We start from the raw sequence: 576,716 nt of genomic DNA on the forward strand, positions 1-576,716 counted from the left end.
TATATATATATATATATATGTAGTGCAATGACCACTACAATAAGCATTCCAGACCTATTGAATCAGATTTTGGGGGCTGAGGCCAGGAATTTTCATTTACATAAATATCCCAGATAATTCTGAGGAAGTATGTGGTCCACATGATCACTAACTAACTGAAGTGGGAGGGAAAATGTGTCTCAAGTGGAGGGTGTAGGATGCTGTATGTGGAGGGAATCCTCCTCCCTCTGTGTGCCTTCCTCAGCACACGCAGGAAGGCAAGAGTGTTGGTCAATCTGGCCTGAGGACAGCACCTGAGCTTTCACCAACAACCACAAGGGTTCCTTCCTCTAAATGATGAACCCAAGAGGTATCTTTATGTTCGTTCTTCCCTTAGCAGATGTTTCAGGTGATATTTTTCTGATAGATTTGTTTCTTACAGTTTCATTCTGAGCCCTAAACATACCAAGTCAGCCTAACTGAGATGATTGGTTCTCATAGCATTAGTACCCCTCACTTCCTGCTGGGACCTTCTAGCATGGTGTCTTACAGCCAGCATTGGCTGAAGCCAGTCTGCTATACCTTCTTTGAAGGCAAAGAAAGCTATTTTGATAAATCCCAAGAAGATTAGTTGGGATACAAATTCATCTCCTATAATCAGAGGCCAACATAACAGTACCTTAGTTAGGTTGAAATGGCTCCCCCTACCTTGTTGCTCTGCTATACTCAACAAATGGCTTCCATATTGTTGTCTAAGATCCATATTCCTTCCTTTCCTAGTTTCCTCCCTCCCACTATCCCTCCTTCCTTCTTTCCTAGTGCAGTGTTGGGAGGTTGTAGGTATGAGCTCAGTGTCAGTGGAAGTGACAGTGGTCTCTTGACCCAGTCATTTTTGTGGTATTACTCTGATGGAGTTCCTAGATAGGTAACCATCAAACTGATTATCTGGACTTTCTAGAGGTTGTCCAAGCTAACTATTCACCTTTAAGTAAATTCCCCTTTTGCTTATGTCATCCAGAGTGTTTCTTTTGCTTGTGATGATGAACTCTTAACATATATCCTTTGTGTTCAGCACAGACTTACTGATCACTGAAAAGAAGTACTTGGGCTGGGGGTAGGAAAATCCCATGGACGGAGGAGCCTGGTAGGCTACAGTCCATGGGGTTGCGAAGAGTCGGACACGACTGAGTGACTTGACTTTCACTTTTCACTTTCATGCATTGGAGAAGGTAGTGGCAACCCACTCCAGTGTTCTTGCCTGGAGAATCCCAGGGACGGAGGAGCCTGGTGGGCTGCCATCCATGGGGTTGCACAGAGTCGGACACGACTGAAGCAACTTAGCAGCAGCAGCAGCACTGGCAGTGTCACAGGCCTAGGAAAATTGATATCCAAATTTCCAGAAAGATCCAGACCATATCTTAAGGAACCCTAGAGGATTCAGTCCCAAGATTCATTCCATCACTCTTCTTGGTAATAGCATCACTTCCTTGACTGAGGAGCCAGGGTTTTTCCTTAAAGTGAACAACTCCCTCCAACAGCAAGTGAAGCCCATTTTCCTTTGTTCTTTATACTTGGAACATGCTCACCATGGAGTTTCTGGCCATGAATGTCCAAGGTCTTATCAATAGCCTTTTCTTCTTTTTTCTGTAAGTAAGTATAAGAATCTTTTCAGGAAAGAAAAGAATTTCTCATGTTTCACACTTTTCTCTTGCAAAGAAAAATATAGCACCAACATCAGCTTTAACTGGAGTACAATTATGGTCCTTGCAGAAATAGAAGTCATTCTGAAAAACTATAGACATACAGAGACTTTCAGAAATCATCAGTGCTGTTCCCATATTGTGGATTTTTAAAAGTAGACTGTGCAAGTAATATGAGTCGGGGTAGCAGGCGTGGCTGGAGAAGGCAATGGCACCCCACTCCAGTACTCTTGCCTGGAAAATCCCATGGGCAGAGGAGCCTGGTAGGCTGCAGTCCATGGGGTCGCTAACGGTCAGATACAACTGAGCGACTTGACTTACACTTTTCACTTTCATGCATTGGAGAAGGAAATGGCAACCCACTCCAATGTTCTTGCCTGGAGAATCCCAGGGACGGGGGAGCCTGGCGGGCTGCCGTCTATGGGGTCGCACAGAGTCGGACACGACTGAGGAGACTTAGCAGCAGCAGCAGGGGATGTGGCACACAGAAGAACCCTATTATTGAAGTAGGGAATTGGAGACTGCCAGCGAGGGTCTATCTGTTGATTCTACAACCTCAAAGACATTCTAACTCTCCCCTCCATTCATTAAGTAACCCTTTAATTTTTCTTTTATTGCAAAGTTAGTAAATTTGTCAGTCCTGAAAAACAAAGCACATGTAAGCAGAAAAGGAAAAGAAACAATAACCCATAGTCTCACCACTGAAGAGAATTACTGTTAATGATTTGGTGTCTGTACTCATCTGAATTCTTACTAATGAGAGATACTCAACTCAAACTACTGAGAAGGACAGAAACCCAACTTGCTAAGGACAGAAATCTAACTCAAACTAGTGAGAATGGCAGAAATCCAACTCAAACTATTGAGTTAAATTAAAAAAGAAAAAAAGGGAAATATATCAGTTTTCAAAGCTGATAAATCCAGGGTTATATGTTTAGCTCACCATATTCAAGGGCTCATTATATACCATTAAAATCTGGTTCCTCTGTCCCTTTTTCTTTCCCTCCTGGTGTCTGTTTCCCTTGGTATTGGTGTCATTCTCAGATAGGGCTCCCTGAGGATGGTGGGCCTTACGTTCTATTGGCTCAGCAACCGCAGGGGAAAAGAGGGCAAGTGTTTACCATGAGTGGAACACAAATCCCCAAACTGATCCTAATTTGGCCCAGTTTGGGCAATGTATTCACCCTCAAATCATTTAACGTGTGAGAGGGATAGAAAATGGTGATTGGGTAGGATTAGGTCCTGTACCATTTACACATTCAGCTCATGCTGGGTCAACTCTCCTGCCCTCTATAAATCTTCCATCCCCCTTAGAAGAGAAACCAAACTCCTCACTGTAGTCAGCAAGGCCCCCCATGTCTGGCTCTTGTCCCACTTTCCTGCCTCATGATCTCCACTCCTGCCGTCTTACTCTGTCCAGTCAAGTTGGGTTCTTGCCGTTTGGCTGAACTTTCAGGCATGCTCCCAGTTCAGGAAACTCTGTTGGTTGTTCTCTCTGCCTTGGAAAATCTTAGAAATTGCTTAGATATCAGTGTGGTTTGTCTTCTTACCTCACTAGGGTTGTTTCCTCAGACAGGCTTCTCCTGATCCCCTGCCTAAAACAGTGCCCCTTGCCACCTGCTTTATTCTCTGTCATGGTGATTACGCTGGTTATTACTAGGTAGTGAAAATCCTGTGATCCCTTTCAGTTACAGTCTTGATTCAGTCATTTCTAGTGTTTAGTCCCTGATAAATAATATCAACTCCAAATTTATTCTGAATTAAACATTCTCTTCTCCAGCTCCAGCTGGGGTCAGCCGCAGAGGGGGGAGCTAGATCAAGTGGAGAAGTCAGGCAGGAGGAGAAAGGGAGCAGGAAGGTTCTTACTTGATGGGTACCATCTGCTTAAACTGGCTTTGTGCTTAAGGCACAGATTGAAATAAAATCTTTCCTTAGAAAAGTGTTTTGAGTTTTCAGAGACTCCAACCCCATCATCTCTGTAGGATCTCTCCCAGAAATCCCCTCAATATGTCTCTCTTCTAGCTGTTTGGCTACTACTTCCTTAGCACTCAGCAATCCAGCTCCATTTGGCTACATTCTATTCTTCTCTCCAGGCAGTCTTTAGACCAAGACATAAGGTACCACTAGTGCAGTTTTCTTCCGCATACAGTTTGGCCCGCCTCATGCACACCTGACACCCTCTGGCAGTGCAGGCACCCTGTGCTGCCGCCTCTCCTTCATCTCTTCCATCAGCATGTGTCCTTCAACTGCAGGAGATGTATACCACACTTTTTGGGGATTCCCAGTGATGCCCTTCTCTTGAGGGTCGAGGTGAAGACCATGGAGTCCCCCCACTCTTCTCCTATGAGGGGAGCTCACAGCACATTCATGCTTCTCTCTAAAACTCTTCGTAAATCATTGTCCAATGGCAACCCACTCCAGTACTCTTGCCTGGAAAATCCCATGGATGGAGAAGCCTGGTAGGCTTCAGTCCATGGGGCTGCAAAGAGTCAGACACGACTGAGCGACTTCACTTCACTTATTATCCATAGTCTCTGTATCACTAAATGAGAGTGAGGCATTTAAATCCTTTAAAAACTTGGATGCTGATTTGGTCTCATGCAATAGAATCTGAGGTACTTGTGGAACTTCCACTTTATATCCTGTTATATAGGAGTAGGGGCTTCCAGGTGGGTCAGTGGTAAAGAATCCACCTGCCAATCAGGAGACACAGGTCCAACCTCTGGGTCAGGAATACCCCCTGGAGGAGAAATGGCAGCCCACTCCAGTATTCTTGCCTGGGAAATCCCAGTGACAGAGGAGCCGAGAGGGCTGTAGTCCATGGGGGTTGCAAAAAAGTTGGACATGACTTAGTGGCTAAACAACAGCATAGTAGTGAATGCTGTGGAGAAAAGAAAGCAGGAATTCCAATATACATTATGTGCAGATAAATACTGTTTAATTGCACTTATAGGAGGTACCTAGAACAGTCAAATTCATAGTTAGAAAGTACATCAAGAGATGCCAGGTGTTGGGGATGGAGAGGGGGAGGGGCAGTTAGTGTTCAATGCGTCGGAGTTTCAGTTTAAGAAGGTGAAAAATCCAAGAGATGGATAGTGGTAAGAGTTGTACAACAATGTGAATTTGCTTAGGATCACTGAACTGTATGGTGAATATGGTTAACATTTTAAAAACAAAACAAAGCAGGATAATTTGTGACAACATGGATGGACCTTGAGGGCATTCTGCTAAATGAAATAAGTCAGAAAGGAAAGAAGATAAATACCATATAATTTCATTTATACACAGAATCTAAAAATAGAAACCCAAACCAGAAAACTGAGCAGATGTTTATAGAGAACAGATTGGTGGTCACCTGAGGTGGTGGTGGGGATTGTGGGCAAAATGGGGGAAGGGGTCAATAGGTACAAATTTCCAGTTATGAAATGAATAAGTCATGGAGACGTAATTTACAGCATGACAACTAGAGCTAATAATTACTATATTGCATGTTTGAAAGTAGCTAAGAGAGTAGATCTTGAAAATTCTCATCATAAGAAAAACCTTTTGTAGCTATGTAAGGGGTTGGATCTTAACTGTGCTTATTGTGGTGATCATTTTGCAATATACACATATCAAATCATCATATTCCATACCTGAAAGCAATATAATGTTATGTCAAATAAGTCCCAATTTAAAAAAAATTTAAATTTATTTTTGGCTACACTGGGTCTTCATTACTGCACTTGGGCTTTCCCTAGTTGTGGCAAACAAGGGCTACTCTCTAGTTGTGATGCACCAGCTTCTCACTGCAGAGGAACTGAGAAATAAAAAGGAAATAAAGAATAATAGAATACAGGGGATTGGGAACTAGTTTTATCGCAAAGTAAAAACCATTTAAACTTAATTTTGAAAGGTCACATGAATCAGACTACAGTCACATGAATCAGAGATAAAAATGTTCAGAAAGTCTTCTTCACTTCTCTGTCCACCATTCACCTATTTTTCCCCACTCATTCCACCTAGGTAACCTCTGTAAATATGCTTTGTGTGTTTTCTTATGGAATTTCTTTATATAAACAAGCAAATGTTGGGTTGGACAAAAAGTTTGTTGGGGGTTTTTCCAGAACATATTACAGAAAAACCCACATGAACTTTTTGGCCAACCCAATACAAGCATATAATGTTATTTTAGCTGCTCTTGACACAAGTGGTAGCATATACCACATACACTGTTCTGCATTTGCTGTTGTACAAAAATCATATGTCTTGGAGAGCTTCTCATATCAGTACTTGCAGATCTTCCTCTTTCTCCTTTGTAGCCAAAAAGTAAGTAGCCCATTGTGTGAATGTTCTCTAATTTATTTAACCTGTGCCTTATTGATGAACATTTAGGTTTTTTGCAATCTTCTGTTATTCCAGATGATGTTGCAGTGAATAACCTTATTCATATGTCATTTCCCATGTATAGGAATTTGTCTGTAGGATAAATTTCTAAAGCTGGAATTACAGGGGTAAAGGGGATATGTGTTTGTGATTTTGATCACTGTTGTCAAATTGCCCTGCAAAGGGACAGAACAAATGCACATCCATCTACCTGTATCTAGGCTGTTAATCTAGCAGGGTTGGCGTTGCTTCTCTGTAGAGCTGACATTTGTGCAGTACTCTGATTGTCAAAAAGGAGCCATCTGTATGAAAACCTAAGGGAGGATCATCCTAGGTAAAGGGGGCTAGAGTAAAGGTCTGAGGCAGGGACTTCCCTGGTGGTCCAGAGGTTAAGACTCCGTGCTTCCCCTGCAGGGGGCATGGGTTCAAAGATTGAGCGAATTAGAGAAACAGCAAAACTGCCAGTTTGGCAAATGTGTCATGAATAGGAGGGGGCACTGTGCACAATACAAGGTGAAAGGCCATGGCAAAAACAGAAGCTGGATCACGTGGACTCAGGTTGAGTGTTTTAATTTTATTCTAGGTGGCATGGAAAGTCATTGTAAGGGGTTTAAGTGGGAAATAAGATGATATGTTTTCTATTTTAGAAGACTATATTAACTGCTTAAAAAAAAAAAAAAAGTCTTGAACTGTTCATCTTGTTTGTCAGAGGAGACCAAGTTGTTAAGCGCAACATAAATGTTCATCCTAAAAGCCTCTTCTCAGCAAAGATCTAGAGGAGAAGGCAATGGCACCCCACTCCAATACTCTTGCCTGGGAAATGCCATGGATGGAGGAGCCTGGTAGGCTACAGTCCATGGGATTGTGAAGTCGGACACGACTGAGCGACTTGACTTTCACTTTTCACTTTCATGCATTGGAGAAGGAAATGGCAATCCACTCCAGTGGTCTTGCCTGGAGAATCCCAGGGACAGGAGCCTGGTGGGCTGTTGTCTGTAGGGTTGCACAGAGTTGAACACAACTGACGTGTCTTAGCAGCTGCAGCAAAGATCTAAGAAAACTGTAGATACAGAGAATTGAAGACAAACAGATCCAGATGAGGTACTGTTCTGGCCTGGAGAATTCCATGGACTGTATAGTCCATGGGGTCGCAAAGAGTCAGACACGACTGAGGGACTTTCACTCACACACACACCAAGAGCTATGTCACACTGTAGATCCCAACTACGTAAATTAAAAACAAAGGTGGGGGGAGGGCTTCCCTGGTGGCTCAGTGGTAAAGAATTAGCTTGCCAGTGCAGGAGACAGGGTTTTAATCCCTGGTCCACATGCTGCGGATCAAATAAGCCTGTGTGCCCCAATGACCAAGCTTGTGCTCCAAGAGCCCAGGAACCCCAGCTACTGAAGCTGAGTGCCCTAGAGTCTGTGCTCAGCAACAAGAGAAGCCACTGCAATGAGAAGCCTGTGCATCACAGCTAGAGAGCTGCCCCTGCTCACCGCAACTAGAGAAAGCCTGTGCAGCAGTAAAGACAAAGCACAGCCAAAAATAAATAAATGAAAAATTTTTAGAGAAAGGAAAAGGATGGCCCCATGAATAGTGAAGACCTATTATGAAGAACATTATGAACCCAGCCTGCTTCCAACTGCACATAGAAATGTAATATGAATGTTTTTTATCATTTATTCCCTGGGTACTTGATTCCTTAAATGAAGGCAGAGATTCTGTAGTTCAGGGGAGGGCTTGACTGGAGCATACCTGATTCTTCCTCTTGTTTGCTGTATCTATAATACAGTGACAAAAGGACAAACAGAAAACTTCCATATTAATAAGTTAACTTTCTATATCTTGCATCATTTAAAACAACATTAAATTTTAGTTTAGGACTTTCTCCTAGAATAGCTGGCAATAAGTATCTTGCATCATTTAAAACAGCATTAAATTTTAGTTTAGGACTTATCCCTAGATTAGCTGGAAATCAAATGATTTCTTCTGTGGTGGTGGTTGGACAAATTAGCAAATAATCACCAGCAAGTAACCGCTGAGGGAAAAAGAACTTTGTCCACCCAATAGGTCCAGTTAAGGGGTAGGTATTGACATATATTACCTTTGGCATCTCTTTTTACTGAAGGGCTTATTTACTCTTTCAGTGAAGTAGCTTGGACACCTCAACCATGTGCCAGCATGAGCCTCTGTCTGTGTCAGCACTGTCCATTTCAGACTTGCTCCTTTAGAGGATACAGCTACCTTAGCATGTGTGTCTGCTCTGAGATTAGGGACTTTGTCCAGTGCTATGCTTTGGGCATGACTCAAAGGCAGCAGCTGCTCAGCTGTCGGCCTCTCTGCTGCACACCTAGGGTATTGACACTGGATGGATCCAGGCAACTTCTGCATCCCTTGAGGCACTTGGAAACAAACAAGGACATCTAGGAGGAGGAATGGGAGTCTGGAAGGGAACAGAGGGATTTCGGGAAATTTTATTTTCTCTGGCAGTTGGGGGTTGGGGCTCAGGCAATTTACATCTAAAAACAAGTAAGAATGAATTGCACCATCAAATTGTTGTTTATCAATTACCTCCTTTCCTCACTGTGACCACTATTTTCAGGTGTATAACTTTGGTAAATAGTCTCCCCTCAAGCAGCATTGTCAAAACTCAATTATAATGTCTTCATTCCATATATATTTCTCCATTCCAGTAGACTTTTAAAACTCATGACCTGCATTTGACCTACATATGAATTCCTATTTTGAAATTTCCTCTAGTCAATGTAAACTATTTCCAGAGCCCATAGGTGATTTTTTTTCAGCACATAATCAAGTACAATTGAATTTTCCTTTTCCCCCACATAGATTACTGGAGACACTTGGTTCTCTGACCATGAAGCTTACTATCTTTTTCTCCCTGTCATTAACATACTCCCATTCTAATGTACTTTTTTCCAAGTGTAAATTTCTGAACTCTAATGGATGGTCAATTTACTCACTAATTTTGGTAAGATGTTTAATTTCTTTTTTTTTTTAATTTTTTTTTGATTTTTTTTTTTATTAAATTTTAAAATCTTTAATTCTTACATGTGTTCCCAAACATGAAACCCCCTCCCACCTCCCTCCCCATAACATCTCTGTGGGTGATCCCCATGCACCAGCCCCAAGCATGCTGTATCCTGCGTCAGACATAGACTGGCGATTCAATTCTTACATGATAGTATACATGATAGAATGCCATTCTCCCAAATCATCCCGCCCTCTCCCTCTCTCTCTGTCTAAGCAAGCATTTGTTATGTATTTTGCTTCATACCACATGAAAAAAGTATTCCTCATTGATTATTTTTCTTAATTTTTTAAAAAAAGAAAACCTAAAATATTCCAAGATAAAATGAAACACTTTCTCCTACTGTTTTGTTCCTAAACAATAAAGTTTTAAACCTAGTAAAGCAAAGGTAAGTTCTGGCTGTGTCTTTTTCCAAGTCATCTTCCCTTGAGGTAGCATATGGGAAGGTTACATCCCCCTGATGGAAACAGGTACCATTTGCAACTGTTGTGGTGTGCAGAATTTGAGATGTTAAACAGACCTTTATTAGGAAGGAAATTCTTTCTGAATGTGTTTATTAGGGCTTTCGATTGCAAGAAACAGAAACCAACTCTTGCTGAGTTAAGCAGAAAGAATTTTGAGAGGCTGAAGAAGAAGCCTGAATTCTAAATTCTTAATTTGAAGACAGGACATTTACTTCTGTTGCCTCCTAACACCTCTCTAAATGACAGTGTGAAAATGTTAGTCACTCAGTCATGTCTGACTCTTTGAGACCCCATGGACTGTAGCCCACCAGGCTCCTCTGTCCATGGAATTCTTCACGCGAGAATACCTGAGTGGATTGCCGTTTCCTTCTCTAGGGGATCTTTCTGACTCAGGGATTGAACCTGGAACCTGAGTCTCTGTATTGCAGGCAGATTCTTGTCTGAGCCACCAGGGAAGCCCCAAATGACAACGGAGGACATTTTAAAAATGACATAACCCCCCAACTACAGAGTCTAAGAGAGGCAACAGCAGTAACAGAGTTTTGGAAAACAGAAAGGAAACAGTAACATTTAGCATTTGGAAAAGCTGAATCCTAACCTGGAAAACTGACTGGCACTAAAGAAACTTCTTGATTGTACTTGTTATTTCTGAGGTGAGGCTGTATCAGGGAGATTTGTGGATACAAGAAGCAGTTAGGTCCTACTGTTTCCCCAGCCCCACATGCTCCTTCCTGCTTCAGCAGAAGATTTATTACTCTCATGAGGGAGGAAGGCAGAGTGCATTAGTCAGAACAAAGTGAGGCTGCTGTGACAGAGCTGAGAATGATTCAGTGGCTTAAAGGAGCTATTGGTTTACTTCTTATGAAACAGAGGTTTCAGCTGGCTTGTGGGGGGTAATAGATTAGTTGAGATATAATTCACATGTCATATAAGTCACCACTTTAATGAGTACTGTTCAGTGGTTTTTTAGTATACTCAGAGTTGTGCAACCATCACCAAAATTAATTTTAGAACATTTAATCACCTCTCCCAAACATCCCACATCCCTTAGTAGTCATTCTCCAACTCCTGTCCTCTAATCTCTAGGCAAGTGTGAATCTATTTTCAGGCTCTCTAGATTTGGCTATCTTGAATTTCATATAATTAGAATTGTATTTTAAAAGTTCATCCATGTGGTAACAAGTATCAGTACTTCACTTTTTTTATTGCTGAATACTATTCCATTGTATGGTTATACCACATTATGATTTTTAAAAATCTTATTGAAGTATAGTTAATTACAATGTGTTAATTTCTGTTGTACAGCAAAGTGACTCAGTTTTATATATATATACACACACACACATATATATTTCTTTTTTGTATTCTTTTCCATTATGGTTTATCACAGGATATTGAATATAGTTCCCTGTGCTATGTAGTAGGTCTTTATTGTTTATCCATCCTATGTGTCATAGTTGGGCTTTCCTGGTGGCTCAGATCGTAAAGAATCCGCCTGCAATGAAGGAGACCTGGGTCCAGTCCCTGGGTTGGGAAGATTCCCTGGAGGAGGTCATGGCAACCCACTCCAGTATTCTTGCCTGGAGAATCCCCATGGACAGAGGAGCCTGGTGGGCTGCAGTCCATGGGATCACAGAGTCGGACATGACTGAACGACTAAGCACATAGCACACACATGTATCATAGCTTGCATCTGCTAATCCCAAACTCCCAATACTTCCTTCCTTCACTCCCCTCTCCCTTGGCAGCCATGAGTCTGTTCTCTATGTCTGTGAGTCCGTTTCATAGATATGGTCATTTATGCTGTCCTTAAGTTTCCACATGTAAGTGATACATATGGTATTTGTCTTTCTCTTTTTGACTGACTTGGCTAAGTGTGATGACCTCTGGGCCCATCTATGTTTCTGCAGATGGCGTGCTTTCACTCTTTTTAATGGCTAGGAAACATTCCATTGCATACATGTACCACATCTTCTTTATTCATTCATCTGTCAGTGGACGTTTTGGTTGTTCCCATGTTGTGGCTACTGTAAATAGTGCTGCTCTAAACATATGGGTGCATGTATCTTTGCACATTGTAATTTTGTCTGGATATATGCCCAGGAGTAGAATTGCTGAATCATAGGGCAACTCTCTTTTTAGTTTTTTTAAAAGTAATTTTATTTATTTATTTTTTGGCTGTGCTAGGTCTTTGTTGCTGCATGAGGGCTTTCTCTAGTTGCAGTAAGTGGGGGCTGCTCTCTCCTTGTGGTGTGCAGGCTTCTCATTGCCGCAGCCTCTCTTGTTGCATAACACAGGCTCTAGAGCATTCAGGCTTCAGTAGCTGTGGCACATGGCCTCAGTAGTGGTGACTCCTGGGCTCGAGAGTATAGGGTCAGTAGTTGTGGCCCATAGGCTTAGTTGCCTTGCAGCCTGTGGGATCCTCCTGGATCAGGGATTGAACCTATGTCTCCTGCACTGGCAGACCAAGTCTTGACCACTGAGCCACTGGGGAAGCCCAGTTCTTAGTTTTTTGAGAAACCTCCATGGTGGCTGCACCAGTTCATGTTCCCACCAACAGTGTACAAGGGTTCCCTTCTCTCCACCCTCTCTAGCATTTATGCCATTCTGCCAGGTGTGAGGTGATACCTCATCATCATTTTAATTTGCATTTCTCTAATAATTAGCGATGATAGGTATCTTTTCGTGTGCATATTGGCCATTGGTATATTTTCTTTAGAGAAATGTCTATTAGATATTCTGCCCATTTTTTGACTGGACTGTTTGTTTTTTGTTATTGAATTGTATTAACTGTTGGTATATTTTAGAAATTAAGCCCTTATGGGTTGCATCATTTGCAAATAATTTCTCCCAGGCTATAGGTTGTCTTTTCATTTTGCTTATGGTTTCCTTTGCTGTACAAAATATTATAAACTTGATTAGGTCCCATTTGTTTATTTTTGCTTTTATTTCTATTGCCTTGGGAGACTGAACTAATAAAATATTGGTATGATTTATGTCAGAGAATGTCTTGCCTATGTTCTCTTCTAGGAATTTCATGATATCTTGCCTTATATTTAAGTCTTTAAGCAATTTTGACTTTATTTTTGTGTATGGTATAAAGGTGTATTCTAACTTCATTGATTTACATGTAACTGTCCAACTTTCCCAATACCACTTGCTGAACAGACTGTCTTTTCCCTATTATATAGTCTTGCCTCCTTTATTGAAGATTAATTGTCCATGCTGCTGCTGCTGCTAAGTCTCTTCAGTCGTGTCCGACTCTGTGTGACCCCATAGACGGCAGCCCTCCAGGCTCCCCTGTCCCTGGGATTCTCCAGGCAAGTTGTCCATAGGTGTATGGATTTACTTCTGGGATTTCTATTTCATTAATCCATATGTCTGTTTTTTGTGCCAATACCATGCTATTTTGATTACTATAGCTTTGTAGTATAGTCTGAAGTCTGGAAGGGCTATGCCTTCTACTTTGTTCTTTTTTCTCAGGATTGTTTTGGCAATTCTGGTCTTCTATGTTTTCATATAAATTTTGGGGTTATTTGTTGTAGTTCTGTAAAAAAAATGCCATGGGTAATTTTGATAGGGATTACATTAAATCCATAGTACTTTAAGTACTATGAGTACTATGGCCATTTTAATAATATCAATTCTTTCAGTCTAAGAGCATGGGATATCTTTCTATTTCTTTGAATCATCTTCAGTTTCCTTTATTCATGTTTTTAGAGTTGTCAGCCTGTGTCTTTCATCTTCTTGGTGAGACTTAATCTGAAGCTTTTAAAATTTAATTTATGTGTCAGAGTATAGTTGATTTACAGTGTAGTTAGTTTCAGTTGTGTGCAGCAAGGTGATTCAGTTAAATGAATACATATATCCATTCTTTTTTCAGATTATTTTTCCCATATAAATTGTTGTAAATTATTGAGTAGAACTACCTGTGCTATATAGTAGGTCATTGTTGATTTCCCATTTTATATGAAGTGGTATGTATACGTTAGTTCCAAAGCCCTAATTTATCTTTACCCCCATCTTTTGCCTTTGGTAAACACAAGTTTGTTTTTGAAGTCTATGAGTCTCTTTCTCTTTTGTAAACAAGTGCATTTGTACCATCTTTTCAGATTCCACATGTAAGTGATATCTATGATATCTGTCTTCTCTGTTTCTGTCCGACTTACTTCGTATGGTAATCTCGAGGTATATCCATGTTGCTACAAATGGCATTATTTCATTCTATTTTATGGCTAATTATCCCTTGTATACCACATCTTCTTTATTCATTCCTCTGGATGTCCATTCTGTGAATGGACATTTAGGTTATTTCCATGACTTGGCTAAATAGTGCTACAATGCAAATTGGGGTGCATGTATCTTTTCAAATTATGGTTTTATTCGGATATATGCCCAGGAGTGGGATTGCTAGATCATAGGTAGTTCTATGTTTAGTGTTTTAAGGAACCTCCATACTATTCTCCATGGTGACTGTACCAATTTACATTCCCACTAACAGTGTCAAAGGGCTCCTATTTCTCTCAACCCTCTCCAGCATTTATTATTTGTAGACTTTGATGATGGCCATTTTGACTGGTGTGAGGTGATACCTCATTGCAGTTTTGATTTGCATGTCTCTAATAATTAGCAATGTTGAGCATCTTTTCATGTGGTTTTTGGCCATCTATATGTCTTCTTTGGAGAAATATCTGTTTAGATCTTCTGCCTATTTTTTGATTAGGTTTTTTGTTTCTTGATATTGAGCTGCATGAGCTGTTTGTATATTTTGGAGATTACTCCTTTGTTGGTCACATTGTTTGCAAATATATTCTCCCATTCGGTAGGTTGTCCTTTCATTTTGTTTATGGTTTCTTTTGCTGTACAAAAAGGTTTCAGGTCTGTCCAATCCCTGGTTGTCCGTTGACTAAGACTTTGTGCTCCCAACACAGGGGCCTGGGTTCGATCCCTAGCTAGGGAACTAGATCCCACATGCTGCAAATCTCACACGCAGCAGTGAAGACTGTACAAGCAGCAAGTATGACCCGGTGTAGCCAAATAAATATTTTTAAATCTCTTAGGTTTATTGGGTCCTGTTTGCTTATTTTTGTTTCTATTTTCATTACTCTAGGAGTTGGAACCAAAAAGATATTGCTGTGATTTGTGTCAAAAGGTGTTCTACCTATGTTTTCCTCTAAGAGTTTTGTAATAGTATCTGGTCTTACATTTAGGTTTTTAAATCATTTGGGGTTTATTTTTGTGTATGGTGTTAGAAAATGTTTTAGTTTCGTTCTTTTACATATAGCCGGCCAATTTTCCCAGCACCACTTATTGTAGAGCCTGTCTTTTCCCTACTGTATATTCTTGCCTCCTATGTCATAGATTAATCGACCGTAAGAGCATGGGTTTATTTCTGGGCTCTCTGTTCTGTTAGTGATTGATGTGCATGTTTTTCTGCTAATGCTATACTATTTTGAACTGTAGCGTTACAGTATAGTCTAAAGTCAAGGAGCATGACACCTCCAACCCTGTTCTTTCTCAATCAAGATCGCTTTGGCTATTCAAGCTTTTGTGTTTTCATACAGATTTCAAAATTAATCTAGTTTTGTTAAAAAAGCTGCTGACATAATATTTTGACAGGGATTGCACTGAATCTGTAGATGGCCTTGGATAATATGGTCATTTTAAACACTATTAATTATTCCCATTTAAGAACATGGTCTGTCTTCCCAGCTGTTTGTGGTGTGTTCAGTTTCTGTTATCAGTGTCTCATAGTTTCCCAAGTATAGGTCTTTTACCTCTTTAGGTAGGTTTATGACTAGCTGTTTTATTCCTTTTGATGAGATGGTAAATGAGATTACTTTATTAATTTTTTCCTGATAGTTCATTGTTAGTATATAGAAATACAACAGATTTATGTAGATTAGTATGTATATTAGTTTTGTATCCTATAACTTTACAAAATTTGTTGATGAGCTCTAATAGTCTTTTGGTGTTGTGTTCAGGATTTTCTATGTATAGTATCATGTAATCTGCAAACAATGGCAGTTTTACTTGTTCCCTTCCAGTCTGGGTTATTTTATTTCTTTTTTTTTTCTGATTGCTGTGGCTAGGACTTCCAAAACTGTTGGATGAAAGTGATGAATAAAATGTGGGCATTGTTGCTGATCTTAGAGGAAATGCCTTCAACTTTTCACTTTTGAATATGATAGCTGTGGTTTTGAAATGTGTGGCCTTTATTAATATTGAGGTATATACCCTCTATGCCTACTTTCTGGAGTTTTTATCATAAATGGATGTTGAACCTTATGAAAAACTTTTCCTCATCTATTGAGATGATCATATAGTTTCCTTAATTTGTTGATGTGATATGTTACATTGATTTTGTAAATATTAAAAAAACCTTTGCATCACTGGAATAAATCCTACTTGATCATGGTATGCAATGCTTTTATTGTATTGTTGGATTTGCTTTGCTGGTATGTGTTGAGGATTTTTGCATCAGTGTTCATCAGTGATATTGCCGAATAATTCTCTTTTTGTGATATCTTTGGTTTTGGTATCAGGCTATGATGGCTTCATATAATGAGTTTGAAAGTGTTTCTTCCTCTGCAGTTTTTTGGGATAATTTCAGAAGGATAGGTGTTTACTCTTTGTTTGGTATAATTCACCTGTAAAACCATCTGTTCCTGGAGTTTTGTTTGTTGGGAATTTTAAAAATTACTGATTGAATTTCATTACTGGTAATTAGTCTTTTCATATTTTCTATTTCTTCCTGGTTCAGTCTTGGGAGATTGTACCTTTCTAAGAATCTGTCCATTTCTTCTTAGGTTGTCCTTTTTATTGGCATATAATTATTCATAGTAGTGTCTCTTGATCCTTTATATTTCTGTAATGTTGATTGTAACATTTTTAAATTTCTGATTTTACTGATCTGGATCATCTCCCTTTTTTTCTTGCTGAGTCTGCCTAAAGGTTTATTAATTTTGTGTATCTTTTCAAAGAATCAGATTTTAGTTTCACTGATCTTTTCTCTTATTTTCTTTTCAGCCTAATTTCACTTAATTCTGCTCTGGTCTCCATTATTTCTTTCCTTCTCCTAATTTTAAGTTTTGTCTGTTCTTTTTTACTTCCTTTAGGTATAAGTTTAGGTTGCTTATTTGAGGTTTTTCTTGATTCCTGGGGTAAGCTTCAGTTCAGTTCAGTTGCTAAGTCATGTCTGACTCTTTGTGACCCCATGCACTGCAGCACACCAGGCTTCCCTGTCCATCACCAATTCCTGGAGCTTACTCAAACTCATGTCTATAGAGTCAGTGATGCCATCCAACCATCTCATCCTCTGTTGTCCCCTTCTCCTCCTGCCTTCAATCTTTCCCAGTATCAGGGGCTTTTCCAATGGATCAGTTCTTAGCATCAGGTGGCCAAAGTATTGGAGTTTCAGCCTCAGCCTCAGCATCAGTTCTTCCAATGAATATTCAGGACTGATTTCCTTTAGGATTGACTAGTTTGATCCCCTTGCAGTCCAAGGGACTCTCAAGCATCTTCTCCAGCACCACAGTTCAAAAGCATCAGTTCTTCAGCGCTCAGCTTTCTTTATAGTTCAACTCTCACATCTATACATGACTACTGGAAAAACCATAGCTTTGACTAGATGGACATTTCTTGGCAAAGTAATGTCTCTGCTTTACTCTAAACTTGCCTCTTAGAACTGTTTTTGCTGCTGCCCCATAGGTTTTGTATCACTGTGTTTTTGTTTTCACTTACTTCAGGTCTATTTTAATGTCGTCTTTGATTTCTTCAGTTATCCTTTGAGTGTTTAGTAGCATATTGTTTAGTCTCCACTGTGTGTTTTTTTTTTTTTTGCAGTCTTTTTTTCTTTTAGTTGATTTCTAGTCTCATATTGTATGATAGGAAAAATGCTTATATCATTTCAACTTTTAAAAATTTACCAAGGATTATTTTGTCATCCAGCATATGAGCCATCCTGGGGAATATTCCATTTATACTTGAAAAGAATGAGTATTCTGCTGCTTTTGGATGGAATGCTTTCTATATGTTAAGTCCATTTGGTCTAATGTGTCATTTAAGGCTCATGTTTCTTTATCAATTTTATATCTGGATGATCTATCCATTGGTGTAGGTGAGGTGCTCAAGTTCTCGACTATAACTGTGTTCCTGTCAATTTCTCCTTTTGTGTCCATTAATATCTGCTTTATATACTTAGGTGCTTCTATATTGGTGCATATTTATTTATAATTGTTATATCATCCTCTTGGATTGATCCCTTGGTTATTATGTAGTGTCCTTATTTGTCTCTGTAATAGTGTTTATTTTAAAATCTATTTAGGCTGATATAAGTATTGTTACTTTTTCTTTTGACTTCCTTTTGTGTGGAATACATTTTTCCATCCCTTCACTTTCAGTCTATGTGGGTCTCTAGATCTGAAGTCAATCTGTTATTGTTGTTCAGTTGCTTGGTCATGTCCGACTCTTTGTGACCCCAAGGACTGCAGCATGCCAGACTTCCCTGTCCTTAACCATCTCCTTGAGTTTGCTCAAACTCATGTCCATTGAGTCGGTGATGCCATCCAACCATTTCATCCTCTGTCATCCCCCTCTCCTGCCTTCAATCTTTCCCAATGTCAGGGTCCTTTCCAATGAATCGGCTCTTCGCATCAGAAGGCCAAAGTATTCAAGTTTCAGCTTTAGCATCAGTCCTTCCAATGAATTTTCAGAATTGATTTCCTTTAGAATTGACTGGTTTGATCCCTTTGCAGTCCAAGGGACTCTCAAGAGTCTTCTCCAACACCATAGTTCAAAAGCACCAATTCTTTGGCATTCAGACTTTTTTATTATTCAACTCTCATATCCATACATGACTACTGGAAAAACCATAGCTTTGACTAGATGGACCTTTGTTGGGAAGGTAATGTCTATGCTTTTTATTACACTGTTTAGGTTTGTCATAGCTTTCCTTCCAAGGAGCAAGTGTCTTTCAATTTCATGGCTGCAGTCATCATCCACATTGATTTTGGAGTACAAGAAAATAAAGTGAAAGTCACTCAGTCCTGTTTGACTCTTTGCAAGTCCATGGACTGTATGGATTTCTCCAGGCCAGAATACTGGAGTGGGTAGCCTTTCCCTTCTCTAGGGGATCTTTCCAACCCAGGGATGGAACCCATATCTCCACATTGCAGGAGCATTCTTTACCAGCTGAGCCACAAGGGAAGCCCAAGAATACTGGAGTGGGTAGCTTATCCCTTCTGCAGGGTATCTTCCTGACCCAGGAATTGAACTGGGATCTCCTGCATTGCAAGTGAATTCTTTACCAACTGAGGGAAGCCCACAAGAAAATAAAGTATCTCACTGTTTCCATTTCCCCCTCCATCTATTTGCCATTAAATGATGGGACCAGATGCCTTGATTTTAGTTTTTTGAATGTTGAGTTTTAAGCCAGCTTTTCACTCTCCTCTTTCACTTTCCTAAAGAGGCCCTTTAATTCCTCTTCACTTTCTTCCATAAGGGTGGTGTCATCTGCATATCTGAGATTGTTGATATTTCTCCGAGGAATCTTGATTGCAGCTCGTGCTTCATCCAGCCCAGCATTTCACATGATGTACTCTGCATATAAGTTAAATAAGCAAGGGGACAATAAATAGCCTTGAAATACTCGTTTCCCAATTTGGAACCAGTCATTGTTCTATGTTAGTTCTAACTGTTGCTTCTTGACCTGCGTCCAGGTTTCTCAGAAGGTAGATAAGGTGGTCTAGTATTCCCATCTCTTTCAGAATTTTTCAGTTTGTTGTGATCCATCCACACAGTCAAAGGCTTTAGCATAGTCAGTGAAACAGAAGTAGATGTTTTTCTGAAATTCTTTAGCTCTTTCTATGATTCAGCTGATGTTGGCAATTTGATCTCTGGTTCCTCTGCCTTTTCTAAACCCAGCTTGTACATCTGGAATTTCTTGGTTCACATACTGTTGAATCCTAGCTTGAAGGATTTTGAGCTTTACCTTGGTAGAATGTGAAATGAGTGCAATAGTGTGGTAGTTTGAACATTCTTTGGCATTGCTCTTCTTTGCAATTGGAATGAAAACTGATCTTTTCCAGTTCTTGTGGCCACTGCTGAGTTTTCCAAATTTGCTGGCATATTGACTGCAGCATTTTAACAGTATCATCTTTTAGGGTTTGAAATAACTCGGCTGGAATTCCATCACCTCCACTAGTTTTGTTTGTAGTGATGCTTCCTAAGTCCCAATTGACTTCACACTCCAGGATGTCTGGCTCTAGGTGAATAATCACACCATCATGCTTATCTGGATCATTATGATTTTTTTTTTTTGTAAAGTTCTGTGTATTCTTGCCACCTGTTCTTAATACTTTTTGCTTCTGTTAGGTTCTTACCATTCCTGTCCTTAAGGACAGAAATTGTGCCCATCTTTTCATGAAATGTTCTCTTGTTATCTCTAATTTTCTTCAAGACATCTCTAGTCTTTCCCATTCTATTCTTTTCCTCTGTTTCTTTGCGTTGGTCATTTAGGAAGGCTTTCTTATCTTCCCTTGCTATTCTTTGGAACTCTGTATTCAGATGAGTATATCTTTCCTTTTCTCTTTTGCCTTTTACTTCTTTTCTCAACTATGTGTAAGCCCTCCTCAGACAACCATTTTGCCTTGTTGAATTTCTTTTTCTTGGGGATGGTTTTGATCACTGCCTCCTGTACAAGTAACAACCTCCATCCATAATTCTTCAGGCACTCTACCAGATCTAATCCCTTGAAATTATTTATCACTTCCACTGTATAATCATAAAGGATTTGATTTAGGTCATATCTGAATGGCCTAGTGGTTTTTCCTACTTTCTTCAATTTAAGTCTGAATTTTGTAAAAGGAGTTCATGATCTGAGCCACAGTTAGCTCCCAGTCTGTATAGAGCTTCTCCATCTTCAGCTACAAAGAATATAATCAATTTGATTTCAGTATTGGCCATCTGGTGACGTCCTTCTGTAGAGTTGTCTCTTATGTTGTTGGAAGAGAGTGTGTGTTTTGACCAGTGCATTCTTTTGATAAAACTCTGTTAGCCTTTGCCCTGCTTCATGTGTACTATAAGGCCAAACTTGCCTGTTACTCCAGGTATCTCTTGACTTCCTACTTTTTGCATTCCAGTCCCCTATGATAAAAGGACATGTTTTTTAATGTTATTTCTAGAAGGTCTTGTAGGTCTTCATAGAACTGTTCAGCTTCATCTTCAGCATTAGTGCTTGTAGCACAGACTTGGGTTACTGTCATACTGAATGGTTTGCCTTGGAAACAAACCAAGATCATTCTATTGTTTTTGAGATTGCACCCAAGCACTGCATTTCGGACTCTTTTTTTTGACTATGAGGGCTATGCCATTTCTTCTAAGGGATTCTTGCCCAAAGTAGTAGATATAATGGTCATCTGAATTAAATTTGCCCATACCTGTCCATTTTAGTTCACTGATTCCTAAAATGCTGATGCTCACTCTTGGTATCTTCTTGGTATCTTGTTTGACCACTTAGAATTTTCCTTAATTCTTGGATGTAACATTCTAGGTTCCCATGTAATATTATTCTTTACAGCATCAGACTTTACTTTCACCACCAGATACATTCACAACTGGGTGTTGTTTCTGCTTTGGCTCAGCCTCTTCTTTCTTTCTGGAGTTATTTCTCTGCTATTCTCCAGTAGCATATTGGGCACCTACCGACTTGGGGAGTTCATCTTTTAGTGTCATAGTTCATCTTTTTGCCTTTTCATACTGTTCATGGGGTTCTCAAGGCAAGACTGTTAAAGTGATTTGCCATTCCCTTCTCCAATGCACCACATTTTGTCAGAACTCTGCACTATGACTTGTCCATCTTGGGTGCCCTACATGGCATAACTCATAATTTCATTGAGTTAGGCAAGGTTGTGATCCATGTAATCAGTTTGTTTTCTGTGACTGTGGTTTTCATTTCATATATATAGATCTTGCTTTTGTATGCATTCAGCCACTCTGTATCTTTTGGTTGGAGCATTTAGTCTATTTACATTTAAGGTAATTATTTTTATGTATGGTCTTATTGCCATTTTGTTAATTGCTTTGGGTTTGTTTTTGGAGGTCTTTTATTTTTTTCCTTTCCTTTCTTGTTCTCTTATGATTTGACTATATATTTTTTGAAATTTTATTGATTGACAATGTTAATTTTTGCTGTACAACAAAGTGACTCAGTTATATCTATATTTTTTTCCATTATGGTTTATCATAGGATATTGAATATAGTTTTCTGTGCTATAGAGTAGGATGTTGTTATTTATCCATTCTATATATAATAGTTTGTATCTGCTAATCCCAAACTCCCAATCCTTCCCTCTCCAATCCCCTTACCCCTTGGGAGCCACACGTCTGCTATCTATGTCTGTGAATCTGTTGCTGTTTTGTAGATATGTTGACTTGTGTCATCTTTTAGTTTATATGTTTAACTCATATGTATGGTATTTTTCTTTCTCTTTCTGACAGACTTTACTTAGTGGGATAATCTCTAGGTCCATCCATGTTACTGCAAATGGCATTATTTCATGCTTTGTTTTTATGGCTGAGTACTATTCGGCTGTATATATGTAACATACCATCTTTATCCATCGATCCATGGAAACTTAGGTTGTTTGTATGTCCTAGCTATTGTAAATAGTGCTGTAATGAACATAGGTGCATGCATCTTTTCAAATTATAGTTTTATGTGAGTATATGCCTAGGAATGGGATTGCTGGACCATGTGGTAATTCTGTTTTTAGTGTTTTGAGAAACTTCCATATTGCTTTCCATAATGGCCACAACAGCTTACATTCCCTACCAACAATGTAAGAAGGTTCCCCTTTTCTCTTTACTTTCTCCAGCATCTATGATTTGTAGACATTTTAATAATGGTCATTCTGACTGGTGTGAGGTGGTACATCATTGTAGTTTCATTTGCATTTCTCTAACAATTAGCGATGTTAAATATCTTTACATATGCTCTTTGGCAATCTGTATGTCTTCTTTGGAGAAATACCTATTTAGATCTTTTACACATTTTTGACTGAAACTGGTTTTGGTTATTGAAATGTATATTTTGTATATTTGTATGTTTTGAAAATGAAGCCCTTGTTGGTTGCATCATTTGCAAATATTTCCTCCCAATGCATAGGTAGTCTTTTTGTTTTCTTATGGTTACTTTCCTTTGCTCTGCAAAAGTTATAAGCTTAATTAGGTTCCATTTGTTTATTTTTGCTTTTTTTTTTTTCCTCTATTGTCTTGGGAGACTGACCTAAGAAAACATTGGTACTATTTATGTCAGAGAATGTTTTACCTATGTTCTCTTCTAGGAGTTTTATTTTGTCTTGTCTTATATTTCACTATTTAAGCCACTTTGAGTTTACTTTTGTTAGTGGCACAAGGGTGTTTTCTAACTTCATTAATTTGCATGCCACTAGCCAGTTTTCCCAACAGCATTTGCTGAAGAGACTATCTTTTCCCCCATTCTTACCACCTTTGTCAAAGATTAATTGACCATAGGTACGTGGGTTTATTTCTGGGCTCTCTATTGTGTTCCATTGATCCATGTCGGCTTTTATCCGACCCTTTGTGACCCCATGGACTGCAGGATACCAGGCTTCCCCATCCTTCACTATCTCCCAGGGTTTGCTCAAACGCATGTCCATTGAGTCAATGATGCCATCCAACCGTCTCATTCTCTGTTGTCCCCTTCTCCTGCCTTCAATATTTCCCAGCATCAGAGCCTTTTCCAATGATTTTGCTGCTTTCATCAGGTAGCCAAAGTATGGGAGCTTCAGCATTAGTCCTTCTAATGAATATTCAGGGTTGATTTCCTTTAGGATTGACTGGTTTGATCTCCTTGCTGTCCAAAGGACTCTCAAGAGTCTTCTCCATTACCACAGTTCAAAAGCATAAATTCTTTGGCACTCAGCTTTCTTTACAACTACTGGAAAAACGATAGCTTTGACTAGACGGACCTTTGTTGGCAAGGTGATGTCTCTGCTTTTTAATACATTGTCTAGGTTTGCCATAGCTTTCCTTCCACGAGGCAAGTGTCTTTCAATTTCACGGCTGCAGTCACCATGCACAGTGATTTTGAAGCCCAAGAAAACAAAATCTGTCACTGTTTCCATGATTCCCCATCTATTTTCCATGAAGTAAAGAGACCAGATACCATGATCTTAGTTTTCTGAATGTTGAGTTTTAAGCCAGTTTTTCACTCTCCTCTTTCACCTTCATCAAGAGGCTCTTTAGTTCCTTTTCACATTCTGCATTATGGGTGGTATCATCTTCATATCTGAGGTTATTGATATTTCTCTGAGTAATCTTGATTCCAGCTTGAGGTTCATCTAGCCCGGCATTTCACATGATGGTACTCTGCATATAAGTTAAATAAGCAGGGTGACAGTATACATCCTTGACATACTCCTTTCCCAATTTGGAACCAGTTCATTGTTCCATGTCTGGTTCTAACTATTGCTTCTTGACCTGCATACAGGTTTCTCAGGAGGCAGGAAAGGTGTTCTAAGATCCCCATCTCTTTAAGAATTTTCCACAATTTGTTATGATCCACAGAGTCAAAGGGTCAAAGGCTTTAGCGTAGTCAATGAAGCAGAAGTAGATGTTTTTCTGGAATTCTCTTTCTTTTTCTAAGATCCAGTGGATGTTGGCAATTTGATCTCTGGTTCCTTTGCCTTTTCTAAACCTAGTTTGTACATCTGGAAGTTCTAAATTCATGTACTGTTGAAGACTAGCTTGAAGGATTTTGAGCATTACCTTGGTAGCATCTGAAATGAGTGGAATTGTGTGGTAGTTTGAACATTTTTTGGCATAGCCCTTCTTTGGGATTGGAATGAAAACTGAACTTTCCAGACCTGTGGCCACTGCTGAGTTTTCCAAATTTGCTGGCATATTGAGTGCAGCACTTTAACAGCATCCTATTTTAGGATTTGAAATAACTCAGCTGGAATTCTGTAACTTCCACTAGCTTTGTTTGTAGTGATGCTTCCTAAGTCCCAATTGACTTCACACTCCAGGATGTCTGGCTCTTGGTGAGTGACCACACCATTGTCGTTATCTGGGTCATTACAACCTTTTTTGTATAGTTCTTCTGTGTATTCTTGCTACTTCATGTTAATCTCTTCTGCTTCTGTTACATCCTTACCATTTCTGTCCTTTATTGTGCCCATATGTGCATGAAATAATCCCTTGGTATCTCTAATTTTCTTGAAGTCTCTAGTCTTTCCCATTCTATTGTTTTCCTCTATTTTTTGCATTGTTCACTTACGAAGCCTTTTTCATCTCTCCTTGCTGTTCTTTGGAACTTTGCATTCAGTTGGGTATATCTTACCCTTTCTCCTTTGACTTTCATTTCTCTTCTTAGCTATTTGTAAGGCCTCCTCAGACAAGCATTCTGCCTTGTTGCATTTCTTTTTCATGGTATGGTTTTGGTCACCACCTCCTGTACAGTGTTATGAACCTTCCTCCATAGTGCTTCAGGCACCCTATCAGATCTAATCCTCCAAGATGGTGGAGTAGAAGGATGTACGCTCATCTTTTCCTGTGAGAACACCAAAATCACAAGTAGCTGCTGAACAACCATTGACAGGAGAATGTTGGACACCCCCTCCAAAGGGTAACCTATGTCCAAGGACAAAGGAGAAGCCACAAGATTGTAGGAGGGGCACAATCACATTAAAATCAAACCTCATACCTGTAAGAGATTCTTGGAGGGCACAAACAAAGCCTTGTGTACACCGGGACCCATGGGAAAGGAGCAGTGATCCCACAAACACTGATCCAGACTTACCTGTGAGTGTTTGGGAGTCCCAGGCGGAGGTATGGGTCAACAGTGGCCTGCTGCGGGGTCAGGGGCACTGGCAGCAGCAGTCCTGGGAGGTGGGGTGTGTGGGTGTAAGTCCTCTTCGAGGAGGGCGCCGCTAGCCCTACCGCAGAGACTACAGACTCCAGGACTAGGCCGTCTCAGGCCAAGCTACAGGGAGGGAGTGCAGCCCCACCCACCAGCAGAAAATTGATTGAGGGCATGAGGAGAAGGGGGCAACAGAGGATGGGTGGCATCATCAACTCAAAGGACATGAGTTTGAGCAAACTCTGGGAGATAGTGAAGGACAGGGAAGCCTGGAGTGCTGCAGTCCATGGGGTTACAAAGTCTTGGACACGACTGAGCAACTGAATAACAACAAATTAGCTTTGTGTTGTTGTCTGAAGTCTGGGAGGGTTATGCCTTCTGCTTTATTCTTTTCTCTCAGGATTGCTTTGGCAGTTCTGAGGATGACTATCTTCAGTGTTATGTCTGGATTTATTTTTCTTTTTGTGTGTATAGTATAGATTTTTGGTTTGCAGTTACCGTGAGGTTTTTATCTAGCCCTCTCTATGTATGTGTGTGGACATGTGTGTATGTGATTAACCTGCTGATCTATTAATTTCAACTGTGGTTTTAAAAACCCTACATTTGTACTCTCTTCCCCTCAAGATTACTGGTTTGAAATCATATTTTCCAGGTAGTTGTTTTGTGTATCCCTTAACTGCTTGATGAAAGTGAAAGAGGAGAGTGAAAAAGTTGGCTTAAAGCTCAACATTCAGAAAACTAAGATCATGGCATCTGGTCCCATCACTTCATGGGAAATAGATGGGGAAACAGTGGAAACAGTGTCAGACTTTATTTTGGGGGCTCCAAAATCACTGCAGATGGTGACTGGAGCCATAAAATTAAAAGATGATTATCCTTGGAAGGAAAGTTATGACCAACCTAGACAGCATATTCAAAAGCAGAGACATTACTTTGCCAACAAATGTCCATCTAGTCAAGGCTATGGTTTTTCCAGTAGTCATGTATGGATGTGAGAGTTGGACTGTGAAGAAAGCTGAAGAATTGATGCTTTTGAACTGTGGTATTGGAGAAGACTCTTGAGAGTCCCTTGGACTGCAAGGAGATCCAGCCAGTCCATTGTAAAGGAGATCAGTCCTGGGTGTTCTTAGGAAGGACTGATGCTAAAGCTGAAACTCCAATACTTTGGCCACCTCACGTGAAGAGTTGACTCATTGGAAAAGACTCTGATGCTGGGAGGGATTGGGGGCAGGAGGAGAAGCGGATGACAGAGGATGAGATGGCTGGATGGCATCAACGACTCGATGGATGTGAGTTTGAGTGAAGCCCGGGAGTTGGTGATGGACAGGGAGGCCTGGCATGCTGCGATTCATGGGGTCACAAAGAGTCGGACATGACTGAACAACTGAACTGAACTGAACTAACTGCTTATTGTGGATATAGGTAATTTTACTACCTTTGTCTTTTAACCTTCCTACTAGCTTTGTGTTTGGATGATTTCCTGCCTTTTTTGGTATGTTTCCCTTTAGTGGTGAGTTTTTTCCATAATTGTCTTATTTCTAATTGTGGTCTTTTCTTTTCCACCTAGAGAAGTACGTGTGTGTGTGTGTGTGTGTGTGTAGCAGTTATCAGCACCTGGAATTGTTTCACCAAAATAGTTTGTTGGCATGTTCAGTGCTTGTTACCCAACTGAGCACTACACTTCACGAGACCAGGAAGCCTAGCTATCTTGTTCGTGGCCATATGTCCAGAAGTGAGCCTGATTAAATGAGTGAAGAAATGCAGTGGAAGCATGGAGAATGGAGTGGTAAACACAAGCCAAGAGATATAAGATATATTTTAGTCGTGTTTTCAAGGATAAATGGTTTCATCAGGTAGGTATAAGTGAGACAGGGGACATGCTGGGCTACCCTGGTAGCTCAGCTGGTAAAGACTCTGCCTGCAATGTGGGAGACCTGGGTTTGATCCCTGGGTTGGGAAGATCCTCTGGAGAAGAGAATGGCAACCCACTTCAGTATTCCAGCCTAGAGAATTCCATGGACAGAGGAGCCTGGCAGGCTATAGTACATAGGGTCACAAAGAGTCGGACAGGACTGAGTCACTTTAACAGAGGACGTGTTAGGCTTAGGAATGGCCTCAACTATGGAGAGGAAGCTTGTAGCCCAGCCTACTCAGGCAAAGTAGCCGGTTACAGCAGAACATAAAGGTTCTTGAGAGGAAGTGGTAGGCAGTAAGGCTGAAATGGCAGACTGCAAAGGTGGCAAATACTGCATTCATTTCAGTTTCATTACTTAGTTAATGACGTGTTAGGTTTGAAGATGCAAAGGTGAATGAGACATAGTTTTGGGTCTGTAATGGGGAGCAACATATGGTTTTGGAGCAGCGGAATGATGTGAGCATTGTACAGGAGTCAGAATGCAGCAGTGATCATAAGCAGAATCTCTGGGACCAGGTGGCTCAGAATCAAATTCTGGCTCTACCATTGGCTAGCTCTATGACCCAGGCAAGTTCTTAACCCCTTCTGGTTTAATTTTCTCATTTGTAAGGATGATAATAATTGTAGCTTCTGCTTGGCTTTCTTGTAAGGATCAAATGAATGAATGTATAATGAATGTATAAGTCTGACACTTAATACTAATTAGCTATTTTTATATGTGTGCTCAGTTGCTTAGTCATGTCCAACTCTTTGCAAACCTTTGGATTTGCAGCCCGCTAGGCTCCTCTGTCCATGGAATTTTTCAGGCAAGAATACTGGAGTGGGATGCTATTTCTTCTTCTGGGGGATCTTCCCCACCTAGGGATTGAACCCATGTCTCCTTCATTGCTCTTTACCGCTGAGGCATCACTGAAGTTTATTTTTATCAAACAATATCTAGTAGATAGTGAGTCTTCTGTGCTTGCTTGCGTGTTAGTTTTTTTCTCAGTAGTTCGTTAGATTGTTAGTTTGTTTTTTAAGAAAGATGATTAGCAGGAGTGTATAATCCTTGCAAAGAGGAGACAATGCACCCAGGAAAACTATGTGGAAAGATACTATAATAGTTATAGCAAAAAGGAATGAAGCCCAGAACTAGGTTAAAGCTGAGATAAAAATTAGTAAAACACTGAATACTGGGGAGGGGGGTGGAATATGTTTTGAAATACAAGAAATTGGATTTCGTTTTTGGGTCTCCTGAGTTTCACGTGTCTAAAGGAAAAATCTGTCTGCTGTTGTTCAGCTGAAATGATAGGGAGGGAGAAATCTGAGACTGAGGACAAAGAGGTGAGTAACACAGGGGTTTCCACTCTGGAAATGAGGATGTGCATTTTAATAAAGACTGAAAAATTTAGATCAAAATTTTCATTTACCTATTACATTGGTGGTGGCGCAGTTGGTAAAGAATCCTCCTGCCAATGCAGGAGACAGTGGTTTGATCCCTGGTCAGGAAGATCCCCTGGAAGAGGGAATGGCAACCCACTCTTGTATTCTTGCCTGGAAAATTCTACGGACAGGGGAGCCCTGCAGGTTACAGTCCATGGAGTCACAAAGAGTCAGATATGACTGGGCAAGTGCCTTTGGCAAAGAAACAAATGACGTGATTGTAAGCTTGTGTTCTGTACTCTTATACTTTGCTGGCAGTAGTATAAATTTGTGCAGTCTTTCTAGAAAATAGGTTGGCAACATTTATCATGAGCCTTAGAGATGCTTATACCCTTGACCCAGTTATTTCACATTTTGGAACCAGTGCCAAATTAACGATTCAAAATGCAGATGGTGATTATGTACAGAGCTGCTTACTTTGCAGAACATTCAATTGAAAAAAACCTGCAAACAAGTGATAGGAAATGATTAAATTATGGCACATTTGTATGCTAAAATACTATGCAGCCCTTAAAAACTCATGTTTACTGAGACTTGTAATATGAACTGATTTGAGGGAGATAAACCTTACGAGGATACACAATTACATGTAGAATACAAAGTCAGCTCTGCTAAAAATAAGCATAGTGTAAGGATTAGAGACCATTGTACTAAAATGCTGCTGGGGATTATTTCTGACTGGGAAATTGAGGCATGGGTTGATGATTTGCAGAAATCCAGTAACTGAGGGTGAATTAGGATCAGATAATAGATTTTTATCTTATTAAAAATTTTCCCTCTTCTTCCATCGTATATGCTAATACTGTTACTAATGCAATCATCTTTGGCTCACAGACCATACCTTCTCTTATAAAACCTGACCATGTTGCCTTAAAAAAAAAATGGATGCAGTCCATCCACCAAAGGGTTAGAACCTCAAATCTCATTTTCAAATTAGTTAATATTATATCATTGTATAATTTAGAATATTTCACCAACTATTGATGATGCTTCTCTCTCCCCTTGCAGACATGATTGTTCACTTTCATTTAGAGGGACATGGATTTTTATACCAGAGATTCCCTGGATAAATCAAAGACAAAAAGATTAGTACACTGCATCATCATTGGCAGGATAGTTCATTAGTAGTTCTTCCTTCAGCTGCATACTCAAACAGCTAAAAGAGAGCCCATCACCCCAGGAATACATTGGACAGAAAGCTGATTGGTAAGAAGCAAGCACCCACTAGTTGCCAGACTAGATCGCAAATACCTTGACCTTCTTCAAGATGTTGACATTGAATAAAGAATGTTGTCTCAGGGCTCCAGGAGGACTGGTTTCTCTCCTTTAAAGACACAGACACTCATTTAGATATTCAACCTGGTCCAAGCTCTCTAGCCACTCCTGCTAAGGTTCAGTTCAGTCGCTCAGTCAAGTCCGACTCTTTGCGACTCCATGAACCGCAGCACGCCAGGCCTACCTGTCCATCACCAACTCCTGGAGTCCACCCAAACCATGTCCACTGAGGTGATGTCATCCAACCATCTCATCCTCTGTCATCCCCTTCTCCTCCTACCCTCAATCTTTCCCAGCATCAGGGTCTTTTCAAATGAGTCAGCTCTTCGCATCAGGTGGGCAAAGTATTGGAGTTTCAGCTTCAGCATCAGTCCTTCCAACGAACACCCAGGACTGATCTCCTGTAGGATGGACTGGTTTGATCTCCTTGTAGTCCAAGGGACTCTCAAGAGTCTTCTCCAACACCACAGTTCAAAAGCATCAATTCTTCGGTGCTCAGCTTTCTTTATAGTCTAACTCTCACATCCATACATGACTACTGGAAAAACCATAGCCTTGACTAGATGGACCTTTGTTGGCAAAGTAATGTTTCTGCTTTTCAATATGCTGTCTAGGTTGGTCGTAACTTTCCTTCCAAGCAGTAAGTGTCTTTTAATTTCATGGCTGCAACCACCATCTGCAGTGATTTTGGAGCCCCCAAAAATAAAGTCTGACACTGTTTCCCCATTGATTTGCCATGAAGTGATGGGACCAGATGCCATGATCTTAGTTTTCTGAATGTTGAGCTTTAAGCCAACTTTTTCACTCTCCTCTTTCATTTTCATCAAGAGGCTCTTTAGTTATTCACTTTCTGACATAAGAGTGGTGTCATCTGCATATCTGAGGTTATTGATATTTCTCCTTGCAATCTTGATTTCAACTTGTGCTTCCTCCAGCCCAGAGTTTCTCATGATGTACTCTGTATATAAGTTAAATAAGCAGGGTGACCATATACAGCCTTGACGTACTCCTTTTCTTATTTGGAACCAGTCTATTGTTCCATGTCTACTTCTAACTGTTGTTTCCTGACCTGCATACAGGTTTCTCAAGAGGCAGGTCAGGTGGTCTGGTGTGCCAAACTCTTTCAGAATTTTCCACAGTTTATTGTGATCCACACAGTCAAAGGCTTTGGCATAGTCAATCAAGCAGAAATAGATGTTTTTCTGGAACTCTCTTGCTTTTTCCATGATCCAGCAGATGTTAGCAATTTAATCTCTGGTTCCTCTGCCTTTTCTAAAACTAGCTTGAACATCTGGAAGTTCATGTTTCACATATTTCTGAAGTCTGGCTTGGAGAATTTTGAGCATTACTTTACTAGTGTGTGAGATGAGTGCAATTATGCGGTAGTTTGACCATTCTTTGGCATTGCCTTTCTTTGGGACTGGAATGAAAACTGACATTTTCCAGTTCTGTGGCCACTGCTGAGGTTTCCAAATTTGCTGGCATATTAAGTGCAGCACTTACACAGCGTCATCTTTCAGGATTTGAAATAGCTCAACCGGTATTCATCACCTCCACTAGCTTTGTTCATAGTGATGCTTTCTAAGGCCCACTTGACTTCACATTCCAGGATGTCTGGCTCTAGGTGAGTGATCACACCATCGTGATTATCTGGGTCGTGAAGATCTTTTTTGTACAGTTCTTCTGTGTATTCTTGGCATCTCTTCTTAATATCTTCTGCTTCTGTTAGGTCCATACCATTTCTATCCTTTATCGAGCCCATCTTTGCATGAAACGTTCCCTTGGTATCTCTAATTTTCTTGAAGAGATCTCTAGTCTTTCCCATTCTATTGTTTTCCTTATTTCTTTGCATTGATCACTGAGGAAGGCTTTCTTATCTCTTCTTGCTATTCTTTGGAATTCTGCATTCAGATGCTTATATCTTTCCTTTTCTCCTTTGCTTTTCGCTTCTCTTCTTTTCACAGCTATTTGTAAGGCCTCCCCAGACAGCCATTTTGCTTTTTTGCATTTCTTTTTCTTGGGGATGATCTTGATCCCTGTCTCCTGTCCAATGTCACGAACCTCCATCCATAGTTCATCAGGCACTCTGTCTAGCAGATCTAGTCCATTAAACCTATTTCTTACTTCCACTGTATAGTCATAAGGGATTTGATTTAGGTCATAACTGAATGGTCTAGTGGTTTTCCCTACTTTCTTCAATTTAAGTCTGAATTTGGCAACAAGGAGTTCATGATCTGAGCCACAGTCTGCTCCCAGTCTTGTTTTTGCTGACTATAGGGCTTCTCCATCTTTGGCTGCAAAGAATATGATCAATCTGATTTCAGTGTCGACCACCTGGTGATGTCCATGTGTAGAGTCTTCTCTTGTGCTGTTGGAAGAGGGTGTTTGCTATGACCAGTGCGTTCTCTTGGCAGAACTCTATTAGCCTTTGCCCTGCTTCATTCCGCATTCCAAGGCCAAATTTGCCTGTTACTCCCGTGTTTCTTGGCTTCCTACTTTTGCATTCCAGTCCCCTATAATGAAAAGGACATCTTTTTTGGGTGGTTAGTTCTAGAAGGTCTTGTAGGTCTTCATAGAACTGTTCAACTTTAGCTTCTTCAGCATTACTGGTTGTGGCATAGACTTGGATTACCATGATATTGAATGGTTTGCCTTGGAAACGAACAGAGATCATTCTGTCGTTTTTGAGATTGCATCCAAGTACTGCATTTCGGACTCTTCTGTTGACCATGATGGCTACTCCATTTCTTCTAAGGGATTCCTGCCCACAGTAGTAGATATAATGGTCATCTGAGTTAAATTCACCCACTCCAGTCCATTTTAGTTCACTGATTCCTAGAATGTTGACATTCACTCCTGCCATCTCCTGTTTGACCACTTCCACTTTGCCTTGATTCATGGACCTAACATTCCGGGAATAACTAAGGAGTAATCTTAATAAAAAATCACCATTTTTCACTGTAGAAGGCATGTTTTCTATCCACTGTAGAGATAAAAGTCTACTGAAGAATGATGAACCTCACCGTGATTATTTCCCAAAGGGATCATAACCCTATTTTCCAAAATTGAAAAGGGGATATATGACCCATGGAATGGACTTTGCCATAATTTTTGGCTTCCAGACTTTTGGGCATTTCAGATCAAGCTTGGGAACTTTGTGCTTGAGTCCTAACTACTCAAGGTAGGAGCCAGAAAACTTCCTTTCCTTGCCTTCCTTATTCTCACAGGATCCTGGCATATGAGCAGTGGGAGGTAACAATCAGACATCCCCACGTGGAACTCTAATTCAGGAGTGAGGGATGCAGGCACAGATTGGGAGGGTTGTGGCTGGTCGAGGCTCATGGATTTGAGGATAATAGTGAAGGGTAAGCAGGACAGTGGGGCTTTTCTGGGACAATCCTATTGGATTTGGGCATTTGTTCCTGTGTGTGCTCAGTGATTTCAGCTGTGTCCAACTGTTTGCTATCCTATGGACTCTAGCTTGTCAGGCTCCTCTGTCCATGGGATTCTCCAGGCAAGGAATACTGGAGTGGGTTGCCATGCCCTCCTCCAGGGGATCTTCCTGACCTAGGGATCAAACTCAGGTCTCCTGCATTGGCAGGCGGGTCCTTTACTACCAGTGCCACCTGGAAAGTCCTTGTTCTGTGGACCAGCCTCTAAATCCACTTCTCAGGTCCAAAAGTGGTACTTACCTGCTTTCAGATAGGTGTTCCATTTAATGGCTAAGTTCAAAGTCATTCTATTATGTTTGGGGAAACATTTTCTTTAAACAGGTGATCTTCCTTTCTTTTTTCATAAATTTGTCCATGTTTAGAGATTCTGCATATTATTCCAAAAGTTTAATCAGGAAGTACTGAAGTATAACCTAAGCATATTCATATAGAATTCTATACAGCCCAGAAATGGAGAAAACTACAGTTATCATGTTATGTTTATATTTATTGTTGTTGTTCAGTCCCAAAGTAATGTCTGACTCTTTGAGAACCCATTAACTGCAGCAGGCCAGGCTTCCCTTGTCCTTCACTATCTCCTGGAGCTTGCTCAAACTCACGTCCATTGAGTCAGTGAAGCCATACAACCATCTCATCCTCTGTTGTCCCCTTCTCCTCCTGCCCTCATCTTTCCCAACATCAGGGTCTTTTCCAATGATTTGAATCTTTGCATCAGGTGGCCAAAGTGGCTTCAGTTTCTGCATCGGTCCTTCCAATGATATTCAGGGTTGATTTTTTTTATGATTGACTGTTTTGATCTCCTTGTTGTCCAAAGGACTCTCAAGAGTCTTCCCTAGCACCACAGTTCGAAAGCATCAATTTGTTGGTGCTCAGCCTTTTTTATGGTCCAATGCTGACATCCATAAATGACTACTGGAAAAGCCATAGTTTTCATTATATAGACTTTTGTTGGCAAAGTGACATCTCTCTTAATACACTGTTTAGGTTTGTCATAGTTTTCCTTCCAAGGAGCAAGCATCTTTTAATTTCATGGCTGCAGTCACTGTCCGCAGTGATTTTGGAGCCCAAGAAAATAAAATCTGTCACTGATTCCACTTCTTCCCCATATATTTGCCATGGAACGATGGAACTGAATGCCATGATCTTAGTTTTTTGAATGTTGAGTTTTAAGTCAGCTTTTACATTCTACTCTTTCTCTCCTCAAGAGGTTCTTTAGAATTGTATCATCTGCATATCGGAGGTTATTGCTATTTCTCCAAGGCAATCTTGATTCCAGTTTGTGAGTGGTCCAGGCCTAGCATTTCACATGATGTACTCTGCATATACATTAAATAAACAGGGTGACAATATATAGTCTTGATGTACTCCTTTTCCGATTTGGAACCAGTCTGTTGTTTCATGTTGGTTCTGTTGCTTTTTGACTTGCATACGCATTTCTCAGGATGCAGGTAAGGTGGTCTGGTATTCCCATGTCTTGAAAAATTTTCCACAGTTTGTTGTGATCCACAGAGTCAAAAGCTTTAGCATAGTCAATGAAGCAGATTTTTTTTGGAATTCCCTTGCTTTCTCCATGATCCAGCAAATGTTGGCAATTTGATCTCTGGTTCCTCTGCCTTTTCTAAACCCAGCTTGTACATCTGGAAGTCCTCAGTTCATGTACTGTTGAAGCCTACCTTGAAGGATTTTGAGTATTACCTTGCTAGCATGTGAAATGAGTGCAATTGTATGGTAGTTTGAACACTGAAATGAAAATTGAACTTTACCAGTCCTGTGGCCACTGCTGAGTTTTCCAGATTTGCTGGCATATTGAGTGCAGTCCTTTAACAGCATCATCTTTTAGGATTTTTAAAAAGCTCAGCTGGAATTCTGTCACCTCCACTAGCTTTGTTCATAGCAATGCTTCTTAAAGCCCACTTGACTTCACACTCCAGGATGTCTGGCTCCAGGTGAGTGACTACACCACTGTGGTTATCTGGATCATTAAGACCTTTTTTGTATAGCTCTTCTGTGTATTCTTGCCATTTTGTCTTAATCTCGTCTTCTTGTTAGGTCCTTGCTGTTTCTGTCCTTTACTGTGCCCATCTTTGCATGAAATGTTCCCTCGGTATCTCCAATTTTCTTGATGAGATCTCTAGTCTTCCCCCTTCTCTCGTTTTCCTCTATTTCTTTGCTTTGCTCACTTGACAAGGCTTTCTCATCTCTTCTTACTGTTCTTTGGAACTCTGCACTCAGTTTGGTATATCTTTTTCCTTTGTCTTTTGTATCTCTTTTCTCGGCTATTTATGAGGTCTCCTAAGACAACCACTTCGCCTTATTGCATTTATTTTTCTTGGGTTCGTTTTGGTCACCACCACCTCCTATACAATGTTACAAACCTCTGTCCACAGTTTTTCAGGCACTCTGTCTACCAGATCTAACCCCTTGAATCTATTTGTCACCTCTACTGTATAACCATAAGGGATTTGATTTAGGTCATACCTGAATGGCCTAGTGGTTTTCCCTATTTTCTTCGGTTTAACCCTGAACTTTGCAATAAGGCACTCATGATATGAGCCACAGTCAGCTCCAGGTCTTGTTTTTTGTTGACTGTATAGAGCTTCTCCATCTTTGGCTGCAAAGAACCTAATCAATCTGATTTCAGTACTGACCATTTGGTGCCATTATAGGGCTTCCCAGGTGGCACTAGTGGTGAAGAATCCACCTGCCAATGCAGGAGATGCAAGAGACGGCAGCTCAATCTCTGGGTTGGGAAGATCCCTTGGAGTAGTTAATGGTGCCTCACTCCAGTATTCTTGCCTAAGAAATCTCATGGTCAGAGGAGCCTGGCGGGCTACGGTCCATGGGGTCACACCAGATTTGGACATGACTGAGCACACACAGTTATATTTAGCAACATGGACTCTCCTGAACATAAAATGTCAAGAAAAGAAGCCAGAGAAAATCTAAATATTGCAAGTCCATTTGTAGAAAGTCAAAACAACAGACAAAACCAAACTATGGTGTTACTCGTCAGGATGTTGATTAACTTTGGAGAGGCACAAGCCTAGCTTCTAGGAGGCTGTTACAATGCTGTTTCTTGATCTGGGGGTGGATGGAATAGGGTATCACTTTGTGAAAACTCTTATATTAATGATTTCTATACTTTTCTTTATGTATTTTATGATTCAGTAAAAGTTTATTCCCCTCCATTTATGTCATTTTTTTTAAACATCTCATGAATGTTCCAATCTGACATTTTGCTGATACAATCTGCACATTGCTGATACAGTTTTACAAAGCTATATTATGTATTGCTAGTCCTCAAGAATTTGGGGCAAAAAAAGGTAAGATTGAAGATAAAATATCTATACATGGGGGAATTCTAAACATAGTCTAAACCTGAGGATTGCATTTCTGCATATTCAAATGAATCCCAAAGTCAGCTTGACAAAGTTTACTATGCCAAAAATTCCTTCTCAAAGGAAAAAAATTCAATCTGGAATGTTTAGGACTGTGCTTTCTTAGCTGCTTAGTTAAGATCCTCCTGACCTGTTCTCTCACTGCACAGGGGTCTCCAAACTATTCTAAAAAACCCTGGCTTCATGGACAAGGCGCTGTGAATGAGGCACCATTTTCAAATTCACAAACAAAAATGAAAGATTAAAAACATTAAAAAGGCAGTTTCACATGATTTAACAATTCAAGGCAACTCAGCTCTCTAAAGGGTTAATAGTGATGAGAAAAAAAGAAATGGAAAAGTGCAGAGAATCAGACCAAACTGGAAGCAGACAAAGGCAGCCAGCACTATCTTATTTATTATAAAGATACACCGTGAAGAACAGACCTGACTGGATACTGAAGCCTGGAATGGTACATGCGAAAATGTACAGTACTATACAGAAAAGTGCATTGTCACAACAGATCAACAAAACATTTCTTTCCCTTCCAGAACTAGAAAAGCATCCCCCTCTACTTTCACCTCAGAGACGAGGAAATGTCATGGGAAGAGGCAGTACAGAGCCCAGGAGGGCAGGATGGCCATCAGCAGCACGTGAGCGGGAGCGGGAGGAGGGTGAGGTGTCGGGGACCCAGAGAGTGACTGTAGGGAGGGAAAGGCACAGTCACGGCTAACAGGAAAACGATGTCTGATGACCATGACTGACCATGACGGATGAGGACGCAAGACTGGACAGTACTGAGCACCGAGGCATAGGAAGGCGGGCATGGCGAAGACACTGGGAGACAGGGGAGTTAAGCTTCAAAACACTCGAGTGGGCGAGGAACTGGGTGTGGGGCAACAGTAAAGAGCAAGGCTAAGACTCCTCTAAAATAGAAAGGCACTTTCACATGTACATACTACAGATGTACATTGACACGATTAGGTAACAGTCACAAGCAGGAAGCCACCAGTACTGCAACTGATCAAACCAACAGGGAAGGACAATACTGATTTAATTACGGGGGCAGGAGTTAACTCTTACGTCAATAGGTAAATAGTCTCTCCTGTCACACAGCCACTTACTATACTTTAAACGTCTATAATAACCATCACACTATACATCGAACTTGGATGAATGTTCTAAAGAGGGGCATTCACAAATGCACGGCTTATATATTTTCTTTTACTAAACAGTTTCTAAGATAAGCATTATGGAACCCAGTACAATTATTTAAACATACAAAATTCCCTACATAATTTTAAGATACAGGTACCATTTTGATTATAATACAGACTATTTTTTTTAAAGAAAGTATACTAGGGTGGGTAAGTGAAAGCTCAATTTCCAGTTTGTTTTGTTGATCTGAACAAAGCTGTGCCAGAGTCACCCTGCTCCACGCCTGACACCCCAGCCCAGCTGGAGGTTGGCTTTTAGTTCAGGTGCTAGCCTCCATTAGGGAGCTCTGTGGGAAGAGTCTTCACTTCTAAGTTGCCCCACAGTTCCAAGTCTCTATGGGAAGTAACTCAGAGCCAAGACTCAGCCCCCAGCACATTTCTTGCATTCATGGTCTCTCATTACTGTGGTCAGGAATGACATCCCAAATCTGAAGTCTTCCAAACCCAACAGAACCATAGGCTCTTAAACTTTGGATTTCAGAGACTGTAATTACCTAACTAAAGTTTCTTTAGTTCATAGTCCCTAGAGGCTATGTCTCATTCCCAAATACTAAGGAGACCTCCATGTCCCTGTTTTTTTTTTTTTTCCTTTTTCCTAAATTATGAACCCATTTTTGGGAATGGCAAAAGAACAAAGACAGAAAACTCATACAATTTGACCCTTGGTGCTCTATATCCATTGATCACTGCTTATATTCATTTCAGTAGATTAAGTGGGACCCTGCTGTACGTTATGCTATGGATTGCTCAAGGGGCATCAAAGTCAGATTACATTGTGTGAAAACGTGCAAAATTGTTAATGACATTTATGCCCAACTTGAACATGGAGCTCTACAACGGGCCATTCAACAAACTGAAATAATTTACAGAACACTCATCAGAAAATATGTTTTAAGAACCACTCACTCTATGCTAATGATTCACTGCAAGCATCCTCACCCAAACCCAAAGGCCAATTTGGTAAATCTACTCAAGTGAGTTCTATGGATGGGATGTGAACATTCAGTTATATCAGCTGTGAATACATATTCTTGTGTAAGTGGAGTCAGGCCATCTTTGTAGAACTTCATTTACCCATCACCAAAATGACTCACTTCCCAGACTGCACATGAGGATCTATGATAAGGTTCCTAAAGCCGGGGTATAACCTTTTAGGAACTTATTTTCTTTCTTCTCTTCCCATTCCTTGTGCCTTCCCACTTCCCCACTGTGGGCTACACTTGTGGCTGTCAAGAGGACCGCTTGCAGGTAAACCCCTGAAGGAACTCATTGGGTGTTTTTTTTTTTGATCCTTTGTGAAGGGGCCACCTTGTCTTATCCTTGGAATCTTAGACTTTTACTAGTAAGGATAAGTGAGTCCTGAGTGAGTCCTTACTCACTCTGAGGTCACATCCTTTCCTGGGAATTGAAGGGAAAGAAAGCCTCAGGTGACAACAGAGTAATAGAGAGAAGACAGAGACAGGTAAAAAAGGGAGTGATGGGAGAGTGTTAGGAGCTGTTTCCTGGAAGAAGGCACAGCCTCTGAGGCTCTGAGGTCTGGAGCAGCGTGTCCTCTGCCTTCCAAGGCAGCAGAGTCCTGACGTGGAGGGTGGAAAGGCAGTCCTCATTCCATCACAGGTGTCAACACCAAAGGGACGAGACACTGGGGAAGGTTACCAGGGAGAAGTCTGAAGAAATGGCATTGCATGAGCAAGATCTGGAACACTTAAGTTAAAGCTTGTACAAGAACCCTCCCCAAACGAGTAAGTTCAAAACACCTCTTCTCTTTTGATGTCTCGTCCATCAAATAAGGAAGTGGTTTTATAAGAATCTTTATTTTATTTGCTAAAAGATTTAAAGTTTCCTCCACAATTACTTCCACTCCTTTCTCTGTTTCTGTTTCCCTATTGGACAATAGAGAATCAAGAGACCAAAGTGGAATCGAGAAAGAACTGGGAGATTATTCTTAAAAGTTTCAATGTTCCAGACATTTGGGAAGATTGTCCAGAAGGGTTGGTGCTACTCAGAGCTCAGTCCTGGCTGGGTTTCCATGGTTTCCAAAGGTGCTGAAAGACTAATAAAGCTCAAGGAAAAGGTTGGGAGGCTTGCACAAGATGCTGAGCTGGGTCTCTTTATCAAAATGGGCAAAAAGGATGGTTGCAAAAATTCAGAGGTTTACAATACCTGGAAATACCTGAAGTAATTTTTTTCACTTTTTAGTCCATTTGTGAAATCAGGCTGCAGGCAAGCAACCAGCAGTGTGACTTTCAAAGGTAACAATACCTCATAAATAAAACCTCCCTTTGCATTAGAATGATCAGACTGGCAAACTGAGGTAGAGATCAAAGTAACGATCTTGATTTTAGTACAGATCCCCATTTTTTTCCACATTGATGGATTCCCCATTGAGCTGAGAAATCAAAGTCCATACTGTAACTCTTAGGTGGGCATGCGATTGGTTGCCAGTTTAAAATCAAAGTGGTCCAGAGGGATTAGTTCTGGCTATCCATTTTAAGGGGGGAAAAACCCCAAAAGCAAACAAACAAACCCTCTTCATCAATAAGTTCAGTGACAGAGTAGATAAAAGGCTTACAGATGGTCTAAGTGGCTGCTGATAGAACAGCGGTGATCTGTACCTTAGAAAAAAGCAAATTGAGTTCAAGGTATTCTTTTTAAGATAGAGGGGAAACAGAGCAAAAATATGGGCTAAAGAAAAACTGTCTATGGGTCAGAGATGTCAGAGAAAGAGGAGCCCGATGGATTGCAGCTGACTATGTGAGTGATGTACAGACGAGCTGGGAAAAAACAAAGCAAGCCCTGGTTCCAGGCTGAACAACTGGGAGGAGATCATCCTAGAACCATGGGGTTGTCTTCCCGCCTTGGTCTGGCTCTTACTAGACCACAGCTTGAAGAGACAGCTGGCGAGGGAAGCTGGGGATTCAATTTAGGATCAACAGGCCTCTGCAGCATGTTTAGGGGAACCCAGATCCTCTAGTCAGGGGAAGAGAAGGCCAGGTGAACCAAGCACTTTCTCCATTGCAGAAGAGGAAAACACAGGGCTTCATGGGAGCTGGAAGTTATTTTCTAGGCAACAACAGATCTCTGAAGGAGTGGATAGAATAGGGTAACCAGACAGTCTTGAAAATTAGACTGTTCTAGTCTGTGCTAAATGCAGCGGATGAACTTGGAAACCCTCCTGGGGCCTGATCAGGCTCAGGGAAAGAGTCCAGCAGGAGCTCTGGAGGACTGTCCCCCTCCTCTTTCCCAGATTTAGTTGGCGCAATAACTGCAGAGGTCTAGCGCCCCCCTGCTAAGATTTAACTGTTAGGAATAAGACAATCCTACTCATTTGGGCAGTGGGCTGCAAATCCCACTGGGAACAGCCCACTGTGACAACAGCAAGTATGCAGCAAGGGCTGGTCTCAGCCCCGCTGCATGAGATCAGAGGTACTCACTGTCAGCTACTAAACAATACCATTGTCACCTTTCAGCCTCACCCCAAGTGCCACCGACCAACACAGGCTACACTCCAGGGCCTGGCACTTACTTAGATTCTCCTGCCTTGAGAGGCCGGTGTTTCTGACTCACCGGGCTACACTAAGCCTGAAGCACTGTGCAGTGTGCAGGGCAGAGCGGTGCTGTGTTCATTACAAACGGTGCAGCATTGGATTTTCAAGTAAGTCTAAGTGTTTCTATTGTCTTTAAAATGGCATATGTCCAGTTATTAAAAAAAAAAAGAAATTACAAAATACAAATGCCCGTGTTAATTTAGCTAATCTTAGACATTACATTCAAAAACATAGAAAAGCCAAAAGATCTCCAGTTATAAGCACACGACTAATGCACGTTATGGATCGTTGACTTTTGTCACTAATCCGTCTTCTCTCTTTAATCGTCACCCCAGATGGCCACGTTCAGTTGGGTGTTACATTGTGCAGGACTTGTCTGCTGGACCTTGGGAAGGCGGGGCGGGTCCCATGGTCGGGTTTGTTTTTGGAAGAACAGCAGGTTTCGGCCGAAGGGCTGGGGGCTTCAGCTGCACGCCCATCCTGGGGGCCACCGCAGGCTTGAAAGTACTCAGCGTGTCACTGGAGGAACTAGTGCTCCGACGGATCTGAGGCTCTGAGCTCCTGAGGGCAACGTTGTGCAAAGGGCTGAGCGATTCCGTGGAGGTGGCGGGGGTGGGAGAGTTTTTCACTTGTTCTAAGGTATCCAGCACCACGTCGGGGGCATGCTTTGCTGTACTCTGTCTCTCCAGTTCTCGGAGTTCATTCAAAGCAGTGTTCATTGTCTCTTCGATATCCTGTTGAAAAACAAATGACAGATGGTAACCTAGACTTATCATGGCGATCATTTTGAAATGTATAGAAATGTGGAATCACTAGATCGTGTTATCCCTGGAGAAGGAAATGGCAACCCACTCCAGTATTCTTGCCTGGAAAATTCAATGGACAGAGGAACCTGGCGGGCTACAGTCCATGGGGTTTCAAAAAGTCGGCCTCAACTGAGCACATCAGCACAGACTGTGTTATAAGAATTAGCGCTGCAGGTCAAGTATACTTCAAAAACAAACTCATAGCGAAAGGAATCAGATTTGTGGTTTCCAGAGGCAGCGGGGTTGGGGCAACTGGATGAAGGCAGTTGAAAGAAATGAACTTCCAGTTATAAGATGAATAAGTACTATGGATGTAATTTACAACATGATAATTGATACTGTTGTAGGCTCTATATGACAGTGGTTAAGAGAGTAAATCCTAATGGTTCTCATCATAAGGAATCATTTTTTTTCTGTCTTTAATTTTACATCTCTATGAGATGATGGATGTTCACTAAACCCACTGTGCTAATCATTTTATAATGTGTAAAAGTCAAATCAGTATGTTGTACACTTTAAACTTATGTACAGTATTGTGTGTCAATAACTCAATAATTAACTGGAAAAAAGTAATCAGACACAGATGAAGTTGATAATTAATACTAATGTACAGAACCCATATTGTTGTTGTTGTTCAGTTGCTAAGTTGTGTCTGGCTCTATGAACCTCAGGGACTGTAGCATGACAGGCTCCTCTGTCCTCCACTATCCATACATGACCACTGGAAAAACCATAGCCTTGACTAGACGGACCTTTGTTGGCAAAGCAATGTCTCTGCTTTTTAATAACGCTATCTAGGTTTGTCATAGCTTTCCTTCCAAGGAGCAAGCATCTTTTAATTTCATGGCTGCAGTCACTATCTGCAGTCATTTTGGAGCCCAAGAAAATAAAGTCTGTCACTGTTTCCATTGTTTCCCCATCTATATGCATGAAGTGATGGGACTGGATGCCATGATCTTAGTTTTCTGAATGCTGAGTTTTAAGCCAGCATTTTCACTCTCCTCTTTCACCCTAATCAAGGGGCTCTTTAGTTCCTCTTCACTCTCTGCCATAGAGTGATATCATCTGCATATCTGAGGTTGTTGGTATTTCTCCTGGCAGTCTTGATTCGCGCCTGTGAGTCATCCAGCCCAGAGTTTCGCTTGATGTACTCTTCATGTAAGTTAAATAAGCAGGGTGACAAAATAAAGCTTTGTCGTACTCCTTTCCCAATTTTGAACTAGTCTGTTGTTCCATGTCCAGTTCTGTTGGTTCTTGATCTGCATACAGGTTTCTCAGGAGGCAGGTCAGGTGGTCTGGTATTTCCATCTCTTTAAGAATTTTCCACAGTTTGTTGTGATCCACACAAAGGATTTAGCGTAGTCAATGAAACAGAAGTAAATGTTTTTTTCTGGAATTTCCTTGCTTTCTCCATGATCCAAGAAATGTTGGCAATTTGATCTCTGGTTCCTCTGGCTTTTTCAAATCCAGCCTGTACATCTGGAATTTTTCAGTTCACATACTGCTGAAATCCACCTTGAAGGATTTTGAGCATTACCTTGCTAGAATGTGAAATGAGCATAACTGTATAGTAGTGTGGATATTCGTTGGCCTTGCCCTTCTTTGGAACTGGAATGAAAACTGACCTTTTCCAGTCTTGTGGCCACTGCTGAGTTTTCCAAATTTGCTGGCATATTGAGTGCAACACTTTAACAGCATCATCTTTCAGTATTTGAAATACCTTAGCCGGAATTCCATAACCTCCACTATCTTTATTTGTAGTAATGTTTCCTAAGTCCCACTTGAGTTCAGGATGTCAGGCTCTAGGTGAGTGACCACACCATCGTGATTATCTGGGTTGTGAAGATCTTTTTTGTACAGTTCTTCTATGTATTCTTGCCACCTCTTCTTAATCTTTTCTGTTTCTGTTAGGTCCTTACCATTTCTGTCCTTTATTGTGCCCATCCTTGCATGAATGTTCCCTTTATCTCCAATTTTCTTGATCTCTAGTCTTTCTTTCCCATTTTATTGTTTCCCTCTATTTCTTTGCATTGTTCATTTAAGAAGGCTTTCTCATCTCTCCTTCTCTGGAACTCTGGATCCAGTTGGGTATATCTTTCCCTCTCTCCTTTGCCTTACACTTCTCTTCTTTCCTCAGCTATTTGTAAAGTCTCCTCAGGCAACCACTTGGCCTTCTTGCATTTCTTTTTCTTGGGGATGGTTTTGGTCACTGCCTTCTGTACAACTTTACGAGCCTCCATCCATAGTCCTCAGGCACTCTGTCTACCAGGTCTGATCCCTTTAATCTGTCACATCCACTGTACGATCATAAGGGATTTGATTTAGGTCATATCTGAATGGTCTAGTGGTTTTCCCTACTGTCTTCTTTTTAAGCCTCACAGAAACTCACATACTTCAAAGCAAGCAGACTAGCAAAAAGCATGGCTGTTTTAACAGCAGTGTGTAATGTGTATAAACTCAATGCTATTTCACATAACTACTGTGACTCTGAAGGTGCAGGAGACAGATGAAATGGCTCCGACAGCTCATGGAGCCACAGAGCAAGCACTGGCCATTCTGAGGCACTTGGCAGTCTTCTGGTGGTTTTGACCTTACATGCTGACATCTTATATAGAATTCTATTTCAATCTATGGTAAAAGGTGGCTTAAATTTAGACCAGCGATTTCTTAAGAAAAGTGAATAGGCATGAAAAATCACATTTTTTTCATTCATTCAACAAATAATTTTTGAGCACATATTATATACTTGGCTAACTTCTATCAGTTCTTCAAAAGTCACTCCAAGCCTCCCCTGATGCTTCTGTTCAGTAGGTCTCAATGCTAGTGGTACTGCTCCATAGAAAGCATTTCTGTAATATGGTATGTTGTGTATTTTTAAATGTTAAAATAACTGGATGGCATTTCATGAGCAGAGGTATTGGATATCTTGCAAGTATCTTGGATAATTTACATGCAATGAATTGTCCCAGATCTTGTTCAACTTTTTAATATCCTCCAGACATTTATGTAGGTGAAATTTTTTTTTATAATAATCTGAGTCTAGAACTTAACTCTTTCTTAGATACCTATCTTATATATCTTAACTCTTTTCTTATATATATATATATTTTATAGTGTTGAGTTTTCTAAGAATGAAACCATCATGTAAATTATACTCTGCTTTGATTAGAACTATATGACCACTAGCAGTGAAGAACCTGCCTGCCAATACAGTAGACGAAAGAGTCACACGTTCAATCCCTGGGCAGGGAAGATCCCCTGGAGTAGCGCATGGTAACCCGCTTCAGTATTCTTGCTGGAGAAACCCATGGACAGAGGCGACTGGCAGGCTACATTCCATAGGGTCGCAAAGAGTTGGGATACGACTGAAGCGACTTAGCATGTTTGACAGAGGATGGTCCACCACTTTCAAAAATCATATCACTCATGGGAACACCATTGTGGAAACTGAGTTGAGACTAGTTAATACTCATTTCAATGTACATTAAGAACTTTTAAGATTCATTCACATATGGCTGTTCTGGGTCTTCACTGCTCCTTGAGGTTTTCTCCGTTTGTGGTGTGCCAGCTTCGCATTGCAGCGGCTTCTCGCGTCGTGGGGCACAGGCTCTAGAGCATGCAGGCTTCAACAGCTGTAGCACATGGGCTCACTAATTGCAGCCTGTGGGCTCTGGAGCAACGGTTCAACAGTAGTGGTGCACAGGCTTGTTTCGCAGCATGTGGGATCTTCTTGGATCAGGGATAAAACCCATGTCTTCTGCACTGGCAGGCAGATTCTTTACTACTGAGCCACCAAGGAAGCCCCTCAATGTTCAGTTTTAATTGTATTTATGGTAAGTGTACATGTAAGTGAAAGCATCTCACTATTTCATTTGTCTTCTAGTGTGCATGTGTGCTAAAGTCACTTCAGTTGTGTCTGACCCTATGGATTGCAGCCCTCCAGGCTCCTCGTCCATGGGATTCTCCAGGCAAGAACACTGGACTGGGTTGCCATGCCTTCCTCCAGGGGATCTTCATGACCCAGGGATTGAGCTTGCATCTCTCAAATCTTTTGCATTGGCAGGTGGGTTCTCTACCACTGGTACCACCTGGGAAGCCCAGCTTCTAGTTTAGTTAATCATTAACTGAAATACATTTGTTTTAATATTTCTATTTTTTCCTTTTTATTGTATTTAGGGCTTTATATATATATATTTTAAAAATTAGGTATATCATCTATCCATTTATTTCAGATAATAAAGGGGAAATTATAAAGTATCTGTTGTAAAAAGGTAAGTGTATACCAATGTGCGCCACTGCCAGAGGAATGGGTAAAGTGAAATGTGCTGTATATGTACAAGGGATTGTTACCGGGCCTTAAAAAGGTATGCCATGATATGGATAAATCTTGAAGGTATTAAATGGAATAAGCCAGTCACAAAAAGACAAACACTGCATGATTCCACTTATATGAGGTAGTCAAATTCACAGAAGGAAAAAGTAGAATGGTGGTGGCTAGGGCCTGAGCTGGGGGGAGGGGAAAATAGGCATTGTTCTCAAATGGGTACAGACTTTCAGTTTTGCGGGATGAAAAAGTTCTGGAGATCTGTTACGCAGCAATGTGAATACTTTACTGACCTGTACACTTAGGCTGGATGGCATCACCAACTAGATGGACGTGAGTTTGAGTGAATTCCGGGAGTTGGTGATGGACAGGGAGGCCTGGTGTGCTGCGATTCATGGGGTCACAAAGAGTCGGACATGACTGAGCGACTGAATTGGACTGAACTGAACACTTAGAAAAGGTTAAGGTGAGAACCTACTGTGTGGCACAGGGGGCTCTACTCAGTGCTCACTGGTGACAAAGGGGATTTATGTATATGTGAAGCTAATTCACTTTGCTTTATGGCAGAAACTAACACAACATTGTAAAACAACTAAATTAAAAAAAAAAGGTTAAGAGGATCTGTTTTACATTGTTTATTCACATACACACATGAGTATTGTGTGAGGTAGGTAGAGGGCCATTGAACTAGTGTGATTGAAATGCCCCTTCTCTACATTTTCAGGACTTCCACTGACCTTGAGCATTAGCTTGCAGCTCTGGAGAGCAGGAATTGATTTCCACACCCACCTCCTCCACTGATTTACAAGTACCTTCATGTAGCGACTGACCACTGATTTAACTCTGCCTATAACGTCTATCATAGGAGCTGCCATACAGTAAGTGCTCAATAAAGATTCGCTAAATGAATAAACAAAGATCCAGTGATCACATAAGGATAAGTTGCATTTTTAAAAAAGCCTATCAGGGGTTCCCCTTATTTACTGAAAGAATTTGTGTGTTTTTGGTATGAATACCATGATGGCAGGCTCACTTATCCTCATGGGAAAATCTGAAGATGAGAGATGGAAAGATAAATAAAGGATACAGCTGGAAGCCATTTTGTGAGGATGACATCACTTTACAAGTGATTATTTTCATATGTGATTTCCATTTGATGCTAAATATATGGATTTGTTTTTTACAAGTATAAGCCCCAGAGAAAACATGCAGAGCCTGGTTTATCTGTTGAGGTTTTGTTTTTACGATTTACAGTTAAAGGATTTCCTGGTTCTAGAAGCGAAAGGGTTAAAGTAGACCTTATTATGCCTTTCCACTATTAAGCTCCTAATTCCATGTCTCTCTAACCTAAATAGTGTTTCATATGCTTTTTATAAGCAATGATGTTATGGATTTTTCAAATCATTAAATTCAATTATAGTCAAATATCACTGGCTCTAAATACATCTCAAAGGACTCTGCATTGCCTTTAAAACAGACAAAAACCCAAAAAGGTTAAAATCCTTTTTGATTTTTGCTGAAAAATTATTGTGCACTTAACAATGGATTAATTTTGTAAAAAATACATTGAACTCTCCATGTAATCTAATTGCTTTCCAAAATTCTTTTTAGTCAGGACAATGAAAATAGCTTGGAAATTTGTCATATCAAAATGCAGGTTTCCTGGAGTGTTCTTTATTTAAAATGACCCATCTTTAATACTTCCCCATATTTGTTTCATTAATTTTTCACTCACTTTTTTAAGCTTCAGTGATAGCTATAAGACACTTTAAGATTACTCTAATGGCAAACCCTGAATCTCCTTCACCTCCTTTTTCACTGGCCATACACACATTTTCTTTTTTTTCATTGAAGTATACTTGATTTACAATATTGTGTTAGTTTCAGATGTACAGGATAGTGATTCAGTTTTTTTTTTCTGTCATACATATATTTTCTGATGGCTTGTGCTTTAAAAAGAGCCAGAGGAAAAAAATGGTAGAATGATGGAAAAATCCATTAATATTATTTTACTTACACTTTATCAATTCTAATCATTAGGAAAAAAAACTATAAAACCCTTCTCTGCAGTCACTGTTGGGAAGTGAAGATACACGTGCATTCAGGAGTGACGCAGTAGCTAGACTTGTTGTTCTTCAAACAGCCAACCATTATTTTTCACTTCCTTTATTGACTAATCCTTCATTCCCTAAGTTGAAAGGGTCACCATCATACACTAAAAATGTTCTGTTTCACAGTTCTTCATTCTGTTCCCTTGATCTGTCTGTTTTACTAGCTCAAGCATACATTCAAGATCTGGGAGGGCTACTCTTTCCTCATTCTTTTTTTCTGAATGTTTCTGGCCATTTAGGAGTGATGGGTTTGACTGTCCTGGGTCTTACATTTCTGCCATGTCTCTGTTTAAATCACTGTGAGCCCAGTACCTTGAGCTGGCCAAAAACTTCGTCCTGATATTACGGAAAAACTAGAATGAACTTTTTGGCCAACCCAATATTTGGGCCCTTCTTGTAACAAATGGCCTCAGTTCAGTTCAGTCACTTAGTCGTGTCTGACTCTTTGCAACCCCGTGAACCGCAGCACGCCAGGCTTCCCTGTCCATCACCAACTCCGGGAGTTCACCCAAACCCACGTCCATTGAGTCAGTGATGCTATCCAACCATCTCAACCTCTGTCGTCCCCTTCACCTCCTGCCCTCAATCTTTCCCAGCATCAGGGTCTTTTCAAATGAGTCAGCTCTTCGCACGAGGTGGCCAAAGTATTGGAGTTTCAGCTTCAGCATCAGTCCTTCCAATGAATATTCAGGACTCATTTCCTTTAGGATGAACAAATGGCCTCAAAGAATGAGCTAATTCCTGTTGTCTTTAGTTGGTTCTATACAAAAGATATGGCTCTAGAAAGTAACTCCTGTAATGCCTCCTTCATCATACCCTGGTACTTGGCATGCAATATTCCCTTCAAAGCAGCCTACCTGAGCGATTGTCTCTGGGTCCAGCGGCTTGTGGTCGTTGAAGCCTGAGTATTGCCCTGATGAAGTGGACCTTCTAATAGGAGGGCTGTCGATCTTCTTGAGGGAGTCATGGCGGCTGATGTTGGTCAGGCTGCCGTGGCCTGGCCGACGCCTCCTCTCAGGACTGTCGTTGTTGAGGCCACGGTTCTGCAGCAGGCCCCGGGGATGACTGCCCAGGCTTGGGGACCCCAGGTCAATTGAGGAGTTGGAAAGACCATGTGGGGGATGGAGGGGGCAATGGCCATCACTGGTCCTGCCAGGACGCCTTGCTGGAGGGGGTGGCTCTCCCCTTTTTCTTTGTCTAGACAGAGAGAATAGCAGAGGTTGTCACACTGGATAATTCTGCAAGGCTGTGGATGCCACAGCTCCTCAGAACCCCTGAAGAAGTGGAGGCTTGGGGGTCCACCTACCTGGCTAAATAGCCATCAGGGTGTCGGTCTGTTGGGGAGTTCATGTCCTTGGATGAAGACTTGTCTTCAGTTACCGGCCCACTGCTGGCCTCGCTGTCGGCTTTCTGGCTCAGAGTGTCTGAAAATGTATCATCCCTGAGACAGTAAGAATCAAGAGTGAGGGTCTTTTGCTTGATGAATGGGGACAAAAGAATAAGTGATGGCATTTCTGTATGTAAGTCTTTCTCTTACTAACCTAACTTGCTTCTTTTCACTATAAATATAGCATCATTTCATGGCAGGTAAACTGGAAAATTCAGATGACAAATCACCCATAATATAACATCCAGAGAAAACCACTTTTTGAATTCTAGAAGATATCTTTCTCTGCTTTTCTTCTCTGCCTGGCATATCTATCTATAAGAATGTCCACATGTATGTATGTATAGTATTTACTGTATATATTTATACATTTGTGTACTTTAGGACTGTATGTCTGCATAACACACACACACACACACACACATAGTATTTCTTGGATTCTGAGAGACATTTTAACAGTTTAAAATTAGGCTGAATCAATCACTGTATCCATTTATGTGATATTTTTTCTCTTTTCCTTGAAAAGCTGTTCGTAAATTGGTGCTGTATTGTGAAATACCATAGTCACAAAATTAAGATTATACTGTACATGTTATTTTGTAACTTGTTTCTTTCACTTAATATTAAGACCACATGGGAAGATACCACTTTAAGTATTTTTGAAAGTAGAGCTTTCTCATAAGCAAAATTAAAAAAGAAGCCTGGAGATGATTCTCTTTAGACCTGAAGTCAGTAGCCTCCCTTTGGAGAAACTGGAATTAAAATAGACACCAAAGGAAGAGGTACCACTGTTTTAGGAATTAGCCATGCCACTTCAGCTCCTAAAACTAGCCTCTGCACAGGGTATTTTTCTAAGAACCTGAAAGCTTCAGAAGGCATCTCTCACTAGTCCTTGCTCCAGACCTGCTGGGAGAGCATGGGTCCTTGCTAACAGTACTTCCCGGCCAACAGGTTTTCACTTTCCATCAGCAAGGTGAAGAACTGAGCCCAGATCAGAAAGTTTTCGCTCTGTAATCCCTTCTCTTTTCTCACAAGACCAAGGTAAGAACAATGTAAGAACAACAGCTGGAGTCTTCTCTTGGGAGCACTCAGGTGATGGAAGCTGGCGCTACTCACATATCCTGCACCACAATGTACTGGTGGGGCACAAGCCCGTCAATCCCGTTGTGCCTTCCTTCCCACCAGTCCTCCGATGCGCGGTGATACAGCAGTAGGGAAGCACCCTTCTTGAAGGACAATTCTCTGGCAGACCGCCCAACGTAGTCAAACTTGGCTATCGCTTCTATTGGCTCACATTCTACAAAGAACACACCAGAAAACAGTGTGGGCAGGGTTGTCAGGAAGGCATGATACACTCACTGAAAGGTCTATATGAGGCTTTAGAGAGAAACAAGGTCATTTTAATAACCAGACAGAACAAGGTCACAAATCAAGACGATGAGAAAACAATGCTGTTAAAAGGGATAAAGAAAAGCATTCTCTTTCTGTCATCGGTTTCTCAGGCAAAGAAAAAGTGAAAATTCGATCTTAATTTCTACAGCCTTGTACTACAGAGATCATGACAGTCTAATAAAAATATTTAAAACTTTGTGCTATATAAAATGGCTCCTTGGGTTGTACTGTTCTCTGCAATAGCTCCAATATTACTTTGACGATGACGTTCCCAGGCAACATGTTAATACTATTTATAACACATAAGAGTCACTATTCTAGAAGTTTATGCTTTATTTGCCAATTTTAAAAACAAGTTTACAGATATCATCACATTAAATATTGTTTGAATATATTTAAGTTCCTTCGGTATTTTTTTGGCACTATCAAATCTTATCAACAAGTGTAAAGACAACTTTATTTTTTTCTAGTATCGAAACCAAATTCTAGATATTATTTGTGAAACAAGCATACCTACTTAAGAGACCAGATTCAAAAATATCTTCTAGGATCAAAGGGTACTGAAAGGAATAATGGTGAGTGAGAAAAAGCCAACCTCAAAAAGTTACATGTTGCACAAGGCCATTCATATGACATACTTGAAATGACCTAATAACTGAGATGGAGGATAGATTAGTGAGTCCCAGAGGCTAGGGTGGGGGGAAGCGATGGAAGGAAATGGCTTTGGCTATGAAAGGGTAGCACAAAGGGCTCCCTATGATGCAACTGTTTGATTTTGACTGTGGTCACACAAATCTACTTTCGTGATAAAACTGTGTAGAACTAAGTAAACAACACAAGTGAGTGCATGTAAAGCTGGTGAAATGTGAATCTAGTGGATGGAGTGTATCAGTCTCAGTGTCCTTGTGATAGTAGCAACCGTGATGTAAGATGTTAGTTACTACTGGGGGGAAGTGGGGAGGCAGGAGGTGTATGGCAACTGTCTGTAGCGTTTCTTACGGCTGCATATGAATCTACAGTGATCTCAAAATCAAAAGTTGAAAAGAGATATCAAACTCTGGGCCTAGAATTGGAATTTCAGCTCTATTTTAATTCTGACCACAAATATTGAAGGCAAATAAGAGGACAAACCACTCAAAACAACAAGAGTTGCATTTTGTGATTCAGGTTACTGCCAAAAGCCCAGAACTGGTGGCTCCGGGGTCTTTTCTCTCCTCTCTCACCATCACCCCATCCTTATCCCTGCTCCCAACAACAGGTGAGTCAACTTCTAATCGATAAGAAACAGAACAAAAAAGGGTCAGCGCAAGTGGTATTATGCTTAGAGGACTCTATGCAGTGAGCAACCTCGTTTGTTAAAACCTGAACATGTGTGCTGGTGCTTTAGAAATGCTTTAGAATATATGTACACATAATAGATTAAAACCTGTCAAATATTTTGTCAGGAACTTCTTATCTTCTATTTCCCTTGGTGACAAACCTTTTCATTTAAAAGAGTGAATCTCTTCCCAAAGTTTAATATCTTCAATATCTGTTATATGAAATAACTACAAATGAAATCTCTGGATAGTCAGCTAAGCTTTTTTCTCACTTGAAAAATGCAAACATTCTCTGGGACAGCATGAACATAAAAATCAACAAACATATTGAAAAAGCCTAGGATTTATCTTCTATGAAGGACCAGGGTGAATTTCTGCTCTATATTTAAAATAAAGAGAAAAAAAGTCCCATCCTTTGCTAGTAGATAAGTAGATGCTTAAGTAAATAATAATTCATATGGAAGAATCAAACACTATAATCTGTACATGGTATACTTCTCAACAAGGTAGGTGTAAAAATAATTTTAAAACAATAGTTTAAGTTCTTAAACAACTGACAATAACTTATAGATCATATGTTAACACTCCATTATTCTATCCTGAAACTATTTTAATATAAATAGCAGTTTTATTAAATATCCACAAGTCTGCTCATAGAGGAGGAAATAGAACTCTGGGACTGACTGTATACTTTGTTCTAAACTTGCACATAAAAAGTAAATCCTGCTTGAACCGAGATGACAGATACTAAATTTTTCACCCCAGGTCTCCCTGAGGGTCAGAAATAAACATACCTGTGGTGTAAGGGACACAAATAAACATTCATGGAGGAATGAAAGCATGCCAATTGATTGAAAAGAGCGTCATGATATGCAGTCTGCAAATTCTTATGTGCTACACCCACACGGTTAAACAGTTTTACTGAAAAAATGGAAACATAATAGCATAACAAAGTACACAACCCATGTATCTGTCAAAGGGAAGAGAGAGCTATTCATGTTCTTTAATGCCATTCAATCATATACTGTCATCACTGGCCAAGGGCCATTTAAAACTGTTTAATATATATGTACATATTTTATCATAATTTCATCATCATGCCCTCTATGCTGATTACCTCTTTCTTTTTGGAAACAGCAGCAAGATGATCAGACTTTGCTTATTTCGTTCAAAGGTACAGACATTATGAACGAATGACCAGATGAATCAGAAGTATACTTCATTGGTGATCTTACTACATCAACTAGTAATTCTGAGCAATTTCATTATTTTGACTTCTTTCTACTCCCATGAGAGAAATTTCACAGTCAAGTGTCAATCAATAAGCTATTTATACACGTCTCAGTCTAGTCATTGCAGAGCAAATCAATCTCAGGGCATGGCGATGCACCACGCCCCTTTCATGTAGGGTCACACAGCCCTTTAAAGTCCTGCAGAGGCTTAGCAGAATGCTACTGCTACCAATAACAACAATGAGGGTGAACGTGATAAGTTCATTTTCCTACATGGCTATTACAATTTTGTGCAAGAGATTTCCATTTTTTGTAATTTTATACAAAGTGCTAGTATATCACACTATCCCTTTGGGACCTTGCTGTCCCTGACACTGTCTCTGCTACATCTGTTACCCCTGCCCTTGGAGATGATGATTTTGTTCTGTGACAGTCTCTCTTTTGGAAACAGAAGTTACTCTCTTTAGTGATACCGTGACAGAGGGAAGAAAATGCAATACCTGGGTGATCAAAGAGACAGATCAATACTCTGGTTAATTTAGTTACAGGAAGAGTCTGGCTGCAGGCAAGAACATCTGTTCTTTGTAAGCAATGCTTTTCTCTCCAGCACTATCAGGTGAACAAGATCAAAATGTTATCTCAAACACAGAGCTCTCTTTTGTAGCCAAGAGGTAAGAACAGGTAAGAACTGACAGATGGTACAGAGGTGAGACTGAGGTTTGGGAAGAGAGATGGCTAGGGCTCTGTCATGGGCTTTTCCTGCCACTGAGACAAGCAAGGAAACACGGAGAAAAGTCACCAGTGAAAAAGGAATGAATTACAGAGAAACGGAACTCAAGACAAAAGAAAGGAGAAAAGAATGGCAGAGGGTGGGCTCAGAGACTTTCAAAAGCAACCCCACAGAAATAGAAGCTGTCACTTCAAAGAGTTTCTTCCAACATAAGTTTCTGAAAAATGTCAATTTTTTTTTTTTAAAGCAGAGGGTGGACTCTAGACACCTTGATAACCTTCCTGCTGAAATCAACTAAAAATGCTGGATTAAAAAAAAACCCAACTTCGTAAGTGACTAAACTTGATGAATGAAGGAATCTACGGACTTAAACAGGACACCAGAATTATGAACACTAGAATATGTAAGTCAGAGTTTGCCTTGAGAGCAGTTTCCCCTGCCTGGTTAACTTAAGCTTTATTTTAAACAAAAGACTAGGTCCAGGGGCTGCCCAGTATGGAGACTCTAAGCCCCACCAAGTATCAAATTCTCAGTGTCACAGTGGATTTCTAGTTCTGAAATTCTCCTCCCTTCTCACTCTCCACACTTCTCCATAGATGTAACCACCCTGACCTTGAATTTAAGGGAAAAAATCTATCTGAAGGCTTGGGAGAAAAAAAAAAAATCACCTCAGAATCCCAATCACATTCTAGCCCTCAGGCAGGTTTGCATTTTAAGTTGATACTACCTGGGTGGCCTGAAAAAACCTCAAACTAAAAATCTACTGTGGTTCCAAGCTGGTTATGCCCCAGGCAGAAGTAAATGAAAACCCTCTCTGGAGGGACATACCTTTATCTCAAAGTAAATGAATTCCATAAAGTTCTAAGAAATATGTAAAAAATATATAAAACACATTGGAAATAAGACTCAGATGAACAAAAGCCAACAAAAACAAATCCAGGAAGACTTCAGCTTTTTAGAATAATTAGACACATAATCTAAAACAATAGAAAGGATTAGTATTATGAGTAAAGAGCAAATGACCAAGCGGGTATGAAAGTGAACTGAACTTGGGAGGAAAAATAATCAAAAATGAAACTGAATAAGTTTAAAGCACGTTAGTCATAGTTAAAGAGAGAATAAAAGGATTATGCTTACAGCTGAAGAGGTATTAAGAAAAAACTGACAGCTTTATATGTTCATATTAAAAATGTCAAAAAGTAACGTTAAACATCAAACTTAAGAAGTTAGAGAAAAAAATGATTCCTACAGAGAAACGTATAAAAGTTTATTGGGTGACATTAAGTAACTAGAAAGATGTTTGTGGACTGTATATTATAAAAATATCAATTCTTTCCATGTTAATATATGTAGAATCAGTGCCATTGCAATCTAAACCTCAATAGGTTTTTAGCTTTTTCTTGTTTGTTTCTAGGAACTTGAAAACCTGAATTTGGAATTTAAGTGAAATTGCAAAAGGCAAAGAATTGTTAAGAGGAACAAAGTGAGAGGTCTTGATTTGACAAACATTGAGATTTATTAAAAGGTATCAAGATGAAGACAGCAGTGTAGGGATAAACAAGTAGACCCACGGAAAAGAGAGACCAGAAATGGACTCACACAGACAGGACACTTGACTTATGATTAAGGTGTGGGGCAGTAGAGAAAGGACAATTAAGGCTGGGACAGTGGGGACAGCTACGCATCCATATGGAGAAAAGAGGCACAGATCCCTACCTCACACCATACCTCCAAATGAATTCCTGGTAGAATTAAGCCCTATGTGTGAAAAACAAAACCTGAAAGGATTTAAAAGAGGCTATAGAAGAACTTCTGCATTAACATCAAGGCACAGAAGGATAAGGATTTCTTTAAGGAGACACAAAGTGAAACAACCATGAAGGAAAAGATGGGTAAATTCAGCTCCTTTAAAATTAAGATCCTCTGTTTGGCAAAAGACATAATAGACACATGAAAGATGGGCTACAGAGCAGAAAATATTTGCAAAGCATATACTGAACTCTGGGAATTGGTGATGGACAGGGAGGCCTGGCGTGCTGTGTTTCATGGGGTCACAAAGAGTCGGACACGACTGAGCGACTGAACTGAACTGATACTCAATAAAGGACTTGATCCAGCTTCATAAACTTTTACAAGGAAAAACCAAAGCCAAACCAAAGTAAACTAAACCAAGCAAAAAAGCCCAGAGAAACTAACAGTGGGCAAATAGGCCCTAAGATGGAAAAACATTTGATAGGAATTTTGCAAAAATAAATCTAAACATACAAAAATTAGTGTATCTGTAATAACCATGTTTTTCATTTTCCATAGTATGACCTCTGGGGCTTTGCCCCCCCTGGAGGGACTGTCCCTTCCAGGGTTGGCAAATTCCTAGTAAACAACTCATCTGGAATGTGCTTCTCAAATGCAAACCAACCAATCCAGGGCTCATACTCCAGCCACTTCCTCTCTGGGGCTCCCATACTTTAGGCCACTATCTCCCTGCCCCAATCACTTCATGGCCAGGTACCAACCACAGACAGCCACAGAGCCCTCTGAAATTATTAAAACTAGGCAATCCCAACCCTGCTTACCCTGCCTTGCTTGTTCCTTCCTGTGGAAACCACCATAAAAACTCTTGGCCAATTGTTCTCCTGCCCGTCTGACCCTGGTGCCTTCCCTGGCCCCCTGAGGTGTGATGTGTCCCCTCCTCTTAGGAACTGTGGGCATCAGATTATCTTTTCAATGGCGACCATCTCCTGATCTGTTGGTCTTATCATACCCCCCTACCCTTACCATACCAGAAGTTTTCTATTAATATACTATGTTTTAAAACGTCTTCATCAGTAAGCAGAGAAATGCACATTAAAATCACAATGAGATACCATTAAACACTTGACAGTATTGGCAAAGACAATATTTGATAAACACAAGTGTTGACGACTACATACAACTGAAAGGCTGAGACACGGCTGGTGGGAGTGGGTAGCCCTACAACCATTTTCTTATTTTCTGGCTGCTTGTGGTGGGTGGGATCTTAGTTCCCTGACCAGGGATCGAACCCTTGCCTCCTGAAGTGTAAGCATGGGATCTTAACCACTGGACTGCCCTTACAACCATTTTCAAAAATAGTTTGGCAGTATGTAGCAAGGTTGAAGACATCCTTACTCCTAGGTGTGTATATCCGAGAGAAACTCCTGTACACCTGCAGCAAAGCACATGTTCAAAATATTCATACCCGAACTGTTTTTAATGGAAAAAAACAGAAAACACCTCATGTATTCACCAATAATAAAAAAAAATACAATGGAATACTATACAGTGGTAAATAAATTATTCTAATCGCATGCAATGATGGGGATGAATTTCAGGAATATAATACTGAATAGAAAACAGTGAAAGTATATATAGTATGGTCCCATTTATAAAAAGTTCAAGAAAACAGAAAATGAAACAACAATCCTTTTAAAAGCACAAACACAGAGCTTACCTTGAGGGGTATGGAAGACAATGGGTTCAGGAAAGTAAAACGGTAATGATACCTTTTTCTTAAATTTGGTGGTGGTTTTACAGGTGTTCCCTGTAGTAGTATTCTTTGTAGTTTACACATATTTAGTAAATATTATTTTGTATCTACTGAATTCTTAATACAAGCAATTCTTGGTATATGTGGTGCCAAAGTGAGTACAATATAAGTAATTCTTTAAAAATGGTTATAAAAATGGCTATAAAGACTAGTTTTATAATAGCATGAGCACAAGTGCATACCGTCTTCACTGGTGTGCGGCTCTGTACCAGCGTCCTGATCCACTTCCTCCAGCGTACCGTGCTCACTGTATGGGCTGTCGCTGAGGAGCAGAAGTAGAAATCATATGAAGCCAAAGTGAATTTCAAAACTGAACAACTGCTACTATAAGGAAAAACAGAAGACTTCGGAATGGCAAAGGAGTTCCTGGATAGCCTTTCAGTAGAATGCTGGAGCCTCCAGGATTGTGTAATCCTTTAGGACGCTATGTCCCTTCATCTTTGACATGTTACAACTCTGTAAGGACAAAACTGACGTGTAGGAAACTGACAGTATTCAAATGATTCTTATGTATAAAAATGAAAATTTGTTGAATTCTAGCAGAATATGATTATCACCCTCTGGATACACCAATTTTTGCAAATTCATTTCAATATCCCCTACTACATAAAAATGGATGGCTCTTTGGTTTCCGCTTTGAATTGGCTGTAGTATCTTTTTCAACTTTTCTTGACACATGTTCATTTTTATATCTGAGAGTTAGATTTTATCCTTTAACATTACCACTGTTACTTCTCAAATGTATGCTGATAAATGGAATGCACTGGTTACAAATACAAATCCTGACATTGTTGTAAAAGCCCATTTATATTGCTGGCATTGGGGGATGAGGATGATTGCTATAATACTGACTTTCTGTTTAAAACAAGCGGTATCTATAGAGAATATCATGTGTGGGAGAAGACATATCAAGCACATGTTCCTGACTTCAAGACTCTTTATTATGGGGATTTTACCCTGTTTGTAAAAAAGGAGCAACCACAAAAAGTCCTGGAATACAACACATTAAATAATATCGACCAGACATCCATATATTTGCTCTCTGATAAAGTGAATAAGACAGCACAACTTACTGACAGAGCCCTGAATATCTGTAAATACTAAACATGACTGACACTGGCCCTGAGACAAATACAACTAGGAAAATAAAATTCTGAACTCTGAAAATAAAATTCTGAAAAACTCACCAGGACTGAGAGCTTGTGTCAGTACATGCATGTAGTAAGTATTTTAAAAATATGTAGCCCTGGTGGGCTACAGTCCATGGGGTTGCAGAGAGTCAGACGCAACTGGGCAACTAACACACACATAGAATCTATCAAGCTTTGTTGTTAATTTAGAAAGCAGTACTTCTGGAAATGGTCAACTCTGAATTTTCTTAACAGCGTAAGATCATTTGTAGTTTAAATTATACTGTGGTTTCAGTTTTAAAAAAGTGTACTTTCAGTTACTTAGATTTTTCAGCTACTAGTTCTACTTCTGCTTAATCCCGAGCAAGGCAGTGGGAAACAAAGTATCCTGCAGAGTCCAGAACGAAGGGCTTAGGCAAATGTATTTCCAGCTGCTCCCGAATCTGAGCTGCACAGGGCAGTTTTAGAGGGAGGCTGGGAGGCAACTGCTGAGTGGGAAGACTTGTGTGGACTTAGGAATCAGACAGGCTTGGGCTGCCTCCAGAAACCACTAGTCATTGGCCTGGCTCCTTGGCCTCTCTTAACTTACTCGGTCGAGTGGGAATATAAGCTGGCACACAGGAGGGCCTCAACGAATTAAAACCAGTTTTACTGTATATGATTTTTTAGAAGCTGGAACTCATATATCAAATAGTGAACATAAACATTTTGGGGTTTCCTTATCTTTGGATTATACATTTTTACCCTTCATTGGGAGGTGACTATATTGTCTTATTAAACATTTTTCATCCCAACAATATAATAATGTAATAACTCTGTTCAAAGTGACCATGACTTGTGTAATGGATCAGCACAATATTAGTAAGAATGGAAATGAAAGTAAGAATGAAAACACATTTAGTTGACAGCTGCTCCTTTAAAATGAAACTTTTGAAATACTTTCCATAGAATTAAAACTGTTTAGGAATGAAAATGAAGTCTGTTAATTCAGTTATCTTTTCTTAACAGTAAAAATGTATACGGCTCTCTATTTAAAAACCATTCTCTACAGAAGTCATGATGGGGTAGGTGTATCTAAAAAGATGCCGTGCTTAGGGAAAAGAGAAATGAATATGAATTTCCATAAGAAGAAGCCAGTGCTGTCATGGGACTTAATATTCTAATTGATCTCAAGTGTTCCTGCTTCTTCTTTTATTTTAATTGGAAGCACTGGCATCTTACAGTCAATTCTTTTTTTTTTTTTTAAATTAAGTTGATATCTGTACTTCTATAATTTTTTCCAGGAGGAGAAGGAAGGACTAAAATTCTTGGACTTACCAATACTCGTCTCCAGCCATACATTTCTCATAAACAGGGCCATCCAGCTCTTTAGCATCTGGGAAAATAGTCTCATGGTGGATGATGATGGTTTTGACAATCTCATTCACATGAGCCTGGCAGGACACTTGATCCTGTATCTCTGGGACAGGCATCAATGTAGGGCCAAAACAGATGGCCAGGTTATAAGGGTCCATCATGTTTTCATCACTGTACTGTGAAAGACTACAAAAGCAAGCAAGGCAGGAGTTATAAAAGAACAAGGGGAAAAAAGCAAACGCTTAATAGGACACTTCCTATTCTGAAAATGAATTTTCTTATTAGAATAAAATATTTCATCCTGCTTTAAGGTGGCTCAGCAAATTCCAAAGAAAGTAAAACAACTTATAACCTTTCCACCAGGTAGACATGGAAAAGGGAATATAAATCCTGTTTGCTTAATTAAGTGGCATTTTTTTTTTGAAAGTCACAAGGGAGTTTAAGATAATCTCTAACACAATTCAGACCAAGATCAAGTAAAAGAGTTTCACTTGCAAACAATATGATCATCTTTAAAACTGTCCTCCAACTAACCAAATACATTTCCGATTTCAGTTTTTCCCATAAATCTTGAGGGGAGTCCCGAGAAAAACAAAAGCACCTTTTCTTTGTACCCACTGAAAGAAAGAAAGCAACTCCAGGCTTTGTAATTTGCTTTGGGGCAAGATGATCAATACAAGGTGACACCAAAGACAATTACAAGTGCAAGCGAAGGGGAAAACGAATCCTTAATTCTCACATTCCGTTTAAAGCTGCAAACTACAAACTTTGGGGGAGACTTCCAGTTGTCTAGTACTAATTTTAAAATTCAATTCAATGGCTGTTGGTGAGATATTTTCCACAGGGGACTGAAAATAAGAAGTTCTTTATGCTATGCCTCGAACACATGGGCAAGGTGCTGTTCCAGGGAGAATCTAGAGAATCTATCTTTCAGCGTATAGAATGTCAACCTTGAAAGGAAATGTAAAATCCAGGTGAACAGATGACAAATGGCAGGAGACTCAGCTACATTTGTGCGATGTTGACAGACACAAAGAAACTGAGATACCGTGTGACAAGATACTTTACCCTGTTTGGGAAATAAGATAGCTGAGAAAGTAGAAAATACAAAAGTATAATTCTCACAGGCAACATATGTCTTTCCTTTCTGCCATTTCTCAAACATAAAATCTTAAAACAGTTCACAAATAACCACCAATGGTCATGTTACAGATCCCCTTCAACACGAATGCAGGAAGGAAAAGTGAGATTCCGAATAAGAATGATCTCATGTTCAAAAGACACACTTAAGCTCAATGGGGAGAGTCAGTCTTTCTGGGTCTTTAGTTAGTGCTGGCTTGAAGAGCAAACAGCTGATACAGAATTTTTGGTTTTACAATGAAAAGAGAATAGCTTCTTTCTCTTTCCAAAATGCCTGTCCCACATATCCAGCTCCAGAGACTGGGCCTGGCCTCCACATGAAGGCAGGAGCAGGAACCAGGGGACATCTCTGGGCAGAAATGCTGGAAGCAATGCCGAGGTCTGGCTGGCTCATGGCACAGTTGCTAGTCTATTGAGATCCACCGTCAGTTAGATTCACACTTTGAGAGCTTTCTCGACTCATGGTCAGTTTGCTTCCCTAGTCCATTGTGGTTGATTGGTTCACTGTGGGTTTCACTTAGGCGTGTCAAGAATATTTGGTATGGACAACATGTAGAGGCCAGCAGGAATGCGAGGTGGTCCATGTTGGGGAAGGAGAGGCATGTGCAATTAAAGGTGAAGATGGAAAACCTTCAGATTTTTACAACTACTTGGGTGACTAGACTTATTTAAAGATAGAAGTTTACGGTATCATTTAACCTAAAATAGTTTACACCCATCTCTCTTGGTACTGCTTATTTCCAGGGGTGACTTCTATACTTATGTCATCTGTAGATGCTTTAGCTTCATTCTCTATGGGTTCCCTGCTGGCATTTCCCTATTGTAGGATACTTGGTTTGGGGGCTGGGGGTGTGTGGTCAGTCTGAATGGTATGATTTCAGGAAGAGTCAGCAGGGTGGTAATAAATCCCCATAGCTTTTAAGAACTTAACACTTTTGGTGAAACAGAAGAAAAAAATGTTCTAATTTTAAGAAGGGAGAGCTCATGGTTGAGTGAGAAAGCATTTCCTGAAGTTCACTCCACCTGAATTTTTTTAATTAAAAAAACTGCTTAATTGAAATGTTAAAGAGCAAGGGGACTCAGATAGAACAGCGGAAGATGTTCCTATCATGGAGCCCATGTACCTGCAAGTGACACAACTGAAATCAAGTTCCCTAAATTAAGAGTCAAGTTTCCTCGAAAATAATGTAGTGATTTTTAAGATTTCTGTGACATTGTTTTAAAGATTGCTTTAGAAATATCATCTTTTTGACAAGGTCTCATTATACTCAATTTGCAGGCAATTCTTTTTGGGATCTGTGTACAAGTCTCACTACAATTCCCTTCCTTCCCTGACTATAACATTAAAAATCACAGAAATTTTCTGCAGTGAGCAGGCGGTTTACATCATTTTGACAAAAACATTTATGACACTGGCTTTGGATGGAAGTTGGGAAAAAGCACATATTTCACTGAAAAGTGTTCTTTTTAGTAATACTTGTGCATTTTTGCATTTATGGCCACAGTTTCCACATCTGGTGATGAGGTTTATTTAGGTCATTGTGTGACCTTATAAGGTAGGTCACACATGATGACTTTGATCTGCTGAGGAAAAATGCACCTTCAGTCTCTATTCAATCATCTTCTCTTTGGCTCCACTAATAAAAGGAACCCAATGTACATTTTACAGAATCCAAGAACAAAGAATTCAGAGCGGTACACAGGGAACTGAAATGAGCATTTTGGCAAAAAATTGTGGTACTTACTGATTGAGGAAGGCAAAGAGGTACCTCATCACTATAAGGACCGACCTGGGCAAGGTCAGGAGCAGTTTGCGGATGTGAAGTGCCCTCTCATAGAGATTATCTATTCCTACAGACAGAAGAGGACATGGTTAGGATCCTTTTACCGGCCACATTTAAAGCAGAACATTGTAGCACCCAAATTCAGTACGTATCTGAACACAAGCAACACTTTGCCCTTAGGTGAGATGTAGTCATAATCAATAAAGCAAATCAGTGAGTGATCTGCTTGGGTGTACGTGAGGACCTCTCTTGTGACTCATCACTGTTTCTCTGACTTCCATGGGCTTGGCTTTGAGCAGCTTAGAGTCTTCTAAATTTAAAAACTGTTTTTCAGTTGCTGCTATTTCCACATTTTGCATCTGATATGGTTGAAACTCCTTTTCGCTGCACATTAACTAAGGTAACTTTTTGGGATAGGACACCTCTCCCTTTTCATGACTCATTAATTCTTCAGGTATGTATTTGTTAATTACTGTGACTCAAGAGTCTCAGCAGGATCAAAGGACTCAATAATGAAGTCATCAACATTTCTACCTAACTCAGTCTCAAGAGTCCCAGGGCAATTGGTTTGTCTTTCATGACAACTTCACGGGACACTTGGAAAACCCACATTATACAGAGAGGGAAGATGGGATGCCTAGAGATGATTTGCAAGGCACTGAGAGTTTGGTGTGGTGAATTTTGCATCTATACATGCAAAAGGAACCACGTTTAATATAGTATTGATCTTTAATGTTTGTCGAATTCCACAGGGGGCCTGTCATCTTTAGGCTAGAAGAATATACAGGTATTACTTCGAAGAGGCTTCATCTTAATTCAAGATCCTCTTGCTTCTAATTTCTGAGTTCTAAATTCAATTCCCTACTCTTTAAGGGCAGTTTCAAATTTTTATTTAAAAAGACTTGGAACAGGAATTTACATATTAATTTCACAGCAGCATTATGCGTAACAGCCAATAGGTAGAAACGTCCATTGATAGATGGGTAGATAAACAAAATGTGGTATATATTCACAATGAAATATTATTCAGCCTTATAAAGGAAGGGAATTCGAATACATGCTACAACAAGGATGAACCTTGAAGACCCTATGCTAAGTCAAATAAGTCAGACACAAAAAGCCATACACAAATATTGTATAATTCCACTTATATGAGGTATCTAGAGTAGTCCATTTCAGAGACAAGAAGGAAGTAGAGTGGTGACTGTCAGAGGTGGAGGGAGGAATGAGTAGTTACTGTTTAATGGGGAGAGTTTCAATACAGCATGAAAAAAAAAAGTTCTGGAGGCAAACAGCGGTAATAGCCGCAAAACAATGTGAGTGTACTTAACGCCATTGAATTGTACATTTAAAAAAGATGAAAATCGTCAATTCTATGTCTATTTTACTGCAATAAAAAAAATAACGGGGGAGGGGGTGCCCCATGAGATGCCAAATAAAGATTTTAGGGGAGAAAAGCAACAGGAATGTAAAAAAGTGACACCAAGACTGGATAAAATTATGTGAGGTTGGCACTCCCTGCAGCTACAGTGAACATACACCAAAGCAAAACAGAAAGGCTGGCACTCCTGGAATAGAGCAAATGGATGTGTCCCAAAGGCCAGACCACCACGACTGTGAGCAGGACTCAGATATTACCTGGTTGGCAGCATGCATCCTACAGGAGTCTTGCTCTGGTACAAATGACTCATTTACTCTCCAGAGCCCAGTTAGCGCATCAAAATGTATGTTTGCTATGGACACTCTAATTACTGTGCATTTCTAGCTGGCTCTGAGTGTGGCAATTCATAATCTTTCAGAATTTTATATGCGTGAAAAGATGAGCATGTGTGTGTGCTCCGTCATGTCCAACTCTTCGTGAACCCTATGGACTGTAGTCTGCCAGGCTCCTCCGTCCCTGGAATTTCCCAGGCAAGAATATTGGAGCGAGTTGCCATTTCCTACGTCAGGAGATCTTCCCGACCTAGGGAACAAACCTGGGTCTCTCATTTCCTGCACTGGCAGGCGGTTTCTTTATCAGTATACTGCCTGGAAGCCAGGAGGAGATTGTTAGATAGCATCGCTGACTCAATGGACATGAATTTGAGCTAACTCCAAGATAGTGAGGGCCAGAGGAGCCCGGCGTGCTGCAGTCCATGGGGTCACAAAGAATCGGACATGACTGAGCAAGTGAACAACCACAACATGAAAAGATAGATCTTTTCCTCAGACAAGTTGTCAGTGAGGAAGGTCATATTTCACCTGGATTTCTTCTATGCTGGGATTCTTTTTCACAATTCAGCATCTCATGTAATTAGGTAAAAGTGGGATTTGCCCAATCTCAGTCACATGCTCAGAGCTCCCTTGGCTAATTTATGTTCCTTCCCTAGCACTGCAAGGTTCCCATGTCAGCATACCAACTTCACAGCATGGAGGTTTGACAGCTCCATGTAAACATGTGTGAAAAATTCACCACCAAACAGAAGTGAATTCAGAAAATGGCCAAAAGTTCAAATGGCCATTCCTCTGAAAATATCAGCTCTTCTGTGGCACTGTTTGTAAAGGTGTTTTTCAGAAAACAAATAAGAAAACATAAGATGCAGATTTATCCTTAAGGAGGAAGAAAGGGAAGGAAATTCCTTGGTGGTCACATGTAGAAATGGCTTATGTAAGAGCAGGCAAATATTTCTGAACTCCATAGCCCAATATCCAATAATCAAGGGGAATTTAAAGGCGCTGGTGGTAAAGAACCTGCCTGCCAATGCAGGAGACTTAAGAGACGAGGGTTCGATCCCTCATCTGAGGGTTGGGAAGATCCCCTAGAGGAGGAAATGGCAACCCACTCCAGTATTCTTGCCTAGAGAATCCCATGTACAGAGGAGCCTGATGGGCTACAGTCCATGGGGTCACAAAGAGTTGGACACGACTGAAGCAACTTATAGCATGCAGGATATTTTTAGGTTCAGTGTTAGGTTTTAATAATGTCAAAGTATCAATCAGTTGTGTGTGTAATAGTATATGTGTGTGAATGAAAAGGAAAGAGAAAAAGAGACCTTTTAATATATTGCATAAATCTTAGCCCTGAGATGATTTACCAGCTGTTCTTCTAGGTAAGAAATGAACTGCTTATAAATCTTTATTAACCATTAATAGATCTACAATATATTTAGGTAAATACACAGAGATATGAAGTAGATTAGTGGTTGTCTAGGGCTGAGGGTGACAGTGGTTTGAGTGTTTGCTAACTGGGGTTTCTTTCTGGAGATCTATGAATTAAGCCATTGAGTTCTTTCCTAGTTAACAAGAAACATTATAGATATAAATATATAAATAATGTCTCTCCTTCTGCTGAATTATCAAATAGAAATTAGTAAAGAAACTAAATCTTAGCTTAAGGAGCCTTGACTGCTTCAATAATAAGGCTACTATCATTTTTGCAGAGAAAAGGAATCTTTGAGAAAATCATTGTAAGGCAGCAAACAGAAATTTTGAGCTCAGAGAGAAAACTACTGTGTATGGAAATAAAGCTGGAAGAATTTTTAGCAACAAAAACATACATTGGAACACCAGGAAAAGAGTTCAAAAGCTTTTGCCATAAAACCATCAGATACAGGAAACAGATTTATGTACCAAGAAGCTCATCATGGTATTTTTGTGTAACTGCAAAATCACTTTTGGAAACAATCTAAATTTCTAAAACTAGGGAATTTGTTAAATAGAATAAAAACCATTATATGGACACTAAAAACTATATTTTGAAAAATAACTTAGTGATGTGAGAAAGTGTAAATAACATTAAATTAAAAAATAGTTTATAAAGAGAAAATATGGTATGATAATTTTTAATAACAGATTTATTGAGATATAATTCACGTATTTTAAGTATACAATTTGATGGTTTTTAGTACATTTCAGTTCAGTTCAGTTGCTCAGTCGTGTCTGACTCTTTGCGACCCCATGAATCGCAGCAATTTGGAATTGAGCAACCATGACTTCAGTCCATTATAGAACATTTTCATCACATCTAAAAGAAATCTTATATCCACTAGCAGTCATTTGGCATGATGCAGCTTTTTTTTAAAAAAAATCAAAAGTATGTAGTTATGGTATATCTACATAATGGAATATTATTTGGAAATTTAAAACAAGTACTGACATACGCTACAACATGGGTGAACCTTCAAAACGTGCTAAATGAATTGAGCCCATCAAAAAAGATCATATATTGTATAATTTCATTTATATGAAATAGGCAGAATAGGTAAATACAAAGAGATACAAAGTAGATTAGTGGTTGTCTAGGGCTGCGGGTGATGGTGGTTATGAGTGTTTGCTACCTGGGATTTCTTTTTGGAGTCATGAAAATGTTCTAAAATTGATTTTGGTGATTTTCCTAATCCTGTGAATATACTAAAAACCACTGATTTGTACATGTTAATGGATAAATTGATGGTATGAGAATTGTCTCTCAATAAGCTGCTTTAAAAATACATAGGAAAATGTGCTATTTGCAGAGACATGAATGGACCTAAGGACTGTCATACAAAATGAAGAAAGAGAAAAACAAATATTGTATATTAATACATATGTGCAGAATCTATAAAAATGGTTCAGGTGAACCTATATGCAAAGCAGAAATAGAGACACAGATGTAGAGAACAAAAGTATGGACGCCAAGGGGGGAAGAGGGGATGAAACGGATTGGGAGGTTAGGATTGACATACATACACTGCTAGGTATAAAAGAGATAACTAATGAGAACCACTGTATAGCACAGGGAACTCTACCCAGTACCCTTTGGTGGCCTAAATGGGAAGAGAGTCCAAAAAAAGAGGGGATGCATGTATATGTATGGCTGATGTGCTTTGTTGTACAGCAGAAAACACCCCCAGGCTGTAAAGCAACTATGCGTGCATGTGCGCTTGGTCGTCTCTGACTCTGCAACTCTTCTGGATTGCAGCCTGCCAGGCTTCTCTGTCCATGGGACTCTCCAGGCAAGATTACTGGAGTGGGTTGCCATTTCTTCCTCCAGGGGATCTTCCCGACCCAGGGATCGAACTCATGTGGCCTGCTTCTCCTGAACTGCAGGCAGATTCTTTACCACTGAGCTTCTTTGGGAAAGCCTCAAAGCAACTATATTCCAATAAAAAAATTTTTAAGAAATACATAGGTGTATATATATTGATGTATCTGGGAAAATATTAAAAAGGTTAATATTATCTGTGTGCATAAGAATTCTAGATTTGTTTTACTCATTTTCTAATTTTTCTATAGTAATCACACATTAGTTGCATATTAAACAATTATTTTTAAAAAGCAGTGATTGGCTATTTGATGATTTTAAGGAATTATTTTTTTTTAAGGTACGAAAATGGTTTTGTGACAATCTCTTTAACAAGCAGTGCTGGGAAAACTGGTCAGCCACTTGTAAAAGAATGAAACTAGAACACTTTCTAATACCATATACAAAAATAAACTCAAAACGCATTAAAGATCTAAACATAAGACCAGAAACTATAAAACTCCTAGAGGAGAACATAGGCAAAACACTCTCTGACATACATCACAGCAGGATCCTCTATGACCCACCTCCCAGAATATTGGAAATAAAAGCAAAAGTAAACAAATGAGACCTAATTAAACTCAAAAGCGTCTGCACAACAAAGGAAACTATAAGCAAGGTGAAAAGACAGCCTTCAGAATGGGAGAAAATAATAGCAAATGAAGCAACTGACAAACAACAATCTCAAAAATATATAAGCAACTCCTGTAGCTCAATTCCAGAAAAATAAATGACCCAATCAAAAAATGGGCCAAAGAACTAAATAGACATTTCTCCAAAGAAGACATACAGATGGCTAACAAACAATGAAAAGATGCTCAACATCATTATCAGAGAAATGCAAATCAAAACCACAATGAGATACCATTTCACACCAGTCAGAACGGCTGTGATCCAAAAGTCTACAAGCAATAAATGCTGGAGAGGGTGTGGAGAAAAGGGAACCCTCATACTGTTGGTGGGAATGCAAACTAGTACAGCCACTATGGAGAACAGTGTGGAGATTCCTTAAAAAACTGGAAATAGAACTGCCTTATGACCCAGCAATCCCACTGTTGGGCATACACACCGAGGAAACCAGAATTGAAAGAGACACGTGTACCCCAGTGTTCATCGCAGCACTGTTTATAATAGCCAGGACATGGAAACAACCTAGATGTCCATCAGCAGAGGAATGGATAAGAAAGCTGTGGTACATATACACAATGGAGTATTACTCCGCCATTAAAAAGAATAGATTTGAATCAGTTCTAATGAGGTGGATGAAACTGGAGCCTACTATACAGAGTGAAGTTAGCCAGAAAGAAAAACACCAATACAGTATACTAATGCATATATATGGAATTTAGAAAGATGGTAACAATAACCTTGTATGCGAGACAGCAAAAGAGACACAGAAGTATGGAACAGGCTTTTGGACTCTCTGGGAGAGGGAGAGGGTGGGATGATTTGTGAGAACGGCATTGAAACATGTATAATATCATATATGAAACAAATCGCCAGTCCAGGTTCGATGCATGACACTGGATGCTTGGGGCTGGTGCACTGGGATGACCCAGAGGGATGGTACAGGGAGGGAGGAGGGAGGGGGGTTCAGGATGGGGAACACGTGTATATCTGTGGCGGATTCATGTTGATGTATGGCAAAACCAATACAATATTGTAAAATAATTAATCTCCAACTAAAATAAATAAATAAATAAATAAATATATATATAAAGAATTTGATCTTAAAAAAAAAAGAAAAGAAAATCATTTTGTGGCTATGTTGCATAAAAAAAGAAGCACCATCTCCCAGAGATACACACACCTGGATGAAACGATCTGATGTCAGAGCGATGATACAAAAGCAATGTATGTGGGACAAATCTGGCTAACACATGGAAACTGTTAAAGCAAGGCAATTATATTATTTATATGTAAATATATCTTTATGTATCCTCTTGTAGACATCTGGAATTTTCTACAATAAATAAGTCAAAAAGAAGGCAGGTTACAAATGGGACAGTCTAGTTCCACTTCAGCTTTTTACAAACAGTGCGTGTGCACATGACTATACATAAGGATCAGAATGTGTACACACACACCACTGATTCTCTTTGGGTAGTGGCATTATGGGAGAGTACTCTACGTGCTTTTTAAATATTATGTTTTCTATAATGACTAAATGTTGGTTTTGTTGTTGTTCAGTTGCTAAGTTGTGTCTGACTCTTTGTGACCCCATGGACTGCAGCACACCAGGCTTCCCTGTCCTTCACTACCTTCTGGAGTGTGCTCAAACTCATGTCCATTGAGGCAATGATGCCATCTAATTGTCTTATCCTCTGTTGCCTCATAGGTTAAAAAAAAAAAAAAAAAAAACACCCTCCTAAAAAATGCTGTTTCCTTTTGTAAAACCAGTCCCCTAAATAACAGCACAGAACAAAGTACAAATGCTTCTTCTGGGCTCACAGCCCCGAAGCAGCCAGGGAAGACCATGAATTGCTTGAGCAGCTCTGCTAGCACAAGTCACTTGGATCTTTGCCCTAGGGAACCTCAGAGCCACAGTACACGGACATTCCAGAAGCTGCCCAGACTGTGTGGGTATGATCTGGAGCAGTCACAAAACCATTCACAAAGCGGTTTTAAAACAAACAAACAAAAAAAACCCTTGGGTGAGAAATGGAGATGCTAGCAAGTTTATTTCAAGTTTAGTTTGCCTGTGATGTCTTTATCCAGATAAGTAATTTTGGGAATGAACAGTGCACATTGGGGAAAAAAAAAGAGAATGCGAAGACAAATTTTCTTTCACTACATTTGCAAGCTTCCAGAGAATATGGTATTTAGAGGCATATGAATAGCACAATAACTCACCCCCCACACACAATCTTTCCAGAAACAATTCAAAAATAGGTAGGCAAAAGGTAGCAGGTGTTCCAGAGACTTATCTAAACTCTTAGAAAAGATGAAAAGGGAAAAACTCTTAGAATAAAAGAGGAAAAGGGAAGTTTTTCTATACAAATATCACATGAAATTAGCTTAATAGAGAAAATAAAATCCAATTAAGGCGATCCTAGAAGATGACACGGACAACAGTAATCAATCTCCATGAGACCTCTCTCCACTAAAATTCCTGTCTTTTGCTTCTATCGCAAACTTAGACTGAATTTATTTGTGAATAAATATCTTATCTCTACTTGTATATTTTAAACCTCCTGAATGCAAAAGTCAAGTCTTTGAATCCTGAGAAAGTTTTGCAACACTGTAGGCAATAATCATCAAAAGTCTGTAATATTAATGGAAGGATATAATAATGAATGATATACCATGTTCAAATAATTTATTGAAAATCCAGGAAAAATACAGGTATATCATGGTCACATTGGTAAGAGAAAATGCTTGCCTAAAGATAAATCAATAATAACCAGGAATCCCCTTTTAAATAGATTAGAAGAAATGGAAGAAATGGGGTTGCTACACATGGTGCCATTAAGTGTTTTTGAAAAACATTCCATTCTGCAAAATTATGCACTAAAAATAACAGGACTTATGGGGAAACCACTGCACAACATCTAAGAATCTGTAACTAGAGAACTAACAAAAACATTAACAACACTACTTAAATTACTGGCATAGTTAAATTTACTGGTGTGTGCACCTAGCAACCGTAGCAGCCTTAGTCGCCAGGGGCTCCCGCTTCTTGGAGATGTTGGTCCTGTGGGTATTCATTGCCCATAGAGACTATTTTCATACAAATTAGCCCAAGGATTATTAATCCATTTTTCATTAATCCATTGTTTAAATACAGGGGGAAATGTCTTTGCAGCTTCTTTATGCGTCCCTGTAGCATTTTATGTAAGGCATTTTTGCAATAAAAGATATTTCTGTAGACTTTCCATTTTTTTCCTTTATGATCCTCTTATTTTGCTTCGCATCTACTTGTAAGAAAGCTTGTCTTTGATTGTAACACATTTACTGTCTTGGGAAAAATCATGCCGGAACCAACACAATGTCTGGGTTAAACTAACATCATTTCTAAATGCTTGTGAAATAATTATAGCAAAGAAACACATGTTTTGAACAGGTAAGACTGGTAAACGGCTAACCCAGGTATTGGCCTATGTGACCTGAGTTTGCAGTAGGAGTAGCTGTGACATTTGTAAATGCGACAACATATACTGCACTATGTGTTGTGAGCAACATATACTGAGGCTCACTGTGTGCCAGGCATGATGCTAGAAACACTTCGTACGGATTGTCTCCTTTTGCTTCATACAGACTCTATGAAGTAGATGAAGAAATATATATTTTCAGAGATTAAATATTGATCTCTGCCAAGGTTACAAAGCTGCTAAGCGGTGAAGCTAGGATTTGAATCTAGATCTTTCTGCCTCCAAGGCTTCAGCTTTTCATAATCATAATGAAATAGTATTTCTCATTCAATGAAAGTGTGATGTGAATCTGCAATAGTAACTGACAATGGAGCCCAGCAGTCTTTACCCAGCTGGTATGTGTAAACATAAATGTGGATGATCTATGTATCTAGAAAACCACTGAACATTAGAGAGTGCTTATAATTTTTTGCAGATATAAACTTTCTGGCTAGGCTGGTGAGGAAAATCTTTGCACATGGCCAAAGGGGAATTCCAGAAGTGTGACAGCGTCTTCTCAGTTCTTTCCAGCTGGGTCAGAAGCTGCTGTGATGACTCAAGCTACGTGAGGGCCATGGAATGGACACACAGGCGCACTTCTGAATTCCACACAAGCATCAGACTGTACAGGGTGGGGGTGGAGGTAATTATGATCGGGGAATTCCTACTCAATGAGATCTAGGACTTTAGGCATGCTTGCCAACAAAATGATTTTGGGGGAGGGGACCTCCCTGTTAGTCTAGTGGTTAAGAATCTGCCTTCCAATGCAGGGGACACTGGTTTGACCCCTGGTCAGGGAATTGAGAAGGAAATGGCAACCCACTCCAGTGTTCTTGCCTGGAGAATCCCAGGGACGGGGGAGCCTGGTGGGCTGCCGTCTATGGGGTCACACAGAGTTGGACATGACTGAAGTGACTTAGCAGCAGCAGGGAATTGAGATCTCAAATGCCTCAGAGTAAGAAAGTCAACACTCCATAACTAAAGAGTCCATGTGCCATGACCACAGGGCCCATGTGCTCTGTGGAGTTTGTGTACCATAACTAGAGAACTCGTGGACCACAACTAGAGGGAGAGAGCCATGCTTTGCAACAAAGAGCCTGCACACTACAATAAAAGATCCCATAAGCCACAACTAAGACCTGACACAGTCAAAAATATAAACGAATATTTAAAAATGATTTTGGTGGAATGTTGACTCCTAATTTAAATTCTATTTAACTATGCATTATGCACTCATCGTATGTCTGGCATTAACTATGGCCAAGTGTTTGGGCTACAGAACATAATAATCCATCAAGACCTCACACGCCCGTGGAGCTAAATGTAGGCACTGCCTTGAACAGATTCCATGCCAGGCACTCTTCTTGGCATTTCATATGTATCAACTCATTTCATTCTTACAACCCTATGATATATAGACTGATGTTCTCCTGATTTTATAGATGATGAAACTAAGGTACAGAGAGGTTAAAAAACTTGCTGGTGAGCAATGTGGACCTAGGTATGGACCTAGGCTGTTAGAGTCTAGAACCTATGTTCTTCGCCTCTTCCTACTAGCCTTCTTCCTCTTACTAGTTCTTCCTCTTCTTACTAGCCTCTTCTCTAGTAGAGGGAGACAGAGAGTGGTTACAAAATTGTAATGTGGGGCTTTAAGAAAAATTACAGACAGAGGTACACAATGGAACATTAGTAGAGGAGACAGTGACTAATGCCGCCTCAGGTGCTAGGGTGGATGGCAGTTTGGGAGGAGTGCCAGTTCAGCACATCCTTCCCTGCGGATGTCAAATGGCCATGAGGGACAGCAGATATAGCAGCACCAGCAAAGGCATGGAGGCGGGAAATGGTCCAGCAACTCTGCAGGTTGCTATCATTGAAACAAAGTCAGCTGAGCAGGTGGCAGGAGATGAGTGCACAAAAGGAGAGAGATCAGATGGAGGAAGAAATCTGTACTATGAACTGGCCATACCAAGGAGTCTGTTTTCAGGTGGAAAACAATGAAACAGATTCTAAATGGGGGGGGAGAGGTGGAAGGTGGTGACGGTAACATAAAACTCAATTTGCCCTTCTGAACCTAGGCTTTTGACTCCAACAGCTTGGGTCCAAATCCTAGGTCCACCTTGCTCAAAGAAAGTTTCTTAACCTCTCCGCACCTCAGTTGCATCACCTATAAAATCAGGAGAACATCAATCCATCAATCTCAGGGCTGTGAGAATGAAATAAGTTCATACATGTAAAGTGCCAAGAGGAGTGCCTGGCATGAAGCAAAAGGAAAAAGGAAAGAGGGCAAAATGTAGGAGTAGGATCTCCCAGTGAGAAACCAAAGCACTGGCGACAGGAAAGGGGAAGCCAGGGTGAGTGGAGAGATTTTCTGAGGTCACTCGGACTTGCTGATCCAGGTGGGTAGTGGGGGAGATGGGGGAGGAGGTTTGTTCATTAGAGTAAAGCTTGATTCTCACAAAAGCCCTCACTGTGTAATTTAGGTTAGTTCAACAGCCTTGCCTGGGAACGTGGACTTAAAGGGACACTGAGTTTACAGACACATGGGATGTGGCTCATTCCCAGTATTATTATTTTCACCTTCTTCCCTATAGTGTCAAGAGCCCCCTACCCCCTGAAGAAAAAGCAATGCTTTGCTCTGCTGATTATGGGTTTCATAATACATCATACATGCTCCCAGAGCCACTCTGCCTATTAGCTGGGGATGCCCACTGACAGATAATTACCAACTACTGTTCCTGCACTGTAATAATGATCATTTATCTCCTTTCACCTTTTTTTCCCAAGTAACAAAGATGGTGGAAAAGACCACGAGCCAAAAGCCAAAAAACAGTTAACACTTCCATGCTTACAGCTTCCACCTTGCCTTCAGTGAGTTGGCATCTGTTTCTCTGCTCTGTCCCAGCTACTAAGTGGGAAGCTCTTGGGCTCTGTGGAACCTGGGTAATGTTCAGGAGCAAAGCCCACTCAGCGAAGGGCGAGGCCACAGCTGGGTGGATGAGTCACGCTGGATCCAAGACAAGTGGTCTCAGAAATTTGGTGGTGATGGGGTAATGGATGGGGAGAAAGATACAGGGCTGCTGCTTTTTCCAGGAATTGGTTAGTCAAATAATGCTGGTGGGGAAAGAATTGAGGAAAAAACAAACAAACAATAACATAGCCCACTTACTGACACAAGAAATCAGATCATTAAATCTTTCCTTAGGAAAGAGGGGGTTTTCCAGCCCACGGAAGTAGAGCTTTAGAACGCCAGCAACTGAGTTAATATCACGGTTACTCTGGTCATCAGCCAAAGGGTTTTCACCTAAAAAAAAAAAAAGCCAACAAATTAAGTTACATGCACATTGCTTCTCTTTTTATTTCTGAACAAAAATATGTTTCTATATCACACACATTTCTATATATACATGTATCTTTTAATTACATGCTACTAAAAGATTACATGCTACTAAAATTAAAATAATTGGTTTAGATATTCTACCCCATGATTAACCTAAAAATAGTTGGCCAAAATAAAGCTTTTTTTATATCATATGCTACCAAATAATCCCTTACAAATTACCTAAAAACTTAAAATAAAATATTGTGGGATTTATAATTGGACCCAACTTTTTTTTTTTTAAAGCTAAAATCTGTAATCTTAGTTTGACATGAATTCAAATACTACATTCTCTGTCTTGTATCCTACTGGGGAAAAAGAAACAACATAGGTCTGTCTGGCTATGCTGTATGGATCAGGAAAATTTATCAGAAATATTATAGGACTCAACTAATTGTGAATACCTACATTAAATACCATTAAATAAGTGTTTCTCAAAGTGAATGGTGGTGTTCATAGCACATTTGAAAGTTGACTTCAGCAGTAGGAGATTTTGAAATCAGACAGGAATTTGAAAACGTACCCTTAACAGTACCAAGGAACGTGTATAAAAGTGGGAAATTTATATATCACAAACATGAAATTACATTATTCTTTATGGTGGGTGCTTTTGAAATATTAGGTGACTGACCTGACTAGTCCACGTTCCTGAGAACTAAACTGAAATAGAATTCTTAAGAAGTCCAACATCATGTGCGTCCTTAAATCAAGCTCCTTTTTTTATTCATAGGTCTGCTCTTCTCAAGTTCACAAAAGTTGTACACTGCATTTTAACTTTTCTTTGCCCCTTGGGGCAGTTTATTTTCAGGGACTTGTGGTTCCTTTTTCTCTGCTTCTAGGGCAGGAAATCACTGAACATGAATTCACCAAAAAATTTTTTTTTTTTTGCCCACCATGAGAAAGCCTCACCCAAAGAGATCACAAACAAACAACAAATACCAGGGGATTGTCCAGGGAAAAGTAAGAAAACCGTTTCTGCCTACAATGGCACAGGAACCTGATGCTTTACTATATTTCAATTTATCTTGAATATGGTCCATGGAAGTGACTTGGATACTTAGCTCTTGAGGATAGACTCCTCTGCTCTATACATCATATCACTCAGAGGATTTGGAAGAGGAAAAACAATCTGGCTCCAAGTTGACCCCTTCAACCACGGTTTCAAACTTGGCTTTGTACCAAGTCTGAGTCAGGACAAATGGGACCAAGAGAGGTGGCCCTGTCTCCAAGCCATGATGTCCCTCCCTCTGCATCCTTGGCTTGACTTTCAGGCAAGGGCAGGAAGGTGCAGATGTATCCAAAAGTAGACATAAGACAAATCATTTCAATAGGAGAGCATCATGAGCTAAGAACCACCACTTAAGAGTTAAGCACGTTCATGGCTTATATCTATTTCTCACACCAATCCTAGAATTTTGCAGATGAGGAAACTGAGGCCAAAGTAAGAGATCAGTCACTTGACCCAAATCACACAATTAGTGACTGCAGAAGTGTGACTTGATTCTAGGTCTGCCTGACACTCATCACAATGTGCTAATGAACAGTTTAGGAGGACTTATTTGACAGTCAATTGGGATCAGGAATAAGGCACCAACTAAGGTCACAGGGAAGGAGTCTGGAGATGGCAATAAGAGGAAGCAGAGTTCCTGATAAAGGGAGTAGACATGAAGCTTGGATGAGTCACCTCAAACACCTGCTATGCAGACCACAGGTGTTCTTGCCACTTTTCTAGAACCCTTTCATGAGCCACCTTTGACAGCGTGCTGAGGATTACCAATGCTGGTCCTAAACCAAGGATACAAAACTCATATGCTTTTCTAGACTTGATAACAAAGCCTTATGATTTTGGCTTCATCTCTCAGCTATTCTAAATAGATTCTTAATTCAGCATCCAAAAAGAAAGAAATGCAGAGAAAGGTTTTAAAGACATATAGGATGAGTATGCCATTTTTCTCTACAGAAAATGATGACTTTTTAACAAAGTTTGCTTATAGGTACAGACGTGCAATTACCTCTCTCAAATGAGTTTTTAATATCATTGACTTCCACCTGGGAACCAGACACTCTGAAAATCCCCTGATGCTGAAGACCTAAGGATAATAGAAGGGAAAGAGCATGAGAGAGTTCATCACATCCTCCAGGTCCCCTTTTTTCCAACCATAAGTATTAAAAGGAAAGACACATTTACTGCAAGACTCCTAGTAATTGTTTAAGGAAAGAATACTGCAGTTTAGGGCTTACCATAGAGATTTATGAACCGAATACAGCTTTCCACAATGAGGGGGATGATCTGTCCTGAGTCCTGGGTCAAGAGATGGAAACCAGTTAACAGCAGAGCAGAGGCACAAATCACACATAACATTAAAGCTTACAGTTGAAGGAACGCATTTCATTCATTTAGATGATCGTTTCCAAACACACTCCCTCTAAAATATTCTTCAAGGGCCAAATATAAAATTATATACGACCAAAGGTATATTTCAGTTCTGAGGCAAACCAAAGTAAATACGTTGAAGGCAATTCTGTTTCAACTCACTCTGCTATGCCTAAGGATGTCATAGCTAATTCACCTTTTCTATTTGCATGTAGGCTCACATACTAAAATGAATTATGTAAATCACTTATATTTAAAAAGGTTACTTACACAAGTAATTAATCTAATGGACCTAAAAAGAGCTCAGTATATTCTAACCGTAGCATCTTAGGACTAACTGACTTTACTAGTCAACAAACACAACCGTTCAGCCATCTCAGGATCCTCTCTGTAGCACCCCCGAGAATCCACCATCTAGATGATGACAGTTATAAAGGGTTTATGTGTTTCCAAATGCATAATATGAGAATTGCCTTATAGCTGCTCATAACGTGCCGTGTATTTATTTAGTTTGCATCAGATCTGACTTACCCGCTAAAGACTTTTCATTGTTATTTTTTCATGTTTTAAGGATGCAGAAAAAAAAACGGCACCAATGTGCACCCCATTAGATCTTGTTTTCTTAGAAGGAACATTTCTTGGCCTTCTTTCTCTACATCTTGTAATATAGGCATCACACTCTACTGAACAAATGTGAATTCTGCAAATGTATTAAGACATGTGTAGGATGACAAATGAGATGAAGGAGCTGCTGAGGTCACAGTTAAATATGTGTCAATGCCATGCACTCCATGTAGTTACAGAAGGTTACTGGCTACGGAGTTATTTTTTCATCTACTTTTCAGACTCTGCTCTTTCAGGAATTAGAGCTTTGAAGGAAGTATGAAGGTTTCAAATGATTAGCTGAAATTAGGTACTAATGCATGGGGAATGTCATTCTGCAACACAAGAAGAATTTGGTTGCCTCAATATGTTAGAACTATTAAGAATCCACAAACCTTTCCAATTAAGAAACAGTGGAAGGAGTGGGAACAGACTGTAGGCCAGCAATCTAACTTTTTACTGTTCCTAGAATGGGTAGCATACTTCTTGAGGGAGAGTTTCATGTTCAGTTTTAAGACAATATAAACAGTGTATAAACCAGTTAATGGTTCAATTACTTCTGGAGCCTGCATTAAGTTTCTCTAATTTGGCACTTTGTTTCAGGAGCATAAACTTTATTAATTTCTTAAAGAAGATCCTGAAGAATAAAAATGCTTTTTTAATGTGAACTAGTTGGCTCAAGAATGGCCATATTATTTTATCAAAACTTACTGACTATGAGAGAGGATTTTTCTTTAGGATACAAGTTTATTTCAGGCGATGTAACCTTTATATGAACAATTCCTGTAATACTTTAATCTAGAAGAGCAACAAATATTTAAATGTAAATGATGAAAGGAGACTATTAGTTGGCAACCTGGCTGAACTTAGTATTAAAACAAAAAGGGAAACCAAGAATAAAAGGTTATTAAAAGAAAAATGTTTGCACTAAGAAAGTTCTAAATAGAAATGTCTTAGGTTTTCATATTATTTTAAAAACATTTTCATCTTTACTCAGCTAATTAGCTAATCCTTCAGCTATCATTAGTATTTCATTTCATATAATGAATTTTGGAGTCAAGAAATAATGAATGTGCATGTTTTAATTTAATTTCATGGACACCAGATGCTTTGGTAGAGAATTTTTTACAGGAAGTCAAGCAATGGGCTATGCTCCACTGACCATTCAAACAAATCCCTTTGGGTCTCAGTTTCCCCATGGGAAACAGAGGAAAAATAGTTTTTCCTTTGTTGTGTTACAGTGATATTGTGGGGCTCTCAACTGACTGAGCACTTTTCAGAAGTGTAGAGATCACGATACCTGCTGCTTCACTGCTAGGACCAAAGATTCTTTAACACTATCTGGAACGAAGAGGCGCTTACAGAAGTTAATTTTCCATGCTAAGTGGTTTGCTCCTCCTTTCATGCCTAAATTTGGTTTCCTTTAACTATTATTAATGAAAAATCTTTCAAAAACATGATATGTGCCTTTGTATGGTCTTCAGCAGTCATTCTTATACCGTGTTATCAAATACAATGGAATCGTACAGCTACCTCTACGAGCTGTTCTATATTCTTCTCTCTGCCAGGCCATCCGCCGCACATCTCAGCACTTTCATTCGATCGTTCCCTTCTCTCCATCTAATTTGCCCCTGTTTGTAAGCCCTGGGCTGGGAAACCAGATAATCAAATTTGACAATAATTTTATATTAAATTAGAGCCAATAAGGCTCTTCTGGGTTTAAGGCTAATAGCAACAGACTCGTGATTGCTCTTTAGGTTGTCCAGTGCCTTTCACTCAGTTCCAGGGTTAGGATTCATTTTTAAAGGTTGCCGGAGGCTTTAAATTTCTTCATGTATGTATGTTTGTATGTGTCTATCTATCCATATACATGCACACACACATATTTTGTAATCATTAGTGTACATATTCAATAAAAGATCGGTCTTTAAAGAAAGTAAGACACCGTAACATATCATTAAGGGAGCTCACCAATGATGTAGTTTCCTATATAAATTCAGTCTTCGGAAACACTGCCTCCTAGGTCGTTCTCCTCTTTTTTGTATAATTTACATGAGGGTCCAATATCCAGTATTAAATGTGCACCTGGTATTTAATATTGACTCTCTTATCAAACATATACAAAATTTGGTATATTTGACAAATATATAATGTAAAACCTAAGCATTTATCCAGTTTTACTAGAGGACTACTCCCCTTAAAATCAGTGTTTGATTTCTATAATTCTTTCCTCAGTAAAACCTATTTATAAACCGGTCTAATTTCCAACTGCAAACACTTTTCTTTTAAAGACCTTAAAAAATCCAGTTAAAGCCAAGCATGACTGTGATTTGAAAATGGTGTCAAGAGTGAAAGAGGCTGTGCCCGCGACTTCCCTCGAGCACAGTACCTGGTGTCTCGCGTGTGAATTCCTTCGTCCTCGGCTAGAAGCATTATCAGAAATACAGGGTGAAAAAGAAGACAGAGTAAACACAGCAGAGATCCAGATACAGACCACAGGGCCTTACAATTTGTCCAATATAATGAATTCCTCAAGTCATGGGAAATCGAAACTTGCTGTGCTTCAAAGCTAGCCTAACAATGGACTTTCAAGATATATTTTGTGCTGTCTCATTTGCACGAGTAGAACTTAAGCATTTTATCAGGTAGCTCTTTTCCTTTTTGTACAAATTATGGCTTTTTTTTTTTTTTTTTAAGAAGAGGGCTTTCTCTTTTGCCAGTATAATAATACCCACGTTTATTCCCTCTTCTGAAGGCACTCAAACCAAACAGTCTTTCCTCTCTGACTTCAGGAAATATTATATTGATTTTCTGGGAAAGCAAAGAGCCCCAGGACAGACTTGGACATAATGACCTGCCTCCTTTTATGAGAGGCTGAGACCATTATAGTAAGAAGCGTGGAGATCAGCCACCCAGATGGCTGGTGCCAGTACCTTGATGAATGTTTCCAAATCCCCATTAAACAACTTAGCATTATACTGTGAGCGGGGTCTGGACTTCCTGTGTTTCTGGGGCTTAGGGGGAACATTTGGAGGCCTAAGGGAGGGAATATAATTACTGAGCATGGCAGAAATCAAACAACAAATGAAACACCCATAGGTCACATCAAAATTAACAAGACACAGGAATTCTTATGTTCCTTGCCCACCCCCACTCCCACCCATGGAGGAAAACAGTCCTTTCCCTTTCCCATTTATTTACTTTGACTTACGCATCAAAACCTATACCAGCTATTTAGTCACAGTATTCTTTTCTTGTAACTGACATTTGTTTGTTTGTTTTAAAAATGGTAAGCATCACCAAATGAAACTGCAAGCTCTTTGGCCAAGCATTATAAACCAACACCTGTGTTATTCGACTTGTAAGTCACACAAAAAACACAACATGTCATAAAAATGAAGACTCTGAAAGATCCCAATATGATAAATTAAATGTAATCTTTTTACTTACAATGTAATTCTTCAAGGCAAATAACATTACATCTATTTGATATCCCTCAGGTAGTTAATAGGATTTTATGTAAAAGAAGCTATTAATGGGTCACAAGTGAAAAACAGAGTTTTGTTTCAAAGCTACTTCTAGGGGCAGTGGGTCCAGGCTCACAAGAATTATCATTTCTTTAAAAGAAACTAGTTCATCACCTAACTATCTGGAGAGAATTATGATGCACCTGTTTATTCTGTTCTGAACTCTCTCCATCCCCAGTCTACTTGCTGTGACGGACAAGTCAGTCTCTCTGGCATAGGCACATCCAGGGTATCATGTACGATATTTAGAAATCATGCATCATCTTGCTTTGTAACTGGCAAGAGGGAAAATTCTGCCCTCTCCCTTTAGAACAAAGAGAACCAGGATCACATGACTCAACTTCTACAACTCGCTTGCAAGGAATATATGGAAGAAGAGACTGAAGACCTTTCTCTGGACATTCCGATTTGAACTCCTTCTTACTTAGAAGGCAGATATGAGGTGACATGGGCTTCCCTGGTGGCTCAGATAGTAAAGAATCCTCCTGCAATGCAGGAGACCTGGTTTCGATCCTTGTGTTGAGAAGATCTCCTGGAGAAGGGAATGGCAACCCACTCCAGTATTTCTGCCTGGAGAATTCCATGGACAGAGGAGACTGGTGGGCTACAGTCCATGGGATCACAGAGTCGGACACAACTGAGTGACTAACACTTTCACTTTCATGAGGGTATATACCACACTTGGAAATCAGGTAAAGCCCCTTATTAAGCTGCAAACTGTCTAGGAAGAACTTCCTTTTCAGTTCATTAAAGTTCAAAAAGACCAGTTTAAAAACAAAGGCCCAAGAGTTTATGTGGAAGCCTGGCTACCTTCCTAAGATATCACTACAGCCACTGTGATAGCCAGGGGAACAAACTTGCTGATACTGCCTTCCACAGCCAAATCTTAAGACTTTCCAACAGGTGGGCTCATATGACTGATGGAGTGTACAGCAAGCAATGCCTGAAGCTCCATGGTGCTTGAGAGGCTGAAAGGAGCCTTTGCAAGTGTCTAGAAACAAATATGGAAAATTCCTCCAAGTAGAAAGTCATAAACTACCACTGCTGAAATTTCTGAAACTTCGTTTATATACCGAATTCTGTGCCATTCACTGAAGAAAGGATCTGGTGGGTATAAACAAACAAAACAACTGCCCGCCAATGAATTTAACCATATGTGCTTGACTTCATCCACTCTTTTCCTTATTTTAGAAGTATTTTAAAATGCATAGCTTATTTTTATTCAAGTATGGTAAGGCCAACAGATCAGAAGACAACTGTCATTAGAAAGATTGTTTCTTACTCACAGTTCCCAAGAGGTGGGGGCATGCTACTGCATGGGGGTGAGGGGCACATGGGGAAATAGCAGTCAGGAGGAAGAAACAGTGAGGGAAAATGTGAGCCTTTGCTGTGGTTCCCATGGGAAGGAACACGCAAGGCAGGGTAAGCAGGTTTAGGATTGGCTAGTCCGTCAATGCAAGGAGATCAAACCAGTCCATCCTAAAGGAAATCAACCCTGAATATTCACTGGAAGGACTGATGCTGAAGCTTAAGCTCCAATACTGTGGCCACTTGATGCGAAGAGCCAACTCACTGGAAAAGACCCTAGTACTGGGAAAGACTGAGGGCAGGAGGAGAAGCGGGGGGACAGAGGATGAGATGACTGGATGGCATCATCGATTCAATGGATATGGTTTGAGCAAATTCCATAAAATAGTGAAGGCCAGGGAAGCCTGATGTGTTGTAGTCCACGGGGTCACAAAGAGCCAGACACAACTGACTGACTGAATGACAAGTCCTTGAATACTTTTGGTGGGCTCTGGGGGATGGGAGCTGTCCCTAGTGGTCTGGCAACTGGCCTTCGGGTGACTGGGGAAGGTAAGTAGCGGCCCTACGTATAAAGGCTTGAAAAAGGAGGTGGTTGAGGGTATGGGCTCTGGACTGGTTGCTTTATATACAAAAGGCACACTCGTAAGAAAGCCCTTTACTATCTCTAGGAACTGACTAACCGTTAGAGGGACAGTCCCTCCAGGGTCAGCAAGGCCCCAGGAAGACAAAGCATCAAATACAGAAACTAGGAAAATGTGGTTATTATGACAAGGTCCAGTAGAACTTCACATCTGGTGCTATCTGGAGCAGCTGAGGAAGCTAAGGGAATAGGAACACAAGCTCATTCTGTTTGGTTACTTATCTGTGGGACAAGCAAATACTGCAGCTGGAGGCAAAGCCCTGGAGAATTATTCCCGCATCGCTAGAGATGCAGAGTACCTCTGGCTGAGGTTAACAGAGGAACGCCTCGAGTCTTCTACCAAAAGTCTGAAAAGTGCCTCTCCTGATGAATCTCAAGTATGAAGCAAATGTGAAAATACTAAAGCTGTGAGAGGGACCTGAGGTTAGAATAAACTGAGAGCTCATCAAGGTGCTTCCCATGGCGGAGCTGGCTTGGCAGGCAGACTGGTGTACCGATGGTTCTGGCTCTACTATGTACACGCCAGGTGGACGCCAGACTCCACGTTCCTTCAACATTCAAATCGTGTGACTCGTTCTGGTCCTGTACCTGCCACACAATTTCTGGATAATCTTGGCTTTCCATGTAGAATGCCCATGTGGATGAGAGGAAGTACCAGTCAGAAGGATGTGAACATGAAGTCTGCTGTGGTGGTTTAGTTGCTAAGTTGTGTCCAACTCTTGCAACTCCATGGATTGTAGCCTACCAGGCTCCTCTGTCCATGGTTTTCTCCAGGCAAGAATACTGGAGTGGGTTACCATTTCCTTCTCCAGAGGGTCTTCCAGTCTGCTGGGCAATTATATTAATAGCAGTCATTGAGAATTTACATATTTGAACTTCTGCCTTTAAAAAGATCTTTTAAAAGGGTACCTTATATGAATTATAATTTATAAACAGGTAAAAGAGTTGATATGTACAGAAGACATTAACTGTGACACAACTGATATATAACCATGCAGGAGTAATATGCCTCTTTGTTACTGACATAGGGAAGAAAAACTAGTATTTTCATAAAGTTTAGGTAAGTCAGTAGCTATGTCTTTCTGGTTGGTTCACCAAGATATAAGAGGGGTTTCCTTTTGAATAAACTACCTAGCAAGAACATCACAGAATCTGAAAATCAACTTGACCATTACAGCAACAGACACACCAGTGTTCTAAATGCCTCCTACCTCAAAGAGAACTCAACTTTAAAGGTGCAATGTCTTGTTATGTCAATTAGAATAATTTCTGGCTGTTGCACAAATGTTGGCAGAGAAAAAGAAAAGTTGCCATAAACTTTCCCAAACCCAAATCAGAATCTGCTTCCAAAAAGGCTTTTCCTTCTCAGCAGTAGCTTCAAAAGCCTTCTAAGAATTTATAAAAGGGGGGAAAGAAGGAAGAACAAAAGCAAGTACAATACTGTACTAGGCATTAAAAGTTAAAATTTTAAAGCAAACCAAACAGGGACTGAGCTAAAATCCAAGAATATTCAACAGAGCTCTAGTTTTTATGACATAGAGAAGCAAGAAGTAACTAGCCAGACACTGTACATACGCACATAATATTGCTTGTTAACTAAATTACCAAAAGTCTTATCAGACTCTTTTTAGAAATTTAAAGTTCTTTGGATTAGATAAATCAAACCCATTCAATTTCTATCCTTTTTTTTTTTAACTGAGACTACTCATTAAAGAGCTTTACAATTCCAGTGGGAAACCCTCAGATCTGCCAGGGCAAATCTGGTTTCATGAGAACCCCAAACACTTCCTGTTACTGTCTTGTCAAGCCCAAACTATCTTCCAAGTTCATTAACAAAATATGTTCATTCTTGCAACATTTAATTGGTTGCTGGTTAAAAGAGAGAAGAGAGTGAGACGCAATGAATATGTTAAAATATTTTCCTACCTTGTAGTCATATATTCAGCTCTATGACCTGCAGGAAAGAAAAAAAAAAAAAGTCAACTGAATGGAATCAGTGGAATGCATTCGGTAATCTTTTATATCATCTGTCCCTTGATTTATGATGCTGAGTTTATAATAACTCACACATTTTACGGTGGACAGCATGAAGACAGCATATACAGAGAGACAAAAAATTCAAAGTAAGCATTTCATGAAATCTATACATAAAAAATAAATTCCATAGATTAAAGAAATGTTTCACTTGGCAGTCTGAGGCAGGGAGCTTTATTTTTTACTATTATTTTTTAAACAAGAAATAGCTGCTTGATCTTAACTGTAAGTTCAAAGATGAAATACAAACAAAACACAACCAAGATTTCAATATTAGTTATTCCCTCTGTCTTGACTGATAACTGCGAGAGAGAAGCAGGGGGTCAGGTAGGGTTAGGAGAACTCAATTTGTTTTAAATTGGTGTTCTTTCGAGAATATGAAATCAGGCAGAGAAGCTGTACTCTACAATCAGAAATGACATTTGCAGATATTAAAGTACCAGGACCTTAAATTATGCTACATTATACCAACTAGTGAGCTAAAAGCCTTTCACAGAATTCCCTGTCATTCAAAACATGAGGTTCTCATACATCCAGGCTTCTTGGTTGGTTTTAAGCAGCTCTCTTTTTGTGGTGCTCTAATAATTTGAGCTAATTTCAAGTCTGAATGCGTCTATGGTGGCTGTCTGTTCTTTCTTATATTTAGGGTGGAGTCGTGGGAAGGGGTGTGGGAGAGTTGAACCATTCAGCTGGTTTGTTTGCAAAATGATGATATGGTCCTGAAAATGCTTGAAAATACAGCTGGCAGAGAAGGGTCATGTTGCAGCACCAACAGGTGAGATCAGCCCATCACATCACAATGCAATGATTCAGGCTTGTAGGGCAAGGCCAATACAACAATGGTAGAGAGTGCTGGCTAGCTGGGAGCTGTGAATGAATACTCCCAGGGTGCAACAGAATCTTTTACCCTACCATCTGCTTTTGAATAACAAGTAACACAAAGTATTTGGTTAATATCTATTTATTAAATAGGAGGCACCAGTTCATATCAGAGCAAACCTTTCTCAACACAGATGCAGGCTACTGTAAATCTTGGTAGAATCTATCCTTGGCCAAGACTTGGGGTTGGGGAGTGGGAAAGGGAGATGAATCTGATTTTTTCCTCCACTACCCACTTCCTTCCTTTTGCTGGCTTTCTGCTACTTTAAAAAGAAAAGATAGATACAGAACTCCAAAAGAATATATAATAGTTATTCCTAAATGGATGGGAGAGAAGGTCTATGGGAAAGTGGAGAGAGCGGACAGTGAGCTAAGTGTGATGTCCTAGGGGATGGCCTTCAGCAGGAAGTTGGCAGTACAGGGTTACTGCACAGAGAGAAGACAGGGCTGGAGGTTAAGATTTAAGAGCTGCTACTCTTTAGATTGTGTTGGGGCCATGAGAGTGAGCTGAGATCACCCAGGGTGAGTCAGTAGAATGAACAAAGGCTTGAGAGCAGAGGAAATAGCTGACTTCTATTGTACTGTATTGTCATGTTGCATACCTTATTACAACACAAAAGTATGACATAAAATACATGTATTCGTAAGAACAATAAAAACAGCAATGATGTCTAACATTTATCGACACTGTTTTAAGTACTTTCTGTAGAGTAATACAATTTTTATAACTTTATGAAGTAGGTACTATAATATTGCTAGACTGAGCCTATAGAAGACAAGTGATTCGTCCAAGGTCACATGGTCAGTATGTGGTGCGTCTGGCACTAAAGCCCAGGTTTGTTTTAATTCTAGACCCAAGCTCCCAAATATACTGTAAAATGCATATCTTTTTCAAACACTCAGAAAAACTCTAGAAGACAGGTAGAGATATCTGTCTGCCTCATACGGATAAAGCCAAATACAAAATACTGAAGAGTTAATAAATTAAATAAATTTTTAAAACAACTTTAATACCTATCAAATTAAAGAGAACCACAGACGTTAATAACTTCCAAGTGATTTAAAAAGATGCTAATGATAATTAAAAGACACTTACTCTTTGGAAGAAAAGTTATGACCAACCTAGATAGCATATTCAAAAGCAGAGACATTATTTTGCTGACTAAGGTCCGTCTAGTCAAGGCTATGGTTTTTCCAGTAGTCATGTATGGATCTGAGAGTTGGACTGTGAAGAAGGCTGAGCGCCAAAGAATTGATGCTTTTGAACTGTGGTGTTGGAGAAGACTCTTGAGAGTCCCTTGGACTGCAAGGAGATCCAACCAGTCCATTCTGAAGGAGATCAGCCCTGGGATTTCTTTGGAAGGAATGATACTAAAGCTGAAGCTCCAGTACTTTGGCCACCTCATGCGAAGAGCTGACTCATTGGAAAAGACTTTGATGCTGGGAGGGATTGGGGGCAGGAGGAGAAGGGGACGACATTGGATGAGATGGCTGGATGGCACCACCGACTCGATGGATGTGAGTCTGAGTGAACTCCGGGAGTTGGTGATGGACAGGGAGGCCTGGTGTGCTGCAATTCATGGGGTCGCAGAGTCGGACACGCCTGAGTGACTGAACTGAACTGAATGATAATTCCTTAGAAACTAAACGCTTTACAATGTTGAAATTTTACCATTTTTGTTAAAATATCCTAATTGAATAGTCTCTAGATTTAGAAAATGATCAGATATAAAATGGCTTAAAATCATTTTGCTCCATCCATCCATGGTTAATAGTATTTGATAAAAAATTAAAAACCTATAAAAGATACATTTTGATTAATGAATCAAGAGCAAGCTTTGTGAGAACTATCATTCATAGTATAAGCACCACCACCACATCCATTGTTTTTTTCTGCTAATAGTACTCAGTGTGTCCTAACTGATGAATGAGGTTTTATTTTTTAATCAGTATCATCATTAATAGATCAATAACACATAAGCTTAGAAGAAATCTGCTTCCCAGAGAAATGTGAAAGCTTCCAGTGGTCTGAGGATTAGATTTCAATCACTTTCTTTGGAAGGCTACTTAATTATTAAAAACAACAGACAACTCCTTCTACCCCAATACAAGCCATTTGGAGGAAAAATAAAATGACCCAGGATTATCTTGCTCTTGGTACAAACAGCTACTTTGACTACTTTTAAAATTTACTTGAGAATTAGGAAGTGAATTATTTTTCAAGCCCAAATGTATTTTATGTCCACAGAGTAAAAGTGAAAACCAAAATATAATTTGGTGGCAATCTGATTCCCCAAACTAGATAAAATATTTAAAATGCATGCAGCTCACACTGAATGGAGGCATCCTGGATTTTGTCCCTAATGAATGATTGATAAGGACTTGTGGCGTTACTTTCCAGCCCTTTATCTTCCTTAAAAATACCAACTACTGCAGCACTTTTCTAAAAAAAATAATTATTCACAATCAGCTTTTCTTTTGAAAGTATATTTGTACTTTGACTCAAAGACAAAGGAGTGAGTGATGATAGTCTATTTAATTCCTATGTCCAGAGCTAAAAACATTATAACATGGAACTCAGTTTTCAGTGTTAGGTTATCTATGTTTAGCAAAAATTACACTGATTTTTACAACCCGTTAACTCCAAATGCTGCACTCAAAGAAGTCATGTGAACACCAAGGCTCATTACTAAAAAAGAACAAAATTTCTGTGCTTCAGTTTTACAGACATATAGCTCATTTTCCATGCTTGATTTAACATCTCCTATTTAAAAACAAAGACATCACAAAATGATATAATGGTGTTGCTGAAGGATGAAGAAGACGATGATGACACCTTTGGCCTTAACTCATCGTGTGTTTTTTTTCTATTTCAGTTGTTTTCAAAGATTTGGAATTCTGATATTTGACAGTGCCACTTTAAGAGCCCAATCTAGCTGCTCTGCAATGCTGTAAATCAAAGGACTTACTGGGCCACTGGTAGCCTGCCAAAAGCGAGCAGTAAGACAGGCCAAACACATGTCCGTAGTTACAGTTTCAGCTGTGTACGATCAACTGCTAAATCCCCGAGTTAGGCTCTATTTGTTTTACTATGAAGGCAGTTTTTGCAGCAATGAGCCTAGTATAACTCAGAGATGTGGTTTCTATATAAAAAGTCAAGATTGACCCCAAATGCACTGTTTAATTCTGATCTACTATCAGTTAGCCAACCCCAGAGTTGGAGCCCTTCTTAAGGGCTCGCCATTGGATAATCTCACTGTGGGACAGGCACCATTAACTTTCCTGGTCACCCCTTGGTGGAAGCCTATTAATGTGAACATGGCTTGTGTGGAAAGCTGAAGGGCTCACAAGAGCTGAAAGATGGGGCATGTCCTCCACGCTCGGTCTTTCGCTGGGCAAAGCTGCTAGCATCAAGCCCAGGCTGCGACCAAGGGCTGGGGAGCAGAGAGGTCTGCAGCCAGTGTGTCTGCTGGCCCCGGATGAGAACAATCCAGTTTTTTGTGCAGAAAAAAATCCAATTCAGTGAACATCTGGAATACCTGAACATAGCTTGTGTCAACAGGACACTGGAAACCACTGAAAGAAATTACAAGAGAAATCCTGGCACAGAGTTCACCAGGTATGATATAGTTTTATACAATTCAGCAGCTAAAGACAGAATCTGGCTAAAATATAACCTTAGCCAATAATGGCATATAAAATCATATCAACCAGGGGGGCTTCCTCTCCAGGAGACAGAAGGGAATCTATGTAGAATGAGTACCATAAAGGTTTCAGAATATGATCAGAGCACTAACACATGTCTGCCTGCGGCTCCAAGAATGAATTCACCCACTGCTTCATTCCCTCCAACTCACAATTTCTTAAGTGGTGTCTCCAGTCCTGTAAGTATTCAGCTGCACTTAAGATAATTTATGCTTTGGGATGGGCAATGACCTTGAGGCATCACTGAAATACAAGGCATTTGTGAAAAATGGGAAAAAAGAAAAAGACTTCACATATTATGAGGAGAAAAACAAGCAAAAGACATAATAGCTGAGGTAAGACAATTATTCAAAGAAAAAAAAGGGCTTTTTCTTTTTAAGGCTCAAACTTCTGTTACAGAAAAACTGAAAGACTGGTACAGGGAACATTCTTATACCTTCACATAGATTTCCCAACTGATAACATTTTACAATAATGACTTTATTTCCTTCTCTCTCCCTCATTCTTATATATGTCTTTTTTCCTGAACCATCTGAAAGTAAGTTGCAGAATTAGGACACTTAGCAAGCATTTCTTAATAATAAGAATATTCTCCTTCATAAATTTATCATATCTAGGGAAATGAACAATTCATTCAATAATATCATATAATATAGTCTATATTTAAATTTCCCCAATTATCACTAAAGCATCTTTTATAACTTTTGAATCATGATTATGATTTTTGATTCATAATCGAAGGAATATCTACACATTATGTTTAGTTACTTGATTTTTTGGTCACCTGATGTGAAGAGCTGATTCACTGGAAAAGCCCCTGATGCTGGGAAAGATTGAGGGCAGGAGGAGAGGGGGATGACAGAGGGTGAGATGGTTGGATGGCATCACCGATTCAATGGACGTGAGTTTGAGCAAACTCTGGGAGATATTGAAAGGACAGGGAAGCCTGGCTTGCTGCATGCAGTCCATTGGGTTGCAGAATCAGACATGACTTAGCAACAATAATTTTTTAAGACACTTTTTAGTGCTTTGTTATTTTTTTTTCCTAAGTAAAATTGGCCTTTTATCTTAGAGTCTGGCATTCTAACTGCAATTCATGGTATTTCAGGTTATGATAACCTTTCTACATGCGGACATTCCCTGAGGATAATGAGTCCTTTGCAGGAGACCAGGAGATGAGGTGATAGAAACACCTTGTTTTCTGGGCAGGAAAGTTCTAAAACTGCAGGAGGCAAGAGTTTAGGTCAACTCTTTTTAGCCTGAGTTGTTCACACAACTCGCTCCCTGATTTCCCTCTCCCATCTGTATTGTCTTTCACTTTTTATAACTTCCAGCAAGATCTAGCGTGAAAAATAAGAATTAAATGTGTTACCGACTGGTACTGAGGTACTTAGGACAGGGACCTGGTGGGTTTTTTCCTCCCTTTTTTAAATTTCACAAAGATGAAAAGAGAAAAACATCTACACCAACACTATCCCCTTTGCTTGTAATCCTTTCTCTCTCCTCAGTTTTCCCATCTGTGAAAAATGGGGAAATAGTGCTCAGTTAAATATATAGCTCAGAACAATGCCTGGCACACAGAGAGCTTTCTATAAGTGGTTGCTATTGTTGTGTTTATTTTTACTAGATATAGTAATAGAATGAAACTACTTCTCAACTAAGACCAATCTTACTGGGGGTGGGGGGAGTAGAGGGGGAGAAGGCACCCAAACTGGTTTAACTGGTTTCTAGAGTCCAAAAAGGCAATAGATGAGACAACAAATACCAGCCCATTTAAACAAAAGGGGTGGGACTGGAAGGGTGGGGAAGTACACCAAGGACAGGAAGAAGTGACTGGGGCAGAAGAGGGGGGCTGTCAGCAGGTGGGAACAGGTGCGGTTCCCTATACTTCTGTACTCCTAGAAGCACTGGGGCTCCGAAGACCCTTCTTTGCAGCTCTGTGTTGGCTTTGCAGCCCTAGATTTCACTGTTTTGCCTCCAAGTTAGCATAAAGTTTATAGGGAAAATAATTTCAGAGAATTCCCTGGTTGCCCAGTGGTTAGCACTCTGCCCCCCTTACTGATGGGAGCCTGGGTTCTGTCCCTGATTGGGAAGCTAAATCCCATAAGTTGCGTGTTGGTGTTTAGTCACTCAGTCATGTCTGAGTCTTCTGCAACCACACAGACTCTGGCCCGCCAGGCTCCTCTGTCAATGGGATTTTCCAGGCAAGAATACTGGAGCGGGTTGCCTTTTCCTTCTCCAGGGGATCTTTACAACCCAGGGATTGAACCCACGTCTCCTGCTTGGCAGGCAGAACCACTGAGCCACCTGGGAAGTATGGCACAGCCTCCAAAAGAAAAAAGGATAAAAGGAAATAGTTCCAGGGAAAATTTGATTCTTACACAGATAAAGCCAAATCTAAACATATGCTGTTCTCTGCTTCTTCCAGCACAAATTCACGGTTCATATTCTTCATGGAACACATACACAACACAAGATATAATCCAGGTCATCTCCCCAACTCCGTCAGATAACTGACCTTCTCCAAGCGTCCTCTGCAACAAGTCATGCTTGGCTTGAAGTTTTGTGATGAGATTACTACCCTCCAAATATTCTCTGAGTTTCTGCAAAAGGAAAAAATACATTTTTAACTTTAAAAGAAAATATGTGATGTCAAGGAACTTCCCACAGGATATCTAAAAATCCAGCCATTCTTACCTTCTAGATCCTAGAATCTTGCTATGCAAAGTATACTTCTGATGCAGACCAGTGGCATCAGCCTATTAGAGGTGTGAACTCTCAGTGACCCCCACGTCAGGACTATTGGCATCAGAACCTGCATTTTAACAAGCTCTCGTGGTGACATGTATGTTCATGAGATTGTTTAAAAGTTCTGTTTTAGAGCTGCCCTTTTTAACTTTGTCTGCATATCAGCACTCTCTCCTAAACCGTATCCTAGAATTGCTGAATTGGGAACTCTGGTCTTAATAAAGAACCCTAGATGATTCTGATACAATTCCAAAAGCAGAGCTGGGGGACCCCAGATTGGAGCCCCAAAGAGGCTGGGCAAGCGGCAGGCGTACCATGAAGTAGAACTGCTCGGTCTCCTGCTGGTTGGCTCTTCTCTTGGCGATGCTGGGCTTACTCAGATAGGTTTCAGAGACCGTGGACTTCACAGACTCTGTGGAGCGACTGTGCTGGAAGCATTCAGAAACATCGTAGTCCTCGATAGTGACCATATCCTGTATTGTCTGCAGGGTGGCCTCAGTCGTTTTCTTAACCTGGGAACAGGAGTACATCTCTCCAGTGAGTACCTTATTTCATGAATCCCACACTCAGTGAGAAACCACTCTGTCAGTCAGAAATGGGGGCACAGGCCCTCCCGTCCAAAGTTCAGAGTCCACTGGGGGAACAGCAAGGAGATCAAACCAGTCAATCCTAAAGGAAATCAACACTGATTATTCATTGAAAGGGCTGATGCTCAAACTCCAATACTTTGGCCAGCTGATGCAAAGAGCCGATTTACTGAAGACCCTGATGCTGGGCAAGACTGAGGGCAAGGGGAGAAGGGGGAGACAGGATGAGATGGTTGGATGGCTTCACCAACTCAATGGACATGAGTTTGAGCAAGCTTGGGGAGAAGGTGAAGGACAGGGAAGCCTGGTGTGCTGCAGTTCATGGGGTCTCAAAGAGTTGGACACAACTTAGCAGATGAACAATAACAACAGGGGAGAGAGACAGGTAAATAATACCTCATGTCACAAATATAAGGAGAGGCTTTATTCCAAATTATCCTAAGGAGGACATCATTCATATATGAGTTCTTGTAAATCTCATGTATCATCGGGTACTCTCTCAATTAAATTTTGTTTTAAAGAATCTTCAGTTTAACTGAAATTACACACAGAAAAATGCATAAACAATAAGTATGGCTTTATGAATTATCACCGACTGAACACGTTTATGTGATTACCACTCAGATAAAGAAATTTAGTACATTATGAGTACCCTCTGCTTCTCCCAATCACTACACATGCTTTTCTCCTCCCCAAAGGTAGTTACTAAGTACTACAGTATGTAGGATTTTTGTTTTGCTTCTTTTGCTCAGCTTTATATAGTAAGATTTATTCATTTCTTCTGAGTATACTATTTCACTGCTGAATATTCATTGTAAGAATACATTATAATTCATCCCTTTTACTGTTGATAGATGACTTATTTCTGATTTGGGGCCACTATGAATAATATCGCTATGAACACATTTTTGTTGGGCCACATATACTTGAGTAGACTTGCGGCTTATTGGGTATTGCAGACTGTTTTGCAAAGTTATTATTCTCATTTGTATTCCCACCAACACAGGAGGAGAATTCCTATTACTCCACATCCTCAACAATTGGTACTGTCAGTTTAAAAAAATTAAACCATTATGTTGATGGAACTTCCTTGGCAGTTCAGTGGTTAAGATGCTGCACTTCCACTGCTGGGTGCATGGGTTTGTCCCTGGTTGGGGAACTAGGATCCCACATGCCTTGTGGCACGGCCAAAAGAAAAAACAAAAACCAAATAAATCATTACACTGGGTGTGTAACTGCCTCACATTGTGGTTTTAATATGCATTTCTCTGATGGGTGAGATTGAGCACATCATCACATGTTTAAGGCAATTTAGATTCTCTCTCTTGGACACAGTTTGTTTAAATCTCTTGGTCAATCTTATACTGGGTGATGAGCCTTTCTCTTACTGATCTGTAATATGTATATGAGTTTTTTGTTAGCTATATGTGTTGCAAATATCTTTTCCTACTCTGTACTGTGGCTTTTTACTCTTTCTATAGTATTTAGACAGTCTCTAGTTTTAATGTAATCAATTGACCAATCCTTTCCTTGGAAATCAGGGCTTTTTGTGTCCTATATAAGAAACATTTTCCCATCTCATAAGTAGTCATAAGCAGCATACGATTTTATGTTATCTTCTGGGAGCTTTTCAATTTATCTTCCACAATTAGGCTGTACTCCACCTTTGCTTATCAGAGAATCTTTGTAAATCGATAACTGTATGCTCTTCCCAGACAGGGTTTGTTGTTGTTTAGTTGCTAAGTCGTGTCTGTCACTTTTATGACCCCAGGGACTGTAGCCTTCTAGGCTGCTCTCCATGGGATTTCCTAGGAAAACACTGGAGTGGGTTGCCATTTCCTTTTCCAGAGGATCTTCCTGACCCAGGGATTGAGCTCGTATCTCCTGGATTGGCAGGTGGATTCCCTACCACTGAGCCACCAGGGAAGCCTGTAGAGAGTTTAGAACATCTTAAAACCATTCACTTTTCCTGAATTATATGCTTTTTTTGGGTAATGTTTCATAACATGATATATATGTAAATATTTGTATACATTTATATATAAGACATTATTGTGATCTGGTCAGCATTCATTTAGCTTTATCCACATAATTATCACATTCTTTGATTTCTATCTCTTACATTTTTAAGAACACTTTTAAAAAATATATAGTTAACTTACAATATTATGTTAGTTTCAGGTGTACAGCAAAGTAATTCAGTTATATATATATATACACACAGTTTTTTAGATTCTTTTCCATTATAGGTTATTACAAGATATTAAATATAGTTTTCTGTGCTATACAGTAAATTCTTCTTGCTACATCTGTATAACAATAAGGAGAGGGAGTGACAGAAGATGAGATAGTTGGATGGGATCATTGACTCAATGGACATGAGTTTCAGCAAGCTTTGGGAAACGGTGAAGGACAGCGAAGGCTGGTGTACTGCGGTCCATGAGGTTGCAAAGAGACACAACTTAGTGACTGAATGACAAATATCTATTTTATATACAGTAATGTGTATCTGTTAATCCCATACTTCTAGTTTATCCTTCTTCTTTCCCTTTGGTAACCATAAATTTGTTTTCTATTTAGAAATTCTTTTTAGCATGAATCTGCTGGCAGTGAACTCAGACTTAATTGATTTTAAAATGTCTTTTATTTCACCCAGAGAAGGCAATGGCACCCAACTCCAGTACTCTTGCCTGGAAAATCCCACGGATGGAGGAACCTGGCAGGCTGCAGTCCATGGGGTCGCTAAGAGTCGGGCATGACTGAGTGACTCCACTTTCATTTTTCACTTTCGTGCATTGGAGAAGGAAATGGCAACCCACTCCAGTGTTCTTGCCTGGAGAATCCCAGGGACGGGGGAGCCTGGTGGGCTGCCGTCTCTGGGGTCGCACAGAGTCGGACACGACTTAGCAGCAGCAGCAGTTCATTTCACCTTCAATTATGAAAGATATCTTTCTTCCCCTGGTGGGCAGTTACTCTCCTTGAGTACATTTAGGATATCACTGTACTTTCTTGTGGCTTTCATGTTGAATGAGAAGTTTACTGTCAGTTTATCATACTTTGAAAGACCTCTGCTTCCTTTCTCCAGCTGCTTTTAAAGTTTTTTATAGTTTAACTACAATGCGTCTAGGTAAGGATTTTAAAAGCTTATTTTAAATATATTCAGACTTCTTGAATTGTGAGGTAGTTTTCTTAAGCTCTGATAAAACTTCAGATAAAATTACCTTTGCAAATATCAACTCTACTTTCTTCTCTATCATTTTTTTCTGGGAGTTTATGCCCTCTGTAGCTTACCATTCTCCTCATATTTTCTATCCTGTTTTCCCATGCTGCATTTTGATTACTTTCTTCTAATTTTTCTTTCATTTTGATAATTCACTCTTCAGCTGTGTCTAATCTGATGTTAAAACCATGCACCGATTTATTAATTTGGATTTTTCTGTATTTTGGTATTTCTGTACTTTGGTATTTTTTGGTATTTTGGTATTTCTATATTTCTCAACTCTAGAATTTCTGTGTGGTTCATTTTCAAATTTATTTCACTGTTTATAGGTTATAATAGTGCCCTGCTGAAATCTACGCTTGTCTTTCACCTCCTTAAACACAGTATAGAGGTCTTCTGCAGTTTGTTTCTGATAATTTGTTTCTACTGTCTGTTATGTCTTCTGGCTACCACTCATTACGTCTTGTCTCCTTATGTACCTAGTTATCTTTGCTGGACATTTTTGGTAGAATTATTTGAGCTCTAAGGTGAGATTATCATCCTGAGAGAATATTCGTTTATTTTTCCAAGTCATTAGGGGCACTAATAGTTCAGAGTCACTAGATTTTATTTCTGTTCAAAATAATCTGATGCTTTTGCTTTTGGGAACACCTGGTTCCTTAGGTTATGGATTTCAGGCTTGGCTATGTACCTTGCCCTGGATAGTGAAATGTTGAAAGAATCAGCTGAGTGACTCGGTCCAGCATTACAGAAAGTAGAAATATGTTCAATTTTTAAACAGTATGTTAGTGTAATATGTTTTTTGAAATATGTTCAACTTTCAGTTGTTTATTTGAACAACAGAATATTGTTTAGAGAAGAAACACTAGCTATCAGTGCTATTTCAGAGGCTTAGAGAGGTCATGAGACAAAGTACACTTTAAAAGGAGGCAAAAAATTTAACAGACTTAGTCATTATTCCTGAGGATATGCACAATGCAAAGGACACTGGGAAAAAAGCATACTAATGATGACTTTAAAAACAACATTAGAAGTAGTTACTTTAAGTCATGATTGTATATCTACAGGCTGAAGGAGAAGACTCACCATCTTGTAGGTGATGTCAGTGAGATGGTAGAATAAGAGGTCTGCTATTCACATACCTCCACAGAAACAATACTCTGGCAGCCATCCATGGACAAAATGACTTTGTGGGAGCTTTGGGGTCTAGGTGGGAGCTTGTAAAACCTCACTGGAGCCCACAGCTGACTAGGACTGACATGAGAAAGCTGTTGGCAGGCTTGCCAACCTTGGTCCTGGCAACAGGACCTGGAAATAGCTCCGTTCCCTTGTAGACTCAGCTACAATCCTGTTTGGCATTGGTCCTGCCACCAGCACTATCTGCCAAGGGACCCAGGAGGGGTCAAGCCCACCTGTGCCCCAAATAACCTTGCTGATCTTGGCCTTGGCTGTGGACCCTAGAACAGCTCAAGATGCAGTTGCAGTTCCTCCCAGCCTTGGTCTGAGAGCAGTCCTATTGCCCAGGGACCTGCCAAGAGGCACACTTGTGGACCGGGAGCAGGCCCACCAGCCACAGTCCAAATGTGAATAATACAGTAGCCCTGTAACTTGGTTCCAATACCTCTTAGCAATGGCCTATGAATAGTTATAGCTACCCTAGGGACTCAACAAGAAGTAAGCCCATTTGTGTTTCCAGAGGCAGGCCCACCAAACTCTGTCCAACTTTGGATCTTGAAGCAGCCCTGTAACTTGAATCCAGTTCCTCTCAGTAGTGATCCAAGAGCAGCCCTGCCTACCTAGGAACCAGGAGAGAGACATGCCCATCTGTGCCCCCAGAGGCTGGCATGCATGCAGACCTTGGTGCCAGCTATGGACCCTATAGCAGACTTGTGACTCAGATCCAGCTCTGCTCAGCTGCAGTCTGGGGCCAGTCCTGCCCTCTAAGGATCTGTCCAGTGACCTAGCAGGTACCACACCCACCCAAGCCCTTGGAGCAGGCCCAGAGACTATGGCCCATACAGTGGAGCAGCAGTAGTCATGTGACTTCTTGTCTATCTCAACAATTCTATTTTTCTTTTTTTTAACTTCTTTCTCAGAAGTAAGTGTCAGGGTTAAATGTGGAACTGTCAGGAAGAATAAAGGAGGTGACAGAAGCCACCGGACACAGTGGCTGGGACTATATATTATCCCATGGGATGTTCTTGACGAAGAAGAACACTAGCTTCTGACACACACAGGCCATGTTAATAAGTCACAGAGGAGAACATAATGAGGCAAATATGAAACAGCTAACAAGAGGCTTGTAATGACTCCCCATCAGTAGCAGGGAGATGCAATTGGGTCCGGGAGAGGAGAAGCCAAAAACAAGACAAGGAATTATGAAAACTCCTGAAGAACGTGAGGTACCAGGGGAGTGTCCAGGTGGCCTGGACTCTGAGATGCAGACCCAAATGAATGACGGGGGAGAGGAGACTTCTGTGGGCTTCTGTGGTTGGGTGCTTTTGCCTTTCTTCCCCAGGACAGTACAATTATTAGAGAAAACAAGAAATTTCCTTTTCTGAACACACTAGCTTTCTAGCGCTGCTGTCATAAAGTGCCACATACTGTGTGGCTTAAATAACAGAAACTTATTGCCTCGTAGTTTTAAAGGCCAGAAGCCTGAGATCAAGGTGTGGGCAGGGCTGGCGCCTTCCGAGGCTGTGAGGAAGGCGCTGTCGCAGCCCTGCCTCCTTGGCGTATACAGTCATCGTCTTTGTCTTCTCTCCATCTGTGTTTCTGTGTTCAAATTTCCCCTAAATATAAGGACATTGATTCCACCGGTTAGGTCCACCTAATGATGGTTCTTTAACTTGACTGTTGTTTTAGTCGCTAAGTCGTATCCAACTCTTTTGGGACCCCATGGATGATAGCCTGCCAGGCTCCTCTGTCCATGGGACTTCCCACAGGCAAGAATACAGGAGTCGATGCTATTTCCTTCTCCAAGGGATCTTCCTGACTCGGGGATCAAACTCATGTCTCCTGCATTGGCAGCAGATTCTTTACCACTTTACCACTGAGTCACCTTAACTTGATTACCTCTGTGACATCACCATATCTTCAAATAAGGCAGCCTTCTGAAGTACTGGGGGTTAGGACTTCAACATATGAGTTTGGGGAGCGTATACAATTCAACCCCTAACACAGACATTATTTTATGGCACCGTGCCTGGTGTCTTGCACCTGCTGCAGGCCTATTCGTCCTTTAAGACTTGTCACTCCATTGGTAAAGGTAACTCCTGCGCCCTGTCCTACCTCCCGACTTAACTACTCCCTCCTTGCCAACACTGACCTTGAAAGTATTTCAATTACAGCACTGTATCATTTCAGAGTTAGTAAAAGTTAGGAGAAAGAGACCACATATATCCACCCACACATACGAACTGGATTAATGCCATAGTTAATCGACCAAGGGTACAGAAGCTTACTGCTGGTACAGGCCATATAAGGCAGGAGCAGGGGCAGCATACTTCCTTTGCCCCTGGTACCTCAACAGGGGGCACAGATGCAGGTGACCTTATCAGTGCTGGGTAAGGTGTGGCCAGATTTGAAAAAACAGTTCAACTTTTGCTACCCCTCCCCTCGGACTGGGAAAGGGTCGTATTACCATTCCAGATGAATTCACACTAGTAATCTACCTACGTGCATTTAAGATGCTAGTTTAAAATCTACATACTTGCATTTGAGATGCTTGTTTACAAGACACCTGTTTACAAATACCAGGCTCTCCTGACTTCTGAGAACAAAATTTTCTGAGCAAAATTTATTCTCAGCAATGATACAACTTAATCTAAAGATGAGAACATCATCATTACCTAGAGCTCTCTGAACAATGTCTCTGAGTCAGCCGCATCTCAGAAAGCCTGCTTTGCTACAGCTGCTAGACTCTGATTTAATGACCCATCTAGGTGGACCTTTTAACAACAGTGGTCTGATGAGCATGATCTCAAATCCATTTCTTATGAGCAGCTATACCACACTGTATAGAAGGCCTCTGTCTTCTGTCTCCAGCGGGAGCACCTTGAGGTCAGGGACAGCTTATTAACCAGTACAGTGTCTGGAACACAGCAGATTCTCCAGACAGCAGTGAAAATGAACTGAATGGATGGTGGATGCTGAAGTCTTCCTCCTTCCAAACTGACAGACTCCAGAGGAATGCTTGGCATACACCAATAACACGGGGTCTGCTTGCTGACGGTCATCCTGAGCTCTGCCATTTTCTTCTGGATGTCCTAGCCTGCTGGTCACTTATAGACCATCTGCAGAAACTCTTCTCATTCTGCTTGGTATTCTCCTGGATCGGGGCCCTCCCTCCAATAAGTTAAAGCTTATTTGAAACAAAATACACACACACACACACCTTCTAAAAATACATGTTTACACACAAACACACACACACCACAGACCCCTTCTAAACATCCATGTTTTCAATGAAAAACAGTTCACCCTCTTTTCAGTTTTGGCCAGGATGATCTTATCATTTAAGGGACAAACGGCAGTTAGCTTTTACTTGGGCTTTTATTGTCAAGCTCATCAGTAGAAGGTTTTAGGCAAGGAAGAATCACTTACGTAAAGAAACATGAAGCTAAAGCCACAGAGATCATCAGACACAGAAATCACGATTAAGTGGTTATCAAGCTTCACATCTTACACCAAGTCTCAGAAGAATCTGACAACTGCCCTTAAGAGTCTGATCAGTGATGGACATGGCCTGGGATTCTGCTGCAGTCCGTGGTATTAGGGGAGATGTGGGAGGGAGACGTGATTCTTCTACCACAGATAGAAATGTAAAGCAGATAGGTTAGGGGGTCCCCAGAGAAAGACAACCAGGAATGAATGGCTTTCTTGACATAAGAGGAGCCACTGTAGCCTCAGCTATTTTGTGATCTAAGCCCAGTGCTTGCCCTTGAACAGGTCTCAGTAATCCATGATCTCAAGGGAACACAGAAGAGTTTGTCAAACAGTAGTGCAGTGATAAGGCAGAGTTCTAGTCCTCCCTCAAGGAAAACACATAATAATATATCTTTGAGTTCTGTAGGAACTCAAAGGCTCCCACCCACGTAAAGGATGGAATGAAGACACTGACCCTCTTGATCTCAATCAACTAAAGCTTGGATTCTGCTGATCTTTGCCCCCAGGTCTATGCTGAAATTTTCCTCTGCTTAAACCCCTTCACAACATGCATGTGCCTTTAGGTTTGCTGCTAAGCTGCTAAGCCGCTTCAGTCGTGTCAGACTCTGTGCGACCCCATAGAGGGCAGCCCACCAGGCTCCGCCGCCCCTGGGATTCTCCAGGCAAGAACACTGGAGTGGGTTGCCATTTCCTTCTCCAATGCATGAAAGTGAAAAGTGAAAGTGAAGTTGCTCAGTTGTGTCCGACTCTTAGCGACCCCATGGACTGCAGCCTACCAGGCTCCTTGGTCCATGGGATTTTCCAGGCAAGAGTACTGGAGTGGGGTGCCATTGCCTTTAGGTTTAAAATTCCCCAGTTCTTGCTGCTGAGTAGACACTGCTTTGGGAAAGATTCTCTGTTCTTACTTGCTGCAAGAAATAAATCTTCCTGCGCTTTGGTTTGGCTGCATCTTCTGACATCTACCAAGAGGCAAACACCAATTTCTGGGTAACAGAAAGTATAACTGATAACAGAAGGTATAACCAAAGTATCTCTTACTTTCCCCTTCAATTACCCATGCCATGAAAATTATCTCACATGTTTGCTTAAAATATTATTCATTTTTCTTGAAAATATCCTGTATAAGGACTGTATTTTCGGAATAGTCTGTGAAATAAACTTTCGTGAACTGTTGATGAAAGACGTTAAGTGGTGCAGCAAAATTTATATGTTCATTAAACACTGATGCAACTTAAGTGGAGAATTCATTATAGACTATTCCCATTTCTATTCCCTTCAGGGGGCTAAATCTACTATAACTTAAGAGAGACTAGATGTTTTCATATGTGTGACAGTTTTACTTATGGCATAGAAGTGACATGCTTGTGAAAGCTATATTTACTGAACCAAATATTGGTACAAATGGTCTGAAAATGGGACCAACAAGTTAAAAGTAAGACTGTCCTAAAAAAAAAGGAAGACCTAATTGCTTTACTTATGCAATTCATTTTCCATTTCTTTGGCTTTGATAAAGGTGAGACAGGAGGGAAGAGGGAAGTACACAACCATTCAAAGAATGACACAGCCATTGAGGATCCAACAAAAACTGATGGAAACAATTGGGCCCAAGATGGCAGAAGATTCAACTCCCAGTACACCTTGAGCCTCATTATACACTCATTGTAATACATCCGGTTCATTTCATTTCAGTCCCTCAGCTGCTTCCGACTCTTTGTGACCCCATGGACTGCAGCACGCCAGGCCTCCCTGTCCACCACCAAAACCTGGAGCTTATTCAAACTCATGTCCATTGAGTTGATGATGCCATCCAACCATCTCATCCTCTGTCGTCCTGTTCTCCTCCCGCCTTCAATCTTTCCCAGCATCAGGGCCTTTTCCAATGAGTCAGTGTTTCGCATCAGGTGGCCAAGGTATTGGAGTTTCAGCTTCAGCATCAGTCCTTCCAATGAATATTCAGGACTGATTTCCTTTAGGATGGACTGGTTGGAGCTCCTTGCAGTCCAAAGGACTCTCAAGAGTCTTCTCCAACACCACAGTTCAAAAGGATCAATTCTTCAGTGCTCAGCTTTATAGTCTAGCTCTCATATCCGAAGAAGTAAGAGAGTTCCAGAAAAACATCTACTTCTGCTTTATTGACTATGCCAAAGCCTTTGATTGTGTGGATCACAACAAACTGTGGAAAATTCTTCAAGTGATGGGCATACCAGACCACCTGACCTGCCTCTTGAGAAATCTGTATGCAGATCAGGAAGCAATAGTTAGACATGGACATGGCACAACAGACTGGTTCCAAATAGGAAAAGGAGTACATCAAGGCTGCATATTTTCACTCTGCTTATTTAACTTATATGCAGAGTACATCATGTGAAATGCTGGGCTAGATGAAGCACAAGCTGGAATCAAGATTTCTGGGAGAAATATCCATAACCTCAGATATGCAGATAACACCACCCTTATGGCAGAAAGCAAACAATAACTAAATAGCCTCTCTTTCTTTTTTTAATTTTTATTTTTACTTTATTTTACTTTACAATACTGTATTGGTTTTGCCATACATTGACATGAATCCAGCACGGGTGTATATGCGTTCCCATACATGAACCCCCCTCCCACCTCCCTCCCCATAACATCTCTCTGGGTCATCACCATGCACCAGCCCCAAGCATGCTGTATCCTGCGTCGGACATAGACTGGTGATTCGATTCTTACATGATAGTATACATGTTACAATGCCATTCTCCCAAATCATCCCACCCTCTCCCTCAGAGTCCAAAAGTCTGTTATGCACATCTGTGTCTTTTTTGCTGTCTTGCATACAAGGTCGTCATTGCCATCTTTCTAAATTCCATATATATGTGTTAGTATACTGTATTGGTGTTTTTCTTTCTGGCTTACTTCACTCTGTATAATCGGCTCCAGTTTCATCCATCTCATCAGAACTGATTCAAATGTATTCTTTTTAATGGCTGAGTAATACTCCATTGTGTATATGTACCACAGCTTTCTTATCCATTCATCTGCTGATGGACATCTAGGTTGTTTCCATGTCCTGGCTATTATCAACAGTGCTGCGATGAACATTGGGGTACATGTGTCTCTTTCAATTCTGGTTTCCTTGGTGTGTATGCCCAGCAGTGGGATTGCTGGGATAAGGTAGTTCTATTTGCAATTTTTTAAGGAATCTCCACACTGTTCTCCAAAGTGGCTGTACTAGTTTGCATTCCCACCAACAGTGTAGGAGGGTTCCCTTTTCTGCACACCCTCTCCAGCATTTATTGCTTGCAGATTTTTGGATCGCAGACATTCTGACTGGTGTGAAGTGGTACCTCATTGTGGTTTGGATTTGCATTTCTCTAATAAATAGCCTCTTGATGAAAGTGAAAGAAGAGAGTGAAAAAGTTGGCTTAAGACTCAACATTCAGAAAAGGAAAATCATGGCATCCGGACCCATCACTTCTTGGCAAATCGATGGGGAAATAATGGAAACAGTGAGAGACTTTATTTTTGGGGGCTCCAAAATCACTGCAGATGGTGACTGCAGCCATGAAATTAAAAGACGCTTGCTCCTTGGAAGAAAAGCTGTGACCAACCTAGGCAGCATGTTAAAAAGCAGACATTGCGTTGCTAACAAAGGTCCGTCTAGTCAAGGCTATGGTGTTTCTGGTAGTCTTGTATGGATGTGAAAGCTGGACTATAAAGAAAGCTGAGTGCCAAAGAATTGATGCTTTCGAACTGTGGTGTTGGAGAAGACTCTTGACAGTCCCTTGGAGTGCAAGGAGATCCGACCAGTCAATCTTAAAGGAAATCAGTCCTGACTATTCATTGGAAGGACTTATATTGAAGCTGAAACTCCAATACTTTGGCCACCTGATGTGAAGAGCTGACTCATTGGAAAAGACCTTCCTGACGCTGGGAAAGATTGAAGGCAGGAGGAGAAGGGGACGACAGAGGATGAGATGGTTGGATGGCATCACCAACTCGATGGACATGAGTTTGAGTAAGCTCCGGGTGTTGGTGATGGACAAGGAAGCCTGGTGTGCTGCAGTCCATGGGGTTGCAAAGAGTCAGACATGGCTGAGTGACTGAACTGAACTGAACACAGTCAAGGCTTTGGTGTAATCAATAAAGCAGAAGTTTCTCTGGAACTCTCTTGCTTTTTTGATGATACAACAGATGCTGGCAACTTGATCTCTGGTTTCTCTGCCTTTTCTAAAACGAGCTTGAACACCTGGAAGTTCATGGTTCACATACTATTGAAGCCTGGCTTGGAGAATTTTGAGCATTACTTTGCTAGTGTGTGAGATGAGTGCAATTGTGCGGTAGTTTGAGCATTCTTTGGCATTGGCTTTTCTTTGGGATTGGAGTGAAGACTCACCCTTTCCAGTCCTGTGGCCACTGCTGAGTTTTCCATATTTGCTGGTATATTGAGTGAAGCACTTTCACAGCATCATCTTTTAGAATTTGAAATAGCTCAACTGGAATTCCATCACCTCCACTAGCTTTGTTCATAGTGATGCTTCCTAAGGCCCACTTGACTTCACATTCCAGGATGTCTGGCTCTAGGTGAGGGATCACACCATTGTGCTTATCTGGGTCCATCTCTGCACAAAATGTTCCCTTGGTATATCTAATTTGCTTGAAGAAATGTCTTTCCCATTCTATTGTTTTCCTCTGTTTCTCTGCACTGATCACTGAGGAAGGCTTTCTTATCTCTCCTTGCTATTCTTTGGATCTTTGCATTCAAATGGCTATATCTTTCCTTTTCTTTTTTGCCTTTAGCTTCTCTTCTTTTCTCAGTTATGTGTAAGGCCTCCTCAGACAACCACTGTGCCTTTTTGCATTTCTTTTTCTTGGGGATGGTCTTGATCACTGCCTCCTGTACAATGTCACGAACCTCTGTCCATAGTTCTTCAGGCACTCTGTCTGTCAGAATAATCCCTTGATCTATTTCTCACTTCCACTGTATAATTGTAAGGGATTTAATTTAGGTCATACTTGAATAGTCTAGTGGTTTTCCTTACTTTCTTCAATTTAAGTCTGAACTTTGCAATAAGGATCTGAGCCACAGTCAGCTCCCGGTCTTGTTTTTGCTGACTGTATACAGCTTCTCCATCTTTGGCTAATTAGCATATGCTAATATGCAATATATTAGCATACGCTAAAGGACACATTCACAGTAACTGTGCCAATTCTGAGGCCCAATTCCTGGAAATCTCTGCCCTTTGTCCAAAATAGAATACTCTTCCCACTTGTTAGCTGTGCAATTATCCAGCCCATAAAAACTCATCATCCTGGGCTGCTCCTGAGACAAGAGCATTCTGCCTACGGAATGTTTATCTCTCTAAATAAACTCTCTTTGACTTTACCTTTCCTTACTCTTGAATTCTTTCCTGTGTGAAGCCAAGGAGCCTCACTTGGTGGCCCATCCTAGGAACTCGCCTGAAACCTGACATGACCATCCTCTCACATCCCATTTCCTGCAACAAAGGGAGAAAGGACCTCTAAGGAAAGGGAACTGTGACCTATGGGAAATTCCTCCAGAGGCAAGCTTGGAAACAAAGAAGCCACAAGAATGACCCTAAGCTGAAACGCCTATGACAAAGCCTAAAAGTAAACTTCTTCTTTCCCTTCCCTTTTCTTCCTTTTTTCTTTCTTCTTCCTTCTAGTTTTGTTGAGATATAATTGGCATATATCACTGCATATGTTTAAAATACAGAGCATAATGATTTGACTTAACATATATCATGAAATGATTATCACAATAAGTTCAGTGAATAGGCATCATCTCACTGATACAAAAAAAAAGAGTTACTCTCTTAACAAATTTCATATATAACACACAGCAGTGTTAATTATATTAACCATGTTGTACATTACACCCCTAGTATTAAATAAAAATTTATCTTATAACTTAGATGTTTGTACCTTTTGATGACCTTCATCTAATTCCCCCTCCCCTCCACTCCCTTCTCTTTTTCTGTATGTTTGTCTGTTTTTGAAGAATAATTGACCTACAGCATCATTAGTTCTGGTGTACAACACAGTGATTTGACATTTCCATACATTACAAAATGATCACCACCTTAAGCCTAGTTACCATCTGTCACATATCACAAAGATATCACATAGCTATTGACTATATTCCTCATTCTGTACGTTTCATCCCTTTGACTCATTTATTTTGTAATTGGAAGTCTGAACCTCTGAATCTCCCTATTTTGCTTGAGCTGTAAACATTCAGAAAGCGGGCAAAGCTGTATAACATTAGGCTGGAAAGAGTTTGGAAAATGTTTACGGTGAGAATGGTATAAATGATCATTTAGATTTAGGTTGCTTTCAAAGTGTTGCCTTTAATAGTAATGTTTATTAATGTTTCACTTTAAAGTTTTAATAAAAAGTTACATGTTTAAGTTAGAAAAAAAAGAAGAAAAAATTGGGAGCTATATGGGCAGCAGGCCCTGCTTAATTCTATGGGCACAATAAATGGTGGACACAAATAAGTATTTGTGGCTTGGCTGACTAGAAGTTGGAATCATAAGACTAAGGTACAAGTTTACAGCATAATGAAATTACAAGCTCATTTAAAAAGATTTAACAGGCAAATGTAAAGTTGTATATGAAGACATTTCACAAATGCTTACTGCTCTCTTTTCTTTAAGACAAGTGCTGAAAATTCAGATATATTTCAGGACCAGTCGAGTAATGAAAATAGACAAGTGGGCTGAGTGGTGAGCATGGCAAATTGGAAGCATGAGTTCTATGTCTAAGGGGAATATATACTATTTAGCCCAAGTCAGTTACCATCCTACAGAAATGAAGGTCTAGTAATGTTAAGAACTCATTTTTACAAGCTGAAAAATCTATATTTTTAGGCAAAACTTCCAATTTTTAAATGACAGTAAGAATTAAAAAAAAAAATTAAGCACTGTATAGCAAATAAACTTTGTGACCAGACGTGGTCTGTGGGCTCTCCCTTTTAAGACGGTCTCCTATAGTTCCAAGGGGTGCCCAGTATTTAGGGTTGTCTAAGATTGGGTAAAAAGAGTCATATTCTATCTAGCTCCCCTATCTCAGCTTTATTAAGTGTGGATGAAATTCTCCCTCAACTTTGATCTTTTCACTGGGCAGTCATATTATTTTTAGTTAATTGAACTCTTTCCAGTGAATATTAGACTTTATGAGTGTATATATATAAGTTTGTACAGAGGCAGAAAATTATACAGAATTATGCATGTGTTTCTTGTATATTTTGATCTGTTACTAAGGTGTCAATTTTCTGTCCTTCTATCAGTGGAAGATCAGAGGCAAATTTCTTATTCATGGTGGAGAAAAGTGCTACACAGGGCCTTCAAATCAACAATGATTGCTATGGTGTTCCCAAGTTAGTTCCCTTACTTTTCACATTGTACATATGACTTGTTATAGACTGTTTCTTCCACTAGATACAAGCTAACTGTAACTTATTCATCCCTGTACTTTCCACACCTGGCAACATATGTGGAATGTAAGAGTCACTCAATAAATATTTATTGTACTGAAATGAACTGACCCACAGCATTAAAACTCCTTAAGTTGGCTCTCAATGCTTCTTGTTACATGATTTCAACTTCACCTTCAGTTTATGTCCAAAGGAGAGGCTGGGTGACAACCAAACTGCTTTAGTCTCCAACTTTGAAATATATTGAAACCTCTTTCCCTCTTTGTATACCTAAGGACATCTGCTGATTGTCATAAATCCAATTTGAATCTTACTTTCCTCAGGGATTCCATTCTACTACAGTTTGTTCCAGATCCAGCCATCATAAACTACTTGTCATGCCCACAAGAAACTTCAGGACAATCTAATTCACTTGTTTCTACAGTAAATTAAAAAAAAAAAAAATAGCCCTCAGAAAGCACTGTCTACTCCTATTAGTTTATAAAGTTATTGTGCTTCCTCACTTTATGCCCATAGGAGAAGACCAGGGTCACAAACTCAAAGGGTTGCAGAGGCCAGACAGGTAACATAAATGGACCAGTCCACTGGAGGAAAATAAGGAGCTGAAAGACTGCGGCCAAGTGGAATTCAAGTACCCCAGCCTTTCCCTTCTTGAGGCAGCACAGGGCCAGAGTTGCCACACTTTCCCATTTTTAATAGGTCTAAACTGTGGGAGCCAAACAAAACAGGTCTGTGCGCTGCCAGTGTTGACCTTGTGTATAACACACTGTTTTCCTAGAGTTTAGAGGCTGTTTCCAAATAAAACCACCAGAGCATATGCATTAAAAAAAAAAAAAAATTGGAAGTCACTATGCATACAAACGCTAGGCCTAATAGGATCCAGTAAACTGCTATTAGGTGAGTATTTTGTGATGCCAAGCCAAAACCCTACGCTCTAAAAACACCTCAAGGAGAGCAACAGTTCTCCTTGCGAAAAGCTCATTAGTGGGACTTTACACAGGGACTGAAGTTTTAATCACACTGGTGGCATCTTAAACACCCATGTTTGCATAAGAGGTGGTTTGGTTCTTTCAGAAAGAACCAAAACAGGTTGCAATGGGTTTTGACCAAACTATTCTGGTGTAGAAACATGGTCCTCTTTCTTAACAGAAACAACTATACATTCACATATTCAAATTCACATGTTCAAAACATCTCAGTGAAATGAAAACAAAAGAGGGGCACTAAAGTGAATTTTGATCATTTTATCAAGGGCAAATTCTTGCCCCCGCCCCCCCCCCCTTTTCTGTACTACATCCCTTCCTTTTGGAAACTGCTTGCCTCTAGAAATACATTTCTCTGCTGGGGCTGTCAATCAAATGGTTCTATGAATGGGCACAGAAACTAGGCTGGCCAATGAGAAAAACCTATTTCCTGGATGTAACAGTTGAACCAAAAGTATGCATGACTTAGGTCAGGCCAATGGGAGATCCTATTTCAGAGACAAGGATGCTGAGAAGGGGTGAGACGGTAACCTGTAGGGACTTTGTGGTCCTGGATCTCCCAGTACAGGACATGGAGAGAGACTTCCTACCAACACACATGAATGTGTGCCTTCAAAGTGATGAAAAGAGGTTCTTGGTAATTTTATCTGGACACAGATCCAATCACCAGTGAGGCCACTGCAAACACTGACCAATAAGTAAGCTGTGAGATTGGACTAAGTTTGATTTGGGTTCCTGTAAGTTACAAGTGAGTACCTTGACTAACACAGGAGACATTTTGGTTCCTATTTTTATTTAAGGAGAATGTGGATTCAATTAAATTAATTTCAGAAACAGGCAGCTGAACTGTACGACTGCTTTCTGGTTCAACATGTATTTATAATTCACATTTTATGTTCTATCCATTTAAGTCCACTAATGTCAGCAGATAAACAGTTTTATACTCCCCATCAAGTAGTATTTTTTTAACTTTTATTTTTAATTGGAGGATAACTTTTACCACAAGTACTATTTTAAAATACTACTTTGTACTAATTGTATCAGTAATGCCATGTTCAGTATCAAAAATCTAAAGTTACAAAAAAAGCATAAAAACGTACTAATTTTAAAAATTAGGATTAAATTAATATATCAGGCATTTCTTTCCACATATTCATGTAGATTCTTGAAACATATGTTGGATTTGATAATCTACTGGGAACTACCTTCAGTATTTAAGAGGAAAAGGTGTGTTCTGTGGATGTAGTGAGTCCCCGGTAAAGTAGTCATCTACGGTCTTCCCTGGTGGCTCAGATGCTAAAGAGGGAGCCTGCAATGCAGGAGACCCGGTTTGATCCCTGGGTCAGGAAGATACCCCGGAGAAGGAAATGGTAACCCACTCTAGTATTCCTGCCTGGGAAATCCCATGGACAGAAGAGCCTGGTGGGCTACCGTCTATGGGGTCACACAGAGTTGGACATAACTGAGTGACTAATACTTTCATGGTGGAATACAGAACCTTTGCATTTATCCTCTATAAGGAGTATTTTAGGAACCCTGTTTTAGCTGAAAATGCTTGATGAAGAGATTGCCGTTACACCGTTAAATGCCTAGGTCAAGAGAAACCGTCTTCCAGTTTACATTAGAATGAGATTACTTGCGGGGGCAGAAAGCTCGCTTACCTCCTCGTTCTCGATCTTGAGTGTGGCCAGGCGGGACTGCAGCTGCTGGTACCTGAGCATGAGCTCTGCTTGGACTGGCTGCTGGGCACTGACCTGACACACCTGTTGGGGAATCAGAGACCACAGTTACAACAGGGTGCCCTGCAGCCAGTCTCCCGAGGCACGATTCTCCCAGGTAAAGGCTGCAAGAATCGCAGATCCCCTCAAGATTCCAATTACATGGTTTATTTTTAACAGCCACCTCAACACTTCAGCGTTAAATATGAACTTGTTATGTAAGTGGCGAGAGTGGGATGCAGCTGCTTGGCCTGGATAAGACTGGGAAGAGAGCAGCTGTAGAAAGCCTCCCTTGAAGAATGTGGCAGTTGCTGGAGATGGAGCTCTGATGCTGACACCTATCTTGTGGAATAAGTACCTGGCAGAGTGTGAAGGATGATCCAAACGTATGGTCATGCAGGCAAAGCAGGGTAGCTGGCAGAGCCTACCAATTATAGTCAGCTGGGTGACTGCGGTAAGTTACTAAACCTCAGTTTCCTTGTCTGTAAAATGGGGACAGTAAGAGTACCTGTGCCACAGGGCTGTGGTGGGGATGAAATAGGATGATGTTCATAAAGCACTTACAGCACTGTTTGTTTGGCACACACTGAAAACTCAGAAAAAGTGATATTTTTAAAATCTTTCATCCATGGCTTTTCTTGCCAATTATTAGCCAAATCATGAAACTGAAAAAGTCACCAGTCTTAGGCTTTGGTAGAAAGATATTTTGGCCACAATCTCAATTAGGGTAAAAAATGGAGACTTTTAATCATAGTAGAATCAGATTAGAAACAAACAATTTCTTTTCATCTTTCTGGTCACAGAAATGGTCTTGGCAGAAGAGGGTTTCCTTTTATGGAGTCTCTAAGACATCACAGACACTATCACTCACAGGCAGAACTGGCCCTAAAAAAGGGCAAGAGGCTTACTATATTAAAATAATAATAGTTTTTTAAAAAAGTAAAAACTCTGAACACAACTGAAACACTTGTCTGTGACATTTTATCATTCTGTGTTTAACATATCCATCCATAACCAAAAGATTAAAACAGTAACCAATTGGTTTTAGAAACAACACTCTGGGTGGGATAAGCCACTCGCCCGTAAAGCTCATGTGCTACTGGCATAAAAACTGCTTACCACTTTTAATCAAGTAATTCGCTCTATCGAGCAAAATAAAATTAGGTTAGAAATATATCAGGTACATACATACATATCTTTTAAATTTTAACATTAGGTGTTCCAAAGAAATTATGGCATTAAAGAAGAAATCTGCCATGGAAATTAACATCTATTTTAAAAAACATACTGTCACCACAATAAGCTAAAATTGAGTTTTTAATCTATGAGTATTGTTTTGCACAGCTGGGACACCGAGTGCTATATAGCATGCTCCAATAATTGGTTTTTCTTGTTTTCTCCTGTTCACAGACAATAAATATACCACTGTAACTCATAAATGGTTTAAATGGATTCTCTCCTTGCGTAGAATAAGACAAAGCTAAATTCATATGAAGAACCTAAGATAATACATCGTTTCTAATGCTCATTTTAACAGTCTGGAGATAACCTGAGTCTTAAAAAAAAGTTTTGTATCTTTTTTCCTCTCTTTCATTTTCCTGCCATTTGTAATTATTTTTCTTTATGGGGATCTTTAAATCAGGATTATAAGAAGTCTCCAGATAGATAGCTTCTATTAGGCCAACAAAATGTTTTGGTTTAAACTTACATTTGAATATCTTGAGGGAAAGGAAGAACTCATTAATTATCCTTCAACAGTTTAGTGCTTACATGCAAGCCAGTTTGCACCTCCATCTCTTTGGCCTCTGGAGGCACTGGAGTGTTTGACTCTTGCTTTAAAAAGTGATAGCAGCTGATCACAGAGTATTATGCTAAGACCCCATGCAAAGGCAGGAGTGAGAAATCAATTGAGAATTCTTACAACTGCTGGAAAGAGTCATGTAAGTTTAGAGACAATGCATTATGTTTAAAATACTCAAATACTGACCTCATCACCCATGTGAGACTGAAACTCAAACTTCATTGGTGGACAGAACGCAGCAGGGTACATCTCCATGAATCTCTGCTTATCACTCCTGGGCTCCAAATTGTCAACTGCATTCTCAATAATGTCTAAGCCCTCATGTCTGGAGGTTTCAAGGTTATACTCCGCAGAGAGATACGTCCTCAGGGCTCTGTTTAGACTTGCATGGTAGCCAAGATCACAGCACTTAAAAAAATAAAAGGAAATCATATACAAAAACTAGCTAAAAATGGATCAAAGGCCAAAATGTGACAGCTAGAAAATTATAAAATTCTTAGGAGTAAACCCTTTGTTACTTTCAACCGGCATTGGTTTCTTGGATCAGTATCAAAACACAATGAACAAAAGAAAAAATAAATTGGGTTTCATCATATTTGAAGGCTTTGCTTCAAAGGGCACTATCAAGTAAAAATAAAACCCACAGAATGGGAAAAATATTTTTCTCATCATGTTATCTGATTAGGAATTGGTATCTAGAAAATATAAAGACCTCTGATGACTCAATAGTAAAAAGACAACCAACTAAGAAATGGGCAATGAATCTGTTAGATATTTCCCAAAAAAGAAAAAAAAATATAAATGGTCAATAAACATGTGAAAAGACACTCAACATGATAAGTCATCAGGGAAACGCAAGTCAAAACAACACTGAGATACCACTAAGACGGCTATGATCAAAAAGACAGATAATAACAGGATTGGGGAGGATGTAGAGAAACTGGAATCCTCACACATTTCTGATGGGAATGTAAAGCATTGTAGCCACTTTGGAAAAGAGGCTGACAGGTCAAAAGGTTAATAAACACAGACTTAACATATGACTTGGCAATTCTACTCTTCGGTATATATACAAGACAAATAAAAATATACTTTCACACAAAAACTTGTACATGAATGTTTATAGCAGCATTATTAACAACGGAATGGAAATAACCTAGATGCCCATCAACAAATAAATAAACAAAAGGAAATATCATTGTTCAGTCGCTCAGTTGTGTCCAACTCTTTATCTAACCCTATGGATGGCAGCACACAAGTCTCCTCTGTCCATGGGATTCTCCAGGCAAGAATACCGGAGTGGGTTGCCATTTCCTTCTCCAAATGAAATATACAGCCATAAAAAGGAATGAAGTATTGATAACATGCTACAACATGGATCAGCCTTGAAATAGTATACAGAGTGAAGGAGCCAGTCACAAGAGACCATATATCGTATGGCTCCATTTATATGAATGTCCAGAAAGGGCAAATTTATAGAGACACAAAGTAAATTCGTAGTTGCTCAGAGACAGAAGATAAATTAGGGGATAAAGGAATTAGGAAGTGATGGCTAAGGAGTACAGGACTTTTTGGGGTAATGAAAATGTTCTAAAATTGTTTTGTGGTAATATATACACAATCTATGAATATAATAAAAGCCAATTGTGGATTTTTAATGAGTTAACTGTATGGTATGTGAATTATATCTCAATAAAGCTATTAAAAATACAAGAAGCAAAATCAAATATTGAAAGGAAATAATAAAAAATACTGAAATTGATACAGTGATTTTCTGAAATCCTTCTAGGATGCAAACATACTAACGGTAACATTTTGATATCTGTATAATTTACTGAAGAAATATTAAAGTATACTCCTTCAGAAATGGGAAGAACAGGTTTGAATCTGCCTAAACACCCCAGGAATGCCTTCATTCTTATCTCCAGAATATAATTTTTAAATAAGAAATGACTGTCAAAGTCCTTTTACTGGAGATAGACTTTTGTTTAATACTCCCAGGCATACCAGGGCTTTGGCTTCTTGAATCTTCACTACCTTTGATTTATATTTATTTTTTTCACACTGCATTTTAAGGGTATACTTTTAAAAGGAAAACAAGTCTGAATATTGGTCAACTATAAATTACTGACAGTATTAAATCTGTACATAAAAGCAATACAAATATAAAACTAGTGGTTTTAAATATACAAAAGCAGATCATCCTTATTCTAATGAAATTCCGTCAATTCAATTTGATTCAATTCAGCTCAGCTCACTAATTGGCCATCTATAGATTCCTGGGCATTTGCTAGGCTCTAGGAATATGAAAACTAAGAACAGGGGTCCCCAACCTCCAGGATCTAATGCCTGATGATCTGAGGTTGAGCTGATGTAACCATAACAGGAAAAAAGTGCACAGTAAATATATTGTGCTTGAACCATCCTGAAACCATCCCCTGCTCAAGTCTGTGGAAAAATTTTGTCTTCCATGAAACCGGTCCCCGGTGCCAAAAAGGCTGGGGACCACTGTACTAGAACTCAGTAAAATATAATCTGCATTCTCAAGGAATTCAAGTTTAAGTTGTTCATTTGTTTGTTACTAAAAGAGTGCTGCTGCTGCTGCTAAATACCATCAGTCGTGTCCGACTCTGTGCGACCCCATAGCCGGCCTCCTACCAGGCTCCCCCTTCCCTGGGATTCTCCAGGCAAGAGCACTGGAGTGGGTTGCCATTTCCTTCTCCAATGCATGAAAGTGAAAAGTGAAAGTGAAGTCGCTCAGTTGTGTCTAACTCTTAGCGACCCCATGGACTGCAGCCCACCAGGCTCCTCCGTCCATGGGATTTTCTGGGCAAGAGTGCTGGAGTGGGGTGCCACTGTAGGACAGGCCATTGATTAAATCCTGGGTCAGGAAGATCCCCTGGAGAAGGGCATGGCAACCCACTCCAGTATTCTTGCCAAGACAATCCCATGGACAGAGGAGCCTGGTAGGTACAGTCCATAGGGTCGCAAAGAGTCAGACACGACTGAAGCGACGTAACACAACAACAACAAGGACAGGCCAATGATTAAATCTGTACCTTCATAAAACATGAAACAAGTTGTGTGTTAACTAAGTGTTAAGTACTCAGTTCAGTTCAGTCGCTCAGTCGTGGCTGGTCTGTTACCTACCGGGCTCCTCTATCCATAGGATTTTCTTGGCAAGAATACTGGAGTGGGTTGCCATGCCCTTCTCCAGAGGATCTTCCTGACCCAGGATTTAATCAATGGCCTGTCCATAGACATGCTAACACACTTGATTCCACACTCCCCCTCCAATTTCAGAATGGTTCAACATGGAATTTTTATATAAACATATTCTAAAGCCGTGTTTTCAAAGTGTGGTCTGTGGCTCAGCAGCATTAGCATCACCTGGAGCTTGTTAGAAATGCAGACTCTTGGGCCCACCCGTGATAGACTGAATTAGAATCTAAAGTTTAGAAGAGATCCACATGTTGATTCATACACACAGTAAATTTGAGAAGCACGGGACTAAAACACTCAAGGGTCTTGAACTCTGTCCTTTGGGGTGCCATTTCTCCAGGTCAGAGAATCGACTTGATTAAAAATTTCTTGATGTAAAAAAGCAGACAGTAGTTGCCACATCACAATTACAAATGAAAGTAAGATACAGTTGTGAAATGTGACAATCAGCCTCTGCATTAATACATTTCCAGTGGAATCAGCTGCTCTCAAATATAGAGACTGATTTTCGGTTGATTAAAAAATTCTAGCCTTGGATGAGCAAAGTCCTCTTTTATTCCTCTTATTCCTCAAAAATACATAATGGTTCTGTGTAGCAGTTTTACATACATCAGAGGGACTGAAAACTATTCTTTCAATAACCCCTCATCTTAGGAAAACATGAATTTGTAAAGAAAATGGCCTCATTTCTTTGAGATATTTTAGTGCTTCAACACACCCTACCATTCTAAAAGAATCAGATTCAACTTGATTTTAATGAAGCGGATCGTACAAGCTGCTTTATTTTACGAGGACAGATCCCAGTGGAACTTAAGAGAAAATTGATATTGAGAGGAAAGAAACAATCCAGAGAAAAGTTTTTCCTCCCCTCTGAAAAAACCAAGTCTCATTTCAACATAAAAGAGAAAGGAAAAAACAGAAGGACGAAGGAAAAAGAGGAAGAAAGAGATTCAATCCCAACTATCTACTTGGAATTACAGCTCTGAAAAATACATACCAAATTTTCATTATTTCCAGATTTAGTTCACTCCTCAAATTTCTAAGTGTGGTTTCTTTGGGGAGTAAATGTCAAGATTCTAAAAGTACCCGTGCATGTTTCTACATCCAGTTCAGCCAGGCAAATCTGGTGGGTCTGGTCCCAGTAAGAGACCTTTGAATTCACTATGGTTTCCTAATCATCTAGGGAGAAGCATGCATGCGGTTTAGTAACTGACCCAGGGGCCTCCCTGGGTGCCTCTGGGACTTTGAGAACAACACTTAGAAGATTTCTGTGACGAACCTGGATGGCAAATTTCCTTCTCTGACCTTTACTGGCACTTTTTGGTCTGTGAGGTAACTGGCATGGTTTTGTTACTTGTGATATGCACCATCTTCTACAACTCCAGGTTTTTAAACTATCCTGAACTTTAAAAGAAACAAGAAACAGGAAAAAAATTCTTCTTCAAGGTCTCCTGAGACAGCAAGGCCTGTCACAATCATTTTTTTTTTTTTTCTAAATTGGAAGCGAAAATGACACTGGATATATTAAGATTCAAGATACTTGGTTAAAAGGCCTAAAGTAATTCTATGGAGCTTATGAATTATTAATGACAATATGAAAAGCCAGTTTTTGAACAAAGAGGTGAATTATAACCCAAGTGCATTTAATGATGAAAATACTTAAGAAACCAATAAAATGTTTCATAAAAACAAAATAGTGTTGTTTGATGGACGAAAACCTCTGAATGGATATATTAAATTATGGATTAAAGCTGGGGAAAGAAAGACTGTTGGAAGTTGAAGGGTGTATTTTTTTTTCACATCCTATGAGCTGCCAAGATAGATTCCATTAGGCATTAGTCTAAATCACCACAGTAAGGCTAACTGCCTTAGGCAAAAGGGTTGCAAATAGGATAAAAAATGAAGATACAATTTAGGTATTGTGGCCTGTGACAAATACTTTCTCTTACCCCAAAGGTTGAGAGATCAATTGAAGTATATACTTGGTGGGTATAAGGTCAGAAAGTTAGGTATAACTGGATTATAGCTGTTCAGGGAGGTAATTTTTATTGGGGGGAAATAAACTCCATGACATGAGGAACCCTAAGGGGGTGGAAGTTTGGACTTAGACAGGATTACCATAATGGAACATTATGGGAAAGAAGTCCCACATACACGCTTCCGGAACAGTAATGGCCAATGTCATTTGCAAAGCAGCCTGCAGCCTGTGACTCCAAAATTAAGTGGTGGTCATGAGAATGGAGAGGGAAGCAACTCGTGCAGAAGTATTCTATCTTAACATCATCACTCCTTTTAATAAGCTTGGCCTTGACCATTCCAGAACCACAGATATTGGGTAAGGACTTGGTCTACATCGTCTTTTGAGTCCCTGAAAAATAGTGCAGCCCAAGCAAACTGAACTGCAAGACACAGCTTTCACATGATGGTGGGTAGCCTTCCAAGGACCAGAAACAGACATGCTCAGCGCTTTTACGGTAGATGCCAAATGAAGAAAGTTGAGTTCTTTGTCTTTCACTAATCTCTCCTTTAGCTTTCACCCAAGACACCAACCACACATTTTGTGGCAGAGAGGCCTCTTGTGGGATTGAACTGGATGTCTAAACTACAAGCAACTTTTACAAACCTGCTTTCAGGTCTGGGTACCTGACAACCCAGAGCTGACAACTTAATTTTTGTTCCTGCTTTAACAACTGCAGCCAAACATTCAGCAAAACTTGTTTGGAATTTCTCTTTCACAAGGAAAAGGTCAAGATGGTACATCTGTGTGATAGGAATGGATACAAAGTAGGAAACAGAAGGAAAACGGAGATTGCATATGCTGGAGCCCAGGAGTAGGCTGAAAAATCTTTTGTTGCCTAATTCAGCTCCCACCCATAGGGGCAATCGTTTCCTTTAGAGAAGCTGTACCGGACTCATTTTTCCCCAGGCCAAACCTCTGTAACTACCCTGAGTCAAATCACAATAGAGGAGAGAGAACAAATCAAGCAAGTCCCAATAAATACAGGTCAGGTTGTACATGCCATAAAGAGAAAAGTCAGAGGAACAGGGAGTGCTAGGGGGAAAGGGTGCTGCTATTTTATACAGCGCAGCTGGGTGACACAAGAATGAAAAGAAGGAACCAGTCTTGGAAAGTTCTGAAACAAAGAGTGCTCCAGACCAAAAAAAAAAAAGAGAAAGGCCCCAGGGAAGCAAAAACTGAGTGTGTGTGGGTAACAGAAAGGCCTGAAGCTTGCGGACTTAGAGGAATGTTGTAAGAGATGACACGGGGTGGCAGGTGAGTGCCAGTTCACATAGGGTCTTGGTGAATAGCTTGAATTTTATTCTAATGAAGAGTTTTTAAATAGGGGTTACAGGTCTGATTTATCTTTTTTAGTACTTTGATTTCTTGGAAAGAGAATAAACTATTGATTGGAAGGTCTTAGTGAAGCTGGATGTCTTTCCTAAGGGGAGGTAAGAGATGAAGAGGCTTTGTCTAAGAGACTGAGAATGCAGGGAGTGAGAAATACCAAGGCTTGGGATATTTTGGACGTAGAGATGATTTACATGTGAGGAATGAGAGAACTGAGTTTTTGGCCTGGGCAACTGAGTGGAATGTGGTATCATTTTCTGAGATGTAAAGAAAGAAAAAGTTACGTGTGCAGAGGATGATGACAACAGGGACAAACGTTCAAGGTTAGAGATGTCCAGGGGGCAGTGGATATGCAAATATGAAGCCCAGAAAGATGATCACGCCTGGTAGCGAAAATAAGATAAGACATCATAAGGACCATAGGATAGTATTGAGGCAAGGGACCAAGGGAAAAAACACGCAGGGATCACGTCTTAGGCAGCTTTGAACATTCAGAGGTACAGCCAAGATGGAAAAGCGAGCACTGGAGTCTGAGAAACGGCAGCCTCTGATGCGGTGGAACCAGGTGGATGCAATTCTTTAACGAAGGCCCATGGCACCTCCCTTGGAAGGAATGTTTAAGGCCATCCACTTCGGTCACCCAACTCATTTCAGTTTTTAAATACCCTTTCTTCTACAAAGGGATAAAAACATACATACATCAATTTACATGATAACTACACTGGCCTAACCCATTTAACATGATCTCTTTATAATTTTCCTAATAAGAGTTCAGGCCTAATGGGGACTGCAATGTTAAAACTTGGCAGGTTTTCACAGATAAATCTTAATACTATTATGTAGTGGGGGAAAAGTGAAACTAATTAAGGAAAAACTGAACTTTGAATAAGTTGCTTTTTAATTAAATGTATGTGTGAGGTAAAAGTTTTAGGACAGCTGATGATTTAGAAATGATAAAAATAAACATGGCATGCAAAATATATAATCTAATTTCAATCTTATTCTGTACAGATGGCTAATAAAACACATGACAGAAATCCCTACCGAGAAAATTAGCTGGAGTAGGGGGATTCTGTAACAGTAAGATTTATCCTTCAAGCTTCAAAGTGATCGCAAACTTTTATAGGGAGTAACTGGAGACTGTGAAACTGTACTGAAAGGATGACAAATATTTTATTATTACAGGGCAGGTGCTCGGGGACAAAGCATTAATAGAATCTTACTGGTGAGGATTTTGTTTCTCTGACTGCCTTTTGAGGGTGGGTAGGTGTAGAACTGGACTGAGAGAGGTTACAATATCAGTTCTGCAGTCTTAAAACCAGTTGTTTTAAGAATTTGAGATATACAGAGTAGTGAATATGATTCCAGATCAGAGATTCCTAGCATTAAGACTTGTATTCTCCCTAACTCTCTTCTCTTAGCAAATCACAATCACTTAAAAATTTTAGCATCAATCAAAAATATTTGCTGCTTGTATGGTTTTTCTTCTGGTTGTAATACATCCTAATTTTTAAAGAATAATTAGCTATAGTCTCTTCTGCACTTAATGTTGGAGATATTTAATGATAACAGACACAAAATCTATTATTTTTGAAACTACAATCTATTTTACTCTATAATATGCCTTTAAACTCCCAAATCAATTAAATTTCCTTTGCCCAATACTTGCAATTCATATTAATTTTTTAGAATGACATAATAAAAACCTGACTATAAAATTCACTTTGTTCATTTCCCAACTGACGCCAAAATAAGATATTGTTAACTCTACAAACTAAAATTTACTTAGAACTTTCTAGACAGAGGAATCTTAACAGTCTTCTGGTTAAGCGACCCTCTGGATTAGCTAACCCTTAGTTCATTCTATAAAGCAGAGGTCAGCCAACTGGCCTGTGAGCAAAATCCAGCCCATGACCTAACATAATCAATGAAGTTTGATTGCAACACGACCACGGCGATGTGCTTACTTACTGTCTGTGGCTACTTCTGCACTAGAGTTGAGTAGGGACGGAGGCTGTAAGGCTCACAAAGTCTGAAATATTTACTGTGTGACCCCTTACAGAGAGTGGTGACCTCCTTCTCTAAAGCACAGTGACGAATGCCAAAGCACTGTGAATGTGCAGAGAGCAGCCAGCAGGCTTCCTCTAGTGTGCCATGCTTAGGCACTCAGTCGTGTCCAACTCTTTGTGACCCCATAGACGATAGACCCCAGGCTCCTCTGTCCATGGGGACTGTCCAGACAAGAATACTGGAATGGGTTGCCATGCCCTCCTACAGGGGATCTTCCCAACCCAGCGATCGAACCCAGGTCTCCTGCATTGCAGAAGATTCACTGCTCAGATTCATTACCATCTGAGCCACCAGGTAATATTTTTGCTCAATTAGTCTAGGCTTTCATGAGCTGATTGTACAGTATTTGTACCATTTATATTTATTATAATTAAATATTGAATGATAAAATAGTTGAGAAAAGAGTTGTTGAAAGATGAGTAAACAAAATTGTTATCAAATTAGTTTATCAATTGCCAACTATATAAGATTGTGAAAACATTGTAAATATTCACAATATTTTTTCTTGTATGATAAAAAACTCAAAAGTAGAAATCACAGTTAATACACAATGGGAGTTGGTATACAAAGAAAGACTATTTAAAACTCTGTACAAAAAGATAAATCATAATTTAAAAACTGGCAAGTTCAAGTACATTGGTGTACTTTAGATTAAAATATTTAAGGCTGGTTTTTATGATGTTTTCTAACTCTCTTCTGCTTTTTCTGTTTCTAAATATAAAACATGCCAAATTTACAGACAAGTGCCAAACAAATACAGTTGGCTCTCCATATCTGTAGGTGTCACCTCCACGGATAGGAAGGGCTGACTAACTGTAAGGGATTTGAGAACCTTTGGATTTTGATATCCATGGGGGTCCTGGAACCAATTTCCCATAGAAACAAAGGGCAACTGCGTTCTTTCAAATAAATAAAGCATGAGGGATATTTCATAATTCCTCTGCCTCCTCCCTTCCCCGTGCAAACCCTTTCCGTCTCCCTAAAGATAACACAGTATCTGGAGTATCCAAACTTAACATTGATAGGTAAAGGTGAAGTTCAACTAAAACAGATAAAATTTGAATTATTAAATTAAAATAAAAACATTAGATCACCTCCATGTCTTTACAAAAGACTTAAAATTTACTATCAAAGTACTGAATTATTAGTTTTTAGACCTGTAGTAATTAACAAAAGAGGATTCCATTAAATAAGGTGACAAAGATATATAAGTTAATAGTCTGAAGTATCTGAAAATATTTTCTTAAATTGTCATTATTAATTTATACTCTTCCCAAGGAGCAAGCTAAGATAATGGCATCCAGTCCCATCACTTCATTGCAAGTAGATCTGGAAACAATGGAAACACTGAGAGACTATTTTTTTTGGCTCCAAATCACTGTGGATGGTGATTTAAGCCATGAAATTAAAAGACGTTTGCTCCTTGGAAGAAAAGCAATGACCAACTTAAACAGCATATTAAAAAAGCAGAGACGTTACTTTGCCAACAAAGGTCCATCTAGTCAAAGCTACAGTGTTTCCAGTAGTCTTGTATGGATGTGAGAGTTGGACTATAAAGCTGAGGACTGAAGAATTGATGCTTTTGAACTGTGGTGTTGGAGAAGACTCTTGAGAATCCCTTGGGGTGCAAGGAGATCCAACCAGTCCATCCTAAAGAAAATCAGTCCTGAATATTCATTGGAAGGACTAATGCTGAAGCTGAAACTCCAGTACTTTGGCCCCCTGATGCAAAGAACTGACTCATTGGAAAAGACCCTGATGCTAGGAAAGACTGAAGGCAGGAGGAGAAGGGGACGACAGAGGATGAGATGGTTGGATGGCATCATTGACTTGATGGACATGATGAGTTTGAGCAAGCTCCGGGAATTGGTGATGGACAGGGAAGCCTGGTGTGCTGCAGTCCATAGGGTCACAAAGAGTTGGATAAAACTGAGCGACTGAAGTGAAGAAGCAAGCATCTTAATTTCATGGCTGCAGTCACTGCCCACAGAGATTTTTGGAGCTTGCTCCTCAGATGAAAAGCTATGACAAACCTACATAGCATATTAAAAAGCAGAGACATCACTTTGCTGACAAAGTCCATCTAGTCAAAGCTATGGTTTTTATAGGAGTCTTGTACAGAAGTGAGAGTTGGACTATAAAGAAAGCTAAGCACTGAAGAATTGATGGTTTCGAACTGTGGTACTAGAGGAGACTCTTGAGAGTCCCTTGGAGAGCAAGGAGATCAAACCAGTCAATCCTAAAGGGTATCAACCCGAATTTTCACTGGAAGGACTGAGGCTGAAGCTGAAGCTCCAATACTTTGGCTACCTGATGTGAAGAACTGACTCACTGGAAAGGACCCTGATGCTGGGAAAGATCGAGGGCAGGAGAAAGGGACGACAGAGAATGAGACCATTGTACGGCATCACTGACTCAATGGACATGAGTTTGAGCAAGCTTTGGGAGACAGTGAAGGACAGGCAAGCCTAGTGTGCTTCCCTGTCCATGGGGTGCCAAAGAGTCGGATATGACTGAGTGACTGAACAACAATTTGTACTCTTAAGAAAGCATTTCATTGACCAAGAGTAAATTATTGCTCAGATGTTGCTGAGTACCAACTTAGTAGATTCCCCTGGAGAAGGAAATGGCAACCTACTCCAGTATTCTTGCCTGGAAAATTCCATGGACAGAGGAACCTGACAGGCTACAGACCATGGGGTTGCAAAGAGTTGGCCATGACTGAGCACATCAGCAATTTAATAAAGTCCAAATTCAAAAGGTTTTAGAATATCCATAGTCTGTTTCAAGGAAGAAAACTAAACTATATGGTGGAGAAATCAGAGATATACCACCGTAAGCTACTAATCAGTTTCAATATTACTATTGGTGGGTTAAACTTATGTTGTTACACGTCTACTTAAGATGCAGCAATACCACCCATGATGTATTCCATTGCAAAGTGCTTAACTTGAATCCATAAAGTCTATGGATGTGTGTTTGCTTTGTAGGAAATATAGGGGACAGAGAAATGGGCTATATAACATCACAACAACTTATCGCACAAATTGAGAGGCTGAAACTTTCTCTGAAACTACTGTCTCCTTAACAACTGTCTCTTCAACAAGGGACTTGGCTGGATAAAAACAGACTGAAGGGACATACCACCCAGATGCAATGTGTGATCCTAAATTGGATCTGGTCCTAACATACCAGCTGAGAAACCTTTTTGGGGGGTCACAAGTGAGAATATAGTCTGGTTATTAGATGAGATAGAAATTTTCTGAAATGGAAGGATAGAGATCAATGACTAGACAAAGTTAGTTATAAGGCTGTATGTAAAATGTGATTTCGTACTCTCTGTATGATCTAAAAACGTATGCGTGGACACAGAAAAAGTCTACATTTTAACAATGACCATTTTGGGCAGTAAGTATGTGATCATTTTATTTTTGCTTATAGTATTTCCTAGATTTCTAATAATGTACTGCTTCTATAATAATACAAAGACTAACTTTAAAATATAAATTCTATGGAAAATTTATATGACTTTTTAAATATCAATTCATCATCATCTATCATAGAAAATGTATGAGACAGATACAGACTTGAGCAGAAGCCTAGAGAGACTGGAGGTTTGTATAAAAAAGTCTCAACTTGAGTTCTTTGACTATGTATAATGCTTTGATCTAATCAAGATATTTAGTATCTTCTGTGTCCTTTCACATACAAAATGTTTTAAAGTGCATTAAAAATACTGTCTTAACTTTTTCTCACTAGAGGTAATAATGACCCTTCTAGTAATTATTAGAGAGCTCAGTATAAAGGGCGTTTTGCTAAACAGGCTCATAAAGCATAAAGGATTCTAGTTGCCTTTGCATTAAAATCAGTTTCTTTTTCACCGTGAAAGGTCGAGCTTAATGATTTTTAGGATTACCACTATAGATGCAAATTGGAGTCCTAGAAAATAAGCAGCCACTTTAGAAAGTGCAGAGCCACACTCTGATCGCCTTAAAAGTGAGTCAACGAACAGGAATTACAGTTTCCACTAAGAGTACTCAGTTTCTTTTGAATATGACAATATATTAATATCAATTTCATATCATTTCTTTTAAAATTCATATTTAAGTTGTATCACTTGAGAACTGTTCACATTTTAAATTGAAGGCTGATCTTTAAAATATTGGAAAATAGCTGGTAGATTTAACTGTTATTTATTTAAAACAGAATTATTTCAACCTAGAGGTTAAAGTCTGAGTTTGAAACCCAACAAGAGCTGTGTAACGTTGAGGAAGTTACACAGTGCAGCTAAGCCTCAGTCAGTTCTCTGAATCTATAAAACGGAGAAAATAGTATTTACCTCTCAAAGTTATAATGATTAGATGAGACTATGCTTAGAAACCTAGGTGCCTGTTACATAGTAAGAGGTCAATAAATATCTACAAACATGATGGTGACTCTTATAAACTTGACATGTTCTTCTTGTCCTACATATCCTAATAGTATCGATGCTACCGTCCATCTCCATATGGATGCCACATAGGTATCTCAACCTTACTATCAATAGATGTAGCAGAATCACTGCTCCTTTCCAGGGTCCCCATCTCAGAAAGGGTATTATCATTAACCTAGTTATTCAAGACCTGAGCTAGGTCAGATCTTTCTATCCTTTTTAAAAAACAAACAAACAAAAAACCCACCACTCTAATTTTCTCTTAGTTCTATTTTCAATACATTTTTAATCCAAACACTTCTCACAGGTCTATCAGTATCATGCCAGTCCGAGCCAGCATCATCTCTAGCCTGGAAAAGCACAAAAGACTCTAGATATAGCTTGCTTTTTTCACACTTGTCCTCCTCACCCACCTGAACCTGTTTTCCACCCAGAAGGCAGAGTGAGTCTTTTAAACGTAAACTAGGTGATGTCACTTCCTTGCTTAAAACCCTTTAATGGCTTCACCTCAAACTTAGAACAAAATCTAACCTATTTTCCTTGCCCCAAGGCCCCTAAATGATTGGGCTTCTGCCTCCTGTCTCTCCCAGCACCTTTTCCTTACTCGCTCCACTCCAGCCATCCTGGTCTCCTTTGCTATTCCTCGAGTACCTTGAACTTGCCAAACACACCTCCAACTCTATACCTGTAGCCTTGCCAGTCTTTCTGTATGAGGGATTTCTTCCCTGTTGGCAATAAAGCTTGCGGCTTACTTTTCTGCTCAAACATCAGACTTTTCTGACTACATCATCAAAAAAAGCACTCCCACGGCTCGTTATTTTTCTTCATGGCACTGTTACTACTACAATGTACTACAATAAGCACTGATTTATATACATATTAAGCATAAATATTTAATATATGTCCATATTACATACATATCAATACAGATAATATATATGTGTACATTTTCTATGGCTTGTCTTCCCAGCTAAACACCACAAGGTGAGGACTCTGTTTTGTTTATTGATGGATCCCCATTATCGAACAGTGCTTGGCACCTCGTAGGCAATAAAGAAGTACTTTTCAAGATCAGGGACTTCCCTGGTGGCTGAGATGGTAAAGAATCTGCCTGCAATGCAGGTGACCTGGGTTTTATCTCTGGGTAGGGAAAACCCACTGGAGAAGGGAATGGGAACCCACTCCAGTATTCTTGCCTTGGAGAATCCCATGGATAGAGGAGCCTGGCGGGCTACAGTCCATAGGGTTGCAAAGAGTCAGACATGACTAAGGGACTGACACTTTCACACTTCCTTTCAAGATTAACTTATCCTCATATTAAATTGGCTTGGGTTTAGCCAAATACTCCAATCACTAAAATAAGCCCTAAACAAAACAAGCAAGCTGAGTTGTTACACAGAATCAGTCCTCTATATTCCATCTATTTTGCAGAATCCTTACAGATCTAAGTTTGAAAATAGGGGTCAGAGTTTTTTTAAAAAAATTTTTATTCAGGAAAACTAACAGCAATCTAGCAGAAAAACATCCGTTCATTTTATCAGAGTGCTAGAAGAAAAATTTTTTTAAAAAGCTTCTGTATTTAAAATAATTAAGTGCAACTAACACCTGATGCAGTCAAGTAAGTAAATATTTAATAAATAATAGCTAAATATGTGGACTTAACTCACTACAAAAATTGTTGCCTTAACCTACTATATGTCTCAACTATGACACACTATAAGCCACAGAAAATAATTTTATATTATCATCACTGAATTCAAATATTGCAAAGCAGAATATGAGTAAAATTCTAGCAGATAACTCTGTACTTCTATCACTTTATCTGTTTTCCTTATGACACATCACTTTTTATCTTTTATTTGCAGATACTGGTGTTTTTGGACACAGGATTTTTGTCTATTTCATCTTTGCATCTCCTCCAGTGTTAGCACAACGATTGGGCTACTCAGTGGACAATTTCTGATGGAAAGGATGAATGATGCTGAGGGCCAGAGTTGGCAGTAAACATTATATAAATATAATAACAGTTAAATACTTGAAAAGTGAAAGTGTTGGTCACTCAGTTTGTTTGCCTCTTTCTGACCCATTGGAACCCTCTAGGTTCCTCTGTCCATGGAATTCTCCAGGCAAGAATCCTGGAGTGGGTAGCCATTCCTACTTGCAGATTTCTAAATGAGCCCAATTAGTGTTTTTATATCATATCCTGTTAGATAATAAAAGTGGTTTCTATGTAGTCTATTTTGCTTCACAGTATTTATCACAACTGTCATAAAGCAATCATTTGCATAGGCATTTGCTTCACACCTGGCTTTTCCACTTTAAATTCCAAGGAGTGAGAAGTATACATTTAGGGACTTTCCTGGTGATCCAGTGGCTAAGACTCTGAGCTCCCAATGCAGGGGGCCGGGGTTTGATCCCAGGTCCAGGAACTAGTTTCCACATGCTGCAACTGAGGGTTCTGCATGCTGCAACTAAAAGACCCAGTGCAGCCAAATAAAGTTAAAAAAAAAAAAAAAAAGAACTGTACATCTATAGCTTTTCAGAGCCTTAGCATCTTATAATAGTTTGGGGCTCAATAAATACATTTTGAATCAATGAATGAAGTTAGGGCTGTGCTACTGCACCATCTGAAAATGCCTGGAGTCCCTTCCCAGCTAGTTTTCTGGATACTGACAGCTTCACCAAACTCCCTGGTTTATTTTTCAGTGGTTTTAGGATGCACAGTGTTTCACATGCATCTCAAAATTTGTAGTATCTTAGTGCATACAAGGAGATCAAACCAGTCAATCCTAAAGGAAATCAACCACGAATATTCATTGGAAGGCATGATGCCAAAGCTCCAATACTTTGGCAACCTGATGTGAAGAGCCAACTCACTGGAAAAGACCCTGATGCTGGGAAAGATTGAAGGCAGGTGGAGAAGGAGATGATGAAAGATGAGATGGTTGGATAGCATCATCACTGACTCAATGGACATGAGTTTGAACAAACTCCGGGAGATGGTAAAGGACAGGGAAACCTGGTAGGCTGCAATACATGGCATCGCAAAGAGTTGGACACAACTTAGTGACCGAACAACAATAACAAATCCTATGTAGTATAATTTGCAGCATTTCCCCACCCCTCGAGAATTACATAAGATAACATTGTTTTAATTAATAATGGTATTTTAGAATCAAGGAAATAGGGTTATTGCTAACTCCACCTTGATGTGAAAAATATAAAGACTTCAAGTACTTACATCAATTAAATCTGAAAGATCATGAATATAATACTTGAAAACTGAGGCATTGGTTGCTTCAAGGGTTAGGAGATATTCATTCCGTGCCTTAATTGATTTAAGCTTGTTTTCCGAATATTTTGCTTGTCTCTGGAAATGAAGAAGATCCAGGAATTGGGAAAAACAACAGTCATTTTGAAATCAGACAGGGAAACATACATGAATTTCTATTCATCTAAACGATTTATTCTACATATAAAAATGACCTTCCAAGTCCTTTGAGAAAAGTGCAATTTGAATCTGATTTAAATAAATGAAAATTGCCCAGCGACGGAGAATAGCAACAATGTATTTGGGCATCAGGCCCATTTGCAATGAAATCTGTTTTGTTAATATTCAAAATTCTCTACACTGTGTACTAGATACTTGGCATTTACCACTAAACAATGTCCAGCTGTTATTACATGATTTTTATGTTTCTTAAACATTTTCCATCCCCATGGGAGTAAATGCATGTCATTTCTCAGTAATTTACAACGTGTGTCTATCAGCTGTTACATCACTATTTCTAGGTTTGTCACCTCCAGGGAGGGCAGAAGGGCTCTGCAGCCTAGTTTTACTTACTTTTTCCTTCATTTTTTCAATTTTTTTCACCGAGCTTCGCCGCTGATGTCTCTCTTCCAGTCTAATATGGAAGACTGGATCACCAGACCTGCCAATCTGCTTCTCTTCTTGTTTCTCAGCCTCCTTCAGTTTGCTCTCTGCACTGATGCTCTCAGCGTGATACATATGGTATGTTTTCATCACCTGTGAAAATGTGACCCAAATTGTTAAAAGATGTTTGTCTGAAATTAGGGAATGGAAACCATTATATGACGTGTATGTTAAAGATATCACCTTCCAACTGGCAGAGGGAAAGCCAGATTGTTAGTAAAATAGATAACGGATATCCTATTCCTTTTACATAAAGCAAACAGAAATATGCAAATTCACCTGCCAGGAAGAGGCATTTAGGAACAGATTGTGATGAAAAAATGATTGACAGAGTCTTGTGTGTGCTCTCAGTGTACTTAAAAGTTCCCTCAAGCTTGAAAGTCTTCCTCTAAAATCTCCTCTGAATTATTAATTTGCAGAATAAACCATTACACATGGATACATTTTAGCTAAACTTTGGAATTACAAAAAACTCCAAATAAGTATAGCCCTTACTAAAAGGACTATATTGCTTAAAATCTACTTGTCAAAATATAAAAGGTAAATGTAAGGTTCATATATGGTTTTAGAAAAAAAACTTTTCATAAGCCCAAGGTAATATTTTATGTTAATGTAGAAAACATGACAGAAAAAAGAAAGTAAAAAGTAGAAAAACAAAAAAGCATATGATTTTGGTATATAGCTATCCAGTCTTTTTTCTATGAAAATACACATACACACACACACAGACACACACTCTTCTTCATTTTAAAATGACATATATCACTTCTCCTTCAAAAAATTCTGGATCATACTGTATTTATAATTTTTAGTCTCCTATATCCTTTTCCACTTAAAAATATTAACATTTTTCTATACCACAAAATATTCCTCTAAAAGAGCTGTATAATATTTCCTTATACCAATTCTCTACTATTGAATATTTTAGAATATTTTACTTCTTGCTTTTTTATAAATAAAATTGTGTTGAAAACCTTTCATATATAGTGTATCTTATTTCTTCTCTTAGAAATGGTACATATAATTTGCATTTTAATAGATTTAGGAATATACAGGAGATGAAATTTTGTAATGTATCCTTCCCATGTATATTATAAATATATAATTAACCCTAATTTAAATTTTTTTAATTAAAAAAAGTTTAAAGGTATGGTGATTCCAATGCAACTAGTGTCTGAAAGAATATCTGAAAATTCAGCACCCAAGTAATCAGTGCGAGTACATTCTCAAAAATGATGTTAAATTCTCATCCACATAAAACAGACTTTATTTCATCTGTAAATAACTGTAAGTTATCCAGAACGAACTTTATAACTAAGGTATAATTGTGTTCAAGAGATTGATGTAATATTTTAAAGTAAGGAACTTGATTTTTCTGGTTTCAAAATATGAGCTTTAAAATAGTTTGAGGGCTGGAAGCACCACTAGAATAAATATATTTATTTAGGTGGAACCCAATTGCTTTTTTTCCATAGGTTACATGCAAAAGGTAGAAAATCAGCACTTAGGGTTCAACTTAATGCACATCCTCCAGATGACTATTTGAAGCGTAAAATTTGGGGTTAATGAGGAGCCTTTACTTGTTCTCATAAAATCTGATAAAATCTCATAAAATCATAAGCTAGCAAATTACGTCAAAGGCACTGCTGGACAAGAACAAAGTGTGGATTAAACCACAAAGTCGGGGCAACTTTTCTCTTAGCTGGGTGTAACTACAAAGTTGTCTGCTTTTAGTTAATTATCAAATCTGTCCGGAGAGGGGGAGTTTGGTTGGCTACTCCAGTTTGAAAGAAAAATAAGATAGCATTAGGAAGCAGCTGGGGAATGAAAAGGGAGTCACCCTGCAGCTGGGCAAACAGCAAGGTCAATGAATCTATTACAAACCTTGCATTTCTAGGCTTGGCTCTGTTTATATTCCCCGCCTGAAGCAAACCCACATGCCATTTGGGTCTTGGTTCCAGTTACATCTTTAAATGAGAGGGTGAAAAAAACCAATCTCTCTCTCTCTCTCTCTCTCTCTCTCTCACACACACACACACACACCCCATATGCAGTTGCTCAGCTGTCTTCTTGCTACTAGACAGAAAGGAAGAAATGAGAACACGTAACTCCCATCGAAGATGGATGGAAAGGCATCTCAGACAGACCAGAGTAACTGAGAAATCTTGATTTTAAATACTTTCTGAGGAAGAGATCTGAACTCCAGACTCTTGCAGAGGCCTACTGTAAGCAGGTAACTGGCACTAACTAAACTTTAGGGCTTCCCTGATAGCTCAGTTGGTAAAGAATCTGCCTGCAGTGCAGGAGACCTCGGTTCGATTCCTGGGTCGGGAAGATCCCCTGGAGAAGGGATAGGCTACCCACTCCAGTATTCCTGGGCTTCCCTTGTGGTTCAGCTGGTAAAGAATCCACCTGCAATGTGGGAGACCTGGGTTTGATCAGCTGGTAAAGAATCCACCTGCAATGTGGGAGACCTGGGTTTGATCCCTGGGTTGGGAAGATCTCCTGGAGGAGGGAACAGCTACCCACACCAGTATTCTGGCCTGGAGAATTCCATGGACTGTATAGTCCATGGGGTTTGCAAAGGGTTGGACACGACTGAGAGACTTTGACTTTCAAGCTTTATGAACTAAGGATCCCAAGCAGGCAGCTAGCATGGCATTTCCCTGTGTTAGAAGGAAAATGTTTGAGTCTGACAACACTACTAGCAAGAAGAGGGTGTAAATATCATAATGTGGTTCAGCACGAGAGCTGAAGATTCTCCACCCAGTTCAATGGTAATTTCCAGAAAGGTAATCTCTTTGTTCCATTTTCCCAATTTGACTTAGGGTTTCCACTGTTCTCAAAAATGTCAACAGTTACAATGAATGAATTTTAAAAGTTGGGGAGAAAAACACTAAAAGCTTCTAGAGAACTCTAATTTGCAGATAATGAATGCCAGTAAAAACTTCATTATTTAAAATGCAAGCTGTTGATAGAAGTTAAATGCGTTTTGTATTTAAAATAAAATAAAAGACAGTTCTCTCTTTTTCAGAGAAGTAAAAGAAAACATTTGAATATATGCTGCAAAGAAAATAGCAGCTTCTCCATCAGCTTAATGCAAACACAAGCCTTTGCATACCAAATAACATGACAGGCATATCATGTTACAACATCCATTTAAATGTACTCCAATAGCATATTTTCCCATTTGAATACTTTTCTACAAAAACCTCATGCATAATTCTCCATTGAAAATACTCAATTTATCTTCCCTGCAAGAAGATAGTCAAGTAGAAAGTGACCACATCATACATTTCTTTGTGAGACTGTGAAATCCTGCACAAAAATTTTGGACAGAAACTTAATATTTTTTTTCCTTACTGACAGACCTATACAATGGACCTGACATTGCTCTTGTACTTTAAATCAAAATAATTAAAATATCTGAAGTAAATTTCAATATTCAGTGTAAAGAAATCACGATATATCTGACTATCCATGTGTTGGAGATGAATGGATTACGGGTATAAATTCTACTTTTTGACTTCCGGCTCAGAAGTTAGAAGACATGGTTCCCAGAATGGATCTACCAGGTGTGAGGTGTGGACAGTTATTTAACACTTCTGCTTACAAGATTGTTGCAAATACCCAATTGTATGTGGCCCCTGTGTGTGGGTACAACTGAAACCATACTGAGTATTTAATACATATGTATGTATATATTTATGTATACAGTCTATACCACTAATATATATGTGTACATATATATAATATATATTTAGCTAAACAAGTGTTATATAATGCCTATACGTGCCAGACATTGTTCTAAGCATTTTCCAAATAATAGCTTATTTAGTCTTTCTGATGACATCACTGACTCAATGGACATGAATCTGAGCAAACTCGGGATACAGTGAAGGACAGGGAAGCCTGGCCTGCTGCAGTCCATGGGGTGGCAAAGAGTCGGACATGACTTAGCGACTAAGCAATCCTTCTAAAAATGCTTATTAGGTACATACCTTTATTCACCCCATGTTACAAATGAGAAAAGTGAGGCACAGAGAGGTTAGGCAGTTTCCTCAAGGTCACACAGCTGGTAATTGGCAGAGCAACAGTTGGTACCCTAGCAGTCTGGCTCCAGATTCAGTGTTTTGGACTGCTGTGCCTCAATCTTTGGAAAGTTGAAAGCACTGTACAAACAGAAGCCCTCTTTATCTGGGGGATATAGTTACTCTTGGTCATATTCAGAAATGGAGGAAAAGAAGGAATGAAAGATAAGTATTTATTCATTCCACATTTGTAAGGAAGACTTGGTTTCCAGGGTTCAGTTCAGTTTAGCTCAGTCGCTCAGTCCTGTCCGACTCTCTGTGACCCCATGAATTGCAGCACGCCAGGCCTCCCTGTCCATCACCAACTCCTGGAGTCTACTCAAACCCATGTCCATCGAGTTGGTGATGCCATCCAGCCATCTCATCTTCTGTCATCCCCTTCTCCTGCCCTCAATCTTTCCCAGCATTAGGGTCTTTTCAAATGAGCCAGCTCTTCGCATGAGGTGGCCAAAGTACTGGAGTTTCAGCTTCAACATCAGTCCTTCCAATGAATATTCAGGACTGATCTCCTTTAGGATAGACTGGTTGGATCTCCTTGCAGTCCAAGGGACTCTCAAGAGTCTTCTCCAACACCACAGTTCAAGAGCACAATTCTTCTGAGCTCAGCTTTCTTTATAGTCCAACTCTCACATCCATACCTGACCACAGGAAAAACCATAGTCTTGACTAGACAGACCTTTGTTGGCAAAGTAATGTCTCTGCTTTTGAATATGCTCTCTAGGTTGGTCATAACTTTCCTTCCAAGGAGTAAGCGTCTTTTAATTTCATGGCTGCAATCACCATCTGCAGTGATTTTGGAGCCCAGAAAAATAAAATTGGCCACTGTTTCTCCATCTATTTGCCATGAAGTGATGGGACCATGATCTTAGTTAGTGGATGGATAATTGAGTTGAAGAATAAGACTAGAGAAGTTAGCATGAACCAGATGAGAAGAGCCTTGATATCCCAACTACTTAAACAGTATAGAATTTATTCTGTAGGTGTTGGTAAATCTACAGAAATGTAAACAGTATGGTCAAAGCAGTACCTTAGCAGTAATCCAGTGAAGACAGGCAGGAATGTTTAGGGTGGGAAGTGACTTCATTTAGCACGAAGAAGAGGGAGTGGAAAGGAGGAAAGAGAATTCAGAATGGCAGGTACAGGGCTTTTTCTCTATTCTCACTCTCTCGGACCTTTGCTTAAACTTGACTTGACTCCCCGCACCATGAAGTTCAAATGCTCTTACACTCTGGCTCTAACACCAGCTCAAACAGTACCTTTGGGCTGGTATTGGAACACAAGTGATCTGGGTCGATCATTTAACTTCTGCCTCAGAATACTTCCCTGCCTCTGTGGCCCTTCTGCCAGACAACCCAACCTTACTGCCTGGAATGCCCTTCCCCAGCATCCTTTCTCGGTACCATTTTGACTCATCCTCCAAGTCAAGGTCAAAGGTCAACCTACTGCTAAGTGTTCCCTGGTTTCCCAGTCAGAGTGGTCTTATTCTTCTGACCTCCAAGACCTACTTCCTGATACCACCTGAGAATCTGCCACGTGTTACAGATGTTTGTGTACCATTCAGTATCACGGACTGGCCTGTAAATTCAGTGAACCCACTAAAAGGATCTTGCATGTTAAGTCACTTTAGTTGTGTTTGACTCTCTTCGACCTTATGTACTGTAGCTTGCCAGGCTCCTCCATCCATGGGATTCTCCAGGCAAGAATATTGGAGTGGGCTGCCATTCCCTTCCAGGGGATTTTCTTGATCCAGGGACAGAATCTGCATCTCTTAGTCTCTTGCATTGGCAGGTGGGTTCTTTACCGCTAGCACCACCTAGGAAGCCTCAGGTATCTTAGGCACCTCCAGGTTCTTAATACTACCTTCCATACAGGAGGAATGAAATACGGATCTGGTGAGAAACAAATGAAGGACAGGAATCCTTTTGTTTTCATCTGTCTATTCATTTAACAAAAATTATGTGACTGGCATTGTTCCCCTCCCTCCCCGGTATCCAAAACAGTACCACCAGTAAATACCCAGGACTGGACTGATGGGATGGCAAATAGTTCTAACTCATTTGTGAAATACACTTAGCATTAGAATTTACAGCATCTCAAAAAAAAAAAAAAAAAAAAAAGATGTCGTGGTTGGGGTTGGGGGCTGCTGGTGAAAGCAATATGTTGGGGAGAGTGCTTCCCAATTCCATACATGTGTGTGCCTGCCGTCACTCTCATGCCCCACTCTTTGCCACCGCATGGACTGTAGCTGCGAGGCTCCTCTGTTAATGTGATTGTTCAGGCAAGAATATTGGGGTGGGTTGCCATTTCCTACTCCAGGGGATCTTCCTGACTCAGGGATTAAACTCGTGTCTCTTATATCTCCTGCATTGGCAAGCGGGTTCTTTACCATTAGTGCTACCTGGGAAGCCCAATTCCATACTCTGTCTATTGTTCTACTAAATCTATCAATCACAGAAAGCTCTTCATAAAAATGACATTCTTCATGTTTCCTTAAGTATCAACAACTGAAGGTAACGATCCCTTTTCTATCAATATAATCAATACATGACTAGGCTCTAACTGTAACTGAGATTCTGCTAGTGCCAGATTAACAAAACCATCAGTGTAGGACCATCACTTTGGAAGTCCATTCTCAGGAAGATCTCAGGTTCATGGGGAAGGCAGGGCTTCCAGTCAACCCTAGGCTGAGCTGCAAGCCTGGCTCCTCCAGGGGCTCACAGAAGCCCAGTTCCTCTGTCTAGGCTGTGGGCTCTGCTGAGCCAACCTGTGTCTCTGGAGCTTAGTTTAGACAGGGGTGGCACCAACTACCTTTAAGAGAGCATCCTAATACTGCAGGCTGGGATCTTTACACCTGCAACCTTATGCTTTCCGGCCCTGTAGCCAATCCTGGAGATAAACATAGAGCCAGGCAGACCTGGATCTGAGTTCTTATGCTACTGATTATCAGCTGGGCAAGTTTCTTAACTTTCTTGAGCTCCAGTTTCTCCGAGGCAAAATGGAGATTAAGTGATGCAACGCATGGGAAGCACATAACACGGTGGGCAGTTCTCTTTCTTGACAGTTTCTAACGTATGGTGTAGAAGCAGGCACGCAGCCTCTGAGATCAGACTAATTGGCTTCAGATCCTGGCTCTAAGCAGAGAGCTGCAGGTCACTGCCCCTCACAAAGATAAAGCAGCTATAGAACTAAGACCAACAAAAGCAGACCCGACGGAGGCGTCTCCTGCTGTTTCATATCGCAACTTGGCCTAGCCAAAATGTCTTAAAAACTCATGTACCAGTGATGAGTACCCCAGAGTTGATGGCATAGATACCTCCATGTTCATAAAACATACCACACTTAGAAAGGCTTCTAGCCTCTTTGCAATGTCCCCTCATCATGTTGTTGCCATTGTTCAGTCTCTCAATCGCATTGGACTCTTTGCCACCCCATGGACTGCAGCATGCCAGGCCTCTCTGTCCCTTACCATCTCCCAGAATTTGCTCAAACTCAAGTCTATTGAGTCGGTGATGCCATCCAACCATCTCATCCTCTGTCATCCCCTTCTCCTCCTGCCTCAATCTTCCCCAGCATCAGGGTCTTTTCCAACAAGTTGGCCCTTTGCATCAGGTAGCCAAAGTACTGGAGCTTCAGCTTCAGCATCAGTCCAGTGAATATTCAGGGTTGATTTCCTGTATGATTGACTGGTTTGATCTCTTTGCTTTACAAGGGACTCTCAAGAGTCTTCTCCAGCACCACAGTTCGAAGGCATCAATTCCTCGGCACTCAGCCGTTTTTATTGTACAGCTTTCACATCCATACATGACTACTAGAAAAACCATAGCTTTGACTGTGACCTTTGTAGGCAGAGCAATGTCTTTGCTTTTTAACACACTCCCTACAAACATTTACAGTTTGTCATTGTTTTTCTTCCAGGGAGCAAGAATCTTTTAATTTCATCATGAGCAACCCCCCTTTTTTTTTTGTAAGCTGATAGTTACTATAAAATTAAGGGTAATTTACTGGAAAATTACCCAGGTTTCAGAGAGCTGTGTATACTGATCTGTGTTTATTCATCCACCAAAGAGCTACTGAGTATCCATAAACCAGGCATTGTCCAAGAGATGAAAGACATAATGCCTAACCAGTAAAGACACAAAGACAGGCCTACTCTGACTGAAGACAGATAGGAGGTAGGGAAGGAGGAGGTTGTGGACTTCCAGGTAGGCTGAGTGGGAGTCAAGTGGAGAAGGAACTCTAGGCTTCTTTTTAATCAGCTTATATTTCAGTCCGGGAGCTCAACTGGAGAAAAAGGTGGGGTGGAAGGGGCGTATATTTATATAAAGAATGGAAAGACAGGAGAAGCCCGCCCTCAACATGCATGTTAGTCAATGCTTAAAATGGATCTCAGTTCCCACCGCAATGCCCTGTCTCCCACTTAAGTCCTGTGAGTGACACTTAATAATATTTTTTATTCTCATTTGTGGCATCAGGGATGGAAAGGCTGCTGATCCTGAAGGTAATCAGTTGTCAGTAGGACTGTTAGGATGATGAACTTTTCCACCTTCTCTCCCCAGGCTGGTACAGCTCTCTATAAGTCAATGAAAGCAGAATTTACAAAACATAATTATATTTGAAAAGTAACATTTACAGGAGAACGCACTTTGAGAGCTAGTATACTGGTGGTTAAGGGCTTACATTCACAGAACAAGCCTCTTGGGCTCAATTCCCTTATTCTGTGATTTTGAGCAAGTAACTTAACCTTTCAGTGCCACCACTTCTTAATTGTGTTAATAGGCATAACATTATCACTGCATGCATAGGGTAACTGGAAAGATAAGATATGTGAAGATATAAAGAGCACAGAAAAAAAAGCTGACATATAATAAATGCACGGTGTCAGCCACTGATATTTGAAAAACAATTATCATAAAATATTTCATTGTAATAAATAGGTAATGATTTCTCCATGACTGAAAAGATTTTCACTTCCAACTAGTATAGAGAAGGAAACAAGTGATAATTCCATTGATGTATACAGTAAGAATTTAAGCAAAGCTCTTTAGAAATGAGCAAATAGCTCTAGATGAACAATTAAATAGCATGCGGTCCTGTCTTTATAGGTAGTTTATAAAAGAAAACGAGAAGTATGCTGTGGCTCCACTGAAATCAAATCAGTGTAACAGTCTAAATTTATCATCAAATTATATTTATAATCCAAACAAATGCTTTGGACAGAAGGCATTGTCTGGGACTCTGGACCCTACTGGGTGGGGACTGCCAACCAGCCAAATGCCAGGGCAACATAGATACAAGAATAAACAAAACAAATGGAAAAATAGAGAACATATATACAAAGGGAAGAAGTAAGGTATGCTGCTGCTGCTGCTGCCAAGTCACTTCAGTCGTGTCCAACTCTGTGTGACACTATAGACGGCAGCCCACCAGGCTCCCCTGGATTCTCCAGGCAAGAACACTGGAGTGGGTTGCCATTTCTTTCTCCAATGCATGAAATTGAAAATTGAAAGTGAAGTCGTTTAGTTGTGTCCAACTCCTAGCGACCCCATGGACTGCAGCCTACCAGGCTCCTCCATCCATGGGATTTTCCAGGCAAGAGTACTGGAGTGGGTTGCCATTGCCTCCTTCGGAAGTAAGGTATAGACAGTCACAAAAATAATTGTGTTCTATTCAGCGTGGTGTACAAGATTTTGTTTCAAGAGTGGCATTTAATGGAAAGAGCTTAGGTCTATAAAATAGACCTGGATTTTGGTTCTAGCTTTAGCTGCAAAATACTTTTGCAACCTCAATCTTTCTGACCCTCAGTATGACCTTCAGCTAGTAGAGATGACAATATGAGGCCTCCGGACAGGATCAAAATTAAGGGGCCAATCAAACTCAACCATGAACCTCGAATACTTTGAAAAGTGTGAAATGAGAGAAGTACAAACTAAAGGCTTATCACAGAAAGAAAACTGATTGTTGAACTAGAAGGCTTCTGTGAGAATTTGAATATGCCCCCCGAAAAGGAGACTATTTGACAATGCTCAGAGGAAGTAACATAGGATGGTATCTAATAGTCTATAAAAAAGAGCATCCAGACTGTTATTCATGTTTTACTTTCTGTTGAAGATTTACTCTTCCCTTTCCATCTTCTACAAGAGCCTTTCAAGGGCCAGTGTTAGTGGAAGGAACTTTCATACGCCAATATCCAAAGGTGTGTACCCTTGGTCTGATGTGTCCTGACTGTGGCCTTGCGGCAAGGCTCTTTCTAACCTTGCTGGCCCACAGTGTTCTCACCTATAAATGATGTCCTTGGATCGCCTCAGGCCTTTTCCAGCTCTAAAATTCTATGAGTTCATGATTTCATTTATTTATCTTACAACTAAACAACTAAACAACACCATTAGAATTTATTATTTGGGGAAATACATATACTTCAAATATACTTCTCAACTGCTAAAGAGGCTGCCAAAGGTAGATGGCAAATAAAGTTTAATCAAAAGGGGAAACTACTATAACAACAAATTATACTAATTATCTCTTGCTTCTGTTGACTGAGGCAGCAAAATAGTGCACCATGATATGCCAAGGATGTAAGATTCCTCCTAGAATTCTCCATGGGCTCTGAGGTCATAACTCATCTGCTTTGCTGCACAGAAAATATCTAGAAATGAACAATGCCTGTATAGTCTAATGTACTATTATACTGATGAATCTTAAACCGGGGTATCCATTACTCTAGTAACTTTAATTAGCTCTCAAACTGATTAGTGATCAATCATCAAGTGCTCATTAAGGAGAAAAATCCAGAAACTATCTGGTAGGTACAGGGTTGACACATAGATTTGCTATGTGCTTTTATCTTTGACTGTTATAATTTACTTAAAGCAGGGTGTCAGTCTTCTTTTTCAAAGTGCTAAAGTTAACAATATTTTTTACATGGCAATAGAAATTACAATTAGCTTCACCAGACTTTGTTACTTTAATAAAAAATTTTATGAAAAAGACTCACTTATCCTAAAGAGGATAGATTGTTTTCTGCCTTCTTAGCAAGAAAATGTTTCTGTTTGTAAGAAGAGCAACCTATATTTATTAATCTTAACCTGGGCTATTTCTATTTCCAGGAGTCACTAGAGGCAGCTTCTAATTCAAGTCTTTGAGTCATAAGCAGGGGTTATTAGTTTTGTAGAGCTCAAATGAGCCCTTGAAGAACACTCACATTCAGCAAAAATTTCTTGAGTCCCATACGATGTACCACAAACAGGCACTGTTCTATTTGATTTCTTCACATTCTATTATTAGAAATCCAATCATATTTTATTCTCTATTGATTTATACTAGGTTCAAAAGGATAATTCTTCATGAGAGCAATGAACAATTTGGTATAAGATCTGCCCACTTCACAATGATCAGAGATTGTAACATGAAATAAATGTGATTTTATCCAGGAACCTCTAATTTTGCAGTATATTTTCCTGTCTCATCTTTCAAGTGCTTCCTTTGTAGTAGGGTAAAGAGAGAGTGGTAAGGACAGAAGATCTGAAGAAAGTCCAGATTAATACTCCTTTTATTCTGACATCAATGGTTTGCTAATACTTGGGTAATATTTAAGTGGATGGAGTTCACTGCATAGGCAATGTGATTTCATGTATCTGTGCTTTTCCTTACATGTAAATTGCTTTTTGTTTTTTGTTGGGGATGTTCTTTGTTTTTTGACTACACTGCATGGCATGTGGCGATTTTAGTTCCCTGACTAGGGGTCAAACCTGAGCCTCTTTCAATGGAAGCATGGAGTCTTAACCACTGGACCACCAAGGAATCCTGCAAATTGCTTTTCTGGAAGGCCCTTCCCACCCTTCCTTTTGTCACTAAAATTAGGTGTCATCTTCTCCAGGAAGCCCTTGGAGTGTCTCTGTGCTTACACTAAGCTGTGGAGACCTATGTCTAGCGCAGCACCCAATACCATATATGGAAATATTTCCCTAGTCTAGCTCATTGATGACAGGGCTGTTTGTCATCAATATGCTTCTGGGACCTATAAATTTGTTGAACGGCCCCTCCCAGCCACTCAGTGTGTATCACCTGGATATAATAGAGATGATCCTCTAACAATTTTAGAGCTGAGGAGAATATGCTTTTAGTATTTTTCATTCTACTGACTTAAAGAGACAGGGAACAGATTCTAAAATTTGGGACCAATACCGAATATTGTATTCCATAAACTCTAGAACTTAGAAATCACAAACCCACTCCACACACAGGCTGGGTAGCCACCCTCCAAAGGAGGAGAGTACTGTCTTAAGAGATAAACCATTCCATTTCTCAACAGCTCTGATGGTTAAATTCAGGAATCAGACTGCCTGGGTTCAGATCCTTGTTTTGTCTTGTATCATGTTCCATAGTTCTCTCACTGGTTATTGGGAATAAGAATCATGCCTCTAAGATTGTTGTGGAGATAAAATGAATTAACACACGCCAAACACTCGGAGCTGACACTGACACAATGAGTGTTAGATGGTGCTACAGAGATTATTAAAAACACCCCCCTTCTACCATATCTTTGAAGCCCACAATAGGCTCAGCCAGTGCTTAGCATCAGTGCTCACCTGTTTACCCTCTCACACCTGAAGGCTGAGAGCAGAGGGATGGTCTTTGTTCTACGGATCAAAGAAATTGAGCTGCAAAGAGACTTAATCCTTGCCCAACAAGTCAACAGAGAAAGTCAGTGATAGAGAAGGTCGTTCAGAAAGTCCTTGTTTCATAAAGGGTTTTCATACGAAGTCTTCAGAGGCCCTGAAATACAAGTTTAAGCTACTGAAAAAAATAATACCCTTGAATTGGCACTTGGAATACATATTAACTAGGGCCATAGTAAGCACAGTGGCAGCAGAAGTGACAAAGGGAGGGTTTCAAACAGTTGGAAATGTTGAGGGGGAAAGTACATGTATAATGAAAGGCTAACACATTTCCTAGAATTTCAAAGTCACCTGCAATTTTAAATAATTAATTCTTTTCAGGGAAATGCTTCACATGTCTTCAACATTATATGTGTGTACTAGACATTTAAGTCATAAACTTTTAGTATATGAAATATTTAAGCTGAGGACACAAGACACTTGGAATTTTAAAATCATAAAAACCTTGAAACCCTTGGAATTGTGGCATCAGCTAAAATGGAAAGAATGATTTAGAGTTCTTTTCTTTTAATGAAAAATGGTTTAGAATTTGACACATAAATCTGTTTCTCAAATCTAATACTTCTCACTCCATTTATTAAAAAGAAGAGAGAAAAAGAGAAGAAAGGTGAGAGACCTTTGTTAATCTATGTAAGAAAGCTTTTTGGGTTTTCAAATTGCTTTTGACCAGATGTCTAACCATTTTATTGGTGCCTATGTTCTTTATAGGGCTTCCCTCGTGGCTCCCTGGATAAAGAATCTGCCTGCAATGCAGGAGACCTGGTTTTGATCCCTGGGTCAGGAAGATCCCCTGGAGAAGGAAATGCAACCCACGCCAGTATTCTTGCCTGGAGAATCCCATGGACAGAGGACCCTGGCGGGCTCTAGTCCATGGGGTCGCAAGAGTCAGACACGACTGAGCGACTTCACTACTACTACTACTATGCTCTTTATAAACTCATTTGGTACTCTCCTGACATCTTCCAACTTCTGATGTTTTCCCTTCCTCTCTACATATGGCTCCAGAAGGAAATTCTACGAATATGCCGCGTGTTTGTCCTAACTGTATGCGTTGGTTCACATCACTCCTTTTGCCTTAAAAACCTTCCCCAACTTTTCCCCATTTCTCCTCCTACTAGAATCCTGTCCATTTCCAGACCCTCTCCTCCCTGAATTTTCCTTAATCCTTCGTGTAGACCTTTCTGTTTGGATCTCCAAAGCCCTCTGCCTGAACCTTTCTGTTGGTATGTAACGGTCTGCCTTAAGTTTCAATCACCATTAAAACGGGAGAACAGAGTGGGAGCTGAGCCTTTTGACTCAGCTTGGTCTGAGCCTTTTGACTCAGCTTGGTCTGAGCCTTCTTAGCTGTGTGACCTTGGGCAAAGTATACTCAACCTTTCTGTGCCTCACTACTCCATAGGATTTAAGAGGCTGATTATATAAAGTGCTCAAAATATTACCTGACAAAGGTTAGCTGTTACTATTTAGTCATTGCGTAGCTTAAATTTGCCAGACTTCAAGCCTCTTGAACTGGTAAATCTCCCTCTAAGCAGCACATACATAGTAGGACCTAGCTGCTAATTTGAATTAGAATAAAACCTGGGTTATATAGTTCCAACCTGGGACTCAAATTACTTAATTTGACTCTCTGTGACGTTCTCCCTAAATGGGGTTAATTTGATTATTTCTAAAGGCCCATTCAGGGCTAACATTCTATCAGATAATCACGTGAGTTAAGATACACTGAAAGGGTTCACTCAGTTCAACAGATTTAGATCTTCGCTCCCTTCACATGGCTTTTATATTTCTACTGGTCAGTATTTCTAGTCCATTTTGAGACAACAAATCTAAGGAAAATACCTATGATTTACTCTACATGTAAGTATTAAATATTTTGTTTTGATGAAAAATGATAAAGCTAAGTACCTTAATTACCCAAAAAAATAAACATTCTGATTAAAATGTCTGTTATGAAAGTATTCTAATCATTTAAAAGTCATACTACTATATTTCAGGATGTAATAGTTGGGATAAAGTACTCTTTGACAACAATTCTTGATAAGAAACATTCTTTAGGGATGTTGTGTTTTTACTAAACTATACTTTCTAACACTTTCTTTTCCATTTCTAAGCTGAATAACTGTTTCTGGTTCATATTGCTCACTTTTTAAAAAAGACAGTTTTATTTGTAGTTCATAACAACCAACCATAACTAATCTCAAATCTCAGAGAGAAAATAATTCCAAGCAGAAGTAGCTAGCATTTCACCTCAGTAATTAGCAGGGTATCCTAAAATATATTTACATATAAAGTTCTTATCAAACAGATGTCCAGGGTGGTGGGGGGCAGGGATAAATTAGGAGTTTCGATGAACATATATACATTACTATATATAAAACAGATAAGCAACAGGGATCCCGCTGCACAGCACAGGGAACTATGTCAGTATCTTGCAATAATCCTTAATGGAAGACTGTAAAAAAAGAAGTATATAAATATATATATCTCTCTCTGAATCTCTCTGTTGTATACCTGAAACTAACACATAAATAAACAATATTTCATTCACTTTTTTTTATATAAAAAAAGACAGGTATCCTTAGAGAGTCTTCCAATGGAGGCTTTACTAAATGCAATTGAGTTGGCAGGAAAATGAATACAAGTTCAACTACCGAAACTGGTCTCTAAAGCCCGTCTGTGTCAAGGCCAAGATTAGAATTCGGAAGTTGGCAGGGAGTCATGTGATCCCAACACCTCTCTTTCTTTCCATCTAAGTGTCTAGTAATAAAGCCAGGGGAAAGATATATGGAAACACTTTGTCAGCTCAAGATCTCGTAACAGACTGCTTCTAAAAAAAAGTTTTCCAGGTGGCATCACGGAGACTGTGGTATTCCAGAGAGATTCTCATTTGGGGGAACCTCGTACATGTCCTTTACACCGTATTTTCCTTTGTTCTGTGTTTTGTGCTGAGACCCAGACCTCTTTGTGGTCCCTCTCAAAGGAATGAATTTTCATTTTCACTACAGAAATATATATTTCAAATACTTTAAATGCCCTTGAGCTAAAATAAATACTTAGCCAAAAAAAACAAAAACAAAAACAAAAACAAAAACCCCTCTTTGAGGCACAGAGAAAAATCTTCCCAAGAATCTCTTTCGAAATGACTTTTCAACCTTGCCTGGGGCACATTTCTTCACTCTAGAAGAATGCATTAACTCCTGGTTCATGGGCGGCTCAGGGAGCCAGCAGTTCTTTAGGCGGAGTTTTCAAGGAAGGGCTTGAAATAATAAACACTGTCTTCCTTTGCATCTCCTCTAAAAAATAATTAGTTTCTTATTTTAACATTTTAAGGTAGTTCAAAGACCTGATGCAAAGAGCCGACTCATTGGAAAAGACCCTGTGCTAGGAAAGATTGAAGGGCAGGAGGAGAAGGGGGCCAGAGGATGAGATGGTTAGACATCATCACCAACTCAATGGAGAGGAATTTGAGCAAACCCCGGGAGCTGGTGATGGACAGGGAAGCCTGGCATGCTGCAGTCCACGGGTCACAACGATGAGACACAACTGAGCGCCTGAACAACAAAAAAGCCAGCAAGGATATCTGTGTGCATTCAGGGACCTTGTTTTCCAAATAACTCCAGTACAAGAGGTTCAGCATACTTGTGTTTGTACTGGGACACCTTCTATTCTCTATTTACATTAATCCGGCAAATGAGAGTTAGGGCTCCAAAGAAGAAACAAAGGTGTGTGGACTATCCAGTAATGGATACTCTGCACCAATCACTGTGTGTGAACATACAGCTAAACAGGTAGTGTTGACCCATACGACGCTGAAGCTATAGGAAAAGCTATGTTGTAAAAAGGCACCCACCCCCCAAATGAACACATGATAATATTAAAGCTGACAGTGCAAAGCAGTTTGAGGTTGCCACTTCTGTAACTAGCATCAACAATTTGGAAAGCTCTACCGGTGGTTCAGATGGTAAAGAATCTGTCGGCAATGCAGGAAACCCACGTTCAGTCCTTGGCTTGGAAAGATTGCCTGGGAGAGGGTATGGCGACCCATTTCAGTATTCTTGCCTGGAGGATTCCATGGACAGAGGAGCCTGGCAGGTCACAGTCCATAGAGTCTCAAAGAGTCAGACACTAACATTTATCAAGTTTTTAAGGGCTTCCCAAGTGGCTCAGTGATAAAGAATTCACCTACCAATGCAGTAGACATAAAAGAGACATGCCTTCAATCCCTGGGTTGGAAAGATCCCCTGGAGAAGGAAATAGCAACCCACTCCAGTACTCTTGCCTGGAAAAACCCATGGACAGAGAAGCCTGGCGGGCTACAGTCCACAGGGCCTCAAAGAGTCAGACACAACTGAGCACATGCACAAATCAAGGTTTTATAAGTGGCAATCAGAGTGTACAGTGTAAGAGTTCCAGCTCTGAGTTTCACCTATGAGATCAGGTTCCACCCTTTCTCTCTCCACCTGCCCTGCACATCGTTCCCTAAGGCAGCTGTCCAGTGGGGAATTAATGGACCTTGGGGACAGAACTGGGCTGAGATTTTGGAGCATTCATTTACTGTGTGAACCTGAGCTAATTATTGGGAGCCCCGGTTCCCATTAGTAACCTTGGGATCCCAAATATTTGCCTCACTGGGCTGCTGTGAGAAATAAATGGGATCCTGCATGTACTTGGATAAATCTTTATTTTCTCAGTTCTTTCCTCTTAATTTAATGGAACTTGAGGATGGCTCTTGAGCCATCTCTTGACTCTATGTGTGTCACTGATGTTTGGAGAGAGTGAGCATCAATTCAAGAAAATTAAAGATACCAAGCGAACATTATATGCAAAGATGGGCTCAATAAAGGACAGAAATGGTATGGACCTAACAGAAGCAGAAGATATTAAAAAGAAGTGGCAAGAATACACAGAAGAACTGTACAAAAAAGAGCTTCACGAACAAGATAATCACGATAGTGTGATCACTCACCTAGAGCCAGACATCCTGGAATGTGAAATCAAGTGGCCCTTAGAAAGCATCACTATGAACAAAGCCAGTGGAGGTGATGGAATTCCAGTTGAGCTGTTTCAAATCCTGAAAGATGATGCTGTGAAAGTGCTGCACTCAATATGCCAGCAAATTTGGAAAACTCAGCAGTGGCCACAGGACTGGAAAAGGTCCGTTTTCACTCCGATCGCAAAGAAAGGCAATGCCAAAGAATGCTCAAACTACCACACAATTGCACTCATCTCACATGCTAGTAAAGTAATGCTCAAAATCCTCCAAGCGGCTTCAGCAATACGTGAACCATGAACTTCCTGATGTTCAAGCTGGTTTTAGAAAAGGCAGAGGAACCAGAGATCAAATTGCCAACATCCACTGGGTCATCGAAAAAGCAAGAGAGTTCCAGAAAAACATCTATTTCTGCTTTATTGACTAGGCCAAAGCCTTTGACTGTGTGGATCACAAGAAACTGTGGAAAATTCTGAAAGAGATGGGCATACCAGACCACCTGACCTGCCTCTTGAGAAACCTATATGCAGGTCAGGAAGCAACAGTTAGAATTGGACATGGAAAAACAGACTGGTTCCAAATAGGAAAAGGAGTACGTCAAGGCTGTATATTGTCAGCCTGCTTATTTAACTTCTATGCAGAGTACATCATGAGAAATGCTGGACTGGAAGAAGCACAAGCTGGAATCAAGATTGCAGGGAGAAATATCACCTCAGATATGCAGATGACACCACCCTTATGCCAGAAAGTGAAGAGGAACTAAAAAGCCTCTTGATGAAAGTGAGACAGGAAAGTGAAAAGGTTGGCTTAAAGCTCAACATTCAGAAAACTAAGATCACGGTATCCGGTCCCATCACTTCATGGGAAATAGATGGGGAAACAGTGGAAACAGTGTCAGAATTTATTTTTGGGGGCTCCAAAATCACTGCAGATGGTGATTGCAGCCATGAAATTAAAAGACGCTTACTCCTTGGAAGAAAAGTTATGACCAACCTAGACAGTATATTCAAAAGCAGAGATATTACTTTGCCAACAAAGGTCCATCTAGTCAAGGCTATGGTTTTTCCAGTGGTCATGTATGGTTGTGAGAGTTGGACTGTGAAGAAAGCTGAGTGCCGAAGAATTGATGCGTTTGAACTGTGGTGTTGGAGAAGACTCTTGAGAGTCCCTTGGACTGCAAGGAGATCCAACCAGTCCATTTTAAAGGAGATCAGCCCTGGGTGTTCATCGGAAGGACTGATGCTGAAGCTGAAACTCTGATACTTTGGCCACCTCATGTGAAGATTTGACTCATTGGAAAAGACCCTGATGCTGGGAGGGATTGGGGGCAGGAGGAAAAGGGGATGACAGAGGATTAGATGGCTAGATGGCATCACTGACTAGATGGACATGAGTTTGAGTGAACTCCAGGAGTTGGTGATGGACAGGGAGCCTGGTGTGCTGCGATTCATGAGGTTGCAAAGAGTTGGACATGACTGAGCGACTGAACTGAACTGAACAATTTCTTATGGATTTATCATGACATCTGTGTTAATTTCTATTAAAATTTGCTTACTAAAGATGGTAAGTTCCTTGTTTTTTTTAAAACACCGAGTATAATGCTGCAAAACCTAGGCAAAATAAATATTAACACAGGACAAATGATTGTTTTTCTCATAAAATATACTATAACCTTTTGAGATTTTGGTATGAGGGGATACATATAACACTTCAAATCACCATTTTTGGCGATTTGTTGCAGGCAAATTTTGTTTTGAATATTCCTTTTAAGCTTTTGTGTCACCATTTTTCTATTTTTGCCTCTTCACTTCTCCATTAACCCAGTCCTAGTCCTCTTCATATTTACTATTGATTTGGTTTTCTTATAGGAAGTTACCTTCCTTTTTCTTTATGTACAAAATACATACTATTTATAAAGAAAAATTATATGTATGTTTGTGTGTGTGTATATATATATTGTTGTTTAGTCACTAAGTTGTGTCCTACTCTTTGTAATCCCCATGTAGCATGCTAGGCTCCTCGGTCCATGGGATTTTCCAGGCAAGAATATCGAGTGGGCTGCCATTTCCTTCTCCAGGGAATCTTCCCAACCCAGGGATCAAACCCATGTCTCCTGTATCAGCAGGCAGTTTCTTTACCACTGAGTCACCAGGAAAGTCCACGTGTAAATAGATAGCTACACCATCCGTAATTACTGTTAAATATTACCACTGCTCTCCACCTTTACTCAGAGGCAGACAAGAAGCTGTTGCCATCCCCATGTCACCAATGATGAGGAGGTGATAATGATGCTGAGGATGACACTAACTACGTACCTTCATTAGGCATTTGCCATCTGCCACACACTGTTCTTGACGCTTCATCTGTATTAATGCAGCTTTATTTTTTCTCCTAGCAGTTACACGTCATTCTATACATTTGTTTATTCTCTGCTTCTCCTTCCTAGAATATAAATGCCTTGTGAGGAAGAAACATGGTCTGTTTTTATTTACATCCATATCGCCAGAGGATGAGATGGTTAGATAGCATGACCGACTCAACGGACATGAATTTGAGCAAACTCCAGGAGACAGTGAAGGACAGGGGAGCCTGGCAAGCTCCAGTCCATGGAATTGCAGAGTTGGGCACAACTTAGTGACTGAAACAACAACATATCTTCAGTATATCTACAATTAGCTGGCTCGGTAGGAGGCATTAAAAACCTGTGGAATAAACAAACTAGCTTTCCTAATAGTGTGGGTGAGCCTCATCCAATCCAATGAGGGCCTGAACAGACTGGACTTCTCCAGCACCACAGTTCAAAAAGCATCAATTCTTCGTACTCAGCCTTCTTTATGGTCCAATACTGACATCCACACATGACTACTGGAAAAACCATAGCTTTAACTAGACAGACCATTTCGACAAAGTAGTGCCTCTGTTTCTTAATATGCTGTCTAGGTTGGTCATAGTTTTTCTTCCAAGGAGCAAGCATCTTTTAATTTCATGGCTGCAGTCACCATCTGCAGTGATTTTGGAGACCAAAGAAATAAAGTCTGACACTGTTTCCACTGTTTCCCCATCTATTTCCCATGAAGTGATGGGACCGGATGCCATGATCTTTGTTTTCTGAACATTGAGCTTTAAGCCAACTTTTTCACTCTTCTCTTTCACTTTCATCAAGAGGCTTCTGTGTTGTTATGCAGCCATTAACATTTAGAGATGTTAGAGAATGGCTTCCCCAAACTATGGCAACAGAGACAAAATGACACACCTGCAGAGGCTCTGGCACCAGAGCTGAACTTGAGCTCCCAATCTGCTATTTACTGTGCAACCTGGCATGCCTCTCTGAGCCTTAGTTTCCTCATCTGTGAAAAGGAGATAATGACAGTAACTGCATCATAGAGACGACACGAGGATTACCTAAAATCATGCAAGTGGTGTGCTTAGCACAACTAACCATATAAAATAAGCATACAGTAAATGTTAGCTACTTTGAAAGGCATGACTAGTTACCTAAAAATATCTCCTATTCTCTCTCAAATTGACAAAATCCCTAACTTTTAACTGGCTGCCAACGAGTCAGCCTATAATGCCGAGACTTCCCTGAAGCCTGGTGAAACTGTGTTTCTAAAGTTTCCTCACTGATTAGTGCAAAGAAATAGAGGAAAACAATAGAATGGGAAAGATTACAGATCTCTTCAAAAAAATCTGAGATTCCAAGGGATCTTTTCATGCAAAGATGGGCTCAATAAAAGGCAGAAATGGTAAGGACCTAACAGAAGCAGAAGATATTAAGAAGAGGTGGCAACAATAAACAGAACTATACAAAAGAGAACTTCATGACCCAGATAAGCACGATGGTTTCATCACTCAACTAGAGCCAGACATCCTGGAATGCAACATCAAGCGGGCCTTAGAAAGCATCACTATGAACAAAGCTAGTGAAAGTGATTGAATTCCAGGTGAGCTATTTCAAATCCTAAAAGATGACGCTGTGAAAGTGCTAGACTCAATATGCCAGCAAATTTGGAAAACTCAGCAGTGGCCACAAGACTGGAAAGGTCAGTTTTGACTCCAATCGTAAAGAAAGGCAATGCCAAAGAATGCTCAAACCACCACACAACTGCACTCATCTCACACTCTAGCAAAGTAATGCTCAAAAATCTCCAAGTCAGGGTTCAACAGTATGTGAACCGTGAACTTCCACATGTTCAATTTGGATGTAGAAAAGGTAGAGAAACCAGAGATCAAATTGCCAGCATCTGTTGGATCATCAAAAAAGTAAGAGAGTTTCAGAGAAACATCTACTTCTGCTTTATTGATTACGCCAAAGCCTTGGACTGTGTGGATCACAATAAACTGTGGAAAATTCTTCAAGAGATGGGAATACCAGACCACCTGACCTGCCTCCTGAGAAATCTGTATGCCGGTCAAGAAGCAGCAGTTAGAACTGGACATGGAACAACAGCCTGGTTCCAAATCGGGAAAGGAGTACATTAAGGCTGTATATTGTCACCTTGCTTACCTGACTTATATGCAGAGCACATCATGCAAAATGCCCGGCTGGATGAAGCACAAGCTGGAATCAAGATTGTTGGGAGAAATATCAATAACCTCAGATATGCAGATGACACCATCCTTATGGCAGAAAGTGAAGAAGAACTAAAGAGCCTCTTGATGAAAGTGAAAGAGAAGAGTGAAAAGGTTGGCTTAAAGCTCAACATTCAGAAAACGAAGATCACGGCATCCAGTCCCATCACTTCATGGGAAATAGATGGGGAAACAGTGGCTGACTTTATTTTGGGGGGCTCCAAAATCATTGCAGATGGTGACTGCAGCCATGAAATTAAAAGACGCTTACTCCATGGATGGAAAGTTATGACCAGCCTAGACAGCATAGTAAAAAGCAGAGACAAAAAAAAAAAGCAGAGACATTACTTTGCCAACAAAGTTCCATCTAGTCAAGGCTATGGTTTTTCCAGTAGGCACATATGGATGTGAGAGTTGGACTATAAAGAAAGCTGAGCACCAAAGAATTGATGCTTTTGAACTGTGGTGTTGGAGAAGACTCTTGAGAGTCCCTTGGACTGCAAGGAGATCCAACCAGTCCATCCTAAAGGAAATTGGTCCTGAATATTCATTGGAAGAACTGATGCTGAAGCTGAAACTCCAATACTTTGGCCACCTGATGCGAAGAGCTGACTCATTTGAAAAGACTCTGATGCTGGGAAAGACTGAAAGCAGGAGGAGAAGGGGACAACAGAGGATGAGATGGCTGGATGGCATCACTGACTCAATGGACGTGAGTTTGAGTAAACTCCGGGAGCTGGTGATGGACAGGGAGGCCTGGTGTGCTGCAGTCCAGGGGGTCGCAAAGAGTCAGACACAACTGAGCGACTGAACCGAAACGGAAACTGAAAGTTCTGGCCAATGAGATGTAGGTGAAAGTGTGCTATGGAACCTTCAATAAGTCTTTGTAAGAGACAGAGGGCCTTCTTTCTTCCTTTCTTTCCCTTCTCCTTTCTATTGGAGTCTCCTTTCTCCATTTCAGAAATGCAGATGTAACGGCTGGAGCTTTAGCAACTACCTTGAAATATAAGGACAAAGATACAGGTAGGTTTCTCTGAACAGTGTATTAGGAGAAGCCTGATTCTTCTATGGCTATATGTAACCTACATACCAGTCCTGGGCTGCCAATCTCTGAAATTCTTCTATGTGACAGAGATAATAAATGTCTATCTTGTTTATATCATTACTCACTGGCATGATAGAGTACCTGTTAAAGGTCCAACTAATTCTAACTACTGTGGTTGGCTAAAAACCATTTTGAGGCCCCATTTCTACAAAGGCAAGGTTGAGGCAAAATTATAGAAAAGAGGATTCATGTCTTCACAGCCTTTCCTCTCCTTCCAGACGGCACTTGGATGCCACCATCTTCTCTTTCCTGCTCAGAGGTCCAGGTCTTCATGCCAGATGGATATAATCTGTTCCCAAAGGATCTGATAAAACTCATTTCAATTAAAATGTAAAATGATCATACAGTGTTTTTTTTCTATTTGTCTTGGGCATTCATATCTTATTTAAGACAAAGGTTTTTGATAGAATTATTAACAGACCTATGTGAGAATTACTTTTGGGCAGGGAAGCCCACACATAAGGTTACTACCCACTGCTAAGGCTGACTGTGTTGTAGTATAAAGCAGCCCACTAGTTTAAGGCAGCTAATGCACCTCAAAAAAGGAGTTCACCTTCAACTCCTAAGGAGTACCAAGGGTTAAGAGAAAGGGAGAAGGGAATTTGTTTGAAAGGCAATTAATAGCATTCTCAATTTCCTGAGGCTCCATATTTTATACAAATTACTTAAACAATCATTATTACATCAGTTGTACAAGATTCTACGTGTGCGGCTTCGCTGGTGCTCAGTGGCAAAAAAAATCTGCCTGCAAGTGCAGGAGACACAGGTTCAATCCCTGGTCCAGGAAGATCCTACATATCGAGGAGCAACTAAGCCTGTGCGTCACAACTATTCAGCCTGTGCTTTAGAGCCCACGAGCCACAACTACTGAAGCCTGAGGGCCCTGAAGTCCGTGCTCTGCAACAGGGGAAGTCACTGCAATGGGAAGTCTTCACGCTGCAACTAGAGAGTAGCCTCTACTCTTCAGTTCAGTTCAGTTTAGTCGCTCAGTCGTGTTCAACTCTTTGTAACCCCATGAACCGCAGCACACCAGGCCTCCCTGTTCACCATCAATTCCTGGAGTTTACTCAAACTCATGTCCATTGAGTTGGTGATGCCATCCAACCATCTCATCCTCTGTCGTCCCCTTCTCCTCCTGCCTTCAATCTTTCCCAACATCAGGGTTTTTTCAAATGAGTCAGCTCTTCACATCAGGTGGCCGAAATACTAGAGTTTCAGCTTCAACATCAGTTTTAGGAACTAGAAAGAAGCCCACAGCAATGAAGACCCAGCACAGCCAATTATAAAATCAATCTATCAATAAAATTATAAAAAAATTCTATGCATGATGCAACTCAGAGGGTAATTTATTTGTGACCAGTCAGGGGTTGAATAAAGAACCTAAACCACATTCCCCTAACCTCTGGTCCTCTGTTCAAATACTCACCTTTTCTTCTTTTTTGAATGTAAACCAAATATGAATAATAGATAGATTTCATTTAAACAAGACAGAATTTATCTACCTGAACCTAAACTACAAGAGAGACAAAACAATCATTCTTTAGAGTAAAAAGTGTGTGTGTGTGTAATAAGTTTTTCCCAAAGGAACATGACCTCTGACCGCAAATGTGCATGCTCTCTGGTTTGGTTAAAGTAAAATTTTCTGCCACGAGCTCAGTAATCTACAGACTACCTAATGAAAACCTCACTGCCTGTCTCCTCTGTGCCTTGATTCCTCAACTGATTTAAAGATCAAATGACTGACAGGGTTATTTAAATGAAACTCTTGTGGCCTTTTCTAGAACCTGGCTCCTTTAGGCTTTCAGACTGATCCTGATCAGAGGTTTGAGGAAATATCAACTTACGTAATTCAACTATAGTCTCCTAAATGTCTAATTGCACTCGATAGGCTGCATCTAGGAGAAATTTTCTCTAGACACATCCCCACTGAAGTAACACTTTCATGACATTCTGATTTTTCTAATATTCAAAAGTCAAGCTTATCTTTGCCACTGTTGCTTTGACTAGCGCTGCTAGTTCCAGACCATAAACAACGGGCTCTTGTTTATTATGCCATGATAACCAGTAGCTTTTTTAAAGTTTTAGAAACTGACTTATATTTCTAGGTAAAACAATGAGCAAGCAAAGGAAACCACAAGAAAAGTGCCACAAAGCCCTCATCTGAAAACAGTTCAATGTAAGAAGACAGAGAATTTCTTCTTCGTAAACCTCAGATGTACAATGCTCATTTAAGTTTTAAATTCTATGTCCAGGATTTCTAGAAATGCTTGATACCTTTGGTTATCCCAAATTAACGAATGGCTTTTATCATCAAAAACTTAAACTCATTAGGTATTTTTATACGAGTTTGACTTTATAACATGAAGTTTTTGCATGTGGAGTTAAAAGTTTCTAAAGAAAAAGAAGCAGCAATTAGAAACTAAATTTAACTCAAAGCACAGGTGTGGCAAATATGCTGCATAAAAACAAATTTATCACACACACAGACAGAAAAACTGGAATGTGAATTTTATAAAAATATCACTCCTTTTAAACTTTAAAACTACAGGTTCTTTTAATTAGCAAGTATCAATGGAGCATGAAATGCAATTTAAAAACATAAAACTGCATTTTACACACTTGCTTTTTAGGAACAAATAAAATAGTAAATCAAGAAACATATTTTAATAATAAGTCTCAGGTTTAATTTGCCTATAAAGGAAAATTCAAATTATCTTGTGTAATGAAAACACAAATATCTTTAGTCAAAACAAATTAATATTACTCAATTCTCAATATGCTGTTTTCTCATAAAATAAAAACTCATCAAGTTCCTTCAGAAGAAATTTGTATTTAATAATATGATCACTAAGTGTAAAACAATATTTATATAGGCATATGACCAATCATTGATTTTGTTTTTTTAAAAAATATTTAATCATTTAATTTCTTCTGCTTATATGCATTAACTTGAATAAAATTTACATTCAGAAAAGCAAATGATTGCCAAGAATGAAAAAGAGATTACCTGCCTCCATATATTCTGGAGTAGAATAAACAGACAGATCACATATAATCCAACCATTTAAAAACATTCCTTTGGGGACAACCGTAGTCCCATTTCTTGAAGTGTTCTGATTGCATACATGTATTTACTTGAATACAGTCTCTTCAAATTGGCAGACAGCAGAAAAAGAATATCGTAGCACACATCTGTCAGTAGGTTCCACATTTCAACCAGACAAGCATTTTCAATGCTCTACTTGGGATGAGTTCTAATAAGAGAAGTCTTTCCACAAACCAGAATTCTAAACCAAAGATTTTTCCTAAAGAAAGATTATGTGCTCACCGTATAGAGCTCATTGAGAACCTTCATCAAATCCTCATGAAGCTGGAATGCAATCTCTTTGCTCTGTAATAAGAAGAAATTCAGAATATTAAAAGATGTTACAGAAACTTGTTTCTTGATGATTTACATCTTAAGAAGCTCAGACTGAAAACAGGAGAATGTGTGTAACACAATGGAAGGCCAGCATGGCCCTGATATAATAAATATCTCTGACTAAATGGCCCCTTCTAGATACTCAATGTGTGCACCCAAGATCACTGTAGGCTGGACAGAAGCAAACACGTGGACAGGGTGAGTGGCTCTCCCACCATCCAAATCAGACTTTATCAAGAAAGGAGGGGGAAAGTAAGTAAGGTGAAGCACCGGGCTTGCTGAGAAGTTGAGGGGCAGAACTTAAAAGTCAGAAGGTGATTTCTAGCTCCTAGTTTCCCGTCTCAGTATCATCACAAGGGAATTATGCAGTGGGAATCCTAAAAAGCTCAGTCAGAAATCAAAAAGGAAATTAACTCTCCCTTTCCAAAATAAATATTTGACTGACTACGAATATTTTTTTAACTGAAGCACAGTTGATTAACAATGTTGTGTTAGTTTCTGGTATATAGCAAAGTGATTCAGTTACACACATATATAGTATACATTCTTTTCCAGATTCTTTTCCATTACAGATTATTACAAGATACTGAATATACTTCCCTGTGCTATACAGTAGGACCTTGTTTATTTTATATGTAGTAGTTTGTGTCTGCTAGTCCCAAACTTCTAATTTATTCCTCCTGACCGCTTTCCCCTTTGGTAACCATACGTTTGTTTTCTATGTCTGTGAGACTGTTTCTGTTTCATAATTAAGTTCATTTATATCATTTTTAACAGTTCTGCATATAAGTGATAGCATATGATACCTGTCTTTCCCTTTGACTGATGACAATTTTAAGAAAAAACTTTCAAAGTAGTGAATTGGTAAGGCCACTTATGATCCACATGTTTTGCCTCTGCATTTATTACTGTTATCTTTTCATTGAGACAAAAAAGAGAGTTTTACTCTTTCACTCAGTTGGTCAATGACAGCATTAAAGATATTTTTCCCTAGGTTAATTCTGAGGGTTTCACAGAGAAGTATTTTGATTTTTCTTTTTTTTTCAGGAAAATCTGTAAGCTACTTTAAAGGAAATCATATATCCAAGTTACTTTTCTTGTTTTGAGCTCCTTTAGTCAGCTACAGAGAACGAAAAAAAAAAAAAAATGCGTAGCATGGTTTAACAATAATATCCATCCTTAACAACAATATCCATGGTTGATTGATGTGTCTCCAACAGACTGCCAGATATGATAAAAGGCCATATCTTTAGCAGTTCTGTGATCCTGGGGCCCTGCACAAGGCGTGGGCTCAAGGCCAGAGCTAGGTGAGGCAAGTGAGGTGATGAGGGTATGGAATTTCAGGAGACCCTAGGCCAGGTTCTGCTTTAGCACACGGAAAGCTTCCCATCGACATTTGCTGAAAGAATCTGTACACTGAAATACTGTCTGTGTAACTGCTGAAGTAGTTACTACCTTTGCTGAAGGCTGGTCACCCCTAAGAAGGCAGAAAGCAAGGACCTGCAGACCACCCTTAGTAAAGTAACAGGACCTAGATGAAGTACAGTCAGTCTGCAAGCACAAGGCCACTGGGTTAGGCCTCCCTTAAACGCCCGAACGTTCATGAACATAAAATACTGTGGGAAGACGACAGGAGAGCAGAGGTTGCACTTGGAGAAATTCCAATTCAGTAGCAGCATTTGTCTCGGGTTTTCCTGGAGTGATAAGGATGCTGCTGTTTATCAGACTCTGAGAGTTTAAAAATCTCTACACTGGAGTTAAGAGGTTTTGTGCGTTGCTGTGCTCCTGCTATGTGAAGAGGTGGGTTAAGAATCACTGAAGAGTGAAAGCAAAGGAACAAACTGAGCAAATGAAGCCAACTGAAACTCATTCTATTTGCCCTAAATCCTGGCAATTCTGACTGCATACGTTACACTGCAATCTCCTATGACCTCAGTTTGGTGTTATTTTAATATCATATTTCATTTAAGGATCTGAGCTACCAATTCAGAACTCTCTAATGGGATCAAAGGCCACCAGGTAACTCTGCTTGACTGCCTACATTTCAGGTAGCAAGTCTGAAAAGAAAATATTTCTTCGCCAAGGCTTTAGAACAATAACAGAAAAAAATCCCTTAGGTCCAATTAACCCCAAGCCAAGAAAATTTAGGATCAGAAGTCAAGTATCCAAGTATCCAAGTCAAGTATATTTGGAATAGCAAAAAGATTCTTTGGATATCTCATATTTTACAAGATTTCAGGTAACAAGGTAGAAGAAATTTGGCATTACACACATACGGTATACTGTTCATTTTTGTTTACCTTTGCTCAGAAGCCCTGAAATTAAAAAAAAAAAAATTTATCTGGGAGGCAGTATAGAACAATGCTTAAAAGCAAGGACTCTGGAGTCAATGCTGGGACCAAAATCTGAAAGGCTTTGAATTCCCTTGTGCCGCAGTTTCCAAACCTATTAAAGGAATGCAGTCCTTGTACCTACGTCATAGGCTTGATCACAGCATCAGTCAGATGACACAGACACTGCACTCAGAATGGTACCTATCACACAGTAAACACCCCAGAAATGTTTAATTATTTAACTCTTTCCTAAACACTGTAATGCTAACTCCCTTGAGTGAAAAGGCCATGTTGTATTTTTCCTTCTTTTGGTCTCTGTGGATACTTATTCCGTTGACTTCCACATAGAAAGTGCTTGGCAGATCCTGGTTGAAATGAATTTGATGTCCCCCTCCCCAACTCCACCCCCTGGCCTGGCCTTTAGATCCATCTAAGTGACCCCTGATTCTGAAGGTCCGCAAGCACTGTGCTCTAGCCCCTGAACCCTTCTTATCCTTGCCATACGTGTTCACTGAACTTACCTATGTTCCATTTTCATGGGGGTCCTATTACTACTGGGATCAGATGAATTAATCAAACATCCACTAAGAAATGGATAAGCCAATGCGATAAGATATATACGACTCATGAAAGAGGCCCTCAAAGGGCCAGGCTCCAGTGTGAACTTTAAATTTTGTGAAAAGTTGGTGCGAAATTATTTTCAGGTAGGAAGACCCCCTGGCTACCCTCACAACACATCACTGAAGTTTCCACCTACTTGTTTGCTTTGAATGACAATTTAACCCCCCCATGATATAATTAGTAACCTGGAAATTAACCATTTCCTCCCTACCTTCACTTCTTTTGCTTGGAGAGATGGTTAAAGAATTGGGCTGTGTGCTGAAACACTAGACCATGTGACTAAAGAGTGAAACATGAATTTGCACACCCTTTTGTTCACAGACACTTGGCTGGACAATATCAAGACTGAGTCTGAGTGCTGGGGGCTTGGTCCCTCAATTGTGTCCAACTCTGTGAGCTCATGGACTGTAGCCTGCCAGGCTCCTCTGTCCATGGAATATTCCAAGCAAGAATACTGGAGTGGGTTGCCATTCTCTTCTCTCATGACACAGCAACAATGAAAAGATCACTTCATGTTGTCCCCTCCCTCAACTTTAAATGTCTTCAATTTATTACAGTAACAGAGAAAAGGGGGCGTTTCTTCTAAATATGACTCTGGACCCCAAAAAATCTTAAGCCAAAACACATCTGCTGTGGCACACAGTATGCTGACCTACTCAACTAATGCACTGAAGTCCTTTAATTAGAAAGTATCTGGATTATCAAAGTTCATCAAAATTCAATAGGTTAAGTCCACCTCTGGATTCTATTTCATTAAAAATTTGAAAACCCAGAGAACAGACTCTTGACCAAGAGCTGCTGGGTAAGAAAAACGATATGAGTATTCAGGAAAGCAATCAATGTTCCCTTTGTACAAGAGGGAAAAATAACTTTATGAAATGACGTATGTTTGAAACAAAGTTTTTTCTATGTTATTTGAGACTGAGTGATTACTTTTGCACAGGGAAGGTGAGTTCTCTCCAACTGCTTGAAGTATGAAGTTCAAAAGCAGAGTTTTTCCCCCCAATCTGTGGCCCTACGTAAGTTCAGATGATGGTAAAACTGCTAATGCATTGCAATAGGATTCTAAGATTCTAACCAAAGGGGATGGAAAACTGATTAGAGCTTCCATTCAGTTGACATTTATTAAATGTCTACAATGTCTAAACCCTGACTTGAATACTAAGTCAATTTTTAATTGTTTCCTATTTATTGTCACTCAAACTTGTCCAAAAGGTACAGTCCCAAAGTGTCTACCTTTCTCTGTTATAAAAACAAATTAAGTATATTGAAGAACACTGGAAAAATAGAGAACAAAGGATAAAATGGCTTAGATGGTAAGGAATCTGCCTGCAATGCAGGACACCTGGGTTTGATCCCTGAGCTGGGAAGATCCCCTGGAAAAGGGAATGGCAACCCACTCCAGTATGCTTGCCTGGAGAATCCCATGGATAGGGAAGCCTGGTGGGCTTTCATCCACGGGGTCGCAAAGACATGACTGATTTTCACTTTTACCACCATTATAATTTGATCAGTGTATTTCCTTCAAGTTTGTTTATCTACACACAGGTCTCAGTTGTAATCATTCTATAGTAATAAAGTATCTATTTCACTCTGCTTTTTTTCAGTTATCAAATATTTTTCTATGTGTGTACATAATTTTCTGAACATTATTTTTGATTTATAACTAGCCAGTGAAGGTATGTTAACCATTTTTCTATTATGGTTTCATTATTTCCACTATTTTCCACCATTCAATTACTTTCTTATTTAACTTCACCAATACATTTTAAGCACTCTAAACTACTATCATGAAAGCTGTTCTGAAGGCATTCTTACATTTTATGTTGTTTCTTTAATATGAATTCCCAGACGTGAAATTAAGACCCTCGATTCATATCGGAAGAGTACTTCCTAAAAGGGTTATAATGAACTTATAATGCTTCAGGACAATAGGGTCACTCATGTCAGAATCTGGGGTTTATCCAAGACCTGCATCAACTCTTTTGAAAGAGAAGCCACAAACCCCATCTATTCTGACTGATCTGCTTTTCTGTATGTCATTAGAATTTCTTTTTAAGATAAAGATCTAACTATGCCCTTCCTCTGATTAAAACCCATCAAATGATTGTTATAATATTTTCAGGATGGAGTTCCAATTTCTTAAATCACTCATAACTTCCTCTGTCAAATCAGTCTACCTTTCCTTCCACAAATCTCAAACCACATCCTTCAGCCTGTTCATGAACTGCTCATTCCCAGGTCCTGCTTTCACATCTCTGCTTTTCCCATGCTGTCCCCGCTGCCTGAACTCCCCTTCCTTCTCTGGCCTGCTAGAGTCTTACATGTGACTACTCTGTGAAGACTTTACTGTAACTTTACCATGTCCTTCAAATAAAGAAACGAGACCCTCCCTTCTCTATGACTTTATAATGCATTCATTTGTCATCAATAGATGGGGAAACAGTGGAAACAGTGTCAGACTTTATTTTGGGGGGCTCCAAAATCACTGCAGATGGTGACTGAAGCCATGAAATTAAAAGACGCTTGCTCCTTGGAAGAAAAGTTATGACCAACCTAGACAGCATATTGAAAAGCAGAGACATTACTTTGCCAACAAAGGTCCATCTAGTCAAGGCTGTGGTTTTTCCTATGGTCATGTATGGACGTGAGAGTTGGACTGTGAAGAAAGCTGAGCGCAGAAGAACTGATGCTTTTGAACTGTGGTGTTAGAGAAGACTCTTGAGAGTCCCTTGGACTGCAAGGAGATCCAACCAGTCCATTCTAAAGATCAGCCCTGGGTGTTCTTTGGAAGGAATGATGCTAAAGCTGAAACTCCAGTACTTAGGCCACCTCATGCGAAGAGTTGATTCATTGGAAAAGACCCTGATGCTGGGAGGGATTGAGGGTAGGAGGAGAAGGGGACGACAGAGGATGAGATGGCTGGATGGCATCACCGACTTGATGGATGTGAGTTTGACTGAACTCCAGGAGTTGGTGATGGACAGGGAGGCCTGGCATGCTGCGATTCATGGGGTTGCAAAGAGTCAGACACGACTGAGCGACTGAACTGGACTGATATGCTGTATGATTTAGTGGTTAAATGTTCAAACTATAAAATTGAATGCCTGTTTTCAAACTCTTGTCTGTGCATAAGTTAATTTTTTGAGTTTCCTCAATGGCAAAACAGAGATGCCAATAGTCTTTACATCACGGGGTTTTATTCAGATGGTTCTTATTTTATTTCATGAACTTTGTGCAGAATTATTTTATTAAAGTTTTTTTGATATGGACTATTTTTAAAGTCTTTATTTGTTACACTATCACTTCTATGTTTTGGTTTTTTGGCCAAGAAGCATGTGGGATCTTAGCTCTCCAACCAGGGATCAAACCTATATCCCTGAACTGAAAAGTAAAGTCTCAACCACTGGACTGCCAGAGATGTCCTTGCGATGGTCCATATTAAACACTTGACACAAAACCCAGCATTCAGTAAGCTTTAAACTGATGCCACCTATTATTATTACACTCATCATGTTCCTATTTTTCTTCATAAACAGAGGGTTTTTTTTTTTTTTTTTGAAAGGAGGGATTCCTAGGGACTGTTCTGGTGCCTGGCACACTAGGCACTTGATAAACTTTCAATGAATGAATGGGACCCAGAGCTGAGTAAGTATGGGTTCTGCCCTCCAGAGTTCATAGTCTCATGGAGGAGGTAGATGGGCCCAAAGCTTCCTATATGGAGCTCTGTGATAAGTGCTACACTGGGTGGACCCTGGCCAGATCGCTATTCCTAGAGAACTGCAGGCTTGTTCCCTGGAACCTCCCAGAAAGGAGAGAAAGGAGGGCAAAAGAAAGAGCATAATTAAAACAACCATAATTAAGTACATTGAGCAATCAATCAAGTAATCCATATGGTTGTATTAAATGACCAATTCAGAGGGCCTCTGGCCTCTCATGGAGTTATTTTATAAAGTAAATCTATTGTGATGACCAGTCAAGAAATCCTAACCTTATGCTGAGTCAGAGTGAGGCTGAGAGAGGAGAAAAACCAGATTAAATATTTAATAAGAGGGTTGCATATGATTTTAGTGTCTTACGCTTGGTTGAGTTTTGGATGTGAACTCTGGTTAAAAGGGTCAGGCCATACTTCCACAGTATGTGTGCTTTCAAATTTTCAAAAGCTCATGTTCATGTGTTCTTATAATAATAGGATCTCTTAGTTCTTGTAAACTCTGAAGACAGCAGCAATAGCATCCTCCCAAATGCCTAATGGAAAAAGTTGGGTTGGGCTTAATGGCCTGAAGCAAACTTCTGGATCATATTAATAGCATTTCTGCACATTTCCTTTTTATCTGTCAAGGGACATCATTTTGTACTTGTTAAAGTGACAATTAAATATCACTACATGGAATCAGCCTCACAATCTACTTCATTTCCAAGAAGGAAAATAATAAACATTCTTTTAGATACAATTCCATGCCACTAGAAAATGTGGGGCAACTAGGAAAAGCAATAGTAGATACAGGGGAAAGTGTCAGTTGCTCAGTTGTGTCCGACTCTTTGTGATCCCATGGACTGTAACCCACCAGGCTCCTCTGTCCATAGAATTGTCAAGGAAAGAACACTGGAGTGGGTTGACATTCCCTTCTCTGGGGATCTTCCCAACTCAGGGATCGAACCCAGGTTTTCTGCATTGCAGGCAGATTCTTTACCATCTGAGCCACCAGGGAAGCCCACCAGGGGAACCAGAGCTTAATTGTGAAACAAGACAAAACTCAACCTTAAAGGAACTATCTGGGGTATCTCCTAGAATGTTTACTGATGTAATTGCTGGCAAATGAGGCATTGCCTGTGAGCAGGCACAGGTGCAAAGTCAGGTTCACAGTGTCACTCATAACCGGCCAGTAAAAAGAGTACTTGGACAGGTTAACCAGTAACTCAAGACTGAAATTTTAAATCCTACAGGGAATAAGGTAAATGAAGTAACTATGTTCAGCTTGTATTACTTTAACTCTTCAAGAAGCACAATGTTTCAGGCTAGAAATATTTCTCCACTCAAAATGGTGATACACAGGAAACAGCACTTTAGTGTCACTAAATGAAGAATCATTCAAGCACAAACTCTCAAGAGCTGATGTGAATAACCCAACCTAACCAAAATCAGAATGTGTCATGAACTCTGGTTGAGAATGTAATAATTAACTAAAAAAAATCAGGGATATATTTCCAGACCACTTTTCAATATGCTGAACCTTACAAAAACGTAATAGTTCAGTTTTATTATTCCATAAGCCTCTTATCCTTCTCCATCAGAGGGCAGACAGACTGAAAACCACAATCACAGAAAACTAACCAGTCTGAACACATGGACCACAGCCTTGTCTAACTCAGTGAAACTATGAGCCATGCTGTGTAGGGCCACCCAAGAGGGCCGGGTCATGGTGGAGAGTTCTGACAAAAAGTGGTCCAATGGAGAAGGGAATGGCAAACCACTTCAGTATTCTTCCCTTGAGAATCCCATGAACAGTATGAAAAGGCAAAAAAGATAAGACACTGAAAGATGAACTCTCCAGATCAGTAGATGCCCAATAACTGAGGATAAGTGGAGAAATAACTCCAGAAAGAACGAAGAGATGGAGCCAAAGCAAAAACAACACCCCACTGTGAATGTGACAAGTGATGGAAGTAAAGTCTGATGCTGGAAAGAGCAATACTGCATAGGAACCTGGAATGTTAGCTCTATGAATCAAGGAAAATTGGAAGTGGTCAAACAGGAGGTGGCAAGAGTGAACATCGACATTTTAGGAATCAGCAAACTGAAATGAACTGGAATGGGTGCATTTAACTCAGATGACCATTATATCTGCTATTGTGGGCAAGAATCCCTTAGAAGAAATGGAGTAACCATCATGGTCAACAACAGAGTCCAAAATGCAGTACTTGGGTGCAATCTCAAAAACGACAGAATGATCTCTGTTCGTTTCCAAGGCAAACCATTCAATATCACAGTAATCCAAGTCTATGCCCTGACCAGTAATGCTGAAGAAGTGGAGGTTGAACGGCTCTATGAAGACCTACAAGACCTTCTAGAACACCCAAAAAAGATGTCCTTTTCATTATAGGGGACTGGAATGCAAAAGTAGGAAGTCAAGAAACACCTGGAGTAACAGGCAAATTTGGCCTAGGAGTACAGAAAGAAGCAGGGCTAAGGCTAATAGAGTTTTACCAAGAGAACGCACTGGTCATAGCAAACACCCTCTTCCAACAACACAACAACACATGGACATCACCAGATGGTCAACACCGAAATCAGACTGATTATATTCTTTGCAGCCAAAGATGGAGAAGCTCTATACAGTCAGCAAAAACAAGACCGGGAGCTGACTGTGGCTCAGATCATGAACTCCTTATTGCCAAATTCAGACTTAAATTGAAGAAAGTGGGGAAAACCACTAGACCATCCAGGTATGACCTAAATCAAATTTCTTATGATTATATAGTGTAAGTGAGAAATAGATTTAAGGGACTAGGTCTGATAGACAGAGTGCCTGAAGAACTATGGATGGAAGTTAGTGACATTGTATAAGAGGCAGGGATCAAGACAATCCCCAAGAAAAAGAAATGCAAAATGGCAAAATGGTTGTCTGAGGAGGCCTTACAAATAGCTGAGAAATGAAGAGAAGCAAAAGGCAGAGAAGAAAAAGAAAGATACACCCATTTGAATGCAGAATTCCAAAGAATAGCAGGGAGAGATAAGAAAGCCTTCCTCAGTGATCAATGCAGAGAAAGAGAGGAAAACAATAGAATAGGAAAGACTAGAGATCTCTTCAACAAAATCCGAGATACCAAGGGAACTTTTCCTGCAAAGATAGGCTCAATAAAGGGCAGAAATGCTATGGACCTAACAGAAGCAGAAGATATTAAGAAGAGGTGGCAAGAATACACTGAAGAACTATACAAAAGAGAACTTCACGACCCAGATAAGCACGATGGTATGATCACTCACCTAGAGCCAGACATCTTGGTATGCAACATCAAGTGGACTTTAGGAAGCATTACTTGGCAACCCACTCCAGTATTCTTGCCTGGAGAATCTCATGGACAGAGGAGCCTGGTAGGCTACAGTCCATGGGGTCGCAAAGAGTTGGACACGACTGAGCAACATCACTTCACTTCACTTCACTTCACTATGAGCAAAGCTAGTGGAGGTGATGGAATTCCAGGTGAGCTATTTCAAATCTTGAAAGATGATGCTGTGAAAGTGCTAGACTCAATATGCCAGCAAATTTGGAAAACTCAGCAGTGGCCACAGGATTGGAAAAGGTCAGTTTTCATTCCAATCCCAAAGAAAGGCAATGTCAAAGAATGCTCAAACTACCACACAATTGCACTCATCTCACACGCTAGCAAAGTAATGCTCAAAATTCCCTAAGCCAGGCTTCAACAGTTTGTGAACCATGAACTTTCAGATGTTCAAGCTGGATTTAGAAAAGGTAGAGGAACCAGAGATCAAATCGCCAACATCATTGAAAAAGCAAGAGAGTTCCAGAAAAACATCTACTTCAGCTTTATTGACTAGGCCAAAGTCTTTGACTGTGTGAATCACAATAAACTGTAGAAAATTCTTCAAGAGATGGGAATACCAGACCACCTGACCTGCTCCCTAGAAATCTGTATGCAGGCCAATAAGCAACAGTTAGAACGGGATATGAAACAACAGACTGGATCCAAATCGGGACAGGAGTACATCAAGGCTGTATATTGTCACCTTGCTTATTTAATTTATATGGAGAGTACATCATGAGAAATGCTGGATTGGATGAAGCACAAGCTGGAATTAAGATTGCTGGGAGAAATATCAATAACTTCAGATATGCAGATGACACCACCCTTTTTCAGAAAGTGAAGAGGAACTAAAAAGCCTCTTGATGAAAGTGAAAGAGCAGAGTGAAAAAGCTGGTTTAAAACTCAACATTCATAAAACTAAGATCATGGCATCCAGTCCCATCACTTCATGGCAAACAGACGGGGAACCAGTGGAAACAGTGTCAGACTTTACTATTTTGGGCTCCAAAATCACTGCAGATGGTGACTGCAGCCATGAAATTAAAAGATGCTTGCTCCTTGGAAGAAAAACTATGACCAACCTAGACAGCATATTAAGAAACAGAGGCACTACTTTGTCGAAATAGGTCCGTCTAGTTAAAGCTATGGTTTTTCCAGTAGTCATGTGTGGATGTCAGTATTGGACCATAAAGAAGGCTGAGTACGAAGAATTGATACTTTTTGAACTGTGGTGCTGGAGAAGACTCTTGAGAGTCCCTTGGACAGCAAGGAGGTCAGACAAGTCAGTCCTAAAGGAAGTCAACCCTGAATATTCATCGGAAGTACTAATGCTAAAGCTCCAAAACTTTGGGCACCTGATGTGAGGAGCAAAAGCATTAGAAAAGACCCTGCTGCTGGGAAAGATTGAGGGCAGGAGAAGGGGACAACAGAGGACAAGATGGTTGGATGGCATCACCACCTCAGTGGACATGAGTTTGAACAAACTCTGGGAGATGGTGAAGGACAGGTAAGCCTGGTATGCTGCAGTCCATGGGGTCGCAAAGAGTCAGACACGCCTGAGTGACTGAACCACAACAACTGCGATAGTTGTTCACCGTCTTGCAGCTAGTAGTATTAAGGACACTTTCTTTATGACACATCAAGGGCTGAAAGATAAGATCTTGGGAGGATTAGGAGACAACATACACCTCTCAGTGACCTGCATTGCTTGCAATCACAGAGATGGTCCAAACCCACATTTGCATAGTTAATGTAAGCCTAAGAATCTTGGAACCATGGTTAGATTCCCCACCCCCCTCCCCCACAACAGGCTAAAGAGCCATCAGATAAAGGAGTAGAAGCCTTAAAATCTGATTACGATGGAGTGAATAACTATGTCCTGGTTTTAAATTTCCATCAGACCTTTCATAAAATAACAACAAAAAGCCATTTGATTCATTCTGGATCTACATGAATGAGAACTTTTAGAAGACAATATCACTGTAAGTATGGAAATACTCTCTGGCCATAATTTATGACAGAGCAAAAACCATCAGCCACATTACTCACGCACCAGCTCGCTAACTAGTTTCCCCAAGACTGTTTTTTTTTTTTTCTCATTCCAATTTACTCCTTACACTGCTCTCCAAAAACAAAACTGATGATGTCACACCCTGATGCAAAATCTCTCTTTGTTTCCTTCGTTGCTTAGATGTGTGTGTGTGTGTGTGTGTGCTCAGTTGCTTCATTTGTGTCTGCCTCTTTGTGACCCTATGGACTGTAGCCTGCCAGGCTCTTTCATTCCACAGGATTCTTCAGGCAAGAATACTGGAGTGGGTTGCCATGCCCTCCTCCAAGGGATCTTCCTGACTCAGGGATCGAACCTGCCACTCCTGCGGCTCCTGCATTGCAGGCAGATTCTTCACTGCTGAGCAAGTGGGGAAAACCCCTTAGCTGCTTAGATGACAACAACATACCAACTCCTCACACTGGGAATCAAAATTCTTGCATGCCTGCAGCCTTCACCCCCACCAGCTGTTTCTAGAGCTCAGATAGTTGTAGCCCACTATGTACGCTTTGCCATGTTACAGGCTACACTCCTAATCCCAGCCAGCTGTGTAACTGATACAAGCTTTAGGTTCAAGCCAAAGATGTGGCCTACAATGACAACTGTAGTCCATGGGATTCTCTAGGCCAGGATACTGGAGTGGGCAGCCTATCCCTTCTCTAGGGAATCTTCCCAACCCAGGGATCGAACCCAGGTTTCCTGCATTGCAGGCAGATTCTGTACCAGCTGAGCCACAAGGGAAGCTCAAGAATACTGGAGTGGGTAGCCTATCCCTTCTCCAGGGGATCTTCCTGACCCGGGAACTGAACTGGCAACTTCTGCATTACAGGTGTATTCTTTATCAACTGAGCTATCAGGGAAGCCCAAGAAATAAAATTTTAATGGGAATGTTTATTCAAGTCAATGCATTAGACAATTATGGTTCTGTGTTCCACTGGAAACTACCAAAGTTTAAAAAGTGAAAGTGATGCTTGTATTTATTCACTATCAATTACTAATATTATGGGATTTTCTCAATTTATATAGTTCACATATCCAGTGTCAAATGTTGTTTTACTTTTTAAGTTTCTAGGTTGATCTGACAAAGTATTTTATTGGTAAAATTTCTGCTTCTAAAATTTTCTGTTTCTATGTAATTGCTTCTCTAATAATGAGAAAAGATTTTCTTTTTTTTCCCTATGAGATTTAAAAGGTACTGAAATCAATCTGTCAGCCACATTCAATATCTCTTTTTTGGGGTTGCTATCATTCAAGTATCACAAGTGTTCCTTAACTCAAATATTTGTGCTATATCCCCCAATATGGCATTTCTTGCAGTTGCTGGAAATCTTTTAGAATCCCACCGTGTGAAATTAAACTGTCTTCAAATGGTAAGAAACCTTAGCTAGCAACCATAATACTGTTCTCAGGTTGCTTCAGACTTTGTTGATCTCAACTGCAGACACCTTGAAATATTGTGAGAAAGTTCTCTCCTTATCAGTTCTTCCCCGCCTCATCAGTTAAGAATGTAATCTCCTTCTTGGATGAGGAGAAGGCTCATTGAAAATGAACTTTCTTCCGTGCTGATCTTTTATGAATACCTGAACCTGAATAAACTGGTGGGCTTCCCTGGTGGCTCAGTGGTAATGAACTCACCTGCCAATGGAGGAGATGCGGGTTCGATCCCTGAGTTGGGAAGATCCCCTGGAGAAGGAAATGGCAACCCACTCCAGTGTTCCTGCCTGGGAAATCCCATGGACAGAGGAGCCCGGCGGGCTACAGTCTATGGGCTCACAAAAGAGTTGGACACAACTTAGTGACTAAACAACAGTAACAACAAATAAACTGGCACTGAATATGTAGATATATATATATAATATACATTACTATTATACAAATATTTGTTCTTTTTTCAAAAGTCTCTTGATGGGAGATAAGAGATTGGGAGTCTTTATCCTACTCATATTTGCTAATTTAATCAAGAGTTATAAATTAGGTAATTGAAAAGCAAACCAAACTAGAAAATTTCTTTTAAACAATGTTTGGAAAAATGGAAAACTCAAGTTGGATTACTGGTTCTTGATTTCTCCCCCAGGGGACATGTGGCAACCTCTGAAGGTATTTTTGGTTGTCACAACCAATAAGGTGCTGCTGGCATTCAGCAGGTAGAGAAACCCACAGTCATCCAATTGTTCTTCCATCAGTAATGTGTCATGTTTCTCCAGTTGCTTTCAATATTTTTTTTTGGTTAGCTTTTTCTTGATTATGATGTATGCAGGTATGGACTTCTTTGGATTCAGCTAGCTTGGGTTTTGCTGGCTTCTTGAATGGGTAGGTTTATCTCATTTGCCAAATTTGAGAAGCTTTCCTGCAATTATTTTTTGAAATGTTTTTTCTACTTACTCTCTTTCTCCTCTCCTTTGGAGACTCTGCTGAAATGAATTATCAGACCTTTTGGTGTTGTCCCAAAGCTCCCAGAGGCACTGATTAGTTTTCTCCCAATCTTTTTTTCTCTCTGTTGTTCAAATTAGATAGTTTCTACTAACCTATCTTCAAGATTAACAGACACTAATCTCTTTGTCTGTTATCCTTATTCTTCTATTGAAACCCATGTAGTGAGGTTTTAGTTTTGATTACAGCAAGGAGATCAAAATGAGTCAATCCTAAAGGAAATCAACCCTGAATATTCACTGGAAGGACTGACGCTGAAGCTAAAGCTCCAATACTCTGGTCACTTGATGCAAAGAGCCGACTCAATGGAAAAGACCCCGATGCTGGGAAATATTGAGAGCTGGACAAGAAGAGGTGACAGAGAATGAGATGGTTGGATGGCATCAACAAATCAATGGAGATGAGTTCGAGCAAACTCTCAGAGACAGTGAAGGACAGGGAAGCCTGGAGTGTTGCAGTCCATGGGTTTGCAGAGTTGGAAATGACTTAGTGACTGAACAACTGTATTTTTCAATTCTAAAATTTCAATTTGGTTATTTCTGTTAATATATTTTTTTTCTGCTGAGACTTTATCTTTTCCATTCATCTCAACAGTATTTGCTGTCACTTTTCGGAACATTTTTATCATGGTTGCTCTAAAAGTCTTTGTTAGATAATTCTACCATTTGTGTCATTCAGAATTGGCCATTTATTTCTTTTCCCCTGACAGTTGAGGTTTTCCTGGTTCTTTGTATGCTGAGTAATTTGGATTGTACTCTGGATATTTTGAATATTATGTTATGAGACTCAGTCTTATTTAAACCACATGTAGAATGTTAGTATTTTTTTCTTATCAGGAAATCAACCTAGTTGAATTCAGGGTAGTGGTTTCAATATGCGTTCTAACACCTTTGTAGCACTATTTGGATCTGACCTGCACATGCACTATCCAGTGGCGAGGCTGGAGTCCAGGCAGTGGTCTCTCCCTTAGTTCAGTTCCCAAAGTCTTTGGTAGGTATACTGCTGAAGATCAGACCCGAACATGTGCAAGTCAGAGCAAGCACAGGAGCTCATAAAGAACTTTATGAGACAGCTTTTAAAATCTACACCCTCTCTGTAATCTCCCTAGGACTTTTTGGTTCTTTTGACACCCCCTTTCAGTCCTCAGCTCAGAAAACTGGAGGTTTAGCTATTCCATCATGTCACGAACTTGTCATGACTCATTTCTCCTCTAATTTCTCTGTCTTAGGAAGTAGACAGCATGTGATAGTGTTATGCAAATACAGCCCTGTCAATACGGGGTCTTGCTGAAATGCCTTGAAATTTCTGTTACGTGGATGACACTGATCTCTGGCTTCTAATACAGATTTAAGTGTTGATTATTTATTCATTCAATAAATATTTACAGAGTAACTACTATGTGCTAGTCACTGTTTCAGTGAAAAAATACAAGGTTCCTTCCTCTCAGAAACTTACATTTAAATTGAGGCGAGACAGAAAGTGAATAAACAATCAGCAAATACGTAACATGTCAAAAAGGGGTAAGTGCTAGAGAGAAAAATACAGCGAGGGAAGGGAAGTGGGGGTGCAGTCTTCTATTTAGAGTTAGGTGGGAGTCGACAGAGTGAGCAGACTAATGGGATCTGCTTGAAGGTAAAAGGATTGTGCCACTCTTTCCTGTTTATACATTTCATGAGTCATAGCAAAGAGATCTTGCGAGGTAAGGAGGCTGCAGCCCTGGGGCATGCTGCCATCTTGCTCAGTTGGTCCCTGATTTCATGTCTATTCATTTTAAGCATCCTAACACTGTATAGTCAAAGCACAGTTTTCACGCGTACCTAGAGACCAGGCTAATTCTCCATTAACAAATAGCATCAGGTCTGAATTAGTTACTGGATATTGCTCCCCATTCCTTTGTGGTAAACACTGGTGTACTTGGGGCCAAGTTTCTTTAAGGCTTTAGTTTACAATAAATGTTTGTTTTCTTTGGGTCTTACACAACATGTTCATTGTACAAAAATCAGAAATTATGGGCAAGCGAACAGAAGAAAATAAAAGTAACTTAGAGATACCCATTTAAAATAATTTTGGTCTATACACTTCCAGATTTCTTTTTTTTTTAAACCATAAATAAGTTTCAAGTGCTTTTTGAAAACTATTCTCAATGTAATTATGGGTTCAACTACTATATCATGCTGTGTGACAAAATGTACAATTTATCTGACCTCAGGTTTTTTAAGATTATGTCACTTTCCAAGGAGAGAGACACATAACATCTACTTAATGTTCTATTTTAAAGTCTTTAACGGGGACTTCCCTGGCAATCTAGTGGTTAAGACTGCTTCCTCTGTAGGGGGCTGGTCAGGGAACTAAGTTCCCGCATGCCCTGTGGTGTGGACAAAAAAAAAGTCTTTAATAAAGCTTGTAAACTGATAGTGAATGCTCTTATATAATAACTCATCTGCTAAATTTATGGCTAGGTCAATCACATATGTCTTAGGGGAGATATGTACACATATAGCTGATTCATGTTGTTGTACAGCAGAAATTAACAACATTGTAAAGCAATTATACTCCAATTAAAAATATTAGAAAAATCATATATGTCCTGTTGTCACTAGGTAATAAAGGCAACAATATAAATGCAGGAACAGCAGCACTAACAACTGCCACTTATTAAGCACTTAATATAGTGCCAGCTATCCTGTTAAGCAATTTATAAATACAAATTAAAAAGTTTCCAAAATATTTCAGAAAAGTGCATCACTGTAAGAAACCATAGCTTGATTTTGATTTATTTCTAGAAAAACGAGAAAAGAACCAGCTGGTAGCGTTAGCCTGAACTATACTCACTTATTTATCCAGGCCTCATCAATAATTAAGCTGTCTCCTGAGGCCACCAGAATACCATTTAATTCTTCTGCTACACTGCACTGAAATGCTTTGAAAAAGTTCCTCTTGTTATATTATTTACCACTGTTGCAACAGCATGCTAAATCACACTGGTAGTTCTCTGCTAATAACATAGTCAATTTATTTTGCAGAGGCTAGATTACTCCTCAGTAAATCACAGCCATGACCATCTTTACTCTGAAGTGAAGTCGCTCAGTCGTGTCCGACTCTTTGCGACCCCGTGGACTGTAGCCCACCAGGCTCCTCTGTCCATGGGATTCTCCAGGCGAGAATACTGGAGTGGGTTGCCATATCCTTCTCCAGGGGATCTTCCCAACCCAGGGATCGAACCCAGGTCTCCTGCATTGCAGGCAGATGCTTTAACCTCTGAGCCACCAGGGAAGCAAAAAAGTAAGAATTTCATCCAAAGTATGAAATTCTAATGCCACTTTCTGACCTAATAATTCTGCTTCAGTAGTACAAGAAAAATATCAGATGTGTGAAAGATTTAAATGTCCAACAACAGGAAAAGAAAACGGCCGTACTGACAGTGAAACATTATGTAGGCACCAAGTATCCTGTTTTAAAAGATTATGTTAGGGTTTCCCTGGTGGTTTAGTGGTTAAGAATCTGCTGTCAATGCAGAGGACATGGGTTTGAACCCTCGCCCAAGACGATCCAACATGCTGTGGGGTAACTAAGCCTGTGCCCACAACTGCCGAGTCTGCCTCCTCTGCAACAAGAGAGTAGCCCCACCGGCCTCAACTAGAGAAAGCCCGTGTGCAATGAAGATCCAGTGCGAATTACATTGAAAGAAAAGAAGATTTCTTCCAGACACAGGAAATGCTAATAATATTTTCCATGAAAAGGGCAGGTTCCCAGGCTGTCTGCAATGAAATTTCAATTCTGTAAAATACGTATGTTAATATGCATATGTCTGTCTAGTATACATATGAATACAGAAAAGATACAGTCAGGAATATTAGCAGTAGGTAGTATTAATATGGGTAGCTCTTATTTCCAGTTTTATATCTTTTGGTGTTTTCTAAATTTCTACAATGAGTATATATTTTTACATTCAAACAATTAAGACTCGTTTATATATAGATTTGCAGTTTTCAGATTTTTTTAAACTTATGAACTTTTTCTTCAAAAACAAGGTTAAAGCCTTAGAGATCTGTACTAGATTAGTAACATGTATTAACTTAAAGCATCTGTGTGAATATTAACTTATTTTAAATAAGTCTAATTGAAAACAACGGTCCCACCTCCCCACATGAAATATCTTTCTACTAAGCTATTTAAATAGAATAGGATTTTCTTTCTACTAAGAAAATTTAAATAGAATAGGATTGGCTTGACCATAATTTAAAAATGACTAGAAATTTCCAAATCTTACTAGTACTCTCCCCTTCCTTTCAGATTATGCCACAAAATCAATGATACAAAAAGTGGGTTAATTTCATTCCTGTGAGTCTCAATCTGATAATCTAAGGCATTTAGGCCAAAGTGAGGTAATTCTCAGTGGCTTGCAGCCAGTCTCTGCTGCTTTGAATTTCTGTCTATAACTTGGATGACTGACACATTTTGCTGCCTCATCCAGAGCTATCTCTCTTCAGGATTTTCATTAGAAATGAATAGGGCCAGAAACTACAGCGTCCCAATTCTCAGAAGCTTCTATCCTGTGCATTCTGTAACATCTCAAATGACCACTGAAAACCACCAACAAAGTTACAGTAACTATGAACTATCTATGACCCACAGACAAAGACAAGAAAACATATGAGCGAGCCAGGCTCTGCAAGTTATAGCTGAGCCTTTTGCTTCCTCATCCCTGAAATGTGACTTATAATCCCTGTTCTCTGGGCAACTGTGAGGGTGCATGAGTTAATGTGTGGAAAATGCAGGGCACAGTTCTGGGCACAGAGTGAAAATTCAGTAAAGTGGTAGCTAGGGTACTTTATGTCATTACTATCAGTGAAGAAACAAAATAAATTATACCAGTACACATATCTATGCAAAATAAGGATAAAAACATTAATAACTTGAAAACAACCCATGGGGAAATAACAGGCTTCCTTGATGGTTCAGACGGTAAAGAATCTGCCTGCAATGCAGAAGACCTGGGTTTGATCCCTGGGTTTGATCCCTGGGTTGGGAGGATCCCCTGGAGAAGGAAATGGCACCCCACTCCAGTGTTCTTGCCTGGGAAATCCCATAGACAGAGGAGCTTGATGGGCTACTGTCCATGGGTTCACAGAATACATGATTGAGTGGCTAACAATTTCACAGATAATATACCATATTTGAATGCTACTTTTTAAAGTTTTTTGGCGACATGGCATGTGAGATCTTGGTTCCCCAACCAGGGATTGAACTCAGGCCCCCTGCACTGGAAGCACACAGTTCTTAACCACTGGTTCAGTCGCTAAGTTGTGTCCAACTCTTGAGACCCCATGGACTGTAGCCCCCCAGGCTCCTCTGTCCATGGGATTCTCCAGGCAAGAATACTGGAAAGGGTTGCCATTTCCTTCTCCAGGGGATCTTCCCCACCCAAGGATTGAACCCAGGTTTCCTGCACTGCAAGCAGGTTCTTTACTGACTGGGCCACTAGGGAAGTCCTCAAATGCTACCATTTTATGGTGCTCCCTTCTAAACTACACACTTCTATTAAACATTCTTAGTGTTGCTAAAGAAGAGCATGTGATAAAGCGCATAAATAAAGTGATTACTGCATGTTAGCTGTGGTCTTTGCTATCACAATGGTGAACTGCTGACATTAATTACATTTTTATGTGTAGCATACAAACTGCACATTTTCTGGCTGCAGCGCCAACCCAGATGCTGACTACTCTTCAGTCATGAGTAATGGAAAGAAGGCAGCAGAATCTCATCCCTCCAGGAGGCAGGGCTGGAGCACAGGGCGGGAGGCACCTCACCACCCCTTGTCCTTCAGGGAAGAAGTGAGGACTGGTCAGGCTTCAGGGCAACCAATCCCCAGCACCACAACCAACTAACCCCTCCCTGCCACCAACCGCTCTAGGTTCTGAATGCTGCAACGAAAGTTTCTGTTTGCCACAACTAAGATTCAAGACCTGACGCAGCCAGATAAAAAAATATGGGGGGAAAAAAAAAGATTGCCCAAATGAAACAGCAGTCGGGGACTTGAGAGGCACAGAGGTGCTCTCCAACACAGCTATTCACTGGGTTATCTCTAACTTTCCATTAACTGTTGAAATGCGTGGACCAGAATTTTAATTCGACTACAAGAAAGGATATTGGAGCATTTCTCAATCTGCTTAGAAATATGTTTTGGAACTTGATAAAAAGTGATACACGAATAACATGTGATGATCTGGACACGGTCATCACAGTTGTGTTACACAGTCTCTTTAAAATGAGGACATATTTAGGATAATGTCTGGTGTAAACTCATATTACATAATTATTGTAGGTGTAGGGAATAAGTGCTTACAGTAAAGATAATAACCAAGATAACCGCTAAAAATTAGTTAGACTGTATTAGTATTAAATTCAGACACTAGGGTAAGTAGCTTTCCATGCACAAGTCATGAATTTTCCATACAAGTATCTGAAATAAGTGACTGTATGTACTTTACAGATGTAGAAACTGAGATTTAAGAAGTTTACCAACACTTCCAGGTGCACATAGATAACAAGAGAGATAAAATCAACATTCATACCCAAAATATCTGGTGTTAGAGCCTTAGGAATGAATCCGTATGTTATTCTGATCAACAATACAGCTCTGTAAGAGGTTGCATCTGTCAAGCACTTAGCATCTATCTGGGTCTGAATCATGTAGATGTGGGGTTATTTTTGAAAAATGAGGAAGTCACAAAATCCCCCGAAAGAAGAACAAGCATTACGCTACAGACTTCACAGAAGTTCTAAAGGTTATTTCAGACTGGTTCTGATCGCTTCCTTCTCTTCTGACAAAAAAGAATGCTTCTGGAACCATCGTAATAGAAGAGCTGGAGGAGGAGATGGCTTGGCAATTTTAAAAAGGCAGAAAATACTAGTCTTGGTTTTCAACCTAAAGGGATATGAAGTTCTCTAGACTTGACGGATGTGGGTCTTGGCTTCCTACCTTCCTACATCTGCAGATGACAAATGTGTCCTAGTGGGCTGATCTGGCTCCTCAAGACTTTCCAGTCTCTCCCTTTCTTGTACTTAGTTTTTTCAGCAACCATATACATGGAACGGTGAGGTATGTCATCTGCTGGGTTTGCTTGAGGAGCTAGAATTTGATACCTGTCATTGTAATGATGGTTAACTTTCCAGCTGATCAGCAATAGAGGTGAGAACACTGTTCACTCTACTAAATGCTGAAGCAACCAGGAGTCTGCTATAAATAGGCAGCTTCTAAGGAGATGAGTCACAGACAATCGGGATAAGAAGGCGACTTCTAGGCAGCAAACAAGCAGGCATTGTGTGTGTGTGTTCACCGTACATTCCTCAGGCCGTCTCTCAAGAGCTATATTTCCCCAGCTACTGGGAATATTGGCTGCTGGCTGATGAAGCTCACAGCTGATCTCGCTCTTGGAATCTCTGTTGGGAATTACTCTCCAGGAGTGGGAGCTGCCTCACCCCCAAGATTACTTAGCCCCTCCCCAAGGGCAGCTCAGATGTAATTTCTGCAAAACAAACATAAGGCCTCCTTGGTGACAAACTCCAAAGGGCCACCCCAACCTCTGAGCACCCATTGGCTCACCTTCCCCTTCTGCCAGTCCCCAGCCCTCCCCACTCCTGGAGAGAGAGGAGAGTGCACTTTCTTGAATCATCTCCCAAGATCACAAAAGCACAAAAGTTGGGATTCAAGCCCCAATCCATTGGACTCTCAGCTCTAAGTTTCCATCAACTTTAAGAAGCCCTTGACTTTGACTTACAAAACAGAAATCCTTATAGCTTAGCAAGACATGCAAAGTGGAGCTCGTGGTAAAGAACGCGCCTGCCAACATGAGAGACGTAAGAGACCTGGATTCAATCCCTGGGTCAGGAAGATCCCCTGGGGGAGGGCAGGGCAACCCACTTCAGTATTCTTGCCTGGAGAATCCATGTGGAGCCTGGCGGGCTATGGTCCATAGAGTCACCAAGAGTCGCGATAGAAGCGACCTAGCACGCATGCACGTCCTTTCTAGCCTCACACTCCATCACTCCCTCCCATACAATCTCTCACCAAACTCACACCAAACTCTTTCCTCTTCCTGAACATGTCATGCTTCCGCTTTCCCTGGAACAGTACATTGTCCTCATCTGCTTGATGACCATCCCCTTCTCCCACCGGTTTATCTGTAGGTGTTTCCTCCACTGTGAAGAATTTCCTGGCCCCTCAGGAAGGTTAGGGATTCCCAGGTGGCTCAGTGGTAAAGAATCCTCCTGCAGTCCTGGAGATGCAAGAGACGTGGGTTTGATCCCCGCGTTGGGAAGATCCCCTGGAGAAGGGAATGGCAACCCACTTCGGTATTTTTGCCTGGAGAATTCCATGGACAGAGGAGCCTGGCCGGCATACACACACACAGAGTAAGGTCAAGATCTCCATCCCTCAAGTTTCTAGAGCAGGTTGTATGTTCCCTAATCGTAGGGACTGTTAATTTTTTTAAGTGATTCTGTGTAGGCAGGAATGTCTTTTAACTCTGCTTCCCAGCCTGGCATTTAAAGATGCTTTGTTGAATGGATGAATAAATGAACTCAGCTGAGTTGCTGGTCCCAGAGGCCCGGACTGAAAGGTTGCCAGCATCCCCATGACTTGGAAGCAATATACAGCATCATACAAATTTGGATAAACTACAACCTCCTTGAGCATGAGGACTAGTTTTTCTTTATTGAAGTAGCCTTTCCAAGACCTGACACCATCTCCCACTCATAGACAATAAGATCCAAAAAGCCCACTGAACCAAATGAAGACTTAGCAGAAAGGACTGACATCCGAGAAAATTACTTCACTATCCTAGGTCAGTCTAAACTATTAAGATACACAAGATATTTCTCTGTTTTCTTAATATGCTCTTATTTCCAAATTAAAAACAAATTTCTCCTTTATTTGAAATATGGTTCCCTCTATTTAACAGAGCAAAAGACAACTTCAAGTTTGCTAAATTCCAGTTCTAGGTCGGGAATCAAATCTAATGTGGAGATATCAAACATGACTAAGAAGTTTCCCAGCTGGCCTGCACAGTGCCATATAGTTGTTCCTTTGAGACATAAATATACTTTTAATCTACAAGGTGCCTTCCCCCCCACTTTCTGAAACTAAGACTTACTGAATAGAGGTACAGATATTAGTACAGACACCAAACACCCCAAGTATGACGCTTAGGATGTGGGGGAGAACCGCTGTCTTATAAACATAAAAACTGAAAGCCAGTTTCACTGGGCAAGTAGCTGCCTTCTCTACACAGGAAATGGTCAAATTTTGTTACTGCTCTCAACAAAGATGTCCAAACAACAACAACAAACTGCTGAGAGTTGGCTGAGATGGGTAACAATAAGAAGTCTTAAAAACCCAGCTCCTTTTATTCTTTAAGTGGATTTGGGAAGGAGGAACCTCTCTGGCATGTAAGGGACTGATTTTCCGTGCCCCGTGGGATTTCTTTTCTTGTCAGTCTCTCACAGCCTACATTGCTAGTCTGGTGGGAATGAGAAAAGCCATGATAACATTTTCCCAAGAGAGCGCCACATCTGGTTATCTTCTTCACAAGTCTCTGATCATGTGTGAGCCTAAAACATAGTTCTTAAGGCTTTTCCTCTCTGTTTTTTAATAACCTCAGGAAGTCTATTCCTAAGGACAGAGGTGCAATTTGCAAGTACACCTCATTTCAAAATCCTGCTCACATCATTCAGGTCACAGATTCGGTGCTTTACAAGTCTACGAGTGTGCCTGCTCAACTTTTTATTCTGTGTCTTTAAGATATGTGTTGTGTGTGTGTGTGTGATGTTAGTTGCTCAGTCATGTCTGACCCTTTGCGACCCCATGGACTGTAGCCCTCCAGGCTCCTCTGTCCATGGACTTCTCCAGGCAAGAATACTAGAGTGGGTTGCCATGCCCTCCTCTAGGGGATCTTCCCAATCCAGGGATCAAAGCCAGGTCTTCTGCACTGCAGGCAGATTCTTTACTGTCTGAGCAACCAGGGAAGCCCAAAATATGTTTGTTTATTTATTTTTTGAACCTAATCTCTATTAAATACCACTAAGTATTAAAGGCACCAGACCCTTCCTTGTCTTGGTTACAGGCTCAGTGGGTATAGGGAAGTACCCTCTGGTGGGACGGATGGAAGATACCTTTTTAAACATCCTGGTGGAATCCTCACTTATCTGCATGAACCGCATAATCACGTTGTTCAGATAGATGTCACTCAAGGTGGCGTGGTCTTTGCTTTCTCGCCTCACTTGGTTCAGGAGCAAATACCAGCAGTTCACTGGAGACAATAAGTTCTGGTCTTTCCTAAGAAGTGAAGAAAAGAGAATTAGCATCAAGTTCAAAGCTGATCCAAACAGCTGAGGGACGTCACCGAGGCAAAACCAGGAGCAGCAACACATGGGCGGCTCTTGTTTCTTCTCCTCTGGGCATAGCTTTTAGCAAGACACTCGGCAGCACTGGGCTTGGAAAAAAATACTTGGACCAAGAACACCAGTCAAAAGCTACAATCCTGACAAGGGCACAGAACCCGAACACACACACAGGACTCGGGCAGGCCTTCAGCTTTAATCACCTCATTGAAGGAAGCAGTTTATGTGTATATAAAAACCTATTGACTATTGTCTCACAGACAGACTGTGGTTTGCCACTGAACACAAAGACTGCTTTGAATGTCCAGTATGCTGCTGGAAGAGATCGGGCTAGGTATACTTTCCATGGGACATAAATGTGAGGATGATTTACTAATCCCCTGATACTTAACCTCCAGCCTCCCAAAAAGTGTTCCTGGGAAGCAAATAGCACTGTCTCAAGACTCGTGAATAGAACCAAGAGGTTCACTGGCTTATGACCTGTCCCATGTCCTTTTCAAGCTCATTGAGCTATTTCCTTGTTTCATTCTAGATAATAAAGTGAAAAGTGAATATAAACCACAAAAGGCAACTTGCAAAAACTCTTACCAAAAACCTCCAAAGAAAAGCAATTATATTTAAATTATATTTAAAAAAAAAGAAACAAACCAAAACTAACTCTAAAATGGCAAAATGGCACAGAATGTTTTTATCCTAACTTAGAGACAATTTTCCAAGATGTGTTATCCTCCTACAAGTAGTCATGATGATTTATGATTCTGAATATTAACTAAATTAGAAAAGAAACAATTAAATCAGGTCTTTCAGTCCTTAAGTCCCTCAGAGTCAGGATTTAAGAGTGCATCAAAAAAACAAAACTCTCTTTAGAAGAAAGAGGAAGCAGGAATGGGTATAAGGGTAGAAACCCCTGATCTAGGGTCCTAGCACTTATAACCACGAGAGAAGACTTCCATTCTCCTAGCTGGCGTAATAAGAATTACGCCCCAACCCAGAGAACCTTCTTTTCCTTTCAAAGCCACTGGGCATGGGGCAGTGGTTCCATGGCAGAATACTGAATTCTTTGTATTGACATTCTCTACCACCCAGCCCAAAACGTAAATGCTACCTTACAGTAACTTACCTATATACTCTTTATGCTCAAGTAAACCACACATTCTTTGAGAATGTGGCACACTTTTTTGGTATCCTCATGGCCCTGCCATGTTCAGCATTAAATACATGTTTTTTCATTCACTGAATAAACATTTTTTATTGTCCTAATGGTAGCTCAGACGATAAAGCATCTGCTTACAGTGCAGGAGATCTGGGTTCAGAAGATCCCCCGGAGAAGGAAATGGCAACCCACTCCAGTATTCATGCCTGGAAAATCCCATGGACCAAGGAGCCTGGTGGGCTACAGTCCATGGGGTCGCAAAGAGATGGACACGACTGAGCGACTTCACTCAAGTAATAACAGTATTGACAACAACAATAACAACAGAGACGGCTAAGTTATCACTTACTGAGCACCTACTGAGTACACAGGTCAAGTTCATGGAATATGGATCCATACTGTCTCCACTCAAATTCCAAAATCATTATGTACTAGCTAGGAGATCTTGGCCAAGTTATTTAAACTTCTCTGTGCCTCTGTTGCCTCATTTATAAGATTGTAAAGTAGCAGTACTGATTTTATAAGATGATGAGGATTTCTGAGTTAATATATATATTTTAATGTTTACTAGAATGCCTTAGATTCATAGCAAGTGTTATATAAAGCTGGGATCTTCCTGATGGGTCAGATGGTAAAGAATCTGCCTGCAGTGCAGGAGACCTGAGTTTGACCTCTGTGTAGGGAAGATACCCTAGAGAAGGGAATGGCTACCCACTCCAGTATTCTTGCCTGGAGAATTCCATGGACAGAGGAGCCTCATGGGCTATAGTCCATGGGGTTGCCAAGAGTCGAACACAACTGAGCAACTAACACAACACTACATAAAGTTAGTGATTTTTATCTAGCAGTTGGTCTAAAACCTACACACATCAACTATTTAATTCTACAATTTAGGGCAGAGATATTTAGATAGATCCCCTCTATCAACGAGGGAACTTAAGCTTTAGCAAGGCACAGTGATTTGTTCAAGAACAAAACTAGTATCGGAGAAAGTCTTTGAGTCCAGGGAGGCTGATCCAAGCCTTGGTATTTCCACCATGCAGTGGTCAGTTCAGGCCAAGGATTATCCTACAGATCAAGCATCCCAAAACTGACTGAGACCTAGGCTCCTCAGCCTAGCTTAGATGACTGGTAAAGTTAACAGTATATTGTCACCCTGCTTATTTAACTTATATGCAGAGTACATCATGAGAAACGCTGGACTGGAAGAAACACAAGCTGGAATCAAGATTGCCGGGAGAAATATCAATCACCTCAGATATGCAGATGACACCACCCTTATGGCAGAAAGTGAAGAGGAGCTAAAAAGCCTCTTGATGAAAGTGAAAGAGGAGAGCGAAAAAGTTGGCTTAAAGCTCAACATTCAGAAAACGAAGATCATGGCATCTGGTCCCATCATTTCATGGGAAATAGATGGGGAAACAGTGTAAACAGTGTCAGACTTTATTTTTTGGCGCTCCAAAATCACTGCAGATGGTGACTGTAGCCATGAAATGAAAAGACGCTTACTCCTTGGAAGAAAAGTTATGGGCAACCTAGATAGTATATTCAAAAGCAGAGACATTACTTTGCCGACTAAGGTCCATCTAGTCAAGGCTATGGTTTTTCCTGTGGTCATGTATGGATGTGAGAGTTGGACTGTGAAGAGGGCTGAGCACCAAAGAATTGATGCTTTTGAACTGTGGTGTTGGAGAAGACTCCTGAGAGTCCCTTGGACTGCAAGGAGATCCAACCAGTCCATTCTGAAGGAGATCAACCCTGGGATTTCTTTGGAAGGAATGATGCTGAAGCTGAAACTCTAGTACTTTGGCCACCTCATGCAAAGAGTTGACTCATTGGAAAAGACTCTGATGCTGGGAGGGATTGGGGGCAGGAGGAGAAGGGGACGACAGAGGATGAGATGGCTGGATGGCATCATGGACTTGATGGACGTGAGTCTGAGTGAACTCTGGGAGATGGTGATGGACAGGGAGGCCTGGCGTGCTGCAATTCATGGGGTCGCAAAGAGTCGGACACGACTGAGCAACTGAACTGAACTGAACTGAAAGTTAACAGTGCCAAAGATGTAACAGTTGTGTTGTGAGGAGAAGGAATATTGAGCGTGTACCCGATGTCAGCTCTCAGTTGCATCAAGGATTTGTCATGTTTCTCATCTGATGGTCATAGAATCTCACTTTACAAGTTAGGAAACCAAGGCTCAGCAATACTGACTCTATCGACCAAGGTCACACAGCAGAGCTAGTATTCAAGCCAGGTCTGTTTGACTCTTTCTTAAAGCTTGTCTTTGGTTGTTGTCCCCCAAACCTGGTTTTTGTCCTTTCTGTAGACTTATTATCTTATCTGCAGTCCCACAGTCAATAATAAACTTAAGGAAAATTCCAAGCTACGTACCTTTTTAAGAAAACTAGTGAACCAGCCAGGAGAAAGAAAAAGTGGCAGCTGATGCACTCAGGGATCAGACTGGAGTGCATACGCCCAGGCATGCTTTCAGTTCAGAAGTGATTCCCAAGTATAGAACACACAAGGAGACACTCAAAAGTATTTACTGTATAAACCAATGGGCTGTCCTCTTATTTGCAATTACTTTTAAAACCGGACAGTCTCTATAAATGCAGATCTCGCACTGGCTCCAGTCTCTGTCAAGCACATTTGACATCTGCTCACCCTGGGAACCATCACCAAAATTTATTTCTATGCTGGACCAACACTACAGGTTAAAGTGAGCCCAAAATAAAAACTAAACAAGGTATTCTGCAAAAGAACCTCTACTCTCTTTTTTCCTGCAAAAGTTCCTATTTTTTTTTTCTTATGATGAGAAGAGTTAAAAAAACTTTTTTTTATGGACGTAGAGTTGATGTGCAATATTATGTAAGTTATAGGTACACACAGTATTATGTAAGTTACAGGTGTACAGGTGTACATTAGTGATTCACAATTTTTAAAGGTTATATTCCATTTATAGTTACTATAAAATATTGACTATATTCCGTGTTATACAATGTATCTTTATAACTTTTAAAATACATAATAGTTCATACATCTTCATCCCCTATCCTCATGTTGTCCCTCTCCCCACTGGTAACCACTAATTTGTTCTCTACATGTGTGAGTCTGCTTCTTCCTTATTATATTCACTAGCTTGTTGTGTTTTTTAGATTCCACATATAAGTGATATCATACAGTATTTGTCAGTATTTATTATGCAGCATCTGTCCGACTTATTTCACTTAGCATAATACCCTCTAAGTCCATCCATATTGCTGCAAATGGAAACATTTCATTCTTTTTTTTATGACTGAGTAGTGTCCCATTGTGTGTCTCTAACACAGCTTCTGTATCCATTCATGGACACTTAGGTTGTTTCCATTCCTTGGCAGCTGTAAATAATTGCTATGTATGTATCTTTTCAAATTAATGTTTTTTTTGGATATATACCCAAGAGTAGAATTGCCAAAGAAGACACACAGATGGCCAACAGGCACATGAAAAGATGCTCAACAGCATTCAGTTCAGTTCAGTTCAGTCGCTCAGTCGTATCCGACTCTTTGCGACCCCATGAATCACAGCACACCAGGCTTCCCTGTCCATCACCATCTCCCGGAGTTCACTCAAACTCACGTCTATCAAGTTGGTGATGCCATCCAGCCATCTCATCCTCTGTCGTCCCCTTCTCCTCCTGCCCCCAATCCCTCCCAGCATCAGAGTCTTTTCCAATGAGTCAACTCTTCGCATGAGGTGGCCAAAGTACTGGAGTTTCAACTTTAGCATCATTCCTTCCAAAGAACACCCAGGACTGATCTCCTTCAGAATGGACTGGTTGGGTCTCCTTGGGGAAATGCAAATCAAAACTACAATGAGCTATATCACCTCACACTCACCATGATGGCCACCATCAAAAAGAACGCAAATAGCAAATATCAGAATGGACGTGGAGGAGAGGGAACCCTCCCACAATGTCAGTGGAGATATAAATTGGTGTAGCCACTGTGAAAAACAGTATGGAGGGTTTTTTTCTTTAAAAAAAACAAAACTATCCTACTTTTTATGTAGGAGCCAAGGCCACAGAAGGGTATAAAATAAAACTGCAAAGCCAATGGTGAAGACTGATATGTGCTTTTCTGCAACCTCCTACCAGTTGGAGCCCAGGAGCATTTGGGCTTCCTTATTGTCCCGTGTGTGTGTCAAGGTGGTGGGGGTGGTGGGGTGTGTGGAGGTGGGTGTGAGTGATTCTCTTTTTTTAAAAAAATTTTTGTCTTGAGGTATAGCCAGTTAACAATGTTGTGACAGTTTCAGGTGACCAACAAAGGGACTCAGCCATAGAAATACATGTATCCATTCCCCCACAAACTCCCCTCCCATCCAGATTGCCACAAAAAAATTGAGCAGAGTCCCCTCTGCTCTACAACAGGTCTTTACTGGTTATCCATTTTAAGTACAGCAGTGTGTACATGTCCATCCCAGACTCCCTAACTATCCTTTCGCCTCATCCGTGTGAGGTTCTGCTCTACTCTTTCATGGAGAGAGCAGTTCTGCTGCCCCTGACTTTGGGCTGGGATGCTGTGCTATAGGACGGTGATGGGCAAGTCCTCACATCCAGCCCCCTACCTTGCACAGGCCTCTGCTTCTGTCCCCTCGTGGGATACAATCACCACTCAAGTTTTCAGTTCCCTTTTCCTTTCTGGGCCACTGGAAATTTCCCCTACTTTCCTGTGAGTTCAGTTATAGATTTACAATGATGTCTATTATATTTTTGTCAGCATTTCCAGGAGTTTTGTAACAGAAATATTTCTCATATTATCTAGTTGTTGAAAGACTGGGCTGGCTTTTTAACATCTCCTAAACAATTCTAGTTCCACCTACAGTGTGGCTAGTTCATGCCATCATGGTGAAGGACTTCTGCCTGGTCTCCCTCCAGACTATGCCCATGTCCTCCTCCAGCCCACAATCCTATCTACAGTTTCCATTTTAAGATGCAGTTCTGAGCTGGTTATTCTTCAACTTAAAAGCCTCTACAAAGGCTTCTCAAGCCCCGAGGATAAAGTCTAGACTTCCTGGTATGGTCTACAGGCCTCTGTGATCAGGCACAACGTACATGGGGAGTCACGTAGCTCACTACCTCATTACTCACTCCCACTGGATTACTTCCTGCTCTGCAAAGCCGCCCTGCTCCCCTTCCCTCTGGCCCCTTATGCACGATGTTCCCTTTGCTTGAATGTCCTGCTCTGGGCCCTTACCTGGCTAACAAGTCCTTCAGGTCTTCACTTATGTATCATTTCTTCCAGGACCTTACCTGGACCTTCCGACCCCACCTCCATTACAGAATGGATTTCCACCAGGTCTCCCTGGTAGCTTGCACTGACATCTTTCAGACCACCTGTACACTCTATTGGAGTTGCTTGCCTACTTGTCTCCCAGATTTAAATTCTAAAGTAAATCTCATTATTGAAGAACTTCCATGTATTTTGTTTAAACAAATGAAGTACAGCTGATCCCTGAACAACTAGGGTTCAAACTGTGCAGGTCTATTTACATGCAGAATTTTTTCAATAAATGTAACAGCTGTATTTTCATTTCACATATCTTTCAATTAACTAGGTACAGGGAATAGTTTCTGTTCAATTAGAGATCACAATAGGTAGAACTTGGGTTTGAGCCCTGATTCTATCCATAACTGTTCAGCTTCCTGCCTTTCGTCGAGTCATTTACCAATTCCTTTGTTTTTGAGGCAGAGATAACAGTAAACCGACTTTTGACTGTGCAGGGGGTTGGCAACCTAACCCTTGTGGTTGTTCAAGGGTCAACTGTCAACTAATTAAGCTAGATCATAAGCATTTAATCAAAGGCCCTTGTTTTAAGTCAGCCTCTACTGCAACCACCACAAATACTACTGGGGCGGGGTACGGGAATGCAAATTTAAGCAACCCTCATTGATCATTTTCATGTAAGATCACTACAAAAATCCTGAGCTCTCTGCATGAAGAATCAGCTATTTAAAATTTGCCTATCCAAATATCTATCTGCCAGTGTTAGAGTGAAGTCAGGAAAAGAAAAACAAATGTCATACATTAACACATATACGTGGAATCTAGAAAAATGCTGCAGATGAACTTATTCTCAAAGCAGAATTAGAGTCACAGATGTAGAGAACAAACATATGGATACCAAGGGGGAAGAGGGTGTGGGAGGGATTGGGATTGGCATATATACACTATTGATACTATGTATAAAATAGATATCCAACAAAAACCTACTGTATAGCACAGGGAACTTGACTCAGTGCTCTCTGGTGACCTAAATGGGAAGGAAATCCAAAGAAGAGGGGATATATGCGTATGGGTGGCTGATTCATCTCGCTGTATAGAAGAAACTATCACAACGTCGTAAAGCATCTATACTCCAATTAGAAAAAAATTGGCTTGAATCACAAAAACAAACAAAACCAAATATCTACCTGTGTTAGACATCAACTCCTAGTGTATTTATTGGAAACAGAAACACGTCAAGAGAATATTATTAGTTTAATATGTAATACATTTATGTTCATAAATTATAAATGCAGAAGGTTGCTTTTATTTATGGGGATACACCAATCAACAATGTTTCAGACGAAAAATGGAAAATTCTAAAACCAATAAAGGGCTTCCCTTGTGGTTCAGTTGGTAAAGAATCTACCTGCAGTGTGGGAGACCTGGGTTCAATCCCTGGGTTGGGAAGATCCCCTGGAGAAGGGAAAGGCTACCCACTCCAGTATTCTGGCCTAGAGAATTCCATGGGCTGTAGAGAAGACAGGATATTCTCTTGGAAAGATGAATTTGAGTCAAGCCTCTCTTACTTGTACTGTTGATGATCCTTAGTGCTTCTTGTTTTGGCCATGAATCTTTCTGCTAACTTTTCTAGGTTCCGAGAATAATCCGTCTCAATTTCGGCTTTTTTCCGGAAGAAATCTTGCAGGTCCTGCAGAAGCTGAACTCTCATCTCTGTCTGCTGCTCCATGCATTTCTGTTGTTCTACCAGTTGAGCTCGAATTTCTAAGGAGAGAAGAAGAGAACCCATTTGATGATTTCACGAAAATAACTGAAGTGTTCTGGTATGTTCAAGATAAAAATACTGAATCCTATCATACATTTAGCTCTGCACTGGACCTCTATGAGGCTGCTGTGTTCAGGTTGGGTCTTTAAATAAAGATATCTGCTTACAAACTTATGGTTGCTGGGGGAAAAGATCAGGGGAAAGGATAGGGAATTTGTGATGGACATGTACACACAGCTATATTTAAAATGGATAACTAACAATGACCTACTGTAGAGCACATGGAACTCTGATCAATGTTATGTGGCAGCCTGAATGGGAGGGGAGTTGAGGATGGATATACGTATATGATGGGTTTTTTGCTGTTTGCCTTAAAATATCACAACACTGTTGATGGGCTAAGTGCGTAGTTGCTCAGCCGTATCTGACTCTTTGCAACCCTAGGGACTGTAGCCTGCCAGGCTCCTCTGTCCATGGGATTTCCCAGGCAAGAATACTGGAGTGGGTTGTCATGCCCTCCTCCAGGGGATCTTCCCAACACTGGGTTTGAACCCAGGTCTCCTGCATTGCAGGCGGATTCTTTACAGTCTGAATCACTGGGGAAGCCCGTTAATCATCTATATCCCAATACAAAATAAAACATTAAAAAAAGAGAGAGAGAGATTTGCTGACCCTTTAAAAGAATGAGCTAAACCTCAGGAAAGAATGTAATAAATTAGATTAGAAACATGGATTACATTCGCAACACCACAAACATGCATGGAGTCATGAGGGGGAAAAAAATTAAAGGCTTTCAGATAACAATTTGTAACATATGACATCTTTGAGGACATTGTAGTTTTTTAAACAGCGTTTCACCTCAACTATCTTTTTTGAGTTTGAATGGCAAAGAAGTGAGCACCATTTCTTCCAGAATTCTGAACCTTCTCAACTTCTGTGCCAGCTGGCACATACAAACACTGACATCTGGTAATTTTTATTTAGTGCATAAATTTCTAGTTTGTAAAACACATAACTGTAGGGTTTATAGGAATGCCACGCCTAAAAATAATTTCTTTCTATATCCAAATAATCCATTCATTATGGGGTAATCCCTGGATTCTGCTTTATTATTTTGATCACAAGATCAAGAGCTCTTCACTTGGCTTTTCCCATTTTCCACATTGTCCCAACTAACTAAGCTTTATCACATATATAATCCTGAAAAGAATCCTTTGACAATTTTAACAAGTTAGGAACATGAACGTTAGTCATTTAGTGATTTAGTAGAAACACAAAAGCAAAAGTGTGTCATGCAAAACTATCTGCAAATGACTATAATGATGAACCATGTGTGTTTTGGAAAAGGAGATACAGTAACTAGTAACTACTGACTTGTTTTTGTTCTGAGACTCAGGGCTAACCTCCAAAGACAAGAATATTCATACTGGAAAACTTCTTTATTTCATCTTTCCCAGTGTCAGTGCATACTCCCTAAAAGTGAGGGCTGAATCTAATTCAGTGGATTTAGTAGAAATCGATGTCCAAATAACACCACCTCAATTGCATCCTATTCTTCAGTAACTGAGCTGACAATACATACCCACAGACTTGACCATGCGTAATCAGGGTCACTAACAGCAAGGCAGTCCAGTTCTGAATGAGGAGTCAGGAAATTCACTCAACTTAATAATAGCTAATAATAATTGAATCCTTACTGTTCTGCACTCTACTGAAGTAGGTGCTAATATTATCCTCATTTTGCAAAGAAGAAACTGAGGCTTAATGAGATAACATCCTTCATCTAGAGACTTCAGCTAGTAAGTAGCACCCTCAGGAGCTCTAACCCAGGTCTGTCCATCAGATTAATCTTAATAGAATGCTTCTGCCTGACTTTCATCCATGCAACATGTTTTAAGAGCGTATAGTGTGCCAGGCCGATATCCTGGCAAAGAAGATACAGCAACTATGATCCTATATCCTGGCAAAAAAGATACAGTAACTATGAAACAAGGTCTCAGCTCTCAATTAGGTCATGTCCCAGCAGCCCGGTTTTGGAGGAGTCCCGGGAGAAGATAGGAAAGCGTTTCTTAAGTGTCCTCTCTTGGTTTTTCCACTTGGAGATTGGGGGACCCTGTTATTCATCTCACAGAAGTGTGGGGAACACCAAAATGAAGACGGATTACAGGTTTTTAACTACCACAAACAGCAGTTGAATTTTAGTCAATCAAAGAAAAGTGTTTTTCAATACAGTATTATAATCAGCATGTCTGCTAAACTCTTTCCTCCTAAATACAGACCTAATTTTATTTCATAAAGAAAAAAAATCAAGGGAGGGGGTATTTCTCATTCAAGAATCCTAGCAAGTCTTTTATGATGAAGTAATTTTAGCTCATCTTGCTGTGCTAGCTGGAAAAAAAAAAAAATCAAGCATCTTAAGCTGTCAACTAGTTCTGTTTTGTTTTTTAAAGCTGTCTTGGTGCCAAAAAAGAAATAAAAGTAGGTGAGAGTACAAATCTCACCAGAAGCACACAAAAATTACACGGGGTTCCTTCCTGGATCCCATTCTTAGATTTTTCTCTTGTTTGTTTCCTTCAGGGTTTAAAATCAAGAGTCAGGGAATTTTGAGAAGGACGATCCTCTTTTAAACAGTTAAAATCCCAACCTCAGTTTGCAGGGAGTAACTGTTACTTCATGTTATCTGTCATTTTCTGGTCAATATAGTACACTGGCAACATTTTCAACAGCAAAAAACTGGAAGGACAGAAACTAGAGAAAAAGTACGTGCCAAAAATTGAAGAACATGACTGATTACTTTAAATTTAGAAAAGTTTGACAAATGAGGAAAAGGTCACAAGGGGAAAAAAAATCATGATATAAGTACTAACATAAGAACTCTCCAGTTAGGAAGGGAAACCCTTTGGATGCCTCATATCACATCAGAGCTGTTAAGCAGCACAATTCAGCAGGCCACCTTCCTGCATATACGCTGTGCCTCTATTAACATGACTTTATCAGATTTGAGCTCACTGAGTACAGCACCATATTTTAAAGATTTTTAAACAAATGAATAAAACAAATGCTGGCCTTATTCATCTTGGTTCACTGCTTAGAACAGATCAAAGAAGTCTGTGGAGCACTGGGCCCTAAAGTGAAGTATCAGTCGCAGCCCCATGGACTGTAGCCTGCCAGGCTCCTCTGTTCGTGGAATTCTCCAGGCAAGAATACTGGAGTGGGTAGCCATTCCCTTCTCCAGGGCATCTTTCTGACCCAGGATCAAACCCCCGGTCTCCTGCGTTGCAGGCAGATTCTTTGCAGTCCAAGCTATCAGGGAAGCCCTACACTGTACCAATCCTGTGATGAGCCCACAAGTGGCTATTAGCTTTCTTGAATTAGTACTGACTGGATTTTTTCCCCCTCCGGTCCAAGCTTCATGTTAAGTTATCATAGTTGACCAAGCTGTTACTGAGCTCCTATTTTGTGTAAGGCAGGGTCCTAGGCAATGGACGTGTTTGACACAGCTTCTCTGGGTAGGTAGAGAAGGAAATCCTAAAATGAGAGTATCAACATACCATGCTCAGTGCTCGTAATAAAGGAATGGAAAGAGGAGCTGACTCAGATGGTAAAAGAGCCTAGAAGATGTCACACCCTGAAGAATAAGAAGGTTTTAAGACAGACAGCTGTAACTACACAGAATGGGATAAAATGTTTGCAAATCGTATACTTAATAAGAAAGGGCTTTCCTGGTGGCTCAGCTGGTAAAGAATCCACCCGCAATGCAGCAGACCACTTGTAAGGCAGGGGACCCAAATTTGATCCTCAGGTCAGGAAGACCCCATGGAGAAGCAAATGGTAACGCCGCTCCAATATTCTTGCCTGGGAAATCCCATGGACAGAGGAGTCTGATGGGCTACAATCCAATGGGTCACAAAGTCACACACGAGTGACTACACCGCCACCACCACCAAATAACTAGAATATATAGAATACCTAGTAACTCTAAGAACTCAATAAATAAAAACAGAAATAATCCAATTTAAAAATGGGCAACAGATCTCAATAGACATTTCCCAAAAGAGGATATACAAATGGCTAATAGCACATGATAGGTGATTCAAAGTCAGTCGCCACTGGGAAGATGCAAATCAAAAGCACAATGAGACATGACTTCACACTCACTAAGACGGCGATCAGCAAAGACACCAGGAGTGCTGGTGGGGGTCGGAGGAGTTGGAACCCTCATACACTGCTGGTAGAAGTGTAAAATTGTACAGCCATTTTGCAACAAATCTGGCAGGTCCTCAAAGTTTGACATAGACTGAGCAAATCTCCTCCTACGTATACACCCAAGAGAAAACATATTTCCACACAAAAATGTATAGACAAATGGTTGTGGTAGTATGACTCATAACAGCTGAAATGTGGAAATAACCTAGATGTCCTTCAATGGAGATAAAATGAGGTATGGCTGCAAACGGGGCTGTTATTCATTCATAAACAGGAATGAAGTAAAGATTCATGCTTACACGGAAAATATAAGCTTAGTGAGCAAAACTAGTCACTAATGTGATTACATTAATGTGAAATGTCCAAAAGAGACTACTCCATAGAAACAGAAAGTAGATTAATTGTTGACTAGAGAGCCGGAGGTGCTGGAGGAAATGGGAAGTGATGGCTAAGGGGTGCAGGATTTTTTTTGGGGGGGGGTGATGAAAATGTTGTAAAAGTGACTGTAGTGACAGTTACAAAACAGTGAATATACTAAAAAGCAACTGTACACTCTAATGGGTATACTGAATGAAATGACATAGCTCAATACAGCTGTTACATTAAAAAAGATAGACTGCCTATCGCAATTCCATGAAATTACGGTTGAGACATTTCTGAGAATGATAACAGCAGAAACAACAAAATGACTCCTATTTCCACACCTAGGACTTTTTAGTGGTTTATCAAATTAGACAACATGGGGCAAGCACTTTAAAATGAAGTCTTCATAAAATGACTCTTGCTTCAGTATTTTTACCTCATCTCAATTTATCTATGATCCAGAATGGTATAGAAAAGATGAACCTAATAGAACATTGAGAGCTTTATCACCATGACTCCCAGACAACTGCATAAAACAGTACAAACTCTTTCAGGCAGAAAAATGCCGCCTCAGAGGAGTCTCCAAGCAGCCATTATTTAAATCTAGGGCAGGACCTACTAAATACTAATAATGGCCATTTTAACAGAGCTAAAATTTACTGTGTTTTTTCTTAAATGACTGTTATTTCATTTCTGTTCTACCAGCACATCACTACAGGATGAATCAACATCAGTAAGCCAATAAGAATAATACACAAAAAGATGATGCTTTCAAACTACTCAGTTTGGAAAAAAAAAGGTTGAAATAGTTCCTCTTTTAGCCATAAAAATCTGCTTACTAACACTTACCAAATAAAATGGAACTGCCTAGGAAAGGAGGAAACAGAGGCATTTCTTGCTATTGCCCTGATAAAGGGAAGTCCTAACCCTTAAAATAAATTTGTGTGAGACCACAAAGTATGATGCATATTTCATGGAAAGATTGAGGCCAGACTGGGCTGTTTTGCTAATATGTTACTGACTGATTAGGACTAGGACATAAAATTGATAGGCTGGGTGTGAAACTTGTGATCATACAGCAAGAAATAAAAACACAGTAACACTTCTAAAGCATCACAAACCATCTCAATTACTTCACAGTGTCTGATGTCAACAAAATATACATTGTATGCAGATATAGGTACGTTTACCCAAAGGATATAAGGAACTTCCCCAAATGACAGATAACCCCTGGAATGTCTTGAAAGAGAAGAACCCAGTGAGATTCTAACTGCTTCCCTCAATTTTTCACATAGTCATGTGAATATGTATACAAGCTAGCAGTTACTGCTTAGCTGAACACTAGGTACAAACTCATGAAATAATGCTTTTGGAAAGCCTAAAAAAGCTAGAAATTTGGAACAAAAGATCCACTTGAACTTTATTTTGTGTGTGTGTGTGAATAAGCAAAGGCCATTTCCTCACTAGAAATGTGAACCCAAGACTTCAGCTTCTTTTGCACCCTGCATCTTGTGGACTTGTGCTGGAGATATAGTGTCACTTATTACAAGCCACGTGACATGGGGCAAGCTGCTTAACATCTTGAAAAATAGGACTTCCACCTCACGAGATTGTGGGTAAGACTTAGATGATGCAAGTGAAAAGCATGCTGCAATCTGCAAATCACTCTGAAACAGATGGAGATGTTATTATTACTGGTATCATCAGGCTTTCATGAGAAAAATATTTATTGACTATTACCATGTGCCAGATTCCCTTCTAGTGGCTCTAGCTAACAGACTGGAAAGGAAAAGCCCCATTCTCAGTGAGGAGACACCCAAGGCCAACAGATGGTGAGAGTGAGTGACCTCCAGGGCTTTGAGTCACCAACATCAAGGAGCAATGTGAAGTGTGGGGAGGAAGTGTGTGTGCCCCGGCAAACAGGCAAGCACTGAGGAGGTGGTCCTGAGGCTGACTTGGCAGTGGGCTGGCAGACACAGAGGGGATGGGCATCCCAGGCTGAAGGAAGCTTAAGCACAGGCGTGAAGAGAACCTGGCCAAGTACTTCTCTGCGCTACAATCTAACTCTACTTGGTAATAGGCCTAGTCACAGGCTAGGTCAGAAAGGAACCCACATGGTAAGCTAAGGAGTAAAACTTTATCTTTTAGGCCAGTTTTCCCAACTGGCTTGATGGTAAGAGCCACCAGGCGAGCTTACTAAAAATACCTATCTGATTCTTTTGGTCTGACAGGACCAGGAACAGAGGATATCCAAGTACCGAGGGTGAATCTTATCACTGGGCAACCTTAGGAAACACCAGTGGGGAGGAACTGAACAATTCTGAACAAGGAAGACACACAGTCTGATCTGCATTTCAGAAAATAGCACACATAAATGAATAAATGAAACGAAAGGCTAAATATCTGATAAATATGAAATATTTTCACACTATTGAAATATTTCGGAGAAGGCAACGGCACCCCACTCCAGTACTCTTGCCTGGAAAATCCCATGGATGGAGGAGCCTGGTGGGCTGCAGTCCATGGGGTCACTAAGGGTTGGACACAACTGAGCGACTTCACTTTCACTTTTCACTTTCACGCATTGGAGAAGGTAGTGACAACCCACTCCAGTGTTCTTGCCTGGAGGATCCCAGGGACGGGGGAGCCTGGTGGGCTGCCATCTATGGGGCTGCACAGAGTCGGACATGACTGAAGTGACTTAGCAGCAGCAGCAGCATTGAAATATTTTCAAACTATTTATGAAATAGTTTCCTTTGTAAGCTACGTGGGTGTGCGTGTGCACTCAGCCGCTTAGTCGTGTCCCACTCTTTGCGACCCCGTGGACTGGCCTGCCAGGCTCCTGTGTCCATGGGATTCTCAGGCAAGAATACTGTAGTAGGTTGCCATGCCCTCCTCCAAGGGATCATCCCAACCCATGGACTGAATCTGTGTCTCTTACGTCTCCTGCATTGGCAGGTGGGTTCTTCACCATTAGTGCTCCCTGGAAACACAAAATTCTATATCACTGCAGCCTACCAGGCTCCTCTGTCAATCCAATTCTCTAGGCAAGAATACTGGAGTGGGTTGCCATGCCCTCTTCCAGAGGATCTTCCTGACCCAGGGATTGAATAGGGGTCTTCATTTGAATTATGAATTATCAGGCAAAACAAATAGCACCACTGACAAAAATCCTCACAAGAATGAATGGTATCCATATTTTTCTGTGCCTAAGCTTATGATTTTAATTAGTTATGAATCAACCATTTCCGTCATCTGGTGTGGAAGTAATGAGTATTTCCCTGTCATCTGTTATCAGAGAGAAGCTGATTGTCAGCCACACTGGAGAAAAAGCTTTAGAGCTGTGTTGTCCAATGCAGCCACGTGTCACACTGAGCACTTGAAACGTAGCTGGTCCAAACTGAGATGTGCAGGTGTAAGATACACAGGGGATTTCAAAATCCTAGTGTGTGGGGAAAAAAGAACAATATTTTTATATTAATGCTAGAATTAAACATTTTAGACATACTCAGTTATAAAAAGATATTAAAATTAATGTCACCTGTTCTTTTTTTAACGTGACTGTTAAAGAACATTTAAAATTGGAAATGTAGCTCATCTATAGGACAATTCTCTAGTGATGAAGTTTCTGATAAGTGGAATCTGAAAAGTTCTGTAAGTGGAATCAGAAAAGGTCTTTGAAGAGTTGGCTGACTTGATCGGAAACTAAGATTTCTACACAAGGCAAATATGGGCCAGAATACAGAGTATCAGGACACTGGTTCCAGTTATAGAAATATGACCTTGGAATAGTAATCATCTCTATGGAACTTATGTTTCCTCAACTGCAAAATGATCATAATCATACCTTCTATATTCCCCTCCCAAAGAAAATGGAAGGCTTCAATGAGATGAGATATACAAAGACTTCTTCATCATGTCCAACACTGTAATGGCCAATTATTATGTAATGTGGACTGAGAAAAGAAAAAAATTTAAGTTCTAGATTTGATGGTGTCAATTACTCACACTAAAGGACTTTCAGAAAAGACTACAGGCAACTGGAGTCAGCAGTGACAGCTTCAGTGGTTGGCCCCACACCGACTTTAAAGGATATGTAACATATGGAAGGCTCTGCAAATCTGGCAGAATGAAAAGCAGTTTCTTAAACAAATAAACTAAAAATAATAATTCTTGATACCCTGGCTCAGAACAGTAACGTTCTGAAGAAGGAAGCTTAGGGTGGTCGGACCAAATAGAATCTTTCAGGTTACTTCTTCATGAAATATATAACTCCCTAACGTCTATTTCTAGCACTGGGAAAAGACCCTGATGCTAGGAAAGATTGAAGGCTGGTTGAGAAAGGGATGACAGAGGACGAGATGGTTGGGTAGTATCACTGAGTCAATGGTCATGAGTTTGAGCAAGCTCCAGGAGATGGTAAAGGACAGGGAAGCCTGGCGTGCTGCAGTCCATGGGGCTGCCAAGAGTCGAGCACAGCTGGACAACTGACCAAGAACAACAAAGTCTTTTTCTCCTTTATGAAATCACCAACTACTTAAGCAAAATAAAGAGCACAGACATATATGAAATTGGGTTGGTTCCATTCTAAGCTCAAAGCGTGGCTTCCTCCTAGTGCCCCAATATCTGAGCAGATATTTGAATATCTGGAGGGCGGGGGGAGTAGAGTTATGCTGAATCCTTTAGAAACAAAATAAGAAGGTGTCCTCTCAGCGCAGTTAATCCTCACTGCATGGATATGAAAGTAAAGTCAGTATCACAACATCTCCTCCACTTACAGACTGTGTTTGTTTTTCTAAGTTTTCATAATAATGTCTTCATTTGAAATGACATTTACCTCAGTATTATCTTAGAATAAGCTCACTATAAAAGTTTTCATAACTTTTGACAGCCAAATATTACATTCTGGCCCAGATAATGTTTTAATGTCAAGTATAGAAATCAAATTTGCACTTTTTTTTTTTCCCAGATGAGAGCTAGCTAGGATGAAAGCCAAGAAATTCAGGTGATCAATTATTGCAGTTTAACTACATTGTTGGAAAGGCCAGTTTAAGGAAGTACAGATCTGAATGATTCAATTTAGTGCTTTTATTTAGAATGCACAAGAGACAGAACTTCATTAACTTCCCCATAATTAAGCAAGGACATTTAAAATCATACCAGTAAATTGATTTTTATTACCAGAAAAAGACAGTGTATAGAAATCACTGATCTGTAGAGTCCAAAGATTTACATTTTGGAATGGCTGTGTCACTGACAAAAGTTCAAGGCATTCTGTAAACGGTGACTTTCTTTGCTGAAATAATTCAACATGAAGTCTCATGGCACAAACATGTTCCATATATGTTTTTCTCTAAATAAGTTTGAAGAATGAAAAACGTTTAACTAGCTTAAATCTTTTGTACAGAATTAATCGCAAATTGAGGCTTTTTAAAATTAAGGTTATCTCCCAAGCAGTAATTACAATTTTAAAGCATCTACTAGAACACAGTTTAACTTCCCAAGCAATTTACCATTTACATTGAACAGGAGACTATTTTCTGAATTCTTACTATGTTCCAGATCCTGTGATAAGTACTTGATGTAGTTTAGCTCATTTAATTCTCACAGCAATCCTATTATGTCAAAGCAAGAGACCAAGTATTTTGTCCAAAGTCATACAATGAATAAGTACTAGACTTAGATTCCCATTCAGGCTTGTCTAACTCCAAAGTTCACGATGCAAATTTATAGCATTCAACAGTTACACACAATGTGCAGTTACACAAAGCAAGTCTAAGTGATCCAGGCCAAGCCTTAGTGATAATTTATTAGAATGTACACAGATGCTGTGTATAACTATTAATGCATCAAATAAAAGTTTAAGTGCAAAGTGTCTAGCATCATTTAGAAAAGCAATACAAATTTCATTTCTATCATTGTATTTAAAAACCTAATATTTTACAAAAACTAGCCAAGCGGCTAACGCTAATTCTCTAGTACTTCTTAATGTCCTGGCTTTATGGGAAACTATGTATTTAAGTCAATTACTTTTGTTTTAAATCATTATTGTTACTGGCATTATGTTCCAATTATTGTAGAGTTTTGAACTATACAGATTATTAATCTGATTACCAATATCATGTCTCTAAATTTCCGTACAGCACATAATAGATTCTCAATAACTATCTCTGATGAATGTTTGCTTCCGTAAAGATAGCTAGTTACTAAAATGCTTCATTCTGCACATCTGGACATAGGACTCAAATTTTGCTAATTCATAAAATGGGTTTCCTGTCTCTTCTCTCTGCAACCCACCACCCATGCCACTATGCCTCTTCATTCTTTGCTCCACGTGGCCCTGCTGGTATCCAGCCCTACAAGGTTTCCTCTATAAACAATGCTCTACTCAGTCAACAGTAGAAAAAACTCCAGTTGAATCTACTGAAAATCATGTTCTAAACATCTTCAATTAAAGATATCTTTTATGTGTCTACTTCCACGGTAAGAGAACACCTTCATCTAGGTGTTCATTTAAGTTTCCTTAGACTTCTATTAGAGACTTTGATGGGATTGCTACTGGCAACTTCATAGTCAGTAACCTCTGGCTCCGAGTGAACTACCTGAACTCTGATTCAGGAGCTGACACAAGGAAATCAGAAAGTAGCCGAGTTACTCGTGCTTCCTTAACATTCATTTCACAGCTGGATGTCACAATTCTGGATCACAGAATAAATATCTTCCAACCCTAGGCTACAAAATTCTTAAAGAGATGGCATTAAAAAAATCATATCGTTATATGTATATATACGCACACTCCTGACACCCGGCACTTGGGCTTCCCAAGTGGCTCAGTGGTATAGAATCCACCTGCCAACGCAGGAGATGTGGGTTCAGTCCCTGGGGAGGGGAGATCTCCTGGAGGAGGAGATGGCAACCCACACCAGTATTCTTGCCTGGAATATTCCACGGACAGAGGGGCCTGATGGGTTATATATAGTTCACGGGGTTGCAAAGAGTTGGATATGACTTACTGATGGCGCACACAAAGCATATGTTTTATATATGTGCATATCTTTTAAGGTTTTTCAGGCCTAAGCAAATACTGAACATCAATCAGCTTGTTAAAATGGCAGAACTATTCATTCCCTTCTTGGGATGTCCTTGGTGGTCCAGTGGTTAGGACTCTGTTTCCATTGCAGGGAGCACAGGTTTGATCCCTGGTCAGGGAACTAAGACGCTTAAACTGAGAGGCACAGCCAAATAAACAAAAATCCTCTTCACTTTATCCTTCAAAACATCAAAGAAAATGTCCAATTTGAGAGAAAAACCTATGTATAATCATAATATTCTGCTATTTTATCCTCTTATAAAAGCCAAATTCTATAGTAAAAGTTATTTTTGGTCCTGTACAAACATTCAACCTTTACCCACATAGTCTGCAGAAACTGATTCAACAACATTCTCTCATTGTCTGCTCAACCAGCAAAGGATTACAAAAATGCTTATGCTTCTCATCTGACAAACACTGAGTAACTTTCAGGTGCTGTGCCCTGAAGAAAGAAAGATAAACCCATTGCTTTTTTCCCTCAGGGCCTCCCAAGGTAGCTCCTGGTCTACAGACATGTAAAAATAACTTGTTTTTTAATGGTTTTTTTCAGTGTGTGTGTGTGTGTTGGGGCTTCCCAGGTGGTGATAGTGGTAAAGAACCCATCTGCCAATGCAGGAGACAGAAGAGATGTGGGTTCAATCCCTGGGTCAGCAAGATCCCCTGGAGGAGGGCATGGCCACCCACTCCAGTATTCTTGCCTGGAAAATCACATGGACAGAGGAGCTTGGTGGGCTATAATCCATGGAGTTGCAGAGTCAACCACGACTGAAGCGACTTAGCATATACTGCACCTTATGGACTGTAGCCTGCCAGGTTCCTCTGCCCATGGGATTCTCCAGGCAGGAATACTGGAGTGGGTTGCATGTATTTCTCCAGGGGATCTTCCCAACCCAGAGACTGCACCCATCTCTCTTCTATCTCCTGCACTGGCAGGTGGATTCTTTATCACTGTGTCACCTGGGAAGCTGAGGCAGTGTTGTAAATCCTACAATGGAAGCATGAAGACAGTGCTGAGAGGACAGAGGAAGAACAGTAAATTCTTCCCAGGTGAGTCAGGGGAGGCTCTGATATGACACAGGAGCCAATACAGTAGCTAAGTAGAAGGATGTCAGCTGAGGATGTGTGTGACAAGGGTCAGTCAGTTCAGTTCAGTCCAGTCGCTCAGTCGTGTCCGACTCTTTGCGACCCCATGAATCGCAGCACGCCAGGCCTCCCTGTCCATCACCAACTCCCGAGGTTCACTCAGACTCACGTCCATCGAGTCCATGATGCCATCCAGCCATCTTATCCTGGGTCGTCCCCTTCTCCTCCTGCCCCCAATCCCTCCCAGCATCAGTCTTTTCCAATGAGTCAGTTCTTCACTTGAGGTGGCCAAAGTACTGGAGCTTCAGCTTTAGCATCATTCCTTCCAAAGAAATCCCAGGGTTGATCTCCTTCAGAATGGACTGGCTGGATCTCCTTGCAGTCCAAGGGACCCTCAAGCGTCTTCTCCAACACCACAGTTCAAATGCATCAATTCTTTGGCGCTCAGCCTTCTTCACAGTCCAATTCTCACATCCATACATGACCACAGGAAAAACCATAGCCTTGACTAGACAGACCTTAGTTGGCAAAGTAATATCTCTGCTTTTGAATATGCTATCTAGGTTGGTCATAACTTTACTTCCAAGGAGTAAGTGTCTTTTAATTTCATGGCTGCAGTCACCATCTGCAGTGATTTTGGAGCCCCCAAAAAAAAGTCTGACACTGTTTCTATTGTTTCCCCATCTATTTCCCATGAAGTGATGGGACCAGATGCCATGATCTTTGTTTTCTGAATGTTGAGCTTTAAGCCAACTTTTTCACTCTCCTCTTTCACTTTCATCAAGAGGCTTTTTAGTTCCTCTTCACTTTCTGCCATAAGGGTGGTGTCATCTGCATATCTGAGGTGATTGATTTCTCCCGGCAATCTTGATTCCAGCTTGTGTTTCTTCCAGTACAGCATTTCTCATGAGGTACTCTGCATAGAAGTTAAATAAGCAGGGTGACAATATACAGCCTTGACGTACTCCTTTTCCTATTTGGAACCAGTCTGTTGTTCCATGTCCAGTTCTAACTGTTGCTTCCTGACCTGCATACAGATTTCTCAAGAGGCAGGTCAGGTGGTCTGGTATTCCCATTTCTCTCAGAATTTTCCACAGTTTATTGTGATCCACACAGTCAAAGGCTTTGGCATAGTCAGTCAAGCAGAAATAGATATTTTTCTGGAACTCTCTTGCTTTTTCCACGATCCAGCAGATGTTGGCAATTTGATCTCTGGTTCCTCTGCCTTTTCTAAAACCAGCTTGAACATCAGGGAGTTCACGGTTCACGTATTGCTGAAGTCTGGCTCGGAGAATTTTGAGCATTACTTTACTAGCATGTGAGATGAGTGCAATTGTGCGGAGGTTTGAGCATTCTTTTGCATTGCCTTTCTTTGGAATTGGAATGAAAACTGACCTTTTCCAGTCCTGTGGCCACTGCTGAGTTTTCCAAACTTGCTGGCATATTGAGTGAAGCACATTCACAGCATCATCTTTCAGGATTTGAAACAGCTCAACTGGAATTCCATCACCTCCACTAGCTTTGTTTCTAGTGATGCTTTCTAAGGCCCACTTGACTTCACATTCCAAGATGTCTGGCTCTAGATTAGTGATCACATCATCATGATTATCTGGGTCGTGAAGATCTTTTTTGTACAGTTCTTCTGTGTATTCTTGCCACCTCGTCTTAATATCTTCTGCTTCTGTTAGGTCCATACCATTTCTGTCCTTTATCGAGCCCATCTTTGCATGAAATGTTCCCTTGGTATCTCTAATTTTCTTGAAGAGATCTCTAGTCTTTCCCATTCTGTTGTTTCCCTCTATTTCTTTGCATTGATTGCTGAAGAAGGCTTTCTTATTTCTTCTTGCTATTCTTTGGAACTCTGCATTCAGATGCTTATATCTTTCCTTTACTCCTTTGCTTTTCACCTTTCTTCTTTTCACAGCTGTTTGTAAGGCCTCCCCAGACAGCCATTTTTCTTTTTTGCATTTCTTTTCCATGGGGATGGTCTTGATCCCTGTCTCCTGTACAATGTCACGAACCTCATTCCAAAGTTCATCAGGCACTCTATCTATCAGATCTAGACGCTTAAATCTATTTCTCACTTCCACTGGATAATCATAAGGGATTTGATTTAGGTCATACCTGAATGGTCTAGCGGTTTTCCCTACTTTCTTCAATTTAAGTTTGAATTAGGCAATAAGGAGTTCATGATCAGAGCCACAGTCAGCTCCCGGTCTTGTTTTTGTTGACTGTACAGAGCTTCTCCATCTCTGGCTGCAAAGAATATAATCAATCTGATTTCCGTGTTGACCATCTGGTGATGTCCATGTGTAGAGTCTTCTCTTGTATTGTTGGAAGAGGGTGTTTGCTATGTCCAGTGCATTTTCTTGGCAAAACTCTATTAGTCTTTGCCCTGCTTCATTCCGCATTCCAAGGCCAAATTTGCCTATTCCTCCAGGTGTTTCCTGACTTCCTACTTTTGCATTCCAGTCCCCTATAATGAAAAGGACATCTTTTTTGGGTATTAGTTCTAAAAGATCTTGTAGGTCTTCATAAAACCGTTCAACTTCAGTTTCTTCAGCGTTACTGGTTGGGGCATAGACTTGGATAACTGTGATATTGAATGGTTTGCCTTGGAGACGAACGAAGATCATCCTGTCGTTTTTGAGATTGCATCCAAGTACTGCATTTCGGACTCTTTTTGGGTAAAAGGAGTAGCCTGTGCAAAGGCTCCAGGGTATGACTATCTGAAGAGTTCAGGGAGTTTACCAGAATGGCGGTTTGTTACATACTTCAGGGTCATAAGGTAGACAGGGGCTGGACCAATTATTAGGAGATTTAAAAGTAAATATTCTATAATGATAAGGAGTGTCATCTTTACTCAGCTCTCATTATTGAGAATGCTTCAAGTTATTTATTTAACAAGTTAAAAACAAGTGCACATCCTCCACTCCCATCTGGGAATGTAATGTACAGCACAGGGAACATGTCAATAATATTATAGGAACTTTGTATGGTGACAGGTGGGTAGTAGACTTATCTATTGTGGTGATTTTTTGGTAATGCATAAAAATATCCAATCACTGTTGTACATCTAAACTAATATTATAAATCAACTGTATAATTTATAAAAAGAAAAAAAAAGCATATTAATCACATTTAGAAAGGATAGCTGTAGAAATATATTCTATAACTGATTATCAGAAAACATTTTCTGCGAAATATTTGACAAGCTTTTAAAAAGTGTTTAATACTAATTTAGATAAGAGAAGGTGGTATCAGCTGCATTTAGTAGAATACTGAGGATATGGAACGGAAGGATTTATAAGTACCATAAGGTGATGAGATTGCCTTTCATTTCACTATAACTAGACATATCTAATTCTGAATTAAAGTAGTTTAAAATGGACTTCCCTGGTGCTCCTGTGGTTAAGAAGGACCAATGCAGGGGATACAGATTAGATGTGTGGTCCAGGAAGATGCCTTGGGGCAACTATGCCTGTTCACCCAACTCCTGAGCCCACGTGCCCTAGAGCCTGTGCTCTGCAAGCAGAGGAGCCACCGCAATGAGAGGCCCGCACACCGCAACCAGCGAGTAACCTGCACGCAGCAGTGAAGACTCACTGCGGCCAAAATCAGTGCAGCCTAGAGCAAGTAGCTTAAAATGGCAAATTATTTAAAACACCTATAGTTTACCTTTCTTACATACTTTGTGGTCCACTGTCTTGCAATTTACTTTGAAAAGCATACCTTGTAAAAGATACTGTATCATTGAATCTTTACAAAGCAGCAGTTTAAAAAGGTAAAAACGCTAGCATTTACTCATCTTACTCCTCTCTGTCAGCACTTGGCCACACGTGTGTGCTCAGTCGTGTCTGACTCTTTGTGATCCCACGGACTGTAGTTCACCAGGCTCCTCTGTCCATGGAATTTTCCAGACAAGAATACTGGAGCAGGTCGCCATTTCCTTCTCCAGGGGATCTTCCCAACCCAGGCATCAAACCTGTGTCTCGTGCATTGACAGGCGGGTTCTTTACTAGCTGAGCCACCAGGAAGCCCTATTATAAGTTCTTTACAGGATTTCAAACACAATATTAGCTTTACTGCCTCTGCCACATCCACTCTTTCTTAGCTGCTCTAACCTGGAAGAGATTCATTTTTAAACAAGATCGGATGCACGAACAGCTCTAAATCCTGCCCTTCAACACCCAGGATCAGCTAGTTTCTGCCTACCTTCCCCCTCATCACGCATCTACAATCTACATGTTGCTTTTGATTGAAACTTCCTTCCCAGGTCCTTGCTCACACTGTGTATCCCCCCTTTGGTGAAGTTTCCCCAGGGTTTCGGTAAGAAGTGGAAGTACTAAAAGGTGAAAAGAGAAGGGCTGAGGGAAAGAAAGCAGGGGGGAGTAGGAGAAGGGTAAGGGGAAACAGCTTACTGAGAAAACAAAAGAGAAAAGAATCAAGCAGAGAAGAGAGATAAGAGAGGAGCATAGGGGACTGCCCTGGACGCCCACTAGTTACGACTTCGCCTTACAACGCTGGTAGTGTGGGCTTGATCCCTGGTCAGGGAGCTAGGAGCCTGCATGCCTTAAGGCCAAAAAACAAAATAAAACATAAAAGCAATATTGTAACAATTTGATAAGGACTTTAAAAATGGTTCATATTAAAAAATGTTAAAAAAAAGAGAGAAAGGAGCAAGGTAGGTGAGGGAGGCAAGGGAGCAGGTGAAGAAAACGAAACAAGTGCCAAAGGCTGTCGGATTCACAAATCAGACTTGGGCACCAGAGGAACTTGGAGAGGGCTTTGGTCTCCTCAAGCCTGTCTTCAGGCTCTCAGATTTTTGAAGAGTACATCTGCTTTTAATAATGCCAGATATCAGAATTCTGTCGTGGGCCAGCATAAGAACAAAATTTCAAGGTCAAACAAAGCAAAATTCTCTCCTTATGAGAACCAAAGTAAATGTTGCCTCAGATTTGTGAGGTCCCCTCCCACCCCAAAACACACCCCTTTAAGCCGTTTAGAAACCCAAGTGAAATCACAGTTGGTTATGAATGTGTGTGCGCTTAGTCGCTCAGTCGCGTCCGACTCTGTGTGACCCCATGGACTGTAGCTCTCACCAGGCTCCTCTCCATGGAATTTGCCAGGCAGGAATCCTGGAGTGGGTTGCCATTTCCTTCTCCAGAGGGATTTCCTGACCCAGGGATGGAATCTGCATCTCTTGAGTCTCTTGCTTTGGCAGGTAGATTCTTTGCCACTGAGCCACCGGGGAAGCCCCTTGTTAACCACTGTCACCATCCTAATTCTGGCCTCAAGGCTACAGAGAGCTGATATCAGAAAGAAGGAAATGGCACCCCACTCCAGTATTCTTGCCTGAAAAATCCACATGGATGGAGGAGCCTGGTGGGCTCCATGGGGACTCTCGAAAAAGAGTCACGACTGAGCGACTTCACTTTTTTTCACTGCAGAGAGCTGAAGATGATACAAGCTACGTTGCATTTTATTCTGTAGTCCCATTGTGACTCCCTGATACAGCGTCTGGTGATAAGCATTTTACATGTGTTTACTGAATGATCAGATGAACATTTAATGGAAAACCCTGAAAAGCTGGTAGAGTCCCTCAGAATTCTTTGTACCATCTTCCTTCTCTGTAAACATGAGCCCGATTCAGTAAGACCATAAGCTTTCCACATCGACCCACAGTACAATTTTATTTTCCTTTGAAGTTTAGATGTTTCTGGCGCGAACCCACACTACTCACAGGCACAGCTGATGTTCTCTTGGCTGCCGGCATTCAGAAAGCTGTCTGAATGCATGGCACAGAGCCGTCTGCCACTCCACTGAATCCGTCTCTGGCACAGGTGCCAAGTCGCCCTGAGCTTAGACAAGCCCCAGTCTGCAGGGCACTTCAGGCCCCGTCGCCTAGCCTATGGCTCTCCTGAACGCCAGCAGTTCAGTACAGGATGAATACATTATTTCTTCTTCCCTCCGGTTACAGGGTTGGCTGGCCGGGATCCTCCCAGAGGCAGAGCACTCTGCCCAAACCCAATGAAACACTTCAGATTATTCTGCAGTCCCTCCCTGAGGTTGAAATAATAGCTACTTACAGTCCTCAGACCTGTGCATGAGCATTACTTACAGAGGAAGGGTCACAAACTTATCACCTTCAGAGGCCAGACGAGTCCCATAAATGAGTGAATCAAGCTGGGTATGTAATACCAAGGAAAGACAAGGATTGCTTAAGCAGGAATACATACCTCATCCAGCCACCAGACTCCAGCTAATGACTACTGTATAGCATGCCTGATGCAGTTATATGCCAAATCTGACCTTTTTAGAGAGAAGCCAGAAATCTGATTTGGGGGTAGAATCACCAAATTTTAAAATATCAGCAACTAATTAAAACAAAATAAAAGTCTGTCCAAACCATTGAAAATCCATCCTTGTGCCAGATTTTGCCTCTGGAATACCATTTTGTGATCACTGACAGAAATTCTAAGCTTTGTAGATGAAATTAATACCTTCTCCAGTTGTCAGAAATTGAAGAGAAACAAGATTCAGATTAATGATAACTTTTGGGCCCTCATGAGTCAGGCAACAATGTAAATGATATGTGGAAAACCAATCAAAATCATTTAAGGTGGCATATTTAGTGAATAATATTTTTTCCTGGCTTTTTGTAACTTGGATGTGAAGTGGGATTTCTTCTAAAACTCTCATACTCATTCTCAGAATTGAGAAAATTCTCTCCTGGGGCTCAGCCTAAATCTGGAAGATGGTCTGAAGTCTAATCTTATTGGAACAGTTTCTCAATATGAGAACTGTCCATGCTGACTCTGGGAATCAGAGAAAAGCACAATTGCTCCCAATGCTGGTACAAACACCATTAACCATCACTGCTATCAACGGCTCTACTGGACAATATGTGATTCCCACTTATATTTTGTTTCTCTCCTCTTTGGACATGTGTTAGACAAAAAGAAGAATCACAGAATCTCAAATGTACAATAAGCTTAGAAATCACTGAGTCTAGTGATCAAACTCCCCCCGAATCCAAGCCTGTCCAGAACTTACTATCTCTTTCCCAAGAACAGTCTGTGCTACTGTTGGGCAACTCCAACCCTTAGAGAAGTCTCCTTGAACTGAAACAAGAACCCCCTCCACTGGTTCAACAAAAAACATATCAAATGCCAACAATATGACTCATGCTAGCTGCTTTTATATAAAGATGAATAAACTGGGGCACCCTACCCCCTCTGCAAAGAACTCACAGAAATACTTTTGAAATTAAATATCAAACTTCCACAGATACTGTGTATGAGTAAGCACACTTAAGAGACAGGGCAAAGTCAACCAATTAAAAAGTTCAGTGTGTAAGACAACTCGTGAGAAATCAATACTTAAAGGAAAATAAAGGTTTAACAGTTATGGGGAAATGGTTATGAATACTTATACGAAACTTCTTTCAAAAACCATCTTTTTCTAGTCACTCTGGAAATCAAAGGCTAAAAGGAAGACTACTGCCAAGTTCATTACCTACTACAATAGGAGCAGATTTACTCACCCATAACCTCTGTACTTGAATCTCTGTACAAATCCAGATTTCAGTATCACCACCTTTTTTCACTTAACAAACCTTTCATTAATATCTGTAACCTTGTTCTGCAATGCTCTCCCTTAAGCTTAAATCAAGTAAAAGATATTCGGTCAACATCCTACCCACTTCTCTAAAATCTCAAATTGCCCAATTAAGAGAAAATCAAGAAAAAAATTTAGTATATGGTAAAGTTCACATGACAGTTAGCTGCTGAGAAGAGTTGGTCCAATACAAACTTGGTCATAAATTTAGCAGAAAGCTTTATTTCTCCCACTGAGCATAAGTGAAAATTTCCTCTGTTACTATGATCATGCTACTATGATTTGTTTTCCTTTGAAAGGCAAGTTCAATTCTGAGTCCTGACCTTAGGTAATTTACATAATCTTATTTCTCAATTAAATCCAATTTCATAGGGTTGTGATGAAAATTAAAGTAGCTAATGCATGGAAAAAAAGAGCTTCCCATAGAAAACTCTCCACAGATGGTACCTATGAATATTGATATTATTATTACAACTGTTGGTCACAAAACATCTTCACATGTTTCTCAAGAATACATATTTTTGTGAGTTCTAACACACTGTCTACTCCATTTTGGGGGTGGTGATCATGCCTATTAAAAATCCACTTTTATTTTCTCCATCATTCATGTAAGACATACTCATTTTACAAGATTATAAAAGTAGAAAGAAGGAGGGAAATTACCCATCTTGTGAATACACCTGTTAATATGGCAAAATTACTTTCGTGCTTTTTAAAAATAGACATGCTGTGTTCTAAGTTGCTTCAGTCATGTCTGACTCTCTGCGACCCTATGGACTAAAGCCCTCCAGGCTCCTCTGTCCATGGGAATCTCCAGGCAAGACTACTGGAGTGACTGCCATGCCTCTCTCCATTAAATTATACAGATGATTCTTTTAACTTAAAAACAATTGTTTATTACAACAAAAGCAGACACATAAACTGCAGTATGTTAGAAAATGTAATTTTAAAAACCTACTTAATTTTCTATCCCCAAGAGATAAATGTTTCTAGCACTTGTTGCATACTCTTCCAAATATTTTCCCATATGTAAAGCTCTAGGTTATGTTCATTTTGATTTTCCAACCCCTAGTGATTTCTTCACACATGTTTTTTGCTGTAGAAGACAATACAGTTCCACCTGTACACAGGTAAAAATTTGATAGCATCTCTAACAACCATCACTGGTCCCCTCCAAAGGGCTGGCCTCTTTATTATATTACTTCTAATCCTTACAATAGTCCTGCAAAATCTATTCCAATATCCTTATTCTGCAGGGCTAGGCTTCAATCCATCTTTGACTCCCATATTTTCTCCCCTTGTAATAGTATAAAGTTAAAGGAGATTACATATTCTATATCTGAAAACAACTAAGTAAACTCAGTTGATCCAAATCCTTATTAGGGGAGCAGAGAAAATAATAATGGTTCTCATTTTACAAAATTTTACAAAGTTACATAGTAAAGATGTTTAGGGTTGAGTCTTAAAAAGTTAAGTGTGTTGAGGACACCACCATTTTAACGCAGAGACAACCCTCTGCTGAGAAATATTTAGAGTTGGGATTTTACATAAAATAAAAACACCCCCAAGCCCTCTGCAAGCAATCACTGGTGAGTTGTTCTTGGAGTTTATTTCAAAAAGAAAACTCACAATGTAACTAGGGAGTTTCAGAGCCTCAGTGTATAATCACAGTGTAACTTCCCCTGGGGTTTAAAAGCCCTGCTTATCAGGCTATTGGGAAAGATAAACTGGTAATCAATCCATTGACCTGGATGAGAATCCCAGTTTTGTCACTACATTCCTCCATGAACTTGGGCAAGTGCCTCACCCTCTTCTGGGTCAAGCGACTTTATCATGAAAACAGGATACCCATCTTCATTTCAGTTCAGTCGCTCAGTTGTGTCCAACTCTTTGTGATCGCATGGACTGCAGCATACCAGGCCTCCCTGTCCATCACCAACTCCCGGAGTTCACTCAAACTCATGTCCATTGAGTTGGTGATGCCATCCAACCATCTCATCTGTTGTTCCCTTCTCCTCCTGCCTTCAATCTTGCCCAGCATCAGGGACTTTTCCAATCAGTTGGCTCATTGCATCAGGTGGCCAAAGTACTGGAGCTTCAGCTTCAGCATCAGTTCTTCCACTGAATATTCAGGACTGAGTTCCTTTAGGATGGACTGGTTGGATCTCCTTGCAGTCCAAGGGACTCTCAAGAGTCTTCTCCAACACCACACTTCAAAAGCATCAATTCTTCGGCACTCAGCTTTCCTAATGGTCCAACTCTCACATCCAAACATGACTACTGGAAAAACCATATCTTTGACTAGACGGACCTTCATTGGTAAAGTAATGTCTCTGCTTTTTAATATGCTGTCTAGGTTGGTCATAGCTTTTCTACCAAGGAGCAAGCGTCTTCTAATTTCATGGCTGCAGGCACCATCTGCTGTGATTTTGGAGGCCAAGAAAATACTCACACTACTGTCAGAAGGATGAAGGTATGAGTGATAAACAGCTTAGAAAATTTAATTTTCTATTCATATGTAAGATATCTAATAAAAGTAATGGCAACTATAATAATAATAATAATAATAATAATAATAATGTATTACTATAGTGAAATATTTGGAGAAGGTAATGGCAACCCACTCTAGTACTCTTGCCTGAGAAATCCCATGGACAGAGGAGCCTCTTGGGCTATATAGTCCATGGGGTTGCAAAGAGTCGGACATGACTGAGCAGTTACCCATAGCCATATAGTGAAATATGGTTGAGTGAATATTATGTCAAGCATTAATCTATTTTATATGAATTAACTCATTTAATTCTCATACCAATTCTAGTAAGTATTATTATTACCACAATTTTAAAATCTATTTATTTCTGGCTGCACTGGGCCTCCCTGGCTCCTTGCACTGCGCAGGCTTTCTCCGGTTGTGGCAAGCAGGGTCTGCCCTTCATTCTGGTGCACAGGCTTCTCACTGTGGTGGCTTCTCCTGTTACAGGGCACAGACTCCAGGTGCTTGGGCTTCAGTGGTTGTGGTGCATGGGTGTAGTTGCTACAAGGCATGCAGAATCTTCCCGGACCAGGAATCAAACCTGCGTCCCTGCACTGGCAGGTGGATTCTAATCCGCTCTGCCACCAGCTAAGTCCTATTACCTCAGTTTTACAGAGGAGTAAACTGCGGCAAAAAGAGGTTCAGAACTTGCCCATGGTCACTTGGCCAACAGGCAAAGCTGAGTTCTGAATCTAGGCTCCCTGACTCGAGTCCATGCTTTTAATTATATGAAAAGGCGATTCCTAGCATTCTCTTTTTATTTATTTTGTCAAAGTACAGTTGATTTACAAAGTTGTGTTAATTTCTGCTGTAGCAGAATTTTTTACTTCCTTTTTCCACTTCCAACAGCCCCTGTACCAGCTCCCCAGGGGAAAAAATAATACCAAAATATATCCTATTGCTCTGGCAACTTTTGGTGTTTCTAATTATATGATTTTCTTTATAAAACAAATAAAATAAGAAAATAATCTTGAGGCTATTCTGACAAATCTGTTGATTAAAACAAAACTGGTATGTCTTTTCCAGTGCTATTATATTTAGGCACACCAGGTAATATTATTAAAAATTTTTTTCTAAGGTTTATAACTCTTTCAAATACTGAATACTACTATTTTAAAGATGGTTTTCATTAAAATCTCTCCCCAATGATCCTGAAAAATTACCCCCTGCTCTAAAAGGGATGACACTATCTTAAATTTTCAGTTCTGGGAAAATCCTGAAAAGTATGCAATAAAGTTCTAAAATAGATAACAGTCACATTTCAAAGAACTCATTAATCTACTGAAAAGTGTCATCTACAGTCTTCCCTTTTAACTAGTGGTTCCTGTGTAGTTAAACATTATATGAGCTAGACACTGGTCTTTGGTTATCAGTGAATATATTCCTCCCCCACATTCTTATTTTCTCCCCAAGGCATCACAGCCAAATAATATGTTCAACTGCAGACAAGCACCCTCAGAAAGTAAGCAAGTAAAAACAGAAAATGAACTACAAATGTAGGCCACACATGTGATTTTAAATTTTCTGGTGGCTACAATGAAGAAAATAAAAGTAACAGATGAAGTTAATTTTAAAATATATTGTATTTAACCCAACATATCAATATATTACAATTTCAACATGTAATCAATATAAAAGTTAATAATGAGATATTTTGAAATTTCTTGTATTAAATCTCAAAATCATGTGTGCCTTTTAACCTTATAGCACACTGCAATAAGAACTAGCCACCTTCTGAGGGTTGATTAGCCACATATGGCTAGTGGCTGCCATGTGGGACAGTAAAGGTCTACAGAGTACTTTTAAGAGTATAACAAGGATTAGAGATTCAGCCAGTTTCTTACTCCCAGTCAACAAAGCAGAGGTCAAGGAGAAAAGTTATAACAGGTTGATAACTGTGTAAGACATACATGGTGTTTTAGTGTAAAGGTCCTCTTCAACTAGAACTTAAAAAGCTCAGATTGTAAGTATGTGTGTGTTCATATACACAAATATACAGTATTAGTATCTAAGTAATAATCAGATAATAAAATCATGGCCAGTATGGACACCCAGTGTGACTATACAAAGGGAAGTAATGGGAAGGAATGAAAGAATGCAGAACTGTACTTTTAGGGGACACGCTGTTCTTAACGACAGTGATTAAACCCCCTATTAAAAAACAAAAAGATACATGCACTCCAGTGCTCACAGAGGCACTATTTACAATAGCCACGACATGGAAACAATCTAAACATCCCTTGAGAGATGAATGGATACAAATTCCAATATTCCACACAAAATACTGGAATATTACTCAGTCATCAAAATAATGAAATTCTGCCATTTGTAGCAACACGGATGGACCCAGAGATTATCATACTAAACTTATCATACTAATAAGTTTGACATATTAAGTCAAAGACAAATATTATATGATATTACTTGTATGTGAAATCTCCAAAAAAAAAGGTACAGATGAACTTATTTAGAAAATAGACTCACAGACATAGAAAACAAACTTATGGTTACCAAAGAATTTATATATATATATCCTATTGCTGCTGTAACAAATTACCACAAATGCAATGGCCTAGGAGAACGGCTTTGTTCTACTACTGTCCTAGAGGTTAGAAGTCCAAAACAGTCTTTAGGAGCTAACATCAAGGTGTTGGGAGGGCTAGCTCCTTCTAGAAGCTCTACAGGAGTCTCCATCCCATGCCTCTTCCAGCTTCTAGAGGCTGCCAACATTCTCAGCATTCCCTGGACCTGCACTGGAAACGTGCTCCCATCTCTGCTTCTGTTGGCACATCGCTATGCTCTCTCCAGTTAACCCTCTTGCTTCCCTCTTGTGATTTTACCTGGTGATCTCACAGTGAATCCATTTGGATAATCCACGATAACCTTTCCCATTTCAAGATCCTTAACTTAGTCACATCTGCAGAGTCCTTTTTACCATATTGGGGAACACTCACGGGCTCTGGTGATGTGGATATTTTTGGAAGACCATTATTCAGCCTACCTGGATTACTGAGTGCTATAGGAGATTAGGAGACTGAGAGAGCAAAAGAGAACCAGAGAAGGCCTTTCATCAGGACAGACACATGAAAAAGATCACTCTGGTGGCAAAATGACTGGCAAGGTGTCAGACAGGGCAGAGAGGCCAAGGAAGACACTGGAAGGAAAGAGTACATGTGAAAGAGAAGCTTAGAACCAATTAGGAATGGTAGGCAAGGAGAAGAAAGTAAGAGGATGAGAAGTATTAAGGAACAACACTCCAGAATCCCCAGAGGGAAATCCTGGCCCGAGCGGAGGTTGGAGGGAAGGACAAAGTGAGAGAATTTTAATGCCAACCTCTATGAATTTCAGTTGAGGATTTAGAATATTTGCATCATTTTCCTGTCTTATCAGTGTTGCCTTAAACTGATTCCACTAACAGACCAAGATATGAAGGCATTTCCTATTATATGAAGTGTTTAAAAAAAGCATCATGTAAGAATTTTCATCAGATGTTCAAAGATGTGGATGCACATTGAGTCAGTGTGAACTTCAGAGGGGTTTTGGTCATTTCAGCTTAATGCCAAGGCATAGTCCTCAGGACATGAGTTGTTAAAAAGGTGTAGTATGGAGTTTCAAAGCCAGAAAATAAACCTAGTGGAATCATCTGAATACTGGAGAGTGAGTAGGCCTGTGTGTGGGCTTTGATATATCATAAACCTGGGTTCAAAATCTGTCTTTATCACAATATTACCCTTGAGGAACCTACTTAACCCTCTGAACACTATTTTCTTCATCTTTAAAAGGAGAGAAAATGATGCGTATTATCCTATTTTATGTCCAACACAGTTTAGGTAATCAATGTGTGTATGTGCTTAGCTGCTCGGTCATATCTAACTCTTTGTGACCCCATGGACTGTAGCCTGCCAAGCTCCTCTGTCCGTGGGATTCTTCAGGCAAGAATATTGGAATGGGTTGCCCATGCGCTCCTCTAGTGTATCTTCCCAACTCTGGGATGGAAACCAGGTCTCCCACGCTGCAGGTGGGTTCTTTACTGTCTGAGCCACCAGGGAAGCCCAAGAATACTGGTGTGGGTAGCTTATCCCTTCTCCAGGGCATCTTCTTGACCCAGGAATCGAACTGGAGTTTCCTGCATTGAGGGCAGATTCTTTACAAGCTGAGCTACCAGGGAAGCCCCTAGGTAATCAATAAAAGTAATTATTCTTTATTAACTGATAGCCCTGTTTGAAACAATCATCAGAAAAACTAATTGTTTCTTACTAATAAATCTAGCAAGGCTCTCCTAAACAGTAAAAACAAAACAAAAAGCAACCAAACAAAAAACTCACACAGGAAGAAATTTCAAATCTGGAAAGAAAGCACACCAGTAAATCCTCATAAAATAACTACAGATAATCTAATGACGTGGGTTTAAAGCTTCAAGGATAAATGCCAGCTGAACTGCATTTTTTAGTTTCTATCCCAGCTTTAAATGATCCATCGGGCTTCACCAGTATTCTAAGGAACACAGTAAAACTCACCACAAGTTAACCAGCATCAATACATTAGAGAAAAATTAAACATACAAGTACTCTTAATTTGTGGACTAGCTATGTCCCTGAGGAAAAAAATATATATCCTGCAAAGTTGACTTCAGTGATCAGAACTTACTTCCTCGGGTTTCCCTGGTGGCTCAGTAGTAAAGAACCTGCCTACCAATGCAGGAGACACGGGTTCAATCCCTGATCCAGGAAGATCTCACATGCCACACAGCAACTAAGCCTGTGTGCCACACCTACTGAGCCTGTGTTTGAGCCCGGGAGCCCCGACTGTTGAGGCCACACACCATAAATACCGAAGCCTGAGTGTCCTCGAGCCTCTGCTCCACAACAAGAGAAGCCACCGCAATGAGCAGCCCTCACTCTCCACAACTAAAGAAAAGCTTGTGCAGCCACGGAGACCTATCACAGACAAAAACAAACACATAAATAAAATTATAAAAAGAAACTTATTTTCCCAATGAAGTTTCAGAAACTTATTTCTCTGGAAATATGCAGTAACATTTTGGGGGGAAGCAGCCAGAGGATTAGGATAGATGGTATTTGTTTTTCTGGCATGAGTGAAATTAAACAGATTGCTCCACATTAAATTTTGGGTCTTGCCAGGGTCACATTTTGACTGAAGTGGCAAAGCAATCTCCACCTTCTGGTCATGAGAAAAAAATCCCACCTTGTCTCTGACAAACTGGAGGATGGTCTACCTAAAGTGTATGTATTTACATTACGTTCCTGGGGCAAGGCATTTCACTTACAATGAAGACAGCAGTTCCCGTTCTTCAGTAAATGTTTTAGCTAAATGGGACAATTTCATGAGCTGATGAACAGACACACTGTTAATCTGACACACAGGGACAAAAAAGACTGGGGAGGGGATAATGGAGCTTAAATATTAGAAATTGTTAAACTCAGCGTTCTGTTGATGCAGCCTATAGTAGGGTGTGGTGTATGCTTTTTTAGGACAATTCAAATTCATAGTTGTGTTTTTAAAAATAAGGTAATAGCTATTGAAAGAAAGAAAACAACTTAAGATACAGCCTGCCAAAGGAACAGAATTTGCCCCATCAGCCTTCTATTGCAAACTCTATAATTACCAAAGGACAGTGAATTAAATACTCTCACCTTCACTAACCACAAACAATATTTTTTCATGATATCCTCTGGACCCCACTTTACCTTATTAAACACTCAGTGAAGTTTCTCACAAAGTCAAGTCATTCAACAAGGACGATCAATCACAGTTAATGGTCACTATGAAAACCAGCCTGCAAATCTTACAAGACAATTTCACAATTAGGAGCAAGCGTGGGATGCAGCCGTCTGATGAAGAGTCTTCTGGGGAGTGAGAAGGGAGTAATGAGGAGTAAGCAGAGGGATCGCTCAAGACAACAAAGTGTGCCTGGGAAGCGTGGGGGTGGGAGGTGGCACTGATCAGGACGGGCAAGCAGAAGACTTTCCAGGGCTCTTCCAAGTTTCTGAAAAGGAACCCAAGGGCCACAGTGACTGTACTGGGTGCCAGGGTGTTTTCTTTTTTTTCTTTTTTTTTAAAATTTTTTATTTTTACTTTACTTTACAATACTGTACTGGTTTTGCCATACATTGACATGAATCCACCACGGGTGTATACGAGCTCCCAATCCTGAATCTCCCTCCCACCTCCCATCTAGGGTCTTTTCTTGCAGCTGCCACTCATCCGATCCCTACCAAGCTTGTTCTGAACCATTTCACAGTGACGCTTGGGCAAACTCAGGCCCTGTGTCTGCCTAGCATAAATTCGGGGTCAGAAAAGAAGGTAAGCTCAGAAGATCTCAAACAGGGACTCAGAGACTGTTCTGCATCCCCCTGCACCCCCAAAACTGTGCCCTCATCGCTGCGGCGAGCAGTTTCTGATGGCCACTCTCTTTGTCCTCTTGGGGGTTCGCAGTGGTCACTGCACTTAGCCTTTTCCAAGACTCAGCGCCCACTGAGCCATGGAGAATGGAGATGCAGTGCCAACGAAGAGACCATTTCTGGGGTTTTTTTAATACCGCATGTCTCATTCAAGACTAAATCATGCAGAGGCCAAAAAAACAAGTCAAGCTTCCAAGAAGAAAATTGATGAGACGAAAAAGAGCACATTAAGAAGCCGGCAGACGAGTAACAAAGACAAGCAGACGGGTACTGCAGCCCCGTCTCTCTCTGCCTGTATGTTTTGCCTCACACCCATATGCTCGCTCTCAGTTCCCATATGGTTTCTCTTTCTCAGTATGAAGTGGGGGGTGGGGGTGGGGGGACAGTGAAGGCAGGGCAGAAACAAGTGCACATCTACCTTGTTTTGACAAAAGTTACCAGATGCCAAGAGAACACCACAGACAGAAAAGCCCAGTGAAGTGAAGGACCCCTGCCAGGCTGTGTGATGCCCATGACTCTGCTCCTGCTCGCTGTCCTTGCTCAAGGTCACATACAGAAGATACCCCACCACGGGCAGAGTTACAGGCTGTGGACTGTGCTCCTGTTCAAGGTGGTGTCCTGCCTGAGGCCTGAGCAGCCACCTGATGAACGTGAATTGACCAAGAAGGAAAAAGCCCAGAGGAGTCACCAGTGTAAAGCGGCCTGATGTCCTGCTCCTTAGCTGAACCAGGGAGGGTAACGGTGAGGACCTTCGGCCTCTCGTTCCAACAGTGGTAGGAGCCTGTGGTTCATAATCCTGATGATAATGTGACCTGACAAAATATTGTGCCTTCAAGTGTTCACAGCAGCATTATTTATAATAACCGAAAAGTGAAAACAACCCAAACGTCCACCAGCTGATGAATGGATACATACAATGTTGCGCATGCATACAGTGAAATACTACTTAGAAATAAAAAGGAATGAAGGACTGCTATATGCTACACCATGGAGGCACTTTGAAAACATCAGGTAAATTAAAAAAAAAAAAGGCACACAAGGTCAAATATTTACGATTCCATTTATATGAAGCATCCAGAATAGGCAAATCTATAAAGACAGAAAGTAGATTACTGGCTGTTTAGCGCTGGTGGGAGGGAACAGGACGGGGAATGATGGCTAATGATCAGGTTGTCACTGTTGTTTAGTCACTAAGTTGCGTCAGGCTCTCTTGCGACCCTATGGACTGCAGCCCACCGGGCTCCTCTGTCCATCGGGTTTTCCAGGCAAGAATACTGGAGTGGGTAGCCATTTCTTTCTCCAGGGGATCTTCCTGACCCAGGGACTGAACCCGGGTCTCCTCTGTCTCCTGCACTGTGGTCGGATTCTTTACTGCTGATGTTAACATCTACATAATGAGTCAAGTTTTTTGATAGCTTTTTATATTGGGAAAAATATCTTAATGCTTTGCTACATGAAAATCTACAAATGTCACACTAGAGTAGATGTTTATTTGTCACCTAAGATCTTCCCAGTTTGGATAGTGCATCTGTGTGATTTCCCCATTAACCTTCATTTGGATTTCCATGAGGCCCACACTGTGGGTTGAAATGAGTGTGTGCTCCACAAAGACAAGAACTATATTGCAATCATCTGTGTATCTTCCCTATCCAGCACAGGGCCCACACATAGCTATAATCCAGTAAATGTCTGCCACTGCAGTTCATGAATAATGTGCATACTGCTTAAAAAATAATTTTTAAAAAAACTTAAAAAATAAGCTCTTTTAATCTACAAATTGTGGAATCTTCACTGACTAAACCAAATAAACATACCTTCAATTTTATTTTTTAGCACTTCACTTTTAGAGATGATAAATCTGAGTTTCAGAAACTGGTGAAATACTTTCCAGGAAGTCCTGCAGTCAGCCACACTCAACTAGCCACATTCAAATCTCCATCTGTCATTACATGAATATCTTCAGATGTCAATATAAAAACTTGAACAAATGCCTGGTGAACACTGGCTTCAGACTGATCACAAGGTACTGCAATTTTTAAAAAATCCACTTAACCTATTTTACAAGGACCCTTCACTGAAACAATGGACTGTTACCACTATAATTGTATTTAGTAAAGTACGAAAGGGTCCCCTCTCTAGTCTTTGCTCTACAGAGTTCATTTTAAACACAAAATCTAAAGTGATCTTTTCAAACAGAAAATAAGATCATGTCACTTCTCTTTTGGAAATACACACCATTCAGGGTGCAAGTCAAGATTCGCCTCATCCACCATTCTAATGCAGCATTTCCTTGCGGCTCCTTCTCTGGAACTCTCCATCCCCGTTCCCTACACTCCAGAAAGGCCAGGCATGTTCTATAACCTTTGTACTGGTCATTCCCTCCTCGCCTGGAAGGCTCCTTCTAAATCTCCCAGAGGCTTGCTTCTCACTTTATTGACATCTCAGCTCAAACTTTACCTTCTCAGTGGGATCTTAACTGATCCTCATATCCCAAAATGCACCAGCAAGCATGCCCAAAGGAACTCCTATCCCCTCCCCTTTCTCCACAGCATGTACCACCATCTGACACACCATGCAGTTCACTTATTTAACTATTTATTTTCTCTACTTCCTCCTCTGGACTATAACCCCGCAAGGGCAGGAATATGTGTCCTAACACATGAAACAATTTAGAAAAAAATTTCAACAACCAAAGTTTTCTGGTATTCAAGAGAGATTTCTGGTTAATCTCCTGGTCTATAATTAAACATTATTATCAAAATTTTCAAAACATATCGCCTGTTTGCGAAATAGCATACCATTTTTAGTGGTTCCCATCCCTTACAGACCTAGGTTGCCTAAGAATATGAATCATTCCTATGTCATGCAAATGGGGCTAACGACATCAGTAACTTGTCAAAGTCATATTACACAATCTGTGGCTCAACCATAACAAACTCTGAAGTACATGTTCCCGTCTTGGGGTCTTTTTAAAGAGGCCCACTATTTTGGCTAGGCCTCTGATTTCTTTAGATGGAGAACACAAAGTTCTTTTAGGGCAGTGACTTGTAATCAGACTGTACATTTTCAAGTGATTTTAAATAAATAGGCTCAAGCAAACTATTAGTTATCAAAAAAAAAAAAGTGAATTTGCTATTTTTAGTTTGTTTTACTTTTTTGGTTTTCCTTATACCAAACTGAAATGTCCATGAGCAGTTCATTATTTAATTCAAAGAGAACTCAGTTTCAGGTACCTCTTTAAAAAAAATTAAAAAAAGAAAAAGTGGGATAGTTATCTTTTCTACCATCTGATTTTATATTTCAGTGGTGTTTCTCAAAGTTATATTTTAACTTGTCCAATTTAGTAGGTATTTATCAAGCCTTACAAACAGTTCAGTACATCAGTTCAGTTCAGTCACTCAGTCGTGTCCAACTCTTTGCGACCCCATGAATCGCAGCACGCCAGGCCTCCCTGTCCATCACCATCTCCCAGAGCTCACTCAAACTCATGTCTATCAAGTCCGTGATGCCGGTCGTCCCCTTCTCCTCCTGCCTCCAATACCTCCCAGCATCAGAGTCTTTTCCAACGAGTCAACTCTTCGCATGAGGTGGCCAAAGTACTGGAGTTTCAGCTTTAGCATCATTCCTCCCAAAGAAATCCCAGGGCTGATCTCCTTCAGAATGAACTGGTTGGATCTCCTTGCAGTCCAAGGGACTCTCAAGAGTCTTCTCCAACACCACAGTTCAAAAGCATCAATTCTTCGGCGCTCAGCCTTCTTCACAGTCCAACTTGCACATCCATACATGACCACAGGAAAAACCATAGCCTTGACTAGACGGACCTTAGTCGGCAAAGTAATGTCTCTGCTTTTGAATATGCTATCTAGGTTGGTCATAACTTTTCTTCCAAGGAGTAAGCGTCTTTTAATTTCATGGCTGCAATCACCATTTGCAGTGATTTTGGAGCCCCCAAAAATAAAGTCTGACACTGTTTCTACTGTTTCCCATCTATTTCCCATGAAGTGATGGGACCAGATGCCATGATCTTTGTTTTCTGAATGTTGAGCTTTAAGCCAACTTTTTCACTCTCCTCTTTCACTTTCATCAAGAGGCTTTTTAGCTCCTCTTCACTTTCTGCCATAAGGGTGGTGTCATCTGCATATCTGAGGTGATTGATATTTTTCCCGGCAATCTTGATTCCAGCTTGTGTTTCTTCCAGTCCAGCGTTTCTCATGATGTACTCTGCATAGAAGTTAAATAAGCAGGGTGACAATAAACAGCTTTGACGTACTTCTTTTCCTGTTTGGAACCAGTCTGTTGTTCCATGTCCAGTTCTAACTGTTGCTTCCTGACTTGCATACAGATTTCTCAAGAGGCAGGTTAGGTGGTTTGGTATTCCCATCTCTTTCAGAATTTTCCACAGTTTATTGTGATCCACAGAGTCAAAGGCTTTGGCACAGTCAATAAAGCAGAAATAGATGTTTTTCTGGAACTCTCTTGTTTTTTCCATGATCCAACAGATGTTGGCAATTTGATCTCTGGTTCCTCTGCCAGCTGTACATAGGAGTCAAATATTTACAAAGAAGGTGGAAGGGAAGGAGGAAAAAGTACTAATATTCTTCATATTTGGGCATAGGTCACCTTACTTACTTTTTTTTTTCATTTACTCTTTTAAATACCCTTGAAGGTAATTCCTATGCTCATTTTAGAGTTTAAAAAACCCTAAGGATCCAAGAGGGTAAGTGACTTGCTTCAGGTCCCCACAAATTAGAAAGCAGCAGAGCTGGGGTTTGTCTACATCTGTGTAGTTTGAAAAATCTTTCCATGACAACAAATTGTCTCTACTAACAGTGAATATTGTTTTTCTCTTTTTAATGCGAAAGATAAGGGCAAATTCCATCAAAATAAAGCAAAGAAGAAAACTCAAAAAAATTGCTGGTCCAAGAAAAGTTTATCTGGAAAAGCAATTAAATAAACAACAAGCAAATACGTTAAATTTCCTGTGACACTAATATGTTGACCTTAAGACTTCTTCCTAATAGAAATATATAGCACTACCTCCTTTTTTCTAGGCGGGGGATGAGGGGGGGACATATAATTTGGAGCTACTCTCAAAGCACACCTTGATCAACAAAATAATACAGGAAAAATTTTTTTGCAAAATTTTATAGATCATTCAGACATGATATATGTCATGGTCTGTGCTAGCAAGAAGACGTGTTTGTAATATACTGAAAAGAATGTGAAATGTCTTATATAACAAAAATGGTTGACAATGAAGAAAACAGAATTTCTCTCATATTCATTTATGCGAAAGAATGGTCATTGACATAGCTTAGGGCTCAGAAGGAGACCAGTGAAAAAGTCCCCAAATGTATTCATGCAGTTAACAGCAGCACCACTGCTGGAAATGGTGACACAAAGCTAGATTCATGTTATTTTAAATAAATGCTGGGATGGCAGCTGTCAAGATGAAAGTCTTTGAGGGACAGGTTCTCTTTAACTTCATGTGGAAGAGTATAAACCAAATCAATCTTTACAAAGTGATAAGGCATCTTCTCTTTTTCAAAGACAGAGAGACTGTAAGTTTAAAGAGATAACATATAATGTCAAATCCTCTGCGTATGGTTCACCCTCAGTCTCCTCAAGCCCTGGGGCACACATCACTAACTGATTAAGGCATCCTTTCTGTGTACTTTCAGATATAGTCTTAACACACTATAGATAGCTGCCAACCATAAACCTCGGGCAATCTGGTGTAATGGAAGAACAGGTTTTTCACCCAGGGAGACGCTAGCTTGAACCCCACCTCTGCCACTGACCACGTGATTTCAGGCAAATTACCTATCCTGTTTGTGTCTGAGTTTTTCTTCTGGAAAATGGGAACAATAGCTGCTGCAAAGGTTGTTTTAAAGATTAAATGAGATAAATATGCAAAGTGTTTTTAAAAATATTAGCACCTTTATCTCGTTTTCCTTCTCCACTTACTCCATGTTAAACAATTTCAGTTCAGTTCAGTCGCTCAGTTGTGTCCGACTCTTAGCAACCCCATGAATTGCAGCACGCCAGGCCTCCCTGTCCATCACCAACTCCCGGAGTTCACTCAGACTCTTGTCCATCGAGTCAGTGATGTCATCCAGCCATCTCATCCTCTGTCGTCCCCTTCTCCTCCTGCCCCCAATCCCTCCCAGCATCAGAGTCTTTTCCAATGAGTCAACTCTTCGCATGAGGTGGCCAAAGTACTGGAGTTTTAGCTTTAGCATCATTCCTTCCAAAGAAATCCCAGGACTGATCTCCTTTAGAATGGACTGGTTGGATCTCTCTGCAGTCCAAGGGACTCTCAAGAGTCTTCTCCAACACCACAGTCCAAAAGCATCAATTCTTCAGCGCTCAGCTTTCTTCACAGTCCAACTCTCACATCCATACATGACCACTGGAATTTAGCTTTACTCAATACCCCAATAACTCTCTGTAAAGGCTTAATCAATACATTTCTATCTCCAAAGACAGATAAGACAAATTGATCAACCTGGGGCTTACTTCCATTTGATGCTCCAAATGTATTATGTGTTTTTTTCTCATCCAGAAATCAGAAGGCAGGCTCAATAGTGTGGATTTTATTTATTTATCCCAATTCACAACATTTGGTTCACAAGGACAATAGAAAGCAGAAGTGTGTGTGTGTGTGTGTGTGTGTGCGCGCGCGCACGCGTGCGTTGTGTATAAGAGGAAAAAAAAGAGTGTGTGTTTAAAGTCAAGAGGACACAGATCCTAAAATTGTGACTTGTCCTAGATGATAAAGATGCCCATTCTCTCCAAGAGCTATAGGATACTAGCTGTCCCCTTCCTACTCCCAGTTACATGTAGTAAAGTTGGACAAATCACATATAACTTACCAAAGGAAAAATAAAAGTATGATCTACTGAATATCTCTGAGAGATAAAATGTTTTTAAAATTTCTATAAATAGGCACATATGTTTATCAGTTACCATTAATAAGTTTAAAAAAAAAAAACAGATTTATCTCCCCTCTCCCAATAAGAGTCTTTAAATGAGAAAATACACAGCATGCCTGTGGAACTCAAGTGTATATAAAAAAGTTCATCTTCATACCATAAACATTTTGAAAGTCAGGTTAAAAAATAAATTAAAATTTGGGTAAAAATGAAGAGCCACAGTGGAGGAAACTTTCTTTTTAAGTTTAATCAGTTTTCGTAAATAAGATGTATAACACTTAAAAATATCTGCCAAAATTTTTCATCGTAAGAATGCTATATGATTTAATAAACATAATTATATTTTTCAGATAAGGTTCACTGTTGCGGCTGCTGGAACACATCATTAACCATGCACGTAAGGTGAGGTCAGTAGTTAAACTAGTTCTAAATGTACGGACTGGTCCACTGACAAACATGGATTAAATACCTACCATGTGTCAGATACTTGGGTAAGATACCTGAGATAAGAAGAATGGTGAATGGTTCCTCTCTGACCTCTAGGAACTCCCTTAATTAAAAGACATCACCAGACAACAGGGTAAATATCATGTCAGCAACAGGCAGAAAAGGGTAAGAAAACACAGATGCAGGACATGTAACACAGCAGGGAGGGATGGGGGCTGAGGACAGGCAGGCGGGTCATTAAGGAATGGTTCAGTGCTTGAAAGAATAAATCCTAAACAAGGTTTCCAAAACACCTCAAATGTCTCTGCTACATTGATAGAATGTAAAAAAAAAAAAAAAAAAGCTCTCTACGGAATGTTAAGGCTTGTACACTACCTCATTTAAACTCAAAGACTTGTGGTGAAGATGGTGAGCCCCAGGGTGAAGCGAGAGCACGGGGTGGGAGTGAGAGGATACAGACAGGTGTGAACCTCTGGAAACTAACAGGGAATACTGCCCCGAAGAACCGCAGTGGGAGAGACCACAGGCACGTCGTGAGCTAGTGACGCCGGGCCCCCCGAGGACGCGTCTACTATGTGCGGAACCAGAGATGGGACCGAATAAAAGTCAAAGAGAAACAGTTGAGTCGCACAAAGCACAAAGGCTTGCAGTATTCACACATGTCCTTAAAGAAGGAGAAGTCAGAAAGAAAACCACACTCCTTGGTGCGGGGATTTCACAAACAATCAATCTCTCAAGTTGAATCTTACAAAAGAGCTATTTTCCCGAGTTTCTGAAAACATCCCTCTTTGACACTTGAAGATGCTCTCAGAAAAGGTAAGTAGAGGCTCGGGGCAGGCAGACAGCAAGGAGGACATTAGGAGGTTGAGGACTTTATTCCTCTCCTTCTTTGAGAAGATATGTCTCTCTTTCAATAAGAAGTTTATTCACATTCTAGCCAGCTGCAAAACACGGTTGAGAGCCAAGTTCCCATTGCCAAAGTTCACTCTTCAAACCGGCAGCCTGAGGTCTGATAACCAGTTAAAATGCTCAACACAATCACTGTCTTTTGATGGAAAACAGAGGCTCCATTGTTTAGAGATACATTTTCAAGTTTAACTCTTCTAGAATTATGAAATTCAAAACAAGAGCTATTAGGGTCAATCAGTATCAGAGTGAAGGGAATTTTTTTGTGTATTGTGGTTCGGGTTCCTTTCTTCTTTTTGTCTGCCCCAAAGAATAACTGGATTACTCTGATAATAAATTGTAAAATAAATTGTCAGTAACTATGAATACTCAACAAACTGAAAAGCTGCTTCTAAGTAAAATTCTATGTATGGGATCCATCACATTTTAGAAGATATTATATCCTTTAAAATAAAGACCTCTGGTCCAAGACTCTAGGTTTCCTAAATACCAATGGCAAAAAACCCCGAACCAAAACAACAACAACAAAAAACCCTATTGACACACCAGTTGTTACAGGATTGTTCCTGTTGTTTAGTCATTAAATCGTGTCAAACTCTTTAGGACCCCATGGACCTCAGTCCACCAGGCTCCTCTGTCCATGGGATTTCCAGGCAGGAATACCAGAGTGGGTTGCCACTTCCTGCTCCAGGGGATCTTTCTGACCCAGGGATTGAACGCATGTCTTGTGCATTGGCAGGCGGATTCTTTAACACTGAACTACCAGGGAAGACTATCACAGAATTAAAGAGCATTTATGTAAGTGGCAGTAAGAAAATATGCTCCATTTGTATTAAAGATATATTATTTAGTATTAAATATGTCTTTGTGGAAACTCCATGTTACCATCTATTCATTCAATAAACACATGTAAAGCACTCATCACAAGCACTATGTTAGGGAGGCACTATGGAAATACAAAAATGAATGCAACATAGGTTGTATCTTCAGCTTTCTACAATCTTGGGGAAAACATGAAATATAAACAGATGTAGGGAAAAAGTGTGATAAGTGCCCTACGGTATAAGGACACAGATACGGGAAATGACCATATTCAGACAGGATCAAGAAAGGTGGGAATGGGCTTTCCTTAGACAGAGATGAACTGTGGGAAATGCATCTGCAGATGAGCCTTACCCTGAGGGTAATAAGGAGCCAGTGGTGGTGTCTGATATGAGAGCAACACCACGACCAAAGGTGCTCTTTAGAAAGGTTTTTCTCTGATCAAGACAGGAAGGGAGAGAGACTGGGTGGGAAAAAGTTCAAGAAGCTAGTCTACCCATACAAATTAGATGTTATTAAGGCCAAAATTAAGATGGTGACAATGGTAACCAAAGGAGAAAACGGAAGCTAGGTCTTAATCATTTTGTTACTTATTCCTGGCTTTACAGTAAGAAAAATTCCATTTCATTATGTGATTTAGGGCAAAAGAAATTAGGTGGAATCTTCAGTTGAAATGATGTGTTATATTGCCAAGGTGATGTCTACAGAATAAGGTAGAAAAACTATATGATCATTAATAGATGAAGGGGGAAAAATTGTTTGACAAAATTTACATCCATTTATGGAGAAGGAAATGGCAACCCACTCCAGCATTCTTGCCTGGAGAATGCCATGGGCAGAGGAGTCTGGCAGGTTACAGTCCATGGGGTCACAAGAGTAGGACACGACTTAGTGACTAAACCAACCAACCAGTGAAAAGAACCCTTAGCAAACTAGGAATAAAAGAAAACTTCTTCATCCTGATGAAGCATCTATGAAAAATTTACAGCTTAAACTACATTTAGTGGTAAAAAAGACTGCAAGCGTACTCCCTAAGGTTAGGACCTCTTGCTGCACTCATTGTTCTAGTCAGCATTGAACTGGAGGTTCTGGCCAGGGCAATAAGCTGATTCTGAAACTAATGGAGAAAAATAAAGGAACTAGAATAGCCAAAACAATCTGAAAAAAGGAAATAACCAAAGTTGAAGGACTCACACTACCTGATTTCAGTACAACATACAGTTACAGTAATCTGAAGTGTGGTATCAGCATTTAAATGTAAAGATCAGTGAGACAGAATACAGTCAGAAGTAGACCCACACATACATAGTCAATTCATTTTTTCATAAAGGTTCAATAGGTAAAGAAAAATCTTTTCAACAAACAGTGCTGGAACAAAAGGAATCCACATATTAAAAAAATTAAACCCTCACCTTATACCATAAATCAAATTAACTCAAATATATCAAAGACCTAAGTGTAAAAGCTAGAAAACATAACTTTTAAAAGAAAACATATGAGAAAAAAAAATGTAGTGACCTTGGGGCTAAGGAAATGACAGTTGAAACCACAATGAGATATCAAGACAGACTTACCAGACTGATAAAAATTTAAAAGACTCCCACTACTAAGTGTTGATGATATGGAACAAATGTAACTCTTCTATAGCCAGTGAGATTGTAAAATGGTACTAACACTCTGGAAAACAGTTTGGCAGTTCTTTTAAGTTAAACATAGCCCTCCCATGTGATCCAGCCATTCCACGCCTAAAGTGCCCAAGTGACGCTGGATTTCACATAATGACTTGCATACACGTGTTCACAGCACCTTTATAAGTAGTAGTCTAAAGAAGAAACAATTTAAACGTCTATTAACTAGGCTTCCTTAGTGGCTCAGATGGTAAAGAATCTGCCTGCAATGCGGGAGACCCAGTTTGACCCCTAGGTCGGGAAGATGCCCTGGAGGAGGAAATGACTACCCTTGCCAGTATTCTTGCCTGAGGAGCCTGGCGGGCTACAGTCCATAGGTTCGCAAAGAGCTGGACATGACTAAACCACACACACACGCACACGCACACGCACACACACACACACACCTTGGTCAATGGGAAAACAACTTGTGGTATATCTATGCAATGAAATACTACTCAACAATAAAAAATACTTGATAGATATAACAACACAAATGAATCTCAAAATAATTATGCCAAGTGAAAGAACCCAGAGTCTTTACTCAAAAAAGCAATAATAATAAAAAACCCTACATGATTCCATTTATATAAAACTACAGAACAGAAACCTAGTGATAAGCAGATCAGTGGTTGCTTAGAGTTAGCAGAACCATGAGAGAGACCAAAGGGAGAATTACAAAGGGGCAGGACAGGGACTTCCTTGGCGGTCCAGTGGCTAAGACTCTGTGCCCCCAATGCAGGGGGCCCCAGTTTGATCCCTGCTCAGGGAACTAGATCCCATGTGCTGCACCTAAAGACCTTGCCTGCTGCAACTAAGATCCAGCACAGTCAAATAAGTAAATATAAACAAAACAAAACAAAGGGGCATGATAAATTTAGGGCTGGCAGTGATGGAAATGTTCACTCTCTTAATGGTTTCTTAGGTGTGTGCATATGCCAGAACTAAAACTGTACATTTTAAATATGTATAAATGTATGTCAATTATATCTCAATAAAACTGCAAAAAAAATTTTTTTTTTTTTAAAGAAGGTGGTAGGGGGAGAAGCCAGTCCATGAATCCCAAGAGAGGTAGTTAAGGCCAAAATTAGGATGGTGACAATGCTAGTTATAAAGGAGAAAATGGAAAACAGATCTTCCCCCATTATTATGTTGACTTGTTTCTATTGTTCATTACAAAGACTTCCAGTTCATAATGCAGTTTAAGGTAAAAGAAGATAGGTATTTTTAGTTGAAAAGACTCCTCATTTTGCCAAGATAATTTCTACAAAAAAGACGTCAGCACTTGAGGAGGTCAGGGTGCGGTGACCTGACAGAAGCAGAGGATTGCTATAATTCTGCCCAGATCTCTACTACTGGCTGAAGCTCTCACCCACCACCCCCCCTACCTCCCCACCCTCCGCTGCCAGGACTGTTGGCTGTGGATGCTCACAGCTGAGTCCCTCCCCAGTCACTGTCCACTGTCCTTGGCTAAAGGGAGCCACCCTGCCCAAGAGGCCACCCCTCCCGACAGCCATCCCAGCTCCTCATTTCCTTATAGGATCATTAGGTGCCGATTCCCAAAGCACCACCCAATAAACCATCTGCACACAAATCTCTACCTGTTTCCCAGGGAGCTACACCTCAGACAGCTCCCCAAAGTGGCATGAAAGGAACAGCTGACACACGGGTGAGTGTGAAAGAATTCTTTTGAGTTGGTCAGAGAAAAGGAAAACCATCCCAGAAAGCACCCTTTTCAACAGAGCATATGAATGATCCTTATTATCATTGACAGATGATAAAAATGCACAAAGCAGGACACACATGTACTACAGTGACAATGTTCTTCAACAATCAGACATGCTTAGAGTCATGATGAGGGCAACAACACTGTGCAGATGGTGGGACCATACAATGAGTCAGCAGAGATGTGGGGCAGGAAGAGTCCTGGGGAGGACGGCTACTAGGAACTTAGCTGAACACCAGACGGCTTCCCAGGTGATGCTAGTGGTTAAGAGTCCTGCCAATGCAGGAGGAAAAGGAGATACCAGTTCGATCCCTGGGTCGGGAAGATCCCCTAGAGGAGGAAATGGCAATTCACTCCAGTATTCTTGCCTGGAGAATCCCACGGACAGAGGAGCCTGGTGGGCTACAGTCCACGAGGTCGCGAAGAGTCAAGCATGACTGAGCAACTGAGCGCGGGCATGCACACACTGAACACCAGAGATAATAAGCGAGGAAGCGGGGAGGGAGAGAAGCCTGTGGCCTCCAAGAAGAATCCCCAGTTAATATTAACGGCAATAAAGAGTTAAAGGAAAAGTGCTGAATCCAAATTTCTGCTGTCTGTCTTGAGGGGAAGGGGTGGTCAGAAAGAGGATGTCAAAATAGGGGAATAGGAAGGGCTCTGTTTATTTTGTTTCCTGGGGCTGGCGGGGGGCACTTCCTGAGGGCTCTGCCAGGAAGTCATCCTTTCTGCCTGAGAAACTGGGAAGCCGATCAGTGGTCATCCATGTCAGTGCACAGTCAGCGAAGGTTAGAGGCAGCCTGCCTAGGAAACAGCGCTCACTGCCTGGGGAGGAGGGGAGCAGCGGTACTTCGTTGTCACGCACCCGGCAAGCACCTGGGCTCCTGCCCTGCTCCACAACTATGGCTGTTTTGGGGTTCTTTCATGAGTATCACGGGATGCTGGTAACACTAGTCCTCAAACTCTTCAGATGGGCTGTTCCTTCCATGTGCTTCTAAAGGCAACCAGAGTCTTCAGCTGCTTAGTCTGGTTGTATGTTTATGAGAGCCACACTGGCTTCCCCAGTAGAGCTTCCACACCCGTCGCTGCTCCTGTGACTCCACTCTGAGCTGGAGGGGCAGAAGCACAGGGCAGAAAACACAAGGCCCTGGCTTTAAACCCCAGCTCTGCCACTCCCTACTTGGCAGTCTTGGCACATCACTTAATTTTCTGAGACTCAGTTTCCTCGACTGTAAAATGAGAAAAATAGCACCTTCCTGCAAAGAGGTGGGAGACCCAAGATGACGTGTGCCCCCAGCACGTCAATGACTATTATAAAATGGGAAAAATGCCTATTACCACTCATACATTCCTTTCTGCACGTGTGTGCTCAGTCCTGTCCAACTCTGTGTGCCCCATGGACTGTAGCCTGTTAGGCTCCTAGGTCCATGGGATTTCCCAAGTAAGAATACTGGAGTGGATTGCCACTTTCTTCTCCAGGGGATCTTCCCAACCCAGGGATCGAACTTGCCTCTCCTGCGTTTCTCGCACTGGCAAGCAGATTCTTTACCACTTCCTAGGGTCACCTAGGAAGCCCCAAATTAGCTGAGTTCAATTCTAACACCTAACATGTATACCAACATCCAACTGCCAGAGGATTACTATACTACATGAACTTCCAGTGGTGATATCTTTACCAAACTATAATTTAATATACATTCTGGAACTTTGTTTTTAAAAGTAGATTTTTTAAAATGTATTCATCTCATACATTTCATAGACTTTCTCCTTATGGCTTCTTATACCAACCATGTGCTGCTAGCACTTAAAAAAAAAATTGCCTAAGTGTTGGCCTAGATCTCTCTGTATACCCCACAGGCATCTACATTTTTGATATTGTCAGGCAACGCAGATGCAACATATTCCAAACCAATCATCTCTACCTACCTCCAGTCCCCACAAATCTGTTCCTCTTCTCTCTCTTATACCCGAGAGGCACTATAGAATAGCTGCTGAAAGTGTGGGCTCAGGAGCCAGTCAGCCTTACATGGGTTTAAATCCTGGCTCTTATTACTTACAGGCTATAGAATCCTGGGGAAATTATTTAACTTCCCTTTGCCTCAGTTTCTTCCACTGTGAAACGGAGAAACAGTATGAATTAGATGAGAATTAACAGGCTAATACATATATACACTCATGATCCTGGCACATAGCTCACAGTTCAATGAATGCTAATGATTACTACTATTAACTCACTCTATGGGATATGATAAAAGACTTTTCTTTGATGGCAGAGACCCTGTATTTCTTATTCATCTTTGTATGATTAGTCCCAGCACTGAACCTTGCACATATTCCACGCTCAATTCATTTTTTTAAAACCGAGAAGAAGACTTCTGCAGCTCATTGTAAATTACTATGACACTGTCAATTACTTTGTTGAAGGGACAACCATATATATAGAAACAAGTTTTCAGGAAAAAAAATCGCTCCTCCTGGAGCACTGGCATGCTTCCTTCCACCAGATGAGGGATGGTCAACTCACTGCGCCTCCCTTTCTGAAACATTCAGGAAGCACAGAGTGAAAACATCTGGGACTCATTTGCAGTAACTAGATTTGGTCTAGATTTCCTGGTACCTATAATCTCCCAGTTACTTTGCAGGGCTCCTTTTCTTTTTTTCTTATTTTAATATTTTTATTGGAAGCTTGCTAAAATAATTTTTGGATGTATGCATTCATTAAGAAACAAATCTATCTGTCCAGCTATCTAATGAGCACTTTTACACGTCAGGCATTGTGCTAAAAACAAAACAAATGGGTGAACAATGGAAAGAGTGCATGCTGGGAGGTGGCACTAACAGAAAGAACAGATGGAAGGCAGTGCAGAGCAGCACAGAGGAGGGGAGAGAGGATAGGCTTACAGGAGAAGGAAAGCCCACAAGCAAAGTGCACTAACAATGCTCAGTGGCAAGCTTTCAGTGATGGTAATGATGGTTCATTAAGATGTTTGCTCAAGCAGTTAGGGAGTAACTATGACACTCACTACGAAGTAGGAAAAGGTCTTCTGAAGACGCAGCCCAGTTGACCCTCACGGGCAAAATCACCATGCCTTAATTAGGAATGAAAAAGAACTATAGCACCTGGCCAGAAATCTGAAGCAATGAACAAAAGAAAACTCCCCCTTACCTAGTGACCCTGAAAGAACACTGGCTTGCACTTTGACGGTGTACCTGTACATAGATTTTTTTTTTTCCAGGAGTAAATACTACAGTATTGTATGATCCACGGTTGCTTGATACAGAGGTTCAGTTTAGTCGCTCATTCATGTCCAACTTTTTGCGATCCCATGGACTACAGCACACCAGGCTTCCCTATCCATCACCAACTCCCGAAGCTTACTCAAACTCATGTCCATCGAGCCAGTGATGTCATCCAACCATCTCATTCTCTGTCAGCCCCTTTTTCTCCTGCCCCCAATCTTGCCCAGCATCAGGATCTTTTCAAATGAGCCAGTTTGTCGTATCAGGTGGCCAAAGTATTGCAGTTTCAGCTTCAGCATCCAATGAATATTCAGGACTGATTTCCTTTTGAATAGACTGGTTGGATCTCCTTGCAGTCTAAGGATTCTCAAGAGTCTTCTCCAACACCACAGATCAAAAGTATCAATTCTTCAGGCCTCAGCTTTCTTTATAGTCCAACTCTCACATCCATACATGACTACTGGAAAAACCACAGCTTTCACTAGATGGACCTTTGTTGGCAAAGTAATGTCTCTGCTTTTTAATAAGCTGTCTAGGATGGTCATAGCTTTCCTTCCAAGGAGCAAGCATCTTTTAATTTCATGGCTGCAGTCACCATCTGCAGTGATTTTGGAGCCCCCCAAAATAAAGTCTGCCACTGTTTCCACTGTTTCCCCATCCATTTGCCATGAAGTGATGGGACTGGATGCCATGATCCTAGTTTTCTGAATGTTGAGATTTAAGCCAACTTTTTCACTCTCCTCTTTCACTTTCATCAAGAGGCCCTTTAGTTCTTCTTCACTTTCTGTCATCTGCATATCTGAGGTGATTGATATTTCTCCCAACAATCTTGATTCCAGCTTGTGCTTCATCCAGCCTGGCATTTTGCATGACGTACTCTGCATATAAGTTAAGTAAGCAGAGTGACAATATACAGCCTTAATGTACTCCTTTCCCGATTTGGAACCAGGCTGTTGTTCCATGTCCAGTTCTAACCGCTGATTCTTGGCCTGCATAGAGATTTCTCAGGAGGCAGGTCAGGTGGTCTGGTATTCCCATCTCTTTCAGAATTTTCCACAGTTTGTTGTGATCCATGCAGTCCATGGCTTTGGCGTAATCAATAAAGCAGAAATAGTTGTTTCTCTGGAACTCTCTTGCTTTTTCGATGATCCAACAGATGCTGGCAATTTGATCTCTAGTTCCTCTGACTTTTCTAAATCCAGCTTGAACATCTGGAAGTTCACAGTTCATGTACTGTTGAAGTCTGGCTTGGAGAATTTTGAGCATTACTTTACTACCGTGTGAGATGAGTGCAATTGTGCAGTAGTTTGAGCATTCTTTGGCATTGCCTTTCTTTGGGATTGGAATGAAAACTGACCTTTTCCAGTCTTGTGGCCACTGCTGAGTTTTCCAAATTTGCTGGCATATTGAGTGAAGCACTTTGACAGCATCATCTTTCAGGATTTGAAAGAGCTCCACTGGTATTCCATCACCTCCACTAGCTCTGTTCGTAGAGATGCTTCCTAAGGCCCACTTGACTTCGCATTCCAGGATGTCTGCTTCTAGATGGGGGATCATGCCACCATGGCTATCTGGGTCATGAAGATCTTTTTTGTATAGCTCTTCTGTGTATTCTTGCCACCTTTTCTTAATATCTTCTGCTTCTGCTAGGTCCATACCATTTCTGTCCTTTATTGAGCCCATGTTTCCATGAAGTGTTCCCTTGATATCTCTAATTTTCTTGAAGAGAACGCTAGTCTTTCTCATGCTATTGTTTTCTTCTATTTCTCTGCATTGATCACTGAGGAAGGCTTTCTTATCTCTCCCTGCTATTCTTTGGAACTCTGCATTCAAATGGGTATAACTTTCCTTTTCTCCTTTGCCTTTAGCTTCTCGTCTTTTCTCAGCTATTTGTAAGGCCATTTCAGATAACCATTTTGCCTTTTTGCATTTCTTTTTCTTGGGGATGGTCTTGATCATTGCCTCCTGTACAATGTCACGAACCTCCGTCCATTGTTCTTCAGGCACTCTGTCTATCAGATCTAATCCTTTGAATCTTTTGGTCACTTCTACTATATAGTCATAAGGGATTTGATTTAGGTCATACCTGAATGGTCTAGTGGTTTTCCCTACTTTCTTCAATTTAAGTCTGAATTTGGCAATAAGGAGCTCATGATCTGAGCCACAGTCAGCTCCCAGTCTTGTTTTTGCTGACTGTATAGAGCTTCTCCATCTTTGGCTGCAAAGAATATAATCAATCTGATTTTAGTATTGACCACCTGGTGATGTCCATGTAGAGTCTTCTCTTGTGTTGCTGGAAGAGGGTGTCTGCTATGACCAGTGTATTCTCTTGGCAAAACTCTATTAGTCTTTGCCCTGCTTCATTCTGTACTCCTAGGCTAAATTTGCCTGTTACTCTAGGTATCTCTTCTTACTTTTCCATTCCAGTCCCCTATAATGAAAAGGACATCTTTTTTGGGTGTTAGTTCTAGAAGGTCTTGTTCTTCATAGAACCGTTCAACTTCCACTTCTTCAGGATTACTGGTCAGGGCATAGATTTGGATTACTGTGATACTGAATGGTTTGCCTTGGAAACTAATAGAGATCATTCTGTCGTTTTTAAGATTGCATCCAAATACTGCATTTCGGACTCTTTTGTTGATTATGATGGCTACTCCATTTCTTCTAAGGGATTCTTGTCCACAGTAGCAGATATAATGGTCATCTGAATTAAATTCATCCATTCCAGTCCATCTTAGTTCGCTGATTCCTAGAATGTTGATGTTCACCCTTGCCATCTCCTGTTTGACCACTTCCAATTTGCCTTGATTCATGGACCTAACATTCCAGGTTCCTGTGCGATACTGCTCTTTACAGCATCGGACTTTGCTTCCATCACCAGTCACATCCACAACTGGGTGTTGTTTTTGCTTTGGTTCCGTCTCTTCATTCTTTCTGGAGTTATTTCCCCACCAATCTCCAGTAGCATACTGGGCACCTACTGACCTGTGGAGCTCATGTTTCAGTGTCCTATCTTTTTGAGTTTTCATACGGTTCATGGGGGTTCTCAAGGCAAGAATACTGACACAGAGGGCGGGCTATAAATTATACATGGATTTTTAACTGCGCAGAGGGCCAGTGCTCTTAAACCCCTGCCTCTGATATTTAAGAGTCAACTGTTATTACTAAAACTTCCAAATAATTTGAGAGTATTTAAAATAAAAAGCAATTAACATTTAACTTACAATGATATACTTTACATGTATGTTGTGAGCTTGTTTGGGAAGACTGTATGTAAGTCATATTGTACATAGTTAGTCTCAAGTATGTCTTCTCTAATTAAAGAACTACAGTAAGGTCGCTTTTTGTCGTTCTTGTTTTAGTGTAAAGGACAGTCTTGAGGACTCTTAGAATTCTCTGGTCATTATCCTGATGCCTATAAAAAATCTTGCAACAAGCCTAATTTCAATCCTTTCTCACTTGAGTGTGTTAGGGAGTTGATAAGTAGAGAGATTTTGCAGAATTGATGGAGTAGGTTGTAAATGCACAGCATCACAAATTCTTTATTCAAAGGAGTTCCCATGGGCTTATTATGAACATGTGCTTATTCTTATTTTACGGAGTTCTAACACACTCAGAGATCCGACTTACAAACCTGTAATGGAAGCAGTGAGTTAATGGAGGAAAGAGTCAAGAAGTGCCAATATGGAAAGATAACACAGTAACACGTTTCCTAAGAAAAGCAGATAGAAAAGCTTAGAATCACAGGCAGTTGGGTCATTCAGTTCAGCAAGATCTGGACTCATTGGCATCTCTAGGGAATAGTTATTATGCAAGAAAATGGCTAATATGCTAGAAAGGGCTTTCCACTTATAGGAGCTAATTCTTTCTTTTTTTTAATGAACTATAAGTAAAGTTCTGAAATAAAATTCCAATTATAATTTTAGAGGAAATCATGTGCTTCATCCTTATCTATTTAGCTAGTTAGTATTAAGTACAGATATGCAGTAAGTTGTAACATAAGTTACTAGTGGAGCTGACAGTCAATGGATCTGCCTTATATTTTTCAACCTTCTCACCCATATCTCCAGTTTAAAAAGAATAATTACTTCATTTTTAGCATGGTGATAAGAACTACCTTCCACTCCTTTTTAATTCAAATGGGAGGACAAAGGATAATAGTTAATGTAGGCAGATATGCCAAAATGGAGAAGGCAATGGCAACCCACTCCAGCACTCTTGCCTGGAAAATCCCATGGACGGAGGAGCCTGGTAGGCTGCAGTCCATGGGGTCACTAAGAGTCGGGCACGACTGAACGACTTCACCTTCACTTTTCACTTTCATGCATTGGAGAAGGAAATGGCAACCCACTCCAGTATTCTTGCCTGGAGAATCCCAGGGACAGAGGAGCCTAGTGGGCTGCCGTCTATGAGGTCGCACAGAGTCAGACACGACTGAAGCGATTTAGCAGCAGCAGCAGCAGCATGCTAAAATGCCCAAGTGCAGACAGTGGGGAAAAAAGGTGTTTGAGGGAAAGAAAGCTGAGTAACTTGATGCGTAGTTATCAAGCATGAACTCGACCTCAAATATCTTACTTACTACAATGAACTTATCATTTACAGACCAGAAACTCTAAATGATATGAAAGCCTCACTGCCATGCCGAAAGCCATGAAGGTTCTGACCATTTCCAGAGAAAACCCGGAGTGGGATACAAACCAGCCCCCTGAAGCAGAAAACTGCCCTTCATTGGGTCACAGGCAAGTAGCACAACTGTGGCCAGGATAACAGTCAGGTTGCCTCCTTAGGAATCCCCGCTCTGCACACATTGACTGTATAACTGGTTGGGGATACCACATGCTGTCTAAAGCAGGTGCCCTTGTGAGCCTTCATGGTGACTCTTTGAGGCACATTGCCTCCAACTATGAAAACAATGGGATGGATAAGAAGACCACGCAGGCACAAACGACTTCCCTAAACACCGTTTTTAAGCTGATACTGTAGTTAGTGGTCAGCGGAACACAGAAGAATACAATCAAGAACAATTAACTATTCAGCGCACTACCAGAGACGGTGCTCCTCGGGGCCTCTATTTTAAACAAACAGCGGAGCTTCCAAGTGCAACACTCAACCATCCTGCAAGTGAAGGAAGTATGAACATCGCTTCCTGCTTCCTGGCTGACCTCAATTCCAGACACTGACATACGGCTCACCCTGTTCCTCCCTGGACATATAACATTCTGTGGTTATAGCTCTTCTGTTCAGTTTTTGTGGGTTTTTATTTCCAGTAGGGAAACTAGATAAGCAGCTGTCAAGAAGACAAGTTTGATAGACTATCAGGCTGGGCAACAGCAAAAGGAGAGAGCTGGAGAGGAGGACTGAAGCACAGGGTAAGTTCAGTAGGAAGACATGGGAGAAAGAAGAAGAAAGTTTTGCTTTCTTAAACAAAGCTGATCAGGAGACGGTAAAGAATCTGCCTACAATCCAGGAGAACTGGTTTCAATCCCTAGGTGGGGAAGATTCCCTGGAGAAAACAAAGGCAACCCCCTCCAGTATTCTTGCCTGGAGAATTCCGAGGATAGAGGAGCCTGGTGGGCCCTATTCCATGGGGTCGCAAAGAGTCGGACTTGACTGAGTGACTAACACTTTCACTTCACTTTCAAAAAGAACACATTCTTTGGAGTTGAGAGTTGCAGGGACTTGGCAGAGTTCAATCTTGCCACTTTCTTGAAAGGAAATAGAAGTGGAGAGCCATTCAGCTACCTTTGCAGGTCATGTTGTCAGGCAGTTTACCATAATTAGAGCTCTTCTAACTACCAGCACCCTTGGGAGAAAAATGCCATCTTAACACTGAATCATTGTTCTTCTCCTGAGAAACAACATGTTTTTCACTTCACAGTTGTTGTGAATTGTTTAACAGACCAGGTTTCCCCGTTCACTGGAGGAAACCAACCTTCATGGGAAGCCTGGGGCCTGCTCATTCATCAAGCATTCTAGGCAGTATGGACATTTTTCTTAACTCATTTCTAATTCCTGTTTTCCCTCCTTTCTTCTTGGCCATCCATTAAATACCTCTGTTCTCTTGTATTTTATAGGTCCTTACACACTCCCTTTTTGTTCTAGAACAACAAAAAAAAGCATATTATAAACATCTTATATAAGGAATCTGGTGTGTATCACAGCATGTGTTCATAATGCAGGAAGGTTGAGTATTACTTTTCCACTTTCCATGGCTTCATCAAGAATCTGAGATCAGTCTTATAATAGGCACTCTCATACTTACTCTCTTAAAATATACAGATGACCCTTTCACAATGCAGGGATTAGGGCCACCAACCTTCCCAGCAGTGGAAAATCCACCTTTACCTTACAGTTGGCCCCAGCATCTACACTTCCTCCACATCTGCAGTTCTGAATCCTCAGATTGTGCAGTTTAAACCAGGGGTTCCCAACCTAGGAACCACGCCTCACAGCTGGAGGTGAGCAGCAGGCAAGTGAGCCAAGCTACATCTGTACTGCCTCTCTCCATCACTCGCATTACTGCCTGAGCTCAGCCTTCTGCCAGATCAGTGGCAGCATTAGATTCTCATAGGAGAGTGAATCCTACTGTGAACTGCGCATGCAAGGGATCTAGGCTTCATTCTCCTTATGAGAATCATCTTGAAGCCATCCCCTCCCCACCACTGTCCGTGAAAATACTGCCTTCCACAAAACAGGTCCCGGGTGCCAAAAAGGTTGGGGACCAGTGGTATTAATTATTGGAAAAAATCCATGTATAAGTGAACTTGCACAGTTTAAATCCATTATTGTTCAATCATCAAATGTCATTTCTCTGGAATAAGCATTGTTGGTCTCCTTACTGAAAACTCAGCTCCTATTTTTATATGCTATATTTAAAGTTTATCACATTTTACTTGGATTAAATTGAGAAGTACATCAGCAAACTTGATGTCTTTTAAGGCACATTTTCACTCAAATTAAAGACATCAGGCTGAAAATAAAATAAAATACATTTCTAAAGGAATCTCACAGATAGTATCAGAAGGTACCAGTGTGTTGAAAATTACTGTTTTGCTCCACTTCCATACGTTCACAAATATATCATATACACTGAAGGACAGGGAAGCCTGGCGTGTTGCAGTCCACAGGGTCACAAAGAGTCGGACACAACTGAGTGAATGAACAACAATATACCACCTTTCATCTATTCAGTTACCTGGGGCATCATTTTCATTTGGACAAGATCACCTGAGAAGGAAGAGCAAGATAGAATAGAGAAAGTAACCAAGTATTCTTCTCTCCACCATTGCTTGGGACTGCATATGAGAGCCTCTCTCAGGCTTCAGGACACAAGTAACCAAAGACTAAGAACACACTATAGCTCATCAGTAACAAGTGACTGGTGAACACAACCAGACATCCTTCCAAGCCTGGATGATTCCACCAAGAAGTGTGGCACTTGTTCTTCCACACCTACAAGGGCTCTAAAAGGGCCCCACACTATTTATGTGGTTTGAGGAGAAGTGAAACGCGAGCTGACTAAAATGTAAGAATTCGTCAGCAGAGGAAGCACCAAGCCAGGTTTAGACGCATAAACACATATTAAAGGCCAGGCCTCCACGAGGCCCTGCAGCTCCCACCGCTCATCTCCTGTGCATCTCCACTGTTCTGGTTCCTTTAAGAAGGCTGTCTTCCAGGAACTATGGAGAACAGTGGAGCGATGCCTTAAAAAACTGGGAATAGAATTGCCATACGACCCAGCAATCCCACTGCTGGGCGTACACCCCAAGGAAACCAGAATTCAAAGAGACAAGTGTACCCCAATGTTCACTGCAGCACTATTTTACAACAGCTAGCACGTGGAAGCAATCGAGATGCCCACCCACAGATGAATGGATAAGGAAGTTATGGTACATATACACAACAGAATATTACTCAGCTATAAAAAGGAGCACATTTGAGTCAGTTCTAATAAGGTGGATGAACCTGGAGCCTATTATACAGACTGAAGTCAGTCAGAAAGAGAAAGACAAATACTGTACATTAACGCATACATATGAAATTTAGAAAGATCCTACATGCACGACAGCAAAGGAGATGCAAACGTAAAGAACAGACTTTTGGACTCAGTGGGAGAAGGCGAGGGTGAAATGATTTAAGAGAAGAGCCCTGAAACCTATACATTACCATGTGTAAAACAGGTGACCAGTCCAAGTTCGATGTATGAAGCAGGGCACCCAAAGCTGGTGCCCTGGGACAACCCCGCAGGTGGGAGGGGGGGATTCAGGGTGGGAGGACACAAGAATACATATATACGTATTCACACTGATGTATGGCAAAAACCATCACAATATTGTAAAGTAATTTTCCTCCAATTAAATAAATACATTAAAAAAAAAGAAGAAGGCAGCTGCCTTTCCAGGCCACATGGCTAGTTTTTGGTCCTCCTGGTGCACTCATCTCATTAGAGCATGCCCAGCATCTCTTTCTGGAGACTATTATACATTGCCCAGTTCACATGTGTGGGTGCTGTGTGCTAATGTGCAAAATGCTCATCTTACTTTTTGGCTGACCTGGTAATCCAGGGCAGCCTGCTGCTGTGTGGGGAGTATTGGAGATTCCAAGCTGAGCGTGCCAAGGGTGCCTCTGGAACTAGTGTACTGCTGGTGGGATTTAGTACCAGGCAAAACTGAGGCTGCTGGCGGGGGTGAAAAAAAAAGAAACAGTATGGTTTTCCACTTTGCACTCATTTTACTAGTTATTAGTGAGGAAGAACAGTTTAGACAATCTCCTGGCTGTTCCTATAGCACATTACATCTCTCATTAAGAATTACTGTTATTATACTTGCAAAAGATGCTTAAATACAATCATAGAGGGAATTTAAGGATTAATCAAGCAATTTGTCATGCAAAATTGAGGAGACAGCAAACCATTTTCAAGAATCTTTGTAAATGGATAAATTGCTAATAAACCCTATGAAAAATGAAAAAAAGAAGCTACAAGTTCCTATCTATTGTCCTATGTTAAAGGTCTGGTACACAGAGAAATCAAAACCAGTATATTCCTCTCTCAGTCTTAAGGGAAGTCAGTCTTCAAAGAGGATATCAAACTATCCAAATTCAGTATCATTGCTTTAATTAATCTTACTATATGGGGCCCAGATGTCATAGATAAGTTTGATTTGAACTAAGCAATTCATAAAATATTAATAAATTGAAGGTATGGATAATTCTAAAACTACCCATATCCCAAAAGAGCATTCTTGAAGGTTTCTAGATTTTCTTCATTTCAAGTTCTACAGCAAATTATACATAAAATTGTATGCAACAACTTAGAAACTGTCACCAAAAGGACTTAAAAAAATATTTTTATTGATTTATTCACTTGTCTGCATCAGGTCTTAGTTATAGCATATGGGATCGACTTCCCCAGTCAGGAGTTGAACTCGGGCCCCCTGCTTTGGGAGCCCAGAGTTCTAGCTACTGGACTACTAGAAAGTCCTTAGAAAGTCCTCTCTTTTTTGGTTCTACATGATTCTGCTATCATCAATATCACAGTTTTTTCCACTATAAAAAGATGATCAACTAGAACTTTATTAAACCAGATCATAATAATTAACATAAATGTTTTACACATTTAAAAAAGTACATCATATGCATAAAGCTAAAATTCTTATCTATTGCATCCAATCACAACTGCCTCCCGCTAGAACAAAAAAGAGGTTATCAATCACCTGTATCATTACAGTGTATTTGCTTTTGGGTGTTTTTCTCTATAAAGTAATGCAGATAAAAATTCTTAAAGAAAATTTACTCTGGCCTGCAATTCTTAGGTCCCCACAGTCTAGCACCAACTGAACTTTTGGATCCAGAATCACTAAGCACCAACATGCAACACCCACTAAAGTCAATACAAGACTTTATGAGCCAAATACTGAGCACATTCTCATTCTTTACTGATTGTCTTTTCCTTCCCCTCCTTCACTTTGAATTCCTGGCTTCTAGAACACTGCTTGGTGCAGAGCAGCCATTCAATCCATAACTAATGGATTATAAGCACCACATCTCTTACTCACATGAAGATGCTTTTCCATTTGAAAAGAGCATAAAGAAGGTAGAAAGATTTTAAATTGCTAAACTTGGATTTGAACTCTTAGGTAAGTTGCATCCTCTTTAGTTTCATCATCAACATATGGGAATAATAATGGTTAATTCTATGTGTCAACTTGGCTGGTCCATAGTACCCAAGTATTTGATCAAATACTATTTTGAATGTTTGTTTGAAAGTGTTTTTTGGATGAAATTAACATTTATATCCATGGATTATGAGTAAAGGAGATTATACTCCATAGTGTTGGTGGGCCTTGTCCAATCAGTTGAAGGCTAACAGAACAAAGGCTGACCTCCTCCAAGCAAGAAGGAATTCTGCCACAGACTTCCTCAGGACACAAACTTCAACTATTTCCTCAGCCTAACTGCCTATTTCCTACCCCCTCTGATTTTGTACTGTCCAAGCATCCACAATCACATGAGCCAATTCCTTATAATCAATCTTTGTCTCTCTATACATATCTACACACACACACACACAACACACACACACACACACCCTGTGGGTTCTGTTTCTGTCAAAAACCCTAATACATTGACTTACCCACTTCACAGAGTTGTTGTTCAGATAAATATCAATATTGGATATGAACAGGTTAATAAGTTGTAGACCTATACCAGTGAGGATGCTTCCAGTCCAATTCAAATTGACTTTAAACAATGAAGAAAGTACTTAAGTTATAAACCTTAAGTAGAGAAGAAACTAGTTCACTCAAGGCTCAGTAACTGAGTAATAAGATTCATGGTTCCTTATCCTTCTATATTCCACTGTCCTGAATCTGGTTTCTCTTGTGGATGCAAAGAGGTTCTTCTTATGCAACAGCTCCAGGTATCATATCACACCAGGTAATGTCTACAGGCAATAATGGGTCATCTTTTTCAGTGTCTGAAGAAACTTTCCCAGAAGCACCTGAGCACACCTCTCTTCACCATCTCATTGGCCAAAACTGGGCCACATGACCAATTGTGAACCAACCAATCCCTGACAACTAGAAAAAAGCCATCACAAGTGAAAAAACTGGGACTCTTTCAACAAAGAAAGAAAGACTGTCAACTAAGGAGGCAACCAGTCTGATCTAAAAGTAGCACAAAAGTTCAAGATCATGATTATTACGGTATTACCTACTTTTAAGACCAGCTCAGGCCCAGCTCTTCCATGTATCCACTACACAAGCTCGAGGAAGTTCTCTCCTCTTCCCTTCTATTCATATCTCTCATTTCAATCATCGCATGTTGTTGTGCAATTCCTTTTTAAAATAATTTTTAAAAACGATAACCAGTAATATATGTTCACAAAATAAAATTCAGAAATATACAAATAAAAAATACTCCCAGTCTCATCAAGGGAGAGAATCATTATGAATATTTCAGAATTTTTTTTCCACTCTTTTTCCTAGTGGGATGTGTTTAAATGTCTTTTTTTTTTTTTTTTTTTTGGTATAACCATTTCTGGCTTCCCAACTAAAATTTAAACTTACTGAGGGCTATGATTCTCTGTGTTTCTTTCCATCCTTCATATAGTTATAGGATCTTAAAAGACAGTTACTGATTCAGATTCTACAGATCATACAAAAAAGTTTGAATAAGCTGTTCTTTTTCTTTGGAGGATTAAGAAGGAAGATTTAATAAGACATTCCAAAACGTGTACACTAATTTTTCAGATGCTCTTTTTTCCATCAAGATACGTAAGTAGCTTATTAAACTTTCTGGCTCAGACGGTAAAGCAACCGTCTACAATCCAGGAGACCCGGGTTCGAGCCCTGGTTTGGGAAGATCCCCTGGAGAAGGAAATGGCAATCCACTCCAGTACTATTGCCTGGAAAATCCCATGGACAGAGGAGCCAGGCAGGCTGCAGTCTATGGGGTCGCAGAGTCGGACATGACTGAGCGACTTCACTTCAAACTTTCTGGCAATAAGATCTCTGGCAATAAATATCTAGCAATAAGATATACTGTTTTCTGCGAGTAAATGTCTTTAGACCAGAAAATATTGGGTCATTTCCCTGATGTTTAGTCATTTCCTTTATACTCACAATTAAGCTGCTTCCCTTGTGGCTCAGCTGTAAAGAATCCACCTGCAATGTGGGAGACCTGGGTTCAATCCCTGGGTTGGGAAGAACCCCTGGAGAAGGGAAAGGCTACCCACTCTAGTATTCTGGGCCTGGAGAATTCCATGGACTGTATAGTCCATGGGGTCTCAAAGAGTTGGACATGACTGAGTGACTTTCACTTTCCACTTAAAGATATGACACCAAAGTAGCAGGATACATATAATTTTAGGAAGCATGATTTTCAGATAATTCACTTCAAAAGATCACTAACACTTCTGTGTAAGGCAGTGTTTCTATACATAAATCATATTTTTCAAAGCATTGGAGTAAGAGGCTATTAGAAGGAAACATGGCATAAATATATAAATATTATAAAAATAATCTACTAATTTATCTGCTTTTTGGTCTCTGATTTTGTCAAAGGATTTTTAAATATTGAGGCACAATTCTATGTGGCAAAAGACCCATATGATAAAACTTCCATTGCTCAAACCCTCCATAGGAGTTTATGGTCCTGTTGTTATTTAAGAAGCATTTATTTACTGAATATCTACTGTGGGCCAGGCCATGTGCCAGGCACTGGTGATTGAGTGGTGCGACAAAGGCATATCCTACTCTCATGGTGCTCACAGGACGGTGGAGAGCCAAGGACACTGCTGAAAGGGTTTACAGGAAATGTAAGTGTTTTTGTCCCAAATAACCATTCCCATGACAAAGCATCTGATCTTACCATCTTCACTAATTAAACTAGAGCAAGCAGACAAGTCTGAACTAAAACACAAGGGATTGAGATGAAAATAGTTACTGGGGAAAAGTGGAGGCGAGGTGGATAAGTTAAAAATGCTTGGGGGTGGTGTAGGACCTCCTCAGGAAATGTATGGAGATATGCGGAACAACCTGAAAGTCCAGGAGCAAAGGGACCTGCAGTGGCCAAGATGATCCCTCAAGTTCCCTTTGATCCTTGTCAGTTAACTTACTGCTGTTAGGATCTTCAGGGTATCCAAAGAATTTGTCAGCCTACAGATACTAATTGAAGGCAGGGAGCAGTCAGTGCTCAGATCTTGGAAGAGTCACAGATTATAAAGCACCAAAGGGCAACAAAAGTTTCCAACATAATGCATGGGAACAGACAAGAATATAAATTGTTACGAGGTGTGTCAAGAGCTACAGAAAATGGGAGAGTAAAGAGGTCTATGAGTTCAGAAGAAGGAAGGCCTCTAGTGGGCCCGTTTGTATTCCAAGGACTTCATGAACATGGTGGAGAGCTGCTGGGCTTTCTCATAATGGGGTAGAACGGAGGCAGCAGAAAGATGGGAGAAGCCGCTCAGAGGAGATGGAATGTCCTTGGAAAGCCCACCCATCGGAAAGGACTCAAAAGCAGTTGGCAATACAGGGGCCGAGATCAGTCAAGAGGTGTGGGTTGACTGATTCAAGAGTCATGGGCAGACGGGACTTTCCTGGTGGTCCAGTGACTAAGACTTTGCACTCCCAATCCAGGAGACTTGGGTTTGATCCTTGGTCAGGGAACTGGATCCCACATGCAGCAACGAAAAGATTCTGCATACCACAGTGAAGATGGAAGATCCCAAGTGCAGCCACATAAATACTTTAAAAAAAAAGTCATGGGCAGAGAGTTGACAGGGATGACAGCTGAGCAGCGCAATAGCTGGACTCTGAGAGAGTTTATATGCCTTGACAAGCACAGAACCTCCATGAAAGCAAGAATTAGCTGACAGAGTAGAAAAAGTCTCCTTCCCAACTTTTCAGGTTAAAATTTCTAGCCTTGTGAGGGTTGTATCCTAGGGCAGAAAGACAATATTTCTAAGAGCTTAGGACACAACTTCTCTACCTTAAGCTTTACTTTTGCATAAAAAGGTTATTTAAAGTGACAGTGATGGTTTTTTCCTTGGGTGCCTTCCCACATATGCCAGAATTACTTATATTTACAGTACGTGGCTTGTCCTTTTTCTTAACATTGTTGTGACACCACTGATTTCCATTTTATCCTTGGTAACATTAAGACCTTCCACGAAATTACCACTGATTCACTTAAAATGGCAAGAGTCCCTCTCCAAACCTGGTTATTAAAGTTTTATAAGCTCCATGAGTTTTCTCACATTAGATTCAAGCTCTAACTATTCAAGCTTTTTGTTCTAAATGGTTTATTTTTAGTGTACTTTGCATCCTTTTTAACAAGGCATGGAAGAAAAAGATGGCTCTTTCCACAGAGTCTTATATAGAGAACCTAAAGTATGGCAGAATGTTGTCTTTACTCAATCCGTCAATAGCAATCAACAGCACTGACTAGCTAGGATATTCTCAGTACTAGTTGCTTCCCTGGTGGCTCAACAGTAAAGAATCCACCTGCAGTACAGGAGGTGTGGGTTCAACCCCTGCATCAGGAAGGTCCCCTGAAGAAGGAAATGGCTACCCATTCCACTGTTCTTATCTGGGAAATCCCATGGACAGAGGAGCCTTGCGAGCTATATCCCATGGGGTTGCAAAAGCTGAACAAGACTTAGCGACTAAACCACCAGTACTAGCTAACCACCTTTTTGTTTCTGCATGCTTTTGACCTCAGTTACAGATCCAAGTTCATAGATGTGGATATGTCTCCAACGTACTGAATAGAAAATGGTCTCCTTTTCCACACCCCTTTCCCTTCTCTAACACCTATAATGTAGGTATGTGTCAGTAACTGTATAGTCCCTTTACTTATGCATTCTTTGGGTGCCAATGAATGAGCCCCTCTTCCAGAATATGGTCTCCCAAGAAAAGCAAAACTACTGTCTACAAGCAAGCGTGCTTCTTTCTAGCAATAACAAAGGCACATAGTTGGCTGCTAGGTGATTATCCGCTTCTACCAGGCTCATGTCAGAATGGATGAGAAAATGCAAAAGGACCCAGGGAAGCGGACGGAGGCCAAGAATGCAGACTGTTTCCCTTTGCACACCCAAAAAGGCACAGTAAAAGTCCAATCTTAAACACTATCAACTTGCTTGGGTATTTTGCTGGCTACTACACTATTAAAATTCAATGCTGGGTCCATTTGAGCATATTTCATGGACTTTGGGACACAATCTAAAAGATTCATTAAAAGAACTTTATTTGTTTTATTAGAAGGATTCATGATAAATGTTTCATGGTATGACCACCATAAGCACCAGCAAAAACTTGAAATTTCAATTTGCATAAGATATGAATATGAAAATATCCTTATCTGCATTATGTTAATCTTTGTATGGGCTTTTGACAAATCTAGAAAAAGAATTAAAGGAGCCAAAGAGAGATCTCACAACTACATATACTTAGAATAGAGCATGTGTCTGATTTGACACAGTTGACTATTTTTAAACTCACAATTTAAGAATTTTTCTTAACATTTGCTTGTACATGTCCCAGTGCCTTCATTTAAATTTCATATGGACAGATGATAGATATTTATCCAGACTCTTTGGATTGACAACATTCAAGGCATTCAATAGCCTGGCCTCTTATTTTCTAACTTAACCCTCCATTTTTCGTATGTGTGTGTATACTCTACCAATGTATATTCTAACTTGCAGTCAAGCTATATCTTCTGACCAAGGCCTTGTTTTCCAGCCCTCATTCATTTGCTTATACTATTCCTTCCTCCTAGGAGGTACTCTCTATAGCCCTGAAAAGGGCCTTGTGTTGTGTTACTTGCTTTAGTCATGTCCAACTCTTTGTGACCCCACAATCTGTAGCCCACAGGCTCCTCTGTCCATGAGATTTCTCAGGCAAGAATCCTTGAGTAGGTTGTCATTCCCTTCTCCAAAGGATCTTCCCAACCCAGGGATCGAACCTGTGTCTTCTGCATTGGCAGGTGGATTCTTTACCACTGAACCATGAAAGAAGCTCCTCTATAGGACTAGGGTTCTTTCTTACCTAAAAACAAAAAGTGGGGGAGGCTGGAAATACACTGCCTATGTAAATGCAGTGGGATTAATTTAGAATCATAAACCAGTCCATTGGCAACTGATTATCAGCAAGAAGCATGCAAGTATCAACAAAAAAGCATTTCATGAAGAGGACAAATTAGACACTTGTGCAAAAACTCAGCTGGTTATATTCATCTTCAAAGGTAAAAAATAGCATTACAATACCTGAAAGTGCTTGTCTATTAGCCTAGTGCCAAATGTGGCTTTTTCATTGGTGATATACTTGACACTTCCTGAATTTTTCCCTTCTTATCTCAAGGACTGTAATCATTTTTTCCATGAATGCAATCCCAAACCATTTGTTCAGTCACTTCCAACAAAAGTAAGGTACTTTGATTTCTTTCTTCAGCGACACTAACAAGTTAGTAACCTATTTCCTCATGTTAATCAGAGACTCTTATCCTTCCAGTCCTACCTGCATTCACAACTAAAGAGAGGAAAAGTGACATCTAACATTTACAGAGCTCTGAACAGAAGGGCGAGGGCCTCATAATTTGCATTTTGGGTGCTCTGAAGTGCCCATGCCTTGTCATCTCAATCGGAGGATTGCTCTTTCCCCTCAAGCACTTTAGATATTTAACATTTCACTCTGAAAAAGAAAAAAATGACTTGAATAAAAAGAGGAGTTGTTTCAGGACCTCCCACCTCCCCTTGAATGATAGGATTTTCTCTCATTTCTCCATGCAAGTGTAATGAACTGGTCAACAATTATTATGGAAGTTCATTATTAAATTGATCTTTTTAACTGTCTCTGGAAAGGTGTCCAATGCTATTGGAAATGAAGCAAATAAGTCCACCTGTTACAATGTGCCAAAGCTGTTGAAAATTGGGACTATTATTATAACATACAGCATTCCTCAAGATATGGTTTTTGTTTTTTGCTGCTGCTTTTTTTTTTTTTTTGGCTGCTTTAGGTCTTGGCTGCGACATGCAGGACCTTTGAACTTCATTGTGGCATGCAAATTCTTAGCTGATCAAACCCAGGTCCCTGGCATTGAGACTGTGGAGTCTTAGCCACTGGACCACCAGGGAAATCCCAAGATACAAAAGTTTTAAAAAAAAAAGAAGAAAGAAAATAATGGATTTCTATGGTTTTCATTTAGTGTCCTTTAGGAAGAGCAAGACAATTTTCATAGTGCAGCCATCCAGAAGAAGGGGAAGTCTGGAATTTGACAATGATTCACCTGAGGAGGGGAAGGGAGGAAGGAAGAAACTCTACAATGCCCAGACCCCACCCTAGACCAATTATAGCAGAATCCTTGGGAACAAAGCCCAGGTATTTTATTTTTGGAAATCTTCCCAGGTGATTCTCATGTGCAACTAGGGATTAGATTGTAAGGGGCTACTGTCATGAAGGTCAGAGTATATAATTTTTAAGTTTCATTTAACAAAAGCTTAAAGAGCAATGGCAAACAATCTAACTCATTTGATTCTCATTATAATTTTATACAGTAGATCCAAATTTTGGTCACATTTGACAGAGGAAACTGCAGCAGACACTGAGGCAATTCATCAAAGATCCCAGAAGCGACGATAATGGTAGAACCAGGATTTGCAGCCATGTCATCTGGCTCCTAACCCCAGGCTCTTAACTGCTGTGCTGGCCTGATTCTCCCAGAGATAATTCAACTACAGTAAAATGCACAGACCTGAGGGATTCAGTTCAGTGAGTTTTGACAACTGTATACACCTATGTAACTACCACCCCAAACAAGATTTCAAACACTTTTATGGTTTTGAGATTCATCCTTGTTGCATTATGAGTAGTTCTGTCTCAGAAGGTCATGGTAGAATGAATACACTAAAATTTGTTAATACACCAGTCACCTGGTTCATGAACATTTTATATTCACTGTTTATATTTCTTGGCTATTATGAATAAGGCTGCTATGAATACCCTTGACCCAGTCTGAGAATCTGTTGTCTTCTCCTGGTTAAATGTATTGGAATGAAATTGCTCAAACATATGGTAGATAAACATTTAACTTTATCAGAAAATGTTAAACTATTTTCCAAAGTGGTTATACCATTGCATACTCCCATCAGCAATGAATATCCTAGAGGGCCTCATATGAAAAGCAGGCTGCAGTTTTCATAGTATACTCATCCAGAAGAAGGGGAAGTTTGGAATTTGACAATGATTCACTGTTTGACCAGAAAGAAAGGAAAAGAAAAATAGAACCTAAACACCACCACAGGCATTCATCCTATAGGAGCATGTTTACAGGTAGGCACTTGAAAACACTGGTTCTGTTGGACATCAAGGCAGACAAAACAAAGAGGGGAGAAAGCCCACTATACACACAGCATACTCCACACTGGAAGATTCACAGTGAACCCCAGAATATTACATACTCGCCGGCTCTGGGAAGTCCAGTAATAAATTAACAGTAAGGAAATCAGTAAACTGAATAGTCATGCCAGACCCAGGATCAAGGGTCCTCCGGTTCTCTAAGAAATACAAAGCAAATTATGGTGTTCCCAACATTGTTGTGTTTGGGAGACACAATTCAAAGCATTACCTCCGTCTGAAAACACTGGGTCTGAGTTCATGGAGGAGATAATGTGTTATACAGGTCTTGCTAGATAGTAAGGTTTTAGACTTCTAGGAATGGATGGGGAGAGCAGAAAGACTCTCATTCTGGACTGAGGATGGAATATAAACCAAAGAACAAATAAGAAGTATGAAGGGCATAAATGGAAATTATGTCAAGAGGACTACTGGGTCACTCTGGCTGAGTTACGACATAGTGGGGTCAGACACACGGAATCTGCAGTTTCCCATGTAAACATGAGGATGTGGTCTATATACGCTGGATGGCTAGCCTGCTGGTGGGCCAACAGTATAAGGGTAGCAATCAGTCTGCCAATGAATATTTATCAAGTCCCTAATCTGGGCCAGCCAGGGACCGCACTAGGCATCAGGGTATAGTGATGATCTGCCAGACAGCATCTGCTCCCATGGACCCTGCATTTTGGAAGGGGTGCGCAGCTCCTTACAAAGATCAAATTCTAGAACTCTAGACTAAAAAAGGATGACCATCCAAAGTCCCCTGAGCCTAAGAGCAGAATCTATTCAAGAATTCCAGAAGAAAATAATAACTGAGATATAGAAATGAAATATGTACATATTTAGTTATCGATATCTCTTTACTACATACTTGGGGCAGGGAGAGTAGGGTGTGTTGAGAGGAAGAGTCTGAGGTATTGGAAAAAATATCCCTGTAGAGATGCTTGGAAACAGGATCAAGTTTTAGACGAGAAGTTTAGGCTCATTCAAATGCAATATGACAAATGGAATAACTTCAATTTTGACACCTCTTTTATTTAAATCAGATGAAAACCATGATGTGAGACTCTTTAAATAAATAAAGACATAAGCTTTATCCTCAAAGAAGGCAGAGCTCAGTCTCAGGAGGTGGACAAAGTTGGTCTAAATTCCAGCTGGACCACTTGCAACCTGGGTGACCTGGACCATATAATTTAATCTTGCTCTGGGCCTCACTCTTCTCATGTGTAAAACTGGGATAATTCTACTCACATGCCCGTTGCAGGGAAGGTACGAAGTCTGAATGACATCAGATGGCCCAGTGCCCAACACACAGCACCAGCTCAGCAACCCTTAGCCATTATTACTATTATTTTTACCCCCCAAATCCACATAACTTGCTAAGAGATTAAATTAGAAGGATTTTTAACATTAAAAAAGTCTACATAATTGATGACGTGAAGAAAAGAGAATTACAGTCCTTAAACCACTGGACTGTAATATCCAAGACAATATCCAAGGACTGTAAATATACTTTATCCAGTACTTTTTAGAATATGAAATAAAATTGGACTTAGAGGAGAGAATCAAAGAGATATCCTTTGGAAACTTAGGCCCAGCTGTGGCCCTCCTCCATCCAAACTGATTCTTCACTTGCTACAAGGCGCCATCTTACCAGCGCATCTTGTACTTCATATAAAAATTATTTTTACCCCTTTCCTTCCCCCTTAACTTTCCTCCATTCTCTTTTCTCCCTTGCTTGGATTTCTCTGCTTTGGAAACTAACATGCTGGTGACTGTGAAAAGTCAGTAACATAAATTCTCAGTGAATGTTAGCACTTTGCTCAGTTTTTCTTTTGCTGTAACACTTCCGTGGAAAATTTGAATTCTAGGACAGACTGACATGGTGATGTCACTTATACATTTTAATTTCAGCACTGCAGGGATATCCTAAGTGGCATAATTTTAATAATGAAGCTTTTTAATGTATGCAAATATCTGCAATTTTTCTTCCTCTAATTTAACTTAAAGCTCATCAAAATGTAGATGCTATACATCTCACTTATTTTTCCAAATGACCATGAAATAAAAACATGAAGGCCTAGCATTCAACTGCCTTGGTGAGAGATGAAGTCATTGATTTGCTGTTGTTGTTTAGTTGCTACGTTGTGTCTGACCCTTTTGTGATCTCATGCACTGTAGATCATCAGGCTCCTCTGTCCATGGGATTTCCCAGACAAGAATACTGGAGTGCACTGCCATTTCCTTCTCCAGGGGATCTTTCTGATGCGGGTATTGAACCCACATCTCCTGCATTGGCAGGCAGATTCTTCACTGCTAAGCCATCAGGGAAACCCTAGTCATTGATACTGGAAGCTAACAGATCATAATAAGGAATGGTGTCATCAACAGATGAACCTTGATATGAATGCTGGTATGATATGCATCTAAAGCAGTCTATCTTTGATTCTATGCTAGGGAAAGCGGGCCGTTTAATCATGCAAGAGCTTCTGTGGCTAAATCAAGATCCAGGCAAGAATCACACCTACTTCAAATCATCTGTTCCTGTAAGCATTATGGACACACAGGATAGCATCAAGTGTGGTGACAGTCACCCCTCATATACCATGTCAAACTGATACTATTTAAGACCTATAAATAGCCTTCAGCCAGATGGTATGGCTTGGCTCAAGTTCTTAACTCATTTTTTAAACAAAAGTTTTAAAATAAATCATTCCTTATTTCAATCACTCATTTAGCAAAGGTTTATCACCCCAGTACTATGTGCCAGGCACTTAGAAGGGTTATGCCTAAAGGTGAGAGATCTCTTAAAGACCTTTGTACATTTGATAAGCTGGTTCTCAAGGAGCAAGCTACAAAACAACCAAATGACCCTCAAGAGGATGATCCTCCTGGGACTTCTCCAGAGTGCTTCCTCCTCAATAAGGGGTGGCACCATCCAAAAACTAAAGTCAAGAAAGCTCCTAGTCATTTAAGTGATAAAAGTCCTTAAGGCAGGAATCCGCTCAGTCCTATAATCTTTGGTTATCAGAATGACTGTAAATATTCCTTCTGAAAATCGTACATCAGCTATTGCTTCTCCAAAAAAAAAAAAAATTGTTCATGTGACACCTAACTTAGAGGATCTACTAAAATATGGAGGCAGGGAACACAGCATTATCATGAAAAGTTATACAGAGCATCTATTTGTAATCTGCCTAACTCTTGCTTAAGTGCAGTACAAAGTTGGGGTTGGCAGTGTCTTATATTCAATAGAAACCCAAGTCATCTATAACTCAGACCAAAAGAAAGATGACACCCACTTTCTCTGAGGCTTAATCAGAAGAATCTAATCAATTGAAGAACCTCAGAAGTAACATTAACATGGCAACAAAAAAATCTCAAGACAGAGGAGCTCATACTGTTATAGAGCTCACATCTTTTTGGGGGCAACATATTAAAGCTGTATAAATGTTTGAGTATTCAAGTCACCAATTAGTTCAGTTCCTTAAGAGTCAATGGTATATACTGTAGTCTTTTCTTAAGTGACTTCCTGCTGAAATGAACAAAATTTTGACAGCCATCTTGTATACTTACATAAAATGAAAAAACTCAAAGGAGACTATTATCAAACTGTCTTACTTAGTCTAATAAGGGAGGAAATTATCTTGATTATATTATGCAATAAAGATCGGTATTTGGAGGTAGATAATTTTGATTAGAGAGACAGAATGAGGCCAGCTATTAAATACCATTTTAATTATGTACAAAAGAAGCTATAATCTCAAATTTTTCTTTCCTATATAAACTCATGTGAAATTTCTTTGATACAACTGGATAAAAATATGAAGAGAGAACTATTTCCTTAAACATTCCTTATATTTAAAAATACCAAATTAAAATACAGAATATGAAAAAATCTTTAGAAGCCTTTCTAATGTGATGTTGTAAGTATGGGAGAATACATAGGAAGAGAGAACTATTTCCTTAAACATTCCTTATATTTAAAAATACCAAATTAAAATACAGAACTATGAAAAAATCTTTAGAAGCCTTTCTAATGTGATGTTGTAAGTATGGGAGAATACATAGTAACATGAATAAGATATACAAAAATACCTCTATCTATCTATCTGCCTATATTATATATAAAGAGAATAAAGTATGTTACCAAAAAAGTGGCACTGTTTGATCCATCTTAGGAAAATGATACCTACTGGCACAAGTGAAAGACTGATGGGGTATTCGAAAAAGTTAAGTGTTTACCTCCAAGTGATAGATCAGCATTTTAGTTTGTGAATTTATGAACTTCAGACTCGAGCAGGTGAGTCTTCAAGAAGGGTAACAGCAAATGCAATGCAGACCAAGGCCCCGGAGCAGATGTCATCAAATGTTCGAATACCGATCACCCGTTACCCTGCGGGTTACCCCAGGTGATCTGCTTTCTGAACAGTAACTCACTGAAGTCTATCTAGTCCCACAACCCAGATCAAAGGTTAACCTCAATGACATCAATGAGAGGAGTAGATACTGTGTGCTCAATTGCTCAGTTATGCTGGACTTTGCAACACCATGGACTATGTATGGCCTGCTAGGCTCCTCTGTCCATGGGATTCTCCACGCAAGAATTTTGGAGTGGGTTGCCATTTCCTTGTCCAGGGGATCTTCCCGACCCAGGGATCAAACCCAGGTCTCCTGCGTTGCAGGCGGATTCTTTACCTGCTGAATCATTGGGGAAACCCTGGAGGAGACACAGACAGGTTAGAATACAGAGGAAGTTCTGGATGACCCAGGAGTCTCCAGTGAAGCATCAATCAGATGGCCAATCTTAGAGTACATGCGCCCTTTCAGTCATTGCACAGATCTACTCCTGTGATCGACTACAAGGCCATTCATTCATTCACCAAGCACTGACTGAGTCCCTACCAAGCTCTGTACTACTGGGGCTGAGTATAAAAAAGAAGTGATTTCTTTCTTCCAAGAACTTGTGGTGCATTAGAGAGACAAGTAAACAGACTCTGCCATGCGACACGTGCCCAGAGTATTTCAGGAGCACAGAGAAGAGTCTGATGTTGCTGGAAGGTGAAGGATAACTTGAGAAGTGGTGATAGCTGATCCTGGAAAAGTAGGTTGGGTAGGATCCTGGAGGCCTAGTCCACTCTGATAAAGAACTCAGACTTTAATTGTGTAGATAATGGAGAGTATTTGAAAGATTTTCATGGTGAAGTAACATGCTATGCAAAGAGAAACTTCATCCACTTCTTGGCATCTCTAATGTAAAAACACTTTGTAACCCATAATGCTACTGAAATACTTATTGTTTATTGTTTATTCTTACTACTATTGTTTAATACTTACTGATACTACTATCCTCTTTTATTTCCCGGGCATTTGCTCCAGGATGATGAACAGAATATTATCAGTTAAAATTCTCCCACAAATTTTTTATTCTAAATTAGATTAGAGATCAAATTTCTTAGATTAGAATAATCAATTTTTTATTTCATCTATAGTACACAGTGAATGAAAGGTTGCAACTTGCTAAAGAAGTCTAAAATGAAGCTAAGATATTCCCAAGCAAGTATGAAAGAGTCTATGTATCATAACCAAGAGTGTTATTTCTCTTAGAAAGGCCTATAAAAAGCAGAGGTGGAATGTCTGATGAATACAGCAGATGAATCAGAGGGACTTCCCAGGTGGTCCAATGGTTAAGACTTTGCCTTCTAATGCAGGGGGTGCGGGTTTGATCCCTGGTCGAGGAGCTAAGATCCCACATGCCTCAAGGCCTCAAAACCAAAACATAAAACAGAAGCAATACTGAAACAAATTTAATTAAGATTTTTAAAATGTGAAGTGTTAGCCACTCAGTCATGTCTGACTCTTAGCGATCCCATCCATACACAGCCAGGCTCCTCTGTCCATGGAATTCTCAAGGCAAGAATACTGGAGTGGGTAGCCATTCCCTTCTCCAGGGGATCTTCCCAACGCAGGGATTGAACCTAGGTCTCCTGCATTGCAGGCAGATTCTTTACCATCTGAATTACCAAGGAAGCTCTGAAAAATGGTCCTCATTAAAAAAAATAAAAATAAATTCAGATACTGAGCAAGGCTTCTTCCTTCAGTGATTCGCTGATGTTCATTGAATGCTTTCTATACACCAGGCAACATGCTAGATGGTGTACAAAATAGAGTTTTATGGGCCTTGCAGAGTTTACATTCCAGGAAAAAGAGAAAGGTATTAACACCTATGCAAATATATAAATAAATATTGTATAAGTGCTATGAAGGAAAAGCAAGGAATTATATTTTTTATGCACATATAATAGGGAAATCTAAGTTTGTTTTAGCAGGGGTGTGGGTGTCTGTGTGTAGATGAGTGGAGGGGGAGTACACACAGCTTCTTTAAAGAAGTATCATTTGACAAATCTGAATGACATTATGTGGGGCAAGAGGAGGTAGTATTTCAGGAACAGCCTGTGCAAAGGCCCAGAAAGGGAAGGGAACAGGAATTAAATTCCATCTTCAAGGAATTAAAAGATGCCCATGGGGATGGGGTGGAGAGAGAAAGTTAGAGATGGGACTAGAGATATGACCAAGCCTGCTAATTCATGTCCTTTGGTCATACTACAGATTTATCCTAAAAGCAATAATCATTTTAAAAAGAGATTTTGAAGGGTTTTAAACTTGAGGGTTCCAAGTCAGCTGGTTGCAGAGTGGATGGCGGCCTGGAGGAGGACCAGAACCAATGCACTGAGGAGGCTATGACAAGACTCAAGGAGAAAACTGCTGGTAACCACGACTGGGGTGGTTGTGATGGAGATGGAGAGAACTGAACGGACTCCAGAGAGATTTCAGGGGTAAAGCTGGCAGGCTGTGGGGATGGAGTGGGCATGGTGGTAAACCAGAGGGAGGTGTCAAAGGTGACTCCCAATTTCTGGCCTGTCCAACCAGATAGATGGACCACCACTCAGTGGGACAGGGAGGAGGTCTGAGTGGGGGAGGACACAGCACCTGCCCACGTGTTACCAGAGGCCCGTCTGAGACACCGACAGCAAGCAGGGGCCCACCTGTGTAACAAAGAGTTATTCTCCACACTAAATGCCACTTTCACGCCAGTGCGGCTCCTCTTCACAGTGCCTTTCCCATTCCAGTTAATGGACTTACATTCCCTGCTACTCAATCTCACATCAAGATATCATCCATAATTCCTCTCTTCCTAACACCTCCATGCAGCCCTCAGCAGTTCTCACCCAGCCTTCACTTCAAAATATGTCCTGAATTCAACTTCTCACCATCTTCTCCACCAACACCCCTGTCGAAGCCAGGACCATCTCTTAACTTCTGGAAGCCTCTAACTCATCTCTATGCCTCTGTTCTCATCACCTCCCCAGAATCTATTCACACAGAAGCCAAAGGGATCTTTTAAAAGCATCAGTCAAGTTGTGTTCATCCCCTAACAGCCCTCCTATGCCTTCCCATAACTCTTAGTATTAGTATTCTAAAGTCCTGTGCATACTCGGGGGTTTTCAGGCCGTGGGAGTCATAGCCCCTGCCTTCTTTATCTCATCAAAACCTCTCTTGCTGCTCCATGGACACTCCAAAATAGTCTCTGCCTCTGGAACACTGCCTTGGAAAGTTACACTACAGTTTTGCATGGATTGGTCCTTCACTCCCTTCAGGTTTCTGCTCAAAAATTATCCTCTTAAAGACTCAATCTCATTGCTTATTAAGGAAATGTCAATAAAGACCACAATGGAATATTATCTTCTACCCAACAGACTGCCCCCAAATTAAGATGTCTTATAAAACCAAGTGGATCAACTCAATCACTTCTGGGTGGGAATGTAAACTACTATCACACCTTTGGAAAACAATCTGGTATTATCATGTGAAGCTGAAGGCTGATTGGCACAGGAATGTCATGGAGAAACTCCTATACACGTGCATTAAGAGGCACACACGAGGATGTTTAGCTGCACTGTTCAAAGAGCGAAAGGTTGGAAACAATCCAAATGTCCACCCACCAGGCAATGAATCAATTGGTTTTGCACATTCACCCAACAACCACAATTCAGCTGTTAAAATGAATGAACGGCCGCTACATGCAGTGTGGAACAATGATAAGGCAAAAAGAATAAGCAAAATCAAATACTATGGTCCTAATGGACATAACTGTAAGTGATAAGCCTTTTTTAAAGGCAAGAAAAACTTGTTTTAAAATTTAAGAAGTGGGCACTTCAAAAGACAGGCAGGTAGATGGGTTAGGACAGAGCACAGGAAGATGGACAGAATTGGTAACAGTTCTCAGATTAGAAGGTAGGGTCACAGGTGTTATGTTGTTGTGCTTTGTAACTTACAAACATGTTAGCAGATATATATTAAATTTCAGGCAGTTTAAATTAAAATATAAAGTAATAACTGAAACAAAGGGGCAAAGTTACTATTTTAGGTAACTTCTTAGTTTCTTTTTTCCTCACCAAGTAAAACGGCTACTTGCACCTCTTTTCTGGATTTTACTTGCCTTCATAGCACACATCATTCTCAAAAGGTATATATACATGCCTATATACATACACACCACCCACATTCATTTTCTTGCTTATTTTAAGCCTCTCCCACTAGAATGCACATTTCGTAACTGTGGAATCTTGGACGTTCTTGCCCACCACAAGATCACCAAGACCTAGAAGGGTACTTGGCACACACTATAAATATTTAAGAAAGAAAAGGCAAATGGATGAACAAATGGCCTAGATAGCACACACACAGCAATAGGCATAAAAGATTTAAGGCATGGACTCGGCAGTCAGACACTGCTAGGCTAAAATCCAAGGTCTACTTAGTTTTAGCTGAGTGACCTTGAATGGGCTGCTTTACTGGGTTTCAGTATCCTCACCTATAGAACCTATAGTGGGGATGGTTCTGATGACTAAAGCAAGAATTGAGCACTTTGTCCAGCAGAAAATTACTACTATCACACAGTAACAATGTAACTTCCCCATATGTCCCTCTTGGTGGTTGCAAAGCAATTTGAATTCTTCAGGGAATTTCTCTATGACCAATTTCCTCCACACCCCATTTTAAACTATAGACCAATTTGGAATCCTCTAGTTTTTTCTGTATTTGGTCAAACTAAAGAGATGTCCCAGGGAAATCTTACAACCACCAAACCTCCAGTGAGGGCAGCACAATATAATCTTGCATCTGCCCTAGCCACCAGCTCAGGAGATCAGCCAGATGTGAAGAGGAAAAATAGCACCCACTGTTTACTGAGGGTTCCTCTGCGAACAACTGACACCTCATCTGGCCCATTCTCCACACCTAGCTTGGGAAGTTGGTTAGGTACAGGAATGCCAGAAAGTAGGAACATTGGAAACAATCTTCAATTTTAGGCATGAGGAGGTTCTGAAGTGGATGATATTCAGACAGTAATTCACTGTTCTTGGGCTATCTGCTGTAACACATCTTTTTAAAACCAAGCTAAAGCACAAAAAGTAAAATCTGTCTTTGACAGCCTTAATGATATCCTATTTTATAGTAGTAAGGAACCCAGATTTTCTCTGAGTTTTTATATGCAGAGTACATCATGAGAAATGCTGGGCTGGAAGAAGCACAAGCTGGAATCAACATCGCCGGGAGAAATATCAATAACCTCAGATATGCACATGACGCCACCCTTATGGCAGAAAGTGAAGAAGAAAAAGCCTCTTGATGAAAATGAAAGAGGAGAGTGAAAAAGTTGGCTTAAAGTTCAGCATTCAGAAAACGAAGATCACATCATCCAGTCCCATCACTGCATGGCAAATACATGGGGAAACAGGGGAAACAGTGGCTGACTTTATTTTCTGGGCTCCAAAATCACTGCAGATGGTGACAGCAGCCATGAAATTAAAAGACGCTTACTCCTTGGCAGGAAAGTTATGATCAACCTAGATAGCATATTGAAAAGCAGAAACATTACTTTGCCAACAAAGGTCCTTCTAGTCAAGGCTATGGCTTTTCCAGTAGGCGTGTATGGATGTGAGAGTTGGACTGTGAAGAAAGCTGAGTGCCGAAGCATTGATCCTTTTGAACTGTGGTGTTGGAGAAGACTCTTGAGAGTCCCTTGGACTGCAAGGAGATCCAACTAGTCCATCCTAAAGGAGATCAGTCCTGGGCTTTCATTGGAAGGACTGATGTTGAAGCTGAAACTCCAATACTTTGGCCACCTGATGTGAAGAACTGACTCATTTGAAAAGACCCTGATGCTGGGAAAGATTGAAGGCGAGAGAAGAAGGGGATGGCAGAGGATGAGATGGTTGGATGGCATCACCAACTCAATGAACACTAGTTTGAGTAAACTCCAGGAGTTGATGATGGACAGGGAGGCCTGGCATGCCTCCATGGGGTCGCAAAGAGTCAGACATGACTGAGCGACTGAACTGAACTGAAAGAACCCAGGGCTTCCATTGCTGTGAAATCCATGCAAGAATTACCTCAACACTGCTTCCTCCAGAAGTCCAAATTCTACAGGGCTACTGGTTCACAGCTCTCTGGCACACACACGAATCTTTCAGTGAAGAGACCCACATTTTCCATCTGGATTTGAGCTGAGGACCAAGGTCATCCTTCTCCTTAGAAGAACCAAACCCTTGTGGAGAGCGTCCTTCTGGAAATTTGCTCCAGCCCAGTTCAGACTACAGATCTAGACCACACTCCAGCGGTTCCAGTGGACTGGGAGAACTGCATATAAATAATAATGACTCATAGAGACTTCCCTGGCAGTCCAGTGGTTAAGAATACACCTTGCAATGCAGGGGATTTGGGTTCCATCTCTGAGCGAGGAGCTAAGACCCCACATGCCTTGGAGCAACTAACCCCATGTGCTGCAACTATCGAGCCTGCGTGCTCGGAGCTCGTGAGCCACAACTAGAGAGCCCATGGGCTGCAACAAAAGATCCCGCACGATGCAACGAAGATCTTGCTTGCCAAAACTGAAGACTGACGCAAATAAATAAATTTAAAAATTTTTTAAATGACGCATAAAAATAACAATCCTTTATTCAGCACTTTCTCTGGATCAGACAGTATTTACCCAAAGAGTTCTGCGTATATTTGTTCATTTATCTGAAGGGTTTTACATATATTTTTACATAACTGCTCCATAGCATGGGTATAAAGCTTGTAATCTAGCTAAATTCATTAAGTGAGACCAGAAAGTGAACCCAGAGCAGAGATCCCAAATGGTCCCCAGTAGTAAGAGTCAGCAGCTTCCAATGACCTGGTCTCCTGGTTCTGATCAATGGGGGTGCCCCCACTCCAACATCAAATGCTATTTCTGCAGAATTAACGAAATAGCAATAAATGAGAAACAGGGGGAAAGACAGCATACTTAATTTTTGTCCCATCCCACATCTTACTTCTCATCAAGTGTATGGACTTGCACACAATTCCCAGACCCATGTCACATCCCATGACCTTTACATCATCCTGGTACCTTACCCTCCCCTTCTTGGCTTTCAACACAACACAAACCTGTTCTTGAAATTTTTTCCTGTCAACTCCCTGTCAACTTCCTCTCGTCACTCTCTGCTAATAACACTCAGTACGTGTTTCCTATAACTGCAATTACTGGTATCATTTTTATTTTGATCATCTTCCCTTTAAATTTCTAGCATCTTGAGACCACGGGTGACGTCTGCTTTCCGAGTTTCTATTAGAGGGCCAGTTGGGCTGCTGCAGACAAGTGGTAAATGTTTACTGACTGAATGAACTAAAGAAACCATTGCTCCCAGTGAACAGCACATACATCTAAACAACGGCCTTGCAGGACCAGTGGGATGGAAGGATTAGAAGACGGAGGAGTCCCTGCACATGTGGGGCGCTGCCTGATTAGTAATGAAGGACTCAGAAGAGACCCCTTTCTGGGAGCTTTGTTTCCAGCCCGAGAATTGAAACTTGCATTTCATTCAATGAAACAATAACCATCACGACCACCTATGACCAAGATTTGCATTTAATCCTCGGGACTTCTCACTTCATTAATATCCAAGTTTCTGAAAAGCTTCTGAAGCTTAATGAAAAGCTGCTCTGAATGTTCTGAGTCGAGTTTCTGTTCTGAGAGTTACTTTTTCTCTGCAGGGCAAATCACATTTGGTTTTCCTTTATCCTTCTGATAAATGCTGTTTAAAAGGCTGGAGGCATGGAAGGTGAAGAGAGAAAGATACATCAAGAAGTTGTTCATCAATATGGAATTTCTCTGCTCGCTTGTGTGACCTCAGCGTTTTTCACATTTCCACAGGTCTCCTTGGAGATGGTTGCTATGACCACTCAGTGTCCCCGGCAAGAAATCTTCAAAATGTGGAAGGCTGCTTTTATTCTCTCTCTCATTGCCTCTTTATTAGCTGTTTTTCCTTCACACATAGTTTATTTCTTCATGAATGCAATCTGCTCATCAGTTTTTTCAATCGTACAATATTCCACACAAACAGAATACCCCCATTCTTTTTGTTCCTCTGGAAATGTCTTTGATTTGGATTATAATATTTGGCAGTCCATTAGGAATGCCACTTATATTTTTATGTTTCTTGATTCCCTGAAAATAAATTAAGCATATGGCAGTCCCTACCTCCTCTTTTCTCAGAAATACTGATCTGCACTGGAAGAAACTGAACACCATTAGTAAAAACACCCAACCTGCCGATTCTTCTCATGTTACTTACTTAACAAGCTCTTGGCTTGGAATATCTCAAGATTCATTTTAGAGTGGATGCAATTTTTCTATTTCCCCCTTCAACTAAAGTTAATGTAAATACACTTTTATTTGATTATACACACATTATTCATATTTCAAATACCTAAAGAATTTCATGATGGCTGCTTGTTACATATATATAAAAGGGAAAAGAACTTGGAATGCCGAGTAAACTGAAACAAAACCTAAGTATTGCACTAAGTATCCTGATAACTGGAGAAAGCTAAAATACAACATCTAAAAACAATCTCCGCATTCTCCAAGCAAGGTTAGCTGCCTTGCTGAAATCTAGACTTGCAATGTAAGTTATACAATCGACACTTTAGGGGCTTTCCAAAATCCTAATTAGGTAAACCTGCAGAGAGGGGAACACATCTACAGAGAAATACACATGCGTGCGCATACACACATGTAAATGGATCAAAGGGAATGGTTTCTCAGCAGGAACTTATAGAATTTTTTTTTTTTTTGATGTGGACAATTTTCAAAGTCTTTATTGAATTTGTTACAATATTGTTTCTGTTTTATGTTTTGGTTTTTTAGCCACTGGGCAAGTGGGCTCTGAGCTCCCTGGCCAGGGATTGAACCTACACCCTCTGCATTGGAAGGTGAAATGTTAACCACTGGATCACCAGGGAAGTCCCTTGAAACCTGGTGAATTATACTTTGCAACTGAAGGACAAGGACAAAAATTCAAAGGAGGAGATGTCTGAGCAGCAGGATTACAATCATGTGAATCTGTGGCAGTGTGACACAGAGGTCTTTTATTAGCACAAGTTTTAAATGTAAATCTCATTTCATGCGAGAAAAAAAACAGTGCTACTTAAATTTAGGCTAGTAATTTTTAACAATATCATAGAAGCAGATTTTACACATGGTTAAACACTAGAAATTAATTCCTCTGAATCTGTTTTAGACAATGTTCTTAAGATAAAGGTTAAATCATGAGGACTCTGCAGAGCCTGTGAGTTTATGAATCAAGTGAGGTCACTGAAAACAAAAAGCTAGAACTCATTTGATCATTCAATCAGGAATGCTTTTTGAACATTTACTCACTAAACACTATGGCTGGCACTGGGGATACAGAAGTGATTAAGACTTGGTCTTAATTATCTTTAAGGATTTGGTGAAAAACAAAGAACCATAAACAGATAATTACAATGTGATATAAGTACAATGACAGGCAGAAAACAGCATAATTCAGTCTTTAAAAAGGAACAAGTGTCTTGTATGAAAAATCATTTTATGAGAACTGCACTTTCATTGCTTCAGGTGCCAAATACATTACTGTTGACACAAAATGCTGTTTATATAAAAATGAACCTTCTAGCACAGGGGACAGGTAAGGAAAAAAATGACAACTACTAATTCTCAAACTGTCATGGTGAAAGACCGTTTTTTCTTTTTACTTGAATCTGTCAGAGGCTGACACTTCTGTAAAAACAAACAAACAAAAAACTAGAAAAATAAAATAAAAATTCTAAATGCTAACTTCATTTTTGTGCTTGTTCCATGAAGGAGCAGTAACACATTTCAGTGCATGGACAAGCACTGCAATGAAATATGACAGGTCCTAAGAGTACATATGGACATGAGTTTGAGCAAATTCCGGGAGTTGGTGATGGACAGGGAAGCCTGGCGTGCTGCAGTCCATGGGGTCACGGTCACAAGGAGTCAGACATGAGCAGCTGAACTGAAGAGTAAATAAGTTGCTGTCACACAGAAAGAAGTGATGGTGATCAGTTTATGGGGAGAGGATACAGCTAATCTAGCAAAAAATTTTATAGAAGATGTGACCCTTCGATTGGGTCTTAGAAAAATGGAGTAGGATTTGCCAGTAAAATGCAGTGAGGGGAGGAAAAAAACGGCATTCCAGGTAGAAAGAGAAACACAGAGAGAAAGGAAAAGCAAGAATGTCTATGTAATCGAGCAACGAGGGAAGGGAAAGCCCAGTCAAGAAGGATCTTATAAACTGAAGATCAGCTTTATGATTACCCTTCCCCCCATTTGGTCTAATCTCATACAGAAGACTGAGAAAAGAAAGCAGTTGATTCTCCTCCTAAGTATTTAAAGCACAGCCACACAACAATAATAACGCCAGAGACAGTCACAAGTGAAGTTAATCCCTCTGAGTGGGCTTTATTTAAGATCACTGTGTATTTATATGACCTCTTTCTTTAGCGCTAGTATGCAGCTAATAAACCCTTGTCATAGTGTCTGAAATTGGAGACTACTGGAGACGAATTCCCATCACGCCAGGCCTAGAGCGCTCTCAGAGGTGAGAGGTAGAGTTTATATCCCTCCTACCGGTCTTTGGTTTCCTTTTGTTTTTGTTTCACCGTCTCTCCTTGCAGTTTCAACTGTGAAAGAGGGATGTGATGGTCCTACTCCACAGGGTTATCGTACTGTGAGGACCGGATGAGCTCACACAAGTAAAGCACACGCGAGAGTGCCTGACAGACTGTGGGTGATCAATCAGTGTCGTTGAGCTATTAACATTATTACAAATAAACGGAAATGGATGGGTAGATAACATCCCTCTTCTTCCAACTCCAGCAGTGTCAGTCATACCAGCTTCCAAAAGTAGGATGAAGTGGGTTCCCTGAATTCTAACCCTGTACTTCACCCACTATTTCCCCAACATCACTGTACACCTAAACATGTACTACAGGTGGAGAAAATAGAGCTAATTATAGGCCTCTAGGGTAAAATGACTAAGGAAAAATCAATAGAGAAGAGCTTATTTTCTGTCCTGATCCTACCTTAGTTATCCCTAAAATTAGAAGCCAGTAGTTTGGGGTTATTGAAAGTCACTTCCTCTGTCAGAGGAAACCGGAATGAGACCAGACTGTTTAGGCAGGCTTTATTTAAGACATTTAGCACCTCTTAGCAATGTGAAGCAGTGAGGGCGATGCTTAAATATTTTAACGTCTGAGATGGCTGTCCAGAGTTCACGGAGAGTCTGACAACAACTGGAGACTATGGAATCAGCACCGTGGTGCCTCTTCATGCAGAGGCTTAGCGAGGGGATGCAGCAATTTTGGGTCAGGAATGTAAGTTTATCTTAATTTAGAAGCTGTAGAGTTAGTAGCAGCCAAATCAAGCGGAGTCTTTTCAGGGAGATCAGCCTAAGGCACAGCCGTCTAGACAAAACACCACCACTACATGGACGGGCGCAGAGGTCCCCGCCTCCTGTATCAGCACAAACTCCAGAGATAGAACCGAGGCGGTCTTAGACATGGCATGCACATCAGCAGAAACACGAAAGAATCTAGAGGCCAAAGTGTTCTGGGGACCTCCTGAAGGATGCTAAGGGCACTTGTGCAGTCATTCAGTAGGCTTTCAGTTTCTTAGATACAGTTATTAAACTTTTTTCCCCTTACATTTCAAATTGATTGACAAGTGTATTGTTTTTGAGAACCATTCCTTTCTCCTCTGTACTCCAAACACTTACTTCCACATCTTCACCTGGTAGCTCAAGACAAATGGAAGACCTCTTTCACATTGGGGGAGGCCCTTTAAGACCAGGATGGGCTGACCTCTCTACTACTTCCACCTGCCAAAAGGCTGACTTACAGGAAGTTAGTGGAAGCGCTGTCTCTTAAAACCAAATATTATTTTAGCTTTAACATCACTTGCAGAGAGACTTTAAAGCTCAAGAGAAAATATTATTCTGGAATCTATAACCCACAACCTCTCTACCCGACATCTGCTTTCACTATGTTTTAACCTCATAATTCTGCTTTGCCTCCATGTCCTACAGCCACGGGGGGCTTGCCAGGTGGCGCAGTAGCAAAGAATCCACCTGCCTAAAACAAGAGACTCAAGAGATGCGGTTCAATCCCTAGGTTGGAAAGATCTCCTGGAGAAGGAAATGGCAACCCACTCTAATATTCGTGCCTGAAAAATTACTTATGGCTATTACTAAAACAGGTTCTATGGGTCTTTTTCTTCTTCTTAATGACAACAAACCATCATTTCAGTATGTCTCAAAATACCCAGTATTATTGTATCTCTAAAGAGGGCAGCAGCATCCCAGTGCTTGCAAGTTAAAAATGGGCAATGATGGGAAAGGAATTGTGCTACACTGTGTTCCTCCTGAATGCTAACCTTATTTAATCAAGTAGAGTCAGAAGGACAGTCAAATAAAGAAAATAAAACAGTAGTTTATATACTGGCAATGATGAGATGGCAAAGAACTCAAAACAGAAGGCACAGACATATTTAGTATAAATAACTCGGCCGCCAGAGATTGAAGACAACTTCCTGCTCATATCTGACAATACAAGACGCCCATTAAGCAGCAATAATCTTACCAAGATTACAACTCGCCATTCTTCAAATTGGATTTTGGACTTAACACAGTTCATGTCATTCAATCATCCAATCCAGTATTTTTAAAGCATCTACTGATTATTAGCATTGCACTTGACTCTCTAAGATAAACAGAAGACACAAACACTTTCCTATAGAGATTTTATGCTCTGATGATTAATTTTATGTGTCAACTTGGGTAGGCTTATGACAGCTAGTAATTTAATCAGACACTCATCCAGGTGTTGCTCAGAAGGTCTCTTCAGCAACATCAATACAACCAGTTAACATCAGTATATTCAGTTGGCTTTAATGCGGTTCAGACTCAATCGCTTGAAAGGTCTCAAGTGCAAAAACTAAAGTCTCTCAGAGAGAAGGAGGACTTCTGCCTCAACACTGCAGCATCAATTCCAGCCTGTGTTTCCAGCCTGTGAGCCTGCTTTACAGATTTTGGATCACAGATAAATGAACTACATACATTTGGTTCCGTTTCTCTGGATAACTCTCACACACACCCTTATAAGCGATTCTAAGCAAACAGTAAATGGGAAGAACACCAAGTACAAAAGATGGTAGCAATATAGGAGTGTCTATATTTGCCTAGGGAAATCAGAGAGTCAAAAATATCTGAGATTTGAAAGAAGGATATAAAAGGAATTTGTTACAGGAACAGGGAAAAATTTACAATTGAAAAGAGATGTTAGAGTATAGAGTACGTCTGTTGGTGCATGTGTGCCCAGCTGTGTCAAACTCTTTGCAATCCCACGGACTACAGCCCTAAGGGTCCTCTGTCCATGGGATTTTCCAGGCAAGAATGCTGGAATGGGCTGCCATTTCCTCCTCCAGGAGATCTTCCCAACCCAGCGACAGAACCCACGTCTCTTGAGTCTCCTGCATTGGCAGGTGGATATTTTACCATTGAGCCACCTATTGGACCCTAAAGTAAAAAGACAAGATAAAGGTCAGGAGATAGAGCAAGTGATGTGGCAGGAAATGAAGTGGGCTGCAAATGGAGGAACATGTCTGCAGTGATAAAGATAAGATCCTTGAGGACAAGACTCAAATCAATGCATACCCTCATAAATTTCATAGCTGTTTGATTCATTTCATTGGCTTTATAAATGCTCTTGGAGTGGCATCATTACTACTGTAAAGGTATGGAGTTAAGAGGAGAAGTAGAGCAAGTTCAGCAATCTGACAGGATAAAGATCAATGGACTAGAATCAACTTTATTTTCATATACTACTAATGAACAATCTCAAAAGAAAATTAACAATCCCATTTACAACGTGATGAAGCAAAAAGAATAAAATATTTAGGCAAAGCTTTAGCAAAACTAGTACACCACTTATACAGTGAAAACTATAAAACATTTTTGAGTTATTGAAGATATACATGGGATAATATCTCATGTTCACAGATCCAAAGATTTAATACTATTAAGAAGGCAAAAATCTCCAAGTTTACCTATAAATTCAACACATCCCCTATTAAAGTCTCAGCTAGTTTGCTTTTTGGCAAAAACTGACAGTCCTACAATTTATATAAAAAATGGAAACAAGCAGTATAACAACAACAAGAAATTTTAAACAACAATAGAGGACTCATGCTTCAAAAATTACCACAAAACTACAAAGGTAAAGAATCCACTTGCCCTGGTGCTGGGAAAACTGGTCAACCGCTTGTAAAAGAATGAAACTAGATCACTTTCTAACACCATACAAAAATATAAACTCAAAATGGATCAAAGGTCTAAACCTAGGACCAGAAACTATAAAACTCCTAGAGGAAAACATAGGCAAAACTCTCTCTGACATAAATCACAGCAGGATCCTCTATGAGCCACCTCCCAGAGTAATGGAAATAAAAGCAAAAATAAACAAATGGGACCCAATTAAACTTAAAAGCTTTTGCACAACGAAGGAAACTATAAGCAAGGTGAAAAGACAGCCTTCAGAACAGGAGAAAATAATAGCAAACGAAGCAACTGACAAAGAATTAATCTCAAAAATATACAAGCAGCACCTGCAGCTCAATTTCAGAAAAATAAATGACCCAATCAAAAAATGGGCCAAAGAACTAACATTTCTGGAGAACAGACATTTCTCCAAAGAAGACATACAGATGGCTAACAAACACATGAAAAAATGCTCAACATCACTCATTATCAGAGAAATGCAAATCAAAACCACAATGAGGTACCATCTCACGCAGGTCAGAATGGCTGCTATCCAAAAATCTACCAACAATAAATGCTGGAGTGGGTGCAGAGAAAAGAGAACCCTCTTACACTGTTGGTGGGAATGCAAACTAGTACAGCCACTATGGAGAACAGTGTGGAGATTCCTTAAAAAATTGGAAACAGAACTGCCTTATGACCCAGCAATCCCACTGCTGGGCATACACACCAAGGAAACCAGAACTGAAAGAGACACATGTATCCCAATGCTCATCACAGCTCTGTATACAATAGCCAGGACACAGATGCAACCTAGATGTCCATCAGCAGACAAATGGATATGAAAGCTATGGTACATATACACAATGGAATATTACTCAGCCAATAAAAAGAATGCATTTGAACCAGTTCTAATGAGGTGGACGAAACTGGAGCCTATTACACAGAGTGAAGTAATTCAGAAAGAAAAACACCAATACAGTATACTAATGCATATATATGGAATTTAGAAAGATGGTAACAATAACCCTATATGTGAGACAGCAAAAGAGACACACATGTAAAGAACAGACTATTGTACCTTGTGGGAGAAGGTGAGGGTGGGATGATTTGAGAGCATAGCATTAAAACATGTATATTATCATATGTGAATCAGATTGCCAGTCCAGGTTTGATACATGAGACAGCGTGCTCAGGGCTGGTGCACTGGAATGACCCTGAGGGATGGGATGGGAAGGGAGGTGGGAGGGGGGTTCAGGATGGGGAACACATGTAAACCCATGGCTGATTCATGTCAATGTATGGCAAAAACCACTACTATATTGTAATTAGCCTCCAATTAAAATAAATAAATTAATTTAAAAAAAAAAAAGAAAAAAAAAAAGGGATGACCACTGGGGGAAAAAAAAGAATCCACTTGCCAATGCCGGAGATGCAAGAGACAGAGGTTTGATCCGGAGGGATTGCTAGAGTAGGAAATGGCAACCCACTCCAGTATTCTTGCCTGAGAAATGCCATGGACAGAGGAGCCTGATGGGCTACAGTCCATGGAGCTGCAAAGAGTCTGACATGACTGAGCATATGCACACACATGTATGTGCGTGTATGCACGCACACACACTCACACACTGGCACAAGTATATACATATATATCAACGGAACAGACCTGAGAATCCAGAGGTAAATCCATACATTTACAATTAACTAATTTTTAACAGGAATGACCAAAAAAAGTTAGTGGGAGGGCTTCCCCTGTGGTCCAGTGGTTAAGAATCTGCCTTACAATGCAGGGGCTTCCGGTTCGATCCCTGGTCCAGGAAGATCCTGCATGCTGCCTGGCAAACGTGCTGGTGTGCCACAACTACTGAAGCCCACACACCCTAGAGCTTATGCTCCACAAGAGAAACCACCGCAATGAGAAGCCTATGAGAAGCAATAAGAAACTAGAGTTTCTCCTGCTTTCTATAACTGGAGAAAGCCCACACGCAGCAAGACCCAGAGGAGCCAAAAAGGAAAAATAAATAAAATTTTTTTAAAAGTTAATGGAAAAATAGACTTTTTTTTTAACAAATAGTGCTGGGCAATTGGATATCCACATGCAAAAGGATACATTTGGACCTCTACCTCACACCTTATGCAGAAATTAACATAACATAGATCATAGGCCTAAATGTAAGAGCTAAAAACCCTAAAACTCCTAGAAGAAAATATACAAGTAAATATTTATGATCCTGGGTTAAAGCAATGCCAAATATGGCACCAAAACCACAGGTGACAGATGAAAAAAACAGGTAAGTCGGACTTCATGAAAATTTAAAACTCTCATGTCTCATAGAGTACCAAGAAAAAAATGAAAAGACAGACCACAGAAAGGGAGCACATATTTGTTAAGATGCATTTCTTACAAGGATTTGTATCCAGAATATATAAAGCACTCTTACAACTCAACAATGAAGACAAATAGCTCAATTTGAAAAAAGGGCAAAGAATTTGAATGAACATCTCTCCAAAGGCATTAAGCACAAGAAAAGATGCTCAACATCATTAGCCATCAGAGATGCAAATCTAAATCACAATGAGATACCACTTCATACTCACTTGGATGGCTAAAATACAAACACCAGATAATAACAAGTGTTTTGAGGGTGTGAAGAAAATGAACACCCTCATATACTGCTGTTGAGAACACAAAACAGAACAGCCACTTTGGAAAACAATCTGCCAGCTCCTCAAAATGCTAAACATAAAGGGTTACTGTATGACTTAGCAACTCCACTCCTAGATATATGTCCAAGAGAGCTGAAAATAGATATCCATACAAAATTTATATACAAACATTTACAGCCGTATCATTCATAACAGTGAGAAAATAAAGTAAAAAGAACCACCCAAATGTCCATCCACTGATGATGAGTGGATAAACAAAACTGGTATACAGTGGATATTATTCAGGCACAAAAAGAAATGAAGGACTGATCCATGCTACAGCTTGGACGAACCTTGTAAACATATGCTGAGTGAATGAAGCTAGTCACAAAAGGCCACATTTATATAATTCTATTTATGTGAAATTCCACTACAGACTAATCCAGAAGGACAGAAAAAGGATTACTGCTTGCCTGTGCCTGGGGTGGAGACAGAGTGACAGGGAGGACAGGAGGAATCAGGGTGACTGCTAGTGGGTTAGGAGCTTCTTTCTGGGGTAAGGAAAAATGTTCTAAACTTAGATTGTGATGACAGTTGCGCAATAATACACTACAAACCATTCAGTCTCTTTAGCTGTGTAAATATCATGGAATCAGGAACACATCTCAACAAAGCTGTAAAAAGGGGAAGCTGGATAATCAAACTAGCTTAAGTAGAGAACCTCACCAAAATACACAAGATATAAGGTAAGGTGCCCCAAGAAAAAGAGAAGTACTCTGTGGGGGCTTGATGTTTCCTAAAGGTGGGTCTCTTGTGGCATTGCCCCATGCTACACCCCTCAAGAAAATAAACAGGTAGCCCAGCCTCCTGGGAATTTGATTTTGAGAAGAGTCACACAGGGACTGACGGCCTTTGGAGTTCAATTATTTGAATGTCAGCTCTCTACCTGAATTCTTATAACTGTGGTCCCAAGAGCTACCCTGGATCCTTATCGTTCAGCTCTCCTACAGTTCTGTCTTTCATTATTAGAATTAATTCCAATATATGTCCCCTTTCTTAAGCTATCCCAAATCAGTTTCTGTTGGGAAGAGATCAGTTTTTTTTCTGATATTCAGGATAGGTCAGAGGATAAGTACAAGGACCATGAGATTTACTGAGGCAAAGGACAGGATATAAACTAATTTCCCTTGAAGAATTCCTGACACAGAACAAATATTCCTGTAAGGATCCACCTAATATTATTCATAAGCTACTCTACCAAATTTTAGTTCAAACTTTAGGAAGAACCTCGCTGGTGGCTTAGTGGTAAAGAATCCACCTGCCAATGCGAGACGAGGGTTTGATCCTTGGGTTGGAAGATCCCCTGGAGAAGGAAATGGCAACCCACTCCAGTATTCTTGCCTGGACAGAGGAGCCTGGTGGGTTACAGTGTATGGGATCACAAAGAAGTCGAATATGACTCAGCACCTATACAACTACTACTGCTTCAGGAAGCAGAGATCAAGGATATTTCAGTGACATCAGTGTTCACCATGCAGTTAAGCAAACCATATAGAGAAACATAAGTATTGTAAATCTAACACTTTAAAAGAGAAGTTCTATCACTAGGACAGGGCTCATAGACCTGATGAATCGAAACAGTGTTTCTCAAATTTGAATAATGGAGGGACCCTTTGAATACCAGAGTCCTAAAAATATCTAAAATTCTCAAATGTAGAAACCCTATATGTTGAGTTTTAGCTTCATGATGGTTATTTGGTACCAGTTTAATTGTAAACATAAGTGAATGCAACTGGAAACAAGCCAATGCCCATAGCAGGGTGAATGAATAAACCATCAGTGGATTCTATACAGGGCTCCCCTTGTGGCTCAGCTGGTAAAGAATCCGCCTGCAACGCGGGAGATCTGGGCTTGGTCCCTGGGTTGGGACGATCCCCTGGAAAAAGGAAAGGCTACCCACTCCAGTATTCTGGCCTGGAGAATTTCATGGACTATATATAGTCCATGGGGCCACAAAGAGTCAGACAATGGAATACTACTCAGCAAGGGAAAGGGATGCTACAAAGTGATGAGCCTCAAGAACATCATGCTAAGTGAAAGAAACCAGACACAGATACTATGTATTATTTGATGCCATTTATATGAAGTGTCTAGAAAAAGGGCAAATTTACAGAGACAGAGATAGCACATTAGATTATCTCAGAGTAGCAGTGGAGAGAGAAATTCACAGCACAAAACCTGAGGGAATAACTTTCTGGGTAATGGAAACATTTTAAACCTACACTGCAGTGATGGTTGTGTAACTATAAATTTACTAAAATCACTGAAACACATGCCTACAAGCAAGTGAGTTTTATGGAATGTAAATTATACCTGAATAAAGCTAGTTTCTAAAAAAAAATGTGAGGTAAGAACCTGAAAGGAGGTGATCATCATATAATCCAAAATATGTCTTTTGAGGATCACAAGAAGATGTTTAAAGTATTTAAATTAAAAGTTTCATAGAATTCAGAGACTTTTGAGAATGCTCTCACAGATCCCTAGGTTATTATTAAGAAAATAATAAGATATTCTTGACAAAGTTTCCTGCAGAACCTAAATATTCTTACCCTTTTTCTCACGTACACAAGTAGGCAAAACAGAAATGTCTTCTACTCACTCATTTTGATGACAGTCTTTCTAGAATGCCTTAAAGTTCTATGCCTTTTCTGTTTTCAGTTATCCTCATATGTCCTTATTATTTTGAAAAGAACATAAAAACACGTTTTGAAAAGTAACCTGTAATTCTACACCTTTGCACAAATTTTTCTCTTCCTTTGCCCTATTAGCTACATGAACTCTCATCTCTCTTTTAATAAAAACTTTGGATTCCCTCTCCAGGTTATATTAACCCCCTCTGTCTGATATAAACAGTAAAACTAGTTTCTCCAGTTTGTTGTTTTCCTTGGGGTTTTTTTTTTTTGTGTGTGTGTAGAGTTATTAATTTTGCCATAGTTGCAGCTGGCAGTCCTCCTGGTTGTCTATTGTTTAGTTTCAAAGCTGTAGGTTATTGTTCCTTCATGGGTCTGATTCAATTATCTAACCTTTTAAAACTCAGTGTGCTGGACACCCTGTCTTGATTTGATGACTCAGGCTTATCTCCATAAACACTAAGTGTTGTGCTTTTCTGCTTCCAGCTCCAACATGGCAAAAGGACTCAGGAGGTATGTGGGCGTGTCTGTCCCTCCACTGAATGGCCTCAGGCTGCTGTGGCTTAAGTCCTTCCTGTGTTGTCATCCTGTCTGCTGTTATTTCTCGATTCTGTCTGCAGGCCTGCTTATATATAAATAAGTCCCCTTTCCCTGCTTTGCCATGTATGACTCTTTTGTTCTATGAATTAGGAAGCAGCCTTATTAAGCTTATTAGTTTACAGATGTGTATAAATGGAAGCTGGGGTTTGAGAGTACCCCCCCACCTTTTTTTTTTCCAATTAAAATATAGTTTATTTACAATGTTTTAGGTATACAGCCAAGTGATTCGGTTTTATATATATTCTTTTAAAGTTCTTTTCCATTAAAGGTTATTGCAAGATATTGAATATAGTTCTCTGTGCCAGACTGGGGTTTGACGTTTTGAGTTTAGATTTTAGGCACCCCAGTATGTCAAGCACATGAGTTTTGGTGCAAGCACTTTCCTTTTTTTTTTTTTTAAAGTTGGTGCTTTACCAAGATGGCTTCCCTGGTATCTCAGATGGTAGAGAATCTGCCTGGGCAATGCAGGAGACCCCAGTTTGAACCCTGGGTCACAAAGATCCTCTGGAGAAGAATGGCTACCCACTCCAGCATTCTTGCCACGGACAGAGGAGTCTGGTGGGCTACAGTCCATGGGGTCACAAAGAGCTGGACACAAGTGAACGAGTAACACCAAGACAGCTGAACCACCCACTGTTACTGTGTTGGGACTCCTACTTGCTCAGCTCTCATCGACTCAACTCTTTTTAAAAAATATTTACGTATTTATTTGGCTGTTGTGCTGTGCTTAGTCACTCAGTCATGGCCAACTCTTTGTGACTCTGTGGACTGTAGCCTGCCAGGCTTCTCGGTCCATGGGGATTCTCCAGGCAAGAATACTGGAGGGGGTTGCCATGCCCTCCTCCAGGGGATCTTCCCAACCCCAGGTCTTAGTTACAGCATGTGAACTCTTAGCTGTGCGTGTGGGATCTAGTTTCCCAGCCAGGGATTGAACCCAGGCCCCCTGCACTGGGAGCATGAAGTCTTAGCCACTGGACCACCAGGAAAGTCCCTCAACTCAACTCTCAGGGAAATCAAAGGGCTTAACCTGCACACATGCAGCTACTATGCTCAGACTCTGATAACAGTCATAATGTTGTTGTTGTTGTTGTTTTAATTTGGCTGCCTCAGGTCTTAGGTGCAGCATAAAGGATCTTTCATTGCAGTGTGTGGACTCTTTAGCTGTGGGACGCCTGTCTGGTTGCTCTGAAACGTGTGGGACCTTAATTCCCTGACTAGGGGTCAAACCCATGTCCCCTGCATTGCGAGGCAGATCCTTAACCACTGGACTATCAGGGAAGTCAAATAACATTTTGTTTTTTAATTAAACATGGCATGTTTCAGAATTCTTTCACATCCCTTAAGTAAGATACTAACAGTGTTAGATTGTCACTTAAGGTAAAACCCAGAACCACAATCCAAAGCAGGGGTCCTCAGACACTTCTTGCTTAGTTAGGAACTGTAGCTATTTCTAAATTTTTATAATCGAATCATATTTAAAATACATAGTACTACACAGATTTTCCTGGAAGGATGTAAAAGACAATGGTGCTGTTTGCTTTGGAGGGAGGGTGGCAGGAGTGAAAGAGAAATTTTTCCACTCTATAGTTTACTACTTATGTATGGATTTTGAATATATGGCTGTACTAGCTTGTAAAATCCTTGTTAAAACTACATAAGGAAAATTCCCCAGGGCCTATTCAAAGTCAAATGAACAGGGAAGTGTGGTGCACAGCCTACTCTGCATTGGGAAGAACAAAACCTACTTCTTTCACCGTTCTGCCTTCTGTTCTCAACACCTGGATTCTGTCTCAAGATCTCTAAGATGCTGCTTCAATTCCTGCCATCAAGTCTACATTCCAACCAATAAAAAGGGTGGGGCAGGGAAGGTAGGGAGAAAAAAGCACAGTCTGAGACACAACAGATCATTTCTGTTCACACCACAGTGGTCAGAACTTGGTCCCATGACATAAGTAACCGAAAGGGGACATGGAAAACAGCCTTTAGAAGGCATGAAGTGAAGTGAAGTGAAGTCGCTCAGTCGTGTCCATCTCTTTGTGACCCCATGGACTGTAGCCCACCAGGCTCCTCCATCCGTGGAATTTTCCAGACAAGAGTACTGGGAAGGCATATACCCAGCTAAAACATGGGAAGCTGTATTACTAAAAGGGAAGGAAGCACAGGTGTTGATGCACAAATAACCAAGGCAATTTCAGCCACAAATGATTAACACAAAATTCAGTATGGGAGTTATCTCTGGTGGGGAGGGAAAAAAGAATGCATTCCAGGGGCTTTAAGGGCAATAATAACATTTATTTCTTAAGTTGGGTGATTACAACATGGGGTTCAATTTTTCTTTGTTATTTCTTTTATATGTGTATCTATATATATAACATATATATAGTAGCAGAACATTCATTATGTATGTTTCACAATTTACATAAAAAAACATATTAAGGGACTAGTGGCTAAGACTCCGAGCTCCCAGTGTAGGGGGCCCATGCCCAATCCCTGGTCAGAACCAGACCCCCACATGCCAGAAGTAAGGATTTGCATGCTGCGACTAAACATCCTATATGCCACAACAGAAGACGGAAGACCAGGTGCAGCCAAATAAATAAATATTAAAAAAAAAAAACATTATGAGTTGTTGAAGCTGGATACGGGTGCAGGAGGATTTATCACAATCCTCTCAACTTTTAAGCATACTTGAAAAATTTTGGAATAAAAAGTTTACACATATACATATTTTATATCTTTATATACATATACTTTTATACCCTCTCAGATACACGGTACTTATTAAAAACCTACGTTGTAAAAAGTACTGACCTAAAGGTTGTGTTACATACACATACTATGTGTATATAAGAAATAAAGGACTATGCTATCCTTAAAATGTTTACCATCTAATTAGGATATTGAGACTAAAATAATACAGGTTGTGATGGAGTGCCCAAATGAGGGGTAGGGACAGAATCCACAGAGAAAGATCAGTTTGGTTTTAGGAAGAATGAGGTTGCCATAACCCCTGGAATTGAGCAAATGTGACAAATATAGTAATCAATAATAAAAACAATAATTAACATGCAGACTAATTTTAAGCAATCAGATTCGTGCAGGTCCCTTCATGCAGCTGCCATTTTTTTTCAAAGTTTAGAATCAAGTTAAACAAGAAACCTAAGAAAATAGAAAAACTACCATTCCTCTTTCACACATTATAACCATCTTTGTTACTTTACAACCAAACTAAGGGAATGATTTAGGGCAGACCATTTAGCAGGTGCCTTGAGTCCTTGGAAGAGGCAGTAAAGCATACATCTGTAATCAGCCTGTGTAGGTTTGGGTCTCAGCTGCTTTTTGCAAGCTGTAGGACCCTGGAAAAGGTTATTTAACCTCTGTGCCTCAGTTTCCTCATCTGTAAAATGGAGATAGTAATAGTATCAACTTACTAGAGACACTGTGAGTTCATACTGTTCTGGGAACAGTACCTAGCACAGAGTAAACACCCTATACATGGCTGCTCTCTGTGTTGTTTGTCATCTTGCCATGACTATGAAAATGACCTCATTTATCTAGTTTCCTGTAGAGTTCACTAGGGTGGGAGAGGTTATTTCAGACAAACTAGAAATCTGAATTTTTGTAAGATTTCCTTTTTTCAAACACCATGAAGGCCAAACAAGGCAGCTTGGCAAACTGTATCTAGTGAACCACCAATCCCCAATTCAAATGTTTATAGAGAACAATGTTACATAACTTACGGCATACAGGTGCTATGAAAATTCAAGCAAGTTACAAGGTTTAAATAATTCTAATTTAAAATTCTAATTGAAAATTGGTTATCCCTCATATGGATTACTTTCCTTGATGATAATATAGTTAATTTTTAATCTCAGGCTTTCTCTTGCCCCTCCTCAGAATTTCAATTCCAGCTTTCTCCTAAAGCAGCTAGAAATCCAAGATGTGTTTAGGAACAGCTCCCAGCAAAACCCAGACAATGAAGGTGAGGATGTGTGACCAAAACTCCACTATGCAAACCAACATGCATTAAGTCCTAAACTGTGAGATGCCAACTGTGGACAGTCTGGAAAAAAACAGCCTTGTACAGACGAAGGAAGATTTGGCTCAGTCTTAAAGCACAGGTACAATACAGTCAGAGGGGGAAAAGGGGCAAGCTGTCATAAAGACAGAAAGACAGGGAGATGAGACCAGGTCAGGCAGCTCAACAGAAGAGTGGACACTGTGGAGAACTGGGGAGAATAAATTTACAGAGCCTAGGCTATGAATGGCTCATTTTTCCTTTAAGAATGTGGACCCACCATTGGAATTTTTGCCTTAGGGTTCCTCATTGCTTAGTGTGGAGAAGAACAAACCATGTTAGGAACTGTGCTTCTGAAGAAGAACTATGAGATTTCTCCAGGACAAGGGCTTTCATTGTGTTCCCTAGCACCTAGGAAAGTAACTGGCACGTAGTAAGTTTTCTAAAAATGCCTGGCAAATAAGTGATTGAACAACAAACTCTTAGCAACAGCCTAACCCAGCAGGTCATGACTGCCTCTAACAACAAAAAGGTGCATGCATTATAGAGAGTTCACAATCTATAAGCACCATCATGTAGCTGTGTTTATCACCTCCACCTTGCACTCCTGCTACCTTTAAGCCTCCTCGTTTACTACGCGTGATTTCTTATTTAAGCTCAATGGTGCAAAATTCTAAATAATTACTCATGCTTTTAATTTGGTTTTTAGTTATTTTAAAAAGGTCAAATGGAGGTTCAGAACCACAGAGATCTGTTCCCGTCAGCACTGCATATTTACCAAACAAGGAGAACAGTCCACTGGAGGTGACCAAGAATCCTTTGGTAAATCACTTTAGACGATCACTTATTACATTTTTTCCCCCCAACCTGTCTCTCAATACTCAAAATAAACCAGCCCTGTTAAGAACTCTATTGAGACTCTAGAAAGCCCTTTAACACTAGCATGCCCCCAGCACTGAGTTCAATGCCTCACATTTGAGTTCTTCCTAAAGTCTAACAGATTGGAATAAAGATGGTTTAAATGTTTTATATAAGGAGACACTTCATAGCAACAATTATTTAGATACCTATAATACTGAATAGAGAGGAATGAAAATCACGTACATACAACAATAAAAACATGACTTGTGATTTTCCCTATCATGTAGCAAACCTGGTCCTATTTTTGAAAAGATGAACTTCATTCTTGAAGAAGTTTAGGTTAAGTGTTAGTCACTCAGTCGTGTCTGACTGCAACCTCACGGACTGTAGCCTGTCAAGCTCCTCTAGGAAATTCTTCCTATGGAGATTCCCCATAGGAAATTCTCCAGCCAAGAATCCTGGAGCAGATTGCCATTCCCTTCTCCAGGGGATCTTCCCAAAGCAGGGATCAAACCCGGGCCTCCTGCATTGCAAGCAGATTCTTTATCATCCGAGCCACTATGGAAGCCCCATACATTATACATAGCTGGTTCTAAAGAAGTTGGCAGGGACTTACCTGGTAGTTCAGTGGCTAAGACTCTGCTCCCAATGCAGAGCGCCTGGGTTCAATCCCTGTTGAGGGAACTAGATACTACATGATGCAACTAAAAGATCCCAGCACAACCAAATAAATAAGTTGGTAAAAACAATAGTGAAACTTTACCACTGACGTATGGTCAATGAGGAAAGAAATGAAATACATATAGAAAATTTCCTCTAACTAAACTGGTCCAATCTGAAGCAAGTGAGTCAAGTGGGTGAGGCTTCCTTAGTATTTAAACTTACTTAGATGTTTTCCTCTTAAAAAATAATATCTAACAATGGTAAATATGAAGATTATAAGAAAGTTAACTAAAATAGTATCAATATACATTTACCAGCTCATAACTATTGCTCTGAGTTTTGATATATACTATTCTTTCAAGTGACACTGATTGAATGATGTTTCTTGGTGTCTACTTCAATTCTATAATTATATAATATTCACGTAATGTACCTCTTTTAAAAGTGTTAGCAACACATCTGGTTTAAAACTCAACATGATTTAAATTTTAATTAGAGGAAATTTCCCATATTAAAACAGAGACTAAAGTACCCATTGAAGTGTCCATTACATATGGCAGAACTACAGTTTTGAATTATCAAAAAGGAATCCACGAAATCTTCAAGAAAAAGTTCCCATCCAAGATAACATCATGCTGTTCAGTATAAATAATTTTCTTATAAATTAGAAATGGGATGTACTGGGCTGAGTGTATTATATTAGATTAGCTCCTGTAACTGCAAAACCAAGCTCTTAACAGCCATGCTGGTCTCCGCATTTCTGAATGAATTAAAAGGTTTCCACCAAGCTTCCTTTCCAGCACAGGAAATCCTGTTGGAGTCCCCCCTAGAAGGATGCGTCATGCTCACAGCTTTTCATTTTGTGACCTTTGGAAGGCCAACATTAGCTGCATTTTACAGGAAGTTCTTCCTTTCTTCCCCCAACAGTCTGCAGGGTAAACTCTGGTTAGATACAAGGTCAGCATAAACTGAGCTCTGCTTTCTTATCAGAGTGAAGCAGCTGTGCTGAGGGAGAGACACCCTCTCTCAACCCCATGCATCCAAACCTACCTTTTTTCTCAGTATCTGAAATGTATTCAGCCTCAGGTGAGTGGGCATTCCATGCCCTCTTGTTTCTCAGATTTCTGTATTAATATCTATAAACACCTTTGAAAAATATCAAAGTAAAAAAAATCAATTTCTCTCTCCCCAATTCAAATGCTAACCAAAATGAAATCCCCAGAAAGATTTGTATTAGTTAACTGCCACTCCCAAATTGAATTTGAGGCTCAGAATAAAGACACATGAAAATGGAATTAAATGAAATTTAAGCAGAAACACTTTACTAAGTGGAGAACACCACAATTTCAATAGGACTATGGAAAAATCATGCTATTTTAAGACACATTTGAAATAGCAGGTAAGGTAAAATGAGGTTGGTACCCAAGGAATTCTTGACAGCATGTTCAAGAGATACTGCCTAAGGAGAAAGCTCTCTGAATTCCTTTTAGATGAACTTTTTTCACTCCATCTATAGACAGTACGCCGATTTCCTTGATGAGAATGAAAATATCCCTTTGTTCCAAATAACCAAGCCATTAAAATAAAGTAGTAGCAGGAAAGTTGAGCGCACAGTTGCTGTGTCCAAATGTGATTCTACCAGGCATTCCTTCGGTCGCCTTGGTTCATACCCTATCATCTTCCCCAAATCTGACTGCACAAATCATTATGGAGCATATTAGCCTAATTCCCAAACAAAACTAATCTTCTCAATTTTATTCCTATAGAAAACACATCAAAATAGCATGTATGTTCTACTAATAGCCTTTAGGGTGATAACATCTTTTATTTAAAAACAGAAAATCTAACCCAATTCAAGGATTCCATTAGTAACACGGTAATGGTCTACTTCTCATTGTTAATTAAGATTCTATTTACACCCATTGTCTACAGGGAGGTTCACCAGTTCAGTCCACCCTGACCACCACTCCCCGGAACACCGCCACCCACACTGTGTTCTTCCTTTATTCCCCCGGTAGTCTGTAGGGCAAACATGCGGAACAGTGTTCTCTGATCAAATATGTTTAGGGAATCAAATCCAGAGTGAAGCATCTTCTCAACATTTTTTGGTCCCAGAACCAAGGTTAACCAAAGTTATTTGACTACAAGATCTTCTTTTCAAGTGTAATTCCAAATTTAATAGCTCATCAGACTTAGCATTCTTGGGAAGACATTAGGAAAAGTTTTTTTTCGAAAAGATCATAAACTAGTGGTCCTTGGGCCAATTTCTATCCAAGGACATATCCCATCTACTATATATAAAGTTGTAAAAAAAAACATCCCAGTGGTGGAAACTTGGAGATTTCATATAAACATCTAGATTTACCAGTACTCCATTCCTGCATGGCAATACTGGCTGAGGCTTAGCAGTGGACTGAGACCCTTTAGACAACACATTCTTCAGTTTGATAAAGTCCTTTTCATTCCCTCCAGTTTCTTCTAGTTCACAGCCTGCTTTACCCATGGGCAACACCTGCCAGCTGCTCCCAGGCATTTATCTGCCTTGGAGACTCCATGAAGAAGAAAGGGGAACGTGAGGAAGGTGCCGGAAGCCTGTTCCCTTCAGTTCATCAACTGCAGGTAAAGTGAGAAAGCTCTTCTCTTGCACACTTCAAAACTTTCAATATCACACCTTCTCATCTCCAGTGCTCAAGACCTATATCTAGACTTGTATTCACACCAGATAATCTTGCAATATATTTTCTATACTAAGTTATCAAGTGTCATCATCCTATTATTAACAAGAGCAAATTATTGAGCGCTGAGTTCCAGGCACTGGGTTAATAACCTAGTACTATATCATTTAACTCCCACAGCAACTCTGTGGCCTGAGTCCTTTTATCATCCCCCCATTTACTGATGGGAAAACAAGGTTAGACTTGACAAGGTCACACAGAGCATGCGGCAGAGCTGGCTGAGCAGGACAACCGTTTCCGGAGCTCTTGGTCTTAACCATTACACAACATTGAGCCTTATTTTAAAAACTGGGTCTGGTGAAGAGTAGACCGGAGGAAGAGGTCTGGCAGAAGGCAATGCCTTGAGATAGATCAGGGGTCCCCAACCTCCAGGCTGCGGACAGCGACCTTCCATCATATCAGCAGTGGCATTAGATTAGAAATAAACTGCAGAATAAATGGAATGCTTTTGAATCGTCTCAAAACCATCCCCCACCTCTGGTCCATGGAAAAACCTGTCTTCCACGAAACTAGTCCCTAGTGCCAAAAGGGTTAGGGCCTACTGTGAAAGATCTGGAATCAAGGATACAGTCATCTGCTATAGCAGGGTCAGAATTCACCCACAGAGCAGATGAATCCAAGACACCACACATACCCTGAATTCCCCATGAAGCAAGCAAAGAGGCAATACATTCAACTGCAAGTAACTGTCGGTGGTAACCAAGGGACACTGAGTATTCATTGGAAGGACTGAAGCTGAAGCTCCAGTACTGTGGCCACATAATACGAGGAGCCAACTCATTGGAGATGCTGGGAAAGACTGAAGGCAGGATAAGGGGGCAACAGAGCATGAGATGATTGGATGGCATCACTGACTCAACGGACGTGAGTTTGAGCAAACTCCAGGAGATAGTGAAGGACAGGCAGGCCTGGCGTGCTGCAGTCCAAGGGGTGGCAAAGAGTCAAACATGATTTAGAGACTGAACCACCACCATGTGAAAAGTTAACAACTTTTAATTTTACATGAACTCTTAGTACAATGTGTGATAAGGTATAATGTGAAACAATTCACAGATGCAGTAGGATATGTAACCTCATTTAAACAAAATGAAACCAGAGCTCTGTTCAGATTCAAGTGCCTTTCTGAGACGTTACAGCTTATGTAACAGAGTGAATGGTGAACGTGGGGTGCAAGTTCAGCCTTCTGGATTCCAGATCTAGATTTGTATTAACAGTAAATGATTTTGGCATGGAAAGGGATAGAAAAGCATCATCCAACAGACCTTTCCATGATGATGGGAATATTCTATATCTATGCTGTTCAATTCCTATTCAAATGTGCTTGTGTGACTGAGATACTGAATTTTTAAGTATTCTTATTTTTAATTAATTTTTATTTAAATTTTAATAGTCAATTATCTAGAGATAGCATCAGATCCCACAGGTTAAGTAAGGGCTGGGTTGTACAAGACTGCCTGGCATCAGATACCAATTGCAAATCCAGGTTATCACTGAGCTTCTGACTGACCAGCTGTAAATAGAAGACTCCCAAGACTCCTATATGTTTAAAAATACTGACAAGTTGCTACTTGTGATATTGTGATTTATAATAATATACTTTGGTTTAAGTATATTTGGTATACTTAAATAATATATTTTGGTCCTTGTCCATGATTCCTGATACAGAGATCCTAAAACTCTAGGAATTTTTTAAGTGATAAGAGCAATAAAATGAAAGGAATGTCTCTTGTTATTCATAAGCCCTTTCATCCACACCTAAGTTTATGTTAATGAGGTGACTCGGAATGCTCCCATGGTGGGGACTGGTAGCAGGGGAACCAACGCTGCGATGGTTTTTCCAGAGTCATGTATGGATGTGAGAGATGGAGCATAAAGAAAGCTGAGCGCCAAAGAATTGATGCTTTTGAACTGTGGTGTTGGAAAAGACTCTTGAGAATCTCTTGGACTGCAAGAAGATCCAACCAGTCCATCCTAAAGGAGATCAGTCCTGAATATTCATCGGAAGGACTGATGCTGAAGCTCCAGTACTTTGGCCACCTGATGCGAAGAAGTGATTGATTGGAAAAGACCCTGATGCTGGGCAAGACTGAAGGCAGGGGGAGAAGGGGACGACAGATGAGATGGTTGGATGGCATCACTGACTAGATGGACGTGAGTTTGAGGAAGCTCCGGGAGTTGGTGACGGACAGGGAAGCTTGGCATGCTGCAGTCCATGCGGTCGCAAAGAGTTAGACACGACTGAGTGACTGAACTGAACTGAACCCTGTGATAAGAGGGTTCGAAGTTGCAATCCCACTCCCCTCCTCACCTCTATGGGAGGAGAGAAATGGAGGTTGAATCAATCATTGGCATCTGGAAGAACCACCAACTTGGACATTTTATACAATAATCTAACAGTGAAATGTTATTAGGAGTTAAGGTCATCTCCTCTCCTTATGTTTGTTTTAAAACAAGGGCTAAATTCTTCCCCTTTTGGATATGAGAGAAGTACTTGAGAAAAGCCAATTGTTAAGTTAACTTTTAAAGGACAAATTAAATGCTGTTTATAAGTTAAATAATGGTATGGGATGAACTCAAAAAACAAAAAAAGGACTGACAATTTAATCAACTGTGCCTGTGTATCTGATAATAAAGCCTCCAAAGACCCCAAAAGGTTGGGATTTGGAGAGCTTCCAGGTTGGGGAACACATGAAGGTGCTGAAGGCTCACCTGGAATGGGCTTGTAAATGTCACACTCCATTCCCCTTATCTTGCCCTCTGCATCTCCTCTGCCTGGCTGTTCCTAAGTTGAATCCTTTTACAATAAATCCGTCATCTAGTAGGTAAACAGTTTCCTGAATTTTGTCATTGTGGCTATTGGTTAAATCTGAAGAGGAAGTTCAATGGAACCTCCAATTTCTCATTGGCTGGTCCGAGCCCAGGTGACTTGGAACTGGCATCTGAAGTGGGACAGGGCAGTCTGAGCTCTTCACCTGCAGGATCTGAGGTTATCTCCAGGTAGTGCCAGAATCAAGTTAAATTGTAGGACACCTAGCTGGCATCAGAGAATTGCTTGGTGTAGGAAAAATCTCCACACATTTGGTGACTGAAAGTATAGTGAGTGGAGTGTAGAATAGAGGAGAAAAACAGAATTTCTCTTACATTACTGTACTGGATAACAGAGGGCTTAAAGATCCATAAATCTTTTTAACCACACTTACTACTGTGTGTGTATACCATGAAATATATATTCATGGAGGCTCAATACCTCCCATATCAGATAAGTATATGATCAGAAGGGGCCAGAGAAAGGCTCTAACCTTGGTTTGAACCTCTAACTTTTACATTATGCTAACAAGCCATACCTTAAAAAGCAAGAGTGCTTTGAACACTGTAAGTGTTCAATAAACGTTTCCTTCAGTAAACAAATTAAGCCTTTTGTTTCCTGGTGCACAAAGGACTAAAAATATCCAGTGTAGCTATAGTAAAAGTTCTATATTAAAATACATTGAAATTTTCAAAGCCAATAAAAATTAAATGTAGCAGACTTACATGGGGATTTGTCCAAGGTCAGTTGGCAAGGGACTTGATAGACAAGAGTTTGTTTTCTCTTCTGTAGAATGAGGGCGTTGGCCCATTGATTCTTAGTCATTTTCAGCTGTCAAATTCTGTCATGGGCACCCAGTAAACCTTTTCTATTTAATAAGTGTAGCTGAGTACACAGCCTAAAGTGATAAAATCAGATCTATAACCATATTTTATTCTTTTCACTGAAATCTTTTGCCACCTTGCAGAGGTATTAATACAGAAAAGTACGTTCTGATCTCTTCTTAGCCAGAGATCCCCTTTCCCACCAGCTACCCTGCTGCCTACCATACATATAATGACTTCAAAGCCCAATATTTGCAAAGCCTTATTTTCTTATGGTAATGGGCCCAGCACCATTCTTTTCAGATCTTCAATTTCCTTATTCATTCAATTCAGCTTAAAATAAAAGCCTCCTCCGTTTAAGCCCCCAAATGACACCCTGTTTTGAGCTGACATATACAACACGTATTTTCCAATAAACTGAACAATGTCTGATTGGGGAATGGGCCGGGAAAGCAGAATAATCACAGTCTAAATAACTACAGCGGCAAAAGATTGGATTCACTTAGCAATAGCTTGGATGTATAGCATAGGACTCCAAAGATCCTAATTTTGTACTTGGGTTTACTATGTTGCTCTTCTTCTAAATGCCTACATAACTGAACAGCCCAGCTTAATCTCAGATGGCATGCAATCAAGGAAAATAATGGGCCATAGCAAACAACTTCAAAGCCTTGGCACCACTTAGGTTAATAATATATAATTGCTACAATTTCCTTCAGTATGGTACTTTTAATTAAATGCGCTAAAGACTATCTACCAACTTATTTTCAACATAAGCAGCCATTTTGCACTCAGAAATGAGGCATCTATAGCAAACCTTTTTTCAAAGAGTATTCTTTTCATAATGCTTCCCGTAACACTGGCTGGAAGGTATGAACAGACTCTAAGCCGAGACAGCATTCAAAGACAGAGTAAGCTGTAGCTTTAAAGAGCCACACAAAGCCCCTCATCAAGGTTTTGTAAAACAGGTGCTATAAACTTCCATACTGTATCCCTATGTGATTAAAAAAAAAAAAACCCAGCAATGGTCACAAGAGGCAAAAAAAAAAAAAAAAGGAAAAAAAAAAGGTCGGGAAAACATCACTTTTAGTCTCTGAAAGTATACAAAAACTGTACAAAACATACTCCTCAAATACCAAAAAACTATTCCATTCCAAACACTAAAAAGAAGAGTGAGAGGTGACCATATTGATTCCATAGTACCATGACTTAAAGGCATTTGTCTAGAATGTTTTTCAATAATTTTCATAATGCAATTGGTAACGATGATTCAGTATGAACAATAATTCAGTGTTCTACAGTCTAGGGCTTCAAGGCTGTTTTTCACTAGCCCTATTTGAGATTAAACCCATAGGCTTTAGAAATATGGCAGTAACCACCAGATAAACTAAAATCTGAAATTCAAAAATCACTGAGCCTGTAGTTCAAGACTGGAGGAGGTGGGGCGAGAATGGCTAGGGTTTTCATTCTAAGCTGGTTTGTTCTTTTTCATTTTTTAATTATGTGCATATAATACATTGATAATAGTTTGGGGAGGGTGTTTTTAAGTTATAAGACTAAATTTTGGAAAAGAGAATCTACAAGAGAGCTTCTGGAATAATTTTCCCCCTACCATCTTCGTAGCTATACCATTCTCTTTTGAGGCAGATTTACCTCCTTTAATCAATACTTTTTTCTGAATACACTAATGTCTTTCAAATGTAAACAACCCATCAATAACTTTAACTAGTTCCACAACATTCCCTCCACTTCAGCTCTCGGTGAAGAGATGAACCAGGTGTTAGGGATCCAACGATCCTTAGAACAGAGTCCCACCCAGCCAAAAGCTCTTGCCCAGAGTAAGTAAGGGAAACGTGGGTCGGACACAGAAGGGGTACAGAGGAGTGGGTGAGCAGCTTCGATGGGGGTCGAATCAACCTTCAGAGAAAGGGGTGAGCTGAAGACCATGCAGCGTGGAGACGAGGGAAAGAAAAGCGAGGTATCCAGTGGCTGGGTGGGTCTGTCTCCTGCTGGGAGCGAGCAAGCAAGAGCAGCAGGAGGACAGACGGACAGCAAGGGACCAGCCACCTGTCAGCAGAGGAGCGCCCTCTCGTTAACAGCTCTCGGGTGTGAGGGGAAGGCCCCTGGATGTGGACAGTGAAGACGTCTAGAGGGGTACTGAAGGCCTCCGTGACTCTGCGGGAGAGGCTCAGAACCAGTGCAGGAGAGTCCCATGTACAGGAGAGTCCCACGAACTGAGGGAGGGCAGGGTTCAGCAAGCAGTCTGGCCCCTGGGAAAGAGGGAGGCCTCAGGCACCAACAACGGAAGAAGGAGTCTGAAATCAGCAGAGAAGCCAGGTAGGGCCTTGCCCTCCTCCCAGCCTGAGAAAGTGCAGAGCTCCCTCTAGAAAATGCCCCAGAGGATGTGTTATCCTCGGAGACGAAAGGGGGTGGTGGAAACAGAAAGTCTGGGAACAGAAAGCCTACAAAGGTCTCGAGGCTGGGGCATTTACTTACAGCGCAACTGCAGCCAGGTTCCCACAGGGCCCAGGAGCAGAGGATGAGAGCAGAGAGCCATGCCAGGAGGACGGCATCCTGCCCTCTGGCTCAGAAGAAAACTAACCCACCACGTGGCCCTGCAGTAACCCAGGTGAGGAGCAGGCCGGTCCTACAGGAGCGCAGGTGGTGCTACTTAGGCCAGGTCCACCCTCCCGCCTGATCCTGGATGCAGCTGAGCGTTGTAGAGGCAGGAAGTGAGTGGGGGGCATGGGGGCAGAGGCCTCCCCCGAGTTTCACCTACACTGTTCACACCACCGTCCTCTGGAGAGTTCCACCGTCAATGGTCAGCCACTCTCATAACTTCTCACGATCAGAAAACATAAACTTTTGCATTGTTGTAGTTCAGCCACCCAGCAGTGTCCGACTCTTCATGACCCCATGGACTGCAGCATGCCAGGCCTCTCTGTCCCTAACCATCTCCTGAAGTTTGCCCAAGTTCACGTCCATTGCATTGGTGATGCTGTCCACCCATCTCATCCTCTGACACCTTCTTCTCCTTCTGCCTTCAGTCTTTCCCAGCATCAGGGTCTTTTTCAATGAGTCGACTCTTTGCATCAGGTGGCCAAAGTATTGGAGCTTCAGCCTCAGCATCAGTCCTTTTAACGGATACTCAGGGTTAATTTCCTTTAGGATTGACTGGTTTGATTTCCTTGCAGTCCATGGGATTCTCAAGAGTCTTCTCTAGCTCAATTCGAAAGTATCAATTCTTCAGAGCTCAGCCTTCTTTATGGTCCAACTCTCACATCCGTAAATGACTACTAGAAAAACCACAGCTTTGACGGACCTTTGTCGGCAAAGTGATGCTCCTGCTTCTTAATATATTGTCTAGGTTTGTTACAGCTTTCCTTCCAAGGAGCAAGTATCTTTTAATTTCAATGCTGCAGTCACCATCTGCAGTGGTGCCCAAGAAAATAAAGTCTGTCACTGCTTCCCCCTTTTCTCCATCTATTCGCCATGAAGTGATGGGACTGGATGCCATGATCTTAGTTTTTTGAATGTTGAATTTTAAGACAACTTTTCACTCTTCTTTTTTCACCCTCGTTAAGAGGCTCTTTAGTTCCTCTTGCCTTTCTGCCATTAGAGTGGTATCATCTGCATATATGGGGTTACTGATATTTCTCCTGGCAATCTTGATTCCAGCCTGTGATTCATCTAGCCTGGCATATTGCATGATATACTGTGCATATTAAGTTAAACAAGCAGGGAGACAATATACAGCCTTGTTATACTTCTTTCCCAATTTTGAACAAGTCCGTTGTCCCATGTCCAGCTTTAACTTGCTTCTTGACCTGCAAACAGGCTTCTCAGGACACAGGTAAGGTGGTCTGGTATTCCTGTCTCTTTAAAAATTATCCACAGTTTGCTGTGATGCACACAGTCAAAGGCTTTCATGTAGCCAATGAAGCAGAAGTAGATGTTTTTATGGAATTCTCTTGCTTTTTCTATGATCCAGTGAATCTTGGCAATTTGATGTCTGGTTCCTCTGTCTTTTTCTAAACCCAGCTTAGACCAGTACAGCTGGAAGTTCACGTATTGCTGAAGCCTAGCTTGAAGGATTTTGAGCGTAACCTTATTAGCATGTGATATAAGTGCAACTGTATGGTAGTCTGAACATTCTATGGCATTGCCCTTCTTTGGGATTGGAAGGAAAACTGACCTTTTCTAGTCCTGTGGCCACTGCTGAGTTCCAAATTCTAATGACAGAGAAGCCTTAAATGAATGATTAGCTCATGGGAGATGCACAGTAACCATCAGACATTCTTGTACACTTTATCTTAGCCATTTGTAACTAAGTAGTCTTTAGTATTTACCATATTAGTTCATTCCACAAATATATATTACAGCCTAGTGGGTGCAAGCTATAAGTTATGTGCTTGGGCTAAGACACAACAACTTGGTAGGACACAGGTATGATGACTACGAGACCTCAGGCTACTTGGAGGGGAAAAAAAGGTCTGGTTGTTAGCTGTGCACTCCCCACACACTCCCAGATAACAAAGATCTTCAAAAGAGAAACCGAAAACTCTGAGCACATTGGGATTCTTTACACAACACAAGTTCTAGCAACGCATTCCACTATTTTTACAGAGCAAATCTCTGGCAAGTTGCATGGCACTGCATTTCTTACTAGTATTTGCAGCTGCTGTGGGTCTATTTGATGGGGCAATTTGCACATGACAGGCTGTTGGAAAACCTACTTGAGAAGAGGGCTGTGAGGAAGGAGATCAGGGGGCCAGGCCAGAACTGCCACCATCTCCTCTTCCTTCTGCTTCCAGGTCTGCAATTCTGAAAGGAGTTTAAAGTGCTCCTGCAAGAAGAGCCCTCCGCTGAATCGGAAAGGCATTATGTGTGAATCTTCAGGGATGGCTCTGTAATTCCCCCACTGACTCCTTCATTGCTTCCACAAACTCCTTTATTCCTGTGTGGAGCACCGAGCACCCACTCTGAGTCTGGCCCTGCCCTGGGCACTGGGGTCACGGGGGCGAGGAGGTTATAAGGTGGATGTTGTTTCCACGCACACAGGGAGGTGAAGGGCTTTCAACGCAGAGGGAACATCAAATGTAGAGGATGGGGAGAGGCCTGTGTGGCCACAGGAAGCAAAGTTTAAGGAAAGAAGAAAAGGTGCAGTGGGGGTGTGTGGGTTTTTTTTTGAACCAGTCCCATACCTCACTGGCCTTCTCCACCCATGGTCCATCTTGGTTGCCAGGTGCAAGCTTGGTTCCAAGCAGAATCCTGCCTGATGTTCACCAGGGCTTGCACCGGTCCGGCTGCCCATCCAGGACCACAGGCCACTGGGTGGGAGGTTGGGGTAAACGTAGGAGCTTTGCTCTGTTGTACTTTTGGCCAAAATGTGAGCTGCTGCACTGTTTTGTGGCAGGATTACCCAACAATGTGGCCCAGTCTCATCCTTATAGGGTAAAAATGGAAGATAGAGACATATGTTTGGATAACTGTAGTTGTCAGTTCTCAGTTTTGACTGAGAATTTTTCAGTCAATGAAAAAAAGCCTTTCTATACAGAGAGATGTCCCTGGTGACTCAGACAGTAAAGAATCTGCCTGCAATGTGGGAGACCCAGGTTCAATTTCTGGGTTGGGAAGACCTCCTGGAGAAGGGAATGGCTATCCACTCCAGTATTCTTGCCTGGAGAATTCCATGAACAGAGGAACCTGGTGGGCTACAGTCCATGGGATTGCAAAGAGTTGGACATGACTAAGTGACTAACACTTTCACTTTCATACAGAGAAACAAGAAAAATGCCATTAAAAGCTCAGCACTAGCTCTAGAAAAATGTCAAGGACCAGTGGGCAGGGTTGAGGGTGTGTTTATTTTGGACCAGTCTTGCATGCCTACTGGCCTTCTCCATTTATGATTCATCCCAGCTTGCCAGGTGCAGGCTTGGATCCAGGCTGACCTCTGCCCTGTGTTCACTACAGTTTTACCCTGAGGCAGAAGAAGATGAAAGCCCAGAAATGCCTGAAGCCTTGGACACGCTAACCCTGTAATTTGGTTCATCTTGTGCTTTAGAGCAAATCAACTTGAAAAAGAAAAATCTGCACGTTCCAAACAAGATGAGTCAATGCCTGCTCCTGCAAGGGCCAGTCTCTATAAACAAAAACTAAATCCAAAAGGACACATGGAAAAAGCTACCACAAACTCAAGAGTATTCAGGGCAATAGATAAAAACTGCAGAATCTCCACACAAGGCTCTAGAGTCTTTGTTGAAATTCAGATCAAGGCTGGATGAATGTGTGTGAAAGGTTAAACACCTGGCAGCTGCCCTTGAAAAAGTCAGGGGAATTGGCAGACAGAGATGAAGGCAATGATTAGGCAACAGGAGCCAGGAACTGACTGATGTTGCAAAGCTAAGCGTGCATTTCACATGCATTTCAACACCCAGAATACAGAGAAAAATCAATTGTACACCAACGTTTCTGAAAAAAGAGGACACAAAGCAGACTTGACAGATCATCTTAAAAGCCTCAACTGAAAGTCCAGTTTGAACTCTTTTGGAAGGAGAAAGGAAAAGGCTGAACTTCGTGAAGAACAAACAGAGCTTTTCAGGCTATTACCTTCAAGACATCATGAATTAGAGCAAGAAGCGGAAGTTCTGGAGCAGATGACAAGATGAGCCACGTGGATAAAGAGCTGAAAACCTTAAAAAGTCATTCAAACATCTTGAAGAAAGGTGGAAAAAAATCATTTCTTCTTCTCAAAACAGACTCTGTTCCTTGAACTAAAAGCTCATGATCATGAATGAGGGTGTGGGAGGACCTAGTCATTTCAAGACAGGAGGCTGCAGACCTAAGGCAACTCAACAGAAGCCTGAGCTTCTCAAGTGGATCCCCGTGCACCTGATGAGCCGGGTGGCACATCTGCCCCCGTCCCTGGGCACTGGCTGCTACTCCCTTTGAGACAGGAAGGTCTCACAACCTTCCTCTCAGAGTCTCTCTTTGGATGCCAAGCCTTTTGCTTCCTCCTTGCCAAATCCAAAGTTTTCAATGGATCCAAAGGGGGCATTTATGGCAAGTGGATTTCCTCTTTCTCCCCTTCCTCCAGAAAGCATGGATAACCCCCATCCGCCACCCTGCCGCCCTCCACAAGCACAAGCTGGCTTTCTATCAAGAGGCTCTTCTCCTTGCCCTCCCTGGTGGGCAGAGGCACCTAAAAGCAAAAATGGAAGTTAGTTATCTTTGAGGGGGCAGTCACTAAACTTCCATATGACTCCACTGGTCAAAATTCTGACACACAAGTCTTTAAGTCATTCTGCATCTTTTTCTTCTGATTTTTTTTTTTTTTAACTCAGTTTCTAAATTTTTTTTTTTTCCCAAAAAATTTTACTTAATTTTTTTTGGGCTGCCCTGGGTCTTCATTGCTGTGGGCTATTCTTTGTGACAGTACGAGGGCTTCTCACTGTGGTGACTCCTCTTGCCTCATGGAATGTGGCATCTTCCCAGACCAGGGATTGAACCCATGTCCCCACATTGGCAGGTGGATTCTTAACCACTGGACCACCAGGGAAGTCTTCTTCTGACCTACTTATTGAAGTATTTACATCAAGTAAAAACAAAACAAAACTTTTTCATTGGGTTGGCCCAAAAATTTGTTTGGATTTTTCCATAACATCTTACAGAAAAAAATACAAACTTTTGGGTCAACCCAATACATAGTGCAATCGGATACAAAGTTATATTTTTGTGAATTTGCAACCTCATAGAAAGTTTACACAGGTTTTGGTGAAAAGAGATAGTTTAAATTATTCTCATTATTATACATTCTAGAAAATATAAACAGCAAAACTGAATCTGACGAACCATTCCCTAATGATATGATGTCCCCAAGCAGTTCAGCTACCAGGGGCATCTGACATAAAAAAGTGTTTCTCTTCCTGTCAGTAGCGCTACGGGGCACAGTAGTGAGAAAAAGGTCAAAAGCAGCTGGCCTCCATAAACTCTGGTTGCTTAAAAAAAATCTACTCAAATAACGTAGGAGTCAAACTTAACAACGACGTTCAAATACTATGAGTAAAAAATCTCAGTGACTAATGCTCTCCATACCTTTTGTTGAATGCATTCAAAAGAATTTCCCTTTAAAGGAAATGTTAAAATAGAAGAATGTCTTGCTGAACGGTGAGCAAGCCCCGGGTAGGGTTGTCAGCATGAAGACGTAGTCTGGCACTAGAGGCATTTATACACGTTCAGCAATTTTGTATAAGCAAAATGTCATCTACTTTTAGTCAGAATCTATATATTTTTAAGTTTTCATTTTAGGAAGATGTTTGGTCATAAGAACAAGAGTATTTGCAATGAGATATGTGTCGGAATCTACCATGTGGAACACTTCGAATGGCAGACAATAAGAAACCATGTTTCCCTTCAACTTCCAGTTAAAAGACATACTTTCTAAATTACCTTTGCTACTATGAAAGTGTGTTCTCCTTCAAGAGATGCTTTGGGAATAGCCTGGGATGGACAGAGGGCAGGTCCATTTGTGACCAAGAAACAGTCCTATAACTTAATAAACATTATAAACATTTTCATGATGTTTTCTAATAATTGTATTTCATTGCTAATTCAATGGACTAGTTTAATATGGTTTGCTTATTATTTTTGCTAGAGTTAGTAATTTATTTCAAGAAGCTGTAAGTTATCTCTCAATGTTAAGTATTAAAAAGTCAAAAATAACTTTTATTTCAAGAAGAATTAGGTTAAAGAGGTAGGTTCGATCACACCACCATTTGCCCTGCTGAGTCTTTCATTCTGCTTTGAAAACTTCATGAAAATGAAGACATTCGGGCTCAACAGGAAAGATCCCTGCTGGCCTAACCCTAAATGGGGATAACGGTGTTGGCAGGTGGCCCACACGCCCTGGCGACACAGATGTCAGCTTGGCAGCCTGTGGCCCTGACCAGGAAGGCTAACTCTCCAATCGCACAAAGAGCCAGACCTGTACTTTCCCTGGGCTGTAACTGGATATCTCCACACATGCTTCAGGAACCAGCCATGGTCTCTGGGGAGCCCTTTAACAGAGCACAGAAGTTTCTGCTGCTGACTGCTCACTGGCCTTGAAAAAGTTCCTCCATGAAATATCTACTGAATGTCATGGACTAAGAGTTTTGAGAGAATTGTTCTTGGTCCGGTGTAGCCACACAATTAGTATTTGGGCACCTAAGTTAAACAAAACCAAGACACCCTGTTTGTTTTTAGACATCCAGGAAGTTACTTTGAAAGCAGTTACTTGATTCCAGCAAACATTCTGTCAATAAATTCAATAAATTTGCTAGCTATAGCAAAAGACTTAGATTCAATATGAATACTGAATATGTCATTTTGAGCAATTAAGAGTGAGTAACAGATGTTTGGTCTTTACAATTTTTACATGATAAAAACCTTCAGTGGAAAACAGACTCATAGATATAGAAGACAAAGCGGTGGCTTCCAGTGTGGGGTGAAGGAAGTGGGGAGGGGCAGGAGAGGAGTCGGGAGCTCAGAGGTACAAGCAAAGTGAAAGTTGCTCAGTTGTGTCTGACTCTTCGCGACCCCACGGACTGTATAGGAATTCTCCAGGCCAGAATACTGGAGTGGGTAGCCTTTCCTTTTGCCAGGGGATCTTCCCAACCCAGGGATCAAACCCAGGTCTCCTGCACTGCAGGAAGATTCTTTACCAGCTGAGCCACAAGGGAAACCCAAGAGGTACAAATTATTATGTATAAAATAAACTACAAGGATATATTGTAAAATACAGGGAACACAGACAATATTTTATATTAACTATAAATGGAGTATAACCTTTAAAAGTTGTGAGTCACTATGTTGTGCATCTGTAACTAACATCATATTGTATATAACTATATCTCAATTAAAAAATAAATTAAGAAAACAAATAAATACCTTTAACATCATAAGCACTGGAAAGTGAAGGGAAAAAAGTTACCCTTAATCCAAATACTAAAACATAGCTATTATTTATTCATTTCAAAATGTGTAATTTACTTAATTTTATTTTATATATTATGTTTTTAAATTATATCCATGCTGTATATACAACTTTATATTCTATTTTTCCATTTATTTTATATATTGCTAGTTTTCACGATGTTTTCTAATACTGTATTCCACTGCTAATTCAACAGATTAATTTCATATGGTTTGCTCATTATTTTTGCTATTTTTTGAACAATTTATTTTAATAAGCTTATAAGTCACCTCTCAATGTTAAGTGTTAAGAAGTCAAAAATAACTTATTTCAGGAAGTCCAGAAGCATAAACTAACATATATAAAACAGTTAAGAAGGGCAAAAATATGTTAAATTAATATTCTGCATATATAAGTAGTTTTCAAATACAACTGTTTTTGATACTCTGAAGGCTGTCATTTCTTTTCAAAAGTGTTATTACCCCAATAAATAATCAAGTGGTAATAATGAATGCTAAAAAAATATTGGTATCACTAAGCACTTTACATGAATTGTCACGTTTAATCTTCACAATCATCTATGCCCTTGTACTATTATTACCCCATTTTACAGATAAGAAAAAGTGAGGCTCAAAGAGGCTAAATAACTTGAATGAGGTCATAGAGTTAAGACGGGAATTCAAGATCCTCATTCAAAGCCAGCATTTAGTTAAACGTGCTATTAACTTCACCAGTTCCCCCAAGGAAAAGATAACCGCCAGAAACCTAATCTATTAGTATAAGCTATCAACTGATTTTTGAGTTCTTTTTCCTTGAAAATGACTGTAGCATACAAATGACTGATACCCTTTTCCATCCCCATCACACAGTGATCTTACTCTGTATACATATCATGAAAGATCCATAAGCGCTCTACTGTAAAGCACCAGTGATCCGTACTATCCCATGCAAGCACTGTGGTATAGCCCAGCCCGGTCATAGGTTCACACACCACTCTGTCTACTCCAGAAAATCACCATCTGTACTCTCAAGAGCTCGATGCCACTGAGTTTCATCTAAGGGAAGGTGTGGCCCTGACAGTTTCCAGAAAGCCACTGTGACAGTTTGGAAGCTGGTAGGACTGCTGTTGGCCGCTTTCCTACAACACTGTTACACAATCGGCACCAAAAATTGAGGAATGAGAAAAACACAACCTCCCAAAATACACAGTCCATGTTCCTTCAGGTTATGGGCACTGAAAATATGTTGACAGCTATGTGTTGCTCCGGAGTAACCCCCCTTCTCCTCCACCCTTTGCAATCTGGTTAAATTTCTGAGAGGAACCCTAGCGAAGTGAAGAGCCTGAAGATAAAGGATGTCAGTCTGGTGAGAGGCCTGGACAGCATTGCCTACTCATTCATTCACACATCAGAACATTTCCAAGGTACACCTAGAGTGTGCCAGGAGCCAGGGAGCCAAGAAGAAAATAAAATTAGGCCCTATTGTTATAAAGCCCATGGTTCTGGCGGCAGAGGTGGGGTGGGAGTGGGGAAGTCAGAGAAGATAATGGAAATATTAATGAAATGCATGGTTTAACAGAAGTAATGGGAGGTGCTGTCTGATCACAGAGGATGGAAGGGAAAGTGAGGACCTGAGATTCCTATACCCACGCTCCTAGAGATCTAGGCTCTCAAGATCAGCACTGGAGCCACTGGGACCCCCCTGTGCAGCCAGACACTCCAAGGGAGGTCATGCTGATCAAAGCAAACCATCAAGGCTTATTCCCTGATGAGAATCTCTAGGTACCTCAAATCCAACTATTTGCATGGGCAGTGGAGAGGGGTGGGGTTGAATGAACAAAGACTTGGGCAATAAATAACATTCACTTGCAGTTGGTGACTACCTTTTAAGAAGAAGGGGTAAACTCAGTGTCTATTTAGTGGCTAAATGGTGGCTCAGACAGTAAAGTGTCTGTCTACAATGCAGGAGACCCGGGTTTGAGCCCTGGGTTGGGAAGATCCCCCAGAGAGGGAAATGGCAACCCACTCTAGTACTATTGCCTGGAAAATCCCATGGACAGAGGAGCCTGGTAGGCTACAGTCTATGGGGTTGCAAAGAGCTGGACACGACTGAGCGACTTCACTTTCTTTCTGTTCAAGAGTGACTGACATGGGGACTTCCCTGGTGGTCCAGTGGCTAAGACTCCATGCTGCCTATGCTGAGGGCCCAGGCTCGACCCCTGGTCAGGGAACTAGATCCCACATGCCCCAGCTAAGACTTTGCATGTTGCAACTAAAGATCCCATATGCCTCAACTAAGACCTAGTGAAGCAAAGTAAATAAATACATATATGTCTTTTAAAAAAAGAATGACTGATATGAGTATTTTCAAAGAATTTCCATGAACTGGCCTCCCCTTAAACCAGTGCTCCTAAAAGTACAGTCAGTATAGATCTAAAAATCACTTACTACCAGGTCCCAAAGAAATAAGCAGGCAAAGTAAACACTTAGAAACTTGAGGTATTTGTTGGATCTCATTAAAAGAAAAAACAGGGCTTTGTATGTGTTCTGTTTGTGTTTATTTCATTTTTGTAATAAATTCCTTTCATTATATTTTATGAAAGCATTGGTTCATGACAGATAAAGAGTCTTTCAGCACAAATAGTTTGAAATATGCGCATGCTCAGTTGTGTCTCTTTGTGACCCCATGGACTGTAGCCCACCAGACTCCTCTGTCCATGGAATTTTCCAGGTGAGAATACTGGAGTGGGTTGCCATGGCCTCCTCCAGGGGATCTTCCCAACCCAGGGATGGAACCTGGGTCTCCTGCATTGGCAGGCAGGATTCCTTACCGTCAAGTCACCTGGGAAGCCCAGCTTGAAAGACATGGCTCCAAGGCACCAGATAACTTTGAGGGCTTAAGCACACAAAAATGCATTTTTCTCCTTTAAGGAAGAATAAGGAATGTAAAATAACAATGAATTTTTTTTTAAAAAAAGCATGTAACCTTCAAGATATGGTTCTCACCCAAGTTTTTAAGAGCTATTGTTTATTTGGTTTATCTTTCTCAGGCACTGGGCCCCCACACTTTAAATTCATGGGCACACAAAATCCTCAGAGCAACCTAACAAGGTTAAGAATTATCATTATTTTACCAATGAGTAAACTGAGCCTTAAGAAAGCTACATCCCAAGCCAATGGCTTGCAGCTAGGAGGGAGCAAAGCACCAAGATGAACCAACCCAGTTGCAAAGCCAAACCTGATACTGTCCAGCAGAACTCAAAATCTACTCAGTTATGAATAAAGCAGAGTAATGTCTAATCTCTTTACACAATCAAGGCATTCCCCATCACCCCACCCGTACCTAGGGATGTAAGAGAGCCAACTAGAAAACTCAACTGTCATAGAGCTTTAGAGATCAAAAGTTGACAGTTTATCCTTTTAGGATAAAACTATAAGCAAAAAGAATAGAAAATTACAGTGTTTATTTTTTTGGCTATGCTGGTCGACTTGTAATATCTTAGTTCCTGACCAGGAATAAACCCAGGCCCCTGGAATGGAAGAACAGAGTCCTAACTGCTAGACCACCAGGGAATTCCCTATAATGTTGATTTATATGCGTTTAAACTAAATAATGAACAGCTACAACTCTGAAGGGAAGAATTTATCTCTGATTTTAAGAAAAGAGACACCACCATACTCTCAACTACCTGCACCCAGAGGTTGGCAAACTACAGTCCACGGTCCAAATCCAACACACAGGCTGTTCTTAAAAAATACATTTTTATTGGAATAGAGCCATGCCCGTCAATTACAGTACTGCAAATGGCTGGTCCTGGCTAAAACGGCAGAGAAGAGTAGTTGTGACAGAGATATAAAACCTACAAAGCCTAACACGTTTGCTTGCTGGCTTTAACAGAAAACGTTTGTCTACCCATGCTCTCTGCCAGTAAGACAGGCAACAGCACAGAGCACGAATCAATAACCTAAGGCCCCCATCTCATCTTCTGCATTCGGATCAAGAGTCTGAAACATCAAAACTCCTCCCACATTGTTATTAGGTATAGAAAGCTGACTTGCATTCTGGATATTTTTCCTTTGTCATCTTTTTAAAGGAGAGTAGCTGTACCCACTAGCTAATCCTCCCAAATAAGCATGGTGGAAAGGCAAAGGGTTTTAAGAGATCCTCAACATAGAAAGGCTCTATCAGCAACTGGGTAACAGCAGTGTATGAAGACCACCACTGACTTCAGACACACATTCTTAACACTTTCCATATATTTGTGAGCATTTCAGGTAATCCTCCCAACTAATCCATGAAGGTGCGCCCACCGAAGCCCAGCGAGATTCAGAACCTGATCAGAATGATGGTGACTAAGGTAAATGAGTGCTTGCCTGACCAAGAGTTTGATCTCAACAGAATCTGTGACAAAGTTCACCCTCAGAACCACTTCTCTGTAGTGTCCGCCAGGCCAGCAACACATGAATTAACCTAAATTAATCTAATGTGTGTGTGTGTGCGCTCACTCAGTCGTGTCTGACTCTCGTGCAACTCCATGGATGGTAGCCCACCAGGCTCCCCTGTCTATGGGATTCTCCAGGCAAGAATACTGGAGTGGGTTGCCATTCCCTCCTTCAGGGGAACTTCCCGACCCAGGGATTGAACCTGAGTCTCCTGAGTTGACAGGTGGATTCTTTACCACTGTAATACCTAGAAAACAAATTAAATTCACCTCAAAATGTAAAGTAATTAGTATACCCAAACTTTGTAGAATGAGAATTTCTAAATATTTTAGACAATCAAAATGAAGTAAACAGATATTTGTAACCTTATCACTTTTAAAAATAAAGGCTTTACCCATCGACAATTTTATTTACTTAAATGAATCCATTTCTGCTTTAACAAAAAACGGGAAAAAAATGTGACCGAGACATATCTTAACTACAGGCTTTTTTTGTTCTAATATGAACTATATCTTCCTATTAGATTATACTTTCCCGAAGAACAATGCGTTTAAATCCTTCGGAAGGGAAAAATACCTTGCAGTGAGTTTATGGTTGCAAAGAAGTAAGAAAGCATTGGCAATAAATAAAAGAGTCAAATTTTCCCAAAATACACACACACACCCCAAATGAGTACAGATTATAAAACTAAAGAGGCATTTCCATCCATTATTTTCATTTTCAATAATACTGCTACTTTAGGAGGAGTTGTCCAATTCCAAATCTGGTTCATAAAAAAAGATTCATTAATAATTTCCAAACAGAGATAGATGCTGTCAACCAAAAGATAAACCATAGTGAGAAAATAAATTGTACTTAATCTTAAAAACTTAAAATACTTCAGCTGATCATTTATTTCTCATAGATGATAAATTAATAGAATCATGTGTGTCTTCAAAGTCAATTTTGACATATATCATTCTGTTTATCACAGAATTTTAGTGAGAAATACTTGTCCCATAGCATACATACAACTGCTAAATGGCAAAAACATCTTGAATTTTGTAGTATTTAAAGATAATTCTTCTCCATCAAAGGGTTATATGCTTTTTGGAATTTGAGTTTCATAAATACTGTAATTTCACTGTTAAACATATTTACAGGGTCATAAATATTCAAATTATGTAATAAAGATAGCACAAGCAGCTGATAAAATGTGATTAACATTCATTTACAGTAGCTTAGCAGGCTTTGCCAAATGCTACTTCCCATAAGAGGCTATGAGGTTCTGATTGCATTAAGCTTCCTGATTATTTTTTTCTATCCTGTGGTATTACACCACTATTTCTGAGATTCCAAAAATCATCAAGTGACTTTCAAGGTTTTTTGAAGTTCACAAGGTCTATAGTTCAAGATATTAAGATTTCCCCAAGTGCCTATGTTTTCTGAGCTCATACTTCTGATTTGTGTGTCCAAAAACAATAGTTGCTTTCCAAATCTGCCATTTTTCCAGTTTAACTCTATAAAACAGACCTCTAGCAAAGTGTTTTTGAAGCTTGGTTTCATGTAAATAAGAGCACTTTTTTTTTAAAAAAGCACATTACTCTCAATTTTCTCTTGTCTACGTATGATATATTCTGTCTCTGAGAGATACAATAAACATGATTATTATGTTCTAAACAGTGAACACTGCTGTCAGCACATTACTTTCATTAAGTGAATTCTATCATTTGGTTTCACAAACAGCAGCTGGTAATTCTTGCTGAGTTTCATTACTTCTTCAGAGTGATCAGCCAGCCTTGGGAAGTGACTAGTTACATACAATTAAGAAACTTTGTATATTACAGAGCTCTAAACTTGTAATCAACTACAGATTCAAATTATGTCCTTTTATAGAATCACAGATTTTTGTATAACCAAATATACTTCTATTGTCCCACCAAAATACCTTCCAGGCTATTAAAAAATATGCCTATTCTTGCTTAAACTTGTAATTTTACAGCCAGTCTAAAGGGATGTCTGAGGTAGCTCTGTCATATCTTGAGTTTTTTTGTGTTCTAAAATTTGAAACCAATTTTTGAAAAAAATGATAAATCCTAGTGCCAATTTATCCATAAAATATGCCAATAAACATATTTCTGGTTCAACAACATACTGTTTAGCATAGTGCAATTTTCCTTATTTATATACATTTCACAACTCATAAGAATATAAAAATTCTCGATTGGGAACAGCTAATATTTTAAAGCTTTCATACTGGTGAACTTCCTGTTAGGAAACTGAAATAAAAGAAAGCGTTTTAAAAAACTGATTTGTGAGGCATCATTGTAGTCTCTTATACAAATTCATTCATTTAATCATCAATGTAATACATACAGAAAATGTGGAAACCACAGAAAGATTTTTAAGTTGTCTGTCCCATTTACTCAGAAATAACAATGGCAGTACTTTGGGCTTCCCTGGTGGCTCAGCAGTAAAGAACCCACCTGCAACACAGGAGCCACAGGAGATGTGGGTTCGATCCTGGGTGGGGAAGATCCCCTGGAGGAGGGCATGTGACCCACTCCAGTCTTCTTGCCTGGAGAATCCCATGGACAGAGGAGCCTGGAGGGCTACAATCCATGGGGTCTCAAAGAGTCAGACACGGCTGAAGTGACTTAGCAGCAGCAGCACACACACGTCATATTTTATTCACTACAGTTTTTTATTTCTCTTCTTAATGATATGTCTTGAATAGTCGTCTTTAAACACTTCTCAGAGTCATAATATTAGTGCTTCCATAACATTCTAATACTTGTACATACCAAAATCAATTTCTTGACTCTCAGATATTCATGGGGCTTACAATTTTCCTTTTTAAAAAATATTTATTTGTTTGCAACGGCTCTTAGTTGCAGCACGCAGTTTGTTTTTTTTTTAGTTGCAGCATGGGAAATCTTTTAGTTGGAGCATATGGGGTCTAGTTCCCTGCACAGGGATCGAAACTGAGGCCTGTGCATTGGCAGTATGGAGTCTTAGCCACTGCACCACCAGGGGAGTCCTGTGGCTTATAATTTTCATTAAAAAAAAAAAAAAAAACAAGTATGATGAACATTCTTATCTCTGATTATTTCCTTTGGATAGATTTCTAAAAGTGAGATTGCAGGGTCCAATTATACTCCAGAAAGAGTGTATCAATTTACATTCCCTAGTGAGGAATTATGTTTATCATGCCACAGCCCAAATATTATCCTAAAAAAAATTTTTCTGACTAAAAAGGAAAATCACACCTCATTTTTGTATGGCCAACTTGTGTAGCAAACATTCCTCAGCTATGGTGACATGCAACTTTTCCTCTAAATAGACAATTTAATCATATTAAATAGCATTAATATTTAGAACACCTCATGTGACAAACATCACACACACATTTTCCTAGAACTCAAGGAAAAGTCAGTAAAACTGAGAGTTTCCTCGTGTAAATATTTCTTACCAGAAGTCAGGACATTAGGATTTTTTCCCTCAGATTAAATTCATGTTGAGGCACCTACATGCCAAAATGGTAGAAGGAAAGAACAGAATATACAGATTTAGAAACAGTGACTAAAGTAAAACATACTGAAGAGTGAAGCATATACCACAGAGAAATGACCGTAACAAAAACGAGCGGCACAAGCAAGGGCACCACGGACAGGACACGCAGAATGCAGGATGTGTCGTTCCCAAGTGATTCATTCCCACTTCTGGAGGAAAGCCCAAGTCCTAACTGGAGACACCCTCACCCACACTGTATCTGACCCTGACTTCTCTTCTGTTTCATATCCCTCAAGAGCCCAGCGAGCTGTTGGAAAATGGATACAACAGATAACAGACCGAGCACAGATGAACTTACTGGGGAAATGAAAAACGAGATGGGGAAAGATTTCCTCTTTGTAGAAATGTACTACTGGACAAAATTTGTCGGGGAGATACAAAAAGAGCTTTAAAAAATAAAAAAAGAAAAGAAACACAGAGCTGCTCATTGTTGGCTAAAAGTGAACTGCAGAACTAGAATTCTGGACGGGAGACATCTCATATGTATCCGAATTGAGTAAATTCAGCTAGTGCCCAAGGCACCACCCCCATCTCTAGCATGTTAGGAGACAAATGAAAACATGCATTCTTCGAGCAGAAGATTCTAGGGAGGTCCAAAGAACAATCGGCTTTGACGACAAGTAGACTACTGGTTGCCAAGGGGGAGGGGGAGGGATGGATTGGAAGTTTGGGATAAGCAGATGCGAACTGTCACATACAGAACAGATAAACACCAAGGTCCTAGTGTAGAGCACAGGGAACTATATTCAATATTTCATGATAAACCATAGTGAACAAAATAAAAAAGGAATGTATACTTATGTCTAACTGAATCACTCCTGGATAGTAGACATTTATACAATGCAAATCAAGTACACTGCACTAAAACAAAATTTTAAAAATATTGGTAACAATGTATTTCTAACATTTCTACTAACAGATTATTATAATTCTATATATTTGTGAAAAAAATTCTTTTCCATGAACTTACTTTATCTGGGGTACGTTTGGCAGTAAACTCCTAGGATGTATTAATAACTCAGAATTGACTAAGTTTCAACAGATAAAGGAAGGAGTAATAGTTCACTCGGTCAGTAAATAGCTTTCTAAATCATTCAAAGTACCAGGCGCTGTGCTAATGTGCCAGTAACAGTGGGAAATTCGCACTGGATCCTAGCCCTCAGAAAGCTCCCAGGTTGGCAGGCTAAATACACACTTAAACCTTAGAGAGGAGCTGTCAAAGGGCTTTCACACCTATCAAAACTAAAGTCCCCCAAAGTGGTAGAATTCTCAGGATGAAAATGAAAATCACATTTTTTTCCCTTAAGACAGAACATGAGAAGAAAGGGATAAAAGAGAGTCCAACAGAACTGACTGAAAGTGACTGATCCTTCCTTTCCAAATACTTAATTCCAAACACATACTTCTGCATTTATCACATGACTCCATGAATGAAAAATTCCAGAGTAAAAAAAACCCTACTCTCATCCCTTCCCATTCCGTACCATGTGGCTGCAGTGCAGTAACGCTTCCCAGGTGGCTCAGAAGAACCCTCCTGCAATGCAGGAGATCCGGGTTCAGTCCCTGCATCAAGAAGATCCCCTGAAGAAGGAAATAGCAACCCATTCCAGTATTCTTGCCCGGAGAATCCCGTGGACAGAGGAGCCTGGCAGGCTGTGCAGTCCATGGGGTTGCAATGAGTCAGACACGATTGAGTGACTAACACTTTCATAGTGCAGTAAGGTGATCCAATAGATGTCATATAAAATTAAATGTTTTTAAAAGCATCAATGCAAGTTTAACTTTTCTCTCCAAAACAAAAATAGCCTAAATTTCTTTCTAAAACTGCATCTTTTCATGACTTTTGAAAAATAAGTTTCTTTCTAAAAACATTAAGATAACACTAATGATTATTATGAAACAACTAAAAAGACAAATGGCAGGATTAAGTTCCAAAGTAACCTTCATTGATTCCTGAAAAAATTAAATCTAGAATTACCATACAATCTGGCAAAGCCAAAAGAAATGAAATCCCTATTTCAAAGTGATATCTTTGTTCACTGCAGCATCATTCACAACAGTCAAGTCACAGATATGCTCTTCTGTCTGTGGGATTTCCCAGGCGAGAACAGTGGAGTGGGTTGCCATTTCCTTCTCGAGGGGATCTTCCAGACTCAGCAATCGAACCTGTGTCTCCTGTATTGGTAATTGGTAGGCGGATTCTTTAACACTGAGCCATCAGGTAAGTCCATAAGGAATATTACTCAGCCACAGAAAAAGAAGGCAGTTCTGCCACTTGTAACAACATGGATGAACCTTAAGCTAGGTGAAATAAGTTAGAGTTAGACAAATACTATATGATTTCATTCACAGGTGAACTCAAAAAAAGTCAAAGTTATAGAAACAGAGAATGGCAGTTGCCAGGGGCTGGGAGGCAAGAAAATGGAGAGATATTGGTCAAACAGAACAAATTTCCATTTATGAGATGAATAAGTTCCGGACATCTAATGTACAGCATGAAAGTGAAAGTATTAGCTGGTCAATCATGTCTGACTCTTTCCAACCCCATGGACTATCGCTAGGCTCCTCTGTCCATGGAATTCTCTAGGCAAGAATACTGGAGTGGATAGTTGGCCTGCCATGCTTCTCTGTCCATTCCCTTCTCCAGGGGATCTTCCCTTCTCCAGGGATTGAACCCATGTCTCCTGCATTGCAGACAGATTCTTTATCAGCATGGTGACTAGTTAACAATACTGTATTATTGATACATACTTAAAAGTTGTTACAAAAGCAAATCTTAAATGTTTACACCACACACACACAAATTCATAACTGTGTGAGGTGACTGATGGATTAATTAACTTTAATGATGTGGTAATTATTTCCCAATATACACATAGCTTAAATGTACAAATGTCATATGCCAACCGGAGAAGGCAATGGCACCCCACTCCAGTACTCTTGCCTGGAAAATCCCATGGATGGAGGAGCCTGGAAGGCTGCAGTCCATGGGGTTGCTAAGAGTCAGACATGACTGAGTGACTTCACTTTCACTTTTCACTTTCATGCATTGGAGAAGGAAATGGCAACCCACTCCAGTGTTCTTGCCTGGAGAATCCCAGGGACGGGGAAGACTGGTGGGCTGCCGTCTATGGGGTCGCACAGTCAGACACAACCGAAGCGACAGCAGCAGCAGCAGCATATGTCAACTACAACTCAATAAAGCTGGGGAAGTAAAGTAAACAGTAGCCTCCATTAGCTGATACAATGGGGTTATATATATATATATAAATAAATAAATATATAATATTCAACACAGATGGGAAAAACAAGTATACTCACATCTGTTGCACAGCTAACTCTAAGCCAAGCTTTTATAATGGCTTTACAAGAGTCATTTAATTTCATCTTCCCAACAGTGCTTATCCTTATTTTATAGACAAGAGAAACGAAGCTCAGAAAGGCAACATAATTTGCTAAAGGCCTTGTTCCTAGTAAGTGATAGAACCAGAACTGAAACCCAGGTCAGATGGCTCCTGGTACTTCAATGCCTCCTACACAAATATGCAAATCAGGCATGACAAATGTTTACAGGAAAAATAACTAGGATGCTTTTCCATGGCACTACAATCTCAACCGCCTCAATTCTTCAATCAGGACAAACACATACCTTTCTACTCCACAGAAGAATTGTGAGCATTAGGTGTGACTGTGCATGTATGTTCGCTTGGTAACTTGCAAAGCACCTTGCTACTGGCTCTGTAACTATTTTAAAGGAAGGGAAAGGACCAATGGGTAGAAGGTGCATATGGGAAAGTGTACTGCAACTTGGAAAAGGAAGAACTTTCCTCCAATTACGTCTGCCCAAACTTCCTTCTGAAGGATTGAGTTGCCTACCTCCCAAAGGGTTCAAAAACAAGGCCACTGACTACTTTGAGATTCTGGATCGGCAGGAAGAAGTTGGATTAGATGACCTTAATATGCATTTACTTATTAAATTCTTTAATACCTAAAATGTCTTTAATGTCTTAGAACAGAATCTTTTCCATAGGAAAGGAATACCCTTCCCTCTTCAGCACCTTTATCCTGATTATTGGAGATTATTCTGAAATGCAAAAGACAAATGGCTACAAAAGAGAGAAAGAACTTCAAATGATCACCTGCAGAAGTAAAAGTATAGGGGCTTCTCTGGTGGTTAAGAATCCACCTTGCAATGCAGGGGATGTGGGTTTGATCCCTGGTTGGGAAACGAAGACCCCACGTGCTGCGGAGCAACGAAGCCTGCTCACCGCAACTACTGAGCCCCCACACTCTGGAGCCCATGGGCCACAACAAAAGATCCTGCATGGCATAACTTAGACTCAGTGCAGCCAAATAAATAAAGAAGTCAAAGTACAGGTAGCCATCTTTTCGCCTCACCTATTCATTCCTTCTTGCTCCAGTAGCTGGCTTACCTCTGGATAGTGCTCTTTTGGATACATTTGGATTAGTAGCTTCCAAACTTTTTTGATGGTACATCCATAGAGGAAAAAAATGAACATACTCTCAATGTGCTTCCATTTCTACATTTCTATGTTATGTGCATGTACAGTTAATATATATCAGATAATACAAAAATACAAAACCAAAGAAATACAAGGTCTAAAAGCAGACAGAAAACATACAGCATTTTCTCCCAGGCCAACACCGTATACCTTGTTCTCCCCTTTGCAAGCCTGATCACACACGTCTTTCTCCCAAGCGTCATCAAGTCTTTTTGATTCCACCCCTCTTGTCTCCTTCATCTCTTATAGTTTCTACCCCCAAGGTCAAGGTCAGAACTGAAGCTTTCAATATGCCACAGTAGACTACAAGAAAACTTTTAAACTGGCCTCCTTCAACTCAGAGTTTTTCATCCTCACATCTGATCACATCATCCTAAATGGCTCCCCACTGTCCACACAGTCTAAGCTGCTTGAATAACCTAAGAACATATAACGTAATGATCGTCATCTCACTATGTCATTTCTCATAAAACAAACTTTCCTCAATTTCTAATCCGGAAAATGATAGTAGAATGTACTTCACGGGTTTCTTGTGAGATTAAAACAAAATAATGTGTACAAAGTATACTTACACTGCCAGGCACATAATATACACTCAACAGCTGTAAGCTATTAATAGCATTACCTTCCTATTCTCATCTTGTTACTCTGTAAGTATTTAAAACATTAAGCTAATGATTCCTCAAAAGAAAAAATACAGAATCTTTGCAGGAGACTCTCCTTTACCAGGAATGCCCTTCCTTTCCTGGAGAACTCCTACCCATCCATCAAACCGAGCTGAAACGTCTCTTCCATGCTGCTGCTACTAAGCAGCTTCAGTTGTGTCTGACTCTGTGCGACCCCATAGACAGCAGCCCACCAGACTAGGCTCCCCTGTCCTTGGGAGCCTGTATTAAAATTCTCCCAGGCAGAACTAATTTCTTCCTGTATAAAGTTCCCATAAATTTAAAACACCTCTAACAGAGAAATAATCTCTGTTTATTTCTCCATCTCTAAGTCTAGGACACAATCCATAAAAACCACATGGGCTGTGTTTTATTAGTTATCAATGCAACGAACAACACTGAGCACCTACTATAATGCAAGGCAGTTGTCTTAATTAGGAAAAAAAAAAAAACCTCCCCTTGGAGAGTCTACAGTTTGATTAAGGAGATACTCAACAGCTGTTTGTTGAATGAATGAAATATTTAATTCCAGTATGACTGTAAAAGAATTTAAATCAGAGACCCCAAATCAAAAGTTTCAATTATCTTAATGTATAATGCAGTCACATTATAAGTACATTTATTAGGATTTAACTCCATGTCCATCTGTTCTAGGACGAGTCCAAGCAAGGGAAGGAAAATCTTACCTTTCCTCACCATCCTTTCAGTCTTTCAACTAGACTTTGGCGACATGTTAAGTGTGAGGCCACAGTCTATGAGCAATGAGACACAGAAGTTAATTTCTGCCTTCTGAGTTTTCACGGATGCAGTTCTTGGTAACGTAGTGACTCAAGGATTTTCAAGAGTAATTCTGTTTAATTTTTCTCCTTATGGTTTGAGTTGAGATCCTAACTTACAGCAAAAATTGTAATTGTCTTGTAACTACTGCTATAGCAACGTCATGAATTGTCAGTGAACCTAGGGTTTTTTTAAAAAATCAACCAAAAACTCTCATGAAACATAATAGAATGTCCTACTTATAGAAAAAAATCCCATCCTTACAGTAACCTGAATTAACCATAGTCGGAAAAACAACAAGCATTTCACTTGCTCCAGGGTTAGATGTCAAGTCTCCTGACTGTCCTGAGTCAGCAGTGATTATGGAAAATGGAAAGGTGCTATAGAAGGTCTTAAAAAGGCCACCTTGCCTCGTGCTCCTTTTCCTTAATTCAGAAGCACATGCAGATGTGCAGGGGAAATTGAAGCTTTATTCCTCAGGGGCTCATCAAGTTCCCACTTTAGTTTTCAATTTACCCAGGTGTGATGTGAAAAGACTCTTTACAATCTGAGAAACTAACAAATTACAAAGATAGGTGGGGGCGGTAGAACCAGAGGAGGAAGCTGAGGGCTACATGCATTTTCTATACTCTTAGCTTAAATTGCCATGATTTGATGTCCATTTACAGGAACTGAGAGCAGTTATAAGAAAGGTAAAGATTTTAGGGAAATTGGGAGGAAATTAGCATCCAAATAGGCTAATCTAAAGAAGTTACAAAATTGCTTTGACTCTTCCAGAGATGGGTCCCAAGTGTGGTCTCCATTCCAAAGCCTCAAGACCCCCTGGAACCTTGTTAGAAAGGCAAATAGTAGGGCTTGGGGTGGGGCCCAGCAAACTGCTACAACAAGCCCTCCAGGGGATTCTGATACTGGCTCAGTGGTTCTACCAGAAGTCCTAACACCTCAAAAAGGAGCAACAGCAACAAACCTTAAGTAAATTTAGAGAACCAGCTTAAAGAGATACAGTTTCTTTCCCCAGCAGAAAATAAGACCAGGCAGGGCGTCTTTGTTGGGGAAGGAGCAGGGTGGGAGTAACAGGAGTTGAAGCAGCAATTTCTTACTCCCAAGAACAGAGCACTAAATATAGCAGGAGTATTCCAAATTAGGACATTTAAAATTCTTCTCCCCACAAATGCCTTTTCTATTGCATTCAAAGAGGCAGTTCCACCATGACTTTTCTTATCAAGTCATCCACTGAGATAATAATACAGTAACAGTTTAACGTTAGTACGTAATCCTGCCTGCTCAGTCATGTCTGATTCTTTGCGACCCTATAGACTGTAGCCCGCCAAGCTCCTCCGTCCAGGGGATTTTCCAGGAAAGAACATTGGAGTGGGTTGCCATTTCCTCCCCCAGGGAATCTTCTCCACCCAGGGATCGAACCCAGGTCTCCTGTGGCTTCTGCACTGGCAGGAGGGTTCTATACCACTGAGCCACCTGGGAAGCCCCTAGTACATAATTGTTGAACAACAAATACAGCCTTTTATTTTAATTAATACAAACTCTATTTATTAAGACAAAGATGGTAATCATTCTTCCTGGCTCTCTGGAAATTTCAAGAGTGTGAATGGCATGAAATCTAAGCATTTCATCTTTGTAAGGCAGTGTCCTTAGGCAGCTCTCTACAGAATTAGAACAGAGGTTTGAACCCTGGTGGCTCTATCATTTAGTAGCTGTGTGCTCTTAGGGAAACTATTTCAAGTTTCTAAGTATTGAGTTTCGTTTTCCCCACCTGTAAGGTGACACTGATATGACCTCCCTCAAAAGCAACACACTGTAGATGTTAGCTGCTAGCACGGTAGGCACTAACAATATTAACTACAGGCAATGTTTATACACTAAGTCCCTAACATATGAACAAGGTCTGTTGGGAAAGCATATTTACAAGTCCAATTTATCTGCAGGTCCAACAAAGTTAGCCTACATACCTAACTAACACAGCAGACAATATAGTACTGTCCTGTAATAGGTTTATAATCCTTTTCACACAAATAATACATTAAAAAAAAACATAAAAAATATTTTTAATCTTACAGTACAGCACCTTGAAATGTAGAATAGCAGAGTACAACAGCTGGCATACAGAGGCTGGCATCAAGTGAACAGGCAAGAAGAGTTATTGACGGGAAGAGGGAGAAGTGGGAGGTGGCAGAGCTGAAGGATCATCAGCAATAGGAGACCAAAGGCAAGCAGAAATTTCACTCATGCCTGATGTTGAAGGCACAGGTTAAGGAACCAGACACCCATTTGCATCTTTGAAAGCTCACAACTTGAAAGTTTGTGTGTAGGGGACTCACTGTACTGTAACCAGGCACTTTTTCTGATTCATTATGAAAGGAGTCTAGATCTTAGCTCGAAACAATCAAATGATAAAAGACTTGAAAGGCACCAGGAACACGTGTTGGTGAACACAGAGAAGAAATCAGACTGAAGTTGTGAAGGATATAAACCGCTGAAGAGGGACATGAGATGAGTCTCTGTCTTAGGTGTCTTGAGCAAGGGTGCTGCTCTGCTTAAAGAGAGGAGAGACACAGACACACATATACACACTAAATCGACATATCCCATCTGGAAGAAAATGAGAGGAGTATGCCTTTGACAGCAGCTGGAAAAACTATGGTTCTCTCCATTTGTTTGGCAGATTTATTTTTGGCAACCCTTAATGAACAAGGAGAACAGGTTAAAGGCAGAGCAACCTACATCTCTAGCTGCAACGGTACTCATGAAGAAAACAGAATTCATTATCTCTCAAGATTTTCCAACAGTGATGATACAAGGAATTGTAACAAAGTGCCTCTTTGTAGGTAAAGGTCCTAGAAAGCCTATAAAAACAATTCTTTTAAGATTGGGTCCAGTATAGCTTCTGGTGATGGGCTAAATATCTCTCATTGCTTTTCTAAAGAACCATTAAAATTCCCAGTTTTTAGTGTTTGCTTTGTAAAACTGAAATCTGTTTAGTAATTTTAATCTCTCTGGAGAGGAATGAGTTTTAAATTATTTAAGAAAAAAATCTGCCAATAATAAAGACAACAGCTTCAGGTATAATAGTAGTAAATAAGTCATTATTATAGTAGCTCACTTTTACTGAGCCCTTACTAACTGCCAAGAGCAGTGCTAAACTCACTATGTATGCACTGCTATATTTAAAATGGATTGCTGACAAGGACCTACTGTATAGCACAGGGAACTCTATGCGGCAGCCTGAATGGGAGGGGGGTTTGGGTGAGAATGGATACATGTATACGCATGGCTGAGTCCCTTTGCTGTCCATCTGAAACTATCACAATGTCAACTGGCTCTACTGCAATATAAAGTAAAAAATTAAAAAAAAAAAAAAAGAGCAGTGCTAACTTCTTTTCAGGTATAATTTTATTTAATCCTCAAAACAATTCTTATAAAATAAATGTAATCATTATACTCATTTCCAAGTTAGAAAACTGAGGTTCCAGAAGAACCGTAATTTGAACTGCACTTATCCAAGGTATTAACCTCTCCACTGTGCTGCCTTTTTAAAGGAAGCCCAATCACTGAAACTGATGAAGATTAAAAGTACAGAGGTGGCCTCTGGTAAATGTCACCACTGTCCCATTCGAAGGGCGATCTTGTCTCTAAATCAACAAAGAACAGCAAGTAAGAGTAAAAGCCATTAAAGGGAAAAGACAGCTCTCTCTACATGTCTATGGAACAGTGCCGGCCAACATTGCTCACACACAGGCCAGAGCACTGTCGGGTGCAGATCCACAATGAGATAAAGAGCCTGTGCCGAAACCTAAATCAACACATCACTAAGCACTGTTTAGTTTAGCTGACATTTGTGTAGAGCAAGACTTTCTGGACAAAGGAAGCAGGGCCATGATTTACCATATCTCCTCATGGACTGCTGGTGAAGGTTCTGACCAGTCCTGGTCTACCATCCAGCTCTGAGCAGCAACAATCTATTGTTGAATAAAAGGCAAGTCTACAGTAACTATCCTGCAAATGACCACATTTGTTCATGAAATAGGTAGGTAGGTAAATACTATGAACACAAATGCCAGTGATGCCACTGGAAGGGTAAACTGCAAATGATTTGAGAACTGCCATTTTTTGCCTTATCAGTTCTGTAGTTTAGCCAAGAACAAATTTTTATAACCATGAAAGTTATTTTTTTAAAAAGAGAAACTGTTTTCTTTGTCTATTCTTACTAAGTATTTTTAAAAATTAACTAAAGTCCCTGGTGGCTCAGAGGGTAAAGCGTCTGCCTGCAATGTGGGAGACCTGGGTTCGATCCCTGGGTCAGGAAGATTCCCTGGAGAAAGAAATGGCAACCCACTCCAGTAGTCTTGCCTGGAGAATCCGATGGACAGAGAAGCCTGGTGGGGTACGGTCCACAGGGTTGCAAAGAGTCGGACACGACTGAGCGACTTTACTCACTCACTCACTCAACTAAAGTCCATACTTTATTTGGAATTCCCTTAGTTTTTAACTAATGGCCTTTTCCCGCTGCAGAATCCCATCCAGGATTTGGTCCTCAGGTCTCCTTAGGCTCTTCTTGGCTACTAAATCTTTTACAATCTAAAGTTGATTACTATTGCTTCCAGAGCCAGAGTACATAAAAATGGCAATACACCAACACTTTTTAAGCACTTACTATGTGCCAGTCAGTTTGTCTGTTCAACACTCTACTTGTTTTACCAATGCTCTGAGTGAAGTACTATTATTTCTATTTTATAGGCAAAGAAAGTAAGGCAGGATGAGAGGAAGTTATCTGCTCACAATCCAATAGCTGGAGAGTAATTGAGGCAGGATTTGGACCCCAGGTCAGCAGTATGATTTCTGAGGCTATGCTACAAACTACTATGCTATACAGAATACTTATAAATTTATGCAGGTATGTTTATTTCAGAGTGTTACCTGGTATCTGAAAATGGGACATAGGAGAACGTCAGAAACTGCCAGAAGATAACTGACCACAAAGACAATAAGAGTCATTTTTATTGCGTTTGACAGTGCACAGGGCTTTCTGTACATTATTTCACAATTTAATACCAAGACCAATGGAGGAAAAGAGATACCTAACAGAAAAGTGACTAAAAATGTTAACCTGACGGAGGTAGAGTTCCTAGTCCAAAAAAAAAGATATATTTATTTGTAGATTAGGTATTTGGAGAATATAGAAAAAATGTGTACCATTAAAACTCTGAATTTTATAAAAATACAGTCTGGAAATTTCTCAAACATGCACTTTTGGTGACACATTTGAGAGTTCCCATTATCATTTTTAAAACAATTGTAACTGAAGGTCAGTTAGAAATGGAGTGGCCATTTGAAAAAGCATTCACTAACACACACTCTCTCTTTGTAGTAGTATACTCAGCAAACTCTTCTAAGGGACGTGAAATCTAACAAATTCTCCGTTCTAAAGTCTCACAGTTTACCAGCTTTCTGTGCCATATTTTTACTAGGGAATGCATCTACTGTCTGTAATGATGAAAAGAAAGGTGAAAGCTGAGCACAGCAAAGAAATGAGAGCAAATTATTCAAGTCAGGAGTCAGCCCAGAAAACATTCCACTTTGCTAGGGCTGCTTAAGGTGAAGGCAATGGCACCCCACTCCAGTACTTTTGCCTGGAAAATCCCCCATGGATGGAGGAGCCTGGTGGGCTGCAGTCCATGGGGTTGCTAAGTCGGACACAACTGAGCGACTTCACTTTCACTTTTTACTTTCATGCATTGGAGAAGGAAATGGCAACCCACTCCAGTGTTCTTGCCTGGAGAATCCCAGGGACGGGGGAGCCTGGTGGGCTGCCGTCTGTGGGGTCGTACAGAGCTGGACACGACTGAAGCGACTTAGCAGCAGCAGGGTTGCTTAAGGAGCCTTCTAAAGAGCTGCTCTTTTTACTCACCTGTCCTTATCTCTTTGTCCCCTGAAGACAGGGAGTAGGCAGCTCCCTGCAGCAACGGCCACATCTTTGGCTCTGAGCTCCAGAGTTACTGCTGGTGTTTGTGGGTTATAATTCGACTGAACTGTTGTACATCATCAATATGTACACAAGGGAAAGCCATCACTGATCCTCAAAGAGAACTGTTCATTGGACACTGACGAGACATCAAAATACACCACACAGCCATGACATGGAAAACAAGATGAGTACAATGACTTCTTTCTACTCTCTCTTCTTTGGTAAATAATGTTGGCAGTCGTTGGCAGCTTACTTCCATTTTTCAAACATGCTACATTCACAGCCAGGCTAAAATCTGGACGTCAAAAGTTCCTGACTTATATAAGATAAGCAGACACCTATTGTTCTATCTTAACTGCTGGAGGTCTGAGGGAGAGAACTGTTTTTGTAAGCCGCACCTTCAGAATAATAAAAGCAAATAATAAAAGGGCAAAAGTCCAAAGAAAGGTCTTCCACAGATCAACTGAGAAGGAGTTAGAAATGACAGCCCAGAAACTGGGACACCAAGCACTTTAAGAACTGCTGGGACTTTGTAAACGCTCCTTATGCTACACTGGCTATTCCGCTGGGATGCCAAGAAGGCTAGAGGGTGCTACCTTTTCCAGGAGGCCCTGAATTATTACAAGTCCCTGCAGCCAGCTCTGGACTAGAACTCCAAGGGATAAAATGGTAGAAGTAGCTCTGAAAGAAAAGGAAAGCTGTTACCTGCAAACTCCAGGAATGAAAGACCAGACTCTGCATGATTAACAGAAGCAAGACCCCAGTTCCCCAGCAGCATCTCAAGATTATTCAGAAAAGTGTGGATGTTTTCATGTACAGCCCATATCAAAGCCTTTCATTGATCCTCCCTACAAATTTTCATCCCTAAAATGCACATATCCTGGATTTTTCCATGTGCAGACATATACCTATTCACGAAGAACTTGAAAGTGTTAGGATAACATTATTTGCTCTCCTCTTCAGTGTATGGATCTTGGGTTATAAGCATCATTCTAGAGCACAGGGACTATACCCCTATAATTCTCTTTAGGAAAAACATAGACTGATTCTTCCCAGTAACTTGACCTATATATATTTTTGGGTTCTCTTGCTAAAACAGAACTTGATATTGAATGAAATAAAAATAATTGTATGAAAGTTACTGAGAGTAGATTTAAAAGTTTTCATCACAAGAAAATATATTCTATGTGTGGTGATGTACTTACTGTAGTGCTCATTTGGCAATATTTACAACTATAGAATCATTATGTTGTACACCTGAAACTGTGCTGTGCTTAGTTGCTCAGTTGTGTCTGACTCTTTGAGACCCCATGGGCTGTAGCCCTCCAGGCTCCTCTGTCCATGGGATTCTCCAGGCAAGAATACTAGAGTGGGTTGTCATGCCCTCCTCCACACCTGAAGCTAATATACTATTATATAATGTTATAATATTGTCAATATTAATATGTCAATTATATCTCAATAAAAAATGTAATAAGCTGATGGGCTTGGAATTCCCTGGTGGTCCAATGGTTAAGAATCCACCTGCCAATGCAGGGGACATGAGTTTGATTCCTGGTGCAGGAAGATTCCACATGCCACGGGGCAACTAAGCTCGTGTGCTCCAACTACTGGAGCCTGTGCTCAGTAACAAGAAAAGCCATCACCGTGAGAAGCCTGGCAGCAACTAAAGAACAGGCCATGGGCAGCAACTAGAGAACAGGCCGGGTGTAGCAACTAGAGAACAGGCCGTGTGCAGCAACTAGAGAACAGGCCGTGTGCAGCAACTAGAGAACAGGCCGTGTGCCTCAACTAGAGAACAGGCCGTGTGCAGCAACTAGAGAACAGGCCGTGTGCAGCAACTAGAGAACAGGCCGTGTGCAGCAACTAGAGAACAGGCTGTGTGCAGCAACAGAGACCGAGAGCAGCAAGAAAAAATTAAGTAATTTTAAAAAACTGATGGGCTAAAAAAACAAAAAAAAAACCTACTGAATAACAGACTTCTGCTTCCTACAGTATATTATAAATTTAGATAGATAGCCCTGACTCTTCTGATTGAAACTAAAACGAAGGATAAAATATTTTTAAAATATGATTTTAACCACATCACCAGTTTTCATCTAAGTAAGGAATTTTAAAAGCCCTCAAACAAGATGAAGTCAGTATAAAACAGGTCAAATGATAACAAGTGCTATGGAGAGACAGAACGCAAGAGAAGGAAGATGGGAAGAGCCACAGGAGGTTGAGGCTTATGATCTTAAATAGCATGGTCAAAGAAAACACGGTCAAGGAAAATATTTCAGAAGATCAGTATAATCAGACCATGTTCTATAATGACAATGCAATTAAGTTAGAAATTAAATGAAATAATTTTGCAATCTGAAAAACGTAAAATACTTTTAAACAGACTATGAGTCACAGAAAAAAATCACAATGGAAATTAAAAAGTACACAAAACTGAAAGATAAGAAAAACATTACATGTAAAAATTTTTAGAGATATACATTCAGTTCAGTTCAGTCACTCAGTTGTGTCCAACTCTTTGTGACCCAATGGACTGCATGCCAAGCCTCCCCATCCATCACCAACTCCCAGAGTTTACTCAAACTCATGTCCATTGAGTCGGTGATGCCATCCAACCATCTCATTCTCTGTTTCCTCCCGCCTTCAATCTTTCCCAGCATCAGGGTCTTTTCAGACAAGTCAGCTCTTCGCATCAGGCGGCCAAAGTATTGGAGTTTCAGCTTTAACATCAGTCCTTCCAATGAACACCCAGGACTGATCTCCTTTAGGATGGACTGGTTGGATCTCCTTGCAGTCCAAGGGACTCTCAAGAGTCTTCTCCAACACCACAGTTCAAAAGCATCAATTCTCCTGTGCTCAGTTTTCTTTATAGTCCAACTTTCACATTACTATATATAAAATACCAATAGGTAAACAAAGACCTACTGTATAGCACAGGGAACTATATACAGTATTTTATAATCTAAAATGGAAAAGAATCTAAAAAAGAAAAAATATATATATTTACATTATAACATATATATTCAGTTTTTATATAACTGAATCATTTTGCTATATATCTGAAACTACCACGACACTGTATATCAACTGTAGTTAAAAAAAAAAGAAAAGCTACATATGCTATCCTCTTAAACTGAACAATAAACATGGAAAAATAATCTTAGAGGAAATTTTATTACCTTACATGTTTATATTATAAAAAGTAAGAACTCAGAAAACAAATAAGAATTTTAAAAAGGATCAGCAAATAATGCTCACAAAAAAAGTAAAAGGAAGGGAATCATAGGGAGGAAACACACTAACAAAATAGAAAACAAATATACAATACAGTAAATCAAAGAAGTATAAAACTAGTTCTTTGAAAAGACTAATAAAATAAACATACCTCTGGCAAGGTCACTCATGGAAAACAGGGAGAAGACACACATACAAACAATTGTTATTAACAGAAAAGAAGTATGACTGCAGACGCTGCAGAGATTAAAAAGGTTCGAGGATACAATAAACAATTTTATGGCAATAAATTGGAAAATCTGTAAATTCAAAAGCAACGGTGGTTTTTGTTTTCTTGATGAAAATACTAGACCTAGATGACTTTAGTAAACATTTAAGAGTCACATAGCTCCAGTCTTACATGAATTCCTCCAGAGAACAGTAAAAGGAAATGATCTGCAACTAATTTCAAACACTTCAAAAAAATAAATTACTCTCAGAAATTACTCAGACTGCAATGCAGTAATTATATTTAAAAAAATATATAAATAGCCTCACTTTTTTTTTTAATGTAAAGTCATACTTCTTTATATACCTCATAGGTAAGAAGGAACCATTGTAAGAAATTCAGAATACTCAGAACATAATTTTAATAAACTCCACAAGATCAAAATTTGCTAGATGAAGCAAAAACAGTGTTTTAAGGGAAATTATCATAAATATTTATTAGGGGAGAAGAACAGATGCCTTTCTTAAGAATAACGCTTTTGTTAGAAATAACGTTTACATTAAGAATAAAAAATGCATTGCCTTAAATGCTTATAATAGCAAAGAAGGACAGAAACAATGAGCTTGAAAGCTACTAGGAATAAAACTACCAGATGACTCAACAATCCCACTACTGGGCATATACCCTGAGGAAATCATAACTGAAAAAGATACATGTACCCCAGTGTTCACTGAAGCACTATTTACCACAGCCAGGACGTGGAAGCAACCTAGATGTCCATCGACAGATGGATGGATAAAGAAGTTGTGGTTCATACATGCAATGGAATATTACTAAGCCATAAAAAGGAACACATCTGACTCAGTTCTAAAGAGGTGGATGAACCTAGAGTCTATCATACAGAGTTAAGTAAGTCAGAAAGAGAAAAGAGAAGAGAAAAGAAAAAAATGTTGTATATTAATGCATATATATGGAATCTAGAAAGATGGTAATGATGAACCTATTTAGAGACCAGACTTGTAGATACAATGGGGGAAGGAGCGGATAGGACAAACAGAGAATAGCATTGAATGAATCTGCAGTATGACAGAGACCTCAAATCTGGTGCTCCGTGACTACCTAGAGGGGTGGGATGGGGTGGGAGGTGGGAGGGAGGTTTAAGAGGGAGGGCAAATATGTATACCTATGGCTGATTCATGTTGATATATGGCAGAAACCAACACAATATTGTAAAGCAATTATCCTCCAATTAAAAATAAATTTAAAAAATTTAAAAACAAATGAGCTGTATGTCCAACTTTAAAAAAACAGATAAAGAACAGAATAAATCTGAAAAAATTTTAAAGGATGATAATAAAGATAAGAGTAGAAATCAATAAAAGAGAAAAGAAAAAACAACAAAAATAGACAATCGCCTTTTAAGATTCAGTGAAGAGATGAGATAAAAATAAATATTTTAAAATAATATTTTATTTTTTATTTATTTTTAAATTTTTATTTGTTAGCCACACCACATGGTTTGTGGGATCTTAGTTCCCTGAACAGAGACTGAACTTGGGCCCTCACAGTGAAAGCTTCCAATCCTAACCACTGGACTGCCAGGGAATTCCCTAAAATGGTATTTTAAATTAAATACAAATCGGCCCTTATTTCAAAAATATACTATCATCAACATTATGTCAATGTATCTGAAAACATACAGAAAACGGAGACATCTTTAGAAAAATATAACTTATCAAAACTGACTTCAGAAGGAATATAAAGAATAAATAATCCTATCACTAATAAAACTAAAGCTTAACTGTTGATAAGCAGTTAAAAGTTCTTCACACAAAGAAAATAACTAGACTCAAATAAGCAGTTTTACGGACCTTTCAAGAGAAGGAATATTCCAAAATTTCAGTCTTCCACGAATAAAAAGAAGCAATACTCTCCAATGCATTCTATGAGGCTAGTATAAGTGAAAAAAGAGCCCGACAAGGACAGTGTCCGAAAGCAAAGCCATGGGTCTATTTTGTTTCAGAATTTAGAGACAAAAACCAACCAACCAAGCAAAAAACAATAAAAAAACACTTCCCTCCAAAAAATCTAAACTAAATACTGGCAAACTGAATGCAACTATTTACATATATAATACAATGCTGAAGACAGGTTTAATTCTGGAATACAGAGATGGTTTACTATTAGAAACTCTATCATTATTTCTCATTACATTAACTGATTAAAGAAGAAAAAATAATACCAATAAATGCAAAAAGAAAACTTTCAACCAACTATTAATGATTAAAACTTCAAGGAAACAGAGAATATGTGATATCTTACCTAGCCTGATGAGAATATCTATAACAAAATGAAAACAATCATTATCCTTTATGGGGAAAAAAAGGCTTGAAACCACTCCCTTTAAATACAGAACAAGAAAAGAATGCCAATTCACTACATTTATCAACTTCATACTCAAAATTCTGCCTAGGGCAAAAACAGAAGAATAAATTAAAGCCAAAAGGATTGGGAAGGAGGAAATGTAATTGTCTTCATTTGCAAATAATAAGATTTTGTAACCAAAAAATGAACAAATTTTTGTAATAATAATAAACTAGCAAGGCAGCTGGATAAAAGACTTTTATACAGAGGTAAATGGCATTTTTGCACACTGAACTGAACTGAAATGACATTTCTGCACACCAGAAACAATTAAAAAACAACTTTAAAAGAGACATCATATACAGTAAGAAAAGTGAAATAAATCTAACAAAAGACATAGAAAATATAAAACTTTATAGTAAGATATTTAAAAATAACTAAATAAATGCAGAAATACTCATATTCATGTGTAAGTAGAATTTATAATCTAATATAAAGATGCCAGTTCTCTGCTAATTGCTCTATAATTTCACAGTTTTAATCAAACTGCCAGTGTACTTCCCATGGAAGGAAAACTGATTCTAAAATGCACATGAAAGAGAAAGGATCAAGATCACCAAGATACTTTTGAAAGGGTATAAGGGAGGAGAATTTGGCCTACTAAACATAATATAAATTATTCACTAAATTGTAAATAATTATTAGAAAATATTTCGCCACACCATAAAATGTTCTTCAAAAACCCGTGTTAATGTCTTCACATGTATAAGTTAGCTAATCATTCCCAAGTAGAATTTAGTTAACTATTCTCCACTGCTGGACATTTAGATTGTTTCCAGCTTTGTGACTTTCTAAAGATGTTACATTTGAGTTCAATTTAATTTTGTGATAATACTTGATTGTCGGACACCCTAGATAATTCTGTGATGAACATGTTGGTTATACTATAAAGGAATAATAATTCAAAATGATTATGTTATTCATTCAATTAATGTTTAACGAAGCTCTATTGGAGATGTGGGAGATAACAGACAATAATTTTTAATATCAAATTGCTCTCTGTTATGTCGGCTCTATCGCAATAAAGCTGGAAAAAAGCAGAGTGTTCTCATAAGCAAAAACAAATGAACAGTTACACGCAAAAAAGCTCATTTCTACATTGATTTTTTTTAAATTTATTTTAATTTATTTATTTGGCTGAGGTGGGTCTTGTTGCAGCTTGCAGGATGTTGGGGCATGCAAACTCAGCTGCAGCAGTTGGGATCTAGTTCCCTGACCAAGAATGGAACCTAGACTCTCTGTATTGGGAGCATGGAGTCTTAATCGCTGGACAACCAGGGAAGACCCTCTATAATGACTTTAAAACAAAATATTTTGCTATGAAATTAAGTCAGAGACTTTATTGGACATTATAAGAATCCTTCTTGTCACAGGACTACAGTTCTCATTTTCCATTTGGCATCATTAAGCTGTGTGCAAGCTCAGTCATGTGGGACTCTGTGACCCAATGGACGGTAGCCCACCAGCGTCCTCTGTCCATGGGATTTCCCAGGCAAAAATACTGGATTGGGTTGCCATTTCCTCCTCCAGGGGATCTTCCCGACCCAGGGATCGAACCCACCTCTCCCGTGTCTCCTGCATTCCAGGAGGATTCTTTACTGCTTGAGTAATCAGGGAAGCTCATTTGGTATCATTAAAGGAAGAGAACATTTTAAACAAAAGTTGTAAGCAAACACATGGCAGCCTAGGAAATGTGCTTCTCGGCTCTGTTATATGTACTTGGATAAAAAGCAATGACACACACACACACACAATCCACCTTAGAAGGAGCTGGGCATCCCTCTGGTTTGCCTATTACATATCCCTTTTTAATTTCACCATGAAACTCACTCTATTCTAAGTGTATAGAGCACTTTATTAGAATGGCTTATAATCGCCCACTTTGGGATCTATTTAGGCAGCAGATTGGTGATTATGTATTTGAATTTCAAAAAGCTTATCCAACTCAGAATGTAAAAAGAAGCAGTTTAAACTAAAGAAAATAAAAATGAAACAGATAACAAAGCCTAATTTTTAAAGACTATTCATTAGGGCCAAGCCTGTAATAAAGCCTTTCTTCACAGAAGCCTCACGAAGGTAAGGAAGTAAGTACTACTATCAATATTATTCCCATTCTACAGATGAAGAAATTGACTAACAATGGTCAAATATATCATTAATAGCAGGGCTGAGTGGCTAACACCAAAGTTTCTACTCTTTGTATGTTCTGTTTCTTCCCATCCTGAGATATCAGCAGGTGAGCACAAATATGCTGTTAGTAAACTAGAAGGTAACTTGGGCCCAAAATAAAAACACCTTCAAGTAACTAAAAATGTCTTCAAGGAACTGTCTCTAATATCAGTTTCTGACTTCAAACCACTAAAACAAAAAGAGACTGAGCGATCAGACATACAGTTTACTTGGCTTTTGTTTTTTTAATCTTAATTCTCAGTGGTATAATTTGAAATAAAAACAAGTAGGATAAAAAAGGGTCTGATCAGTCCACAAAGTAGACTCTCAATTGGACCAGAGCTGAGGATGTAGGGGTTCTTGACCTATTTATCTCAGCTTGGAGTAAGAAACCAATATAAATGGTTAGAGCTCAGATTTATCATCCCATAGCATATGCCAATCCTCATTGTATTTCAGAAGAACATGCTTTGCTTAAAAATTTCTCCAGAACTATTCCTTAAGATATTTTCAAATTCATGAAACTAATCAGATTTTCTGGACAGTCTAAGAGGTCTTATGGTAATGGCTGCAAATGTGTTACATTTGTACATATTCACCTATTTTTTCCCCTTGATCTCAAAGGCATGATGTGAAGCTACTGCCTGGGCACTGTAGTTTCTTGAAATGATCTTGGTGAAAAAAATAGTTTTTTAGCTGCTGTTAATCACTTTAATTAACTCCTCCTGTTAATAGATAAGAGTTGTTCTCTCTTTCACCTAGATATGATTTCTTCAATGGATGTAAAGTCTAAATAGGTAAGTGTTCTATCTCCTACTCTACTTTGCAAGGAATCTAAAAGCAAACCAAAACTTGGTTTGGTTTGGAACTGAAAAGCCGAGGACCTGGGTTCCAGTCCCACATATATTATAGTTAATTGTGCAACTGACATTATGCCTCCTTATACTGTATAAGTAGGCTGGACAGGAAATGTTTAAAGTCCTTCCCAACTATAAAATTTTAATTCACAATTTAAACTGTCATTTTCTATTGCAAGCTAAATGGAAGAACATTAGACGTAGACACAGGTTCCGTATGAGTGACAGAACCACTTTTAATTTCCCCACTGAAACCTATCACATGATGTGAGGTCCTATCAAATTGAATTGGCAATTTCTTATGCTCCATCTGCCACCAAAATGTACTATTTGTAGTTCAGGCAGCAGGGTGGTTAAAGAACAACAGATTTTCTTGGCACTTCCTGCACATATGGCATGTAGATGAGAGTACGAGATTATCCCTTGGAAAATACTGCAAATAATAGCTGTCAATTCTTAGCAACCAAAAACACGCATTATTAAAAACAAACACAACTTCCCATCCACGAGTTACACCTCATAAAATGTGTCTTTTGATTCTTCTGACTCCCGTAGGTGAACCCATATTTTTTATATGGACTCTATAATATTTCTGCTGCAGAATTCAAAAATTACTAGATCTCTGAAATCCACAGATAATCTTCAAAACTTCTGCTAGCCACTTGCTATGATCTTTTCCACTGCTTAAGTTTTTTGCCAGAGATGCTAAAAGTAGTGTAGTCGACTGGTTTGAGTTTCATATACTTTTCCAGACAAGCTTGCTTTTTAAGGCCCCACACAAACAAGAGATTAATTTCTCTGCATTCTAAATCTTTGGGAAATTGATCAACATGCATGAAAGAATCCTTCTCTTCCTAACACATGACTTTTAAATTATTGCTTGGGGGTCTTTGGTCCTTGATTTAAACCCATCTATTCCTTTAACTAGTCATAATCTCTGATTATTCTCCCTCTTACAATCCTGTGCTCTACTTTTCTGAATGTGATTTTATTATTTTTTCTGTATTCTCTATGTGAATGAATATAAGTGCTCAGTCATGTCTGACAGCCTGCCAGGTTCCTCTGCCATAGAATTTTCCAGGCAAGAATACTGGAGCGGGTTGCCACCTCCTACTCCAGGGATCTTCCTGACCCAGGGATTGAACCCACCTCTTCTGTGTTTTCAGCATTGGCAGGTGGATTCTTTACTACCGCTCTACCTGAGTATTACACTTTTAATTCCCTGAGAACTCAGATATGAATTTATTACGAAAAAAGTTAAAGCAAAGGTGACTGTCCCATACATGTAAGTCATCCAGAGGGTTCAATATATGTGGCTTTATTAATTTGGAAGAGACCTGTTAAGAGTCTTCTCTTAATGAATCCAATACAGCTAGATTTTCCTCCAGCGACAGAATGAGCCATCTTTCTTTTGTTTACCATCAGATGAAATACCTGCTAGAACTGAAAGAGCTGGCTGTTCCAAAACCACCTATCTTTAACTAGTGGACTAGCATTCTGCCAGGGTGAGACACTCAACCTTAAAGGGGGGGCTCAGGAAAAGAAACAGAAAACCAGGATCCTACCTCTGAAACTATTTAATGAGGGACCTATTCTCACTTCACAGACGGCAGGCCTCAGGCACTATTTAACTCTCATTTCTCTGTCACTGTCCTCTTGATGTTGCCTAGTAAGTTCAGGCGAATTTGTGCCATTCAAAGTGCGTATGGTCCAATTCCATCGTATTTCCCTATTCCCATATTTACATACGGATATAAGGAGCTGATATCAGGGGAAACGAGATCAAACCAGTCCTAAAGGAAACCCTGAATATTCACTGGACAGACTGTAGCTGAAGCTTCAACACTTTTGCCACATGATGCAAAGAGCTGACTAATTGGAAAAGACTCTGATGTTGGGAAAGGTTGACTGCAAAAGGAGAAGGGGGCGGCAGAGGATGACATGGTTAGATTACATCACCAACTCAATGGACAGGAATTTGAGCAAACTCTGGGAGATAGTTAAGGACAGAGGAGCCAGGTGTGCTGCAGTCCACGGGTGGGAAACAACTTGGCACCTGAACAACAACAATCAATAGAATATAGCAAAAGTGATTCTGGAACTTCTGCAGCTAGGTGGTGAGAAGCTTTGCGGCGTCCCCCTGGGTATCTTAGACCCAGTTATCATAAGAAGTGCAGTTGTCCTGAGAATGGTGTGTGTGAAAAGGGGAAGATAACAGTTCAGCCCATGGGGTCATAAAGAGCTGGCTATGACTTAGCGACTGAACGACGACAGTAAGGATCTGGGTTAGACACAGGACGTGTAAGTATTGCAGAGGAAGCAGATGAACTCTGGACACAGGCCCTGAGGAGAAAGGTAGTTCAGGTGTAGTAAACAGTCATAAAGTTGCCTGGGGACTCACAGGTGAGTGAGGAAGGGTGAAGGGAATAGAGAGATCACTTTTTATGGGCTGGAATTTGTTCCAAAAATAATTTTCACCATGCTCATAACTTTTCCTTATTTGATGGACACATTTTAAACAAAGCAACACATCCTGTTTTATTTATTTTTAAACCAATGTTGAGGGCCTAAACTCTCAAAGTACCGCGTAACTATAGAATTCATTAATCATGAGAATATTTTTCACATAAGGACTTGATCATGAACAAACAACCTTAGAGCAGAAATAAAGAAACCAATTCTTGGAAGTACATGCTGCCAGTCAGCGCTGCAGATAGCACAAAATCCAGACTGCCACCCCTTGACTTGCCACAAAGAGCCATGTGGAAAAACTGCACAGAAATGGTGATTGTGAACAGGAGTTCTACCTGGGAAAGGCTGCTGGATTTGTTAAGAAAAGAAAGGTTATGCTCATTAGAAAGTTTATCTGTCTCTAAGCAAATAATTACTTCTCTGCTAAAATAACTTCTATGTCAATGTAACCAGTTCCTACAAGCATATATTATCTTAACTGCAAGCAGATAAAAATCTGTGTTTCCTGAAGAGTGTTCATCTTAACTTCATTACTGGAGTCAACCTAAAGGAAATATAAGTCCCTGGGCTTGCATATCATGTTTGCCTCTAGTCATAAGTTGGTCCAGATTCTCACTAATTGACAGAGGGTTTCCCTATTCAGGTCTTTTCACTGGACTCCAGGCATTTTCACAACTTGGCCACACAAAAGAACTCCCAGGCTGTTCCTGCCTTTCCAAAGACAAGTACAGGAATGCCTTTCTCTGCAGCCCTTTCATAAGATTGTGTCTGTACAAACACAGGTGTTTACAAAGCAATTTTTATCAACTTTGCATTGACTATTCCAAAGAACAGCAGTAATCTCAACATTCCATCCATTGTCTCAATGCTACCAGTGATAGAGGAAAAGCTACCAGTGATAGAGGAAGAGGAAAAAATAAACAACAAATATATGTTTATTAAACACTTCAACAGCAACACAAAATACTTGTACCAGGGAGAAAAAATATATTTTAAACCGCAAGACACATTAAGTAAAATTGCCATAATCAGCCATAACTAGATTCCTTCATTAGGCGACCACATAAATGGTCAAACTACTACTCAAACAGTCAAACCTTCATTTTACATGCAAGTGGCCTCCAGCAAATGATAAAGCAATATTCCCGTGTGAGTGTGAAAGATGGCACTGAATTCCGGCCCATTATAGAGGAAGAGTCAGATTCCACTAGTCCTTTCTTGGTTTAACTGCCAGGCTTTTAGGGAGCTAGCTGTTTTATAGAAGGGGGACTCGCCCTGATAAATTAGTGATTTGGTGCAAATGTCGCCAGTTTCCTGCACTCAAGGAAGCTCTAGACCACTTCGGGTCCAGACTTCAGAAAAATGACTCTTTAAAAGAAAAAAAAAAATTACATGACAGTGTATCAATGGCTGTGACAATAGTATATTCTAAAAAAAAAAAAAAAAAGATGCCGGTGATGACAGCTGGGGGGAAACCTCTGCTGCTGCCTACCTCCTATGTAAGCTGCCGGCTGAAGGTGGTTAATTTAAACCCAGTTCTCCCCTACCGGAGGTGGCGAGCGGGCAGCGGGGGAGAGCCACCCGGTTTCCAGCTCCCCGTGGACCTGACGGGACTGGGACTGAGACTGGCTTGCACGAAGCCCCGGATGGCTCAACCAGGCGCTCCAGTTGTCTCTCACCACCTTCCTCCAACGCAGACCCCCAAGTTAGAAACGCAACTCCCGGAGCACAATGACAAGAAAGCACACAAAAGGAGCAAGGCAGCCGCTCCCATCCGTACCTTTGACTTGACTTTCATACTCGGCGATGATCTCTTTGTCCTTTTTGAATCTGCTCGGAGTGGACATTATCCAGCTGTTCTGGGTTTGCTTTCAATGGGCAAGTTCTGTGAGGGGTCACCGACCAGTCAGTCTCCTCGGAGAAGCAGAGAGTTGTACTCCCAAATGCCGGGAACCCAGAAGCAGCACCGACGGGAGGGAGAGGAGGAGGAGGAGGAGGAGGGGAAAAAAAAGGAGCGAGCCGAGGACTAGATTAACCCGGGCGCTGGCACCATACTCTCGGGATCGAGCTGCCGTCGGCGATGCGGAGGGGAGCCTAGGGCTCGGGCCGGAGGGGGCCGGAGAGGCCCGGCGCGCCGGCGAACTCCAGCAGGCGAGTGGCGGGGGGCGTCTCCCTGCCCACCCCACCCGGAGCCGGGCCACTTCCTCTACAGCCGCTGGGCGGACGCGGGGATCGCGCCGGCGCTCCGCACCATTGTTAGCCACCCGCACGGGGAGCGTGGGGCAGGGCCAGCCGGGGAGGGCGGGCGCCGCGACCCTCCCTTCCTGCTCAGCCGCCCGCTCCGGCGCTCAGGGGTCCCGCCCGGGCTGGGGATGCTGCTGCCGCTCCTCCGTCGGCACACACGGCTGCTAACTGCCCCGGGCAGGGTAGAGGAATCGCGATCCTAAAACGAGTCCCGGGCGGCCGCCGCGAGGGCGGCTAACGCGCTGTAAGAACGCGTCCTGGGCGCAGCCCCGGCGGAGTTTAGGTTTCCACCGCCGGCGCCTCGCGGGGCCTCCGCCTCCTGGGCCACCGTGCGCCGAGACGGCCTCTTTCTCCCGGTCCCCCTTGCCGCTGCTGCCCCCAGGAGGCCGCCGGCTACCGGCACACCCGCACGCGCCCCTGGAGGAGCCGCGCCCCTGGCGGCAGCAAAGTTGCAGGCAGGCTCACGGCCCGCGGCTCCCCGGCGCCCGGGGAGTGAGCTGCGGGCGGCACCGGCCCGGGCGGCCGCGCCGGGCTCGGCGAGGCGGGGCAGGGCTCGCGGGAGGGGCCCGATCGACCTCTCTTCTCCACCCTCGCCCCGCTCCTCCCCACCGGCGCGGTAAGCAAGCGCGGCGCTTCTCCAGGAAGATGGATGCCTCTTGTGGCCAACCGCAGCCCGACCCTGCGTGCCGAGCCCGGCGGCCGTGGGCGACGCCCCCAGCGCCTCCCCGGCTTGCGTTGCCCCAGCCGCTGGAAAACCCCACCCGACCGGTGGGCAGTCTTCGAATCTGTGTGAGCGCTGTGGTGGGGCTCTTTTGAGTCCAGTGGGGAAAATCAGACTTTGGATGTCTCCATGAAAGAATGGGATGTTACTCCCAACCCCAGTAGAAACACTGGAGTCTGAATTGTCTTGGATGTTAAGAATAAAAATGTAAAAAAAGCGAAGCTATTCGATCAGGCAGAGAAAAATATCCATCTTGAGCACCATATTCTCCCCATCCTAAAAGTAGCTAGACAATGTCAGCATGGTGGGAAAGGCGTGGTGGGGAAACAGGTAGTACTTAAGATATCTCTAGGTTTTGGCGGACACATTTAGCGTTTGGGACCTTCTCCACTTCCCAGGGGCTCAGTGGTAAAGAATCCGCCTGCCTATGCAGGAGATGCGGGTTCGATCCCTGAGTGGGGAAGATCTGGAGGAGGAAATGACAACCCACTTGCCTGGAAAATTTCATGGACAGAGGAGCCTGGCGGGCTACAGTCAACAGCATGGAAAAGGGTTCGATATGACTGAGCACGCACGCACACCGTCCTTCTCCAATATTATTGGCCTGATTTATCAAAGTGATTTGTCCAAAGGCGTGTCCGTATCAAATGGTGCTAGATCTAAAGAGAGTAGGGACTTTGAGACTTTATTCATTCTTGTATCCAGTGATAAGATTTCTTACTGTAGGCCAACCACCAAATATGAACTAGGGACTCAAGAGAATTCTGCCCTAAAGGGTCTCAAGATCTATTGTTGAATAAATAATTACAGGCAGTACTGTAGAGCTGTAAGAGAGCTACTCCCTCTTTGGGAGCCTTGAGGAAAGAAAACTGCACCGAATAAAAGGCTGGGGGAGAAAGTCTTCCCAGAGAAGAGATATTTGAACTGGATTTAAAGGGCTGCGATTCACGGGGTCGCAAAGAGTCGGACACGACTGAGCGACTGAACTGAACTGAACTGAAGTAAGTAGTTTGCCACCTTGGAGTAAGTGTTGCCTTTCAGGGAGAAGGAAAATCCTACTCTGGGGGAATTGCAAATGAGTTACAGGATGCCCTCCTCTGAAATACCAGATCTTTGACAGTAGGTGAAAATTATTAAAAAAAAAAAAAAAAAAAGTAAAACATACGTGTGTTTCAAGTGAGTGCATGCATATTGTTTTTAGTTATATAGCTTTTTTAAATTTAATTTTTAGGCAAATCTTTTTACATTATAACAACAGAATAGAATGTAAGAAAAAAGTGAAAAAAATCTTTTCTTTCCATTTTGCGACACAGGAATCCCTGACTGCCCTAGTTTCATGTGGGGATGTTTTATGTAAGAGTGTTGGGTGAAGAGCCAGATATCCAAAGCAGAGGCTGAGAAGGAAGGTCAGGGCCAAATGGGAGAGGCCTCCTGTGCTGAGCTGTTGAACACAGTTCTGCAGACAGCAGTGAGCCTTTTAAGCAGAGGACTGTCATGATCACATACATGTTTTATAAGGGTAACTGTTGGCAGCTTGGAAGGATCATTTGGCCAGGAGGGTAGAGAGACCAGAGGCAAGACGTATACTTTGGCAGTCAGTTCAGTTCAGTTGCTCGCTTGTGTCCGACTCTTTGTGACCCCATGGACTGCAGCATGTCAAGGCTTCCCTGTCCATCACCAACTCCTGGAGCTTACTCAAACTCATGTGCATTCAGTCAGTGATGCCATCCAACCATCTCATCCTCTGTCATCCCCTTCTCCCACCTTCAATCTTTCCCAGCATCAGGGTCTTTTCAAATGAGTCAGCTCTTCACATCAGGTGGCCAAAGTATTGCCACCATTAGGTGGCAGCATTAGTCCTGCCAATGAATACTCAGGATTGGTCTCCTTTAGGATGGATGGGTTGGATCTCCCTACTGTCCAAGGGACGCTCAAGAGTCTTCTCCAACACCACACTTCGAAAGCATCAATTCTTCAGCACTCAGCTTTCTTTATAGTCCAACTCTCACATCCATACATGACCACTGGAAAAACCATATCTTTGACTAGATGGACCTTTGTTGGCAAAGTAATGACTCTGCTTTTTAATATGCTGTCTAGGTTGGTCATTGCTTTACTTCCAAGGAGCAAGCATCTTTTTGATGGCTGCAGTCACCATCTGCAGTGATTTTGGAGCCCAGAAAAATAAAGTCTCTCACTGTTTCCATTGTCTCCCCACCTATTTGCCATGAAGTGATGGGACAGATGCCATGATCTTCATTTTCCAAATATTGAGTTTTAAGCCAACTTTTTCACTTACCTCTTTCACTTTCATCAAGAGGTTCTTTAGTTCTTCTTCACTTTCTGCCATAAGGGTGGTGTCATCTGCACATCTGAGGTTATTGATATTTCTCCCGGCAATCTTGATCCCAGCTTGTGCTTCATCCAGCCTGGCATTTCACATGATGTGCTCTGTATGTAAGTTAAATAAGCAGGGTGACAATTTACAGCCTAGATGTACTCCTTTCCTGATTTGGAACCAGTCCATTGTTTCATGTCCAGTTCTAACTGTTGCTTCTTAACCTGCATACAGATTTCTGTTACTTTGGCAGTAACTGTAGTCAAATCAAAATGTATTCATATCATTCATCCATGGTGCCACTGAGATTTATTTCATATTTGCACCTGGGAAATATAACACAGCAGCAGAGAGTGCAGCCACTGGAAATGAACTGTTGGCTGAGTCTAGACCTTGTAACCTTTCAGTTTAGTTCAGTCGCTCAATCGTGTCCGACTCGTTGCGACCCCATGAATCACAGCACGCCAGGCCTCCCTGTCCATCACCAACTCCCGGAGTTCACTCAGACTCGCATCCATCGAGTCAGTGATGCCATCCAGCCATCTCATCCTCTGTTGTCCCCTTCTCCTCCTGCCCCCAATCCCTCCCAGCATTAAAGTCTTTTCCAATGAGTCAATTCTTCGCATGAGGTGGCCAGAGTACTGGAGTTTCAGCTTTAGCATCATTCCTCCCAAAGAAATCCCAGGGTTGATCTCCTTCAGAATGGACTGGTTGGATCTCCTTGCAGTCCAAGGGACTTTCAAGAGTCTTCTCCAACACCACAGTTCAAAAGCATCAATTCTTCGGTGTTCAGCCTTCTTCACAGTCCAACTCTCACACCCATATGTGACTATTGGAAAAACCATAGCCTTGACCAGACGGACCTTAGTCGGCAAAGTAATGTCTCTGCTTTTGAATATGCTATCTAGGTTGGTCATAACTTTTCTTCCAAGGAGTAAGCGTCTTTTAATTTCATGGCTGCAGTCACCATCTGCAGTGATTTTGGGGCCCCCCAAAATAAAGTCTGACACTGTTTCCACTGTTTCCCCATCTATTTCCCATGAAGTGATGGGACCGGATGCCATGATCTTCATTTCCTGAATGTTGAGCTTTAAGCCAACTTTTTCACTCTCCTCTTTTTCTTTCATCAAGAGGCTCTTTAGTTCCTCTTCACTTTCTGCCATAAGGGTGGTATCATCTGCATATCTGAGGTTATTGATATTTCTCCCTGCAATCTTGATTCCAGCTTGTGTTTCTTCCAGTCCAGCGTTTCTCATGATGTATTCTGTATATAAGTTAAATAAGCAGGGTGACAATATACAGCCTTGACGTACTCTGTTTCCTATTTGGAACCAGTCTGTTGTTCCATGTCCAGTTCTAACTGTTGCTTCCTGGCCTGCATACAGATTTCTCAAGAGGCAGGTCAGGTGGTCTGGTATTCCCATCTCTTTCAGAATTTTCCACAGTTTATTGTGATCCACAGTCAAAGGCTTTGGTATAGTCAATAAAGCAGAAGTAGATGTTTTTCTGGATCTCTCTTGCTTTTCCACAGGTGGTTACAAGCCCCAAAGACAGGGTACCCAGAGGTGAATCCTAGCTCTGCTGCTTCCCAAGGGAGCTGATAAAAATTACTGCATCTCTTGAGGCCTCAGTTTCCTCATCTGAAAAATGGGTAAATGCCTCATTCCTGGGACTGTTATAAGCACTTATTGAGATAATCCTTAAAAAGTACTACTAAGTACTCCAGACCTTTGTACCTACCCAGTGAGTATTAGCTATCTTTGTTATCTCAGTTGTAATCTGACAGAAAGCAATTTAAACATTGGAGACAGTATCTTAATCATCTTTGAGTTTATCATGGTGCCCAATAAACTGTCAATAAACTTTTCTTTTGAATGTCAATGTCTTAATATTAGTAAGGCCCCATTTTATTGCTGTAGAAGGTAGGGTCACAAACACAAATCATTTTGCATACATTCTTATAAGAAGCTTACAAGGTGATTACTATTGTCCTCGTTTTACAGAGAGAATCTGGAAAGTCCAATAACTGCAAAGGCCAGAATTCCAGCCCATATCTACTTTCCTCTAAAGTGAGTTCTCCTAGTTTGTCATTCTTCTGCCTATGAACTTACAGTTCCTATACACTTGTGATGGGGTCTTCCCTGTAGCTCAAATGGTAAAGAATCTGCCTGCAACCCAGGAGTCCCGGGTTTGATCCCTGGGTTGGGAAGATCCTCTAGAGAAGGGAATGGCAATTCACTCCAGTATTCTTGCCTGGAGAATCCCATGGACGGAGGAGCCTGGCGGGCTACAGTCCATGGGATCGCAAAGAGTCAGAAATGACTGAGCGACTAACACTACTATACACTTGTGAAGGAGGTTCACGTATAGTGACCTGTGTATGACTGACTGATGGTTTTCCCTTGGTGGATCTCTTCTGATCCAGCCATTCAGAGTGATTCACAAGTCACTTCTCAATCTCTTCAAGTTCTCCTCAACTTTCCCATATTTTGCCTCACAAACCTTATCCTGAGAATGCCTACGACACGAAATCCAGAAAGCTACGGTCAGTCAAATTGGGAGACAGTCAACTGTGACTCTAATTCTGTGACTTTGCTCCCCCTTGTGGTACCTGTTTTCTTAGCTGTGCAATAGAGATGGCTGCACTTTGCCCCTAAAACCTATCCTTCCCCTGTCACATTTTCATTCTTTTGGGGCAAGCGGTAAGAAATCTGGGGTGCCTGAAAGTGGGATCCACACTACAAATTAAGCCACTCTGTTACCTAATATTTTCATTTTAGAACCACTCCAAATTTCCAGAAGTTAATTCATTATTCGATCAGAAACCCTGGAAGTAGGTAGGAGAATGTACCTGATTCCTTACAGCCACAAAATACACCATGCACTTTATGCAGCATCACTTCGTCCTGAAAGTGAAAGCGAAGTCGCTCAGTCGTGTCCGACTCTTTGCGACCCGTGGACTATAGTCCACCAAGCTCCTCCATTCATGGGATTCTCCAGGCAAGAATACTGGAGTGGGTTGCCATTTCATTCTCCAGGGGATCTTTCCAACCCAGGGATAGAACCCATGTCTCCCACATTGCAGGCAGACGCTTTAACCTCTGCACCACCAGGGAAGCCCTTAAATACAAGAATCCAAGTACTAACATCAAAGATTTCAAGGGTGGAAAAGAAGCCAGGTTGAAAGAAGAAGGGGGAGGAGGCGGGAGAGGGGGGGCGAAAGGGGTGGCCTTACAGATTTGGACCCTATTTGTCTTTGCTCCTCCAAGGGTGGTCTTCATGGCAGCATTACTGACATGCTTAGGAGTTTATGAGAAGTGCAGGATCTCAGGCCTCACTCCAGTAGAACCTTATTTTAACAAGGTTAAATATGCACAGGTGATTTGTATGCACACTGAAGTCGAAAAGTGTGGCTTTAAGTATAGAAGAGCTCCCATGTGCATGAGTTCTACACAGACCCCCAAGGTGATTCTGTTATAGGTGGTCAATGGTAAGATCTTACTTTATAAAACTCTGCCCCAGGACACGATACCAAAATGTAATCTTCGGAAAGCTCTGTGGCAAGAATTTGAGATGCCAAGAGGGGTGTCCACAGAGTCAAGACAATACAAGCTACGGATGCACAACAATTGGTGTTCTGATACTCTAGCTGGATCCAGTAATATAACCTAGAATACTGGCAGGGCTTTATCAGCTTTTTCATCCCAGCGGGCAGAGGAGACTGTATCCCTGATGTAAAGAGTAGTAGCAGACTGATCTACCTTCGATGTGAAATTCTTAGACACTAAAACTATTTTTAAAAAAATTATGTGAATTTGGTATTGACTCCTTACTGTGTTTGTTTTTAACTTTTAAATGACTGAAATTATTTGCCACTAGGGTATCTGTAGGTGGCAGGAGACGTCTGTAAGGCCACCCCTTTCGCCCCCCCCCTCTCCCGCCTCCTCCCCCTTCTTCTTTCAACCTGGCTTCTTTTCCACCCTTGAAATCTTTGATGTTAGTACTTGGATTCTTGTATTTAAGGGCTTCCCTGGTGGTGCAGAGGTTAAAGCGTCTGCCTGCAATGTGGGAGACCTGGGTTCTATCCCTGGGTTGGGAAGATCCCCTGGAGAAGGAAATGGCAACCCACTCCAGTATTCTTGCCTGGAGAATCCCATGGATGGAGGAGCTTGGTGGACTATAGTCCACGGGTCCAAATTTTGGGTTAGGGGAAAGTCTCGCGGTGATTCTTCTTGCTTGAGAATCTTGGCCCAAGGACTATTAAAAGTGTATCCCTATAAAAGATTTGCCACATTTACTCAAGTGAGACTGATAATATGGTTAAGATTTTTTTTTTTCAACTTAATGTATCTCTAAGAAACTGGACTGTTTTCACCTTCAAGATAATAAAATTTAACTTTTTTCATTTATAAGAGGAGGATAATAATTTCCCTAATAACTTTGTGGTAGGGCTTAAATGCACATTGTATATAAAACATACACCAAGCCAGGCACATAATACACAAATGTTGGATGTTCTTGTCATTGCTGTTATGGTTTTGGTGCAGAAGGTTAACTTCCAAGTGTACAGCAAAACCGTTGCAATTGAGGAGGAACTTATAGGGTGTTCGTCTCTTATTTACCTCCTTGCCTAAACTTCCTGTGTTAGTTGAGAATTTCTTTATTCTTAATGGGTTTGTTTTGTAGTTTATTGGTTTACGGTGTGTCTGTATTTCCAGTACACTATCTTACATCTTTTATAGAATGATTTGATAGTCTATTCAGTTCTAATCAACACATAATTATTGTCTATGAAGTTGAACCATACGACAATGCTGATATTTGACCATTTTTGATATAATACATAGCAATGCCATATGATTCAACCCAATACTATCAGCCTGCAATTAGTGTAAACAAAATTCGATAATAAAAACCTACTTCCGAATATCCAAGTGAAGGCTCTATTGAACCCTGCCCAGATCTAGGGAAATCCCAGTTGCTCCTAGGTTGGATTAGCCCCATGCAGTCTGCCAGGTAGTCAATCAAGAAATATTAATCACTGTAGTAAAAGAACTTGGCCCATAATTTAACAGCAGCTTGTGGAAATGGACCATATAAATAGCCATTTTCCCTTTCCTGGCAACAGAGGGGTAAAGACAAGCTGTCAAAAGATCTTGCCAATTTCATTCTGATGCACTTTCCCTGGCAGGGATGAGGGCAGAATGTTACAATAAAGATGAGTTCAGATGACGCCCGGAGGGGTCAGTGCAGGAGATACTAAGGACAGAGGGTAGGCAAGGAAGGATGGGAAAGAAGAGGTACAGACATTAGTCACAGGGAGAGAAGCAGCAAAAGAGAACAATAAAATGAATGATTCTTCTAAAATGTTCATTTGTGTAATTCAACTCCCCTCCCCACCAAAAAATTCTTCTCCAATTTTCAAGAAAACTAAAGCTAAAATAAATCGGGGTTTTTAAATATCTGTAATTTTCTTTGAATAAAAGTGCTTTAGAATATTTTTAACCATCTGCTCAAAATCACGTTTCCATTTTGCACATATCATTAAAATAGAATTTGCTTGTTTAATCTCATATTCATAACTTCCAAACACCCACACATAACAGTCTTCTCATCAGAGTTACTATTTTCTGCTTTGAAATCCTACTACGACTTCCCATGTGGCTGCCGCACAATATAAGCAGAATATGAATAGTCAATGAGCCCATCCTGATGAAAGTATTAAAACCCATCACTTATATATATATATAAAAAGATATGATTACTCAGAGGAAAACAGCCAAAGAAAGTTAGGCGAGAACTGGCAGTTTCAATTCAGCTGTCAGAATCAGAGATGGATTAGTATGCAGTGCAAACACTCACAAAAAGTTTAATTATTCCAAGAAATACATGCATCTCGAATGCTTATAATTTAGGAAATGAATGACAGACTCCTCCTTTTCTTGCCATTATACTTTGGCAGCAGACATTTTAAAACTGCCTAGTTTTGTCACCTCTTCTACAGAGAGACAAGTCTGCACAGTTATTCCTCATTTTAGATACAGAAATGTTCCTGGTGAGTATACCAGGGAAGTGGAAGGTTTGGAAAACAATTACCATCTATGTTATTTTTTTAAATATGCATCAAATTTTTATGTAGTAGTTCTTTCTTTAAAGCAGCAGCTCTCAAGCCAATCAGAACCAGTGTTGCCTTAAATTTTAAAAAATTTATTTTTTGAGCAGTTTTAGGGCTACAGGGAAGAGAGAGCACAGGTATACTCCCTTGCTCCTGACACTTCCCCTTTATTAACATTTTCCTTATTAATATTTTGCTTTCTTGAGGTACCTTTGTTACCACTGATGAGTCAAAACTGATATATTATTATTAGCTGAAATCCATAGTTTACATCGCTGAAATCCATAGTTTACATCAGGGTTCACTCTTTATGCCATATAGTCTATGGGTTTTGACAAGTGTATAATGACATGCATTCACTAATACAGTAGTATGAAGGATATTCACTATCCTAACTACCACTTTTTTATAATAAATGTTATTGTAACACCCAACTTGCTATCCTAAAAGAAAATGTATAGAAAATAACATTTACCTGTACTCATATTTCTCTTTATGCAATCAATATAATATCCTACCTGCAAAATGAGGACCAAAAAAACCGAAGTAAGTAATGAAGTGATATAAAATTCAGTATGTAAACACTCAGACCCAACTCAGTAGGAGGCTTGAAGCAGTCAGATAAATTTAGATGAGAGAAGTAATAAGACCAGAAGATATTCCATACAGGATGTACAAATTTTATACCTCAATTGTATCTCAATAAAGCTGTGGGAAAAAAGAAAAAAATAAGTGTACAGGTCAATGAGTGCAAGTCACAGGTATGCATGAAAGTTAGAATAGAAACTAGCATGCTAATATGTATCAAAACTACTGTGTGTTTAACAAGTAAATTGGAGTAAGACTAAAGTTTCATATAATTTAAACTAATATTTCACATATATGAAGGCCTGGTAGGACAATTCTTGATTAATAGGAGACTGATCTGGACATCCAGCCTTGGACCGGTTCACTGAATGCTAACATCAGTCCTCTCTGAATATGAAGACAAGTCAACTTCTGACATGGTCAAAAGTTTCCTAAGAAACAATTCAGTTTCTAAGAGAACCATTCTCTTAAAAGTCTAATAGAGACTGCTGTCACTATTATCTCCTGGGGGCTTTTTTTCGGAACAATTTTTCCTGCCTCATCTTCTGAATTTTCCTTGAAAGAACTCAGCGTTAGATCTATATCTCATTTCATATGCTGAAGGTAGGCATTCCCAACAGAAAGGAACTTTTGCCCCAAGAGGTTTAAGATTATGGGGTTTGGAAAGACATTATAATATACATATTTTTTTTAATTCCTTTTTTGTACATGCTATATTTTGTAAACAGTCTTACAGGAGTAAGACATATGAAACTATAGTATAGGTATGTACTTTATTAAAAAATAAACAGATACTGAGGATGAATGCTCAAATCTTTTTTACTGATGGGGTTAGTCATAATAAAAGTTATAGATAGGTCCCTGTCTATAAATACAGTCTGATGCAGAATAGCAGATAGACTTTGGCCATATCTGACATCCTTTCAGAATCCTCCAGTACTAATGGTGACCCTTACCTATTATTTGATTAAGGCACATTTGTGACAGTCCTCGGCGCCTTCATGGCTGACTGTCACAGCAGCGCAGCTTCATTTCTTGCCGCGCCCACGCTCTCCCTTGCCTCGGCCGCACTCCATCTCTCACTGTGCTCCAGATGCTCTGTGCTTCTCCCTCACACCCTCACACTTCTGCAAGGGCTATTCCTCTACCTGGAGCTGTTGGCAAGGAAGACTTCTCTCTACCCTCCTTGGTGCAGTTTTTTAGGGCCTGTGAATTCAATTGACAAGAGACAGATCAATAGAAAAATAGTATCTGTATGCATACCAATGCTAACAAAAAAACAGCTAGCTTGCTAAATGGTTAAAGGTTTATATACCTAATTTAATAGAGGAAAAAAGGGGGAAGAACAGGCTTCTCTAGAAAGAACAAAGAAATGTCTCTAGCAAAGACAAATGGATTTTTAGAGCCACAAACAAGAGATGAGAAAGTCTATAATGTTTGATTAGGCAGGTGAGAGTGGTCTTTCCAGCTTCCTCATGGCCATGAAACCCCCTGGAGGGGGGTTTATGGTTGCCTTGTTTCTCAGAAGTTGCTGCTTTTAGTCAGATAAGTGAAGCTCCGAGAAGGCTTTTTTCTGTCTTTATTGAATATCAAATGTTTTCAGCCTAAAATAATCTTCATACCAATTCAGGGGTTCTGGGTGAGTCCCCATAGAATGCACACACTTATACACACATAAGCACACTGTAACTGCCCCACTCCCATCCTTTGCCTGCCTAGTGTCTCAGCATTTATAACTTACCTAGACCATCATCCTGGAAGCACGTTCCCTGAACACCCTCTCCCAGGCCACATTAAATCCCTTTCTCATGCCCTCCCACCCCCACCCTGGCCCAGCACTTTATGCTTCATTTCGGCAGAGCACTTACGACTCTATGTTCTTATTTTTCTGTTTCTCTGATCCCCTTCTGATCTGTCTGGTGATGGAGCCTGCTTTACTACTGCTCCTGGCATATAGCAGATGCTCAATATGTCTAGTTGAAAATCATGAATGAATGATGATGTCATTTGACAGACTGCCTAATTCGGATATTGTATTGCTCTTCAGTGGAAATTCTTTGTATTTGAGGATCATGCTTCTTTAATTTTGATGAGGTTAAATTGTCAAAAGAAGCATAATGAATGAAAATAAAAATGCTATAACACTAAGAACGCATGTAAGAGGACTGTGGTTAGCTGAGATACCCTCAACTGAAGTCTCTGGAGTAAGATCTGTTAAGAGTGAGGTGACTGAGATGTAATGGAAAGAGTCTTGGGTTTAGAGGAAACCTGGGCTTGGGTTCCAGTTCTGTTGCTTTGGCCTCTCTGATCTTTTGTTTTCTTGCTTGTGAACAGTGGAATGAATGTGTAATTTAAGAGCTGGAATGAGAGAGAGAATGTATTTGAAATGGCATCATAAACTCTAGAGCTCTGTAGTCTAGGAGTGCAGCTTAGGAGAACATGATTTCATCAGAGACAGAGATTTCAGTGCGTTCAGAATGGCAGGAGCATCTACTGTGAGAGACATGCGGTGGAACATCAGACTCTCCAGCTGTACACCTGGGAATGAACTCTTCAAATTCAAACTGGGCTCACTGGCTTACTGGAAACCCAGGGCAAGTGATCTGGGTGGAAAGGAGGTTCCCAGATCCATTTGTTAATCCAGCTTGGGCACAGCCATAAGCTGTGGGTTAGTGTCAGAGGTCACAGTAGGGTAAAGAGGCAGAGTAAGAAACTGCCCACATGAGGTTACTCAGGGCCCCCCGACAAGCTCTTTGGCCAAAATGTCTCCCTTATTGGCCTTTCCCCAGTGCTGGAAATTCCTATGTTATTCCATCTCTTTCATGAGGTCTAGCATCCAATTTGGAATAAGAAGACTGCAAATACTGTTATTATTACCTAAGATTCCACAAAGGTATTTATTTTCCTTCCCAGAACAACATCAACAATACTAACAACAAAGAACACTCATCTAGATGTGTACCAGTGCAGCTCCAACCACTTCACCTGCATAACTCATTTAATCCTCATCACAGTCCTAGGGGTTTGGTGCTATCAGTATCAGCCCCATTTTATAGATGACAACATTAAGACACAGAAAGTGACAAGTGTTTCCCAAGGATGATGTATAGCTAGCAAGCAGCAAAACTTGAGTCAGAACCAGGGAAGTCTGGTTCCAGAGTCTAATACTTAACCACTAAGCTGTTACCAGTCAGGAAGCAACAGTTAGAACTGGACATGGAACAACAGACTGGTTCCAAATAGGAAAAGAAGTATGTCAAGGCTGTATATTGTCACCCTGCTTATTTAACTTATATGCAGAGTACATCATGAGAAATGCTGGACTGGAAGAAGCACAAGCTAGAATCAAGATTGCTGAGAGAAATATCAATAACCTCAGATATGCAGATGACACCACCCTTATGGCAGAGAGTGAAGAGGAACTAAAAAGCCTCTTGATGAAAGTGAAAGAGGAGAGTGAAAGCATTGGCTTAAAGCTCAACATTCAGAAAACGAAAATCATGGCATCCGGTCCCATCACTTCATGGGAAATAGATGGGGAAACAGTGGAAACAGACTTTATTTTTTTGGGTTCCAAAATCACTGCAGATGGTGACTGCAGCCATGAAATTAAAAGATGCTTACTCCTTGGAAGAAAAGTTATGAGCAACCTAGATAGCGTATTCAAAAGGAGAGACATTACTTTACCGACTAAGGTCTGTCTAGTCAAGGCTATGGTTTTACCAGTGGTCATGTATGGATGTGAGAGTTGGACTGTGAAGAAGGCTGAACACCGAAGAAGTGATGCGTTTGAACTGTGGTGTTGGAGAAGACTCTTGAAAGTCCCTTGGACTGCAAGGAAATCCAACCAGTTCATTCTGAAGGAGATCAGCCCTGGGATGTCTTTGGAAGGAATGATGCTAAAGCTGAAACTCCAGTACTTTGGCCACCTCATGCGAAGAGTTGACTCATTGGAAAAGACTCTGATGCTGGGAGGGATTGGGGACAGGAGGAGAAGGGGATGACAGAGGATGAGATGGCTGGATGGCATCACTGACTCGATGGATGCGAGTCTGAGTGAACTCCGGGAGTTGGTGATGGACAAGGAGGCCTGGCGTGCTGTGATTCATGGGGTAGCAAAGAGTCGGACACGACTGAGCGACTGAACTGAACTGAACTGAAGCTGTTGCCACTATATTTGTGGCACTGGAACAGAATATGCAACAGTCTTCTAATTCTCAGGTAACAGTTGGTCCCCACCTCCCTTTTATTGGAGAGACTGTGTTTACTTTCTTTTTATTATAGAGTAGGGAGAAATAACCCTCCCTTCAGTGCTCCCAGGGGAATGATGATTAGCTATCACGATTTAGCTCATGAAGTCTTCTCTGAAGAAAGCAAAAAGGACGTCTGAACATCTCCTCCTTCCCCCCAAAACACTTTGCCCTCTTTTGAGTGGTCACCCACTTGTGTGGACAGTGGCTCAGGGGCAGGTAGAAGATGGCTCCTCTCTCATCTGCCCCCAAAGAGACGTGAATGGAGCCAGTTCTGAGCCCTTGGCTATCTATATATCACTGAAGACAGAAGGGAGGGGAAGAGACAGGAATACTTAGGATTCTTGGTGCTCTTGTTTCAAGAAATAAAAGGAGGCTGAGGACTTTGGGTTAGTCTCTGCCTTTTGTGTTCCTTAATTTCTATCTAACTGTAATTGAAAAACACGGAAATCGAGTCTGGCTTTGCGTTGGAAGGCACACCTAAACCTGGCAGACTCTGAAATACTTAATCCCTGTATTAGTTAGGGTTTTCCAAAGAAGCAGGACCAAAGGATATGCAATAAAAGATACCTATTATGAGGGATCAGCTCATGCGAATATGAAGGCTGAGAAGGCCCATGATCTTCTGTCTGCAAGCTGGATACCCAGGAACATCATGGTGTGGTTCTAGTCCAAACCCAATGGCCTGAGGACCAAGGGAGTGAATGGTTTAAGTCTCAATCCGACTCCAAAGATCTGAGACCAAGAGTGCCAACTTCTGAGAGCAGAAGAGGGATGTCCCAATTAAACACAGGGCACAAACTCAACATTCCAAGCCAGGCCAGATCTAGGGCACAGCCCTTTGCCTGGGAGAGCATCTATGATTAGACTCTGGGTTGTGATGTAGGTTTCCATCACATGTGCTCTGTGCTGCCAACTGCTTATCAAAGTTACATCTATGAAATGCAGTCATGTTGTTGCAGGTCCCAGCAGTTTGTGCAGTTTCATTAGTTTTCTGAGTGACTACATCATAATTTATTTCTCTGTTCTCCAGAGATTAAATTGCCAACATCCGCTGGGTCACTGAAGAAACAAGAGAGTCCCAGAAAAACACCTACTTCTGCTTTATTGACTATGCCAAACCTTTGACTGTGTGGATCACAATAAAACTGTGGAAAATTCTGAAAGAGATGGGAATACCAGACCACCTGACCTGCCTCTTGAGAAACCTGTATGCAGGTCAGGAAGCAACAGTTAGAACTGGACGTGGAACAACAGACTGGTTCCAAATAGGAAACGGAGTATGTCAAGGCTGTATATTATCACCCTGCTTATTTAACTTATGTGCAGAGTACATCATGAGAAACGCTGGGCTGGAGGAAGCACAAGCTGGAATCAAGATTGCAGGGAGAAATATCAATAAGCTCAGATATACAGATGACACCACCCTTATGGCAGAAAGTGAGGAAGAACTAAAGAGCCTCTTGATGAAAGTGAAAGAAGAAAGTGAAAAAGTTGGCTTAAAGCTCAACATTCAGAAAACGAAGATCATGGCATCTGGTCCCATCACTTCATGGGAAATAGATGGGGAAACAGTGTCAGACTTTATTTTGGGAGGCTTCAAAAATCACTGCAGATGGTGACTGTAGCCATGAAATTAAAAGACGCTTACTCCTTGGAAGGAAAGTTATGACCAACCTAGACAGCATATTAAAAAGCAGGGACATTACTTTGCCAACAAAGGTCTGTCTAGTCAAGGCTATGGTTTTTCCAGTGGTTGTGTATGGATGTGAGAGTTGGACTATAAAGAAAGCTGAGCACTGAAGAATTGATGCTTTTGACCTGTGGTGTTGGAGAAGACTCTTGAAAGTCCCTTGGACTGCAAGGAAATCCAACCAGTCCATCCTAAAGGAGATCAGTCCTGCTTGTTCATTGGAAGGACTGATGTTGAAGCTGAAACTCCAATACTTTGGCCACATGATGCGAAGAGTTGACTCACTGGAAAAGACCCTGATGCTGGGAAAGATTGAAGGCAGGAGGAGAAGGGGATGACAGAGGATAAGATGGTTGGATGGTATCACCAACTAGATAGACATGGGTTTGGTTGGGTGGACTCCGGAGTTGGTGATGGACAGGGAGGCCTGGCGTGCTGCAGTTCATGGGGTTGTAGAGTCGGACACGACTAAGCAACTGAACCGAACTGACCTGAACTCCAGCTAATGGACATGTATGCTGTTGGACAATTCTTTTGCAGTTATAAACAATGTTGCTAAGAATATTTTTGAATTTGTTTCCAGATGCACACGTGCAAGAATTTCTTAAAGGGTGAAAGCCCACTGGGATAACGAGTTTAAATGTGCAGCCACGTTTCCAACTTAAGGGGAGCAGAATTACTGAACTTCAGGGTATATGAATCATTAACTTTATTACACATACTAAATTGCTCTCTAGTGTGGTTGTGCCAATTTAAACTCTTCCAGCAGCATGTGGAGGTGCCCATTTTCCAACAAACAAATCTGGCTTTAAAATTTTTGCCTGTACAATGAGCCTAAAATGGTATCTCCTTTTGATTTCAATTTGCATTTCCCTGATTACTGGCAAGGATGAACATGTTTACACATTTATCAGTCGTTTGTCTTTGCCCTTCCTTGAATTGTCTGGAGAATGTGAAGCAATATAGGAGACAGTCCCCATGCATACAGGACATGTCGTATGTGAAAACATAACTGGACCTCTCTAGGCCATGGTGGTTAGTTAAGTAGGCCCGTTTTCAATTTAAGTAAACTTGAGCCTGGTGGGCTTCCGTCTATGGGGTCACACAGAGTCGGACACGACTGAAGTGACTTAGCAGCAGCAGCAGCAAGTGAAATTTACACGAGGAACTAATATATCTATTACACCTCATAAAATATAAGTAATCATATTTGTCTTCATGTTCAAAAGAACAAGACTACTAAAGTTCTGAAAAACTTGAACAACCTATCTTTTGAAAGATTTCCTACTTTTTAGATTTCTGATTGTGCAGTAGGACTTCACTAACACAAACCCGTTTTCATTAAACAGTGAACACATTCTAGATTCTAATCATTTCATGTAAAAAGAATGGGAAGCTTCTAACAATAAGGATATAATATTAATTGCTAGGTTGTAAAGGGAAGCCTGCGTGCTGCAGTCCATGGGGTCGCAAAGAGTCAGACATGATGAGCGACTGAACAATACAAAGGAAAGGGACAGAAAGTCATGCCTGAGCACCAGTGGCTGGGTGTTCTGCTCGACAGTTTCAAAGCTGCAGTTTTGGAGACAGTTGCTAGCTCCAAAGACTTATTTGTCCAAATGCCAACAGCCCTCCTTTCCCCAGTCCCAGGCTCTTTTATGGCTTCTTAGTTCAGAAATATCAGAAGCAAAACCAGGACACCATTATGCTATTTGTAGTTTCACATCGCCCTCTTCAGGCCAAAAGCCTAAACTTGCGCAGTGAAGTGTCATTCACTTACTCTTACATATTATAATTGAAATGTTTCTCTGTTTCTCCTTTGGGCTTCCCTGGTGCCTCAGTGGTAAAGAATCCACCTGCTAAGCAGGAGATGCTGGTTCTATCCTTGGGTTGGGAAGATCCCCTACAGAAGGAAATGGAAACCCACTCCAGTATTTTCGCCCAGGATATCCCATGGACTGAGGAGTCCGGCAGTCCATAGGGTTGCAAAAATGACTTTATGATTAAACAACAACCACCTAACCTTCAATATACACAACATGTGAAGATTAAAAATAAATATATTTTACCTATTTTCTTATCCACCATCCAATCCAACTCTCACAGGCAGATAGATGTATTTTCCTTCTCTCTTTTCTCCTAAGTCTTTGTGGTGTGGGAATCTTCTCAATAAGGTATTTTAAAGTATTATCAACTGATAATTTATCCTTGATGACTTTCCTTATATTGCATTTATTCTGTACCTTTTAATCCTGATATTTATTTAGTTCTCTGATGTGATATTTTTTTTTCCCTCCTGAAAAATGAAGCTGACTCAGCCCAAATCACAAACTTTAGTATACCTGCTCATGTTTCTTTTCTTTCCTTTCCATTTCTCTCTCCTCTCCTTCCTATCATTCTTCTGTCCTTAAAAAAAAAACAACTTATTTATGATTGCTTAAATTAATTTTAGTGCAATGCAAGGAATATTGGGGAATTCCAATATGGGGAAGATGATACTCATATATAATATATTCAGGGGTTTCTCTATTAGATTTAATAACCATTAAAAAAATTAAAATATAGTTAATTTACAATATTGGATTAGTTTCAGGTATACAGCAAAGTGGGAGAAGGCAAATGCACCCCACTCGAGTACTCTTGCCTGGAGGGCCCCATGGATGGAGGAGCCTGGTGGGCTGCAGTCCATGGGGTCGCTAAGAGTCTGACACGACTGAGCGACTTCACTTTCACTTTTCACCTTCATGCATTAGAGAAGGAAATGGCAACCCACTCCAGTGTTCTTGCCTGGAGAATCCCGGGGACGGGGGAGCCTGGTGGGCTTCCATCTATGGGGTCGCACAGAGTCGGACACGACTGAAGCGACTTAGCAGCAGTAGCAGCATACAGCAAAGTGATTCAGAGAGAGAGATATATATATCCTTTTAAAGGTTATTTTCCATTATAGGTTACTTGAAGATATTGACTGTAATTCTCTGTGCTATACAGTAGGTCCTTGTTTATCTATTTTATATATAGTAGTGTGAATATGTTAATCTCACCTTTAATGACAGCCACTCGGTCTGGTATGAGGTGATATCTCACTCTAGTTTTGATTTGCATTTCTCTCATGATCAGTGATATTGAGCATCTTTTCTTGTGCCTGTGGCCACCTATATGGTCTTCTTTGGAGAAATGTCTATTTAGATCTTCTGCCCATTTTTTGATTTTTTAAAATATTAAGCTGTATGAGCCATTTGTACATTTTAGAAAGTAAGCCTTTGTTGGTAACATCATTTACAAATATTTCCTTCTAGTCTATAAGTTATAATTTCATTTTGTTTATGACTTCCTTTCTGTACAAAGGCTAAGTTTAATAAGCTCTATTTGCTTTTTATTTTGTTTCCTTTGCTTTAGGACAGGGATACAAAAATATTGTTGAGATTTCTGTCAAAGAGTGTTCTGCCCATGTTTTCCTCTAGGAATTTTATAGTATCTCGTCTCATATTTAGAGTTTTAATCCATTTTGAATTTGTTTTTGTATACAGTGTTAGAGAAAGTTCTAATTTCATTCTTTTACCTGTAGCTGTCTAGTTTTCCCAGCACCACTTATTGAAGAGACTGTCTCTTCTCCATTGTATATTCTTGCCTCCTTTGTCATAGACTAATTTACCATAAGCACATGAGTTTATTTCTGGGCCTTTTATTCTATTCCATTGATCTATATGTTTGGTTTTGGGCCAGTATCACACTATTTTGCTTACTGAATCTTTGTAGTAAGGGCCAGGGAGCATGATTCCTTTATTATTTTTGTTACTCATTAAGTTGAGCCAAGATTTTATTGGATTTACTTTAATTTATTCATTTGTAAATAATTGCATATGATGCAAAATTTATTCAGTACCAAATGTATTCAGTGAGAAATACATTTATCAGTTCCCCTTCTAGGGGAGCAATCTCTAGTGTCAATTTCTTAACACATATATTTTATGAGAATCCTCTGCACATGCTTAATAAAATTTCAGAGTGATGAAATATTATGTTCCTCGGTTAGTAAGAGAAAAACATATATACACTCAAATGCCTTTATGGCATTTTCTACTAATCCTTTCTAAATACATGTTGAATGATTTCTCCAAGTGGGTAGGTCCCCAGTAACCACATCATCTGGGAAACTTAGAAATGTGAATTTTCAGCCCAGTCCTAGACCTAGGGAATCAGAAACTCTGGGGGTATTCTCCCAAACTCTTTAGGTGATTCTTATGTTTGCAAAGGGCTCCCTGATAGCACAGTTGGTAAAGAATCCGCCTCCAATGCAGGGCACCCTAGTTCAATTCCTGGGTCGGGAGGATCCGCTGGAGAAGGAATAGGCTACCCACTCCAGTATTCTTGGGCTTCCCTTGTGGCTTAGCTGGTGAAGAATCTGCTTGCAATGCAGGTGATCTGGGTTTGATCCCTGAGCTGGGACAATCTCCTGGAGAAGGGAAAGGCTACCCACTCCAGTATTCTGGTCTGGAGAATTTCATGGACTGTACAGTCCATGGGGTTGCAAAGAGTCAGACACGACTGAATGACTTTTACTTTCAAAGTCTGAGAACCATGGCATTAGAATATCAATGTCTGAGCCCCACACCAGACTAATGAACAGAATCACAAAGGTGGGTAGTTTAAATTTTTTTCAGGTAATCCTAATGGACAACTAGCATTAAGAACCTGGGCTGGGGATTTCCCTGGTGGTCCAGTGGATAAGACTCTGAGCTCCCAAAGCAGGGCACCTGGGTTCAATCCCTGGTCAGGGAACGAGATCTCACATGCTGCAACGAAGACAGAGCATGCCACTTCTAAGACCCAACACAGCGAAACAAATGATGATTAAAAATAAAAGAAACTGGGCTGGCCTCACTGAAGAATATCATGAGTTTAACCTCACCTCAAGCTTTTCGGACTCTTTACCTTTCATGTTGTCTTCATCTGTCTTGAGTGTCCAACATGCACTCCCATTTTACAGATAAGAAAGCTAAGGTTCAAAGAGACTCAGTTACTTATTCCAGAAAAGTAAGCAGATTGGTGGAGCCAGGTCTCAAAATCAGTGTCCTTGGAGTCCCCTGTCAGCACATTTTCTGTTTGCCATGCTGCCACTTCTAGTTAACAGTATACATATTTTCTAAGAGGCTGTAAGCATTAAATGACTTACAAATGTCAATTAGGAGATGATGTCTAAATATAGGGTGAATGAAAGAGTGAATGAATACAGGCCCCCTGTTGCTTCAAGTGTGTAAGAGTTAAACCATTTATCATAGAAGGGAAAGTTGCACTCTTTGTCAAACACTGAGCAACTAAACAAAGGAAACCAAAGCTACCAAGTATCCAGAAGGGATGGGGTTAATGGACTTGACATATAATTACAACATCTGGCATTTTGCACTTTTAAAAGTGCATCTGAATCTCTAACACTATGGTGCTTCTAAGAGACTTCTCATAATTACCTGTAGGTGCTGTCAGTTTTAATTGCGTCCACACTGGGTCTTGCTGCCATTTGCTTTCAATTTTTATCTATAAAAGAGAATAACTAGTCCTGTTTTTATTTGCATCAAAAACTTGATTTTGATCCCATGCATCTAATACATTCATAGTGTTGTACAACCAGCTCTCCTCTATCTACTCGTTACCTGAAAGGAGACCCATACCCATTAACAGTCAATTTTTCTTTTCTCCTCCACCCTCCAGCTCCTGGATCTGTCTCTGTGGATTTGCCTATTTAGGACATATCATGTAAGTGGAATCATATGTGACCTTTTGTGTCCAGCTCCTTTCACTTAGCACAGTGTTTTCAAAGTTCGTTCAGGTAGCATTTATCAGTGCTTCATTCCTTTTTATAACCCAATCATATTTCTTATTATGGATACATTTCATTTATCTATTCATCTGTTAATGGATAATCCAATTATTTCCCAAGGATAATGCCACAACAAAGAGTTGAGTACAAGTTTTTGTTTGGACTCTTGGTTTTCAGTTCTTTTGGGTACATACCTAGGCATGAGATGGCTGGGTCATATGGTAATTCTAGGTTTAATTTACTGAGGAAACACCAGACTATTTTCCACAGTGGCTGCACCATTTTATGTTCCTAACTGCAGCATGTAAGGTTCCAGTTACCTAATATCCTCACCAACACTTGTTATTTTCCATTGTTTTATATTCTTGCCCTCCTAGTTGGTGTGAAGTGGTATCATATTGCAGCACTGATTTGCATTTTCCTAGTGATTGATGATGCTGAGCATCTTTCCATGTGCTTGTTAGTCAGTAAAATAGCATTTTTAAAAAAGGAGATTACATGTAGTACACGCTGCTATACTTAAAATGGATAACCAACAAGGACCTACTGTATAAGCTCATGGAACTCTGCTCAGTTATGTGGCAGCCTGGATGGGAGGGAAGTTTGGGGGGAGAGTAAATACATGTATACATATGGCTGAGTCCCTTTGCTGTTCACCTGAAATTATCACAGTATTGTTAACTGGTTATACCCCATTACAAAATTAATAGTTTAAAAAAAAAAAAAAAGGAAAGGAAGGCACAACCTCCCTCACAAAAGGAGATTACATGTAGATATTCAGATGTAAAGTCAAATTTTTACTGGTATAAGGATTATACATACATTTACAATTTGGCAGTACATGTGAGAGAATACATGACTGACATATTTGGATTATGGATACAATTTTTATTTCTTACTTTTCCTTATTTGTATTTTCTTCTATGATGAGGTATCATTTGGGATAAAAGAAAAACATTTTAAATATGAACTCTGAAGGCAAATAAAAACAAATGTGATTTTCAGCTTAGAACACACATTTACTCATTAAAAAACAAAACAAAACAAGCAAAACCAAATAAACAAAAAAAACAAAGACATGACTTTGGGATGAAGGAAAACTCCTCTAAACATGTAAAATGTACTCCTTCACTCCCTTTTACACTTCTGGAAAAAGAAGACATGTGGAGCCCAGCTGAGCAGAGCCTAGCTGGGTCCATCAAAGTTGCAGCTGACCTGTCACCCCAGAGAAATATGAGTAAGAAATAAATATTTTTGTTCTTGTAAGTCATTAAGATTTGAGGTTTGGTTGTTAGTTATCTAGGGTGATGGGTATGAGGCACTCTCCTTGAGGGCAAAATTCACAGGATTTCAAACAACTCAGGAATCAAGATGAGTGAAATTTTATGCAATGTTTTCGGAAAGGTCACAATTAATGCAAAAAGAATCCATGATGAACAAAACATCAAAAGTTTGAATACAGATAAAACCAGCAGTATAGCCTAGCCAAAGCTGGCTGAAGGGAAGAGCTTTGATGCAACGAGAATAAATCCCTGGTGGAGTTCCAGTAAATGGTAACAGACAGAAAACATCATGAATAAATGTCAACATCGGTTAGAAACATGCTTCTGGGTTAATGATCCATTATCACATTTTCCGCTTTGCTTCTAGTGAGTTTTTAAAAGCTTTAAACAACCCTTTCAAACAACAGATTTCAAGAGAAGAGCAAATCAAAAAGAAAAACAAACAAACAAGGGACACATTAGAAGTCTAGGCCCAACTCTATCTTCCTGGAAAGGATTAAGAGCCACTTTGGGGGGTTTAGGTAGTATAAGGAAGCCTCCTTCAGCCCAGCAAGGGGATTCCTCTTTTGCTATATGGTTTTCGAAAACAAGGATTCTGGACAAGAATATAATTCAAGAAGATGCATGCACCCCTATGTTCATAGCAGCACTATTCATAATAGCCAAGACATGGGAGGAACCTAAAAGCTCACTGACATGAACGGATAAAGAAGATGTGGTACATATAGACAGTGGAATGCTGCTCAGCCATAAAAAGAATGAAACCAGCATTCTGCAACAACACAGAGACTATCACGCTAAGTGAAGTAAGTCAGAAAGGGAAAGATGAATACCATGTGATATCACTTACAGGTGGAATCTAAAACACAACACAAACGAACATATCGTTTCCTCCACCATAGTTGGGCTCAGGTCAAACAACAGGGAGGGAACACAGCCCTGCCCATCAACAGACAATTGGGTTAAATCTTTTTAATGAACATGGCCCCGCCCATCAGAACAAGACCCAGTTTCCCCCTTAGTCAGTTTCTCCCATCAGGAAGCTTCCATAAGCCTCTTATCCTTATTCATCAGAGGGCAGACAGAATGAAAAACCATAATCACAGAAAACTAACCAAACTGATCACATGGACCACAGCCTTGTCTGACTCAATGAAACTATGAACCATGCCATGTAGGGCTACCCAAGACAGACAGGTCATGGTGGAGAGTTCTGAAAAAACGTGGTCCACTGGAGAAGGGAATGGCAAACCACTTCAGTATTCTTGCCCTGAGAACCCCATGAACAGTATGAAATGGCAAAAAGATAGGACACTGAAAGATGAACTCCCTAGCTCGGCAGGTGCCCAGTATGCTACAGGAGATCAGTGGAGAAATAACTCTGGAAAGAATGAAGAGACAGAGCCAAAGCAAAAACAACACCCAGCTGTGGATGTGACTGGTGATGGAAGTAAAGTCCGATGCTGTAAAGAACAATATTGCACAGGAACCCAGAATGTTAGGTCCATGAATCAAGGCAAATTGGAAGTGGTCAAACAGGAGATGGTAAGAGTGAACACTGACATTTTAGGAATCAGTGAACTAAAATGGACTGGAACGGATGAATTTAACTCAGATGACCCTATACCTACAACTATGGACAAGAATCCCCGAGAAGAAATGGAGTAGCCATCATAGTTAATAAGAGTCCATAATGCAGTACTTGGATGCAATCTCAAAACCAACAGAATGATCTCTGTTCGTTTCCAAGGCAAACCATTCAATATCACAGTAATTCAAGTCTATGCCCCTACCAGTAATGCTGAAGAAACTGAAATCGAATGGTTCTATGAAGACCTACAAGACTTTCTAGAACTAACACCCAAAAAAGATGTCCTTATCATTAGAGAGGACTGGAATGCAAAAGTAGGAAGTCAAGAGATACCTGGAGTAACAGGCAAATTTGGCCTTGTAGTACAAAATGAAGCAGGTCAAAGGCTAACAGAATTTTGCCAAAAGAACACACTGGTCATAACAAACAGCCTCTTCCAAAAACAGAAGAGAAGATTCTACACATGGACATCACCAGATGGTCAATAGCGAAATTAGACTGATTATATTCTTGGCAGCCAAAGATGGAGAAGCTCTATGCAGTCAGCAAAAATAAGACTGGGAGCTGACTGTGGCTCAGATCACGAACTACTTATTGCCAAATTCAGACTTAAATTGAAGAAAGTAGGGAAAACCACTATTCAGGTATGACCTAAATCAAATCCCTTATGATTATACAGTGGAAGTGAGAAATAGATTCAAGGGATTAGATCCGATAGAGTGCCTGAGGAACTATGGACGTGACATTGTATAGGAGGTAGGGATCAAGACCATCCCCAAGAAAAATAAATGCAAAAAGGCAAAGTGGTTGTCTGAGGAGGCCTTACAAATAGCTGAGAAAAGAAGAGAAGCTGAAGGCAAGGAGAAAAGGAAAGATATACCCATTTGAATGCAGAGTTCCAAAGAATAGCAAGGGGGAATAAGAAAGCCTTCCTCAGTGATCAGTGCAAAGTAATAAAGGAAAACAACAGAATGGGAAAGACTAGCGACCTCTTCAAGAAAATTAGAGATACCAAGGGAACATTTCATGCAAAGATGGGGTCAATAAAGAACAGATATGGTATGTCCTTGCCTGTTACTCCAGGTATCTTGACTTCCTACTTTTGCAGAAGCAGAAGATATTAAGAAGAGGTGGCAAGAATACATAAAAGAACTATACAAAAGAGATCTTCATGACCCAGATAACCACGACGGTGTGATCCCTCACCTAGAGCCAGACATCCTGGAATGTGAAGTCAAGTGGGCCTTAGGAAGCATCACTATGAACAAAGCTAGTGGAGGTGATAGAATTTGAATTGAGCTATTTCAAATCCTAAAAGATGATGCTGTGAAAGTGTTGCACTCAATATGCCAGCAAATTTGGAAAACGCATCAGTGGCCACAGGACTGGAAAAGGTGAGTCTTCATCCCAATCCCAAAGAAAGGCAATGCCAAAGTATGCTCAAACTACCGCACAATTGCACTCATCTCACACTAGCCAAGTAACGGTCAAAATTCTCCAAGTCAGGCTTCAGTAGTACATGAACCGTGAACTTCCAGATGTTCAAGCTGGTTTTAGAAAAGGCAGAGGAACCAAAGATCAAATTGCCAGCGTCCACTGGATCATCGAAAAAGCAAGAGAGTTCCAGAAAAACACCTATTTCTACTTTATTGATTATGCCAAAGCCTTTGATTGTGTGGATCACAACAAACTGTGGAAAATTCTTCAAGAGGTGGGAACACCAGACCACCTGACCTGCCTCCTGAGAAATCTGTATGCAGGTCAAGATACAACAGTTAGAACTGGACATGGAACAACAGACTGGTTCCAAATCAGGAAAGGAATATGTCAAGGCTGTATATTGTCAGCCTGCTTGTTTAACTTACATGCAGAGTATATCATGCAAAATGCCAGGCTGGATGAAGCACAAGCTGGAATCAAGATTGCTGGGAGAAATATTAATAACCTCACATATACAGATGACACCACCCTTATGGAAGAAAGTGAAGAACTAAAGAGCCTCTTGATGAAAGTGAAAGAGGAGAGTGAAAAAGTTGCCTTAAAACTCAACATTCAGAAAACTAAGATCATGGCATCTGGTCCCATCACTTCATGGCAAACAGAGTGGGAAACAATGGAAACAGATTTTATTTTTGGGGATCCAAAATCACCACACATGGTGACTGCAGCCATGAAATTAAAAGATACTTACTCCTTGGAAGAAAAGCTATGACCAACCTAGACAATATATTAAAAAGTGGAGACATTACTTTGCCAACAAAGGTCCATCTAGTGAAAGCTATGGTTTTTCTTGGAGTCATGTATGGATGTGAGATTTGGAGTATAAAGAAAGCTGAGCACTGAAGAATTGATGCTTTTGAACTGTGGTGTTGGAGAAGACTCTTGAGAACCCCTTGGACTGCAAGGAGATCCAACCAGTCAATCCTTAAGGAAATCAGTCCTGAAAATTCACTGGAAGGACTGATGTTGAAGCTGAAACTCCAGTACTTTGGCCACCTGATGTGAAGAACTGACTCATTTGAAAAACCCTTGTGCTCAGAAAGATTGATGGCAGGAGGAGAAGGGGACAAGAGAGGATGAGATGGGTAGATGGTATCACCAACTCAATGGACATGAGTTTATGAGTAAACTCTGGGTTTGGTGATGGACAGGGAAGCCTGGTGTGCTGCAGTCCATAGGGTCGCAAAGAGTCAGACGTGACTGAGTGACTGAACCAAACTGAACAAAAAGAAACAGACTCCCAGACACGGAGAACAGATTTGTGGTTACCAGTGGGAAGGATAAGTGAGAGAGGGATGGAGTGGGAATTTAGGGTTGGCAGATACAAACTATTATATGCAGAAAGGATAAACAACAAGGTCCGACTGTACAGGATAGAGAAGTATACTCAATATTCTATGATAAGCTGTAATAAAAAAACATATATATGAAAAGAACGTATCTATGTATGTATACTGAATCATCATGGTATACAGCAGAAACTAATTCAACATGTAAATCAACTGTATTTCAATAAAAAACTTAAAAAACAAAACCAGAAAACAGCTTCTCTGTAGGTGTACTCAGGAAAGGAAGTTGCAACAACTGTATTTTCCATTTCTATTTCAGAAAGGTAAATAATATAATACACTTTTTTTTTTTATAATACACTTAAAGTGATTCAAATCTGTGTTAAGCAAGAGAGATTGTAGAAACCATGACTGAATCTAAGATAAGCTTAAATACCTGGCTGCTTTAGACATCTGGATATTCTGCCCAACTGACAAACTGTAGCTTGTTTAGCTGACTTCTCTCAGTAAACAGTTTGAGAATCTCTCATTTGCCTTGGGACTGGTAATATGTATAATCACTGTTAAAACGAAAGAGATACGTATGTTCTCTAGAAAACAAATAGAGGATACCATGGCACCATGATGTGGCAGGCACCGTGATGATTCTCCAATGGGATGCAAAGATCAGATCCTTTTTATTGAAGCTTCCAGAACTTCTGATAAGGAGAATACTTCTGTGGGAGCTCTGGGTATAAGAAACTGTGGGTATTTACACTTGTCCAGTATCTACGGCCATTCATACAATAAGGAGACAAAAAACTCCTGGAAGGAATGTTAATTGCTTGGTTTCACAGGAGTTAAGGAATAGGATTTCTGAGAAAATAAAAAGCCAGGCAAAGCAACTGATTGAGCCCAAGGTCCCCTGCATCCTTTCAGAAGTCCAAAGACCTGGTGATACAAGAACACTCTCTCAGCCTTAATCAAAGCCACTGCTCTCTGAGGACATCAGACAGCCTTGCACAAAGCACTCTCCTTTGAGTTGGCCTGTCTTACTCCACACTTCAGTGACAACTCTTGCTGAGTTTAGACATTAATTTTTTCACTCTGATTGCCCCCAGTCCACGTTTTGTATAGATTATGACCAAATTCTGTTTCTAGGCATCTACCTCAACATATGTGATCCAACAAAACTTGAGTAGTCTAAAATTCTAACTCCACTGAAGTCAGACAGAGAAGGAGAAATATTGTATGACATCTCATATATGCAGACTCTAAGAAGAAATGATACAAAATGAACTTATTTACAAGACATAAACAGACATACAAGTCTTAGGGAACAAACTATGGTTGCTGGGGAGGATGTGGGGACACCAGGAATGGGGGAAGGGATAGTTAGGGAGTTGGGGATTGACATGTGTGCAGCGCTATATTTAACATGGATAACCAACAAGGACTTACTGCAGAGCACAGGGAACTCTGCTCAATGTTACGTGGCAGCCTGTATGGGAAGGGAGTTTAGGGGAGAATGGATACATGTATATGTATGGCTGAGTCCCTTTGCTGTCTGCCTGAAACTATCACATTGTTAATCAGCTATATTTCAATATAAAATAAAGTTTTAAAAAAGCCTTAATGTGTGTACACATTTTGGCTCAGTGATTTCACTTTTAGGAAATTATGTAAAAAAAACCTGAGATTTATATAAAAAGCATCAGTTTTTATCAACTCTGTCAACTAACAACAGCAAAAAAATAGGTAAAGAACTTGAATAGATATTTATCCAAACAAGACAAATGCTCATCATCAATAATCACTAGGGAAATGCAAATCAAAAACTATAATCAGGTACCACCTCACACCTGTTAGGATGGCTACTGTCAAAATATCAGAATATAACAAGTGTTGCCAAGGAAGTGGAGAAATTAGAATGTTTGTACACTTTTGTTAAGAATCTGAAATGGTACAGCTACTCTGCAAAACAGGATGAAGGTATCTCATAGAATTAAAAACCAAATTACCCTATAATCCAGAAACTGCATTTCTGGGTATGCCTAAAAGAACTGAAGACAAGATCACAAAGAAATATTTGTATATTCATGCTTATCCCATCACTACTCACAATAGCCAAAAAGCGGAGACAATCCAAGTGGCCACTGATAGAAGAATGAATAAATAAAATGTGGTATATACATACAATGGAACACCATTTAGCCTTAAAAAGGATATTCTGACATATGCTACAACATAGATGAACTCTGAGGACATTATGCTAAGTAAAACAAGTCAGTCACAAAAAGAGAAACACTGTATGATTCCACTTTAAGGTACGTGGAATAGTCAAAATCGTAGAGACAGAAAGTAGAGTGGTGGTTGCCAGTACCTGGAACAAGGCAAAAAGGGAGAGTGGTTGTTAAATGGGTATAGAGTTTCAGCTCTACAAGATGGAAAAACCTATGGAAATGGATAGTGATGATGGTTGTAAAACATTATGAATGTATTTAATACCACTGAACTATACACTTGGAAATCTTAAAGATGGTAAATTTTGTTATGTATACTTCATCACAATAAAAAGACTTAAGAAATAAAATAACCAAAAAATAATATATAAATAAATAAAGTCTAACTCTGTAAATTTGTCCACATACATTCCCAACATGACATACGATTACTCTCAAATTATGGAAATGATTGTGTGTTAAAATATTTAAATTTAACCCTATTAATAACTAGTAAGGAATGAAAAATGAATTAGAAATTATTTCAATTATTGAGTACATTATATATTATTTCATTTCACATTTATAATCAGTTCTATGAGGTACCATTATGAGGTACACACACCAAACAATGAGGTGGCTGGCCCAAAGTCCCCAGACAGTAGGGACAGCAGCGAGGTTCTAACCCAGGTTTGGTCTGACTTCACAGCCCAGTCTCTCCACGAAACCATGCTGCTTCCCTCGAGCAGATTTAAACGAGAAAAGTTGATAAATGTTGAATCACTCAACTTTGTACAAGTGAGTCTGAGTACATTTTAACTTTATTTTCAGGAGTGGTCCAATAAGGCTGTACTTGGTCAATACTACGGACATAATCTAGAGTCCACGGAGTACCTTAAAGAACATTTCTAAATACCCACACACATACACACAGCATTAGAAATGATTAAAAAACTCAGACTTTAGCTTGAAAACAATGAATTACAGTTAATTTTTATTGTTCTTTAAAAATGAACTTTCTAAAATATTAGTAAACCTCATTTTTAGCTCTGTTTTGAAGTGCTGATACCAGTGAAGTAATCTTTTTCTTCTTTGAATCTTTTCCTCTAAATTTATACTCCTTTCTTTTTCTAAGATAGCAGGAAGTTCCTTCCAGTTCTTAATAAAGATGAAAGGAGCATTCATGGACTTGAGTAACTGCAGAGGAGCATTCAGGTACGCAGATGAATTTCCACAGCTGCCAGCTGTCATTACATCTTCCACTACAGGAACAGAGCCATAGGAGCAAGCCTCATATATTCTGTAACACTCTGTGTTTACTCCTGCTGGGCACAAGGTGAGATCACTCTGAAGCAGAGCATCTTGATAATTCCTAAGGCTTTCATTTGTTTCTTGAGGCTGCCACCTAGAAAATCAGAAAAATAACTGTAGTTTTCACTTTACTAAGCATATCTTTGTGGAAGAAAATATTTAATCTTTTAATGTTGGTTACAGGAAATGGTAAATACATTATAGAGATGGCAGGCAGGAAAGACGAATCAAGTCTTGCCCAAACAGATTTCTTGAAGATGTTTAAGAATTTGAGAAGTTTGCAGTTGTACACTTAAAATCTAGTGATCATACAGTTTCTGAATGAATGTTATACCAGCCAAAATTTTGTGAGTGCTAGGTCTTCTCTCTCTACTTCACCCTCCAAATTCCTGCCCTTATGGAGCTTATATCTCAGTTCAAGTGGTAGAGACAGGTAGTAACCAGGTCAAGCCAATAATTTAGAAGGTGTTAAGTACTGTGTGGAAAAACAGAGCAGAGAGAGGAGGGAGTTTCTGGTAGGGTAGTATTACAACTGTAAATGGGTTATGGGGGAGCGTCTCACTCAGGGGCATCTGAATTTGGAGCCAGAGATGAGGGAGCAAACCACGCAGATATCTGGGGAGAGAACAGAAGGTAGAGCAGGCATAAAGGCCATGAGATGGTACATGCCTGGCATTTTCAAGGGACAGCAAGGAAGCCAGGGTGGCTGAAGGGGAGAGGTGCAGAAAATGGAGTCAGAATACCCTATCACGTAGTTTTGATCAGAGGGGTAACTGACCTCATCTATGTTTTAGCAAAATCAGTTTGGCTATTGTGTTGAGAACAGACCGTATGGGGCAAGGGTAGAAACTGAGAGACTAGTTGGGAGAGCTAGACGTTTTCTCCTATTTTCTCAGGGAAATAAGCAATAGGGTTATAAGGTAAGAGCAGCTGGGTAGAGAAAAGAGGGTATGAAACGGTCTTCCAGGAAAGTGGAAGAACACATGGAAAACAGAAATGGATGACTGCCAGACATTCAAGGTCAGATATCTCAAGTGAGATCAGTCAGCACCTTTCTCCAAGTGTGGCTGCACAGGTGGAGGTATGGAGCAGGCAACAGAGCTGGATTTAACCAGTTAGGATTTGCTAGATTAAGAAATGAAGAAGCTGAATGTCTATGCAGTCATGATTGATTATGAAGTTTAAGTGGGGTAAATAAGAAAGTAAAGATCAGGTGAGTGAAGGACAATGGAAAGGTAGTAGCAACAAGGACCTGTAAGTCCCAACTAGATTGCTGAAATCAGATTATTACAGGCAATGAGTGGGAATGTCAGAAAAAGATGGTTACAGAGAGAATTGCTGGAACTTGAGATCCTGCAGTACGTGTAATCATGAGGTCTAGAAAATGACCATGACAGTGAATGACTGACGGCAAGTGGAGACCCAAATCACTGGAGGAGAGGAAGTAAAGGAAGGGCAGGACCAAGGCTATGGAGAGACCATCCATGTGGACTTGGGGATCACTAAGAATGAGGCTGGAGAAATGTCGGAGAGAATGAGAGTGCATCAGGAACTAGACTCTTCAAAGAATTAAGGAGATAAACCCAAGGTTTATATGATTTCTTTATAAAGGAGCTATTTTGTAAATTAATTTTTATTGGAATATTGTTGATTTACAATGTTAATTTCTGCTATATAGCAATCAGTCATTTATACATAAACATATGTCCACTCTTTTTGAGATTCTTATCTCATATAGGTCATTATAGAGTACTGGGTAGAGTTCTGTGTGCTATATAGTAGACTCTTATTAGTTATCTATTTTATTTATAGTAGGGTGTATAAGTCAATCTCCCAATTTATTTCTCTCCATTATGATTTCAAAGAGAAAGAGTAGTGAATACTTATGAGATTCAAAACTGATATTGTTTTAGGGAGGGAAAACGGAAAGAGATCTGGAAGCAGCAATGAGAAGCAAGGAGGACTTCTACTCTACCTCATGGTTCAATGGTAGCAAAGGAATATCAAGAGTAAGCCTGTTTCTACAATCAACTTTCATATTTTGCCCTCACTCATTCCATTCCAGGCACAGTGTCCCTTGTTCCTCACACATGTGGCATTGATTTCCATTTCCCTGATGTATCCATGTTGAGCATATTTTCATGTGCCTGTTGGCCATCTGCATTTCCTCTTTGGAAAAATGTCTTTTTAGTTCTTCTGCCCATTTTTTTAACTTGGCCATTTGCTTTCTTTGGTGTTGAGTTGGATGAGCTATATATATATATATATGATATTAACCCTTTAGGTTTTTTTGTTGTTGTTGCTGTTGTTCTATTGATGGTTTCCTTTGCTGTGCAAAAGCTTTTAAGTTTAATTAGGTTCCCATTTGTTTATTTTTGTTTTCTTTGCTTTAGAAAACAGATCTGAAAAAAAAATTGCTGTTATTTATGTCAAAGAGAATTATACCTATGTTTTCTTCTAGTTTTACAGTATCTGTTCTTTATATTTGTCTTTAATCCATTTTGAGTTTTTTATACTGTTAGAGAATGTTCTAATTTCATTTTTTACATGTACCTGTCCAATCTTCCCACCATCACTTACTGAAGAAACTATCTTTTCTCCATTGTATATTCTTGCCTCCTTTGTCACAGCTTAACTGACCATAGTGTGTGGATTTATTTCTGAGCTCTCTATTCTGCTCCACTGCTCTACGTGTCTGTTTTTGTGCTAGTGTCACACTGTATTGATGACTGTAGCTTTGTAGTACAGTCTGAAGTTAGGGAGCATGATTCCTCCAAATCATTCTTTCTTAAGATTTTTTTTCCTTTGGCTATGTGGGGTCTTTGTGTTTCCAAACATTTTTAAATGATTTGTTCTAATTCTGTGAAAAACGCCATTGATATTTTGATAGGGATTGATTGCCTTGAATCTGTAGATTGCCTTGAGTAGTATGGCCACTTTAACAGTATTAATTCTTTTATTCTGAGAACAAGATGAACAAGATATATCTTTCCATCTGTTTATGTTGTCTTCAATTTCTTTCATCAGTGTTTTATAGCTTTCTGAGCATAGGTCTTTTCCTTTCTTAGGTAGGTTTATTCCTAGGTAGTTTATTTGATAAGATAGTAACTTCTCTTTCTGATAGTACACTAATTGTTAGTATACAGAAATGCAACCAGTTTCTATATGTTAATTTTGTATCTTGAAACTTTACCAAACTCACTGATGAGCTCTAGTAGTTTTCTGGTGGTGTCTTTAGGATTTTCTATGTATAATACCACGTCATCTGAAAACAGTGCCAGTTTTCCTTCTTCCTTTCCAATCTGGATTCCATTTCTTTTTCTTCTCTGACTGCTGTGGCCAAGACTTCTGAAACTGTGCTGAATAAAAGTGGTGAGACTGGGCATCCTTGTCTTGCTCCTGGTTTGTTGTATATGGCCTTTATTATGTTAAGGCAAGTTCCCTCTATGCCCACTTTCTAGAGAGCTTTATAAATGAATGTTGAACTTTATCAAAAGTTTTTTCATGGGGAAACAGTGGAAACAGTGTCAGACTTTATTTTTTGGGGCTCCAAAATCACTGCAGATGGTGACTGCAGCCATGAAATTAAAAGACACTTACTCCTTGGAAGAAAAGTTATGACCAACCTAGATAGCATATTCAAAAGCAGAGATATTACTTTGCCGACTAAGGTCCGTCCAGTCAAGGCAATGGTTTTTCCAGTAGTCATGTATGGATGTGAGAGTTGGACTGTGAAGAAGGCTGACCGCCGAAGAATTGATGCATTTGAACTGTGGTGTTGGAGAAGACTCTTGAGAGTCCCTTGGACTGCAAGGAGATCCAACCAGTCCATTCTGAAGGAGATCAGCCCTGGGATTTCTTTGGAGGGAATGATGCTGAAGCTGAAACTCCAGTACGTTGGCCACCTCATGTGAAGAGTTGACTCATTGGAAAAGACTGATACTGGGAGGGATTGGGGGCAGGAGGAGAAGGGGACGACAGAGGATGAGACAGCTGGATGGCATCGCTGACTCGATGGACATGAGTCTGAGTGAACTCCGGGAGTTGGTGATGGACAGGGAGGCCTGAAGAGTCGGACACGACTGAGTGACTGAACTGATGGAGAAGATCATATGGCTTTTATTCTTAACTTTGCTAATGTTGTGTATCACATAGGGTAGAATGAGTTTGAAAGTGTTTTTTCCTCTGCAATTAAAAAAAAATACTTTGAGGATAGATGTCAACTCTTCCTTAAATGTTTGGTAGAATTTACCTGTGAAGCCATCTGGTGCTGGACTTCTGTTTGCTGGAAGTGTTTAAATTACTGATTCAATTTCATTATTGGTAATCAGCTTGTTCACACTTTCTATTTCTTTCTGGTTCAGTTTTGGGAGAGCCTACCTTTCTAAGAATTTGTCCTTGTCTCCCAGGTTGTCCACTGTATTGGCATATAGTTGTACATAGTAGTCTCTTATGATCCCTTGTATTTTTGCAATGTTGGCTGAAACTTTTTCTTTTTCATTTCTGATTTTATTGATTTGGGTACTCTTCATTTTTTTTTCTTTAAGAGTCTTGTTAAAGGTTTATACATGTGGGTTTACCTTTTCAAAGAACCACCTTTTTTTAAAATCACTTTAAGTTGCTGATCTCTTACCTTCAAATGAATTTTTAAAACCCTGCATTTGTACTCTTCTCCCCTCACAACTACTGTTTTTGATATCATATTTTACATCTAATTGTTTTGTATATCCCTTAAATGCTTATTATGGATATAGATGATTTTACTACTTTTGCCTTTTAACTTCCCTACTAGCTTCATGTGTGGATGGTTTCCCACCTTTACTGTATGTTTGTCTTTACTTTTTCACTTTGTAAGTTTCTTCTTTCTTGCGGCCCTTTTGTTTTTCACCTAGAGAAGCTCCTTTAACATTTGTTTTAAGGCTGGTTTGGTGGTGCTATACTCTTTTAGCTTTTGCTACTCAGTAAAACTTTTGATCACTCCATCAAATTTGAACGAGAACTTTACTGGGTAGAGTATTCTTGGTTGTAGTTGAGTCATGCTTTCTAGAACACAGTATCTGCTCCAATTAATGTATTTCTAGATGTAAAAGGACATTTTTTTAAAAAGGCATTACTTCTTTGATGACACTGCTTTACACATGAAACTGTTTATTTAAAAATAAAATAAATGATCTCCAAATTTCTTCCTTCAGTCCATGAACACCTGTTTCATGATTACCATGTAAAAGATGGAAGAAAGTTAACCCTATTAAATCCATCCATCCATCCATCCATTCCCCACTTGTCCTGGCCTACTTTATGCAAGGTCCTATGTTAGATCTCGGGGTTCAAAGAATGGCCTCTGTCCTCATGGTGATGCCAGGTTCCTGAAGCTGTGATGCATATGGCATGCCAGTCTTGGAACAATGAACTGGTTTGCTGAACATCTCAGAGATGAACCTAAGATTCTTATTGTCATCCACAATCTCCTGTGTTCAAGTCTGACCAACAAATATTATTGACGAAACCTAACAACTGACATGTGCATATGACAGTTACCAGTGTTTGTCTTCAAGATGGACTATGGGAGATGCTCTCTATTTTTAATGTATACAACACTGTTTCACCATAGCTTTAATTATTAATGTATCTTCTGGAGAAAGGCTGGTATTAATGGAGTTAGAAATGTCTGTGGCAATCTGTAGTGTCACATAAAGCAACTCTCAGACTGGAAACATGATGGATGAATCAAGTAAACAGCACTTACTGTTCTCTTGCTGAAACCCAGCAAAGCTTATCATTCCCATCCTGTTTCAAAATTTTCATTAGCGCTTGTCTGGATGAATTTTCATAAACAGTTCCTACAAAATTACACAAGTATGGCCTTTCATTATGTAGCATTGACCAATTCACCTCCACCACAGGAAAATTTCTGTATCTGTAAAAGTAAGTACACATGAGTTAATATATGACAAGAGGATTGGCAAAATTTCCATAATCTAACATCTTAGGTAGCATGATGATGTAGAAAAGAGAGATTTAAAATAAGATTCTTTAAATTTCAAGTTATAATTTTCCATGCTTACTTTGGAAGAGTTCCTCAATCTACTGACTTAAAAAAACATTCTCACTTTGACATCCTTTACAAAGTTGCTACAGAAATTATGCACCTAAAGGGCTTTGTTTTTTATATTCTTCAACTTCTATTACTGATCTGAAGTTATAAGACAGGAAGAACTTAAGACCTTCAAAGTATAAAGAATCTTCTACATTCATAATAATCATGATTTTTTTAAAAAAAATTATTGGAGTATGGTTGCTTTACAATGTTTTGTTAGTTTCTGTTGTACAGCAAAGTGAACCCGCCATACGAATACATATATCCCCTCTTTTTAAGCTTTCCTTCCTATTTAGGTCACCACAAAGCACTGAGTAGAGTTCCCTGTGCTGCACGTTAGGGTCTCATTAGTTATCTATTTTATACAGTGAATATGTGTCAATCCTAATCTTCCATCCATCCTACCCCTCCTTCCCCCTTCGTATCCATAAGTTACCCATATGTCTGTTCTCTACATCTGTGTCTCTATTTCTGCTTTGCAAGTAAGTTCATCTGTACTATGTTTCTAGGTTCCACATATAAGCAATATTATATGATATTTGTTTTTCTCTTTTTGACTTCACTCCATATGACAGTCTCTAGATCATTCACATCTCTGCAAATGGCACTATTTTGTTTCTTTTTATTGCTATAACAAAGAACTCCAATTCCAAAAGCTTTTCAAGTAGATTTTTTAAAAACCCAAAATCTTATATCCCACACAGGAGAGGCCTGTTGCAATTGGCTCATTCTTATGGGCATTTGGGAATAAGAGGCAACAAATTATGTGCCTGAACTACAACCTTCACATAAGAGCAAAGCTTAATGTAACAGTTAGGTCTATAATGGTCTCCTCAATCTCAGCATTACTGCCCTTTGGGGTGGGATAATTCTTTGCTGTGGAGGCTGTCCTCTATATGGTAAGATATTGAGCAGCACCCCTGGCCTCTATCCACCAGATGCCAGTATCGCCTCCTCTCTCCACTTGTAACAGTCAAATGTATCTCCAGACATTGCCAAATGTCTCCTAGGGGGAGGGCAAAATTGCACCTGGTTGAGAACCACTGGTCTATAAGAAAGATATTTGTCCAACAGTACCAGAATTACAGTAAGTTTCCCTCCTGTACTATATGAATAGGTGATGTAGTATACTATAAAGAATTAATTTTTTTTGTTTCAAAACATTCTACTGAAAGGATAGATTTTTCAGAGCATCTTAAAACTGGCTATACCTAGCAAACCTTTTGTCTGCTTCTTCTCTACCCTAAACCTGTTGAGTTAGAATCTGGACATGGAAGGCCAGAGAATATGTTTTGTCAATGTGCCTCCCTGGTGACATTTGTGTAGCCAACTGGGCAGCAGTCAAAGGTCACATCTTGTAACCCATGATAAAATAATGGAAGATGAATATCTGATTCAAGTACCACGTTAGCTAGCTATTTCATAATTCATCCATTTGACATGTATTTATTGAGTGCCTACTCTGTGTATGTACTGTTTTAGGCTCTACAGATAAAGTAGTGCAAAAAGGAGACAAAAATCTCTGCTATCAGGAAGTTTATGTACTAGTGGCAACTTGAAGTCAACTTATTGTTACTCAAAGGCCCTGTATTAACAGAATGATAAAAAATAAGTTTCCGATTTTAAAGGAAGGCCTCATATATATTACATATTATTTAACTAACCTTCCTTCTAATAGAAAGATAGATTGGTAGCTCAGTGGTAAAGAATCTTCCTGCCAATGCAGGAGACATGGGTTCAATCCCTAATTCGGGAATATAGCTTGGAGAAGGAAATGGAACCCATTCCAGTATTCTTGCCTGGGAAATCCCACAGACAGAGGAATCTGGTGGGCTACAGTAAATGGGGTCACAAAAGAGTCAGACACGATTTAGTGACTAAACAACAACAAGATAGACCCAAAAAACCCCAAATAATATATAAATTAATTTGGGGGAGAGGGCTTCCAAGGTGGGAAAGTGGTAAAGAATTCGCCTGCCAATGCAGAAGGTTCTAGAGATGTGTGTTTGATCCCTGGGTCAGGAAGATCCCTTGGAGTAGGAAATGGCAACCCACTCTAGTATTCTTGCCTGGAAAATTCCATGGACAGAGGAGCCTGGTGGGCTACAGTACAGGGGCTGCAAAGCATCAGACATGACTGAGCACATGCAAGAGGTCTGTGCAAACTCAACCAGTCTCAGTGTCAGATCTGAGTATATTATAATCCCCCCACACCGAAGGGTCAGGGTGCTCTCGATGTAATACTTGATCTAAAGTAAGGATTTAAGAAAACTAAGTATCTATATAATAGTTATACAGATACAGATGAAGAGATTCTATAATTGTTTGTAGAAAATCTGTCTCTCTGCCATCTACTGCTAAACATCTCTTTAAGGCACTACTGATCAATTTGAAAATTTACTCTGCCTTGGGGTTCTAAAATACAAAAATGTAACTTATCTGGTCTCCTCATCAAAGTCTAAAATACTCTCAAAATATCAACTATTATTACCAAAGCATGAGGCCAAACCACATTTCTGCCCATAGAAAAGGTTGCACATGGCCTCAAGGAGCTCAGAAGAACTACATTTATCACAAATCTAAAATACAATCTTCCTGGTACAGAGATTCAGGTCTTAGAGCCTGGAAACGTGTAAAAATAATTTGTACTTACGTTGCTACTCCTAAAGGCCACTGAAAAACATCCATGTCATTAATCCAGGGGCTGTCATATATTATGAAAAGTCGTTCCACAGAGCCTCCATTTCTTTTGAGGAACTGGTTTATCCATTCATTATTACAATGTTCATTTCCTAGCAAAACAACAGCAAGATGCTGGAGTTTTTGAGTTTGCACTAAATTCTGTGCATAAAGTAACCACTGGGTGGCATAAAAGACCTTCGCCTTTTCTCTTCCATTTAGAACCAGGACCACATTGTTCACATCAACAGAGAAGTACCCTGGGACCACAGCCGGACCAGTGATGAAGCTGTTAAAAACAAAAGAAAAACAAGAGACAAACAAGAACAGAACAAAACTGTTTGGTACCACAAGTTCTATGTCATTTTATGTAAAATATACAATGAGACTTAATCCATATTCTTCCTAGAAACAATTTCTATAATACTTTTTTTGAACGGGTTTGGATTGTGGGACAGAGATGTAGATTAATGGCAAGTTTTGGTTGTAGACAGATTAATTATATGCAAATTTGAAAGTACCACAGGAAAAAAATTTGTTTATATATCTAGTAAAAGTGTAAATATAAAAATTTGAATGGGAAGATATATAACAAATTCATGACAGTGATTGACTCTGAGGAGGAAGGGAGAGGAAAGGACATGAGGAACAATAAGAAGAGAGCATTTAATGCCTTTATTGGAAATGTTTAATTCTTTTAAGAGGAAAGTTACATATCTGAAGCAAATAGGACTGAGAGCCAGAAGCTGCTAGTTCTGTGTGTGGGTGTGCTGTCGTGCCAACTCTGTGACCCCATAGACTGTAGCCCGCCAGGCTCCTCTGTCCATGGAATCTTCCAGGCAAGAATACTGGAGAGGGTTGCCACTTTCTTCTTCAGGGGATCTTTCCTATCCAGGGACTGAAAATGTATCTCTACTGTCTCCTGCACTGGATCCTTCACCACTGTGCCACCTGGTTCCAGGCAGTGGGTAAACGGGAATCTACTGTATTACTCCCTATTCTTTAAAGTATTTAAAAATATCGTAAAAGGAGTAGATGCATTTCATAACTCACGTTTTCATAGCATGTGCTGCTTTGAACAACCAGTACCACTGAAATAGTTTAAATGAATATGTATTAAATATAAAAAGTACCATTTAACTTATGGTAAAATTAGATGGTCTTGGATTCTTTGCAACCTGCTCAACCATTTTTTAATAATTTGCTAGAATCTTTAAATATTTAGTACAAATATGTTGAAATCCTGCTTTTATTGCTTATTATTGTTTGGGATAAAAAATTAACATTTATTAAATGCCTTTTTTATACCTGGTACAAAGGCACTCTGCACAGGTTCTCCTTTAACCTCTACAACAACTCTGCAGAGGACATTAGGCCCCCATTTTGTATTTGGGAAATCAGGCTGAAGTTACACAGCCTGTGATGGCAGCATTGAGATTTGAATCAAGATCTAACTTGAGAGCTTGAGTTTTTCCCAAGACACTATGGTTAGCTCAGATTAGTAGATATTAGTCAAAACACAAAATATAAATATGTATTTTGTGTGTGTATGTACTGTGTGATTTTTACGACATTGTTCTACAGTATGATAAGCTATGGGAACAAAACTGTGTTTCTTGAATTTGCCTTGGACAGGAAGACGCCAAACGATTCAGTGATCATTTAGTCATTTAGGAGAATCTGCAGAATCTGAGGGGCTAGAAAGCACTTTAGAGATGATGAGGATAGTTATGGTAAATTTAAAATAGTTATTATTGGTAGCACATGAACATTTTTGTCTCCTTTAAAGCTATGGGCTGGAGAAGGAAATGGCAATCCACTCTAGTATTCTTGCCTGGAGAATTCCATGCACAGAGCAGCCTGGAGGGCTACAGTCCAGGGGGTTGCAGAGAGTCAGACACGGCTTAGTGACTAAACCACCAAAGTTACAGGCAGGGAGACTTCCCTGGTGGTCCAGTGGTTAAGAATATCTTGCAACACAGGGGACCCAGGTCTGATCCCTGGTCAAGGAACTAAGATTCCCACAGGCAGCGGAGCAACTAAGTCAGCATGCCACAACTACCGAGCCCATGAGCCACAACTAGAGAGTCGACATGCCACAATGAACGATCCCGAATGATGCAGTGAAGATCCCAAAATGAAGGGATAGGGAGGAATACTTCTAATTTTATTGATCCATGCAAATTAACCAAAGCCTGATTTGTTAAGGGCACATCTGACCCACTGTGGAGTCTCTACAGCTCCCTTTTTGTAGAAGGCTCTCACATTCCAGCAATCAGGCATGTCACCCCTCACGTGCTGACCAACCGGTTTTCTGGACCTCAAGGCAAAGGTGAAAGCCCTGAGGTCAATGCTGCGGAGTTAAGGTATAGATCAGAAGTTCCCCAATTTTTTTGGTTCCCAGGACTTTCAGTGTTTTAGTAATTTTTTTGTAGTATCTACCAAACCCAAAATAACGAGTAATGATTAATGAGCAATGTTTTTTAAGTTGTTAGATTCAAATAACTTGTTAAGTATTTCTGTCCAAGAGCTTAGAAGCCACTTAAAAAATAACATGCATACACTGAAGAAAAACATAATATTCCTATCTCAGTTCAGTTCAGTCACTCAGTCGTGTCCGACTCTTTGCTCTTAACTAACTACACATGCTTAATAATGGGATGTGTGTACCTATGTAGCACTACACAACTTCTCAAACCTTGGAATCAGAGAGGACACTGCCACAGTCACTGCTTATTCCACTTTGATTTCTGAGTGGTACCTAGATCTGATCACAGCAATCATGAGAAACTCAGCTCCACAAATGCGTAACATCTCTGAAGTGGATGCAGGGTGATCTAATGTTGAAATGTGAACTACCTCAAACTAGTAGTTTGCATGGTGTTTGACAGATGTGAAGTGTAACTGTCATTCCCACAAATATTAAAAATATTTTGTGGTGCCCCAGGGTACCTTAGTACATAATTTGGGAAACATGGACTTAGATAAAGAAACTTCAGGGGTAAAAAAATTTCCCTTACAATTCAGATAGTTGTGTGCATGTGTGTGTTGGGAGGTGTGCTAGTCAAACTGCAATGAGTTGAGAAGTGAATGAGAAGTAAGGGGACAGTAACAAGTTCAGTGGGGAGAAGTGCAACTCAAAATTCATAAGAGTCAGAACGGCTAGCATTAAAAAGTCTACAAATTAATGAATGCTGAAGAGGGTATGGAGAAAAGGGAGCCTCTCTACACTGTTGGTGGGAATATAAGTTGGTAGAGCCAGTATGGAAAGCAGTATGAAAGTTCCTCAAAAAACTAAAACTAGAGTTGAAAATAGAGTTGCCATATGATCTAGCAATCTCACTTATGAGCATATATTCAAATAAAACTGTAATTCAAAAAGATACAAGGACTCCTATGTCAACAGTAGCACTATTCACAGTAGCCAAGATGTAGAAGCAAGCTAAATGCTCACTGACAGATGAATGGATAAAGATGTGCTATATATACACAATGGAATACTACTCAGCCATAAAAAAGAATGAAACAATGCCATCTGCAGCAATATGGGTGGACCTAGACATTATCATACTAAGTGAACGAAGTCATAAAAAGACAAAAACCATATGATATCACTTACATGTGGAATCTAACATATGACGCAAGTGAACCTATCTATGAGACAGAATCACAGGCATAGAGAGCAGACCTGTGGTTGCCAAGGGGGACGGGGAGGAGGGAAGATGGACAGGAAGTCTGAGTTAGCAGATGTAAACAATTATATACAGAATGGATAAACAGCAAGGCATTATATTGAACATCCTGTGATAAACCCAAATGGAAAAAGAGTATGAAAAAGAATGTGTGTGTATATATGTCTGTGTGTGTGTTTAACGGAATCACTCTGCTATACTGCAATTAATACAACATTATAAATCAACTATACTTAAATAAATTTACAAAAAAAAAGTAAGTGGGGACAGTAAGCTTAGACAACTCTTCTGAAAGTGTGGATGAGAAGGCAAGAAAGTAATAATAAGTGAAAGGTTGAAGATGAGGAGAGCAAGGAAGTAACCAATGGAGCAAGGTCTTACAGTATGTAGAAAGGATGCAGAGATAGAGGAAGTCAGTGTTGAGCTAGGGAATCACCTCACCGTCTGAGAGCTAAGAAAAAGAGAAGGCTAGGTGAGGGATCACTTAGAGAGCATGTACATAAATGTTAGAGGAGCTAGTTAGGGGAGACAGTTATGGATATTCTCTAGGAAATAGGCAGGATTTTCTGCTGTGAAAGAGGGGGTTAGGCTGGTGCTGTGCAGTGGGCTAGAGAATAGTGGAAAAATCTGCTTTTATTCTTCCGGTACTGTCTATGTTGAATGCATACTAGCTATCTCGTCATGCAAGCTAGCAACCAGGGAACTGTCACATTTGATTCTTGCTCTCATCTAATAATCCTTAAATTCTGATAGTTTTGCCCCTCAGTTTCTCAAATTCCTGGCTCTGTCAGAATACCACTTTCCAGTTTCATCCCTTATTTATATCTCAGCAGGATACTTAAGAGCTTTCTAATGCAAAGTTGTGGTCTGCTTGATTTCAGTTGTCTCCTTCAAATCATTTTTCCACACAGCTACTACAGACATCGACACCAAAAACGCATGACAATACCACACTATCTAGCTTAATCATCCTCAACTGCTTTTCACTGAACAAGAACAAAGTCCAAGGGCTTTAATGTGGCACGTACTAGGCCCACCATGATCTGGCCCTCGCCCTCCACTTCCAATATCAGCTACTCTCTCCCATCTTCATGTTGTGGGGGTTCTGAATGGCCTGAAATTTTGTGCACAAACCAAGCTGTGTATCATTTCTGATACTGCCTCTGCTGGGAATATAATCTCTCCTCTTGGTGCCTTTCTAAATTCTACTAATCTTTTAAGACTCAGCTCGGCTATCACCTCCTCTAGGAAGCCTTTCTTGATAGGTGCCATACCCCCAACTCTACTTACATTAACTTAGTGACCTTCCCTCTATATTTCCGTAACAACTAAGGAGTATACACGTCTTAATCATTATGCTCTGTATAAAGATTCAAAGTTATTAATGTATTTATCTCAGCTTCTAGTGTGTGAACTCCCTGAGGGAAAAGTATTTTATTCACTTTGAGATCTTCAGAACCTAGTATGAACCAACCAGCAGCCAACTCAGTAAACGTCGAATAAGTAAGCCATAATTCTCTTTAAGGGAGTTATTTTGCTCTACCGATTTATTTAAGTTCTCCTACTGCATTTAAAATATGAATCAAATTACAAAATTCAATTTAGTAATAAATTTCCAGCTATACAGTACGCCATATGTGGGCTTCTGCAGTGGCTCAGCGCTGAAGAATCCACCTGCAATGTAGGAGTCGCAGGAGACGTGAGTTTAATCCCTGGGTTGGGAAGATCCCCTGCAGGAGGGTTTGGCAACCGACTCCAGTATTTTGCCTGAAGAAGCCCATGGACAGAGGAGCCTGGTGGGCTACAGTCCATAGAGTCACAAAGAGTCAGACATGATTGAAACGACTGAGCATGCATGCTCAGGCATATGTATAAGATATTATAGTATATTTATTCATGATGAAACATTGTGTTTTCATTTCCTAAAGTTATGAATCATGCATCAGTCATAAATATCCATTAACTGAAAAATGAACATATTTATGGAGCTATACATGGAATTTTAAAACAGTGACTTCCTCTTCTAGAATTCCTAGCATATATTTAATGGTCAGAACTTCTGTTCTTCAATATTTGTACTTTTGCTGCTGCTGCTGCTGCTAAGTTGCTTCAGTCGTGTCCAACTCTGTGCGACCCCATACACGGCAGCCCACCAGGCTCTCCCGTCCCTGGGATTCTCCAGGCAAGAACACTGGAGTGGGTTGCCATTTCCTTCTCCAATGCATGAAAGTGAAACATGAAAGGGAAGTCGCTCAGTCATGTCCGACTATTAGCTAGGTTCAGTTAAAAACTTTCCTCCCAATAAGTACTTTTGATACTTAGATAGTCCAGAGAAATCTGAATATTGAATTCTAACCTGAACGTGAGCAAAACATATTTTTTAGAATCCAGTGTAAATACTGTTTCATTTTCCCTAAATTCAGTAAGTGCTACTGAAAAAAATGCTATATGTTACTATATTAAGTGAGTTACAGATAAGATTAATAATTTGCCAGCTAAGAGACTGGCAAATACCTTGATCAATAATAAGTGCACAAACCAAACCATACACATAGTTCTCAGCAATTGATTCTACATCATTTTTTAAAATTATTTTATTTTATTCTTAGACTGATAGTTTTAGAAAATTCAGTTTTATAAAATAGGTATGCCGAACTCATGAATGGCCCTTACTTTTAAATAGCTGCTGCAATTTACCCCATTCTCATGGCCAGTATCACTGCCATGACTCCATGCCTTCCTAATTCAGTGTTTATGCTGAAACACTCCCACCCTCTTACTAGCCTGGCTGGAGAAGGGAGAATGGGCATTATGAAAAATTAACTATAGTATCTTTGGTTACCAATGAAAAGTTTATTTGAGATCTGTATTGATCTATGATCCAGTATATGACTTAAATATAATATAACCATTAATATTATCTACAAATGCTTTCACTCATTGTAATGAGTAGTGAGTTCATTAACTTCTTATAATAGTAATACCTGGAAATTCTAAAAATAGGATCAGACATATTTTATTCTATCATGATATTTTTTCACAAGGATCAGATGCTCACTGAAAATACCATAATTGAATTTAGACAATAATGAATTAACCAACTTAGTATCTAACTTTTGTTTTATCAAATGGGTAGGCACTTATATATCTTATGATAATGCCTGCACAGGGACATTGCAGAATTCTGAAGGCAGTCTTCTGGGAATAAAGCAAATGCCACAATGAACAGAAGGTTCCTCCTAAGAAATTAAAAATAAGTTTCCCTATGAAATTAAACTATAAATGAACTTATGATGGAGGTGAGTAGAGAGAGGCAAAGTTTCTTCAAGAGATGAATGGGTTCCATGCTAGCTTGTAACATAACTGAACACATTAACATAAAAAATGTATCGATAAGGTGCTTGTTGGGAAACTATGTTATGGAGAGATAATAGACAATGATGGAAACACAGAAAAAGGAGAACTGAAAGATACAGGGATGGTGCATTACCTATTTAAGTAGAGTAAATATAATAAAACTAGTAACAAGACTTCTATAGTGATTACTATGTGCCTGATACTGGTCTAAGCACTGTATACCTATTATGCATTTAATTTTCAAAAGAATACTGTAAAATAGAAACTATTATCTGCCTTATTTTAAACTTAAGGAAATCCAGAGAGGTTAAGAAATTTGCCGGAGGTCAGACAACCAATGAGAGGTAAAGCTGGAACTGGAACTCAGATATTCTGGCTCTGGAGTCTGTGCCCTTAACAACTCAGTCACACTGCTACCCTGTCCAGAGGTGACAGGACTTCACCAGGCTGAATCACAGGTTCAGTCTGCCCCACATGTGTTCAACTACTCACATCCTAAGCACAGACTATATATGGTATGGACTCAGTGGTGAACAAGGAGTCACTTCATTTCTTTCCTTGTGAAACATGAAGTGCTACATATAGCTATATCCCACATTTAATTCCATATTTAATCAAACAACTCCCAAATATTTAGGTATCAATTATAGCCTGCCTTTAAGGAAATAAGGAGCTGGTCAGGCCAATATAAGCACAGGGACTGTCTGATAGCTCTATTTCCATTCTGAATTATTTATCTGGTATCTTGGATTACATCATTTGGGCCAGGAATTGTTAATAATAAGCATTCAGGAGCCTGATTTACCCTGGAACACTGATGATATCCTTTCTATTTTCTGCCTCAGAACTGTTGTGAAATTAAAATTAAATAATATAAGTTCTTTGTAAATTTAAAGGTTTATTTAAATAGAATGTATTTATGCTTATTTAAAGGACCTTGATAGCATTCAGAAACTCTTTCTGTATCTTCAAGATGAGCCACTACTTCCAACTCACTTTTGGGAAAGTAAAAAATGAATGTGTCAAAACATTTTAGTTAGTACCCATGAAGCCTGATTCAACTCAAAACTGCAATTTCATAGAAGTTTATTAATTTTGGAGAAATTATATTTGCTACTTTCCATGAGCCTAAACCTTTAGTAAGTTGTTTACAAAAATCAGCTATAACAGTGAACTTCCCCGAATACGCACTTCTCTTGAAATCTAAAAGGAAATAGCGTTGCTATTTAATCATAATATAAAATCTCAGGTAAGTATTTCAGAAGGAAACAGGAAATGAGTTTTTCTTTTTGGAGTTAAGGCTATTTGCTCAAAATCTTTGCTATCAGTATAATAACACTGTGTGTTAACTTCTCAATAAATTTGAAATAATTCTTTTGGAAATTCTATATGTTGTAGGTAGATCTGCTGCTGCTGCTGCTGCTGCTGCTAAGTCGCTTCAGTCGTGTCCGACTCTGTGCAACCCCATAGACGGCAGCCTACTAGGCTCCCCCATCTCTGGGATTCTCCAGGCAAGAACACTGGAGTGGCTTGCCATTTCCTTCTCCAATGCATGAAAATGAAAAGTGAAAGTGAAGTCGCTCAGTCGTGCCCGACTCTCAGTGACCCCATGGACTGCAGCCCACTAGGTTCCTCCATCCATGGGATTTTCCAGACAAGAGTGCTGGAGTGGGGCGCCAGTGCCTTCTCCGGTAGGTAGATCTACTAGACTAATACTCATAACATTTGCTTACATTTGAAACAGCAAAACGTTAGATTTATATGCAAAACACACATCTACTTTCAGACACCTGAATCCAACTATTTTAAGCTTAGAATTATGTATAAGCTCTTCAGTGGGATTACATCTATAATCCCATCGATAAGCCTAGAGATAAAAGGAAAAATAATCATTACCAATGATGATTTAAAAGTCTGTTTGCTTTTCAAGAATGATTTCTTTGAAAAGATACATGCAATGAAATTGGTTTCTAAGTGAGTATACAGTAAATAAAGAATTAAAAGAGCAGTGAAAATTCAAATGAAACTCATATTCAGTTCAGTTCAGTTCAGTCACTCAGTCGTGTCTGACTATTTGCGACCCCATGAATTGCAGCACGCCAGGCCTCCCTGTCCATCACCAACCCGGAGTCCATCCAAACCCATGTCCATCAAGTCAGTGATGCCATCCAACCATCTCATCTTCTGTCGTCCCCTTCTCCTCCTGACCTCAATCTTTCCCAGCATCATATTAACCACAGCCTTTCCTCTTAATCTCTTGGGAAATAAATAGAACCCTAATGGAAGCCATAATTATTAGTTCACACTTTTTCCCCCTGAATAATATAACTGTTTAATGAAATAAGCATTTAAAATAATTATTTTTGGTTATTTCAATTAGAAAGCAAAATTTAATAGAAAACAGTATTACTTCATTGCCACAATTTTTCTAAATAAAATCGTCTTAATGCTCTTTAAAAACCTTCAGAAAATATGCAATCAGTTATAAAAACAAGAATGCAAAAAAAAAAAATCTTCATAATACAGTTTATATTTAATCTAAAAAAAGATTTCTGAATATTGCAGTAAAATGGTAATCTATACTATCAAATCATGATAGAACTCATATATGAAATGTTTTAATGGATAAAAATTTCAGAACTAATAGCAGTAGCTTTAGTACCATGTGAATATTATAAAAATATGTGACTCTATTACATGAAAGAGAAAAATAAAAACACTTTGTTTATGTATCATTCCCCCAAGATAGAATGTTAAATATTTATTAATATCCAAATGTTACAAAATTTAGAGCATGAACTTTTCCATATAATCAGAAATATTTTGATTAAAATAAAACATATATAGAAATCCAAAAAAAAGCAGAATTTTGTTACATCCAATTTTATAAGAAAATGTTTAAGGTAAGCTATAACTACAAATATATATTCATGAGATTCTCCATTCTTCACAAGTTAAAGTGGAAATATTTTCTATGAATATATTTTCCTCTGAGTTTTCTTTTGGTATTGATATAAAACATTGTACAGCATCATATCAAAGATTAGATCAAAGTATTGCACTGTTAATACCTGTAATGTGTTCTTCCAACAATTGAATTTCCTTCTCTCCACTGAGCAGTCACATCAGTGGGTTCAAGTAAACCTTCGAAAATATGCTCCCAGAGATACAAACCTGATAATTAAAAAAACAAAAAATGAAAGCATTTACCGTCTGGTTTACTCTATTGTGTGAGATGACTTTATGTTCTGCTCTTTCATATTATTTGGATAAGAAATCAGATTCTATTCCTCTTTGGGCTCAAAATCATCAATATGGCAGCTAATGTACAAGAGACTAACTCAGATGTTGTCAGTGTAAAATGTGGCAAAATGTGGGATATATTAAAGATAACAAACTCTGATTCTAAATTTGAGAAATCCATAAGTATCACTGGACTACCTGTCTTACCCTGAAATGTGTTATATTACAGTGTGTAAATTACCTTAGATTAGAACTGTTTCTGTACTATAACAAGCTGGGGATGGATTTACCATCTTATGCCAAATAGAACCAGAGGTCTCATGTATGCATATACATTCAATATATCAAGGAGATATTACCTCCTTCCCAATTGAGCACACATCCTTCACTACATGACGCCGTCTGCAGACAACTGCCACTGCATCCTATCTCTTTAGGCCAGCCCCTGTGTTTTATCAGGATTTCACCTATATGAAAGCTCTGAGAGTAGAGGAGAGCAGTGTCACACAATAAGGTATTCTGGAGACAATGAGGTAATTGGGGAGCCCGGTTATCTAAATGTAACTAAAAAGTTACCTTGGAAGATGTGTTTTGGTACATTCTGACCACACTCTGGTAAAGACATGCACAAAAAACCCATGTTAAAAGACTAGGCTAATCAGATAAAGCTTTCCAAATACAGTAGGTTGAGTAATGCTTTCTCCCAACTCAAGATGGCCAAAGATGAAATCTCTAGGACCTGTAAATACATTACCTTTAGAAAGCAAAAGAGGCTTTCTAAATGTGATTAAGATAAGGATGCTAAAGTATAGAGATTATGCTGGATTATCTAGGTGTTGATGTTGTTCAGTGCTGATTATCTGGGTGTTGTTGCTGTTGTTCAATCCTTAAGTCATGTCCGACTCTTTGTGACCCCATGGACTGCAGCATGCCAGGCTTCCCTGTCCTTCACTATCTCCCAGAGTCTGCTCAAACTCGTGTCCGTTGAGTCGATGATGCCATCCTATCATCTTATCCTCTGTTGCCCCCGTTTCCTCCTGCCCTCAATCTTTCCCAGCATCAGGGTCTGTTCCAATGAGTTGGCTCTTCACATCAGGTGGCCAAAGTACTGGAGTTTCAGCTTCAGCGTCAGTCCTTCCAAAGAGTATTCAGGGTTGATTTCCTTTAAGACTGACTGATTTGATCTCCTTGCTGTGCAAGGGACTCTCAAGATCTTCTCTAGCATCACAGTTCAAAAGCATCAATTCTTTGGCGCTTAGCTTTTAATACGTTCTCTAGGCCCGTCACTTCACAGCAAATAGTTGGGGAAACAATGGAAACCACAAGAGATTTTATTTTGGGGGGCTCCCAAATCACTGCAGATGGTGACTGCAGCCATGAAATTAAAAGACACTTGCTCCTTGGAAGAAAAGCTATGACCAACCTAGACAGTATATTAAAAAGTGGAGACATTACTTTGCTAACAAAAGTTCGTCTAGTCAAAGCTATGGTTTTCCCACTAGTCATGTATGGATGTGACAGTTGGACTACAAAGAAAGCTGAGCACTGAAGAAGTGATGCTTTTGAAGTGTGGTGTTGGAGAAGACTCTTGAGAGTCCCTTTCACTGCAAGGAGATCCAACCAGTCCATCCCAAAGGAAATCAGTCCTGAATATTCATTGAAGGACTGATGCTGAAGCTGAAACTCTAATACTTTGGTCACCCGATGAGAAGAACTGACTCATTAGAAAAGATCCTGATGCTGGGAAAGATTGAAGGCAGGAGGAGAAGGGGACAACAGAGGATGAGATGGTTGGATGGCATCACCGACTCAATGGACATGAGTTTGAGCAAGCTCTGGGAGTTGGTGATGGACAGGGAAGCTTGGCATGCTACAGTCCATGGGGTTGCAGACTGAGTGACTGAACTGAACTGAACTGAACTGAACTGAGGTTTGTCATAGCTTTTCTTCTAATGAGCAAGCATCTTTTAATTTTGTGGCTGTGGTCCCTGTTCATAGTGATTTTGGAGTCCAAGAAAATAAAATCTGTCACTGTTTTCACTTTTTCTCCATCTATTTTCCATGAAGTGATGGGACCAGATGCCGTGATCTTAGTTTTCTGAATGTTAAGTTTTAAGTCAGCTTTTTCACTCTCCTCTTTCACCTTCATCAAGAGACTCCTTAGTTCTTTGCTTTCTGCCATTAGAGTGGTATCATCTGCATATCTGAGGTTCTTGATATTTCTCCTGGCAATCTTGATTCCACTTGTGATTCAGCCAGCCCGGCATTTCACATGATGTATTCTACATATAAGCTAAATAAGCAAGGTGACAATATACAGCCTTGATATACTCCTTTCCCAATTTTGAACCAGTCTGTTGTTTGGGGTGGGTCCTGTATAATCACAAGGGTCCTCAGGAGAGAGAGCCAGGAGTGTCAAAATGAGGGAAAGAGGTTTGAGGAAGAAGAAGTCAGGATGAGGTGGGGCTATGGGTCAAGGAATGAAGGCAATTACTAGAAGGCAGTAAGAAGCAAGGAAACAGATGCTCCTCTAGAGCATCCAAATGGAATACAGCCTGAGGACACACTTTAGATTTCCGCCTTCAGAAATGTAATATAATAAATTTATGGTGACCAAAGTTAATGATGCTATATTTGCATATTTGAAAGTTGCTAAGAGGGTAGATCATAAAGTTCACATCACAAGAAAAAAGTTTTAACTATGTGAGGTGATGGATGTTCACTAGACTTACTGTATTGATCCTTTCACAATATACACCTATATTAAATCATTATGTAGTATACTTGAAACTTATAAGTCAATTATAGATTAAAAAATATATGTTATTTTTATATACAATGGAATGTTGCTCAGTAATGGTAGTGGTTGGTGGTTTAGTTGCTAAGTTGTGTCCAACTCTTAGCACCATGGACTGTAGCCTGCCAGGCTTCTCTATCCATGGGATTTCCCAGGCAAGTATACCAGAGTGGGCTGCCATTTCCTTCTCCAGGGGATCTTCCCAACCCAGGGGCAGAACCCAGGTCTCCTGCATTGTAGGCAGTCTCCTGCACTGCAGGTGGTCTCCTGACTTGTGGACACAGTAGGGGAAGGAGAGTGGGGTGAATTGAGAGAGCTGCACTGAAACATATACGTTACAATGTGTAAAATAAATAGCTAGTGGGAAGTTACTATATAACACAGGGAGCTCAGGCTGGTGCTCTGCGATGACCTAAAGGGGTGGGATGGAGGGTGGGGTGGCAGAGAGGTTCAAGAGGGAGGGGTATATGTATACTTATGGCTGGTTCACACTGTTGTATACCAGAAATCAATACAACATTGAAAAGCAATTATCTTCCAATTAAAAATAATTAAATTTAAATTAAAAATGTTTTAAGCCACTAACTTTTTGGTAATTGGTTATAGCAGCTAAAGGAAACTACACATTACGAGGCTATAGAAATGGGGTGCTGCTGTAACAAATACTTAAAAATCTGGAAGTGGCTTTGCAATTGGGTAATGGGGAAAGGTTGAAAAAATTTTGAGAACAATGATTAAAAAACATTTAGATTAGAATGACTTAAACAGACTGTAGGTAGAAATATGGATGTTAGTGACTCAGCTGGTGAGAACTCAGGAGAAAGTTAGAACAGTAGGAAAAAACTTGTATCATTTTAGAGAATATCAAAATCATCATAAACTGATTGTTGGAAGAAATAGGCACATTAAAAGTGCTGTTGGTGAGGGCTCAGAAGGAAATGAGGAACATGCTATTACAGATTGGAGTAAAGAAGATCCTTGTTATAAACAATAGACAGTTTAGCTGAATTGTTTCCTGCACTTATGTGCAAAGCAGAACTTGTAAATGATTACACTGGATAGTTAGTTGAAGAAATTTCTAAGTAAAGTGTTGTAGCTGTGGCCTCATTTCTTCTCACTGATTACAATAAGATATGAGTTGAAAAGAGAGACTTAGAAAAAAATTAAGCAAAAAGTAATCATGACTTGATGATTTTGGAAATTCTCAGCCTCTTCAGATTGCAAAAGAGAGGGAAAATTAGGGGATTCACTGTCAAGAAAGCATGCTAGCATTCCTGAAAATGGAAGGCTAAAGATGTAGCTGACATCCTTTTGCTAATGTCTGGTCAGAATATTCAATCACATAGAGGGTTGTTTTTTTTTTTTTAATATTAGGTATTGATTTGTGGATTTCCTTAGCGATTATCAGCAGAAGCTAGAAACAGAGATGGGGTTATCCAGGAAACACCGATGGAGGAACTCTTGTCTAATAAAGTGAATCTTTATGACATACATATGGGAGACTGACATGGTTCTTGAGAACGTTATATTAATAGAAACACTGCCAACTTGGACTAAAAGGGACAGAGAGAGTTGAAATGAAACAAGCTTATTGGATTCCCCAAATCCTAACAGCAGGAAACACGCTGATAAAGCTACTGAGCTGCAAACACATGCTAACTTCCTGAAAATGGAAGGATGACTTCCCAAGCATGGAGCTGAAAAATCCAGAAAGAACGTTTGAGCCATAGATTACTCACTCCCAGGGCTTGAAACCTAATGGAGTTTGCATGGTTGGATATCAAACCTGCTTAAACCTGTGACTCCATTCTTCTTCCATTTTCTCCCTTTTGAATGGGAATTTCTGTAACTGGTATCCTATGACTGTGCCTGGGGAATAGGCTGATGAATGCAATGCTTGATAAAGCTCATCTGACCACTCTGTGCCTATTAGATTGAAATCAGAAAAGTCCAGAAACATGGAAAATGTTAAGAAGTATATTTAATTAAAAACTAGAATGAGGAAGTGGAAATTTAAAGAAAGAAATTAATACGACAGATTCTAATAGAGAAAAAAATTGCTAGAACTTGATGATTAGAGGTCTGGGTACTTGAACTTTAGAGATCAGTAATTTTCAAGGATGTATATATGTATGCAAATGTTTATGAATTTATGAAACATTATGGGTCAGGCACTACTATTCTGTTTACTTTCCTTTCACCTGATACCTTTTATCCATATCCCTTACTGTACATATATTTAACTCATGTTTAATGGCCAAAAAACTCACTTCTAATTGGCTAAGTTCTTTCTGACTCTTTTGTCATTGAGGGTCCCATTCTCTAATTAAGCATATCGTATAATTTGGAACACTATACTCTCATGATACTCAGAGCAAAAGTGTTTTGATGGGCAACCAAGTTTAATCAACTACATATTATATCCCCTTCCGAGGCATTCATGATGAACACTGGCATATTGAAACCTCTGACAAAGTTTCTGCAACAAAGAACCTTGTTTAGCTTTGTTCAGTTCAGTGTTTCCTAAACTTGTTTGGCCATTAAGGTCAGAGGCCACATCTTACACTTGTGTATAAAGTGTCTAATAAACACATAGTTCTATGAAAATTCAGTTGACATAGACATTTTAATATAATGATGTTCACACAACCAACTCTTTGTGTCTACAAATAAAGCTGTGCTCTGTTAAAGACAGGGGCACATGCATATGTTTGTATGTGTTTACACAGATGTTGTCTAATAAAAATAGAAATGGAATATCGAAAAAAGTGAAAAAATGTATCATGGTATCTTAACAAATGATGAAATAGACTTTAAATGTATTAATAGTGCTTTTATACGATGCTTTTACATATCTTAGCTTTAAACATTAACTTACCAATGGCAGCTTTGCCCCAGATTTGTACATGGAAGTGTTTTTTCTCTTTTGTGGACTTATTTACTATCTGAAGGCTAGTTTTAAGTCTGTGTTGTTGTTCATTTTTTTCATCTTCTTCCCAAGGATTCCATTCTTCACTTCTCAAAGTAGATTGTTCTGTGTTATAAAAAGAGTAACAAGTGTCATCAATAAGGCAGATAAATCCAAGCCATTTAAATTAGATGTTGTTGTTAGTTGCTAAGTAGTGTATGACTCTTTTGCAACCCATGCAACCCCATGGACTATAGCCTGCCAGGCTTCTCTGTCCATGGATTTCCCAGGTGAGAATACTGTAGTGTCTGCTACTTTTTTTTTTTCCCCAGGGGATCTTTCTTATCCAGGGATCCAACCCACATCTCCTGCATTGGCAGGTGGATTCTTCACCACTCAGCTACCTGGAAAGTCAGGGAGTTTTACCTGCATCCTAACTTCAATTTTTCAGAGATTAAACAAGAGAATTTGAACAGGTTAAACACACAATAAAAATTTTAAAAAGGAAAGCAGAACTTAATTTTGATTGAACCATTACCCCAAAAGAACTTGAAATAAAATGTTAATAAAATGTTAGGCTCCCCAAAAAAGCCTTCTAAAATAACTGGGTACAGTAATATATATTATTACAAGCCTAACTTTTGCCAATTCTATATAGATTGTATATGTTACTTAAACTATACATAAAACTTGGCTTCAACATTAAAAGTGTCCAACAGTTTCAGATACTATTGTGCAAGATTCTGAAAGAAGGTAGAAATAAGCCTGAGTCCGATCCTGACATAGGTCAACAAAATACAAAGGGATCAAAACTTGGAGATAAAGCACGCTAGTCTTTTGAAGTCTCCGCAGGATAAGAGAAGGCTCTTTGCTTCAAAAGGCTTCTCTGGTGGCTCAGACCGTAAAGCGTCTGCCTACAATGTGGGAGATCAGGGTTCGATCCCTGGGTCGGGAAGATTCTCTGGAAAAGGAAATGGGCAACGCTCTCCAGGGTCAGGTAGATCCTCTGAAGAAGAAAATGGCAACCCACTCCAGTACTCTTGCCTGGAAAATCCCATGGACGGAGGAGAGGAGAGTGATGGGCTGCAGTCCATGGGGTCGCAAAGAGTCGGACACGATTGAGCGACTTCACTTTTCACTTTCTTTTGTTTCAATATGGGCATAGATGTCTTTAGGCCAGCGGCATTCCAGAGAATCTGGCATTTTGTGACAACGTCTTGGATATTCAAGATGTGTTTTTAAAAGTGTGTGCACCTGTTAGCCCCAGGGGTGGGGAGTGGCGACAGCATGTGAGATTTGGGCGAGGACCTAAGCATTCCTATATCCTCCAATCCCGAGGCCTGGGGTGCTACCGAGAGCTGGAATAGGAGAAGCGCGCCCCGGAGCCATCCTGGACCCGAGAGCGGGATTGGTGGCAGCGTGGCTCAGCTCTCCTGGCCCCTACCATCCCTCAGCCCCGCGCCCCGGCGCGCAGCCGAGAAGAGAGGCCCCGGCCCGGTGTCCTACCTCGGCCGCGCCTCTCCCGCACCGGGACAACCCCCTTCCTGAGGCCCCGCAAAGGCGCGTCCGGCGTCCGGCGGCGGCGCCCGAAGAAGACGTGGTAGGCGGCGTAGAGGGAGAAGAGGCAGTACACGGCGATGAGAATCGAGCAGAGACGCTTCCGCGTCAGCCGCATCCCACTTAGGCTTCCGCTCAGGCCACCACCAACATGGAGATGGGCCAGGGACTAGACTGCCGTTCTGCGCCGCGGTCCTGTTGGCTTTGGGAGCAGGCCCAGGCACGGCGGGAGGGAGTCACCAGAAACGGGCCCGCCCACGGCTCAGCTGCCCCGCCCATCGCCCAGCTCAGGACCCGCCCTAGACCCCGCCCAACCTCTGTGGCTTCTCTGTCCCGCCCTGTCATAGGCTCCGCCCCCTCGGGGAGTGCTGGAATCCTCCCTGCTGTGGATCCTGTAACTGGGCTCTGGAAGATCTCACCTTCTCTCGCGCTGCTCCCTGACCTCTGCAGGGTATCCAGGGCCCTTTTCAATCCTGCTCACCTTCCGATGTACATAAAGACTTCACCTTATTTGACTGCAAAGAAAAAAAAACAAAACAGCACCTTGGTTCCTGAAGGCCAGATGAAGGCATGAACTATGAAAATTTCTCTTCACCATGTGATCCCCAGACCCAGCCTGCTGTATTGAAAAACGAATGAACATAAATTTCCATTAAAAAAATTAAGTGGTGGTAATGGTAACCCACTCCAGTACTCTTGCCTGGAGAATCCCAGGGACAGAGGAGCCTAGTGGGCTGCTGTCTACGGGGTCGCACAGAGTCGGACACGACTGAAGTGACTTAGCAGCAGCAGCAGTGGCACAACATTGTGAATGTGATTCCTACTCAATCATACATTAAGAAATGTTTGAAAGTGAAAGTGCAAGTCCCTCAGTCGTGTCCGACTCTTTGCAACCCCATGGACTCCATAGTTCATGGAATTCTCCAGGCTAGAATTCTGGAGTCGGTAGTCTTTCCCTTCTCCAGGGGATCTTACCAACCCAGGAATCGAACCCAGGTCTCCTGCATTGCAGGCGGATTCTTTACTGTCTGAGCCACCAGGGAAGCCCACTTCCTATTATATATATCTTGCCACAATAAAAATATGAAAAAATTAGGTTTAATTGCTATGATGTGACTTGAATGCGCACAGGCATGTGGGATTTTCAAGCTAAAATTGGGAAAGTCCAGGGAAACCAAGGACGAATTGGTCGCGGTACCACCAACTCTGAACTATTATGTCAGAAATTCTGCCCAACCCCCAAAACAAAAGTTCTCTGCTTCGCAAGAGCTATTTGAAGCCATTTGTACTCAGACTCCCATATCCTATGAACATCACCTTCTATTCTCCTTCTAAGGCTATTAAGCCTTTATCAAAGTTTGCTATCCTTTATTGTGGTAGATGTACTAAACTTTGTCTTTCTTAATCATCAGATTATTCTGGTGATCTCTTGGAAATATGGCAGTTGCTTTACATGCAATTTGTTTGGCCCATCTTTTCTGTGGGAAAAACAATGATTTAAAGATAGGAGGAATTTATTTTATAATTAAGTAAAACATCCAGTGTAAAATATACTAATGGTTTTACTATTCAGAACAGTATAAAAGATATAGCTAATATGGAGTTGAAGTTTTGTTGAGTAGAGAGGAAGACCAGGCAAATGGAAGTGTTGTTTTACTTCAGACTACCAATGACTATACAATTTGATTATGTTTTTGTTATGTATTTAGTTTACAAATGAAGGAAGCTTTTAATTGATCTAAGTATAGCAGTATTCATTTTCTTTTCTCTTTGTTTTTTAATAGTTGAGCTGTAGCTGAGGACTAGTTTTTGTGAATTGCTGTAATTCCTTAGGTTGGGATTGGTAGATGGAGAAAGAGGGAGAGGGAAAGAGAAAGAAAGAGAAGTGGTAGAGAGAGAAGAGAAAAGGTAAAAATCTTCTGAGATTGGAAGCTCCAGGTATAGGGATCCAGATTGGGGAAGAAAAAATATGGGAGGGAGGGTATACATAAAGGAACATGAGACGAATCAAACTAAAGAAAGTGTAAAAACTATTTGATGAAATTTTCTTTTCTGTTTGCAAAAGGAAGAGCCATTAATCCACAAAATAATAGTAAATTAGCTCTATGGCCCTAATACCTTCTACTAACTACCCGAGAAATAGTACATGTTCATTTTTAGAAGGTCACAAAACAAATTTCTTGTGATACCTGACCAGAATTCTCTAAGTTTATCAAGATTTCAGGAATACTCAGTTCAGTTCAGTTCGGTCACTTAGTCGTGTTTGACTCTTTGCGACCCCATGAATGGCAGCACACCAGGCTTCCCTGTCCATCACCAACTCCTGGAGTTTACTCAAATTCATGTCCATCAAGTTGGTGATGCCATCCAACTGTCTCATCCTCTGTCTCCTTCTCCTCCTGCCTTCAATCTTTCCTAGCATCAGGGTCTTTTCAAATGAGTCAGTTCTTTGTATCCGGAGGCCAGTGTATTAAGAGTTTCAGCCTCAGCATCAGTCCTTCCAATGAAGTTTCAGGACTGATTTCCTTTAGGATGGACTGGTTGGATCTCCTCGCAGTGAAAGGGACTCTCAAGAGTCTTCTCCAACACCACAGTTCCAAATCATTGATTCCTTGGCACTCAGCTTTCTTTATAATCCAACTCTCACATCCATACATGACTACTAGAAAAACCATAGCTTTCACTAGACGGACCTTTGTTGGCAAAGTAATGACTCTGCTTTTGAATGTGCTGTCTAGGTCGGTCATAACTTTTCTTCCAAGGAGCAAGCATCTTTTAATTTCATGGCTGCATTCACCATCTGTGGTGATTTTGGAGCCCCCAAAAATAAAGTCTGTCACTGTTTCCATTGTTTCCCCATCTATTTGCCTTGAAGTGGTGGGACCAGATGCCATGATCTTAGTTTTCTGAATGTCGAGTTTTAAGCCAACTTTTTCACTTTCATCAATAGGTTCTTTAGTTCCTCTTCACTTTCTGCCATAAGGGTGGTATCATCTGCATATCTGAGGTTATTGGTATTTCTCTTGGCAATCTTGATTCCAGATTGTGCTTCATCCAGCCCAGAGTTTTTCACGATGTACTCTCATATAAGTTAAATAATCAGGGTGACAATATACAGCCTTAATGTACTCCTTTCCTGATTTGGAACCAATCTGTTGTTCCATGTCCAGTTATAACTGTTGCTTCTTGACCTGCATACAGATTTCTCAAGAGGCAGGTCAGGTGGTCTGGTATTCCCATCTCTTGAAGAATTTTCCACAGTTTGTTGTGATCCACACAGTCAAAGGCTTTGGCGTAATCAATAAAGCAGAAGTAGATATTTTTCTAGAACTCTCTTGCTTTTTCTGATGATCCAGCGGATGCTGGCAATTTGATCTCTGGTTCCTCTGCCTTTTCTAAATCCAGCTTGAACATCTGGAAGTTCATATACTGTTGAAGTCTGGCTTGGAGAATTTTAAGCATTACTTTGCTAGTGTATGAGATGAGTACAATTGTGCAGTAGTTTGAACATTCTTTGGCATTGCCTTTCTTTGAGGTTGGAATGAAGACTGACCTTTTCCAGTCCTATGGCCACTGATGAGTTTTCCAAATTTGCTGGCATATTGAGTGCAGCACTTTAAAAGCATCATCTTTTAAGATTTGAAATAGCTCAACTGGAATTCCATCACCTCCACTAGCTCTCTTCGTAGAGATGCTTCCTAAGGCCCACTTGACTTCACATTCCACAATGCCTGGCTCTAGGTGAGTGATCACACCATCATGCTTATCTGGGTCGTGGATATCTTTTTTGTATAATTCTTCTGTGTATTCTTGCCACCTATTCTTAATATCTTCTGCTTCTGTTAGGTCCATATCATTTCTGTCTTTTATTGTGCCCATGTTTGCATGAAATGTTCCCTTGGTATCTCTAATTTTCTTGAAGAGATCTCTAGTCTTTCCCATTCTATTGTTTTCCTCTATTTCTTTGCATTTTTCGCTGAGGAAGGTTTTCTTATCTCTCCTTGCCATTCTTTGGAACTCTGCATTCAAATGGGTATATCTTTGCTTTTCTCCTTTGCTTTTCATTTCTCTACTTTTCACAGCTATTTGTAAGGGCACCTCAGACAACCATTTTGCCTTTTTGCATTTCATTTTCTTGGGGATGGTCTTGATCACTGCTTCTTGTACAATGTCACGAACCTCCATCCATAGTTCTTCAGGCACTCTATCAGATCTAAACCCTTCCATCTATTTCTCACTTCCACTGTATAATTGTAAGGGATTTGATTTAGGTCATACCTGAATAGTCTAGTGGGTTTTCCTACTTTCTTCAATTTAAGTCTGAGTTTGGCAATAAGGAGTTCATGAACTGAGCCACAGTCAGCTCCCGGTCTTATTTTTGCTGACTGCATAGAGTTTCTCCATCTTTGGCTGCAAAGAATATAATCAATCTGATTTCAGTATTGACCATCTGGTGATGTCCATGTGTAGAGTCTTCTCTTGGGTTGTTGGAAGAGGGTGTTTGCTATGACCAGTGCATTCTTTTGGCAAAACTGTTAGCCTTTGACCTGCTTCATTGTGTATTCCAAGGCCAAATTTGCCTGTTACTCCAGGTGTTTCTTGACTTCCTACTTTTACATTCCAGTCCCCTATAATGAAAAGGACATTTTTTGGGGGTGTTAGTTCTAGACTGTCTTAAAGGTCTTCATAGAACCATTCAACTTCAGCTTCTTCAGCATTACTGGTCAGGGCACAGACTTGGATTCTGTGATATTGAATGGTTTGCCTTAGAAATGAACAAAGATCATTCTGTTGTTTTTGAGATTGCATCCAAGTATTGCATTTTGGAGTCTTTTGTTGACTATGATGGCTACACCATTTCTTCTAAGGATTCTTGCCCACGTGTGTGTGTATATATATATATATATATATATATATATGTACACATATATATGGTTATTGCTATGTGTATACATATATATATATATACACACACAGACACACATATATACTTTTCATGTTCTTTTCCATTCTAGTTTATCACAGGATATTGACTATAGTTTGTCTAGTTGAAGCTATGGTTTTCCAGTAGTCATGTAAGTTGGACCATATGGCAAGGCAGAGTGCCTAAGAGTTGATGCTTTCAAACTGTGGTGCTGGAGAAGAAGACTCTTGAGAGCTCCTTGGACTGCAAGGAGATCAAACCAATCAATCCTAAAGGAAATTTACCCTGAATGTTCATTGGAAGGAGTGATGCTGAAGCTGAAGCTGCAATACTTTGGTCACCTGATGCAAAGAGCCGACTTGTAGGAAAAGACCCTGATTCTGGGAAAGACTGAGGACAGGAGGAAAAGGGGGCGACAGAGGATGAGATGATTGGATGGCATCACAGACTCAATGGCATGAGTTTAAGCAAACTCCTGGAGATAGGGAAGGTAGGGAAGTCTGGTATGCTGCAGTCCATGGGGTCGCAATGAGTCATACAGGACTGAACAACTGAACAACAACCCTGTACTACACAGTGGGCTCTTGTTGATCCATTCTATATATACTAGTTTGTATCTGCTAATCCCAAGCTCCCAACCCATCCCTCTCCCACCTCCCCCTTCCCCTGGGCGACCACAGGTGCCTTTTCTATGTCTGTCATCACAAAGTCTTGAGAGCTTGTACATATTTCCTAAATTCATCAACTTCACACATTTGTATGTCTATTAACACACCCTGAACTTTTCCAACAGGATAGACACTTTAAATTAACACTGCACGTTCAGGAGTTTGAGGTTTATTTTTAGAAACTATGCTATGTCTACTTTACATTAAGGTTATTGCTAGCTACTACTTCAAATGGGTTAGATAGCAGTTCAGCTTCTCTTGAACACAAGTAACATAGGTAATACTAGTCCTTGCCAGTTTGACTGCACTTTCAGTAATATTTATTGCCCCTAGATCTATTTTTGAAGGTGATTTTTAATAGAGTTTCATTGGTTTATTCATATTTTTTACAATTCTTGAGTCTGTTCTGGAAATCTGAATTTTCTGAGAGAACAATTTATTTCAGGGGTATTCAAAAATTTTCAGATATATCCCTTCTCTCATTCCCAGTTTCATGTTTTTGTTTTTTTCTACTGCATTAGGTTTTTTCAGTTTTTATATTTGGTTTTTATTATTTTACTGTTTGCTTTCCCTTCTCTTACCCACCATCTTTGGATGTGTTTATCAGCTCTGTTTTTCTGTTTTGCAATTACTAGATTGTGCATTTCAAAATTATTTTCTTCCTTCTGTTATCCTGCTTGTTGACCTTTTTTTCTTTCTTCAGTTGAAAAGTTGGCTTAAAATCTTTATCATTCCTTCTTAATAATAAAACCATGGAAATGTATTAATTTTCCTCTACAACACTGATCATATTTGAAAGCATACTGATTTTACTCTTTGCTATTTAGGCTTTTTACTTAATTTAGTAGTGATTATAAGAGAGAGGGTACATGGAATTTTAATTACCAGTTGGTAAAGATTTGATTTGGCAATTAAAATTTTACCTATGTAATGGTTAAAATAACATTCTGTTGTTTTAATTATTGTTTCCCTGGTTAATAGTGAGGGTAAGATATATTTCAGTATATATACTGCTTTTTTGTGTGTTCCTCTTCTGTAAATTGTCCGTATTTGTTGTATTTTTCTATTCATTGTTTATCTTTTACTTTTGATTATAAGACTTTTTAGTTTACTTTATATAGCAATCATTTATGTCTATTGAAAATCTATTCTTCTAATTTTTGGCTGGTTTACTAATTTTATTTATATTATTTTCTCTTGTAAAGACATTCTAAATTTTAGTAGAGCTAAATTTATCAATCATTTTTATAGTTTGGTGTGTGTATTGGTATGTGTGCATGGATGTATTCTTTAAGAAAAATTTACTTGGATAATCCTGTTGGAATCAGTTAAAATTATATGAATCTATGGAGTAAGTAGGAAGGACATGTTACAATTTGAGACTTCCCACCAGTGTGTGCATAGTAAGTTGCTTCAGTCATGTCTGACTCTTTGCGACCCTATGGACTGTAGCATGCCAGGCTCCATTGTCCATGGGATTCTCCAGGTAAGAATACTGGAGTGGATTGCCATGCCCTCCTCCAGGGGATCTTCCTGCCCCATCTGTACATGTTACAGTTTATCCCATTAGCAATTATTGTTAGATCTTTATTTAATGACTAATGTACAATGCCTCTTCTGCCAAGATTAGACTTTCCTGTATGTGTGCATCTAGTTATTATTTCTTGCCTTTCCTGTGTCATTTAAGAAAACTGTAACTTTCATAGTTAGCATTCACTGTGTCAGTTCTAAAGATTTATAATATGCCTTTATATTTAGAAAGAGAAGTCTCCCTAACTTGCTCTTTTCTTTAGGAAAAAACCACTGACTTGGCTATTCTTGGCCCTTTGCTTTTCCCTGTACATTATAATTAATTTGTTAATTGCACTAAAAACTTTTTTGAATTAGAATAGGAATTTTATTGTATTTATAGAATAATTTGGGGATAATTAACTTTTAAAATATTGAATCATTTAGTCTACTTATGGGCATTCAAGTTGTGTCCAATTTAATTCTATACAAGTGAGGAACATGCTGTGTTTGTCTCCTGTGGCCCCGTGTGATATCCTCTAGGGCACAGGTTCCAAAACACACTTGTCAATGGAAAAATGTAAAAATCCATTGAGTGACAAAAACAAAGTACAGAAGAAAATGGGTTGTAAAATACCACTGAGGTCTGACTTAATGTCTTTCAATAAAGCCTCATAATTTGACCCATAATGTTTGCAAATATTTTACTGGATTTTCTGTAAAGGTTAGGTTTGGCTACATGTAGCGGAGACTCAAAATAACAGTCACTTAAGAGAAAAATTTATTTTATGCTGAGCTAAAGTTTTGAATGAAGCAAATTCTTTACTTGTCTGCACAATCCCGGAAGAGGAGAAAGAAACAATAACTGATGAAAGTTTCTATCACAAGAATAATTGTACTTTAATCAAAGACTTTCTCAACAAGAATATAAATTTGACACAATTGAAAGTGATGAAAATGAAAATGGCTTATTTATCAAGAACTAGCTTCAAGATTTAGTTTCTTTGTGTTCATTAACCCAAAACGATTAAGTCATAAACTTTACCCAATCCCAACCAGTTCCCTGCCCTCCAAGACTCATTTTAAAATCACCTAGCTCGGGCCCTAAAACCCTATATTTATCTTGTCTTGGTTTTCTTCTTCTGAGTCATCACTCAGACTGTCCAGTTTTTGTCTTTCCTTACCAGAGTAACTCTAGTAAACTTAGTTTTCACTGATCAATAGGCTTTTATGGTATTCTTTTTGGGAGATGGAAACTTATGTTTACCATATACTGTTATCAATACAACAGTTGGTACTGATCATATCTGAATGTTTTAAATTTTTTTCTTGTGAGTTTATCAGGTGCTATTTATTTCCTGAAGGAGTTTCATTTGTCCTGGGTAGAGGATAAATGAAAATTTCTCTGAGTTGGATGGTAAAAATGTCTCTAGAGAGTGGGATCTGTTTTTCATTGAGTTTCAACAGATGAGGACACATTTTCCTTTCTTTTCATTGAAGTCTAATGTATAATGAAGATAATGAAGTATAAAATATAATATCCATATAGAAAAGGGCAATATCACAAGTGTATGGCTTAATACATTTTCACAAAAAGAATACCTTTCTGAAACTCACACCCAGATTGAAAGCCAACATTACAAGCAGCTCAGAAGCCAGCCCATCAGTCAATATTACCTCCATCCTCCACAAGATAATCCCCTTTTCTTCATTGTCACTTGAGTCTGTTTGTATTTAAACTTTATGTAGTTTTCTGAATAGATTTTTTTCATTTAACGTACTTGTGAGGTTTGCGCATATTTGTCTGTGGCGGTGTTGATCATTTTTGCTGCACAGCACTGCAATGTGGGAAGATACTGCAACTGACTAACACGAACTACTTTTAAGTATTATCTTAACCTTTTGTTCTTGTCTAAGAATATTTTCCTCTTCCTGGTTCACAACATTGTCATGATGAAGGGGTTTATATTACTCAATGAAGAAGCTATGAGCCATGTCATGCAGAGTCACCCAAGACAGACGGGTCACAGCGAAGAGTTCTGACAAAACGTGGTTCACTGGAGGAGGAAATGGCAACTTACTCCAGTATTCTTGTCTGGAGAACACCATGAACACTATGAAAAGGCAAAAAGATATGACACTGAAAGGTGAGTTGCCCCCAGGTTGGAAGGTGTACAAATATGTTACTGGGGAAGAGTGGATGGCAATTACTAATAGCTCCAGAAAGAATGAAGTGCCTGGGCAAAAGCGGAAATGACGTTGAGTTGTGGATATTGTCTGGTGATGAAAGTAAAGTCTGATGCTATAAAGAACAATATCACATAGGAACCTGGAATATTAGACCCATGAATCAAGGTAAGTTGGTCATAGTCAAGCAGGAGATGGCAAGACTGAACATTGACATCTTGGGAACGAAAATGAACAGTAATGGGTGAATTTAATTCAGATGACCATTAGATCTATTACTGTGGGCAAGAATCACTTGGAAGAAATGGAGTAGTTCTCATAGTCAACAACAGAGTCTGAAATGCAGTACTTGGGTGCAATCTCAAAAACAATGATCTTGATTCATTTCCAGGGCAAATTATTCAATATTACAGTAACTCAAGTCTATGCTCCAACTACTGATGATGAAGAAGCTGAAATTGACCGATTCTATGAAGACCTATGACACCTTCTAGAACTAACACCAAAAAAAGATGTCCTTCTCATTACAGGGGGTTGAAATGCAAAGTAAAAAGTCAAGAGATACTCAGAATAACAGGTAAGTTTGGCCCTGGAGTACAAATGAAGCAGGGCAAAGGCTAACAGAGTTTTGCTAAGAGAATGCACTGGTCATAGCAAACACCCTCTTCCAACAACACAGGAGATGACTCTACACATGGACATCACCAGATGGTTAATACTGAAATTGGATCGATTATGTTCCTTGCACCCAAGGATGGAGAAACTCTATATAGTCAGTAAAAACAAGACCTGGAGCTGACTGTGGCTCAGATCATGAGTTCCTTACTGCAAAATTCAGACTTAAATTGAAGAAAGTAGGGGAAACCACTAGACTATTCAGGTATGACTCACATCAAATCCTTTATGATTATACAGTGGAAGTGACAAATAGATTCAAGGGATTAGATCTGATAGAATATCTGAAGAACATGAATGAAGGTTCACAACATTGTACAGGAGGCAGTGACCAAAACCATCCTCAAGAAAAAGAAATGTAAGAAGACAAAGTGGTTGTCTGAGGAGTCTTTACAAATAGCTGAGGAAAGAGGAGAAGTGAAAGGCAAGGGAGAAAGGGAAAGATATAGCCAACTGAATGTAGAGTCCTAGAGAATAGCAAGGAGAGATAAGAAAGCCTTTTTAAGTGAACAATGCAAAGAAATAGAGGAAAACAATAGAATGGGAAAGACTAGCAATCTCTTCAAGAAAATTGGAGATATCAAGGGAACATTTCATGCAAGGATGGGCACAATGGGCATAGAAATGGTAAGAACCTAACAGAAGCAGAAGACATTAAGAAGAGGCAGCAAGAATACATAGAACTATACAAAATGTTCTTAATGACCTGGATACCACAATGGTGTGGCCACTTACCTGGAGCCAGACAACCCGGAGTGTGAACTAGTTGGCCTTAGGAAGCACTGTTAAGAACAAAGCTAGTGTAGGTGATGGAATTTGAATTGAGCTATTTCAAATTCTAAAAGATGATGCTTTGAAAGTGCTGCACTCAATGTGCCAGCAAATTTGGAAAATGCAGCAGTGGTCACAGGACTGGAAAAAGTCAGTTTTCATTACAATTCCAAAGAAGGACAATGTCAAAGAATCTTCAAAATACTGTACAGCTGCACTCATTTCACATCCTAGCAAGATTATGCTCCAAATCCTTCAAGCTCAGTTTTAGCAATATGTGAACCAAGAAATTCCAGATGTACAAGCTGGGTTTGGAAGAGTCAGAGGAACCAGGAGATCAAATTGTTAACATTTGCTGGATCATGGAGAAAGCAAGGGAGTTCTGTAAAAACCTCTACTTCTGCTTCATTGAATACACTAAAGCCTTTGACTGTGTGGATCACAACAAACTGTAGAAATTTTTTAAAGAGATGGGAGTACCAGACCACTTTAACTGTCTCTTGAGAACTTAGTGTGCAGGTCAAGAAGCAACAGTTAGAACCTTACATGCAACAACAGACTGGTTCAAAATTGGGAAAGGAGTACTACAAGGCTGTATGTTGTCACTCTGCTTATTTAACTTCTGTGCATTGTACATCATGATAAATGCCAGGCTTTCAGCAACATCAGATATGCCGATGATACCATTCTAATGGTAGAAGAGGAAATAAAGAGCTTGATGAGGGTGAAAGTGGAGAGTGAAAAAGCTGACTTGAAACTCTACATTTAAAAACTAAGATCATTGCATTTGGTCCCATCACTTCATGGCAAATAGAAGGGGAAAAAGTGGAGCAGTGACAGATTTTCTTTTCTTGGGCTCCAAAATCACTGCAGATGGTGACTGCAGCCATGAAATTAAAAGACGCTTGCTTCTTAGAAGAAAAGCTATGACAAACCTAGACAGTGTATTAAAAAGCAGAGAGATAACTTTGTTGACAAAATTCTATATAAACAAAGCTATGGTTTTTCCAGTAGTCATGTATGGATGCAAGAATTGGACCATAAAGAAAGCTTTGTGCCAAAGAATTGATGTTTGAATTGTGGTGCTGGAGAAGACTCTTGAGAGTCCCTTGGACAGCAAGGAGATCAAAGCCATCAATTCTAAGGGAACTCAACCTTGAATATTCACCGGAAGTACTGATGCTGAGGCTGAAACTCCAATACTTTGGTCACTTGATGTGAAGAGTGGACTCACTGGAAAAGACTGATTCTGGGAAAGATTGAAGGCAGAAGGAGAAGGGGGAGACAAGAGAACGAGATGATTGGACGGCATCACTGAGTCAATGGACATGAGTTTGAGCAAGCTCTGGAGATGGTGAAGGACAGAGAAACTTGATGAGCTGCAGTCCATTGAGCCACAGAAAGTCAGATACAACTTAACAATTGAACAAAAGCATCCGTGGCACTCTCAGGCAGACATTTAGGAGCCAGGGTGTGCTCTGCTGTTCTCTTTTCCCTCTGTCACCCTGACCGGCACGTTCTGGATGAGATCTTCCCATCAGCTTGGTTGTTGTCGGCCTGAGGATAACTATTCCCCACAAAGCCCTCCTTGTTGACCAGCTGCAGACATATTCTGTGAGTGAGAAAAACTAACCTCAAGTTTTTTCAGTCACTTAGAGTATAGGATTATTTGCTACTTGGGCACAACATAGCTTCCCCTGACTGATACTGATGTTTAGAGAAGTGTCTAACATGAACTTTGGGATGAGTTTGCCCTCAGAAAATTAATTTAGTAAAATCTATTCATAACATGGTCATTGTCTATTTTGGTAGTCAAGCAAGACATTGTAAATGTGTTCTGGAATGTCCAAGAACTGTCCTGGGAACAAGTAGTTCTGCTTCGCAGGACAGAAACTAGTGTTCTCCTCCAGAGCTACCATTAGAAAGGCCCTTGAGAACCAAGAGTTCAATCAGGAAAGGTTTTGTCCTTATCCTGAAGGCAGCAGGAATCTGGGAGATAGTTTTAAACACTCATTTCTCCATTCAACACAAAAATACTCAACAATGATATGCTCATCATTATTTTTAAGGAACAAGATAGAGTTTCTTCCTCATGGCAAGATGACAAGCCATGTCCCTGATGCTGTGGGGACACTAGCACACCCAACTCAAAAGTCTCTCAAAGGACTCTCCTTGCTTATTGCCTTAAACTCTTACTATGAGAAATTTTGGATCAACCGTTGGTGGTGTATTCATTCCATAAGAAAGTACAGAGCTATGTGCAAGTTCTGTGACATAGTCAGCTTAGAAAAACAAGGTCTGAGTGATATGGGCCAATTTCCAGTTTAAGCAAAAAATATTACAGGCTTGGAAGCTATCTTGTGATTAAAATAGATGCTGAGGTTTTGATGAGAAGAATTTAAATAATCTGTGCAGTTGAATTTGGGTTCCTTGTCCTGATATTGTATCTGCTTAAGTTATCAAAAAGGAAAATGTTAGTTTTTAGAGATGGAGTTGTCCAGAGAAAATCCCTTGAAAATTTGGTAATAAAACAATACTGCCTACATGACCTATTTTTAAAAGGCAGAAGGGAAACTGCATTTCAAGAGAGTGAACAGAGGAGGGAGCTGCAGATAGAATTTTAACTATATGAATACATTTGTTTTATGTTTGAGATTCCTGATATATGTTAATATAGGTGCTTACATTGATTTAAAAACTATGTTACACATAAAATTATATGTTTCTGTATCTAAGAATTAGAAATGTTTGCTTGACGGGAGCAAGGATGTCACAAGGTTAATTCTAGATTTGTCTTTAAAAGATATCTGTCTTCAGCAATTATAACAAATATACCACTCTGGTGGGGATGTTGATGATGAGGGAGGCTGTGCATGTGTGGGAGCAGGAGGTATATTGGAAAACTCTGTATCTTCCCCTCAGTTTTTCTGTGAATGGAAAACTGCTCTCAAAAATAAAACATATTTTTCTTCCCTGGTGGCACAGTGGATGAGACTTTGCCTGCCAACACAGGGGACAGTGGTTCGATCCCTGGTCAGGGAAGATTTCACATGGCTTGGAGTAACTAAATCTGTGTGCTACAACTACTGAGCTCACATGCCTACAGTCTGTGCTCCACAACAGGATAAGTCACCACAATGAGATACCTGCACACTGCAACGAGGAGAAGCCCCCATTCGCGGCAACTAATGACAGTCCATGGGCACCAACAAAGACCCAGTGCAGCCAAAAACAAATAATAAAAATAAATTTAAAAAATTAAAAGTGTATTAAAAATCACTAAAGATATAAATAATCTAACAGAAGTAACAAGCTTGATCTAATGTTTACTATCTCTCTTTTATAATGTATAGGAATAAAATGTGCCGTGAATAACTTAAAGAAAGATGTTGGTGTTCAGAAATGAAGTCATTCTTTTGTAAGCAAATCATGTTTCTCAGGCTACTCCAATATAGGAGGCAAAATGGATAAACAAAACAATTATAAATAAGAAATATTTCTCTGACTCTGCCACCATTCACTCTGCATGTACATTTGTTTCTTTGACTTTCCTGTGAAAAGTGGCTTACATGTGAGAAGTCATCTGTTATTATTTGCCTCCTCTCTTATTTTGCTCCCCTGGAGAAGGAAATGGCAACCCACTCCAGTATTCTTGCCTGGAGAATCCATGGACAGGGGAGCCTGGAGGGCTACAGTCCATCCATGGAGTCGCAAAGAGTCAGACACAACTGAGTGACTTTCACTTCACTTACTTTGCTTTGCTGGGGAGTCTTCTTTGTGCAATACTTAGATAAGACCTAGTGCGGGTGTCGTCACTGCTGGTTCTGGGGCAAGTGTACATTGATACTGCCCTGCCATATTGGCATAATTAGTACTAATATTTGTGCCAAGGTTGTCTTGTCACTGCTAATACCACTGGCTTCATATCCATTGACTGGACAAAATATGCCACTTATATATAGCTCCTTCATTCTCTATTCATTTTTCTTCCTAAATAGATCTCTTTAGTCTTATTTCCATCAGGCCTCAAAATATGCTCGGTCTTGCTTACATTCTAGAATAAACACAGTTTAGAGTCAAGCTTGCATCTCAAAAGCTTTTAGGACAATTGTATTATTATTCTTTGCAAAAATCAGAGATGGAGAGAGACTCCTATCATGGAATATATCTGAGATAATATAATCAGAAATGGGACTGGCTCATGGAGGTGAAGATGAAAATATTTCTAGCAATCTCCTCAAATATCCCATTATCTTTAAATTTTCTTCTCATTCAAATATACAAATAGAGTTGTACAATATTGCTTTCTGGTCTAACAGTAAGTCTTTTATGCATATGTGCTATGCTTAGTTGCTCAGTCATGTCTGACTGCAACCTCATGGACTGTAGCCCACCAGGCTCCTCTGTCCATGGGATTCTCCAGGCAAGAATACTGGAGTGGGTTGCCATTTCCTTCTCCAGGGGATCTTCCCAACCCAGGGATTGAACCCAAGTCTCTTGCATAACAGGTGAATTCTTTACCTCCTGAGCCACCAGAGAAGCCCTTTTATGCATATGAACAAGCTTAATTTAGGCAACATTTACCTCTGGAGGTAATTTGTTTCCTTTGGAATGTGAATGAAAATCTCTCTCTTCCTTCTTTTCTCTCTTTCTTCTCTCCCTGACTCTTTTTCCTTCTTCCTTCCTCCCTCCCTTCTTTTTGTCCTTCCTTCTTTCTCTTTTACAAGGCATTTCTCCATGAGTCTCTAGTGTTTCTCCAAGTCTTGTGAGGAAAGGTATTAACCATCTTTGGTTGGGACTATCTTTCCAAAGATATGAAAGATTCTCTGAGCTAGAGAGATATCGATAGAATCCTCAAAACCCCAAAAGCAAAGATAACAAAGAACAATTAAAAAAAAAACAGGAAAGAATATCCAAGGACAACAACAAAAGGTGTAATGTATGTGTAATAGAAATATCAGAGGAAAACAAAGTGAGAAAGGAGAAGAAATATTTGCAACAATGACTGAGAATTCCCTCACAAATTAACCAGACACCAAAATGCAGACCCAGGAAACTCGGAGGACATGTTTCTAAAAGCTTAGAAATAAGTAGGCTATTTAGTTTGGCTGACTTCTGATAGAAAAAACTATGAAAAAATATTCACAGATCTTTTTTCTTGGAGGGTTCCAGTTTGCAACAGATTAATTCTTAAATGTGTTAGGTAGTGGAAATGCCAACTTTCTCACTAATTTCAGACTTTAACTCTGTAAAATAAATATATGACTCCTAAAGTTACTCATAGTTTTTCAAATGTTTGAAGTCAACTATGATAATCTATCTCATCTCCTTCAGTCTTCTATTGGAAAGCAAATTTATCCATTTCTTCGATGAAATTTCTTCAACTGTCCTCACGTGAAATGGCTTTGATTCCAGTCACCATCCTATAGTTTCCTTTGAAAAAGTTCCACTACAATATGTGGCAGTCAGTATTTCTATACACTCAGTTCAGTTCAGTTGCTCAGTCATGTTCGACTCTTTGTGACCCCATGAATGGCAGCACTCCAGGCCTCCCTGTCCATCACCAACTGCTGGAGTTCACTCAAACTCATGTCCAACCAGCCATCTCATCCTCTGTCTTCCCCTTCTCCTCCTGCCCTCAATCCCTCCCAGCATCAGGGTCTCTTCCAGTGAGTCAACTCTTCGCATGAGGTGGCCAAAGTATTGGAGTTTCAGCTTTAGCATCAGTCCCTCCAATGAACACCCAGGATTGATCTCCTTCAGAATGGACTGGTTGGACCTCCTTGCAGTCCAAGGGACTCTCAAGAGTCTTCTCCAACACTACAGTTCAAAAGCATCAAATCTTCGGCGCTCAGCTTTCTTCACAGTCCAACTCACATCCATACATGACCACTGGAAAAACTATAGCCTTGACTAGATGGACCTTTGTTGGCAAAGTAATGCCTCTGCTTTTGAATATGCTATCTAGGTTGGTCATAACTTTGCTTCCAAGGAGTAAGCGTCTTTTAATTTCATGGCTGCAATCACCATCTGCAGTGATTTTGGAGCCCCAAAAAATCAAGGCTGACACTGTTTCCACTGTTTCCCCATCTATTTCCCATGAAGTGATGGGACCAGATGCCATGATCTTTGTTTTGTGAATGTTGAGCTTTAAGCCAACTTTTTCACTCTCCTCTTTCACTTTCATTAAGAGGCTTTTTAATTCCTCTTCACTTTCTGCCATAAGGGTGGTGTCATCTGCATATCTGAGGTTATTGATATTTCTCCTGGCAATCTTGATTCCAGCTTGTGTTTCTTCCAGCCCAGCGTTTCTCATGATGTACTCTGCATAGAAGTTAAATAAGCAGGGTGACAATATACAGCTTTGACGTACTCCTTTTCCTATTTGGAACCACTGTGTTGTTCTACGTCCAGTTCTAACTGTTGCTTCTTGACCTGCATATAGGTTTCTCAAGAGGCAGGTCAGGTGGTCTGGTATTCCCATCTCTTTCAGAATGTTCCACAGATTCTTGTGATCCACACAGTCAAAGGCTTTGGCATAGTCAATAAAGCAGAAGTAGATTTTTTCTGGAACTCTCTTGCTTTTTCAATGATCCAGCAGATGTTGGCAATTTGATCTCTGGTTCTTCTGCCTTTTCTAAAACCAGCTTGAACATCAGGAAGTTCACAGTTCACGTATTGCTGAAGCCTGGCTCGGAGAATTTTGAGCATTCTATACACTAGCAAGTTTCAGTTGTTCAATTGTAAACTGAAAAAAACCCTATACAATTTAAAATAGTTCCATAAAAATAATTTAGTATAATTCTAACTACAAACACATACAGAATCTATAAACTAAAGGTAAAAAACACTCAGTAAAAAAGAAAGACCCAAATAAGTGAAAAGAGATACCATGTTCATGGATTAGAACTTGATATACTTAAGAAACCAATTTTTCTCAAACTGATATATGGATCTAAATGAATTAAAATAAAAATCCAATAAGGATATTTTGTAGATACAGATGAGATTATTCCAAAGTTATATGTAAAGACATAGGAATTGTAACAGAACAATTTTGAGAAAAAAAAAAAAGAATTAGAAGAATGATAGTACTTGCTTTTGACTTATGATAAAGCCACAGTAATCAGAAGAGTCATACTGGTGAAACAATGGAGTCACTGATTAACGGAACAGAATAGAGTCAGAAAATAGATGCACAGATATATAGTCAGTTGATTTTTGACAAAGGTACAATGGCAATTCAATGAAGAAAGGGTAGTTATTCCAACAAATGGTATTAGAATAACTGGATATCCACATTTAAAAATATCCTAATTTCACACTTTACACTGAAGTTAACTCAAGATAGATCATTGGTATAAACATGAAATTATCAAGATTTTAGAAGCATACATAGACGAAAACCTTCTTGACCTTGGGTTTGGGAAACAGTTTTCAGAGACAACACCAAAGCATGATCTCTCAAAAAAATGGATAAATTGAACTTCATCAAAGTTAAAAAATATTTGCTCTGCAAAAGACACTATTAAGAGGATGATAAAGAATAGACTGGAAGAAAACACTTGCAAATCATATAACTTACAAAATAATGTATTCAGAACTCACAAAACTTGATGGCGAGAAAACAAATACCCAGTGAAAAAAATGGGCAAAAGACTTGAATGCAGATAGCAAATAAGTAAAAGATGCTCAACGTCATTAGCCACTAGGGAAATGTGTGTTAAAACTACAACACACTGATTAGAATGACTAAAGAAACAAACAAACAAAAGCAAACAAACAAAAAACTAAAACAAAAACAAAAGGCCTTTTACCACGACCAAGCACTACTAAGAACGTGCATAATTGGGACTCTCTTACATTACTGCTGGGAAATGCAAAACATCCCAGTCACCATGGAAAGTAATTTGGCAATCACTTATAAATGTAAACATACGTGAACCGTGAACTTCCAGATGTTCAAGCTGGTTTTAGAACAGGCAGAGGAACCAGAGATCAAATTGCCAAATAAATGGGGAAACAGTGGAAACAGTGTCAGACTTTTTATTTTTTTGGGCTCCAAAATCACTGCAGATGGTGATTGCAGCCATGAAATTAAAAGATGCTTACTCCTTCGAAGGAAAGTTATCACCTAGATAGCATATTCAAAAGCAGAGATATTACTTTGCCAACAAATGTCCATCTAGTAAAGGCTATGCCTTTTCCACTGGTCATGTATGGATGTGAGAGTTGGATTGTGAAGAAAGCTGAGCGCTGAAGAATTGATCCTTTTGAACTGTGGTGTTGGAGAAGACTCTTGAGAGTCCCTTGGACTGCAAGGAGATCCAATCAGTCCATCCTGAAGGAGATCAGTCCTGGGTGATCATTGGAGGGACTGATGATGAAGCTGAAACTCCAATACTTTGGCCACCTCATGCGAAGAGTTGACTCATTGGAAGAGACCCTGATGCTGGGAGGGATTGGGGGCAGGAGGAGAAGGGGATGACAGAGGATGAGATGGCTGGATGGTATCACTGACTTGATGGACATGAGTTTGAGTGAACTCCGGTAGTTGGTGATGGACAGGGAGGCCTGGTGTGCTGCCATTCATGGGGTCGCAAAGAGCTGGACACGACTGAGCGACTGAACTGAACTGATACATTTAGTATGGCCCAGCAACCCCTTTCCCATGTTTTTCCCTAGAGAAATGAAAACTTATATTCATGCAAAACTGTACAAAAAAGTACAGCAGGTTTATTCATAATCGCCGAGGACAGAACACAACCCAAGTGACTTTCAATGGGCCAATGCATAAAGTATGGTACTTCCATCTATGCCGCTGAGTCAGCCATTTGTTTAGATAGCATCACTGACTCAATGGCACAGAATACTGCTTAAGAATAAAAAGAACGAACTATTGATACTTACAACACAAATTAATCTCAAAGGCATTATACTAAGGAAAGAAGTTTCAGAACGTAAGATACTATATTATTGCATTTACTAATAAATAACATTATGGACAGGGCAAAACTATAGAGATAGAGAAGAAATCAGTGGCTGTTAGGGGCTAAGGGTCTGGAAAGGACTAGCCTGTGAAGGGGTAGCAGGAGGGAATTCTTTTAGAGGAATGAAATGATTTAGTATCTCAACTGGGGAGATGGTTACACGAGTCTATCCTGGTCCCAAAACTCAAAGAATTTTACATAAAAAATACTCTCTCCCAAATTTACACACACACATGCACATAATATATATGTATTCCTATTGACATGTATACAAACACATATAGACATATATTTTTTATTATATTGGTGGATTATGCTTGGGTGTATGCATTTGTTGAAATTCATCAATATTTAATATGGGTACATTTAATTGTAAATTATACCTGAACAAAATTAATTAAAAAAATGTGGCAACCAGATAGAAAATAGTTAACATAAGGCTTTGGGTAATAACTAATGGGTATTAGGTGGAACTGGATTGTTTTCTAAACTTGCTATATACTCTATTTAGATCCACAAATTTTATTAGTAAAGTTTACAATCAGTGATATTTATGGCACAACCACAGTGTGCAGAATACTGTGCTATGTCATATAAGAGATAGAGATGATTTCTGCTTCTTGAAATATTTTCAAATAGATATAAAAGAAATAGCATGGATATGCATATGGAAATAAGACTAGACAACATAAATTCCTATCCTTTTCTACCTTTCTGAATATAAGCAGCAATTACTGGGAAACACAAACTACTTTTTAAGGGGTTATAATAGTTCAACCAAACAAAATTATTAATTGCATTTAGATAGTTTGAAATTAAAGCAAGTAATGGAAAATGGTAGCTTGTGAGATTAATTGGTTTGAAAGAGCTTTTAAGCTATGAATCTCTTTCAGGGAAAATCTGAGATTCTGTCAATACAGACACTTTTAACTATGTTCAGCAAACATTGTTTACATTATTTGGGTTTTGGGTCCAAGTAATAGCTGTCATCGCCTCTTGTACCCAAACACATGTTATGTGTGTTTCACTAAAAATATGTTTTGTGCAATCACTTGTGCTCTAATGCTGTGAACTGGAGCAAAGGGAATCTGCTGTTACTGTTGTCAGAGGAAGAGTGATTAGTGTCAGAATTCACCGCAGGAACAAAAGGATTGGTAAACTCTGCTGCAGGATTTATTCTTAGGAAGAAGTTGCCTTCTTAGGAAGAAATTTTGATAACCATCTGTTTTGTATTAGGATATATGTGAATCTTGAGATGTTGAACTTTTATACAACAAGTTCTGTTTTGTTTATTAAGGAATCAATTTGTAAACTTGCTAATTAGTCTTTCTTTTGTAAACTTCTTTTTGAAGAATAAAATTGGTGAGTTTTCTATGAAGAAATGAAAAATACTTCACATAAATTTTAAAACATTGAGATACAATTGACATGTAATATTGTATTCATCTTAGGTGTACAACATAATGATTTGATTTATGTGTATATTGTGAAATGATCACCACAGTAAGTCTATTCAACTTCCATCACCATAAAGAGAACTTTTAAGATACACTATTTTAGCAACTATTAAATATACAATATGGTATTAGCTATAGTCTCCATTGTTGTTCTTGTTCAGTCATTGAGTCATGTCCTACTCTTTGCGACCCCATGGGTTGCAGTATGCCAGGCCTCCCTGTCCCTCACCATCCCAGAGTTCGTCCAAGTTCATGTCCATCGAATTGGTGATGCCATCCAACCATCTCATCCTCTGGTGCCTTCTTTCTTCTTTTGCCTTCAATCTTTCCCAGCATCGGGGTCCTTTCCAATGAGTTGGCTGTTCGCATGAGGTGGCCAAAGTATTGAAGTTTCAGTTTCAGCATCAGTCCTTCCAATGAGTATTCAGGGTTGATGCTGTACAATAGTTACGTTCTCAGAACTTATTTATCTTATAACTGGAAGTTTGTACCTTTTGACCACCTTCACCCATTTTGTCCACCCATCAACTGCCCCCTACTTTGATAACCATCAATCTATTCTTTGAGCTTTTGTTTGTTTTGGGATTCTACATATAAATGAGATTATACTGTATTTGCCTTTCTCTGTTTGAGTTATTTTACTTAGCGTAACACTTGCAAATCTATTCATGTTATTGCAAATGGCAGGATTTCCTCCTTTTTTATGGTTGAATAATATTCCAATGTTATATATATATATATATATATATATATATATATAACATTTTGTTTATTCATTTACCTGTTGATGGACATTTAGGCTGTCTCCATGTCTTAGATATTGCAAAGAATGCTGAAATGTACATAGCAGTGCAGATTTATTTGAGATAATGATTTTATTTCCTTTGGACCAATACCTTGGATTGAAACTGTTGGATCATATAGTGGTTCTATTTTTAAGTTTTTGAGGAAACTCTATACGAGTTTCCATAGTGGCTGTGCCGATTTACATTATCACCAACAGTGCACAAGTTTCTCCATTTTTCTACAGCCATATCAGCATTTTTTAGCTCTTATCTTTTGCATAATGGTAGAAATTTTAATAATAAAAATTATAACTCTCCTATGAGGAAATATTTTTAATAAATTGATCTATGCCTTATCCCTCATTTTACGTTACATAAATAAAAATTACTTAAGTTACAATCATCACCTGGATGTCAAACTAACAAAATATCCAGCTTCATGATAAAATTGAGACTAGAATTTTTTTTTTACTATTTATTTACGGTTGCACTGGGTTTTCTTTGCTGCTCCTGGGCTTTTCACTACTTGTGGTGAGCAAGGGCTACTCTTGGTTGCAGCTCACAGGCTTCTCATTGCGATGACTTCTCTTGTTGTAGAACATGGACTCTAAATGCATGGGCTTCAGCAGTAGCACCTGTAGCTCAGTAGTTGTGGCACATGGGCTTAATTGTCTCTCAGCATGTGGGATCTTCCTGGACCAGGGATTGAACATGTGTCCCTCGCATTGGTAGGCAGATTCTTAACCACTGTACCATCAAGGAAATCCAAGACCATTGTTTCTTAAATGATTTGTTCAAAGTCACTAAGTCAGTTTGTAGAACTGGTGCAGAACCTCAGAAGCTAGCTGTCCAATTTGCTTCCCCCCTGCTTAATGACTCCATCCAATACATATATATATATATATACGGATACAAAACTCACTTGGAATCTCATGTCACACAGTTACTATCAAACATATATAATGCCTTATCCTGAGTATCGACTTTGTAATTATAATTTGCACGTGATCAAACTCAACAGACATGAGTTTGAGCAAGCTCTGGGAGATGGTGAAAGGCAGGGAAGCCTGGTGTGCTGCAGTCTTTGGGGTCGTAAAAAGTCAGACACAACTGAGTGACTGAACAACAAGCTAGTTTCCACATTTTTTGGTAATAGGTATTGGATAGGAGAATGTATTTATTGCTATGTGATGATTGTAAGATTTAGCAAATAAATTTTATCCTTCTGGGTTTTGAAGTGGACTCTTGTGAATAAGGAGTTTTCTACTCTATGTTCCTCACCTGGGTCTACTATAAGAAGCAGGTACTTCAGCTGGAAAGCCTTAGTTTCGGATATGTGGTCATCAGAATTATGGCCCCCAGGTAGATTCCATAAACCTGAATCCCTGGGACTATGAATATATTACCTTACATGGTAAGGTACATATTAAAATGTATTGAAATTAAGCATTACTTAGATATTTTAAACCTTGATGCACTTACATACTTTGGTCTAAAATGGCTTCTTTTGATCCAAAATGTTGTATCCCCTAAGGATAATACAGCTTAGCCTAACACTATTTATATGTTGAATTTAGGACTATAGCAATTTCTCCCACTGAAGAGACATTAAATAGATATTGGAAAGCTGTGCAAAGTTCTGAGAAAGACCTCCAAGATACATTATGACTTCTATGGAAATCTAGAAATGATTTGTGAAATCTTGGCTAGGTTGTGAGTATGTGTATCTAAACTTTCCTAATCCTTTTTTAACTCTTGTGGATTGCTTTTGCCAAAAATTACAAAGTAAAAATTGTTTATATTAGAGCTATAACTGATATGGACTAAGGAGTTTTCTTAAAATGTAGTTTCAAATAGAATATTTGGGATTATAGGAGTGATTCCAGGGAGGAGGGGAAACAGGGTAGAAATGATATAAGAAAAGTGGGGAGGTAAAGAAAGCATGGAGTATCAGGAAAGCAGGGAGCACCCTGACTTGTTGCAGAGTTTATATTGGGAGAAATGAAAGTCAATAGTGGTGTCTCTTAGATTGTTACTTAGGGTTCAGTGCAAGGGACAAGAAACCATCCTAGATAGTGGAAGCAGTAAGGAATTTAATTCAGGGAGTTAGGTGCTTACAAAAGCTTTATTTTATTTTTAAATTTATTTGTTTTAATTGGAGGCTAATTACTTTACAATATTGTAGTGGTTTTTCCCATACATTGACATGAATCAGCCATGGGTGTACATGTGTTCCCCATCCTGAACCCCCCTCCCACCTCCCTCCTCATCCCATACCTCAGGGTCATCCCAGTGCACCAGCCCTAAGCACCCTGTCTCATGCATCAAACCTGGACTGGCAATCTGTTACACATATGATAATATACATGTTTCAATGCTGTTCTCTCAGATCATCCCACCCTCGCCTTCTCCCACAGGGTTCAAAAGACTGTTCTATACATCTGTGTCTCTTTTGCTGTTTCACATGTAGGGTCATCATTACCATCTTTCTAAATTCCATAATATGCATTAGTATACTGTATTGGTGGTTTTCTTTCTGGCTTGCTTCACTCGGTATAATAGGCTCCAGTTTCATTCACCTCATTAGAACTGATTCAAATGTATTCTTTTTAATGGCCGAGTAATACTCCATTGTGTATATGTACCACAGCTTTCTTATCCATTCATCTGCCTATGGACGTCTAGGTTGCTTCCATGTCCTGGCTATTATAAACAGTGTTGCGATGAACATTGGGGTACATGTGTCTCTTTCAATTCTGGTTTCCTCGGTGTGTATGCCCAGCAGTGGGATTGCTGGGTCATATGGCAGTTCTATTTCCAGTTTTTTAAGGAATCCCCACACTGTTCTCCATAGTGGCTGTACTAATTTGCATTCCCACCAACAGTGTAAGAGGGTTCCCTTTTCTCTGCACCCTCTCCAGCATTTATTATTTGTAGTATTTTGGATAGCAGCCATTTGACCGGCATGAGATGATACCTCATTGTGGTTTTGATTTGCATTTCTCTGATAATGAGTGATGTTGACCATCTTTTCATGTGTTTGTTAGCCATCTGTATGTCTTCTTTGGAGAAATGTCTGTTTAGTTCTTTGGCCCATTTTTTGATTGTGTCGTTTGTTTTTCTGGAATTGAGCTGCAGGAGTTGTTTGTATATTTTTGAGATTAGTTGTTTGTCAGTTACTTCATTTGCTACTATTTTCTCCCATTCTGAAGGCTGTCTTTTCACCTTGCTTATAGTTTCCTTCGTTGTGCAGAAGCTTTTAAGTTTAATTAAGTCCCATTTGTTTATTTTTGCTTTTATTTCCATTACTCTGGGAGGTGGGTCATAGAGGATCCTGCTGTGATATATGTTGGAGAGTGTTTTGCCTTTGTTTTCCTCTAGGAGTTTTATAGTTTCTGGTCTTACATTTATATCTTTAATCCATTTTGAGTTTATTTTTGTGAATGGTGTGAGAAAGTGTTCTGGTTTCATTCTTTTACAGTGGTTTCATTCTTTTACAAGCGGTTGACCAGTTTCCCCAGCACCACTAGTTAAAGAGATTGTCTTTTCTCCATTGTATATTCTTGCCTCCTTTGTCAAAGATAAAGTGTCCATAGGTGGATGGATTTATCTCTGGGCTTTCTATTTTGTTCCATTGATCTATATTTCTGTCTTTGTGCCACTACCATACTGTCTTGATGACTGTGGCTTTGTAGTAGAGCCTGAAGTCAGGCAGGTTGATTTCTCCAGCTCCATTCTTAAGATTGCTTTGGCTATTCTAGGCTTTTTGTATTTCTATACAAATTGTGAAATTATTTGTTCTAGTTCTGTGAAAAATACCATTGGTAGCTTGATAGGGATTGCATTGAATCTATAGACTGCTTTGGGTAGTATACTCATTTTCACTATATTGATTCTTCCAATCCATGAACATGGTATATTTCTCCATCTATTTGTGTCCTCTTTGATTTATTTCATCAGTGTTTTATAGTTTTCTATATATAGGTATTTTGTTTCTTTAGGTAGATATATTCCTAAGTATTTTATTCTTTTTGTTGCAATGGTGAATGGAATTGTTTCCTTAATTTCTCTTTCTGTTTTCTCATTGTTAGTGTATAGAAATGCAAGGGATTTCTGTGTGTTAATCTTATATCCTGCAAATTTATTATATTCATTGATTAGCTCTAGTAATTTTCTGGTGGAGTCTTTATGGTTTTCTATGTAGAGGATCACGTCATCTGCAAACAGTGAGAGTTTTACTTCTTTTCCAATCTGGATTCCTTTTATTTCTTTTTCTGCTCTGATCACTGTGGCCAAAACTTCCAAAACTATGTTGAATAGTACTGGTGAGAGTGGGCACCCTTATCTTGTTCCTGACTTTAGGTGAAATGCTTTCAGTTTTTCACCATTGAGGATAATGTTTGCTATGGGTTTGTCATATATAGCTTATGATTATATGCCAATAAAATGGACAGCTTGGAAGAAATGGACAAACTCTTACAAAAGTTTTAGAATGAAGAAGGAACAGATTCCAGGCTAGGCCTCCAGAAATGTCTTCAGAACAGTAAAGAACTGACCTATGAGGGAGCTACCATACTTGCGGCCTCATAAAGACTGAGTCAAAATCAAGACTACAACCACTACCACTTCTGCCACTGTGCTTTTACCTCTGAACACCCAGGAAACTGAAGAATGGGCACTCATAGCTGCTCATAGCTTCTACTTTTAGGGAATCAGCTCAAGATTCAATATCAGGAATCTGAAATGCAGTCATTTCCAAGGTGATGTTTGCTAGCAACAACTGCCAAGATGATGACCTCTGATTGACTTCTGCTCTTCAAATCTTGTCTGAGGGCATAGTTTGCATGCAGAACCTTAGGACTGAGGAGTCAGAGTTATATTTTTAACTTTCTAGTTTTTCCGAATGTAAGCAGATAAGACTTTGTGAGCCAATCTACAACTTTTGCACAGTTGAATAGGTCATGGAAGGCTGGGACCACAAAACTAAGGAATTTAAATCAATCTTAGAAAGAAAAGTAGCTCACATATACTGGGTGCTTACCATATTCCAGGAATAGTTCAGACTACTTATATATATATTAATAGTATCTTTTTAATTTTTCTCATAACTCTATTAGAAATTATCTCTAATGTACACATGAAGAAACTGAGGCACAGAGAAGTTAAATTACTTGATAAAGATCACAGAACCATGGATTGAACTCATGAACTGTGTTCTTTAAATTTTTTTTACTTATTTGTTTTTTATGGTGGTAACATTGATTTATAACATTATATGTTTCACGTGTGCAACATTATATTTCTATTTTTAAATACCCCTCAATGTGCTCACCACCAAAAAAATTATTTTTCATCTGTCACCATATTGGTGACTCCCTTCACCTATCATCCCACTCCCATGCCCTGCTCCTTCCCCCCTGATAACCATTATTCTGTTCTGTATATCTGTGTGCTTGTCTTTGTTTCATTTGATTTGTTCATTTATTTTGTTTTTATTTGTTTATTACCAAGAGTCTTTTATATTCCACATGAGTGAAATCATACAGTATTGGTCTTTCTTCATTTCACTTAGAATACCTTCAAGGTCCAACCCTGTTGTCACAAATGGCAAGATTTTATCTATTTTTGTGACTGACTAGTGTTCCATTGTGTGTGTGTGTGTGTGTGTGTGTGCATGTGTGTGTGCATCACACATGCCACATCTTTACTCATTCATTCATTGATGAGCACTCAGGTTGTTTCCATATCTTTGTTTTTTGTATACATACCCAGAAGTGGGATAGCTGATCATATGGTAGATGAACTATGTTCTCAAATACCATAATTGCTTTGAGGGGCAGAATCAAGGTAGGCTACCTGAAGGTGGTAATGCTTCAATTAAGTTTTGGGCATCAACAGTAATTTTCCAGGTGAGGGAGATAAGAAAAGAGCTTTTTAGTGAAAGCTGTGGAGACATGCTACAGCATGACTCATTCAGTAAATTGCTGGTAGTTTTGTTTGGCTCCTATCTAGGGCATGGAATGAAGCAGCAAAAGATGGCATTATGGGGGCAATCATGGACCAGATTCTAATAGGCTTCTGATTTCCTGCTATGAGATTTGAATTTTAAACTGATTGGATTTTTATTTTCAAAAGATTAATATATTTATAACATGGAATGTGAGTTAGATGGGGCAAGACAGTAGTTATTTGGGAGTGATATTGTTCAGATGAAAAATGTTGAGAGGGTGGAAGAGCAAGAGGACACAAGAAAAATGTAGGTGGTAGGACCACAGTTACATATAAACCAATGGGAGGAAGAAGAAGGAATGTATGATTATTCCCAGATTTCTGGTTTCAGTATCATCCAATGGGTCATAGAGAGGAAGGGAAGGAGGTTTTATTGTGAACATAGTGAAACAGAAATGCCTGTGGAACATGAACGGAAATGGTGGGTAGACTCCAGATTCTAAAAGTGAAAAGTAGAACCAGAAACATTCAGAGTATAAAAGCCTCTGCTCTGAGAAGCCCCAGGAGGAAAATAAATCTGTGGCTTAAGGGGAGATATCCCTCAGATATCTTTTCTCAAGTGGACAAAGAGAGATACTCATCATCCCTTTGGACAACTATGAAGACTGAACAGTCACTATTTTTTACCTGATAAGGGACTGTGCCTAACATTCCTGGGGAGTGTTTCCTTGTACTCTGTTTTGCTTCAGTGAGAAGTATCCTGTAGCAATGGGCTTGAGGCAGTCATCCCAAATCTGTAGCTCACAGAGTTTTCTAAATGAAGAAAAATTAGGGTGTTACATAATTGGTGTTTTGTTGCCCACTGCAAAAAACCAAAAGGAATTTTCATTTAGCTATTGGTAATGGACAACTGACTATAGTGATATATATAATGTAAAGATTTCTTCTTTTATGTGAAAAAGTTCAGAAATTCAGAATTCTAGTGCTGGTGAGGCAGCTTCATGAAATCTTCAAGGACTCTCTGACTTCTTTGACCTACTGTTTTTTCCCCACAATAGCAAGTGGTTTTCTTTTTAAAAAGAGATCTGTGTCCAGATGGCTTTTGGACCTCTAGCTGTCACATCCACATTTCCTGAAAGCAAGAAAGATGAAGGATGGAGGGGCAAAAAGGGCTTATTCAACAACCTCTGTCTACACATCATTGACCAAACTTGGCCACACAATCTAACTGGCTGCAAAGAAGGCTGGGAAATTAGTCTTTTAGTTGTGTCCATTCCTATTCTGAATAAAATCAAAAGAAACTGAGAATGGATATTAGACAACCAGCAGTCTCTGCCACAAAAGGATCCCAAATATCAGTAATCCTTACAGTTAGGCACTGATAAATCAGAGACTGAGAAAGAGATAACAGAAATATGAATTTTAAACAAAAAAACCCAATTTTATTGCATTTAATAACCCATTTTTGCCTAAAAATAGATTAACCCAAGCATTAATTATTTAATAAATGGGCTTAATGGGATTTTCTGGAATTCTTGGAATTTGGGGGGAAATTCTTGTGTCTATAGTAATCTGTGTAATTTGGGAAATAGTCCATAAAGTTTCTCAGATTCTCAGTCTAGAAAAAATGGATAAACTCCTGGAAACATATAATCTACTAAGACAGACTCAGAAAGAAACAGAAAACTTTTGAACAGAACAATTATCAGTAATGAAATTGAATTAGAAAAACCTAACAACCCACTCCAGTGTTCTTGCCTGGAGAATCCCAGGGACGGCGGAGCCTGGTGGGCTGCCGTCTATGGGGTCGCACGGAGTTGGACACGACTGAAGTGATTTAGCAGCAGCAGCAGCAGCAACAACAAATAAAAGTGAAGGACCAGACAGGCACACAGGAGAATTCTACCAAACATTTAAAGAAGAATTAATACCTATCCTTCTCAAACTATGTCATAAAACTTGAAGAGGAGGGAGCACTTTCAAACTCATTCTAAGAGGCCATCATTACCCCTATTCTAAAACCAGATGAAGACACCACAAAAAAGAAAATTACAGGCCAATATTCCTGATGAAGATTAATGCAAAAATTCGCAACAGAAAATCGGCAAACCAGATTCAACAATACATTTAAAAAAAGCTCATACATCATTATCAGATAGGGTTAATTGTAAGGATGGTTCAATATCTGAAAATCAATCAACATGATACAACACATGGGCAAAATGCAGGATAAAATCACTTGATTACCTCAAGAGGTGAAAAAAAAATCATTTGACAAAATTCATTCATTCATGATAAATACTCTTAACAAAGTGAGAATAGAGATAACCTACTTCACCATAATAAAGGTGACTTATGACAAAACCACAGCTAACATTATACTTAATGGTGAAAAGCTGAAAGATTTTCCTCTAAGATCAGAAATAACACAAGAATGCCTATTATTTTCACTTTTACTGAAAATAGTATTGATAGTCCTAACCACAGAAATCAGACAAGAAAAAGAAATGAAATGTGGAAAGGAAGGAGAAAAGTCACTGTTTGCAGATGACATGATACTATATATTGAGAAAACCCTATAGATTCCACCAAAACAGTTAGAACTAAAAGAAAATTAGTAAATTTCCAGGATACAAAATTAATATAATATATAGAATATGCTGCATTTCTATATACCAGTAGTGAACAAATAGAGAAGAAATTGAGAAAACAATCCTATTTACAATTGCACCTAGAAGAATAAAATATCTAAGAATAACTCTAACCAAGAAAGTGAAAGATCTACATTGGAAAAATCTGCTTGCTTTCCCTGACCTCTTTTTTTGTTAAGAGGACTCAACACCACTTCTTTTGACAATATCCTTGAGAATGATGGCTTCCAGGCTGTCCATTGGTAACGTTTTGAGTCCAGGATTCAAAACTGTATTGGGCCCATGGTAGAGTAAGGATCAGGCATGGCCTTTCATCAGTTCTGCTCAACATTTTGTTACTGTTAAACATTTGTTAAACTTTCCTTCCTTACCTTCAGGGACTCATGAGGTCACTCATGAAATTAGCTCCTTAATCATGTATCCCCACAAAAGACTCAAATCCAGTTCTCCAGGCTATTGGGAATTGGTCGCCATCCAGTTCTCCTCCACTTCTGTCTCTTATCTTTCCCCAGAATTCTCATCCTCCTTCCATACTCTTCCCACATCTAAAACAAAAACAAAATTTCTGTCTAGCAACTCATGGAAATAAAGAATGATTAAAAAAGAATTGACTACTTCAAAAAATCTCTGTTCAGTATAAAGGTTACATATGTAGTCAATATTTATTTGTACAGGATTAATTTCTATTAGCTGTTTCTAGCTAATTCTATGACACGTAAGAGAACAAAATATGGGTATAATCTTTCAATAAGAGCCCCTCAATCACGTCACAAAGCACTATTTAGTCCTGTAATCTAATTCACCCCAGACCTTTGTAACATTCACTGTTAGTGATTAAAATAGTTGCCTATGATGCCACTTCTTTATTTTCCCATGGTTGTCAGAAAGAAGTAGTATAAACAAAAGATCCTTGACATATGGGACTATAGATGTAAATCTGTATCTAGTCACTGAGAATAATAACTTTTGAAAGTTTCAGTTCAGTTCAGTTACTCAGTCATGTCCAACTCCTTGCGACCCCATGAACCGCAGCACTCCAGGCCTCCCTGTTCATCACCAACTCCCAGAGTCCACCAAAACCCATGTCCATTGTGTTGGTGATGCCATCCAACCATCTCATCCTCTGTCGTCCCCTTCTCCTCCTGACTTCAATCTTCCCCAGCATCAGGGTCTCTTCAAATAAGTCAGCTCTTTGCATCAGGTGTCCAAAGTATTGGAGTTTCAGCTTCAACATCAGTCCTTCCAATGAACACCCAGGACTGATTTCCTTTAGGATGGACTGGTTGGACCTCCTTGCAGTCCAAAGGACTCTCAAGAGTCTTCTCCAACACCACAGTTCAGGAGCATCAATTCTTCTGTGTTCAGCTTTCTTTATAGTCCAACTCTCACATCCATATATGACCACTGGAAAAACCGTGGCCTTGAAACTTTAAATTCTTTTAAATTCTCTCTGTGAACTTCCCAGGTGGTGATAGTGGTAAAGAACCTGTCTGCCAATGCAGAAGACATACGAGACATGGGTTCGATCTCTGGGTAAGGAAGATCCCCTGGAGAAGGGTATGGCAACCCACTGTAGTATTCTTGCCTGGAAAATCCTATGGACACAGGAGCCTGGTGGGCTATGGTCCATAGGGTCACAAAGAGTAGGACACAAATGAAGAAACTTAGTATGCTTGCAAATTCACTCTGATTAGATCTGATAGACAGAGTGCAGAACTATGGACAGAAGTTCATTACGTTGTACAGGAGGCAGTGATCAAGACCATCCCCAAGAAATGAAATGAAAAAAGGTAAAATGGTTGCCTGGGGAGGCCTTACAAATAGCTGTGAAAAGAAGAGAAGTGAAAGGCAAAGGAGAAAAGGAAAGATATACCCACTTGAATGCAGAGTTCCAAAGAACAGCAAGGAGAGATAAGAAAGCCTTCCTCCATGATCAATGCAAAGAAATGGAGGAAAGCAACAGAATGGGAAAGACTAGAGATCTCTTCAAGAAAATTAGAGATACCAAGGGAACATTTCAGCAAAGATAGGCTCAATAAAGGAAAGAAATGGTATGGACCTAACAGAAGCAGAAGATATTAAGAAGAAGTGGCAAGAATACACAGAAGAACTGTACAAAAGAGATTTTCATGACCCAGATAATCACGGTGGTGTGATCACTAATCAGGAGCCAGACATCCTGGAATGTGAAGTCAAGTGGGCCTTAGGAAGCATCATTACGAACAAAGCTAGTGGAGGTGATGGAATTCCAGTTGAGCTATTTCAAATCCTGAAAGATGATGCTGTGAAAGTGCTGCACTCAATATGCCAGCAAATTTGGAAAACTCAGTAGTGGCCACAGGACTGGAAAAGGTCCATTTTCATTCCAATCCCAAGGAAGGGCAATGCCAAAGAACGTTCAAACTACTGCACAATTGCACTCATCTTAGCTCAGCTCAGTCCCTCAGTTGTGTCTGACTCTTTGTGAACTCATGAATCACAGTACGCCAGCCTCCCTGTCCATCACCAACTCCCGGAGTTCACTCAAACTCATGTCCATTGAGTTGGTGATACCATCCAGCCATCTCATCCTCTGTCTTCCCCTTCTCCTCCTGCACCCAACCCATCCCAGCATCAGGGTCTTTTCCAGTGAGTCAACTCTTCGCATGAGGTGAAGTACTGGAGTTTCAGCTTCAGCATCAGTCCTTCCAATGAACACCCAGGATTGATCTCCTTTAGGATGTACTGGTTGGACCTTTTTGCAGTCCAAGGGACTCTGAAGAGTCTTCTCCAACACCACAGGTCAAAAGAATCAATTCTTTGGTGCTCAGATTTCTTCACAGTCCAACTCTCACATCCATTTATGACCACTGGAAAAACCATAGCCTTGACTAGATGGACCTTTGTTGGTAAAGTAATATCTCTGCTTTTTAATATGCTGTCTAGGTTGGTCATAACTCTCCTTCCAAGGAGTAAGCGTCTTTTAATTTCATGGCTGCAGTCACTATCTGCAGTGATGCTGGAGCCCCCCAAAATAAAGTCTGACACTGTTTCCACTGTTTCCTCATCTATTTGCCATGAAGTGATGGGACCAGATTCCATGGTATTAGTTTTCTGAATGTAGAGCTTTAAGCCAACTTTTTCACTCTCCTCTTACACTTACATCAAGAGGCTTTTTAGTTCCTCTTCACTTTGAAAAAGTAAGAGAGTTCCAGAAAAACATCTACTTCTGCTTTATTGACTATGCCAAAGCCTTTCACTGTGTGCATCACAATAAACTGTGGAAAATTCTGAAACAGATGGGAATATCAGACCACCTAACCTGCCTCTTGAGAAACCTATATGCAGGTCAGGAAGCAACAGTTAGAACTTGACATAGAACAACAGACTGGTTCCAAATAGGAAAAGGAGTACATCAAGGCTGTATATTGTCACTTTGCTTATTTAACTTAAATGCAGAATACATCATGAGAAATGCTGGGCTGGAAGAAGCACAAGCTGGAATCAAGATTGCGGGGAGAAATATCAATAAGCTCAGATATGCAGATGACACCACCCTTATGGCAGAAAGTGAAGAGGAACTAAAAAGCCTCTTGATGAAAGTGAAAGTGGAGAGTGAAAAAGTTGGCTTAAAACTCAACATTCAGAGAACTAAGATCATGGCACTCATCTCACACACTAGCAAAGTAATCTCAAAATTCTCCAAGCGAGGCTTTCATTGTATGTGAACTGAGAACTTCCAGATGTTCAAGCTGTATTTAGAAAAGGCAAAGGAACCAGAGATCAAGTTGCCAACATCCACTGGATCATAGAAAAAGCAAGTGAATTCCACAAAAACATATACTTCTGCTTTATTGACTATGCCAAATCCCTTCATTGTATGGATCACAACAAACTGTGGAAAATTCTTCAAGAGATGGGAACACCAGGTCACCTGACCTGCCTCTTGAGAAATCTTTATGCAGGTCAAGAAGCAACAGTTAGAACCAGATATGGAACAAGAGACTAGTTCCAAATTGGAAATGAGCATGTCAAGGCTTTATATTGTCACCTCGTTTATTTAACTTTTATAGGAAATGCCAGGCTGGATGAACCATAAGCTGTAATCAAGATTGCTGGGAGAAATATCAGTAACCTCAGATGTGCAGATGACACCACCCTTATGGCTAAAGTGAAGAGGAACTAAAGAGGCTCTTGATGAAAGTGAAAGAGGACTTAAAACCTAACATTCAAAAAACTAAAATCATGCATATGGTCCCATCACTGCACAACAAGTAGATGGGGGAACTAATGGAAATGCTGACAGCCTTGATTTTCTTGGGCTCTAAAATCACTGCAGATGGTGACTGAAGCCATGAAATTAAAAGATGCTTGCTCCTTGGAAGAAAGCTATGAAAAACCTAGGCAGCATACTAAGAAGCAGAGACTTGACTTTACCAACAAAGGTCCATCTAGTCAAAGCTATGGTTTTTCCAGTAGGCATGTATGGATGTGAGAGTTAGACCATAAAGAAAGCTGAGTGCTGAAGATTGATGCTTTTGAACTGTGGTGTTGGAGGAGACTCTTGAGAATCCCTAGGACGGCAAGGAGATCACACCAGTCTATCCTAAAGGAAATCAGTCCTGAATATTCATTGGAAAGACTGATGTTGAAGCTGAAATTCCAAATCCCTTAGCCACCTGATAAAGAACTGACTCATTGGAAAAGACCATGATGCTGGGAAATATTGAAGGCAGGAGGAGAAGGGGACAACAGAGGATGAGGTGGTTGGATGGCATCACTGACGGGATGGACATGAGTTTGAACAAGCTCTGTGAGTTGGTGATGGACAGGGAAGCCTGGTGTGCTGCAGTCCATGGGGTCACAAAGAGTTGGACACAACTGAACAACTGAACTGAACTGAACCGAGAGCACCCTCTAGGCATAGGTCATTGTGATTTAGGTGGAGCTGATAAGTGAAAAAAAATTAACGAGAATGAAAGATAACAATACTATCTGCTATTTGAAAAAGGCTGAAAAGAAGGAAGCCATCAGGAAATGATTAACAGAATACAGCTTTGGAGCTGGGATTTGACGGATGAATAGGATTGGCTGGGTGGGTTTGGGGTAAGGGCAATCCTCAGGAGAAGGAAACATCCGTGTTCTCTCAGGGAAGAACTTTCTCTGCTCTGATTCTGTTGGGTCTTTTCTCACTTTTCTTTGGATCTTATCTATTTTTTTTTTTCAGTTTGTTTTCATCAGCTACTTTAAGTTACCCTTTTGTCTATGCTGGGTCTTTTTGCTGTGCACAGGCTTTCTCTAGTTGCAGTGAGTATGGGCTTCTCTCTAGTTGTGGTGTACAGTCTTCTCATTGCTGTGGCTTCTCTTGCGGATCACGGGCTCTAGCGCATGCAGGCTTCAGCAGCTGCAGTGCGTGGGCTCAGTAGTTGTGGTGCAGGAGGTTAAATGTCCTTTGGCATGTAGGATCTTAGTTCCCTGATCAGGGACTGGACCCTGTCCCCTGCATCGGCAGGCAGATTCTCAACCACAGGACCACCAGGGAAGTCCCTTAATGCCATCTTCTTACAAATGAACTAGTCTTGTAAACAAAGCAATTTATTTACTGCCAGACCATTAAGCCAAATACAACTCAATCTAATTGATTAACACGGGTATTTGGTCTTTGCTCAATGCTGATTCAAAAATTAAAATTTCAATCTGTTTGATTTACTAGTCTCAAAACTTTTCATAGGAAATAATATATGAATTTAATGAAGATGCTCATTAAATTGATGGAATGATAGTGTTTTCCCTAATAAACCCTATTTTTATTTCTCTCCCATCATACTTATTTATTAAATTAATTCTATTTCACATGTCACCTTCATGAAAAAATAGAGCTCACTTCCTGCTCCTTTCAGGCAAAACATCTAGAATTGCTTATTGTAGCGTGAAAGTTACTCTAAGGTGAATTGCTTAGCGTATAAGCCGGTTCCCACTTCTATAGTTACTGATAAATCTTGTTAAACATTATTTTTGTAAATTTTGGAGACTAATCCCTTATCAGTCAAATCATTTGCAATTATTTTCTCCCACCCTGTGGGTTGTCTTTTTGTTTTGTTTATTGTTTGCTTTGCTGTGCAAAAGCTTTTGAGTTTAAGTAGGTCTCATTTGTTTATTTTTGCTTTTACTTCCATTATTCTGGGAGATGAATCAAAAAAGATGTTGCTATGATTTATGTCAGAGAGTGTTACGAACAACTTAATAGCATCAAAACAAACAATCCACTCAAAAAATGGGCAGAAGACCTGAATAGACATTTCTTCAAAAAGGACATACAGATGGCTAATAGGCACATGAAAAGATGTTCAACACCACTAGTTATTAGAGAAATGCAAATTAAAACTACAAAGAGATACCACCTCACAACAGTCAGAATGACTATCATCAAAAAAATCTACAAACAACAAAAGCTGGAGAGGGTGTGGAGAGAAGGGAACCCACCTGGACTGTTGGTGGGAATGTATTTTGGTACACCCAACTATGGAGAACAGTATGGAGGTTCCTTAGAAAATTAAAAAATAGAGCTACCATATGACCCTGCAATTGCACTCCTGAGCATATATCCAGAAAAAACTATAACCCCAAAAGATACATGCACCCCAATGTTCATTGCAGCACTGTTTACAATAGCCAAGACATGGAAGCAACCTAAATGTTCATTGACAGAGGAACAGATAAAGAAGATGTGGTATATATATATACAATGGAGTATCACTCATCCATTAAAAAGAATGAAATAATGCCATTTGAAGCAACATGGGCGGACCTAGAGAGTGCCATACTGAGAGGGTAACAGGCAGGAAGGCCAGGGGCCTCTAAACGGAGGAAATAGGCTGCAAGTGGTCAGATGTTTTTCTCTCTCTCTTAAGCAGCAGAAGGAAACAAACTACAAGTGTCAGATTTTTTCCCCTTCTCTATACAAAATTAATGCTGGGCTGGATGAAGCACAAGCTGGAATCGAGATTGCTGGGAGAAATATCAATAACCTCAGAAATGCAGATGACACCACCCTATGGCAGAAAGCAAAGGAGAAAGAGCCTCTTGATGAGAGTACAAGAGGAGAATGAAAAACTTGGCTTAAAACTCAACATTCAGAAAACTAAGATCATGGCATCTGGTCCCATTACTTCATGGCAAATAGATGGGGAAACAATGGAAACAGTGACAGACTTTATTGTCTTGGGTTCAAAAATCATTGCAGATGGTGACTGAAGCCATGAAATTAAAAGACACTTGCTCCTTGGAAGAAAGGCTATGACCAACCTAGACAGCATACTAAAAAGCAGAGACATTAGTTTGCCAACAAAGGTCCATCTAGTCAAAACTATGGTTTTTCCAGTAGTCATGTATGGATGTGAGAGTTGGACTATAAAGAAAGCTGAGTGCTGAAGAATTGATGCTTTTGAACTGTGGTGCTGGAGGAGACTCTTGAAAGTCCCTTGGACTGCAAGGAGATCCAACCAGTCCATCCCAAAGGAAATCAGTGCTGGGTGTTCATTGGAAGGACTGATGCTGAAGCTGCAACTCCAATACTTTGCCCACTTGATGCAAAGAACTGACTCATTGGAAAAGCCCCTGATGCTGGGAAAGATTGAAGGCAGGAGGAGAAGGGGACAACAGAGGATGAGATGGTTGGATGGCATTATCGACACAATGGACATGTACTTAATTAGGCTCCGGGAGTTGGTGATGGACAGGGAAGCATGGCATGCTGCAGTCCATGAGGTTGCAAGGAGTCAGACATGACTGAGCGACTGAACTGACTGATACAAAATTAAAAGGAGGTTTCCTTTAAAATTCTGTGTTGCCATAAGGACACCTGGTTCCACCTGAACTTAATTTTTCTCAAACCTTGAGCTAACCAATGCAGTTTTTCTTATGGAAATATTTTTCTTAAGTTATGTTAATGAATTATGTATTTACCCTAGACTCTGTCTTTCTTCAAGTTGGTTCTGTTTAAGACTCAGAACTGACTTGAGAAACCAGTATGTTTTCTTAAGCTATATTCTCTTAAGTTATGTTAGTGAGACTATGACTTTGCTTGGAAACTTGCTTTTCTTCAAGATTCATATCAATTATTTTATGGCCCGGGACAACTCACCTTGTGCCAGTGTTATCTCAAAATGCATGTTGTGGGTGAGGGACTTGGTGCCAGTCTCTGAGCTTTGAGACATTTCCTTTCTCTAAATAGCAGACTGATAGCATCTGGCTAAAGAGTAGCAGGGGGTCACTCTTTCTGCCCCCTTTTGATGTCTAGACAAGGTTGTGGTCCTAGTGTGATTAGATTGACTATTTTCCTGTGAGTATGGTTTCAGTGTGTCTGCCCTCTGATGCCCTCTTGCAACACCTACCATCTTACTTGGGTTTCTCTTGCCTTGGGCGTGGGGTTTCTCTTCACGGCTGCTCCAGCAAAGCGCAGCCCCTGCTCCTTACCTTGGATGAGGGGTATCTCCTCCTGCCACCCTTCCAGACCTTCAATGTGGGATGGCTCCTCTAGATGCTCCTGCGTCCGTGCAGCCACTGCTTCTTGGACGTGGGGTTGCAACCCAAGACGGGCGGGTCATGGTGGAGAGGTCTGACAGAATGTGGTCCACTGGAGAAGGGAATGGCAAACCACTTCAGTATTCTTGCCTTGAGAATCCCATGAACAATATGAAAAGGCAAAATGATAGGATACCAAAAGAGGAACTCCCCAGGTCAGTAGGTGCCCAATATGCTACTGGAGATCAGTGGAGAAATAACTCTAGAAAGAATGAAGGGATGGAGCCAAAGCAAAAACAATACCCACCTGTGGGGGTGACTGGTGATAGAAGCAAGGTCCGATGCTGTAAAGAGCAATATTGCATAGGAACCTGGAATGTCAGGTCCATGAATCAAGGCAAATTGGAAGTGATCAAACAAGAGATGGCAAGAGTGAACGTCGACATTCTAGGAATCAGCGAACTAAGATGGACTGGAATGGGTGAATTTAACTCAGATGACCATTATATCTACTACTGCGGGCAGGAATCCCTCAGAAGAAATGGAGTAGCCATAATGGTCAACAAAAGAGTCCGAAATGCAGTATTTGCTTGCAATCTCAAAAATGACAGAATGATCTCTGTTCGTTTCCAAGGCAAACCATTCAATATTACCATAATCCAAGTCTATGCCCCAACCAGTAATGCTGAAGAAGCTGAAGTTGAATTCTTCTATGAAGACCTACAAGACCTTTTAGAACTAACACCTGAAAAAGATGTCCTTTTCATTATAGGGGACTGGAATGCAAAAGTAGGAAGTCAAGAAACACCTGGAGTAACAGGCAAGTTTGGCCTTGGAATGCAGAATGAAGCAGGGCAAAGACTAAGAGTTTTGCCAAGAAAATGCACTGGTCATAGCAAACACCCTCTTCCAACAACACAAGAGAAGACTCTACACATGGACATCACCAGATGGTCAACACCGAAATCAGATTGATTATATTCTTTGCAGCCAGAGATGGAGAAGCTCTATACAGTCAACAAAAACAAGACCGGGAGCTGACTGTGGCTCAGATCATGAACTCCTTATTACCAAATTCAGACTTAAACTGAAGAAAGTAGGCAAAACTGCTAGGCCATTCAGGTATGACCTAAATCAAATTCCTTATGATTATACAGTGGAAGTGAGAAATAGATTTAAGGGCCTAGATCTGATAGATAGAGTGCCTGATGAACTATGGAATGAGGTTCGTGACATAGTACAGGAGACAGGGATCAAGACCATCCTCATGGAAAAGAAATGCAAAAAAGCAAAATGGCTATCTGGGGAGGCCTTACAAATAGCTGTGAAAAGAAGAGAAGTGAAAAGCAAAGGAGAAAAGGAAAGATATAAGCATCTGATTGCAGAATTTCAAAGAATAGCAAGAAGAGATAAGAAAGACTTCTTCAGTGATCAATGCAAAGAAATAGAGGAAAAGAACAGAATGAAAAAGACTAGAGATCTCTTCAAGAAAATTAGAGATACCAAGGGAACATTTCATGCAAAAATGGGCTCGATAAAGGACAGAAATGGTCTGGACCTAACAGAAGCAGAAGATATTAAGAAGAAGTGGCAAGAATACATGGAAGAACTGTACAAAAAAGATCGTCATGACCCGGATAATCACGATGGTGTGATCACTCACCTAGAGCCAGACATCTTGGAATGTGAAGTCAAGTGGGCCTTAGAAAGCATCACTACAAACAAAGCTAGTGGAGGTGATGGAATTCCAGTTGAGCTATTTCAAATCCTGAAAGATGATGCTGTGAAAGTGCTGTACTCAATATGCCTGCAAATTTGGAAAACTCAGCAATGGCCACAGGACTGGAAAAGGTCAGTTTTCATTCTAATCCCAAAGAAAGGCAATGCCAAAGAATGCTCAAACTACTGCACAATTGCACTCATCTCACATGCTAGTAAAGTAATGCTCAAAATTCTCTAAGCCAGGCTTCAGCAATACGTGAACTGTGAACTTCCTGATGTTCAAGCTGGTTTTAGAAAAGGCAGAGGAACCAGAGATCAAACTGCCAACATCCACTGGATCATGGAAAAAGCAAAAGAGTTCCAGAAAAACATCTATTTCTGCTTTATTGACTATGCGAAAGCCTTTGACTGTGTGGATCACAATAAACTGTGGAAAATTCTGAGAGAGGTGGGAATACCAGACCACCTGACCTGCCTCTTGAGAAATCTGTATGCAGGTCAGGAAGCAACAGTTAGAACTGGACATAGAACAACAGACTGGTTCCAAATAGGAAAAGGAGTACATCAGGCTGTATATTGTCACTCTGCTTATTTAACTTCTATGCAGAGTACATCATGAGAAACGTTGCGCTGGAGGAAGCACAAGCTGGAATCAAGATTGCCGGGAGAAATATCAATAACCTCAGATATGCAGATGACACCACCCTTATGGCAGAAAGTGGAGAGGAACTAAAAAGCCTCTTGATGGAAGTCAAAGGGGAGAGTGAAAAAGTTGGCTTAAAGCTCAATATTCAGAAACTAAGATCATAGCATCTGGTCCCATCACCTCCTGGGAAATAGATGGGGAAACAGTGGAAACAGTGTCAGACTTAATTTTTTTGGACTCCAAAATCACTGCAGATGGTGACTGCAGCCATGAAATTAAGACGCTTACTCCTTGGAAGAAAAGTTATGACCAACCTAGATAGCATATTCAAAAGCAGAGACATTACTTGCCGACTACGGTCCGTCTAGTCAAGGCTATGGTTTTTCCTGTGGTCATGTATGGATGTGAGAGTTGGACTGTGAAGAAGGCTGAGAGCCGAAGAATTGATGCTTTTGAACTGTGGTATTGGAGAAGACTCTGGAGAGTCCCTTCGACTGCAAGGAGATCCAGCCAATCCATTCTGAAGATCAGCCCTGGGATTTCTTTGGAAGGAATGATGGTAAAGCTGAAAGTCCAGTACTTTGGCTACCTCATGTGAAGATTGACTCATTGGAAAAGACTCTGATGCTGGGAGGGATTGGGGGCAGGAGGAGAAGGGAACGACAGAGGATGAGATGGCTGGATGGCATCACTGACTCGATGGATGTGAATCTGAGTGAACTCCGGGAGTTGGTGATGGACAGGGAGGCCTGGCGTGCTGCGATTCATGGGATCGCAAAGAGTCGGACTCTACTGAGTGACTGAACTGAACTGAACTTTGATGTCTATATCAGAAGCTTTCTCCATCTCTTTATACTTTAATAAAACTGTATTACACAGAAGTTCTGAGTGATCAAGTCTTGTCACTGGCCCCAGATTGAATTCCTCTCCTCCAGATGCCAAGAATCCCATGGTCTTTCATGGCTCAGCAATAACCTCTCAATACTGAGTGAAGTAAGTCAGACGGAGAAATATATGAAACCCCTTATACGTGGAACCTAAAAAGAAATGATACGAATGAACTTATAAAAAGAAAGAGATTCACAGATTTAGAAAATGAAATTGTGGTCACTGGTGAGGAAGGGATATTTGGGGACTTTGGGAAGGTAATGAACACACTGCTATATTTAAAATGGATAACCAACAAACACCTGTTGTATAGCACGTGGAACTCTGCTCAATGTTATGTGTCAGCCTGGATGGGAGAGGGACTTGCTGGAGAATGGATACATGTATACATATGGCTGAGCCCCTTTGCTGTTCATCTGAAATTACCACAACATTGCTAATTGGCTGTACCCCAATACAAAATGTTTTCGGTGTTATAAACAAATAAGAATTTTAAAAAGCCACATAATTTTAGTTTGTAATAGCCAAATTTGGGCTATAATATATAGAACACTGAATGGAAAACTATGTAAGGACTAGCAAAAGACAGTCTAATTTCAATTTTGTATCAGATTTGTATCATTACCTTATGAGTTCTCTTGGTACCAATGAAGTCTCTTCATTGGCACCATCATTCCTGTTTTGGTGGGAGGGTTAATGCATTTTCAAAGACTTAGGATTTCAAATATAAACTGTGTTTACTATAACCTAGTTGGTGTTACTTTCTTTGTGAAGCCTTCTCTATCTGCCTAAAAATTTAATTTCCCCTTTTAATCCTGTACCTTATGTAGTATGGCACATGTCATACTATATTGTGATTATTATGGGCAGTGCTTAGATGCTCAGTTGTGTCCAACTCTTTGCAACCCCATGGACTGTAACCTGCCAGGCTTCTCTACCCATGGGGATCCTCCACACAAGAATACTGGAGTGGTTTGCCATTCCTTTCTCCAGGGGATCTTCCTGATCCAGTAATCAAACCAGGGTCTCCTGCATCGTAGGTGGGTTCCTTACTAGCTGAGCTACCAGGGAAGCCCATGGACTTATATTAGTTTACTATTGAATTGTAAACTCCCTGAGGACACGGGCTGGGCATTATTTATCCTCAGAGGCAGTAAGGTGGAGAATCAGTGAGTAAGAGATAGTCTCAGAATTCAACCTGACCGGGTTCAAATCCAGGTTCAACCTCTGCTATCTCTATGACCTTAATTTTTTTCTGCCTAGGTCTTCTCAGTTATAAAATACAGATAATAACAACAGCTTCTTCCATAGTGTAGAATTAAATGAATTAATACACATAATTGAGGTTAATTAAACTTTCAATTTTGTGGCACTCAAGACAAAAAATATTTTAACATGTAACTAAATATATTTAATAGGGGGAAGAAATAACAACAAATTACAAGTTGTAAAAAGCTTAAGGATATTAAGTGATCAATGCAAAGAAATAGAGGGAAACAATAGAATGGGAAAAACTAAAGATTCTTAAAGAAAATTAAGGATTCCAAGGGGATATTTCATGCAAAGATAGACACAATAAAGTACAGAAACAGTATGGACCTAACAGAAGCAGTAGATATTAAACAGAGGTGGCAAGAATACACGAAGAACTATACAAAAAAGATCTTCCTGACCCAGATAGCTACGATGGTGTGATCACGCACTTAGAGCCAGACATCCTGAAATGGGAAGTCAAATGGGCCTTAGGAAGCATCACTACAAGCAAAGCTAGTGGAGATGATGGAATTTCAGTTGAGCTATTTCAAATCCTAAAAGATGATGCTGTGAAAGTGCTGCACTCAATATGCGAGCAAAGTGGAAAACTCAGCAGTGGCCACAGGACTGGAAAAGGTCCGTTTTCATTCCAGTCTGAAAGAAGGGCAATGTCAAAGAATGTTCAGACTACTGCACAATTGCACTCATCTCTCATGCTAGCAAAGTAATGCTTAAAATTCCTTAAGCCAGGCTTCAACAGTTTGTGAACCAAGAACTTCCAGATGTTCAAGCTGTATTTAGAAAAGGCAGAGGAACCAGAGATCAATGTGCCAACATCCACTGGATCACAGAAAAAGCAAGAGAATTCCAGAAAAACATCTACCTCTGTTTGATTGACTATGACAAAAACATTGACTGTGTGGGTCACAAGCCCACATTAAGACCACCTTACCTGCCCCCTGAGAAATCTGTATGCAGGTCAAGAAGAAACAGTTAGAACTGAACATGGGACAATGGACTGTTTCCAAATTGGGAAAGGAGTATGTCAAGGCTGAATATTGTCATCCTTCTTATTTAACTTTTATGCAGAATACATCATGTGAAATGCCAGGCTGGATGAAGCACAAGCTAGAATCAAGATTGCAGGGAGAAATATTAATAACCTTAGATGTGCAGATGACACCACCCTTATGGCAGAAAGTGAAGAGGAACTAAAGAGCCTCTTGATGAAAGTGAAAGAGGAGAGTAAAACAATTGGCTTAAAACTCAACATTCAAAAAGCTCAGATCATGGCATCTGGTCCCATTACTTCATGAAAATAGATGGGGAAACAATGGATATTGATATTGATATTTCTCCCAGCAGTCATGATTCCAGCTTGTGCTTCCTCCAGCCCAGTGTTTCTCATGCTGTACTCTGCATGTAAGTTAAACAAGCAGGGTGAAAATATACAGCCTTGATGTACTCCTTTTTCTATTTGGAACCAGTCTGTTGTTCCATGTCCAGTTCTAACTGTTGCTTCCTGACCTGCATATAGATTTCTCAAGAGGCAGGTCAAGTGGTCTAGTATCCCATCTCTTTCAGAATTTTCCACAGTTTATTGTGATCCAAAGCTTTGGCATAGTCAATCAGACAGAAATAGATGTTTTTCTGGAACTCTCTTGGATTTTTGATGGTCCAGTGAATGTTGGCAATTTGATCTCTTGTTCCTCTGCCTTTTTCTAAAACCAGCTTGAAAATCTGAAAGTTCACAGTTCACGTATTGCTGAAGCCTGGCTTGTAGAATTTTGAGCATTACTTTACTAGCATGTGAGATGAGTGCAATTGTGCAGTAGTTTGAGCATTCTTTGGCATTGCCTTTCTTTGGGATTGGAATGAAAACTGACCTTTTCCAGTATTGTCTATTTCATTTAGCTACTGCATCCTAACAAAGCACCCAATACTGAGTGGTTTGAAAAAACAATTTAATTGCTCACCATTCTGTGGGTTGTAAGGGAGGTCAGAGTTGATTGGATACAGGTCATATCCTCTCTATGTGGTGTTAGCTGGGTCACTCAGGTGGCTACATTCACTGGGAGCTCACCTAGGGGGCTGGAATGTCTAAGATGGTTTTACTTGCATGGCACCTAGGCTAAGAGTGACCAGACTGGCCAAGGGCTGGTTAGATCTCTCTCTCTCTGTCTCCTGAAAATGTTTCATCATCACTTAATACTCTAATCTTTCTTCTTTCCTTGTTAGTTGGAGCCTAGGACAGCCATAACAAAAGGTGCCAGGTCTCTAAAGTAGCAGGATGCAAACTGGCACTGAATTCCTGCTGCCACATTCTGTCAGTCAAGGCAAGTCACAGGTGAGCCCAAATTCTGCATGGGAGAAGCAGCATGCATGTTTGTGACCATCTTTGCAAACACTTTTTTTTTTCACACTCTATTCTCTGGCCACAGCTTATGTCTTTCTTAGGTGTAAAATATACTCATATCTCTCTTAAGACCTGCTAAAGTCTTATTGAACTATTTCCTATGTTCAAAGACCAATATATCGGGATCTGTATTAAGTCCTAGTATGGATCTTTCCATAAGGAATAAGAGACTAAGTGAAAAGTGAGAGGCCATTGGGAATAGAAACAATGGACCCAGCTTGACTCTCAGCACCAAAGCCTAAGGTGTATGAGTGAGGGGATCCTGGATCCTTCAGTACTGGCTGAACATTCTCAGCTGACATCATGTATACGTAATAGAAAGGAGCCACCCTGACTGATTCCTGCTTGAATTTTGACTGACAGAATCTTGAGAAATAAAACTGATTTTTTAAGCCACTATATTTTTAGATGCTTTATTATATATCAATAGCTCACTGAAAGAATAATCCACCTAGACTTTATCTTCACTTATTTTTTGTTTCTTCTACCATCCTGGATTTTGGCTTAGATTCACATTCTGACTTTGAGTAGGATCTGAAATTGAATTTCCATTCCCCTGTCCTATCCTTCTATAGCTTGTTAGCCTCCAATTCCTCATTCTTTGTATGAGTCAATGTGACCAAAATCTCCAGTGTCTCATACTCAAGTCCTTCTCTATGATAAGAAGGATAGAACAAGTCATTGGATTTTTGATTAGGAGCTCATTTAAATATAAACTTCAGGACATCAATTTCATGACAAATAAGGGAACAAGAGCCAGGCTGTAAGAGCTAAGGATTAGTGAGAAAATAAAGGCAGCCTGTGTAAATTTTATAAAGTTTGAGAACAAAGGGAATATGAGATAGCTTAAGGGAGAAAGAGTGAGTATAAAAGAGAAAAAAACTAATATAAATTATATAAATAAAATGTATACATTTGTATATTTATGCCTCTATACCTTTACCTGGATGCAGAGATTTGAAGATTTGAAGTGGTTCTGAGAAGATTTAGGAAATGTGTATCTAAGATGTCCCCAAAAGCCATAAAATTACCAAGAAAGATAACTTGAGGAGCGAGTGAAGAACCAAGTTATAAGTTAAGTACAAGTTCCTCATGAAAATAATTGAAACTAACCATCCATATAGTATACTAAAATTAGATTAAGAAAATCACATCAAATTTAGTGGAAAATAATTGTGATTTGGCAGCTTCTCTGTGTTCAAATAAGATTGTGCTGAAGTCAGAAAATCAAGAGAAGAGGAAAAAGATGAAAAATTTCATAGGAGACTGCGAGGCAAAGCTGGTATATAAAGTGGCTGTGAGTTTATATTTGCTGATATCACTGCTCTAACAGTGCTTTAGTTGGATATTTCCAAGCATTATCATCTGGCAGAAATCAAAAGTAAATGTGCCCAAACTTACCACCACATACTCTAAAAGAGAAGGGATTTAAAGAGACAGTTATAGATTCAGTATCTCCAAATTTGAAGGAAACACCTGCTACACTGAGTTGCATCTAGAATATTGTACAAAAAATAGATTTTTTTTTCATGAACATTAAACATGACTTCATGGGATGGAAAACTGTAATATTATACATCCACTTTCCATCTCAATGACAAATTGCTGTCTAAATAACACACTGTACTATTATCATTCTGCATATACTAGTAACAAGAAAGAAATTCAAGAGACAGAAAATCCAAGTCGCTACAAAATGGTGACATGAAGGGCTGACCCATCAGTATAAAAATGGCAGCAACAACTTTATCATGAAAGGCAATCTGAGGGTAGAAAGTTAATATATATGAAAATTCTACCAAATAGTTTGTCATTACCTAGTCCAGGCTGCCGATTTTCTGTTTCTGACAACACTTTTCTTACTCCCTCCTTCATCCACATAGTTTAAGTTTTGTTCCATCAACACCCCATTTCTAGGTACCAGTTTCTGTATTCTTTATGGTAATGCTGCATAACAAACAACCTATAGGTACTTATTATTCATATTACATGTTTGCTTTTGGCCAGCTGTGGCTCTGTGCCTCCTGGCTACCAGTAGACTGAGGATTAACTCTATGCATCTTCTTAGTTTGGAAATTTGTCTGAAAGGTCCTTCTCTATCTGCACATGCTGGTCTTTCATGGCAGAAAATAGGAGTAGAAAAGCGTGCTGAATCAAGCAATCACACTTACAGCTTCAACTCAGAACTGGTACACTGGTACTTCCACTTACATCCCATCCATGCAAGTATATCAATATCACATGGTCATCCTCAAAATCAAGTAGATGGGGAGAACCACTCCTTCCATAGGATATCCCTCACAAGATGATAGGTGGGGATGTAATTCTCCTTTACAAGGAGGGAGCAAGGAGCTGGAAACACTTATCCAATCTACCACAGTATCTTTTGTCATTGCAAAATATTTTCTTAGTGCAGAGGGACTTTAATTTACTCATTTATGAATTCAACAAATACTGATTGAGCACTAATTGTATGCTTGTTATAAGTGCTTGGGTATTGTATTTTCTCTATTATATTGTAGTCAATGCTTAAAAAATAGAATATTAGAATCTATACTTTCGGGGTTTTTGTCTATCCAGATATTAGCTTTGGAGATTTTTTCTTCATTGCTGGACTGCTCTTTTGTTTTAAAATGACATCACCACTGGCTCAGCAATGTTGTTTATGAACATTAAGAAGTAGAAGCTGTGTCCGATTGTAAATACATAGGTTTACATGTGTGAATTCTCTAAGATACTTCCAGATGATGTTTTATAAAAATGCTAAGTATAAATTTGGAGATGAAATAATGCCCACCTAGTGAAAACATTTGCTTTTGACAACAACACACACAAGAAAAGAAAGGAAAGGAAGAAGGAATAAAAGAAAGACACCCTCTGTAAAGGCAGGGACCCAGTATGTAGAGAAGATAGGAATCTATGGACTTGACTTTCCATGTCCCTTCCTGAGCCATACACACATTCGTTATTTCATAATTTATTCAATAATTAATTATTCAGCTCCTACTAAGTGTCATGTTTTGCTGGAGGTGCTAGGAATACAGCAGCAAACAGACAAATATTCTTGATTTTCTGGAGCTGACATTTTAGTGGGAGAGATGATAAATTAATCATTAAGTAAAAAAATAGGATGTCAGATGTTGCAGCAATTAGGAAATTAAATAATGTCACAGTTAAAATGGGCATTATGAGAAGAGTTTAATAAAGGTAAATAATTAGCAATATGATTAATTGATAATTAACTCAGTAAAGAGTTTAAGAAATCTTATTAATTAACTTCATAAAGCAGGTTTAAAAGAATGAGAGACACTCTGTGCTCTGAAGCTAGCCACACCATGGAACTCCAAATTGCCTGAGGCTTAAAAGATGGATGAAGAGATGAAATCATTAGCACCCAGAGGGGGAAGCTGAATGGAGGGGACCACCTGGCAGGAGGGGAGGTCTTTATATAGGGAGGCGGCTGAACCACTGGACTTGGCAGAAATGGAGCTAGGAGAATAAATCTCTAATCCTCTCTCATCACCTCTCAAACTTCCTGCTACTGCCACCCTTTGGTCAAACCCAAAAGGGAGCCACAGGACAAGTGAGCCTGCTGATCGAGTCCATCAGGTCGGCCTCCCTGAGCACAAAGCAGGGGAGAGAAGTTTGGAGAATGGATGTAGGCATGGCCTGGAGGACATCTGGGACAGACAAGGATACATTCTGTGGATAAACTTACAAAGCAGGAAAGGGGAAATAAGAGAAAACAGATAGGGGGTTTGGAATTTTTAAACAAGATGATCAGAAAAGGTCTCAACAAGATTGTGCCATTAAAGCAAGGATTCTGAGGAGTTAGGGAAGTGAGACATGTGGGAATGTGAGGGAAGTGTGTTCAGGTCAGGGGAAAGCAGATGCAAAGTCTCAGAGGCAAAGCTAGAATGGAGCTCTCACGTAGCTAGAATGGAGGCCAACCACCACAGCTTGAGGGAATGAGAGCAGTATGTGAACTGCCCAGGTGCAGCAGCTTCACCAGTCCCTCCCTCCATTTTGGACTCTGAGAGGGCGTCTCACGTTTTTCTCTGCTTCTGGGAGAGCCTGGAGGAGCTGCCGAGGGTGTGTTTGTGTGCAGTTGTTGGTGGTAGGGGTTCATCTTTGGAGCCACAACCCTGAAGTAAAGACCCTCTGTTCTTTCCCTTTGTCTGTCTTTTCAATTCTTCTTGGTGAAGGGAGGCAGACTAAGGATTCTGTACTCTTTTTATAAAAGCAATCCTTCTGAATTTTGTTCTCAATTCCTAATCAGTCTCTTTTTGGGTGCATTTTTATTAATTTATTTTTAATTGATGTATAGTTGATTTATAATGCTCTACAGCAATGTGACTCAGTTATACATATACATATATTCTTTTCCATTATGGTTTATCCCAGGACATTGAATATAGTTATCCATCCATTCTATATGTAATTGTTTGCATCTGCAAATCCTGAAGTCCCTCATCCTAAGTGAAATGAGTCAGAAAGAGAAAGCCAACTCCCTGTTTTTAAAATTGAAGTATAGTTGATTAACAGCATGTGCCAATCTCTGCTGTACAGCAAATTGACTCAGTTATACACAAATAGGTATTTTTAATATTCTTTCCCATTATAGTTTATCACAGGATATTGATTGAATACAGTTAATTCCCTGTGCTCTACAGTAGGACCTTGTTATTTATCCATTCTGGATATAATAGTTTACATCTGATTATCCAAGGTCCCAGCCCTTCTGCCCCCGCACCCTTTCTCCTTGGCGACACAAGTCTGTTCACTATGTGAGTTTGCTTCTGTTTTGTAATGAGGTTCATTTGTGTCATGTTTTAGATTCAATATATACGTGATATCATGTGGTATTTGTCTCTCTTTCTGACTTATTTCACTTAGTATGATAATCTCTAGTTGCATCTATGTTGCTGCAAATGCATTATTTTGTGCTTTTTTATGGCTGAGTAGCATTCCAACTACCTATTTTATAGGAAACTACTATGAACCTTAGGGCTTCCCTGGTGGCTCAGAGGTTAAAGCATCTGCCTGCAATACGGGAGACCTGGGTTCAATCCTTGGGTCAGGAAGATCCCCTGGAGAAGGAAATGGCAACCCATTCCAGTATTCTTGCCTGGAGAATCCCATGGACGGAGGAGCCTGGTGGGCTACACTACAGTCCATGGGGTTGCAAAGAGTCAGACACGACAGCAACTTCACTATGAACCTTAATTCAAAGTTTTGAAATTTAAACCCAACCCCAATCCTCCTGAAGATGTATATGAAGGAAGGGGGAAGCCATAGTAAGAATTTTCATCTCTGCTGCCCCATGGGGTATACATCACACTTTTCAGAAACACAAGGGAAAACTGGACTGGAAGATGTAATTTTAAAATTAACTTTTCTATGAGAATATGAAAGAAAAGGTAATGAAATTACAAGAGGAAAAAAGTAATTTTGGACTATTAAGACTGCCTTTAGAGAAAATAAAGTCATTTCATTCATCTGCTTTATCTGCTTAAATCATGTGGATCAGATAGTTTTAGGTACAAAGGTAAAAATGCTTGTCAGAGCTTTCATAAGTATGAATATTTATTAGAAAGTGACAACTCTCTTATAACTGTGTCTAGATTTTTAAGAGGATTTGAGATTATCACAACTCCAGGGGGCTTATAGAAACTTTGTTATTAGTCCTTTATCAGCAAAAGTATAAATGTATAGAGAAATTACTTTATGAATTACAAAGAATGTTCCAATAAATATCATGTTAGGATAAGATCTGCTGAAAGCAAAGCTATGAAGTTAGATTTTTTTGTAGTGATTCTTTTAAGACAACTATTAATCTGGTTTTTACAAGACTTGAATTGCTGATTTTTGTTCTTTTAGAATGTAGTTGAAGTAATGGAATGTTAATTTACTCTCTTTCAGGAATGCAAAGTTTGCCTATAAATTTGGTTTTCTTTTGAATCCATGAGTAAACCATGAGTGAAAGGAACATTACCACTTTGATCTCTGTTCATGAAATAAATATGTTGAATTTTAGAAAGAGAAATTGAAGCAGGCCTCCAGAGAATATACCAGGATCTGCCACTTCCTTGGATTTTGTGACAACAAAGATGAATATTTCATTCACATTTAAAAGAAAAGTCTTTCAGTGTGGCACTTGCTGTTTTTCCAATAATATCTTTCCCAGAAGAATATAAACAAATGTAAAATCTCTGTGTCATATGAAGTGAAATATTGTTATTAAAATGTCTCAACTCTCTGAATGTCCAATACACATTAAAAGTTATCATTAGGGAACCAGTATACTTAATTACATAATTAATAGAGCACATTCTTTTCCAGATGTCTCTCAGTTATTCCTTTCTCATCCAGATCAATTCAGTGATGACAGGTAAGCAGAGGGCATATTCCTTTTCATTGAACTTTCATGTCAATTAAGACGGCTGAAAAAGATGCTCTGTCTGAAAATAAATATGAAGAGTATGTTATTTCCTTGAAAACTGATGCATGCTTTTTGGGCACTTATAATTCTGTTTTATTTTTTGGTATAGATAGATAATATCTGATATTTGAAGGTATAGGAGGTTTACAGTTCTGCTTACCACCCCAACCCTTCTACTAGGTAATATGTTACAATCAGATCCTGTACTGCAATACTAACAGGTATTTATTAGTGGACTGGCACAAAACAGTCAACCTGTTCTGGAAGTTAGATGAAGTCCTAGCTATTGGTTTCTTTGTTGCAAAAGCACTGTGCAAGAAAGCAACTGACAAGGACAATATTCTAGTGTCAGGACTCATTGTCTTAATGTGAGATGACAGAAATCAACCAGGGTGATGAATAAATAAACTGTTTTTGTGTTAGGCCAATAGATTTTGGTTTGCTTGTCATACTTTAGTGTACCCTGACTAACACACCGCTTTATATTTACAGGGGACAGTGTTTCATCATTTAATAGAGTGGGAAGTGACGCTTTAGAGCTTCGTGAATTGCATACATAAATAAATGGGCCAAGTATGAAGGGATGTATGTACACATGTATAATAAATATTATTATGTGTCTCTCAAATCATATACACATTTGTTTTCCCTTTGGAGTAGTATGGTTCATAGATGACATGGTGAAAGTGTTCCAGAAGATATATGTGACAGCTGTAGTCAATTTCAGAACCACTTGGGAGAATTAAAAATGCTGAGTCCTATAATAGTTTCTGAATCTCTTTTTGCCATATAATCTTCAGTTCATCCCTGTGCAGCAGGAAAGTACTCTTAATTAAATATGAATAAACATTTTACTACTCAAAATATTTTGCTTCTCCTATACCATTCCATTAAACTACTTTCACTGTCATTAAAATTGAAAAATTAAAATTGACTAGATGGAAGAACAGAAAAAAGTACAAACTATAATGGAAAACTCTAAGGCTTTGTGAGTCATACTTAGACAGCTCAGTTCGGTTCAGTCTCTCAGTCGCATCCGACTCTTGGTGACCCCATGAATCACAGCATGCCAGGCCTCCCTGTCCATCACAAACTCCCGGAGTTTATTGAGTCAGTGATGTCTTCCAGCCATCTCATCCTGTCTTCCCCTTCTCCTCCTGCCCTCAATCTGTCCTAGCATCAGGGTCTTTTCCAATGAGTCAACTCTTCGCATGAGGTGGCCAAAGTACTGGAGTTTCAGCCTCAGCATCAGTCCTTCCAATGAAAACCCAGGACTGATCTTCAGGATGGACAGGTTGGATCTCCTTGCAGTCCAAGGGACTCTCAAGAGTCTTCTCCAACACCACAGTTCAAAAGCATCGATTCTTCGGCGCTCAGCTTTCTACACTGTCCAACTCTCACATCCATACATGACTACTGGAAAAACCATAGCCTTGACTAGACAGACCTTTGTTGGCAAACTAATGTTTCTGCTTTTTAATATGCTGTCTAGGTTGGTCATAACTTTCCTTCCAAGGAGTAAGTGTCTTTTAATTTCATGGCTGCAGTCACTATCTGCAGTGATTTTGGAGCCCCCCAAAATAAAGCCTGACAGTGTTTCCACTGTTTCCCCATCTATTTTCCATGAAGTGATGGGACCAGATGCCATGATCTTCATTTCCTGAATGTTGAGCTTTAAGCCAACTTTTTCACTCTCCTCTTTGACTTTCATCAAGAGGCTTTTTAGTTCCTCTTCACTTTCTGCCATAAGGGTGGTGTCATCTGCATATCTGAGGTTATTGATACTTCTCCCGGCAATTTTGATTCCAGCTTGTGCTTCTTCCAGCCCAGAGTTTCTCATGATGTACTCTGCATAGAAGTTAAATAAGCAGGGTGACAATATACAGCCTTGACGTACTCCTTTTCCTATTTGGAACCAGTCTGTTGTTCCATGTCCAGTTCTAACTGTTGCTTCCTGAACTGCATATAGGTTTCTCAAGAGGCAGGTCAGGTGGTCTGGTGTTCCCATCTCTTTCAGAATCTTCCACAGACAGTGCCACTTTTATATCTATAAAATCCTTTCAATAGCATTTTAGTTTAAGAAGATGCTTAAGCTATAATCCTGATATTTCTTAGTGACATGATGAATTTGATCAAAATTCATTAAGAGGGTGTTGCAGTAGTTAATAAGAAATAATCAGAGAAGAAGAGGAGGGCTTTGGAGAATGAGATTTCTGGAAGCATCACCAATACAATAGACATAAGCTTGGGCAAACTTCAGGAGATGGTGAGGGACAGGAAGGCCTGGCCTGCTGTAGTCCATGGGGTAGCAGAGTTGGACATGACTGGCCGACTGAACAACAACAACAATCAGAGAGGTACATACACTGGGGAATCCAGGTTAGGTGGAAGTTCCCCTTTGTTCTTTGTATTTAAATATTTTATAAGTGACTTTGATTGTAATTAGGGATATTCAAAGTGCAAAAGATGCACTTTGTGGATCTTATCCATTTATGCTGGTGAATGTAGGAGGCAGTTTCTGACCTGATTCTTAAGAATCCTGCTTCCTGGAAATCAACTTCTTTGAGTGTGGCATGGACCTAGTGACTTGTTTCTAATAGAACAGAGAGACAGTGGTGGGCCATCACCTCCAAGATTAGATAGCAAAAGACTCTGATTTCCATCTTTCTCACCCTATCTTGCTCCCTTACTTGGTGGCTCTGATGGAAGTCAGATGTTATGAGCTTCTCTACGGAGATGCCCTTTTGATGGACATGGAGTTGAGGGAGGCCTCTGGCCAATAGCATGAGTGAGCTTGGAAGGAGATCCTTTCCCAGTTGAGTCTTTAGATGATAGCAGTTCAGCCAACATCCTGGGTAAGACTGTGAGTCCCAGGGCCCAGCTAAGGTGAGTCAAAATTCTTGACTCATAAAAACTACGGGTTCAGTTCAGTTCAGTTCAGTTGCTCAGTCATGTCCGACTCTTTGCGATCCCATGAATCACAGCACGCCAGGCCTCCCTGTCCATCACCAACTCCCGGAGTTCACTCAGACTCACGTCCACCGAGTCAGTAATGCCATCCAGCCATCTCATCCTCTGTCATTGCCTTCTCCTCCTGCCCTCAATCCCTCCCAGCATCAGAGTCTTTTCCAATGAGTCAACTCTTGGCATGAGGTGGCCAAAGTACTGGAGTTTCAGCTTTAGCATCATTCCTTCCAAAGAAATCCCAGGGCTGATCTCTTTCAGAATGGACTGGTTACTAAATGTTTATTGATTTAAGCTGAATATTTTGGGGGTAATTTGTTAAGTAGTAATATGTAACAAATACAGTGGTCAAAAATGTAGAGGGAAAGATGAAGGCTATTAAGCTAGTAAAACCATAGGTAGGCAAACGAAGGCTCGGATATTAAATGTAAATGAAAAATATTTTCTATAGACTGTTTTTATATAGATCAGTTATGCTTTAAAGAGTATATGGTGACTCTGAGGAGCATGATAAAGCAATGTATAACTCGATGGGTTTAACTCAGAAAGAAGTCTATATCAGGAAACAAGCAAGCACATGACATGAATTTATATTGCTTATTTGTTTCGCAATACTTTGGCTGTAAGTGATATTTTCTAGGCCAAATCAAAAAGTCTATATCCATAATCTTTCATGTCCACGAAAATTAATTCTAAAAACAGATATTAATGACCATATGATTAAAATAAACTCAATAAAAATATTAGGCTTTGTCATCCTTTCATAAGAAAGTAATACATGGATAGATGAATATTTCACTTAACCATTAATCTATTGCTTTTTGATAGCAGCAACACAGCATTTGGACAGAATGACTCAGATATGCAGATGGCCTCACTGACTCGATGGACATGTTTGAGCAAGCTCTGGGAGTTGGTGATGGACAGGGAAGCCTGATGTGCTGCAGTCTTTGGGGTCACAAAGAGTCAGAAACAACTGAGTGGCTGAACTGAACTGATCTCATTCTCCAGAGGTCCAATTCTTCTCACAGTGTAACTCTGATGGTTACTAACTCAAGACCACGCCTACTATGCTACTTTGCACAGCTAGTGGGTATTTTTATGAATGAATAACATTTATGTGGACTTCCCAGATGGCTCAGTGGGTAAAGAATCTGCTTGCAATGCAGGAAATGCAGGCAGATGCGAGTTCGATCCCCAGGTTGGGAAGATCCCCTGGAGGAGGGCATGGCAACCCACTCCAGTATTCTTACCTGGAGAATGCCCTGGACAGAGGAGCCTGGTGGGCTATAGTCCATACAGTAACAAAGAGTCGGACACAACTGAACATTTATGTAAAGTTATATTGTAATACAATCCTGACTTATTTGGTCCATTAAACTTCTTAACCCTATTCATAAAATTTAATCAATGACTGATTAATGTATTCAATTGTGTATGATCATTACGACACAAATAATTGAAAAGTTTGTGCCATTTAACAATTGATTTTAGGAACCTATGAGTAATAAGCAGAATAAGACAGTTAATGGGATCAGTATCTCAATCACTATATTTTAGGCCATTCGAGGTGTTCTAGCCTTGATGAGATGTGGATTTCATTCCATCAAATTTTTTTGAAAAAATCCCAGATCTTGGCTTCATAAGATTTCCCATGGAAATACAGCTATCAGGATCCAGACACCTCAGCTCTCCCTTAGTTCCTTTTACTTGGTGTTTCCTGTGGTGCCTGATCTGAAAGATCTCTGGATAGTAACAATTTACTTTAGTCAATGATCTGACATTTGCCAATAGGAACCTTGTATTTCCAAAACACGCTAGATAGAAGACTTGTACTATATTTGAATTGGAGGAAAAGGGAAAACAAAAGTAGCATGTTCTTGGCAGTATGCGACTATCATGGCATTGCTGAGCCCACTTTTCATCTATAGGCCAGGGCAAAATACAGCATTCTCTGAGAAGATGCATCCACTTTGTGCCCTCACAGGTATTATCACTGGAGATCTAGATCCCAGATGAAATGGTGAGCTTGTCACAAAGCCTGCACTTCATGTGACTTACAAACCTGGCACATCTCTGCCTGTGTCTGAGAGTAAAGAGTTTGATGAGATTATCAGGAGGATGCTATTAACACTTACAGGAAATGAAAGCAGACAGGCCCAAACACGTAACTTTGATCACAATATTCCTCTTGCCTACAATCCTATGTTTTCTAAAAGTACTGTCAGGGAAATAGCATCTTTTGGAAATGGCAAAGAACTGGGAGTTAGATGTAGGTCAAATTCATGATATGTCAATTACCAGTTTTACAACCTCTGGCAAATTACCAGATGTCAATAAGTCTAAGTTTTCTCATTTGCAAAACAATAATTATACATACCTCATAGGATTGGCATTAGACTCAAATTTTTTATCTACTACAGTGCTTAATGTGTATTAGGCATGCAATGAATGTTAGTTTTTCTATAGACTGGCTTGCCTTATGAAACTGCTGACTGTGCTTAGCTCATAATAGTCATTAGCAACTACAAAATGTGTTAAAATCTACTTTCTTATTTGCTGCAGCAGCAGAAGGATCAGAATCTGAGAAATGCGCCTATCACAGATAAAAACTGGCAGAGGTGGGACTCAGATAAAAACTGGCAGAGGTGAGACTTAGAAGCCCATTGTTGGCTCCAAATTCTGCATTTTTACCACAATAAAATATATTCAGAAATATGTATTCAGAAGTATATTCCTTTTCTAAACCACTATGGGGTATTATTTTTCTTCTTATTTGATACTTATTATCCATTGCTTTCCATAGTAATTTCTTTTTATGGATCTCAGTTTGGTTTCCCCAGTGCATTTGCAATAGTCACCATGCTTTATGAATCTCTGTAGCCTATACAATGTCCTAACTTAGTGCCTGCTCTAAGAAAACATTCATTAAAATTGGATTGATGTACCAGCGAGGGCTTTTTGGTTGTAAACAGAAATGGATGATTCTGGCTAATCTGGACAAGAAGGAATCTACTGAAAGGCTCACATAACTTATAGATAGTTGAGAAGCAGAGCTGGAAACAGGTTCACCCAAGGCTGCTCTGCAGCTGGAAGCACTGCTGCTGCTGCTAAGTCACTTCAGTCATGTCTGACTCTGTGCGACCCCATAGACAGCAGCCCGTCAGGCTCCCCCATCCCTGGGATTCTCCAGGCAAGAACACTGGAATGGGTTGCCATTTCCTTCTCCAATGCATGAAAGTGAAAAGTGAAAGTGAAGTCACAGGAAAGGTGTAGTTGGGATTCTGCAACTTGGGGAAAAATCAAATGTGAACCATTTTCAGTTTCTATGTCACCCCACTCAGGGATCATATTTCAGGGAGAAAGTCTCTGAATGGTCCATCTTGGTATGTGAGTCTGTCTCTTGTCCAGGGGAACTTAGGGCACCTAGTTACAGTCCCCCAAGGCCATATACAATGGGGGAAGTGTGAATTCCTTAAAAAGAAATTTGGGCATTGTTAGAAAGGAGAAATAAGTACTGTAAAATCATCCTTCAGCCCTCAAAAACGTATCAACAGTCCACCACAATTGATTAGTTGAATTATTTTAAGTGTCTTGCTAGTTGGTTTCAATTCTGCATGGATCCTGTAAAACAGGATGTGGATGGTGGATGACCTAGATTTAATAGAGTTTAATTTAAAATATTAAAGGATGTGAAGTCCTAAACCTTTAGCTTTCATTTCCCCAGATCTTAAACCACACAAATGCATTTGGAGAATCCTAAAAGCACCATTACATTTAATTTGATTGAACCTGTACTGTTATTTCAGATAATGGAGATCATTTTACATCTTAATTCCGTCACTCCTCATAATGTCTTTCTCTCTCGATAATCAAGATAACTACAATTTGCTAAACAAATACTGTATTACAGACACTGAATTAGGTCTTTTATATTTGTTACTTGTAATCCCTAAACTGTAGGTGCTATTAGTTTCATTTTACAAATGAGAAATCAGAGGCAAAACAAGATTAAGAAAATTGCTTTAAGGCCCCTCAGAAATTTCACAATTCACTTCAGATTGAAATCCAGGCTAGAAATCTCAGACTTTTCTCACTAAATTATTCTGTGTTTTAATATCAGGGACTTTTATATTATAATCTAATTATGAACTGAAAAAATATGGTGTGTTTATAACACACCATCTTGCTCCACTTATAAAATACATTTCATAGCTGAATAGAAAATAACTAAGAGAGAAACTTCCCTGGTGGTCCAGTGGTTAAGAATCTGTCTTGCAATGCAGGGGAAGTGGGTTCAATCCCTGGTTGGGGAACTAAGATCCCACAAGCTGTGGGGCAATTAAGTCCAGGCTCCACATCTAAAGATCCCACAGGACACAAAAAAATCTTGTGTGCCACATCCAAGACCCAACACAGCCATATAAATAGATACATATTTTAAAAAAGGAAATGACTGAGAAAAAAATAGTACTCAATAGTGTGAATGCGTGCTAAGTCGCTTCAGTTGTGTCCGACTCCTGTGACCCTATGGACTGTGGCCCACCAGGCTCCTATGTGCACGGGATTCTCTAGGCAAGAATACTGGAGTGGGTTGCCATGCCCTCCTCCAGGGGATCTTCCTGACCTAGAGATTGAACTCACATCTCTTATGTCTCCAGCACTAGCAGGTGGATTCTTTACCACCAGCACCGCCTGGGAAGCCCATATAGTGATTTATTTACATGGAAAAAATGAAAAAATAATTCTTTTGTAGATTTAAATCATAAATGTTATAGGAGTAACAAGTGTTTTATATTTCTGTTTCAGAAAGAAAAAGAACTTTCCTTTGTATTTTTAAATTGTCTTAAAGAAACCATAAAGCTGGTACACAGATTTACACATTTGTAATTCATAATAGAATGACAGATTCCATCCAAGGTGTCTAGGTAAAAGAATTATATGCTTTATAATAGATAACTGGGGCTTCCCAGGTGACGCTAGTGGTAAAGAATCTGCCTGCTAATGCAGGAGATGAGAGAGACCTGGGTTTGATCCCTGGATTGGGAAGATCCCCTGGGGGAGAAAACGGCACCCCCTGCCAGTATTCTTGCCTGGAAAATTCCATGGACAGAGGACCCTGGTGGGTTACAGTCCATGGGGCCGTGAAAAGAGTTGGACATGACTGAGTGGATGTGCATGCATCCAGCACAATATGTAATTATTTATTAACAAACCTTTCAATACAGATAACTGACAATTTAAATCTTTACTAGAAAGAATCCTTGCATCTGAGACTCTAGACTTCCATAACCCAGCTATGTAAGAGTTAATATTCCTAGGGTTTAAAATGGGAAAAGAAAAACATTTGTCTTATATTTCTAACGAAAGAGAGCAAGTGACCTCTGCTTGATAGAGACTTAATTTCTTCTGGGGATGAGGATGCCAGTTAATGTCCTGAACATGGTTAAAAAATAATACAGCTAGCATCCTTGCTTGTTTAACCACACCCTGTTAAGCACTTCAAATAAATCATTGCTTTCAATACTCATGGCAACTAAATTGATTTTTAATTTTAAAACAACTTTAGTTAGGTTCCTTTTGTTTTCACCTTGAAAGGCAGTACAATGAACAAGAGTGCTAAGGACAAAGGGCTTCCATAAAAGGCGGTTCATTGTACTTTTTTATACACTTAGAGGAAATTTAAAGCGGAGAAGAGAGAAAAGGAAGAGGAAGCTTATGCAACACCTTACTGGCTCCTAGATGATTTTGTGATGCGAAACAGGAAACAGACAAGCCCTAAGGCTTGAGATTGTGTGTTCGTGACCCTGCTCTACTTTGAGAATGATTTGCTCAAGTTTTTAAAGATTCTCATTTATATGTGTCTGGCAAGTAGAGTGATGTACTCTGAGTCCCGTTTGTATGGCTCTCCACCCTGGGTGGAATTTCTGTCCTCCTCATCTGTGAGACCTCCCCACCCATTTGCTCTGTACTCTGGCCTTCTGCCTTAACAGATGGTTCTTATTTAGTATTGCATGTGTGTGTGTGTGTGTGTGTGTGTGTGTGTGTGTGTGTGTGTATGCACTTGCTCAGTTAAGTCCAACTCTTTGCAACCCTATGGACTATAGCCTGCCAGGCACCCCTGTTCATGGAATTTTCCCAGCAAGAATCCTGAAGTGGGTTGCAATTTCTTCCTTCTGGGGATCTTCCCAACCCAGAGATTGAATACGTGCCTTCTGTGTCTCCTGCATTGGCAGCCGGATTCTTTACCACTGAGCCACCTGGGAAGCCCATATATATATGTATTTTTCCCTCTAGGCTCTCCCTCACCCCAGCCTATAACTAACATTTTAGACTAGTGCTTTTCTTTGTCATAGTTGTATTAAGTGGTTTAGAGAAGTGAATAAACCTCCAACAGAAAAAAAAAAGCTATTCCCTCCAAAGAGATTATACATGCATGTATGCATACCCTGTATGTGTGTGTATTTCCCAAACGGAAAAAAAACTTCCCATTTTATGGATCAGGAAACTTGGGAACTTGAGGTTAAATGCATTACTCAGGCACACAGCAGACAGAAAGGGACTTGGGATTTCAATCCAGGTAGAGTAGGCCTCTGATGAAGAATATTATCCTAATGGTTTAAACAACGAACAATTTACTTACTATCAAGTAGTGGGTGAAACATACGAAGAATAGTACATGGAAAAAAAATATTTCTAGAGAAGTTTCTACTTTGTATTTAGAAGTCAAACTCATTCCTTAGAATATATTTTGGATCCTTAAAAGCACTCAAGTGAGTTAAATCTATAAACTTATTGCCAGGAAGTAAGTGTTTGGGGATAAGCGATGCCTAATTGGGCATTTAACAATTTCTCAACAAACTCTGAAAATGAAAATAATGTGTCACATGCTGTACACCACTTGTCAAATTCTTCACATCACTGCAGGAACATTTTTACTCTGTGATTCCTAGAAATATCCACTCACATATTTTACTGGCAGCTACAAATGATAACACATCTGGAACAGTTCTAAGAATTTTCTTAAGGGGAATGATTTTTAAAATGCAGATGCTTTTTGACTAAAATCAAAGCATAAGCCTCAAATATTTGGCTTTTAATTTTAGATTTTATTAATACCTCTAGGAATTAGGCAAGTTTAGGTATGTTACTCTGATAAGAAACTAATTTTCTAGTAATAGAGGCAGAAATCAACAGAGGGTTCTTTCTCTCTGCTTTAATGAGTATGTCTTTACACAGGATCACTAGCTCAAAAGGCATGGATAAAACAAGTAGGCTTTATGGCTTCAGCTACTCTTTCTGAGAACCAGTGGAGAAGGAAGATGAAGCACTAGTTAAAAAGGGGAGAAGTGGGCTTCGTTTCTTTCCACAGAGGGAGAATTTAGCTAATGCTAATGTGGAAGAAGAGGGTTGGATCTCTTTGGAAACTGAGTCTCTAAAAGAAAGTGAGATTTCACATGCTAGCAAAGTAATGCTCAAAATTCTCCAAGCTAAGTTTCAACAGTACATGAACCGAGAACTTCCAGATGTCAAGCTGGATTTAGAAAAGGCAGAGGAACCAGAGATCAAATTGCCAACATCCGTTGGCATCATAGAAAAAGCAACAGAATTCCAGAAAATACCTACTTCTGCTTCATTGACTATGCTAAAGCCTTTGACTATGTGGATCACAACGAACTGTGGAAAATTCTTCAAGAGATGGGAATACCAGACCACCTGACCTGCCTCCTAGGAAATCTGTATGCAAGTCAAGAGGCAACAGTTAGCACTGGACATAGAACAATGAACTGGCTCAAAATTGGGAAAGGAGTACGTCAAGGCTGTATATTGTCACCTTGTTTATTTAACTTATATGCAGAGTATATCATGCAAAATGCCAGGCTGGATGAAGCACAAGCTGGAATCAAGATCGCTGGGAGAAATATCAACCTCAGATATGCAGATGACACTACCCTTATGGCAGAAAGTGAAGAGGAACTAAAGAGCCTCTTGATGAAAGTGTAAGAGGAGAGCGAAACACCTGGCTTAAAACTCAACATTCAAAAAATAAAGATCAAAGTATCCAGTACCATTCAGTTCAGTTCAGTTCAGTCACTCAGTCGTGTCCGACTCTTTGAGACCCCATGAATCGCAGCACGCCAGCCCTCCCTGTCCATCACCAACTCCCGGAGTTCACTCAGACTCACGTCCATCGAGTCAGTGATGCCATCCAGCCATCTCGTCCTCTGTTGTCCCCTCCTCCTACTGCACCCAATCCCTCCCAGCATCAGAGTCTTTTCCAATGAGTCAACTCTTCGCATGAGGTGGCCAAAGTACTGGAGTTTCAGCTTTAGCATCATTCCTTCCAAAGAAATCCCAGGGCTGATCTTCAGAATGGACTGGTTGGATCTCCTTGCAGTCGAAGGGACTCTCCAGAGTCTTCTCCAACACCACAGTTCAAAAGCATCAATTCTTCGGCTCTCAGCCTTCTTCACAGTCCAACTCTCACATCCATACATGACCACAGGAAAAACCATAGCCTTGACTAGACGGACCTTAGTTGGCAAAGTAATGTCCCTGCTTTTGAATACGCTATCTAGGTTGGTCATAACTTTCCTTCCAAGGAGTAAGCGTCTTTTAATTTCATGGCTGCAGTCACCATCTGCAGTGATTTTTGAGCCCCCCAAAATAAAGCCTGACAGTGTTTCCACTGTTTCCCCATCTATTTGCCATGAAGTGATGGGACCAGATGCCATGATCTTCATTTTCTGAATGTTGAGTTTTAAGCCAACTTTTTCACTCTCCTCTTCCACTTTCATCAAGAGGCTTTTTAGTTCCTCTTCACTTTCTGCCATAAGGGTGGTGTCATCTGCATATCTGAGGTGATTGATATTTCTCCTGGCAATCTTGATTCCAGCTTGTGTTTCTTCCAGTCCAGCGTTTCTCATGATGTACTCTGCATATAAGTTAAATAAGCAGGCTGACAATATACAGCCTTGATGTACTCCTTTTCCTATTTGGAACCAGTCTGTTGTTCCATGTCCAGTTCTAACTGTTGCTTCCTGACCTGCATATAGGTTTCTCAAGAGGCAGGTCAGGTGGTCTGGTATTCCCACCTCTCTCAGAATTTTCCACAGTTTATTGTGATCCGCACAGTCAAAGGCTTTGGTATACTCAATCAAGCAGAAATAAATGTTTTTCAGGAACTTTCTTGCTTTTTCCATGATCCAGCTGATGGTGGCAATTTGATGTCTGGTTCCTCTGCCTTTTCTAAAACCAGCTTGAACATCAGGAAGTTCATGGTTCACGTATTGCTGAATCCTGGCTTGCAGAATTTTGAGCATTACTTTACTAGCATGTGAGATGAGTGCAATTGTGTGGTAGTTTGAGCATTCTTTGGTATTGTCTTTCTTTGGGATTGGAATGAAAACTGACCTTCTCCAGGCCTGTGGCCACTGCTGAGTTTTCCAAATTTGCTGGCATATTGAGTGCAGCACTTTCACAGCATCATCCTTCAGGATATAGAACAGGTGCCTAAATTAAAACAACTACACTATTAATTAAAATGTTTCCAGTCAGCTTGTCATCTTAGTACTTGTGTATGATCACCAGGGAAGTAATGGCTAAGCACAGATTATCATTTGTTTTAGGAAGATACTGTCAGACCTCTTACAAGATGTCTCCAAGAATGCCTACCAAAACACAGCTTTGCATTACAAATAACAAAGTTATTTCACCTCATTCTGTTTACTTTACCAGTCCATTCTCTTCTTCCCTATCGCTGTTTCCTCCGATATTAAGTTGTTTAAAATTTTATATTTTACACTTAAGGAATTGTTGTATTTTGCCTACATAATTTTTTGTTATGTGTTTCTCACCGTTATATCATGAACACTTTCCATACTGGTATAGTCTTTAAAAATAACTTCCGTTCAGTTCAGTTCAGTCACTCAGTTGTATCCAACTCTGTGACCCCATGAATCACAGCACGCCAGGCCTCCCTGTCCATCACCAACTCCCAGAGTCCACCGAAACCCATGTCCATATAATTCACATACTATAAAATTTCTCTTTTAAAGGGTTCAACTCAATGATTTCATATTCGCAAGGCAGTACATTATCATTATCACTATCTAATTCCAGAAGGTTCATCCCTTCATACAAATCTCATCTACTTATTAACAATAATTCCCTATTTCTTTTTTCAGTCCCTGGAAACCACTGATCTATTTTCTCTCTCAATGAATTTGCCTAATCTGGATATTTTAGGTAAGTGGGATCATTATGTGTCTGGTTTCTTTTGCTTAGGATAGCATTTTTAAGGTTCATCCATATTGCGTTATGAATCAGTACTTCATATTGATGGCTTAATATTATTCCATTGTATGCCATAGTCTTTTTAAATACTATTTTTATTGACTGTGTAACATTGGATGATAAAAATATCATTATTAACATTGTTCTATTGAAATTTTAATTGTTTCTTCTTTTTTTTTTTCTATTGCAGATAAATGCTGGGAAGAATTACTTGTATGCAATTTCCCCTCCTAACATTTAGAATTGCTTTTAGAATATGCACCCCAAAATGCAAATCCTGGGTAAAATATTAAGACTTAATATCAAATTTAAATGAGTTTTGCAAACTTAAGCTCCCCATGGCAAAATATGAGCACACCGATTGCACCTTATCCTTGTAAACATTGGCTACTATAATTTGATCAAAACCTCTTTAACTGATGAGATTGAATATTTTTCAACATTCTTAAAATTTACTCTTCTATGAATTGCCTTTTATCTGTAGGGAATCTTCTGTGGGTTTGGTTTTTGTAGTTTGTATAAAACCCTAACTCTCGTTAGTTATGTTAATTAAATGTATTTTTATCTTACAATTATTTTATAATTCAGGTTTTTATTTGATTATAGCAAAAATATTTTTGTATTTTGATTTTTGGACATTTGTTTTGCTCAGAAAGTTCTTTTTTCCCTTAGAGGTTTGTTATATTTAAGTATTTTGGAAATTGATTTCTGTGAATAAAATGAAGGATTAAATAAATTGTTTTTAAAATTCTTGGTCAATTATCTGTACATCATTTATTGGATAAGCCTCAACCTTATTGATTTGTGATATTTTCTTCATCATTTGTTAAGTTCTTGTACAGTTGGGTTCTCTGTTGTGTTGCATTGTTCTATATGTCTGTTTTTGGGCCAAAACTACTGTTGTAATTACTATAACCTTACTTTTAAAAAATATTTAATAGTATTACTACTTAATCGTTTTTAGTTTTTAAAAATGAAATTTGCTATCTTTGTTTTCTCTACTATCCTTATATTCATCTTTTTAGTGAATTTTGGAATAATTTTTACAAGCTCTCATTTGCATAGATAGAATTTCATTAAATCTACTCTTTATTTTGGAATAAAGCTTGGAAATGTTTAATTTTTCTACCTAGGGACATGGTATTCTTTTCCATTAAATTAATTAAAAATAAATTACTAGGAATTTATCATTTTCTTTACTTCTAATCTCTAGTCCTATAGTTTATTTAAGTGTTAGACACTGAAACATTTAAGGGTGGATAAAAGCTGGAGAGACATTATCCCTCTTTTCTCATCCCAAGTCTATCATGAAAAGAATTTCCTTAGATCCCGACCTGAGAAGATTAAGCAACAGAAATTCTCTACTCAGGAAACACGATAGAGATTAGTGGTATTTCTTCCTTATGAAATGTTGTATTTGATAAAATACTTACTGAACATCTGTTTGGTGGATAGCACAGTGTTAAGTTATATGGAGAAAACACTGACGGTGTCTACCCTCAAGAAGCTTACACCATGGACGAGGAGATGGGACTTAACATACATGGAAAACTCGATAATGGAAAGACAGCACTGAAAAGCTCAAATAACAGTAAGTAATTAATGAGAGACAGAGAGAGAGATTAAGAGATTTCCACAGGTATAGGTGGCCTGGCCTGGAAGACTTTTTGGAGGACAGTGGATTTGACTTGAGACTTAAATGAGAGTAAAATAAGAATGGGAAGAAAACTGTAAGGAGGATATTCTTCAGAGAAAAAATTACAAAAAGTCATAGAATGATGGAATATATCTAGCATTTTCTGGAAGGGAGAAGTGAAAGATACGAATGTAAAGTCAAATTGTGGAGGATCAGTAGGCCAGGCTAAACAGTCTTTTGGACTCTATGGGAGAGGGCGAGGGTGGGATGATTTGGGAGAATGGCATCGTTATCATATGTGAAACGAATCTCCAGTCCAGGTTCGATGCATGGTACAGGATGCTCAGGGCTGGTGCACTGGAATGACCCAGAGGGATGGGATGGGAGGAAGGTGGGAGGGGGGTTCAGGATGGGGAACACGTGTACACCCGTGGTGGATTCATGTCAGTGTATGGCAAAACCAATACAATATTGTAATGTAATTAGCCTCCAATTGAAATAAATAAATTTATATTAAAAAAAGAAAAACGAAACAAACAAAAAAAATAAAGATCATAAAGTTTATTCTAAATGCAACTGGAAACCACTGAAGATTTTTGAGAAGTGCAGGACATGGTAGAATTTTTAATGAAAATTAAAAACAGGAAGATACTTTAGGAGTCTTTAGCAATAATCCTGGAATAAAAGTGGGCCTTATAAGGAAGGTAATATAAAAACAGTAGAATCACTGAAAGTAGAATCACTTTGAAGAGATGTATACAGGCTTTTATTACATAGAATGATAAATAAAATAAAATAAAGACAAATGTCCTTCAGAGGTCAAGACTAGGGAACAGTGAATTACATTATTAACAGAATTACTGATGTCAGGAAAGCAACTCAATTTTGGGGAGATAAATTCAGATTTGAGACATATTCGATTGAGGTTATAGTAGAACACACATGTTTTCTTAGATTATTACAAGCTACTTTTGTACATCTAGTGAATATTTGCATTTATGGAGAGAATTTACTCTCTAAAGGAGTCTTTGATGAACACTTTCTTTAAAAAAAGACATTTAAATGTAAGTCATACACCCTTTATTTTATACATTTTGGTTTTCCTTTTTTGGATTTTTGAAAACAGCATCCACTTGGCGTGTTGAGTGCTATCTGTAAGAGCTAAGGAAGAACATCCCTACATCCTCCCTGTATTTGCACAAGGCCAACAGTTATTCATGCTCCAGTGGTGGTTCTCAACCTTGGCTCTGTATTGGACCCACCTGAGGAGTTTAAAAAAAACTGATGCCTGGGCCTCACTCCCAGGAGTTGTGCTTTAATTGGTCTGGAATGTACTCTGAGACTTGGGACTTTTTATAGTTCCCCAGATGATAATAATGTGCAGCAAAATTTAGAACCACTAATTCATAGCTAACCACCCTGGAAAACAAAACAAAACATTTTCTTGCGGGCTAAAGTCTAAAAGTAATCAAAATGATCTTAATGAGCATTAGAAGAAAGTTTAAGATAAATGACTTTTATCTTAAAAATGTCTTTTTTATTTTTTTAATTTATTTATTTTAATTGGAGGCTAATTACTTTACAATATTGTAGTGGTTTTTGCCATACATTGACATGGATCAGCCATGGGTGTTCATGTGTTCCCCATCCTGAACCCCCCCTTCCCACCTCCCTCCCCACCCCATCCCTCTGGGTCATCCCAGTGCACCAGCCCTGGGCACCCTGTCTTATGCATCGAACCTGGACTGGCAATCTGTTTCACATATGATAATATACAGGTTTCAATGCTATTCTCTCAAATCATCCTACCCTCGCCTTCTCCCACAGAGTCCAAAAGACTGTTCTATACATCTATGTCTCTTTTGCTATCTCGCATATAGGGTCATCGTTACCATCTTTCTAAATTCCATATATATGCGTTAGTATACTGTATTGGTGATTTTCTTTCTTACTTACTTCAGTCTGTATAACTGGCTCCAGTTTCATGTCTTAAAAAAGCCTCTGTTTAATTCCCTGTTTGCTTATTTTCCAAAGGACTTGTACTTAGGGAGGAACACTGAACATTTCGAGGCAGCCTATATTTCAAAGGATTTAAGAGGCAAAGGGTGTTAAGTTTTCCATATTCCCAGTCACTTGGTAGTGGTCATGGGAATGAAATGAGGATAAAGTGTTACAAAAAGTGATGGGCTTCTGTAGATAAGTGCCATCCCTGAAGGCAGTCCATCCCTGGGAGCCTGCTTTCTTTGGCCTGCTAACATCCTCATACCCCAAACTGTCCAGGAGCTCAAACATAATATTCAACCATGGTGGGTCCGTAACTCTACTACTCAGACACTTACGAGTTTTCTGAGATGCATTCCTTTCTCTTTCCCTTTTGAAAGCAAAAATAATTTGAAAATCTGTAGACTAAAAGTGCCTTGCTATATTTTATAATCTACCCCACTTTCAATATTATTTCTAGATAAATGAGATACCAGATAATGTCATAATATCAAAAGCCCTGTTGATTGCTAGCTACTAAGAAGAATAGTACCTATGAAAAACAATTACAGACAACCACTGATTTAACAGAGATTAAATTAGTTGCTCTGATGGTCATTTGCAACTTTATGAACAAAAGAGTTAGAATTTAAAATACAGAACAGTCTAATCAGAAGGTGAAACCCTTTCAAAACATACCAAAGTAACATTACAGCATAATAGGCAGGAACAAAAATTTAACTGAGAAATCTGTTTAATTAGGCAAGATAATAAGTTATTTAAATGTAATTATTTTAGCTTTAGTTCTGGGTAAGTTTCCATGATGATAGATGCTACATTTCAATAAGAAATGTGACGTTACCATACAGGACTTATAAAAGAGATAGACAATATCTCATTCCACGAGGCTTAAACTGCTCTTCCAAATAAAATTATAAATGGGTTAGAAGATTAGAGATTAGAGGAGGATACGTTAGGAGAGTTATTTTGTTCTACGTTGGTCTTGAATTGTCATCCCAAAAGGTAGAAGTTTTATGTGTGTGGAATTGCATTTATCTTGTACAAGGATAAATATAGTATATCTTGCACTGCCTGAGGGATGTGGCAACGAGAAAAGGGTGAGTGGAGATACAGGCCAGATTCTAGAGGTGAGGGAAAAGCTGTAAGTGACCACACAGAAAAACCACATTCATTCTTAGAAAAGAATGCTGGTGAGAGATTACCTGTGATTTGCCTCCAGAAAGGTCCACAGGAGATGTTCAATGAGAAAATAAATGGTAGCCAAGAAAGAGCTTTCCTGTCTCTGTATTCCTTCAAACCACATGCCTCCAAAGCTCAGAAACATGATTATCAGTTTGTCTGAAGAGGAGAGGAAACTGATCATTTTCCCTTTCCTTTTCCGAGAAGGTCCATACGTAAGGAGATGAAAATTAACCTTGAAGGTTTGACATTTTTTGGCTGTTTCACTGGATTGGATGGATCAGTTACTAAACTGAGATGATGTTATTGCCTCAAAATAACTGGAAATTTTCATTACCTAAAAGTGACTGCCAAAGTCATGGAACTTGCCCTGAAGTTTTCCAAGGTCAGGGAAATATTGATACCTAGTCCTGATAGCTCAGCTGGTAAAGAATCTGCCTGCAGTGCAGGACAGCCTAGTTCAATTCCTGGGTTGAGAGGTTCCCCTGAAGAAGGGATAGGCTACCCTATCCCCACTCCAGTATTCTTGAGATTCCCTGGTGGCTCAGATGGCAAAGAATCTGCCTGCAGTGTGGGAGATCTGGGTTTGATCCCTGGGTTGGGAAGATTCTCTGGAGGAGGGCATGGCAACACACTCCAGTATTCTTGCCTGGAGAATCCCCATGGACAGAGGAACCTGGTGGGCTGCAGTCCATGTGGCCACAACTGAGAAATTAAGCACAGCACAATCCCACTGAAAGGCATTGGGAAAAATGAAGTTGATTTCTGATTAGGAGCTGTGAGTTCTGCTTGCTCAGTTTTAGGACTATCCAGGGCAGTTATACTGCAGGAGAGTTGCTAGTATCCAAAGATGAACTCCACGAAAGGAAGTTGGTAAGTAGTGGGGATTACTTAATAAGAGACTCACTTGAAGAAGATACACGTGAACACTCCTTCTCATCCATTCTCCACTGACTCCAGAGAGAAGTAAAGAAGATACCATTACCTGTTCATTTCCCTGCTGGGTTTAGTGACCTCTGAGAACCACTTGATTTAGATAATCTGAAAATGTGATTAGGAATCTGACTTTAGGTAGTGCTGGCTGGTTTAGAACAGGTGGTAGTCTCCCCTTTTTCTTAACATCCAAATCAGAATGTTCTTTATTTATTTGCTATTTTTTGGCTATACCCAATCTTTTCACTTTCATGCATTGGAGAAGGAAGTGGCAACCCACTCCAGTGTTCTTGCCTGGAGAATCTCAGGGACGGGGAGGCTGGTGGGCTGCCGTCTATGGGGTCGCACAGAGTTAGACACGACTGAAGTGACTTAGCAGCAGCAGCAGCAGCAGCGATAGCATATGGGATATTATTTCCCTGACCAGAGATTGAACCACACCCTGTGAACTGGAAGAATGTAGTCTTAACCACTGGATCACTGAGGAAGTCCCTAGCTGCTAAGTCACTTCAGTCGTATCCGACTGTGCGACCCCATAGATGGCAGCCCACCAGGCTCCCCCATCCCCTTGTGATTCTCCAGGTAAGAACACTGGAGCGGGTTGCCATTTCCTTCTCCAATGCAGTCCCTAGACTATCCTTTTAAAAGAATCATCTCTTTGTATTTCATGTATTTGACATGAGCAAATTTAGGAAACCATTAGACATGAGGAAATGATCTTGATTTATCTAACAGATATGATACCTACCTCTAAGGTGGCACCAATGACTTCAATTTTGAGAATTTCAAATCAGGTAGAAGTGGATAGTTGTCCCATGACAGAGACATGCAGATGTTTTTGCGGCCTCCACTGCTAAATAAATACAGTCCTGAAGGGAGGGAGAATGAAAAAGAGGGACCGTTCAACGCAGGAGAGTTAAATGTAAGTTTTGGAAACTGAACCTTACTATTATTACTTTTAAATGTAAGGGGTGAGACATTTCTGAGAACACTGGATCCTTTTAAACCTAAGCCCCTTGATTCCTAGTTGGGTTTTATCCCTCAATACTCTTGCCTTTCTATTCTTGGATTTCTATTCTCAGAACATGCTATACACTTTTTAAAGGCTCTACTAATGTTCTCATCTCACATGCTAGTAAAGTAATGCTCAAAATTCTCCAAGCCAGGCTTCAGCAATACGTGAACCGTGAACTTCCAGGTGTTCAAGCTGGTTTTAGAAAACGCAGAGGAACCAGAGATCAAATTGCCAATATCCGCTGGATTATCGAAAAAACAAGAGAGTTCCAGAAAAACGTCTATTTCTGCTTGATTGACTATGCCAAAGCCTTTGACTGTGTGCATCACAATAAACTGTGGAAAATTCTGAAAGAGATGGGAATACCAGACCACCTAACCTGTCTCTTGAGAAACCTATATGCAGGTCAGGAAGCAACAATTAGAACTGGACATGGAACAACAGACTGGTTCCAAATAGGAAAAGGAGTATGTCAAGGCTGTATATTGTTAGCCTGCTTATTTAACTTATATGCAGAGTACATCATGAGAAATGCTGGGCTGGAAGAAACACAAGCTGGAATCAAGATTGCCGGGAGAAATATCAATCACCTCAGACATGCAGATGATACCACCCTTATGGGAGAAAGTGAAGAGGAACTAAAAAGCCTCTTGATGAAAGTGAAAGAGAAGAGTGAAAAAGTTGGCTAAAAGCTCAACATTCAGAAAATGAAGATCATGGCATCTGGTCCCATCACTTCATGGGAAATAGATGGGGAGACAGTGGAAACAGTGTCAGACTTTATTTTTTTGGACTCCAAAATCACTGCAGATGGTGACTGCAGCCATGAAATTAAAAGACGCTTACTCCTTGGAAGGAAAGTTATGACCAACCTAGATAGCATATTCAAAAGCAGAGACATTACTTTGCCAACAAAGGTCCATCTAGTCAAGGCTATGGTTTTTCCAGTAGTCATGTATGGATGTGAGAGTTGGAGTGTGAAGAAAGCTGAGCACTGAAGAATTGATGCTTTTGAACTGTGGTGTTGGAGAAGGCTCTTCAGAGTCCCTTGGACTGAAAGGATGTCCAGCCAGTCCATCCTAAAGGAGATCAGTCCTGAGTGTTCATTGGAAAGACTGATGCTAAAGCTGAAACTCCAGTACTTTGGCCACCTCATGCGAAGAGTTGACTCATTGGAAAAGACTCTGATGCTGGGAGGGATTGGGTGCAGGAGGAGAAGGGGACAACAGAGGATGAGATGGCTGGATGGCATCACCGACTTGATTGACGTGAGTCTGAGTGAACTCTGGGAGTTGGTTATGGACAGGGAGGTCTGGCGTGCTGCGATTCATGGGGTTGCAAAGAGTCAGATACGACTGAGCGACTGAACTGAACTGAACTAAATGTTTTCAGCAGATTTTAATTTAAAATTGTTTTCTCTAATCTGGGACACACAATTCCAAGGATAAATCTATCCTATAGCTCAAGATTTGTTCATAGTTTTATTACTCCCATATCTTATTTGACAAGCTAGTATTATCATTGAATATATCAGTGAACTCAGACCTAGAAAGTCTAAAGACACTTAAAAAAGACACATCTGTATTTTTGATTACTGGGAAATCTGGTATTAAATCCAGGAGTGGTGTAATAAAGCTTATTGAAATTCTTAATGACTATTTCAGGTTTATTAAAAGACACTTACCTCTTGGAAGAAAAGTTATGACCAACCTAGAAAGCATATTAAAAAGCAGAGACATTACTTTGCCAACAAATGTCAGTTTAGTCAAGGCTATGGTTTTTCCAGTGCATGTATGGATGTGAGAGTTGGACTGTGAAGAAAGCTTAGCACTGAAGAATTGATGCTTTTGAACTGTGGTGTTGGAGAAGACTCTTGAGAATCCCTTGGACTTGCAAGGAGGTCCAACCAGTTAATCCTAAAGGAGATCAGTCCTGGGTGTTCACTGGAAGGACTGATGTTGAAGCTGAAACCAATACTTTGACTACCTGATGCGAAGAGCTGACTCATTGGAAAAAGACTCTGATGCTGGGAGGGATTGAAGGCAGGAGGAAAAGGGGACAACAGAGGATGAGATGGTTGGATGGCATTGCCGACTCAATGGACATGGGTTTGGGTGAACTCAGGGAGTTGGTGATGGACAAGGAGGCCTCGCGTGCTGCAGTTCATGGGGTCACAAAGAGTCAGACAGGACTGAGCGACTGAACTGAACAGGTTTATTATTATGAATAATCTATGACTCATTTACCTATTAAGTTAGTACTGTAAGTACTATTCTGCTGTACAACCTCATTAATTAAAGATTTTAACATGAGAAGTTTGACCTAGTTTTGAAATTTTGCATATACTCTTTTTCATAGTACTTTTCTTCAAAACTTTTATCAAAAATTTTTTTGGATAGTTTGACCTAATTTGTGATGTAACAGAGCATTAGCCTGTACCATGGTAAATTATGGCCAAATATATATTGAGCCTTGACCAATTTAATAACCTTGATATCAAGCAAAATACAATAAATTTCTCCTTGGCTATGGTCTACATTCTTATTCGATTTGTCCCATTTTCAGGAGTATATTTCCTTATTAATGTTTCCATTTAAAAGTTTTATACACTTTCAAAACAGTTACCCATGCTCATACTTTACTTATACATAAATATGATCATCTCATAGATTTTTTGAAGCCAATATTCCCTTTTCTTTCTTTTCTTTTCATATTTAGAGTTCCCTATTTTATTCTGGGCTTCCCTGGTGACTCAGATGGTAAAGCGTCTGCCTGCAATGCTGGAGACCCAGGTTCGATCTCTGGGTCAGGAAGAGCCCTTGGAGAAGGAAATGGCACCCCACTTCAGCACTCTTGCCTGGGAAATCCCATGGACAGAGGAGCCTGGTAGGCTATAGTCCATGGGGTTGCAGAGTTGGACACGACTGAGCAGCTACTTTATTTTACTTTTTATCTTTATTCTGTCTGCACCCCATATCAGCTTTTCCACTTGCCTCTAGGGTGACTCATAAGCCCTAAAAAGGAATGAAATTGAGTCATTTGTTAGAGACATGGATGGACCTAGAGTGTGTCATACAAAGTGAAATAAGTCAGAAAAAGAAAAACAAATATCGTATGTTTACATATGTGGAATGTAAATATATGTAGACATATATGTGGAATCTAAAAAAATGGTACAGGTGAACATAATTGCAGGGCAGGAAGAGAGATGCAGACGTAGAGAACAGACTCACGGACTCAGGGAGGAAAGGAGCGGGTGGGATGGATTGGGAGACGGGGGGTGACATGAGTGAAGGTCGCTCAGTCGTGTCCGACTCTGTGCGACCCCATGGACTATATAGTCCATGCTATTTTCCAGGCCAGAATACTGGAGTGGGTAGCCTTCCCTTCTCCAGGGGATCTTCGCAACCCAGGATCAAACCCAGGTCCCCCACATTGCAGGTGGACTCTTCACCAGCTGAGCCACCAGGGAAGCCCGGGGATGACATATACACTACTATTTGTAAAATAAATTGCTAAGTGAGAAGCTGCTATACATATAGCACCAAGAGCTCAGCTCAGTGCTCTGTGGGGTGGGATGGGAAGGTGGGAAGAGGATCTAAGGGGGGGAGAATATATGTTTACACATAACTGATGCACTTTTTTGTGCAGCTGAAACTGATACAACATTATAAAGCAAGCATATCTCAATAAACACAAAAGAAAAAAAAGAATTATGATAGAATTTAAAGAAGGAAAAAAAATAATAGTATGATTCACTCCAATGAATCAATCTATAGTTTTCCTCGTATAATACTACCTTGGCCTGTAAACATGTACAGGATTTCAAAATTCTGGGATTTCTATCCCTCTGAAAGTATGATTTTTTTGCACTTTAATTTTTGCTTTTTACTTACTCATTAATACCTCTTCAGTTCAGTCGCTCAGTCGTGTCTGACTCTGCGACCCCATGAATTGCAGCATGCCAGGCCTCCCTGTCCATCACCAACTCCTGAAGTCCACCCAAACTCATGTGCATCGAGTTGGTGATGCCATCCAGCCATCTCATCCTCTGTCGTCCCCTTCTCCTCCTGCCCCCAATCCCTCCAGCATCAGAGTCTTTTCCAATGAGTCAACTCTTCGCATGAGGTGGCCAAAGTACTGGAAGTTTCCAAATCATCTGATATAACTCTTTGTTATTTACAATGACTACACAATATCTGTTATGTGATATATTGCTCAGCCATTCATCTACTGGTGAACATTCACTTTTTTTCCATGCTTAAACTAAGCGACTTAGCAGCAGCAGCAGCAGCAGCAAACTCTTCTGATAAAATTCGCAGTCATCATTTCTATACAAATGCTCTTATAGACTAACTTTTAGGTTGTTGAGATAGATTGGTGCATTACAATGCACAAGTGGTTTTAATTTTAATAGATAATCAGATTGTTTCCCCTAAATAGACTGAAATACTTCAAACTTCCAAAAAGTATGGGAATACATCTTTTCCCACATTTCCACCAATAATATGTTCTGTAGTTCTACTCATTATCTTTTTTTCTTGGGCTCATGGGTGAAACATGGTATCTCATGGCTAATTTAATATGTATTTCCCTGACTACTTGTTGATTTGAAGCTATTGTTACCTATCTGTCTGCTCATGTATTTTTTTTTCATTCCACCATTGGTCTTGAGTGTGTGTGTGTTGATAGTGTGAATAAACTACAAAAGTTCTTCACAGGTAAAGCACTCTTTGACATAAATCATAGCAATATTTTTTGGGTCAGTCTCCTAAGGAAGAATAAATAAGAGCAAAAATAAACAAACAGGATCAAATTAAACTTAAAAGCTTTTGCACAGCAAAGGAAACCTTTGACAAAATGAAAAGACAACCTATGGAATGGGGGAGAATATTTGCAAATAATGCAACTGACAAGGGATTCAGTTCAGTTCAGTTGCTCAGTCGTGTCCGACTCTTTGTAACCCCATGAATCACAGCACACCAGGCCTCCCTGTCCATTACCAACTGCTGGAGTTCACTCAGATTCATGTCCATCGAGTCAGTGATGCCATCCAGCCATCTCATCCTCTGTTGTCCCCTTCTCCTCCTGCCCCCAATCCCTCCCAGCATCAGGGTCTTTTCCAATGAGTCAACTCTTTGCATGAGGTGGCCAAAGTACTGGAGTTTCAGCTTTAGCATCATTCCCTCCAAAGAAATCCCAGGGTTGATCTCCTTCAGAATGGACTGGTTGGATCTCTTTGCAGTTCAAGGGACTCTCAAGAGTCTTCTCCAACACCACAGTTCAAAAGCATCAATTCTTCGGCACTCAGCCTTCTTCACAGTCCAACTCTCACATCCATACATGACTACTGGAAAAACCGTAGCCTTGACTAGATGGACCTTAGTCAGCAAAGTAATGTCTCTGCTTTTGAATATGCTATCTAGGTTGGTCATAACTTTTCTTCCAAGGGGTTAATATACAAAATATACAAACAACCCATAGAACTTAATATAAAAAATAACTACCCAAACAATCCAATCATAAATGGACAGAAGACTTGAATAAACATTTTCCCAAAGAGAACATACATATGGCTAACAGGCATATGAAAAGATGCTCAATATCACTAGTCATTAGAGAATACAGATCAAAACTATAATGAGATTTCAACTCACACCTATCAAAATGGCCATCATTAAAAATCTACAAATAACAAGTGTTGGACAATGTGGAGAAAAGCGAACCTTTGTATACTGTTGCTAGGAAGGGAAATTTGTGCAGTAACTACGGAAAACAATATGGAAGTTCCTAAAAAAATTAAAGATAAAATTACGATATAATCCAGGAATTCCACTCCTGGGTGCTGTGCTATACTTAGTTGCTCAGTCGTGCCTGACTCTTTGCAACCCCATGGACTGTAGCCTGCCAGGTGCCTCTGTCCATTGGGATTCTCCAGGCAAGAATCCTGGAGTGGGTTGCCATGCCCATCTCCAGAGGAATCTTCCCAACCTTGGGGTCAAACCCAGGTCTCTCGCATTGCAGGCAGATTCTTTACCATCTGAGCTACCAGGGAAGCCCGGGTGTACATATCCAGAACTCCTGGGTACTCCTGGGAACTCCTGGGTACATATCCAGAAAAAACAAAAACACTAATTGGAAACAATACATGCCCTCCAATGTTCAAAGTAGTACTATTTAAAATAGCCAAAACATGGAAGCCACTGAAGTGCTCATCAACAGATGATTGGATTAAGAAGATGTGGTATATATACAATGGATAATTATTACTACTTAGCCATGAATAGGAATGAAATACTGAAATACTGCCATTTGCAGCAACGAGGATGGAATTAGAGACTATCCTGCTTACTGAAATTTCACACAGAAAAAGACAAATGTCTTTGACTGTATCATATCTCTTTTATGTGGAATCTAAAAAATAATACAAATGAATGTATATGCAAAACAAATAGATTCACAGATTAAGGGTATGAATTAACAGATACAAATTACTATATGTAATATAGTAAAGATAAGCAACAAGGATATACTGTATAGCACAGGAAATTATAACCAAGATCTTATAATAATCTATAATGGCAACTACAGCTCAATAAAAATTTTGAAAATTCTTTATATATTATAGAAATAGCATTGTGTTTAACTGATTTTATTTTGTTCCTTGACTTTATGTGTGTGGTCAGTCGGCAGTCATGTTTGACTCTTTGGGACCCCACAGTCTGTAGTGTCCCAGGATCCTCTGCCCATGGGATTTTCCAGGCAAGAATATTAGAGTTGCCATTTCCTACTCCAGGGGATCTTCCTGACCCCAGAATCAAACCTACATCTCTTGCATCTCTTGCATTGTCAGGCAGATTCTTTACCACTGTGCCACTGGGACCTTCTGACTTTGGTTATTGTATTTTCACTACATAATTTCTTTACGCAGTTGAAATGTGATAAATGCACAAAATGATATTAAAAATGATCACTAATCAACATTGTCTCCCTCTTTTGGAAGTATATATAATGTAAACAATGAAAGTCTCCTCCTTTGACCCCTCAAATCCTATGCATACTTCTGCTATGTGTATCCATTGTTCAACTTTACTGGAGGCAATTGGAGGATATATAAATAGATTCTCTTATAATAATTCTATTACTTGGAATCTAAGAAGCTAATCAATGAAGAAAGACAAGGACTTGTCACCACAGATATTCATCCCAAAACTATTTATTGGAGCAAAAACTAGAAATAACCTAAAGGGACCATAATATTATATTTTCTCTTTACATTTTCCCCATAGTTTCTGAATTTCCTTTAATAAGCATTGATTACTTTTACAGAGGGGAAAATAATAATTAAAAAATGAAAAATCATTAGGCAGGTCAGGTGCAGACAGGTCAGGTATTAATACAAAAGTGCAATTAAATATGGATCAATTCTAACATGCACAGCCATGATGTGTATATCTATTTCGAAGACAAGACAAAAATATTGTTCTTCAGAGCATTGTAGTGTTTATTTAGAAGGACACAACATAGGATAAATTTAGTTTAGGTAATCACAACAAGATTAGGGGAATTTTCCACCCAGCCAATTTTCCATTCACAAAATTGCCCCATTTTTAATGGCTAGAACATCTGGATGCAACCAAAGAACGTTGTTTCTTTTCTCAAGTAGATTTAGAAAATGTGTTTGAATCTCCCATGAATTTCTTAAGTTTAAAGGAAATAAAAATAATAAGTTATGAAAAAGGAGGAGACTAATTAAAAAGAAGCCTAATCTGATACCTAAAAGAAACATAAGAGGGGGACTGGCAAGGAATATAACTATTTTAATATTTTAGTTTTACTTTTAGAAATCAATAGGTTCTAATTATAAAACAGCATAACATTATTTCTATTTTATATGAATGTTGCCTTACTTCATAAGTTCTCTGAATAAAGCTACTTTTAATGTAATTAGACTTGTCAAGAAAGTATTCACAAATCCCTGTCATTCTCTAGACACAATGTAATTCTAGTCGATCACAAAGATTTATATATTTCATTCCTAAATGCTTCTCAAATCCCTTTTTTTCTCTTTCTGTCTCCGTGCCCACACCACTGGTCCAAGTCACCTTGTTTGATCAGGTACAATAGCGTCCTTGGGGTCTCTGACTATCCACTGGACACCCTCTTTAATCCATTCTTTGCAAGGCATACAGACAGATGTTTCCAACTAGCAAATCCAATCAATTCATATTTCTGCTTAAAACTCTTCAGTGGTTCTCCTTACCCTGGAGATAAAGGCAGCACTGATCAGCACGGCCTTCCAGGCGAAATATCTCCCCACTCTCTTTTGTTCTCTCTTTTCTTCAGCTGCAAAGGCTTGTTTAAATGTCCTCATATTTACCAGGCTCTCTCCTGTTAATGGACCCTTGCACCTGCTGCCTCCTCTGCCTAGAACCTTCTTCCACTCATCTCTCAAATTTCCATTCAAATGTTACTCCCCTCCAGCCTCCTTCATAAACTTTCAAAGCCCATGTCTTTCTATTTTATGTTACCCCTGTAGTTGCATCCTTACTTTTATGTGCATTTGTGTTTTTAGAGACTGGAAAGTTCATGAGGTCAAAGCCCATTAATTATGTGCCATGGACAAGTTACTTGATACCAGAAACAGGCTCTCGCTATTTCATTTTCCTTGAAGCAGAAGGCCTCATGGCCTAGCCTTGTAATTAGCTGTGACCATGTAACTGAGTTCTGGTAACGCAACATGAGTAGAGGTAATGTGATCCATAGATTCTGAGGCTCTAGCTTATGTTAATCTGCAAAGATGGAAGAGTCTGAATCCCTGCATGAGTATGTGGAAGACTGCTCAAACAATATGTAAGCATTGGTCAGAGATGTGAGAAGGATGTAAGCTTTTATTCTATGAAGCTAGAGGGATTTGGGGTCTGTTTATCAGAGCAGATAGTATTGTTTACTCTAACTAAAACTGTTACAGTAGATGAGCTGATGTTCCCTTCTGAAAAATAGGGGCAAATAAATGTTCATTACATAAAGTTTTTGAGGGAATTAAAATATTGTGAGTATGGATGCTTTGAATATCATAGTTATTCAATTGATATTATTCACTGTCCTTATCATTTCATTGTTAAGTACTTTTTCCTGTGTCATGGAAAAATGCACTCCTCTCTCCTTTATTTCTTACTCTCATAATGACTTTTTTTGGGTAGAATTAGAATACCTCTTTCTTTTTTAAAATTAGAGCTGTATTCTTAAGGTTTCCATTGTTATTACTGAGCTATAGCTGATGTACAATATTATATGTTAAGGTGCACAACATAGTGATGCACAATTTTTAAAGGTTATGCTCCATTTATAGTTATTATAAAATATTAACTATACTTCCTATTGTACAGTATATCCTGGCAGCTTATTTTATACATAATAGTTTGTACAGAGCTGTATTCATAAGGATTTTAAGGAATTTAAAGGGGCTTCTTTATTGATAGAGCTTATGAAGAAGTCTCAATAATGGTTACAGTGGTCTGAGTTTTCAAATAAACCTCTGCTCCTACAAAGTGATTGTTTCTGTCTTCATGGAATTTCTAGGTGAGTTCTGATATGGAATTAGGGGTCACAAAAGCATGAATTAATTATTCTTGGGAACATAACTCAGTGAATCTATTTTTAGTAGCACTAATGTCTGAGAGTGGGTAACAGAGAAAGACTGCTTTTCTATAGCTTCTAATAACAATTATTTGTGGTACATGGCCTTTCTCTTTTTCTGCCGAGAGATTCAAGATTTTACGTTGTTTTATTAGATGAACGTTCCTGTAACCTTACTGGGTTATTGGAACTCTGTTAATTTTACTCTGTCTCTCAAGCAAACCTGAGCTGTCAGAATTTATCTATCATACTATTTTTTTTCTTTCCTAGAAACTGATCAAGAGCCAAGAATGTGAGCAGAGTCTAAAGAGTGGAAACAAAACCCAACCTGCTGAACCTCCTTTGCGGATTGTTCTTGCCTTCTGTGCCTTGGGAACACATCCTTCCAGCACCTGTTTGAGAAGCTGCTCATTGCTTTCATTCCCTGCGAGGAAGGCAGTTTATGGATGTAGATATAGCAGTTTATGGATGCTTGACCAAGAATTATTTTTGATTATGCAAATTAGTTGCTTCTGCTGATTTTTGACTTAAAAAAAAATCTCACATCCTTATCAAAATACCAGAGCCAAAGCTCTGAGCCATTTAATTCATGTCTTGAATTAAGGAAGAATGATATTAGATAATGGGTGAGATTTAATTTTTTTTCTTTTCAAATCCTCAGGCGCTTAGGTTTTAATTAAGCTGCCTTTTATTTTTAAGAATTAGTCTAAGACATTTTGCCTCTAGTATCATTTCCAAACTCATTTGGAAATTCTGTAGTGATTTCAGTCTTAAAGTTTGTATGGTTCATGTAATGGTAAGACTAATAATGTTGATGATAAGTATAACTAAAGTTCATTGACTGTTTTCTACGTGTTAGGCACTGTGCAAAGGGCTTTGATTACATTATTTTGTTCAAAGGAAAATGGTCTACACAAAATGCATTCATTCAATCCAATTAAAGTTATTGTAATGCAACATTTATTGAATCTCTCCTGACAGTCATGTACTAGTCACCAAAAAGGAAACAGAAGGTTACAACGTGTTCCCATACAAACTGGTTCCAAAGTTGATGAGCCTTTCTGATGTTATCCTTTTCTTGCTTATATTTCAGAATAAAAAGTAAATTCAGAGTAGTTAAATGACTTCCTTGAGGTCACACAATTTTTAAGAGTTGGAGGTGGGAGACAAACTCATTTTAGCACATGCCTTTTTGAACATTTTGACTTACACATACTTATAGAAATAGCATCACAGTGTGCAGTTTATTTTGTACTTTCAATCAACAATATGTTTCATGTACCTTTACTAACATTAGTTAGTAAATAAGCTTCACATACGAAAAGCCTCCTAAGTAAATCAGACTAAAAAGACTCAGTTCAAACACAGTTGTTTCATATTTTTATCAACAAAACATTGATGTTTTCAGTTAAATCTTTTTAAAAAGATTGTTTGTTTGGAGGGTACCTTTCCAAACAGACCAATATTCTTGAGATTCTGAGATCTCTAAATATGGCATCTAGTTTAATAAACATGTAATATGTCTGTGTGAAATATAGCACTCCAAAGATATTTTGGAGGGAATAAATGCTTTAACTCTGTGAAAATAAAAAACTTTTTAATAGTTTATAAGAATTGCTTACAGTTATACACATGAAAATGTCCATTTATACACAATGTTTCCCGCTACAGAAGGATTATTTACTCCTAATATAAACTTCTAACATATATATATATATATATATATATATATATAAACAATTATCTGACCTTTGGTCTTTAGCAATGCAAGTTTACTTTGAGGGAAAAGCGAACTCCATTTTGGTCTATTTCCAGTTATCGAAGTTAAAAGTTTTGTTTGTGAAGGAGTTGCTGTCAGTGAAATAGACTTCCCCTGGAGATGAATCTTTATTCCACTTATGGGAACAACAACTTATAGAAGAGAACTTCCTTTAAAAGGAACTCTGCCTGTATGAGCTGTTTATATATTTTAGATATTAATACCTTATTAATATTATTTGCAAGTAGTTTCTCTTATTCAGTAGCTTGTCTTTTCATTTTTTCAATGATTTCCTTTGTTGTAAAAAGTTTTTAAGTTCAATTAGGTCCCATTTGTTTATTTTTGCTTTTATTTCTTTTGTCTTAGGAGACAGATGAAAAAAAATATTGCTACAGTTTATGTCAGAGAGTGCTCTGCCTATGTTCTCTTCCAGGAGTTTTATGGTTTCATGTCTTATGTTTACCATTCAATGTCAAAAAACCCAGATTTTAAAAAGGGGCAGAAGACCCAAATAGACATTTTTTCAAAGAAGGTATACAGATAGCTAACAGGAACACAAAAAGATGCTGAATATCATTAGAGAAATGCATATCGAAATCACAATGAGAATTAACCTCACACCTTTTCAGAATGAAAAACAAAACAAAACCCCCACACATAACAAATGTTGGCCTGGGTGTGGAGAAAAGAGAACTCTTGCACATAGCTGTTGTTTAGATATTAAGTCACGTCCTACTCTTTTGTGACCCCATGGACTGTAGCCCTCCAGGCTCCTCTGTCCATGGGATTTCCCAGGCAAGAATACCGAAGTGGGTGTCCATTTCCTTTTCCAGGGGATCTTTCCAACCCAGGGATTGAACATATGTCTCTGACTTGGCAGGCAGATTCTTTACCACTGAGCTACTTGTATACAGTTAGTGGAAAGGTATATTGGAGCAGCCACTGTGCAAAATGGTATGGAGGTTTCTCAAAAAACTAAAAGACACCGTATGATCCAGCAGTTACACTCCTAGATATATACAGATATGAGAAAAATGAAAACACTAATTCAAAAAGATACATGTACCCCACTGTTCATAGCAGTATTATTTACCAAAAGTCAAGATATGGAAGCAACCCAAGTGTCCACTGACAGATGAATGGATAAAGAAGATATGGTATATATACACAATGGAATATTATTCAGCCATAAAAATGAAATTCTGCCATTTGCAACAATGTGGATGAACCTAGAGAATATTATGCTTAGTGAAATAAGTCAGACAGACAAAGAAAAATACTGTATGTTATCACTTATATTTGAGATCCAAAAGCTAAAACAGACAAATGTATATAACAAAACAGAAATAGACTTGCAGATACAGAAAACAAACTAGTGGTTACCAGCGGGGACAGGAAAGGCAGAAGGGGCGAGGTAGGGAGAGAGGATTAAGAGATTCAAATTACCATGTACAAAATACATAAGCAACAAGGATATATTGTTCAGTACAGGGAAATACAGCCACTATTTTGTAAAAACTTTAAATGGAGTATAATCTTAAAATATGGAATCACTATGCTGTACATCTTAAACTAATATAGTAGTGAAAATCAAGTACACTTCAATAAAAAACATAGGCAAAGACTGTAAAGTGAAATTTAAACTTGTATTTAACATGATGTGCCAAGTTCACAGGGACTATTTCAGAAGTAATATAGTCATTTCAGTAAAAGTTCTCTGTATGTGATTAATAGGTATGATGGAGCTAAGTGAATTGTTTAATTCTCACCAGAAACAGTGAGACTGAGTTGTAATTGCCAAAATAGTTATTTTTATGTTTAAAAAAGGTACTCTGGGTATTTAAAATCCATCACTTGTAGGATGGGTCTTCCTGAGGATTAAGGAAATTCAGAAACTTTGCATTGATAAATCTGATGGAAGAGCCCCTGGTACCCCGGAGATGAATGGCTTGTGTATACTTGGCAAAAGAGTGGCATTACATGACAAATAAGGATAAAAAATAAGAAGCTTAATTCTCCCTGTTGAAGATAAGGGAAGAAATTTTCCTCCCATCCTTTTTCTTAGGCCATTTGCTTTATTTTTTAAACTTTTTATTTTGTATTGGGGTATAGCTGATTGACAATGTTGTGATAGTTTCAAATGAACAGTGAAGGAATTCAGACGTACATATACGTATATCCACTCTCCCTCAAACCCCCTTTCCATCTGGGCTGCCACATAACATTGAACAAAGTTCCATGTACTCTATAGTAGGTTAGACCATTTACTTTAGAAAATTTTAATTGTAAGTACTTTCTCCTCTCTTTGACATGCATTTAAATCCTTTTGAAGATGATGTAGGCCTTCTCTCAGCCTTATGACCCAATAATGTCTTTTTCCAGGACCTGAGAGCCATCTCTTTGTGACGTAACATCAAGAGAGCTGGCTTCCCTCTCTCATAGTTTCTGTGGGAAGGTAGACGTTTAACCTTGAGTGCCTTGCGCAAAGTTGCAAACATTTCTCCTATCATACATATATGAGAAATAATTTCTCCTCTGGATGAGGTTACCAAACCAACACAGATGGTCACTCCCAATACAGGAAAACTTAGGATGAAATTATGTGTGATGATGCTATCATGTTCTCTAACTTGAGGGCTAGTAACTAACTGTTTATTTTGAAAAATATATGTAATGGGTTTTATCTTCATGGCTAAATGAAAGGGTTAAGAGTCCTTTCTGTCCTTGCTATCCTTTAATGATTGACTGTGATGCATATCACATTCTGGTTTAATGCTTATTCAGTTAAAACAGTGTTTTCTTTCTTTATTGCCTTTGCAGAGAGGATTTCTATGCAGGGAGAAGATTTAGCTCTTGCAGCAGCATATTTCCCTGATAGCTCCTAGAACAATGAAAACCACTGCACTGTCCTCATTTTTTGTTTAGGGGAGTAACACATGGGGGATGCCGAAGCTTATTTGGTTATTCATTTTTCAATAATCTAGTTGTTTAGATCAACATAAAGAGACTAGATCCTCTGATTCCTCTAATGTTTAAGTGTTTGGACTTAGAGGATTTTTGCCATCTTTAGCGATAGCAGGAGAAATGTGTTTATTGAGTCCAAAATCCAATCCAGTGACTGATCCCAATGGAAACCACAGGTTTCTGAATGCAGAAAACCAATCAGAATGCTCATATAACTCCAAATCCAAGGACATGGGTGTGAAACCAATAAAGCCAACCTTTCCCTTTATCTATTCTCTCAGATTTTGATGTAGTCAATTACAACATGTGCATGAGTGCATGTTAAGTAACTTCAATCAAGTCCGACTCTTTTAGACTCTATGGATTGTAGCCTGCCAGGCTCCTCTGTCCATGGGATTGTCCAGGTAAGAATACTGGAGTGGGTTGCCATGCCCTCCTCCAGGGGATCTTCCTGACCCATGGATTGAACCCAAGTCTCTTATGTCTCCTGCATTGGCAGGTAGATTCTTTACCACCAGCATGACTTGGGAAGCCCCAGTTACAAAACAGAGTTTAGTAAATTCCAACCGGGTCACCAACAATAATCTCATCAGTGTCTTGGTCATAACTTCTGGTTATTGGTAGCTTTAAACATGTTAAGAGGGTAACTAAGTTACTTGCAATGATGTAATAGTTTTCTTTGTTGATGTTGAGAAGAATTGCCTAGGATGCCTGCATCTCCTTTTTTTTTTTTTTTTTTTTTACTAAAATCTATTGAAGTACCTGGCTTTAATTAACTAGATGAAAACTATGATCATTAATGGGTATGCTTCCTCTAGCTGAGGAAAGATTTAACATTAAGTATAGAAGGGTTAAAACAACTAAAACTGTAGTATTAATATTTGCATTGAAAAGAAATTTGTACATATTTGTGATTGTCTTGTGTACAGTGTGTGACATATAACAGGCACTTTATAAGTGCTTGCTATTATCATCCTTACTTGTCATATGTAAGAGAACTTGGCCAAATATAATAAGTCTTATACCAATTAAGTAGTTCATTGAGACTCATGATCTTAAGTTGACATCTCATTAAATCTTATTCATTAAAAATAAATGAGAAATTTAGTTCAACTCATTAAAAGTTTAATTTATTAGCTGTATTAGTACTGTTTAGCACATAGAGGTTTTGGTTGATGGGCAAAATACTTAACAAAAGAAATTAATTAAAATAGTTTTAAATGTTGCCATGTTTATAATTAAGTTTGCAAATAGGATCAAACATTATTCAAAGACTCTTGAAAGTTATTATAAAAATCTGTTAATAGTTTCATCCACTAGCAGAATAAATTTAATCGATAAACTTAAAAGGTAAGCTTCAGGTTCTCACCTCCTGTGGCAGCTTAATTAATTAATTAATTTAAAAATATTTTGTTGGTGTATACTTGATTTACAATGCTGTGTTAGTTTTGAGTATATAGCAAAGTGAATCAATTATATATATATCCACTCATTTTTAGATTCTTTTCCCATATAGGTCATTATAGAGTCTTGAGTAAAATTCCCAGTAGGTCCTTATTGTGGCAGCTAAATTTAGAAGGGAAAGGGCATTCCTGTTGACATCTGTACAGTCTCAGTGAAGGCAGAGAGGCAGGATCAGAGAATTACACAAAGACTTTTTCAAATAAATTTATGACTTATGATATAGGATCAGGAAATTTTGAGGAACTGACTTCCCATGTTCTTCTCTTCTAACCTTTTCTTTCTTTTTTTTTTTCCTGCGATGATGAGTACTAGTAGATCTGGCAAGCAAGAGAAAATTATGCAGACACAGGTAGGTATACATGTGTGACTTTGGTAGTTTCAGAAAGTAGATGAAAAACCATCTCTAGTTTCCTCAAAACAGAAGAGCTACTAGACGTGACATGCCTGCCAGTTGGAGGAATAAAGCACATCTCATCAACATGTCCCTTATGTTTTGCAGAAACCAACTTCTGACATTTGCTCACTTATGGTCATCCTTTCCTCTTCTGAGTATCATGATATTTCCCTCTCAGTAAATGAGTCCCTTCTCCATGGCATAAGTGGGATAAGCCCCATTTCTCCAGTGAGTATCAATCAAAAGGCAATTTGCCTGTATAAAAGAAAACCTGAAGTTTTGAGATTTTAAGGCATTGGATAGGATAGCTATCCAGCTACTGTTGGCGAGTCATTTTCTTTATTCAGCACTACTGTTAAAATAAATGAGAAAGGTTCATTTTCCATTCTGAGTCTGTGATGTCTTTTCTTCAATAGTAGAAGATAACATGAAACTTCTGTCTACTTGTAAAGTTCTTTGTGGTAGAGAATAAAACACTATCATAACAGATTTCTGTACCTAACAAATACAACTCAATGAGTTTGAAGATAAATATAACCCTATGAAACAAACAAACAAACAAAAAACCCCACTATCATACCAGATTTTAAAAGCATGTATATTTTCATTTTTATAGCAAATATCTTTCAGTTCTCTTATTCTCTTTCAATAATCTTTTTTCAAAATCTCTTTTAAAATCTCTTGTGGATTTTGCTGCTTTGTATTTCTCACCACTGAGTGTACAAAGTGTTATGGTCTTTTACTCCAGAATTATTTGATTTCAGATTTATTGGTGACTTTAAATCTAGGTCTAGGTTTCTGTGTTTTCCTAAATACTAACAAAGAATAAAATCTGATGTCTGATATATTTCTGCTCTTCTCTTCTTTGAATCATAAAAATTTAAATACCGCCCAGCCTGTTAAAACATAAGTGTTTTGTGAAATCCCTGACAATATATATTCAAATATACTTAAAATTCTAATTTAGCAATCACCAAAATATAGTTGGCCAAATTATAGTATAATTCAGTTACTTGACAGCTTCTCAAAACAAACGGAGATTAGTTCATTACAGAATAGTAATTAAATGTGCAACTGAAACCTGTGACTTAATAAATGTTATGAAGTTTAATTCAAAGCCTCCATATGCTCTGAAATTATTAGCAAATTCTCTTGTCAGTTAGTGTGGCATTTTTATTTTTACACTGGCAAACTGAATTTAAGGATATAAATTTTCTTCAGACTTATCCAGTCAATAGAAAAACTGAAAAGAAATCTGATTGTTTTTTGTTTCTCATTTTGTTTCAATTTTTTTTTTCCTTTTGCACTTTTTTAAACAATCAGCAATAAACTAAAAGATATAGTTTGTGTTGAGCATCTATGCTGAGGCTTTATAAGAAGTAGGGACACATTAAAAATGTTTTTCAAATAATAACTAGTGGCAATTTGGAGTGTGGCCAGGAACTGGGAACAATTGATTGAGGGAAGATCTGGAAATAGGCAGTTGGAATCATCCTACTGGATGTTCTGAAGGCTTGAAATAAGATAGTGGCAATAAAGATGCAGAGATAGATTAGTTGTGTTAGTTCCATGATAAAATTGACTTAATCTGGTGCCTTCTGAGTTTTAAATATTGAAGCTGAAGTAAACATTGAAGATAATATTGACATGTTAACATGGGTGACTAAGTGAATGGTGATGCCTTTTACCAAAAGGAAAATTTTACAAGGTGGGATGGATGGGTTCATGAAGGAAGTGGAATTTCAGTGAAAAAATATTTATTTTTGCTAAATAGTCCATAATTCTGGAAAAAAATTAAAGCATAGAAGAATATACAGTGAAGATTAACTTGCTATTCCATATATAACCTCCATTTTCTTAATTTCCCTCCCCTGAGTCAACCATTATTACCACTTTTTAAAAATGCCTGTCAGTTACTTATTACAAACCAATTGTCCTTTATTTCTTTAGCAACAGACTCTCAATTATTTTTGGAGGGTTCACTGAACACTATTTTCCAGACTTCCCTGAAGTGGCTGTGTTGCTAAATTTGATCAATAATATTAAACAGAAGCTATTGGGTTGGACTTATGGGAAAGATCCTCAAAAGAGATCAGATAACTTTCACCTTTCTTCCCTTTCTCCTTCAATTCTGATTGTCCTGGAATGTGGATGTGATGACTAAAGGTCTAGGGCTATTTTGGGCAAAAAAAAAAATGAAAATGATGAAAATATTCACTGATGACACTGAATAAGAAAGAAGGAAGGAGGCCAAGTGTCTGATGACTATAAAGCCAGCATGTTGTTATTTGCTTAGTTGTGTCCAACTCTTTGAGACCCCATGGACACAGTCCACCAGGTTCTTCTGTCCATGAGATTTTCCAGGCAAGAATACTGGAGTGGATTGACATTTTCTTCTCCAGGGGATCTTCCCAACCTGGAAACTGAACCTGCACCTCCTGCTTGGCAGGTGGATTCGTTACCACTGAGCACCTGGGAAGCATGGAACCAGCATAGTCCTAGACTATTTATTTCCTGATATCACTCATGTGAAAGAAATATAAATTTACATCGTGTTCAAAAATTTCTTTCTGCAGTCAAACCTAATCTTAACTGATACAGGATTCTTTCATGACTTTCCTTTTGAACAAGTTAAATATGAAATGCACTGTGAATTCCTCAAGTGTCTGAGACAAAGTGGATGCTCAAAAAATATTTATTTAATGAGCTCAAGAGAGAGGTCTGGAGGTGAAAGCTTTCTAAATTATTTTCAAATGAATGGTGGTTGTAGAGTAACTCCACTTAATTGTATCTGGTCTCATCACTTCACAGCAAACAGGTGGGAAAACAATGGAAGCAGTAATAGACTTTATCTTCTTGGGCTCCAAAATCACTACAGATGATGACTACAGAGCGTTGTAGTCATCATTGTAGTCAGCATTGGCTTGCTGCTGCTAAGTCACTTCAGTCGTGTCCGACTCTGTGCGACCCCAGAGACAGCAGCCCACCAGGCTCCCCTGTCCCTGGGATTCTCCAGGCAAGAACACTGGAGTGGGTTGCCATTTCCTTCTCCAATGCATGAAAGTGAAAAGTGAAAGTGAAGTTGCTCAGTCGTGTCCAACTCTTAGCGACCCCATGGACTGTGGCCCACCAGGCTCCTCCATCCATGGGATTTTCCAGGCAAGAGTGCAGCATTGGCTTAATTAATCAGAAATTAAAAGATGCTTGCTTCTTGGAAGAAAAGCTATGACAAACCTAGACAGTGTATTAAAAAGAAGAGACATTACTTTGCCAACAAAGGTCTGTACAGTCAAAAGTGAAAGTCACTCGGTCATGTTCGGCTCTTTGCAACCCCACGGGCCATACTGTCCATGGAATTCTCCAGGCAAGAATACTGGAGTGGGAGCTGTTCTCTTCTCCAGGGGATCTTCCCAACCCAGGGACTGAACCCAGGTTTCCCACATTGCAGGCAGATTCTTTACCAGCTGAGCCACCAGGGAAGCCCTAAATAAATCCTCATTTAACTTTCTCATGTTGTGCTTAGTCACTCAGTCGTGTCCGACTCTCTGTGACCCCATGGACTGTAGCCCACCAGGCTCCTCTGTCCATGGGGTTCTCCAGGCAAGAGTACTGGAATGGGTTGCCATGCCCTCCTCCAGGGGATCTTCCCAACCCAAGGACTGAACCCAGGTCTCCAGATTCTTTACCATCTGAGCCACCAGGGAATCAAGTAGTCATGTGTGGATTGTGAGAGCTGGCTCAAAAAGAAGGCTGAGTGCTGAAGAATTGATGCTTTTGAACTGTGGAGAAGACTCTTGAGAGTCCCTTGGACTGTAAGGAGATCAAACCAGTCAATCCTAAAGGAAATCAATCCTGAATATTCATTGGAGGGATTGACACTGAGGCTGAAGCTCCAGTATTTTGGCCACCTGATGCAAAGAGCTGACTCACTGGAAAAAACCTTAATGCTGGGAAAGATTGAAGGCAGGAGAAGAAGGGGACAACAGAGGATGAGATGGTTGGATGGCATCACTGACTCAGTGGACATGTGTTTGAGCAAGTCCCGGGAGATGGTGTTGGACAGGGAAGCCTGGCGTGCTGCAGTACATGGGGTCCCAAAGAGTTGGACAAAACTGGATGACTGAACAACAAAACAAAAAGACTAGCAAAGATGGAGGAATCTCTCACCTGATTTCAGACTATACTACAAAGCTACAGTCATCAAGACAGTATGGTACTGGCCCCAATATAGAAGTATAGGCCAATGGAACAGGTTAGAAAGCCCAGAGATAAACCCACACACATATGGGCACCTCATCTTTGACAAAGGAGGCAAAAATATACAATGGGAAAAAGACACTCTCTTCAATAAGTGGTGCTGGAAGAACAGGACAACTACATTCAAAAGAATGAAATTAGCACACTTCCCAACTCCATACAGAAAAATAAACTCAAAATGGATTAAAGACCTAAATGTAAGACCAGAAACTATGAAACTCTTAGAAGAAAAAAATAGGCAGAACACTGTATGACATAAATCATAGCAAGATCCTTTATGATACACCTCCTAGAAAAATGGAAATAAAAACAAATATAAATAAATGAGACCTCCAACCAGTCCATTCTGAAGGAGATCAACCCTGGGATTTCTTTGGAAGGAATGATGCTAAAGCTGAAACTCCAGTACTTTGGCCACCTCATGCAAAGAGTTGACTCATTGGAAAAGACTCTGATGTTGGGAGGGATTGGGGGCAGGAGGATAAGGGGATGACAGAGGATGAGATGGCTGGATGGCATCACTGACTCGATGGACATGAGTCTGAGTGAACTCCAGGAGTTGGTGATGGACAGGGAGGCCTGGCGTGCTGCAATTCATGGGGTCGCAAAGAGTCGGACACAACTGAGCGACTGAACTGAACTGAACTGAATTAAACTTAAACGCTTCTGCACAGCAAAAACTATAAACAAGGTGAAGAGACAACCCTCAAAAAGGGAGACAATAATAGCAAATGAAACAACAGACAAAAGAATTAATTTCCAAAATATACAAGCAGCTCATACAACTCAATACTAGAAAAATAAAACAACCTAATCAAAAAGTGGGCAAAAAACCTAAACAGACATTTCTCCAAAGAAGACATACTGATGGCTAATAAACATATGAAGAGAAGCTCAACATCACTCATTATTCAGTTCAGTTCATTTCAGTTGCTCAGTCCTGTCCGACTCTTTGTGACCCCACGAACCACAGCACGCCAGGCCTCCCTGTCCATCACCAACTACCAGAGCTTGCTCAAACTCATGTCCGTTGAGTCGGTGATGCCATCCAACCATCTCATCCTGTCATCCCCTTCTCCTGCCCTCAATCTTTCCCAGCATCAGGGTCTTTTCAAATGAGTCAGCTCTTCGCATCAGAGAAATGCAGATCAAAACTATATCCCAGACAGAATGGCCATAATCAAAAAATCCAAAAATAAAAAGTGCTGGAAGAGGTGTGAAGAAAAGGGAACCCTCCTACTCTGCTGGTGGGAATGTAAATTGATACAGCCACTATGGAGGACAGTATGGAGATTCCTTAAAAAATTAGGAATAAAACCACCATATGACCCAGCCATACCACTTGTAGGCGTATACCTTGAAGAGACCAAAACCAAAAGAGACACATGTACCCCAGTGTTCATTGCAGCACTATTTACAATAGCCAAGACATGGAAGCAACCTAGACATTGATCAACAGATGAATGGATAAAGAAGCTGTGGTACATACATACAATGAAATACTACCCAGCCATTAAAAGGAATGCATTTGAGTCAGTTCTAATGAGGTGGATGAACCTAGAGCCTATTATACAGAGTGAAGCAAGTCAGAAAGAGAAAAGCAAATATCGAAAATTAACACATGTATATGGAATCTAGAAGGATGGTACTGAAGGATCTATTTGCATAGCAGCAATGGAAACACAGACATAGAGAACAGACTTATGGACGAGGGTAGGGGAGAAGAGGGAGAGGGTGAGATGAAAGGAGAGAGTAGCATGGAGGCAAATACACCAACCTATGTAAATAGATAGCTAATGGGGATTTGCTGTATGACTCAGGGAACTCAAATGGGGGCTCTGTAATAACCTAGAGGGGTGGGAATGGGCAGGTGGTGGGAGGGAGATTCAGGAAGCAGGGGACATATATGCATCTATGGTAAATTCATGTTGAAATCAAACCAATATTGTAAACCAGTCATCAAGCAATTAAAAATAAATAAATATTTAAAAAAGACTAGCAAAGATAGAACAATTGAGATGTAAACATTTAAGAGGCACTGAATTTTCTTGTTTTTCAACATAGTTTTTCATTTATTCAAAACTTTTCTAATGCTTTCAGTTTAAGTTTATAATTTTAACTATATTGGCCTTATGAATTCTTATGTTTATTTCTAGCTACATTGTACTTTTTATTATTATCATGAGTTAGATTTTTGAAAAATTACCTTTTCTAAATATATAAATTAGATATACTTATGGTGTTTTGAAAGCTATAGAAGCTTCTAATATGTTTATCCTGCATCTAACTACCTTGCTAGATTGCTATAATTCTGAAATTTCTCAGTTGGTTCTCTAAATTGACAATCATATCACTGCAAACAAAAATAGTTTCATCTCTTCTTTTTCATTCTCATTTTCCCCCCTCTTTCTTATTTCATGGGCTAGCATTTCTAATACAATGCTGTACTCTAAGGGAAACAGCAGCCAAACTTGTCTTATATACTTTAAATGATATGCTTCTAACATTTCATTACTAAGCATGATTTTGGTTAAGATTTTTCTAGAATATATGCTTTATCAGCTTAGAAAATCATCTCATATTTTTCCAATATACCACATTCTCCCTCCACAGTTTAGATCAGCTTCCTATTTTTATCACTTCTTGTTGTACAGCCACTTTGGTGTTGCTCCTATCTCCTAAAGATGAACCTAAAGTTTCTGGTTAGCAACTCTCTCTTCAATGTGACCCTGTATTCTCCAAGTATTTTACTAATTCCTCACAAACATTTTCTCTTCTGCGGAGAGTTCTCATTTTAGAGTAAGGAATGTATCATTTTCGGAGAAGGCAATGGCACCCCACTCCAGTACTCTTGCCTGGAAAATCCCATGGATGGAGGAGCCTGGAAGGCTGCAGTCCATGGGGTCACTGACGGTCGGACACGACTCAGCGACTTCACTTTCACTTTTCACTTTCATGCTTTGGAGAAGGAAACAGCAACCCACTCTAGTGTTCTTGCCTGGAGAATCCCAGGTACAGGGGAGCCTGGTGGGCTGCTGTCTATGGGGTCGCACAGAGTTGGACACGACTGAAGTGACTTAGCAGCAGCAGTAGCAGCAGCATGTATCATTTTATTATTGTATCTTTTATAACTTTTCTGGGAATATGATGCAGGGAGGGAAGACTGAAGTTGCATTAATTTACTTGTTGACAACTGACAGTTTACATGAAAAGACTGAATATTTATAAGAATTTAAATGAATTCTGAGGATTTATTAAACATCTAAAGTTGAAAAACTTAAAGCAATAATTGCTAAATACTTGCCTACTATGCGAACTTTATGTAGTATATCAAATTTAAAAAAATTGCATGCATTTTTAACTGTTATTGATAAAATTTCAAAGTGTATTTCTGCAATTTTTTCTTATTAAAACTTTGATGTTTTAAAAAGGATATAGATTTTGTAATTATGTCATTCCTTTCAAAAGACTGTTTTCATTCAAATGGCCAATTTCTCATTTTTTTCATACTATGATGAGTGGTTACAGGCTGTATAATAATTCTTTGTTGAAAATGGTTGAGATTTCATTTGTGGCTTAGTATTCTGTCAACTGTTGCAAATGTTCGTCCATCAGGGTTCTGAGCGAATGAGTGCTAAATCAAGCATATTGATTGCTAATAATTTTTATATACTAACTATGTTTTATCTGCTTGGTATTTTGCAAAGTTAAGCTTTGCTTTACTAATAGTGGATTTCTCAAATTCTATCATAAGTCTTTCTATGCTTGTGTTGTAGCCATAACAACAAATATCCATGATACATATTTATCTTAAGTTTGGAAATTTTTGTTATTGTAAATTTCCAGTATTGTTTTCTTTGAGTTTTGTCTTGTTTGATTTTAAAATGCTTTACCAGTCCTCTATCAATGTTTTCATGTTATAATTTTCCTGTTCCTTTATTTTTTAACTTTTCTGTATCAATTTGGTTTAATTTTAGGTAAAGAGCACTTGCCTTGATTTCAAAAATTTTAATCTAACAGTCAGTGTTATAACAAAAGAGTTTATTTCTATTAACTTTGATTGTTTCTATGTAGCCATTTAAATTATCTTATGTTTTACATTTCCATGATTTTTAAATTTTTCTTCATAACTTTTCTAGAGACATATTGTGAGCATTAAATTGTACTTGAGTGTTTGAAAATGTCTATTTTATTTCAAATGATTGGTTGGTCAAGAATAGAACTCTGGTTTTTAGATGCAATAGATTACAAAAATGGCCCTAATTCCTTCCTCCTCTCTTTGTCTATGCCTTGATTCTGGGCTTGAGTCGTATTACTTGCTTTGGCAAATAGAATGTTAGCAAATACAATTCAAAAACAAAACCGTATTGAAAAGTACATGTCATATTACTTGTGTCTTCAGCCATTGCCATGAGAACATACCAGTATCAACTTACTCCCATTATCCCATATGAAGCCATCCTAGATCAGCCAATAGCCAACTGACCTTCATTCATGACAGTGAGCCTAGCTGAGACCAGAAGAACCACTGAGCCAACTTGCAGCCTGATGAGCTACATAAATCCTTACTATTTCAAGGCTGTTTTTGGAGTGATATTTTGGTGGTAGTAGATGATACTTATATGATAGGTGTTTTTCTTTGCCACTTGGAAAACATTGTTTTGTTATCATTTTGCACACAGTGTTACTGTTTAGATGTATAATAGAAATGTGATTTTTTCTTAAGATAAACTATCTAGAGATAAAAGTGTTTAGATCTTTCTCTTTGCCTTTATGTTCAGAAGTTTTGCTTTTATATTTATATATGAAATACACAACTTAGTGACTAAACCACCATAATATGAAACACTAATATTTTCAGTGGATGCATTTATAGGTACGCTAATACAAAGAAAAACATATGCAAGGTAATAGAATACAGCTTGAAGAAAAGAGAAAATAGTTTTTAGCTCACCAGTTCAGGTTTGTACTTAGAAATCAAAATGGAATTGGAAAAGCTGAGGGTTAGGGCAATGGCAGAATACTAAAGCTTATTGTGTTATATATTATATATACTAAAGTTTATAGACTGCTATGGAGATCCAAGGTCCATAGTATCATGTACCTATTAGCTTTTGTTACCTGCTTATACAAATGTGATTTGGAGCTGATAAACCGTAGAAATCCAAGACTAGGGTTTTTTAGCCTCTATCCAGAGTCCCCAAATCAATAATTACCAGGGTCCAGGGAATTCAAAGCGGGGACAGCGTCGGTGATTAGATAAGGTTATTTATTTAGAGATAGAAAGAGAGATTAGGAAAGAATAATGTAGTGGAGAAAATAGAGGAGAACAGAGGCTGTATTCCTTGGTTTACATCGAAAGCCAATAAAGCCCCGAGACAAGGGACTTGCACCGTTTACGTAGCCCGCAGGTGCCCGCTTGAATAGCGGAGGGTGCCCCACCTTGGGCTCCCTCTCGTGTGGGTCTTAGAAGCCCAGGCAAATAAGTAGACACAGCGAGCCTCTATGCTCCAGATGGGAATTTAGCCTGAAAAGGGAGAATAAGAAAAGAACGATATGGGGGAGCCAAGCATCAGTGCAAGACCCACAACTTTATTTTCAAAAGCAGCTTATATACACCAAGTTGTACATAAAGAAATACTGGAATATGCAAAGTCCTGACTCTTATTGAGACCAGGCTTTCTTTTTGCATAACTTCCCGTATACAAAAGGTCTCAGGTGACTTACATTATCTTCTGGCCAAGAGGCCTGTTAACATTTTTATGGCTCTTTTCCTAGATAAATGTGTATCAATCAGAAAACTCATTTTCCCTTGAAGTGTTTTTTCTTTAATCTGCATCACCCTCAAAGTACTAAATAAAGTTACATTCCTGTAGAACAAAGGTGCAGTGGGTTATAACAGAGAAAGTACTTAACTCAAAGATCTAATGTTGCTAATGCCAGGGCTACTACCTGTTTTTTCTACATACCAACTATATCAACAAATAAAAGATATGAAAACTTGGCAGCAAGTATTGGCTCAACAATGAAACCCTTAATCAGCCCTATACTAATGATTTTGACTCCTCAGAAGGCCCTACATTCCTAGGATGTTTTAAGCTTCCAGTACTTCTCGAGATCGGGAGGCTGTAATCAATCACATGCCTAATTGTAAGAGTCCAGATAAACCTGTCAGGCAGGCTAGAAAGCCATCAGAGGGGTTTTGGATTGAAACACTTATTATGCCCAGGAGACTTATTATCTAAAAGCTCTAAATTAACTTTTTCCAGAAAAAGGTGGTGGGGGGACAGTCCCCTGTTAATGTCAGAGGAGTTGGTGAAAGGCATAATATAGTAAGGCAGACAGATTCTGGTTTTGGGGTAGATGCTTGAGTACGTCCAGGGGGGTTCCCTCGAGGCCTGATCTTGCCTTTGCCTGTCAGGCCTCTTCCTCATGACCTTTGCCACGGGTGGGATTCCCCATGCTGGCTCCCGGCAAATAATAATAACGGCCTGCTAAAGTTAAGAGGAATTCTCCCCAGTGCCTTTCTCAGAAGTGATCCCAAGAGCAATAAATAAGGATGATCTTCCCAGAAAGCAAAAACTGAGGAAGTATATTGGTTAGGAGTCCTTATTTGTAGCTTCTTCCTCTCTGCTATGTCAGTTACTGGTTTTGTAAACATTTTCTATCTTCAAAAAATGTTTCACATCTCTAAATCAATCAAGCACTAAGCGCAGCCGGCTGAGAGCTCACGCACTAAGCGCAGGCGGCTGTGAGCCGGCGCACTAAGCACGGCCAAGAAGAGCTACCCCACATCTGAGGTCAGGGGCAGCGGCCTAGAGTGCCAGGCTGCAATGGCGCAGGAACGGCCGAGAGGAGCTACCCTCCGTCCGAGGTCAGTGGCGGCCGGGAGGAGCTACCCCATGTCTGAGGCCAGGGGCGGTGACCCTGAGGAGCCACCCCGAGGAGCGGTGACTGCGCAGGCACAGGAGGGCCTAGAGGAGCCATCCCATGTTGAAGGTCAGGAACGGTGGCGGTAAGGAGATACCTCTCGTCCAAGGTAAGGAGCAGTGGCTGTGCCTTGCTGGAGTAGCCGTGAAGAGATACCCCATGCCCAAAGTAAGAGAAACCCAAATAAGATGATAGGTGTTGCAAGAGGGCATCAGAGGGCAGACACACTGAAACCATACTCACAGAAAACTAGTCAATATAATCACACCAGGACCACAGCCTTGTCTAACTCAATGAAGCCAAGCCATGCCTGCGGGGCAACCCAAGACGGGCGGGTCATGGTGGAGAGATCTGACAGAATGTGGTCCACTGGAGAAGGGAATGGCAAGCCACTTCAGTATTCTTGCCTTGAGAACCCCATGAACAGTATGAAAAGGCAAAATGCTAGGATACCAAAAGAGGAACTCCCCAGGTCAGTAGGTGCCCAATATGCTACTGGAGATCAGTGGAGAAATAACTCTAGAAAGAATGAAGAGATGGAGCCAAAGCAAAAACAATACCCACCTGTGGGTGTGACTGGTGATAGAAGCAAGGTCCGATGCTGTAAAGAGCAATATTGCATAGGAACCTGGAATGTCAGGTCCATAAATCAAGGCAAATTGGAAGTGATCAAACAAGAGATGGCAAGGGTGAACGTCGACATTCTAGGAATCAGCGAACTAAAATGGACTGGAGTGGGTGAATTTAACTCAGATGACAATTTTATCTACTACTGTGGGCAGGAATCCCTCAGAAGAAATGGAGTAGCCATCATGGTCAACAAAAGAGTCCGAAATGCAGTACTTGGATGCAATCTCAAAAACGACAGAATGATCTTTGTTCGTCTCCAAGGCAAATCATTCAATATTACAGTTATCCAAGTCTATGCCCCAACCAGTAACACTGAAGAAGCTGAAGTCGAACGGATTTATGAAGACCTACAAGACCTTTTAGAACTAACACCCAAAAAAGATGTCCTTTTCATTATAGGGGACTCAAATGCAAAAGTAGGAAGTCAAGAAATACCTGGAGTAACAGGAAAATTTTGCCTTGGAATGCGGAATGAAGCAGGGCAAAGACTAATAGAGTTTTGCCAAGAAAATGCACTGGTCATAGCAAACACCCTCTTCCAACAACACAAGAGAAGACTACACATGGACATCACCAGATGGTCAACACCGAAATCAGATTGATTGTGTTCTTTGCAGCCAAAGATGGAAAAGCTCTATACAGTCAACAAAAACAAGACCAGGAGCTGACTGTGGCTCAGATCATGAACTCCTGATTACCAAATTCAGATTTAATTGAAGGAAGTAGGGAAAACTGCTAGACCATTCAGGTATGACCTAAATCAAATCCCTTATGATTATACAGTGGAAGTGAGAAATAGATTTAAGGGCCTAGATCTGATAGATAGAGTGCCTGATGAACTATGGAATAAGGTTCGTGACATAGTACAGGAGACAGGGATCAAGACCATCCCCATGGAAAAGAAATGCATAAAAGCAAAATGGCTGTCTGGGGAGGCCTTACAAATAGCTGTGAAAAGAAGAGAGGCAAAAAGCAAAGGGAAAAAGGAAAGATATAAGCATCTGAATGCAGAATTTCAAAGAATAGCAAGAAGAGATAAGAAAGACTTCTTCAGAGATCAATGCAAAGAAATAGAGGAAAAGAACAGAATGGGAAAGACTAGAGATCTCTTCAAGAAAATTAGAGATACCAAGGGAACATTTCATGCAAAGATGAGCTCGATAAAGGACAGAAATGGTATGGACCTAACAGAAGCAGAAGATATTAAGAAGAGGTGGCATGAGAAGAACTGTACAAAAAAGATCTTCACGACCCAGATAATCATGATGATGTGATCACTAATCTAGAGCCTGACATCTTGGAATGTGATGTCAAATGGGCCTTAGAAAGCATCACTACAAACAAAGCTAGTGGAGGTGATGGCATTCCAGTTGAGCTATTTCAAATCCTGAAAGATGATGCTGTGAAAGTGCTGCTCTCAATATGCCAGCAAATTTGGAAAACTCAGCAATGGCCACAGGACTGGAAAATGTCAGTTTTCATTTCCATTCCAAAGAAAGGCAATTCAAAAGAATGCTCAAACTACTGCACAATTGCACTCATCTCACATGCTAGTAAAGTAATGGTTAAAATTCTCCAAGCCAGGCTTCAGCAATACGTGAACCATGAACTTCCAGATGTTCAAGCTGGTTTCAGAAAAGGCAGAGGAACCAGACATCAAATTGGCACCATCCGCTGGATCATGGAAAAAGCAAGAGAGTTCCAGGAAGACATCTATTTCTGCTTGATTGACAATGCCAAAGCCTTTGACTGTGTGGATCACAATAAACTGGAAAATTCTGAAAGAGATGGGAATACCAGACCACCTGACCTGCCTCTTGAGAAATCTGTATGCAGGTCAGGAAGCAACAGTTAGAACTGGACATGGAACAATAGACTGGTTCCAAAAAGGAAAAGGAGTGCGTCAAGGCTGTATATTGTCACCCTGCTTATTTAACTTCTATGCAGAGTACATCATGAGAAACGCTGGACTGGAAGAAACACAAGCTGGAATCAAGATTGCCAGGAGAAATATCAATGCCCTCAGATATGCAGATGACACCACCCTTATGTCAGAAAGTGAAGAGGAGCTAAAAAGTCTCTTGATGAAAGTGAAAGAGGAGAGTGAAAAAGTTGGCTTAAAGCTCAACTTTCACAAAATGAAGATCATGGCATCTGGTCCCATCACTTCATGGGAAATAGAGGGGGAAACAGTGGAAACAATGTCAGACTTTATAGTTTTGGGCTCCAAAATCACTGCAGATGGTGACTGCAGCCATGAAATTAAAAGACACTTTCTCCTTGGAAGAAAAGTTATGACCAATCTAGATAGTATATTCAAAAGCAGAGACGTTACTTTGCAGACTAAGGTCTATCTAGTCAAGGCTGTGGTTTTTCCTGTGGTCATGTATGGATGTGAGAGTTGGACTGTGAAGAAGGCTGAGTGCTGAAGAACTGATGTTTTTGAACTGTGGTGTTGGAGAAGACTCTTGAGAGTCCCTTGGACTGCAAGGAGATCCAACCAGTCCATTCTGAAGGAGATCAGCCCTGGGATTTCTTTCTGAAACTCCAGTACTTTGGCCACCTCATGAGAAGAGTTGACTCATTGGAAAAGACTCTGATTCTGGGAGGGATTTCGGGCAGGAGGAGAAAGGGATGACCGAGGATGAGATGGCTGGATGGCATCACAGACTCGATGGATGTGAGTCTGAGTGAACTCTGGGAGATGCTGATGAACAGGGAGGCCTGGCGTGCTGCGATTCATGGGGTCACAAAGAGTCGGACACGACTGAGCGACTGAACTAAACTGAAATCAATTAAAGTACCACTTACTAGTATTTACTAGAGTATGAGTTTCCTTAAAACAAAAGAAACACGACTAAGAGGATTTAAAAATTAAACAATGTAGTGAAACAATAGGTGTTTCTACCTTTTATTAAAAAGTTGAATTTATAAAATTTCCTTTCTTTTTAATTTTTTTGGTTTTACAAATATCCGTATTTGTTCTATTGAAGTTCCATGATAAGGAAAAATATGGGCTTCCCTCGTGGCTCAGTTGGTAAAGAATCTGCCTGCAATGCAGGAGATAGCCTGCAGCACAGGTGACCCTGGTTCTATCCCTGGGTAGGGAGATCCCCTGGAGAAGTAAATGGCAACCCACTCGAGTATTCTTGCCTGGAAAATCCCATGGACAGAGGGTCTGGTGGGCTACCGTCCATTGGGGGTCACAAGAGTTGGGCACAACTTAGCGAATTAACCACAACTACAGTTGTATCACACTACTTATGCCAACAACAGTTACAGCTGATGACAATGTAAGCACCAACTGTGACCCCACTGGGATGGTGAGGGAAGGGGAATACAGTGGAGACCATATCAAACAGTCAAAGAATAACAAAACCAACAAATCAAGAAGTGGCATCATACACACATAGTCAGAGATACAGAGGAAACGAAAAAGGAACAGCCCAGGAGTTGAAAATGGTTGTCCCTGAGAGCAATAATTAGGAGTGGTATGTGGTGGAAAGAAGACTTGCTCTTTTTGGATCTACCTGTTGGTAGTATTTGATTTTTGAAAACCATGTGCAACTATTAGGACAATTGTTAACTATTTTTGATAATGAAAAGACACCTTTGATATCATTGTATTGTCTATATAATGGGAAGTTATTTTCAAAGATATAACAGGAATATTAAGACTCTAAGATAGACTGCAGTCTATGGGGTCACAGAGTTGGACACGACTGAGCGACTGAACAACAACAAATATCAGAGGCCATTCTATTAACTTCATAAAGGGACATGAAGATTAAGGAAAATGCAAATGATGATAAGCCTCAAAACAGATGGAAGAAATAAGATTAGAATGAAGATGGCTTTTTGCTTTTAAAACAAAAATCCAGTATTAACCATTCTGTTGATGACATTAAGGAGACACTCCAAAGATTCTGTTTCAGCAAAAACAATTTTGTAGAAAAACTGCAATTCCATATTCATCAAGTGAGTAGATTGCATTTTAATTTTTAGAAAAATAGAATTTAAGAGAGCAAGAAAAAGAATGAAGAACAGTAATAAAAAGCTCATCAAAATATTGCTGATAAAATTAATATGAGATATGAAACCCAATAAAAAATCATTATTTAGAGAAGGAATCATTGCCAAAGATCTCTAGAATAAAAAGCCTGGAAATAGAAAAATAAATGATAAAGTACAATGGACTTAAACACTGAAAAGAAAAAATAAAGATTCAATGAATAGTTTAGAAATTCTACTGAACCAAAAGACCCTGATGCTGGGAAAGACTGAAGGCAGGAGAAGAAGGGGACAGGAGTGGACGAGATAATAGGATGGCATTCCTGACTCAATGGACATGGGTTTGAGGGAGCTCTGGGAGACGGTGAAGGACAGGGATGCTTGGCATGCTGCAGTCCATTGGGTTGCAAAGAGTCAGACATCACTGAGCAACTGAACAACAACTGAATAAAAGGCTCATTGATAAGTGGTATAGACCGAAAGAAAAAAATCTTTTAATGACAACCTTTTGTAATTATTGATCTGTTTGAGTTTAAAATCATGTATTTTGGGGCCTTCTTTTATGTATCACCCTCTTCTAATTTTCTTTTTTGTCTCCTTTATTGCCTTCTTTCAGGTTTATTGTTATTATTTTTTTGCCATTTCACTGTTTCCCTTTTATTTGTTTGAATTTTAAATAAAGATATCTTTTAAAAGTAACAGTGATATTAACACTTCTGCCAATCAAGAACAAAACTGATAACATTAGTTTGAAATATAAGTCATTTGGTAATTAATTCATTTATATGGATATGAGAGTTGGTCTGTGATGAAAGCTGAGCACCGGAGAATTGATGCTTTTGAACTGTGGTGTTGGAGAAGACTCTTGAGAGTCCCTTGGACTGCAAAGAGATCCAACCAGTCCATCCTAAAGGAGATCCATCCTGGGTGTTCATTGGAAGGACTGATGCTGAAGCTGAAACTCCAATACTTTGGCCACCTCATGTGAAGAGATGACTCACTGGAAAAGACCCTGATGCTGGGAGGGATTCAGAGCAGGAAGAGAAGGAGATGACAGAGGGTGAAATGGCTGGATAGCATCACCGACTCGATGGACATGAGTTTGAGTGAACTCCGGGAGTTGGTGACAGACAGGAAGGCCTGGTGTGCTGTGATTCAGGGGGTCACAATGAGTCAGACACAACTGAGCAACTGAACTGAACTGGTGGTGCTCCTGGTAAAAACCCACCTGCTAATGCAGAAGACATAACAGATGTGGGTTTGATCCCTAGATTGGAAAGATTCCCTGGAGGAGGGCATGGCAATCCACTCCAGTATTCTTGCATGGAGAATCCCATGTGCAGCGGAGCCTGGTGGGCTACAGTCCATAGGGTTGCAAGGAGTCAGACACAACTGAGGTTATTTAGCATGCATATAGACATAATATCAAAAGCACAGACAATAGAAACAAAAATTAACAAGTAGGACTACATTAAAAAGATTCTGTGTGCCACATGAAGCAGTCAAGAGAGTGAAAAGTTCTACTGATGAATGGGAGGAAATATTTACTAACCATGTATTTGATAAGAAATTAACATCCAAAATATACATGGAACTCCTCCAACTCAAGAACAACAACAAAAACAAAACCCAAACAAACTCATAACCTAATTTAAAAACTGGCTAAGGATTTAAATAGACACTTCTTCAAAAAAGACACATAAATGGTCAATAATATATGAAAAAATGCTTACTGTCACTAATTATCAGAGAAATTCAAATTAAAACACAATGAAATATCACCTCACATTTGTCAGGATAACTATTATTAAAAAAAAGACAAGTGTTAGTAAAGACATGGAGGAAAGGGAACCCTTTACTTAGGTGGTAGGAATGCATAATGTACAGCCATTATGGAAAACAGTATGGAGGTTTCCCACCAAATTATAAAATAAGCTACCATATATTCTGGTAAATCATACTTCTGGGTCATTGCTGTGCTCAGTCACTCATTGTGTCCAACTCTTTGGGACCCCATGGACTGCAGCCCACCAGGTTCCTCTGTCCACGGGGATTTTCCAGGCAAGAATACTGGAGTGGGCTACCATTTCCTCTTCCAGGGATCTTCCTGACCCAGGGATTGAATCCAGGTCTCCTGCATTGCAGGCAGATTCTTTACCAGTGAGCCACCTAAGAAGCCCCTTCTGGGTATTCAGTTCAGTTCAGTTCAGTCGCTCAGTTGTGTCTGACTCTTAGTGACCCCATGAACTGCAGCACGCCAGGCCTCCCTGTCCATCATCAACTCCTGGAGTTTACCCAAACTCATGTCCATTGAGTTGGTGATACCATCCAGCCATTTTATCCTCTGTCATCCCCTTCTCCTCCTGCCCTCAATCTTTCCCAGCATCAGGGTCTTTTCAAATGAATCAGCTCTTCACATCAGGTGGCCAAAGTATTGGAGTTTCAGCTTCAACATCAGTCCTTCCAATGAACACCCAGGACTGACCTCCTTTAGGATGGACTAGTTGGATCTCCTTGCAGTCCAAGGGACTCTCAGGAGTCTTCTCCAGCATCACAGTTCAAAAGCATCAATTCTGCATTCAGCTTTCTTTATAGTCCAACTCTCACATCCATACATGACCACAGGAAAAACCATAGCCTTGACTAGACGGACCTTTTTTGACAAAGTAATGTCTCTGCTTTTTAATATGCTGTCTAGATTGGTCATAACTTTCCTTCCAAGGAGCAAGTGTCTTTTGATTTCATGGCTGCAATCACCATCTGCAGTGATTTTGGAGCCCCCAAAATAAAGTCAGCCACTGTTTCCACTGTTTCCCCATCTATTTGCCATGAAGTGATGGAACAAGATGCCATGATCTTCGTTTTCTGAATGTTGACCTTTAAGCCAACTTTTTCACTCTCCTCTTTCACTTTCATCAAGAGGCTCTTTAGTTCTTCACTTTGTGCCATAAAGCTGGTATCATCTGTATATCTAAGGTTATTGATATTTCTCCCTCTGGGTATTCAGAAGAATTGAAATCAGGATCTTGAAAAGATTAGTACTCTTATAATAATTATAGCACTATTCACAATCACCAAGATGTGGAGACAGCATAAATGTCCACTGACAGTTAATGACTAAATAAAATGTGGTATATACACACAATGAAATACTATTCAGCCTTAAAAAAGGAGGAATTTCTGTAATATGTGACAATAATGATGAAACTTGAGAATATTATGCTAAGTGAAACAAGTTAGTATAGACAGACAAATGATTCAGCTTATTTGGGGCATCACCGACTCGATGGACATGAGTTTGAGTGAACTCCAGGAGTTGGTGATGGACAGGGAGGCCTGGCATGAGGCAATTCATGCGGTCGCAAAGAGTCAAACACGACTGAGTGACTGAACTGAACTGAACTGAACTGAAAATAGTCAAAGAATGTTCAAACTACCATACAATTGTGTTCATTTTACATGCTAGAAGGGTTTGCTCAAAATCCTTCAAGCTAGTTTTCAGCAGTACATGAACCAAGAACTTCCAGATGTGCAAACTGTTTCAAAGAGGCAGAGGAACCAGAGATCAAATTGCCAACATTCCTTGGATCGTGGAGAATTCCAGAAAAACATCTTCTTCATCGACTATACTAAAGCCTTTGACTGTGTGGATCACAACAAACTGTGGGAAATTCTTAAAGAGATGGGAGTACCAGACCACCTTACCTGCTTCCTGAGAAACCTGTATGCAGGTCAAGAAGCAACAGTTAGAACTGGAGATGGAACAACAGATTGGTTCAAAATTGGGAAAGGAATATAACAAGGCTATGTATTGTCACCCTGGTTATTTAGCTTCTATGCAGAGTACATAATGAAAAATGCTGGGTCACATGAATTACAAGCTGGCATCAAGAATGCCAGGAGAAATATCAACAGTCACAGATATACAGATGATACCACTCTAATGGCTGAAAGTGAAGAGGAACTAAAGGGCCCCTTGATGAGGGTGAAAGAGGAAAGGGAAAAAGCTGGCTTGAAATTCAACATTCAAAAAACTAAGATCCTGGCATCCAGTCCTATCACTTCATGGCAAATAGAAGGGGATAAAGTAGAAGCAGTGACATATTTTATTTTCTTGGGCTCACTGTGAACGGTGACTGCAGTCATGAAATTAGAAGATGCTTGCTCCTTGAAAAGAAAGCCATGGCAAACGCAGACAGCTCATTAAAAAGCAGAGACAGCTCTTTGCCAACATAGGTCTGTATAAGTTAAAGCTATGGTTTTTCCGTTAGTCATGTACAGATGTGAGAGTTGGACCATAAAGAAAGGTGAGTGCTGAAGAATTGATGTTTTCAAATTGTGGTGTTGGAGAAGACTCTTGAGAGTCCCTTAGACTGCAAGGAGATCCAATGAGTCAATCCTAAAGGGAATCAACCATGGATATTCATTGGAAGGACTGCCGCTGAAGCTGAGACTACAGTATATGGGTCACCTGATACAAAGAGCTGACTCATTAGAAAAGACCCTGAAGCTGGGGAATATTGAAGGCAAAAATAATGGCCCATAGAAGATGAGATTGTTAGATAGCATCACTGACTCAGTGGACATAAATTTGAGCAAACTTTGGGAAATAGTGGAGGACAGAGGCCTGGTGTGCTACAGGCCATGGGGTCACAAAGAGTTGGACACGACTTAGAAACTGAACAACAACAAAAAAATAGTTAAGTTAATAAAATCAAGAAATGGAGTGGTGGTTCCAGGGAATGGGGAGATATATAAATGGGGATTTGGTAAGCAATGGGCATAAAGTCTAAATGACTCAGTAAAATGATCTCTCCATAACTTTGTTCTGTAGCAACTTTCTTAATATTCTTAATTCTAATTCTGTTGAAATAAAATGTAATCTGCTAACTTAATATTCTCCATTGTAATAGTAATAAATCATGCTCTGAGTCATGGCATATATTCATGAATATAATAGCTAGAAATGATTCATCAAATTGTTTGCTGAGGATACTTTAATAATGCTTGTTGAGCTCACTGTCGAGTTCCTTGTCTAAACAGAATGAATGAAGAGTACAAACATCCTTACCATAACAGTTAACGTTTGATGTTGCCACTGGCTGATGTTGACACAGGGAGCATAGTGCCTTTGGGGTGTAATCAAATCTAATACTCACAGCAACCTAATAGGTAGGTATTCTTTTGTCTGAATCCATTTTGAACGATTCTGATCTTCAAGATTTCCTACCCTTAACCACTTTGTCCATGGACAGTTTTAGTTATAACTATGAATGTGTAGTAGAGAAAAGTTCAGACCAGGCTGCTTGTGATTGTTATTTTTTTTTTCAGGACTTTGTCTCTCCTTATTTTCCCAAATACTAATTTAATATTTCTTTGAAGCTTTATCAGAGTCATTCAGATTAGGAAATTATTTTTCTTATTGCATTTATACTGATATGGTAAAAAGAGTTGCTGTCTGTAAAGCAACATCAAAATGGAAAACATAATTTTTAAAACTTTCACATTACTTAGCTTGCATTATCTTGCTCCCAGACTGATAGAGATTAATAGTATGCATTCTTTTACTCGAATTTTAGCCCAAATTTTGTTTGCTTATGACAAAATAGTACTATTATTTCTTTGCTTTGCGTCAATACAAAACATCATCTCCCATGTTAGACTCCTGTTAACCTAATTCATATGTTTTAAAACTACTTTAAAATTTTAATAACTTTATTGAGAGGCAATTGATATCAATATTGATATCTGTGTATATTAAGTCTATCTAACTTCCCATATTAATGTGTATAATCTTATAAATTTGGAGATATGCAGACATTACTGATACCATCACCACAACCATGGTAGACATATTGATATCTATTAATAATACCTGCCAAAATGTGTCCTTTGTTTTTATAATTAATATGCTTTTAAATTTTCTTTAGAAATCAATAATGACAAATAAAGGAAAATAAATATTTTCTCAGTGTTAACAACTCATAATCTACATACTTGTTGGACACTTAGCCATTTATCTGGCTTTGCATTTTATTTGCAGATGGCTATGCTATTATACGTGTCAATGTAAACAATTTTGTAAGTTCATTAAGCATTTGAAGATATGGTTTCAACTTAGACTTGTAAAGATCTCACTCTCTTGAGTCTGAACTGCTCAAGGAAAATTCTATTGCCTTTTAGTATTCAAAAATTTCTTTAAAACACTTTGTTGGAAAAAAATACTTTGTTGGATTAAAACCAAATTATATTCCATTTGTTTTCCTGAAGATACTTTGTAAGCCTTATGGCTTATAATTTTATATCATTAAATTCCTAGTCCTTCCTTATTACCTGATTAACCTATTTCTTAATATTGTTTTCTTTTTTTAAAAAATTAAACTTTTCCATCAATAAGTAGCATAACTAATGAATTAGATTTTAAAAGTTTTATGTTTTACCAAATTTTAATTCAACAAATAATTCTTGGGTATCTATTATATCCAAGGTACTAAGTTCAACACTGATGACTTACTAGGATTAGTGAAAAAATCCATTTCTGACCTCTGGGAGTGTTTGGTGTCTGTGTAATTCTCTTGGCTCATCTTATTGGTGAACGAGAGTCTCTCTCCAAACTTAAAGTGGGCGTGTCTTAAAGAAATATTAACTTTACCTTTATTCTTGTCTTTCTTTTTCTTCAGTTGGAACACTGAGTAGGTAGAGTAGGCTGAATGCTGCTGCTACTGCTAAGTCGCTTCAGTCGTGTCCGACTCTGTGTAACCCCATAGATGGCAGCCCATCAGGCTCCCCCATCCCTGGGATTCTCCAGGCAAGAATACTGAAGTGGATTGTCATTTCCTTTTCCAATGCATGAAAGTGAAAAGTGAAAGTGAAGTCACTCAGTCCTGTCTGACTCTTAGCGACCCCATGGACTGCAGCCTACCAGGCTCTTCCATCCATGGGATTCTCCAGGCAAGAATACTGGAGTGGGGTGCCATTGCCTTTTCCAAGGCTGAATAATGGTCCCTAAAGATAACAGGTCCTACTTCCTGTTATAAAAGGCACCTTATTGTGAAAAGGGTCTTTGCAGATGTGTTCAAGTTAATGATCTTGAGAAGGGGGAGATTATTGTGGATTATCTGATGGGCCATAAATGTTACTACATATATCTTCATTAAAGAAAGTCAGAAGGAGACTTGAAAGACACACACATACACTCCAAGGAGAAAATGATGTGAAGATAGAAAAAAATTTTAGAGTGATGTAGCCACAAATCAAGGAATGCCAGCAGCCACCAGAAGCTGGAAGGTAAGCTGCAGGAAAGGCAATGAACAGATTCTTCCCAAGAGTGTCTGGAGAAAGTGTTGCCCTATTGACACCTTCATTTCTATCCAGTGATACCGATTTTGGCTGTTTAGCCTCCAGAACTGTAAGAGAATAAATGTCTGTTGTTTTAAGTTATGCAGTTTGTGGACATTTGTGACAGCAGCCATAAGATCACTAGCACAGTGGGTAAATTGCTTCATGGTTAAGAGCAGGCTGTAGGGTAGCAGAGAAATAGCTTGAGGCTGTGAATCCCAACACATCTCAGTTTGTATTCTGGCTTTGCCATTTTCTAGAGCAGTTAACTTAAACTTTATACATTTCAATATCCTTGTTTGTAAATTGTACCTAGTAAAACCTATGTGGTTATGGTAAGTTATTGGTTTAAAAGGGCTCCCCAGGTGGTGCTAGTGGTAAGGAATTCATCTAACAATGAAGGAGACTTAAGAGACATGGGTCTTGATCTCTGGGTCAGGAAGATCCCCTGGAGAAGGAAATGGCAGCCCACTCCAGTATTCTTGCCTGGACAATCCCATGGACAGTGGGGCCTGGTGAGTTACAGTCCATAGTGTCACAAAGAGTTGGACATGACTGAAGTGACTTAGTGCACGCACACAAGTCAGTTTAATAATCCTTAGATTATTGGTTTAATAATCCTTAGAACACACATACTTGTCAGATACTTAGCCATTGGTTATTGGTTTAATAATCCTTAGAACAGCCTCTGGAACTGAATAAATGTTCAGTACATCATATCTTTTGTCAATATTATCACTGATGTTTATAACACGCAAGCACTGAAAATCTGACTCTCTTGCATAGAAACTGACACTTGGCTTCTCACTCACAAGTGACTAAAAATAGTGGCAGAGAGCAAAGCCACAGAGAACCAAGTGCAAAAGATATATCAAACTGAATACCAGAGCATTTGCTGGACACATGAACCACACATATTTTCCTCTTTAATTGCTAAGGAAATTTGTGTGTTCAGCTAAATTAAAATGCTATTAGCTAAGAAATACATTTCATGAGTGTTAATTAAGATGAGCCATACTTTTGCAAATAAGTCCATGGCCCAGAATAATGAATTTGGAATAAACAAAATATAAATTTTTCTCCTTAAAAGAATTGGAAGCAACTCAAAGGAAAACTGGGAAATGATTGCAATAGCAGAGCATGCAAAGGAAGAGAACCTAGGTGATCCCTGTCACCCCAAAGGAGGACATGGTTTAGAGGTCCTAAAGCGGTTTTCTAAAAGACAATGATACTCTCCCAATTCTAGTCTCTGCTCAGAAAATGCTCTTCAAAGGATGGGTTTTTCATCAATTCTGTATGTCACTGTAGAAATCATACTGCAATCTCACTGAATTAAAGTTGATTCATCTGTTAATATATCATAAGAGCAGAAATGAAAGTACTATTACAAAGTTATTCCTTCTACATCCTACATCCTATGATCTATAAAAATTTATTCAAGGATCTAATTACATACCTGAATGCAGAGCCACAATGAATTTATGTTTCTGGATGGGAAGACTTACTACTGCAAATGTCAAGTCTTCTCAAAATTATAATCAGTGTACACACAATAAAAACCTGATAGGATTTTAAAAGCTAATGTTAAAGGTCATCTTTAAGAGGAAATGTCCAACAGGAGAAAGCTTTCAGAGATGATATCTATATTTACTAACTTGACTGTCATGATGGTCTCATAGGTATATATGTGTGTTAAAATGCATCAAAATATGCACTTTATACAAGTACAGTTTACTGTATTTTAGTTATATCTCAATAAAGCTGTTAAATTATGACAAAAGAGTAAGTGTTCAAGAATTTTTAGAAAATTCTGAAAAATGAAAAAGAATGAGGATGAATTGGGCTTATTAGATGTTAAAACATACCACAAAGCTAGAACTTGACTATGCATAGACAAGAATACACAGAAGAACTGTACAAAAAAGATCTTCATGACCAGGATAATCTCGATGGTGTGATCACTCACCTAGAGCCAGACATCCTGGAATGTGAAGTCAAGTGGGCCTTAGGAAGCATCACTACGAACAAAGCTAGTGGAGGTGATGGAATTCCAGTTGAGCTATTTCAAATCCTGAAAGATGATGCTGTGAAAGTACTGCACTCAATATGCCAGCAAATTTGGAAAACGCAGCAGTGGCCACAGGACTGAAAAGGTCAGTATTCATTCCAATCCCAAAGAAAGGCAATGCCAAAGAATGCTCAAACTACTGCACAGTTGCACTCATCTCACACGCTAGTAAAGTAATGTTCAAAATTCTCCAAGCCAGGCTTTAGCAATACATGAACCATGAACTTCCAGATGTTCAAGCTGGTTTTAGAAAAGGCAGAGGAACCAGACATCAAATTGCCAACATCCGCTGGATCTTCAGAAAAACAAGAGAGTTCCAGAAAAACATCTATTTCTGCTTTATTGACTATGCCAAAGCCTTTTACTATGTGGATCACAATAAACTGTGGAAAATTCTGAAAGAGATGGGAATACCAGACCTGCCTCTTGAGAAACCTGTATGCAGGTCAGGAAGCAACAGTTAGAACTGGACATGGAACAACAGACTGGTTCCAAATAGGAAAAGGAGTACATCAAGGCTGTATATTGTCACCCTGATTATTTAACTTATATGTAGAGTACATCATGAGAAATGCTGGGCTAGAGGAATCACAAGCTGGAATCAAGATTTCTGGGAGAAATATCAATGACCTCAGATATGCAGATGACACCACCCTTATGGCAAAGTGAAGAAGAACTAAAGAGCCTCTTGATGAAAGTGAAAGAGGAGAGTGAAAGGTTGGCTTAAAGCTCAACATTCAGAAAACGAAGATCATGGCATCTGGTCGCATCACTTCACGGCAAATAGATGGGGAAACAGTGGAAATAGTGGCTGACTTTATTTTTCTGGGTGCCAAAATCACTGCAGATGGTGATTACAGCCATGAAATTAAAAGTTGCTTACGCCTTGGAAGGAAAGTTATGACCAACCTAGACAGCATATTCAAAAGCAGAGATATTACTTTGTCAACAAACGTCCATCTAGTCAAGGCTATGGTTTTTCCTGTGGTCATGTATGGATGTGAGAGTTGGACTATAAAGAAAGCTGAGCACCAAAGAATTGATGCTTTTGAACTGTGGTGTTGGAGAAGACTCTTGAGAGTCCCTTGGACTGCAAGGAGATCCAACCATTCCATCCTAAAGGAGATCAGTCCTGGGTGTTCACTGGTAGGACTAATGTTGAAGCCAAAACTCCAATACTTTGGCCACCTGATGCAAAGGGCTGACTCATTTGACAAGACCCTGATGCTGGGAGGGATTGGGGGCAGGAGGAGAAGGGGACAACAGAGGATGAGGTGGTAGGATGGCATCACCTACTCGATGGACATGAGTTTGAGTGAACTCCAGGAGTTGGTGATGGACAGAGAGGCCTGGTGTGCTGTGATTCATGGGGTTGCAGAGAGTCGGACACGACTGAGCGATTGAACTGAATGTGAAGTGAAAACAGTTTGCCGAGGTGCATTTTTTTCCAGCTATTTACAGATGTTCAACAGTAAATAATAGAGAACACAGAGAGTCACAGACATCTAATGAGCATGTTCAAACTGTCTTTGTTGCAAGCTGATCGGTTAGCAAAGAGTCATCTGCTAGCCATTCCATGTGAGACACTGTGGGGGGCATTAACGAAAATGTAAAATAGAAGGAAGGACTTTTCCTTAAAGATATTTGAGTCTAAACAAGGTTATCCTGGAAATAAGTCAGTGGAAGGCAGGAGTGCAAGGCCGCCCTAAGTAAGGATTACTTGAGCTCCTCTACTGGTGACAGGAAAAGGGAATCTGGGGGTTCATCGCACAGTCAAAATAATATCTACTAGAAACTCTTCTTGCTGATGTAGGAATTAAGGGGCATCAGGGAAGAATATGCAAGAGTACACAGTTGAATCTCAAGAAGAAAAAAGATTTTTAATGGAGTCTTTATTTTCCAGGACTAGTTTACTGCTCACATTTATGCACTGGGCAGCTTACTTAGATCAAGATTATCTTCTTACTGTTATCTTTGTATAGTGTCACATACTGGTTAAATGCACAGATTTTGAGTTAGACAAGCCTAGTTTCAATCCAAATTCAATATAGGTTCCACCACTTCTCATATACAAGCAACTATGTGTCCAAAACTGCAGAGGGTTTGGGTTTTGCATCACTTTCAGCTAACAAGTTAGAGTGCCTCAGTTTTGTGGAGACTGCCACAAGACATGAGATTCCTGGATCGGAGACAAAGAACTCTGTTACTGCGACTTGTTTGGATGGCATCACCGACTCAATGGACATGAGTTTGATTAAACTCCAGGAGTTGGTAATGGACAGGGAGGCCTGGCGTGCTGCAGTCCATGGAGTCGCAGAGTCTGATATGACTGGGCAACTGAACTACTGACAGCGAGCAGACAGCACAAGCTTCATGCTATTATAGGTTCTCCCTGTTCCCAAGAACCAGGGGGCAATGATGAGCAACCACAGTGGGTTTGTGGCACATTAAGGAATCCTTCACTAGGAAACCCAAATCTTTTGTAAAGGGGCTGCCAGAAAACCTGTCCAACTTTTGCCTCAGAAAAAGACATTATTTTTATGATCCTGGATAGCAAGAACCCTCAGCAACAGAGGAAGATAGTATGTCTAACTTCCAAGGCTTTTGCTTTACAAACATCCTCAAGAAGATAGTCTGGAACAAAGGGTATCGGTGTCTCTGCTCAGGAGACATGGAGAACTGTGAATGCCACAGAGAGAACTTGATCTCTAAAACTGAGAAAGATAAAACCCTCCAATTATAGAATTTTCAGAATATCAAGACTGCAGAGAGTTAGTATTCAGAGGATACATGAAGCTGGAGGCTTTCAAACGTAGATGGAGAATTAATAGCCTTTGTTCTCTAACCTGTAAACATGGGACGTAATAACTATCTGTAGCATTATTCGATCAGCTAATGTTAAATCATTAAATCAGCTAATGTATAACACTTATTTGGGGCACTTATTCAGTACCCCAGAATATGTGTCCCTTCCTTCCAATCAGAAGTATGGACCGTTTTTAAGAGGCTGAGATAGCTACATGTATTTTGAATTTTCATTCTTCTCTTAGATTTTTCTCACATTTATCTTCGCTTCTTTTGAAATGTTCTTACATGTTTGACCCATGAAGGATTTTGTATTCTCTGATTTTAAGTAATTTACCCAGAGCCTGAATATTGTATAGAACTGGAAAGAAAACTTCTTAGTCCTATACCACTATTTTTATAGAGAGAGGACTAGGAGCTTAGATTCAATAGGTTAAAATTTTAAAATTCCTTTGTTTAAAATATTCATAAGTTCTTAATATCTATGGCAAACATATTTGACAATATGAAATACCAGGAGGACTATCTCAGAGTTAAGATAGATTAAAACATACACATACATATATTGCCAAAATGTAGAAATGCCATGAGACATGATTTGTTTGCTCATTTAAACAAAATAAACTGTAATTAAATGAGTTAATTTTTTTCATCTAAAAATGGAGAAAGTAATAAAACTTGTCTTAAATCAATGTTAGTAGAATTGACTGAGATAAAAAGGGCTTTGTTAACTCCAAAGTTTTATAAAATGTCATTCCTCTGTGTTTTTAGAAATAAAGCGATTGTGAAAAACAAGAAATCTGGCATTACAGAAGGCAATGAATGAACAAGTATCTTGGAAACTGTAAATTATTATGCAAATCCAAGTTTGTATATAGGGGGGCAGTTACATAAACCTTGAATTTCTCCACTTTAAATAATTAGCAGATTAAACTAGACCAGAAAAACTGATTTTTTGTTTACTTTTTAAAAATTAAAAATAAAACATTGTATAAGGCATGGTTTGATCAGAAAACAGAAAGACCTTAGGCATTTTAAGCAGGAGCAGATTTGAAATAGGGAACTGCACCATATGGCAAAGGAGGAGTCAAGAGAAGGTGTTAGTTGGGAAATCAGAAAGTGGCAGAGATAACTGGAAACTCTTGTCAGCGATCATGGTAGCCAAAAGCATCAAAATAAATAATTCACAGAACCATCACTAACTGCTATAAAACCTCCTGCTGGCTATTTTCTGAAGGCCAATGTGCCTATTGATGGCCAGGAGTTTTGCTACTGGGTGGCTTTCCTTGGCATAATCTGAAAGGAAGCCTGCTAGTGAGGAGTTCTGGGATACATTATTGGCAGGTCTCCAATGCATAAAATGTAAGGGAGAGTAGAGATGAAATGGGATAGACACTGGAAGAAACAAATAAACAGACAAATAAATAAACCAGCAAACTAAAACCACCCTAACATCATCAAAACATTGATGTGGAAATGTACATATAATACTTATGTATATATAAATGTATATATAAATGTACATATAATATTTATGTATACACGTATTACAAAATGAAGCCCATCCAACAATCACCCCATTCCAGAAACAGAACTTTGCCTATATCCTAGAAGCCTTCTTGATCGAAGCACCTTTGCTTTCCCATGGAATCAATCACTACTCTGATTTTCATAGTCATAATTTCTAGCAGATCTTTTTTTTTTAATTGAAATATAACTGACATAACATTATATTAGTTTTAGGCTTATAATGATTCAATATTTGTATACATTGTGAAATGATCATCACAATGTCTAGTTAACATCCATCCCCTCATATAATTTACAGATCTTTTTCTTGTCATGAGAACTTTTAAGATCTATTCTCTTAGCAACTTTCAAATATACACCTTAGTATTAGTAACTACAGTCACCATGCTATACATTATATCACCAGGACTTATTTAGTTTATTACTGAAATGTTATTTGTATTTTGTATCTTGCTCTTTAATATGAATATTATGTATCTGAGGCTCTTCCATGTTCTTTTACATAGTTGTAGTGGGTTCATTCTTGTTGCTATGTAGTATTCCATTGTAGAATATACCACAAGCTTGTTTACCCATTTTACTATTTTAATTTTTTTTGGTACAGTCATAATGCTGTTATAAATATTCAGTTATTCTGAGTGTATGTGTTTCTCAAAGGTATATAATTAATAGTGGAATTGTTAAGTCACAGGTAAATGTATATTCAGCTTTACTGGAAAATGTCAAACTGTTTTCTAAAGTGGCTGTCCCTACTTCCTTGCCAATGTTCAGAGTAATAGAAACCTACTCCATATTCTCAGTAAAATATGTTAGAGTTTAAATTTTTACTACTCTTGTGGGAGTGTAATATAATTTAATGTACTACCTGATCACTAATAAATAAAAGATGACACAGTAGAAAATAAGAAAAAAGGCTTCATCAGGTGCTTCACAAAGAAGAAATCCTTGAACACTCTGAGGATTTTTCCTACTTTGAATTTTTTCTTATTCAATTTTCACAGCCCAGAATGCTCCCCTGCATTTTGTATGACTGGCTCTTTTCCTTCAGTTAGCCACTTTCTGAGTGGCCATTCTTGTCCATCTTGTCTAAATTTGTCCTTACTTTTTTCTTTGTCAGGATACCTATTATTTTGCATGGTAGTATGTACCACAAGTTTTGTATTTATCTGTTTGTTTTCTTGTTTCCATTTTGTTTAAATTATAGGTACTACAATGGTCAAGACTATACTTTCCAGTTAATGATCATATCCTATTCTGACTGGCACATAGGCTATGCTCCATAAATATTCGTCAAATAAATAAATGAAATGGCTTGCCATTGGAAACAAAACAATATAAAATTAAACTTTAATTCTTTTTTTACAAACAAATATGCTTATGCTTAAACACTTTCCATTTGGACTAAAGAGTTGTGTTAATACTGATATCCTAAAAGTGTTAGAATTAAAAATCATAGGAGATAATTTTTGCAAACCTGACCCTAAAAGCAATCATTATAAAGGAAAAGATTGATTAAGTAGTTTGGATAAAAATTAAAATCTTCTATTGGATAAAAATTTCATTAACAACATTAAAAGAAAGATGACTAAGAAAAAGTGTTGCTAAATAGACAGATGGCTGATAACTTTAACAAAAATAAAATTTTAGTATTCAACAAGTAAAATGTAACACATAACTGTAAAATTAAGTATATGTCAATAAAATAATTTTACAAAAAATATAAATCAGTGACCATATCAGAGATGTCAACCTCATCAGAAATTATCTATGAAGAAATTAATTTTAAAGAAATAATATTAGATAGGAAAGGATAAAAAGAAAAATTACATTTGTTTTGGTAGAGTGAGAAGGGAAATAGGGCATTTATATTGGAATACTTTTTCTTGAATTCAAGCTAATTGAAACAGAGAGTCCTCTTAAAGGCAGGCATTTATTCCAAGCATATACAACACAACAATGGTAAATATGTACGATTAAGTGCAGTGTTGTTTAAATCAGGAAAAATTAGAACCATCCTAATGATTGTTAGGAGGGCATATTTTAACTAAATTGCAATGAACAACTATAAAATGGAATGCATATACAGGCATTACAACATGGGTTGTTATTTATGCCATGCAAAAATGCTGAAAATACACTGTAAGCTGAAAAATAGTTTTCAAAAACAATATGTATAGTGCTAGTCTGTGTTATTTGAAAAAAAAAACCTAGAATCTAGCCATTTTTTTCTCTCTAAGCATTTCTCTGTTTCTCTATCATCTATTTATGATTTAAAAACATATAGAAGAATATTCAATAAATGTTAACAGCAGTTATCTTTGAATGTTATGTTTATAGCTAATCGTACTTTTTCTATATTAAGATTATGTAATTATTAAATTATGTAATATATAACAATTAGACAAAACAACAAAATTATTTCTACTTGAAAAAGGTAAATTTCCCATGTTTATCACAAAATTATTTACAGTTGTCAAGATACAGAGACAACCCAGATGCCTATCAGCAGATGAATGGACAGAAAATATGTGGCACATATACACCATGAGACATTATTCAGCTACAAGAAAGCAAAGCATCCTTCCTTTCGTGACAACTTGGATCTTCCTCGATTGTATTATGCTGAGTGAGACAAGTCAGACAGAAAGACAAGACTATACAACCTCACTTATATGAGGAATCTAAAAAAGTTAAACCCATAAAAACTAGAAGATAAAATGGAGAACAAAATGGATGGTAAGCAGGAGAGGATAAAAGTGATGGTGTTTAAAGGTACAAACTTGTTATGAGTAGAAAATAATCCACAGAGATCTAATGCACAGTATAATGAATATGGACAATAAAGTTGTATTATTAAAATCATTGCAGCACTTTTTACAATAGCTGGGAAATGGAAGCAACTTAGATGTCCATCAACAGATGAATGGATACAGAAATTGTGGTATGTATATACAATGGAATATTACTCAGCTATAAAGAAGAATGAATTTGAGTCAGTCCTAATGAGGTGGATAAACCTTGAGTCTATTGTACAGAATGAAGTAATTCAGAAAGAGAAAGACAAATATTGCATATTAATGCATGTACATGGAATCTAGAAAGATGGTACTGATGAACCTATTTAGAGGGCAGCAACGGAGATACAGACATAGAGAACAAACTTGCGGACACAGTAGGGGAAAGGGAGAAGGGGACCAACTGAGAGAATAGCATGGAAACATATACATACCATATGTAAAGCAGATAGCAAGTGGGAACTTGCCCTGTGACATGGGGAGTTCGACCCAGTGCTCTGTGACAACTAGAGGGGTGGGATGTGGAGGGAGATGGGAGAGGGGTCAGGAGGGAGGGACATATGTATACCTGTAGCTGATTCATGTTGATGTATGGTGGAAATAAATGCAATATTATAAAGCAATTATCCTCCAATAAAAAATTAATAAATGAGAATATAAAGAATACAAAATTAAGTTTGGTAGGAAGGGCACAAAGTGAAAATATATACACATATAAGAAAAATGATGCTGAAGAATAGTAGAGGTTTATTAATAATTTTATGTTTCTGAAAATATTAATTCCAAAGTTCACATATAGAAAATACACTTGAAATTTCTCATGAGAAAGCTGACTGTCAATTTCCTGTATGTTTTTGGTTTTAGTTACAAGTATGGCATAAGTGACTATGTCAGAACTCCAGTTTAAAACAAACAAATTAATAGATACTTAACCACTAGAAGGAAAGAAATTCTTGACTTTTTTCAAACTATAAATATAGTCTATCCAATTTTAGTCCAAGTCTTGGAGAAAACCAACATTTTTTTTGTGTGTGTTATATAAGTTCATATCCTGGTGGACATTTGGGATGTTCACTTTTCCCAGATTTATAAATAAAGATCAGCTTCCCTGAACTTTGTGGGCTATAGGTCACTTTATATTTTCCAATAATGTTCCTTAATGTCATTCAGCTTTTTAAACTCTGTTTTGAATACTAGGCAAAAGTTGTCAAAAGTGTGTTCTCTGGAACTGATTTCAAATATTGGCTCTGATACTTACTGATTGTATGGTCTAAGGCTAGTTCCTAAAACTTGATGGTTCTTAGTTTCTTTCTTTATAAAGTAGACATTAAAATAAACTTACTTCATTAGTTTACTTTATCAGAGGTATAGGCAAGCTTCTGGCTGATTGGATCCAGATGTATCCCAATTGTTAAAACAATATAAAGATTGTCAACAGAGGACTACAACAAGGAATTTCTTGAAGAAACAGAACAGATGAGAAATATACTATGCCATCCAAGTGAAAAAAATGTGAATTTCCCCAAGGAAATTCCAGAATACTGTCAAATTCTGGTGTGTGTTTACAAAGGCCTGGGCCATAGGCAGTTAGCATTTTAATTGAATGGGGGGATGATTATATTCAGCTTCCACTTTGAGGTCAAAGTTCACTAGTGAAGTGCTCTGAACAGCGAGTTTTGATACTTGAGCCATATTATGCAACTTAAATGTCTATAAGTACACAAATGTGAGCAAGCAATTTTAAAAATGTCAATAAGAAAAGTCAAGTGTTTTGAAAGAGAGGCTCGGACAATAAACAAACAAAAAAAATCACCCAGAGGAAACAGAGTTAATACAGGGGGAAAAAATCCCTAAGATAAACAAAATAGGCAGCATTCGGAATTTGAAGCATATTTTGTCCATCATAAAGAAAATGCTGTTATGGGAAACTACTGTAATAGAAATTAAAAGCTTTTGATAAAAAAGAGAAAGGAATAGATCAGCTAAAAAATGTAGACACCACTGAAGACTAAATTACTGAACTGGATGATGGTTCACAGGGCTATGGTGGTGGTGGTTTTGTGGCTAAGTTGTGTCTGACTCTTGCGACCCCATGGACTGAAGCCTGCCAGTCTCCCTTGTCCAAGGGATTCTCCAGGCAACAATACAGGAGTGGGTTGCCATTTCCTTCTCCAGGTGATCTTTCCACCCAAGATCCTGGGTCTTCTGCATTGCAGGCAGATTCTTTAGCAACTGGGCTATAAGGGAATCCCCCACAGGGCTATACCCAGAGTTGAATGCAAAAACGGACTTTTGGACTATGTGGGAGAAGATGAGGGTGGGATGATTTGAGAGAATAGCATAGAAACATGTATATTATCATATGTAAAATAGATGACCAGTGCAAGGTTGATGCATGAAGCAGGGCACTCACTCAAAGCTGGTGCTCTGGGACAAACCAGAGGGGTGAGGTGGGGAGGGAGGTGGGAGGGGTGTTCAGGATGGGAGGACATACATGCACCCATGGCTGATTCATGTTGATGTATGGAAAAAACCACCACAATGTTGTAAAAAACCCTCCAATTAAAATAAATAAGTTAATTTTTTTTAAAGTGCAAGCAAAGAAGTGTTTGTTAGAGCAAAGCTATGTCTTGGAGGATACACCTAGAGGCTAGAGGACCTTAAGATTAAATGAGGAGATGATAAGAAAAAGCAGTGTGGAAAAAATAAACAAATAATTGAAGAAATAGAATAATGACTCTGGTATGGCAACCCACTCCAGTATTCTTGCCTGGAGAATCCCAGGGACAGAGGAGCCTGGTGGGCTGCCGTCTATGGGATTGTACAGAGTCGGACAGGACTTAGCAGCAGCAGCAGCATTCATTGAAGGGATCTTCTGAATGTTGGGTAGAAAGAATGGGGTGCTGGGGTGATGGTGGTGAATAACATCCATGCTTAGAAACAGTGAGGTGAAGAGTCCGAAAGCCAAAGATAAAGAGAAAAATCCCAAAAATTTCAAGAAAAAAAAAACTTACCAACTTAAAAAAATCAAAAAGATCAAACTAGATCACACTGCTTATTAACAACATTAGATGCATGAAGATACAGTAATAATATCCTCACAATTCGAGACAGTACTATTGTTTTAATCAATAACTTTATACGGAAAATTGGTATTCAAGTGTGAAAATAAAATAAAGACAGATCTGCGAGAACCTCAGAAAGTTTACTACCTAAATACTTTTTGAGAGAATTTCTTGAGGCAGTAAATCCAGGAAAAGTAAAGATGAATTAAAAAGGAGAAATTCATGCTGCAAGCAGTAGTGGTGAGCAAAACAAAAAACTCAAATCAAACGTACACCCCAAAGTCTCATAAAATGCATAACTAGGTGTAAATATCTACTCTTGAACTTGTACCACAGTATCCCCTTTAAGTTTAAAGAAATTAAGAAAGTGTCTACAAAGCAAAACTACAGTGTTAAAGAAAAAAGAGAACATTTGGGACAAAAATACCCAGATTTTTGCTGTAAAATATGAAATGGTAGTATACGGGGGAAAAAAAGACTGCTTGAATCTTTTCTTTCTTAGACTGGTGTTACACTCAGTGTTTAGTTCTTGTACTGGAGACAGGCTGGGGCCTGTGACCTGGGACCATTAACTGCAGTGCTCGCAACAGGAAAAACATCTGCTTGAGCAACATAATACAAAGAAACTGTAAAGGACTAAAATCACCGCATGCACGTGCAGTTAGGGGAAATTATGAACAAGACACACAAAGGCCAAAACCCACTGCCACTTCTGAGATGTGGGAAGCAAAAGCAGGGTACCGGATGGGCATTTTGCACACAGCACCAAGAAGGGGGTGGGCAGCCCACCTAAGCCACCCCTCCTGTCTGACCCCTCATTACACTCCTTCCTCACTCCATTTAAGGAAGCCAGCTCATTCCACTTAGGGGAGGCAGCAAGGAAAACTGTTACTTATTTTTACTTGAGCTGCAACTTGAGTTAAAAAAAAAAAAGCTGAGCTTGAATTTCTCATCTGGCCTCCTATCAGTTTCTATTAATTAAAGAGTCCAAAAGCCCGAGGTGGTAACATATTGAAAACTATTCATTTTTATATTGCTAATGCCTATAGGTGAAACAGTTTTGTATAAATCCAAGGATAAGAATCAATCCTAAAGGAAATCAACCCTGAATATTCATTGGAAGAACTGATGCTGAAGCTGAACCTCAGCTGAAGCTGAACACTTGGACCACCTGATGCAGAAAAAGACCTGATACCGGGAAAAGACCCTGATACCGGGAAAGACTGAGGTCAGGAAAAGGGGGCGACAGAGGATGAGACTGTTGGATGGCATCATCGACTCAATGGATATGAGTTTGAGCAAATTCCGGGAGATAATAAAGGACAGGGAAGCCTGGCATGCTGCAGTCCATGGGGTCACAAAGAGTCAGATATGACTGAATGACTGAGCAACAAACAACAATAATGATAGATACAATACTGGAGTCAAGAGGGAATAGATGGAAACTTTTTCGGATTTTAAAAGTATATCTACTCTCGTTTTTGCTTGTGGATTTTATAGACCAATTTATGAAAAAATTTTTTATCATGTGTAGTTTTCCAGTACAAATGCACATTTCCTCTCCTACTGAGGTAAATAGATTCTGTTCATGACAATATTTACAATTTTTTTACACTTTGAAAAGGAACTTTTATATCTGTTATTTTAGTTGGTGTTTGCACAAATTCTATGAGATACTATAATTTCCTTTGTTTTATAGATGAGGAAACCGAGACAGAGTTTTAGTGACTTACAAAGTACACATAGCCAACAAACATGAGCTGAGACTTAAACTTAGAGATGAAACCCACTGATGGATCCAACTAATATACAATTATATTTGTGTTATCTATAGACAAGTTTATAATTTGCATGTAAGCTGTTACTTTCTTGGTGGAAAAATAGGAAACTTTCAAATGTGGAGATGGTGGACTCTGTCCCAATAGTTAAATACCTAGAGGTTTCTTGCAGCCCTAGTGACTATCTTAAAAAGGACTGGCAATTTTTTGGGGAATTCTGCATATTGTATTCCTCACCTAAAGATGCATAATTCACATTTATATACTAAAGGCTCTGAGAAATCTCATTGGGAAGAGGTCTTTTAAACTTCAATTGGCACTTGACTAACTAATTTACTAAGAATTACCTTTTAATGTATATATTAAGGTAAAATCCACTTTATGAAGTCTTAGTTTACTACTAGCTAGTTCAGTTTCTGCTGGAGATGTATGATGGTCTAAAACTTGAATGCATTTTTGAAACAATAATTTAATGAGTTTCTTAAACCGCAAAATCATATACCCACAAAGATGCTTGGGGATTTGAGGTATGTGGGAAGCAGACAACTTAATGTCATTCTTGGATTTTATGGACCCCAGTTCTTGGGAAGTTCTTTTTATGGATTTGGCAATACCAGTTACTCCTCAGGGAGGTTGTGTCTACTATATATCCATTCTGGATTACTTTTCTGACACAAGATGAGGCGATTTTGCTTAAGGTTACTTACTGCAAAAGTCTTATGGATGCTACACATGACCGTGAGACAGGACACTACAGAGATTAGGAGAAGTAAAAAATTATTGTAAAAAATTCACCAATTGCATAGGTAGGAAAAAAAAAACTAAAAGAAGATCAGTAGTTCCTCTCAGAATTCCCTGAACTTAGAAAGGCTTATTGATCAGACTTTATTTACATATTAGATTCTTTGCCACTAAAGAAGCATGGAATTTCTGCATTTTACTGTTAGATATAGGATATAGAGGACTTCCCTGTAGCTCATATGGTAAGGAATCTGCCTGCAACTCAGGAGACCTGGATTTGATCCGTGGGTTGAGAAGATCTTCTGGTGAAGGGAATGGCAATCCGCTCCAGTATTCTTGCCTGCAGAACCCCATGGACAGAGGAGCCTGGCAGACTACAGTCCCTGGGATCACAGAGTCAGGTCAGACACGACTGAGTGGCTAACACTACACTGTAGGATACAGAGCCAATATGGATACCAAAAGAAAAATAAAGAGAAAATTTATTACTATTATTATTTATATTTTCATTAGTTTTGATGTAAATTACAGGGTAATACCAGGTTTACTAGGGCTATAGACAGGACTATGAAATATTCCCTGGGAAGTTTCCATTTAAGCTCATAGATTAATAAAAATGTCTTGAATTGCAGTAAGATGATTTAGGGTTTAACACTGGCAATTATCCCCAGAAGACTACTTTAGAAATGTAATTCTGTAGAGAATTTGTAGAAAGTATTTTGAATGTTTTGAATAATTTGAATACAAATCTCAAAAGACTTCTATTATGAGGTTTTAAAATTATCTATAAAATCATCTGGAAGAAGAAATGGGTGAGAATGTCCTAGACATTTTAAGAAAGAAAAATTTTGTGTGGGAACTTTCACTACCAAATATTTAAACAAAGAAAACATCAGTAATAAATGAACCCTAGTAGTGACAAGTGAATAAGTTATAGACATGGAATAGAAAACAAGGAATAGACTCTAATATACAATACAACGGAATTTCTATCAGGATAAAGGTAGCATTTTGAACCAACATGAACTGCAAGATTTTTTAATGAACAAAACAAGGAATGCATTATTTGAACAACAAATAAAAAGAATTTTCTCTCACATGTTTATTAAAATGAATTCCTGAGGGCTTAAAGAGTTCAAAGTAAAATTAAGAAGCCCTAAATATAAAAACATAAAGAATTTCCAGCCCTAAAAGTAAAGAAAAGCCAAAACTAAAATACTGATTTTGCTACCTAAAATTTTTTAAATTAAAAGGCAAAAAAATTGGAGTACTTGCAACACACATGACTGAAAAAATTTTAACATTCTTAATATAGCAAAAATTCTTACAAATTATTAAATATAAAATGTATTCATTAATTAAAAAAATGCACCAAATAGTGAAGAGGGTATTTTTAAAAAGGTACAAATAGCCAAAGTTCATATGAATATATCTATAAATCAGTAGTTATAAATTAATGAAAAATAAGACAATAATAAGATACAAAATAAAGATTTTTCAAAACACTTCTTTTGGTGGAGGTTGAGTAAAACAGGAAATTCTTTTCATGGCCGGTGGAAAAGTTACCTGGTAAATGTTTCTAATGGTCAATTTGGCAGCATAGACCAAGAATCTTCTGCGTGTTAAAAATCATCAGATTTGTTAGTTCTACTTCAAGTAATTTATCCTAGGAACATCTTTTAAAAGATGCTTCAAATTTATGTACAGGGGTTGATCAAACCCGGGTCTCCCGCATTGTAGACAGGCGCTTTACCGGCTGAGCCACCAAGGAAGTCCATTAAAATTTAAGTATACCCTAAAGGATGAATTATTTTTTTTAGCCCAGAGAGTTTTGTGTTTAGAACCATCAGCCTTGGAGGACACAGACCTGCTTTGAATCCCAGTTCTTTATAAGTATTATGTCCTTGAGAAAGTTACTTGGAGAATGTTGCTTGGTCTGAAAGAGGAATGCAAAAATGCCTGTGACTTAAGATTGTTCTAAGGATTAACTGAAGTTACGTACAGTGCTTTGTATAATACCTAGAATTCCCCAGGAGCAGAGCTCAACAATTGGTAGTTACTATTAACAGTTGTCATTGTTACTACACATATATGAAAACACGCTTTGGAGAATATTAATGCTATTAAAATATGTCTATAATAAACTATCAAGAGGAAAAATCTAAATACAGAACTATGGTACATGCACACAAACAAAAGGAAGTATAAGAGGTGTGACAGAATATTTAGATGATTTTAACTTATCTATATTTTGCTGTACTCTTAAAAGAAATGTACTTGTAGTAATTTTATGATCTAAAATTTAAATAATTTCTAGGGAGTGGGCCCATATTGTATTAAGTGGAATATTTTGAGATAGACTCTAGAAAATTATATCTCATAGCTCTAGAAGAAAAGGTAAAAATCTATGCTTCTTAGCTTTAGTTACATTTATTTTCGTAGAGCATTATTTAACCCATTCAATGTTATGATTTACCTATTTTCTTGTTGACTCTTTAGAGTAGGATTTGATGAATATTTTTGTCCCTTTGTTGAACAATATACAAGTCTCTATCAAAATTTAAATACAGGGTGTTGCATGGACAACCCTTCTATATTTAGTCAACTAATTATTAATTTTTTGGAAGCGACAGAGGATGAGATGGTTGGATGGCATCACTGATGCGATGGACATGAGTCTGAGTAGGCTCCAGGAGTTGGAGATGGACAGGGAAGCCTGGCGTGCTGCAGTCCATGGGGTTGCAAAGAGTCAGACATAACTGAGTGTCTGAACTGAACTGAATCACGGATTATCGATGGGCAGGCAAGTCATATTGTATGGTACATACAAGACCATATTTTATGGTCTTTTTGGGCTTTCCTGGTGGCTCAGATGGTAAAGAATCTGCCCGCAATGCAGGAGATTTGGGTTCAATCCCTGGGTCAGGAAGATCCCCTGGAGAGGGAATGGCTACCCACTCCCGTATTCTTGCCTGGAGAATTCCATAGACAGAGGAGCCTGGTGGGTTACAGTCCATGGGGTGGCAGAGAGTCAGATATGACTGAGGCAGTCTTTTAAGTAACGACAAAAAATTAATTGCTTCCAATGATATCTAGCATTTGCTTTTGCTGTTGTTAAGTCGCCCAGTTGTGTCTGACTCTATGCAACCCCATGGACTGCAGCATGCCAACATACTATAGCTGAAATACTTCTTGAAATTGAAAAGGCATTTTCATAGGTTGCTTCTTTTCATCAGTTTAAGAAATAAGTCCACACTTGTTCACATGTGTGTTAAGATGGGTACTATCTTTTATCACAGCATATCATCTTTTAGATTGTCTGATATTGACAGATAAGCAAAGGAATAAAATATGTACTCTCATCCTCAAATTCTTTAATTACTGTACAAAGAATAAACATCCAATTGGATAGCTCTTTCCCATATCTACTTCAGTTAGGATAAATCATGTTATGCATGAGTAACAAATATCCTCCAAAATCTCAATGACTTAAAACCATAGAAGTTCATCTATTTTGCCCCTGGTACATGTCCAAGCATCAGCAGAAGTGACCTGTTCCATTAGTCATTCAGTTCTCTAAGCTGTTAGGGATTTCTATCTGCCTAGTGCAAAGAAAGGAATGAAGTGGAGGACTGAGCACTGGCAATTAAATACTCCCTCATAAAATGACTTAACGTCACTTTATTCAAGTACATTGGCCAAAGCAAATCACATGGCCATGGTGGGAGGGAAGTATGGTTTTCTGTGTGTAAAACCAAAGAAGAGAGGAATCCCATATTGATGAGAAGTTAGTAATGTTGATCACACATGTTCAATAATATTGTAGCAGCCATCTGAAAGTGAATTTTAATCCCCAAAAACATTCAGGGAGAAAGAGGTTTTTGAGTGGAAGCAATAGATTGATTTTTGTGGAGACATTAACCTTCATATAATCATTTCATGGTATAAGTGTGTATCAAATCATGCTGTACACCTTAAATGTAAACAATATCATATGTCAATTATGCCTAAATAAGGCTGAAAAAACAGTTTAAAAGGAAATTTTGTTATGTGCCTAATCCAATGTAACTATTACACATTGCAAAGTTAACAAAAACTTATCTTTTTAAATTGTAAAAATACAGGTTATGCATTCTACAGGAATGGTTTCTTAAGTACTAAAGTTAAGCAGGAAAAGAAAAAATGAACAAAATTACAGTACAGAGAGGACAGCTATTTTTCTTGCCACTTTTTAATTTTCCTCTCCATGACTTTCATGCTTGACTTTAGCTATTTGAAACCAGGAGATGGATGGAGCCATGCAGCTTAAGACACTCTCCCACCCAGCTCCTCTGGGTGTTTCTGAGCAAATGCTTCCCACTGTTCTAGAAGTAGCATTTAATTTGCAATCTTGTAAGAAGAGAAGAGATTTACGTCAATGGCTTCTCTTTCCAAACAGATTAATTCACAATAGAAGAAAGAAATGTATAGCTGGACCATTACGTTCAGGAATTATTTTGCAAGAATAGTTTATTTTTCACAACTTTTTTTACTGTGAGACACATGTGGTTATATCTATTTCTCCTTTATTTTAGTTTGTTTAGTTCTATAGAAAGTGTGTATCAGTTTGTATTTTGCATATGGATCATTAGATCTGAATCATAACAAAACCTGATATTTGAACCAAGTCTTAAGTCAGGGGTAGGTATCTTAATGCCAACATGAGCCAGGCATGTACAGTGATGACTGACTTGGGCTGTGACACAGTGGATGAGCTTGTGTAGTGATGACTGTTACTTATGTGTTCCTAATTGCGGCTAAAGGGAAATGAAAAGCCTATACTGCCAGATTTTATTTCCAAAGAAAAGCCCAAACCCTAAAATTTTATATGAAATACCCAGATTTTTATCATCTTAGGCCATTCTAAAAAATTTACAAAAACTCTCCAGGCTAAATAAACACCTTGAGACTACCAGTTAATGACCTTGCCTTAAGTAGAGACAATTGTACATTTATTATCTCATTGAATCCTAAAAAGGATGCTATGAAGTACTTTTTATTATAGCTATTTTATAATTATGGATAGTGAAGCTGGATTTGGGGAAAAATCAAGCAATTTGCCAAAGTCACACAGCTAGTATGTAAGTGTTCTGAATCCATTTCTGTCTAGAACATTTCCACTTTTCAAGTGTTTTTAGAAGATATTTTCTGAATATTGAAATGGCCTTGGAATCAGATACTTGTTTATCACTTTTCTGGTGCCAGTGTCTGCTCTTTCAGTGTGGCTTTGAATTTGATCTTTCTTATTTCAATTTATCTTTTGTCAGACTGGGAGGGGGACACTACTAGATCTCATAGCTTCTGCGTTCACTTCCAGTTCTGAAACTCCATCATTTTCAGCCAATAATTTCATTGCCTCACCATTCATTTTTTATATATAAATGGCTTCATACGACCCCAAAAGGGCTCAGGTCACCAGATTACATTATGCCATGACAGTCCGGCTTATAAGGATTAGTCAGTAGATACAGGCCACCCTTCTTGCTCAAGTTATTTATATTATTTGTGTTGTTTTCTTGTCTCTACACAGTCTGAAAAGATACTAGATCTGATAATCAACTGACTCTGATAAATCAATCTAGTCCCTACTTTTAAACTTAGAATTCTGAAATTGATCTTTTACTTCTTCCTAGATACATATGTTTTTGCAATATTTAGCTATAAATTCAGCGGGTAGAGCAGAGATAAAGGGGCAAAAGGCACTTCTTGCTTGGAGTTCTCCTTTATTTATAATTTATAATTTATGACTCTTTCAGTGAGTTTCTCTGCTCTTTAATGAAGTGGGATGCCATTAAATCAGTAACTCTAAGTTACATATATGCTGCAGCTAAGTTGCTTCAGTCGTTTCCAACTCTGCGCGACCCCATAGACGGCAGCCCACCAGGCTCTCCCGTCGCTGGGATTCCCCAGGCAAGAACACTGGAGTGGGGTGCCATTTCCTTCTCTAATGCGTGAAAGTGAAAGTGAAGTCGCTCAGTCATGTCTGGCTCTTACTGACCCCATGGACTGCAGCCCACCAGGCTCCTCCGTCCATGGGATTCTCCAGGCAAGAGTACTGGAGTGGGGTGCCATTGTCTTCTCCAAAGTATATATATATATATATATATCTGAATCACTTTTCTGTACAGCAGACATTAATACATTAAAAAATGACTACAATAAAATAATTAACAGAAAACACTTAGTAGAGCACTATCTTCTAATTGACATAGAGGTGTATATAAAAGATTAGACGTGTACCTGGCTCACTTTATCCACTATATGGATATAGTATCCACTAAATGTGGATAGCTAGTTTACTATCATTATTCCCAAGAAACACTCTACATTACATAGTCTGTGTGTCTCTCAAATGTGCTATGTACATGCCTAATCACAAGCATTTTTAAAAATATTAATTTTTGGCTCTGCTGTCTGTGCATGGCCTTTCTCTAGTTGGGGTGAGTGGCGGCTACTCTCTGGTTGAGATGAGCGGGCTTCTCATTGTGGTGGCTTCTCTTGTTGCAGAGAATGGGCTCTAGGGAGGTGGGCTTCAGTAGTTGTGGCACATGGGCTGAGTTGCCCTGTGGCATGTGGGATCTTCCTGGACCTGTGTCCCCAGTGTTGGCAAGCAGATTCTCAACCACTGGACCAACAGGGAAGTCTACAAGGATTTTCTAAAACCATTCCCTCTCCGAGGATCTCCCTCCACTTCATCTTGGCCAATGTAGATCCTATCGTGCCATAAGGCCCACCTCTCATTCCAGAACAACTTTTCCCTCCTCTGAGCTCCGGGAGTACTATGATTCAGACAGTTGAATCACTACGTAGCACAGCATACTCACAGCTTCTTTTCAGGCAGATTATGACTTCCACATTTCTGGCATCTTATCACATGCTGGTCACATCATCCTTGGCCTAGTGAGGACTGGATACACATTTCATTTGCCCAGCCTTCTGATGTGAGATTGAGATTACTATTTCAGACTTGTATGCTTTCTCTCATATTGCTTGATATTTCTTAGCATGCTCAATCAATATTTTTTGCATGTGGAATAACAAGAGCAACATGTTTAGGCATTGTGTTTCTCACTTCAAGCACAGAATAGCTGGTTTGTTGACAACAAGTTGTAATTTGTCATTTAGACCGGATTTATTATAACCAGTCAGAGGTCTTTTTAATATACACTGAATTCATATTCAGAAAATCATGCGAGTAGTTTATTGAAGTCAGTTATTGGATACCTGGTTGACATATACCTCTGTCAGGGATACATCTGTTGGTAGAATCCATAGCAGCTGCAGTAGAATAAAGTACTGCCTCTAACATTTCACCTCTCTCAGCCACATCCTTTCTGTGGCCTCTTAATGGGTGCAGTATACTTCCCTGTCCTTTGGCTTTGAGTTTGGCCACATGGCTTGCTCTTGGCAATGGAACAGGGCAGAAGTTATAATATCCAGGAACAGCTCAACCAGGACTTACAAGGCCTCCCATGTTTCTGAATTCCCTCGTGTACCTTTATCATTGCTATGAGAAGAAAAAAAGCTCTGTTGGTCCAAGGATGAGAGATATGCCAACTCTCATCTGTGAAAATAAATCCTTGCCATTATACATCATTGAGAACTTAGAGTTGTTTTTATACAAATTGAATATAGCAATAATAGATTGATATATGAATAGCAGTAATGGTAATTTACCTTCCAATTCTATGACACCATTAATCCCCATATACAATCTGTCTCCATAATCTGGCAGCTTCTTTTCAGTATTTCAAAATCCATTTCAATTTATTATTAATATTGCATAAGCAAGATAAAAGATATAATATTAAAAGATAGCAGAGGAGAAAAGTGATTGATAACTCATTCTTTAAATTTCAGAGTCAATATAATTTCTTCAAAGGGGCCTTTCCTAATCCTTCAGTTTATATTAAGTACCTCTCAGATCTTATCACATAGAAAACAGCTCTTTCCCTTTATATTTTGCCCATATTGGTAATTACAGGATTGGATTTTATTTTTAAAATAGTATTTATCACCCTCAGTAGACTGTAATTCATGAAGGTGAGCCCATGTCTTTTTTATTTACTGCTCTATCCTTGCGTCAAGTACAATACTTGGCAAAGGGTAGGCACTCAATATATATTCATTAAATAAATAAAAAGAAACAACTTAAGGATCTGATTATTATTGTAACATGTTTGATGCTATTCATCTGGTTAAAATCTCTTATTTTAAGCAGTCTTCTGACACATTATTCTCTGTTACTATCTCTGTATGGTAAAAATAAAGAAGTCTTTATAAGCTAGTATCTCTAGGTGGTTTATAAAACTCACAAGTTCATTCTCTACAAAGAACATCTTCTACTGTGATTTGTCCCTTGCCACATTACAGTGATGTGAACAGCCAACTCATTGGAAAAGACCCTGATGCTGGGAAAGATTGAAGGCAATAGGAGAAGGGGTGACAGAGGATGAGATGTTTGGATGGCATCAGTGACTCAATGGACATGAGTTTGAGCAAGCTCAGAGAGACAGTGAAGAACAGGGAAGCCTGGCATTCATGGGGTCGCAGAGTCGGACACAACTTAGTTACTGAACAGTAACAAAAACACAATGGTGGGGTTCCCACATTACACAGTGTTATAGTACCTTGTGGTTTCTGTTTTCACTGTTGAAGGCTTCCTAAGTACCTGGGGGTCCAAGTTATTTACAGATATATTTATATATGAGTACACACAGAGCATATCATATCTGTAGAGATTCAGAATGATTAAGTGGAAAAAGTTTGGCTTGGGGAATTAGAAAATGGAGGATCAGTGTTTGAGTCCCCATGTCACATCTTCCTAATCATGTTATTAAACTGCAAAACTGGGATGGCAACTCTATTTCAATGGATTTGTTGTAAGCAGCAAATAAGTTATGAAAAAGTGCTTTGGAAACTGTACAGTATTACATGAATATTATTATTTCAATATCTATATATACCTTATAAAATACATATTTAAATGTTGCATTAAACATTAAAGTTGTTCAGACCACTGCTAGAAATGCCCACTGCCATGCATTCTGGCTGACCTGAATGTTTTTAAATTTAGCTGCTACAATTAATAATGATAATGAGCCATGTTATATTTTCTTTAAATATTTCCAAAATTTGGGGATTGTTGGCATTTACACTTACCAAAGGCATTCCCACAAGCTAGTGGATGATTTTTAGTTTAGGAAGTATGGTGTCCAAATATGTCATTGATCATATTTTGGTACCTGAAATATATTCTGTGCATTTCATTGTTAAATCATTTCACCTTGCTAAATCCATGAATTGTGTTGTCTTATCTTTAATAAGCTGTCAAGTTGATTGAAAGAAATGTGGTCATTTTCAAAATGTAGAATTTTTATCAAGAACAGATGGATTTATGTATTGACTCTAATTTGTCTTAGTGAAATTGATGGAGTGAATCTTTATATCAAATAAGAGGTTTTCTATAGCACAAATCCATGTATTCATCCATTTTATTCACACTCATAAAAATCAAGCTTTTGCTGAGAAAAACATAGTGACTAAAAATTCTTGTCTGGTTTTATAAATCTTTGAACCCAGCATAAAGTTTATACCTAAACTTCTCTTCAGTTCAGTTCAGTTCGGTTCAGTCGCTCAGTCGTGTCCGACTCTTTGCGACCCCATGAATCGCAGCACGCCAGGCCTCCCTGTCCATCACCAACTCCCGGAGTTCACTCAGACTCACGTCCATCGAGTCCGTGATGCCATCCAGCCATCTCATCCTCTGTTGTCCCCTTTTCCTCCTGCCCCCCAATCCCTCCCAGCATCAGGGTCTTTTCCAATGAGTCAACTCTTCGCATGAGGTGGCCAAAGTACTGGAGCTTCAGCTTTAGCATCATTCCCTCCAAAGAAATCCCAGGGCTGATCTCCTTCAGAATGGACTGGTTGGATCTCCTACAGTCCAAGGGAATCTCAAGAGTCTTCTCCAAAACCACAGTTCAAAAGCATCAATTTTTCGGCGCTCAGCTTTCTTCACAGTCCAACTCTCACATCCATACATGACTACTGGATAAACCATAGCCTTGAGTAGATGGACCTTAGTTGGCAAAGTAATGTCTCTGCTTTTGAATATGCCATCTAGGTTGGTCATAAGTTTCCTTCCAAGGAGTGAGTATCTTTTAATTTCATGGCTACAGTCACCATCTGCAGTGATTTTGGAGCCCCCCAAAATAAAGTCTGACACTGTTTCCACTGTTTCCCCATCTATTTGCCATGAAGTGATGGGATCAGATGCCATGATCTTCGTTTTCTGGATGTTGAGCTTTAAACCAACCTTTTCATTCTCCTCTTTCACTTTCATCAAGAGGCGTTTTAGTTCCTCTTCACTTTCTGCCATAAGGGTGGTGTCATCTGCATATCTGAGCTGATTGATATTTCTCCCGGCAATCTTGATTCCAGCTTGTACTTCTTCCAACCCAGCGTTTCTCATGATGTACTCTGCATAGAAGTTAAATAAGCAGGGTGACAATATACAGCCTTGACATACTCCTTTTCCTATTTGGAACCAGTCTGTTGTTCCATGTCCAGTTCTAACTGTTGCTTCCTGACCTGCATATAGGTTTCTCAAGAGGCAGGTCAGGTGGTCTGGTATTCCCATCTCTTTCAGAATTTTCCACAGTTTATTGTGATGCACACAGTCAAAGGCTTTGGCATAGTCAATAGAGCAGAAATAGATGTTTTTCTGGAACTCTCTTGGTTTTTCCATGATCCAGTGGATGTTGGCAATTTGATGTCTGGTTCCTCTGCCTTTTCTAAAACCAGCTTGAACATCTGGAAGTTCACAGTTCCCATATTGCTGAAGCCTGGCTTGAAGAATTTTGAGCATTACTTTATTAACATGTGAGATGAGTGCAATTGGGTGGTAGTTTGAGCATTCTTTGGCATTGCCTTTCTTTGGGACTCATTTAAATGATTTTGAGGCAAAGTATTTCTCACAAAAAACACATACTACTGCTTTATGGAAGATGTTTACCACTATGATTTCTTGTAAAAGGAGCAAAGTGTTGTATTCAGAGCGACCAAGTCACATAATATCCTTAGCTCTCTATTTTGTTGCCATTTAAAATTGTAATAGCTGCAGAGATGTTAAAGTGAAACATGTAATATGGCATGCAGTGTAGAGGAACTTTTGCATTTATTACTTCAAATAACTACAGTACCTTCTATAATAAAGCAGAGTAAGCTGAACTTTTGTATGTGGGTAATAATGGTTCAAAAGTTAGACATTTTTGATCTTTATATGTGCTTCTCTGGGGAAAAGTATTTGCAGTCTCTTCACAATAGTTAATTGAATGAGTTCACTTACACATTTCCATAATAAAAAAAAATACACATCAGACTATACTTTATTCTAAATGTTAACAGTTTTCAAGAGCAAATCCAGTTTTACTCCTTGGTGAGATGCATCATGAATAATAGCTTTTGGAGAGTCCTGATAAAAATGCTTGACTAGAACCTGAAACAAAGTTATGTAGTTGCTAAGCCAAATCTTAAAAGATTGAAGGCAGGAGGAGAAGGGGACAACAGAGATGAGATGGTTGGATGGCATCACTGACTTGATAGACATGAGTTTGAGGAAGCTCCGGGAGTTGATGATGGACAGGTAAGTCTGCATGTTGCAGTCCATGGGGTCACAAAGATTTGGACATGAGTGAGAGACTGAAATGAAGTCAAATCTGACTCTTCTTCTTTCCCCTGGACTGTAGCCCACCAAGCTCCTCTGTCCATGGAGTTTTCCAGGCAAGAATACTATAGTGGGTTACCATTTCCTATTCCAGGTGATCTTCCGACCCAGGGATCGAACCTGTGTCTCCTGCATTGCAGGGTGGATTCTTTACTGCTGAACCATCAGGAGCCCCTGGAATGAAGTAGACACTTGCTAAATGTGATCAGTTTCTCTTTGCGCAATTTCTCCTGCTTTTTCAGGAGTGAATCACATATTTTTCTTTGGTTTAGGATCATTTGAGGGAACAGTTAATTTAAATTAAATCATAACTAAAATTCATTTTTTTGTTCAAAGCATCTGTATAAAATTAAGGCTGAAAAATTTGCTTTATTTCATGAATATCTTATTGTTGCTGAGAATTTTCTCCTGCTTCTAGAGAACGGAGTTTCATGTAATTTTTTGATGTACAGTTGTTTATTTGAAGGAAGAGTCATTTAAATTAAATTATCACTAAAATTCATTATTCTTCATAACATCTTTATGAAATTAAGGCTGAAAAATTTGCTTTATTTCACAAACATCTTATGGCTTTCTTTGAGATTATTTTGTTTTCATTTTGTACTTCTGATAATTATGGCCTGAATTCAGTTTATAGACACTCTTCCAACACACTGAAGACTTGCAAATATCAAAGTTTAAAATAAACTGGGTAACTAGATGTAAAATTAAGAAGCCCTTATGAATATCACCATCCTTTAAAATTCCATTTTAGTCTTTTTTACTCAAAATTTAAAATCAAATATAAAGCTTTCATTGCTTAATAGAGGAGCTCACAGTTTTAGGATACTTCAGCTTAATATTTTCTCGCTAAAAACAGAAACAACAATTTTAAAGAATGGAGTGGATGAGAACTGTTTGAGATGATTTTTCCATGAAAATGGATGAGAACGAATTAAGTTAGTATATCAAATACAAAGGTGGACAGTAAAGTTGGCTTAGCATGTAATTGTCTGAGTAATCCATTAAGATAAAATTATTGTACGTGAGAACATCCAACTTATACCTAAAACAACATGTGGTCTAGAGCAGTTAAACATTGTTGGAAAAAAATCGCACAACTATGTATCATTAAAATTTATGATCACTAATCTCACATTATGCTCCTGCAATGCAGGAGACCCTGGTTCGATTCTGGGTCAGGAAGTTCCCTGGGGAAGGGATAGTCTACTCACTCCAGAATTCTTGGGCTTCCCTGGTGGCTTAGATGGTAAAGAATCTGCCTGCAGTGCAGCAGACCTGGGTTCAATCCCTGGGTTGGGAAGATCCCCTGGAGGAGGGCATGGCAGCCCACTCCAGTATTCTTGCCTGGAGAATCCCTGTGGACGGAGGACAGAGGAGCCTGATGGGCTACAGTCCATGGGTTTGCAAAGAGTCAGACATGACTGAGCAACTAAGAACAAGCAGTGTCAAATGGGCCTAAAAAGCTGACATTCTTCTAATAAATTTACTTTTATATTCTCATATGATTATATTTCCTCTTATGTCCTCAAGTCTCACATTCTTCTCTCTGTCAGCTGGATTCATCTCATGCTTTACTGAGGAAGATGTATTCAGATAAGAAATTATACCATGCTTCCTATGATAAATATATCCATCTACCAGCATTTGTAGTTGTAGTTGCTCATTATAACTACTCCTCTTCCAGTGGAAAATTGTCCTCCTTCCTATCTAAGCTCTCATCCTCCACTTAGATTCACCTTATCTGGTACCTGGGTTTGATCCCTGGGTCAGGAAGATATCCTGGAGAAGGCAATGACTACCCTCTCCAGTATTCTTGCCTGGAGAATTCCATGGACAGAGGAGACTGGCAGGCTACAGTCCATGGGGTCACAAAGAGTTGGATACGACTGAGCAACGAGCACTTGCATTTTCATCTTCACTATATGAAATAAATGCTCTCTCTTCCTTTATAAAATTCTCCCTCTCTCTCATTCTCATCTCTCCCCTATCTCTACTCTCCTATACAGCAATACTGTATAACATGGTCTGAATTTGTTGTCTTTCTGGTGGCTTCCTATTTTCTTGACCCAGTCTTACTTGGATTTCATCCTCACTAATTCCATTGAAATGATTCTTCACTACCTGTTCAATATTTCCCTTTGTTTCTCCAACAAGTTCTTAAAGTTAACACATCCACATACATCTCTTTATTAACCCATGGAAAGCATATTCTTTAAATGCTGCTTTGAACTTTTTATTTAAAATTAAGCTGTGCTTTATAGATAGTAAAGGCTTGTATATAATAATTGTATAGTTTGATATTTACCTACATATAGACTTTTGTATGGATGTGAGAGTTGGACTGTGAAGAAGGCTGAGCACCAAAGAATTGATGCTTTGGAACTGTGGTGTTGGAGAAGACTCTTGAGGGTCCCTTGGACTGCAAGGAGATCCAACCAGTCCATTCTGAAGGAGATCAACCCTGGGATTTCTTTGGAAGGAATGATGCTAAAGCTGAAGCTCCTGTACTTTGGCCACCTCGTGCGAAGAGTTGACTCATTGGAAAAGACCCTGATGCTGGGAGGGATTGGGGGCAGGAGGAGAAGGGGACGACAGAGGATGAGATGGCTGGATGGCATCACGGACTCGATGGAGGTGAATCTGAGTGAACTCCAGGAGCTGGTGATGGACAGGGAGGCCTGGCGTGCTGCGCTTCATGGGGTCGCAAAGAGTCGGACACGACTGAGTGACTGAACTGAACTGAACTGAACTGAGACCTTTGTAACATTCTTCTAGTACAAGATGCAGAACAGTGTCATCAACCCAGAAAGTTCCTCTGTGCCTCTTCTGTCAGTACTCCCACATGTAACCTCTAGCGTCACTTCTATTATGATACTCTAGCCCAGTCTTGAATATCATATACATAGAACATTTGTGCTAGATATATTTCAATCAAATAGTATTTTTGAGAATTATCAATAGTTCTTAATGCATTGTTCGTGTCCAATTGTATGAACATACCAGAATTTTATTACTTCTCCTCTTAGTGGACATTTATCTATTTAATTAATTTCTGTTCTTTAGTATTTCCTTCTTTCTGCCTTTTTGTGTTTAATTTGCTCTTTGTTTTAGCTTCTTGAGGTCAAATTTTACCACTGATTACAATTTCTCCTTTTCTAATACATACATTTAAAAATAGAAAATTTCCTCTAAATCACTGTTTAGCTATATCTCACAAGTTCTGATAGTCTGTACTTTTATTATATTTTAGTTCAAAATATGCTCTGATTTTCATTGTGCTTTCAATTTGACTCATGGATTATTTAGAATGTGTTAGTTTTCAAATATTTTTGGATTTTGTAGTTATCTTTTTGTTGTTAATTTCTAATTAATTTCATTGTAATCAGAGAACATATATGTGTGATTCTAGTTCTTTGAAATTTATTGAGAATGCTTTATACAGTTTTATATAGCATTCTATATTCAGCATATGCCTATGTTTGCTAATGTGTCTTCTTCAACTGAAAATATTTATTTTGTGGTTTTTGAATATGATGGTGTATAACTGTCAGTTTAGGCCAAGTTGGTAAACAGTGTGATTCACATCAGTATCCTTTCTGACATTTGTTGGCTTCCTCATAAATTGGAGAATGACCTGTATTAAAATTTCAACTATAATAGTAGATTTTCTATTTCACTTTTTGGTTCTTGTAATTTTGCTTCATATATTTAAATTCAGATTTTAGAGTAATATACATAGGATTCTTATGTCTTTCTGGTCAAACCATTTTTGCAGTCATTTGATTGATATTAATAGTTCCAGACCAGCTTTCTTTAAAAAATATTTTTAATGTTTCAATCAACATTCACACCAATTTTCTAATGGCTATTATTTCCATGACATAGTTTTTCTGAATCTTTTACTTTCAGCTATTTGTACCTTTATGTTTAGAATACGTCTCTTGAAGTGGCAAATAATTGGGTCTTTTTTAAAGTCTCATCTGACAATATCCATTTTTAATTAGAGCATTTAATTTATTTATATAGATATTATGTAATTGTTGATATGGATTAAAAAATATTTAATAGTGTTTTGTGTTGTCTTAGTTTTACTTGTGTTTCTTATTTATTTCTTTCTAAAGGTTTACTCATTTATTTTTGGTTGTGCTGGGTCGTCACTGCTGCAAGAGGTCTTCCTGGAGTTGAGGTGCATGGGCTTCTCATTACTGCGGCTTCCATTGCAGAGCACAGGCTCCAGGTGTGTGGGCTTTAGCTGTTGCAGCTCATGGGCTTAACTGCTCTGCGCACGTGGGATCTTCCCAGACCAGGAATCAAACCCACATCCCCTGCGTTGGCAGGCGGATTCTTAACCAACGGACTACCATGGAAGTTCTGATATGGATTTAAGTTCGCTAACTTGCTGTTTATTTATATTTGCCCCATCTGTTATTTATTTTTTAATTCATTTTCCTTCCTTTGTTTTGAAATAATCAACATTTTTTTCTTATTCCATTTTCCCCATTATCTTTTTAGCTGTAGCTCTTTGCATTATATTTTACTTGTAATTCTAAAACTGCATTGTCTAATATCATAGTCACTGGAAACATGGGGCTACTTAAATTTAAATGTATCTTAACAAAAATTAAATAAATGTAAAAACTCAGCTTCTACTTTTGGGTAGTTATATAGGGATTATAATCTGCAATGGGATATATGAGAGTAGACATCAATAGCAAGAGAAATTTTGGTGCAAAATTTTAGTGCAAATTTTTAAAGGAATTTTAGTGTCTATTCCTACAAATCTGGAAGCGGGTAAAATCTGTTCTCACCTTCTCCAGTCTCCCTTTCTGCTCTTCTTTTCTTGGTTTCCTTTGTGAGCTTTATTACATGTCACAAAGAATGAACATCCTCAGGATCTGGTCCTGTGCCCGTTTCTCTCCTCATTTGACATTCCCTGGGTACACTTATTTACCCCCATAGGAAGACTGTGTATCACATTTATTCAGAGCCTAGTGGCCCAGGGTCCACTGTCCACTGGCCAGAGTCAACTGAATGTTCTACTGTCAACAAACTCCCAAATAAAATATGGATAGCCATAATATTTAAAGTAAAACATTCTTGTCTAATAACTGAGTGAGATAATCTATATAAAGCATGATAGTTGTCATAGTAAGTTCTCAAGAAATAGCTCCAGTTACTATAATCATATTATCTTTCACTGCTAGCTTAATCCTGAATCTTTCATCACTTGACAAGTAAAGAAATTAGAGTTCAGTGATACTAAGTTCAGAGATGACAAGTCCAAGTTCACGTAGCTTGCCCTCCTGAAAAAGGGAGACCTCTTGTCTCTACTCAAGGTGGACCCCTTGTTAGTGTGAAAACGGAATGAATTTTCCCCCACATTCCTTTGCCCCATGCTGTTCTTCCTTGCCTCCATAGTTGCCCATCCCTTGAAGCTCAATGCCACAGTCATCTCCTTTGCCAAGTTGTTCTAATATCTCCCTTCTCTCTGCTGCCTCTCTGTGCCACCACCACACATCTTTAAAAGTATTAGTTTATCCTTCCAGTTCACTAAGATTCTGCAGGACACATATTAGAGTTTTCTAACTTTAAAAGCTCTAAGATCAGGCGTATGATGGTATTTATTGTGTGTTCCTTGAAAGAAGGGATAAATGAATTAATGAGTAAATTTAAGCCCTGAGAGTTGGGTTTTCTCTCTTTTTGCAAGTGGCTGACATAGGTGTTGATTACCAAGACATCCATTACAATGAGGCATCTTTTTCAAAGATGGTTATATTGAATAAATGCATTGCCAACCACAGGAATAGTTAAAGAGCCAGGCCCCTTTTCCTCCCTTCTCTGTTTTCGAAATCTTGGTTGGTTTCCAGATAACTGACCACTGGGCTGCTTGTTTTTTCTCTTCCTAGTCATTAAATTCCCATTCTTTATTTATTTTGAACTGATACTTTTGAACTGTGGTACTGGAGAAGACTCTTGAGAGTCCCTTGGACCGCAAGGAGATCCAACCAGTCAATCCTAAAGGAAATCAGTCCTGAATATTCATTGGAAGGACTGATGCTGAAGCTGAAACTCCAATATTCTGGCCACCTGATGAGAAGAACTGACTCCTTAGAAAAGACCCTGATGCTGGGAAAGTTTGAAAGCAGGAGGAGAAGGGGACAACAGAGCATGAGATGGTTGGATGGCATTACCGACTCGATGGACATGAGTTTGAGCAAGCTCTGGGAGTTGGTGATGGACAGGAAAGCCTGGCGTGCTGCGGTCCATGGGGTCGCAAAGAGTTGGACGCGACTGAGAGACTAAACTGAACTGCACTGATTGATTATCTATGGCTGTGCTGGGTGTTTGCTGCAGCTTGGGCTTTTCTCTAGTCACGGAGAGTTGAGGCTAATCTAGTTGCAGTGCTCGGCTCCTCATTGCAGTCAATTTTCTTATTGCAAAGCACCAGCTCTAGGGCCTTTGGGTTTCGCTTGCAGTGCGTGGGAACAGCACAGGCTCAGTAGCTGTGGTGCACAGGCTTAGTTGCTCTACAGCCTGTGGGATCTTCCCAGATTAGGGATCAAACCTCCGTCACCTGCATTGGCAAGCGGATTCTCTACCACTGAGCCACCAGGGAAGCCCTAAATTCCTACTCTTATATTTAAAATTCATGAATAAAAAGTGATCCTGCAAATGCCTCAGTACCCTCAACCTTGACCCCAATAAAAGCAGAACCCTAGGCTCTTATGCTCATTCTGCAGCCCCACACTTTCTCCCTCTCTCTCTTTCCCTCCCTCCCTCTTGACCTCACTGTGTGGTCCCATGTGTGTTGTGTAATTTCTAGGACTTATAGGTAATAAAGCTTGTCTCTTTCAAAATTTCCTGATAATTATTGCTGGTGTGTCTGGCAATTATAATAAGAACCACAAGGGCCAGTTCCACGACAGCACTGGTTATGGGTAGGCTGAGTGAAAAAACACGTGTTTAAAGGCATTTGCAGTTAAGAGGAGAAGAAATGAGTATTTCCTTTTTTCCTATGTTTCCTGTGGGGAAGTCTTCCCTGGGGCTGGGTTTTTCAGTAAGCCCTGTAGGATTACCAACACAGTGATATAATGTCAGTGCTATGGGTTACACAGGACTATTCTTGCCTTTACTCATTATGCGGATGACTCAGGAAGTTGGGGTAACCTTCCTGGGTTGACCTAACCATGTATTTTATTCTGTTTAACCAGCTGACTGCATTAGCTGCTGGGAATCCAATTGTAAAAGGCAGAGTTTGCTGGGCTGAGTGCTCCCCATGACCTTTAAGTAATTAAGGTCTGCAACCTCCAGTTGGAGAAGGCAATGGCACCCCACTCCAGCACTCTTGCCTGGAAAATCCCATGGACGGAGGAGCCTGGTAGGCTGCAGTCCATGGGGTCGCTAAGAGTCAGATACGATTGAGTGACTTCACTTTCAATTTTCACTTTCATGCATTGGAGAAGGAAATGGCAACCCACTCCAGCGTTCTCGCCTGGAGAATCCCAGGGATGGGGGAGCCTGGTGGGCTGCCGTCTATGGGGTCAAACAGAGTCGGACACGACTGAAGTGACTTAGCAGCAGCAGTAGCAGTAGCAGCAGCAGCAACATCCAGTACGTATTTCCCTACCCCTGCCTCCAACCCCAAGCAAGTGTGTAGTGTGCCTGCTGATCAGGGACGTGCAAAAGAGGAACACTGGGCTATGGGACAATTTAAGCCATGAAAGAGAAAAATGTGTCAGGGGAAAATTCTTTAAAGCCATCATCATGAATAGCACAGGCGACATCAGACCACACAACTGAGGACAACTCAGTAATAGGAAAAGAAAATGCAGGAAGACAACCCATATGAAGGCAATTCAAGAGGGATTAGACAACACAAATTATTAAGGAAATTGATTCTCCAGAGTTGCAAAACATAAGCAATTAAATGGAAACTGTTTGTGCATGTGAACTTGTACCCCTAGTACTGTGGTATATAAAAGGAAATTCAGCAGTGTTACAATCTTCCTTATTGTTTCTCTCTTTTTGGACACAAGTCAAAGACAAATCGTAAAGGAAGCAGCTAATATTTTAAAATCTCTTCACGTAGTTCACATAAAACATTTCATCAAGTCTTCCCAACTATTTATAAGATATGTATTATTATTCTCTTTGGCTCAGGGTTGATCAAATACAGTGTCACATGGTGCAGGAGTAGAGTCATAATTAAAACCCAAGTCTGCCCTTAAATATATCCATTTATTGTCTTGCGCTGCTTTTCAAAATAACTCTCTTATGGAACATTTACTCCAGTGACTTGGTATCACTGCATTAAATCCAAAGACCAAACGTCAGTGTCCTTCCTACGTAATAATGTGGCTACATTGGCAGTTACAGAACGTCATTATTAATCATTAATAATATCTTTGTTTTCTGAATGTGAACTTTAAGCCAATTTTTTCACTTTCCTCTTTTACTTTCATCAAGAGGCTCTTTAGTGCCTCTTCATTTTCTGCCATAAGGGTGGTATCATCTGCATATCTGAGCTGATTGATATTTCTCCTGGCAGTCTTGATTCCAGTTTGTGCTTCTTCCAGCCCAGTGTTTCTCATGATGTACTCTGCATAGAAGTTAAACAAGCAGGCTGACAGTATACAGCCTTGACATAGTCCATTTCCTATTTGGAACCAGTCTGTTGTTCCATGTCCAGTTCTAACTGTTGCTTCCTGACCTGCATACAGATTTCTCAAGAGGCAGGTCAGGTGGTCTGGTATTCCCATCTCTTTCAGAATTTTCCACAGTTTATTGTGATCCACACAGTCAAAGGCTTTGGCATAGTCAATAAAGCAGAAATAGATGTTTTCCTGGAACTCTCTTGCTTTTTCCATGATCCAGCAGATGTTGGCAATTTGATCTCTGGTTCCTCTGCCTTTTCTAAAATCAGCTTGAACATCAGGAAGTTCACGGTTCATGTATTGCTGAAGCCTGGCTTGGAGAATTTTGAGCATTACTTTACTAGTGTGTGAGATGAGTGCAATTGTGTGGTAGTTTGAGTTCCCTATGCTATACGGTATGTTCTTGTTGGTTATCCATATTAAATATAGGAATGGTTTTAACGCAGAGTACAGTGGTCTATTTGACATCTGAATCAATGTGATGTGCCAGGACCTGGAGGCAGAAGAAGCCGTGAGAACACAAGTCATGGGAAAGCCAATGAAATCTAGAGATACGGTTCAGACGTTGCCAGGTCACAAACTTGTTGGAAGCCTAAACACACTATACTTCAAGGTGCTAGTGGCAAAGGGCTTGAATTCATACCTAAATTTCATTTACATTTCTCATAGGCTGATTCTAATACTGGGTCTACTGACTGCTCCCAGTAATTGATCATGAACTCTGCCACAGGCAGGCATCTGTTTTCACCATGACAGAATCTGCTGCCAGTCCCCTACAGGGGGCCAGTGTCGTGAGCCAGGCAGACTTGTCTCTCAAAGGTGTCAAAGTGTACCTTGAAGCCTTTTTTCATTTTTTCAAAAAAGTATGTTTAGAAGCTGATATCTGAGTATTTCCAGAATTACAATTTTGAAATATGTGTAATAAAAATTGTGACTATTTAGGAAAGCAGTTGCTAGCCATAAAAATAATAAGCTTATAGGTTAAAAAGTAGACTAAATATATTTTAAAAACCCTTCTTGCTTCTGAAATAGAGTGAGTAAAATATGCATAGGCATAGTTAGGTCTATGGAACATATATATATTTGATGATTTTTCTGAAATAGTTTTTCTGTGAATTTTTCAACTTCATCAGACTTCCAAAAAAATTAATTTCGAAGTCTGGAGAATCAAGTGAGAAGAGAGAGTATATGAAAGTGATTTGGTGCTGCCAGAGTGCAGGCGCTGTGCTTTCCCAGTCCTCTGCCATGGGCCTCACGCCAGTAATTGTATTTAAGCTTCAACATCAAACAAACTCAGTTTAACTGTGAAACCACAAGCAATTATCCACCCTTGGATATCACTGAGTTAATCAAGTATACATAAATGTTGATTATCTAGGTGGGAGTGTGGGGGTGGTTGTAAATGTCCATACTTCAAAGCTTTGTGCAAATCTAAAGGGAACTGAAAATAAAAACAAGTATTTTTTTGTGTGAAAGTCATGGAAAGGATGCAGGAAACTGGCTTTATGAAAGTAAATTTCACATGCATTTCTATGTGAGCTTAAGTTTAATTGGGCAATTCTTGCTTTTAATTTTATGTAGGGTTACTTTTAATTCTTCAGTGTTTTTATTCTCTTTTCCCACTATATTTCAATGCTTTGAAAAAATGTAGGAGTAAATTTTTTAATGGACATTGGAGTTGTTTCCTTGACCATACCAACTGAGGCTAAAGCTAATATTCTAAAGCAGAAAAAGAGATCTCTCAAGTCAAGATTCATGCTCCAATTATAAAGTCTCTTTGGCCTATCAATAAGTTATACCATAATCATGCCTCACTCTGTATATCTGTGTTTATCTGGGGATCCCAGGACTCTGTGGGGATGTCTCAGACCAGCTGCATGGACATTACAAGTCACTATTTCTTTTGCTCCTAAGATGTCTAGAGCCAGGGGGAAATTGTTCATGTCCCGTATCCAGGAAGGGGACACATGGTCCTCTTCTTATTCTCCTAGATCTTTCTAGGATCCTATAATCTCCAACACTCCCATCTTGGCTTTGTCTGGGATAGGAATAGAAACCTTGCAATTTTCTGAACTTTTTGCTTCCTCTCTAGCCCTTTTTCTCAGACTCAACAACTTTCTAGGCATTTACTCCTATTTGAAATTATCTTCTTTTTTTTTTTTATGTTGACTTGTTTACAGTTAGTCTCTGATTACCAGAAACTAAATTTGACATTAAGACTTCTGCCTCATTCATCTCTATATTCCCAGTACCTAAAACAGTGTCTAACACACAGCAGCCACACATTAAATATTTTTTGAATAAGTTATTAGGATCAAGGGACACTTCATATAGTCATAGATAGAATTGTTTAAAAAGAGAAAACAAAATAAGAAAATTAATCAACTGTCCTGATGAATTTCAGCATCAACAACAGGTTCCTTTGATGCTGGTTTTCTTTCAGAGACAGAGAGAGACACTGTAATTTTCATGGATGCACAGAGTACAGAGGTCTTTTTAAAAAGGGAACATCCAAGTGACAAGAATGTTCTAGAGAATGGGAGTGGATTGAAAAGTGTTAGTTGTGTGTCAGCAAGGGAAGAAAAAGAAGAGCCTTTAAAATGAAACAGTTGTGTCTACATTTGAAGAGCGAGGTCTCAGGTTCTCACTTAGAACACAGAACAGGATCCTGAATTAAAAGAAACTGTTCTCAGATGAATATTGTGCCATAACTAAAGTGAAGTGATGTCACTCAGTCATGTCCGACTCTTAGCGACCCCATGGACTATAGCCTACCAGGCTCCTCCGTCCTTGGGATTTTTCAGGGAAGAGTACTGGAGTGGGTTGCTATTTCCTTTTCCAGGGGGTCTTCCAGATCCAGGGATTGAACCCAGGTTTCTTGCATTGTAGGCAGACATTTTTACTGTCTGTCACCAGGGAAGTTTTAAGAGGGCAACAAAACTATTGCCCTGATCAGAACCTCTATTAGAAAAGGCATGCAAGCATTGCCCTATCTATGTGCTAAAGTAAGAACATATCCTTTATAATAAAATGTAACAAGTGCAAGGAGTTGAACTTAGGTTTCAGTTCAGTTCAGTTTAGTTCAGTCGCTCAGTTGTGTCCGACTCTTTGCGACCCCATGAATTGCAGCACGCCAGGCCTCCCTGTCCATCACCAACTCCCAGAGTTCACTCAGACTCACGTCCATCGAGTCAGTGATGCCATCCAGCCATCTCATCCTCGGTCATCCCCTTCTTCTCCTGCCCCCAACCCCTCCCAGCATCAGGGTATTTTCCAATGAGTCAACTCTTCCCATGAGGTGGCCAAAGTACTGGAGTTGCAGCTTTAGCATCGTCCCTTCCAAAGAAATCCCAGGGATGATCTCCTTCAGAATGGACTGATTGGATCTCCTTGCAGTCCAAGGGACTCTCAAGAGTCTTCTCCAACACCACAGTTCAAAAGCATCAATTCTTCAGTTCTCAGCCTTCTTCACAGTCCAACTCTCACATCCATACATGACCACAGGAAAAACCATAGCCTTGACTAGACGGACCTTAGTTGGCAAAGTAATCTCTCTGCTTTTGAATATGCTATCTAGGTTGGTCATAACTTTTCTTCCAAGGAGTAAGCATCTTTGAATTTCATGGCTGCAGTCACCATCTGCAGTGATTTTGGAGCGCAAAAAAATAAAGTCTGACACTGTTTCTACTGTTTCCCCATCTATTTCCCATGGAGTGATGGGACCGGATGCCATGATCTTCGTTTTCTGAATGTTGAGCTTTAAGCCAACTTTTTCACTCTCCACTTTCACTTTCATCAAGAGGCTTTTTAGCTCCTCTTCACTTTCTGCCATAAGGGTGGTGTCATCTGCATATCTGAGGTCATTGATATTTCTCCCGGCAATCTTGATTCCAGCTTGTGTTTCTTCCAGTCCAGCATTTCTCATGATGTATTCTGCATATAAGTTAAATAAGCAGGGTGACAATAAACAGCCTTGATGTACTCCTTTTCCTATTTGGAACCAGTCTGTTGTTCCATGTCCAGTTCAAACTGTTGCTTCCTGACCTGCATACAGATTTCTCAAGAGGCAGGTTAGGTGGTCTGGTATTCCCATCTCTTTCAGAATTTTCCACAGTTTATTGTGATGCACACAGTCAAAGGCTTTGGCATAGTCAATAAAGCAGAAATAGATGTTTTCCTGGAACTCTCTTGCTTTTTCCATGATCCAGCAGATGTTGGGAATTTGATGTCTGGTTCCTCTGCCTTTTCTAAAACCAGCTTGAACATCTGGAAGTTCATGGTTCACGTATTGCTGAAGCCTGGCTTGGAGAATTTTGAGCATTACTTTACTAGTGTGTGAGATGAGTGCAATTGTGCGGTAGTTTGAGAGTTCAACTATTTAGGTTTAGTTGAACTATTCCTAGGAATCTGTAAGTCAATCTTGATTTATGCATCTTATGAAAGTTTTGATATTGTTGGAAAGGGTCATAAAGTGGCAACTACAATGCTCTGATTCAAGAGTGTGCATAAAGGGACTGTTTAGTAATACTGACTTTAAATATTAGGATCTTTAGTACAGAGAGTTGAGGGACCAAGAAAGACTAAGGAAATATGAATGAAGCCAAATAATGATAAAAGGAAAAGGAAACTTACTGAGTACTGATTAAAAGTGTAAGATTCAACTGCATACTGCCTACAGGAGATAAGACTTATAAAATACTGATAGGTTGAAAGTAAACTGAGTGGATAAAGACATGCCATGCAAGCAAGTGTAAGAAAGCCAGTGCCTAAATTAATATCATAAAATAAACCTCAGACAAAGATTATTAACAAATGAATAAGACATATTAGTGTCAATTCATCAGGAAGATGTGAAAATCATCAATGTGTATGACCCTAATAACAGAGCACCAAAATATGTGGGATAACAATAGAACTGAAGGGAGACAGACAAATTCACATCACAGTTGGAGATTAAATAAACTCTTTTCATAATTGATAGAACAATTTCACAGAAAATCAGCAAGGACATAAGATTTTTAAAATACAACTATCAACTACTTCAACAGAATTGATATTTACAGAAGACCACAGCTAACAATGGAAGAATACACATTCTTTTCAAGTACACATGTTACATAAATCAAGACTATATAGTATGTCATAAAATAAATCTCAATACATTTAAAAAAACTAATAAAATTATACAGAGTATATTCCTTGGCCACAATGGAATTATTCTAGAAATCAATAATCTAGAGGAAATGCCAAACATTTGGAAAGTAAATACACATTTCCAAACAACTCATGTGTCAAAGAAGAATTATAAGGGGGACCATAAAATATTTTTAACTGAATGGTAAGGAAAATATATAATATTAAAATTTGTATGATGCTGATTAAAAAAATGTTTAGAAGACACATTAAACTTTAAGTGCTTATTTGAAAAAAGAAGATAGTTTTAGAATAAATGATCAAATCTTTAATCCTAAGAATCTGGAAAAAGAGTAAATTAAACCTAGGGTAAGAAAAGGAAAGTAATTGTAAAAAATATGCATATGAATAAATAGAATAAACAACTGACAAGCAATAGAGAAATTAGCACAACAAAAATTAGGTTCTCTAACTGTGGAAAATTCCTAAAGAGATGGGAATACCAGACCACCTAACCTGCCTCTTGAGAAATCTGTATGCAGGTCAAGAAGCAACAGTTAGAACTGGACATGAAACAACAGACTGGTTTCAATTAGGAAAGGGAGTACATCAAGGCTGTATAGTGTCACCCTGCTTATTTAACTTATATGCAGAGTACATCATGAGAAATGCTGGACTGGAAGAAACACAAGCTGCAATCAGGATTGCTGGGAGAAATATCAATAACCTCAGATATGCAGATGACACCACCCTTATGGCAGAAAGTGAAGAGGAATTAAAAAGCCTCTTGATGAAAGTGAAAGTGGAGAGTGAAAAAGTTGGCTTAAAGCTCAACATTCAGAAAACGAAGATCATGGCATCCGGTCCCATCACTCCATGGGAAATAGATGGGGAAACGGTGGAAACAATGTCAGACTTTATTTTTTTGGGCTCCAAAATCACTGCAGATGGTGATTGCAGCCATGAAATTAAAAGACACTTACTCCTTGGAAGAAAAGTTATGACCAACCTAGATAGCATATTCAAAAGCAGAGAGATTACTTTGCCAACTAAGGTCCGTCTAGTCAAGGCTATGGTTTTTCCTGTGGTCATGTATGGATGTGAGAGTTGGACTGTGAAGAAGGCTGAGAACTGAAGAATTGATGCATTTGAAGTGTGGTGTTGGAGAAGACTCTTGAGAGTCCGTTGGGCTGCAGGAGATCCAACCAGTCCATTCTGAAGGAGATCAGCCCTGGGATTTCTTTGGAAGGAACGATGCTAAAGCTGAAACTCCAGTACTTTGGCCACCACATACGAAGAGTTGACTCATTGGAAAATACCCTGATGCTGGGAGGGATTGGGGGCAGGAGGAGAAGGGGACGACAGAGGATGAGATGGCTGGATGGCATCACTGACTCGATGGGTGTGAGTCTGAGTGAACTCCAGGAGTCAGTGATGGACAGGGAGGCCTGGCATGCTGTGATTCCTGGTGTGGCAAAGAGTCAGACACAACTGAGTGACTGAACTGAACTGAATTGAACTGAAGTGAGTAACAAAATTGATAACTCCCAATTCAATTGATCAAGGAAAAAGAAAGGACAAAAAATATCAATAATAAGCATGAAAGAATGGTGTTCGCTAGAATAACTGATATGAAAAGGATAGTAAAGAAAAATTATGATAGATTTTTTTGCCAACAAATTTGATCATTTAGATGAAATAAATTACTTGAAAACTGTAAATTATTGATTCAAGATGTAATAGAAAATTAAATAACACCCTCAGAACACCTTGAAACAATAATTAGTTACCTTATACATAGATGAAATGGTTTTTGTTCTTGTTTAATGTATGTATGTGTATATATGTGCACATAAAAAACTATTATTTTGTAGTACAGTAATTTCATTTGTAATATAATCTCCCCTTGGAATACAAATGTAAATCTCTGGATATTGGGCTTAGTTAAATGAACGATGGGCTTCCCTGGTGGCTCAGTGGTAAAGAACCCAGCTGCCAATACAGGAAATGGGGGTTTGATCCCTAGGTCAGGAAGATCCCCTGGAGAAGAAAATGGCAACCCATTGCAGTATTCTCCTCCCATGGACTGAGGACCTGGTGGGCTGTAGTCCATGTGGTCACAAAAGAGTCGGACACAACTTAGTAACTAAAGAACAGCAAATGAACAATATATAACTAGACAAATGAACAACAGTTAGAATTTTCATCACTTACAACTGAAAATCGTGTTGGAATTCAAATGTGAATTTAACAACTTTTGTTTCTCTATTTTAAAGTTCACTTCTCAGTAGATATATAATTTTTATTTCCTTTATCAGCATAAATGAGTTCAATCCCTGGGTTAGAAAGATCCCCTGGAGAAGGGAACAGCTATCCACTCCAGTATTCGGGCCTGGAGAATTCCAGGGACACTATAGTCCATGGGGTCGCAAAGAGGTGGACACGACTGAGCAACTTTCACTTTCACTTAACCACAAAACTGCTGAACTCTGTTCATGCATATATGAATGAACAAAAAAACTCCCATAAAACTCAGCTATAATTGTAGAAATTTATGTGAAAAAAAGATTCAAGCTGGTTACTTTCTTGTAAAATTTTTCTTAGAGAGTCAGCATCAGTAAACTCAACCCCCCCAAAAAATTGATTGGCAAATGGTAAATTTCAAGATCTTGCATTCTTTTTGCTCACTGTATCTACCCCAACAGGTACTTGTAATTGTTTAAGGAGAAGCCATAGACATTAAAACACTCCAGGAAGTGTGAAGGGTATAAAAATCATCTCATGGTGCTGTTTTTCAAAAGGATCTGTTGCTGCTGCTAAGTCACTTCAGTCGTGTCCGACTCTGTGCGACCCCATAGACGGCAGCCCACCATGCTCCGCTATCCCTGGGATTCTCCAGGCAAGAACACTGGAGTGGGTTGCCATTTCCTTCTCCAGTGAATGAAAGTGAAAAGTGAAAGTAAAGTTGCTCAGTCATGTCTGACTCTTTGCTATCCCATGGACTGCAGCCCACCAGGCTCCTCTGTCCATGGGATTTTCCAGGCAAGAGTACTGGAGTGGGAAAGGATCTGTTAGGGACTCATATTCCGTGCATTTCTGAGAGTGTGAAAACCATGTTTTAGTGGTGCTCTTGTAATGCAGCAAGTCAAAGAATCATGAATTCCCACTTTTGACTCTAACTAGAAAATAAATGTGCCTGTTCCTACCAGATTTCAAGCTCCTCTTTGATTTAGGTATTAACAGAGCCCTGACCACCCCTCCAGCAGGTCCTGAGTCCATCACTTGGTGGGTATTCCCAGCATGGACTTGTATGTTGCTGTTCTTATTCTGGGAGTTAACTAAACGAAAACTATGTAGTCCAAGAAAAAGCCTCCCTGAAGAATGAAGCAAGAGCACTTACTAAGCCTTGCTGTTTACAGAACATATGTATACCATGGGCATGCAGGAAACACCATAAAGCAGAAGGAAATCATAATGTATATGTCAACTTCCACATTTATAGAACAAATTGCTAAAATCTTAGAATATTGTGAATATGAGAGTGATAGGAATAACTTTAGTTCAGGAAATTGAGAGTGTTGAATTTAAAGGAGTCAAAATAGATGTGCCCAAATAAATGTTCAAGAATATAGATGAGAGTTTTTACAATTTTTGTCTAAGTTTTATTTATCTATTTATTTTTTGGTCACGCCCTAGAGGCAGATGGGATCTTAGTTCTCTGAAGTCAAGTCAAGTCACTCAGTCATGTCTGACTCTTTGCGATCTCATGGAGCCAACCAGACTCTGAGGAGCCTCTCAGTCCATGGAATTTTCCAGGCAAGAGTACTGGAGCGGGTTGCCTGACTGGGGATCAAACCCATACCTGCTGAACTGGAGGGCAGAGTCTTAACCACTGGACCACTGGGGAAGTCCCTAGATGAGATTTCAGTGGTAAAGAGTGAGAGCTGATGGCTGGACAGCTAGGGAGGAGGAACACAGCAGGACAATGATGCCCCACCAACCTGAGTCCTTAAGGGCGTTATGTGAGCCCGGGGTAATCTCTTCCTCATTCCTCTCTGTTACAGGCCCTGGAAAGAGATTTATTGAGTCTTTCTTACCAGTCCCTGTGAATATCTATCCTGCCTTCCTTTGCTCCCTCACAAGCTGTGAAAGAAAATGCAGTCCCCTGGTACTTTCCCAACTCTCCAAAACAGGACTTATTTGAGTTTGCTTAGCATTTTGACTGTTACAAGGAAACTTAATGGTTCATCCACCCCATATTCTTTCTCTCCTTCCCTTTCTCCTTCCTTCCCACCTCTATCACCTCCTGTCACCACCCCCACAACGCTGTCAGTGCCCTTCAATGGCTGGAAGGAGATGAGAGTTATAGATTATCCCAATCACCTTCTACCAGGTAGCATGTTAAAAGATAAAGTCGCAGACAGAATTCCACTGTGCAAACTGTGACTTATTAGCAAGCAAGCACAAAACAGGCATCAAACTGTGCTCAGTGAATTTGTAGCTCTCTCTCCTTTTCAATATCTGACAGCCCCTTTGCGTGAAATACTCACTCGAAGCACATACAACATTTTCCTGACAATAACCTAGCAACAGGAGTAGCAAAATCTCTAAAATGTCTAAATATCGAGTCAGAGGGAATCCTAAGCCTGAGGGGCTATTTTCAACAATACAGACAGCTGAGATCATTGAGGTTTTATACTTGTTCTTCCAAGAAAGTAAGCAAAAACAATGAGTAGAGAAAAAAATTTCCAAGTGAGAGAAAGCCTCTGAAAGGTCATAACTCACAATAAAATCCAGACGTTCTTAGAATTTAAATGGAGACATCCCAGACTATTTGTCACTATGAAGAGACAATAGTTTTGGAATACATAAAATATTGAATACCATGGTGGAGTTTCCTTGCAATAGGTTTTGTTTTAAGGAATGGCTCGGTCTCATTACTCAGTTCAGACAGTTCTTGCATAAGAGACAGAAACTGAACTTGAGGTGAAAAAGCACCGGGGTATTCACTGACTACAGAGCTGTCAGAATCTTTATAATGACCTTGCTATCAGTCATCAAGAACCATAAAATATTCTAGTAGCACGAGGCCACACTGGATGTAAAGAAAATGTGATCACAGTTTGTGAGGTCTCAGTTGAACACACACTCCTTGTTCCTCATTCAGACAAGGAAGAGGTGCTTGGAGAGGCCTAGAATTTAGGGACGAGCGGGTGTGGGTAAGTCGGGCAGGACAGGATTTATGAGAACCATGTGTTCTGATTTAACCCCAATATTTATTACACAAAGAGCAATTGGAAATTAGTATAGATTTCAGTCTAGACAGAGGTAATCTATTATTTTTATATCAGAAGGTATCTTGACTACTTGTCACCCCGATTGTGGCCAAGGGTACCTGTTCCAATTCCATTCAAAGGGGAGGAGTATTGCTGAGTTTGACCCTTCAGTATCATGAGTCCCATTTCTGGCCCAATCAACAGGTCACAAAACCAGTGTCTCCAAAATCATAATTACTCTTGTCCAGGTGTCTTTTCTTAAAAACAAGTATTTATTTTTGGCTGTGCTGGGTCTTTGTTGCACTTGGGGGCTTTCTCCAGTTGTGCTGAGCAGGGCTGACTCTCTAGCTGTGGTCATGGGCTTCTCATTGTGGTGGCTCCTCTTTGTGTGGAGCATGGGCTGTAGAGCACATGGGCTCAGGGGTTGTGGCTCAGTTCTCGGGCTCAGTTGCCCCAAGGCATGTAGAATCTTCCTGGACCAGGGATCCAACCTGTGTTCCTGCATTGGCCAGCAGATTCTTAACTACTGGACTACCAGGGAAGTCCTCAGGTGCTTTTTAAAAAAGAATCCAGGCAACTATTCATATTAAGGGGATGTGTATGGTGGGAATCATATTATGACTGAAATCCATAGCTACACTAGTTTGCTGGGACTGTCATAACAAAATACTACATAGTGAGTGGCTTAAACAACAGAAATTAATTTCTTTACAGTTCTGGAGACCAGAAGTCCAAATCAAGTTATCTATAGCTTGGTTTCTTAGGAGTTATCTGGCTTGCAGATAACTGCCTTATTGCTGTGTCTTCAGACGGTCTTTCTTTTGTTATGTGTCTCTGTCCAAATTTCTCCTTATAAGGATATCAGTAATACCAAATTGGGCTTCCCAAGTGGTACAGTGGTAAAGAATTCACCTGCCAATGCAAGGGATGCAGGAGACTCGATCCCTTGGTCAGGAAGATCCCCTGGTGTAGGAAATTGCAACCCACTCAAACATTCTTGCCTGAAAAATTTCATGGACAGAGGAGCCTAGTGGCAGTCCATGGGGTTGCAAAGAGTCAGACATGACTGAGTGACTAACACTTTCATTTCTGAAGACCATATTCTAACAAAATCATATCTTTAAAAAATCCTTAAGTTGAAATATAGCTCCATTTTGAGGTATTGAGGGTGAGAGCTTCAACATATGAATTTGCAGAATTGGGGGAGAAGGGATACAGTTCAGCCCATAGTTTGAAAGTGTCAGTCACTCAGTTGTGTCTGACTCTTAGCAATTCCACGGACAGTAGCCCACCAGGCTCCTCTATCCATGGAATTCTCCAGGCAAGAATACTAGAGTGGTTAGTCATTCCCTTCTAGGAGTTTCTTTTAAGTCTAATGCTTCAACTTTTTGTTTTACTGAACTTATTAAAACTACTAATCAATTGCCATAAATATTTGGTTTAATAGACAGAGTGCCTGATGAACTATGGATGGAGGTTCATGACATTGTATAGGAGACAGGAATCAAGACCATCCCTAAGAAAAAGAAATGCAAAGAGGCAGAATGGTTGTCTGAGGAAGCCTTACAAATAGCTGTGAAAAGAAGAGAAGTGAAAAGCAAAGGAGAAAAGGAAAGATATAAGCATCTGAATGCAGAATTCCAAAGAATAGCAAGGAGAGATAGAAAGCCTTCCTCAATGATCAATGCAAAGAAATAGAGGAAACAATAGAATGGGAAAGACTAGAGATCTCTTCAAGAAAATTAGAGATAAAAAGGGAATATTTCATGCAAAGATGGGCTCAATAAAGGACAGAAATGATATGGACCTAACAGAAGCAGAAGATATTAAGAAGAGGTGGCAAGAATACACAGAAGAACTGTACAAAAAAGATCCTTACGACCCAGATAATCATGATGGTGTGATCACTCATCTAGAGTCAGACATCCTGGAATGAGAAGTCAAGTGGGCCTTAGGAAGCATCACAATGAACAAAGCTAGTGGAGGTGATGGAATTCCAGTTGAGCTATTTCAAATCCTGAAAGATGATGCTGTGAAAGTGCTGCACTCAATATGCCAGCAAATTTGGAAAACTCAGCAGTGGCCACAGGACTGGAAAAGGTCAGTTTTCATTCCAATCCCAAAGAAAGGCAATGCCAAAGAATGCTCAAACTACTGCACAATTGCACTCATCTCACACGCTAGTAAAGTAATGCTCAAAATTCTCCAAGCCAGGCTTCAGCAATACGTGAACCGTGAACTTCCAGATGTTCAAGCTGGTTTTAGAAAAGGCAGAGGAACCAGAGATCAAATTGCCAACATCCGCTGGGTCATCGAAACAGCAAGAGAGTTCCAGAAAAACATCTATTTCTGCTTTATTGACTATGCCAAAGCCTTTGACTGTATGGATCACAATAAACTGTGGAGAATTCTGAAAGAGATGGGGATACCAGACCACCTGACTTGCCTCTTGAGAAACCTGTATGTAGGTCAGGAAGCAACAGTTAGAACTGGACATGGAACAACAGATGGTTCCTAATAGGAAAAGGAGTACCTCAAGGCTGTATATTGTCACCCTGATTATTTAACTTGTATGTAGAGTCCATCATGAGAAATGCTGGGCTGGAGGAAACACAAGCTGGAATCAAGATCACTGGGAGAAATACCAATGACCTCAGATATGCAGATCACACCACCCTTATGGCAGAAAGTGAAGAGGAACTAAAGAGCCTCTTGATGAAAGTGAAAGAGGAGAGTGAAAACATTGGCTTAAAGCTCAGCATTCAGAAACGAAGATCATGGCATCCGGTCCCATCACTTCATGGCAAATAGATGGGGAAACAGTGGAAACAGTGTCAGACTTTATTTTTGGGGGCTCCAAAAAAATGGTGATTGCAGCCAAGAAATTAAAAGAGGCCTACTCCTTGGAAGGAAAGTTATGACCAACCTAGATAGCATATTCAAAAGCAGAGACATTACTTTGCCAACAAAGGTCCATCTAATCAAGGCTATGGTTTTTCCAGTGGTCATGTATGGATGTGAGAGCTGGACTATAAAGAAAGCTGAACGCCGAAGAATTGATGCTTTTGAACTGTGATGTTGGAGAAGACTCTTGAGAGTCCCTTGGACTGCAAGGAGATCAAACCAGTCAATCCTAAGGGAAATCAACTCTGAATATTCATTGGAAGGACTGTTGCTGAAGCTCCAATACTTTGGCTACCATACATGAAGAGCTCGACTTATTGGAAAAGACCCTGATGCTGGGAAAAATTGAAGACCACAGGAGAGGGGGATATCAGAGGATGAGATGGTTAGATAACATCACCAACTCAATGGACGTGAATCTGAGCAAATTCCAAGAGATAGTGGAGGACAGTGGAGCCTGTTGTGCTATGTCAATGAGGTCAGACATGACTTAGCAACTGAACAACAATGACTTCATCTCTTTTTAGAGGCTCAGAACTCTGTATACTGCGCACAGCGAAGGGTTTGTGTCAATAATATTTTCATTAGTTTTGAGGATTCATAGACACTGTTCCTTAGAAGTACAGGTTGGCTCACAAACCGTATGAATAATACAAGGTAAGATAATCTTCCATTGTAAGAAACCTCTACAACACATTGGCTTTCCACCTTATACACTTATGCCTTCTAGTGTAGCCTTAGGTACATGTCTTGCTTCTCCTCCTTACTTAGCATAAGCTGCTTCTAGTCCTTAGCATAAGCTCACCACTTTTCCTTAGTCCATGCTAGCCCAGGACATTAAGATGCATTCCCACAAAGTACTGCATGATGTTTCTATTGTAGCAATTAACTGCTTTACAATTTGCTATTTAAATACCCATCTCTTCTACTATACTGAAAACTCTTGGGGGCAGACTCATTCACTCATTTTTTTTTTAGTGGTTTAAAATTGCATCACTGACTTAATGGACATGACTTGGAGCAAGCTCCAGGAGATGGTGAAGGACAGGGAATCCTGGCATGCTTCAGTCTATGGGGTCACAAAGAACTGGACATGATTGAGGGGCTGAACAATAGCAATTTTTTTTATTGGAGGATAATTGCTTTACAATGTTGTGTTGGTTTCTGCGGTACAACAATGTAAGTTAGCTATGCTGCTGTTAAGTTGCTTCAGTCATGTCCAACTCTGTGCGACCCCATAGACGGCAGCCCACCAGGCTCCCCTGTCCCTAGGATTCTCCAGGCAAGAACACTGGAGTGGGTTGCCATTTCCTTCTCCAATGCATGAAAGTGAAAAGTGCAAGTGAAGTCGTTCAGTCGTGTCCGACCCTCAGCGACCCCATCGACTGAGGCCTACCAGGCCCCTCCATCCATGGGATTTTCCAGGCAAGTGTGGATTGCCATCACCTTCTCTGAAGTCAGCTATACGTATACATATATCCCCTCCCTCTTGAGCCTTCCTCCCACCTCCCCTCTCCATTCCCACCCCTTTACGTGATCACAAAGTACCCAAATGAGCTCACTGTGGTATACAGCAGCTTCCCCCAGCTATCCATTTTATACACGGTAGTGTTTCTATTTCAGTGTTACTCTCTGTTCGTTCCAGCTTTTCCTTCCCCGGTTGTGTCCACAGTCCATTCTCTCTATCTGTTGTTCACTCTTGTTTAGCACCTCCTGTGGGGTAACAATAGTGAAAGCCAGCATCTGTCAAGCACTTACTTCTTCATGCTTTATCCTTAATAATTTGGAGTGAAGATAAATTCAGTTCAGTTCAGTTCAGTCGCTCAGTCGTGTCCAACTCTTGCGACCCCATGAACGGCAGCACGCCAAGCCTCCCTGTCCATCACCAACTCCCAGAGTCCACCCAAACCCATGTCCATCGAGTCGGTGATGCCATCCAACCATCTCATCCTCTGTTGTCCCCTTCTCCTCCTGCCCTCAATCTTTCCCAGCATCAAGGTCTTTTCAAGTGAGTCAGCTCTTCGCATCAGGTGCCCAAAGTATTGGAGCTTCAGCCTCAGCATCAGTCCCTCCAATGAATATTGAGGATTGATTTCCTTTAGAATTGAGTGGTTTGATCTCCTCGCAGTCCAAGGGACCTTCAAGAATCTTCTCCAACATCACAGTTTAAAAGCCCTTTACCATATATCAGGATTTTTTATGGAAATTTCTGGGAAGAAGGAAACTATGAAATCCAAGACAAAATGTGATGGTCTCCAAATTGCCAAAAATACTAAAGGCAATTGAGGGATGCTCTGATTTCTATCTTGCTCTCTGAGATGGTGCTGTCCTGAGTTCTGCTTCAGAGCTCCATCTGGATAAGGTATGTTGGAGCTGACTCCACCTCCATCCTGTCCCCATACACAGCAGCTGTCACCCAGATGCTCAGCAGGAACTCTGCTCAGCTGATTTTAACAACCACACCCACTGACATTTATAGAAATCTAAGTAAATAAACAGTAAAAAGTGAAAATGTTAGCTGCTCAGTCACCTCCAGCTCTTTGGGACCCCATGGACTGTAGCCTGCCAGGCTCCTCTGTCCATGGAATTCTCCAGGCAAGAATACTGGAGTGGGTAGCTATTCTCTTCTCCAGGGATCTTCCCCACCCAGGGATTGAACCTGGGTTTCCTGCATTGCAGGCAGTCTTTACCAACTTAGCCACCAGGGAAGCCAAAATAAAATAAATAAACAGTAAATTAAAACTAATACTGTCTTGTGCTTCTAAAACATCCACAGGTTGTTCTGGAAGCATTAAAACAAAAAAAGGAAGATGGAAGAGGTAGGGGACACATTTCCATCACTCTAGAGCCATTTCCCAGCTGAAACAAGTTTGGCCAAAGAGAGACCTTGAAGAAAGAGGAATGGAACTGAATGAAGTCAACATTTCCTCATGCTTCTAATGGGGAAACCAGACTCATGTCGAGGAACACAGCCCATAGGAAAGAGACTGTCACATATACAGACTTTAGGAAACAGCAACTAACTCTCTTTACAATATGATGATAATTGAGGTTCAATTATTGGCTTATTTCAGGAAGGAAACAGACTGTCACATATACAGCCTTTAGGAAACAGCAGCTAACTCTTTACGATATGATGGTAATTGAGGTTCAATTATTGGCTTATTTCAGAAAGAAAATGTCTTAATGTTTTTTGCTTACCAAAGAACAATTACATATACTTACACTGTCCTTTTATCCACCCATCACGTCAGATAGGATAATTATAACTTGTTCTTAGAATATTTGCTCTGCATTTCACCTGCTCTCACTGTTCAGCTTTAAGTTGGGAGTTTCCAAATTTCTGTCTCAGCCCTAACCATTCTAAGATTGAGATTTCTATTTTTAATAGACTGCTTGACTTGTCCATCAATATATTCCATCAGCAGCATAAACCTGTCGAGTTCATTACTGAATTCCTCCTCAGACACCCTAACCAGCTCCTCCTCCTGACTTCTGCTAACTTTACTATCAAAATCAATCAGACTGGCAACTTGGTTCTCATCTTTCACTCATCTTTCCTTCTCATCTTGGCACCCAATCAGTTCCCAAGACTCTGTTCTGCTTCCATTGGGACTCTCTATTGTTTAAGTTGAGTGACCTCGGATAAGTAATTTAAGGCCCTCTTTGGGCCTCAGATTCCTAACCTGTAAGAAGTGGTGTACCAGAAATATACCATACCTCATACTTTGAGCTGTTCAGAATACAAGACTAGAATTTATTTACAATCATTTTCTGATTAGATTTGGGTATTTAAGTCCTTTCAGAAACTTGCAAAGCTAGCTGGTGGCCTGAGTACAATGTGTTGCTGAAAAGTTGTAAATTAATCAGTTGCTAATTTCACAACTTTTTTTAGGGGGGAGGTTCATTCTTTAAATGCCACTACAACCAATATGCTATTTCTGTCTTCCTTTCTAAAGGCTTCTCATTATATCTGGTTAGAGGATAGAGTTCAAAATTTATCAGATTCTCATCGGCAAATTAACACAATTCCAACTTCCTGTATGTCATATTTGGCCACAAATGATCTTTTCACTTTCTCTCCCATAACCTCATTTTCACATGCTTTTCTTTCACTACATGAATATTTTGCAGTTCCCTCATCTATAAGTGGGTTCTCCTGGTGGCGATACTGGTAAACAGCCCGCCTGCCAATACAGGAGATGCGAGATGCAGATTCGATCCCTGGGTCAGGAAGGTCCTCTGGAGGAGGAAATGGCAACCCACTCTGCCTGGAGAATCCCATGGACAGAGGAGCCTGGTGGGCTACAGTCCATGGGACACAAGGAGCTGGACACGAGTGAAATGATTATCACGCAATCTATATGTTGGAATTTCTTACCCCTTGCCTTTGCTTACACTGATCACTTTACTTGTAACTCATTTATTTACTTAATCATTAAATGAATGTTTATTGGACATCTGATATGTGCCAAGCATAGGTCACAAGGGAGAAACAATAGTATCCAGCACATATCTGGTTATGTTCTACTCTCATGAAGTTTATGATCTAGTGAGGAAAACAAATAGAAAATAAGTAGGTATACAAATAAAGGAAATAGTTACTGAAGCCATGGTAAACATAGTGAAGGAGACAAACAGCTTGAAATAGAGACTATTTGGGGGTGAATGTGGGAGAAACAGTACAGATAAAAAGGCAAGCTGATACATAAAGGATGAGGAGTTTGTTGATTCCAAGGTAAAGGAAGAGTTTTAGGACAGGAGGAACATCTGCAAAAACTAAAAGATAGGAAAGAGATTGGCCTATTCTAAGAAGTGACAGAAAACAAATATGGCTGACATGTGGTGAGTGATGGGGAGAGAGGTGTAAAACGAGGCTACAGTAGGTGTGAGGTTGTGTGCAAGAACTGAAGCAGGGAGACCAGTTAAAAGGACTATAGCAGTAGAACAGAAGAGACGGAGATGACTAAACTGGTGGCTACAGAGGTGGAGAGAAGTAGAATAATTCAGCATGTACTTTGAAAGAAAAAAAATTTAAAAACTTGCTAATATGTGAAAGTGAAAGTGAAGTCGCTCAGTCGTGTCCGACTCTTTGCGACCCCATGGACTGTAGCCTATCAGGCTCCTCTGTCCATGGGATTTTCCAGACAATAGTACTGGAGTGGATTGCCATTTCCTTCTCCAGGGGATCTTCCTGACCCAGGGATCGAACCCCTGTCTCCCGCATTGTAGACAGACGCTTTACCGTCTGAGCCACCAGGGAAGGCCCCAACCACTGGGCGTCCCTAAATCCACCTGCCCACATCCCCCAGAACCTGTCAATTTCTCTCTTTTTATAGAAGGTTGCGTCGGCACCTCTTAGGAGGCATGTGAGGCATAAAACAGAGGCATACAAGATGACTTTTAGATTTCTCATCTGAGGAATCAGACCTAAGGTAATGATGCAAAGAGTAATAAAAATGAGACATAATACAGATACATTAAATCTTTTAAGAACTTCATAGAAATAAATTTGAGAATTGAAAAAAACACAAATTATCAAAATGGACTGAAGAGGATAAAAAAATCTGACTAAAAACCATAAGTAAAAGCATAAGTATTTAGATATCTTACTCTAGCCCATATTTCAAAGTTTTTTAAGCTAGTCTTATCAAATCTTCAATGAATATAATTTATTTATAAAAACCATTCTAAAAATAGTACAAGAGGAAAAACTACAAAACTTATGAGACTGGTATAATCCTGAGACAAAATTGGGTAAGTACTATGTAAGAAAAGATTATTATAGGTCTGCTTCATGTATAAACACAGAAAATATCCTGAATAAATTAGAAGGAAACTGAATTGAGTAATGAATTAAAAATTCATTATGAAGAAGAGTGTTTCATTTGTGTATGTTTAGATGGTTAAAATTAGTATGTACTTTAATGCAATTTTCTATATGAAGTAAATTAAAGGAGAAAAACCATATGGATCATTTCAATGAATATAGAAAAAGCATTCAGTAAAGCCCAATGTCTACATGTTAAAAAATAAAACAGGGTGCTGTCTCCACTCTTGTCCCAGCCAGAATTCTATTCTCAACCTGTAACTAATGTGTTTAGTATAGAAGTATTTAAGATTATGTCATTCCCTTGCTCCGAACCCTTTGTTTCTTATCATATTTAGAAAAAATCCTCAAGATTCTTGCTATGACTCAAGAGGCCCTGCAGGGTGTGGCCTCTGTCTGCCTTTCCACCCTCATTTTAAGCTAATACGCTCTCACCTCAGGACATTTGCACTTGTGATTTTCTCTGCATAGAATATTTTCTCTTATCTGGTTATCTGCATGATTTGTGCCCTGTTTTTATTCAGGTCTCTGCTCAAATGTTAACCCTTCAAAGAGACATTTTAGGACATTTTATATGAATGAACTATTACCCCCACCATCTCCCCAATCCTTCTCCTTATGCTTTTGGGGGAGGGATATTCTGATATTCTATATATGTTTATTTGTTCTCTCTCTCTTCCTGTCATAAGGTCCATAAGGATGGGTACCTTGTTCCTCCCTACCCCTCAACTATTTTATTCTAATGCTTTCAGTACCATATCTGACACCTGATAGGATCTCAAAAAGTACTTAGTGAATGAATGATAGATGCATGAATATTCTATTTCTAGGTTTAGTTGCTTGAAGATTGAACAAGATAATATACAGTAAGTGTTCAAAGAAAGTTGCTTTTATAAAAAGTCTAAGACTATAAGTAATTTAAAAATATTGCTTAGGGTCAACCCTATATTATACACGTATAATACATCTATAGCATGAGACTGATCCTTAAATTTTCAAGACACCTTTATAAAGGAGTTAACCTATTTTGATTTTTCTAACCTATTAAATTGAAACAAAATTTTAATCTTATGAACTTATTTCTTTAAAATAAAATGTTAATAAATTTATTTCCTTAAAATAAAATAAAATCTTATTTCTTTAAAATAAAATGTTCTTATGATGAAAAATATATCAGGATAAAAAGTAAGCCACTAGTATAATAACTGGTATAACCATACTGGTATTTAAAAATTATATTGGTATCTTTTAAACAATTAGAAAATCATGGTCCTGAAGTTTTAAATTATCCTAGAGATTAAAAAAATCTTAGGATAGACTTTATTTTTCTATCATAATTTATCATAAAGTGTTTTATTAGGCTTATGAGGCTATACGAATACACTTTGATACCTCAAGGCATTTATAATCTAAGAGGTAAGACATGTCAATATAATGTAGGGTAGAAAATCATATATTACCCTAAGTGGTTAAAATGCTCTGGTTCAAGGGGGGTTCATGTTTGGGAACACATGTAAGAATTAAAGATTTTAAAATTAAAAAAAAAATTAAAAAATTAATTAAAAAAATGCTCTGGTTCAGACTGGACAGAGACATTTCCTGTTGGAAGGATGGAGTTGGGGTGTCACTATAGTCACTTGCAAGAAGAATCAGTTGGAGTTAATATAAGACAAATAACTATGCGATATAAGGGAAGGAATAATTATATAATGCTATTCCTTTCAACCAATCATTGATAATTTTGAATAAGAACCACCCCATCCAACCTCTCTGAAATTGTTGGTAAAGTTCAAAAAGTGGGGCTAAAATCATGCAGGCCGCCCAGGAATGCTAGCACACAGGCATGGAGCCCTTTTAGAAACTAGAACAAACCAAAACTCATAGGAGAAAATCCCATGAAATTTGCCACCTTAATGACTTCATCAGTTCATCAGTTCAGTCGCTCAGTCGTATCCGACTCTTTGTGACCCCATGAATCGCAGCACGCCAGGCCTCCCTGTCCATCACCAACTCCCGGAATTCACTCAGATTCACGTCCATTGAGTCAGTGATGCCATCCAGCATCTCATCCTCTGTCGTCCTCTTCTCCTCCTGCCCCCAATCCCTCCCAGCATCAGAGTCTTTTCCAATGAGTCAACTCTTCACATGAGGTGGCCAAAGTACTAGAGTTTCAGCTTTAGCATCATTCCTTCCAAAGAAATCCCAGGGCTGATCTCCTTTAGAATGGACTGGTTGGATCTCCTTGCAGTCAAGAGTATTCTCCAACACCACAGTTCAAAAGTATCAATTCTTCAGTGCTCAGCTTTCTTCACAGTCCAACTCTCACATCCATACATGACTACTGGAAAAACCATAGCCTTGACTAGATGGACCTTAGTCGGCAAAGTAATGTCTCTGCTTTTGAATATGCTATCAAGGTTGGTCATAACTTTTCTTCCAAGGAGAAAGTGTCTTTTAATTTCATGGCTACAGTCACCATCTGCAGTGATTTTGGAGCCCCCCCTCCCCCCAAAAAAAGTCTGACACTGTTTCTACTGTTTCCCCATCTATTTGCCATGAAGTGATGGGACCGGATGCCATGATCTTCGTTTTCTGAATGTTGAGCTTTAAGTCAACTTTTTCACTCTCCTCTTTCACTTTCATCAGGAGGCTTTTTAGTTCCTCTTCACTTTCTGCCATAAGGGTGGTGTCATCTGCACATCTGAGGTCATTGATATTTCTCCCAGCAATCTTGATACCAGCTTGTGTTTCTTCCAGTCCAGCGTTTCTCATGATGTACTCTGCATAGAAGTTAAATAAGCAGGGTGACAATATACAGCCTTGACGTACTCCTTTTCCTATTTGGAACCAGTCTGTTGTTCCATGTCCAGTTCTAACTGTTGCTTCCTGGCCTGCATACAGATTTCTCAAGAGGCAGGTTAGGTGGTCTGGTATTCCCATCTCTCTCAGAATTTTCCACAGTTTATTGTGATCCACACAGTCAAAGGCTTTGGCATAGACAATAAAGCAGAAATAGATGTTTTCCTGGAACTCTCTTGCTTTTTCCATGATCCAGCGGATGTTGGCAATTTGATCTCTGGTTCCTCTGCCTTTTCTAAAACCAGCTTGAACATCAGGAAGTTCATGGTTCACGTATTGCTAGAACACATAAAAAGAGAAGTCTACGAATTTCAAATGAAGTTCGTGCATAATCACAGCAAGTGGTTCTGTGTTCTGGCTACAGACTCTATCATCATTAATGAATTATTTCATTTGATTAAATAACTTCTTAAAGGGTACCATGGAAGTTGGCAATAGAGCCCAAATTAGAAAGAGCCCTGGGTTCTTAGTCCAACATTTAGGCTTATATTTGGTCAAGGTTTCTTTGCAAACAGTGCTACTAATGAAGTTGATTTTCCAAATTTTAAAACCCAGCTTATGTAGTCTCAGATCATGATTAATAACAGCTACCATTTACTAACAGGCACTATTAAGCACTGCACAAATACTATTTTTAACTGTTAGAATAATGTGAGGTAGGTATTGAGCTTTTTGCCTTAGAACCTAACCTACTGAGTCTTCAGGCTATATGATGCCAGGGTCATACTGTCCACCTGATCTACACACATCTGGGTGGGTTTCCAACACAGCTTTCTCTCCCTGTATTCTAAACAAGAAAAGAGAGCAGTGCTCTTTCATATAATTCTCAGCTAAAAAACAGAGGGGATGCCCATTGGTATTGATAGTTAGAACTAATATTCATTGGGTATCTGCCATGTATCAGTGATGCTCCAAAGATATTTTATTTATTTAATCTTTACAAGAACTTCATGTAGTAGATGCTATTCTTTCCCTTTCCTTTTCACATGAGAACAGTGAAGTACAGAGAGGTTTAGTAAATGGACCAAGATCATATATCTTGTCAAGAGAACTTGAGGTGAAGGCAATGAGGTTCCTCTAGAATAAATCATTATTAAAGAGCCCAGATGCTTCTCACTCTGACAGTTTAGTGCCTGATGCATGCAGAAATTTTACTTCCTGTTCCTTCCTGTCCTCTCCCTTCTGTCCCTTCTCCTTTCTTTCCTTTCCTGCATTGTTTAATTTCTTTCTCAGATTATTAATAACAATTATGTAAATAACATACCAATATTTCCTGATACATACTCATTATTACAAAGTACCTGAAGAGTTAATGTTTCCTCTACCCCACCTCTGTCTCATTCTAATGTAATTTGCATTTTGCAAAAGTCCCAGTCCATCTTGGGGTTCTTTCCATGTTGGTATACATTAATTTTCTTCATTCCTTTTCATTACTGTGCATATTCAAACATATATACCACAATTCATTCAAATATATATAATTTTATGTAACTATACACATTTAAACTTATTTATATAATTATGTATGTACTTTATTATATAAAGTACAAAATTTTAATGTATAAGTATATTCTATTATATATTTATTTACTTAACTTTTTAAAACTCATAGTATTTTTTATATTTTCTATTATTTTTAGATTCCATGCTTGCTATTTCAGAGAATGTAGAAATAAACATACTTGTAAAACTTCTATGTATGTGTATGAATTGGTCTTTGGAGAAGGCGATGGCACCCCACTTCAGTACACTTGCCTGGAAAATCCCATGGACGGAGGAGCCTGGTGGGCTGCAGTCCATGGGGTCGTGAAGAGTTGGACACGACTGAGCGACTTCACTTTCCCTTTCCCTTTGAATAGATACTTGGTGGTAGAATTGCTGGGCCCAAGAACACAACTGCAAATTTTAATAAAACCACTAATCATCCAGTAAATAGGCAGTAGCAATTTAAAGTACACTAATTGTATCTGAATGTCTATTTCCTCCTATGCCAATCCTTGATATCTATTTTAAAATTTTACTCCTATGATGACCCAGATCCAACATCCGTTTATCATAGAAAAAGCAAGAGAATTCCAGAAAAACATCTGCTTCATTTACTATGCTAAAGCCTTTGGCTGTGTGGATCACAACAAACTATGAGAAATTCTTAAAGAGATGGGAATACCAGACCACCTTACCTGCCTCCTGAGAGAGCTGTAGGCAGTTCAAGAAGCAACAGTTAGAATAAGACATGGAACAATGGACTGGTTCCAAATTGGGAAAGGAGTACATCAAGGCTGTATATTGTCATCCTGCTTAATTAACTTATATGCAGAGTACATCATGTGAAATGCCAGGCTGGATGAAGCACAAGCTGGAACCAAATTGCAGGGAGAAATATCAATGACCTCAGATATGCAGATGATACCACCCTTATGCAAAAAGCAAAGAAGAACTAAATAGCCTTTTGATGAAAGTGAAAGAAGAGAGTGAAAAAGCTGGCTTAAAACTCAACATTCAAAAAACTTAAGATCATGGCATGTGGTCCCATTACTTCATGGCAAATAGATGGGGAAACAATGGAAACAGTGACAGACTTTATTTTCTTGGGCTCCAAAATCACTGCAGATGGCAACTGCAGCCAAGAAATTAAGATGCTTACTCCTTGGAAGAAAAGTTATGACTAACCTAGACAGCGTATTAAAAAGCATGGACATTACTTTGCCAACAAAGTTCGTCTAGTCAAAGCTATGGTTTTTCCAGTAGTCATGTATGGATGTGAGAGTTGGACTATAAAGAAAGCTGAGTGCCAAAGAATTGATGCTTTTGAACTGTACTGTTGGAGAAGACTCTTGAGAGTCCCTTGGACTGCAAGAAGATCAAATCAGTCAATCTTAAAGGAAATCAATCTGGAATATTCATTGGAAGGACTGATGCTGAAGCTCCAATACTTTGGCCACCTGAGAAGAACTGACTCATTGGAAAAGACCCTGGTGTTGGGAAAGATTGAAGGCAGGAGGAGAGGGGAATGACAGAGGGCAAGATGGCTGGATGGCATCACAGACTCAATGGACATGAATTTGAGCAAACTGCAGGAGATAGTGAAGAATAGGGAAGCTTGGTGTGCTGCAGTCCATGGGGTCGCAAAGAGTTGGACATGACTGAGCAACTGAACAGCAACTATGATGACCAATAATACATAATCTTTACATGATGTTATCAAGCTGAATATCTTTTCAGATGCTATTGTCTACTTCTTTTTCTATCTATGCATCTTTGCAACTTTTTTCTATTTCCTATTTGTATACTTTTTTAAACTCATAGAATCTTTTATGTTTTCTAGATATTAAATGTGTATTTGTTAATACATTGGCAGCATTCTCCCTATCAGTGGTTTGTCTTTTAATCTTTTCAGCTTCCTTGAGGTATATATGACAACTAAAATTGCAGAATATTTGAAGTGTATTTTAAGTTTTTACATACATCAATACACATGTTTCTTATTTTTTGTACATCAATTTTTATAGGGTCAAATCTAACGTTTTCTTTTAAAATGCTGGAGTTGTTTGTTGCTTAGAAGAATGTTCACTATCCCCAATCTTTTTTTTTTTTTTAGAAATTCCAACATTGTCTTTAATGTTTTTATAATTCAGTTTCTTTTTCGCATTTAGAGATAGATTTTTCTTTTTTTTTTAAATGAGGTCAAGAACAATCTCATGAAGCCATATAGTCTGCTAGAAACCAATGCAAACATTCCCTTCCTGACCTCAGCACTTAGAAGTACAGTACATGATGGAGCTGACAATCTCAACTTATGTGCTCATGGGAGTCCTTCCTCTGCTGCAGGCACAGATTTTAGTTCTTCTAAAATCAACAAGTAAAATATAGCGGTATGTGAATTGGTTTTTCTCACATTACTTGAGCACTACAGTGTGCCAAGGACTGCTTTCTGGAATTGGCCAGAAATACTTTCCGGTAGAGACTGTTCTCTTTTGATCTGGGAGCCGTGGGAAGGATCATGTCTAAGTGTGGCTGTCACAGTTAAACTGATTTGAAGATGGGTTCATGGAAAGGACTTGATTAACGAGTTCAAGGGGAAAATGGGCCCAGGTCACTAGGCTGGTAGAGGATTTACACAGACAGTTAGCACTGGAAGGAATCTTCTATAGCTGGCTCAACACCTGTAATTCCATGTCTGTATATCTATAATCACAAATGTGGAAAGTGAGGTGAGAAAGCATCATTTATCTAAGGTCACCCAGAGAGAACAATGAATAAACTAGCATCGTACAGAAGATGTGAAAAACAGCTTTGTTAGTAACAAACTCTGTAGCTGGCTGTGCAGACCGTTCAGCATATCTGGTGGTTGGAAAATATTCTAACGTTTGAGGTTGTTTAGAATCCCATCTCAAAATATGAAAGCATAAATACAACCCTGCAAATGTCCCCTCCTACTCATTCTGTGATTAAAAAAAAATATCCTTACATTCCCCACACCATAAGGGACCACAGATATCTGAGGTTTTACCTTACATTAAAATTGTATATTGCTTTTCCTCATTTTCAAAGTACTTTCCCTGAATGATTGCATTTGATTCTCATTTCAACCTGCCTCAATGAAACAGAATAAATTAAATTTTATACATACATAACATCCCCTGCTTATTTAACTTATATGCAGAGTTCATCATGAGAAACTCTGGGCTGGAAGAAGCACAAGCTGGAATCAGGATTGCCGGGAGAAATATCAATAACCTCAGATATGCAGATGATACCACCCTTATGGCAGAAAGTGAAGAGGAACTAAAGAGCCTCTTGATGAAAGTGAAAGAGGAGAGTGAAAAAGTTGGCTTAAAGCTCAACATTCAGAAAATGAAGATCATGGCATCTGGTCCCATCACTTCATGGGAAATAGATGGGGAAACAGTGGAAACAGTGGCTGACTTTATTTTTTTGGGCTCCAAAATCACTGAAGATGGTGATTGCAGCCATGAAATTAAAAGACACTTTCTCCTTGGAAGAAAAGTTATGACCAACCTTGATAGCATGTTGAAAAGGAGAGACATTACATTGTCTACAAAGGTCCATCTAATCAAGGCTATGGTTTTTCCAGTGGTCATGTATGGATGTGAGAGTTGGACTGTGAAGAAGGCTGAGTGCCAAAGAGTTGATGCTTTTGAACTGTGGTGTTGGAGAAGACTCTTGAGAGTCCCTTGGACTGCAAGGAGATCCAACCAGTCCATTCTAAAGGAGATCAGTCCTGGGTGTTCTTTGGAAGGAATGATGGTAAGCTGAAACTCCAATACTTTGGCCATCTCATGCGAAGAGTTGACTCATTGGAAAAGACTCTGATGCTGGGAAAGATTGGGGGCAGGAGGAGAAGGGAACAACAGAAGATGGGATGGCTGGATGGCAACACCAACTCAATGGACGTGAGTTTGAGTGAACTCCGGGAGATGGTGATAGACAGGGAGGCCTGGAATGCTGTGCTTCATGGGGTCGCAAAGAGTCGGACACGACGGAGCAACTGAACTGACCTGACCTGAACATCCCTCTGGTTTTTGGTATCACTAGAACATACTAAGATCATTATATAGAACTGTTTTTTCCACTGTCCCAACCTTAGACTTTTAATGATGTAGCATTTTCTTTCTTGGGCCTCCTTTGTGGCTCAGTGGTAAAGAATCTGCCTGCCAATGCAGGAGACATGGGTTCTATCTCTGGGTAGGGAAGATCCCCTGGTGAAGGAAGTGGCAACCCACTCCAGTATTCTTGCCTGAGAAATCCTGTGGACAGAGGAGGCTGGTGGGCTACAGTCCATGGGGTCACAGCAAAGTCGGACACAACTAAGTGACATAACAACAATTTTCTTTCTTAGGACAGTTCTTTGGTTCTCTCAGTAAAACCCTAAGGCAGTGCCTGCCCACACTGTAGAAAATCAGCAAAATTTAAACAATTTTGTTTGCCCTTTTATGTGTTTAGTTATTAATTTATGAATAGTGATATTTTTACAAGAGGATATAAGAAGGGCCTCCTAGGTCACTAGTAGTAAAGAACCCGCCTGCCAATGCAGGAGATATGATAGATGCAGTTTCAATCCCTGGGTCGGGACTATCCCTTGGAGAAGGAAATGGCATCCCACTCCAGTATTCTTGACTGGAGAATTCCCTGGACAGAGGAATCTGGTGGGCTACAATCCACTGGGTCACAAATAGTTGGATGTGACTGAAATGACTTAGCATGCAAGTACACTGTAAGAAATTACTGTGAACCTCATCCCTGAGCACTCAGTTCTTCTCTCATAGGGCTGATCCTCAATAATTTAGCAGTTGATTTAGAATTAGTATGTGGCTGGTTATTTTCCAGCCCCATGATCCAGAAAACTGTTAGCATCTCTGAACCCGGAAGACCCATTCTGGCCTTTGAGAGCTATATTTAAGTGAGAGTTTTTCAAACTTAAAAAAATCACACCCGCAATAAGAACCATATTTAAATAATATACACATTTCAAGAAACAGTTCCTACTCTTGCTACATAAGATACATCCTAATATTTTCTGTTCTGTTTCACTTTTAACAACCCACTAAATGTGTACACAAACATTTTATCTCTTCAACTTAATTTGATTAAATATTCCTTATTTTTCTTGTGGTAAAATTTACAGAGACTTTTGTTAACCAGGACTGTATATTCAAGTTTGCCAGAAATCCCCTGTCACCTTGCTCCCACCCCTCCATCATGATAAAGGAATTTAATAAAAGGGCAAAAACCCAAGGGCTAAGAAGAGAAAATAGCAACAGTATTCTGAAAGCAGGACAATAGATGGGCAAATGATAACAGATTCAACTTGAAGCCTTTCCCTGGGAACAGAAAGCTGAAATGTTTCCGCCTACAGACCTTCAGAAAGGCTCTGGAGGTCCCAGCTCCCGCTGGAAGGAGTGCTAGAATCTAACCTGAGCTCCTTTCACCAAGAAGCAGTCTTTGCCAAGAGTATGCAACTTTTCCATGCAGGAATTTTCTACCCGGGTCAGCGGAGGGACATTGAGTGGATCAGTCTTTTATATAGCAATGTTCAAAAAACCTCCCTGACTTGGGCTCCACTTCTCACTCCCATCTCTATCACAGTCGACGGAGCCTGGGGTCTCCCCATGGGCTCTGTAGAGCTCTGCCTCTTCCAGCTTTGTGCCTTTATCCACAAAGGACACATTTTGGCCACTGTTTCCTCTGCCATGCTTCCTCAGCAACCCCCTCCACCTACGTTCTCTCTCTCAGAAATGGGTAGATAGCTTTTATTAGCTCACAGCTCTTTTTTGCTTTGTGCTTTAGGAAAAAAAGGCTTTGTTGTTATTATCAGTTTTTCCTTTAATGAGGGTTTATAAAGGAGATCAGGTAAGAGATGTGCTCATACCGAACAGGAACGCAGATAAATTTTTCTTTGGTTGATATCTGTATGCCTACATGAACACAGATAACACACAAGCAATTTACACAGCACAATAGTAACCGATTCCTTGACCTGAGAATTAGCACTGGGACATTCCTAAGGCAGCTCCCTGACACCCTCAGTTGTGTCTCCCTCCCCCATCCCAGAGGCGATCACTCTTCTAGACTGTATGTTTGCTGTGCTTTTGGGTTCTTTTATGGCTTCATCACATCTGTATACATTACTTTGCTAGTTTGGAGACTTCATAAACATTGGATTGCGTGTAGTCTATTTTTCATTTACCATTTTGTCTCTCAAAATATTTCTCTGCTGATATGAGTACTTGTATTATTTTATTTTCATTGTCTTGTTGTGTGAATATGCCGCCACTTATTTATTCATTTCCCTGATAGGGGATCATTCCAACTGTTTCTTTTTTGTCTTTTTTTGCTTTTCCTTATGTTTTTCTTCATGAACAATGCTTCTATGTTTACTTTTTTACACGCTTTCTGATACAGATAAGCAAGAATTCCTGTGGCTTAGATATGGAATTACTGAGTTCTAGGATATGCACATTTACAGCCTTACAGAATAATGCTAAATTGCTTTCCAAAGATCTTTCTCCAGTTGACACTTCTAAAAACAAAGAGTTCTCATGTTTACATATTCTTAATAAAATATTGTATTGTTAGATTTGAAAACTTTTTCCTCTTCTCCTGGGTATAAAATGATCTCCCTGGTGGTCCAGTGAGATCTGGACCTTTGCAATGCAAAGAATCTGCCTTCCAATGCAGGGGACACTTGTTTGATTCCTGGTCCAGAAAGATCCCACCTTCCACGGGGCAACTAAGCTCAGAAGCTGCAACTACTCTGCCTAGAGCCTGTGCTCCGCAACAAGAGAAGCCACTACAATGAGAAGCCCACGCGCCTCAATTAGAGAGAAGCCCCTGCTCACTGCAACTAGAGAAAGCCCATGCACAGCAATCAAGACCCAGTGTGGCCAAAAGTAAATAAATAAATAAATAAATGATTTCCCATTGTGGTATTAAAATTTTAACATTATTTTAACATAACAAGACATTCTGCATTGTATATTGTATAATACAGAAAAGCATATTATATAATACAGAAAAGCACAGATCATAACTGTACAGATAAATGTTCACAAAATGAACCTACAGATGAAGAAACAGAGAAATAAAAAAGTATCCCAGTGACCTCCTTACCTATATTCCTTTCAACTCAATTTCAACTCACCCCCCTCCTGAAGAACCATAAAGAACCACTATCCCAAGTTCTAACAGCATCAGTTAGTTTATGTATGTACACCTTGGCCTGCAATGCAGGAGACCCTGGTTCAATTCCTGGGTCAGGAAGCTCCCCTGGAGAAGGGATAGGCTACCCACTCCGGTGTTCATGGACTTCCCTGGTGGCTCAGATAGTAAAGAATCTGCCTGCAATGCGGGAGACCTGGGTTTGCTCCCTGGGTTGGGAAGATCCCCTGGAGGAGAACATGCAACCCCCTCTGGTATTCTTGTCTGGAGAATCCCCATGGACAGAGGAGCCTGGAGAGCTACAGTCCATGCGGTCACAAAGGGTCGGACATGACTGAGCGACTAAGCACATGCGCATCTTTGCATCTATCTGTGTGCCTCAGTGTTGTGATTTTTGAGATTCGTGCGTATTGTGCATGTGGTATTAATTTTGCATTCCCAGCAAGCTCACTGTAACTTCACCCCATCCTCTCTTTTTGTTCTATGACTCAAAATATTTGGGACACAGAGGTTTAAAATTGCTGCCCCAAGCAGCTTAGAGACCTAAGTTCTGTTGTAGGTCCAGAGGGAAAACACAGAGTGGGAGATGAGGCATGTATCAAAGGACATTAGAAGCCAGAAAGACAACAAAGCAGAATAAGGAGGAACGCGACAAAAAGTCCGAGGACAACTTCCAACAGCTGGGGAGCCTCTGAGTCTCCCGGCCATGTTAGTGGCAGCTTTTGTTCTAAGCAGACTTTACATTCATTCATCGTGTGAGGTGCTGAGGATTGAGTAGGACACAGACCTTGCCCTCAGGAAACTCAGACTATGGGGGAAAGGGCTGGTGCAGAGACAAACAAATAACTGCAATACAAAGTGACAGGACCTAAACTGGGAAGGGTAGGACCTAGAGGGAATTATGAGAGATGACTCTGCTCCAGAGGGAGGGGTGCAGGAAAAACTGATCCAACAAAAAGCCCCTGGCCTTCATTTTTAAAGGATAAAGAGGAGTTTGCTAGGTAAATGGAAGTATAAAGACAGAAAAGACTCCAGACCTGGGGAAGAACATGTGAAGGAGTGAGGTCTAAGAAAGGAGAGTTTAATTATGGAATCTGAAAGTCTTTATCACTGAATATGCAGCAGAGTAGATACACAGGCTAAGCTATGGTTTTTCCAGGAGTCATGTACAGATGTGAGAGCTGGACAATAAAAAAGGCTGAATGCTGAGGAATTGATGCCTTCAAACTGTGGTATTGGTGAAGACTCTTGAGAGAGTCCCTTGGACAGCAAGGAGATCAAATCAGTCAATCTTAAAGGAAATCAACCCAGACTATTCATCAGAAGGACTGATGCTGAAGCTGAAGCTCCAATACTTTGGCCACCTGATGGGAAGAGCCAACTCACTGGAAAAGACCCTGATGCAGGAAAAGACTGAAGGCAGGAGGAGAAGGAGATGACAGAGGACAAGATGGTTGGATGACATCACCGACTCAATGGACATGCGTTTGAGCAAACTCTGGGAGATGGTAAAGGACAGGGAAGCCTGGCATGCTGGCCTGTGGGGTTGCAAACAGTTGGACACGACTGAGTGACTGAACAGCAGGCACTGAATATTGAAGACTTATGAAGAATTTTGATCATAAAGCCTCCTGTACAGCATGGTAAGGATTTAGGACTTGTCTATTAAACCACTGAAGTATTTTGTATAGGGCATAACAACGTTGAATCCGTGTTTTGGAGGAAGGGAGAAGAACTGATTCATGAGTAGTAGACTGACCAGAGGGTAACCAGTCTGATTTGTAGAAAATTTCTTGCTTACTCCATTCTTGCTCTGTTCTATTGTCCCCCCTGCTTCATACTCTTTACCTAAGTGTTATTCCCACTGGGTACTTTTACCTGACAGTAGAAACTAGTTCTTATGATTTGGGTAGTGGAGGTGAAAGAAAGAGAATGAATTCAGTTTAAGTGCTCAGTGGGAAGAGGTTGGGCCTGGGATGTAGGTTGGATTACTAAAGAGGGATGGAGTCCTCTGGGGTGGCAAAGTGGTGAAGAAACTTCTTTTAAGGATAAGTCAGCACCTTGGGAAGTGAGATCAACTCTATGGCAGAACTCAGTTGAAGAGGAAATACTGTGATTTCAGTGTGAGAACCCTCCATAAATGAAAGAGGTTGACCAGCAGGAAACTGACAGTGATGCAACAGCCGTGATAGTAGAGGTCATAACCTATAAACACATAACTTATACACACAAACTTGAAGAAAGGTGGCTTTCTGCAAAAAGGGGGAGGAAAAGAGGCTGAAGTGACACTGGGTGGCTAAGAGAATGACAGTATTGTTCTAAGTTCCATGGCCATGGTGTGTAGGGGGATGGCTTATCTCCATAGAAGAGTTCCAAGGAGACCAGTTTCATTGTGGGAAAGCCAGGTGCCATTAAGGGAAAGATGGGGAAAATGAAGGAAAACATTTTTTAAAAAGAACTGTTTTTTCTTTTTCTTCATTGTGATGGTTAATTTTGTGTGTCAGCAGGAGACTGTTTTTGGATGAGATTAACATTTAAATTGGTGAATGGTGAATAAGCAAATTGCTTCTATGATGGGAGTGGGCCTCATCTAATCAGTTCAAGGATTGAATAAAACAAAAAACTAGCCTCCTTGAGAGCAAGAGTGAATTCTCCTGCAGATGGCTTTGGATGTCTTACACCACTGGTTTCCTGAGTCTCTTGCCTGTCAACCCAGACTGCAGATTCTGGGCTTGTCAGACTCCATCAATGCATGAGCCAACTCCTTAAAAGAAACCTCTTTATCTGCACATCCTATAGGTTCTCCTTCTCTGGAGAACTCTTAACTACTACATTTATCTTTCAGATTTTTCTTGTGTAGTATTTCACACAACCTCAATCTATGGAGAGGTGGGGGATTTGTGAGTTTGTTTACAAGAATCAAAGGTTGCAGAGAGCAGAAGGCAAACATGTTGGAGGGAATACAACCATGGATGGTCAATTCAGTCTTTGAAATAAGTGACAATGCATAGAATCTAGGAAGTTTGTGTGATGAGAAGCTGCATGACATTAAACTAAATTACTGTTCTTCCCACTAGAAACTGCAAACCCCAGAAGAGCTTGGAAAAATTCCAAAGACTGTATAATTGACATGCTGCTTTTACCCTTAGGAAAGACCCCCTAGTGGCCTCCTTAGATCACTTCCCAAAGCCACTGGGCTGAGACCTCCTCACTCAGCACTGGGACTGTGGTACCTCAGGGCCTGGGTCTTCAAAAACCTTTGACTGCTCCTTTCCTTCTCTGAACAGCAGGTTCAGGTGTGTTGATCTCTGTGATACTGTGGTGTAGAAGTTTGTTACGCCTTCTGAACATAACACTCAAGCTGTGTGTTTCCACAAAAATCTCTCCAGTAGATGAAGCCACCATGTGGGGTCCATATTTTACAGCCACCGGAGACAACTGTCCCTTTCCTAATCGGCCTGCAGCAAGGCTGTGACCACCATCTCCTCTTCTGCCCGAACTCATCTACCTGGGAAATGTGGCTCACTATGACTGAGCCTTCCCACTGGTAATGAGATGAATTATCTTCAGGATGCCTAAAGGACTCTGCTAAAATCCCCTGATTTTTTCTGCATAGTCTAGCATGGTACCTGGATTTTCCATTAGGGATCACTTTAAAATGACAACAACAAAAAAAAACCTCCTGTTTCTGTTCCTGAAGCCTATGATATCAGGAGGGAAGCCAGGAATGAAGGATGATGTTTGATTACACCTAATTATCTTATTTTCTCCTAAGGCCCATTCAGAGAAAGGAAACATTATTTGCCTCAATCGCTCAGCTTTTTCTTTGTTAAAAAGTTAACTAATGCTTAGTAACAAAGAGGATGTTTTATCTAGGTGCTTCCGGTATTAACAATTCATCTATTATTTATATTCTTATAATGATACATTTTATCAATAAAACTTTTCAAATATGCAAGTGTATAGTACAATCAGCAATATTACATAAAACCTTCTTTATATGAAGATAATGCAGTTCATATATCTTGATGCGACTTACATTTTGAGAAGACTCATGTGAACATCTCCCCACTTGCACACACTGACGCTCATCTCCATCATCATCCCCTCAGTGTCCTTCCTGCTGATTTGATGCTGGGCCATCATCTTCAGGGCCAAGAGGTGCAGGTTACTATTAAAATGCAAAAGATGAATAATCAAGTCATTATGAACTACTGAAACCTTAGAAGGAATTGTATTTATCAAATTTGATCAGGAAAGCAGTCAGGAGTCTGAGGGGGATGCAAGAAAGGTGAGTATGCTTTGCTGAGGAATAGGATAAAAGGAGAGTGAAAGGACGTTATGTTTGGAGTTCTTCAAGTAGATATGGGAGTGCTGATGCCCCATAGGAAGGCCTCTCTGGAGCCAGAGCTACATGAACACTCAAGCATAAGCGGGGTTTCTGCTTGGCAAGAGGACCATGAGGATGGAGAGAGATGGAGATAGACCAGAAGCTGGGGAAAATGAGAGTCATCTTCTTCCCCGTTCTTCCTGGGACCAGAAGCTTCATTTACCTAAATGAAGTTTTACTGTCTGCCGTAGGTAGAGAACAGCAAGAAGAGTCAGTGTAGGCACTGTAGGTGAACACAGAAAATGTGCACTCTCCTTAAAGGTGTGAGCTGAAGGCCTCTGAGATAGACTATAACAGAAATTAAGAGACAAAAATAAAGTGGTAGCAAGAGAGAAGACACAATAATGCTAATGACTAGGGGTAGTTTGAATAGGGGTTGATGGGGGCAGGGGGAGGAACTGAGAGAGAATAGGAAGAGATTAATTCATCATCAAAGGCCTAAAGAGCTCACATAAAAAGCCCAGCAGCCCAGAAACTTCTTAGGCATATACACAAAATGAAAGTCTTAGACAAGACACACTTATTCAAAGAGAAGACCAGAAGTGATATGTGGTCATCTGACTAAATGAAAACATTGCAGGCTGTTTTGTGGTGCATCTGTCCAGCAAAAAAATAAACAGTGATGTATCCAATGTTCTCTTTTCTGACTAATCTAGTTCTATGATAAGAGATCTCTTCATAGAAAAAATGTAATACTGTGGCTGAGAGTGCATCTCAGAAACACTTTCTTAATGTCATATAATTTCGAAGTAAATCCCCCAACCTATACACATAAAGAATAAGAGGTACAGGAATAAGCTACGTTGATCTGCTGCGTGTAATGGTGATTTGATTGATTCCATTGTCTCTTAGTGCATGTGTTTCTTTATGTACTTCCCATCCCATCCCTTGTATCATTAATCAAAATTTTAGCATAATTCAGGAAATAATCCATTCCTCGTAATTTGGAGCCATGAATACTAATTATAGCTATTATATTGCATATGCCTTATATTCATACAATGATACAAATAATTACCTTTTATAGAACTTTCCTTTAGAAAAAGCTCAAAACTTGGAGAGCCAAAGCACTGAATTAAACATGCATGCAAAGATCTAACCAAAGGAGACACTGGAAGGGCTTATACTAGGATTAATCCTCAACCTTACTGCACAGAAATATTTGGCATACCCAGTGAAGATCCCCTGGAGAAGAAAATGGCAATCCACTCCAGTACTATTGCCTAGAAAATCCCATGGACAGAGGAGGCTGGTAGGCCCCAGTCTATGGGGTCGCAAAGAGTCGGACACAACTGAGCGACTTCACAGTCACAGTCACAGTCGGTTTAATGTAGTCAGGGGATATCTTTTATTTAGCATCATAGAGACTCCAGAAACAAGAAAGCAAAACAACTTAGAAAGTTAGAAAGAACTTGGGAATTGATTTGGCACAGCTGCCTGTCTCTAGTAAGATAAGGTATTAATATTTATACTTGGCAGATGATGAGAATGAGGTCTGAGGCCACCCAGCTAGTCAATGGCCAAGAATCAGTTAAATCCTATGTTCTCATCTTTGGTATGTGTTATCTAGAGTTAACAATTTTTTAAAAATTTTATGATATTTTAGGAAAGTGGAGCCAAAACCTCAATGTATTAAATGAGAGAGTTCAGAAGGGAGATTCAGGGAAAATATACTCTTATCAAAAGCATAACACAGAAATGTATAGCTATCTGACATAGCACAGGAGACCTTAGAGAAAGAAAAGTTTTCTTCAATTATGGTGTAGGAAGAGGAGGAAGGAAATACTTTTAAATAATCATCTTTTTATGATTTGTGTTCATCTTTCAAATTTTTCTTCTGTATTATTTCACAGAAGCACAATAGAGCTCTTCATTAAGAGACCAAAAATTTGGAATTGCTTTCCTCTATTACAAAAACATTGCTACTGAAAGTTTCCCTAGGCTGTTGAGAGAAAGTGTTACCATCTTTCCATATCACACAAATATATTTAAAACATATTCTATTATCATTATATGTTTTATTTTTTTTCATTTCTTACATGATATTATACATGTTTCAATAACATTCTCCCAAATCATCCCACTGTCTCCCTCTCCCACAGAGTCCAAAAGCCTGTTCTATACATCTGTGTCTCTTTTACTGTCTTGCATACAGGGTTATTGTTACCATTTTTCTAAATTCCATATATATGTGTTAGTATACTGTATTGGTGTTTTTCTTTCTGGCTTACTTCACCCTGTATAATTGGCTCCAGTTTCATCCACCTCATTAGAACTGATTCAAATGTATTCTTTCTAATGGCTGAGTAATACTCCATTGTGTATATGTCCCACAGCTTTCTTATCCATTCATCTGCTGATGGACATCTAGGTTGCTTCCATGTCCTATTATAAACAGTGCTGTGATGAACATTGGGGTACACGTGTCTCTTTCAATTCTGGTTTCCT

The 576,716-nt window shown here is 39.7% G+C and overlaps 2 protein-coding genes across 3 annotated transcripts; both read right to left on the reverse strand.

The window, feature by feature from the left end:
- Positions 1–41,810: 41,810 nt before the first annotated feature.
- On the reverse strand, positions 41,811–335,025 carry SRGAP1 (SLIT-ROBO Rho GTPase activating protein 1). 2 transcript variants are annotated; one of them, XM_068972150.1, is made up of 22 exons: positions 334,660–335,025; positions 191,429–191,624; positions 183,216–183,378; positions 158,472–158,534; positions 131,621–131,803; positions 131,018–131,146; positions 114,890–115,111; positions 112,846–112,947; positions 94,603–94,800; positions 94,059–94,143; positions 86,849–86,876; positions 81,837–81,870; positions 78,712–78,772; positions 78,483–78,560; positions 76,261–76,395; positions 63,885–63,990; positions 60,961–61,185; positions 58,696–58,775; positions 51,392–51,572; positions 50,195–50,329; positions 49,746–50,085; positions 41,811–42,381 (listed from the first exon to the last, which is right to left on the reverse strand). In XM_068972150.1, the coding sequence occupies exons 1-22, from the start codon at positions 334,724–334,726 to the stop codon at positions 42,004–42,006; spliced, it is 3,189 nt and encodes a 1,062-aa protein (XP_068828251.1). In that variant the 5' UTR covers positions 334,727–335,025; the 3' UTR covers positions 41,811–42,003. The 2 variants fall into 2 exon arrangements, with proteins under 2 accessions (XP_068828251.1, XP_068828250.1); XM_068972149.1 differs by lacking the exon at positions 81,837–81,870 and adding an exon at positions 82,381–82,483.
- A 30,469-nt stretch (positions 335,026–365,494) lies between these two features.
- Positions 365,495–392,266, reverse strand: RXYLT1 (ribitol xylosyltransferase 1). The gene is made up of 6 exons (XM_068972012.1): positions 392,098–392,266; positions 390,562–390,717; positions 384,715–384,817; positions 374,569–374,883; positions 371,565–371,735; positions 365,495–365,912 (listed from the first exon to the last, which is right to left on the reverse strand). The coding sequence occupies exons 1-6, from the start codon at positions 392,264–392,266 to the stop codon at positions 365,495–365,497; spliced, it is 1,332 nt and encodes a 443-aa protein (XP_068828113.1).
- Between the last annotated feature and the right edge of the window lie 184,450 nt (positions 392,267–576,716).

Source organism: Capricornis sumatraensis, chromosome 4 (genome assembly GCF_032405125.1).
Source record: "Capricornis sumatraensis isolate serow.1 chromosome 4, serow.2, whole genome shotgun sequence".
Lineage (NCBI taxonomy): Eukaryota > Metazoa > Chordata > Mammalia > Artiodactyla > Bovidae > Capricornis > Capricornis sumatraensis.

Excerpts from the sequence above, each read along its gene's own strand:
- RXYLT1 (XM_068972012.1), bottom strand. The coding sequence starts at position 392,266 with ATGCGGCTGACGCGGAAGCGTCTCTGCTCGATTCTCATCGCCGTGTAC. Across the intron at positions 374,884-384,714 it reads GTTGGAAGAACACATTACAG|CTTCATCACTGGTCCGGCTG; the intron begins GTATTAACAGTG and ends TGTTTTTAACAG. Across the intron at positions 371,736-374,568 it reads TGGCCTTTAGGAGTAGCAAC|ATACAGAAATTTTCCTGTGG; the intron begins GTAAGTACAAAT and ends TTACTTTTACAG.
- SRGAP1 (XM_068972149.1), bottom strand. The coding sequence starts at position 334,726 with ATGTCCACTCCGAGCAGATTCAAAAAGGACAAAGAGATCATCGCCGAG. Across the intron at positions 131,147-131,620 it reads TTGAAAAAATGAAGGAAAAA|AGACAAGCAAAATATTCGGA; the intron begins GTAAGTAAAACT and ends CTTCATTTCCAG. Across the intron at positions 76,396-78,482 it reads TAAAAACTCATTTGAGAGAG|GTGAAAACCCTTTGGCTGAT; the intron begins GTAATTGCACGT and ends TTTTTTTTTTAG.